Raw genomic sequence first — 536895 nt, 5'->3', positions numbered from 1 at the left:
ATGTTCCTACCAAGCCAGTGCCTCTAAACTGGACCATGAACAGCAGGGTTATGGCATTATCTTAGAAAGAGGCTGTGTACAGCAATCACAACTTCTCAAGAACCACAACAGCTCACGCTGTTGTTGTTGACTCATGGCTTGAAAACACATTTGATGGATTACATACAGAACTGGGGGTATATTCAAGCCCAAGGGAAGCCATCAGTTTTGTGATGTGAGTGGCAGTAGGCAGCTAAACTCATTTTTTTAACTTTTGCCTTCACTACATTCCTCACTTTTCCAGCTGTCATAGTTTTTAGCTCAAGGAAGAAATATGCATTTTCTGTTGTGTGCCTTAGCTAGCAGTTCCCTGTAAACAGGTGCCAGTCATTGAAAATTCCATCTTTTGGCCAAGAGCTTTGAAGTGGCAAGATGAAGAACATCTGTGCCTTTGAAGTAGGGGCGTTTCATGGGCTATATTTTTGCAGATGCAAAGACATAATTTTTTTTTTTTTTAAATCGCACCAGTTTGGTGTGTTCTGGATAAGGACAGAAAGCTGGAAATTGATTAAAAATAAAAAAGATGACGTCTGATTGTCAGAGGGCAGCAGCCAGCACTCCAGGACCACCTGTGACAGTGTTCTGTAAAGAGAGACAAAATCTTAGGGATTCCCCTGGCCCCAGTCAAGCAGAATCCATGACAGCCCCTCTTTGCAGTCCTTCACCACTTGCAGTGCTGGTTTGTATGGGTGAGGAACATCTTTCATCATTGAGACTCCCACAAACAGTTCACCATGGCTGTGGAGTTTCTCCACGACTGTTTAAATGTGCCTAGAGACAAGCAGCAGCTTGGAATAACTTAAATGTAGAAATCAAAATCCAGTTCCTTCTGTGGAGGTTATGTTTTTCTCTTCCTGATAGATTTTATTTAGGAGACAGGATGGGGATGTATTCTGCTGTCCCAGTAGACGTGTTTCAGTGGGGGCAGAGCACGCTCAACCTGTGACATAGGATTGGCAGGTCATATCCAAACATTGCTCTGCATGTTGCCCCTGGCTGTGCCTGCTGACTTCCACTGGAAACCATGTAGTCACACGTATGCTTTGGAAAAATTCATCCTACAGATTCTTTGGTGCAGTTGGCGATGCACTTGGGAAGATGCTCTAGCTTTGCCGTACAAGTCCCAGGGTGAGTTTACTCACACAGTGTACGAAACTTGAGAAGCAACAATCCCATGGAGTTGCACTGCCTTTTAAAAGAGACTTTTCTGGAGTAGAGCTGCAGTCCCATGAATCCCACTGAAGACTGATAAATTAACAAAAGAAATTACATTAGTATTAGGAAAATACAGATTTCTTTGCACTTCATTGTTTGTAGAGATGGAATGCTTTGTCTTGATTTTGTGCTTTTTCTTGGTACCTTTTAGATATTAAATAATTTTTTCCTTATTAATGGCCACTCCTGTTTAGTTTTGAGTAGTTCTTACTCCATAGCTGGAAGACTGTGTTTAGGCTGTTACATCCAAACTGGAATAAAGTATCGTCACATTTAAACAAATGCTCTGAAAAATCTTTTGAAACTAACACTAAATGTCCTTGGATTCCTGATATGGTGGCTTTCAGGTTCACTTGCAGAAATCCTCTTATAACCGTGTGTAGAGCAAGTGAAATGAAATGAGAACTGAACAGTTGAAAGATGAAAATTATTGGTTTACATTTCCAGATATATTCAAATGTACACACTTAAAGAGTTCTGTAGTGTTCCCAGGAAGACTTCTCAAATATTTCCATCCCAAGGCTTCTTGGAAGTTGGTTTCCTCATCCAGGCTCTTGGAATGTTTTATTCATGTGCATGAATTAAAAGCAGTAGCTGCATATTGTTTGTGTTTCAGGAACAACTTTTTTGTATTCATGGAGAATTAATGCTGTGTTATATTTGGCAATGCACAGCACTCTTTTCATCCTATAACACAGATCTGAAAGAAATTTGACTAAAGAAATAAAAATTTTAAAAATATATGATGATAAAAAAGTAGAAAGCTTTTATCCTTTGACTTATGGAAATAGGAGAAAGAGTTGTGGATTTGGTACTGCCAGTAGTAATTCAGCATAGTCACCAAGTATGAAATAGTTCCAATTCAGTGCAGTACAGGTGATCTGAGCATCCACAAACATCGGAACTGATTGCTGGATTTGTGTCCATGCAGTCCTGGATAAAAGGGTTTCAGGTAAGTTGCTTTGTATTTTGCATGGAAAACTCCCAGACAATTTCCATGGATGATTTTGATCCTGATGATTATTTCTGTCTTGGGGCTAGATGATGGCACAGGAGTCTCCTGTTTTGAAGATTTGTAGATGTGCAGCCACCTATTTACATTGCTAATACATTCTCCTGCACTCCACTGCTCTGTGGAAGAAAATTTGCTGGGGTGCTGGGAAAGGTGCTCTTGTTATTGCAGAGTAGAACTGCAGTGAAGTTACAAGAAGTTCTTTGTCACTTCCAGCAGACAGCATCACTGACATAACACTGTCTGCAATAATCTTGCTCTGCCAGGGAGTGCACTTTCCTGCAGCTGAAAGAGCACTCAACACTAGTGCAAATGGGCATTATTTAGTCTTCTCAAAGAGGAGCTGACCTCTCTTAGCTAATTTGTCACGTCTGTATAGGATGTTAGCATTGCTCAGCTAAAGCACAGTACTCTCTTCATGTATTTGAGCCCAGATGATTGAAATATTGAAACTTGCATATTTTTGAACTGATCTGACTTATATGCACAATGTGTTGAAACACCATGAAGGGGGAACAGTCTGGTAGAGGTGGAGCTTCTCCCATTTAGACAAAGCAGACAGAGCCGAGGAAAACCTGAAGAAGTACTTTAATTTTTGCTCCAGAAGGCACACTGTCAAGGTCATAATTTCAAATTGGACAGGAAAAGTCACAAGTCTCTTACAGCTGGTTGGGTTTTTTTTCCAAGCAGTTTCCAGACTTGGGAGACAATTGTGTGTTGTTTATGTCGTAGGATATTTCTGGATCGTTATTGCAAACTAGGAGTTGGAAATCAGCTCATTGAATATGTTTGATTCTGGGATAGAAACCTGCAGGGAGCTTTGAATTCTACCACAGATGCCACAAAATAAGCAGAATGTGGAGTGTAAGGATAAGAGAGGGTGGTTGCTTCCCAAGAATGCCTATATTCCATTCTTTGGCAGTATTTAATGAAAGTAAGTTTTTGAAATCCGGTTTTTTGTAATGACTTTTATCAAAATTCCTACAGAGTCCCAGCACAGAGCACTTTTTCTTATGAATTTAACCTCTGTCTTGTCTGTGTGTGTCATGTGAGTAGGGAGCCCAGATGCTTGCCAGTTTTTCATTCCTCTAGTGATTTGGCAAAGTGTAGTCATTGTAAAGTGCAATTGCTTAATATGTAGCTCATTCACCAAAACCCCAAGGATCAAGGCAGTGAGTAATGTGAGTCATTACCAGAGCAGTGGTATCTGAAAAGAGGAAGAGTCATGCATCAAGTTCCAATCCATTTAGTCTCAAATTCAGAATTGTTTAAAAATCACTAGCTGGATGTGATTGATATTATCTCCAGGCAAATTAAAACAGTTACCTTCAATGCTGTGCTGCTGCTTTTCTCCTTGGTTATTAAAAGTGCTGCTATATGTCCCCTGTTTGTCTGTCTGAAACACTTGCAGACCAGCAGCATTCCCAGGTGCCATCTGCATCTCCCTTCCCTTTCCAGGCACTACATATCTTCATGCCTGAGATTCAGAAACTTGGTGCAGAAAATAGGAAGAACTCTGCTGATATGGTCAGCAGTGCTGTGGTTCAAATTTGTGAATTTTATTCACACTTTTTTTTCCCAGCCATCCAGGTTTCAACAATTTTCTTGGTTTTCTTTGTATTAAATCATAAGAGCTGGGATAGATTTTTTTTTTTTTTTTTTCCTCCATCTTATTCCAGTGAGGAACTTTTTGGTCCTGGACAGACAGTAACCATGAATGACTGAAGCATTAACATTTCCATCATCATCTGGAGCTATCACCTCACTTTTTAGATGTTTGGGGATGTGCAAGTGCTTATACCAGCTCAAGTGCCATGAGGTTGTATGTAGCAGTCTAATGTAGCAGTCTGATGGCACCCAGCTTTAACACAAAAAGGATTTATGAATGCTGATAATCAGTGGTAATGCTTTGCCTCCAGGGTTTGCTGTGGGAACAAAAATGACAGGCTTCCTGAATTACAGTGAAAAAAAAAAACCCAAAGAACAAAACAAGGCACGTGTTGGATGTTTGTGTAGCTCCCTTGAAGTCAGCAGGGGTTGGACAGCCTTGCACTGGTTGGGCTGTACAATGAGAGGTATTAAAATGTGAGTGATATTATGAAGAGCATGAAATGATACACAATGAATGAGAACATCAGTCTGCAGCTCTGCTCATGGACCACTTTTATAAGGCATTGTACTATACAGTCACGCATATTTAACTTGTGCATTTGTATGTTTAATTTGTGCATCAAAACCAGACCACACCCTTTAACTGTGACTCAATTGCTCTTAAATGAAGGGTTGTAACCCACAACCAGTGCTTCTTTGTGTTCCCTGGCTAAAATTATTCCAGGAAATGTAACAAGAGACAGATTATATTTTAGAAATTGAGTATGTATAATCCATTTCTGCCTACTAATTTCTGTCCTTATATCAATTTCTCAAGTCTTTCAGATGCAAATTTTTAATCAGTTTTTTTGTAACTGGCCAAGCCCCTGGAACACTGGCAACAACATTAGGGTTTTTCTCTGTTTGCTGAGTGGGTTGTCTTTCATTGTACTTGTGATTGCCCATAGGATCAGTACAGCACAGAGTTTGTACCTCAGAGTCCCTTTAAAATACTGCTTTGGGGTTTGGCCTTGTATTATGTAGAAACAGATAAGATGTTTACATTGATAGCCTTGGAGCCTGTGGAGCTCTGCCACAGATACCTTGTTTAGGGATCCCAGACACAACAGTGAACAGTGGTGCCTTTATGAGATTCATTACATGACTGAGTTTTTCTGAGTGGCTTCATCAAATGACTTGAAAAGAAGCAGCTGTAGATCAAACCTGACTGTCAGATGTTGGAGTAGGTGATGCAGGAAGAAACATCCCTGTCGTATTAGATCAGAGGTTTACAGGTCACTGATCTAGAAAAAGTATACATTTTACAGCAGAAATTTATCTATGAGGTGTACTCCATTTTTATACCTGATTTTGTGGTGACTTGGGTATCACCTCTGAACACAGGCACACAAAATCCTTGAGGGCACTATGTTATATGACAAAATACATGGGTTTTTCTGTTTCTCCCCCATTTGGTTGAGCTGGGAATCCTGAAAGGAAACTGCAAGAAGCAAAACCTGAGTCTACTACAATCCTTGAGGATAGCTGCACTGTTTTGGGAAGTGTGAAGAATGAACAAACTGTGCTTCCAAAGACAGCCTTTAGGAAGCCCCACAGTTGCCCAGTTGTCGTGCAGCTCTTTGTGGCTGTTGCTCTCATAGGACATCTAGAACTTGCATCACGTGCTGAAAACTCAGAGACATGCAAAAGGTAGGAAACACATCCCCTCAAAGATGAAGAGCAGTGCCATATCCAGCAGGCACCTGTGTTTCCAACTGAAAGAGAAATGCCCATCAGAAGAGATCTGCAGAAGGTAGACATGAAGGCAGTAAGTGGAGACTTTTTTCACAGTATCTTTCCAATTGCTTTCAGACCAATGAACCTTTTCTGTTATTAAAACTAATATAACAGGGGAAAAATTATGTATGTAGGTAGAAGATTTGTAGTACCTGAGTGATTGCAGTGGTTTAACTGTCAACATTTTGGTGTTGACTGAGAGCCTTTTGTTTCTGTAAGTTTGTACATAAATGAGAGGGACTTGGTAGTTCTGCTTGGTTGTTTGGGTTTTTGTTGAAAGAAATTGAGTGTCTCCAACACTGAGATTTGTTTCGTGAATATTACTTTTGTTTTAATTGCTGTATATTGAAATGCTGAGAATTAAGCCCTTCCCTTTCAAAACTTTCCTGACATGGGCATCTCTGTCCAGCATTTCACCCTGAAAGGATTTTTGTCTGAAATGATAATAGTGATAGGGAAGGATGTATTTTCTTTCCTCAGTGTCTTAACTTCTCCCTGTTCCTCTTGATGGGGGCTAGTTGATGAGGGACAACTGCCCATCACTTTCAATTGGCCAAATTGTCCTGATCAAAGTGTTAATTGTGCCAGAATCAGTTGGAAGAGTCTTAAACTGATGTCTGTCATTTCTCACTCATAAAGTTACATACTGATGAGCTGATGGAAGAGTATAATTATTTCTAGCAGATAAAGAACTCCAAGGGTGCTTTTTAAATTTAAAAGTAACTTTTTATGTTTCATATCAGTTGATCTCTAGGAGGTTTGCTAACCTTGTATAGATCTAGGTAGGTTTAATTCTGATTTATTGTTTTAATAACAGATAGAAATAAAACTGGTGCAACTGCACCAAATCAGAGTTTGCAGTGAGGCAAACCCTTCTGCATGAATATGTCTTCTGGGAATCCTATTTCTAACAATTTATAAGCTTTATCCATATAAACTAGTCAGTGAGAGTCTTTCAATCAATAAGAGTGTTTATTATCATCTCAGATAAATAGGAACCGTTTTGTGCATGAGTTGGATATGGTGGTTTAAACCTGCTTGCCACAGTTCAGCTTGGTTTAGTTTCTCAGGCAGGTGGAAGCTGAATAAATACAACCAACATTCAATTCCTGCAACACAGTTCATATCTAAATGGCTGTGGAAAAATGAGTTTTACTTTCAAACCAGCCCAAACAGTCCCTAAAGTTTCCATAAGAAAGTCTTCCCATGAATCAGTTAATAGACTTTTTAATATTGTAGGTTATTGAGTGAGAAAGACTCAGTAAAGTCTTTTAATTCACTTAGTGATGTAACCTGGCCTATAGCTTAGTAATGCCTCTGGTAATGTTGATGCTACAGAAAATAGCTTTATTTGCCCACTTTCTGTGTCAAACCCAAAGGTCATGCGCCAGGTTGTCTCAGCGCAATGTGCTATAGGCTGGTAACTGGTCCTTTAGCCTCTCCTGCTGCTTCTGTGCTCGTGAGAGGGCTCAGGGAGAAGTGGGGGTTTTTGCACCATGGCACATATGTGGTGGCTTGCAGGGACTTGCCTGCTCCACACCTTGCCTGGCAGCTCCAGCCTGCCAAAGAGGGTGAAGCCTCTGCAGCTGCCCCGCTTAGATGTGGCCTTCTTTGGCTGAAGGTGTTTTCCATTTCTTTTTTGTTTCTTAGCAAGTGTTTGAAATGCTTTATCAGTCTGCCTGTGCCTCGCTGCTCCCCAGTGCTTCAGGCCACCAAGTATTTGGGTTCATCAGGCCGGAGTTTCAGGATCTTGTCCATGCAGAGCAGGATGAGGGTCAGAAACCAGAGGCTCCAGCCGACAGCCGCTGCGATCCACCCGTAGTCATCCATGCCCGAAGGACAGCACGCGGCCGCTTGCCTGCAGAAGTTCACATCTGGTGGAGGAGAAATGAAGTGAGCTCACGGGAGGCCAAGTACGTGACAGGTTTCCTTTACTAGAGAAGGCAGATGACTTCTGCCCTATCACTCTGCCTTGGCATCTTTCCCCTAAACCTGGCTCTTTACCTGGTGGATGACTCTGGAGTAGTGGTGGGATCTCGGGTTGTTTGGGGCTGGCTGTTTGGGAAGGACCTGGTAGGGCAGGGGAAAGAGGCGTTCTTGGAAACCCGTATAATGCCCACAGGCAGTCTGGCAGGGAGCTTTAGGACACAAATTAGCTATCAATTAGTCTGTTCAAAGCTATGAGTCTGTCTGAATGTACCTAAGATATCATACCCTGACAGTGGAGAAGTCTTAGAAATGCAGCCTAGAGGTTGACCCACAATGGAAGGCTTGAGAAGAGATAAAACCATTTCCAGGACAGCCCCTCAGTCCCAGTGTAGACTCATCACCAAACTTTTAACAGGTAGTAATGATTTATGAAGACTTACTAAGACATGGTGGTTCATAGTCAGTTGTTGAAACATTGGAGGTGTCTTCAGCTGCTGCGAGAAGGAAAGCAAAGGAGAAAAGGTAAATTGGATTAGAAGAGTGATGTTTGGCATCAAGCAGAGAAATCTGAAAGCCATTGGCCTTGTAGAGGACTGTGGAATGGAAACAACTTGAAGAAAGTAAGTTCCTGCCCCTAAACATTGCTGCATTAGGATATGCATCCTTATCCCACCACTTTTAACACCAGCTTCAGAGACCTGCTCTAGCAGCATCCCTCTGGAGCAGCTGCATTATTGCACCTCTGCCTTGGTGTGAGCCTGGCTGAGCCATTCTCTCAGAGCTCAAATTAACCACTCTCCTTGCCCAGGCTGCAGGGGCACAATGAGCAAGCACAGAAAGGAAAGACATTCAGTGGGATGGAGAGATCCATGGCCAGCAGGCTGTACCTCAGCCTACTTTTGCCCTTAGAAAAATCCCAGGGTGCACAGGAATCTGGCAGAGCTGAGGGTTGAGCCCACCTTTGGGGAGCCTCAGCAGGTCCACCCAGGCCCCAGTGGGGAGCTTTGGCTTTGCTGCAGGTTGGAGCATCTGAAACTGCTCTGGCTGTACTCCAGTTCATACCAGCATGGTAACCAGCTCAGGATGGAAAATAGAACATCCAGAAATAAGTCATGAGGGAGAGAGGCTTGGAGCTTCGATGTGGGTTTTGCCTCCTTATCCTGCTTCCTACCCAGAATCAGCACACACAGACTCTGACACAGCTCTGTAGCTGGTATCCAGCTCTCCAAATGTGCACATGGTGTCACAGGCCAAACCCTCCTTAGTCCTCCTTAATGCTGCCTTGCCCCTGAGCCTCAGCGTGCTCCCTGCAGCACTGCAGGAGCAAACCAGGGCAGCAGCAGGATGCTTGCAGGGGTAAAAACAGGCTGAACTGGCCCCTGTGCATCAGCACCTATCTGTCCCCTGCTGCAGAAGGAAGAGTCAGAGAAACACCTCTTCTTGTGCTGCCATGAGCAGCACAGTTCAAGTTCAGGCAGGTAGAGTATGTCCTGCACAGACAAAAAGTGGCCTGGGGAGACTCCAGTAGTGAGGACTCCTGCTGTATGGGGAAGCCCTAATGTGCTGCTGGTCCCAGACCTGGCAGAAGCTATGAGAGAACTATTTCCAATCAAGCTATCACTCTGAGCTGGTAATTTGGAATGTAGCAGAGAAAATCAGCTCCAGCTTGATTTCACCAAAGACTGCAAAATAAAAGCTCAGGTTTCGTTTCAGCTGAGGAAACCAGAACAGAATGAGACACATTTGACCAAAGATTTGCTTTGAGTTTGTTGTTTTCCAAGTAACAGCAAGTAAACTGAGACTGTCCTGTGAGACATGTTCCCCTTGGGGTCACCTGCTGTTGCTTAGCTCTTAGTTTTGAGCTGACCCATCATCAGCAATACCAGAGCTTTCCCTCTGGCATCTGCCATGCTCAGAGTGGGCCCCTGGGCAACCTGCTTCAGGGAAGGGTCTGAGTATTCCCCATTCTTTCCCCATTCTTCTGTCTGACTCTCATAGGATTTGCAGAATGACCTTGGCTGAGCCTATAATTTGTTTTCTCAGTTAATAAATACCTCACAGAAGCACTGGGAAGAATCATTAAAACCTGTGTATGACCTGTGGAAGGAAATACTGCAGAATGCCGAGTGCTGGTTTCTGTTTTTAGATCTTGCAGCCCAAAGAACAGGCTGTCAAAGCCTCAAAGCCAGACCATCTTTAAACAGCTAACAGGTCTCATTTGCTGCTGATATACAACAGCCTGGTGGGAAAGGAGCAGCTCACAGGTCTCATTTACATTTAATTTTGGTTTCAGGCAACTTCAACAATTAAAGTGGCACCAAAGCCACATTTTCTGCAAAAAGCTTGTAATGAAATTTAAATCAGAGTACAGTGATCCTAATGGGTGATATTGCAGGGGCTCCTATGCCTCAGCAAGCAGAAATAGGCCAAGTAACTGTGGCTCCTGTCTCCTTGCTGTTCAGTGGGGTAACCTGCAACTCAGTCACATTTACAGTGGTTCTGTAAATAGCTGGCAAAAGAGCAGGGTATCAAAACCGGAGCATAAGAGAAGAGAAATACCTGCTGAGCAGGAATCCCAGAGGGCAGCGGCGAGGCAAAGCACAGCGAGGGCTGCCCAGGGCTCACAGCAGAAGTGCTTCATGCCGAGGGTCCCGCTCCCACTGCAGCATCCACACAGAGCAGCTCGCTGTCTCTGGCACGTCTGGTGCAGCAAAGCCTCGATAGCTCAGGGAGCTGCTGTGCTGAGCAGAGGGTGGAGCAAGGGAGCTTCCTGCTGCCAGGACACCTTGAACTTTCCTGCCACAACCAGGTGAAGAAAGAGCAGGACTCTGACCAAAATAGCTTCAGTGGGACGTGGATACCAGGAGGTGGCTCCTGAAGGTTAAGCCTGAAGGTTTCTCCCCAGGATATGCTGCAGCTGGAAGGAGGACAGGCTTCCAGAGCCAGCCCTTCCCAACAGGGTCCCAAGCAGCTTCTGTCTTTTGAGTTTCTTTTTGGTCCTGTGAAGATAGTTTAATATAGGTGGAAAGGAGCAGAGGACTGGAGCAGAGGCTTTATCTCCCAGTTTGGCTATTTTTTTTCTGCATGTTCACTGGCTTGACTTTTGTTTTTTTGGGGTAGCTCTGTGGAATCCCAAAAAACTGCAGCCTTAGGTCTGCTGCTGTTCTTTCCCTGTGAGCACAGCTCTCTCCCTGCCTCCATCACCCTCTGCAAAGTGATTCTGGATAAGCTATTTTTTCTTCTCTGGTGGCTATTGCACCTCCTCCTTGAGATGTGCAAAGCAGAAGCTGAGCCCTCCTGCAAGCATAGCTCTGTCTGCACACCAGGAGGGTTGACAGAAAAAGTTATGCTCGCTGGAGAGCAGGAATTTTTCTGCAATCCTGGCTGGAAAAGCCACCCTGTAAAGTGCATGTGATGTTGTCCTTCTCTGATGAGCAGCACACTTTACTGCTCTTGCCCAGGCTGTTGGCTGTGCTTGCTCCTATCTTTGACGTGATGATGCCCTTGTTAGAGAAAACATCAGACATGAAATCAGGCAGGAAGAGGTGAGCTCTGCAGGGAAATCACCTGGAAGCGGTGAGCTCTGCAGGGAGCAGGTTGCTGATGCTCTTATGCAGTGGTCATTCATAGTTTTGGGAGCTCATGTTGGAAGGGACCTGTCTGGGGCCTCCTGTGTTTTGGCAGACATCTTAGGGGAGGCACAAGGGAAGGCATGGGGGGCAGGAGTCCTTGTACGATGGAGAGCATTTAACAATTTTCTCTCTTTTCCCTTCCACATGGCTGAAACCCACAGGAAAGGACATAACAAGCTTCCCACATGAATACCACATGAATACTGTATACACCAGGGTACAGCTCTGCAAAGCTATGAGGTTGATTTGGTCTCCCTTCATTTAAGAAAAACCTTGAAAGCAAAACCCACACGGGTTTAGCCCTGCCCAGTGTTTCTGTGGGGTGAACCCACTTGTCCTCACTACCAAAAATGTTCTGCTCCCACCTGGCTGTGAATATTTCCAGGATGCATCAGGACAAGGCAGCCAGATTGCTCCCTCAGAGAGGGAACATCTCTCACCACAAAGGTGAGCCACGGGTGAAGGCAGGTCAGCTGAGACAGGCATGTTTACCCACCCTGTTTTCATGTCAACACATCACCAGTGCTGGCAGAGTTGGAGCTGTGCTGGCTGGTCTGTGACAGCCACCTCCTGCTACTGCTGGGATGCACAACCTCATCCTCCTGTCCTTCAGATGACACCTGGGATGTGGCACCAGGCCAGGGGTGACCCCAGCAGCCACCGATCTTGGCCTCGGTAGGCAAGAGTCACGGCAGGAGAGATGCTGTAAAATGCTCAGAGCTGCTTGAAATTCACCTCTGGGGTAGTTTTCATGTCTGGCTCAGTGTCATCTCAGTTTCAGTGTCTCAGTCCTTTTGTGGAGGTTGCCTTTAATTTGTATATTTTTCTGAGCTACCTGTTGCATCAAAACTAAACCTCAGGTCTTGAAGTGGGAAAGGTCCTCTGCTGTCTGCCAGATTCACCTTTCCCTTCTGAATTTCTCACCTTCTGTTCCCACTGAAAATTGACCTGGCAATTAATTTTGAAAAAGTAAATGAATTCAAAATGTTCTGTGCAGAACAGAATGCTTGAGGGGAAACAAAAAGACAAAACTGCTCTGCTATTGCATGCATGATTTGATTTTTAATGAAATCTATTTTGAATTTTAGCTATTAACTAAATACTCTTTGTCAGCTTGTAGGCAAACGTCCCCATTTCTAAGGGATGCTGAAAATGCATTTGCACAATTAACATAATGTGTTTTTTTTTCTTTTCCAAAATGTGTTCCCTCTGTGGCTCAGAAAGGGCTGCTCCAAAGTTTCCTGAAGCAGAGAACAGGCTGCACTTGGCTTCAGTGATTCTTGGATCAGGTTGGAAATGAAGGCTTTGCTTGATAAGTTCCGACACAATGGGAGCCCTGCAAAACCATTTCCTGACACAGATTTGGATTTGTTTCATTTCTTCTTTGTAACACATTTATATTTCAGAGTTGTGACTGCCTGAAGAGCGATAAGACACTCCAGAGCCTTCCCCTAATTTCTACTCCTGTCTCCCTCCATGAGGGTGCCCTGGCACATGAGACACAACTGCAGGCCCTGCAGGGATGCTGCTTCCTTTCCTCAGGCTCCCATTTTCATGCAGTTCTCAAGACAAGACTGTTTATTCTCAAGACAAGACTGTTTACTCTAAAATTAGATACTTCCCCAGGTCTCCTCTTGGAGATTCTTCCAGTCTCTAGGGCTGCTGGGCAGCTTTCCCTGATGGATATGGAGGAGGCAATATCTACTCTTCAGTAGATTTTGTGCCACAGAGAGCTTCATGGCTAAGATTCTCTCGTGCCCGAAGTAGTGCCCTTGACACGTCACCAGGTGTGGCTCTCAGAAAGTTATTACCTTTATCACACACACACACACACACTGTGTGTGTGTGCATACATATTGTGTTTACACAGGCAACTGGTTTATATTTTCCATTCCAAATCGACTCCGATTGCTGCCGCTGCAAAAAAAGCTCAAAATCTTATATCTGCTGCCAATGTGTCCATCAGGGAGGAGGCAAATTTGTTTGCTGTCTTCACTGATGTGAAAAAAAAAGCCATCTAAGATAAAGCTACCTGTGAATGGGGGATGGGATTGATTTTTAAAACTCAGACAAAAAAAAAAAAAAGTCAAAACCACAAAGGTTTTACTCTTTAAAGAAAGAAGGGGAGAGGGGATGTGCTTTCTGTCACACAGAAGAAAGCAAGTCTAGGATTTTGGAAAACTGCACAACCCTGCCCTTTGTGTTCTCCAGTCCAGGCTGGGGTTGGTATTAGACAAATGTATTAGACAAATGTTGAGCCTGTGGCCCTACTGTGACCCCATGCTGTTCATCTGGAGACCCCAGTGAGAGGGCTCAAGACCAGCCAGGCAGTGAAGGGCTCGGAGAAAGGCTCCCTTCAGCTCGCCCGGGCAGAGCTGCCTGCACCAACAAAGAGCCCACTGATGGGGCTTCTCCAAATGGTGCCTCATGGCCAGCCATCATCATCTCATCTGCATTAATAGGATTATTATAAAATAATGTTCTTACTTCCACATGCCAGAGGCATGAAATAGGATATGCTTTCTTCTTCTCTCCTCTCTGCTTCTGACCTGGGAAAGGTGGGGGAAGGGCAGCAGAGACAGCTTCATCTCTGCTCACTCCTTGGCTAGCAGGATGGAGCAGCCAGCTTAGTGCAGCTTGCTTTGGTGATGAAGTGTGCTTTGGGGGCCCTTTTTGCTCCCCCAGCCCCAAAAGCTTTTTGAGGAGTAGCTGAGTGTAGCTGGGGGGCTGAGTGAGAGCAGCAAAGGAGCGAAGAGGAAGCAAAGCCTGATGTCATCAGATGTGCTGTGGTTCGGAGGTGAGGGGAGTAGCCTGAGAAGCTGTTTTATTTTGTTGTGTCAATATGCACCAGTTTGGAACTAAATTATGACTCCTTTTGTTTAGTATCACTGCATGGGCTGGAAGGCAAAGTCCTTCCTTTGCCACACCAACTTCTCCATGGCCCTGCATGCCATTCACATGGTCAGGGCAGTGACTTCACATCTGCCTTATCAAGGAAATTTCCAGTTTCCCAGCAGAAGGTGCTGACTTTCATCAGCCTTTAATCCCTTGCTTTGGTAACACTGATAGAGAAAGCAGAGCTGATTGTGGACAGTGGCTGGTCCAGGAGAAGCACAGTGCAGCCAAAGGGGGTGGGAGCCCAGGGAGCCCCACAGGCAGTTCATCTGGGGGGTTTGCTGAGCAAAATGCAAGTTTTAGGCCCATCTGTCAAAAGTACCTTGTAATTTATAATATCTCTTTTTTGGATCACATAGTTTGAGACAGCTGGACTTGAGAAGTGGCAGGACCCTTCTCATCAAGCTGACTTTGTGAAGTGGGGCAACTCTGTTGCTTTTGAATAGAAAACCCTGGTGCTGGGAAACCCTCTGCTGTTGCTTGTTTTTTTTTGGCAGTGTTCCCATGGACTAACTAAACCCTCTGGCTTGTTGGGCCAGGGTTACTGGGTACCTCCAAAAGAACAAGTCTGAGAAAGCATTTCTTTAAGGGTACTTTACAGTTTGCATATAGTCATGCGTTTTCATTAGTAGTTCTTTTGAGAGGAAATTTTTCTGCTGGGTGCTAGATTTAGTAGTGTCCCAGGCAGCCTTTTTCAAACCCTGCCTCATCAGTGGGAGATAAGCCACTGATTTTAGGAGGGGCCCAATTTCTCTCCGGAGCCTTTGCTTTAGAGGCTGAAGTGGCAGAGAGTCTATAAAGCCCCTTTCCTGCCCCCAGCAATTGTTATGTCAAGGGGTGGGAATCAAGTTCCCTGTCAGCCCTGTCCCCGGTTAACAGAGCCCCTGCCCTCCCAGCCCTCTCCCTGCTCCATCGCTCTGCCCGTCCCGCTGCACCACCAGGAAAATCATTAATCTCCCATTGTTTCCCTGGCCTTTCCCAGGCTGCCTTCAGCGGGGAAAAACCAGCGAGCAGCAGCGCACAGGTTTTTTCCACCTCGCTGGCCGACGCCCCTCCATCCCAGCTGGCAGATGGAGCGTCCGCGCCGCGACACAGCGGCTCCCTGCTGCTGCCCCGGGTGTCCGGGGGTGACAGCCGGGCTGTCCCGTGTCAGTCCCAACAAGCCGCCTGCTGCCACAGCACGCCTGGCACAGCCCTGGCACAGCCCTGGGGACCGAGCCAGCGCTCGGTGCCGTCCGCCCGGGGAGTGGTGTTCTGGGACAGAAAGGGTTTCCCCTCTCTGGTCCAGACCGGTTCTGACCTTAAAAGCAAAGGTTTGCCGTGCCCTGGGTGGGACGGGACATTTGGCCAGGGCTGCCCTCCCCTCCCGGCGCCACTGCAGAGCCCTGCTGTCATTGTCACCTGCGGACGGACAGCGGCCGAGACAGGGACAGCTCGGCCCTGCCCGGGGAGCGGGGCTGACAGGTAAAGTCGGGGGACATCTCCTGCTCCTCCTGCACTTCTGCACCTCCTGCACCTCTGCACCTCCTGCACTTCTGCACCTCCTGCTCCTATGCACCTCCTGCACCTCTGCACCTCCTGCACTTCTGCACCTCCTGCACTTCTGCACCTCCTGCTCCTCTGCACCTCCTGCACTCCTGCACCTCCTGCACCTCTGCACCTCCTGCACTTCTGCAACTTCTGCACTTCTCCACTTCTGGCAGCAGCTCCCAGCGCTGCGAGCTGCCCTGCCCAAACCCGGAGCGGTTTCAGGCATTTTAATGGCAAGAGCGGCGGGGGGAAATGTGAGGGATTTCTCTATTAACTGCTTTTCTGCCAAAGGAAAAACTGGGGGGAAAGGAGAGTAGGGATAGGGGGAGGTGATTTTGACAGAAGCATTGCTGGCCAGCAGGTGCTTTTGGGCAAGTCTCCTGCATCTGTAGGAAAAATTGAAGGCTGAAAGCTCTGCCTTCCTTGGAGTAGGTATTTCTCTCATTCCAAATCAACATGAAAGGGAGCTTTTGGAATTTTCTCTGACAGATTACCAAGGAAGAGTATAACCCTGGCTTTGCATGGTTTGAAGCTGCTTAATTAAGGTCTTTCTAAATATTTTATTTGAGTTTTGTTCTGTTATTTCTAAGGATTTAGCATTTTTTTTAATGGAAGCTAACTGCAGGTTTAGAAATACATACTGCTTTAGATTATAGTTTCTTCACACTTTTCAGTCTAAAGAAATTAGGATTGGACACTTTTATTTACTTACGACAGATTTACTTTGCATGAGTAGTGAGTCTCTTGCAGCTTTTGTCTTTTTCTCCTGTGAAAAATACAGTTTCCTCAAAAATCTCCAACCAAATTAAAAATGTATATACTCAATGCATTGAAGCTGGCACATGATGTTTTCTTTTAACAAGCTATTAGTTATCATATATTGTATTTCCAGCATCCTAAATTTTCAAGTGAATGGATACAGAGAGCAGGAGAAGGAAAATTCACAGGACATTTGAGCAAATACAGACCTGTAATTATCATGCTCCTGTTAAACAAGCCTTTAATATCTTGAAATGCTTGTCTAATATTTAAGTTTAATTTTTTTGTATGTTATAAAGAGAATTCACAGAATTCACAATTTATAAAAAAAAACGCTGAAAGATAAGGTTCATAGAGACAGAAGGGTTTAAAGACAATTAACTTACTACCCTTGTCAACAAGTAGAAGTGAGGTTGTGAAGGGATTTTGTTTTGCTATTTATAAAACATACACTTACTGCAAAATTAAATGGATGCAAGAAGTGTATTTACTTGCATGTTTTTCTCTGGAAAAAGATAATTACTGTGTTTGTGCATGCTGACCAGTTAATTTTGTATGAGAACAACTAAAGACAATTTCTATGTTCAGGTTATTCAAAGCAAATAATAATAAGCATAGAGATGAGAGGAAATTTTATGCAATGCATGTTATTTCATGTATCTCATTTTGAAAACAGTCCTTTATGGGGAGAAAATTATTTTGAAATCCTAAAGGTTGTTTTAATTTAAAGAAAATAGTTTGCTCTTCTCCCCAGGCCCATATAAGATGCTCCAGATGGTTTTGCAATGTTCACACTATCAATGACAGTGGTAAAAAACCAGTCAGGCTTCTTTCACTTGTCTAATTGCAAGGTAAAATTATTGGAGTTTGTTGCTTTTGGAGGGTTTTTTTTTGTATGTGTGTGTTTAAGGCAAAGTGAAATTGAGTTCTTTCCAATCACAGCATCCAAAACCAAATCACAGAGCGTGAGTGCAGTGGTCTGAAGTGCTTAGGTCCAGCAGAGGACAGGGCAGGGTATTTGCTCATCATTTGTCTCAGGAGACTGGTGACTCTCCCGTTTCTCTGTGGCACACACACACCTTAGCATCTATCACTGCTCTGGTAGGATGAAGCCTCATGTGGGTTCAAGGAGGCTCTTAGAAGGGGAAGGAACCCTTTAGGAGGATGTGATGGGCAGCACTTGGTTATCTCCCAGCACTTTGACTCAGTGACCCTGATGTTCCTGCAGAGCTCGGCACCTTCCTGCACCTCCTTGGGCAAGGAAGACCGTGCTGCTACCACAAGGACTCCCAGGGCCTTCCAGGCCAGAGAAGAGCGGGCGGGATGGCCTCCATCTTCCGGAGTGAGGAGATGAGCCTGAGGCAGCTCTTCCTGCAGGTGGAGGCTGCCTACTGCTGTGTGGCTGAGCTCGGGGAGCTGGGGCTGGTCCAGTTCAGAGATGTGAGTAGTGCCCGGCTGGCGTGCTGCGCTGTTGCAGATGTGCCCCAGGGTGTGTTTGTCCTTCCCTCCAAGCACTTGGGAAAGATGCACCTGTAGGGAAGCGAAACAGTCCATGGTGAGAGCGGGATTTCTCCAAGGCTGATCTGAAATCCAAACATCACACCAAGACCCCACCCATCCCTGAGTCCCCACCCAGTGTTCTGCATGCCCTCTGCACAACCTTAGAGCAATCCTTTGCACCACCAGGACACGGGAAGTGTCTCCATGGAGGCCCCTCTGTGACTCCTGCTGTCACAGCAGGGTTGTGGGGAAGCCCACGGTACTGCCCTGCCATAGGAGCCTCTCAGACACCGTGGTGTTTGCCATCCACGCCGAGGCACTCGTTCTCTGCTGGTGTTCAAAAATGAGCACAGCACTGTGCAGCCTTCAGCCCCAGGCTTGTTTTCCCTCCTGTTTTTAGCTGAATGTGAATGTCAACAGCTTCCAGAGAAAGTTTGTGAATGAAGTGAGAAGGTGCGAATCCTTGGAGAGAATCCTGCGTAAGTAAATGCTTGTCAAATGCAATCGGCTTCCTGCCAACTGGTGGTGTGGGATTTATTTCTTTAAGTGCACTCACACTGGGGAGCAGAATTAGTGGCAAAATGGTGATGTTTTCATCTGAGCCCCTGGAAATGTTTTCCATGCGTCAGCTAATTACCACTTCACCCCATATGGGCAATAATTTGTTGCCCTTGTTTTGAAAATGGTTAACTGAACTTAAAACTGTTAATTAGCGTTTATAAAATGACAGGCTGTATCTGGGGCTGGGCAGGAGGCTCTTACACCAGTGCACCAGGTGTTGGCACGTCTGGCCAAGGGCTTCAGCCTTGGGATAAATCCTTAAAACCCAAGCAGCAGAGCTCATGATTCCCACTGTCCTGTGGATGTCCTGTGGATGTTCTGGAAGCTCTGCACTCTCCTCACCACAATGCTGGTGCCCACTGTACCCATGGTGGCAGCACTTGGCATTGTTGAGCAAAGCACTGGAACCTGAGCTTTCTACATGCCTTACTCACTGCCCCAAATAAAGGGGGCCATGGTGACCACTTGTGCCAGGGCTAAGGACTGCGCACATGGGAGCGGGCACCGTGACTTCAGAAGAAACAGCACCTCCACTGAGAAAGGAGGCTGGGGGTGTTCATTCCTTGGTGGCTGTGTATATGCACTGGGATGATGGCCCTCATGTATCATTTAATTTTGTCACAGCTCCATGGGATGCCTTGGTCCTGACCAGGATGATGCACCAGGGATGATTCTGTGTTGAGACTCCTGTGCCCTTTCCTTGCAGGTTTTCTGGAAAATGAGATGGAAGATAATGTTGATGTAGTCAAAGGAGAAAAGTACCCAGAGACACCCCTGCCTCGGGAAATGATTGATATGGAGGTACAGAATTGGGAGTGGACCCAGGAGAGGGTTGTGCACCAGGCTGTCTATGTAATGTGCTCAGTAGAGCCCTCCCTGAAAGGAAGAATCTGGTGCCTGAGGCTGGCGCAACTCTCCCTGCCCAAGGGGGTGCTCTCCAAGTTGTTGCCTCAGCACTTAGATTGAGGCTGGTCCTGCTGCAGGTTCCTAAAGGAGCCCAGTCTTTTTACCATGCCCTGTAAAACATCCCTCTGGTCCCACATATTAATTAAAAAGCATTACTTTCACAGAATGCCCCCATCATCCTGTAGGAGAGAATAAGAAGGGTTTGGTGTTTTACCAAGAGACCTGATGTTAGAACCCACTTCACTGCATAAAAATCTTAGGACTGCCTGTTCCTGATGGGAGTATGGTTGTGACACTGGGGCCTGGCACAAATACTTGGGCCTCCCTTTTTTGGATGTGCAAGGGATGTTTTATTCTAGCCCAGGGGTAGCAAAGCTTACTAACAGGGTAATTTTAAAATACTGCATATGTAGGTGACTAGAAGGGAAAATCAAGTTTTCCAAGGGCTTCAGCTTCACAAGCAATTTGGTTTCCTGGTGTATTCCCGGCCCCATGTCATCCCCTAATTTTTGGCTTATAGCTAATGAACCTAAACTAATGTAGGTCGCTTTTGTAGTCAGTAAAATGACAGCTGGTCATTCTGGGGTGTGAGATGTCTGTGAGGAACCACAGAGATACCCAGCCAGGCTGAGACACCTACATCACACACACACCTACCTGCCTGTGCTTGGGTCAGGGGCATCAGAAGTCCAATGCCAGAAGAGGACAACACACCCATCAGGGAATGTTTGCAATGGAAAAATGATGCATTGACATTGATGAATATCTTCCTACAAAAAGTGTTCATCAAAGTGTTTGTTGATTATTTCTGTGTTCTCCCTTGAAAAAAAACCCGACAAAACAGCAACAACAAAAAAAAAAAACCCAAAAGCAAAACCAAAAACAAAACAAAACAAACAAACAAAAAAAAAAACAACAAAAAACAAAACAAAACAAAAAATCCTGTTGTTTGAGATTTGGTATCAGCTTGGGAAAGAGCAACTGATCTGCTTGAATTTTTCTGGGTGTGCTTGAACCCTAAACAGACAGTGCTGGAGAAACTTGAAGCTGAGCTGCTGGAGGCCAACCAGAACCAGCAAACGCTGAAGCAGAACTTCCTTGAGCTGACAGAGCTCAAACATCTGCTGAAGAAAACCCAGGACTTCTTCGAGGTGAGAGGCCTCTTTGCTCTTCCAACAGAGAGGTGGAAGGTTCTTAAAAATACGTGCACTTTCATTTGGTGTATGTTGATTTTAGTGGTCTTTATCACAAGCCATGATGAGATTTGCAAAAACATGCCAGTCACTTTGGACTGCATTGCTCTGTGAGTTGGTGGGGCTTAAAAACTTAGCTCACATATTTCTTTGAAAATAGCATTTATGCTTTTCCTTTGGGGAAAATCTTTAAGAGAAAAATGTGAAAGTAGTTTTCAAACTGGCAATGCTGAAGAGTGTTTTTTAAAACAAATGTTTTCCAGGCAGAAACCAATCTGCCCGATGATTTCTTCAGTGAAGACACATCTGGGCTGCTGGAGCTGAGAAGCACTCCTGCTGCTGCAGCTGCCAAGCTGGGGTGTGTATTGGGGATGGCCTCCAGCTTGGCCAGACTTCCCACCTGTGCTGCATTGCTGTGACACTGGCACAGCTTCCTTCAGCGTCTTAGCAGAGGGTGCTCACCAGCCTCCTTTGCACAGCTGTTTCATGAAGAAAGAGAGTGACTGTCCTCAGAAACTGTAATCAAAACTATGGTCAGGTTATGGGTCAGTGGGAAAAATGGACTTCTGCTTCCAGGCCACCAATTCCAGTGATCCCTTGACTGAAAATTGCTATTTTAAGGCATCTCACCCATGGCTTCTGGACTCAGGCATCTGGCTACCAGCCTGGTCCTCATGTATGGATGTCTAACCACAGAAAAAGCCATGGTACTACACTGGGCTGCAGTCTGATGCTTTCTCAGAAAAGGAAAACAGGAGAGTAAAGATAAACCAACACTTCAAAATTTCTACCTCCTCCCTCTGCCATTCTAACACTCTTGTGTGACTTTAGGCATCTCTCCATTCTTCCATTTCTAGACAGAATTTTCTCTTCACCATCACCTGTTGATCTAGGAAAGTTTGTTTGTTTTTTTTTGTTTTTGTTTTTGTTTTTTTTTTAAAGAAAGAACCACAGGATAAGGTCAGGAGACAGAGATAAAAGTCAGGCTTGAGCAGGGAAGGTTTTCCTAGAAGTGCCTGCAGCAGCAGCAGAGCCCTGGTTAACATGGACTAGAAAACAAGAGCTTGTGAAATCATGTATGCTACAGGTCCTAGAAGGCATGGAATATGGAATGAGCTTGTCATTAATTTATCTTGTAACTCTGCTCAGATTCACAGCAGGGGTAATAAAGAGGGAAAGGATGATCTCCTTTGAGCGTTTACTGTGGCGAGCCTGCAGGGGAAACATCTACCTGAGGTACACAGAAATGGACACCCCCATGGAGGACCCTGTGACAGTAGGTACCAATGTGGTTGTGCCTTCCTCTGCCCTGTGTGGGTGCTTGTGACCTGCAGACACAAAACTGGTGACCTGGACGGTGCTGCAGCACTGGCTGCCTCTCCAGAGCTCAGTGTCTGAAGGCAGCCCGTAGGGCAAGTGTGGGACAGTTTGAGGATGAGAGAAGTTTCCCTGACATTGATTTCCCCTTTTGCTACTGTTGAGGTGGTTTCCTTTTCCTGCCTGTCAAGACACACATGAGGCCTCACAGGGCAGCTGTATTACAGGGAATACCATGGAATCCAGGGATCCATGGAAGTGGACTGGGGCTGTCCCCACCTGGAAGTAGCCATGGAGGGTCAATTCCCCTTGGTGTCTCTGGGGTGAGCCCCATGCCCCAGTGGAACTCTGTCCCCTCTGCTCTACATTGCTCCTTCCCCCATAACCCAGAGCTGCTGCCCATGCCTGTTTCCTGAAAGAGCATCTGGAGAAAACACTGCTGATGGGAAACTGGGGATAAAACAACCAGTGGAGAGGCTGCCAAAAAAAAATTATACCATCTTTTCTGCACTGGACTCTGGGTGAGTTAAATTGTGCTTGAATTGTGTGTTGCAGAGAGAAGAAGTGAAGAAGAATGTGTTCATTATCTTCTATCAAGGAGAGCAGCTTAAACAAAAAATCAAGAAGATTTGTGATGGGTAAGGCCTGTGGACAAGCCACAATGACTGCCCTAGAGGTGGCTACTGGCAGTCCGGGCTGACTGAATTGGAGCTAGATATCAGATCTCCAGCTGTCAGCCAACCTCCCCTCCTCAGCTCTGCTACTCCTAATCATGAAAGGCATCCATCACCTTGGCACTTGGAACTTGAGATCCTACATTTTCCAAAGTGGCATACAGCTCTTGAGATCTTCAGCTGTTAGGTTTTTTACCTGGGACATCTAAAAGGGGACTGTTTAAAAAATACTCAGCACTCTTCCACTGAAAATCAAGGGCCCTAACTTGAGCACTGGAAACATGGTAATCCTCAGCTAGCTCTCAAGCCATCCCACATTTCTACATAAAAGATGATGCTATAGTTTATTCAGCCCTTTCCCAAGGCCTTTGAGAAATATCTGTGTAATCAGAGACAGAGCCCAGGAGAGAAATGAAAGCTTCATACAACCTGACTTGTTTCCACCCTGTTAAGCATCTTGAAAAGATAATTCAGGTTGAATATTTTGTTACTCTTTCATAACACTGATGACCAATGAGCTTTGTTGCAGTGTAAATCAGATTTGATGAGAGGATCTGTCTGCTGTCACCAAACCATTTCAGGTATAGTCCCTCAGCTAGGCAAGGCCTGCCAAGAGCCTGCAGGGAGAGGCTGAACAATTGCTCTTCCCTGACATCTGCACTCGGGGCAGGTCTTTCTGCCTTCAATCAGAATAAAAGCAGGTAGATCTTTCATCCAGCTGGTATGACCGAGTTCAGTCCCAAGAAGTGACAGAACCCTGGGGTCTGTTTGAAATTCATGCATTGCAAATGGGGCCCTCCAAGGAATTTCCCATCCAGAGGGAAATTCAGCCCTCCTGAGGTGGGCATCTGTCTATGAAGCAGTCATGGACATGAGGGAAGACTCCCAGCTCTCAGTCACTGATTTCTGATCCTGAAGCTCAGACATACAGGGAGTTCTGCCACAGCCATTGTGCAGGATCAGTCTGCTTCTGCCAGTGGTCTTTGAGTTTTCAGCAAGCCTCATTCTCTTTCTGGATTTCAATTTCCTGCATATAATAGAATCATAGAATAAGGTGGGTTGGAAGGAATTTTAAAGATCATCTCATTCCAACTCCCCTGCCATAGGCAGGGACACGTTCCAGTAGACGTGGCTGCTCAAAGCCCCATCCAGCCTGGCCTTGAACACTGCCAAGGATGGGGCATCCCTAGCTTCTCTGTGGCACCCTGTGCCAGTGCCTCACCACCCTCATAGTAAAGAGCTTCTTCCTAATACTCAACCTAAACCTACTCTCAGATTAAAGCCATTCTCCCTATGTCCTGTCATTTCATGCCCTTGTAAAAGGCCCCTCTCCAGCCTTCTTGTAGGCCTCTTTAGGTACTGGAAGGCTGTGGTAAGGTCTCTCTGGAGCCTTTCCTTCCCCAGGCTGAAATGCCCCAATTTTCTCAACCTTTCCTCATAGCAGAGGTGGTTCATCCCTCTGAGCATTTTTGTGGGCCTCCTTTGGACTTGCTTCATCAAGCCCATGTTCCTCTTACGTCCCATTTCTTTACCTGCTTTTTTATGTGCTGTTCAGACTCCTTCTGCATGGGCAGTTCCTGGTGGGGAATGCTTCCCATTGGCTTTTCCCCTGTGCCGATGGCCTTGCAAGAAGTCACCAGGTCATACATTTAGAACTGTCTGGGGTTGCCCACAGAGTGTTGAAAGCTCTTAATTTTGGATGTCTTTTTTCTTTTTTTTTTTTTTTCCTCTGCAGCATTTAAAATTCCCTGCAGTCAAAAGCCAAAGCCTTTTTTTTTTCTGGGATGGGAGTAAAAGAACAAGCAACGCAATGCCTGTCAACATATTCAGTGTTGATTGACAAAAATTACCCAAACCATAGGCACAACCTGGGGGTCAGGCAGTGCTGGAAACGTGAGCAGATCCCTACAGGGAGGTTGTGGTGTGCAAGGTTTCTAGGAGCTAGTATTGCAGATGTATGTGGTGGTAGGTCTGTAGGAAGGAACTTAGACTAGTTTCTCTCAGGTCTTTGTAACTGAAGGAAACTACACATACCAAAGACAAATCCAGAGAACACTCTTTGCAGTGCTAATGAAGTCATCTTTTCTGTTCCTTCTTCCTTTCAAATTTTTTGGTTGCCAATATGCCCATCTATATGGGTGTTTTCTTGTGTGGCAGATTTCTAAATGTATCAATCTTCTGACACTCCTTTTGTGCTCTGTGGGCCATCAGCCGTCCCTGGTACCCAGGCCAAGACATTTTAGTCTGATCCACCTTTAAGGCAGGGTTGACTATACCTAAAGCAGATGGCAGTGTCATTCCAGCCCCAGCAGGATATTTCTGCTTAGCACTAAGTCATCATTCATGACAAGTAAATATCCTGCAAAAATCATGGGACTGGTCTAAGCCAGCCTCCTGCAAGGCTTGCAAGGCAAGATTTGTTTGCAGAGCTGTGTGCCTTGGGTTACGCTTGTAGTCCCTGCTTGACTCTAATTGGTAACATTAGTCTGCCAATTTCATGAACATTAAGTCCATGCACAAATTTATTAGTGAAAGGTGTAGAGGGAGCAGGAAGGAGGAAAACGTAAGAATTTTTCTTTTCCTCCTTTTCTTGCGGCTGCCTCAGTACTAATGTGAATACTAAGCTGAGTTTATCAATGTAAGGATTCCCTGCTGAATTCTCCTGGAGCTTTCAGAGATGTCTGTGCCATTAGGGCAAAGCTGATACTCAGTATGCAAAATGGCTGTTAAAAGATCAAAGCAGCACTGCTGCAATAACGTTATTGGGGATGGGGGAACTGTACAGCATGGAGAAATGAGCTTTCAAGTTTGATTAAAAATCCTTATTAAAGATGAACTAAGAGCTGTGAAGAATAAGAAGATGGAAATAATTAGGTAGGGTGAATAACCTTTGGAAATGAATACCAGGTGTTGAGTGAGGAGAAATTCAATTCTGGTAAGGGAAGTTTAGCTGAAGAGCACATGCTGTCATTACATACAGCTTTGGACTGATCTCTAGGAAACTGCAGCATGTTTTGTTCAATTTGCAACTGTACTCACTTGTATGTGTGCTGGAACTGATTTTGTAGAGCAGGTGGTGAAATATCCTGTGCTCAGACAAAGCCAGAGTATGATGCTTATCTGTACATAGAGCCTGTACATTTTTGTCTCTTAAGCAGGGATAGACCCTTATGACCTTGTTACATCTTTTAATTCATCTCACATGCAGAAAGACAGCCCTTCAGCAGCCCTAGCTCAGCATATCTACGGCAAGATGGTGGAAATGTGTTGCCTTAGGTCAGGGGCAGAAGATCTCTACTCTGCAAAGAGGAAGGATCTCTTCCTGCAGATCTGATGGGCAGTATCAAAGTGGCAGGGGTGGCACTTACAGTAGATATCCCTGAACAAGCCAAGCAGTAAAAAAAAAGAAGGGATGTCTGCTATTTTAGTTCTGGCAGCACCTCAGCTCAGCTCAGCCTTGCGGGCAGAGAGCAGCAGCAGTGCACCCGATGGCGTGTAAGGTCCCAGGGGGAACTCCTTGTGCCTGCTGCATGGATGAAGAGTACTCTGGGACTTGCTTTGCAGGTAGGACAGGTAGCTGCACACTTCTCAGAGAGACAGCTCATTTCTAATTGTCTGTACTGGGATCATAGTGTACAACAGTGCAGTGTGTGGTGCTGGTGGAAGCACCTTTACACCAGAGTGACCTGCATGTTGAGTTCCGTGCTACAGCTGAAGCAGTACCAGCATGGAGCTAAGACCTTCACTCACGTTAGAATTCCAAATTAGTTCTTCTTATACCACATTAAACAAGCCCACTGAATCTTCCAAACAGAACCTTGGAGGTAAGCTTATAAAAGCTTTCATACTGGTTATCTAAGCTGATGTAACAGATACCGCTCTCAGGTGTTTAAAACCCTTTACCCATCCTTTTCTTGTTCCAAGGGTGTCTAGCCAAGCAGGTGGACCAAAAAATACAGCCATTCTCCTATTTTATCCTAAAAATACAGTCCTTTTGTTTGTTTGCTTGCTCGCTCGTTTGTTTTTTACAGGGTTATTTACTTACACAGCCTGCCCGCACAAAGAGCGTTTGCTTGCAGTGCAGCAGTAGCTCAGCTGATGTCTTCTCCCAGTGCCTGCAGGAGGGTAGTGCAGAGAAGTGCAGAGACAGGCATGGTATTTTTCCAACCTCGGTGCAAGAGGGACATCTGTTGGCTACTGCGTTAGCGACGCTGCCTTTGCCAGGGTGGGATTTTCCTGAGTCTCCTCGCAATTCAAGCAGCTTGTGGACAGAAGGGAGGTGCCTGCACGTTAGTGCTGACCTCTGCATGACATCAGGTCCTTGTATCACCTAAGACAAGGAGGGTTTTTCAGCTAGAGCAGGCAAAGAGACCCATATTCTCATCAAAGTATTTGCACCTTTCTGTGAGACCAAGTGCAGCTTTGTGGTATGTGAGTATACTGCTGGGTCAGGAATGAAGTCCAGTTTCCCTGCCTTTGAGCTGAGAAGAGTACAGAGGAAGAAAACTCGGTCAAATAACTGGTGTTTTTCAACTCTCTCTTAATGAGGCTAGATTTCGTGCCACAGTCTATCCTTGTCCAGAGTCTGCCACCGAGCGCCGAGAAATGCTTGATGGAGTCAACACAAGAATCGAGGATTTAAACACAGTAAGTGGCAGTGGCTTTACTGAGGACTGAACCCTACAAGTGGGACCTGCCCAGATATATGTCCTGTCTGAAACCATGTTGCAGACTACACAGATTGTCTTCTTGACACCTCATCTCATTATCTCCATTGTTCATTTGCACAGCAGCACTGTGGTGGCCACATGGTGCATGGAGGTCCAAAGACCATGAACTGTAGTTCTACTCATGGGTGTGGTATGCCCCAGGTTTGTGGCACAGAGCTGCCTGCAGGAGATGACAGCTTGGGAGCACATGGTGAGATGTTGCCAGTCTATAAGCAACTGGGTAGGGAGCTCAGTAACTCCCATGGTCCCCTCTACACTTACAGTGCCTCAGGACCATGCAGGGAGAATTCTTGGTGAGCAGCACTGTGCACCTGGTGTTGAGTGATCCTGTGTCCACACCTGCAGACACTGCTCTCCAGGATACCCCACGCATTCCTACAGACAGCTTCTTTTCATCAGCCCTCTTCCACCTGCCCTCTCCAATTAACTGAGTAGATCATGGTCCTTGTGCTTCCCTGTCTTGAATGTTGCCCTGTGTTGTGCTTACAGGTGATAACACAAACCGAGTCCCACCGCCAACGACTGCTGCATGAGGCAGCAGCCAACTTGTGGTCCTGGGGGATCAAGGTGAAGAAAATCAAGGCCATCTACCACATCCTGAATTGCTGTAACATCGACGTCACCCAGCAGTGTGTCATTGCAGAGATCTGGTTCCCAGTGGCTGATGCTGACCGGATAAAAAGAGCTCTCCATCAAGGAATGGTAAGAGAGCAACATTTTGGGTCCTTGAGGCTCTCACCTGCACTGAATTATTTATATGTTGAGCATATGTTCAGACAGGTCTGTAACTGTAATATGGGGCTCCCTTTTCTGTTTTAAAGTTAGGTTGTCCCATTGTCGTTTGACCTTTCATCTTTTGACAGAGCTTAAGGTCAGCATTAAATGTTAGCAGGTTTGTGACAGACCCTTGAGCCAGAAGTGGTGTTGTGGGGCCAGTTCTTCTATCCACTCAGTGTCTGTCCTTGTCACTGGGTTTGCAGGAACGCAGTGGCTCCACAATTGCCCCCATCCTCACTGCCATACACACCAGGATGGCACCACCCACCTTCAACAGGACCAACAAGTTCACAGCTGGATTTCAGAACATCGTGGATGCATATGGTGTAGGCAACTACAGGGAGATGAACCCAGGTGAGAAACACTCAACTACATGCATCTGATTTGCATGAGCCAAAGTAAAGCCTTTGAGTTCTCTCACTATCCTCAAAAATGTACTCGCTGCTGATTGAGAAATCTGAACCATACTGGAGCTGTTTCGTGTATAGGCATGGATTTTCTCAGGCAAAGAATTTGGCTGTTGGTCTTCAATGAATCATTGTGATGGAAATAAGGAACTATACAAATACAGGATGGAGAACAAATGGTGAGGTACCTGTTCTGAGGAAAAGAACTAAGCTCATAAGGGAAATGTAAGTTGAGCTCACTGTGTTGAGGCAAAGAAGGCCAAAAGGACCTGACAAAAGTTCAAAAAAATGGTAGAGAATTTCAGACCACTGAGAATTAATGGAAACCTAGAAATGGGAACCTATGTGAAAGGGTGAGATTAACTCGTTGAAGCTGAGCAGGTTGAGAAACGTGATAGTAACCTTCAAATACATTTTTGTGTTGCAAAACAGAATGCGGTTATTTAGACATGTTGTTTATTATGGTGAGGCAAGAAACAAAGGATAAAAATGCAAGGAAGGTACAGGCCATACAATTGAACATCCTTTGTGATGGTAAAGCTGCCTGGTGTATCAGGGAGGAATTGAGGAGGCCTTTTAGGGCAGTACCTGTAGGAATGGCCTGATGGAGTAGACTGCTTCTTTGATGTAGCCTTTTTGTTTAGAGGGAGTTAAGCTTCTTGACCTTTCCCTCCTGCAGCTCCCTACACCATCATTACGTTCCCCTTCTTGTTTGCGGTGATGTTTGGGGACTGTGGCCACGGCGCTGTCATGCTGGGCTTCGCCCTCTGGATGGTCATTAATGAGAAGAGCCTTCTGGCCCAGAAAAGCACTAATGAGGTGAGTACCAGGGGTGCACCAGAGGCTCATCAGCCCCACTGGGTAAAGGGGACATCCAGCCTCTCAAAGGCTGTGTGGAGATGGTTCAAAGATACCTGTGAGACAGAGGTTTTGGCAATTCTACCTACTCATACACAGAGGGCCTAAGGGACCCAAAATTTTCTATTAATAATTGTATATACACAGACAAGTACAATCATGTCTGCTGTTGGTTGAGGCCACCGATTGATGGACCTGCAGGTACTCCAGTCACTGGCACTGCCTTCTCCCCCTACAGATCTGGAACACCTTTTTCAGTGGGCGCTACCTGATCCTGCTCATGGGCATATTCTCCATGTACACTGGCTTCATCTACAATGACTGCTTCTCCAAATCATTCAACTTCTTTGGTTCTTCCTGGCATATCATCCCCATGTTTAAAAATAACACTTGGAAGTAAGTGCTAAATGTAGGAAGGAAGTAAAAACGCACCAAATGGAGCATGTAGGCTTGGGAAGAGAGACTGCCTGTGTGGGGAAGGGAAAGACTCCCTGCTGTGGATGCAGCCATGAATGAATCAGAGGTTTTGTCTGACACACACAGATGAACTCACTATTGAAATGGAAATGTAGAGTCCCCAGGAACACGCCTGTTTGCTCAGGCACTGATGTGCATAAAAATCTGCAGCTGTCCAGGACTGATGCACAGAGAATTATCAGTGTGAGGGAGGCTGCCATTGTGTGGGGCCCATTTACATGCACAGAAGTGCAGGATAACAGGTCACAGAAAGGCTGGAGTCAGCTACAGATATCCTGTGGTAGTCTTCAGCACACCTTACATAAATATACTGTGGGCTTTGATGGAGAGATTAAGCTGCAAAGGTCATTTCCCTTTTCTCTTGTAGTAAGGATGTGCTTCTAGACAATATAGTGCTGCAGTTGGATCCAGCAGTCCCAGGAGTCTACTCTGGAAATCCATATCCATTTGGAATAGATCCGGTAATTAAATTAAATTGCTCTAAAATAATTTGTATTTCAATCCTGTTTCTATGTATCAGGTACATCAGTAGGTCCCTGCACTCTCTCCTGAACCTGTGTTTTTCACTTCTTGCTCTTTGTTCCTTACATAGCTGTTGTGGTTTAACCTCAGCCAGCAGCCAAGCCCTGCACAGCCCCTCACTCACTCCCTCACCAGTGGGATCAGGGAGAGAATTGGGTGAAAGCTGGAAAACCCATGGGTAGAGATATAGAAGTTTAACAGGGAAAGCAAAAACTGTGCACGCAAGTAAAGAATTAAGTAATCTCTTCCATGGGCAGGCAGGAGTTGAACCATCTCCAGGAGAGCAGGGTCCCATCACACATGATGGTGACTTGGGAGGATAAATGCCATCACTCCAAACATCCCCCCTTCCTCCCTCTTCCCTCCACTTTATACACTGAGCATGATGTGATATGGTCTGGAATATTCCTTTGGTCAGTTTGGGTCACCTGCTCTGGCTCTGTCTGCTCCCAGCCTCCCGTGCACCCCCCAGTTCCTCACCAGCCTCATGAAAATCAGCAAAGGCCTTGGCTCTGTGTAAACCCTGCTCAGCAATAACAAAAATATCTGCATACTATCTACCCTGTATATACAAATCCAAAATACACCCCCATACCAGCCACTATGAAGAAAAATATCTCTAACCCAGGCAAAATCAGCCCATTCCACTCCTTATTCTGTACTATTTACATTGTGCTGAGGTACCACGCTATTCAATACAACTTCATTAACCACCACTCACCCTCCCATTCATCAGTCCTTCTGATGCTTTCCTTTAGCAATTAGCAATTAATATATTGCTAACAGCTCTGCACAGGCAGCAGCAATCGATTTTCCTGGAGAGTGGTCTTGTGCTACAGTCTCTTTTCTGCCACACATCTGCTGGACTCGTTTCCTTACTTGAGTATTTAACTCATTCCAGCGATACCTCACCAGTTTGAAGGCAAACTTCCAAATTTCATGCAGTCTATTTGTTGCATGGTATGTGAAATAAATGTCAGTATTATTTACCTTAGCCATATTTTCTTCTCTGTGTCCTATTTCCATTTTTCTTGCTATTCTGTCTATCATGTATTGAAACATACTTTTTCACATCAAGCTTTCCTGCTTCAATCTTCATATTAGTCAAATAATCCCCATACTTGCTGGTTGCACTCTCATTTCAAATGGTCACCCAAAGGATCTCTGTCTTCCCCTGGTTTTCAGAGATATTTATCTTGTAGTCATATTTTATAAACTCAGCTCTAAAGCTTTGCCCAGGATGTGGGCAGTCTGGTTCAGAAAATCACGTCAGAAGCAGCTGAGTTTTCTGCATGTTGCCCTGATACATCTCTAATGTAGGTTGACCTAGACTACCTCTTCCAGCCTGGCTTCTCTCTGGTCAAGAGTGTAAAAATCCTGGCTGGGAGGGAAGAATGGCTGAACAAGTGCTGGCAGGGAAGGAGTGGACAGGAAGCACCAGCTTCCAGATAATCTCTGAGGAGATTATCTGTGTCATCTGCCCTGAAGGATAGATGGCTCTTTGCATTTTGCAAATCCTGCTGGGACGACTGAGGTGTATCTTGGGAAAAAGTCACCCTGAGATGAGGAAGCTCATCAGTATCTTTGGTATCCAGAGAAGAGGCAAAGCATGTCAAATAAACATGCAAAAACTAATGGTTTGCCCTCCAAATAATCCTGTCTTCCTCCTTTCTCTTCAGGTACTATACTTAGTGTCTGAAAACTGGTGTCTACTTACTGTCTCTGAGAACACAAGACTTTGGGGTCTAGGAAGTTTGAGAAGGAAGGAGAAGCAACCCTGAAGCTCCATAGCATACAAAAAGCAGGATTGAAAAGGGATTTATGTCCTAAGAAAACTTAAAATTTAATGCAGAGAGGCAGGCAATAAGTTGGTATCCATGGCCAAATAATTGAAAAGAGTTTTTACTGTTCAAACAAAAAGTTTGAAAATGCTCTGTCCTCAGTACTTCTCTGGTGAGGGTGGAACTAATTTTGGTTGCAGCAGGAGGGATTTTCTCATGCCTTTCCACTTTTACTAAAGAAGATGACTCAGCCTACGAACAGGAAATGACACAAAAAAGATATAGATTCTGCTACCAGTCTTTGCAGTGGTTTCTGGGGGACTGAAGAAAAGTTATAGGATCATTTTAAATGCTTGTTATTTCCTTTGTTAAATGAGTCTAACATTTTATACATTTTTAGATTAATACCTTGGCAGAGTGAAAAGTAATAAAAGAAACATCTAGATTTCTGTGCATTGCTACCCTCTTACTAGAACTGGTAGGAGTAAATTGACAGTGCCAAAGCAACTACTTCCACGCACCTTTTATTGATCAAACACCTGAAAATCTTGTTCTTCTCTCTCTCCCTGTTCCTTTACCCAAAGATCTGGAATGTTGCATTGAACAAGCTGACTTTCCTGAACTCCTACAAAATGAAGATGTCGGTTGTCATAGGGATTGTGCACATGATTTTTGGGGTGATACTCAGTCTTTTCAACCACATGTAAGTTCATTTCAGCAAGCCTGTTGCTGCAGCACACAAATGTGAGTAGAAATGTCCCATACACTGGCTGACTCGCATAATGGCTAATATACAGTGCTAAGTCCAAAGGACAGCCAGAACATTGCAGGTATTTTCTTCAATAAACTCTTTTTTTAACTTACTTTAGTATATTCTCAATTCTGCAGAAATATGTAAGCACACCAAATTAAAAAGATGTAGTACCTCCCATTATTGACTACTTTTCTCTTGGAAGAAAAGCTCTGTTGGCCTAAACCAAACACACTGAAATCTTGCAGAGTGTGTGCATTCCACCTAGCTTAGCTTGGCCAGGATTTGTGGGTGTACTTGTCTATAGCTCTGCCTCTATGTTTCCCAACAGCAAATAAAAATGGTGATAGAGTGCAGGGGCTGACACTATTGTGTTGAGAGACTCTCCAAAGCTGCAATCTGTAGTCACCTTCAAGGACAGAAAGTGTTTGAGAGAACAGAGAGGACCCTACAGGATTCATACTACACCTGGTTCTGACTTTTCTCAGCATATAATGCTCAACTTTGTAAATAAGACAGTTTTTTTAATTGTCTTTTAATTGTCTATTATTTCAGTGTAATAATCTTTTGAGGTGCTGAGATACTGGTAGGTCAAGTAAAAATATCTGAAGATAATCAGTATAACAGAGCTTTTGTATTTAAACAATGGCTTTCACTGATAAAGCCTGTAATTATGGACTTATTTCTTGGCTAATGATAGTTGTAAATTTGTTAGGTTATTTTCTAGAAACTTAAGTACTGCCAGACTTGGGTGCAAACTTGTATTACTATCTTGTGCATTAACTCTAGTCTTCTTTCCTGATTCTTTCCAGCTACTTCAGGAAATACATAAACATTGTCCTTCAGTTCATTCCAGAGATGATTTTTATTATCTCTCTTTTTGGCTACCTGGTCTTCATGATTATTTTCAAGTGGTGTCATTTTGATGTCCATTCATCCCAGAGTGCACCAAGCATCCTCATCCACTTTATCAACATGTTTCTGTTCAACTATAGTGACACTTCAAATGCTCCATTGTATCAGCATCAGGTATGGATCAAGCAGCCTGAATCTGCTGTAGTTTTGTATTTGCAGTGGGTGTTGTGGAAAGTGGGCATAAAGATTCAGGCTAAGACGCTCAATCACAAGTGTCAGTCAGAGAAGTTTATTCTTCTGGTATTTGTGTTGGTCTTGTCAACAGGGAGGAGAAAGAAGCTGTCAATCAGTGATGCAAAGGAAATCTTTCCTAGTGTCATTCTGACAAGAATAATGATGCAGTTGAAGATACTATTGGGGGGGGAAAAATCAAAGTGTGACTACACATACAAAGCTGCGTATTGCAGGCATGCAGTCTGGTCACAATGCTAGAGAAATCTCCCTTTCTTCCTATGAGACAAGTTCCTATTTCATCTTTGGAAAGTTTTAATACTTGACATTTCCACTTAAAAAAGTAGAAGTAGCTAGAGGATTTTCTGGCAGATTTTTGTCAGAAATAAACTCCTCTTGGGAGTTCACTTAAAAAAAAATAAAAAACAAGCAAGGAAAAAAATATCCTCTAAGAGAAAACTTGTTTTAACATCATCTCTATTTATATTCTCAGAACGTGGAATTTTTTTCTTTTTGATTGATTTTACATCAGCAGCATCAGCGAAGAATCTGCAAGGAAGTGCTGCATCCAGCCACATGTGTGCACCCACATCTATACAGTTGCACACTGGGCACTCCAACATGAGTTCAATTTTAGGGACAGCTGATGAGTCAGAATTAGGAGAGAGCCCTGATCAGCTCCAAGTAACTGTGTTAAGGATTCAGGGGAGTTTGGAAAAACACAGTCTTCCAGCCTTTAAAAAGTCTTTCGATAAAACTTTGAACATGTCCTGGGCAAAGGACAACCAACCAACACTGTTGGGTTGCTATAACAACCCAAAGCTTTCCCAAGGTGGCAATTTTTTTCTTATATTCCTGTCACCCTGCCCCACCCGGAACAGAATGTGCCATCTGCTTGGGTAGTCTGAATGAAAACACTGTATGAGCCCAATCATCAAGTGATCATACATCTGAACCAACTTTAAAAAATGCAGAGGTTGTGGTTTAAGTTTTTCTTTGTTTTGTTGTTTTCTGAAAGTAAAGACAGTTATGTCAGGACAGCAATAGGGGTGCCATACTGCAATGTAAGAATACCTTATGTCATGGGGACAATCTGTTACCAAGCCTAAGCTATGGGGTTGAATTCCTTCTGAAACTGCAGATGTGTAGTAAATTCAGGGCAAAACTTGAATGACTTGGCTCTTACTGCAGCCTTTCTATACTGATCAAAGCAAGGCAGCCTGACTGATTCACACAGAGTTAGGACATTGACTTGGGACACTGAGTAGCCAGATTCAAGTCAGTAGCATGGGATTTTGGTAAATTAATCCTTTTCAGCATGAAAGCCTTTCTTCTGCAGGTCTCCAACCTAGCTGAATGTGCTTTCTGGAGCCTTAAACACTATACATTTATCTTCATGTTCTCACAAGCAGAGGATACACAGCCAAATACAACAAATACAACAGGGAGTTGAACTGTATTTGATGTATTAAAAAATTACCATTATATAGACTCAGGTTTCTAACATAAACATAGTTGGCTAAATGAAATAAAGCAACTTTTTGCTCTTGTTGCTTTGTCTTTCAGAAAGAAGTGCAGAGTTTCTTGGTCATATTTGCTCTGATTGCTGTTCCCTGGATGCTCCTAATTAAACCTTTCATCCTCCGAGCCAACCACCTGAAAGCACAGCACATGGTAAGGGATTCAGTACAGCAAAGACAAAGCTGGGGAGACGGACCCCAAAAACTCTTTGGAATGATGTAATTCTACATTTCTCTGACCTCAGGCTTTCTCTGACAATTTCAAAGTGTACTTTACATCACATATGCCCAGGACATGTGTATGTCTAAACAATCTAAACTATAATAAGAGAATGGCTAAATTTGGAAGGGATCCCTGGAGGTCATCTGGTCCAAACTCCCTGCTGAAACAGGGTTCTCTTAGGGCTCATGACTCAGGTTTGTGTCCAGACAGCTTTCAAGTATCTCCAGTGAAGGAAACATTTCCCTGGAAGCAGGAGCTTTTCTGGCAAGCACATAACCTATTTGTTAAGCTGACACCAAGTTCTTTCACTTGTTGTATCCAAAACCAAAGAAGATTCAGAAAGATTGAAGTGCTGGTAAAGGGAAGACAGGGAAGATGTCAGTTGTCAGTCCACAATCTCCACCAACCATTAGTTTGCTCTCTGTAGGAATGGGGCATCTGTGAAAGTCCTGGCCTTGGAGAGAGCAACAGTGCTTGAAGGAGCGGCTGGATTTAAAAGCAGTTGCCTGCTTTCTAGTAGTTCCTTCTTCCTTAAGTGATTGCCTTCACATTAACAGAGCCCTCCTTCCCATGGGCTCTGTGGTTTGCCCACAGCTCAACACACAACTGCGGCAGCTGCAGTTTCCCAGTTGATCATTAATTCTCTCCATTACTACACTAACAGGACTTTAATTGTCAGTCAAGATTTACTTCTCTTTATAGTCAGAGTTAGAGGCTGGAGTACCTTTTATAGGGCACAGATGTTTCCGTTTGAAGAAAGAGATGCTGGTTTGCTGCTTGACCTTTTCCAACCCAGTCACTTCTGACCTACAATTGAAAGCCAGGTCCCTGGGAGACCTTTTCAGCCCTGCATTTGCACTGTTATTTCTTATTTTGTCATTCTTCTGGGATTTGGATGAAGGCTTGACATGGCTGACTCCATCTCCTGCTTTAATGCCAGGAACATCTGACAGGTTTTACCCACCTATTGTGCCCCCCATATTTCTATTCCTAATTTTCATGTGTTAGCTGTCTGAGCACATCCTACATTCCCCTAGATTTATATGTTTGAGCAAAGTCTGTTTTCTGTGCTGACATTCAGGTAAAGCAAAGGTAAAGCATGTGTGACAATCATTACTGCTGCAATAGGAAACAATATATTGTCAGGAGACCTTTCCCATGAAACCTGCTAGAGGCTATAAAGGGTGACAAGGCAGAGCCTGACAGAAGCCATGAGGTCTCTATTTGGTTATGCTTATAATAGGACTATTAGATCAGGTTGTTCAGGCCTCTTAGGAAAGTCCTGTAAATAATAATTGCAGAGAGGTTGCCAAGAAGTTTTTGTCAATTTAAAGTGAATCAAGAGCTTTGAATGTTATTTCTGCCTGTGTCCAAGAACTGTGTGACCTTCATCAAGTCATATGATCCTCTCAGGCTTCATTGCTCTTTCACTTGACACTAATTCCTTTGATTTGCACCCATCTAGTTGGGATCATCATCTTTAAAAGTACTTCAGTTTTCTAATTTGCTGAAAGTGATGGGCCTTCTCATGATGGGATAAAAGAGTGCACTGTGACACTAGAAACTAGCTACAAAATAGTTGAAATCACTGGAAAATGCTCTAGGATGGAAAGCATTTAGGTATTATTCAATTTAACTTGGAATATTAAATTTCTGTGGTCCATGGTGACTATTGTTGAAACTGTCCTTGTGTTCATTATATAATCCTTCACTTGTTACCTATCACAAGGTTTTTGAGGGAGTTCTGTGCCACGGACTTCTTCATTCTGGTATCAACCAAACATACTGCATTTTGTTTCTAAAAGATCCATTCTCAAGCCATCTCAGGAAACTCAGGAGGTGAAAATGAGGTAGATGGCCAGGAGACCAATCACTCCAAGAAAGCTTCCCAGGGAGACCACAGTGGTGGTCATGAAGGACATGAGGGTGACAATGAAGAGGTAAGAAAATTTGGACAGAAAATTGTTCAGACAAACTCAATAGCAGAAGACACAAAGTCAGGCAGAAGACTTTTGCAGAGTTGCCAGGCCTTCTTTCTAGCAAGATATCAACACAGGCTGTTGTAAGAGTTTGTGTTTCCAAACAGAATAGGGTTTGAACTTTCATTGAATTAATTCCTCTAAATTTTTCCTTTGGTTTTGCCTGGTGGTGGCAGGCATTCTTGCAAACCTCAAGCTTTTACAAACCTCAAGCTTTTGTTTCCTCATGGGTGGTTGTTCACTTCCACATTGCACCCAGAGAAGGTCAACTCTTTCCCAAGAGTCAGTGACCTTTGCTTCCTCTAAATTGCAAAGGAGCCTTTAAAGTTGGCAGCCAGAATTGTTGACTAGGGAGAGAATCCTTCCCTTGGCAGATATTTTCAAGAGTTTCTACAGTAGGAAGCAACACAGGAAAAAGTGGCAAAAATATTTGTAGAAGTTGGGAGTATCCACAATATTGAGTGCGGACATGGCTGGCTGTTCCCAGTCCCTGGGAATCTCCACAGATTCGCTTATTCGTTATTATGAGATACAATTATTCAGTGATATCTCCCAAAATGTGTATGCCCATAGGCAGATAGTCTGAAAGCCCCTATTTTACATAAGAATTTCTATCTCTATAAGAAGCCACAGAGATTGAAGTGACTGGATTGACATTTAAGGATTTGAAATTGTAAGAGTGGAACATGAGCTGCTCCCCGCACATTTAATTTTCATTAGAATTGTATCTCTCCAGGGAGAATGTATGGGAAGATCATGCAGAACTGACACTTTTCAGAGCAGTCTCTTTTCCTGGGAAATACTTTTGTGTTGCTCAGGACATAGCAAGGAAAGGAGTATGAAGAACCTTTGGTCGAGTGCTGCTCTGTTAACCAGGAAGCCCTGAAGTGAGAACTAATAAAGCTTTTTTGGTTTTATATGTTGTTTCAGTTCAATTTTGGAGACATATTTGTCCACCAAGCTATCCACACCATTGAATACTGCCTTGGCTGCATCTCCAACACAGCCTCCTACCTGCGACTCTGGGCACTGAGCTTGGCCCATGCACGTGAGTGATTTTTCCCCTTTAGTCTCCTCACCATGCTGGTCATGGATTCTGCTGGTGTTTGACTATTCCTGCAAATTTCTTCAGGAAATCCAAGTTTGTCCTTGTGGACATTTATGTATCAGGATGTTTTGCTTCTGGTCAGATCACTCCAAGTGTTTCATGGTGGGCATCTCAGTTTTCAGAGGTGATCCCTGGCAGCTCTGATTGCATTCACTGGCTGGGGCCCCTTTTGTGCACTGCTGTTAACTACCCCTCTGGAATAGTCCTCATGGTGTGTGGCATGTTGGGGGGCGCAGTCCACTTGTCCTTCACCTCCAGTCCATGGAGGTGAAGGCAGCATGGGAGCCATAACTGCTTTTCCCAAGAAGCACTTGCTATAGCCTTAGGGTATGCAGATGAATGCCAAAATTACTTGAAACCATCATTTTTATTCTGTTCAGTAAACAAGAAAGAAAAGGTCTGACTCAAGAGCTTCTGGAATTTGTCATTTTCACTGGGATTTTTCCCAGAAACATTCAGTGGAACATCACATTCCATGAGAAATGTACAGCATTTTAATGTCTTTTGTCTTGATTTGCGATAAAAACAGATGCTCAAATACTAGAAATTGCCTCAGGCTGGAAACTTAGATTTTCAATGTTTCTCATTTTTCTGAAATTATTTTTATTAATATTGTTGTAATGCCTCTGGCTAGGAGTTGCACCTGCCCTAAAGAACTGTGCACACAAAAAAAGCAAAACAAAAAGAGGTGGGGGGAAGGATGGGGTCCATGGTGTGGTGTGCCATGGATTGACAGGGGTAAGCTGTACTTTTTGGCACAGCTTTGTAGGAGTGGAGTGGAAGCTGATACACATTAGCTTTACATGGAGAACAGATACCTAAATAAAATAAAGCAACTAAAAAGCTTATCTAAGAGCATACATATTCTACAAACTGGGAAAAGTGGGTGAGCTGGAAGACTGCATGCTGTGTCTGTCCACAGCTGCTGCTCAGCACTGTTTTCCTTTTATTTCCTTCTGCAGAGCTGTCAGAGGTCCTTTGGACCATGGTGATGCACAACGGGCTCAGCAGCAGCGGCTGGGCAGGTCTCATCGCCATCTTCATCATCTTCGCGGCATTTGCGGTGCTGACGGTAGCCATCCTGCTGGTCATGGAGGGGCTCTCGGCCTTCCTGCACGCCTTGCGTCTGCACTGGTACGTGGAGTGGTCCTCTGGAGCTTTTCCCAGATCAGTCTTTGGGAGGGAACAGGCTGTGGGAACAGGTGGGCACAGTGTTAGACATGCTGTGCCAGTGCATTGGACCATTAGTTGCCTTTGGCAAATGAAGTGAGGGGGACTCTTCCAAAGATCAGAGATCCCTGCTCTGACCTGTCCCCTGGAAGAACCTGCTTGTCCTCCTGCACCTGTGGTGGTTTTCAGCATGTGAGGCAAATGCCAACCTGTAGTTCTGTTCTGGTAAACATGCAGAGCCACTGAGGCTCTGACCTGCACAACAAGGCCCAAAGGCAGCACAGCCACGCCACTGGCTGTGTATCCCACCCAAGGATCTAACATGACTGCTGCCAAGGGCAGCAAGAGTTCAGCTGGGAGTGCAAAACCTGATGAAAACCTGGGTCCATGCTTATGTCATCAGCCCAAGTTGAGCTTCAGGCTTCGTGCCAAACCAGCTCCAAGTTAGCCTGTGTCAGCTTTAAGAGATCATCGGTGCAGGCAAGGACAGCAGTGTGGACATGCCATCAGCATGTGAGCAAGACCAAGGTGACAACACACCCCTCACCACCACCCTAACTCGGTATCCTACCTGAGCCCCAAGCTGTGGTGTTTTTCACTGAGTAATGTCCCAGCACAAGTCATAAACATGGCCAAACCATGGTGCAGGTGCTTATCATTGTGCAGAGAGGAGGAGGTGTCTGTCTCCCTCCAGTGTACAGCCAGCAGGTGGTTATCCCAGCTCTCAGAGCTTCTAGAAGCAGGTTACCAGGCAAGGTTCTGCTGTTTGGCCTCATAGTGAGCATTTCCAGTCTGGCTTGATAGCAAGTCAGAGCTGATGTGTGCCACGTTGCTCCCTGGGCTGCCTATGTCTCATTGCTGGTCCCATAAAGGGCCTACATTCGCAGCTTAGAGTCCAACACCTTGTAGCCTCCCTTTTCCCACAGGTGCCGTATTTCAGCCTCTTGGCTGGCTGTAGGTCCTGCCTACAGGCAACACTGATGCCTCCCTCTGCTCCTCCCTAGGGTGGAATTTCAGAACAAGTTCTACGTGGGAGCTGGGTACAAATTTTCTCCATTCTCCTTCAATCACATCATCAATGGCACTGCAGAAGAGTAAAACCAGTGTATCACTGCTTCCCTCCTCAGACCAGGCTCTGTTTCCTTTGGTGGCTCACCCACAAGTAGGATACATGGGATGAAACAGAATGGGACGTGGCCCTTGAAAGAAGAGCTGTAGATGAGTATATCCTAGCTAAATTCCAGTGTACTACTGTATCAGCTAAGAGCTGACCTGTATCAGCTGGGCTGCCTGGACATTTGGCTGAGACACCATTGATGTCTGCAATTACCTCGTCCTCAGCATTTGATGGGGTCAGCTGCCTACTGCTTGGTTAAAAAGAGGAGATGCAGCTTTGGAATTAAATTAATTATTAACAATCGACTCACATGTGTTCTGCTCCACTTGCTGCCTTGTCGTTGTGGTATATTTCTTTCCAAGGAAAGTATGTTTTGTCTGTGGTTGATCATATGACGTGGTTAAGTTCCTTATAAGATTTCAGCCCTTCATTTAGCACACAATGCAAACCATCTCAAAGACAGATCATATTGCAGACTTGCAATTTTCTACATGCTTTACTAGAATAACCCCCTTTTTATCGGATTTGCTCCAGGGCTTGACAGCACTGGATTATAGAAACGTACACACATCATCACTTAACAAAAGCGTTAGTTTTGAGTTGTGTAAACAAAAGTTTCCACATTGGCAGCCATTTCATTTATCTCAATTGACTTGTTTGTCACTGAAGACTCAAGATGTGCTGTATTTTTCAAGATGGGTTGTTAAAGCAGATTGTGCAGAAATGCTAATATCTAATGAACAGAAAGAAAAGTGGAATCAAAACAGTTGGCATGAATTTCAAGTACTGATGTACTGCGATCTTCTGAAATATTCATGAATTACTAATCCTTCAAACTGAATAGCGTTAATCATAACAGGCTATGTTTTTTTAACCCTGAATTATGTAAAGAAAACAGAGAACACCAAGGGATTTGGAGTGGACAGTGCTCCCTTCCAAGGGGTGTGACCAAACAAGCCCTTATTTTCAGAACTCACTGCCTTGATATCCAGCCCCCTGAAAAAACCCACATGGGAGTGTCCCCAGCAGGACACACAGTGTTATAGTCATCACAGGTTATGTTTCTGCAGTAGTCAGGCTTGGGAGTCACCTCCAGCTACAGTGACAGGGGAAAAAATACAGCCCCAAGCCAAACAGTAGTCCAAATTTTTCCCTTGGGGGCTCAAGAAGCCAAACTAACCTTGGGCAGCAGTTACAACGAGGCTTTTTCAACAGCTTGGGCTCGGAGCAGCAGCTGGAGCTGAGAAGAGGTGGGCACAGGTGTGTGTCCATGAACCATGCATGGTCCCAGGTCACCAATTCTTTGGGCATAATTATGTAACCTATGGTACTGGAAAAAGCCACACAGACATGACTGCAGATGGTGTCACAGTTGCTCAGCATATGCACATCACCTTTGTTTCTTCCTTCCAGCCTGTTTTGTCTATTCCCACTGAGGAGAAAAGCTGTCTTGCTGAAAGAAAGGCCAAAGTAGTTCGATGCATTATCAAATGCAGAGAAAAGAATTTGCTTTATGAAACACTGGGTGAATTTTCTGCACAAACACATATTTTATCTTAATTGCAGCCTTCCATGTGATTGCAATGTAACTGAGAAGATGATTACAAGAAACAGATTATCCGCTCCTTTCAGTGCATCTTGGTGTTTTGCTCTTTGTCCAAGGCTTACATTTTAAGCAAGAAAAACAGGTTATCCTGTGAATACTTCAGCTGAGAAGATGGTCTGTTATTTACTGTACCGAACAGCAACTCAAAAATTTGGCTTGATTCTGTATTCAGTCCTCTCTCTTTATGTGTGCAACCAAAAGAAAAAAGCCAGTACCTCCTGTGTCCTACTTGAGCATTTGTGAAATGGGAATGGTGCTTCCCCACAGCACAAGAGGACCAAGCCCACTAATATTCAGAAAGCATTCGGATTGCTGAGAAGCAGGGTTGCACTGATACACTTTGAAGAGAGCCCTGGGTTTCATATGGGTTCTTTTTAAGAATTCTCTAAAAACCTAGAAATGTTCCAGAGAGTGCTTTGCTTTTAGAAGGTTTTCCTACAGAAGATAAGGAGAATTTTGGAGCAGAGCAGTGACTGCCTGTTCCCTGCACAGCTGCTAAGCTGAGTGGAACATGTGGTTCAGCTGGTTCTGCGAATGTGGCCACCAGGTGTGGTCAGGTCCACCAGAGACCACTGTTACAGACTAATAGACCTTCTTGGCCCAGGGTCTTTAACTGAACTGTACCCAGTGCTGGAAGAGCTGTGACATGTGATTACTTGACCCAAGCCAGGACCTCATCTGCAGCAGACTCAGGATTTGTGCCTAAAGGGGACTGGGTGCTTCTGGACCCAAAGCTCATCCCATTGCTAGGGAATAGTTTGTTTCTGAGAACTGGTGGCATGAGTTTAGTCATTTTGTAGGGAACAAACATTAAACAAAACTCAGTGAATGGCCATGTAGAAAGGAAAGGCAAACAAAGAAAGGAAGTCAAGCAAACTGGTTTTAGTCACTTGCAGCCATTCTTTCCTGAGTTTTTTTATTCCTTCTTGTGAGAGCCATTGCTCCCACCAGGACAGCTTTGTGATGTAGATGATGAAGAAATCCAGAGTTCTTGTCCAGTCTCTTAGGTCCTCTGTTCTGGTGACAAAGAACTAGCTTTTGGACTGAGGTTTCAGAAACTCCAGGAATCAGCAGTTTCTTGGGATTCAGCCTCTGGCTCCTCCAGAAAACAGCACTTTCCTCAGTCTTTACCTATACCATAGCTCTCCATCATGTTCTTGGCCAGCACAGAGACCTTTATTTTCTCTCTCCCATTTCTTGTTTCTCCTGGGCCTTTCATGAATGTAGGAATTTCCATTTGTTCTTCACTCTGACCAGCCTTTACCTTTTCATGACAAATAAGTAGAATACCACAAGGTGGTTGGAAAAATGTAATAGACATAGTATCCCTTTGTGCAATCCTAAACACCTGGGCCTGAAAGATCATCTTTGTAGCTTAGAACTTCACTGGAATTTTGGTCATTTTTTTCCCCTTCTTTGCTGGGGAGCTGGAATGCTGGAACATCTGTTCCCTCCTGTCATTGCACACACGCTGTTGGAATTTTTGCAATGAAAACATAATGGTATGGATCTGGCAGCTTGGATTGTGCAGCTCATTCAGCAGATGCCAATAACAGCTGAATATTAGATATTATTAAGAAGAAGATAAAAAATAAAGCTGTGAGATAGCATATGTTGGCTGATAGCAAATATCTTCCAGATGTTTGGAAGGATGAGATTCAGTGTGGGAGTTACTTTGATAAAACTATTGCACCATTGCTGCCAGTTCAGTGTATGTATTCAAAACAGAAGGATTTTGGAAGCCCTTGTGAGACCTGTACCAACACTGAGTAGTAAAGGTCAGCACATATGGTCCTAGTCAAGAGCCCATACCTATTGTGGCACTGAGATTTGCTGCACAGCAAGGCTGGGATCCCTGTGGCAGTTTAAAGCTACGAATACTCCCTGCATTTTTCTACCTCATCAAGAAATTTAGAAGGATGAAGCAGACCTTATTTTTCTCATAGTGCTGGTGCCCGAGTTGGCTTCATCTGGCCTAAGAAGAGACAGTGGCTGCAATGCCCATGCAGAAGATGGCAAAGGTGCCTTACGTGGGCACTGACTGCTGAACCTACCTCTGAAACCTATGAGCTAAGATCTTGTTGGTGTTTCAATAATGATGTGTCCCAGCACCCTCCTTCTACCTGATTTGAGTCATCCTCACAAGAAGGGATGAGTAACCACCAACACCTGTGGAGGGCAGTGCCTGTGAAGCACCTAAGATGATGCAGTAAGACAAACACAGGCCAGCACTTGGGCACCTTGCCTGCAGCACCTACCCCTGGGTGGTGGAGGTGGGTGGAGAGGGACCAGCCTGTGCCCAGCAAGGAGGAAACCTGACCCCTGGGAGTTGGATCCCAAACAAGCAGTACTGTCAGCACTGTAAAAGTAAAGAGCAGAGGAGAAACAGTCAGAAAAGAGAAAAGGTCTTCTCCTCCGAGCCTGAGACACCACAGAGGTAAGAAAATTTCGCTAAATTAAAAAAATATTTAGTAAAATCTTGCTTAATACTGGGGGCATTTCATCATTTTTATGATCAGATAGCCTGCAGGGAAAATTCTCAGCTAGAGAAGGTCTCTGACCTTACTGACAGAGTTCCCAGGTGGTGTCACAGGCAGCAGTGCATGTTGTATGGCCTTTGTGCCTCACAGCCCTCTGGGGGGAGGAGGGGGGTCACAGCATAATTCCAATGGGTCCCAGCAGCAGTTTCACTGTACTCTTGGTTGTTCCCTTCCGATGGAGGATTTTTATTTTCCCTGCCAGCAACAGCTTTGTCACTGCTGTTCTTTTGGCTTGTGTAATTGGCATTTAATTGGATTTACAAATAGAGGGAAATTTGTGATTCCCTGAAGATAGACACTAGCTGCTCCATCAAGGCAAACAGCTGCAAGGGTTTGGGATGAGCACAACTCAGGTTTGGTAGGAACTCTTAGGTGGTTTATCTGTGCCTGCACAGATTTCTGGTGTTATCTGAGGTGCTGGAGAGTGTATCCCACCTGCTTACCAGCTGTGATATGAGACTAGTGGGGTTCTCCCATTAGGTGCATCCTGCCACCTCTGAAGGTGTCTGGCTACTGTAGGGTGCTGGAGGTAGCACTGCAGCCTTCTGCTTGAGCACCTGACTCTCTCTGTGAGTTCTGCACAGCAGCATAAGGGATTGGGCTTCTCTCCTCTTTTGTGGAAGAGTTGTGGCACTTCCCAGAAGGAAGGCATGTAGCCCACAGCAGGTACCAGTGAAATGCTCCAACACCCCTCAGCAAACAGTAGCAGGGTATCCCAGCATCAGGATGGGTGGGCAAACACCCAGGGCTTGATGCTTGTCCTGCCAGCACTGTGGGCTGTGCCTGCCACAGAGGTTTTGGAGGAGAGTGTTTGTTTAACCAGACAGAGGTGTTGTGTGGCAGCTTAGGGTAGAATGTGTTTGCAGGTCCCTAGTAATAAAGGAACAAAAAAGGAGAAGAACAGGTGCCCAGACTTCGTTATTGCAAAGCCTTTGGCAATTCAGACACAGTAAATCTTTACCTCTTCCCATGGGCTCTCCAAGGCACCTTGTTTGGTTTCTGTTGAGCTGGTTCCACTTGGAAATAGTCCCTAGCTGTTGGCTGTCATAATCAGCTGGTGGCACTGTGTGCTGCTGGCAGCTATTGCTGCCTCCAAGGACATTGCTAGAGACAGATGTAACCAATATCTTTGGCATCTTCTTGTGTGCTGGACCACAGCAAGGTCAGTCTATGTGACTCAACTGACTAATCCTTAATGACCTCCTTCTTACTGTGCCTCAGTATAGGATCAAGGTATACATCCTGGAGTACAGTAATTCCATGCTTTCTTTGTTCATGCTGCCCTCTATCTCAAATGGATTTTTTTATCTTTCATTAGATGATCTCAGCCATTAATTCCCTCCAGTTCTCACCCTTCTGCAGCCTCCCCAGTCTTTGCAGGCTGGCTGTGAATGCAGCCTGGGCCAAGTCCAGCACTCCTGAAGGGAGGTAATCAAAGGAGAGGGGGTCAGCAAAGTACAGATGTGTTGAGCCCCCCTCTGCAGTGCCTGAGCATGCACTCAGCAGGAAAGGTTGTGGGTTTAAACAATCAGTGTGCTTAATCCCTGCCCTGGGATTAAAATGAGTTTTTCTGATGAGAAAAAGCAACAGTGGAGGAATCCAGCTTCCAGTTGCAATCCAGAATGCATGGCTGTGTTTATGGATGCCCTGAGAGGATGGGGATTAGTGTGACAAGGGATGAGGCAGAGGGGTTGGTTTGCAGCAGGAAGCTGTGTGCTGCTTGGGTGAGGAGCTAAGTGCTACCCTGCCACCCTCAGGGTCCTGGGGTTAGGGAGCTGGCTGGGTCACCTGGCTCTGCCTCAGTGGGGGCTCCCACCAGGCTGAGTGCAGCACCTCTACTGCACACTCAAACTCAGCTCCACTGGGAGCCTCCAAAAAGGGTAACCACTAGTGGTTCTATCATGTCTTGGCTCTGGAGATGCAACATCTTTTAGACTGGCACTGTATTTCACCGACCTCTGGGCTGGGGAAGTTGTCACATGCTCTCTTGTCTTAGCAGGTCTCCAGTTTTCCCTAAGGCAATCCCCGGACTTTCCATAAAAACAGACAGTGTGATGTGATGACTGATGTCTCTCAGTTCAACTAACTCACCCTGTGATGTTTCTATGTGTTTTTCACTAAAACCCTAGTGGGAAGGGACATGTTCTAGTAGTTGCATGAAACAAACTAATATTTGACTGTATCTGAAAGTTTCCATTCCAGTGTGAGAAACTGCCTTGCTATTTTCTTGCTTGGGTGACTTTGTGACTGTTGTGAGGTTTCACAGGTAAATCCCAGCCTTGCCTGCAGTGACAGCGGATCCCAGCAGGAGCTGATGGCCACTGCACCAAAAGAGGCAGAAAATGCTATTGGCTTGGAGGAAATCCACGCAGAGAGAAAAGAACCACCGAAAGGTGGGTTTGTATTGACAGGACTAGAAATTTGGCTCCTTGTTTGGCTTGGGTAGAGGGAGAGTCCTCAGTTGTGCCACTCCAGCCACTTAAAACCTCTGTAGATGGAGCTACAACATCAGCATCCCATGCTCCCATCCCACCACACCTATCAGGCTGGAGGCTGCTGCCTATGGCAGTGGGAAGAGCTGGCTGGCTTGGCTTTTCTCAGCCTCTGCTTTGTGTAAACATTTTATTATACTGGTAATTTGAGGATTAATTTCCTTGGAATAATTTTTTAAATGTTACTCTGTTTCAAAAGCATTTCAAATAGTACAAGGCTGTTCTTCCTCCATTTGTACTGGCTGCTGATTCAGCAACCCCCTGTTGAGCCCTGCCACCAGGACATCCAGGGCCTGGTCAGTGGATATAAAGCTGGTAGATGTTTCCAGGCTTTTTCCTGGTGCAGTCCCACAGAAGCATGAGAAGTATTTTTTTTTATGAAGAGGAGGTACAATTTGACTGCTGACAGGTTTTGTGTCTTAATTTTCTTTTTATGTTTAGGACAAAAGACATTTACAGTGGAAGAAGCTGTGGAAACCATTGGGTTTGGGAGGTTCCATATCATGCTTTTCCTCATAATGGGCAGCACTGGGGTAGGTATCTGCAACCATCTGTGGTAGCCTGGAAAAAGCTTCCTTCTCATTTTTCTCATTGCCATGAAATAACAACCATAAGTACATACCACTGCCAGCCCATTTTTTCCATACATACATTCTCAAGCAGGATTTCTGCTATTTTCATAATTGGTGAAAGTAGATTTTGGTCCCATTGATATCAGACCCATTTCAGGGCAAAGCTGAGCAGGTTGGCCCAGAGCATCATGGTTTGTCCCCTGTTCTGGAGCACTGTCAGGGCATATCTTCAGTTAGGGCCTGAAGGTTGGTTCAGCTTCACAGTTGCATTTTTCATGTTATCCCCATGGCACCCAAATCCTCTGCAATCTGGCTCAGAAGGCCTGGCATCTTCTCACCCCTGGCTACCTGACAAATTTCCTAACTTTCATGGTCTTGGGTTGTGTATCTATTTTGGGAACTTGGGCAAAAGCTGGAGGCCAGGCTGGCCTAAAAATATAACAAGGGTCTATCCATGAGGATTGCTGCAGCTGAGGTGAAAAAGTCAGAAGCTGTGTGTAAAGTGTCAGCTCATTCCTAACTGTGTAGGGCACACAGCCAGTGGAGCAAGGGAACTCTTAAAAACAGTTTTAAGAGTTCATGTCAGATGCCTGAATCCACAGCTAGATACCCAACGAAGCAGCTTGGTTTCCAGAGATAGTTGAAGATCTTCTAATAACCCAGATGGGTAAAAATCTTCTCTGCCAAGGATGGCTCTTTCCAAACTTCCCAGATACACAGTATACCTGTACCTTCTTTCTATGTGTGCCTTTCCCTCTTCCTCTCCCTGTCACCAAGGTCTTCCAGGTCAGGCACAGAGCTCAGACCACTGTGGAGGCACCATGCTTCAGAGGACTGTTCTGACATGGTGGAACTGCCATGGCTGCAGGCTTTGTAGGACTGAGAGAATTTTCCCTGTGGGCTTCTGTTGCAGAGGATAGATAGATATGATTGTTATCTTAGCTAGCCGAATGTCACTTCTACCCTTGGTAGATATGATTGTTATCTTAGCTAGCCGAATGTCACTGGCTTCTTTTGGCTTCCCTTCTTCCTAACACACACACTTGTTCCCAAAGGTGGCTGAAGCCATGGAGATCATGCTGATAGCTGTTGTGTCCCCTCTCATCCGATGTGAGTGGCAGCTCCAAGACTGGCAGGTGGCTTTAGTGACAACAGTGAGTGACTCATGTTCCTCCCCAGAAAGGTCATCCACTATGTGGTCATAGTCATAGGTACCACCACGGGTTTTGGAAAGCGCATTTCCCAGCAAACCAAACAAATTCCTAGGGCCTCTTTACAGGGACAAGAACAGTGTCACAACTGTGGACATCAGAAATGAAGCTGATGAGAGCAGATGTCCATGCCCACAGCAAGTGGACAAAGCAAATCCCCACTTCCACGTTCTTATTTTGAAATCCTGCCACCCACCCCCAGCTTTGAGGGTTGCAGCAGTGAGTGCCTACACAAAGGAAGCCATCCCCTGAAAGCCTCTCCCTTGTGGTTCTGGGTGCCACAGTTCATCCTGCTGCCCTGAGAACACACAGCTCACCTGCAGCTCAAAGAGCAGAGCTGCCCGTGTAGCTGGAAATGGGCCCTCCACAGCTGTGTTCCAATTCCCCTCAGATGGTGTTTTTTGGCTACATGGTGTTCAGCATAGTGCTTGGGCTCCTGGCTGACCGGTATGGCCGCTGGAAGGTGAGTGACTGCCGGGGGCTGTGTCCTTTTCCTGTGCTCCACAGGAGCCAGGCACCTGGCTGAGCCTGTGCTTTAATAACCCTAATTCCTGCCCTTTTGCAGATCCTGCTGCTCTCCTTCCTCTGGGCAGCCTATTTCTCCCTGCTGACCTCGTTTGCCCCATCCTACATCTGGTTTGTGTTCCTGCGGGCCATGGTAGGAGGTGGCGTGTCAGGCCACGCGCAAGGGTAAGGCTGTGCAAGCCACCTTCCCAAAGAAGGTAACGGGGTGGCTGGAAGGGGAAAGGGGACCAAATTCCCACATCACCTTGAAACAAAAAGCCATTCTGTAATCACTAAATCTCAGTCAATTGACCTAACTTGCAGTTCCCAAGGACTCCTGAGGCCTGGAATAGAGGGGGCAGCTGGTTTACATTACACTGGTGACAGAGGGATTATTAAGAACAATGTAAAAACAATTAGACAGGTAACAAATGAGTAAAAGCTGCTTCCTCTTTAAAAAAAAAAAAAGTCACAACAATTCTACTTAAGTAGAAAATTATTTTTTAATTATATAAAGCGTTCCCACTGAAATTAAGTTTTTGTCTTGGGGCAGAAAGGAGGATGTGGGGAAGAAAAATTCACAATATTAACGACCACTTCACTGGTCTGGAAAAACAGGGGTTTTTTTGTTGACTCTCTTATTGAAGAAAATGAAACATTTCAGCACCATCCATGGTTCCTCAAAGCCTGGTTGATGCCCACAAAGGAAAGCCCTAAAGTGGTCACATTGACCCAAAAGCCCTTTGCTGAAGGAAAGGACATGGAGGAGAGAGGTGCTATTGTGAGAAGGCACCAGAGTCATGCATCTGGTGAGCTGCTGGCACAGCCTCCCTCCCAGGAAGGCCCCCATTCCCTGACCGTGGAGGCTGCTCATGAGTCTCATGGAAGAAAATTCAACATTTTATAAAACACTTCACTGGCTGAGACAGATGGAGCCACTGAGGGTCTCTTCCCACCTCTCTCTCTCTGTCCATCTAAGGAAACACAATTCACACTGGGGACCTTGAGAGATGCCTGTGCCACAAGCCCCCTGTGCCAAGGGCACTCAACCGTTTAAAAAGTGGAACAGAATTCTCCTATTTCATGGAAAAAAACGTTTACTAAAATGTTCATTTCTATGAACATATCTATGCTTGTGCTGACACCTCAGTCACCCGTAGGTTTCCTGATGTGCAGACTGCAGTGTTTATTTACTTGTATCCCACAGCCACAGCCTGGAAAGGATTCGTGGCTTGTATTTCCCTTGCATATAATTTGGTGCTGGAGTAGGAGAGAGGCATAATGGACAGGGTTTCCTTGTCTCTGGGTGCTCACGGTGGAAGAGGAATGGTATTCATTGTATGAGTTGAGCTGAACTGTTACTTGATTTGTATGTAAATTCTCATTACAACTGTATTTCTGCTTTTTTTTTTTCCCCTTTTGCTAGACTTATCATAAAAACTGAATTTCTGCCCACCAAATATCGGGGATACATGTTGCCCTTATCCCAGGTGAGAACCTGAAAACATCACTGTTTCTTTTAGCTCTGAGTCCCAGTAGATTTGTCCCACCACAGTTTGGAAGGCACATCTCCAGCACATCAGCACTTCTCCCAGACTAAACCCTCTTGTCTGGGTCTGAGCAAGCGTTCACTGCCTCCTGTACCTCAGAGTGTGGCATCTGTGTTATTAAAGATGTACACAGGAGAGACACAGTATCTTCTCTAATTATTTGATGCTCCAAACATTTTATAGGGACTTTGAGTGATGGCTGACACCCAGCCTCTTGGCTGTCCTATTGACAATGTGGCTACCGGATCTAATGGGGCCAGCTGGTGGACTGGCAGGCACTGGAGCTGGTGGCATTCCCAGCCCACTCCAAGAGGTGTATCCCCTCTCCACCCTATTTGGACCCCCAGAGATAACAAGTGGTTTATGTAGTGACTTTCAGGTGAGGTCCTAATCTGCTCATCTCCCTGCTCAGGTTCTGCCAGGGGATTTGCATAGGAGGGTTAGCACAGATAGTCCCAAATTTGGCCTGATACATGCTGGGAGGATTGTACCCACTTGCTAGGTCATTGCTTACTGCAGACTTCTGCAGTGGGCAGTTGCTGTATGTGCAGATGATCAGTGGTGACACCTCTGAGTGCACAAATTCATCCCACTGCTGAACCAAACTCTTCTTGTCAGGGATAACTTACTTTTCACTGCAGCCTCCTTGATCCCAGGGCATCATTACTGAAGTGTCATCAGAAACACAAAGATTTATGGAAGAACAATCTTGTATTTCTCCCCAGAAATTTGTTATTTCTGCCCACAGGCTATTCATGGACTTGCTGCAGCTTTTGTGATTTGTGTTGGCTGAGGTCCCTTGGGTGGTCCCCTGGAAAGGGATGTGTCTCCTAATGGCAACAAGTGAACTTCAGAAAGGAATGTACTTGCAGATCAGAGGCCAGATTTGCTGTTGGTATAGCTGGGCATTGAGTCTACTGGAGAGCCACCAACTTTCAGCAGTGGAAATCTGGCCTGATTTTTCCTTCTGAGCTTGTCAATCTCCTGCTTCCCTGAAGAGACCTAGACAACAGGAAAATTCATGAGCATTAGCAGAGAAGTGACTGAAAAGACAAAAGCAGTGGTTTTAAGTACATCTGTAGCCACAGAAATTTTTTTTACCTGGAGCTAATTAATTCTCTGTCCCTCCCCAAACTCTTGCCTTTCCCTTTTTCCTCCTAACCCAAGCCCAGCTCCTCAGACAGCCACAAGATGGCTCAGTTGAACCTTGGCATTCCCTAGCACAGTTCCCCATCTATCCACAGAACTGGGCCAGAAGGGTAAACAAATCATTGCCATGTGTTCATGTTCTAACCCCTCTCTTTCCCTTGGAAAGGTGTTTTGGTTGGCAGGATCCTTGTTAATCATTGGCCTGGCATCAGTGGTGAACCCAACCATTGGCTGGCGATGGTTGATCAGAATTGCCTCCATCCCTGGCATCCTTCTCATCCTGGTGTTCAAGGTAGGAAGATCTCTGCTCTCCACTCCCTGCTGTACTGCCATCGCCCTGATGTCTCCCCAGGCACCATTGCCCTCCACCCCCTTCATCCCCAGCTCTTCTTGTGTCCTCTTTTCTCCTCTTCTGTCCTCTCACATAGTGGCTTGGTAAGGTCCTGAAGTCCTGACGGGGCTGCAGACCATCTTCAGGGGAGATGCCACCATGCTGATGTTGGCCTGGCTTTATTGGTAGCCCTCCAGCAGCCCAGGTTCCAGTGTCCAGCCTGCCAGCAGTACTCAGGGATTGCAGTGACGGGCCAGGCACCAAGAAGAAGACAGACTACATAGTATATGAAAAAAATGACAAACAATAACTTCAGTCTAATGCTGGGCACAGCACACTCTCTTCAGTCTTAACATTTTCTAGGACTGAGGAAAGTAACCTCAGTAAACTGTTCACAGAGTGTCAGGGAAAACCACAATTTCCCCAGGTATCCTGGGGATATTTTATTCAGAAAACCCATGAGAACCATCATTGTCTTGGACATGAGAACCATCTGATTTGTGGAGGGTGATGTGGAAAATCCCTGCTTACAGTGCTCATGAGCACTGCAGTGCTGAGCTGTGGCTGGTGGAGTCTGTAGAGATGTAAAAGCTCTTCCTGCAGCACAAGTCCATCTGGGGTGCTACCTGGGCAGGCAAATATAAGGTTGCTGTGAGTGTACACTTATACAGCCTGGATGTTTTGTTTCTCTGATTATTTTTGCCAGAAAAATTGGATAGCTGAAGTTTGTAATCTGGGGGGAAAAGTAAAGACAGAGTTAATATACATACCTTTAAAAAAGGGGTCTTTAATTCCTATTTGAGTGAAATAGATATAATTATCATTTAATAGCACCATTTAATAAAAAACATATTTTATTTTGGAAAGAGCACCAAATGCTAGTAACTAGTTACATTTTAATCACTTCTTCCTTTTTATTAAAATGGCCTTGTTGTGCCTTCCAAGACTTTTGCTTCAGCAAGTAATATGTGCCTCATCTCATTTTAGAATGTCAATTAATTTAGGATTGTTTTTGTTAAACCTGTCTCTTTGGCTTTCACCTTTCATAAGCGCTTGACCCAAATGGCTCAGTGGCATGACCAACAAATGGGTTTGTTGGGCAGGGTGAGCCCCTGGGGGGAATGGGGGGCTGGGGCACACGGAGCACCCCAGGGCATGTCTGGGGGAAGGGCAGGCAAAGGGCTGCTCCAGCCTATGGAGTGCCCTGTGCCGACCTGAGCAGGCTCCTAGGTGTGATGAGAAGCTGCGAGTAAGACAAGAGGTGCAGAAAGGCTTCCTGCTCTGCTTCCAGTTCATCCCGGAGTCGGCACGGTACAACGTGTCCACGGGAAACACGGGGGCTGCGCTGGCCACGCTGCAGAGGATAGCCAGGATGAATGGGGCGGCCATGCCAGAGGGGCAGCTGAGGGAGCCTGCCAAGGTAAGTCCAGGCTGTCCAGCCTATCCATCCCAGGCAGGGCCGCCGGCATCTGGGCTTCAGGGAGGGAGCGGGACTGCCAACCACATCTTGCTCTGCCTCTCTCGTCCTCCTTGCCTGATTCTTTTCCGAACAACTGCTGAAAGCAATGATGAAGATGTCAGTTTTCTTGCCTTCAAAATGGAATAGAATTTTCTGGGATTGTTTTCTTTTTCAGTTTGTGTTCGCTCAGAAAAGTACTGGACTAAGAAAATAGTGGCTTCCTTTATGACAAAATAGACTACTGGCATAGCATGCCATTCCTTATTGCCCGCCCATCCCGCAGGGGTGTCCCCTCTGCCATGAGATCTGGGAACTGTCCCTTGGGGCCTCTCTCAGGGCTGTGAGTGGGTAGGCTGCAAGGATGCCTGCCATGAGGTCATCCCAGTGCTCCCAGAGGCTTCTCCCAGCCCCTGGCCTGGCTTGTCCACTGTGTCCCAGGACCCCAGATCCCTGAGTGTGGAGCCACAGCCCAGCAGGAGAGACCATTTCACAGATACCACCACCTGTACCTGAGCAGCTCAGGAGTGGATTGCTGCTGGACTGAAATGCCCAAAAATGTGTGTGGGTGCTGCGGGGGGAGGGGGGGGGGCAGTCTCCCCCCAGACTTCTCCCCCTCTCACCCAGTCTGGGCCTGGCTGACTGGTGGATGGGAGGACTTAGGTGGCTCCTTTGACCCCCAAGACAGGAAGATAAGACAAATCCATTGTTCAGGGCCTCAAAATTATTCAGTTCTTTTAAATCCCTTTCCTGGATCTTTTTCCTGCGTGTTCAATCCTGCAGGCACCAAGTATTGTCCTTAGCAATTCATGCAAGATGGTGCTATTCTATTGGAATTAGTTAGGATTAAAGCTTCCCTGAAATTTAATTGAATTTATGTAATGGACCCACACTGGATGTGGGAAGGGCTTTTATTAGTTTTGCTCTCTCTTAGGCTTAACTAATGATGAGGAAAATAAAAATAAAGTCAACCCACACCATCCCTGTGAACTTGTCTCCCCTTGGTGGTGGGACCCTGGGGGGCAGCAGGCCTGGCAGGATCCCCAGTGCTGGCTAGTCTCTGCTCACTGGCACTTCAAGGCCTCCCAGAAAGATGTATGTGTCCAAAAGTTAGCTTCACAGGCAGAGCAGCACGCAGGGCAGTGGGAGCTGACAGAAGCCCCAGCAATGCTGGCCCCCCAACAGCAATCAGGGCCCCTTCTGGCACTGTCACTGTCACAATGGGACCAGACTGCTCAGATCTGGGGGGTCCTTTGGGGCCAGGAGAGCTCAGGATGTTCTTTTCTCCCTTCCTCCCTTCTTTGCACTGCAGCTTCCTGTGGGTATCTTTTGGGAAGCAGGGCTTTTCTCTCTGGAGGTTTGATGGGTGCTGTGTTGCACCATCTGTGGCTCTGTCTGTGCCACAAGCAGCCTGGGGATAGGGGGAGAACAGGAGGGCCTGGTGTGCCAACTGCTCTCACAGAACACTTGCTCCAGTATAAAAGATGCCTTTATATAAACTTCTATTTCTATTGTATGATTTTCAGGAAAGAAGGGGAAGATTCAAGGACCTCATCCACCCCAAATACCTCAGAACCACTTTGCAGATATGGATCATATGGTAATTTTTTTTGTTTTGCTTATCAGCTCATTCTCTTGGTTGACAGTGTGCAGGGAGCAGAAGGCTCCCAATGAGTCTGCCTTTAACAGGACACCACTCTGCCTCTGATGGTAGCTGCAGATCCTTGGCAGCTGGAAGAATGGATCACCATAGGCTTGTCCTGTTTCAGACCACACCTCAGACACCCTGACTGGTTGCTGTTAACTTAGGGAGAAAAGGGCTGGACTTCCAGGATGGTGCTATGAATCTTTCCTCAGGACAGGGCAGCTCCTGGGAGCCAGGGGAGAGCTACAGGGCAGCGCCCACACCTGACTGCAGCTGGACCAGCTGTGTGCCTGCAGCTCTCCTTCCCTGCCTGGGGAAAACTTGTTCTCCCTAAGGATGGCCAAAGGGCTCTGACAGAAACACATTCACCATTACCAGTGCTACTCACTGGGGGAAATTAAGATTGAGGCGACAGGTTTCATATGCAGTGATCCCAGCAGCTGTGTGCAAGGGTAATACATGTTTCATTTGCTTTGCTGTCTAGAATGGAAATGTATAAATAATATGTCTGTGGGAACTCATTGACCCAAAATGCTGTGAAGTCAGGCCTTGAATTTTTTATATGTTTTTCCCCTTGACTTCTATGAGTGTTATGAAATATCCTTTTGGGTTTTTGTCTTTCTTTGTCTCCTAGTCATCCCAGGAGTTCCTAGTATGTTCTCAGGTCTGCATTCCCATGCCCCCTAGCCTGCCTTCCCAGGTGGCCCAGATTCTGCTGATCATTTCTGAAACTGCCAGGGGGGATAAAAAAGTGAAAATTACTTTTCAGCCTGCTTATGATCAGGTGTATTCTGAATTACTTGATAATGACAAAACAAGGCTGCCCTCACCTCACCCAGAGGGTCACAAGTCCTGCCAGCAAACCTGCTCCAGCATGGGCTCCTCTCTCTATGGACCCACAGGTCCTGTCAGGAGCCTGCTCCAACATGGGCTTCCCATGGGGTCACAGCCTCTTTCAGGCATCCACCTGTTTTGGCATGAGAACCTCCAAAGGCTGCAGGTGGATCTCTGCTCCACTGTGGACTTCCAAGGGCTGCACGGACACAGCTGCCTCACCCTGGTCTGCACCATGGGAACCAGGGGAATCTGTTCTGGCACCTGAAGAACCTCCTGCCTTTCATTCTTTACTGACTTGGGTGTTTGCAGCAATGTTTCTCACACATGTTCTCATCTCTTTCTCTGGCTGCTGTTGCTCTTGCACCTTTTTTTTCTATTTCTAGCAAATGTTATCCCTGAGGCACTACCAGTATTGCTGATGGTCTCAGCCTTGGTCAGCAGGTGGAGTCAGCTGGCATCTGGCATGGAGGATGCTTCCAGAAGCTTCCCACAGAAGCCATCCCTGTAGTCCCAACCAACTAGCAAAACCTGGCCATGAAAACCCAATACAAAGCTGAGCTATGAGCTGGGGTGAGGTTTACTGAGGAAGAGCAGTGCCTAGACATAGGTAGGAGGGGAGTGCCATGGGACAGGTGGACGCCAGAGCCACTTCTCTGCTCAGGCTAAGGGGTTCCATCATGCAGAGCTGGTGCAAGCAGCAGCAGAGATTCCAGGGCATCCAAAACCTGCTGCATTTGAGTTTCCTCACCTTCCCCATCATAGCTGCACCTCACTGCAGCATTTCTCCCCACAGGCTTGGCATAGCTTTCGCTTATTACGGCGTCATCTTGGCCAGTGCCGAGTTGCTGGAGCGGGACCTTGTCTGTGGCTCTGCAGCCCCACCGCTGCAGGACTCCAGTGATGACTCTGAGGAGAGCCACAGCCCCTGCCACTGCCGCCTGTTTGGGCCCGCTGCTTACCAGAGCATGATCATCAGCACAGCCGGGGAGATCACACGTAACCTCTTCCCCCATCCTTGCCCTGCCATTGCCCTCTCACAGTGCTCACCACAAAGGTTCGAGCTGTGGGTGCACTTGGTGGCAGGGGCCAGCACGAACTGGGCACTGCTGGCAGCTCCTGGGATGCAGACCATGAGCCTGTGGCACCTGGCTCAGCAGGGTGGGACACACCTCAGGCCCTGGTGTTTGGCTGGGTTGTGGGCAGAGGGAGCAAAACCACCCAGGCCTGTGCTGCTCACCCAGCCGTGCCTTCCTTGAATGGCTCAGGACAGACACTGGTGTTCTGCCTCAGCACAGCCAATTTCAGAGAAGCACAGGCTTCATCATCTCAGGGGAAGGTGAAACAAAAGGGACACAGGGGCAAATCACAAGCTTTGCATGCAGGAAGAGAATGCTAGTGTTTGTGCATTTTACAGGATGTTAGTAGGCATTGGGCACACAGACATGTATCTTTGAGTCACACTGTAAGGTTGGTAGGCATTGGGCACACAGACATGTATCTTTGAGTCACACTGTGTAAGGTCTGTCAAGGCAGACAATCATTGCAGTTAGATCATCGAATGGCTTTTTATGGTTTTCCTTTTTATTTCCAGTAAATCCTGTGAACATTCTCAGCATCAATTTCCTTGGACGACGTCTAAGCCTGTGTATCACCATGGGATGTACAGCTCTATTCTTTCTTCTCCTTAATATCTGCACCTCAAGGTACTCTGGCTCAGACTGTGGGTCTTGTTTGAGGGTATGAAATTCTGAGGGGTGGATCTCTGGTATTCTCAGTTCACCAGTCTGGCAGGCCAGTAATTTTTGTAAGTTTGAGAAAAGCCTCTGACTGGCTCTCCTTTTCCTGGGAAAGCTGTGGCAGCAGATTCTGTGGTTCAGTGGTGTGCAGAAGGATTCACTTGTACTACTGAGCCCACATGGCTTCCCCTAAGCATCCAACAAGCTGCTTTCTAGCACAGTCCAGAAAATTTTAAAAATGTGTAAACAACATGCATTGGAAAGAAGTTATATTTTTCATTCACTTTTTTCCCCATTTGTTTCACTCTGGTATCTCTGCAGATGCTGGTCAGTGACATTAACTCTGTTCCACATTACTTTCTCTCCAGTGCAGGCATGGTTGGCTTTCTCTTCATGCTGCGTGCCTTGGTTTCAGCCAACTTCAACACCATCTACATTTACACAGCAGAGGTGGGTTCTCATTGAGGTATGTTGAGCTGCTTGGAGGCTTCAAATACCATTTGTGTATACTCAGGAACACTGCCTGCTAGTTTATGGACTAGTTAAGAGTCACCTTCCTAGAGCTGTGTATCTCTGTCATCTTGGCCAGTGTTTTCATATGCAAGATATAAGAAGGAAGTAGAAAATCAGCTTGGAGATGACAGGAGTAGATGGAAGAGGAGTGCCCTATTAAACCAACTGTCGCTCAGCTCTTATAAAACATTTTTTGAGGATGTTTGGTATCACTATCTTCCAACACCCACAATCTTTCCCCTATTTAACCCCCATAGTGAGAGAACAGACTACCACTAAAAGGAACATTTTCCAGCACTTAAGGGGCTGTTTGAGGTAGTATATGGGGTTATATGTAGGATCCTTTTCACTTAATGGAAATTGCTATGTTCTGTCTGAAAAACGTTTTAATCCTTTAAAGAGCTTTTCCTTCATACAACTTTGGAGCCGTGAGTTCTACAAGTATAAATTGTTGGGCGTTTTGTTGTTCTTTTTTTTAAAAACAATTGTATGGTGTTAAATGGATTTGCTTGTTAATTGACTAAAGCTATCCAAAGCAAACAGAAGTAACTCCCTTGCACTTTTAATAGTGCACTGTAATAGTTAAATTAGCACCTGGCTTTAATACCACAATTTTAGCAGTGTTGAATAAGTTGCTGTTGATGTAAAGACCACTGCTTTAACAGCCATACTATAAATCAATTCTACTCACAATTTAATCAACGATCAAAATCTTTTAAGCTAAGTGCCTGGACTCTTATTGAATTAGCTTGCTTGGCCCAGTAATGTATTTAAACAAAGGCTTATATGAGTATACTTGCTAAAATCTGTTGATATTAAGAGGACTAAAAGTTCAGTAAAATTCATATTTAAGTGTTTCATTGGCACAGGTGTTTGGGACATGTGAAAGAAAAATGACACCAAGCACATTCTTCTAAGCCTGAATATTTCTTATTGGGATCTGTTTTTCTTTTTCTTCCTTCTAAACAAATGTGCTGTTGATAAAAATGAATAGGCAGACTTGAATGCTGCAGACAATATCTTTTCTTCCTGCTTCCCAGATACAGGGCTCAGCAGTGTAAACAGAATTTTTCCTTTAGCACCCAACCTAAACTCTGTGATTTTAATCATAGAGGCACGAAATAAAGTGGAGGTAGTGGTGCTAAACATGCTAAACAAAGGAGAATCACATCCAGCTTTGACTTGCCCTGAAACTTCACTTGGGGGAAAAAAATGAGAGATTTGTAATGGCTCAAGTAAGGCCCAAGGGAGCTTTTATTTCTTTTCATATCTTATCCCACTAGCTGCCATTGATAAAACAATAGGTCTCTCTAATAAAAAAAAAAATTAAAAAGAAAAAGAAAAGATATTGCAGATTGCTGTTGCACTAATCCAATTTATTTATGGCCTTTTTTAGGTTTATCCCACCACAATGAGAGCGCTGGGGATGGGGACAAGTGGGGCAGTATGCCGTGTAGGAGCAATGGTGGCTCCATTTATATCACAAGTAAGAGCATGCTTGAAAATGTTGGTAAACATGGTGCTGAACGCTGCCATCAAATACAGAGAGATGTCCCTGAAATTCATCCCAAAAAAGGGAGGATGTAATCAATTCCCTCCCAACCCCATATACAGAGTACTTGGGTGGTCTTTGCCAGATGTAACTTTGGGTAACTCTCATCACAGAGTTCAACTTACTACTATTTGATACTTTCTGAAAGCTCTTAAGGTTCACAAGATACTGTTTTTTTCTATTGTGGAGTCTCTCGGGCACTTGTGACCTTTTGTCCACTCTTAATTGCTAATTAAGTGTCAGCCCCCTACACCAGCAAGCTCCTGTTTGATGTTCTTTGACCTGCAGGTTCTGATGAGCGCTTCCTTCTTGGGGGCCCTGTGTCTCTTCTCCTCCGTGTGCATCATCTGTGCCATCTCTGCAGTCACACTGCCCATCGAGACCAAGGGCAGGGCTCTGCAGGTGGGTACCACCGCTCCAGGAGCTCCTGTGGCTCTAAATGCTCTTAGGGACTTGTAGGTGATGATGCAGCCAGAATCCAAACCCAGCTCTCCTGAGGTTTCTCAGGCCTGATAGGCACTCACAGGGATGTGCTGCTGCAGCAGCTTGAAGCACTGTTATCCCAGTTGCCCAAAGCTTTTTTTGTGAAAGAACAAGCCAGGCTGCCAGCCCCAGCCACCTCATGTAAGCAGGTGAGCTTTAGCTTTTGCATGCCCCTCTTTACATCTCTCTCCAATCCTGACCTGAAGGTGCAGCTTCCCAGGCACATGCTCTGCTCTGCCTATGCTGCAAGGAGAGAGGAACAGCAGAGGGCACCTAAACTACCAAAGTAATTTCTTAATCAAATTCAAGGCCCCTTCATTGGTCCACCAGCTAAACCCTTGTGGTCAGTGTTTTCTGTAAAGCAATTAGCCAAAACACTAAGCCCCAAAGATTAAGGGGGAAAGTTTAAATTCAGCAATCTCCCATGTGCAAGTCACACCAGTTTAATTAGAGGAGGTGGTGAGCAGTCCTGTTATTCCAATAAATTCATCTATCCCAGCACAGAGATTTTCATGGCATGCAGGAGCATGGCCACACCACTCTGTGTCAGTCTGACCTATATAGAATACAAAACCATAGGCTAAGAATAATCCATATTCTTTAGCAGCCCTATTCTTAATAATCCATATTCTTTAGGGCATGGGAGATCTTTGATCAAACTAATTTATGAGGACTTCCAAACCAGACTTTGAAAAACCCATCCCTTTAAACAGAGATTGCCTGTCAGAAGTGAGACTTTTTAGACATATCCAAACACATTATTTTCCATATCCATTCCTGTTGAGGTTTATGTGCATTTTATTAATTTAATGTATTATTTTTTCTTTCCCCCTTTTTAGCAAGTGAAATGAGAGTGAATGTTTGATGTTGGATTGGGTAGAAAAGAAATATAAACCCCTGGAATCTGTCACTTCCTGACTAAGCTGCATTTGATGTTGATTACTTCTCCATACCATTTCCATTATAAAAAAATGCAACCAGTGTAATAGCTATGATTTGTGTAGACAAAAAGTAAATTTCTCAAGGACCTTTCCTTTTTTTATGATTCAATAAACAGATGTTTTCTACCCTTTCTGGGAAGTAAGATGAAGGTTCTTTACTTCTACTGCTATCAATAGTGACACTGCATACATAATATAAAAAAAAAGTAAAATCATTAAGTGAATTGAGGTATAGGGGGAAAAAGACACAAAGTAAATACAGTCTCTGCCATAGCAGCTTGAAAGGATATAGTACTTCCCTCAACTTTTTGTGCAAATACCATCTGCATGGAAGTAGTAAAATTTGGATCTCAAACCGCACTGCAGTGATGATTTCTGATCATTGTTAGGGTGATATTTAAGACCAAAAAATGAAAGGCAAGTCAGATTTTTTCCAAGTGGATTATTTGAAGAGAGAGATTCTCAAGCTGTTTACAGCAGACAGGTAAGTAACTGAATGCAGAGTACATTCACCTCTTCTCTCCTCAGCATTTTCCACTGGGAGAACTTGAGTGTGAAGTTGGATCTTTAGGATTTCAAGTTGTGGTGGCAGCACATCTTTATTTTTTTAACTTTCTGCTACTCTAGTGTACACTCATCACACTTCTGTTGCTAGAATGGTCTCCCTCACCCTTTTGTTCTGCTCCTTAATTTCTCTTTACTGTTTTCTGGTAGTCTGGGATTGTATCACTTACAAGAAACTCTCTTCAGGCAGTTAAAACTTTCTGTAAGAAACCAAACCAAACCAAACCGCAACAGCACCAATATCAAAAAGCAAACAAAAAAGACTCTGGGCAGCCTAAAAATCCACCACATGATCAGAAGTTATGTCAAAGGCCTGCTGCAAACACAACTGAGTATTTTTTGGGAGTATCCACTATATTTTAGTGTGCAGTGCCACCCTATGACAAAGACAGGTAGGCAGGATGTCAGCAGGTGAGGCAAAACCAGGCCTTTTTCTCATTGCACATGTACACAGCAAAGATGTACAGAGTCTCTTCTATGCTCTTCTACCACACCAGTGCCTGATTCTATAATTCTGACTGTTAACTTAGTCTTGCTGGAAAAGAGCTCTAAATTTAAATAAACCACTTGCTGAAAGCTGTTTGATACAACAAAAAATATGCAAAATCAACTCACAGAATTAGGTAATATTTGGTAAAATTTTAATGTTCTTTTTTTTTTAATCAAAATCTCTCATATTTAAAAATGCTTCCAAATCATGGAAAGGTCTTCATTATCTATTTATCCCTTAAAAAAGAAGAGACCTTCCATCCAGAGCAGTTCCTGACCATGACTGAAAGGTCTGTGAGTGGAAGACAGGAATAGATGGACTCACAACTCACCTGGAAAATGTTTTCCACAGGTCCTGGAGGTTGATCTGCCAGGTGTTCCTTTGGAAAGCTCTGGTGTTACACTTCCTCTCCAGTCTCTGCTGCTGTCCCCCACAGCTCTTGTGTCATTGTTCCCCTGCACGAGGTGATTTCCCTCTGTTTTGCCATTGGAAAGGACTGTGAGCTTCCCAGGCAGATGGAGACAGGACTGGCTAGATTCTGTCAGCTTTTTCAGAAGGGAATTTGGTCTAATCCTAATGGCCTCTCCAGCAGCAAGGACTGCTTCCATGCTCCCTGTTGCCAGGGAATACTTGGCAGCAAGTGAAGGAGAGGAAGTGAAATGATGTTTGCAGCAGGCACAGGTGTGTCTGTGCTGGCTGTACACAGAGTGTCCTTGGAATCACAGAATCATTCAGGTCGGAGGAGCCTTCTGAGATCACAGTGCCTGGCAGCGCCAAGGCCACCACTGCCCCATGTCCCCAAGCACTACATCTACACGTCTTTAAATCACTCCTAAAATCATACACTTTACAGGACATTTCCCAGAACAAAGCTGCCAGCAAATAGGACTCTGGCTGCCATTGAAGCCCCAAATGTCACCTCTTACATGACCCCAGGACACTGGGGAACAATCTGTTTTTCCTATGGAAAGTGGTCACTAACCATGTCCAGTCGCACCTTGGCAGTAGTGGGGTGCCGCCTCCTAAAACTGCAGTCATCATAGGATTTATCCAAGACAAAAGCTCCTAGCACCTAGGACTCTGACTGCCCTTGGAGCCTCACATGCCACCACTGACCTGACCCCAGAACACTGGGGAACAAATTCTTTTTCCTATGGAGAATGGCCATTGTTTGCATCCTGGACAACATTGGGGTGCAGCCTCCTAAAATCGCAAATCTCGCACAGGTTCTCCAAGACAAAAGGTGCTTCCAACTGGCAGACTAACTACTCTTGGAGCCCAAAATGCCACCTCTTACTTGACCCCAGGACACTGGGGGAACAAGTTTTTTCCCTATGGAAAATGGCAATTATTCATGTCCAGTTGTGTCTTGGACCAGAGGGGTGCCACCTCCTAACATTGTAGGATTTCTCCAAGGCAAAAGCTGCTAGCAACAAGGACTCTGCCCTTGGAGCCACAAATGCCACCTCTGAGCTGACCCTGAGACACTGGGGGAACAAGGTTTTTTTCCCACGAAAATATTCACCATTCACATCCAGACACTTTGGCCTAATGGGAGGTGCTGCCCCCTAAATTCACAATTGTTTCAGGATTTTTTTCCAGAACAAAGCTGCCAGCAATTAAGATGATGTTTGCCCTTGGAGCCCCAAACACCTTCTTTGAGCTGACCCTGAAACACTGGGGGAATGAGGGGTTTTTTTCCCATGGAAAATACCCACTGTTCTCATTGAGTCTTACTGGCTGACAGTGGGCTGCTGCCTCCTAAATTTGCCTATTTCACAGGATTTTTCTGAAGCCAAAGCTGCCAGCAACTAGAATTCTCACTGCCCTTGGAGCTTCAAAGACACCTCTCACCTGACCCCGAGACACTGGGGGTATGAGGTTTTTTCCCCATGAAAATTGGCCACCATTCTGGTCCAGTTCCATGTGGCCTTATCACAGCTCCGCTCAAAAACATGAATTGGCGGCTGCATGTGGATACTTGCAGGAAGGTACAGGCAACTTTGGAAAGCTTTAATTCCTGCTTTTCTGAGGTCCCATCATGGATAATGAGCTTTTTAGAAATCTCTTCAATCGCATATTAGAACCCGAGTAAGAAATTTGAATGTAACCTTTTTTTTCCTTTGGTCTCACAGCCTGAATTTTAACAGGATAGACACGTCCCTCTCCTTGGAAGGCAACCTCTGCCTTCCCCAGCTTTTGGTGACCACTGTCTCCATCCTCCCACACATGCTCAAATCCCTCCTCAGCATGGTTGGCTTCTTCATCCTGTGGAGCAAACACAGGGACAGTCACCTGTCGCTATCGAGGCAGGACGGGAATGAATAGACTTGACTCAGAAGGCTGGTTTATTCAAAATACACTGCTCTTTTATACAGAGCTTCATAAGAACCAAATCCATTGGTTCTGAGGTGAAAACAACCCATAGCATTGATGCAAAGTGCTTGATGCACAGTGGTAGAACTTAACTATAAACAATGTGAAAAACAAGAGAGATAAAGAATTATTTACATTCTTTCCCAGCTCTTTCCCAGGCTTTTTGCCTGGCTAGAAACTCTCAGTTTCTTTCTTCGACTGAATCTGAGACCCACAGTTACCAACCTGCTCATCCTAAACCTGGCCAGCACAGACAGACTGGTGAGACCCTCTGGATGGTCACCCCTATGCTGGGCACTGAAACAGGGCATTGGAAATTTTACTTGGAGTAGAAACCAATTTTGGATTTAGCTGGAATCTGCTTGTTTGGTCTATTAACTTGTGTGCTCACAAAAAGGCCTGCAGAGAGAACAAAGGAGATTCAAGGTTGCCTAAAAAGGAATGCAAGCATCCAAGATGAAGAGAAATAAGAAAAGGCCCCACCAACCTTGAGGCTGAAGCAGATGGAAAAACTGAATCTGGATTACAAACACTACATTACAACCACGTGACTGAAGAAGAGCACAGGCTCTTAAAAATTAATAAGACATTTTAATACATATGCATATATGTTTTATGTATATGCAACAGGTTAGGGGATAAAGTAGACTCAGAAATTTTCAGGGGTACACGTGTCCCTGGGGAACATGCATCCAGCGCTGAAATAAATCATACTGGCTTTACAACCTTTGCGAGTTGCAGAGATTTTTCTGCAAAAAATTTGTGGAGAGCCAGCCAGGAGAGTCTCTGTCCCTGCAGGAGCAAGGCAGGGGGTGAACCTCCTAGGCACACCCCAGGATCTTCCCTGGAGGAGCTCCATGCTTCAGCTTGCCCCCTCAGACAGCGTGAAAATTTAACAGGATAGAAATCCATTTGGATTTAGGTGAAATGTGCCGCTTTGAGCTTGCTAACATAAGTAAAATACGCTGTTTAGTCTGGTAACTGCAGCACTAGCAAAATTGCCCCAGCTGAGGAGAAAATGCAAGTTTCCAAGCTAAAGAGATAAGGAATACTTCTTGGATCTTGAAACAGATAGCGCAGAGTGACCCAGGAGTTCTTTCTGTACTTTCTGACAAAAAATGAGCACAAGTGTAACTAGCTGTAAGTGAAACATGAAATCAGCAGAATGAATATGCATGAACCTATTGTGAAAATCTATGCATATGTAAATTAGTTAAGGGTAATAAAAAAAGACCAGAATTCTCAGGGGCATGCATGTCCTCTGAAGGGGAAAGATCTCTCACATGTGTCCAGTGCTGTAATAAACATACAATCCATACAAATCATTATAGGAATTGCGGGGTTTTGATTTTCTGTCTGCATTTCACCCCTGTGGAGACAAACAATGACCTGTGGTGTGCAGATAACACAGTATGTGTCCTTAGAAGGGCCTTGTGGGGGAAAGCAATAGGGCTCTTCAGAGACCTGAGTGCACAGCCTCATCCCTGTGTGAGTAAAAGTTTGAGGTTTTGCTGGCAGAGGGGTCCCCTGGTCGATAGAGTGACTGGGGAGGGGTTCACTGCTCAATTGCACAATTGCTAGCAGCTCTGGGGGTGAGCTGAATGAATCTGGACCTTATTGCTACCACTGTGTGCTTGCAGTGTCCGGACATTGTTAGTGTGGTTTGTAATTGTGTGTGTGAGTGGCTTGGTGGACTCGGCTGTATGAACAGGGGAGCAAGTGAGTGAGGGTACCCATGGCGTGGGAGGGGAGGCTCTACCCGTGGCTGAGGAGGAGCAGAGCAAGTGGAGAAGCGTAGGTGAGGACACCTAGCATGTTGTGTGCTTGTGTACATCGTGCATGTTGTAACCGTGGCTAGATGAACTGAGCGGATTCTGCTGCCTCAGTGGTTCAGGCTTGACTGCTGGGAGTTTGTGAGTCCAGTAAATCACTGGATCCAGTTAATAACTTTACTGTGTGCTGTTATTTTTATTGTATCCACAGTGTGTGAAGGCCACAGGGAGCTGATGTGGGTGGATGCTGAACTGTTGTATGCTGTGTTGTGTTGAGAAAAGTGGACACTTTAAGAGACACCCCCTTCCCAGTGAGTTTGTGTGTGAACTTTCTAGTTGCAGGGAACAGTATTCCCTGTGACGCCTGGTGTTTGAGTATAACCAGTCTCTCGTCAATGCTTTGTTTTCAGGTATTAATTGATCTTTTACCTGCAAGACTTAGGAGGCAAGGGATGGGCACTGTAACACAATACCTTGTGATCCTTCTCCTCGTAGAGTTTGTGAAGTTACTCTGTTAGAGCTGTAAAAGAGACAGCTTGTTATAGTTGACTCTTGTAAATTTAAGATTTAGGAGGTTTGTGTAGTTCTTCCCTCACATTGTGGTAATTTGATTCTCGGGACTGTATAGTTATGTTTGTGGAGATTTTAGGCTTTTGTTTACAACAAGCGTAGTATTTTATACAGAAAAACTACAGTATGGTGATTGATATATAACTGCAGTAAACTGAATTGAAGGAATTCCAGGAATTCCCCTCCCACAGCAACTTAAGCCTTGACTCTCATGAATTTGAGATTAGTGGCTGTCAGAGACTACTCTGAGGCAGTAAAATTTTTCCCCTTGTGCCCATAAACCCAGAGAAATCACGGCTGCCCCATCCCTGGAAATGTCCAAAGCCAGACTGGATGGGGCTTGGAGCACCCTGGGCTAGTGGATGGAATGGCAAGGGATGAAATGAAGTGATCCTTAAAGGTCCCTTCCCACTCAAACCATTCCTCAGTTCCAGGAAGATTCCATGATCTCTCCCTGTATTTATTTTGCATTGTTTCCTTTCAAATCTGAATTCCCAAATTTAAATGATTTTTTAAAGGAATACTTAAAAATTATTCCAGGAATATGAAGGGGGGCATCAAACATACAGGACTCATTCCTACACCCATCAAATCATTATTAATTTGAAGCCTATTCCCTCATTTCTGTCCTTTTTTTCCTTTCCTGAAAAACCTTATGATCCCATAGTTTCTACTGGGATTACTGGAAGATCTGCTCTGTCAGAGAGCCAGGAGGGTTTACAAAACTTTTTCCTCTGCATTTTTATCCTTTAACCATCCTTCTCCCAGAATGGTGTTGTGGGAGAAGTTTGTAATTACTAGAAATGTATCAGGGTCACCTTTTTTCCTCACTCTTTTCCAGCTATTTCCAAATTCTTGGAATTACCCTCAAATGAGGCCTAGAAAACTACTATGAAAACATCAATCAGAGGAACATATTGAAAAGCAAAAACAACATCCAACAGCAGGCAAAACAATCAAATTTCTGTTCTTATCTGGTCTCCAGGTGCTCATGCCAGAGCTCCCAAAAGCCATTGCCATTCCATGAAGGTGAGGAGGCAGTTTTTGATATGTTCTCTGCCATAGGAGGGGATAACAGAGTCCAGAGGATCTTTTTGGTCCCTTCCAAGCCAAACTACCCCATGATTCCATATCATCAGCACCTATCCCAATTGCATTCCAGAAATCCCAATTCCATTCCTCCCATTAACCCAAAATTTTCCCCCTCCTCTTTTTGCTCCACATCAGGGTTGTGTTACTCAGTGCCACAGGCATGGGATGCCTCAGGATTCCCTGGGGATGCAGTTCAGGGCTGACCTTGTGGTCTCACTGCTCTAAAATGCTCGCAATTCCCAGGCAGTAATGTCTCAAACAGCAGTGTGGGGGTGTCCCTCCCTCCTCCCACCACTGGGACAGCTCACACAGAATGTGACTGACTTACTGGGTTTGGAACTCCTGGCTTAAAAGCACATGTTGGAATATCTTCTCCTGGATATATCCAGAACACCAGGAGCCTCCCTGGAAGCCATGGGTCAGGGGCAGAGTCAGATGAACAATCCTGAAATGGTCTTCAGGGGATGCATCCACAGCATGTGGCTGCAACAACTTCAAAGCTGCTCCTTCCCTTTGGGACAGCAAAGAAGAACATCCCCATCATGGATTTCTGACAGGAAAAATCTCATAGCTCCAGGCTAGTTTGCTTCTCCCAAATCCAGGCCAGCACTCCAATGGGCTCTGAAGAACAAACAACAGGCAAGACCATCTCAGGGCACACACCACGAGCTGGGTATCACATTCCTCACTGGAACTGGAGTGTTCCCACATCTCCATGATAGTCAGAAGTATCCCGATTTCCTCGCTCTTCCACTCAGGAGAAAGAGACAACAGAGCCCTTAAACACCCAGTGTGTAATTCCAGCAATCCAGGGAAAACCACCTCACTCTGGGGAGGAACATCATGCCCAATTCTAGAAAAAACCAAAGGGTAGTACTGGAAACAGTTCCAAGCATGGAACCTCCCAGCTCTGGAAATGCAGCTTGCAGGCTTCTTCCCATGGAAACCCCAATCTTGCCTGGGACTGGGCTCCAGGAGAAAACCCCACCTGTTTCACCAGCCTGGCGCAGAGCATCTTCCATTGGACATCCCAGGAGGGTGTCCCTGGCCATGGCAGGGGGCTGGAACAGGATTATTTCAGGAGTTTAAGGTGGATTTGAGTCACTCCTCAGCTCGCAATTTCCCAAGCCACCTCCTCTGGGCTGCCTTTCCCATACCTCACTGGAAAGCAGTGGCTCCTCTCCCTAAACAGCATTTGCTGTGCCCTGCCCAAAAACTACCAGATGACACAAATGGTTTATCCACTGTCTGGTCTGTTTTCCATACGCCAGCACTTCAATGACTCCAGAGTCAGATAATCAGGATAAATCCCAGGTTACAGGTCCTAGCATAAAGCAGCTTCTGCACTGGAAGGGGCAATTTTGGTCACTCCTCTCCCCTTAGATGGAAATTCAGTGCTGCCAAGAGCCTTGCAGAGATAATGAATTTAACTTTTCCTATGTATTAATCCCCAGCATTCACTTCCAAGTGCTGCTGGAGCATCTCTCCAGGGAAAAAAACTGTGCCCAGTTTCCCAGGATGGATGGGAAGCTGCTGCTGACAAGCTGGATCTCAGCAGAACTTCAGTAATTTCCTGATAGCTTCTATAACAGGGACTTATTCTAAGTCTAAGGCAGCTCTTTTTAGGAAAAGGAACCATCTGAAAACAAATGAAGGCTTCTAAATTCAAAGGAACAATGCACTAAGTGAGGCTATGGACAATTGTTCCCATATCAAGCTCTCTTCCCCAAACAAAATGCTGGAAAACTAGTAAAAATAGATCAGGAGAAGGCTGAGGTCCTGAGCAGCTTTTTTACCTATCTTCATTGACAGCCTCTCCTCCCACAGTTCTCAAATGGATGGACAGCAGGATGGGAACTGGGAAAGCAAAGAGTTTTTACCCTGGAGAAGCACAAATCAGGTTTGCTTGAGGGCCACACCTCTAGAAACAAAAAGAAAAGAAGGCAGTGATTATTGCTGAGCTTATTGGAATGAATTCCTAAGTCCCACACATTGGAGAGCATTTCCCATGGCTGCAACACCCTGGTACAGTGCTTTCCAGAAACAGCAAGGTTTTCATCCCTCTTCCCAGCAAAATCTGATATTCCAGACTTTGAACCTGGGTATTCCAACAAAATAACAAATCTGTGTTTCCAGTACGATTCATTATACCCTTGGATCTCTTGGGAAGACAGTGCAAGGGAAACACACCAGCCCTATAAGTGGAAAACACAGTATTTCATATTCTCTTGTATAGGTAAGAAACAGTCATGGATTCTGTTTAGTTCTTCAGGGATTCCTTCTCCAGTGTTAAATGTGGTAGTCCATAACTTCTGAGGTCATCATCTGATGGATGATGTGCTTGGAGAAAAATGGACCTGAAAGCTTTGTATAGAACTTTGGCATTTTTCATCTCATGTCACCACAGAGACACTGCTGCATCTTAAAATCCTTTATATTCATTTTTCTGCAAAGATTTCCAAAAGATTCAACTTTCTGAAGCCATAACAGGCACTTCAGAATACCCAGTGTTTCAGGGGCCCTCTGCCTTGCTGTTATATTGCAGTTACAATTCATACTTGACCAGGAAAAACGACCAACAAATTTATTTATCACTGCTTATGAATACTCACATTATATTCTTCTGACTAATTATCTACTGGCAGCACCTCACTGCTAACATTTCAGATCAGAACCAAGAGATTCAATTTTTCTCTAGGCAAGGGGATGATCGAACTGTCCCCCCACAAACCTCTGCAGAAATTTTAAAAAGTACCTCAGAGCAACATTACGATGGTGAAAATTATGCCAGTCCCAAACAGTTGTGTAGCCTGGAGGGGATATTCCTACTCCATACACAGGGTTTCCTGTGGTCTGTGGAGGCGGGTCTCTTGTCCTGTGAAAATTGCAGTTGGGTGAGAAGGAGAGCTAGAGACTGCTAGGTGCTGTATTAGAATAACCATATAAAACATTGTTGTGTTGTGGGTTACAACTGCTTTCAGTAGTGGGGTGAACCTGTAAGACAAAGGATTTCATCTTAGCACAATACTTCTGAGTCTCTCAGAAGAAAAGCTGTGAAACATTTTGTCTGCCACAGATGAAGAACTTCCAAGAAGCTGCAAAGAAAGACAAAATGCCCTCCTGAGGGTGAAAGCGATGGTTAAAGACTGCTTTTCTCAGTGTCAGTATAAAAAGTGTACTAAGTCTAAAGCAGGACTGTTCCAAATTATTCCCCCACAGTCCAGGAGAGAGATAAACCCCATGCATTGAGGTGTCAGTAGCCAAAAAGATAGCAAAATTTACCTCTAGTCCAGGATACTTCCCATTATTTCACCGGCTGTTTTAAGAGATTATCTTTTATTACTCACGCTTTTTATGGGGGTCCTTTTTTTCCTTAAGAAGCCTTGTTGAGAGCATGTTTGCTTTCAAGATGCTAAAGGCTGCTTTTGAAATGGCTGCTCTAAATTGTCTAAGGCAGAACAGAATATATCTTCCTTCTGTCTGAGGGGTGAGCAGCTTTAAGAGGCTCATATTTCTCTTAATGCAGCTGGACAGGCTTTCTTTCAGAAGAAGCAGACTTGAAAAAATGTTTGCTGCTATATCATCTCATTTTATAATCAGAGATTGCTTCTTAGAAAATATAAAGCAGTAGGCAATCTAGAAGGAAAAGGCTAAAACTCCGGGGTGCAAAAGCATTTAACACCAATATTTGTGAAGTATCCCTTTGGCATGCTCAACTGAAGGATGAGAAGCAATGGGCACAAACACAGAAAATTAAAATGAAACATAAGAAGTAGTTTTTCTTTTACCACAATAGAGGCCGTTCACTGGAACAAGATTCCCAGAGTTGTGGAGACTCCATCCTTGGAGATAGTCAAACCTCACTAGAAACATCTCTTTACAGCCTGCTTCAGGTGACCCTGCCCTGAGCCGGGGTTGGACTGGAGATTTCCAGATGGATCTTCACACCCTGGTGGTCCTGCAGTGATGGGGTGACTATGGTCAGTTGGCCCCACAGGCAGTCAGATGTCCCAGGCTCACTCTCAGGGAATTTTTTTAAGGCTTTGATCACAATGAGCTTTCCAGAATATTCCTGTGACAATTGCTAGACAAGGGTTGAAACCAAAGTTAGCCGCAGAACAGCATATTGTGTTCCACCTTGTGTAGGTCTTTAATGCAGCTGTGTTGGCTCATTTAATTCTAATTTCAAGATGAGTCAAAGCTGGATGTTTGCATAAATTCTAGATTAGGATGTCACTGAAGACCAAAAGGAAGCTCTGAATGCTTTATGATCTTATTCTGTTGGCCAGTAGAGGGAGAAAAGAGAGAGGAAATGGAAAGTCATTCTTGATTCTCTGAGGCTGAACAGCAGTTCTCTATCACACAGGCACCAGGACTTCACAGCCCTGGGGCCAGACTTCCTCTGTCAGAGCTGTTGTTACAGATAAAACCACATGATATTTAGTTATTGGTTTAGATATTGTAACCACACTGAACATCCTGCTACGGTCAAGGACTGAATCCAGCTGTAATCTGCCCTGGCAGCTGACCTATGACTCTGGAAAACTAAACTCACAATACACCTGGAGATGTGTTTGTTGCATTAAAGTCTGTGTTTTATTTAAACCTTTTCCCCCCTAACAAGACTGTAAAATGATCAAATGTGTCCCAGCCATTCACAAGGATTTTCTCTGATACAAAGAGAAAGAAAGCACTCTCAGGTGTTTACTTCCAGCAACTATCCCTGGACTGAAAGGGGACAGGTGAGAAGACCAGCACCTCATCTCAAATTCTCACTGCTTGCAACATTTGATGGCAGAGGGAAAGAGTATTATTCTGAAGCCCAACCACTTGGCAAACTGAGGACCTCATGAGTGGTTTTTTCAGGTGCAATACTGATACAAATTAACCTCACAAAAGCTAAATTTGCAGGGCCTGCTCCGACATAATGCATCACTTCTAACAGAGTTGCGGCTGCATGCTGCTTTCTTATATAGCAGCAGGTTATAAATGCTTCATTTATTGATGAAACAATAAATTGAAAGTTATTGATGGACAAATAAAGAAGAATAAGCTTAGTTCAATCTAAAATTAGATAACCCTTGTATGTGTCCAGTTTCAAATACAGTTATCCACTTGGCTCTGGCCTGATTAAGCCCCAAGGTGAGCAGGACCCAGGTCACACTGCTGCTCCAAATCTGTTCTGTCATGAAAACTGCACAAGATGCACCAGACATCTCCAACACTCCCTCTTCCCCTCCAGAACTCCATTTTTGTAGTTTTAATAGAGTTCTGCTCTCAAACCAATATTTCCAGAAGAGCATAAATGGTGTTGAGTTCCAAATGCAACTTTCAAAGCTGAATGTATGGCACATAAAAGCCACTCAATCAGCCCGCAATGACATGGAGTCTTCTACATATACCTGCCTCAGGAACAGCCCTTTGGAAAAGTTTTGCTAAGGCTTGAGCCTGGTTTTTGATTGAAATACCTGTGAAACTTCTGTCTGAGCTTTGTAACTTGCCATGCACACTTAAGTTACTTCTACACAACCTTTTCTAGAGGTGAAAAATGTACACCTTCTGCAAGGGAAAGAAAAACATTTTTATTTTGTCATTTTAACGTGACCCTGCTGAGCTCCTTGGCAAATGAAGAAGCATGTTGTGCACAGCTGAGAACTGCAGCACAATCAAGGATGGGGGGCATTCTTCTGAGACGAACACAAGCCTTAAATGAACACCGAGACGAGTCCGCGCGGTGGCAGCAGAGGAAAGCGAGGAAACAGCTCCGGCCAGCCCGGAGCCAAGCATTGCTAACCTGGGCCGAAGCATTTCTTACTTAAGGGCACGCCTAAAAATTCGGGCGGTGATCCAATGTGCCGAGCACCTGTGACTGCCCAAAGCAGCCGGCAGGCTGAGGTCTAAACACCACTGCAATAAACAAACCCATCCTCAGCTAGCGCTGCTTAGGAGTGAGGAGGGACAGCAGATGTCCAAGTTTGCAGAACACCACGCCACCAGCCATGAAAGCCCATTTATTGAGAGGGAGGTGAGGCCCTGGCACAGGCTGCCCAGGGAAGCTGTGGATGCCCATCCCTGGAGGTGGTCGAGGCCAGGTTGGATGGGGCTTTGAGCAACCTTGTCTAGTGGAAGGTGTCCCTGCCCATGACAGAGAGGTGGAACAAGGTGGAGCTTTAATGTTTCCAAACCACGCTGTGACTGATTTTCCTTCCTGTGCCTCACAGATTCTCCCAGCACCCAGCAGCACCTGGAAGCCAGGCACGGATTTCAGCTGGAAAATGAACAGCAAAAGCAGGCAAAGGGCAGCAAGGTCTGCCAAGGTTTCCCTCTGTACCCAGAGGTACAAACACAGCGAGGTGTGCAGCCTGACACATGTATCAGCAATGTGGCACTTGCCCCTAAGGAGTCTCTGCTATTGCTTGTAACTCTGGAAAATAAAAATCTCAACTTTAGGGAAACCTGCAGCTCACTTGTCTTTAGTCAAGTGGGATGGAAGAGCTGATGGAAAAAAAAAAAAGAAAAATATATGTGCCAGGGCATGCTTGGCTTCACAGCCTTGTGTGGAGACCACAAGGTGGTCCAGATTGAACCTAAACTGTCCAGCATCCTCCACACAACAAGCTGGCACAACAGCTATTCCTCAACCTCTCACCACATGCATGAGCACACTCATCTTCTTGCTCCCAGGAAAACTCCTTCAGCTGTCACACGTCAGGAATAAAGACAAGCTTAGTAAAAACAGAGGTGGACAAGAAAAACCCTCAAGCAAGTAAATAATGGTTTTCTAGTCTGAGAAATATGTGATATAACTGAGTCTGTTGTATCTTTTTAGAAGTTATCACCTCTGCTTTCCCTCTTGCAAGCTGGGGTGAGTGCATTCTTCCTTCTGCCTCACCATTTAGAAAGGCTCCCACAGACAAACCCAGCCTTTAGCAGTCCCCAGATTTCCAACTGGTAGTGAGCCAGGTGGGTATTTCCAGCCAGGTCACCCATGAGCAGATCTCCCAGGGAGCTACAAGGGAGGAGCAGGGTGCAGCATATACTTTTGCTAAGTGTCCTGCTTCTACCTTGGAAGAAAAGAATGTACTGAATTCCACCTGAGCTAGAGAAGAGAGTGATGGACTAAGGAGCTCCTCAGGCTTTTCACAGGAGCTATATTTCCTGAGATGAGCTGCTGGGAGAGGAGAGGGGTTTTTACAAAGGAATTCGGGCCAGGAGCCTGCCACTGTAATTTGCTGTAGTGAGCAGACACCTATCCATAACACACTGATTTCCAGATTCAAATGCAATGCCCTTAAAGCTGGCACAATTCCACCTGGCTGGTCAGAGGCAGCAGCAATGACCCATCACCCTTGTAAACAAAGGGGGCAATACAGGGTGAGAGCATTTCTGTAAGATACCTTAGACAAGGAAGTGAAAAGAGCTGGAGCTTCAATCTGTCTGTGCCTTGGAACCCCTTGAGAGAAGCAAAACAAGGCTGGACATAGCTTAGGACAGGATAAGTCAGTTAACATCGACATCACTAAGTGCTTTGAATTTTAAAAGGCATTTTGAATGGAAGAGAAGCCTGTTTCTCCTAGCTCCGCTGAAGCCCCAACTGATTTCTACCCTATTTAATCACCTTTACCAATAGACTGGATGCAAGTTAGTATTTACTAAGGCAGAAACCACTATTGACTCCGAAACTGCACACTGAAATTATTTATGCTACCCTTGACATGCATGAATTTCAGGACCTGCTAGTCAGCAATAGATTTTTGCTGGGTTTTTTAACAGAAATATGGCATTTAATAGGTCCATTCAGGACTAGCAGCCAAGCAACTGTGAGTTCTCTTGAGCAGGCAGGCCCAGATAATTTCGAAATGGATTGCTCTGTGAAGGAAGCATAGCACTTCCCAGATCACAGAAATGGTTTACTGGCCCAAGTCTCATATAAAATAGTCTCTTGAAAAGCTGAACAGTTTTAAAAGGTGTCGGAGAAACCATTAGGTGATAAAAATTCACAGAGTAATTTTGCAAGAGAAAAAGCATAAATAAAAAGGGTATAGTTTCTCTCCCAGACTTTCTCATGAGTCAGCTGCATTCAAAGAGATGTGCCACAGCTAGAAATGAGCTAAAGGCAATTAAAAAGTTTGGCTGCCTGTGTCAAGCCTTCAGCTTGTACTGATGCACTTTAATCAGAAAAGCAGCAATTACATACAGTGCCACTAAATTAAGGGAGAGCAGAGAGTGCAGCCAGCATAGATCAAACCCTGTACGGGTCTCAAGAAGGAAATAGCAACTGATCCTTGTTGGTGTGTGAGAACATTCATTCTGCATCCAAAAAAAAAAAAAAAAAAAAAAGCATACATACAAAAAATTGGCTCTTACAAGGAAATGTAGATGCTAAAACACAGCTTCCAGCCAGCACAGGCTGTCTTACTTCAAGGATATACTGATCTGCTTTTGAATTTGTAAGGTTTTAGTTGTGCCAGTGTTACAGATTCTTCTTGAAGGCCTCTCAGTCCACCTACAAATGTGACAGGCTACTTGGAACGTAAAAAGAAAGAAATCTGAGCCCCAACATTAAGCACAAGGTATTCTGGGGAAAAACATAATCAAAATTTCACAGGACTCGTCTTAACCCAGCACTAGCTAAAATTTTAAAAACCCCTGGTTATAAAACCAGTAGCTTGTAGTTTCTCACTAAGCTACTTTAAAGGAAAGAGAAAAAAATCCACAAAGAGAAAAACTAATCAGGAGAACATCTCCATTGAAATTAAACAAAATTTCTCTCTTTGGTGCAGTAATTGCAAAGAGAAGGACATTTCTGGCAGCATCAGGATAGCTACTTGAGAAATTGTGATGAGAAGTCTATTTGGGATTTCACAGTCCCATTTCTTGTGCCATAAAAGAGTCATGTGCAGCATTCAGGCAAATGTAACTATTGCCAGGCAGAAGCCCTTTCTCTCTCACAACCTTAGCATACAAGCTCTAGAACCCATGGGCACAGAAAGCCAGGCAAGCCTGGGCTGCAGCTTGGGCTGGTGGAGGATCTGGTGGTCAGGAGAGCCTTCTCCTGTTTTGAATTCCTGTGATGGCACTACAGTCACATGGCATGCAAGAGTTACAGTTGGTGCAATAAACACTTACTGTGCCCTCTTTAAGCCAAAAACCATCAGTGCTGTGGGATTTGTGCATGAGTTATTTCTGAAGGGAGGAATCAGGAGCAACATTTGCAGTGTGGTGAAGCTGCTGTCCTGCAGTGAAGAGCTTATCTGAAAAAAAAAAGAAGCAGCAATGCTGTATAGATTAATTTATGATTTATCCTTGCTTCAAACAAGTCTAGAGCTAGAGAAAAGAGCTCATTAGAGTCCACACTAATGGGAATTACTTGTCACACTTAAATTATGCAACTCTCCTTTCCCCCAGCATCTATGCTTCCTTCCTCAGTATTGCAGTGCCTCATCCTTCAAAAGATGTAAATAATTCTTGTTTCTGCTGTTCCCTTTCCCTCAGGAGTATATTTAGAATATAAGAGCCAGACTCACTTGTAAAAAGGTGGAGAGGAAAAACTCCTCTGCACAAAGTGCTGCACCTCACCCTGGATTTTGTGTGATTCTTCTCTTACCAAATGCTTCTGTATCAAACAGACGGTCCAAAAGGAGACCATGCAACAGATCTTCAGGGACAAAATAAACAGCAGATACCCTACATGCATTTCAACTCTAGCGCTGCACTGGAAATCCAAATTATTTTATGTGATGACACTTTCCTTAGCAGGCCTGTAGTTACACTCTGCACCCGGCTGCCCATTTCTAGGTCAGAAAACAAAAAATGTTCAGAGGAGTATTAATTGCTGTCCTTCAGCTTTGCCAGAAGCTTTCCTAACACTCTTCCTCCAGTGAAATTTAAGGTATAAAGTGCCCTGTGGAAGGCCAGGGGGTTCTGTTACCACCACAAGGATACCCAAGTGTTTCACCCTGCAGCTCTGTCCATCTCCCAAGGCATGGGGAGCACCATGGCTAGGATGAGGCTGTCACTTCACTGGGCAGCACATCCTCTTTCCAGATGTGAAAATGGTGACTGGCAGATAAGGAGCCCTGAGAACAGGTTTCCTTCTGCCTAGTTCCTTGCCACCAGGAACAGGCATGGTGCCATTCTGCCCCCACTTCTTGGAAGGTTTCAGTCAGTATGTTATTCCCCTAATGCCACACGCATTTGCACAACAGGAAGCCACCCTGCTCTGTGATACAGCACTAAATTACAAACACTGAGCTGCTCTATTTGCACAGCTGAAGACACATTGGGGAAATCACATCTTTAAGCCAAAACCCCAACACATTTGTTGTCATGATGGCAGAGCAGTTTTTAAAGTTGCTTAGAACACAACAAGTCAGTCATCAGCAACAGCAGCCTGACAAAATACTGCAATTTACAGCTCTGCTAGTTCAGGGGAACTATTATTTTTGTAAGGATTGACTGATGTTTTCTGAAGTGTGCTAGAATATGAGGTTTTCTTTCCAAAAGCAGCATGAGACGAGGATAGGAGAAAGAAGGGCTTCTTTTAAGCAACAGAGACACTAGTATTTGGTATGTCTAATAAATCAAAAGTTACCCACATGATCTTTTAACTGTTGCACCAGAATGACCTGGTGTAAAGGCAGGCTGAAGTTCTTCAGCCATTTAGCAGCAGATGGCTGCCAGGTTCAGTTGGTTACATGGCATCACAATGCTTCATCACATACACTCCTATGCTTGTAATTCAGCATTTACATGTGTGGGAATCCAGGGCATCACTCTGGCTGCCCTGGAAGGCCTGGGACCCTGGCAGGGGGTCAGGAACCCCCCTGTACAGAGCTCCGAGAGACACTGTCTCTGATCTCTGTTCACAGAAAAGAGTTTTCAATCTTATAAGATGAATTATAAGCTCTGAGTGTTTGATATAAGTAATAATTAAGTGTAGCATGAGTGCAAAAGTAAAATTTCAAGTTTCTAGATTAGGGGCTCAAAAGGGACAAGATGGAGGAAATTGGGTGTGTCTTGTCCTTTCTCTCCTTCTTCATGCCCTCCATGTTTCACTGTAGTGTTGGCATTTTTCTATTTGTTTAAGCTGGAGACACACTGTTCAACGTAGGTGATAGGTACTGGCACATTATTGTAAATATAGCACAGGTAGTTTCTGGTATTTCATGTTTGTAACATCCCACTGAGGGGCAGAGCCCCACATGCTGCCCTGCAGGACAGACCTGTGGCAGGGCAGCAGAACATGTTGTAGATAAGCAAGAATAAATAACCTTGAAAACCAGCACAGACAAATTATAACTTCTTCTTTAGAAATGGAGCAGAAAAACAGAGACCTTTTACAACCTCAGAATCATCAATACCACAAATTCCAACAACATGGACTATGATAAGCAACACAGATGGTAAAGAGTTTGTTCTCTTCTGTTTAAAACATGGATGTGTATATAATGCACGGTAGTGCTGAAACCAGAGGAGACGGAGGCAGGCAGATGTTTCCTGGCTTGTAACTCATTAATACCTGATGATAGGGCTGAGCATTAAAATCCTTCTTCTCAAATACACTTCACTTCCAAGTCTAGTTTTTAGCTACCAGTTTACAGCAAACTTTGCATCTGACATCACCCTTCCCTCCCCTAAGAAGGTAAATCTAAACCCCTTCACTTAAAACAGAGAAAATACAATTGTTTGGCAACTGCAATCGTGTCATTATGGCCTCCCTAATGTCAGAGACAAGACTAAGAGCTTGGCAGAGATAAATCTCTCTAAAACCTCAAGGCATATTTACAATGGATAAGCCAGCACACTAAGTTCCAGATCGCTTCCTTTCCAGCAAGATAACACTGCAGCCAGAGCAGTCCATCTTAGCTCCCTGTGCCCCTGCAGCAGCTACTTCCCTCTGGTAAATCAGGTTATCCCAGAGGAACAGGGCTACCAATTCTATTTTGACAGATGAGCACTATTTGTGTACAGGACTTGATACTAGCCATGCAGCAAGATGCTGAAGGATAACATTTCCTGGGCACCTTTCAGGAACTGAATAGATATGAGCACTACAGCACCACAAGGTTTACTGTAGTAAAAAGATGATTTCTGAAACAGGGTGCTCAAGTCTGGACTTCCAAAGAGGGAGGGTTTGGAGGGAAGTGACCTGATTCACAACATTTACCCAGTACACATGACATCTTTATTGAGGAAAAACACACAAAAGCCCCACACTGCAATACTGGCCAGCTTGCCGTGCCTGTCAAACAAACAGATGTGTGGCCACCAAGAGTCTCCCTGAAAAAGGAGAAGAAGATGGCCAGAGTTTGTCATACAGGACAGAGACTAGCTCAGCACCAGCTGCACTCAAACATCTCCTGACAGTTAGGAGCTGTACAGAAGAAGGGGGTGGTACAGCCCTCTTCAATTTGCAGATGAAGGGACAGGTTTCTCCTCTCCAGACACTGGCGTGCCCCAAGGAGGCACTGGCACCACGAGGTATCTGCTGAGCAGCAGCAGGGGTGACATGGGCCAGAGGTCCTGGGCATTGAGATACCATGAGAGTGATCTCATCTCCCGTGAGCTCATTGCCCTTTGCTTAGCCTCTACCTTGGCTTTGCCTTTACCAAAGCTTCCCAGCTTCCCAAGAGAAGAGACAGCATGGCTCCCAGAAATATTTCACACACTGCCGGCAACCTTTAGGGAGCAGGGGAAATCTCTCTTGGCAGCGCTCCCAGTCTGAGCTGTCACTGCCCTCCATCAGTCACAGGTGCTCCTCCATGTCAGAGTAACCCATAGTTACTGTCAGCTCCTGTCTCTCCCCATCCTGCTAAGCATCTCACAGCACTGTTTGCTTCCTCCCACCACCTGCAAGCAGGTTCTTGTCACAGATCTGCTGATGTTGGAAAGCAAATTCCCATCAACCCCAGGTACAGCTTTCCTGCTCTTATTTCTGTCACCCCACTGCTTTTCTTGCTTCTTAGCTCACTGCCTCATCTCCCCATCCCACCAAATATCCCACATCAACACTGCAGAACAGATGAGACAGAGCTTTGATAATGTATCCATTCCCTTGCTGTACTTGCTGGATGCCTGAGAGCATTGTTTTAATGAATCACAACAGGCTTTCTCCTAATACTGTTGTTTGGGGCCACAGCACAGTCAAACTGAACATATTTTGAAGGCTGTTTCTAAGAAGATGAGAGATGAGACTCTCCAAAGAGACATGGGTCTGGGGACTTGAGGGAAGACACTTTCCTCGGGCAAGTTTTACCCAGGACATCACTCCTTTGGTGCAGAAGCCTCCCATCATCAGTGCACAATAGATAGCTCTTAGAAGAACTGTGGAATTTTCCAAGAGGATATGGTGAAATCTATGTGCTTCACAGCCTCCTTATTCACATGCTCTGTGCTCATGCACTGGCTGTGTTTACATCATATTTCCCCATGCTTAATGTTTGTCTTCAGTTCTTCTCCTTCCCTTCCCCCAGGGCCTGCTCCAAGTTGTGCACAGCAAACTAAAAGGGGTAACTTCCCTCAGCTCTGCCAAACCTTTTCACTTTATATATACATATATATAAAATCTAAATTATATGCCACAGCAAAATATTCCTCTAAGAAGAATATCCTGGGGTTTAGACAATGGGTACAGACAACTTAAAAGATTTCTTTTAAATTTCAGCTCATGCCATCTCAGACCTTAACTTACTACCAGAACAGAGGTGCAAATTATGTTGATGCTGTTCATACCAGTCTTTATGGAGGGAAAAAAAAAAAAGGAATAGCTCTCTAGGGACATGCCTGCTCATTTCTGGCTCATTAACTTTAATGTCATATACATTCCCACAGGTTGGGAAGACAGAATAGGTAATCTTTGCTATTCTCTAGATCATGTCTAGCCTACACTTATACCTTAAAGTCACATCCCTGACCCTCACACTGTGTTTTAACCAGATAAACAGCAAGCCTGCCCAAAGGCTTGCTGCTCATTTCACTCTTAGCATCACACACAAGCACTGGGCCCCCTGTCAGTGTTATTGTAATCACTAACCCTGGCCCAGCTGAATGGGTTGGGACTCCAAATGGTACCTGATGCTATGGGTTTCTGCAGCTCCAGGGCTGCCAGGCCTCTTCCAGGAGGAAACCCACCCACACCAGTGTGTGTGCACACAGCTTTCACAAGCAGGGTGTTGACACCCTTCACATTTGAAAACAAGTTTTTTTTTCCCTCGGAATTGTTTAGTCTGCCATTGGACAAGGAAGAAGGAAAACAAATATTTTTTCTGCCTAAGCTCCCCCCAAAATTCAGACAACAGGAAGAGTCGAAATTTCACTTTTAACATCTGTTGACAAACAACACTCATGCTTTAACACCTACAATCTGACATCATGGGGACACTTCTGGGAATACCAGTGAGGTCCCAATGCTCTTTGTGTTGTGCTGACAGAGAAGTTTAACTTGTACTACAAAGTTTTGCTGCTATTATGATCAACACAAGGAGGAGAATCAGTCACTCACCTTCTCAGCCACCAGACCCCAGCACAGATGGAGCCCATATCAAATCCACAGATCTTGTAAGAAATAGTCCAGACCTATGTCACCATCACTGGGGTATGATATGATCTACCACCACAAAGTGCATACTCCATCTCTGCTGTCACCACTGCCAGCAGCACAGGACAATGCACAGGAAGGTTTAAGCTGCTGGGGAGCAGCTCTGGATGCATGCAGACCTGTAGGGAACAGTAAACCCATCTGCTTGCCAGGATTGGCAAGATGGTTTAGAGATGTCCCTTGACTGGAGGCTAGCAGGATGTGCACAGGCTGGCAATGTCCTGGGTAAACAGCTCTTCACAGATTTTTCAGGGAGCCGTGTTCTGCAGGTAAGAATAATTTCCTCACTCTTTCAGTCAAAATGGTGTTTATAAAGTGTTTCCATTACAGTAAGTCTTCATTTTCCAAAATTAGTTTGCCAAAGTGTTTCCAACCATCTCAAGTAACAACAGCAAATTAAACAGTACATAAATAACTTGTACCGCACACTCACCAGCTTCCACAAGAGGCATGAGAAAGGAAAGGAACAAACCTGGAAGTGAAGAATATTTACTTTCCTCAGAAATTAGTAAAGCAGAGGATGTATCTGGGGGGGGGGGAAATAAAGTTTAACCAAATTAATCCACCAGGATCTTGTTATTGGTAGAGCTGGTTCAGAGATATCTTCTGAGAATATTAAAGTACAACACGTGGCTCTGCTTCCCCTCTTTTGGTGGCACTCTGGGTCATGTCATGGTGACTGACCTTTATACAATGGGTTCCCTCTACCCCTCCTGTGTGCCTCAGGAAGAGGCACAACCATCTCATAAGAACAGCCAAGCTCTCAAGCAAAAGTTAGTCCAGATGGTTTAAGCTGTTTATTTTTCTACTTCCCGTTTAGAGAGTCAGGTTGCAGGCAGTGGTTATTAATTAATCAGAGGTCAGTTCCGTGCTGACCAGTCGTCCCTCCCAATAAGCACCTTTCTTAAATAAACACAATCTAACCCAAAACTGAGTTTAAATAATCAATCATGCCTCAGGGATGTTTCTGTGCTTGATTTGATGGCAGTGCAAACTGCAGAGATATGAGGACTACCACTTATGTGGGAATGCCTGGGGTGAGCACTGAATTAACTTGCTGCAGTTTTGGATACATCAGAGCATGAAGAGTATCTTGGAATGATCTCGGACAGCAGCTTGAGGCAAAACACAGTCAGCAAATAAACATTTTTATAACAGCAGCACTGCTTTGTGGCTGCCATGGTGTAACCCCAGCTGGCAACCAAGCCCTACACAGCCACTTGCTTGCTTCCCCACCAGCAGCATCAGGGGCAGAATTGGAAGAGTACAAGTGAGAAAACTTGTGGGTTGAGATAAAGGAAGTTTAACAAGTAAAACAAATGCCATGCATGCAAAGTAGAACAAGGAATTAATTCGCTATTTCTCATGAGCAAGCAGGTGTTCAGACATCCCAGGACAGCAGGAGTCCAGCTTGGGTAAGAGCTACTTGGGAAGACAAACATCACCACTCCAAACATTTCCTCCACTTCCTCCTTCCTCCCACAGCTTTATATGCTGAGCTTGATGCCACAAGGTGTGGGATATCCCTTGGGTCAGTCAGGATCAGCTGTCCTGGCTGTGTCCCCTCACAACCCCTTGTGCAGCCCCAACCTCCCCATGGGCAGGGAGGTGTGACAAGCAGAAAAGGCCTTGACTCTGGGCAAGCCCTGCTCAGCAGTACCAAAACCATCTCTATTGCTAGCATCCTTTTCAGCATAAATCCAGAACACAGCCTCTTATTAGCTGCTTTCTAGTGAAGAAAATTAACTCTACCGCAACCAAAAGAAACACAGTGGCAAATGTGAATAGGGAAAGCACCTCATAATTTTCAGAGCTAGGGTTTGAAATTCACCTTGGAAATGGGTGTGTGCACATGAAAAAGCAAACAGAGTATGCTGATGGTGCTGGAAGTCTGATGCATTTTAGTATGAGAAATTCAATTGCTGTGCTTTACCTCTGAAGCCCAAGTTGCCCAAGCAGATGTGCTCAGTCACAGAGCAATGAGGAACACAGGTAAGACAGAAGAAAGGGGGGTGGGGAAGATTAGACATGGCTCCAATAGCTAGAAAGCAAAACAGTTTGCTTCCACAAAACAGAAGAGATAGACTGGACACATCTTTCCAAGATCCAGGTTTCTCTGATCTGAAGGTTCAAAGTACTAATTTGCTTAATGGTGCCAAGGCAGCTCTGCTCTTCAGAGAGAAAACTGTCCACCCATGTCACCAGCTGTGCCCTTGCCTGGGAAACAAGAGATTAAGAGATGCTTCCTTTTATCTTTAAACTCAGAGCCCAATTAACTGCGTGGGTTCCTGGGCAGAGTGGAGGCTGGGGGGGATGAGCAGTGGTAACAGCAGCACCTGGCAGTATTAGTACCTAACCAGGGGAAGAAGCAGAAGAGAGATCCTAGAAGCATTGACAGACTGAGCAGGGGGACAGGGGGTTCTGGTTTTGTAGAGCAGAATGCAAAGGGGCAGATAGAGAGCAACAGCTAAGTACCTCATTTTTACGGTTTAGACTGGGAAATGAGTACAGTCGTTAGATCACTACTTATGCATTCAATCATCAACACTCAAGTTCTCAAATAGATCTCTTCTCATTAATGGCCATTTCTCTTCAGAACAGACAGGTTAATTTTTATAAAATAAAACAGACACACTTTAAGCTTACTTTTCCATCTTCACCCCAAAATTGTAACAGATTTACCAGATTATGTTCTCTGACTAGAGCAAGTAGACAGAAAGCCTTTCATGGCTGCCACAGCCCTTAGAAGGAAGGTCACTGTCACTGCTGAACCTCAAGATTTTATGGGACAGACGGGAGTATTATCCCAGAAGCTGCCTGTAAAAAAGACCAGAATGGGATGTGAACCTTTTTCTCTTGAGGGCTGTAAGGCATAGTCTCAAAATGCAGTGTCAGAAAATACTTCCTTTTTAAAAACCCCCTTAACACAAAATTCTCATGTCATTCAGCTTGGAGCTCAGGCTGCAGACATGGCCAGAAGAGAACTGGCTATACTTGTAACCAGAATGGTGGCCTCCCTCAAACAGATAAATAGTTACAGACACCCACTGTAACCACTACAAATCACCAGGGACAAATGCCCACTGCCTGGACCACTCTGGTCAGAAGAAATCCCTGCCCTGACAGGCAGCCCCTCCCTCAGGCTCCTTTGTACAAGGCACCATGCAATGCTCACAAGCCTGCAGGACATCCATATCCTCTGGGGAATGAATCTCTTGGAGTGTCTCACATAGCTGGCACTGAAGAACCTTATATTCATAAGTGTTTTAACAGTTTAAACTTCAGTCTGTGCCTTTTCTCTTATGTGTGGAGGATACTTGTATAGCTTCACTTTCCCTACAATGTCCTGAGTAAAGAATCCAGCAGTTCTTTAGTCAGGTAGGTACCTCCTCACACTCAGCAGAGTTGTAGGAAAAGCCCTGCCTCCCTTGGCCCCTGACCTGCTGCCTTGTGTTTGGCAAACAGCTTCGAACACACACTGCAATTTGTCCTCCTGCAAGTTAAAATCTGGGAAAGAGCATCCTACACAGACTCACACAGTGCCAAGGTACAATCACGCCATGATTAGGACTTCACACCAAACAAGTTGGATTGCAAAAGTATTTCTAGGAAGGCAAAGGTATTAGGCTAGCTGACATAACTCCAAGTGTTAGCAGAAATCCCTCCAGGAGCATGGAAGTACGACATGTAAAAATCCCTTGTCTGTCAGCAAAAAAAAAAAACTTAGTTAAGTTCCCCCATTACTCTCACCCCAGCATTAATGTGAGCTCTCTCTCACCTAGTAACTCTTTGGTTAGTCCAAATCCTTCACACACCATCAGTTGGCCATGACAATTAGACAGATTGCTTTCAGTCCAGAAAGTTCAGGACTTCAGGGGGAGTAACAGATTTTATGGGGCTACAAGTCTCCTGTGGCAGCTGCAGCACAAAGCAAAGAACAAAGTCACAATGCTGCATATTTAACAATTGGCTCTTATTTCCTAGGGACAGCTATCAAAATGTGAGCAAAGGCAAAAGGGATTGTAATGCCCTTTAAAAAGAGAAAAGAAAAAAAAAAAAAAATCAAAGACAGGATACTGGTCCAAATCTATTTTGGTCATATTATTCACTACTTCTGAAGTTAACCTTTCATATGGTTTAGAAGTCTATGGTATTGCCACATGAATGGAAATTTATCTCTTACCCTAACTAGGCACAATAAGGGAGGAAGAAAGGGAGTTGGATGAAAGTGCCAGAAGATTTTTAGTACCATAGTTTAGTATTGCTATTGTTAGTCACTCAGTTCTGCCACATTCAGGCCTCTGATGTACCCTGTGGCCAGAGATTTGCCTAGAGGTTCCAGACTGGTCTGCTGCTTGCTGGAAGCAGGACACTAGCACCCACCAGCTTTCCTAACTCTGAGGAACATGCCCTGTCTCCTAACATTCACTGAAGCCCCCATTAAAAGCCACACCACAGATGTTTGCAGATTTTCATAGGGGAATTACAAAAGCCAGGAGAACTTGGATGCTCACCTGGTGCTCTCACAGGGGTATCCCAGTGACTGCATGGTTCCTTCCCAATCTGGAAGGATGACATCCATGTCAAGCTCATCTCCTCGGGAATTTCTGGGGCATTGATAGGTTTTGATCTAAGAAGAATAAGAATGTAGGGCATTAAATTCATCTTTACTATTAAGTTTTAAAAGGACCTTCACCGGGTACTAGAATAATATGACCCTCATTGAAACACAGGGATCATGGCCAAATAGAATCTGTAGAGCAAAACCTTAAAATACTAATTTTAAAAGTTTATCTGGGAAAAAAAAGTGTTCCATTAGATTGCAAACCAATTAGGAAAACTCCCACATTCCGGGATTGCCAGGCCTTGTTCATCCTACAAATTTCAAATTCACTTTAGCCTTGTTTTAAGCTTCAGCATTTTGCCCTTACTGCACCTCCACTGGTATGTACTTCCCTTGTTATGCATACTAAATTGTGTTCTGGTTACTTTCTGACTCTTTGAATATCCCAGCCTCTTTCTCCCCTGTCATAACATCATCCTAAAGTTCTAGCTCATTCTGACACTAAAGCCTAATTCTATGTTTTAGCTCCTGGGTAAAAGTAATTTAGTTTAGAGACAGACACCCACAAACTTCTGTTATTCACCAGCTCTGGAGAAGGAGGGTGGGGGAAAAAGGAGAAAACAGGCTGTTTCAATATGTTGGCACATAAATAGGCATTGAAATCTACTTTAATATAACCAGTCTTGAAAAACTGCCAGCCATAACAAATGCTATTACATAGCAGCGAGTCTGTGTGCTGGAGGATGCTCCAGGGAGCTGTCTGTGAGACTCCTGTTCAGGCAAAACTTTGACTGATGGCCCTATTCCTGATAGTGTTTTCCTCTCTACTGCATGTAAAAATAGTTACGATAGCTCAACTGCTATTCTCAGCTGTAATAGATACACTTTAAGAATTATTTGTGCTTTTACAAATCAGCTATTGCAAGAAGACAGTTGTGGAGTGCTCCAAGAACTCCTTAGCATCGCCTCTATCCTTTCCTCTCTCCTGTCCTTTTACTCCCAACTTGGAGTTAACTGGCATGCTATATTGTAGATTTGGTGGGTGGTGGGTGTTTTCTTGATGAAAATTACATTCCTGTCATGTTCCATTATCCTAATAGTCTTCAGCAGGAAGCATTGCTGCTGCATTTGGTAACAAAAGAGTGTTCCGGTCCAAGTGTCAGGGAGAAAACAACTTCTCCCATATCTGAGAGCCACGATGGACATGCACATAGCCCTCTACCACACCCATTCAGAAGTGAAATAGGGCCTCTTCTCTAGAGCAGTAGCAATCACCACTGCTGTGATGTTAACAGGACGAGGGTCTACACCAAATAGTTACTATCCAAAAACTCTCTCCGGAGGCATCACTTAATTTTGAAAATATTTGGAGAAACGCGCAAACTAAAATTCACCTGCAGTACCCCAAAAGGCTGGTGGAGGATTTCTCCAGCGGATCAGTGAGGATATCTACAGAGATTAAGTTCTTCTGCATAACATCTGCAAACACAATACACTAAACCCACAAAGAGGCAGAATAAGGGGGGTTGAGGGAAGGGAAGGGAAAAACCCACAGTGAAATGATGTGAGGAGATGCTGGGAGAAGGAACACCTTCAGCATACCAAATAAAATCTCTGCAAGATCAAGTTTGAATTTTTCCCACTCCTTTCCTATTACTTCCTCCTTCCCTCTTTATGTTTTGTGCCAACAAGTTCCAGTTAATTTCTTTTGTTTCTAAGTTGCTGCTTGATACAGCACATTTCCCCCCTTCCTCCTTTTCCCCTACACCATGTACAGACCCTTTTAAAAAGGAAACAAAAAGCGTTTTCTCAATGTATTTTAAAATGAAATTACCTCAATGTGCTCCTACTCCCAGCCTCATTGTATTTCCAAAAGATATTTCACTTAACTACACAGCATCCTGTACACATGCAGATAGACAGGCTTCCAGAAACTTTAACTTGAACGTAAACAGCATTAAAGCTCCTATTTTCTTTTTAATTTAGCTTTCTTTTAATTTGTGAATTGTGTTTATCTAGACTACTGTCTCAGTGATGGAACTGCCCCTCAGCAGGGTCAAGGTAAGGAAAAGAAAGTCTTCTGCATGGAAGCTGATACATTTTTTGGCATGAAGATTCACACCCAGACCCCTCTGTGTCATCCATCCCACCTCCAAGAGGCAAATCACATACCATCACTGTCTCCTTTGAACATGAATTTGACAATACAGCAGGTCACAGGTCACTTACATGGACGAGCATCCCTAAGGGGATGCCAAAACATCACAGCTCACTCCTCTGCAGTCCCTTCCACTGTTCTCTGAGGCCCCAAGAGGGCTGTTCTCCTGCTGGATCAATGCAGCACACTGCCACAGGGATTAAGGTCTTCAGCCAAGCTTACAGCCTGGGCTCTGCAGCTTAACTTCAGGCTGCCAACACGTCAGAGCCCTGCAACTGGAGCTTTCTGAAACTGGCCCAAGTGAAAGTGGGAAATTTCTAGGACTGAATGTCCTCAGCTGGATTGTTTGTTGTTACCTGAACTTTTCTCCCTCTCTGACTCTCTTCATAAATCCCAAGAAACTCCTCTTGGCAGTTCAGCGATGATGTTACTGAGGGATACTTTACAATAATCTTTGCCATGCCCTTCAGAGACAGAGTATCCAAGAGCACTCTGTGCTTCCCCCATAATGTGATGAGGAAGGAGCAGATATAAATCCCTGGGGCTCTTCCAGCTTCACTTCTGATGCCCATTCTGTGGATAAATGTGCGCTTCAGTGATAAAAGCATTAAGACAAGACAGTAAAAGCTTTCCACAAAACCTGGCAGTCCTGCCCATGATTGAAGAGAGCCTAGCAGGTCAATAGAGTTACTGAGAAATGGGTTTCCAATATTTAGTTTTCTTCTATTTTAAACCTATTCTTCCTCTGCCCCAGTATTACTGGACTTGGTGGAAGCCTGAATATCTTGGTATCACTAGCAAGAGCTCGGTTATTTACTGGAAAGGCAAAAATGATGGAAAGCTTAACCTACATATGTAATATCTCTCTCTATATATATATATATAAATATTTAAAACCCCTTCTGAACAGTTGGATCATTTCTTAGGTCCAGAATTCAAGCTGGTGCAAACCTGCAGGAGCTCCTAAAGAGTACATGATCACACATCAGTCCTGCTGCCTTAACCTTGGAGACACAGGCTAGGAGCACAAAGGGGTGAGCTGCTGGGCCTTAGAAGAAGGCAGATTTGATTGTAAATTTGCTCCGAGTTGCTTGGAAAAGAGATAAACAGGTACCAGGCTGATCACATAGAGGGGCAAAAAGACATACCAACCTCAAATACTCACTACTGAAGAAGAAGTGTTTGGGTTTTTTTTTTAATTGACTTTGTGATCAGCTCTTGAGAAGAGTTATAAAACATTATACTTTTGTCTGTGAAGTCCCCGGCTCTCCAGAAACACAGGAGAGCAGGTCTACCCTATAGCTTCATGTACACACACTGCATCCAGATACAGCACTTGTTAAATAAGAGACCAAATCAACAGGGAAATATTTGGAAGCATCTGAATGGTTATAGCTGAGCAGGAGGGGAGAAGACAAGATCACTAATGAGAACTGTGTGTCCCTTTAGTACCAAGCATAATGGGGTTGTTTGCCTCCCAAGGCAGCAATTTTTTAAGTCATACCCTCCACAGAGCAACTGAAATTCTGTGTGTGTGTGTGCTCCCTCCCACACCAAGGTTTTATGAGCTCTCTGCTGTGTCTCTGTGCACCTGCACAGGATACCTGCAGGGAGGGAAGGGCTGAGCCCTCCTGCTGGGGAGAAACCCTTCCAGTGCAGAAGGGAGGTGAGGAACATTTGCCCCCTGAGGAAGGGGCTGTGGTGTGAACAGCTCTGCACAGCAGCGCTTGTGAGAGGGAGCACACAGGGAAGAGCCACGGGTCTAAAGCCTCTGTGGAAGAGAGCTCAGCCCAGCTGAGTCACAGGGAAGGTGCCCTTCCTCATCGAGAGCTGGCTCCAAAAATATCCAAAGCTCTTCCACCACACTCAAGGTAAAAAACAATGAGTCAATCACACAGTTTTGCACAAGGGCTCCTGCACACACCCAGCACTTCTGGAGGACGTGGTCCCTGTGCTGGCATGGGGGGACAGCAGGGAAGAACACCAGTGTAGTGTGTGTGCTGCAGTCTGGAAAATGATAAAGCTTAACAGGCTGAGCCACAGGGCATGTCTCTAGGCTCATTTTAATAGCTGTTTTTGCTTTCAGGTTACTGAGCTTGCTATAGCTTTGAGCTTGTCCAGAGATGAGCAGCTCAGCTGAAATGAGCCTGCTTCAGGGTGAGCATAAGCCTTTTGCATGGTTCCAGCCTCTGCTAACCAGCCCCCAAGCTGCCAATGATGTCCCCACAGTTGGTGGCTATGCTGCACTTCCCTGTGGAGAGAAATTATCCCCACCTCCTGTTGCTTACCATGTTGGGGGGCCTATTTTTATCTCAGTGGTGTGATGTTATGGAGCACCAGCATGGTTGACAGTGGGAAGAGGAAAGCACAGGCTGCCTGCTAACCAGCTGGCTGCTGCCCCAGGCTGCGAGCAGTGCCCGTAGCACGTCCCTCCTGAACAGATTGCTTTGGAAATCCTGAGCAATCGCGGTCGCCAGTTTGTTGGCAAAGCTCATGTCAGCAACCCAGGGCTACTTCAGCCTTTTCATCATCCTTCCTCATATACAGTATAGGATGTGGGGAAACAGATGCTTAACTGGCAGGAGGAGGCACATTAGTAGGATAGGGCTGTTTGCTGGGTTTTAGATGCAGCAGCAAGCTGACAGCATCTCATCCAAAAGCACAGCTCTGTTTAAGCAAAATATATGTATAAGAGATTCAGACCAAACCATGGAAGATAAAAAAGCAATGTTTTATTTCAAGGATGGCAAGGGGGAGAGAGAGAAAGAGAGCAGATTAAGCAATATACCCAAGTGCACAAGAAATCTGCAGCACCAGTGGTAATGGATCCCTGCTCCTCTACTTCCCACAATAGGAAGACAATCCTATAAGGGTCAGATAAAGGCACCAACTACTGTATACTGAAACTTTGAGTCAGAATCTCACTCAAAGAACCCTCGGGGCTTTGAACCTTTTGTATGAAGACCTATGTGAGAGCTGTGTGCACTGCCACAGCCTCCACCTTTGGGAAAGATTTACATTACAGAGCTGAGCAACTCCCTGCACTGAGCACCTGGCCAGAGAGTCATTACTGCCTTCAGAGCCAGTGGCCAGCAGCCACTTCTGTCAGATCCAAGGGGATGGGCAGCCAGCTCCCAGCTTATCTGTGGGGATGACCTGGCTACCACACAAATTACGACTTGTTTTGGTAATAGGTTTTAGCTTAGGAGAACATTCTCCCTTAGTCAGCATCTTCCTAACATTTCTGTTAGGTCAGTGTGGGACTGAGGAAGATGCCACAAGGGAGAAAGGCAACTGCAGCACAAAGCAGGGAATTCAAGTGTTCATCTGATCTGAGAGTGGATCCACAGCATGCTCTTTTCTTTAATATATACTTTAATTTCCTGCTCCTAACTGCACCATATTTTATTCAGCATGCAGGGGAAAAAAGATGGAATTTATTCCTATCAGCAGGAGTCTTCCATTTTCTGCTGGCAGCAATAGGATAAAATGTAGGATGGGCAGAAACGCAAGACTCTGTCCAGGATTAGGTTTTTCCTCTTAAGAAATGACAAGGGACAATAACACCTGTTCATGAATATAACTGGCTGTATGTGTGCACATGCAGGGGAGGAAGAGGGATAAAGCTCTAGAATAAAAGAAGTTTTGCATCAGCAGTTTCTTAGTGCAGCTACTTCAAGCCAAAGAGAAACATTTCTCTAGAATGACTAATTAATTTATTTAACACACAAAAAAGATACTTGGAGCTATGTCTAGAGCATTTCTGAAATATCTCAAATCCCATCAGATTACACAAGATGAAGTGGTAGATTTTTCTGTTTGCCAAAGAAACCATGAAGCCAAATTCCCCTTGACCTGAGTAGGCTCAGAAGAAACTTTTAGGGAAGAAGAGAGAGAGCTGATGCAGGGAAGCAGTATGCCAATGCTGGCTTCACATGGAATATTTTAAACAGGTTTTTTTCTCCCAGTTCTCTGTATGAGAGCCCTCCAATTTAAGAACAGGGGCCTCTTCTTTTTGTCAGATGCCATCACTTTTGTGCAATCAGTGCTTATTCAGTAGCAAATGCTACTCTTTCTCTTGCAAAATTTATCCTGCAGAATTCTGAATGTGGTGCTAATTATATCTAGATACATAAATGCACAAGTTCAGCTTAGAGCATTTTCCCAAACTCTTCTGCCCATCAAAGCATGGGGCTGGTAGGCATTTCCACAAGCAGCTGCCTTTTACTGAGAAAAGTATCTGCCCAAAGATTATACTCAGTTTGAGAGTCAGAAGTGCAAAATACAAGTCTGATGCTTCTGAAACTCCCATTCTAATTTCAATTAAGATTTGTTTAGGGGGAAGTTATGAGGAAAAGAAGGAAGTGGAGACTTCCTGGAGGAAATCACCTGGATTTTCTTTTCCTTCATCTTAAATTGCCTTAAGAAGCCTACCAGACAAAATCCCAATGCACTTGGGATATTTTATACACAGGCATTATATTCAGGACTCATCCCAGACAAATACAACTCACCTTTCTTCAGCAGTCCCATCCAGTCCAGGAAAATCCTCACCTTTGAACAGACCCCTGGTTTCTTTGGGCTGGCACCACCACCACCCCATCTGACAATACTGATGAGGGTAAATGGTCCATCTCCAATGTTGCAAGCTAAAGGGCCACCAGAACCATCCTAGGAACCGAGAGAGGGGTAGTGATCTCACTTGGCCTCTGCACTGCTGCAGGTAAGAAGAGAACTGTTGGAATCCTATCTGCCCAGAAAAGCCCTCCTGCAGGAAGTGGGAATAGAGCTACTGGTGCCAACTCAGCAGCAGCCTGAACTGTTGGATTATGCCATGACATGGACCATTACAATCGAGGACACCTTGATTTACCTTGTCACTTCCAACTATCAATAAAAGAGAACTACTACAAAGATATCACTAGTCCATTTTAACACTAGAGATTAAAAACTCACCTACTATTTATCAATATTTCTTGACAAAAGCTTTGTCTCCAACCCAACAAAAACACCCACACTCAAGAATTTTACACTACATCAATGACTTACTCATTGCAACACCAACTCAAAAAAAAAAAATAGAATAAACTCAAGACAGCATCATTGCTGATGCTCAAAATACTAGACTAAAAAATTCAACATCAAAAATACAAGAAAACTCACCCTAGAAATATTTATATTTCTATTTTGTACTATAAATACTTTAAAATTCATTATCTAAAATTACCCCCATAAGTCTTACTACAATGTAATTCATAATTCTATTTCTTTAAAATATTTCATCTTATTTACAAAACCATCTTTTAAAACTTATTTTTAATTCTACTTCTCTCTTAACAATATCTGTCTTATTTTATAATATTTCTAAAGAAACATTTCTTATCTCAAAATTTACACACAAATACATACTATATAAACTTTCTATTAAGCTTTAAAAATTCTCAACAAATTCATTTCCCATATGGAACAAAGAGACTGATTTAAAGGCTTGGTTATGGTTGAATGAGGACTGAGCATAGGCTGAAACAAGATATGATTGAAGTGTGCTCTTTAGTGTTACATAAAATTTATTAGTGCACCGTAAGATTGCAATATTGAGCAGAACTCGCATTTTAGCTTGGCAATGCCTCAGTCAGAATTACTTGGCCTTTTATTAACTCAGCTGTTCTTACCCTCTTGCCTTGTGATTTTGGGGAAAACAGCCAGTTCTTCAACAGTGCTACAAGAATTTTATAAAACAATACAAGTCATAGTTTACCTTGACAAAAGAGTGCTGTGAAAAAGAGTTCCAAGCAAGTGACAGGGGGAAGTGTTCCATTGGGATCATAGATGGGCCTTGGGAAGTGCAAGTCCTTTCCAGTCCTTTCTCCTAAGTGACCCACAGACATCCATATGCAGACATTTTCAAGAGCACTCGCCTCTAATATTTCTTCCCCTGGCAGGAGTCCTGATCTCCCACAGAAACAAAGCAAGCACAAAGGATCCTGGCAGCGATCCCTCCAGCGTAACTGAAGCAGTGATTTACTCACAGATTTCATCCTCAAGTACAAGCACTCATGTCTGCTGCAACTACCTAGCCCAGTTCCCATCTGGCTGGGAAATAAATTTGAGGTTAGGTCTGGGCAAAAGAATAAAATGCTTCTGAGAGAAAAGTGATTTCAGCAGCATGAAGGGAAATGTTGAAATCAGAGCTCAACATACCTAAGTGGGGATGCACCCCAGTGGTCTTCACCTGTCTCATCTGTGATCAGGGCAGAGAGGAACAAGCTGCCTTTTAAATGCAGCCTGAATGGATACTTGTAAAGGAAGAGGGGGAAAACAACCCCAGAGATTATGACCAACCTCCAAAGATGTAATGAAAAGAAATTTTAACAAGGTGCAAGGACCTGGAAAAACAAATTCCCTACCTCTCCAGCCAGTTGAGAAGACTACTGGGACAGATTACATGGACCTCCTGAGACAAAAGTGAAGGCTTCACTGTGCAAACACAAGCCACTAAGGTTTTGCAGAAGCTTAGTATGAGCCACTTGAGCTTCTTTCCCACATGCATTTCTTCCTCTTCCCCCTTAGGAAGAAAGAGCCAGCAAGGTTTTTATAGACTGGTATATTGCTTGGCACTAAGGGAGTAAGATGTTGAGGGTACACAGTCATCTCTATTAGATTTTAAGACTTTTTACTGCCAGTAGTAAGGACTAGGTATAAAACATACTTCCTTACACTGCAAGTTAGCTGAATGAAACCAGAGTTACTGGATTTCAGTTCTCATTCTTCAACCTGGCTACTTGCCAGTCATTTTGCCTTGCTACCAACACTTATCTGCACATATAGATCTGTTTTGAGAAATATTACAGGGTCAAATACACCTAAGTCAGCACTTTTGATGGTATTGCTTGGGTTTTACCTGTTCTGTTGACTCTTTTAGAGCTCCATGATGGTCTAGGGCTGTCACAGTCCAGTGCAAGGATTTATTGGACCCATATGATGAAATCAAACATATTGATATAATGATATTGATGTATGATGAAATGAAACATATTGGAGTTACATTCAGTCAGCCATAGAGCTTCCTAATTCAGCAGTCACACATCTCTTCTGGCTGTTCTCTAATTAATCACTTATTCCCAGGACTGCTGAGCAGGAGCTTCTCACAGTGACAACTGTGTTGCATCAGTTCTGGCTCTGACAGCAGAGAGTCCAATTAACTTCAATGGATCTCCTACAAGGAAAATCAAACTTTTCCCATCTTGAAAATCAGTGTAGTGTACTTGGAGAAAGAGCAGAAGAAAGTTTTTGCAGGTGAAAAAAGGTGTGAATACAATTTATAGCTGCACCCCCAGCCTGGAGGAGCAGGGGAGAGCACAGCGTGTGGGGGGAGAGCACACCCACAGCCACACACAGTGGGCAGGCTGATGACAGCCCTGTCACACTGGCAATCTCCAAGCAGCTTCAGGGCAGCAGTGAGGACAGCCTCCTCAGTCTCACTAATGTGCTTCGACATTCAACAGGTAAAAAACATGGGTGTCTGCAAAAGAGCCAGAAATCTCTCCATACCTTCACAGGCAATTTTCTTGTTTTCCTGGATAACCTCACACCATGGATGCAGCAAGGCCAAACATGTAGGAGAGAGGAAAATTTGTCTGCTCTATCTGGAAATAGTGGGGGTAGGAAAAAAATCAGTGAATGAAAACTTGAATCCTAATGAGGACCTCCTTCAGGGAGCTAGTAAGGCTCAGGTACTGAAAGAGGATCTCTCCCACATTCTACCATGTGTCCCTGCTCCCAGTAGGAAGCACAAGCAACCAGAATTGAGGAATCACTTCTTATCCACACAGGTGCACAAGAGGGGACTTGAGTTCAGAAAACAAATGCCTCAGTGCACGATCCTCTTATAAGTTAGAGGAAAGAGCCTCAGACTGAATCAACTGAGCCAAATTTAATTTCTTTACCTAAGGGGACATCCTGTAGATGCAATATTGGTGCAGTTAATCCTGAACCTTCTCTTCCTCTGTAAGAGGAAGGAAATAAGAGTTAACTCTGAGTTGGGTCTATAGCTCTGGCTTCTCCCCTCAAAGTCCCCACTCTGGAAGGCAAAAGTTACTCATCTCCTCAAGCTGCAGCTGACACACACTCATGAAAGTAGGAAGCAACAATAGCAAACTGGTCCCCAGGATCAAGGCTCTCCTCTGTAGTGGCGTTTTCAAAAGAAATAGCAGACTGACAGAATTAACAAGACTACTTGTTTCAGGTAGCAGATGTTAGTCATCTCATTTCTCAGCAAGAATAAGGAAAAAAGCACTTGATTCGCCTTCCTTAATCAGCAAAGGGAGCTCTGCTACAAGTAACCATTCTGTTTTAAATTTACCTTGACATAATGCAGCAAGATTAGCCAGAAAAAGAAGCTCAGGTTTCGAAGAATAGCTGCAGATGATGTGGAAATCGTCAGACACAGCAAGCATCTCTCTACTACCAAATGAACAAAAGTGAGCTAGACTCTAAATTCTCTAAAGCTGTTCTCCCTATCACTTTGAAAATGTTACCAGCATGCTAGTCTCTGAATTCAGCACTGGCTTGGGAGCTGAGAATCCACAAAGATTACCTGCAGGAATGCACAAGAAACTGTATTTTTAAGGTGAGAAATGCCATCCTGTGGCTTTAGCTAATTTAGGTTTCGAAAACATCCCAAACCATAAAGACTTGGAAACTTTCTGATTAGAAGTCAGGACTAATCTACCATAATTATGCCCCATGTATATAAAATCAATCCTCATTTTTTAATAGAGTCATTACAAGTATTCTTCAACACACAGTATGAATGCCCCTCATTGCACAAAACAGAACTCCAACCCAACAAACCACACTTGAGAATTTAATTTGCCACCATCACAAGCAGAGTCTCTCTAGAATAGACAATGTGTCCAGGTTAAGGACCCAGAAATCAGCTGCCAGACTTTGCTCCCTATTGAGAGCATTCAGTTTGCCTAACATCTGAAAGTCCTGAAACTGCAGATGGATAGGAAGATTGCACATTATTCCAGAGGAGATTTCCTGTAGGAATCTGAATTTCTGATAGAAAACTGTGCTGGATGCTGAAAGCTCTCTCATGAAAGATTCCAGATCCAAAATTGTCAGCCTTGTTCCCCCCACTTAAATAGTCCTTTCCAATGGAAACCAGATTTCTTTTTGCAACTGTAGTGCTAATACTTATGCAGCACTTGGTAAACACATGCAACTAAATTACCACCACAAAATAGATTCACATGGACCAAATGAAAAATAGAAAAAGGGAAAAAATAGAACCCTTTGCCAAAGATCACTTGTCAACGGCAGACCCAAGACAGTTCAAGCCTCTTACCCAGCTTATTTGGTAAAAAGGAAAGAGCACCAGCCCCCTAATCCCTCTACTCTGGTTTCTGGTTAACATATAGGTCTGTAAAGAGGTAACCAGAATTCAATCCAAATATCTTCACTTCTGAGCATAAGATTGCTTTTCACCTCAAGAATAAATACCAAGTTCTGTAAAAGTGAGTGTAGTGCCTGGAACTTGTTTTTTGAAAAAAGACAGGCTATTACCATGTGCTTTCTTTTCATCCATCTAGGAAGGAAATCTGAAAATATAGAAAAGAAAAAAGGAAGGAAAGTGAGGTGCATGTCCTTCCCTGAAGGTTTTCATAATGATAGAACTATAGAACTGAAGCAGATTTAAAGTGAGAAATTAAAAAACATTTCCTTCTGAAAGTGTGGGAAAGAGATGCCTCAGATCAGCAATTTTTTCATTAATGTATTTTCAACAGAACTACTTCAATTTATTAAGAATCCATTTCGGTAGGATTAAACATCCACCATCAACTGTCCTTTCACTCTGCCTTTCTTCCAAAATTTGTCTGTTTCAGTGGCACTTAGAGCAAGGTTCTCTGGCAGTGTCCTGGGAGAGAGCAAAGCCAAAAGCCAGATCCAGCAGCACACACCTGTGCACTCCACGGGCTCTGCAGCAGAATGTGAGCCTTGGTCCCATACCCAGCCCTGCAATGGCAGCAGGGTCTCTGGGAAAGCAAGACCTTGGATCAGGATGTGGGATCTCCTGTGTCCACTGCACACCCGGCCATCGTGAAGGGCAAGACAAAAGGACAAAGCCTCAAGGCTGCTGCAGAAGTCCTTCCAAGGGTACAGAGTACCATGGTACCACACAGCATATTTTGGTGATAAAACATGCTTGTTTCCACAGGATTTCTAATGAAAGTCTGAAACAATTAGTGCTCACACAGCTGGTTTGCTTCTTCCTCACAATAAATAGTAACTGCATCATAAATGCAGCCCAGGCCTAAGTTCCACAGCAAAGTCTTCAAACTGCAGCTGCAAAGTGAACAAGAAAGAGGGGATTCTCAAGACTGAAACACTTAAATTTCTTAAACATGGGCTGGGGAAAAGCTAGATTTTGTAAGAATTTGGCAGGGCTTCCCTTGGCACGTGTGTCACATTTTTCATCGAACAGTCTGTTGGCAGTCTTGGTCTGACTGCTCCTTCCTGTGCAGGGCTACAGGCAGGTCTGCAGGGGATGATGCTGCCCTAAGGTTTGTCCTAAGGCATTTTAGCTGTCATCTTCACTGCAGCACTAAATGCCTTGTACTTCTGAAAGGTCAGTGCCCCATACGGGCTGCCCTTCCAAGAGCTTTTCCTCCAGGCATGTGAAGTGTGTGATTTTTCATTCCTCGATTTTGGTTTTAGTCCCATCTGTGGTTCTCACAGCAACAGAGAAGCAGCAAACCAAAGAAAAGGTCTCCATATCCTCAAGCATCCCTAGGTTTAACATGGTGTCCTGGCTTAACCAAAGTAGACAATTAAGCAGCACACAGCCACTCACACACCACCACCTCTCCCCAGATGAGGGATGGAACTGGGGAAAAATAAAGGAAAAATCTGTGGGTCTGGGATAAGCACAGTTGAAATAAAAAATTATAACAGTAATTGCAATTGAAGTGGAAAGGGCAAAAAGAGAGAGAGGGAGGAATAAACCCCAAAACAGACATGGGATGCACAATGCAATTGCTCAACACCACTGACCAATGCTCATTCCATCCTTCAGCAGCGATCAGCAGCTCCCAGCCAGCTCTCCCCAGTTTACATACTGGGCTCAATATTCCATGGTATGGAATACCCCTTTGGCCAGTTCAGGTCAGCTGCCCTGGCCACGCTCCCTCCCAGCTTCTGGTGCCTCTCCTCACTTGGGAGAGCACTGAAAAGTTATTGACTCAGGGTAAACACTACTTAGCAAAAACTAAAGCATCATTGTGTTATCAATGCTATTCTCATCCTAAATCCAAACACAGCACTGTATTAGGAAGCAAATTAACTCTAGATGAAACCAAGACACACTGTTTTCCACCCCTGTTTTCTCCCAGCAGGGCCGGAAGCATGTTCCTGCTTGGAACAATGTAAATAGCAACAGGACTCGCCCTGAGCTTTGGGGGTTCTTGCTGTACACAGGCTGTATTGTTTGATTTAACAGGCAATAAGAATAAAGAGATGCTGCTACTAGGAGTGGGGAGTGGTATTAGACAGCCCATGCACAGTGAGAAGCAGGCACTTTGGTATGGAATGAGCAGCAGTGGGTGGGAGGGTTGACACTGCCGTGAGAAAAAGGCTGATACTATTGTTTGCAACATGCTCTCCACCTTCCCTTTGCCCTCAGACCTGTGCTGAACTTTCAGGAAAAGCTGTCCTGAGATGAGCCTGGTGGCTACAGGGTTCAAGCACTTATAACAGTCACAGCTTCTACAAACAGGAGTTCAAAGGTGATGTCTAATTGACAAAATATGCCCTGCAAAGAATCAGTGACCCAGAAACTTTACAATTTACAGTTTTGTGCATCACAGATATTTCTGTCAGGATTTTATTGAATTGCTCCCCTGAATAACTCTTAGTGCAGAGGCTTAAGTGCAGCTTCTCCTTTTATTACCTTTATGACATACTCTGCTGGACCTTCAATCAGGCAGTGGCACTTCATGTCCCTCAGATGCAAGCCAGGCTAATTAGCAGTTTCAATCTTCCCTCTTCCACTAACACTCTGACACTGCCACAGCCCAGGCCTGAAACACTCAGCACAGAATATACCACATGGTACTTGCAATAAACACAAATCAACAACTTGATTTTTAAGGAAGCCAGGCACACTAAGGAGAGTTGTTATATTAAGGGAGTCAGGAAGGAGAGGAAGAGAGTTTCTACAGCATCAACAGGGTGTAAGAGACAGCTTGAAGTCTCCCTTATCTGTCTCATGACTATTGCAAGGACAGAGACTAAGACTTTTGAACACACTGACTGAAGTTCTGGCCTGGCTGAGGTGGACACTTGCCAAGTGATTGTTTGCAGCTGTGTTTGCTGTGCCACCGTGCCACAGCACACTGCTCCTGGCAGGGGCTGGCAATCGGCGGCTTGCTCTGCACGCTTACACCTGCTGCACGACCCCACCTCACCACAACAGCCCGTGAATTTCCCCACCTCTTGGCCAGGTACCACTCGCTTTAGAGAACTTTGATGATCCCCCACAGAAGATCCCTCGTCTGCCTCACAACCACCATCAAGGGCAGAGATTGAAGCCCCCCAAGGACTGAAAAAACCGAGACCCTTAAAATTCTAGCCCAGGGCTGCTGGCCTGACTGAAGCGGGATGTCTGCCAAGTGTTACCTGCAGATGTGTTCGCTGGTTTCCCACGGTTACCAGTCCCGAAACAATGGGTCCTGCTCACTGCTGGGACTGGTTTGTCCTCTTTGGAACTGCACTGTCTGTACTTGTTCTCAACAGACTTATTCTCCACTGTCCTGTGCCTGCTCCCTTGACATACTATAAAAGATCATCGAGTTAACCAGAGACTTTGAGATTCTCCCCAACGTGTCAAGACGGATCTATTGGCTGGACCACGAGGATTTCATCTCTCTGTTGGTAGCTATATCCCCCTTTCCCTCTTTCTCTATCCTTTATCTCCTTTCTAATTCTTTTATCGCGTTTGCAGTGGGTACTTAATAAAAGGTGTATTTGTTTTGATTGATATTGAAAATCCCCTCTGTGTTGCTTTTTGCACTCTGAGATCAGTAAAACAAACTATCACAACTCCTGTTTAAACTAGCAGATTGTGACACAGGGTCACTTGCTTCAGTGTCCTTATGGATGGCCACGAAGGTGAGCTACAGCCACAGCCAGCATTTCTTCCATCAGAAACAAACTGTGTTCTGGTCCAACTCTGCTGGCAGAGGGGCTGGGAAGACATCCCAGGGAAGACTTACCCAAGGGGGTCAAGGAGTTAATTTAAGTTTGGGCTAAACATACATTTATCCAGACTGATCTCCCAGTGGTTCCCAAGGTTAGATCCCATAGGGAAGCTCTTGTCTCAGATCAAGAGACTATGTGACTTTCATTACCTGTAAAATATTTAGAGGCAGTACAAAGAAACTGAGGAGATGGGACTTCATCCAAAAGTCCAACCACACGAACAATGCAATATTCCCAAAGGATGAATTGCATGACTAAGAATCAACATTATTACCAACACATCAGCATAACTGAGTTAAAGTGCAGGGGTAGTTACCACTTCAGGGGGACAATAGGCCACATTTTCCTTGTCTCATCTGCAGTTACCCAGGGACCTGTGTGCTCCTTGTGCCATATGACCAGTTTTGAACCCAGAGCCAGCCTTTGAGCTGTGTCTCCAGCACATTTCTGGCTATGCTAACACATGAGAAGTTGCTCTGGACATAGCCAGCTAAGCAAGGCTAAGCACTCAATTTCTGCTGCTACCCAGGGTCTGTAGGAGTACAACATACATTGGAGACAAGGGCAAATAATTATGCACAGTTGAAAGTCATTTTTGAGACACCCATCACACTGGACTAAATGCCAGCACAAATATGAACATGACACTCATTTCCAGCTGCCCTGCTCCATTTGGGTGTTTTCTCTAGTTCTTTAGATTCATACTAGAAAACACAAAATGCTTTCAAGGGCCAGACAGATTTGCTGTTTTTCATTATAAGGAATTACATAAAATCATACCCAGAAACCCTCACCCCTCCAAGGCACCCAGACTTACTGATTAGCCCTCTTCTATTCAAATAGAGGGGCATATTCAGGGTCACATCCCAGCTGGTAATACATACATAATTCAGAGAAGAATCTTGAGGTGATTTTGTCCCCTAGCACAGTACAGGTGCACAGGCTAGAAGCAAGCAGTGGTAAAGGCAGGTTTCTGCATGGCTGATCTTGGCCCTGTCAGTCCCACCACAGGTTGGGAATGTCACACAACAGAATCTGATAATTGATGGCACCTGCTCCACCTGGTAAATTTTATCATCTTTCCCCTCAGCATCAGCCAGCTGGGGAGAGAACAGCCAGCAGCAGAGAGCTGTCATGAATTTGGTCAGCACTAGTGGGCACTTTATGCTTCCTTCCAGCAGCAATAGCTCTGTGCTCTGTGACTGACACCTCCAGCCTTGTCCATCTCATTCCTGTGTGTCCTGTAGGAGCTGAAGCTCGCACAGCTTTGTGTGAGCTCACACTGATACACCCAGACCAAAGGATAAGGGTACAACAGACCTCCAGCTGCAGCATGCCTTGTACAGAATCTGTATTACAAACAGACTTTGTGTCTTGCTGCCTTCCCACACAGCATCATCCTGCCCAGCCAGCAGACCTGAAGATCTGCACTGCAGGAACACACAGCCACTGTCACCCAGGCACTGCTGAGAGTGGTGCCAGGTCTGGTGCTGACTGGGGCAGCATCTGAGTCCTGGGAAACACTCTGGGGGTGCCAGGAGGAAAGTTCAGTGCTTGGCTATTACAGCCAACCTGCAGCCACCTCTGCTGTGAGGGACATTATGCTCCACAGCCAGGAGGTACAGAATGAGCCCACCTTCTCCAAAGAGCAGGATGCCCTGGGAGCCTCATTCTGCTGTTGCAGGGAGAGGGCTTGGAACAGCAGCCAGGTAGGCAAAAAGGTCATGTGAGATATTGCAGTACAGGCACAACTGGCCAAGGCACAGGCTAAGATACTGCAGCTATTTCAAACACAAAGGGCTTAACACACAGCTCAGAGACACCTCAGAGGAGAATATGCAATTTCCTTCCCAAAGCCTTACTTAAAAATACCAAAACATTCAGGAGTTGTCCCACAATGGGCTCATATTCATTCAGCCTCCTAATATATGGCATGGCTACCCCAAGGTCATTTTAATGAAGTACCACTTGTATGTCAGCCTTCCTTCCCTCTCCTATGGGCATTTGGTGTATGCAGATCCTGATAGCTCTGCTTTGCAAAAGATAACACCCACTTCATAGCTACATGGCCTCTGCTCCTTGCAGTCACTGCTCCCAATTAAGAGGCACTTTCCTGGCTGCAAATAGTGCCCCTTTGAAAGCATAATCATTAAGGATCCCTAGGAAAGCCATAATAGGTTGGGTATTAGTTAACACCAACACCTCAGCTTTGACGGCTATGACAGAAATAACACCATCCCTTTAATAACATGTACAGAAAAATAAAAGTGGCCAGTGGGGAGTCACCAAACCTGTGCCCAGATATAAAAGGCTCTTCCAATAAGCCATGAGAGCTGCAGCACTTAATATCATGCCCCTCTTCCCTTTCATGTTCAAAGTTGTATTTGATGAGGAGATAACCCCTGATCAGTCCTGCACACTGCTTCAGGAGCACAATAGCAGTTCAGGTTTCTAGCTGGCAAGCTTTCAAAGCATACTTTTAAGAAAGCAGGGCTGATATACAGCACCCAAGGGGCACCTCACCAAACTGGAAGGGCTGCATTCAGACAGAAAAAGGGCAGCTTGAGGCACCTTCTGCTTCTCCTTCAAGGGATGCAAGGGTCAGACTTGCTGTTATAACATGGTTTCTGAAGAGGGACTTACATGTTTAAACCCTTGGGCTTGTCATCTCAGATTAAAATGTAATATACCTTCCTGCTGATTCAGTGTCTGAAAATTGAACAGAACTGCTGTGGGTGGAAAGGAAGGAGGCAGCAATAGCAGGGCAATTTGGATCCCTGTAGTGCTAAACAGAGGAAAAAACCTCCCAGTACTCATACCTGCCCTGCCATGTGCTGGGCAAGTAAGTCACAAATGCAGCCACCTGTGAGAAGATGCCTGGTGAGCTCTGGGCCATGGTGCCTCTCACAAGAGTATCCCATCCTCTGGCACAACTGATGCTGACAACACCGCACCGGTGCTCAGGTGCCATCTGTCCTCAGACACACAAAGGAGCCTCCAGAGTTATCCTGTCCAAATGCCACTAGGTGGGAAAAGTGACATTTAGTTCTGCTCCAGCAGCCCCAACCTTTGATGTGGTTCCATGACATGCCAGCTTTTCTACAGAAGCCAACACATCCTTGCTTGCTTCTCCCTGTCATGGGAACCTGGTACCATCCCTGCTCATTCAGAGGTTACCATTTTACCTAAACCCCATATATCTGACTTGTAGTTTGGCAGCCTGCCCTTCCCCATACAAAACCCCCTTATTTTCATTAAAAATGTAAAATTGAAAGTCATTTTGCCAACATGAGCTGTAGCTCTGATTTGAGAATATTCATTCAAGGTATGAATATACCAGAGAGCAGGGAGATTCTCAAGATACTGCTTTGTTGAAAGAAAACATTCATGCAAGTACATCCAAGAAGACAAGTGACATCCTGACCAGCAGCCTACCCTAGGGCAGGGCAAGTCTGGACCTGTTCATGTTTTTAGGACTAGCAGAGAAGAATTTGGCACTGAGCAAACTCCTCTACTGAAGCCCATTGCCCAGTGGGACTGTCTGAGAAAAGGCACCAAAAGGCTTGAGTGTGTGCAAGTGACATCAAGGAGGAGGTGAGAACTGCCTTCTTTCCAGCCTCCCGGTAGCATTGCCCATGCCAGGTTCCCTTGCTCACTGCCTGGAGTCCAACCAGTGAAGGTCCTCCCTGGTTTCAGCAAAGGTGGTGGCACCTGCAGAGATGGAGGTGCTGCTGTTAGAAATGCCCAGGGCAGGTCTGGGAAGAGCCAACCATGCACCAATGTCCTGCTCATATCCACATTCCCACCTGTAAAAGGCTGCTCCTGCCTTCATTATCCTGAAGCTCCTTGTAAAGCCCTTGCTCAGCAAAGTGCTGACAGCATCACTCCCCTCTCTCCCCAGGAGAGGAGGAGGTTTACAGGTGGACAGGACAAACCTGCTGCCCAGAGGAGCCACAGCAGGAGAGCTTCCACTGCACACCACAGAGCCCTGCACCGAGAGCAGGTCCCTGCCACTCAGATCTGGCTGGGGATGTAGGGCAGCTCCACCTCCTGCAGGACAGGAGCAGTGCCCCCACCCTGTCAGGATGTCTGCTCCTGACAGGCTCCCATATGCACACATGAATATTCACAGCAGCAAAGCCCAAGTGTCCCTGATGCGCTCCAAGGTCCCCAGCTGCAGCAAAATGCTGATCTGCCCATCCCTGCAGGGGCTGGTTCTCTGACAAGCAAAGGAGACCTGATGAGCCAAGGGGTGCTTGAATATTGTGTTTGGTGGGAGTCACCTTCTCTTGCATCTCTGTTTGTGAAAGTCTCCTTTGCTGCATCCATTACTCTGTTCCTGTGGCCGTGACCAGGTGACCCTGCCATCTGACTCACCCTCAGGCACCTCACCCAGCCACTGGCCACACACAGTGTCCCAGCTAAGTTTTCATCCCTCTGGGGAAGGCAGACAGGCTGAACCCCATCCCCTGCAGAGGAAAGGGTGCACAAATGAATGCATGAATAACATGCTTCCAGGGACACATCTGATTTACAGACACAATCTTCCTTCAAGTCATACTATTCCAAAAATTTATTTCCCAAAACATCACAGTTACATGTGGGCATTTATATAATGCAAATATAAACTGAAGTTAGTCACATGTAGTTGAATATATATATGCCAAATTGAGAATATAAATATGCCAAATTGAGAATATAAATATGCCAAATTGAGAATATAAATATGCCAAATTGAGAATATAAATATGCCAAATTGAGAGGCAGAGATTAGGAAAATTGAATGTTAATGTAAGTAGAAGGATACTTGGGAAGAGGACAAAAGAGGTGGAAGAGTCAAGCAGAGACAAGGAGACTGGGCTGCCTCCATCTCTCCTTGGAATGACTCAGTGCTTGTGAGAAACTCTTTATATGTTTCTCCCCAAAACCCAGCACTGATCAGATCAAAGGACTTGTGCAGGTCATGCAAAACTCAAGATTCAGCTCAATTCAATCCAGAGTCATATTGGTTTGCTTTTCCTTGATATCAAGAGAAGAATGGATCACAATTCCGCCTGGAAGCTTTGACAGTGCCCAGCCTCCAGGGGAGCAAAACAGGGATCCCTGTAGCTTCCACAGAAGCTGCCCAGCCTAGTCCCTGCCTAGAGACACAACCTTGTTTAACCACAGAGCACAGCCCTCAGGCAGCCCTCCTCACACTGCCCACTAGGATGTCTGAGCCCTGAAGTGAACACTTCTCTGGTCCTCCTTCGCTTGCCATTATGACCGAACCACAAGGCTGTCACCATCTCAGACAGTGTTTTGGGACATGACAGTGACTGACTGTTGTTCTGTGTCGGCTGATCTGCCATCTGATGGTCACAGGCAGTCGTGGCCAGTTGGCTGTCATCCTTCCTATCTCTTGGAGGCACAACAATGCCTTTGAAAAGATTAGGCAGTTAGAGACTTGTGTCACCTCCTTAACTCTGACACCCTGACGTTGGCTCTGCAGGCTCTGCCTTTGCCTGCAGAAGTACTGGAAGCAGGAGATAATTCAGTTTTATTCTTGGTGGGCAACACTCTTGTAGCCCATGGCTAGCTAATAGCCCAGGGCTATGGCCACAGGGAAACCTGTGGCTTTCCAGCAGCTACCTGAGAAGGAAACAGCGCTCTTGTAAGAGGGGAGCACAAGGACACACAGGAATGTCACTAAGCGACACAGGCAGAGACAGAGCACAGACCCTGAGGGATAAACTTCTGGGACAATTAATCAAAACCTAGGACCAGAATTAAACCAACTTGTGCTACCTCAATAAGAATCAAAGTCACGACTGAGGAGACACTGAGTTTGCAACCCTGTGGTGTGGTCCTGCCCTGGGATCTGGGGCTGGCTTTCAGGAACAGGGCTTTCAGCCAGGCTGGTTCCACATCAGCAGCAACACAGAGGATTCCCTGACCTCCAGCTGCAAAAGCTGGATGTTCTTTCAAACAGATAAATATATTTCTTGTTTCATCTGCTATCCAGCAAGCCACTGTTTGTGGCCTGGGAAGCACAGAGCTGCCAGGAGAGGTGCCAGCAGACTGCATTGCTGCCAGCTCAGTTGAGAGAAAAGGATAGTTTATGTTTCACCTTGGCACTCCCAGAGCCTCCATGATATTTTTTGACCTTGAAACATCAAGCTCAGCTTTGGTTATCTGCAGTCCGAGATCCTAAAAGACATGTGAGAAGCCTTAAAAGCAATGGGAACTGATTGCCAGTGTTTTTAGCCCCATAAATCTTCCTAATTTTGTTACTGGTGCATTTAAGGAGATAAGCCTACATCCAAGAGCTTTATGGTGATTTTAGGCAGCTACATGTAGTTCAAATTAACAAGGATAGACAAGCATATGGCCATTACAGTTTTTCTGCATATTTTATCAGCAATATAATGTCACAGTTAAACTCAGTGCGATCAGCTCCAGCAGGGTTTCCATTCATCATTTCTTTCAGCAATTTAGTAGACAAACCCACTATTAGGGCAGTTACCCAATGAACAGTGGATCCCATCTTTAGCAAAGACATTTACCCTCCTCTAGGGATGCAGCAAGTGCTCTAGTGCAGGGTGAGACAAAAAAGTCCAGCTGCTGAATTATTGTTGAATTATTGAATTACCACCATGCTATTTCACCATGCAGCCTCTGGAGATGGCAAGTCCAGGCAGCCTGGCAGGCACACACTTTACTGTGGCTGTCTGCCCATGAAGTGTGGCCTCAAGTGTTTTGAATCAAGGTATCAAGGGTTCAGCACGAGCCTTTGCTTCAATGCTTTTGAGTAAATTAAGATTTATTTTTTTTTTTCCCACTCAGGGAAAACTTTACTTTTATTTTTTAATCACTTCCAGCCACAAGCAGCAGACCCAGTAACGGCACAGCTCAGCCTTAATCCCAAGAGGCTGTTTACTGGAAATGGAAAGTTGCCATGCTTCCCAGCAAAGTCTGACACCAGGCCTGCCTGGCAGTGCAAATGCTGCAATAATGGGAACACAGCAACAGCACTGACAGCAGAACAGTGGAGAGTAAAAGCACTGACTAGTTTTGCATGGAACAGAGAAACAAGGAGGTGCCTTATTGTGAAGGTTAATCTTGCACATTGGAATGTTTATACCATAGCTACTTTCTCATTATTTAACATTAGTCCTCAAAAAGGATGCTCAAGTTGAGCAAGAAACAGATGTGAAGATGACTGATCTGCAATTACAATATAATGGGTTATAAAAGGGCTGGCAAAGAGGCCCCTTATATCGTTGTCCCTGCCCATTAAGAAGTTTTCAGCAAGGCTTGTGAAGCTGCTCTTGCATTTAAAGTCCAGAAGCAAACATGACTCCTAAAAGTGATGGGACAGTTGCCAGGAAGCATCACGGTGTCTCCTCCTGCCTCAGAAATGCTTCTCTGTATGCCTGCTTAGTGAGCAGAGTCAAATCCATTTATAATGAGTGCCTGAGACACCTAGAAGAACCATGGTAGCATGGAGATTTCTACAGCCTAAACCAGACTTGGAAAGCTGTGCAAAAAGGACTTTCTTCTCCTAAGTAACCAGCATTCAATTACTCTAGGATGAAAAAGAGATGGGGTCTGCCTCTCCTCCCCTTTACTAGAGAGTAGGGCAGCACACAGCAGCACAGACCTTCCAGGGCTGCCCTCCAGGCTCCAACCCTGCCAAAAACAAATCTCAGCTGCAGAGCATCCTCTGGGCTCTCCTAGTCAGTGGGACAAACTCTACACACACACACACGACTCTTCAGGCTACACAGAAGACATGAAAAATAATGGTTTTCAGCGAGACGAGACCCCACATGCTCAAATGTATGACACCTCAGGCTCTTCTGGCAGGTAGGGAATTAATGAGACAAAGCTCAGGTGCCACAGCTTTCCTGACTCCATGTCCTGGGTGATTTTATGATGCCTGTATCCCCAACAGATTGTAATGACATCACCAGACTACTCCAAATTTTCCCTAAACCACGACAAGTAAAATATTTGGCACCCAAAGCGTGGCCCAAGAAAGTGGAAAAAAACCCCTATTATAACTGACCCAAAACCCCATACATTTTAAACATGAATTCCCTCCAAAAGAAGTATTTGAAAAACCCAGAAAAACTCAAGTAAACATTTAAAATAACAACTCTAAAACAAACAAACAAAAATTAAACACCTTACCTAAACTATATAAAACCAACTACAACTCCTAAAAATAAAAACACAACAAATACCAATTATCACCTCAACAATATACCACCACCAATACAACTCAAAATACCATAATTGTATCTACAATAAACTTTAATTAACAACACAAAAACCACTGTTCCTAACTCAATAAGGCCATAATACCATAATCCCCACCCACAAAATAATCCACGAACTGAAAAACCAAAAAGTAATCAACAAAACCCACTCACCTTTAACAACTCCAGTTAACCTATGCACAAATTTTTAAAAAATTAACTATAAACTATCATACCTTAAATAAAATAACACCACCATTGAATACTACTATACCAAACACATTAAAATCCCAGTGCAAACTAAAGTCCAAAACAACAAAATAATACACCACTATTAACATTACCAATACATATTTCCATTCCTTTAACAACAAAATGCAAACCTCAATTTACCTTCACATAAAAAAAGCGTACAATACACCTAAAACCAACTACTCCACAAATAAAACCACAATCCTACCATCTACCATAAACTAATCTAAACTACACTAAAAAAATAAAGTTCCAAAACATCTACAATACATTAATAACATCATTATATAAAAAAATACAAACAAAATCAGCCAAAATCTCCTAAAAGCCAATTTTATAATTAAAAAATTTAAAAACATACTAAAAAAAACCAGTTCCTAAGAGTAAATGACAAAATAAACAGCATTAAATTCCCATCAATATCATCAACAAAATCACAATATCTCCAAAGAAAAACACCAACTTTCCAAAATGCCATAAACTTTAAAAAAGACACGTTCCTAAATACAGCCACATTATAAACCCACTCTACTTAATCACCCACAAAAAAACGACTATCCAATAAATCCCTAAACAACAAGATACCTTCACCCAAATCAAACAAAAAAATCCCTCCTACAATACTCCTGAACCCAATCAAACCCAAACAAAATAGAAAAAACTCACTCTATGACCAAAAACCATCACCTAGCCTAAAACCTTCAACAAAAACACCTAAAAACCCTCAAAATCAGCCACTAGAATTTTAAAATCAAAATTAAAAAATATCTAAAATCAACTACACTCCAACAAAAAGAACTTAAGAACCTATAAGAAAGTCCAAACCACCTCAAAAATAAACAGCACTAAAACACAACTCCTGACAGCCCAACTGCCAGTAGTAGAGGGAATATTCAAAACCAAAATTCCCTCTGCACACCACACCACTAACACCACATAAAAAAAATCAATAACCCTCACACCCATATTAAAAACTAAATCACCCAAAAATTTTTAAATCATTATAAATTAGCCTATAAATAAACACTTCACTCATATAAACAAAAAAAACCCAAAAGCAAATAACATATGCTTCAAAAAACTCCACCAAACAAGTACCAACAAAAAAAAACAACACATTACACCCTTTCTACTAATACTTCTTGTCACATTATAAAAACAAAAGTAAAAAAATTATAAAACCCAACACAAGCTAGAAAAACTGCTAAAAGATAAATTAAGCCAACTCACTAAATTAAAAAACCATTCAACTAACCCTAAACATAACTAAAAAAAGCCAAAACTCTACCTTTACAATAATTCATAAATAATAACCAATATGCTATAATAGCTTAAAAAAGCTAATTAGCAACATAAAAAATGTAAATTACTAAAAAGCAAAGAAATATTACTACCATAAAAAACTGCCTACAAAAATCCACCATATAAAAACCCATAGCCCCAAAAATAAAACCAATAAAAAGCACCTAAATAACAATCAAATCAAACCACAAAAAAGCATCAAAAATAAACTTGTATAAGAATACAAAAACTATTCCTAGCACAATAGGCCCATGATACCTCAAATCACCAAAATAAAAATGTTCCACATAACTAAGCACAAAACCAAAAGATAAATCTAACCCTAAACAAGATTTCCCAAATTACTCATAACTATCAAACATATACTGTCATCAAACAAACCCAACAATTCAAACCCCTATAATATAATAATAATCTAAACAGAGATATTAAAAAGCCTGACTATTTAATTCCATTGAATCACCCCAATCACACCAAAACAAACATTCCATGCTTACAAGAATAAAAACCACCACAAAATAATTCCAAACTTTCCCTGGACCTCACACTACATCCCATAACACCATTCTGAACCTGCAAAAACAAATCCTTTAAAAACATAATGGCCTTTAAAAATTCAAACAAACAATAAAACTCATTTCAAAAACAACCTTACTGACATCTAAATTAAAAACATAATTTTTAGTAAGTGTGCCATATCCCCTACCATACACCGACTGCAAACAAAATAAAAAATACAATCAACAATTCAAAACCACCGTAAAATATTCAATAAAAAAATCTTTCAAAAATTAAAACCAGCATCCAACAAAAGCCACCTACTTAACACCTGAAGTTCCACCAACCAAACCCCAGCCAATCTGAACCCCTACATACAATAAACAAAAACTAAATCCCAATAATACATATAAAAATGTATTAAAAACAAATTTAAATCAGTTCTACCTCACACACAAACCCATTCATAAAGTCATCTTTACTCAAAAACCAAGTTACACATAATAAATTATACAAAAAAAGCCCAACACAATATATACCTCCAAAAATCTAATTAAGTAAACATATATGAATATCACTATTTACTAAATATTATTAGCATTATCTATATATAACTATATACTCTATATATATGTACATGCAATAAATGTGTTAATGAAGTTCAAATATCTGTTAGTTTTAGCAGGAATTAACAATATAGAGATAAAAAGCAGAACGTCAACAACGGAGACTTTCTGAGTTTGCCATCTCTTTTAGAGCACCAAGAGGTTTTATTGTTTAATATTGTTAATTTTTCTCTGCTGGTGAATGCTTTCTCTATTAAATAACCAGATTTTCCCACTTTTCTCCAAGGAAATCTTTTCCCAAAGCAAACAAGAGAGAGGCCCCTTGACTCTGCTTTCTAGAGGAACCCATCAGAAGCTTTCTCCCAAATTTGCCTCAACCAAGACACTCCAGCTTGAGCTCCAAGCTGAAGGCAATTCCATGGAGATCAGTGAAAATGCAGAGAAATTGCAATTCTGTAGAAGAAACTGATATGTGCAAAGCTGAGCTCTCCTGTCAGATATTTTCATCATGTGTGTGCACAGCCAGAAAAAAAAAAAAATTAGATTTTATCCAGTTGCCTAATTATTCTTAATGAATTGCACCTGGGACTAACAAAATTAAGTAAGAAGGCTGCAGGTTGTAATGACATCACCAGACTACTCCAAGTTTATTTTTCAAAGCTTCCATGCCTGCAGTGCCCTGGAGTACTTAACTTGTGCCAGTGAAGTCAACAGGAAAGATGTCCCTGAATGGAGCCAGCCCAGGCCTCAGGCTCGGCTTGGCTCTGGACCACACCCCAAGGAGACACAGCTTTCTTCCATGGCTTTTGGCACCAGCTGTGCCTTAGCAATGTGGGCACGGAGCATGGGGACAGTTTGACTTGGGGACAGCTGGCTCCAATGAAGGCTTTGGTGCTTCACTGAACTGTGCAGTTGGAGATAAACCCGTGGCAATCCCATCTATGTTTTCTAGGGAAAATGCCTCCAGTCCTCACCCAGCAGAGAGTGACACACACAGTGATAACCCTGGCAGAGCAAGGGATGCTGCTCCCCTGCGCCAGCCCACAACACAACCATCACCACCAGGATCACACAGCAGAAGTGATCTCCAACACTTGGGACGCAAAACTAAAAAAGAACTGCAATTTCTCCCACCAGCTGGAGGTCTGCTTCTCCAGGCTGGGGGACAGGGGTTGTATCAGGCCTCTGGTTCCCCTGCTGAGAGATCAGCAGCTCTTCCTCAGTTCCTTTCAGCTGGCCTGTGTCTGCACCAGCTGAAAATCACTCTTTAATCACTCCTGTCTGGTGTGTTTCTCATGCCCAGAGGAGGGTTCCACTGCCTCTCCCAAGCCAAGGCTGGGATAAGAGGGCTGCTCCCAATTACACAAACATAGATAATGCAATGCTCATGATTTAGAAGGTACTCACACACTGTTTGCTTGGGTGAGAGCCTGGAATAATTATCTTGAATCCAAAGTGACACCACTCCAGCCCTCCCTAACTTCGGAACTGATGCCCTCTGTGGAGGCTTGGAGGTGATGCTGTTTGATGAAGGTTGGCAGGCATTAGAAACCTCACCAGTTTCTCACACCACCTTATGGGAGCACCAGAGCCCTGAGAGCCCACATCTCCCTCTGCTACCCAGTCCCTCAAACACTCTGACCTGAGCAGTAACCAGTGGGACTCACCCCACAAGGTTGTGGGGATCCTTGCACAGCATTAGAGGATGTAGAGGGGCTCAGCTACCTGCTGCCCTGTTCAGACCAACCTCTCCCTCTGGTCTCAAAGCAATTGACCACTGCAAAGCCCGGGCACAATTTTCTAAGCCACTGACCTGGACTAAACTCTCCCTAGTCCTTGGTGCTGACTGGCTTTTCCAACAAGAGACTCTGGTGATTACTACTAGCAGCAAGTCCATTAGTGAAGCAGAAAATAAACTTTATCAAGGTGGTCAATGATGGAGAAAACCTCACTCCCTTAGGTGGTGAGAGAAATAACATTAGCAGCAGCAGGAGGACCAGCACCATACTGGAGCAGGGTGGGAGGAGCTGCAGTTAGCTGGGTAGCCCATCTCTTGCCTCAGCAGGACAGCTGTTTTTAGCACTGGCTTCATTACCAAAAGCAAGTTACTCTGGCTGGCTTGAGCCACCTCACAACCTATCTAGTGCTTATTTCCCTCTCATACCTAAAAGACATACATTTTCCCATGGGTGTAGAACAGACCAGACAGGGAGTTATGAATACACTAGCCACTGCAGGGGGATGTGCAAGAAGGGTTTGACCTGGTGCAGTTCTCAGACCCAGCAGGACCAAGCTATTTGTCCCTCTTGCACAGCCAAGGGACCACATGGCAACTGGACAGCCTGCAGAGGCAATGGGTCACTCACCTCAGCAGCCAAGGAGGGCTGTGGTGAGCAGCACCTACACAGAGAGGGTATGAGAGGGTCCCAGTCCCCACACAGCAAAGACAGCCTAGAAATCACTCATCAAGGCAAATACACCAAGCCCTGGCACCTCTTGTGATACTGACTGGCTACTTTCACCTTTTCGGTACCTCAAAAGAGCAGGTGACACCAATGCTTACTGCCATAGCCCCCACACTGAGGCACACCTGCCCACTGACCATGCACAGGATTCACCACATAGAAGAAGGCACATGAGCAGAGAGGAGTCCTGCTACCATCACAGCTCAGGAAAAGTAACCAGTGCTGGAGCCCACGCTATGCTCCACCTCTCACAGGAGGAACAACTCAGCTAATGAGCCCTTTTAGTGGCTATGGTGTCAATCAGGGTGAGCAGCTGAGGCTGCAGGGCTGCAGCACAGGTGGGTTTGCAGGCTCTCACACCGTGTCTCACCTGTTTGTAGTTTAGTGCTCATTTCCATGGACAGCAGCAGGATGTGATGTTCCATCCCTCCCCCCATCACTGCCACCAGACCTGAGGTGCCTCAGGCCTTGCAGAGGTCCTAGGCAGGCACCGGGTGGAAGCTTCCTTGTTGGGATCTGGGAAAACTTCAGGGTGTGCAGCCTGACTTCAGAACGTGCAAGTCCCCTTCATGCTACAGAGCATTTTGGGCTCACCAGGATGGCAGGAAACACCATGGCATGTGTTCAGGGCTTTGGATTCTCTTTCAGTCCATTTTCAGTAGGTGCTTATTATCATTACTATCCCAAGTGAACTCAAACTCTGGAAGCATGCAGGAGCATCTAGGAATGTGTGCCAGGAAGAAGATTTACAACAAAATTCGTTTATTGTTAATCTCAGTTTTTTTCTCTTTGCACTCTGTGGATTTGTTTGACACATTCCTGACAGAGGCATAAAGCCTGATATGAAGAGCTTATGTCAGTATAACATGTCCAATCATCAAGACTGTGTGAGCACCAGCCCATATCTTTTCTCATGCTCAGGTTCCAAAAAATGCCTACTCCAATATTTTTATATGCCCAGACTCAAACACATATGCTGCATAGTTGCTCCTATAGGACCAATAACCTAGAAATCAGGGGATGTAAAATAAAACATAAGTCAAGTGGAGTAAGAAACTTCAGCCCTTCCACGTCCAGAAGAACTTGTTCATGGCTGGTCCTAAAGAAAAAGAACAAAACCAGGCAAAGCACCTACTTTTCTTACTTTTTATATAAAATAGACATTTACATACATTTTCTTCTGCAAAGACTTTGAGCATAATTCCTTGATGTGAAATTTAGCCATAAATCCCACCGTGAAAAAAGACTTTGCAAATTCCTGCATCACTGACATACATCCAGCTGCTGCTAAGAGTGAATTTATTTTTGAAATATTTCTAATCCATGGGCTGTTTTCTTGTGGTTTTGTTTTTGTTTGGTTGGTTTTTTCTTTCTTAAAAAGATATGCACATTTAATTTTAAAAAATTAGATACAGAAATAAGAACCATATGAACAACAGGCAATGCAAACAACTTCTGCATGAGAGGAACACGCAGCATGACATCCACTTCAGGCAGAGATTTCTACAGTAATACAGTTGTGTTACAGTAGTAACTTTTACAGAGGATACCACTGGGGGTATTTTCCAGAAGAAAAAATTCATAGCAATTCAGTACAAACATGGCAATGAACTTTTGCACAAAGTTATCAAGGTTACCTGAAGCAACTTTGCCACATTAAAACACCAGTGAATGCCAAGCGCTGTTTTTTTTTCTTTTTTTTTTTCCTTTTTTTTTTTCCTCTTTTGCTGCTGGGCTTAAATGTACATGAAAGCAAAATGGTGCATTTTGAAATTGCTGCAGTAGACTGAAGGTTGGGGAAAAAGCCCTCTAAGGGCTAATTTTTTCCCAAGATTGTGCATAATTGAATATATGAAAGATAGAAATTGAGCACTTGGTCAACTTAATCACATAAAGATTGAAGAGACTTAAGCATACACCAGCTGTTTCAATGAGCTGGAGGACAAGTGGGGCAAAAGACTAGACATTTAGAATATAATAATATTCTAAATCGCTTAATTAATAAATTGGACTGACAATTATCTTATTTCACCAAATATTGTACATCATATCTGGCCTAGTTTCTGTAACTGTGGAGAAGCTTTCATAGTTTTAGATCATTTTAGGGGTGTCCAGCCTCCCCTGCAAGTTAGGCTCTTTATTTTGAATTTTTTTGACTTATATTTCTTTCTACCTCCATGCATGCATGCCCAGCCCCCTGTCCTCCTCATGATCTCTGGAATGAAGGCAATTTGCACTGCTGCATTCACTTACTGTTTGGCCAAAACAAATTGCCTGCACATTTCTAGGAAAATCTAGTCTAAGGAGTCCATGAGAGAAAGAAAATACCCCCTACTGCATCATTTATCCTGGGGGACAAAAAAGGGATGGAAGCAAAGAATGCTGGAATTTAAATAAGCAATAAAATAAAATCCATCAGCTGCAAATATTATCCATGGGGAAAGGAAAAAGCAACACAAATATTATGTTTCTCATTTTGGATTAAAATGCACAGTGAGTACATGAGAGTCCTGTCTAATCAGCTTTCCATTAATTCTCTGCTTTGAAATTAGTGAGCACTGAGGTTTAGCCAATGCAACTTGCAGAGAGCATGAACTCTCCCCCACCAGGCAGATCTTCAGCCATTTATTAATCTGCAATCTCTGCTAACCATGCTAAGCACTGGAACTGGTAGAAAACAATGTATTTATAAGTCTTTATTTTAGAACATTTCCTATGATTAATTAAGATAATATAAAGTTACCACAAGGTAAGTTGCTCAATTTATCATGCACAATGGCGTTCCATTTTGGTGGAGGTAACCTGTCTCACATCATACTCCACTCTTTGCCTGCAATAAATCTGTGACATGATTGATGCCCTGAACAAACACAGGGCTTCAGCATGGGTGCCAACAGGACAGAGTTAGCTCAGAACTTCACAGGGGGTTTAATTGCTTTGGTAGCCCATGGTCTGAGCCATTCTCCAAATCTGCTGCCAGTTTGCAGACTGTCATCCTGCATAGATGGGGTTATAAAGTGCTGGTTTAGGAATGTGGGGTTCATTATTGAGCTCTCCTCTCTCCAAAACTAAAACAAACCCAGCTCCAAAATGTGAAGAGCCAGCCTTTCAGCACAGAAATGTAAACTGCTTCAACTGGCATTAAAATCCTTGCATATGTTATCAGCCTAATTCAGGCAAATGGATATGCCTTGCCTTCCAACCAAACCACCTCCCTTACTGGGGCATGGTCTCATCTTTCTCCATTTTCTGCAAGCAAGACAGTGTTGCACAACTGGTAATCAATCCTTCTCCAGGATCTGGGAGGGGGGCATCCAAAGCTGTATTACACTTCCACACATACACGAATTTTAGAAGGTCAGGATAGCTTTGATCAGCTTTTAGGACAAGCAGGAGACAGTAATTTCTACCAGGTCTCTCAGGAAAGACAAACTAAGATTTATGCTGAAGTTAAAAACATAAAACTAAGTCTTCCTCCTCACAAAGCATTGCTATAAAAAATACAACTTCTGTATTTGAAAAAATATGTTTCATTGGCCACTATTTAAAACCACAAACTGCAGTGAGGCCAGTATAATATATAGTATTTATTTAATATATATTCTGAGGCAAAGCTTATAGCTGATACATATTTTTAAAGGAGGCACATGTTCCCCCTGACCTTCAGCTGGCTGCTGGAACACTCTGCAGATGCCTCCTCCTTGGGGGTCCTGCATGGTACCACTGTCAGAGCTGCACCACTGTTCTGTCAGCCCCCAAATTCACTGCACCACAGCCATTCTGGGCACACAGGCCTTTGGGAAGCTGTCCCAAAGACAGGCTCACCTTGGGGACAGGCAGAGAGCTTTCTGGTGCAGGTACCTCTGAATATCCCAGCAAGGAACCATCTACGACTTTGCACTGCGTGCTGCGGAGCTGATTGCTGTCAGAGGCCATGTAAGCTTTGGTGTCCCCATCCCATGGGATTGTGCTGCCATGATGTCACCTCCTCCAGGCCATCCTGGCAGCCCAGGGGTGTGCAGATCTGCTGTGTGCACAGCAGCCAGCAGAGCACCTGCACTGGGGACCTGCAGAAATGTCAGTTCAGCCAGTCCACAGCCACAGCAGTCGTGTGGAGAAATGAGAGAGGGATGCTGATCCAGCCCCAGGAGCTCAAACCTGCCCCAGGCCCCATGAAGTAAAGTAGCCTGCTTGGGCTGGGAGCAGAAAACTCAACAGTGAAGCAATTTGCTTATTCTGATCCCAGTGCTCCCCTGGAAGCTGGTTTGGAGGGAGAGAGCCCAAACATTCATGGTGCCACCTCTTCCCCCCGCAGTGTTTCACTTCTGCCCAGCTGTAGCTGGGTCTCCTTGGCCAGTGGGGACCAGTCCAGCCTGGTCTCAGGGGGTGCACAGCCATGGCTCTGGCAGGTCCATAAACCCTGGCAGGGTAGACAACTGTACCTGGACTCCCTGTGAGCTCCAAACACAGCTGGAGTCACACCAATAATCCATCAGTAACCTGACCACCACCACCACCAGGCTTTTCAAATGGAACCAGCAAAACCTCCAGCACATGGCTGAATCATCCACTGAGGGAATTTGGAGTGTGTTGAGGTGCCATGGCCAGCTAAATTGACACCACAGGGATGCCTGACACACAGGCTTTTCCTGACAGATGTGTTTTAGGGCATTGTACACCTAACTGAACTGTACTAATAATGCCAAACCCTGGGCTGCTGGACACAGTCAAGCTCAAACAAAACAACTTTTTTAGCAGTTTAGTGCTGCAAGAGGAGCAAAATGATGACCGACCCTGATGTCCAAACCCAAAGGCAGGAAGCAGATCCCACTAACACTCCCTGGGAACTGGTGCAAACCCTGGTGGAAGCAGCACAAGTGCTGCTATTGCCGGGCCAGTGTGATCCAAAGTGCTCTGCAGCCACTTGCCTTAGAATCATGAGAGGGAATTATTCCAGCACGCCTCATTGGTACTCCCTTTTTCTAACTTCAGACAATAAGAGTCACAATGCCCAACCATATGGCCAGCTGTGAAGGATATTGCCCAATTCATATACAACAGAGAAAATATATTAATTATTTGATTATTATAAGTTAAATAAATAAAGCTCAAAAATAAAAGCCCCAGTTCTGAAGAGAATTTGTTTTTCCTACATCAGTATTTAAAAATATAGATTTATGACTGATCAGCTATAGGTAATTTTCTGTATCTCTTAGGGGAATGGTGAGAACACTTTGACCAATAATTTTGCAAGTGTTGTCACCATGATAAATGGGCTTTGTCCCTGCACACCCATAAAAGAACCTCCTTCGTACCTTTCCAGGCTAGGAAACGTTCCCTAATCTCCCTGTGGCTTTACTTTACCTCCTATATTGATTAGATAGGTTGTTTGTTTTCCAAACTGGGGACTGAGCAGGAGGACAAGTAATCCTAGAGCTTCCCATTGTCTTTGGATGCTTCAATTTTTTTCAGAGTAATAATTATTTGGCCTGGAGGGAGAGGGCAGGGCAAAGGGTAAAGCCATATCATATTTGACAAAAGTGACATAATGAACCTGAATTATTACAAAATTATTTTCTAATGAGTAACACATTCAGGCTAGGTTTTCCCTCAAAGGATCATCTGTCCTACTTGTAGAATTATCCTTCCAAGGTGATATTTAAATAGTTTCCCCTTTCTTTAGAATAATTTTCAAGTCCCATTTAGAGCTGTGAAAATGACCATCATTTCCTCAGCATTAACCCCTTAGAACCTTTTTTATGTGACCATTATGACCATCTTTCCTGTCTACAGCACTTGCAATGAAGCCCATCAGTGGTGCTCTACATGAATGAGGTGAGCCTGTGTGGAGGAACAGGAAGTGCTACTTCAGCCCTGCTGCAATGGATGAGTGCTTTGTCTCCATAGTTTCCCTGGTGACAACCAAGATATTGAAGGTACCTGTCCCACCCACACTCCTGGTGTGACTAAAATGGGTTCAGCCTAGACATAAATCTTGATTAAAGGAAGGTTTTCATTCATGCTACAGCATGTCCCACAGGACCTGAGTGTCTCCTATAACTTTGATCGGACCTAAGCGTGCATTCCAAGTTTGCCTTCCATAATTCTGAGTCCTATCAAAGTTCTTTCAGCATCACTTTGAGCAACGGGCTTCCACCACACTCTTCTCCAAGGGGCATGAGTGTCCTTCTGCTGGTGACTGATTGCTATGTTTGGTCTTTCTCCTGGACTTCTTGAAACCGTTTCTCCAAGCGATCCAGTTTGGCCAGATTCTCCTTTAGCAGCTTGCTGTTTGGAACCAGCTGTAAGGCTTTCTCATAGTAGTCACGGGCAGTGATGTAGCTCCCCTGCAAAGAAAATGCGTGGTAGGTCTCATTCACGTTCCACACAGAAAGTTTGTTCCAAGGGTAAAGTGAACAACGAGATACAGGGGAAACAGGAGTTTAAAAACCCTGACATTGCTGGGTTACAAAAAGACTTCTTATTTATGAAAAAGATCAAAAAGTGTTGTTAACCTAAATTTGAGGAAACTCACACAGCAAGAAATAGTTTTACAGTTTTTTGTTATGTTGCACCAGAAGAGTTAATTTTACTCAGCAACAGGATAGCTTAAGGACATTGCACAATGTGACTCCTTAAAACCCAAATGATAATGATATGCTAAAGTATTCAAAAGAATAAGCAACCACAGGGTAGGCTATTTCCATAATTTCATGCCAGTATTCTGCATTAGACATCTTTATTAAATTAATCAGGTAGAGAAGAACCTTAAAAGTCAACTCATGGTGACATTTTTCTAAGGTAGGTCAGCAACTGAAGCAGGAAAGCTTTTGAGAGGAGCAGGTTGCTCCTTGCAGCCTGCACTCTAAAATGGGAACTCTATCTGGGGTGAAGAGACCTTCCTCTTTTTTGGCTAAAATATGTCAAGGGGGGCTTGGTGTTCACAAACGTGCAACTCTTGGCAGTCTGAAATCCATTTAGCTTTTTTATCCTGTGTAGTAGTGTCTGCACCTGGCAGCTTAAGGAAAACCAGAAGTGTCATACCTTGATGTGCTCAATGCCTCCCATATTCATCCAGGCCTGTGCTTGGTCTGGGTTGAGCTCCACAGCCCGTTTATAGCTCTGCAGAAACATGAAACATTTCTAGGTTTAGAGTCTGACTCTTCAAACAAAATCAGTACTGGAGGGGAAAGAGAAAAACAGTTTCTTCTGCTGAAGCCGTTCAGAATGTAATTCAAATTCCTCTCATACACACAAAGTGAATTTCAGTTTCTTTGCAGAAGAGGCATAGACTGTACTGCTCCATGGCTCAATTAATCTCAAAGTTTTTCCCTGCCAACGTGCATTTTTCCTGCTTTCTGAGAGGAGCCACACTTGCAACCCTGTCCCTGCTCCCTGCACCACTGGGGGCTCCTGCACATCAAGGTCATTTCCTTAGGCAGTGCCAAGTACAGTGCCTGTCAGCTACAAGCCATTGCTCTTCATCTGCACGGCTTTCATTTGGAGCTGGCAGCAGACTCTGGTACAGCCACTTGCGTGGTTTCACAAGGACCTGAGGGCAGTGCTTTCCTTCCCCACTGATGTTGAGTGTGGGAGAAAAAGCAATTAGGACCTTCTGGAGTCTGTCAAACAGCACTGGTTTTACATTGTCACAACAGGAAAGGATTTTCAAATAAGGATTAAGCATCCCGATAGGGATATTGAGAATATTCAGAACAATCCAAATAATATTTTCTGAATCAGAGAATAATGGAATGGTTTGGGTTGGGAGTGACTCTAAATATTATCTACTTCCAGATCCCCTCCTACAGGAGTGACACCTTCCACTAGACTAGGTTGCTTCTGTACTATTTAATGCTAACATAATTTCTGAGCTAGCAAGCATCCTTCTTCACAGGATAACCAACCTCTCAGTTATTGGCTTCTGAGGTGAGATATAACAACATGGTGACCTCTCATAGGAACCCAAGCTTCCAGCTGAGCCACCTGGAGCTGGTCCCTGACAGCAAGAGGGACTGGATGGAGCAAAGGTGAATCCAACCACAATTCTGTACTTAACCCCTCAGAGCAGGGAGCGCTATTTCCATTCAGGAATGAGGAAAAAAGCTGCAATTAAGTCTGGTAAAGTTAGCTGCCTCCTAGCTTTCTCTGTACTAGTGATGGACTCTGAGCTCCTAAGGCAAACATCCAGAGTGTGTGTACCAGGGAGTTTTATGCACAATGAGCAAACTCTATCTTTTAGCCTATAAAACCACAGGTAGGTCTTAGAGCAGTCATACCTCAAAAGCTTTGTCAAGGAGATTCTGTTCTCTTAGCTGGTTTCCTTTAGTGAAAAAAAGCTCTGAAATGACTTTTGGATCCTTTGGTTTTAGCTGAAGCGCTTTTTCTATAACTTCAAGTGCCTGTGAAAAAGCAAGAGGACATTGTGTACCTTCCACTCAATACCTTCCCACTTCTCATTCTTTCCTCACCACTATGGATTACCAGCATAAGAACCAGCTTTCTCCATCCTTTGTTTGCCCCACATCATTAACACACAGGCAAAAGAGATTTTTAAATGCCTGGGGCTGATGGGCACAGGGGCTGACAGCAGCAGGAGGTGTAAGTGATAAGAAAACCATCCCGCTTAGCTTCAGTCTTAGTATGTAGATAAACTGAAGGTTTTAGTGAAGAAATAACCTACTGAATGTGTGCTGAGGCACATGACATGTCCCCGGAGAGAAAAATTCAACCTGAGCTCTGTGTGTGAGCCCTTGGGACAAAGGTATCCCATGCCACGGTACCTTGGCATAGAGCTCCTGCTTGCTGTAGATGGCTGACAGGAGGCGGTAGCACTCCAGGCACTGCACGTCCTCATTAAGGATGTGGTTTGTCATCTTCTCAGCTTCCTTTGTGCGCCCCATCATCGCCAAAACCTGCGCCTGTAACAGAGCCCCGTTACCAAGTGTTACGCTCTCGATTAGCTCAGCCCTCTGCCACACGCTGGGCTGCACCCAGAGGCTGCTGCCCTGCCCCTGCCCTCGCTCACCAGCGCCAGTCGGATGTCCTTGCTCGAAGGCTGCAGCGCTGCCGCTTCCCTGTACACCTGCAGGGCCTCCTCGTATCGCCCCGTGTTGTAATACAGAGCCCCCAGTGGGGACAGGATCTCAGCCTTCCGCGACACCTTCAGTGCCCTGGAGGTTGGGGAAAAGGCAAGCTTCGAGCTCATGGGAGGAGCAAAGGGAAATAGCGGGGTGGGCTTGTGTGGGGATGGAGAACCAAAGCTCTGCATCATCCCAGCCTAGGAAGCACAGATTTCAAGTCCTGGGGAGGGATAAATGTGCCCACAGCAGTAATCCCACCAGCCCCCTGAGAAGGAGACTGCAGCAGGGGTGGAGATGATTGACGTGATGAAACCTGGGAAATGCAAGCACAAATCTATATGCCAAAAAGAAGGCAAAAGTATTCCCACCCAATCCATCCTGCTGTATACCAGGAGTCAGAGCCTGACTGTTGGAACACTGCTGGGAAGGGCCAGAGTTCCCAACAGTGCCAAGGGTTTGGTGCTGAGCTGTGCAGCACTTATGGCTGTTCCTGGTGCAGCAACCACAAACACCTTCAGGCAGGATGGGAGTTGTGGTAATACAGCCTGCTCCTGCCATCTAGAAACCTCCAAATTTATCATCAGAGCATCCCCCAGCTAAAAGCAGCGGTGTCCATCCTGGGGGCTTGGGAATAGTCCAGGGAAATCAACACTGCCTGAGCCCATGCTGCCTTTCCAAGCACTCCCCAAAAATAGCCAAATCTAGTTGCAAAGAGGTGGAGTGTGAAGGGAGCAAACCCCACGCATGCACTGATAGATCCACATAACAGAAACTCTTGAGCAGAAACAAGCCATTCAGGGGCAGGAGGAAACCCTCTGTCTCCCACCCCAAATCCTCACCTCTTGTACCACACTTCAGCCTCTTTGTTCTGCCCCAGGGAGCGGTGAAGCCTGCCCAGGTTCACCATGGCCACATGGTGAGTGGGGCTCAGGAGGATGGCCTGCCTGTAGTGGGACACGGCTCTCTCAGGAGACCCTGGAGAGGCAAACAGCCATTAAACAAAAAAAAAAACTGTGCATCAGAAAAAGCCTGTCTCAAACTCAGCACACGGTACTGTTCTAGCTTTCTTTCTTCTATTGCTCTATGCATGTGTCCTGGTGTGACTTTATGATGCTTCTATTATCCCCATTCATCTGTTTAGCCTAGAAATAAGTTTTGCACCTGTAAGACCTTCCAAAAGCAAAGAGGGGAGTGAAGAAGTGCAGCATTTGTTATCAGAAACTGCATTTGCTCACCTGCATCGCTCCCACAGACTGTGTTGTCTGCAGATGGCAGGACAGAGCTGTCCTTTGCTTTTTAGTTAGTTTTATCTAGCTGAGGCAGAGAACTTCCCTGGACTGTGTTTTTTTCTTTTTCTTGGACCTGTTCAAACCTGTTCTGGACTGAACACCCAGAAGAGCACCAGCAGCTCACACCTGTGGCCACCAGGCCAGGCCTGGGCCGTAGCATTTCCAGCACTGGAGAGACTGATAACAGACTGGGTGAGCCAAGCTACATCCCACAAAGGGGCCTTTCTGAGTTTGTCATCTCTTCTGGAGCAGCAAGAGGTTTTATTATTTAGTATTGTTCATTTTTTGTGCTGGTGAGTGCTTTTCTGGTTAAATAATCAAATTTTTTGCACTTTTCTCCAAGGAAATCTTTACTTGAACCAATTGGGAGAGGGGCTGCTTAAATCTGCTTTCTAGAGCAACCCCTTTGGAGGTTTTCTCCCAAATTTGCCCTAAACCAGGACAGCATGGAAACATTTTGAGAAAGAAATCCTGCCTCAGCATTTTGAATCTAAGCATAAAAGAAATTGCTGTCCAAACAAAGATTTAGTCCCCAAAATTCAGAGACAATCCTGAGAAATAGATTTTCTAGGGGTGGGTTTTTTGCAAGTTGAGGATACGGTCACAACAAGATGACTCCTGAGTGAAAGCACCCTCTTGGTCATGCAGCAGTGGGGACACCACCCCTGTGCTAAGGACAGAGCCCACCTCAGGGAAGGGGCTGGGGCGCATGTGCCATCTCCTGGTGGAGCATCCTTTCACCCTGGCCCACTGGAGAAACAGGCAATGAGGAATGAAGAACAAGCCCCCAGTATTCCTCACAACACCACCAGAACTGCAAATAGTTTCAGCCCTCTCCAAACAGAGATTATTCCCTCCTCCTCTGCTGTGTTGCTCTAAACTCCAGCTCAGTCTCTGTGTATTGCTCAACAGGACTGGGAGTAGCTGCCAGGGACCAGCTAATTCCCACTCTGGGCAATAAATCCCAGAGCAGAGGTGGCCAGGTGGTTATTTTGGTGCATGTAGGCAGCATCTCTGTGCTCCACAGGAGCCATTGGGTGGCACTGCTTCGCTGTGTGAAAATGTGTAAGGTCCTGCAGCCCATGACATCACCGAGCACCACAACAAAATACAAGGAAAAAGTGCAAGATCACTACTCCAATGCATAAAGTTCTACTTCTAATAATGTATTTTTATTTAGCTAAATAATGGTAAAAGTATAAAGTTCCAGCATTTTAGCAATGCAAATATTGCATTTTTAATCCCAGGGCTCATTTAATTGGTTTGCAAATTCCAGACCAGATAATCTCCTGATGAAAACCAATACTCAAAGAGCTTTGTCCACCAACAAAGCTTTTCACTGTTGGCATTTTTTTAAACTGATTCACTTCACAATGTACTTAATTCCATTTCGAGTTGGAAAACAGATCTCGAAAACAGCCAGTGCATATTAGGGCACTGAACATGCTGCTGTGGGAATTTTGTTTTCATAGCTTCACAGATCAATTTTTGTTTTTCTGAGACCATCTATACAACCTAAAATATACACAGACACATCTCAGCAGCTCCTTTATAGGAGTGAACAGGAACAACTGTGGAGAGGTTTAGAAGTGTTGAAGATTCACCTAAGGCTGAGGACATGTTGTTCAAGGTATGACTTTTTCAAAACATCCAGCAGCAGCCTTGATTTTTCCCCACCACTGAGCAGGCAGATGTTTTTGAAAATTATATCTACAAAACATTCTGGGAAGCAGCTGGGCACGCACTCCAGTCCCTCAACCAGGCAGCTCCTCCCCTGCTCTGCACACAGGGGTAACATGCATCGTTAAGGGAGCCACACTCAATGTCTGTGACCACTGCAGAGCTGTCTGGAGTTGTGGCTCCCCAGAGCCAACTCTTGCTGGAGGCTTGCTGCACACAGCTCTGCAGGTTAATTGGCATGGTGCTTCACAGCATCTCCCTGTGCGGCCGGCGCAGAGCGCAGCCGGTGACACGCTCACCAGCAGCCACTGCCTTCACGCCTTGTCATGTCTCTAGGAGGGTTATTGGCACATCATGCCCCTAGAATCAAGAGTCAGTGGGATTTTTTCCAGTTCTTTGTCTGTAGGGAAGCGTAGGAGTAAACCAGGAAATGATAGTTTTGACTTTGGCAGAGTACGAAAGTGCAAAAACCAGAATGTGCTCTGCACTACATTTGAACCACAAATTTTGGCAGGAATAGGACAGTTTATCTGGGCCGGCAAGCAAAGATGAATACAACATCACAGGGAAATTACTCAGGAATTTTTATTATTCGCAAGCTTGAATTTTGCCAGGGCCCAAATACAGATCCTGAACCTCTTTTGCTAATGCTATAATGCCTCTTTTGACTGATTCTGGTTTTGCATTTGTTTCACACTGGTACTACAGAGGGGTGATGGCCAAGTGTCAGTTCAAAGACAGAAGAGCCAGGAGACTGACAGACCATCATCCCTTCTTCTCAAGCACCACTGGAGTTGGGCACATGTAATAGGGAAAAAAGGGACAGCAACCACACACTTCAAGCCTACACTATTTCATCATTGAGTCTTGACCGTGTTCTGGAGGAACCACAGATAACAGTCCTTTTCCACTAGTCATTCATCAAACTTAGCCTTGCTTATAAAGCTGTCAACAAAAGGTGGCAATTAAAGTGATTGTTGTTATGTGAATGCCAGAAAGTGCCAAGGAAGTTGGATGGGAACCAGGAACCCAGAAAATAAAGGATGCCATTACAGGGCTCCTCAAAAATCAATTCACCCCACAGTGTATGAGGTTTTGTTTTCACAGATGATTGTGGTTTAAAGGCCATGTTCCTTTGTAAAGTCATGGCACTCAAGCCTTAGAGTCAAAGAGCTACTTTGTCACAAAGTGGGGCTGCACGTGCTCCAGAGACCATAATGATCCATTTGTATGCCTGTGATTTGATTTGATGTGGCCATGCCCTGCTGGAAAAAAGGCAGTACTGTCAGGGTGCTGCCCAGCACACACTGTAGAGGGCAACTGCCTGTGTGAAGATGGTGAGAAACACTGAAGGGAGCAGTGGGGCGGAATGCTCCTGCTGCACAGTGCCTGCACTGATTACGAATTCCAGTGCACTGTGCCCTCTCAGCAGCACAGGGATATTTATTTCCAAGCTACCATGGAGGCACATCTATTGCCTTGGAAGCTTTTGACACCCTTTTAGATGTGTACTGCTGAATAAAATAAATCAGAGCATAGAAGGCAGAGAGGGAAAAGTCCCGTGCTCCCTCTCACTTACCAGTATCAACCAGGAAAACACCGTAGTTGTTGTGCAGATCGGAGCTCTCTGGACAATTCTCTATGCCAGCCTTATAGACCTCCTCAGCTTCCTTAAGCCGTTCCTTGAAAGAGAAGGAGATTTCTTAGCCATGGCAGAAAAGTTGTCAGCACCATTTGCTGCACACCTGCATTCTGTGACAGCTCCCTTGCTGCACAGGAAGCTTGGGGAGTCCACACCCACCCCACCTTCCAAGAGGCCAAAATTTTACCCCATGGCATGGATGTGCTATAGCTGCCATCTGGTATCCCAGAGCAGTTCAGACAGCTTTCCCCCATGCCTTTGCCACCTGTGGAACGCCTGGAAAAGGTGGTGCCTGTGCAGTGCCAGTGAGCCCCCAGCTGGGCACATGCCCAGCCAGGAAAAACACAGCAACAGGGATTGGGTTGGTTCTGTTGAGAAATATCTGTTCTCTGGGAGCAGATATGTTCCAATGTATTTGTTTAATGAGCATCTCACTGGCTAACTTTTCCCCTCTGGAGCTCTGTTGTTCTTTCCTTAAGTAGTGAGGAAAATATAAGGAATGAAAGCCTGCTGTGTTGATGGCTAGGGAGAAAGTGCAGGGGGATAAAGGAAGCTGGAGAAAGATGGAGGGTGGTGAAAGAGCAGGGAAATTGGACAGATTCAGATAAAAACCGGGAGCTGTCAGTGTGTGAGGTGGAGTTCAGTGGGACTGATGAGACACACCACCGTGCTGATTCCCCACATGCACTTAGCTCTTATTTTGCATAGATTTCAGGGAGGTTTGCTGATGCTGAACATTTCTAGAAAATATAGATCTTTTTCTTGGGAACACCCTGCCTACAGACAGCATCCTACTGGCTGGGTTCTGTCTAGCCTGAGCTATGGGCAGCCTGGTCCTGAAACAACAATCAGGTTTTTCCTTTGGATCAAAGAGCAACTTAAAAAGGTTTCCACTTCCCTCCAGTCAGACCATGTGTGCTCACTGCCTGCATGCTCACCCTACTCCCAGAGCCTGGCTGTGGGCTGTGTTTGTGGAAGGAGGCTGAGAACAGAAGAGACAAGCACAGTGCAGAAGGGTGTGAGGTGAGCCTCCAGCACCAAGGATGCTTCTCTCAATTCTTCTCCTTCCACTGAGCAGCACAGCCCTACAGCAACGAACTCCACAGCCTCCCAGGAAAGGAAACTCAGCCAAGTGGCTCTTCACTGAGGAAGGCCTGGAGCTTCCATGCTCAGGACTGAATCCACACTGAAGTAAGAGGCTGGTCCACTCCCAGCTATGGACTCTCCTCAAAGCCTGCAAATGGCTGAGCCCCCTGGGCTTTCCCTGGATTTAAAATCTGTACCTGACAGCAGCTTTTGCTCCACAGCTGCTTAATGTGAGGACTCTTTTCTCACCTCCTATTTCAGAACCAGAGAGCTGGAATAAATTGCACTGGAAGAGGATGACTTGATCGCAGAATCACACAGCTTGCCACAGTAAAGTCTCTTCACATTTACATGATAAAGGTCAGCCAGCAAAAAAGATAAGTGTGCAATAAAGCACAGAAACACGTTTTTAAAAAGTGCTTAACTTTTGAAGTTTTGGATAAATTTATGTGAATTTGACAACATTATTCTGCAGAGTCAGGAAAAGTGTAGTGATCATCAGAATTTAATAAATTGAAGAGCAATTTTTATGCATATTTCCCAAGATTTATGTCTTACTTTCTTTTCCTCTGCCTTTAATTTTCAGCCAATGAATGCAGCTTTGTATGCACATATGTCAGCTTATTTTATTTACTGATCATAAACCAAATTTTTAAGGCAAGGAAGGGCTGTGTTAAACTGGATTAGAGTGTTCCATGTCAAAACATTCACAAATATTGAGCACTTCTAGCACTTTTATGGTGGTTGCATTGCTTTTTTGGCACCTAACATCCTGACCCTGCAGGCCTCAGGCTCATTGCCCAGTCTAACAAAGTATTTGCATTAAAAGCACAGTCAGAAAGTGGCAAGGGTGGAACCTGTTATTCCTGCCAGAGCTTTTCCTCCTCACAGCCTCTCCTCTTCTTAGCAGAAATAGAGCTCCAAGTTCATCAAGGCTTGATTCTCATTAACACTTAATAATGCCACTCCCAGACCTTCATGAAACATTCATCAACCTCACAAAACTCAGAAGACTGGCATAAAAAATGTATGAGATTTTTATGATATTAAAAAAATTGTGCATATGAGAATCTTTCAGTTGAACTCCAGGGTTTTAGGTCTGTTTTTCATAAGGCTCAGTTTTTCAGTTTGGTTATGCCTGAGTAGGCTCTCCTCTGCAGCTAAGTGGGTTAAAAAATTTCTTTTTCTAAGAAAAACACATACACAGAATCAGTTGAAGCTAGGGCCTGAAAAGAGCAACCAAGTAGCACAAAAAGATGGATGAAACTGAAGCTGGGAAGATGGGAAACTGTGGGGAAGCAGTGTTAGAATGTTGTGAAAACAGGCAGCAAAAATGTTTGATTTTTGTTACCAACATGACTGCAGTGATCACAGAAATCAAGGAAAACTGCAATACATTGCAACTGAGTTACAATTCCAAGCAGAAAAAGCAGACAGAAGGGCAAGCATTTATAAAAGGCACAAACAAGCCAAACTGTGCTATACAATACAGCAGTGGATTTTTGTCAGCTCCGGCTTCAGAATCAGCTATCAAGGAGAGGAAAGGGCAATTACATCAAGTTACAGGTTAATTCCCTGGCATCTGAAACATTCCTCTTAGCACCACTTTTTATAGGCATAGAAGGGAAGTAACCTATTTCAGATTCATCCTCTTTAATATGGGGGGACACGCTGAGCAGGACTGACCAAGGCAATCCTGGCACTATTTCACTGTGTCCATACATTTCCCTTTTAGCCTTGGAGCAAAGCTGGGGAAGCAGAAGTTCTCATGGGCACGGTCATCTCACGCAAGTTATTTTAACATGGCACTTTTACCACATCCCTTTCTATCACATCCCAGCAAGAGGGACCCAATGGTGCCTTCCCCAAAGCTCCCCTGGGATGCCATCCTGTAACTGCCTGGCCTCACAGATACCCCTGCAGCTATCACACAGGCTCTGGGCCACAAGGAGACACAAAAATACTTCTATTGCTCAGAGGAAAACCCAAAACTGAAAAAATGAGCTCCTGTCATCATCCTTTGGGCTGAAGATGGTAAAACATCTGCCTCTACCCCTGGAGGGTGTGATTCTGCAGCTCCCAGCCATGAGCAGCAGCAGGTATTGTAGGACAGACCCTGCTGTGGTCACTAGGATGAATGTGTGATGCAGGAGGTGCAGAATCAAGTAGGTATCTGCTATGGCTGAACATGAGAAAGTGTTAAAAGTCTGCAAAAAAATCACTGTTTTCTGAGAAAATTGTATTATCTTTTTTGCCTACCACTTACTCAAGTCACAAGAGGATGAACAATCCATATATAAGAGAGGCGAATTATTGCTGGACTTCCTAAATGGTATTTGCTTTGGGCAGAAGGTCTCAGGACTCTACAGTGGTTTTATTGCTCTGCTGACCTTGCAATTGATTGTTCTAATTAATAATTTCAATTAATATTAAAACCAGATAATACTGCAGAGGACTCATTTCCTGTACTTGCAGAAGACTCTTCATTGATGGGCTTATTCAAAGCACAGCTACCGTTCAACAAGGCTCATCTTTAAATTCATACACTATATTTTGAGATCTGTGCAGATAATATTGATAATATTTGAAATTTTCTTAAAAGGGAAAATTAAAAAAGAACATCTTTCAGAAATTCCTATACACCATAGGTGAGTTTCGCAGAGTGGCTACATCCTTAAAGAAGATTAAACAAGACCTCTGCCTATGGTTTTGCTGAAATTCATCCCCTTCCCTTACATAGAGAAGATTTCACTAACCAGAATAATGGAGAACAGCAAAAGATACCATTTTGCTTTGTCTGTATTTATAATCAGTAACTGTTTAAAAAAGCTTCAGCACCCCATGCTATGGAACAATTAGATCTGAAAACTGAAGGAGAAAAAAAAAAAAATCAGTTTTCAAAAGATTTGCAGAGGTGTGCTGGAGCTGTGCAGTTACAGGGACCTTGTCATCCACCCCCGCAGCCCCAGAGTGGGACCACAGCACACAGCACAGCATCCCTCGTCTGCTGCTGCAGGTGTGGAGGGAAGGAGAGCTCGGTGTCCCAGCGTGGGCACTCACGCCTCATGGCTCCTTCTGAACCCAAGGATTTCGTGCCTCAAGTTCTCTTTTCCTCTGTAGGGAGAATATTTCACCTCACAGGGACGTTGTAGAAATAAATTATCTAACTACAGCCAGTAGGGAGAGCCTGAGTAATGAGCGTGGGGAACAGGCCTGAGGGGAAATGAGTAATCCTGCCTCCAGAGCACAGCCTGGGCCACACAGAGCAAATAAGGCCTGGAGGCACCTGAGCAACCTGAGGTTAAATAAAATATTGAACAGCCTCTCATTAAAAGCAACATAGAGCCAGGGAGCCTACCCATTTCCCTGCTCGTGATCTTCTACCACGGTGATCAGGGGCTGTACCCTGTGTGTGTGTGTGTGTGTGTGTGTGTGTGTGTGCAAGGGGCAGAATCTGGGCTGCAGAAGCCACCTGGAGTCTGACAGTCCCCAGCTCCAGATGATTTATTGTGCAATCTCAAGGTTATCTGTGTGGGTGTGTGTATGAGGGGAAGCGCTCGCCTCTCCTGCTGTCACAACATCCAAGGTGCGATGGATTAAGACTTCTCCACAGAGGCAGGGAGGGGATTTACTCACAACTTCAGCAGTGATTTAATTCAGAGCCACACCATGTGGGTGTAATTACTCACTGTGCATGAGTTGCCTCCCATCCTGGAAAAGCCATCTGTAGAACAGCCCGAGAGCTCTGTGCAGACAGCGTGGACCCACGCCTGCCACCAGGTGTGAGTGAGGCATGGGTGGGAGGTGCAGGAGGCACTGGGGCTGTGGCAGCAGTGCAGGGGTGGGAGGTGCAGGAGGTGCAGGAGGTGCTGGTGGCAGCAGTGCAGGGGTGGGAGGTGCAGGAGGTGCAGGAGGTGCTGGTGGCAGCAGTGCAGGGGTGGGAGGTGCAGGAGGTGCTGGTGGCATCAGTGCAGGGGTGGGAGGTGCAGGAGGTGCTGGGGCTGTGGCAGCAGTGCAGGGGTGGGAGATGCAGGAGGTGCTGGTGGCAGCAGTGCAGGGGTGGGAGGTGCAGGAGGTGCAGGAGGTGCTGGTGGCAGCAGTGCAGGGGTGGGAGGTGCAGGAGGTGCTGGGGCTGTGGCAGCAGTGCAGGGGTGGGAGATGCAGGAGGTGCAGGAGGTGCTGGTGGCAGCAGTGCAGGGGTGGGAGGTGCAGGAGGTGCTGGTGGCAGCAGTGCAGGGGTGGGAGGTGCAGGAGGTGCTGGTGGCAGCAGTGCATGCACACCAAGGCACAGGACCCAAGCTGTCCCTGTTACCTGTTCAGCCAACAGTGAGGCAAGGCTTGAGTAAGCATCTGCAAACTCTGGGCCGTACTTAATGGAGTCCCGCAGCAAGAGTACAGCTTCCTCCTTCTTTCCTTGGGACCTGCAGGAAGGAGGGGAAAAAAGCCAGAAAGGAATATTCCTGTAAGCACATGTTTAGGTTATCCCACTGATTAACTACTTTAAAGAGACGTGGAAGTGCCCGGCTTGCCCTTTTCAACAAAGGCTAAATGATTCATTCACGCCTCCTCTCCACAATGTGAGCACCCAGCATTTCCACAGTCTCCAGCAGCTGGGAGGACAGAGGCTTTAATGAATTAATACAATTAAGTATCTGAAGGGAGGGCACGGAAAGGATGGAGGCACTCTGATCTGGGAACAGGATGTTCCCTCTCACTTCAGTAGTCTGGAGATACTGTAACCCTTCATTTCCTTTACTAAAACCTTGAAGAGTCTCTGCATGTTCCTGGACAAGTGCTCTTACAGATCCACTTGCAACATCATTATTTTGAAATTAAAATATCTCCAAGTTAAATCTGCCTGGGATCTCTAAATAATTCCTTAGCAAGTCGAACATTAGGCTGGTGGAGTTCTGTCCTTCAGATCCTAAGGATTATGAACAGAGATAGCTGAGAGGTGGCTGTGCTGATGAGCTAGATTTTTCCCAGCGTTGCTCTGCATTTATTGCTATGGAAAATGGAAAAGGTTTCCCTAACAAAAATCTTGGGATGTTTATTTATTTGAACTACAATTTCTCCCCTTTTGAAAAATGAGAAGGTTTCTTGAACAAATATCTAAGGATGTTTAGCTGGGCTGAAACAACATTTTCCTTGTGCTGGGCGTACAAAGAATATGAATAGGAGGGCTTAGAAAAAGAAACAAAGGGCTCTGGGGAAACAGAAAATATGTGAACACCTTGCTGCTTTGGCCTTAGATTTCATCTGAGTGGCACGGTCAAGTAACCAGATCTTGTTTATAAGGTGCAAATTTCAGCTGATAATATATGTGGCTTTGCAGATTTTTTCCCTTTCTAGTTGTGTAACTGGAAGAATATTTTGCCTGTGCATTAAGCTAAGTAAAACCAGTTGTGCTAGTCTTTTTCTTCTTCCACTGGTGTTCCATATAAATTACATGAATGAAGCAAAAACAAATAAAGAACCACTTTTCTCCTACACTAATTAAAGTCTAGCTAGCTTGTCAATTTATAAAACTTTAGGATCCCTTGGCTGAAGTTTCATGACACATTTGTATAAATCAAAACCAGATGACTGCTTAATAAAGGTATTGATGTTTGGCAGAAAATGTAGGAAATGCCCGCTACAGAAATAAAAGGATTAAGTGATCCACTCAACAGCAGTAAAAGTTCCCATTAACCACAAGCATTCACTCTGAACATGGGGCAGCCCTCTTAATTACTCTTTTATTCCAAAATGGCCTCTTTTTTTCTCCATTTGATCCAACAGCAATGTTTATCTCCTGAAAGTCAGGGTAAAGAGGGAAAGATTATGGCATCTTTTTATGTGACAGACTGGATTACATTAAAAAAAAGCAGATCCAGTAGTTTCTCAGAGGGCTTAGGCCTGCAAGATACCAAGTGCTCTGGCCAAGCACTTGAACGTGTACTTAACGTTTATGCTTGCAAGTTGAAAATTAATTACTGGTTGAAGTGCTTTCCTGGCTCAAGGCCAACACTTTGCAAGATCAAGGCCATCTCATAAAAAAATCTCCTGCAATTTGGGAGAGCACAAAGAATTGAAAGAACAGTCCAATACACTAACTTACCATAAACTGGGGATCTGGAGCAGGAATAGTTAGGTAATGTACATCTTCACTGTGATAGCGAGAATAACAAATTCAACTGACAGGAACAATCTGTGACCACTTATTCCAACTTTTTACCCAAATTACCCTCTTTTATAATGCTCTCTCTTGACTCCCTCTCCCACCTGAGCTCACAGCCTTGCCTCTATAATCAGCATGCTCAAGCTGAGACCAAAGAACAACTCTTTCCACTGAGAGCATCTCTCTCATATTTTTGCAAGTTGGAGAAGCAGCAGGTTAAACCACCCTGCCAAAAAGTCTGGTAATGCACAGGGCTGTTAGCACAGGAGCAAATTTCACATGCAACAAAGAGCAACCTGGGAATTAGTGCTCTAAGCTACTTGGTATCTTTCATCTTTTATTTTGTGAAGTTATTTAGACTGTATTAAAGCCAGAAACACAGAAATCAACAAAGGCTCCACAACTGTTATGAACAAATATTTACAAGGATACAGAAAAGCCAGAGCCAAACTCTTGTAGAGGTGCACAATGACAGGACAAGAGGCAACAGATGCCAGAGTAGGAACATGGGACATCCTGATTAGATATCAGGAAAAGCATTTTTCACCACAAGGGTGTTCAAACACTGGAACAGGTCACAGAGAGAGACTGTGGCATCTCTGTCCTTGGAGGGATCCAAGATTCAGCTGGACACAGCCCTGAACAATCTGATCCAATCAGACTTCTCTCAGCAGCTAGCTTGATCTCTAAATTATCTCTAGAGATGCTAGGTTATAATAATAACCTAAGTTTTTCTGGTTTTTTTTTCCCATCTACTGCAAAAATTAGACTGCCCTAATTTGTGGGGGTTTTTAACCAGAATCTCCAATGTGTACTGTGATACTGAGGGACAATTGCACCACTTCATGAGACACAGAGTATCCTGGATGCACTATCACTGAACCTCACCACTCAGTTTGCTTCTGAAGGAAAGGAAGGAACGTTTCACTAGTTAAAAGGTCTTAAATCTCAATACATGTAATTTCTGTCTGATGTTTTTCAGCATCTCCAGACAGTTCCACAAGCCTGGGTCAGCACACTCACATCCAGAAGCCTGTATCACAGAGGGCAGACAGTCCTTCCTCTTCTGAATAAATGGGTTTGCTCAACTGGGACTAAATCACAACAACAAACACTCAGGACATATTGTACGTTTCTTCACATCCAGAAGAAAATCAGTCCTTTAAGTAAACTCAAAATTCATTGGAGATTGTTTCTAGGCATTTCATTTTCCCCTCTCAAAGCATGTGAGGCCTTTCTTCATAAGGAACAGTGTACTGGATATTGCAGTGCTTTAGGTATGGATTGATACAGTACCACATATAAGAAGGTCTTGTCCATTCTTCCTGCAACAGAAAGCTGAGACTGATATTTATTTCAGATGTTTATAATATATTATTTCTTGTCTCTTTACAGAAATACCCATAGCCTATAAATCCATGAGGCACTCTGAACAATATTTATCTATATCTCAACGAACCTGAATTTATACAGAGGGGTCAAATACTCAAAACACAAGAAAGCAGCATCAGGCTGCTCTGTGACACTGATCACACAGACCATGAAAGCAGAGAGATTTCTTACTTTTAGGTAGACCATCTTTTACATCTATTTTAAGTAAGATATCTGTCGGCATTGTTTACTTATCTGCTCTCCAGTATTTGTATTAGGCACGAAAATGATGACATACAACTTTATTTTAGCATATGTAAACAAAACCAGAGGCTTATTCAGCCACTACCCTGTAATACTTCCTGAGAACATTCATCTTCTGGCACATAGCTGTCTTCTTTATGTGCAAACAGAAAATGGAAACATCATTTTTCATCTACAACTTCCACAGAAAATAACTTATAAATTTCCACCCTGTGTCCTCAAAACAGTTTTTACTCAAGTTTAAATCACAAGCAATGGATGTTAAATAGTTTATTTGCATGGAATAATGAAAGGCAGATTCCCACATGGGAATGACAAATCCATCCTTCCAAAATCCCAGACTTCCCTTCTCTCAGTACTGCAGAGGAGATGAAATCTAGTATCTGCTTTCAGATTAGCATACTATGAGCAGGGATGGGTACAAGGAACTCAGCAGAATTCAACTGGGAGTTCCCCATGCCAGACAATTTCATTCTATATCCCAGTACAAGCAGTACTGTTACTGGACATGCTTAAGTGTTGCACATCTGTCTCCTCCTGATCTGCCTCATGCTCTGAAGCCTTTGTAAAGAGGACAGAAAATGCTTTTATTGCTTGACCATTTATCTTCTCTCTGACATAGGTTTAAAAATCAAAAGACACTTCATAATGTCTCATAACACAGCCAGAAAGTAATATCTGTCTGTCATATTCTGCAGATTTCCATTTTATTTCATTTATTACCCATATTATACTAGCATTTAGTGTCTGCAAAATACTGGCTGCCATATATATGCACATTTATATATGTCTATGAAAGTATAATTGTAGACACAGGTAGACAATACAAATAAAGATATCATTGTAGGAAGGGGAAATATGAAATCTCTGCCTTGTACCTGTCTGGTCATCTCACATGTTACCTCAAGCTCCAGCATGGCTGATGTTCTTTGCTAAGCTGTTGGATCATCTAGGAAAGGTGCTGGCCAAAGGGTTTGGGATCCTATTTTAGGGGAGACACTCATATAGGATCTGCCCACACAGCACCTGCTTTAGTTCCTGCACTGTGAACTCAAACTATTTTTGGCAAGTTTTTTAAAGCTTCCAATACAATTAATAGTACTGCTGTATCCAGATGTACTACATTGTTTTGAAAGCCTAAAGGAAGTTTAGAAAATGGGAGCAAATGGATGTGGGAAAAGGGCAGGAGGATCCTTAGTGCTTGCTTTTGACAAGTTTAGCACAAGCATCGCACACATTTAACATACTGCAAAATGTGGCACCACAGAAGGATGCAGAGCACATACGATTCAGCAGGACACACAATATCTTAAGTATCACAATGTGAAAAACATGACAAATTGCACAGAAAACAAGCAGCATTTCTAAGACATTTTCCCTACATGTTTCCTTTGTGCTTTTCCAGTGCAACAAGTCCAGTTTTCATTCATCTGCTGGGTCATAAGATCCCTTTGACAGGCCAGATTTAAGCATAATTGACATGGAATGTCCTGGTGCTTCTTCTAGCTTAGATCCTTTTGTACTAATATTTTATATTTTAAAAAAACCTAAAATGTAACAGAGAATAATAACTAAGGTACATATGATGAATTTAAAAGACAATATGTATTTTTAAACACCATTGCCACCTAAAATTAATTTCAATCAAACGAATTTGATGAATAATGCAAAGACCTTTTTCTTCTCTTGTAACAAGACTGTACCACTTTCCTTCCTTATATTCCCAGTAAAGTACTTACCTATTTTCTATTTAAGATTACTCATTTCTCATATTCTAACCTCAAACCAATAGGTTTACTTGTAATATTCTGATAATTTCTCTGGTGCTCAACAGACCAGGTAGAAATTCAGCAGCCCACTTAATATCCTTTATATAAATCCACACTTGAAGTTAGATTTCAGGATCAGAAAGACCAAGTTTTAATGACAGAGTACCACTTTAAAACCAGTCCCACATTAAGCCTGTCATGGTTTAACCAGCACTGTCTGCTTTAAAAGATTTACCCAGACCTATTATCTGCAAAATAAGGACAGTTCATATCAGAAAAAATGTACTTTTGCTGCTGTAGTTTATGCAGTTCTGTCAGCAAATACACCACAATATCCTCACAAAACCAAGGACCTTTGTGCTGGTGCTAAACAGAGATCTTTTCCTTTTCTTAATTGAACCTTTTGCAGATCTTATCATACTGGCTTCTTGTACAGATCTAAGTTTAGTCTTTAGATGTGGTTAGTAAAATTAATTTGCATGATTATGATTGTCTGGTATTCTCCTTGCTAAAGGCTGACACTCTAAACAACAATGAGTGAAATAATGAGCTCATCAGCTTGTTTTTAACCATCATCCCCTCAAATCCAGACCTACCTGCTCTGCAAGAGAATGAACTCTCTGCAGCTCTGAGCATCTCAGCACAAGCTGCTTATGCCTAAACTATAACTTCCCATACAGCTAATGAGAAGTGGGAACTTGAAGAGAGGGATTTTTTTGATATGTGTTATTTATTAGCTCGGCATCTGATGCCTACCTTTGAACAATACAGCTTCCTCTCCTGGAAATGTTCATAAATCTCCACCAGGATGGGGGATCTCAGGTGTGTGGCTGGGTGTAGGCAACTCATTTCTGATGCCTGTTTCGGAACAAATGAATTTCCTACAACTGGAACACACTCGTGAACAGCACCTGGAGTGATGTGGCACAAAGCACAGGGATATCCAAAGTAAGCCTCACCTTCGTGCCAGCACTTTTGGATGGCACTAAGAAATTACACCATTGCTTCACCAGCTGGCAGAAAACAACTACTTTGGTGATGTGTGTAGGGGCAATGTGAATTTTCTTGGTGCCACACCTGCACTCAACTTACTTGAGCAGGTTGCCGAGGTTGAAGAGAGCTCGATTGTGCTGAGGGTTCAGCTGAAGGGCCCGTCTGTAGTAGTCCTTGGCCTCCACCACATCTTTGGTCAACGTCCCCAGGTTGTTGAGGGCACTTGCGTGACGAGGGTACAGCCTGGCAAAAATGAAATATCAAGCTCATTAATTGACAAATAAAGCTGATGCCACCGACTCTGCCAATAATGCTATTTGGTACTCATGTCAGCCAAAAAACCCTGTTTTCCCTTAATTTGCTGCAGGTCAGACGGGATCCTGAAGGCCCTTTTCAACTCACAAAGAGATTGCAAATCAGATCTTCTCCTATGGTTCCTATATATCTCCAGGGCAAAATGGAACATTTGGAAACAAATGTTTGAAATTGAACAAACTGAAAACCTATTGTACCCTTCAAGCAAAAGGCATAGTGACTAAAGCAGCCCAAATGTTTTTATTCAAAATGCTTTTACAACAAGCAAGAAATGCCTTGTCAAAAAATGTCTCCAATGGAAATACATTTTGATATCACAGAATACATTTAAAATTATTTGTTGGGTTTTTGATTTTTTTTTTCCACAATAAAACTGATAAAAAAGTGAAAAAGGAAACCTGAAATCAGCTGTTGAATAATGCTTTCAGGACCAAGCAAAATGATAAAATAATCAGGAACCAATCTGTTTAACAGTATGAATTCTCTAAGCTTCTTGTAACATTTGGTTCAGTGCAGCTCTCCTTTTATCTGACCTGTTGATCTTCACATCTGCTTGCTTCAGTTACAAGATTACATTATTGAGCTCAATGCATCTCTGTTAAAATTCTCCACAAATTAGGCAGCAGGTCATGGTCCATTCAGTAGTTTAAATTCTCAAAGTTGTGCTCCTACATTAATATTTCAGTTTGTAGGTCTTTCACCAGAAAACTCCAGAGGTGGAAGTGATCCAGGGCTCTTTGTGTGATAGGCAGGTGAAAACTGAGGGTCATTATAATAAGGAAATACATTTTTGACAGACACCCACAGAAGTCCTTGGAGACCAGCTGTGAGAAGCTCTCAGGCTCTGAGGCCAAGTCATCTGACAGTTCTTTGCCTCAGGTCCCTGATCATAGGAAAGGGATGTGGAAAATGACATTAAAAGAAGTTGCCTATGAAACCAAAGGGTACAGCATGAGAAGGGCCATTTAAAGGTAGAAGGGATTAAGAATCTATATAGCCTGACTAAAGTTTGCAATTGTTTTTAATCCAAGACTTTCCACTGTGGTTTTTTTTTGTTTTGTTTTTTTTTTTTTTTTGCCTGGAGTTTTTCACTATGTCAGTTCAGCCCTAGGATTTTCTGTGCTTAAGTACCATGAATAATTTAGCATTTTATACACTGCTGCAACATTTGTATCAGTCACATTTTTACTCCACAGCTCATAAATTATTTTGGCAAGGTCTTATTTGGTGGTGAAACTGGAAGCATTTAAGGGAACTCTGGGATAAATGGGCATGAACCACTAACAAAATCAGGATGTTTCCTACCATTAAGTAAGAGAAAAGCCCAAAGTCCTTTTCTCACCTAGCAAACAAGGACTGCAAAGTCCCACATTTGTGGAGAAATTGCTCAGGGATGTAGCCATGTGTTTTCTAAAAACTGGCCTGTTATAAAAATAAAAGACAAATGTAGTGACCATCACTCATAGCAAATAATGACTAAAGAGTGCCAAAATTCTTCCCACATGGGTGAGCAGCCCGTCTCTCAGAGGTCACCACTTCTGCTGCAAGTCCTCAGGTGGCACTGCCCAGTGTCCACACTCACCCCCACCTCCTGCATTCACTGCTCAAGTGACTTGTGAAGAGACCCCTAGCTGAACTTGTCACAGAGGAGCAAAGAGTAGGGAATTTGTGGTGAGAGCCGCAGTTAACACAGGAACAGCATCTCTTTCCATCACTGAAGCTCCCCAGTGAGCCTGATGCATTTTGGGGCGTGAGAGGCTTCCTGTGCTTGGAGAAGCATCAGTAAAAGAAAAGATGATGATGGGGGTATAGTATGGAGTCTTGACCTTGGCTCTCAAATCCATTTGTCATTTAGTCTAAGTGTCCCCAGGTAAAGCAGGTTGGGAGAAATGCTTTCCAGAGCAACAGGAGGGGAGGGCCAAGCTGGCTTGCTCTTCAGCACTTGGGGTGAAGCTCTGTGATACCTTGACCAGAATCTTAAACAAAGAACATCTTAGGGCAAATGACCATGGGCTCAGTCTTGTTTCATATTTCCTCCAAATGATTTTGACATTGTTTTGGACCAAGAAAAAGGTCTGGGAGTTAATTTTTTTCAGCCTCTTTTACCAGATGGCTATGATAAAAGTGTGCTCTACTTCTGTCAGTACTCACACATAAAACAGTTCCAATATTTGACATGAAGTCACTTGAGTTACGAGTGGGCAAAAGGATTTCAGACAATTCTTGGGAAAGTCAGGAACGTATTAACATTTTACAGCCCTAAACCTGATGGTTTTTCTGTCAAACTTTCAGAAATTAATTCTGTTCTTGGCCTTTAGTGCTCCTATGGCATTTTAGGCCCAGAAGATTTGCTTGCACCAATGTGGAGTGGAATGAAAACTCAAGATTAAAACAGGGAATGGATTTCACCTTTAAATTGCATAGTTCTGACCAGCAGCTCCATAAATACACTTCTGAGCTCAGTGCTAAAACCTCTCAACAGCAAATCACAGGATGCAAACACATCTCCCATGTATCCTGGGCTCTATTTCTTGTATTTTACATTTATTCATTACATCTCATTGCCCTTTCCAAGAAATCTAAGTGAAAACCCAGAACCTCAACAAACATAAATTACCTGCTTAGCATCTGGCCTGAAGAACTTATGAGATCTGCAATTTTACATGTCTGAACAAACGTTATGAGATATGCTGACCACAGTGAGATATGGTGGTGGTGTTGCACTTTGCTGCTAGGGTTCAGCTCTTATATTTCTCTCCAGATATTTTATTTGGAATATTACTTTGTTATGGTGGCAGAGCAAGCTGCCACTGAACAGAGTTCAGCAGAACAACCAAGCCTAAGAGAGAATTAACTCTGGTAAGGTAACCAGAGCCAGAGTCTCAGCTCATGACCATCCATGCTGTTACAGAATCATTGAATCACTGAATGTTTTGGGATGTGAAGGACCTCAAAAACCATCTCTTCTAATGCCCATCCACTATGGGCAATGCCCATCCTCCTACTAGACCAGGTTATTCAAAGCCCCATCCAACAAGGCCTTGGACACTTTCAGGAATGGGGCATCCACAGTTTCTAAGAACAATGTGTTCCAGTGCCTGAACATTCTCACAGTAAAGAATTTCTTCCTAAAATCCCATCTAAACCTGTCCTCTTTCTGTTTATGGTGCTTTCACACCACTGTCAAATAGTTCCCAGGAGTGGTCCAGGCCTGACTCCACATCAGGGTTCGGTCCCAAAGGCTAACTTGGACTTGGCCACTGTCTCTCAGAGGATACAAACATTTACTAAATACTTCCAGGTCAATTTATGCCAGCTGACCTCAGGGCTAGAGAACGTGGACCAGATAATTTTTTTATTTATTCATATGGATGTTGAATAAAGCACTAGAAGCCCTATTGAAACTACCCTTTGTTCAGGCACACCCACTGCTGCTAACAGTTCCCTGGGAACAAAAACACAGCAGAACAGTCTTGTGGCAGGATTTACACAGGAGCATAAAACTTGATCACAAGTTACCAAACAAAGCAACATTTACTCAAGGACTTTCCAAATGGTTCTGCAAGATTTTCAGATACACCAAACTTGTTTGATTTTGCTGCAGGTGAATTGTTGTTGTAGTGGAGGGAGACACATGTACTTCTCCTGTTTTGAAGTCATCAAGAGATTTGTGCTGTTTATCAAGACTTCTGGAATTGATCTCAATGAATCCTGATATTCAGCTTTAACTTATTTTGATTGTAAGTTCTCTAACACAAACATTATCTCTTCCCCATTTTTCATTCATATGAAGAATGTATTTACTTCTTAGAAGGGTTAGAAGCACATACCAAGGCAGGAAGGTGTCCAATTAACCCAGAGTCTCTTCGTGCCACAATTATGACAATACTCAGAATCCAGACTTTATTTTATAAACCATTACTCTGAAGACACTGAGATGCAAGAGATCAACTGTTGGAACATATCAAGCTTCTTTTGCAACTTCTCTTAAGAAACAAAACTTTCTATCTGGACATATATAGGGCTGTATTTTCCTTGCCACCACCACTGATAATGGTAAGAGTCTGCAGGCAATATCCTTCTTGCTATGCATCTGATTAGGTAGAAATTCCTCTAGGCTTCACCTAATCAAATGCAAGTGCTGCATTATTTATGAAAGAAAACTGAATTTCATTAAACGTATTCTACAAGTAGCAGCTAATGTAAGGAATCAGTTTATCCTTTCCTTTATAAATCAGGATAATTTTCTTTAAAAATCTACATTCAAGGATAATTATACTAGAGGTCTTGAAATAGCAAAATTATGGGAAAGCAACCCATAAAAGTATATTTTAAAGTAGATGGAGATTTCATTTCTAAAGAGAAGACAAGTGGGTTGTTTCCTTGTTGTAGAATGAATAATTCAAATGGTTTCTCCAATGCTGTATCTGCAATTGTCAGAATAAATTTCAGCAGCCTTCCCTTTAACTATTACAGGTATAGACTGCACAAGAACTCCTGTTAGTAATTATCCCCACTTCTTTTAGGTTAGCAAAATTCCCTCTAACACCACTGAACAAAAGCCCTACTGACTTGCACAGTCAAGAGATTTCCAGTTTCCCAAGACAAAACCAGGTATAAAACATATACAGTTGTCAAAACGCTGATGACCATTTATTCTGCTTTTTCATTTAATGCCGCAATTACCTGAAACGTTAGGGTTTTAAAAAAAAATAATTTGAAGGGCTTTGTTTGGCTCCATATGAAGCCAAACATGAATTACAAGATAATAACAGAAAGAAGAGAAAGGGATGAAATTTGTTGTCATGACTGCAACCTGTGATCCACCAGGAATTTTAATTCTTTTAATTCAGATCGAGAGAGACCACTTAAACAACTGGCAAGCTCTGCTCACAGTCCTGCCTAGTCTGGTGCCAGGGGTACTCAGGGGGAGGAAGACATTAGTGTGACAACTATCCACTTGCTCTTAAGAGCATTATGTGGTTTTTGTACAGCCACTGCTGTGTGGATAGCAAGCAGCAGGGGATGCAGCCAGACTAGCATGAGATTAGCCTGGAAAACTACCATGGACAGCATGGAAAAAGTTGTAATGTCATCTTTCAGGGGTCTGGGCAGCCCCCCACAACCACTGCAAGATAAAAGAGGTTATTGAAAGCAGCCCAGAGACGCTTCTCAGAGCTGGGACAGCCCTGAGATGTCACATGAGGGTGACTCTTCCTGATGCCCCCAGCCCTTCATCACTCTCCAAAGGCTGACAATAAGCCTGCTGAAAGAACATTCCCAGAGACTTACAGCATGGGTTCTTATAACCATTACAAAACTTGTAAGCAACTCTGGTCATCATTAACCTAGCAGCCGTGCCATGGCAGCAGCAGCAGAAAGAAAAAAATCTGCATCACCTTGCATAATATTCAAAGGGAGTCCAAGCATATTAATTTCTTATATAAATTAAAATAATAAGTGAAAAATAATAAAAACTTAAATTATTCAGTTGGAGAGATCTAGCGTGCCTGGGTTTTGTTAATGCATCTTTTGATGAAATAATTTATTTAAACTTAGCACTCACAGGGACCATGCCACCACTGAGGCAGCTGTGATAAGTCACCCCACTGTGCTGCCCTGACAAAAACAGGCTGTGTTACCTCTCTGTGGCAAGAGGAGAGGAGAGCCTGAAGAGCCCTGGGCCAGAGCTCTCACCACTCCCCCTCCATACAAGAGAACACTTCCCTGACAGCCACTCTTGGCTCTCCTGGTGCCTGTCCAGCCCTACCACAATGCTCAGCATCCATGGGGCTCCCTGCAGCCACATTAAGCACAAGGACTCAGGCCTTAATTACCCAGGCCCAATTACTTGCTGGCAGCATGGCAACTTGCTTTTAAGGCACATTTTGCCCATTCCAATATATACTGCAATTATTGGCATTGTTTTGCCAACTAAAGTAAGAATGTTATATGAATAACATTTCTATCTGTGCCAAGTTTTAATACTGCCCATTTTATATTTACTCCAGCACACTATTTCAAGCCAATTTTCCAATTTTAATATTACATCACACTCATTTTCATGTATTTATATAAGTTTTCAATAAAGCTCTATGTCAGGTTGAATTAAAACACAATTTGATGTAATTCTGAGACCAGTGATCCTTCTGTGAACAATTCTGCACTGGCTATAACTCAGGTCATGGACTCATGATGGTGTGGCATCTTGTTTCAAGAGCTGGTTTACTTGATATGGAGATGTGGATGGCAGATCTTGTGCCTTCCTCAAAAAGGTTTTCAATTTGCAACATTTTAATTTCTTTCAAGGAAGGAGAGATGATCCTGCAATATCAAGCAGCAGTCATTTTTTCTTGAAGAGTTCTAGTAGTTGCATCAATATTTCCTCAAAGGTAACATCCTTCAGCTTGGCAGAAAGTTTGTGGCAGGCTGGTATTTTTTGTATTTAAAAAAGCACCTGGAAATCCTGTTGAAAGTCAGGCAAGTGAGAGATCTAATGCTTTTAGGTTCCTTTGAAAGTCTCAGGCATAATCTTCTTCGGTGCAAGCGTGACAGAGCAGTGAGACTCCCGGCTGCACACAGCACAGCCCGGAGCTGGGTATTACATCACGCCCATTTCCACACACTCAGCTGCCAGGGGGTCCTGACACAATGCCAGGGATAAAACAGGGAGTGATCCCATCCCAGCCTGGTGCTGGGGGCTCAAAGGGCATCCCTGAGCAGAGCTGTGGGTTAGGTTGTATGGGCCAGCTCAGCTCCTGAGGGATGTTCTGCTCAAGAAGTCAGTGTGGGGCCATGCCCTGTCAGCAGTGCCTACAGCAGGATCTTGATCTAACCTGGGATCTCCAGAGGCTGACTTGGTATAAATAGCAAGTGCTGAATCACAGCCAGGGATCTGTGGGAGGAAGTAAAGTCCTGGCTTCATTGCTTTGATGCCTTGTGAAGGCTGACCTAGAACAGAGGCTAGATGGGTTAAAGAATAAAGTCGTTGTTTATTAGAAGGCCTCAATGGATACACCTTGGGCAGCACAAGAGCCCAGTCAGGGCTACACCCAAGATGGACCCAAAATGGACAACTGGTCATGAGGTCTCTCACTTTTTTAAGTTCTGGTCCATTAGCATATTGGAGTTAATTGTCTGATTACAGATTTAGCCCATATATAGTTCCATCCTTGTTTTTCTGTCTTTGTCCACCACTGTTTATGCTCTTGGGCCTGAAATTTGGATCATCTGTCCTTGATCCCCAGCTGAGAAGGAATTGTTTTGTCTCCCTGCTCGGTGAAGAGAACTTACTATTCCCTAATATGAAGCTCAGAAGTACACACTAAAGCAGTGCAGAATCTGAAAAATATAAAAGCTAAAACCTGAGGCATCAGCTTTTCCCTCTGCCCATCAGCAAGGAAGAGCAGCCCACAGGTGCCCTGCCACCACCAAACCCTCTTAGGAGGATGAGCCTCCCAGGCTGAATTGCAGAGCACCCTGATATTGAGAGAAACCTCTCCAGAACAGAAATGGGAAAAAAAAAAAAATAGAGAAGCTGAATAGATTTAATCTGTACATTGGCAAAAGCCTCATGAATTCTTCAAGCTTGATATCCATTAGGGAAAAATACCCCCAACCCACAGCAATATCCAAAAGCATGTCATTCACGTAACCAACCAGTAGCACACTAAACAATATTACAGTTTATGAATTTTCATTACTTGGGCAGGGGTAGAAGCCTAAAAGTTAGAGTTGAGGAGAAAAACCAGGATTTTAAGTCAAACAATATCACCACTAAATAGAAATAAATAAAATCTTTCCTGCTAAACTTGCATGTTCCCTGAAGTGATGAGGCGACACGAGGTTATCACACAGGGCTGTCTGCTTATTCTCTCACATAAAGAATTTATGCAGGATCCACACAAGTCCTGAAAATCCCAGAAATTTCAACACTCCCAAAGGCCAGGAAAAGGCCAATAATTCACAACTTGCCTGACTTATAGACAGTGTGAACAATGCAGGCACCTCCATAGAGCTCACAGAATCTTGAGGGACCCCACAGCAAACAAGAGACCATCAAGTAAGCCCTTCAATCAAAGGTGGTGTGGGGGGATACAATAACAACATACTCTCAGAGAAGCAGATGGGGGTGAAATCACGCCCGTCATCTCCTGAGGCTCCCAGGTGCCAGGGGAAGCTGTACAGCCTCATACTGCACAGTTTTCATCAAAACAAGGACAGCAGGCTAAGAAAAAAACAGTGCCTCTGGGAATGAGTAACCAGCCCTTGGATTTGAGGTTATCATTAGCCAAAAGTGAAAGGCAGACTTGAAAAAGTGCAAAATACAGAAAAGTTTCTCTCTGTGTACTCCATAGGAGAAGCAAAATAGATGCCTTGTCCCAATAAGAAAACAGTTTTCATTAGGGGAGCATTTTTCACTATCCAGATTTTTTTTATCGGTCCCAAACACATAAGAAGGCAGAGCTTTGATGCAGTTCTGAGGAAGGGTTGCACTTACACCAGTTCTGTTTTGAAGTACATGAAAGCCTGTGCATTGATTGCTATTTTGTCACTAAAATGCAGAAAAAACTGAGCAGAGCTGGACCAGCCCTCAAAAGAGGCAGGGATTAGTGCTTTATAAAGAACAGGTTCAAAAATAAATTACACTGGCTGAAGTAATTTGGCTATTGTCCCATGCAACGTGTTTTAAAGGCCATTAAGTCTCTGATTCAAATTATAAGGCAGCCCTTTCACCCATCAGTTGCTATTAAAATACTCAACAATTCTGTCCAGCTTCAGGACAGCCACCACACACCTACACAATACTCCTTTAGGCCACTGTCAAAGCTGGAATCAGAGCACCACACAAAGATATTCCCAAGTTCCTGGACATGCTCCACCTCCAGCCCACAACACTCACTAACACAGAGTATTACATGAAATCTCTATGAAGATGTCTCAGGCTTGCTCCAAGGGCCTGACCTAAGTAATATCAGAATGTCAGAAGGGCACTCACAGTTTTGGGTGCAAAAGCAGCCACAGCAAAGCAGCACTGCACATTTTTTTGCTCACTGTAAAAACAGGCTAACAAATGGTGCTGGTATTCTAATTCTTCCCAGAAATAAATCACAGATGGTATCCAAGGCCACCTGCAGTCCATGCTAAGAGGCATTTTCAAGGCAAATACATTGACACACACACATAAAGGGCTGTAAGAACACTATTTTTTTTTACTGCATGGAGAGTGCAATTTAACTGAATTTAAACAACCCCAGATACCATTGATTTAAGATATATAAAATCCCAGCAGGAAGGTATGTGGGAAATCTTAGGAAGAAACCTGAGTCTCCCTTACAGCATTAGGGCTTTATTTCTAAGATGTAGTGAGGTGAAAGAACAGCCTTACTTTTTTCCTTTTCTACCCATTCCAGGAACCAATTTTGTTCCTTCAAATGAGGGATACAGATAAGCTGCTTGCACTGTTTTCCCTTCTCCATCTAGCCTCCATCTAACCATGATCTCATGATCCTTACTGATGCCACAAACCAGCATTCCCCATTTCCAGGTTGTAAGCAATGCCCTAAGATGCATTACTTGCAAACTCTGCAAGAGCCAGACCACACAAGTTGCAGCACCAAGTGTTTCCATACTGGTTTCCCTGCCTCCTGGCCCACTCTCTGCTCTCTCTCACAGCTGAGCAGGACAACAGCTCCCTGAACTGCAAAGAAAACCAGCCCAAGAGCTCCTACTTGCTGTCCAGAGGCTCCCTCCTCCAAGAAGAGGTCACAAGGGGGAATGAAGGTTTCTGCATGACAGACTGGTCCCCTTCCCACCCTGGTCAGCAGCCTTTGGCAGGGGAAGGAAAAGGAGAGCTTGTGGCTAGAACCTGTTGATGGATGTGCACACACACAGAGGTAACGCTGCAGAAGTGTGTGCGCTCTCAGGTACACACAGCAGGGCATTTAGGTAAATACATCCACAGTATCACATTACACAAGATGGATACCTCCTGCAGGACCCTGTTCTATCAGGTATGTTTTAACATCCAGAAGGCAAACATGAATTTTTAGATGATGACCTTTTCCCAGACACAGAAATGCAGCTTGGGTAGCACAGAACTACTACTAGAATGTGTATCCACCCAACTCCAGCAAGGAACTCAGCAACCTCCTTCAGCCCCACCCGCAGATGCTCACATTGATCTGCCCTCCATGGGAAGCACTGCCCTGGCAACAAACACAGAGAGAGATGGTAAGAACCGCTTTGGGAATTAAAATGTTGAATGAGTGCAATTGTAGGAGGTAAGGTGAATTATTTTTCTCCCCTCTATTGTTAAAAGAAGATTGATTTAATTGATAATGAACATTCATCGACTGGGTTTTAAGGCTCTGCTGTTTTTCTCTCTCTACATGTCAGCCCACGTGTATTGCTGAAGGGCAATATAATAGTCTCAACAGTAACATCAAGCACACAAGGCTGGGGAGAAGCGGGACAAAAGCTTGGTAACTACAGACAACAGCAAAAACATCTTCATCAGCACATCAGAGTTGTTCTTCATATTTGAGTGAGGTTGTACAACCTCATATTCTTACTCACAAATGGGAGACAAGTGGTGCGATAAATTTCAGATAAGATCAGCACTGTTTGATCTCCAAGAGCAGAGGTTCTCCAGAATTCCTATCAATAGCCACAAATCTGCAGCAGAAGCAGCAGCAAGAAAGTAAGGCCAGCTTTCAGAGTAGCCGTGGTCAACTCACATCTCAGATGGAGTATTTCCAACCTTTACTTTCTGAAGGAAAAAGCCCCAAGGATCTCCTGGGGTCACTACCATATGTCAGGCAAACCAGTGAAGCAGTCTAATCCAGCAGTGTGCTTTTCTTGTTTTATTATAGGTAAGCTGAAAGGTTTATAACCCACTACACAATTGCTGAATGCCAGCTGTTTGTTGGGGCTGTTTTACAAGTAAGTGATCTCTGAAGAGGTCCATTTTCATTCCCTTTTTAGAAAGTATATATAGGAAGAGCTTTTCCTTCATATAAAGAATTTTTGTTCTTTTCATTCTCCCCATCTCTAATTCAAATGTTGTCTGAATTTGAAAATTTTTTGTATTCATTTCAAGAGTTCATTTCCCCCACTCTTGAAGAACATAGTAAGATGGCACTAATTACCCAAGTCCAGCTAGGTGAGGCTGCTGTGTCACTGGTCTCTGGGCTGGGCTGAGGAATGAGTTTTCTGACAGGCCACTTGCAATGGTGGTTGTTGGGACTGATTGCCAAGTTTGCCTTGGAAACCTGCCCTGTGGTTCCACTGTCAGAGAAAACACATTATTCTCCTCCACCACTTTTCTGCCCTGAAGCTAACAGAGGTACACCAACATTTGCCAGCAGAGAATCCCACTTGCCTCTGAAAGCAGGAAAGGGAGCAGTTAAAACATTGGAGATCAACTTTCCCAGGATTTAGTATCAATTACTAGTATTTCACTAGGTGACTTGTGTGCACTTCAGCATCCTTTCCCACAGTTAAAATTTCCCAGGAGCAACATGTTGCTCTGCTGGGCAGACACATGGCAGCCAGCACTTCTGGCAGAGCAGGAGTGCATGGAAGCTCCTCCTTACCTTGGTGGAGTTGGTGGAATGGCAAATTGCTCGCAGTTCAAGCAGCAGCGTGCACACTGACAAGATCCCTTTTTGTTTACTGAACAATTAAACTCATTCACCAGAGATCAAGCAGAGCTGCACTGTCATTTGGCACAAAGCTGGAATAGTGGATGAGCCATCACCCACTGAGGCAGTGCAGCTCTTCCTTTCCTATCTCCCAGGAGCTCTCAGGCAGCAAGCCGTGTCCTTATCGACTCCATTTCCTTATTAATTCCCTATTGATCTTTTCACTGAGCACTAGGCAGAAATAATATTTTTATCTTCTGTACTCTTGGCTGTGCTGCCATTGGATTGTGAAACCTCCTGAGTAGCTTGGGTTTCCTGTAACCTGGGGAGGATGGAGCCACCCACACTCACTGGGAAAGCAGGCACTCAGTGAGGGGTACCTGTGGGAAATCATGAAAGCTTGCTGTGCAAATACCTCAGCTGCTGGTCTGCCTACTCCCTGACATGGAAACTTACAGAGTGACAATTCATCCTTCCAGGTCAAGTCGGTGGCCAAAAATACCCAGAACCATCAAATTCTGCTCAGGATATTACAGCTACTACTTCTTTCTCTCTAATTATGGAGATTGGTCTACAATCAGAGCAGTCTGTGAGCAGTTGGTGTCCGTGAGGATGGGTAAACAGCTCAGACATAGCAGCTGTTTTCTGTGACACCTGGGTATCCACCTGAGCCCGCCTGTCCCACACCCAGCAGCTTCTCCCCTGCTTCCACAGCCATCACTGCACACCCTGCTAACAGAGGCTGCAGGGCCCACACACAACCCCGGGCACTGCAGGAAGGGTCTGACTGTCTGAGGGGATAACAAAGGCACTACAGAATTAAATTCTCAACACAAGAACATGGTGCACTTTTTACTTACACTGTTCTGTTGCTTATTACACAGACCCTAGATAATTTCCCTGTGCCAGAGGCAGGAAGAAGGAGTAAATAAGGAAAATGTGTGTGCAGAGATATAATGTGACAAGAACAAGTAGTGCAGCTTCCCAAGGATGGAGACTGCCAACTCCTGGCCTGAACTTTTGGGTCAAAAAGAAAATGTACAAAGTGAGTTTCACTTTTCCAAACTGCCAGGTAATGCTGGAATTACTGAAGCAAGTTGAATGCTAGCACTAGTGCCATGAGATACCAAGCACCTAGAGAAGAGCATGGCTGGCTCTGTGGGGCTCCAAACCCCAACAAGGCTTCAGATGCTCTATAAACACCATCAGCATAAACAATGTTCTGTAATACAGTTGAGAAAATGTTTACAATCAGTTCTCCAAACAGACTCTTTCATAATTGAAATACCACAGAGCAGAAAACAGCATTATAATTACAATAAATGGGTGCTGCTGAGTTAGAGAAGATCTTTCGTCTGCAAATCCCATTTCCACAAGCTGAGGCAATGTTGGTAGGAGCAGTTACATTACTCTGTGCACTCCATCACAGGGCTTGGATAATTTTTGTCAGTCCCTCTTCTTTTTAACTTGCAATGGGCTTTACTCATAATATGGAAGAAGTTCACAGACTAGATACAGGAACAACTGGAGGACTGCAAAACCTTGTGATGCTGAAAAAATCAGCACCTATCAAGCAGCAGGTTAAGGGAGTTGATCACTCTGTGGAAAACAGACTTTTGGTAATGGGATCTTCAACATGGCATTGAAAGGTGTAAACAAATTCAATGACTGGAAGTGGTGTTAAACAAACCAGTCTAAAAATAAGGGAGGACATTTTCAACAGTCAATGTAATTAACCTTCAGTTCAGTTTAATGGTAGTTGTGCTGGATTTTCCATTGCTGGAAACTTGAAAAAAATAGAAGGTTTTTCTAAATTACTTCCTAAATGCCCAGCATGGCAAAACAGAACAGGATGTTGCTCAAAAAAGCTAAAAATCACCTTCACCCAGGTTCAGTCCCTCTTCAGAGACAATGAACTCCTGTCCTCACAGGTCAGCCTGGGTGGGTTAGGAGCCTTGGAGAGCTTTTATCATACCCCTGTCAGCTGGCCAAAAGACAAAACATACATGCAATTTCTGGAGTCTTCTGTCACATCACATGTTGGGAAAGAACATTTTTCCACCTCTTGGCATGCCCTATTGAGCTGAGCTCTGCCCTTGCTGTCCATCAGAGCCACTCTTCACCTTGACTGTCCTTCCTAAACATGCTTCTATTCCTGCAGACACTATCTGTGCACTCCATGCTTGCCTTCCCTTGCCACCACACCATCCCCCCAGCCCTCTTCTTTGCATTCATTCCCCAGAGGGGTTTGTCCTTTCTCCCAGGTCACAAGAACCAGAGGGGAGAGGTTTAGGGGTCTAGGGTGAGATGTTTGGTGCACTGAGCACTGCCTGGGGAGCAGATGAGTGCATGAACAGCAGTGGCAGGAGCAGCAAGTGGAGGGAAGCTGCTCACAGGGAGTGATCCCATCTGTGTGGGAAGAGAGGGTCCTCCACAGATACCACAGGACATGTCCCATATTACAGACCAGCCCTGTGCCCTGATTTACCATTCATTCAAGCAAGGCAATTCATCCTGCTGCTTCAGCTTCCCCCTGCAGAGAACCTCAGCCATGATATTTGCCCTGTTACTGCACAGGAGCATTTTCAGGATCAATTAGTTTAGCATTCATGCAAAGCTCTGTGGACAGAAGCCTCAACACAAGTAGTAAGTACCATTATTGTTACTGCACTTCAGATGGCTACAGCACTGACATTTTCCAGGCATGCACCATTAACAATTTACAAAGATAAATGGTCCAGGAACCTGAAAATGCATTTAGGACAACTACCTCCTGCTTACCAGCATACATTCAGCTGCATAAATGACACCTCATCGCTCAATGTGTAGCTATGGTAACATTTCCATCTCATATACTGAAGTGCACACACACACACACACACACACACGTGTGGAGCTGGAGGGAAGCCAGCCTACCTCATTTCATGACACACAAACAACGAGCCAGGGAACTTTCCCAGGCTCCCAAAGCCAAGCTGCTCCCAAGGAGCCAGGGATGAGGAGCAGCCAACTCACCCCACGTCTGTCAGGAAAGAGACAGGTTAACAGCAGGAGCCCCACCAGGCCCTCGAGGGACTTACTTGAGAGCAGTTTTGTAGTGGTAGATTGCTTCAACGTTACGGCCCTGGTCTTTCAGAAAATTGGCATAGTTGTAGTGCACCTTGGCATTGTGGGGCAGGGTCTTCACTCCTGAGCTGTGAAGAGGAACAGAAGCAGGACACTGTTAGCAGCCAGGTTACCCCACCTTCCCCTGGGTCCACCTTCTTCTCGCAGTCCCTTCCTTCTCCTGAAAAGCTTGCTCGTAATCCCAGCACCTCGTCACCCTGTGCATTTGTGCCAACACAATTCATGTTTTAACTGCCAGCTCGTCCCACGCGCCAAGCACCCGGGCAGACATCGCTGTGTGCCAGCAATTCAGCTCATCCTGGTTGTGTCACTGCAGGCACTGCCAGCAGCAGCACTGCAACGCTCCCTGTGGCCAGATGCTGCTGTAGTCTAAAATCTGAATTACTACATTGAAAGACCAAAACCTAAATAGTTACTATTTGGAGGGAAAGCATGTAGTACTTTCTAAAAACAGGGTCCCTGCTTAAACCTAAGTGTCATGAAGCATCTTATGAAAATCTTAATTTAAACCTGGCACTGCAGATACCAGAAAGAGATTATCTTTTCCATGTGTATCAGCCACTAGATGGAATGCATGGCATATTCCAAGTACCAGCACATGTGCACTGCTTAAGGCTGAGCAGAGTGTGCCCAGGAGGTGAGGGCTAATGGGCACTCTCACCCTTAGGTGGCAAAATAACACTTTGGCATTAAAATATGTGACTGAGGATATCTGGCTGCACAGCCACCCCATCCCTCTCCCCTGCCACGTGTAGACTGAACTCAGCATTTGGAATTAATAATGAGGGCACAAAGACAAAAGCAAGCATATGCTTATTCACTTAATTGAGAGCACAGAAAGCAAGGTACACCTTGCACAGCCAGAGGAAATGCCGTTTCAAGGTTAAAGAGAGAAAGAAATCACAGGAGCATGTACACCACGGAAACATTTCCCCTGCAAGAATCCAGAGAAGTCAGTGCCTGTTTAATGGGGAAATCCTTTCCAGCACATAAATAGGGGCTCTCTGAGGTAACAGGAAATAAGAATGGATGAATCTGTTCATGTAGAAGCAGACAAAGTGCAGTTTCTTGCTCACAAGCAGATTCCTGCCAGCTGCTCTCTTTTCTTCTCCAACCCTGCTACTTCAGGTAGGAAAAGCAAGGACTAGAAAATTCCCAAGTCTTGTTGCTTTGCTTTGTCTGCCTCTCTCATTTAGTTTTGGTTAACATGGAAGTTAATCATAATGAGACAGGGTCACAGGCAGCCCCTGCTGTGGGGTGCACACCCTCTTGCATGGAAAAATGCACCCAGAGCTGCAGAAACCCTTTGAGGGGGATTTCACTGCAGAGCAGCACTGAAGAATTGCAGTGGCAAATATGGTATCCTTTTGGTTATCTGCAGCCAGTGGCATCCAGCATCACTAACACCTACTTGTGAGAGCTTCCAAAGCTTCGCCCACAACTGCCTTGCAGAGTTCAGCTCAACACAGCCACGGTTTGCCTTCTAAAATTAAAACTACAGCCTGCATTCGGCTTCCTAATCATCAGGTATTTCCAAATTACTTACTGGGAGCACTACAGGAATAAGACATTTTGTGACTAATCGCTGAATTAAATCAACTAATTGATGCTATTCTTAAGAGAATGATTTTCTATATTAGTTTTCACTAAGATATACTGCACCAGCAGCAAGTAATGTGTGACTGCTATGGCTGTGTTAATTTCCATTGGCCTTGGGAGCTATTAACTACACACTTACAACCTCTGGGCATTACTGGAATATTAATTCTTATACAGAGAGGGTTTCATTACATCAGCATCAGTGTTACAGGCAGAGACATGGCACTCAGAAGTGCTGCTCCCTCAGAGCTACGTGCAAGGAGCTGCTCTGCTACAGCCTCTGCTGAAACAGAGCAGACATAGCTAACAGTGAGGAGTACATTACACATGCACCAGCACTTCAGTTCTAATGAGATACAATTTTAAATATTTTAATTCTGGACTGTTTTCCTTTAAGTAGAATTTATCACTAATTCCGCTGGTCCCATTTATTAGAACATCACTAATAAAGCTTCTTGCATCTGTATGCTTCAGCTGGTGGCAGGGGTGACACAAAAAAGGCAGAAGTGGGTTTGGGTTCTTGAGATGCTCTCTTCTGCATCACACTGACCTATTTATTCTCCTCACAGGGGCGGGGAGGGGGAATGTTTCATTCTGCAAAGGCACGTAGCAATGACTCTGTGCTGGGGGAGGCAGCAAACACGGCACTGGATACAGAGGGGGATTTCCAGAAGAAATTAGGAGTTAACACTCCTGCCAACTGACTCCTGAGCAGTCGAGAATGCTGTTTGCTCGTTGACAGAGGAAACAATGATGTCCACAGTGAAAGCCAAGAAGGAAAGGGTGGAGTAAAAATAACAAAGCAGAACACAATGTTTTTCCATTTCTGCTTCCCACAAGCTCCCGGTCTCTCACAATTTCAATATAATTTTCCAATGTGCGTTTCCAAACTCTCCTATTTCCCTGTTCCCCAGCCTGTCACACACATGCCCTTCTGAAAACCTACAGCACCGATCTGGCTCCAGCCAGAAACGAGCTCACTGACATTGGACGTCACTTCTCCAGAGGATTTCCTTCCCTTCTGATTTCTACGACAGCAGTAAGCAACATAAATGGAAAATAAACAATAGGCAAACCTTTTTACGTAACACTTCCTCCCCGGGGAAAAACAAAAAGCCTATTAGCCATAAATCAGAGAAATTAATTATCACTGGTATTTTCCAACCTCAAATACCAGCATCATCCAAATTCCACTTCAGCTGGGAAAAAAGCCCTGTGGTCCTCCCTCTTGTGTTCCTAAGTGCGTGTTCTGCTCTACAAGGTGACTGGGTGCAGGGCTGAGGCTTCATTGATTTTCTGTGATATCCATATGAAAAGTGCTCAGTTTAGAAGAACATGAGACCACTCCTGCCTCAGCAGGAGCCCCGAGAAACCGATGGTGTCTCCTCTGCTTTGGGAATCATTATCATCAATAAAGATTCTCTATAGCAAATTATTCTCTGGATGACACAAACAACCATCTTCCTTGGCCTCCTACCCTTGTACCAATTTCACAGGTATCTGTGTTGGGCCATATTAAACTGTCCTAGAGAAGATGCCCAAAATGCAATGGGACTTAGTCTCTTCATCTGAGCCAGCTTTCAGAATTAACTAAATAACACAGCAGTAAATGCCACTTTTGGGACTGGAGCAGTTTTTGCAAATTCCTGAAGTCAGCAGACCTGTCTTGGGAAGGAGAGCTGCTGACTAAGAAAGCATCATTTTTGTACAGTTCCTTTGCTGGTTACAACTGGGTTTCCAGGCACTGTCACAAATGTGGGCAGCGCGTGCGGACGCTTTCCAGGAGCAACAGGAAACATGGCAGCTTGCCAAGTCTTGGAAAGGTCAGCACAGAGGAGGCAGAGATCAGCCCACAGCTCCCCCCTCCCTCTCCCTGGCTTCGGACATTAGCGCTGACCACAGTTGGAGTCTGACCTTCTGGCCTGTGCATTCACTCCAGAGGGTAGTTCCTTAAATAATTAACAGGTAAGTCCTCCCTGATCACTTGCCAGCACAGTAAGGCAATTTGCTTGGGGCTTCCAGAGATGTCTTGGAATAATATGCCTCAAATACCTCTCTATATATTTGGCCACATCTTATACTTGTGGTTTATTTGCTTCTCATTTAGTCCTTGCACACATGCTTGTGCAGCTATGTGGAGATGCATCATTTCCTCAGATGGCAGCATCCTCCCCCACACTGCTGCCTTCAGCCAGCACGCAGCAGGATTTCTGCACCCAGAAAACTTGGTCCCTGGGCTGAAGACTGAGTGGCCACAATGGCTCAGAGATGGCAACAGTGTCACACAATGTCAAAATAATGTAAGTTTTAAGAAAGGGATGGAATGGGGTATAAGCACAAAGCTAGGAACACACTGAGTATGCAAACATCTCCTGAACCAGCATAGAAAAAGCATATTTAACAGAACAGGCCTGTTAAAGCAGAGGGAATCAAGACAGTTCAATCCTGCAGAAACAAGCAAACAGAGTAAAACAGGAAAAAAAGAAGAAGTGAAAGGAAAAAAAATAGTAAGAGGAGGGAAGAAGTAGTCATTAATTAAAGCAGCAACTGGAGAAAGACGAATGAAGAACCAGGATCGTGAGTAAAGATTCTCCTAGCGCACACTTCCTAAAAAAAATTCAACACACAGAGAATACCAAGTAGGTTGATTATGTCTCCTTTCCCACATCTATAGATTTGCTCTGTATCCTCCTCCTGTTCTGGCCATTAAAATTTATTGTTGTTTCACATACTTCCATCCACTTCTCCCTCCTCTCCTCATCAGCCTCCTCCTTCTTCCCCACAGGGGAGATCTCTCACTCCTGGAATCTTCTTGCTATGCTATTCTTTTTTTGCATTTCCTTCCCATCAACAAGGAGGGTCCTACCACATTACAGAACTTGTGAGAGATGTATAACACCTATCAAAGAAGATCTTAAAAGGACAACAAAAAGGCCAATAAGGGTAAACAGCACAGTGAAGACAGCTGTGAAAAGGAAAACCATTATTCAAAAAGGAACAGCTACAGAAGGAAAAAGGAAAATAGCATAAACGTCAGCCAGTTAAACACAAACCATAATTAGGCAGACCAAAAGAGATTTAAAGAAAAACTTGCTAAAGCTATCAAAGCTAATAATGGAATACATCAGATAGAGGAAACCTGCCAAAGATCCCCTAAGGCAAATAGATGATGGAGGTCTAAAAGTAGTGCTTAAAGAAGAGAAGACCACAGCAGAAAAGCTAAATGTGTTCTCTTCACTAGTGCTTGCTATGGGGAAACCAAAGGAGTTGCCACACAGGAGCCTTTCCTCACGGGGCAAGACCCAAGCACTGTCTCTGACTGAAGTGGCAGTAAAAGAGGCTTTAAAACAAATCAACACCCAGAACAGTTATGAATCCTTTGGGCCTAGGAGAATGCATCCAAAGGAAATCAAATAGGCAGCTATTAGCTGCGGTAGGTAGCCTATAATTTAAATGAGACTGGCACTAGAGGAATGGAAGTTGATGAACATGACTTCATTTGGCTCCAGGGAAGGGATCCTGAGGGGGAAACAGACCAGAAAGTGTAATTTTCACTTCAGGTAATTTGGGGGAAACCATAATAAATCATAATTCTAGCACATTTCTGGATAACTACAGTCCAACAAATAATTAGCCTTGCATCCTGCAGAAAGAAGTTAGTTGGGAAGCTCTGTTGGCGTTTTATAGACTGAACAGGTACATACATGAAACTATGGAAAGCTTTTATAAATACCCAAATATAGCCCAGTCAATCAAAATCACATACACCAATGTTGAGCACTGAAATGCTCAAAAGGGTTTTTTTAATATAAAATCCCTCACTAAAGACTTCCAATTTCTTCAAGACACCATGGAGTAAGAGGAGAAGATCCTCTCATGAATCAATACTTAGCTGAAAGACAGCAAGTAAAGACCATGAATATGTGAACAGTACAAGCAGGGTTCCCAGGAGACATGTAATGGCACCTGAGCTACTTCAGGTGCCAAAGGATCTTGAAAGAGGAGCAAACAGGGAGAGGACAAGTTTGCTGATGACACCATTGTGAATCACACTGGAAGAATTAACTACATTTTGTTGCAGAAGGATCTCGCAGTATTGAAGACTGGGAAAAGAGATGGCACAAGAAACTGTTGGTACAGATACAAGCATCAGAGTGTGTGTACACACGCTCTCTAAATCTGCATAAATCTGCACACAGATTCATGTCTAAAAACCTGGTACTTTCAGTCACAGTAGGTGTCATGGAATTTGCATTAAGAGTGCTATGAAATTATCGATCACTGCTTAGGAGAGGTCATAAAAGGCAAGCAGAAAATTAGGAATTAGTAGGAGAAGAGAACAAAAACCAGAAAGCAGTCCTATGTTACTGTGCTGCACATACCTCTTGAAAGGTGATTCTGGCCTCTTTCTCAAAAGGATGGATTGGAGCATCAAAGTATCCAGAGAAGACAGACAAGAGAAATCAGAAATGCACAACAGCTTCCATGTGAGAGGAGTACAAGACTAGCTGACTTCAGCATGAAAAGGAGACAGGTGAAGGCTATACAGTGCAAACACAACTCTACAGGGGTTCAAGGCATGGAAGTACCTTTATCCTAAGTGACAAGCTGTAGCTACTCACAACTCACTCACCACACCCGAACTAGGGGACACCAAACCAGATAATCAGGAGAAGGCTCCCAGCAGACAGAGGGAAATCTGAGTGTGCACACTCTGTAATTTAACAACGGAGCCCAGTGCACAGGGTGCTGTAGAAGCCAAAACTATAAATAGATTTGAAAAAGCAGTCAAAGACATTATGGAAAAAAAGTCCATCAGTGGCTATTAAAAGCAAAAATAGCAAGTAACTCCTGACTCAGGAAGTCTTTAAACTGCAGATTACTGCAAGCTGGGAAAGAACTGGAGAGAAGCATTATTGTTGCTGGCCCTGTTCTTACAGTGAGTTTTTTCAGCAGCTGCTGCTGATTGCTCTCAGGGGCAGGCCACAATATGAAGTGTCCCATCATGAATTTAAGAGCTCTGCCATCCCTTCAAAAGCCTGGGGCAGACCTCTCTCCTGGTACTGTCCCCAAAACTCCTGAGCTGAAGAGGGAAACAGCTCAAGCTAAGGCAATGAGCCCTGAGTACTGCCCTGGGCTACCCCAAGTCTCTCCCTGGAGGTAAAGGTGTGTTAACTCCAGCTCAGAGCTGCACTGCAGCAGTGGCAGGGACTGGAACTAGAAGTGGCAGTAAATAGTCACCCTGCTTTGAATGGAGGCTGGAAGGACAGAACTCCACGTGTATCGAACTAAGCAGACATAACTTTATCCCCCTCTTCTGCCACAGACCCCGTAGCATTCCATATTGTCCCTAGAATGCTCCTTAGTAGAAGGAAACATCCTCCTGTCACCTCCTACAGTCTGACTTCATCGTTCTTAAACATGGGTGACCACAGCTGTGCACACCAGCATATGATGCCTAAAAATCTGCATATGGAATTGTCATATTCCCACCTCCCCTTCGGTAAGAGAGTGGTCCAACTTGGAAACCCTCCTACTTTCCTCCAAGTGGCCAGGTTTGGACTGGAGGTGTGTCCCACAGGAATTGCTGTGTGAGTCCAGGCCAGTCACCATTGCTTGAACAGCAGTGTTGGAGGGAGCCAGCAGGGAGCTGAGATTGCCTCAGTGGGTCAGAGTGTGCTGTTAATAGTGCCAAGGTTGTGAGTGTGATCCCATCCCTCTATGGGCCATTCACTTAAGAGCTGGACTCGATGGTCCTTGTGTGTCCCTTCCACCTCAGAATATTCTGTGAATCATGCAGAGGGAAGAAATCCCAGTTCCAGATTTTTTAAAAAACAGCCCTACTAAGAGAGCTCCAACCACGTCAGTAGTGTTTGCTGAAGACCAAAAGGTACACATAAAAAACAATTTCATACTTCTAGTGCTGCATAAATTAAACTTTGCTCTGGCCAATAAGTTAGGAAATAAAGCTCAACCCATGTGCGGATCACCTGCGTTTCTGCAATTACTTCACAATTAGACAACTGCTGAAAGCAGCTGGAGGCAAATGCAATACATTTTCTAGCAAAACACAAAATGAAACAGTCTGTTTCAATGCAAGAAAATACATAAATGAGGTTGTTAACAGAGCTGTTTGGCAAAGAGTAATCAAATAAAATGAAATATGGTACATTAAGTTTGGCACTTCGTGGCATTTTATTTTTGTCATTAGAACATTGCTAAAGAAATTTCAATATTTTCAGTAGCGTTACTATGGCATTCTGGAGTGCTGCAAAAAACTTTTGCTATGTCTTTAGAAACAAAAGTATACTGGTATCATTAAATTTACAGAATCAAAGTTAATTAAAAAGAGCAGATCTTAAAAATGTGATTGTCAGAACCAATGTTTGTCCATCAGCACATAAACTGCTGACACCAGTTTTTGCACAGTTATCAGACAACAAAGTTATTTTATGATAATAAAAATGTTGATTAGATCAACGCATCAAGAGCACAACTTTTTCTAAGGAAAAGTTTGTTCCATGTAACAAACCTACTTTAAACAATATAAAAATGCAAGTACTCTCTTGTGCTCACTCCTACCTGAAAAGGGATTCTCGTGAGAGCCAGATTTCATTCTGCTTCACAGTCTTCCAAGAGAAGAGCAGCAGCAGCAAAGCAAAGAGGGATGGAACAGTAATTCTCCATTTATTTAGCCACGTAGACAGCCTTTTTAGACCATGGACAAAAAGGATGCAGTACCCCATACTGTGTGGAAAAAAAAAAAAAAAAAGGAAAGGTAAAATGTACCTAAAAGTTATATTTCAAGTGTTTGGCTTATATGCCAAACTATTGCATTTATTATAGACCATCCACTATTGCATTTATTATATAATTACAGGGGATTTTTGGACTAATGATATTTTCTGGGCTAACTCAACAGCAGTTTTCCTCAAGTCACCACACAATTTCCAAATTAACCTAAATGATAGACCCGGATGCCAAAAGTACAGTCACATACATAATATAACGCAGCATAATGGTAGCTTACACCAGCCCCAGAAGGCAGCTGCTTTTCTGAGCAGCAAGCTAAGAAAACACCACGTAATAACAGTAATACTGAGCACTACTGGAGCAGTGTGGAAATGACAGGCATTTTAACAGGGGGAAGTCTCCAAACAATCCCAGTGTTGGCTGCTATTAATTCCAGTTTAGAAATCATGAAGCTGAGGCAGGAGAGTGAGTGCTGTAGTCAATGCTGCCTCAGGAGTAGGTGACAGAGACCACCAAAAGGCAGAAGTGCCTGTCTGGGTCTTGCACTTCTACATCAAGGCCAGTCCAGAAGAGCTGAGATGTGCTGGCAGATCTTCCTTGCTGCCCTCCCATGAACTGGCACACAGTCATCTCCAGCCCCCAGCACTTCTATGGCTCTCCATGAATAACTTAGCTGTGGCATTTTCACAAGCCAAATTTGAACTGAAGTCTTACTCCTGAATAAATTTACATCAATTCAGTAATTATTTACCTTAATTCGAGGGTTATGTTAAATCCTCCAACGATGTCCATCTGAGTTGGAAATTCAGTGCTTTTGGTTGCTATACTTTGTAATCACTAATTCTACTTGTAATTTTTTACAAGGAATTTAAATTTCTATTGCTCAACAAATTCCATTAGCTTATCTAAAACCCTTCAGGCTACTTAGCACCTGATTTAGTGTTAGACTTAAAACCTGTTTTAGTCCACGCATCTCTCCCTGATGAAATAAGGGAGCAGAAGGCTCTCGAATTAGGGATGATCAATAAACAGGACAAAAGCATAGCCCTTTCCAAACACTGGCACACCTTGAATCCCAGCCGAATCCACATTCAAAAGCAGGCAGGCTGGGGGCAGAGAGATCATTGCACCTGCCCACACCCTGGCCAGAGACTTACAGACTTTCCTGGTCTGTACAGAGACAGTTGAGCGACTTCCCAGTGAGAATGCAACAAGGTAAGAAAATCTAAGAACAAAATTCCCCTGTCAGAGGTGACCTTGCAGGCAGGCACGCAATATGGTGAACGTCAATGTGGAAATCAGAAAAAGGAAAATGTTCCATACTTGAGGAGCTCTGTGTGTGCTTCTTGGCATGGTTTCTCTACCCTGCTGGAGAGCTGGAAACATTGCTATTGCTTAGGCTTCCCAAGGATGGAGAAGGACAAGAATTCTTCCTGTCACTGAGGAATAACCCTGCCTTTGTTGCACGTACTGATTAGCACCACTGCATTGTCTCTGGCACAGTACAGGTGCCCTATAGAACACTGAGAGAAGCATAGACATATAGGGCAAATCCAGAGACAGCATCAAATCTGCTGATCATTCAGAACTCCTTCACTGCTGTTTTTGAGTTCTCCCATTCTTCAGAAGTGGTTACGTATATATTTATGGTTACCTATATATTTATGTCTCTCAGTTATGCTTGCACTTTGCTGTAACACATTTCTTGTTGGGCTGTTTTTTCATTAACTCTTTTGCAGATATATATTTATTGCACCTACATTAACTGCATGCAAACATTTAGAACTATAGAGATACTGATACCAAACAATGCAGCCTTTATAGTTATTGAACTCTACTTTAAAATCTCTGAAAAGCTAACCTCAGTAATAATTCCTCTCTTTCCAACAAGAAATGCCTCCAAAGTCTGCAGTTTTCACTCTGTTATTTTGCCTTTCCTCAATTTTATCCTTCCTTTGGAATATCTGAAATAGATATTATTTAATTGCTTTAGCACAAGACCATTTTCAAAGTAATTTCCCTATACCTTCACGTATTCAAGAACAGACCCTTCCTACAGAATTGTGAATGCATCCAGAAAACAAAAAATGCATAGGTCAATGTCTTGGTATTTATGTCAAATCCTGTCCCAGCTGTTGGGAATTTCTGCCTTAGCAGCAGTACTGAGTCTGAGGCACAGTCAGCATCACACTACATCTCCTCCAGATCCCATGATCTGATCTAAACAAAACAGAGCGTCCACACCAATGTATTAAAGCAAAAAACATAATTATATTACTATTGTTTCCCAGCTCCAAAACCACATAATCTGTCATACCTTACTTCACTTGTTTCACACTAGACTCAACAGTCCCAGTACAGAAATTAACTTTATCACAGTGACCATGACGTTTTGAACCAGTGAAGCACCAAACTTGCAAAGATGGAGCTGCTGCAGCAGCAACATGCCCTGACAGTCACAGGACCTGGAGAGCCCCCTTCACCCCACCACAGGTTCATCCCCAGATGCAAGTTCATCCCTCTTCCCTTGATCCCAACCTCACCAGGCTTCAGAGGAGCCCTTTGAAGCTGCTCTTTTATCAAGTCAGCAGCAACCCAAGCAGCTGTACCCTGGTGGAAAGAGCCAGTGCAGGTGAGGCTACACTCAGATGATGAAGGTAACTTGCTAGGTAATGCCTCCTATGTGGTTAATTCTGTTGTGACCCTGCCACTGCCTACAAACACAGAGAACATTTCAAATAGATTTGCTTTTCCACTCAGAGTGATGGAGGACTTGACTCCATATCAAATCTTACCACTGGCTTGCTAGGAAATCAGGTTTTACTCACACACGCAGGGGAAAAAAAAATAAAAAAAAGAACATGTCTCAAAAGGACATTTCATCAAAGACTTGTTTGCTACTTGAAAAACTTACCCTTAAGTACTACATTCCAGACACCTCAGTAGTAACTGCATAAGGATTGAGGCTGCAGGGTTTCAGTTTGGGGGTTATTTGGTTTTCTAGTTAACTCTAGCATTTCCTAGACAGGGAACCATTTCTCCTGAAGGGCTTTTCTCTCAGCATTGCCACACAAGCACTTTTCTGAAATACCTTGTAGCAAAACCAAAACAATGGGAAACAAGCAAAATCCCCAAACCACTTTTCTAAGTCCATTTTCCACTGGATTGTTGTAAAACTGCTAGGATTTTTCTTTTTTTTTTTTTTTTTTTTTTCTTTTGGCTTTTGTAGGATAAGCAACAGCCTACTACAGCAGTGAGAAGTCCATGCCACCTTGGCTCCTGGGGTCCTGAGAAACAGCCCACCAAGTCCACATGGTAAGTAGTTTTCATGTGGGCTCACAATAAGAATGCATTGCAGGGGAACCTGTAACTTCAGGAATTCCATGATGCAGCAGAAAAGCTGGGCAAATAGACCAACAAGCCAATGGTTTCATGCTTCTTCATGGTTTCAGACTTCTGCAGTATAAAAGTGACACTTCAGGCATGCCCTGAATCACAGCAAGCGCCGAGGGCCAGGCAGCCCGGCAGGGAAGCCCTCTGTGCTACTGCATGTGATTCTGGCAGACTGCACACAGGGATCTGGGTAATGACACATTTTTGTCTATCATTTCTGTGGTTTGTTAATATTGTACCACCTGTAAGGAAGCAAAGTGATAGGAGGCACAAGCAGATGGGAATGTGGTAGCATATAGATCTTATTTCCCACGGTGCTCTATATGCATTGCCCTATTAAAGCTAGAGCCAAAACAGCATATATTTAATATTTGCAAACACATATTGGGTAATTAGATTGCAAATTCAACCTTTACTTTGGCCATTACAGTGGGGCTGTTACTGATGATGCTTGCACACAGCTCTGCTCTCTGTGGATCAGGTTTCTCCCTTTTTAGCAAAAGTCAAGAATGGTTTCACTGCATTTGTCTCTTGTGGTGATGGCATTTAATCAAAGCCACATGCCCTGGATTATCAGGATGCTCTGCTGTAGGAATCTGCCCGCATAGAAACCATTTTACCTCCTTCAGAAATTGCTTGGAGACCTACTGCTGTGGAAAACTCCTGAAGAGCAAGGCACGTTCTAGTCATGCTTTCTACTGCATTTTCCAAGTTGTGGCTTTGCATAGTGCATGGTCAGAGCAGGCTGAAAACCAAAGTTCTGAGAGAACCAGCCTGGACATCAGCAGCTGCAGTTCCAGCCTCTTCTAACTCACCCAGGTAGGGCTGTAAAAGGAGTTTTAAAAAGGTGGGGAAAACTATGCAGAAAAGATGCTTTCCTCACACTTTTTAATGGTAATTTTGTGGATGTCAAATATTGTGAACTAGTTGTTTGGGTTTTTTTTAAAAACTGATTTAATCTCAACTACACTAATGTAAACTTGGAGTAAATCCACTGATTTCATCAAAGCAGTTACTCCAGATTTCATAGCTCAGCCTAGATAAGAATCCAGATGCATCCATGCATACATATCAGTTTGGGAAAGAGTTGCCTACAAGAGCCTGTGGAAGCATGGAAGAACCACTCAGGGGCTGCTATTGCAACAAAAGGGATTATATCAAAACTATACTGAGACCAGAAAATGCACTTGGCTTTCACATTTCACCCAGGAGGCTCTTTCTGGGCTGCCAAACTCCTTCTTGATTTCCAGCACTTATTTAAGATGACTCCCTTACCCTCCATAAAAATCAACCCTCTCTTCCAAGCTGCTCTGAGGCAAGTTTAACCCTTGTGTTCATGACTAAATGTATGATGCTCTGCTGCTGCCCTTCAGAGAGCAGCAAGCACAGCCCTTCAGAAAGACTGCTGCCAGGTCCAAATGCTGAACACAAACATTTGGATTCTCCCACTTTTATAGCTCCCCACAAGCTTCTCAGGCTCAGCACCACACGTGTATTACCTGGCACAACAAACTTTACATGCTCCTGGCCCTAGCTACTCCAGCTCTGCACCCTGAGCAGGGGAAAGGCACTGAGAGGAAGAGGCCAAGGCAGCTGAAATGCAGCTTGCAGGCAGGGCTGTTGCTGCAGGGGAAAAGACAGTTCATCCCTGCTAAACTCATGGGCTCTGCTCACACTTCCCTAATGGAGAGTAATTGATTGCAAAAAAGCACGCTTGGCACGCCCTGGGGGCTGCTCCTGCCTCCCTACAGCTGCCACGTGTGGAAAGCAGCACTGGCAAAAAGAAGCAGAGCCACGGTGGTTCCTTCTGCCCCAAAAAGCACTCTCAGGCACACAGCTCCAGCAATGAGCTATGCTGGCAGAGTAGCAAAGATGCTGGTTTATGAAAAATATCAAGTTTTTCAAGGTTGGAGCCGTTTGGACTAGAATGCAATCTGGCCTTTGAAAAAGAATGTTTCCATCTGGAAATAGAGTGCACTTGTATGTGCATGCTAGGTTGTGCTTGGCTCATAAAATCATAGAAACATTAAGGTTGGAAAAGACCTTCAAGTCCAACCTTATATATTAAAAAAAAAAAAAAAAAAAAAAAAAGGCAAGAAATTTTCTGGGTCACCCAAAAGATCCAGAAAGTAAAGGGGCAGTTCTGAGCTGCTCTATCCAACCTTTTTGTTGTCCATCTCCTCTGACTGTAAACTTCATCTTGGGTTGGAGAAGTCCATTGTTTTTAGTATTTTTGTCTAAAGTTTCACTACAGTCAGCACACCTTGGCAAAAAGTTTTGGGTGTATTACAACAAGGTATTTTTCACAGGGTGATGTGAGTATCAAAGTACCAAAACTTGCTCAACCAGATGGTACTGGAAAGGAAAAATCTGTTTAACAGTCATGTTTTGAACTAAGTGTCCAAAGACAAGGAGGATGCGGGGTGTGTCTCTATGCCACAGAATAAGCCAGCAGCATTCACGGGTACTGAGTTTTGGGAACAATGGGAAAAGCATTCTTTAAACTGCCTGTCTCTCAGTAAGGCTGACATGGAATTGATATACATTTTCTTGGTCACTAGAGGTTTTGAAAGACTTCAGGAAAACCAAGATATAACATTAAACAAACAAAAAAAAAATCCCACTGGAAAAAAAAAAAATCTCTATAGCTCAGAAGTATCAGTGTGGCAAGCAAGAACCAGCAACATACTTAACTTATACTGAGTCTGCTGAATAAAACACCAAATTTTCACTGGAATTAAGCAGGGTTTTCCTGGAATAAAGTCTGCAGAACATAATACAAAGACACAGCAAACTATAAACACTGGAAGAATATATCTAACTTGGGAAGGTACCTTATGAGTTAGTGCTAAGACTTTGTCACTGGCTCTAAATTAAAAATTATGTAAGCCTGTGTTAAAGATACTTAGACATGATCAGCTATGTAATCAAAATTATTTACCTCCACATGTGATCCTCTAGGCAGAATGTGATGTAGTTAGAGAAAATGCAGGAACTTTTCCTTATTAGAAAGAAAATATGGACTAGAAATTAATGATTTCACTAACCCTTGAATAGCTATTCAACATTTGGACACAGTTCCCCTTCCTTCCAAAAAGTCACATGATAAACAAACCCCCTTCATTAGAGTGTTTGAGTCCAAGATTTCACATCCAACAGATTTCTACCTGAAATATTTACAGGTAATACAGAAACCTTCTAGGTTTCTAATTACTATATGAATTTTGGAAAGGAAACATTTTATAAATGAAAAATCTGATATAATTCCATGAGGATTCCACAGAAATTTCCCTAAATCTTATATACTTCAGTGGAGATTGGTCTGTATGCTACAGTTTTAATTTAAATACTGTCATAACTTCTGGAATACCATAATAGGAAATAATTTCCATCATAACTCTCCAAAACCTCCATGTAAGAATATTATCTATTAAATTTCATAAGGCATCATCTCAAAGCCAATGGATTACCCTGTAAATAAGAATTCTACTTTTAATCAACATGGCCAAGTAGATTATTTTCACAAGATGACACTAACTTATTATTTTTAAAACCAATGTCTTTACCTATCTCTATTATTTTCAAGAGCAGAATAAATGCATTTGAAGGTTTTCTTTTACATTAATCTATCACTACAAAACCAGAAATCTTTCCACTATAGCCATTAATGCCCATAACTCCACAAACACATAGCTTTTTCCTGTACATGCCCAAAACACAACACGTTTCTCAAAAACATGTTTTAAATTTAGTTAAAATAACGCAATACAGCAGCCTAGACCAAACATGCCATGAGCTCATCTTTTTCAGCTTTGCAGAATCATTTCAGTTTTTATTCCTACATCTTTACTACCTTTTGCCAAAATATATAGCACTGGCATCTCAGCATTTCTTGCCTGCATTAACAGAGGTTGGCTGCTTCTATTTCTCCTTGAAGTATTTGATAGGAACAAGACAAGCCTCCAAAGGTAGGAGCTGAAGTTCAGACGTGCATCTACAAGGTGGCTGCTCCCAGCATTTAGCCTTCCTCCAAGGAGTTATTTCTCATTTATTAATGAGAACTCTCTCTGCCCCCTTTTGAAGGGCAGAGTGGAGTTATTATCCCTGTTTTACAGATGGGGAAGCTGCACTGGGGTCACTTGCCTCAGCTGAAGTCCCAAGCACCTTGCCCCCAGCCACGAGCCGTTTTTACAGCATGCTGCTCAGACTGAGACCCTGCAGCGGGGACAGGCATCCCCCACAGAAAAGAGGGACTCAGCTGGGGCTGCACTCTGGCCTATTGCCATCACAAAATGGTCTCCCATTTGACTCCCAGTGCCCTCAGGTCTGCACCTGAATTACAGGGAATATAATCCAGTTCACTCCTTTTGAACTTTGGCTGCCCCACAGCTCTGGCAAGAACAGCAACAACAGAGCAGGCAATGAAATCATGTCTGCTTCAAGTAAATGGAACAGGTGTAATTTGGATTCCATATAGAAATCTCAAGTGACTTGTGGACTTAACTTGAAAACTGGCAAAATGCTTAATTGTGTCACTGAATTGAGATCAGGGAGAAGATAAACTGGCTCCATGGACCAAATGAGACTTTCACTGCTGGCTTCACTAGGTCAGTGTTTGACTCCCAATAAAAAGAGAAGCTTCTTCTATAAATCAGAAGATCCTTTACAGGATCTGATCTAATACTGAAAGAATTTGGAAAGGCAAACAAAAATTCAGCGCCTGGTGAACTTGTAGATTCAAATGACAATAAGGAAAGGAGTGGCACAGGAAACTGCAACCCCATTGCAGAACTGGTCTTTAGGAAAATGAGGATAATGTGGAGTAGGTAACATGCTCCCAGGAGAGAAGTAGCAGTAAGTCCCATCCCCAGGTGGCTGCCTTGTAAGCACTGGGCACTTCTGCTCAGAAATTATCAGGTTCATAAAAGTTACAGATGATTCCACCACGTACCATGTTCCTTTTTTCCCCCCCTCTAATTGCATAAGTTAATAATGTTTGGGATTACACCGGCTGGAAAGAATGCATTAGCACAAAGGATTAAAAACATGCTCTGTGCAAAGGCAAAAATTCATATAGTCCTTGCTTTGCTATGGCATGAGGAAAACTTTTCCATGATGGCTTAATTTTTTGAAAAATACAAGTGTGCTTTTTCCTGGATGCCAGCTTTCTTGCAGATTTTAAGATAGATGGTGAAGCATATGCCATCCTGTATACAGCAGTGATCTCCTCTCCTAGTATTGTCAATTAGGGCTACAACACCAACTCCTGATATAGTGAGGAGCTGGCAAAAAAACCCAATAGCAACCTGTAATTGCCTGTGCTGGGGAAGAGTAACTGTGCACCCTGCAACATCCAGCACGAACGAGTGGCCATAAAAATGGGGCAGGAGCCATTGGATTGCCTATTGCTTTCAGCAAATTGGAAATAACCCACGGAGCAATGTTTTGGTTGATTTGTTGGTTCATATGAGGCTGTGAAAACAGCTGAAGTTGTCCAGCTACGACACAACAGCTCAGCCAGGAGCCACGGCTATCAGGGTAGCAGTGAAAAATGAGGAAAGCACAGAAATTGCTCTGGTAGGAGAGATCTGATCCCATGAGGTGAGGGCAAGCCCAGCTCTGTGGAAATGTCAGTAGAGCAGGTAGCTCCTGGATATCCCAAGAGTTTGCCTTCCTGCTCCTGTTTCTGCACACGAAAGGGCTACACAGAGAAGAGCTGCTGCTCCTACATGACTACAAATTGCTCAGGACTCAGAACAACTGCCTGCACTCAGTTCTTCTGCATTTCCAAACAATTATACTGTCTGTGGGGTTCTGAGAAGTGTTTGCATTGACATTTTGAAGAGGGAAAAAAAGGTCATCTAAGTCTTTCACTGATTCAGCTTTCTAAGTGATGCCACTTTGGAAAACTGCCCTGGAGTGTTATATCCTGTTCATCACTCCCTAGCTATTTCACATCCTCTGCCCTTCTGGAAACAAGTTTTCTCATCTTACACACAAGAAAAAACAAACAAACAAGATAAATTAAAAGCTAAAAGATAATAAATTGTTTTCCAATGAAATTTTTCAAGCTAAAGTAATGCTATTAGAAAATCCTAATTTAAACAAGTGCTTATAACTTTCAACTGAAAAATATGTACAAGAAATATTTTCTCCAAATATTTATGTTTTGCTGAACACAATTAAAGAAAACATTCAACCATTTTGACAAAGTTTGTATGCTTCTCCCCTGAGGCATGGCTGCAGACAGAAGAGGAATTGTTCCAAAAACCCATCAACCCCCAAAAAGCAAGGCCCAACCATATAATTAGATATTGAGCAAAAGGTTTATTTCTTTCTTCTTTCTATTTATAGTATCTTTTACATAAATCCTTGGGTCCTTACTTAACTTTTATTGAAAAGAAAATGCTTGACATTTTCCCCAGGTACCTACTGAGCACCACTGAATTAGGACTTCAGGCTGTTACACACATTCACCACTGTCTCATCTGTAAATATGCAAGCACCACATCCATAAATATCAATAAAAGGCTATTGCTTGAAACAGAGAGATAAAAGTGCCTTCCAGCATAAGCCCAAAAACATAGATCACCAAATTCTCTGAATCTCTTTGAGAACTTTTGTCTAAATAAAACTGCACGGCAACCTCTGACTTGCTGAGTTTTAGAGACCAAAGGGCAAAGGGTAGGAAAACCCCTTTTCAAGCTGTAACTTGAGGAACTGCTACAGGCTGTTCTAAATAAAGAACACAAGCATTTCCTAAGCCATCCTTACTAAACTGTCATACGCCCGAGGGAAAAAACAAAACAAAACAAAATCACATTGTTTTTGTGTTGCCATAGTCATGAATGTTAGCAGCAGTCCCCCTCACCACCCCTGCAGTTTTGGACCTGGAGGATGCGAGATGCTCAGCTCTCTCCAAATATCTGTCAGGGAAGTCTCCAACTTTGCCATGCACTGCCAGGATTTGCCTTCCCTTTTCATGCCAGCTACCTGCCAGCCTGGGCTAAGAGCAAAAACCAAATGTTGCAAAGCAGGACAGGAGTGATGTGAGCCAAATATGAGATGCAGGGACTCTGACACAGACTTACTCTAGAGTAACCATTTAGTCCTTCTACTTCAGTCTCTCTAATTGAAATACAAAAAAAAAAAAAAAAAAAAAAAAAAAAAAAAAAGCAACTATCAATCACCTACTTTGTAGGTCATATATTTGTAAAGCCCTCAGGGAGACGAAAAGCATTATACAAACTATATGCACACATGTTAACGCTGATTAATTTTCCCTGTGCAAACATACCCTTTTTTCTTCTTCACTGCCCCTCCTCTCATTATATCAGCAGTCTCATCTGGAGGAGGAGGAGGAACTGCTGACAGCTGAAGTATTTCTGCAGTTGTTCTTTTGAGATTCAGAAATGCAGCCACTCAACACAGCCCTGTGTTCAGCTGACTGTTTCCTTAATAGCCTTGCTCTTTCATGTGTTTCCTCATTTTCTGTTACATGAATTTAAAGCAATCTGATTTCCAAGTTAATTTGAAATGATGCAGGATCCATTAGTTGAGGGTATCATTTGCAAAATAACTGAGAGACAGCTTTCACTCACTCCACTTTCAGGTGTATCCTCAGCTAACAAAGGCAGGGCTAGTGATGTGAACAAAGTCAGCAGAATTTGACCTAAAAAGCATGTCTGTGTAGAGAGGCACAGGGATACAGCCCAACAGCATAAGGGCCTTATAACACATGCAATAGCTCCTCCACAGCCCGAGGTTTACACTGATGAGCAGCCTTTTTGTGACAATGCCTACACCAATAACAATCAGAATATATACAGCTTTTCAAGACTATCTGTAAGGATTTTTCTTAGGATGTTTGGATGCACAATTCCGGAGGAATAGAATTTAAATGTTTTGTGGAATAAAGCTTCTGTTTCAGTTGTCACAAAGTAACCCAGGGTGAAACTGAGGACTTCTGTTTTGTCATCAGCTCTGCAACGGAAGTTCCCAAGAGATGACTCCCCCTTACCAAGGGAAGAATTGGGATTTCTAACTTTCAGCATCCAAGACCCAGCATGCACTTATGCTCATGCATGGAACAAACTGTACTGGCGCAAGTTTCCCAGAGATGTTGTGGAATCTCCCTCTATGGACATATTCAAAAGCTGTTTGTACCTGGTCTCAGGCAACTGGCTCTGTTTGCCCAGGGGATTAGGACCAGACAACCCCCCAAGGACCTTTCCAGCCTCAACCAGCCTGTGTTTCTGTCAAATGGGAATGGTCTGGTGCATCCTGGATGAATAGACTCTTGACTGCCACTGGTGTGGACACTGTGGAGATGTCACACACAGGTAACACCTCAAAGCTGTCCCTGCATAAATGCAATTGGAAGCACCCAGACAGCTGAAGTGACAATTGTTAGAGGCTGGAAGCTGAGGGGAATTTCACAGCACTGGCTGGGGGATGGAGAAGTGGCTGGATTTTTCTCCTCCTGTTCAACAAGTGCAAATCTCCACTCTTAGATGTGTATGCAATCAATAGCTCACAGGCAGAAGCCCATGTGCATATCCCACAGCTGAATCCAGGGGCCTTTTGAGACAGCAAAAGTCTCCTTTTTATTTACTGACCACCTAATGGAGTGGGAAAGCTGAACAAGAACCCAATAAAACCATGACAGGCTAACTCTCCAGCTGCTGTCTTTATGATAAAATCATTGAGGAATTTGATAATGCTACCAAGAAAAAGATCTTAGAGGACAATCCTCAAGAAACAACACCTCATCTCTGTATTAAGCTGTGTCAAGCATATAAAAAAACCTGTGTTAAAAAGAAAAGTGAGGATTTTGAGTAGCTTTGCTCCTGCCAAGCAATCTGCTCTCAGCTGACTATAAAATCTCTCATGCTGTAATGCCAAAACTCCCAGGCAGAGAACACACTGACTCGCAGTATAATGTTTGAAGTACTTAAAAGGGAAGAAGCAATCATGCCTGCTTTCAGAAAATGAGATGGTGGTCTCATTAGCAAAAAAAAAAAAATTCAATTGCAATAGTTACCTCGGCATGTAAAGGACTCGCTCTGCAACCACAAATCCCACCCTGAAGAAGATGTTGCTGGCTGGGATGAATGGGAAAACCAGGAACAACAAGCCAACCAAAACTTCTTTGTGTTCCAGTTTCTGCAATAATACAAAATTAAACAATATCAACTAAAAAAATCCAACTTGATTCACCTCTAACTTTTTTGAGGGTCATAAAAAAAGCAACTTAGATTAACATTTGGCATGTTTTTGCATTTGAAGGAAATTTTTCCAATACACTAATCTTTGATATTTATGCACTCCTGGTGCATCTAATATGCCCAGAAAGTGTACAAACACTACCCACTGTGTGTACTATTACCCTTGGTATCTTTTCCAAGGTCAGCTCTACCATATGCATGGCACAGCTATCACCTAAAATATAACCCATATTGGTAATATGTAAGTATAGAGTAGTGTGAATGTATACATTAGCATGTCTATGACAGTGTGACTGTATGTAAATACACAAATGCATATCACATACACACAGACTGCTGCATTCAATCCTAAATGTTTATAACAGAGAAAAAGCTGCTCAATCAGTCACATTTTGTGTAAAGAAAACTAGCCCCAAGCGACACATTAATGCAGTCATTTTATCTCTTTCAAGAAAAATATCTGCACTTGAAATGATACTTTAGCTCACAAGGTCTCCACACTCATACAGAGTCAGAAATCTGAGACATGCTGTATGCTAAAATTAATATTTTTCACTTGAGCTCAGTTAATGCCCTCCACTTTAATGTTAGCTGACTCTTTGAGGAGGAATGGAATTACCACATGCAATTCAAACCAACTGTGATTCGTGGGGCCAACACAGACGGTGGGGATGCCATGGCCACTCATCCTGCCATGGAGAGACCCAAGCCTCCTGAGCAAACTGAGTTTCAGGTTTAGTCCACCCCAAGAGGGTAAATAAGTTCTTGCTTCTCAAAGAATGACACCAGGACAGAAGTGTAGCTTTAGGCCAATTCAATCACCCAGGTAGACACCTGTGCTCTCCTGGCTCGGATACTGCTTCTCACTGTCTGCCGACATCCCGAGAAGCTTTGTCATGCTCAGAAACAGATGCAACCAGAATCACTTAATGGTTGCAGGCCTTTCTAATTGTTGTGGGCAATTTCTCAGTTTTGGAGAGCAAATTGACTTCTCTTTGCCAGAGGGAGCTACATTTAGAAACATTGAACAAGATTTTTGAGTAGAGAAATGGAGCCAAATCAATGATGAGAGGCCAAGCAGTACAAACTACCTCGCTTTTGCACAGACTGCAACAGCAGTTACCACTGGTCCAGACAGTGGCTGAAATTCTGGAGTCCTACTACTGAAATATATTCATCCTATTCTATGGGAAAGACAACAGGTCTTTTCTGTGGGTACCAAAAGCAAGGGTACAAGTCAGGAGGCTCTTATGTCACTTTAGAGGAACTGAACCACAGGATCACAAGAAAGTGCAAGGATTTCTCCTGGCTCAAAGAGGAATCATGAGGCAGAGAGAGGAATAGAATTCATGTCTCCAAACTTCTTTATCAATATGTGTTTTAAATAGCACCACAGTTATCTATAGTACTCCTATTATCCACTTTTTCAGTATCTTGGATTCACAGTTACTAGTGCTTACATGGAGTCACAACAGCATCTAAAGTACATTATTCTCAGAGCTGAAGAAGACATCAGTCCATAAAGATGATGAGCAGAGGTGCCTGGTAATTACAACAGAAAACTGAATAGGAAAAGAAAAAAAAAGGATTAAAAATTTCTTCTCAAATCTGAATCAAAATTACCAGTTCTAGCTCAACTTCAACTTCCCTCCCAACCTAGATCAGGAAATATTCTCCATTTTTCTCCTGTCATTTGGCTCTCCCTTCCCACTTTGTCTGACCTGATTATGGTGCCCATCTTCTGTTACAACTCTACCCCAGGGGTTTGACCCTATGGTCCAGGAGGCACAACAAGGTATGTTGGGCCTAAGGGAGTGCACTGCTAGCAAATACAATGTTCTCCATCCCCAAAATACACACTTGCTTTCAAACAAACCAGCTATCCAATATTTCTCCAGCTGTTGATCATTAAATCAACAATTGGGAAAACAACCTCTAGTTAAACATCTCTAGGAAGGACATGGTGTAATTCAAGGCTGCAGCATTGCAGATAAGCAAAGGAAACTGAATGCTAGAGAAAGACAAAACTGGTATATCAAATGGCAAAGAGGAAAATGTGGGAATTTGCTCAGCTGAAGGATCAAATGGTTCTGCATGCCCTTTTTCTCCCCAGAACAAGTCACAACTCCATGCTCATGCCACTGAGGGCTGCCAGCTCAGTCCCTTGGGCAGGGCTCAGAGACTGGAACCCAGCACACGCAAACCAGCCTCACAGAGCAGCAGAACCCTCCATGGTGCTCCTTATTTCTGAAACAAAAAATAACCTGGCAGTGCCCTTTTTTAAGCATTCCATTGAGGCACAGGCTTTTGGGAAGAGCTGGTTCTCAAAGGCCAGGCTTCAGCTGGTTTTGTGCTATGTGTGGTCATGCCTGTGAGCCACTCGTGGGGCTGCAGGAACAGAGGGCAGCAGCATCTCCCATGCAACACAAGACATAGGAAATTCCCTCCATGTGTTTTTCTAAATAAAACAAATCCAACCTCTACATAAGATGTTACATTTTCCTGGCAAAGAAATAAAAGAAATATTAGGACCATTTATTTGGTTTAGCTACTTGGGCCATATGATCCCACTTGAGATAGCTGAGGTAAAAGTATCAGAATCAGCATCTGCCAGGTGTCCAGAGCAGTAGTAAAAGCTTTTAAAGAGTAATAGGCAATTTTGTTTGTCTTCTTTTCTCCTTAAAATAAAATAGCTAGGACTAGAAATTATAGATCACTGCATTCAGAGAGACAATTCCTTTCCTCTTAAAGACAGTGCTTTGGTTTGAAAATACAAAGCTTGTCTTTCTGTCACAGTAGTCTCTGGTGTGGGGAGGGAGTCAACAAACACGTTTAAATTAACTTTAGAATGATTTCTCTTGTCAAAGGCAAACCAATTTCAAATCAAAATAGCATTTTTATAGTAAATAGCTTGGTGGGAGGGAGGAGTTTTGATATTCACATCTAACTCATTAAAATTAGGCCTTCATTATACTATAACAAAAAACCCCACCAATAAAATAACAAACCAAACCAAAAACTGATTTAGAAAAAGAGCTTTCTAACTTGCTTTTCACAGACTTATCAAAGAACTAAAGAAAACTATTTCTCCCAAGGGCAATGCAAAAAAAGTGTCCCACTGCCTCAAACAATATCAAAGAATCACTCCAAGGTCAAACATGATCAATACAGGAATAAATCTCAAAAATTGCTTCCTTAGCAATTTGGGGCAAAAGGAAGAAACTATAGAATTTGCAACTGAAGAGGTCATTCCATTTTACATGTAAGACATATTCCTAAGCAGTAAGGAATGAGCAGTAAGCAATATCTGCTGCCTACTAAAACACAAGTTTTCTACAAAGCAGAGCCCTCTAAATGTGAGTGCAGGAGGTGCACAGGTCACTTCAACATAACTGCCATAACTACGGGCTTGCATAAGCCCACCTCAAATTCCTTACTTTTCCCCTGGAGGAAGCATGGTCTGAGGTGCCAGGTCCATGAAGTCTGCACTGTGCTGACAGGACTGATGTTCACATCGCCTGGCACCTCCAAGGGCTGAGGCACTGGAAAGCAGAGCTGTGAGGACAGAATTTCTCCTGGCTGGACTAAGCTGCACCTCAGGGAAGACAGCAGCTGGGCAAACAAATCCAAGCAAATTCCATTCTGTTCTACCTCAGAATGTTTCTGAAGGTGTTTATACGTGCTTGCCTGTTTGATGGAAAGGCAATCAAATGGGTTTAATTCCTTCCTCTAACAGTATTTTTTGAGAAGAATGAGACAAGTGTCACCTCTCCACCCTTTAGATCCAACAGCTCCATGGAGTGAAGACCTCCTTCCTACCAAAGGCATCAATCCCTGCGACAGGGAGCTCTGGATGGCCCATTGCAGGCAGTGAGGTGTTCTGCTTGGAACACCTGACTGCATGTGCAGAAAAGCTGCATCCAGGAAAGTTGGTAGTGCATGGCTGTACAAAAGCAATGATTGCTATTACACATCTTCAAATGCTTCCAGGCCTAGAAGGTAAGTGCATTATCCATCAAAATAGACAGAGAGACTCAGAGAAGCTGCATGACTCTCTGCAGACCACAGAGGATGAAATTTCTTCAGTTTATTCCTAACATCCATTTGTACAAATCCTTGATTACACCCTTCAGTTTATTCCTAACATCCATTTGCACGCAACCCTGTTTCATCTATTCCTGCTATACCACTCTCCCATGAAGCCACAAGTGGCTCAGCAATGTGACTCCTCACCAGCCTCCATCAAACCACGGGCAGCAACTCACCTGGCAAGAGGTCAATCTGCAAACATCCATTCTTGCACTTTCCATATACACAGCATTAGAGATAAAAGGGGTGGTGTAGAAGCATGTCAATTCCACTCTCATTTATGCATAAGGTGATAAAAAGAAAGCATTAAACTAATCAGGAATTAACCCTAGGGATTGATTCCTTCAAAGGGGAAAAAAAAATCTCTCTGGTTCTAAAGCTTACAGGAGCTCTGGGTGTTTCCAAGTCCCACCTGGTGCACACACAGATGGGCCATGGCAGAGCTGTACCATGCTCCATGCACCATCAGCATGCTCTCCTTCAGGTCACCAGCAGAAATCTGGAAGGGCCACACACATCTTTAGCTACTGTGATCAAACAGGAGGGCACTGTGGAGCTGTGGTTATTTCACTCTGCTGCTTGTGCCACTGCTTCCAAGTGAATGATGCCAACAGTAGTGTGTCAACAGATGGTCTGAAAAACGCAAGCATTTGGTAAGCAAAAGGTAACTTACAAGCTTCAAAACTGGCTCAGACACCTGTCTTAATCAGCTTGCTCCTAGAAAAAGAGCCACAAATTCTGTAATCACTACACTTTATTAGGAGTTTTCTTTTCTCATCTCATTAAAAAAATAAATTAAAAATCAGCATCTTCAGTAGCACCAGCTACTTGAATGCCAGGCTTAGTAACTTGCTCATTTCCTAAAATAACTAATTTTTTCTTGGTGATCATCTAGTTTTGATAGAAATAGCCATGGATTTCTAATGCTATTTTGACAATCACTGCTGACTGCTTATTAACTACCTGATATACTGATGCTATTTCAAGTATATGGCAAAAACAGAAACTACTTTCCAGTTCATCAGCAGCAGCACCTCTTCAGGAACTGGTGCACATGCAAACATATACCAGAAACTGAAACATACAGTCAGAATCTGAAACCAAAACCCTAGAAAGGAGCACTGGCTTCCTCACATAGGGTTATCTGAAGAGAAATCTTCAGCACACATCTCAGACCACCCTAACAAGATCATTCCCTCTCTGTTTCCAGAAGGAAGGAAGTCCTGGTCTGTACCAGGCAAAACAGCATGGTTTTCAAAAATGCTGAAAATACCTATAAACTTTATCTGAATGAGAATTGTGGGTGCTCAACATCTCTGGAAATCTGATTTTCATTTATGGAATTAAAGCAGAAAGCAGTCCTTTCCATTCCCATAACATTCCATATTTTATATTAGCATCTTACAGTAAAATTTTGATATCTGCTATTTTCTTTTTCCCTGTAAAAGTTAGCTACCCATCCATTCAGCTGTGTGTTTATGGTCTTTCTCACCCAGGTTTCTGAAATTCCCTTAAGATACAAACTCATTTTCCCAATCCTTAATCTCTGCAACCTCTAATTCCACTTGACAAGCCAATTTGAGCAGGATGAAGAAGCACACAAATCTTTGAAAGAGAAGTGGAATGTTCCAAAAGGAAATAGGAAAATCAACAAATTGCTCCAGGAATTAGAATAACCCTTTTCACCTTGTGGTTGCTTTTCCCTCTTCCCTTTCATTCTGTGACTGCGGGCTGCCTGACTAGGTGGGGAAAACAAAAAAACCAAAACAGGTAAAATTCAATGCACAGATTTGCAGTACATAAAAGCACAATCTTTGGAAAAGCAACTCGGTTCATGGTGAATTTGCTCTTGAGAATGTAACATGGAACAAGAAGAGCCTAACAAAAAAAAAAAAATCCCACACAATAGCTTAGCACCCCAGTGTTTAGCTAAGGCCAAGTAGCCACAATAAACGATCATTACCTCTCCCAGCTGTAAATTTCTTGCTCCTCATTTCACCTGCACTCTCCTGCTCACCTCTACTACTGTGCCATTTCAAAATCTTTCAGCTCTGAGTAGGCCTTGAGATACTAACTCAAATCAGAAGAAGAAAATGGCAAAATAAAAGGAGTAATTCAGCCTTAATATGCTGAAAATGGCAGACCTACCTGCCCCCGTGATAATTACCTACACCACGCTGCAGGCAGTGAGAGCCCATTTGGTAAGATGCTGAATATATTCACAGTGAGCCAAATCAGAACTACTTCAAGCTGTGGTTATATTTACTCAGAGTATCACGCTCCAAACCTGTTATTTTCAAACATCTACCGAGCAAAAGAAAATCCGATGCACAAGGTATTTTGACAGTTCTTGCGGTTGCTTTTTTAATCCAAAGCAGCAGTCACACACAGACTAAGGCAGCTTTTCCCTTTAGCTTGAGTCTGTCAGATGGCACAGCAGCTCCCTGGGAAGGCTTCCCTGCTCCTCCCAGCCCCACCAGGGACCCGCACACAGCTGATGCGGCTGCAGCACTCGACAGAGCAGAAACGCGGCCAGCGAGCTCGGGGTGCCTGCAAGGGGCTCCCCCCTTCCTCCAGATTTCTCTGAACAGAGACTTTCTGGCTTATTGCTCCCTCCCTGCAGCAAACATTAACAACAGAAGCAGCGCAGAAAAAACTCACTGCAAAGGATTAAGAACATCAGTCCTGACCTTCCCTCTATGTGGAAGGAATTCAAGTGGCCCTCAGGAAAATGAAAGCAGGATTTATTTTAAATGGACCTTTTATGGAAATGACTGTGGTTTCCAGCTCGTCAGATAGACTCCATCAATAAATAGCCTAATTCACCTTGCTGTGCCTTTGAAGCAGGTATTGTTCTGGAAGTGTTGTGGCATATAAATTTTCCTAGGCATACTTTCTAACTATGCTGGTACTGCTGTAGAATATTATAAAAGGCAATTGTTCCCCAGAAAGGTCCATAAGCTGTGATTTAGTAATGAAATGCCAAACCTGGGAAACAAGGCAAAGGTCTCATGAGTGCAGGGTAAAGTAAATAGCATGACAAAATACACATAATGAGTGCTAGCAAAAACAACATAAACATGCACACAAAGAGAAGATGTAAATGCATTTCTCTCCTTGATGGTACTGAATGTTATCAGCCAAGAAATTTAGTCTGAAAGTCACTGAAGAATATGCTCAGATGCTATCCATACATATAATCTACCAAATAAATGGCAATATGATGCCAATTACAGCACAAAATAAAGTCATCACAATATGGTATAAAATGCCCTGTCTTGGCTGAGAAGCACCATGCACGGGAATTCTAAGAGGCAGCAACTTTTAAAATTAGATATGAAATTTAAAAAAGCCAACTGTAGCACATGAAAGATCAGGATTATACATATGTCAGTCACATGCCATGAATATAACCTGAAAACCATCACAATTTCCTGTACCATATGTAGCCACCTCACACAGAACAGCCAAGCACATTCTTTAAAAAACTTACACAGCACACTAGATGTATTCTTTTTTTAATTGATGTGAAATGTTAGTAGCATTCCCTCCTCGGACATGAGCAAACTGCTGCACATCATTATGTGCTCCAGCTGAATGAGCAGAAGGTGCTCTGAAGCACCAGAAGGTACCTTTACAATGCTGGTCAGGAGTACAAATGTGTGAGGACCGTCAGTATGAGGTGCAATACACTCCCCCAAGTTGCCTAAGTGCAAAAGCCACTACTTCAAGTTAGTTTTCCAGATCACCCCGCTGAATTAGCCCATTACACACATGAGTTTTCCCACTATCAGCCCTCAGGTACCACAGAGAAAATGGAATCCTATCCATCATGCTCTGTACACATACATTCACAGCTAAAACTACGGGGCAATCTGCTAATTAGGCAGCGACCTAAAAATGCCACGCAGAGTGGCGCTTCCAACATCTGAAGGGTCTTCCTTTCATGCTCACTGAATTATTATGACATGTCAAAGAAATAATTGTTGTCTGAGTGATAATGCCAAGAAGTCTCCTCCCTCCAGTTCACCAGGTGCTCCCTGTATGTTCCAGCAAAGAAAGGCAGTGCCATGGGCCCTTGGGCACCCCAGTGGCCTTCTGAAGCACCAGATTATTTTTCTGACCTTGTGACTGGCATGCTTGACATCCACTGAGAGAATGCCTCATCCATTTCCTGGTACCTTTGTAATCCATCCAGAAGTCACACCACATCCATTCCTCATAGCCAAGGCTATCCTTGACAATGAACAATAAAAAAATGTCATCCTGTTTTCTCAACTATTAAAATTTCTCCACGATGCAGGCATTTTCAATAGAACCCCCAGCCTTTGTCACATCCCCAGCACACTGCTTGAAGTCTGTGTGAAGATGTGCACTGCAAAGAGTTGAGCAGAACAAGTCCTACTTGGGGAGCTGCTCACAGGGAACTCTCCAGCTGGTAAGTGAGAGGGATTCACACTACAGAGGAGAAACAACCCAGAGAATGGAAGTTATACACAGTTAACAAAGCCATTTTTTTTAAGTGACCTCCTCATTAAGTAAAGAGGCAGACAACAGTGAAGATGTACAAGAAGGATGAGAAAGGAGGTTTCTCTCTCCAAAAAAACTGGAGAGCTGCCTTCTCTTGTTTCTGCAGCTTTCATCACTAAATCCCCATCTAGTAACAGACAATTCCAAGGAAAGCACCCATGGGTAAAACAACGTTCACAAAATGAAACAAGAATGCTTCGTGCCTTAGATGTCCTTTATCAGCACCACATATACATGCCCAACAGAGTTATTACCCTAATCACAAACATCGACAAATTATCCCTGTTTAAAATTCAACAACAAAAGCAGAAATCCAATCCATGCACTCTCCAATTACAGTCCACACAAAACATTCTGTGAGTCTCTTGTGAATTTGTGTTGTGGATACACACACATCACCTCCTGCCACTGAAAATCAGTTCAATGTTCACTGGACCAATGTCTTCACTGCTGCCAAAACAATTTCTAGCATTTCCATTCTCTATGCTGCAGAAAGGAAAGTCATGGTGCCACTGTGAATGAATATGAGGTTTTGTTCTCTCTTACTCCTGCACACCTACACTCTAAAGAGAGAGGCACATAGACAGCATGCCTGTTCACTCTACAATCAGTCCTTAGGAAATTGCAAGCTACCTCTTCCAGGTTAGACCTTGCAATGAAAAAGGAGAGGAAAAATGGCTGCTAAGACTGTTCTGTTCACTTTAAAAAGAAAGCAGAACATCTTACACTTTACAAAATGTCAGTGAGAAATGAGAAATCAACTGATATACCTTGTGCTGCCTCTAAGCTGTAAAACACTGAGTAATAGCTTGTCCAGGCCTTGACTGAAGGATGGTCCTTCCTGGGGGAAGCAATGCCCAAAAAAAGGCCACTGCTACTGCATTTAGGAAGATGCTTTCCTAAGACCCTAATACAATGAATTGTGCCTTCAGTTCTTGTGCCCTGAACTTCCCTCTTCCTGTTATAAAAGGGATTGTTTGAAGTCAAATGGCATCATTTATTTCCAGGAAAAGTGCTGCTTCCTGTTTGCTTTCCTCGATAATTCATACTACTCAGCCCAATACAAACATCTTCATACCACTGAATGGCAGTACCACAATTCAGAGACTGTGGAAGTTCTTAAAATAAAACAGCAAACAGCTTCAGAAATGTAGAATTTCTTGAAAAGCAAAATATTTCCAATTATACTTCTAATTATATACATACATATGCGCCATCTCTCAAAGTATTCAAGGCCAGGTTGGATGGGGTTCTGAGCCACCTGGTCTAGTGCAAGGTGTCCCTGGCCATGGCAGGGAGATTGGAACTGGATGGTCTTTAAGGTCCCTTCCATGCAAACCCCTCTGTGATTCAATACCAAGGGCTGAGGGAAACACGTCCAGGTTGATCCACAGGAACCATCACCAGGTCCCATGCTCACCGTAGGTTTGTTGGAGACTGCAAGTGCTAATGAGAGCACTTGTTCAAGATGTTTCTAGTTGTACTGGATTAGATGCAAAAGCAGATCACTACAGATCCAATTCATTCAGTGTTTGAGGTTTTCAAGGATAATCACAAAGGAATCTTTATGATGAACTTCAAAGCATCTAGTAAGTGCCCAAAGAGCAAAATTCATGTTGTTTTAACATTAACAGTGGTCAAGAGCAAAACTGAACTTCTCACAAAAAAAATACAACTTGAAGTTTCAAATCAAATGGTGGTATTCATAAATCCAGATTGAATTGGGGTTTTTTTAAAAGTAATAAAAATATGATGAAATATTTTTAAAGAAAACCAACAATATTAATCCTACATATAGTTCTGACAGCAGGAGAAGTAATAAAAAGCAAACACAATTTCAATGAATGTGGAATAAGATTTTTCAGAAGTCTTCAGTACTGGGCTAATGAGAATTTTATCATTAACTTTCCTGAGAACAGGATTATGCCTAATACAAACAGTTCTGAATATCTCTAGCAGTGAGTAATGAAGGCAGAATGAATACAAGATGATGTACAACCTGCAGGTAGAAGTGGTGAATACCTAATAGGGTGTTTTCCCATACTTCCCATACAACATCTGTGAATGTATTCTCAAAATTAGTAACCCTGCAGTCTCAAACTGTTTTGGTTCATTTTCTGTCTCTTATCAGGAGCACAAGGAAGACTGTCAGGGTAGACTGAAAATGTACATGACCTGCACGCTTTAGCATGACACAGGTATTAAAAACCTGACACCCTTCAACTATGCTTTTCAGCCATACATACATTTAAGGAAGAGAAACTTTTGTACTATTTCCAAAGTGACTACTGACACCTCTCCTTCCACAACTCACCTGAAAGAGAAACAGCTGGTAACTCCCTATGATCCACAAAAAAGACCCTTCCATGGAAGTGTGTGTATCTGACTTCTGACAAGGCTTATACAACCTCACTTTCATTTATTCAATATGATTAATGGTACTTCTGAAATGCTGAATTGGGAAGTATGGCTTACCAACTGTATCATTTACACTAAAGAACAATTTCTGGGTCATTTCCAATTTCCCACATTCCATTACTCTGCTGAAAAAGAATCTCCTCATTGAGATATGTCCAGTGTTTAGGTTTTAGAAGCATAGCAAAAGTGCAAATAGAAGAATCGATTTTATTTTCAAAAGGCTCAGCAGATGACAGTTCCCAGTCCTGTTTGAAGTAAGTGACAAAAAGCTTAATGACTATGGGAGAGGCAGAGATGCTTAACAACTTCAGTGGGGTTTGGATCATTAACAATAATTGAATGCAGGAGTCCGGGCCAAGTTCTGCCCTCAAATCAGACCAATTAAAGACTGAGACATTCAGCTAGAGAGACATTTTCATCAGTTGAGCTTGCCTGCATTAGTTATTACTGGAATGATTTTTCACCTCACTCCAATGCATTCCAGAGGAAAATATGTGCTTACCAACCATTTCATCTGAAGACCCGGAAACAAAATATTTTTAAATTTATTTTCTTTTTATGTTGTGTTGCATGGCTCTTGGTGTTACCTTGAATGCAGCAATGCAGTGTAGGCTGAGTAATGTCATCACCAGCACCAGGAACACCGTGGCTAAGTTCCTCACATCCCAGATGGACTCGACCAAAGGAATGCTGCCCACCTGCCAGTCGTAGCACAGCGTGATCGGTGCCAGCAGCAGCCACGCATTGAAGGCCAGAAGGTAGGAATAGGTTAAAAACCTGCAAATGAAAACAAGTAACGCAATACATGGAATGACTGCCAGCACAGGAAACATCTTCCGTTGGCATTTACCACATACCACACGGGAGGAGGAAGCAACAAAAAGCAACTAATCAACAACACTGCACCAACAGGCAGCACCACACCTCTCTGTCAACAGAGATGCTACATAGGTGAGGGCACCTGAAGAAATAACATAAAATCAGTAGTATTTACCTGGTTTCTAGGCACCAGTCTTTGGAAAACTAACAGAACTTCAAGTCCCATTTGAATGTTAGATTTTTTAAGTGACTTTCTGCCAGTTTAAACAATAAATTAATAACTAAAAAAACAGGTACATACATATATATTGAATTTTACACACTTCACTGCATCACTGCTGCAATACAAAATATCCCTATAGCTGGGTTTAACTTACAATTTAGGATTTCTTCTATCTGCACAACATGGAGAACTTAAAGTCAGACCCTTCTCTCTTTTCTCTTTGCAAATCAAGGAACAGAGAGAAAATACAGAAGAAAGGAAGGGCAGAGTGATTCTTAGCTGAACCCATTGCAGTTTCTTAGGGCTAGGGCCAGATTGCATGAAATGTGCCACAGAAGTGATGGGGAAGTAAGGATTTCAAATTGTTGTAATCCTCAATAACTGTTATTCTCACCAGAGAGGAAATTAATGTGGAATGGAAATGGGGAGCATGCTGCCCTCTTGGAAGTATGCAGGGTTTTCAAAGGACTGAGAAAGAACAGCATGTGTGCCACTGGGTTGAGGAAAACAAGAAAAAAAACCAAATCAAAGTAACATCCCTCTCTGCCCCAGGCTTTTGCTTCTTGGCATCTACTTGCCAAAAAGTGCATCAAAGTTGAAATAGTTTTAAGTACAAGAGACTGCAGATTGTTTATTCCAGTAATCGTGAAGTCAACCAAGTAAAATTGTGACAGCCTTCTAAGAGACACCAAATGGAACAGTCCATATCGTACACAGCACTGAAAATGGCAAATACTCAAAAAAAGGAAAAAATTGCATCCTATCCTGCATAGGATTTCTTCCATCTGAGCCTGCTTCAGCAGCTGTTGCCACCCAGTTGCCATGGTACCTTGCAGGTTTATTAAAATGGTAACAAAGGACAGCAGAAATGTCAAGGCATGTAGACAGAGGATTGTCTCACTTGCCACTTACAAACATGGCCCTTTGTGGTCAAAATGCAGCTCCCTACAACAGCACTGACAACATTAGATTTGTGGCAGAATGATAAGACACTGAAGCTAAGTATGACTCCAGGCAGGAAGCTCCCAGATGGGTGTTGGGCCCTAAATTCCTGTGAAAACATATTTAAATAACTACAAAGTGAGGATATCAGTTTCTCTTCTCATTCAAAAAACAAATGTCTCCAGCAGCACAGTGACCCAAAAGCAAGGAGGCTTACTGAGCTGGAATGTTTCATTGTAAACAGTCACAGAGGCACATCCTCATTTTCCCACACATCTTTCCAAACTCCCAATTCTGATAAGTGGAATATTCCCACATTTTTAAGGTTTTCAGCCATTTGATACACTTCTCTTCCATCCCCTGCACTTTCCTCACCTTCCCCACCCTGAGGTACTAAACAAAAGGGAAAGAAAGAAGATCCATCTTCTCTTAACAGAGGCAGTGATTAAAAAGCCAATTCCTATTTAAGAGAACATCCCTCAAAAATATAACCTAATTTTGCTCAAACGATTCTTAAAATTTTGATTGTTGGTTCTTTCTAAAGAAACAAATGTGTTTTCTAGTCACGAACCCTTCTGGCACACATTACAGAGAAACACAGCAATACAAAATCTTGTGAGACTTAATCACACCAAGTCACTCACTTGTGACATTATGTGTGGCCTGACCCACCTCTGCTCAGCCACAATAAAATAGACTTCTCCATCACCCTCAACACATCAGCTCAGAAAAGGCTGCCAGTATTTATTTACAGCTACTTACTTCACAGCCAAACTGAGATTAATTTCTGGTTTTGTTATTAAAACAAAAGAATGTCTATTTAGACAAATCTGAATAATGTCATGGTATATGATGTCGTTACTACAAGTATGTATATTTGACAGGATTTCCAGAAGCACTGAGTTGGTTTTGCACTTGATGCTTTAGGAGAATCCAGTTTTTGGAGGGAGTGTCCTTTTATCCCCTGGCATATTAACATTTTCAAAAAACATCACAATATTCATAGAAGTTTGTATGCAAACCACAACACACATCAGAAAACCCTCCCCTGCTTACTCAGACTGGGCTGCTGGGTGGGAAGGAACAAGATGACATTTGGGATCTTTGCAAACTGCAGCATTGCAGTTAAGGACAGACTAGTTGCATTTCTGCATCTTTACTGATAAGGCAGGAGCTGATAGATCCTTACACAGCACAGAGTAAATAAACAGTTTGCTGCCATAACAAATTGAGTCCACCTAATTTCAGAGTTACTCAGAGTAGCCAGATCAGTGTGAGTTAATGCATTTCTGCTGAAAAGGTAGGACAATCTGCTGTTGAAGATGGGAAAAGAATTGCAGGCCACTGACTGATCAGGACAGGTTTTAAACAAGTGCCTATTTTCAAGTGCTTGTGAGGGTTCAGTCTTCCTTGGGAGCCACGTGCACAGCTTGTTGCCAGAGGCAGCTCCCAAAGGAAAACAATTGCTCCCGTTCTGCTATGGCAATAATTAGTCTTTAAATACTCTCCTCCAACAGCAGTGAAACATTTTAAAGCCTGTGACAACCATCACCACCTGTGTACAGTCAGTTCACTGGCCTCTGCAGACACCCTCCTGGAGAACCCTTGGCCACATCTCTTGGCTGAGCCCGAGCTCCCTCTCTGAACGTGACTTCAGCTGTCACAGCAACCGAGATCCATGCAGGCACTGCCTGACTTTTGGAGGCATTTGTAAGCAGCAACAAAGCCTTCAGCAGGCTCTGAGTCAAGTAAAAGTTTGGATATGCCTTCAGCATTGGTAACCTGTCCCCGAACATGATGGATGGCTGTATAAAATAAAGTACTTATAAACGATCGCTATTCCGTGTACTAGGAACAGAAAAATAACAAGATGCTAATAATAGTTACTGACAATCCAGTGCTGCTTTTTATTATGGCTCTCAAAAGCATATGATAGTCCTTCACAGAAATGTGGCTCTCATATCACAAGCCTAAGGAGAAAGCTGAACACGGGAGAAAGTTTGGAAGAAACCTCTTACCAAAGCTGGCACCTCAAGGAACTAATTTGCAAATTTTGAAAAGACTTGAAGATTCTGAAATCACTCCAGGAGCTAATTACATTTCAGCAGCCTACCTGAAAATGGCAACAAGAGTATTTTCTTATAATTAGTTGACTGAGTGAATTACATTTTAAATTAATGATCTTCTTGATATTGTTTCTGGTGTCTGCTGGAATTCCAAGGGAGAAAAATCCTGCCTGTAGCATCTCCCACTCTCTCATTTAATCCTGTGAAAATCAGAGTATTACTGGTGAGGTGACTGGAAGATTCTGCCTCTTAACTGGCAAACAGTTTTCCCCCAAGCCAGGTAACAGCATTTGCATTGCAGCAATTTTTTTATTTGCAAATTCAACATGGAAATCCACGTTTCAGTGGGTATCAAGTGTTCTTTTCAATTCTGATCATCTCTGGCATGCTCAGAAAAACACAGTTCCTCCTGTAGGTAGCCAGCGTTGTCATGACAATCCAGTTTGTTTAGTTTTAATTTTTTTAGTTTCAATGTTCTATTGCATGCTTTGAGATAAATACAGGATGACTCATATCTAGAACTTGTTGCAGAAAACAACTATCTGAACTGATTGTTTCTGCTGCAAAAATGAATGCAAAGGCTACCACTCAAAGCCATAACAATATGACAGGAAAATACTTGAGTAATTGTCTGTTACTCATTGCTATACTAGAGACCAATGAGCTTGGAAAAGCCTTCATCTCAGCTTTGCCAAACCCAGGCAGTCAGAGCACAAGGAATGACAGACTAGGTAAAAAAACAAGATTTATAGAAATTTATGAGGTGTTTCCTGTCATTTCTGATTTCGGAGCAGTTTAAGCTTTCTCCCCACAGTACCCAGGGACTGAGATTATAGATTTCTTTCTAAAACTGTGCTACAAGAGTGATCACAAAGTTCTGACCACAAAGCTCTATCCCACCAAAGCTGCATGGAAAAGTGGGAGCCAGTAATCCTTACTTTTCTATTTTTTGAGCATACTGTGCTGCAACCTACCAGCCACCCAGCTCTGAGCCAACCCATCCCATTCCTGGCAGACAACCCTACCCACAAAGGCCCAGCAGGGTACCCACCTGCAAGTGAAACATCTCCCAGCACTGGGGATTTTAGCAAAGCAAAGGCAAAACATTCTCCTGGTTGGGAAAAAATGGACCTATCTAGAAGGCAGGTAAATAAGTGCACTTAATTAGTACTTGGGGAAAAAAGAAGGGGAGGATCTTTCTTTTTTTGGGGAAAAAAGGTGGGGATCTTAAACAGAAGTAGGAATACCATTTTTGCCCTTTCAGAAGTCACAGAACCTGTGGTTTTGCTCTTCTCACACTACCTGCACACGGCCAGGCACTCGGGGAGGTTTCAGTTCACTACAAAGGTAAGAAGAGCTTTTTTATTAGGGAAAAGAGCTTCTCATTTGTATTAACAGCTGAACTGATTTCAGCTCAAGGCTCTCTTCATCCTCTTACAAAGCCCTAAACCCAAGTGTGTTTGACAAGTCAGTTCACAATAATGCCCTCCCCTAGGACACATGTGGCTGCAATTATAACCAGGTGGTGGTATTTTGGATATTGCCTTGAAACTGTAATATTTACACTCCCCCTAGGGAACTCCCAGTCCAGTCATACCTTCCCACATGAGTTTATTTTTCTGCTCTGTATATTTTTCTGCTCAGCCTAAACATATTCTTTTCAGCCTTAGAAGAAAAAAATTCCCACTCTGTCTATCCAGCTCGTTCAGAGATAGTGGAGTAAACTACACAAACAAACAGCAGACAGACAAATTCCATTTAACCTCCAAATGCAAGTATTAGACGGAAAATACTAGAAAAGTATCTGTATCTTCCCTTTATTCAAACATCTTGCATTTAGAGAAAAGAGCTGCCAAGCAGTAGAGGGACAAGAATAGGAAAGACACCTAGGGATAAACAGAGAGCTGCAGCTTGCTGAATAGCAAGGTAACTCCTCTGGAAGGTGGGCTTGTGTGCACCCCGGACATGGGGAAAAGCAGAGATGTTGTCTTCTATAGCTACACAGCCTGAAGAGCTTTACTCTGGTTAATGTCTCTCTCTCAGTTGTTTCAACTCTGTGGCTAAGAATCTGAAAAATACTGAATTCTCTAGAATACTTTGAAAGAGGCTATGAGTTTCCAGTGAAATCCAAGCCTCCTGTCAGAATCCCAGTGCTGGAAAACCTGGGATTGAGTTTGCAGTGTTTTCCCTCTGCAAACCCCTGTGTGCTGTGGGTGAGGACATCCCTTATGAGCACACCTGACCCTCAGCTCCTCAATGACAGCAGCATGTTCCAGAGTCGTGCAGCCCAAACTCATCAGCAGTGCCCAGCAGTGGGCAACTGCTTCAGAAGAGGATCACTGAGGCAGCAGTAGATGGAGGGTTCTGTGGACAGCCACTGAGATCCTCAAGAAATTAAAAAACAGACCTCATAAACCCACTGGAATACTGTTTCTGAAAATGGCTCATTGTATCCCAGAACATTACCCACCCAATGCTAGTGGGAGCCAAAGGGACCTTCTGGGCACGCTGCTTTGTCTCAGAGACTGGCCACTCTCTACCCCTTCTGTGTGGAAGTATTTTGGAAAGCAAAATACATGGCCTGTAGGAGTCAATATGCTCTGCTTTGGCTGCAGCCTCTCTGCTCCAGACTCTGCAGACTCTGGCAGGGAAGCCTTGCTGTGTCACCAGCACTTGCAGCGAGCACCACGGCCATGAAATGCCTGCCAAATCCCAGAGCAGCACTACCAGGGTCTGCTCATCACACCAAGAACACCTGGATGAGAGAGATGCTGAAATCCTTCCTGTGGCTCTGGGAGTGCCACCCTCTCTGCAGGGTGGCCTTTCCTTTGGAGCACCATTTTCCAGCCAGGCCTTCCCCCAACTCCCAACACCTACAGGAATAAAGACTAGAGCTTACACTTAATGTGTGGCCCCTGGGTAGGCATGAGAGGAATTTTTACCAACACTGCTGTTCTCCCTTTTGTTAGAAGTGATCCCTGACTGCTGGATGCCTGCAGATATTACACGTAGGGCTGAACTTAAACACCTTTGAGAACACAACAGAAAGCACTGACAAACCAGGCAGAACCTCACCACCCAGGCAGCGTGTGCAAGCCTGGCCGATTAAGAGCTGATATGTCACAGGGGTCTGTTTTAATGCTATTTTCTAGCCTAAGGTCCATGAAAACACCATATCAAAGTAGTTGCTACACTTGACTTCTATTTCCTTGGCAGAATGGGCTGGCACAGGGACCCATTTTCCCAGCACAGGTCCATGGTTTGCCTCTCGGTAGTTCATTCCCTTTGAAGTTACAACTGGGATGATTAAATAAATGCATTGCTCAGAAAACAGTCATAAATCTCTGTGAAAAGGATTATGTGCCAGTTTTTATGTATAAGCACTTCTCCAGCTTTCTGCAGCACTGAATTCTCATTTACCTGATTGAAACAGCAAAGCAATACAGAAAGCCAGCTTACAGAGAGAGCAGTTCAACCACAGGACAATGTTATCTCAAGGCAGCCCAAGTAGAAGTGCATTAACTATTTAAGGAAGCACCACAAATAACCTGATTCATGCCCAGGGTGATCAGCCACCAGAGATCACAAGGCAAATGCCAACAGAAATTAATATAACTTGACTCCCAAAGACATAGTTTTTTTTAAAAAACAGGCTTTTAAATAGAAATTACATGTAAGATTTAATCTGTTTGACACAGCTTGAGATGTGCTACACAATGATTTTTTTCCCTTGTCTTGCCACAGTACTGGTAATAAAATCTGCTTATCCAGAGGCCTCCTACTTCTTTCCCCTCAAGAAGGGTAGAAGAAAAAAACACTCTGCAAAATGTCTGAAGCATGCCAGTCCTCCACTCAACACCCTCCTAACTCTAGAGCTGCACTTTTGGTACATTGTTTATATAAAACTGGGTAGCCCTCAAAACCTTTCTAGCTGTATTCTCCCTCAAATTCTGTCTGATACAAGCAAGAATGTTCAAACAGAGGTTTGGGATTGGTTTTTTTATCTCAAATATTGCCTACCCATAGCAGATTTTGAGATCAAAGTCTGTGTTCTTTAAGGTAAGGCCACTGGAGACAGTAATCCTGCAGTGCACAACAGCCTGGATAGACAGGCTTTCATGGCAGGGCTTAGGAATAGCAGGATTCCCAACACTTTAATTTCTGCCTCCACTGAGAAAGGCAATGACAGACACATCTCATCTTCTCAGACCACCTTTGCCAAGGAACACTTTGAAGGCCATGGAAATGTGACTCTCATTTATGCCACTAAGCTTTGAGGTATTTGGGAATATCTCATGTAATTTTAACAACAGTAATTTAGTGATCTTGCTGAACAGATTACTGTTTTTAAAGACTGAAAAACTGTCATTATTTCAGCATATTATCCCCTTCAATTGTTAAATAAATCATTATCTGTCTACTTTAATTTATACATTTGTGTTGTCCAAGATTGGAGACAAGTTACATAGAACACGTAGGCATTTTCTAGGGCCAAAGTGAGCCACATCAAAGGTCCATCCAGCAGTGACCAGAAGTCCATGCCAAGTAAAGCATATAAGATGATAATTTTCCCCCAGTTCCTAGCTGGGGAGTTGGATGTGGTCTCTGCATATTTAGTAGCCTGGATTTCTTATTTCAACTTGACAAATCTCTCTTTGAGCCTGCATAAATGTTCAGCACACTCCTGGTGTCTTGCAGGAAGAAGCTCCCAGCTCAGCTACCTGTTGCATGTCACTTCCTTGGCTTGCTTGGAACCTGCCTCCTCTTAGATCCCTTTGATCCACCCAAAGTTCTACATTCTACATGCTCCCCTCCTCCCCACAGTCATGGATGCACAGACCTCTCACACCCCCAGTCCTGTGCTGTATCAGCTCTAAGGGGTCACAGATTCTGACCTCACAAGTCACTGCTACTTCATCCCCCTAAGTGACACCTACCCCTAATGGTGGCACCAATAAACACTGCCAAAGCTTCAGTGCTCCCTTGGGTTCATCTTGAGTTAGCCCAGACCCAGCTCCAGATCTAACTTCATGGATTTCACAAAGGTTTGCCACTGTTTTTCTTTTTTATTCCACTGTTATCAGCCTTCCTTCTAGTCCTACAGAGCTGGCCAAGTCTCAGAATAATTTTCAACTCTCTTGAAAAGCATAACATTTACCCTGGCGAGACATGCACAAAAACCACATTTCCAGCTCAAATAAAGACAACTCTTTGAAAACAGAAAACACTCATTTGTGACCCTAAATAATCTTCAGAGTTACAAAACAACTTGCCCACAGCCTGAGACTAACCCTTGCTTCAACTACAATAACAATGTTACTAATCACTTCAAGAGCACTACCCAAAACTGATCTTTCTTTTAGTTTCTGGTCTCAACGCCAAACTCAGCTCTTCCACTGCCTTCTTCCCAACTCAACCCAACTTGCAGTTAACATTTTGCTGTATCCTAATTACTGCCTTCAAAACCTCATTAAAAGCTTCCCACACCAGCTCTTCACATGCTGCTGCTACTGTAGCTGTCCACAGCTAAGGAACACACCCTGCTTAGGAGCTTCTCTGAAGCTGGACCATCAACACAAACTGCAGCCCTCCTCTGGACTCATTCCAACAGGTCCATGTATTTACTGTGCTAAGTACCCCAGAGCTGGATGCAGTGTGCCAGGAGGGGCCTCACAAGAGCAGAGAGAAGGGCAGAACCATTTTCCTAGACTTTCCTGGAAACCACACCTTATGCCACTTGAACCTTGCCAGCTCCACCTGAGATGCAAGTCCTGCACTTGGGATGACTGGCACAATGCCAGTTGGGCAGCAATAGCTTCAGCTTTGGTCACAGCAAGATAAAGTCACAAATGAGAGTTACAGCTTGAGTCTGACAGAGGAGGAAGGAAAAGGTTTGTTGCCAATACAAGGGTCAGAGGGTGCATTGTGGGCTGTCAGTTCAAAGATGGTCACTGGGTCTCGGTGTACCTGCAGGACTGGCACTGACACCTGCTGAAGGCATGGGTTTCCCGAATAGAGGATAAAGACTTCTGGGTAAATTGGCTAAAATGAGGATTAAGATCAAGCTCAGTAGAAATGGAAGAACAGGGATAATTAAAGGGTTTTAGAATCCCTTCAGAACAGTAATACTGCTTTTTACTGGAATAGATTTCCTTAATTAGCTTTGGAGTAGGTAGGTGTTACTGTACTGCAGGTGAAGCCAGGTCTGCTGCTGGGGCCAAGGAAGGACCTCAGCCAACAGCACTCTGACTTGTTTTTCCTAAGGCTGTTAATAAAATCCACAGTGCCAGTGGTAAAAATAGTCACTGTTTCATACCCTGAGAATGACTTGGCTTTTGGGTTTAGAAAACCCTCCTCTGTCATTACAAGAGGCAAAGAGACAAACACGCAAAAGAACACATGCAGCACAGAAGAGGTAACTGAAATTAGGCCAGGATCATTTGTGACCTGGTGACCCTATCTCAACATAAACATATCAAAAAGGGACAGCAGCAAATCCTTCATGCTGTGCTGCACTGAGTCTGATATTAGTAACTCCACTAGAAACAAACACGTCAGAGCTTTACTAAGACAATGTGCTTCCTGGAAGCACTTTTAGCATTGATGGTAATAGGAGCTGTTGCCACGTTATCATAAAGGTTCCCCAAATGAGATCCTGTCCAATTCTGAGCAGATGTTGAATAAGAATTGTTCGATCTTAACCTGTGTCTCAGCTGCAATTTCACTAGTGGAATCAGGAGCCAGCAAGGCCAGAACTGACACATAGGAAGACTGCTCCCATTTTCATTTGAGACATCAAGAAATTCCTCCAGAAGTCTCCAAAGTGTCTTTCAGTAGTTAAACAGAGCAAACACTCGTGGTGCATCCACATTCACTGCTCAGTCACTGATATTACACCAAGAAGCATGGTCACCCCCTTTTTATACAAACTTCAGTTGAAACCAAAACTCTGCATGCTTCCATCCTATATCTCAGGAGCAGCCAGTTTTAAGATTTAGGATTATGCCTTAGTTACTGGGCTTTCCAGTCCTGTGCTCAGGCAACTAAAGTATATTCTTTGGGCTTTGCATAAAAATAAGCACACATTTCTCAGTAAGAAAGCGCCTGTAATACAACCCTGCAGGACCTGCAATGTGCTTTGGGGCTCAAACAGTTCTGTTGCTTTCTATTCCAGACAGAGCAATACCAAGAATTAAGTTACAGCAACACAACAAGTCTTTTTCATTGTCATCTGCAAACAATTTTAGTGTAGGAAAATGTAACAACAAGACCACACTTTTGAAAACTTTTGCTTGACTGCTGTCATCATACCTTGTCAGTAAATACGGTGAGAATGAGGCTGGATTGTCCTGCTCTGAAAACATTGGCATGGAACCTCCCATTATCCAGAGGCGGAAATACAACACGAGGATCACCTTCAAAGAAGAACACCTCAGTTAGCAATGCGCTACTAAGAAGAGCTCAGGCCTCCAGCAAATGTTTGGCTGGCATAGCTCTCCATGCTGTGCAAAGCGAGTCAGCTTGGTAGTTTAGCCAAAATTCAAGTTTGCCACCCTACACAGGGGACAAACCTGCCAACCCTCAGCACAGAGCATGCTGTGACTTTGTGTGTCCCTCTTCTGTGTCTGCATTACTGACACACTCAGTACCCACCACAAGGGCAGCATTCTCAAGGACAAATCTGTCACTCTGTTGCAGTGTAGACTGTAGCATTTTGCTATTGACCTCTGCCAAAAAGCAGAGGGGAAAATCATGGGCGATGTTTTAGAAGTCCTTATCACTTATCCAAGCTGGTGTAGGTGCAAGGACAAGCTCCACTGGTGCTTCTCATGCTGCACAATCCTAATTGCTGGAAGGATTTCTGCAAGCTGCCACTTCTTCACCTTTCTGGTAACCACTTGTCAAAGGACAAGCAAGGGGATCTGGCTCCTGGAGCAGCACAGGGAGCTGCACACCCAGAGCATTCCCATGGAAGTGCTTGTTTTCTCCTCTGCAACATGTTGAGTCCTGTGTGGAGCACATTGAGCAGTTTTTCTTACGACTCTTACCTGCACTGGCATTAACAGCATGTCACTGACAAGGCAGACCAGTGCCACAGAGTCCCATGTATTTAGGGCAGGAAATACCTGCAGATGATTACATGGTTGCAAGGGCAACCACTGTCAATCAAAAGGTTTGAAGTGGAAACACAGTAATATTCTTGTTTCTGCACAGCTGAAGTTTTCTAGACTAATTCCCAAGTCTAACTTTGTATTAAGATCTACTACCTGAGATTTCTGAGTCTTTTGGGATACTACTATGCATTGTTATTCTCATCAAATACACAAAAATACATGGTCAAGTCTATTCATACTTACGTAGCTTATCACCAAAGCAGCTCTCTTCAAAAAAGGCCTTGCAGTATACAAGAAATTCTGGTTGTTATTTGCAGTCAGGTAGCTGAAATACAAGGAAACAAATGTTTGTTGAAGTACTTTGGAACACTAACTCATTTTTCAAATGGAGACAAATGTGTACATTGATTTAACCACCCTAAATGCAATAATAATGACATCACTCCTGCTCTTCAAAGGTCTTTCCACATAAGTAAAATATTGTCCAAGTAATGCACACTATAATACATTGAATTTTTGCCACCAAAATCTGGTTTTGGTGTTTGTTGGTTTGGTTTTTGTTTGTTTGTTTTTAAATCTTCAATTAACCCCTTAATCCTCAGAAAAATCCCAGGTGTGTCTCAGTGAGATTGCTGTCTCCAGACTCCCAGAAGACTACATGGAGACATATTTTTTAAAGGTCACCCAAACAGGAATTCAATTTTGGACCATTATTAAAATGCAAAAACTCATTGTTCTCAACTCTCTGCTCAGTCTCTAGAGAAGAAAATATCTAGCAGAACTGATTCTAAGCATTTTTGGGAGCATATTCCGCACACTTAAGTTTCATCACAAGTCTGCTGACAAAGTGCTATGATAATTAACTGCACAGAGACACACACATGGCATACTGTTGTAGCAATGTTCACAACATTCCTGTTTCTCAATGAGTAAAATGAAATTGTATTTGGAGGCAAAACTATACTATATTTTAATATAAAGTAAAAGCACTTGCCAAAGTCTAAGGAACTTTCTTAATATAACAAATAGTGCCATATCCATGGCATTAATTTCATGATAAATCTGTTTCTATTGAACCTTACAGATGCTCCATCATGGTAATAAAGCAATGACAAAAAGAAATACAGAAGAGACAACAGGAATATTTTAAGCATATAGTAGGTAAAAAACTATTGAAAAAAATGACAACTTATTTTAAGAAGTTATAAATCAAGTCAACAAAATAAATTCAGAAGGAAAACCTTTGCAGGTTCTTCTGTATAACACACAGTCAGTATCAGGATACTCTGTTTAAATGATTTACAAAAACTGCAGTTTGTATTGCAACACCTTCAAGCAAGCTACCTTTCCAAGCATGAAATCTTCATATGTTTTTCCTGTAAACATGGAGCACATAAAACACATCTTATTTCCTCTCCGAATTCCTTAAGACAGTCTATCACCTGATTGCTTCCACCCTTCAAATCTTTGAAAAAACAAGACTGAAGCACTCCCTAATGCAGCCAAGAGTCTTTAATACCTGGGGTTTTGTTCAAATTTTCTATAGTAAGAATTTTGCAAGCCTGGTCACCATGGCGAGATGAAGAAAAGATTACACTGAAGAAAAAAAGCACCAGGGCAAAGCCAGCAAAAACAGAGGCAGCATTTACCAAGATGAAAGAAGTACATCTGGATGTTCTGTACAAAGGAACTGCACTTCAGAAAACTTTCCCTAAGTGCCAAGCCTAAAACTAAGGAACTAAACTACACAGAATAAAGCAAGCCATACAATTTTCAGTCTTTGGAGTCTACTTACTGTGAAATGTTGACATTTAAGCACCAAACCTGACTTAAATGTCAGACTAGTCTACAAGGGCTGAACGCCTCAAAGTGCAAAGTTTCTGGAGTTCCCACTGATTTTAATCAGGCTGCAGCAAGTACAAGGGAGGTAAAACTCAGCCTTCAGCTTTGTCTCCCCATGAAAGGTCAGGTTGGCCTTCGAGTGCTCACCATGGCCCAGCTCCAAAGCCCACCAGAACCAAAGGGAAAGCCTCTCACTGACTTTAACAGCATTTGGACCAAGCCCCAGGCTTTTGTCCCCTGCTGGAACCCTTTATGAAACTCAACCCCCTTGTGATTTGCAGCAGGAAGTGCTTGGTTGCACTTTGCTAATGTGTAGAGGAGAGCCCTCTATTCATCAAACTGTCTCTTTTCAAGAACCTGTTTTCACTCACTTTTACTTTTCACTCTCTGCAACACGTTAGGCAGGAATTTTCCATTACAAACATTTGCTTTAGGTAGAATTATTCTGGGGAAAGATCAACTAGAACAGTTCAGCTCTTTCTCCAAGGCTTCAACTACAGACAGAGGAGCACTTTTATCAGTGTCAAAAAAGTCAGCCAACTTCATCCTTGAGAAGCAGCATCACCTTGCACCAGTGACCCAAAACTTGTGACGTGGCCATCATCTCCAGGCTGTGTGATGCTCTCCTCCAGAAAAGCCACCTGCAGCCAGGTAAACAGTTCAATTAAAAAGTGAAACTTTTCCATTTTGAGAAAGCTGCTGTCCTGATGTCTGGAAACCATTGAACCATGGTTCAATGCTCAGCAAGCCTGCTCTCCACCCACCAGACTGACCTGCAGGAGTGGCATAAATGGACAGGTCACACTCAATGCCTCAAAGTTTTAGAAGAACCATGTGGCTTTCCAGAGCACCTTACTGGACTAGCACTTGTGTCAGGGAAGGTCGCTAGTAAAACATCTCACATCTGGTGCAGGTGGAAGAACACCACACAGTTTGTGCATTAAAACCAAATGAACTGCAAACGTCACCTGGATGAGGAAGTTTGCTAAATGTCAGTGACACACAGCATGGAAAATGCAGTAGCCTTCTACATGTAAAATTGCAACAGCTCTATCCACGGAAAATCTCAGCTTGCAAACATATCTAATGTTACACTGAACTTCACCCTCAGGTAACCTTAAGACCAGCCGAAGCTCTTAATTTTGTCTTTAGCTAGGACAAGCAAAGAAATTACTATTTTAACAGTTAAACTATTTTATACCCCTTTTTAACAGCTGTCTTGTAAAAAGTCATTTACAGGTCACATTTCCACACATTTGCCAACCTCTTCAGGCTGCCAAACAGGCTGCCCTCTATTCATGGGAAGCATTCCCTATCACCTGCTCCACCCCAACCAGCACAACCGTGTGCCAAAACACACATGTGCATTCACTCCCACATGAGAGCGGGTGTGGGACAGAGGGAAAGTGTGCTGATGGAAGCACCACACAGCAGTATGCTACCTCCCAAGTATGTGAACATTTTAAGGTGTGGGTCTTCCAGATCTTCCAAAAAAAATTACAAAATTAAAGGAGAAAACCCAGATCATCAGGTTCCCTAAACAAGTGCAAAAAAAGCCCATTTGGACAGAGGTTCCACTTCCACTCGTGCCAGCTTTCCCACAAAACAACCCAGCATGTAATTGCCTGCTTGCTCTCTTTTAAAAGCTTTTCAGGAATACTTCCCAAAGCAACCAGAATCACAACAAACATTAAATCTAAGAAAAGCTTAATAAATCAGGGACTTCTCTCGTGCATTTTGAGCAGAGGCCAAGACAGATATTTGGCAGCCCCAGCTTCCTGAATAGCACAGCTCATCCTGGAATCAGTTACATCATCAGGGCACTCCAAGGTTTTATAATTGAAGACAGCAGGGTAGGTGGCCCAGTAAAATTCAATATGGTGCAGTTTATAGGAACATACACTTTGCTGGTACCAGATGGACTCTGGGTTAATCAAAACAAACTTCTCTAAGAAGCAGGCAGCTTTTCTAATTTGCCTGTGCCATTGGAGGCACCTCGAGCTTACACAAGTGTGAGGCAGCTCCTCAGCTGCTGTTCATTGCCATGGCTCTGTGAGCTATTGCAGACCACTATTGGAAACAGGTTTATCCCACACTGCAGCTGACTCAGCTTTGGCACAAAATGTGAGCTTGCTCTGTGCTCTCTTTGAAGGCCTTCTCAAGGGATGCAAATAAACAATTAAGATCTGTGATGGACTCTCCATCAAGAATGTCTAAAAGACCAATGTAAGTATGCAGCAGAACAAGGGTTGATATATCAAGAGATTGTTTTGGCCAGGTCACTTCACTCTGAGAGGATCATTGCTCTTATTTATATTAGGAAACAGATCCAGTTCCCAGCAGCTGACAGAGTTTTGAACTAGCACTTTCAAACCCCTAATACTACAGGGAGATATTGGAAGGATGAATAAAAAAGCAAGGCTGTTCTCTTATTCCTAATTATTGATAACAATAAGACACCTCTAATCAAGAACATTTTAAAATAGCCCTTAGAGTGGGCTATTTTAAGTGCACATCAAAGCTTTAGGTCATTGATAGATGAACACCTAATCCTACATCAGTTTGACAGACTCCTCTGCTGAGAATAAGCAAGTTTTACAGGAGCCATATTCTGTCTATAGAGGCCACCTTACCTTCCCTGCTTAAACAGGACTTCCTTATCATCTGTCCAGACAGCTACATCTTTTATTGGAGAAAGTATCTTTTCCACCTAGCTCAGCCTATATTCCTCCTTGAGGACAACCCATGAAGAGAAAGTGTGTGTATGCAATATCCAAGGGAAAAAACAAGAATGAAAAATCCATTATGAAGTTAAAAGAACTGAATGAAAAAAAAAAAATCAATATATTCTACCACGTCTGGATATTTAACTTGCTTAAAGTACTTGTCAATTCAGGGAAATAAAATATCAGTCATAGCTGCAGGTTTTGCAAGGGAGAAGAAAAACCCTCCTGCTTCATTCTTTATGAGTAATCCTGACCTTGCCCACAGCATGTGTGTGGCATCCTTGCTCCTTATCTCCCTGGAGAGCCTTAAACCCCAGCTACCACTACCCATGCAGACCTAGATGCATAAACACACAGAAGCAGGAGCAGTTTTACAGGCACTTTTGGGAGCCATGGAGGGGTTTTATGAAAGTCACTAGTGTTTTAACTCATTTTCCCTGATAAAGTCATGTATTCTTTGTGTACATTTTCAATTGTGACTCTATTTGGAATTCTCGCTGTTTATTGGCTTTTTGGGGAAAGCAAGGCCAGGGTATAAACAGCAGAGAAGTTGATCCCACTCATGGCTTTTCCTTATTCTCTTAGGCAGTACATCATTCTGTGTGGGATGAAAGTAGAGGAAGAAAACTGGGAGGAACAAGGAGAAGAGGAGAGAGAGGCACAGTCAGGGATCAGGAATAGAAAGAGAAAAAAGGAAAGTAGCAAAATGCACTTAACAGATCAAAGATGTGACCAAGAACATGAAAAAGGGTTTCTCCTCATACCAGACATTCCACCCATTCGAGGAGGAGACACGTGGAGGAGGGCTAGCAGGAAAAATAAAACCTAATCAAAGTATGGTCACCAGATCCACCAGATCTCGGGAAACCAAAGCACCAAGCCTGCAATTTCAAGCTTCCATTGATTTCTGCCATTTTATTTCCTCTGCATCACACACACCTGAGGCATAGGCTCCTTTTTCCGTGTCCTAGCCCTGTGACGGGTTCCTATAGACATATTTCAAGTAACAGCACTATAAGCAGCACTGATCACAGCTTTGGCTGCTCTCCACATTCAGCTACAAATCCCTATTTACAGCTGCTTGTGCTTCTGAAAAACTTTATTCATTCAGGCTGAAAATTTTCTCTTCCAGGGGTTTATGTTAAGCTGAAACTGTTTTCTTCCTTGGAAGTATCAGGTAGAACAGTTTGGCTTTTCCTGAAATAAACAACTTAAGAGATTTACACATGATGACAAAGTTCTGAAACCACTTTACTGGGAAAACTCAGTCGTTCCAGTTTGGAGCAGGGGTTTGTGGTTTAGTAGAGGGACTGCAGAGTTTTGATTTCCATCACAACTGACTGTTTCTGGGCATGTGACAAGCCATGGGAAAAGATCTCTATTTGCAATGCTCTCTAGAGAACTGTAGCAATTCCCCAGGCTCTCCAGCCCTACCAAACACCTTCTAGAAGGATCAGCATCAGACTCTCCTTGCATTGCTCCTGCAGAGCCATTGAGGTAGGAGACTCTTCTCCTGTAATGCCTGTATCCAGCCTGGAAACCATTTGCTTGGACTGCAGAGGGCTGAAAACACATTTGAAGAAGAGGGTATGTGAGTATGTGTTATAAGGAAGAGAGGGGATAAAAGGACAAGAAAGGAAGGCAGGCACAAAGAGGAAATTAAGGGGGAAAGAGATGAGTCAGGAAAATATATATGGCAATATTCAGATCTTTGCTGCTGTCAAGAGATCCAGTGGCAGTATCCAAAAAATCTGCTACCACTGGAGTTCCAATCACTGGTGTCCCCAGTGAGCACTCAGGAGCTGCCCTGAAGCACAGGAAGCAGGAAAACCCCTGCCTTCCCCAGAGCAGCTCCACTTGCAAAAGCAGCTGTGCTTTCCCTGAAAGCCTAGCAGGAGCAGATGAACCCAAACCACAGAGGACTCCAAGAGACTGACTGCTGCTTTTGTGGCTGCACAGGGAAGGTCTGGCAGCATGGGAATACAGCCACCCCCAAACTACAGCACCACATCCATGGACCACACTCACTCTGCATGCTCAGGCTTGGGAAAGGGGCTGCTGGCACAGGCAGGGAGCACAAGGTCTGCACGGTATCTAAAACACTCCCTAATCACAAAAAACTATCTCACCTGACAGCATTTATTGGAAGAAAGGAAGAGGTTATCCTCCTCTCATGCACAAGGCTCAGTTATCCCAAGTGTAAATTATTGAGGTGCCCCTGGGAATCAAGTGTCCCAGTAAAAATTTATAAATGAGCCATAAAAGATGAGGAAGCCTGCTGCCTTGCTTTGATGCTCTCTGTAAAGGGTTTCATGTCACTAAACACACACTGGTCCAGCTAGTTGTTATTTTACAGCAGGAACCATGGTAGCTTTAACATTAAATATGTCCAGTTAGGGAATTAAGGAGCTAACTTCTTGCTGTTGTCTTTGACAAGGATGCCAATAAGCAAACTTTAAAAAGAAAAACAAACCAACAAACAAAAAAAAAAAAAAAAAATTGAGAGAAAGGACACAGAAATCAATGTCTGTGAGATTGTCACTGGTTTTAGTAATGTCCTTTCTACTCCATGCATCAGCCCTAAAAATGAGATAGGCACTGATGAGAAGCATAGGGGTAGGTAAGAGTCAGCTGGTCCAAATCCCAAATCTGAAATAACTTTTTAAGGAATTTAAAACATTTTACTGGTACAGAGTTTGACTTGAGGAAGGAGGGGAAGAAAGAAAACTTTTACAGGCAAAGCTGCTCTCAATCAAGGCAAATGGTCAGTTGTGGATTGTTGGGATTTTTTCTTAAATATCTTTGCTCAACTGAATTATATTTTATAAGTCATCATTTAGGGTCAGGTCATCCCCCAGAGAAACCTTTTAGAAATGCTTGGAGAGGCACATCGTGGTTTACTGTGAGCATTTCTGGTAAATCAAGTAGAAGGGGTAAGTGAAAGTCTGGTTTCAGAAGAGAATATGGGCACAATTTGAAAAGAAATGCAGGGAGAAGATCACCTGAAATGCACTGGGAAATGCAGCCTGAAGAGTACTGCTTTATTTCAAAATCTACTTGTTTGGAATTTTTTTTAATTCCTACATAATTTACTTGTAATCTGAAACTATATAAAAATGACATTTAAATCCATATTTTGCACTTAATTGAGGAGGGGGGAAAAAAATTCAAGCATTCACAATTTGAATCCCTGACTTTGAGATATCAGGATGAAAAGAGGAGCAGTCATCAGACTGCTTTGATGGGGGAGGAGGACTGTGGATCTTCAGGACAGTAAAACAAATGTGTATGGGGAGATTGGTCCCTTTTCCAAAAGCTACTTTAAACACAGCTTACTTCATGTCAGTACTAAATACTTGAGAAGGAAGGTATTTCCTTTCCAGAAAACTCCTAATCTGACATTTTCTCTATCCTGTCCCTTTGCTTCTGTCAGATTAAATAAAGCAATCCGTAAATATTCCAAAGCCATCTCTCAATACAAAACTCCAACCTTCCTCACTCTTTTCTCTTAGGGAAAAGTCTGCTATTTTTAACATCCTCAGAAATAGCTTGTTCTTTTTAAACACAAATGACACAAGTCTGTTAGCAATATAGTGAAGAATCAAAATAACATTCTTCAGAGTTGATATCCCTTCAGAGAAACTTTTTGATGTTTGCAAATACAACCCAATGCCAAAGTTATTCTGCAGAGAGAATCTGAAAGAAAACAATTCAAACATTGGCAGCCAATTACTTCTTTTGTCAGCAGCCCTGTAAGTAAATTGTGCCTGTGCTATTACTGTTGGCATGAACTACCAAACACTGTACTTCCAACAACTTTTATCTCTGTTGCTTTTCCATACAAACATCTACAAATCCTTAAATTCTTCAAATTAAAAATGGACTGGTTTTTCATCATATACATTTGTGGTTCAGTTATGATAGGGTTCATCTGTGAAAAATAAAAATTAAAATCTGCAATAGCCGGTAAAGATTAGTGGCTTACTTTAAACGGATTTCCTCTGCAAAGCTATTCTTTATATCTCATCTAAACAGATAATAAATGGTAAAAGCCAAAAAGCACATCTATAAAAAAATAATTCTGAAACTTGGCAGAATTATAAAAAATAATTACATTTTATCCTATTTTGACCACGATTCAGTCTCATCTATTGCCAGAAAAATAAAACCACAAACGTTCCAGTCTTCTTTAAGTCACTAAGATATATTCACTTTGAATTGCATTGGCAAGTTCCAAAAAATAAGCAGTAGCAAGAAAACAACAAGATTTTGTAGTCTCCATTTCCACAGAAGTGGGCTTAAACTCTGAGATTTAAAAGCCTGGCAAGCCTGAAAGATCCTGCACAGTTTCTCATTAAAGTTTATGGAATATTGTATTCAGCCAAAAATCCAAGAAGCTTCTGCCTTGGGGATTTGGTCACAGCCTGTAACACACCCCCAGCCTTTTGCAGGATGGGCTGGAGCTGACAGTAAGAACACCTTCCCACCTGGCTGAGAGCCTCTGCTCCAGGCACCCCCTTGCCAGAAGCACATCACCCACCTGGCTAAATGGAAAACATACTGGGAACTCTGTTCAAGGCTTGTTACCTTCCAATGCTGCATCAAAAACAGTCCAGAGACTCTTGTTTGATTTACTCACAGGAAATAGAAATTTGCATGAAACTAAGAGATTCTTTTTCTCTTCTTGTTCTCCTTTAGTATTTGCACTTCATGTGTTTGATCCTATCATTAAACACAAAAAAATAGCCCTTTTTGAATAACTAACTGAAAAGTATCAGCCAGCATGGATAAAATTGCCAACCAAGAAAGACAGAGCTGCTGTTTTTGAGGTATTGATTAAATGTAACATCCATAAAGCAGCCATCAGACTTGCTATTCCACAAACATTCCTAGAGAAATAAAGACCTATTACAAGTGCCAATCACATACACTCCTGTGGTTAAAATGCAATTAAACAAGTAAAGGATCTAATATACCTACAAGCCAGACAAAAACAAATCATGGGAAGTTGAACTGGGGAGTAAAAACAAAGGTAAGGTTTTTAAAACATAATTAAAATTTGGGAAGTGTCAATACAGACTGTTGTTTGTAAGTGAGTGAAAAAACTTTCAGGTTACACATATATGTATTATTCATGCTCAGGCAAAAGGGCACTTTTACAAAACACGTCTCAGGGCAGGAGGTTGCTGCAGTGTTTTCTGAGGAACAGAGAAGCAGTGGAGAGGAGTTTACCTAAGTGGCTGCTGCCTGTCAAAGCTCACTCCAGAAAGCACCAGCTCACCCAAGCACACTGCTTAAGCTTCATTTTCATTTCCTCCGACTGATAGCTCAGGGCTACGATGGAGAAGACACAAAAGGGCACTTTTCACAAGGGCCAGAAAGAAACAGGTTTTACAAGATGGATGGAGTGAAACAAGGCAAAACCTTGATGAACATATTGTGCTTCAGGCAATTTAATAAAACTCACATTACAAAAATCACTATAAATCGTCTGCATGAGTTTAAACTCTTGCCCAAACCATACGTGCTGCATTAGCCCATGGGCTGCTCACCTCGGGGACAAGGAACAGTTCTGCCCAACTCAGCAGTACCTCTTGCAGAGCAATAAAGCCCTGCTCCCTTTTTTTTGGTTGTTGAGGGTTTTTTAACTCTGATGATCTTGCTTTAGAGCCCTGAGCAGATCCAGGAGCCCCTCCCTTTGCAAACAGCCACCTGACAGCACAGCAGAGCAGCTGTCTCCAGAATTAGGACAGAGACACCGAAACACACAGAGGCAAATTGATCCCATCGATCTCTCAGAGAGTTGAGAAGCACACAGTCCTCAGAGACCTTTATTATTTCACTCTGCAATGAAAGGGCTTGGCAGTAAACTACAGAGAGCCAGTTTTATAAGCTGGGAGGGAAATGATTATAGAACATTATAGAACTGTAGCAGTTCAGGGATCTTCCAGCTGGTTTAAATTATTTGGATTCCTTACAAACATATTGAAAGAGGAAAAAAAAGGAAAACTTCTGAAGGTCAGACATGAGTGCTGTAGGTACCCCATGAAGCAGAGTTACCAATTTATTCTCAAGCATTTAATGTAGAGATGGGAAGGGGGAGGAAGGAAGAATACAGGGGGAGAAAGGAGGTTACTGCATCCATTTACAAATATGGATTAAGAAATACCTTACACAAATGAGCAAAATAAAGAGAGAGACCAGAGAGCAATACAGTTCCCTGACCACTCTGAGCTCCACTGACCACAGCAGGCAAATGCTCAGGTATAAACTTGTATTTCCCCAGGAAAGTGCTGAACTGACCCCACTCTGCCCCAGCTCAAAAGGTAACTTTTGCTGCTGAGGGAAATACCAGCAATTCCCAGAAATTCCCAAAGAGAACAGGAGCTGATTTTTTGCTTCCTTCACTTGGTTTTCCTGTTTTATTACACAAGCTTAGCTATTATATGTGCAATACTGATAGTTTTGCAGGGTAGCAGTAACATATCTAAAATGTCTGGAGATGACAGAAATGTTTGCTTCAGTTGAAATTTTTGGTTTATTTCAAGCCAGATTTGCAAATACTTTTGCCATCTCCACACTGCACTTCTGTAAGCTCCACAAGAAAAATACATGGAATTGCATTGACCAGACTTCAGCAACCCAGGCTGGTGGGAACAAGAAGGAACATCTTAACAGCTTCCTTTTTCTATTCCACCCCTGGGAGAAGTGTGACTGTTAATGCAACTAGATCTTTTTCCACATTGCTTATTTAGACAATGTCCAAAATAGAAACAAAACATGTTGTTCACTAAGAAATTATTTATTTTTCCTTTTCCATTTCCATTTTGGGGTGGAGGTGATGGTGGCATGTTGCAGATGGTTAGGGCGAAAAAAACAGTGTCATTTAAGCAAAGACTTCTAGGATGTCTAAGTTGATTTTTTTTTCATTGGGATGAATCTGATAAAATTACTTTTCACCCTGCTGGGAGGCAACCAGAGCTTGCTCATGTTCCCTCCCTCCTCCAGGGTCAGCAGGCTACCCTCTGCTTTAGTTCCTTGCCCTCTGTACCCTGTGCCTGTCCCTGGGCAGAGACTGAGGATGATGGCCAGCTGTGGGGTTGGACCTGCTGCAAACATGATCTGTGTCTGCTCCTCAGTAACATCTGCAGGACAGGGACTGTGCTGTGCCATATCATACCCCTCACCTCCACCAGCCATCTCCCAGATGCACACAAGCTCACTTTAAAAATCAACCCTGCCTGACATCTCATTTATTTCAATTTCTCTTTCTCTCTTGCTGATCTGTCTTCCTGACTCTGCAAGGCCAGATCTGATAAAAATAATATCAGCATCCAGCAAGTTATGGTAAAGGAAGTCAAAACCCTACAGACCCTGTTCCACTCTCACTTCTGTCAACAGCTAGCTCTTGCTGACTTCGCAGCAGGAACCATAACTTCTTTCCCCTTCCTTATGATTATTTTTCAGAACAACTCTTGGTAGAGAGCCAGCACTTGATGAAGAATGAGACAATCCCACCGGGTGCTATCCATCCGTGTCCTGCCAGCATTCCTGGTGCTGACCAACACAGCATTCAGGATTTACAGTGCTCATCACTGCTCAGGATCATCAACCCCACCCAGGAGGGGATGCTCCCTCTCCTGCCCTCTCTGCTCTGCCTCAGACAGCACTCAGTGGGAATCTGACAGGCCAATTTACTCTCACAAAACAAAGCACCCCAAACCACACACTAAAATCCTGATGAAAGCTGCTCAAAACGCCTGCAATAACAGTGGCGGCAGAGGGGGTATTCAGAAAGGCTGACTTTAGTCAAGGGAAATGGGCACCCCATGCACCCTTTTCAATCAGCAGTGCATGGGGGATGGCTCTGCATCCTCCCCTCTGAGTCATCTTCTGGGGACCCTCTTTCTCCCCATCAGCAATAGAGAGCTCATCTCCTGTGGACTCAGGTCCCCCAGATCCACACTGTCCAGATGCAGCTCAGGCTTCACAAAAATAATTAGAGCCACTACTGGAGAAAAACACCTTTTGGATATGGTATTTCTTGTGCACAAGAGTCCAAGATACTTTCACCTTTTTGACACACCTGCTTTTGAGTTCACAGCAACTGATGCCAGCTTTGATGGAAAAATATCTTGCTGAGCCTCAAGAAGCAAAGGGCTGGCTTTCCCTTTGCTGCTCTGTGGGTCAGTCAAAGAGACAGATTCATAAAAGGAAAAAGCTTCTATCATCTCGCAATACCAGCACATAGACAGACTGCCTTTTGACAGGGAAAAAAAAAATAAGATGACTACAAATAACGTTGATATGGCAACACATGTTTAAAATCAATAATAAGAAGGCCAGAGGAGAGCTTATCCAGAATCCTAAGTGCCAGCCTGTCTTACAGCACTTTGGCAGAGGCAGCTCTGGAAAAACAAGGTGGAGATACTTGCTTTATGGCCTGCAGCTTGTCTGTGTCAATCCCACCTCAGCCATCTGCTTCGGCCAAACCCCAGGGACCAAAGAGTTCCTGAAATGCAGAACTCGGGCAGGCTCTTTGGGACCACACACCTCAGGTCTGAGGGGCAGCACCTGGCTGCCCCACAGCTGCTGAATCCCTTCAGAGCATTTCCCCTCAATCACTGCCAAGTTCAGCATGAGCTGCACTGCTGGGCTTTTCCTCACACACAAATTTTGGTAACTGTCACCTCTGCCTCTATGCATATAGTCAAACTGTCCAGCCGACAGTCTACCACACTACCTATCCAAGGGCTCTCCAGGAACATATAGACCATGGTCCTACTTCCCATCAGAAATTTCAAGGATTTCACCTCCAGAATGGCAGAGTGGATTAAATCAAACATTAAATCAAACAATCCAAAGCAGTGCCTAGCACGAAAAAAAAAAAAAAAAAAAGGCAACATCACCATCACTGGAAATTAAATGGGTAGACACAGGACAAAAAATTCCTTGCACTCTCTAAAGGTGGAGCTAGTGTGTTTGTGCTTGCTACAACACACCTTCACCAGCAAGGAAACGTTTTGTATCAAGCAGGTTTTCATTTCAAATGGCGTCCCTGCAATTTCCAGAAGCACCAGTTTATCCAGCCTCCCAGATGTCCTCAAGCTGCTTCATGGACACTTTTAAAAGCAAGCATGTGGAAAATGCAGAACTGTTCCCATGATGAAGCTAACCATTTTAGAGGAACCACAGATGTGACTCCTAACATTCCTAACACTGGAATCCCTAAGAGTATTTTGTAAGCAAGTCAACCATGCAAAAAAATCCCCAAACACTGCAAACACCTTTCTTACATTTGGGTCAACACTGAGAAGTGGGTGACCTCTTCACCACTTCTGTCCTGCTGCCAGTTTACATCTCAGCACTGTGGTAACAACCTGAAACAGAGACCTGCTTCAAAGCATTTCTAAAGGGCTTTCCCAGTCAGCCTGATCTGGCATAGTTTATACAGGACACACTCAGCATCTTTACCCTACACTGGACTGAAAGCAATCCAGAAGGTTTTGTGGTTTCCATTCCTTCAACTGCTTAAAAAAGGGATGTGTTATATCGTTTAAGAAAACAGCTGACACATTTCAAAGTTTCATTTTAATTTCTATCACGAGAATAAAGAATGGGAAGGCTGTGTAAGAAAACAGTGTTCTGGAAATAAACTAGTGCAATATGAACATTGTTCCTAAGATATCAATAGAGATGACTCCCAACTTCAGGAAGAAAGACACCCAACTCCACTTATTAAAAAAAAAGAAAATATGCTTTTATCAGACTAAAGTTTAAGATTATGTGAGTTAAAGAAAAACAGGGGTTTTTTTATCCCACCAAGTTTGGGCTTTTTACCTGTCTTTTTCTAAACCTAAAAAACTGTTAAATTATTTTGTTTCCTAGACTCCAAGGCATACACTTTTCTCTAGGAGACTGAAGCACTGCCAAAACCACACTGCTATTCAAGGATCTTAACACGCTTTGCAAAAACATTAATTAAAACTCACACAGCAAGAAGAAGGGAGTAAGGCAGGATTTTTTATTTCACAGCAAGGCAAACTTCACCACCAAAAAAAAAAAAAAAGGGACAAAAAGATTTGACAACATACCAACCACCTCAGAGAGAAAATTGTGCTGCAGAGAACAACAGAGGGGATGCTGGGAGGCCAGAGAAGTGCAGAAAGAAGAGTAAAACCCAGCATTTTATCTCTTGGCAGTGCTTTTGCTAGACTGTGCCTCTATTATGCAACATTAAGTTGGCTGAGATTGAAAATAGTGATTCAAGAGTCGGTTTCCTTTCTCCTGGCCCTCCTCTGCTTTCTCACCACACCTACACAATTGCTGCATCCAGATACAGCATCCACACCATGCCAAACAAAGCAGTTGCTAATTATCATCTCTCATTACAAGGACATCTCATCTGCACTTCTTTTGAGATTTATCATGCAGCCATTATTCCTCTCTGCAGCATGATTTCCCACTCAAGTGTGGCAAAATAAGGCAATAGCTATTTAAATGCAATTTGCAACATGGTCTGTGTGTATTAATTTCTTAGTGTCTTCTGGGAAGATGGTGCCTAATCCATAAATACACATCCACTTGCTTAACAAATTTGTGGACAAAAGAAAAGTAGAACTAAAGGGACAATTTCATTTCTACCAAATTTTACATACTCATTACTTCATAATTCACGAGCACCATTCCATCAAAGTGAACTAAGGTTAAGAAGGCCCTTAATACATCCTTACCACCATGGCAGGGATAGAAAGGAAAATAAAGGGGCTCCTTCCCACAATTTGCTGCTTTTGTAATTCATATTTCCCTTAAAGAAAACCCCAAAAAGCAGGTTTTGCTGACTGCTCAATACTCCTGCAGGCAGAAAAGACAGCTTGCAAAGCTGTGAGTTCAGCAGGACACAGATGTTTTCCTGAAGGCAGCAGGTCAGGGAACACTGTGATTATCCAGGAGGCTGGCACACATCCTAAGCAAAGGTTCTATCCACTTCAGCCACCCAGAGCAAGCACAGCATGTGGGCAGGAAGGAGCAACAAAGCAGGTGAAACTGGGGAGCAGAGCTGCTTGGGTTCTGTTTAACATAAATAGCTCCATATAATACATATAATACATTTTACTGAACCAGAACACCAGAACTGTAAAGAAGAAATCTATAACCCCTCATACTTGTGCATTTTCAGCTCTTTGGACCTCAGTACATATCTGACACCATGGCTCTTACTCAGAGCAGACAGTGTGGCATCCATGCATGAAGTCAGCTACTGCCTGACACCAAAGGCTCCTCCTTGCAACAGAAGTGCTCAGTCTTCACATCAGGTCGAGAGACTGTACCACAAAGTCTATTTTTGTTACAGAAAAGAATGTTTTCAGATCAAATTTGTTTCCAAAACAAAGGAATTCACGTCCCAAAGCCTGCCAGGGAGAGGGAAGGGCAACATTCCTTCCTCTGCTCTCAGGAAATTACTTACCCAACTTCGGGGAGGTGTTAAGAGTCTCTTCCTGATGCCAATACTGGAAGGTGTCAAATGCCTTCATATCACTCTGCTGTCAGAGCACAGTGAGGGAGCTAAGCACCACACATCCAAGCTCATGCAGAAAGTTTATTTTGTCTCCTCTGATCCAGAAACACTTCAGACCACTAATATATGCAGCTGCAAGTTACTTCCTGTCTTTTTTTCCTTTAGCTTGAAAGGAACTGGTACCATTGCTGAGTGATGGGTGCATCTTATTCAGAGCTGGAGAGCCTGAAGCTGACGCTCAGCAGCTGAGGGACAGAACAACCCAGCCCACAGAGGTCTTCCCTCACCCTGCAGCAACCTGAACTCCAGCCCCTCCACCAGCAGCTGCTGCATTGTCTCACATGTCCATGGAGGCCAGCTGCAGGCAAGGCTTCACCTCATGGCTGAAGAAAAGTCAGTCAGCCCTAGGGCTGGGCTGAGCCTGGGGATGACTGTGTCTACACTTCCAAGGTGGACAGAGATGAACGAAGTGCACACCCTGCTTCCCCTGTCCAGCCAAAAGGGAGCAAATCACTCCTGTCCAGTAACAGGCAATCTTTCTATAGGACTTTGTGGATAGAAATCCATGGCAAAGACAGGAGAACAGGCAGATGTCTCTCTCTGGGAAGACAACCCTCTGGGATCCAGAAGTACACTACCAGGCAGAGAAAGACAATGATCCTTTTCCTAAACCATGATTATGATATTGGCTTACAGGCTAAATCACTTTAACAATTTTTCAGACATAACAGGCAAGCAGCACCCCATTGGCATGGCAAAGGAAACCTATCCAACACACTCATGGAAAGGGAACTGTGGTCTCCAAAATGCCTGACACAATGAGAACTAAAGCCTCTGGAAGTCCAGAAGAAAACAAGAAGCAGCAAGTTCCTTCACTAACATGTAGGGAAGATGTTGATATATACATTTTGGTCCAGTTTTAAGTTTCAGTTCTCATCTCATTAGTGATGCACACTAGTGTACAACAAGGCATAAGCACGAGCCACTATACAAAATAGTTCAACTTCACTTTTCCTGCATGCCAGTTACCAAGATGAAGCAGGAGGCTCTCTCTAGTGCTTCACTCACCTATAAAATTACCTTAAACAAATCTGGTGGGGATCCAATGGCATTTTTTTTCATCCCTCATATTTGCAGTTGATGTTTTTTGTTCTGTGCTTTCTCAAAATGGTTGCAAGTCTGAATGAAAAGCTTAAGTTTCTGAAACTGCTGAGATTCTCATGGCACTTGACCAAAGAACATAAATAAAAATGAAAATATTCACTCCAAACATACACTTCTCTCTGGCAAAAGCAAAGGCAAGTTCTCTGGAGAGTATCAGCCATCATCACTGCACAAAACCTGCCTAGACAAAGCCAGTGAGAAGGTTAGTATGTTATTTATTAACAAGAAATGGCAATCTTGTATCCCCTCCCCAGAAACACTTACAAAATAAAGAGTTGTTGCTGGATTCTCAGATTTTAACCCCAGTTCTGTATGTCTACAGTCTCTCTAGTTCTGTGCCCACATTAACATGCAGGCAGGAAAAGGAAGGAGGATAAAAGAGACGCACAAACATAAGGATTAAGTGGGCAAAAATTGGCTATTGAGACTTTTAGGCAAGGAATGGAGAGCTTTCCAGGCAAGCTTGTCAGACAAATAGCCTTCCAAGGGGAGCCTTGGAGACAATCCAACTGGACACACACAGCACTGAGCTAGTCTGTTAAAGGAATTACATAACTGGCTGTGCATGATAAGAGGTTCTATGTCTGATAAGCCAAATAGTCCCTTACCACCTGATGTTCATTTGACAAAAGCAACCATTTGCAGATTATCTTCTGGACTGCATTAGTTTCCATAGTTTTGGGGCTTTTTTTCTTTTACTGAATCAAAGAGTATATCTCCCTTCTTGCTAAAGCCACAGCAAGTCCCATCAGAGAAGCAGTCCATGAAAATTAGCATTAACTGATTGGGAAAGGCCATAAAAACCAAGGATCTAAAATTCACCAAGCCTAGTTTAAGAAGGTGAGAAGAATCTCCACGGGGAGGTTCAACAAGCTGGTGAGATCTGCACTGCCAACCATCCCATTACCTAAGCTTGCAAGCCTTGTCATGAGGAAACTGGAGATGTCGAAACCTGATCTGTGCTGAATACAAACAGAACTCCAGCAATCTACACCAGCTGTTCTGCTGCACTGACCCAGTAATCATCGTGATTATGTGTCCCACTTACTGGGGGACTCTGCTAGAGGGATTAGCAGATTGTGATCATCACACTAAGCTCTACTCAAAAAGCATTAAATCTAAGGACCTAAACGTTCAAAATAATTTCCTGCTTAAGTACCTCAGTGTTTGGGGTGCCCAAGAGAAGAAAATTGGTAACTGGCATAGAGCATTACCCTGCAAGTGATTGCACAGGGAATCCCACATCTCAAAAGCTAGCCCTGAGGGCACCATCTGGACTCTCTCTAGAGCCCTGCAACATTATCCAGTTGAAAAGGCTTTGCTAAATCCTTTGACACTGCCGCCCCAGAGTATTTCTCTGGAGATACTGGCAGCCTATGGTCTGGACAGGTGCAGCATTTGTGGGGTAAAAATCTGGCTGGTGGCCAGGCCCAGAGAGTGGTGGTGAATGGAGCTGGGGGCTGGTCACTGGTGGTGTTCCCAGGGCTCAGCACTGAGGCCAGCTCTGTTTAATACCCTTATTAATGATCTGGACAAAGGGATTGAGTGCTCCCTCCATCAATTTACAGACAACACCAAGCTAGGACGGAGTGTTGAACCACAATGGAGGAAGGATCAGAACAGGCTGGAACAATGGGCTGAGGCCAACTGTGTGAGATGCAGCAAGTCCAAGTGCTGGGTCCTGCTCCTGGGTCACAAAAAGCCCTGCAGTGCTGCAAGCAGATTGCATAGAGCTGGGGGTAAGTCTCTTCTCCCAGGCAACAAGTAATAAGAAAACAGGAAATGCCCTCAAGTAGTGCCAGAGAAGGTTTAGACTGAGAATTAGGAAAAATTTCTTCGCTGAAATTGTGGTAAGGCATTGGAACAGGCTGCCCAGAAAGTCCTCAGAAACACTTTGGGGCTATAGTTTAGTGGTGAACACGGTGGTCCTGGATTAATGGTTGGACTCCATGACCTTGAGGGTACTTTTCAGATGTCTTCAAATGTAACCTGGGGATGACCACACCATACTCTGTTCCCAGGACTCCTGCCTTCCCTGAAGCTTCCTTCATGTCCTGACAGGATTACCAGGGGGACAAGAACACAATGAATCACCACACTAAGTCAATATCAGAATCACAAACTCTCATGTCCTCCCATGCAGGGACCATCTTTTGTCAAAACATTTGCCTTGAGTTTGATAAGAAAACAATTCCTTTTTTCAAGTTCTCTATGTTTTTTCTTCCTTAATACTTTTTTAAGTAAGATATTAGATATAAGATCTGCCACCTACTAAAATATAAGGTTTGAAGGCAGAAAACACTTTCAGAAATTATCTTAAGAATCTTACTGAATTTTATCAAATCTTGAGTCATCTTTCTTTTCATACAAGTGTGCACTTTATTACTTGGTAATGGAACAGTAATTGCTCTTCAGTTATGCAAGGTGCACCTCTAATTTGTAAGGGGTTTCTGGAGAGGTAATGACAGATGCTTAAAAAAAAATCAAATATGAGAATATGAAAAGTCATTATTTAAAAGATAATTGTAACCACAGAGTAGTCTGACAGCTGGGTCACAGTCTCAGCGGGTAGAAAGGCACAATGCAAATATTCTGGTCTTATGCATTCTTAAACACTGAACCTAAAGCCAAATTATTCATCTTACTTTGCACTTTAACTGAATCTCACAAATGAAGCATCATCTGTGTAGGTCAGCACCAGACAGCCCTGCTTTCTTGACAGGTTCCTACATACTCTAGGTAAAGCTGCCAGCAACTCAGCAGAAGGCATTTTCCCCCTCTAAAATTATGTTTCCTGATTATAAAACATGTTGGATATGAAATATATAAATAAAATCTATTTTCTGGTTTCTAAAAGTAAATTCAACATAAAACCTGCTCAGAAATACATTGTGAGGGACAATTTTGTGTTAAAAGGGACAACCATTCCAAATTTTCTCCATTCCCTTTTCTCCAACTTTACCACTGTGAGCAGGGGCTCAGTGCAGCATTTCAAAGACCATGTGTTGGCTCACAGCCCTTCCAGACAAAATGTCAGCTCCAAACTTGGAGCACTTGCGTTTGCTGATGCGTGGCAGCGCTAAGATCAGGAGCAGCACACCATCCAAATGTCATCTGTGTGTGCAGATGCAAGATAAGTGCACCTCCTCATATGACTAATTTTCCAATTAAGATTGAAACACTTTTCTGCTAAAAACACAACAAGCACACGGGAAGAGCTTGTTCTTGCTCCACAGGGATTTATTATCAAAGATACGCTCATTTTACTCTAGTCTAGTTGGTTTTACTCAGCAAAGCTTTTACAATATGTCAGTTTTGCACTGCAAAACGTAACTGTATTTTACTGCTTTCAAACAGCTTAGCATGACATCCAAAAGAAAAAAATCTAAAAAAAAAAATTTGGCAAATGCTTAGAAAGCTTGCTTCACCCACTCTGATCTCCATGCCAGTGCAGACATATTATTAGCAGGATCCAACTATCTAATGTGAGACTTGTTCCAACCCAAATACATAAACTGCATCACAACAGCAACTGCTGAGTAGATGTACCCAGAGGAAGCCCAGCCTTCTATCTGGAAGAACAATAAAACAACAATCACAGACTGCAAAACTTTCAGCAAGGAGAGCCCTGTTTAATCTACTGGAAAAAGACAAAATGAGATGCAGTGCTTGGCAGCTGAAATTAGATTGATCAAGCCAGAAATAAGGACTTTTTTTAACAGTGAGAATAGCATACTGCTGCAATCATTCACCTAAGGATTATTTCAAATACTCCTTCACATTGAGTCTTTAAAGTCAGGGCTGTTGACAGATGTGTGATGCAGCTCACATAGAAATGCAGGCTTCCTGCAGTAATTCTTACATGGAGCTCTGCCTCTTGTACCATGCTCTAATTCAGATTAGATGGTCATAAATGGTCCCTCTTGACCTTAAAAATCTAAAATTATGCTCAAATAATGGTAAAAATAACTTCAAGGACTCACAGCTCTTCATAATCCAGAGAGATCACAAACTGTGTGACATTTCTGCACCAACAGACTGTGTCCATTTCCATCCAATACAAACAGGCTGAGGGCTACAGACAGAGATGGACTGGACAGCTGGCAGTCAGGAATCAAATTCAGCCCCTTGCTCTTGGGTTAGCAAAAGCTAAAAGAACTGCAAAAAACCCACCATGTACCTTGAAGAAGTACTTCCTCCCTGAAACATCAGCTGCCTGAAGTGTCAAGGACTTTGAAAAGAAATACAGACGGAAAAACTGGTCTAATTCACATATTTCTCAGCAGAGGGTTGCTACAGTGTGGTCTTTATAAAAACAGCACAGGAAGAACGACAAAAAAATTCTCTCTTCCCTAAGTAACTGAGCAAATCTAAAATAGTTAATCCTGGAAACATTCTCAAAAGATTAGCCATGGCTCAACTAACTTTAATGATGATAATTTTTAATTTAATTTCAAGTTGAATATCCTTGTGCAATAATGGCAGAGATGAAGGACTGTTAGGGAATAATCTTGTTTACGGATCAGTGAACTCCGAAAATTGCCAAGGCACTGTGAAACATATTCCTTGTTCACACCTCATAATTAACTGAGTGTTCTGCTGCAATATTAAAGTCATCTTCCTTATGAAAAAGCTGCTCATTTTGGGCTAGTAGGCCACTGAGGGAGTCTCATTTGGTTCTGGCATTTCCAAACTCCCAAGAAAAAGCACCTTCAATCTATAAAAACACCACACTCCCAAAGTGTAAGGGAAGGCAGAGAAAGCCTTCGGTTCATGACGAAAGAACAGCTTGTGAAGACAAAAAACCCACTTCTCCCCTACCTTAATGCCACCTGGGAGCATTTCTCTTTTAAAGGCAATTGAAAGAAGAAAATGCAGTTCTCTTAATTAATTCACATTGAAAGGTGCTTTTGATGGAGTCGAGAGGCTAAATCCAATCAAAGTAAATAATGCAATAGTGACATGAAAGCCATGGGACAGCAGCTCTCATGGCTTGCACTGTCTAGATCTTAGTACTCAAAAGCAAAAAATGCTGAAGCTTTCAGCTTCCAGGAAAGCAGAAGATGATAGGGGGGCTCTGTACTTTCAGCAAATTTTAAGAAAGAAATTGTCAATTTACTGGGAGGAAGACTTTTGTTGAGGTAGATCTGCTTCAGATTTGGGAAATCCTGGATTAAGTCTCTGCTTTGTGTCAGATTTTATGGTTGTGAATTTGGGCAAATGCTCAAACTTTCTGCCCTTTGGTTTAGAGAGGCAATGATTCTCCCTAAGTGATAGAGCACAGACACGAGGGGATTCTGCCCTTCTACTCAGCCCACAAGCCTTGCCCAAGGTTTGTTTGAGATATTACTGATCCCCAGAGAGCAGTTAAGAAGAGAAGGATATATTGTAAACCCACATATAGGTAACTGAGACCCAGATACAGAAATTGCAACCTTCGATGGTGTAATCTCGGCCCCAAAATCAGCCTGGCTCATCTCAGCTTAGTTCAGCATCTTACTCCAGCCTTTCCCTTGTAATGGGGAACAGGCCAGGCAGATGCAGCCAAAGCCAGTACACACAATAGAAAACATAGTAATAAAATATACTCAGATTTTTCCATTTTGATTTTTACTGTAAATATTACCTAAACAGACTCCAGTCAAAACAAAATAATAAACAATAAAGAAAGAAGTAATGCCATAAATCAGCACCAAAAAAAAACCCAAAAAAAACCACCAAAAACCACCAAAAAAACAGCTTGTGAAAAACAAAAGTAATAATACAATGAATGAAAATCCAAGTCCCAGCATCTGGTGTACTGCATGATATTCTGAGACTTTCCCTTCCTCTGCCCATTTCCCAAAGGATCTAATAGAGATCAAAGAAGTGCAAGAAAGGGTAATAAGGCTCATCAGACACATGGAATGGTGTCTGCGTGAGGAGAGAGCCAAGAGAACAGGGCTCTCCACCCTGGGAAGGGAGTACACACAGACATACTACAAAATTATGAAGGGCTTGAGGAAGGGAACCAGCAAAATTACTTTCTACTTCTTACTGCACAAAGTCAAAGGGCTCCCAATGAAATTAGGAGGTTTCAAGCAAACAAAAAAGATTCCTTTATATGGCATGTAATTAAAATCACAGAACTCACAGCGACAAGAGGCCCTCAAACTCAGAGGAGAAAAGGGTTCTAAAAAGGAAATTAGGCAACTCCACAGAGGACAGGTCCATGGAGAGTCTTAAACACAGTACTCTAGATACAGCATCCAGATCCATGGACTCTAAATCAATTCAGCAGCCACAGTGAGGAAAGATAACCCTGTCCTGGTCCCATTCCCATTCTTCTCTTCTCTGTAAGCATCCAGCAATGACCACAGTCAGAATACAGAGCTAGATGGATCCCTCATTTGATATGGTGTGTTCTTCAGTTATGTTAAACATATTAATAGGAGTTCAACAGACAAATCCTAACTTAAAGTAAAAGGAATTCTTTGTTGAGTTGTTTTGTTCCCTTGAAGCAATATCATGCAAAAACTCCTCTATTTGTATTAATGCATAGCACTAGACCAAATGCATGAATAAATGCCTTCTGGCTGGAAAGCTATCCATCATCTCCAATGAGTGAAGGAATTTCATTTTCCGTAGAGAGGAATTCCATTCAGGAGATACCATTCAGGACCACAGGCAGGATCATGACAGTGAATCCACAATGTGTCAGCCAAGATCAGCAAAGGAATGCTGATCATAACAGACTGATTGGAAAGACCAGCATTAGCAGCCATTTAGACCACAGACCAGGTGACAGCTTTCTAAAACGAAAATTCCTGATGCTTTTACCAAAAACATTTGTATTGTAAGCACCTCATCTACTGAAATGAATGTTTGACATAATTAACAGTGGAAAAAAGAGACGAGGAAGAACAATAATAAATTGAGTTTTCTACCAAAAATCAACAACAACAAAAAAAAAATCTCTGCTTCCAACTTTTATAGATAATTCACAGCTGCAGTGATAGAAGCTGTTGTCATGAGATTACGCAGAGATTATGGTAAATGCAATTAAATCACCTAATACCAAAATATTCCCAGGAGAACCCAAGGCCATCATTTTACACCAGTTTGGTCTCTGCAGAAATTCCTAGCATGGTCTTGAAGGAACTGTATGTGTAACAGTGGTGTATGAGGGAATAAAGTTGTGTTTTATGGGAAAGATATAAAGGTAATGTTCCATCTCCCTTCCACCTCTGATAATTACTCTTTCCCTGAATTTTACTGTGAATAATCAGTGGGAAAGCTTCTTGTCAAGCTTTTCCTGCTAATTTTCCTCTTTGGAAGAACACCCAGAGGGTTTACTGGCTTCTTTCACAAATTAAATGGAACAGTACTTTATTCCATACTTTTTATACAAGCACAACCAAAGTGCAACCATAGTTAGTTTCAAAGTAATAATTTTATGTTTAGTATCTCCTTACACCAGAGCTGATTTGAAAAACCAAGGGATTTCACAGGTCACAAAAGGAGAGATCTGAGCAGATTTCCGCCCCAGCAGAGGTTCTACAGCAAACATGCTGCCAACTAAGCTTTAAACAGAACCAACAACTGCATTACCCACATGGCAAAAGAATGATACTTTCTTAAGACAACACGACCTAACTTTTAGAAAGGAGGTGAAAAAAAAAGAAATCAAAACAACCACCACAGCATATTCCAGTAGAAGATTATCATTTAAACCACTCCATGATCAGCTGTGGCAGGCAATGAGAACTCATAAGGCAGAGCAGGGTGTCTCCAGATGCTGTGAGACCCGTCAGACCTGCAAAGCAAACACTCAACAGCAGCATTCCAACAGCCCAAGCACAAACCTCACCTTTCACGGCTTTCTTTGGCCAATATCTGAATTTTAACATGGATGTTTGGGAACGTGGAATGCATTTTACAAGAGTCCCTTCTGCACTGCAGTTTCCTGGATATTCACATTCTGGAAATAGCTTAAAAGAATAGAAACAGAAAATCTGCATTTCAAAGATCAAGAGAGAAAAGTGTGTTCCAGCATTTCCAAGCCAAGTAGAAGCTTAAGGTTTCTAATGCACTCAATGGAAAAGAATATTGGGATAACTGCATTAGAAACGTGAAAGAGGATTTAATACTCTAGATTAAGTTGAAGATTAAGTTTCTAGTCAGGGAAGAATCTTTTCATCTTGGAAAGCATACAGGGAGGATGGGAGAAGCTTTACACATGCTAGCAGATTTTTTTTTAGACTTTTTAAGCCAAATATTAAATTTCAACAGCTACTTCATATTAAAAAAAACCCAAAGTAACTCTTATCACACAACCAAAACCATCCACCTGAAGTCACACTTGATGAGATTGGTGTCCTTGTGGTTTTGAGCAAATGATTCTTGTATCAGCCCATGAACACTTGAAGCCAAGTAACTTAGTTCTGAGATTCTGCTGTCCCTCCCTTAATACATGCTGTGATTACCAGGTTCACAGAGGAAACACGGACCAGCTTGGAAAGCATCAGTCATTAATGAGGTAAGTAGTTACAGCTGAGTCCTTTACGCCTGAGAACAGCCTAAGTTTCCAAAAAGACAATAAAAAACGTGCCTGGAAGTCAACGTGTAAGAGAGAAATTGCTCAATTAGATTTGCTATCCAGGGAAATACCTGCAATAATCTCAGTATCATCCATCTTCAGGTGTTGTGGTTGAGTTTTTTCCTTTATTTCCTGGGTGACTGAAATACTGTTCTGTGCCAAACTAACCCAGATTTACTGCAAGGAAAATGACCTTGCAAGCCATTAGGGTTTGTTCCCGTTTCTCAGCCGCTGTTAATTCTTTGACAGTGGTTTACAGGGCTTTCAGAGAAAGCCAATGGGCACGGGCACGCTGCTGCTTCAAACACTGGTTTAATGAGACTGCCGTGAACTGTGAATAGAAAGGCAGTCCTGTGAAGCAAAGGGAATGAACAGAGACTCCTGTGAGTCAGCTCTGGGACACACAGGCTGCACCTACAAATTGGGGATTTCCAATTAGCAACACAGGGAACAGAAGAGGCTGACATACAATGAAGTGACTGCAACTGCAGGGCTTAAACGCAATTCCCATTAATGAGAGAGGAAAACCTCTCCCTCTGCACACGAATGAATAAGTGATCAGCATCTTTCAGAAGATGGAGAAAAAAGAAACCCAAAACCAGCCATTAACTTTTACTCCTGATTCTGTTTTGCACAGCACCATTCTTTGTTCCAGGCACAGTTTCCACAAAAATGGATTTTCATTAACTAAATCAAAGTCTAAAGAATCTTTAGAAGACTAAATAATCTTCTCTAGAAAAGAAAAAAAAAAAAAAAAACCAAGCTAGAACATGTTAAGTCATCAGCTAAGAAAAGTAACAACAGACTCAGTCTCATCCCTTTTTTCTGACATTCAATGTACATGAAGGCAAACTACTTCCATTTATTTGCTGCTTACTGAAATAAACAGGGCCTCTTGGTACTGTCACATATAAATAGTCCAGGAGAAATAATTTACTTTCCTCTTCCTTTTAGGAAGTACTTAAAAAGAGGGAAAGAGGTGTTTTTTCTGTACTGCAAGAAAAGTGCTATCCAGAACAGTGGCTGAAACAGGATCCAACAAAGGCTGTCAAATTTAAAACCAACCCTCTCCTATTCAAATAACTGCATGCACAAGTGCCTACTTTTCCAGCCACAGGGAAGCCAAGAGTGAGATCAACTGTGGCTCCATGCCACCCCAAGCACCAGAGCAGAGTAGGCTCCTGGCTTCTGCCTGGCTCTCCATGCTCCCTCCTCCTTGAAGGCAGCACAGGGAAAACTCACAAGTTAGCTATAGGGCAGAGGAGAGCTGGACCCCCAAAGCTGGAGAGATGAGGTCAAAAAGAAACTAGGGTTTGCAGTCCATAGAGCAGAAACCCATGCAGAGAGAAGAAGAGAGAAGCAAAGACAGTGAGTGCTGAAAGAATCCAGAGGGACCTTGCCCCCATGCTGGGCAGAGCTCCCATGGCAGAAGATTGAACCGGAGAGATGGGAGGAGTGGGGAGCACGTGGAGGATGCAACAGGCAGTACAAGGACACAGACCAGGGCCCTTGAATTGGCTTGGCAAGGACTTAGGGGACAGGAGTACAGGAGGGACGTTGGGAGTGAGACTAACACAGTAGCTCTTGAGGAAAGCAGCAAGGTCCACAAGGCAAAGCCTGAGGAGCAAACACTGGAAGCAATTAAATGACTAAAGAAAAGCAAATGAGAAGAGATGAGCAGGCTGCAGCAGGTGAGGCAGGGCAACTAACCAGGGAGAGAGGAAGAAAAGGGTTGCCAGAAGAAGCTGCACATGCTGGGCTGAGTTAATTCCTCTCCAGGTCTGGAAGGGAACATCATACCATTATGCCTCCTCTGTCTGCAAATAGCTCAAGGAAAAGGTCCCCCCACCTCTCAAGACTGATTCCCATAGAGCAGAGTCTACTGCTGCCACCAGACAGCCTGCTTACTCCAGCAGCAGATGTCCATGAAGTAAATACAAAGGTGAATCCAACTCTTAACATGTATGTGGTTCCCCACTACAAAATTTCTGGCTATTCATTTTACTTGTTCTGAATAGTAAGGAAGTTACACATCCAGAAACTATGCCAAAAGTACTTTGGAAGATTACAGACCTAAGTAACAAACTGCAAGGAAATACCAGCACTTGGGAGTCTGTACACAGAGGAATTACTGAGAAGTGTAAATCTGTCTCAGAGAAGGACTTGAATAACATGAAGTAAATAGGGCATGGGGCAATGCTCTGGACCAGGAAGAAACAAAATATCGAATAGTTATTCATTATGTGAGCACCATCCACTCTGACCAATGAATTGAGCATGGATTGTGCAAAAAAGAAAAAACTATGTGATACTGTAATTGAAGACTGTCACAATAAAAACCACAAAAGGAGGCCAAAATTAAAGAAGACCCATCTTATCTGGCTAGTGCATATTTTTGCAGCACAATGAGGTCTAAACAAGTCTTTTTCTGCATGCATGCAACCTTAGTCATCACCATATCAAAGCAGTGCTGTTTTTAACTAAACTTCACTCTGCAAGCAATGAGTTCAGTTACTTGCACTGAAACAGCATTTGAAGATTTCAAAAATTAAGACACATAATGGCACAAGCATGCCCGAGAGAATCCTTAGCTTTGTTTCTGTTTTGGGAGGGGGATGGAAGGCAACCAGCACATAACACAAATGAAGTAGAAAAGGAGCATGCATCACTGTGCCTCATCTTCCAGCACATGCCATGGGAACAGAGAGATGTAATTATTTTCCCAAGATTACACAAGGGTTCTCTGGAATCCAGTTGCAGGCCAGAGCATGTAAATCCTTGTCTGAATCCAAGGCTGTAAGCACAGGGGCACCCACATCCCACATGTTTCTAGACTCTAGCAGAGCTTTCTGGTGGCCTCAGGTATCATCTGTGCATGACAATAAATATTGTCACTGACTGCAGGGGAACTCATGGCCCTCAGAAAGATTCACTCAACATTTCCTACACAGACTGTACAGACACAGCAATAGAGAGAGCTATTGCTCAGACTCACAATAGAAAAACCATCTTAACAACTAAGTTCAGAGAAGAATAAACCACAGGCCAAATCCACCTCTGCAATCCACCTCCCCAGAGGCAGCCAAACTTCATTCATAACTTCAGCCTACTAAATAGCAAGAATTCTAGCAAACCTGCTAGAATTAAAAAAAACTTGCAACACCAAAAAAGCAGCATCCCACAGATCCCAGGATAGCAATGACACTTACCTAATCTACCATCTTTCAGCACACACTGTGCTTCCCCAAGCCTTGGGGCTCAGGACCCTATTTGCCTTTTGGAGCAAACTTTTGTTGTCCTATTCTCAATTCAATTTTAAATATCAATTAAGGAAGAAAAAAAAAAAAAAGAAATCAGCCTATAGCCAGTGACAGTGCAGCACTTCCTTTTCTCTGCTTTCACACAGAGGCAATTTATACCAACCTTTGCTCAGAGCATCACAGACTTGGAGCTTTATCCTTTATTTGTAAAATCCTGCAACCCTGAGGACATCACCAGTAAGAGGGGAAGGAAAAAGCCTAGGCTGGCTCTATTGCTTAATGTTCCAGATTACTCATTTTGCTTTCCTAAAGAAGAAAAGCATTTTGACTGCTAGGCTTCCAGATGTTGCAGTAAGGTAGAAAAATCATAAAGAAAGGCTTCATAAAAGCAAGCCTACTCTCCTAAAATCAATGGCTGGCCTTGTCAGACTAGCATTTTTTTAAGTTCCCCTGTGAAAGCAGTCCTGGTGTGATGAGTTCGTTAGCATAACAATCTATTCCTGGGTGAAAAACAACTTGCACCTGTATAAACTGGTTTTATACCATTAGATAGAAAAATGAATGAAAACTATCTCTCACAAACAACTTTTCCTGCAGGTACACACGTGTGGAGGGTTTGAGCGACCTATTAATACAGGGTGACAACTTGTTATTAACCAATTAGCAATTGACAAGAAAACTACTAAGCAATTGGAGTCACACACAAGGTCTGTAAAACTGTATAAAAAAGAAGTTAAATGAATAAACAGGGGGCTTTTTTCCACCATGAAGGAAATGGAGTCCTTCTGATTTATTCCCATACCCAGACCTTTTTCACCACAGACAATCCCAAACTGCCCTGGCATTTCTTCACCAGCTTTTGCACTGGTGTTTGCAAAGCCCTTTAACACTTCCTTGCTATTTTGCTGTTGCACAGTAAGGAACTTTCAGACCAGAGACAAGTATCCAGGTTTCTCGCCTTATTTTAGTCAAACATACAACAGAAATAATGGTTACCCTCCCTGCTGCTTTTCTCAGAGATACACATTGCTTTTTGCTGCTGTGCTTTGCATATGAAAGCAACAATCACTGACCTCCAGGGTATGTAAGTGCAACTAAAAGTTGTACCCCATCTAACAGAAAATGTTTTCCTCACACTTTTATAACCCAGACAGTTTCATACCCACACTCTTCTATCAAATACCCTTTAACAAATTCAAGAAAAGGTGAAGTTTGCATACATGAAAGCCCACATCTGGGAAAACGGTCACACTGTTCTGTCTATATCAGTTACAAATCTAGGATGTAGCATTGCACTGTGTGGCACAGGGAAGGAACAGAAATTCAGCTGGCACTTCCGCTTTTTGAACAGTAATTCCATGTTTAAGAAGAAATGTGCTACACTATATTAGTCAAAAAAGAAAAAATTAAAAATCATTGCTACACAAGCATTGGAAATAGAAGCAGGTAGTGAGGAAAACCCCAGCAATTGCTACATAGTCCCACACTGTGTGTGCCAGCATCTTCCCTCCACCTCTCCCTGTGCTCCTCCTCCATGCTGAAGGACAGCATCTGTTTCAGCTCAACCCCTGACCACGCACACTGCACAGGGACTCAGGAAAGAAATGTTATCACCTCAACATATTTTTCCTCACAGTCTATCAAACTTAGGGCCAGTGCAGACATCCCTGGAATGCACCACATTCTGCAGAGCATTTCCACCTTTTTTCCCTTGCCACTGTAAGAGGAAACAACAGCACTGCCACAGTTTAGTCATCAGATCCCATTTATCCCTGCTACAGCCTTTAGGATTTCATTGGATTTTGGATCAATGAGGTTTTGGGCCTGGTTCCCACAATGCTAATGAGTAGTGAGCTCCCACACTCTCTTTTACATACATAACACAGAGTTAAAGTGATGCTGTTGGGCACAGCTCCAGGTACACTGGCTTCTTCTGCAACCTGACAAAAAAAAATTAAAATAAAATACATAAACAAAAATAATCCACAAAAAAACTTCATGCAACCATTCATATACATGGAAAGTATCAGCATTAATTCCAGTCCGTGGTCCACTCCAAGGAAGGAGTCTCACCACCAGTAGAGACATAAAAAAGACCTTCTAGGACACCAAAGAGAAACAGAAATTTCAGTTTCAAAAGTATGCAAGCTATTGTGGAGTCTTGTTTTTCAAGAAGCTTAGACTGCAGTCCCCAGCTATTTATACAGCTCAAAACCTTCAGAGTGATCAGGTGGCTTGGAGGTGCTCATGGGCTGGACCACATTTAGCAACACAGAGCGTGAGGCACAACCAAACATAGGACATGGCATAACCAAAACCATTAAAAAAAAGAAAAAAAGGTAAATAATTAGATTCCAGTTTTCAGTGGCTTCAACAAACCACAAAAAAGAGAATGAGTGACGATTGCCATTGACAGTGATTTTCAACAGGACACATACCACACCAGAGTGAAAGCACTGAGATCTTACCCCAAACACAAGTACAAGCCTGAAATGAAAATCCCTGTCTGTCCTTCCCCATTTATATCATATGGAAAGGCACATACACTCACAAGCCTCTTTCAGGTTTTAAAACTCAGGGAGATGGATCAAATCCACAAGAGATTCTAGTTACCTCATCTTTGTAGCATATGCCAGCATTCCCCAAAATTGCAATAAATTGTGGTGATAAAACCTACAACTTCCTCCAGACTAACTCATTCCTTACTCCTAAAGGCAACTGGGACTGCAACCCACATATTCACTGGATAGCTGAAGATAAGAGCAAGTGACAATAAAGAACAAAAATATCTCTGCACCAAAAATTTACATAACTAGCTCCAGTTACTGCTAATTAGACCAATTCCCTTAATTCCTCCATTACATCTTCCTGCATTTTTCAGTTAGCTCTAGTAAGAAGAGGTATAATAAATTATTAAATAGAAACCTACTTGATCACATTGTAAGTACTTAAAAGTACAGATCAGTGCACTACTATATTCTAAGTAAAACCTTACAATTAGTAATCTGGTAAACTAAATAAGATACCTGAAGCTATCTCACTGTGCCAAATCTTTTCACCAATTTTGAAGCTTCTGAAATATTTAAAGCTTTTCCCCCCCATCCTGTTGCCATGCCAGAAGACCTACACAAGTCAGACAAATGTGAATTACAAGGAAAAATTGCATCATTAATTCAACAGCAACTTCATATTTTCTTTCTTTTTTCTTTTATAGTAAGGATTTACTTTTTTTTTTTTTTAATACAGAATACATTTTAAATAGAGAAATTGTTTGGAGTTCTTCCTGCTTCATATCACATAATATGTCAACAGCACAACTCTCAGAGGCACGCCTTCCTCTCAGCCACTGGGACCAAGCCAGCTCCACTTTGGGCATCCCACAGCTAACTCTCACACAGCAAGTTGTTGCAAGTGTGTTGTACACAGTCAGTCACTTGAGAAGAGAGCAGCTGAGCAGCTTACACCAGCATGAGAGCCCCTTTTCAAACAGAAAGCAGCTATGTACATGTAGAGCTTGATTTGCCTTGTGCAGAAATCCTTCACAACACTTGAAGAGGCAGCTGCCAAAAAGCAAATGCCAATTGGCAGCATGGAGGAGCTCACTCTGAAGCCATCCCACGTGCACGGGCTCTCCAACACAGCTCTGCAGTCTTTCCTGAAGAGGCTGGGAAAGGAGAGGCTTTCCCTTTGTGTAAGAAAGGGATGTTCCCAAGTGCAGGGGCAGAGGGAAGGTGTCTGGAAAAAGTACAAAGCAAAGGAGGGGAGAAAGGAGCAGTAGGAAGAAAGAAGAAACAGGAGTAAAAGAAACAAGGAACAAGATGATGGAACGAGACAGAAGATGGTTTTTATATTGATAACCTCCAGGCCCCTGTTGTGGGCATCAGTCTCTCCCTAGCAGCAAGCAACAGGACAAGAGAAAATGGCCTCAAGATGTGCCAGGGAAGCTTTAAATTGGATATTAGGAACATTTTCTTCACTGAAACGGTCACCAACAACAGACTGTCCAGGGAAGCAGTGGAATCACCATCACTGAAGGTATTTAAAATACGTGTAGATGTGGCATTAGGGACATGGTTTAGTAGCGGGCTTGGCAGCGTTGAGGTAATGGTTGGACTTGATAATCTTAGAGGTCTTTTCCAGCCTGAACAATTCTATGATATTATCCATCAGGGAAAACAGAGACAAATACAAGGATCAAAGAGAACAAAACCACTAACGTGTCTTCAGATACTCTCCTCCTTTCTCCCTTAACCCTTCTATCACCTTCTCCCATCTTCCCTCTCCTGCAGCACAAGGATTTCAGGACGGAAAGGAAGGGAGCAGGAGCGGGCAGCAGTACCTGCGAGTGGCCCCGGTGGCCCTGCTGGGCACGGGCAGGGCCCCGCTGGGCTCCCGGGGCGGGTGGCAGGAGCCGCAGGCGCCGCGCTGGCCCAAGCGCTGCTTCCCGTTCTCCCGGCCGGACAGCGGCACCGGCGGCGCCCCGCACGGAGAGCACGCGGCCGGCCTCTGCTGAATGCCCCCGTTCCTCCTGAGGAAAAGGAGGGAAAGGAAGGAAAGGGGAAAGAAAAGGATGTCAGGACTGGTATTCTTTGCACTCTTACGTCTCAAAAGGTTGAACGCTACGACACGGTATCAAACTACAATGGACAGCGTTGCTTTAATCCACAAAAAAAGCCTTTGTGTGCTGAGAGGACAGTATTTACTAGTTCCTAACTAGACCTAGATAGAGACTTGACAGCAACAGCAGATGAGCACTCCTGTACCAAGCTGTTCTCTGGACCTCTGTTAAGATGGGAAGCGCTGTGGTGTCACTCCTGATTTTTTTCTCCAGAAAACAAGTGACATTTCAGCACTTTGAAACAGAAAACCAATCTGGACAGGTTGAAAGAAGGAGCAGGTAAGTTTTCAGCAGCACATAGAAGGCTGTTTTCTGCTGCCCCTTAAAGTCAAATACAGTCGTAAAATCTTGAGCATCACAAAGAGATAAATGCACAATAAATGCACAATAAATGCAACCAAAGGAGATACAAAAATACAGCACATCTGAACTAAAGAGCTTCATTCCTTCAAGCTAAATAGTGCCACATCTGGGCAACTGGCCGCCACTGAAACAAAAAATATATCTTGAAGAGGCCCCCTGGAATGTGGGCCTATGGGAGGGGGGTGACTGAGGAAAGGAGGGAGGAGGAAGACACAGATTTTCCCCCAGTTAATTAACAGTTGTGTTCCCTTTAGCCAGGCAGCTCCTGAAACATGCCTGTCAGGGTGTAAATGCAAGTGTTAACAAGCAAGTTGGCTGTCAACCCCCAGAAATCTCCCTGGCTACTTGCCCACCAGTCACACCATTAAGAACTACTTATCCAGTGAAAAGAGGAGGAATCCCCTGTCGATCCATTGTACCTGCCTGCTGATTGCTAGTACTGCCAGAGGGCAGGTCTGAAAAGGGGTCTGTCCCCACTAGGGCAAGGGCTACAAAGGGAGGGAAGCCAGGATGCTCCTGAGAGCCCCCCTTCTCCTCCCTGCGGTTGCTGCTCCTGCCTTGTGCCAGCTCTGTTTATTTAATTCACTGCAGAAACACAAATTCGGTGTTCTTTTTATAACCCAGATACACACAAATTCATGTAGGGTGTGACAGGTTACAGAGCTGGTGGGGCAGCACCAGTGGAAACACAAGAAATTATATGAGGAGTGAGACCTCCCATTCTCAGGAGCAGTGAGCTCTTACACTCTCTCACAGATCTGCACTAGGGATGTTTTGGGAAAGAAACAGAAAAAAAACATATATAATGGTTAATATAAAAGTATTTTATAAAGCAAGACTTCTGACTTTGAATGGAGATGGAAAAGAGCACAGTTATTTGTGACGCTAAGTGGGTGAGTGGTACAAACTACAAAGTATTTAATTTTTCTCCAGTGACTAATTATTCCAACCAGAATTGGATTGGTATTTTCCCTCTTTTTCCATTCTGAAAGGACAGAAAAAACATCAAACCTAGTTTTACTACTAAACATCATACAGTATTTCTAAACCCATGGCATTGTGACAGAATAATCAAGCAGATATTGTGTATGGAAGGAGTTAAGGCAGAGAAACTTTAAGACATTGATGCTTCAGTCAGAACTCCAAAACTAAAAATAAATGTTAGTCTTGCCATGGTGAATGCAGCATTTTAGGGATCAGTTCTTCAAATCTAGTCAATTTACCCAACAAAAATAATCAGGCAGCAGGAGAGTAACAGAAAATTAAAAAAGAAAAAACCCAAAACAAAACAAACCACCACCACAAAACAAAGAACGCAACTGTGGGTCACTCCAAATTTGTCAAATGTGTACCATCCATCTAATTCAGCAGGGCAAGTCCATTTACCCCCAGTGATGTATACCATAATAATACATATTTTAGACTAACAAGTGAGAAGATCTGAAAATCGTGAGCATAACAAGTTACTTACAATTTGAGTCCACCGTAGGAGAGGGAAAAGAAGTCATAAACCAAGCACACACCAAACACAGTGACTCCAGTTTCTTTCACCAGCATTGCACACGTCCCAAGGAATAAACTAAGCAGCAAAAAGAATGGGGAGGCGGTGGGAGGGAAATGTTCCCCAACATAAAGCTGATCCACACTCCTGAAAAACAGAATTGACATAAAGTATCTTAACTTCTCTGTTATTTTCATGTTTACTACAGACACACAGAGACACTTTTCCTTAATGCCTTAGGATGACTGACATGAACATGTCAAGACATGAACAATCTAAAATGAGAAAAGGCTTAGCCACAGGACAGGAAGGGAACACGCAAATTTGGGGAGATGCTCGAAGTCTTGGTGCACAAGAGGTGAAACAAAGACAAGCAGAAAAATAAAGTAGACTTGAAACAGTCAGAGGAAGGCAGAGTAAGTACAGAGAAGGCAGGAAAACACCTGCTTTCTGTCATGTGGAACACACATGCTTAATTCTCCTTCTGGGACCAAAAGCACTAGGCAAGCAAAAATTCCTCCATCCCACCCACACTCCCCTAAGTCAGAGATGTGTCCTAATCATTAACAGACTGGGCAGCAAGGCCCTGTCACAGGGGAAAGGCAGGAAAGAACTGAAATCAAACAGGCAGATTCCTGTGGGGTCACTACGTTTCACACCTTTGAAACCTTCTGAAGAAAACAGCATTGTGGGTTTGTAGCAGACAGCCCCAGAGGAGTATCAGCAGTTTTTCCCTGTGGCTGTGATGACATGGTGCTATTTCTGAATGCAAACAATGTTATTTCAAACGATAAATAATGCAAAAGGTGCAGAAACCCCATCCAAGTAAGCTATTTCTGTATCTGTACTTGTTCAGTTACAGTTTTAGAACACAGAGCAGCAAGCAGTGCCAAGTTTTCACCTGAAAAGGATGACTAATGGTCTAGACACACTCCTTAACTCCCTCAGACCAGGTGTTCCAGAGTCCCACAGTCACAGCATGCATTTGAAGGCAAGCATGTGTCTGCCTGCTCTTCACGCTACAGATAATTTGCCTTCCATTGAAAACATTTCTTTACAATTTTTACAAGCCCTCCTCTGCTGTGTGGCCAGCTGTAATGCCAGAGGAAGAGGGATTGTCAATGTTGTCTCCTGGTTTAATGGTTTTTTGTTCTCATAAGCATCACCATGGCTGCAAGCAGGGGCCAGGACACTTCCATAGAGCAGAGCTGTGGGAAGCACCTCTGCCAACAACCATGGAACACTGACAGCTGCCTCTGGGCCCCTCCTCAGACTAAAGAATCTCACGATGTTACCACGTACCTATTATAGGAGAGAAAAGCCAACAGAAAGAGTAGACAGGCGAGGACATCTGCTCTGCCTACTATACCTGTTACCTGAAAGGAAAGGAGACACACAGGTGTAGAAACACATCTAAAAATGTAAAAACATTCAGTGACTGCCTCAACAATCCATGCTCACTGCTACTATTTTAAGCTTTTGATCTTTCAGTGTTATCCTCCTCAGCATACCAAAATGTTATTTGGACAGTGTAGGATATGCTCAGTTTTGTCTGCTCTATTTCTAGCTTGGCAAAATAAAGGAGGAAGCCAACAGTAAAGTCATTCCTTACTAAATAAATTATTAATTAAGTTATATAGAAAATGCCAAATTTAAGAATTTGTTTTAATTTTGCATAATAAGGCTTAGATGAGAAATGCATCCAACTGTCAGTACTGAAATTTGTTAAAGAAAATTACTTACTATATAAGTAACATTTGAGTGAACTTTATCACCAAAAAGGGATAGAATTTATAGAATTTATTCCTCCTGAACAACCTGAGTTTGCGGGAGTTTTTTTTCTACAGATTAATGAACAAAATCTTTATGTAAAAAAGAGAATACTGAAGAAGAACAGATAAACACTCATTTTTACAGTTATTTCAATATCCTATTTCATAAGGACGTAAAAATCACCCATAAAGCAAATAAAAGGCCCTTTGAAATTTTGCCCCTTTTGAGATTACATAATTAAGTTATATTCAGAGCTATGGCATTTACTTTAACCTTTTAAAGTTCTAACCCAGACAAAAAATAAATTCCAAGAGTGCCTCATCTAAAACCTCCCTTAAAATATAAAGCTGTATTATCAAAAGGAGCCTAGCTGATTAGTTCACACAACACAGCACAGGGAGTAACTCCAAAGCTTGTGGCTTTTTGTTATTAGGGTAATCTCTCCTCAGAAGTTCTCAGCCACAGGAGCTGTTTCCCTCCCCCATTTACAAAGGCTTGGAATGAGAGCAGTGTGATGTCAGTGGTATCTCAGCTAATGAGAGCATTTCTTTTTTACAGTGTGGAGAGCAGGACATTACCATTCCTTCTCCGAGACCTAGTGCTAACAGACTGCAGTTTTGGAATGATTATGTCTCTAAATGTTTCCTTATAATGAACAGAAAGATTTCCAATATGAGCTGCTGTTCTGTAAACTTATGCTGGTGTTCATGAACAACTTTTTTTTTTTAAGATGATTCTCCTAGCTTTTAATTGAAATAAATATAAATTAATCCATGGGTCACATCACCTCTGGGAGGGCTCCTCCTGAATACACAGTAATGCTACCTTCACTTTTCCTCCCTAAAACTGATGCCCATAGGAAATGACTGAAGGCATGCAACAATATCCCAGCAGGAGAGCATGGCCTCACTGAGGTCTTTGGTTTCAGAAAACTCCTGACTGTCTATTCCCAGCATGGCTGATTAAGACCATCATTTAGAATTCAGTTCCAGAGCACAAAGACTGCAAGTATGAATACACTTTTTTCTTAATGACTCTGACAAATTATTTTAAATAAAGCACGTTCTCACCTTTGCTCCCACACAGCAAAAAAAAAAAAAAAAAAAAAAAAAAAAAAAAAAAAAAGAAAAAAATCACAAGTACAACATTCTGTATGACTCAGAGGTTTCCTTAAAAAATACTAAAATTTTGAATAATTGATTTACTTCAAGTTTTGGTGGCACATACTTACAGCCTCGGTGTGAATGGGATGCACAGCAAAGAAGAGCGCCGTGACAAAAGCAAGTCGACAGTCCTTGAACACAGCTTTGTCACAAGTGTACATCAGCACAAGAGTCACTAGACAGTGTAAAATTACATTCACTGCGTGGAAATAGAAGGGGTTCATGCCAGCCAGCAATATGTTTAACCTGTAAGGAAACAAAACAAAACCACTGCTAGATTTGAGAGATCTTCTAATAGCAAGACATCTTTCAAATACTCTAAATTATGCCTTTTGTCCCATTTGCAGTCATCTAATGTTAGTGCTATTAAACTAATTACTGCAAATCGCTCTAAACATCTGGTTTGTTTGATTAAAGAGAAACCATTCCCCCAACTTTTATATTATGTGGTTGTGTTTGGCAACCTTTTTGACAGAGATAGGAGAGTCCTGTGCTCTCTCAGCAGGCCTGAGCAGCAAATCACCCTGGTCAACATCATGGCACTTGTCCTATATCCCTGTTGGCACCTTCTGTGGTTCTGCTGGCCACATGGCAGCTTTACAATATGGGTAGTTATTTTCTGCTCTAGAATAGATTCTTTTCCCCAGGAACAACCAAGACAAGGACTTGGTAAGGTGCTGGAGCATCTGCTTAGCATAACAGAGGTCTTTATTCCCATTTAACTTTCAAAACAGTGTCACACACTGAAGGTTAAGCCTTTATTTAAATGATTTATTGGCATAAAGAAGCTTGTCTAATAGTTTGCATCATTTTTACAAGGACATTGATGGCAAAGCTAAGTCAGCTAACATCACCCTAGACTCAGTGAGAAATTAGGGTTCACTATTTGTGTCAATCATAAAAAAAAATAAAATGTAACAAGCTGTTATGACATTTGTTTGACAGCATGTATTAACACATTCTTCTGGTCACTGTTTTTGACAGCCAGCTTTCTTAACAGCTGCTGACAAGCCTTGCCTCACCTACAGTTGAAGATAATTATCTTAAGTATTAACAGCATCTGTACATTTGGATAAATACATATATGTATCTGTACAAATATACACACATACACACGGTGCCTATCCAGGCAAGACTCAATATACAAACAAGGAACCTGGAAAAACATCTAAATAATGTTGAAGGATATTTTTTTTCAACAAATGACAAGATAACCAGTGAAAAGAAGACTCAATCTAAACATTTTACATGCAGTTGTAAATATGCTATAGGGTCAATAATCTTTCCTGTTGTTACTAAGAGACTCCAGGTCTCCCATGACGAGCATGATGCGACAGCAAGGCCACTCAGCTGCTGCTACTATAAAAAACACCTTAGGTGTTTTTGTGAGACAGAGGAGGTGTGAAGAGGTCTGTGAGAGCCAGACAACTTTTTTTTTTTTTTTTTTATAAATAACTCTCTACATTTCTTATTCATAAGCAATGGAGTGCTAGCTGTCCTGGGATGAATTTTCCAGGCCAATCCAATTTTACCAGACCAAGACTCTTACTTGTGCATTCCTGCTGTGCTCCTACTGGAGTGTTTGTGGAAGCAACAGATGAAACCCAGAGAGTTTGTGAAAAAGTGAGATTTTGGCATGACTTGACCTTTCCCTTTGAAGTATGGGTTGATGCAGTTACATTTTGACAAGACATCAGTCTGTGTAATTCAAGAATACACAAAGAGTTTGGAGATTTTTCTTTTTTTATCCCATTCCTCCTGCAAGCCACTTCAGGGCAGCAACATCCATCACTTTCCCTTATTTCTACCAGCACTGAATGACAAACCACAACAAATGGCAGTAACAGACACCCAGCCAGAGCTTCAGCTGCAAATACACTGCAGCAGAGGGAGCCCCCAGGCCAGAATTTTGTTTTCAGCACAGGGCTGAGGGGAGCAAGGGGCAGCACGGGGCCACCCTGCCCCTAAAGGAGCCACAGTTCACTCCAAGACACCTGCAGATGTGCACAGTGACAGGGACCCTCTGCAGGAGACATTCATTATACAAACGAATCGTTTCTGGCTGTAAATCAGCTGGAGCACAGTTCACTGCTCCCGCTTAAATGCCAAAGTATGATCTGGAACCTGATTTCTGGAGAAAGCAGATGCAGGCAGGTGAGGACAAGTGCTCAGGATATCAGGTGATATGAACTCAAGCACCAAAAGGGGTCACATTCTCATTTAGTTGGCCAAATTGTGAGAACCAATCACTAAACCCTTGACATCTGACAATACTATTGAAAAATCTATCATCAGTCTCCATGGATCATGTCTGATCACTTCCCATCCTGCAAAACAGGTCTACTGGCAGAAGAGGCAGAACTTTATAGGCAATGGATCCTCCTACCCCCATCAGGTCCCCTATCCCAAAGGTGGGGCGAGTCCTTCACACCCCTTCTTAGGGTGAACATTAAGTCAATGAGGCTTGTAAGCTGTGAGTTACCTGATGTAAATTATTGAGAACAGCTCTGTAAAAGCATCAGCCACACAGCTTGGCTATTCCCCCGTGTGTTCTTTATACAAATAAAAAACAGCAGAACAAAATACAAACATAATGCCACACTACTGAGGTAACTCTTCCACTAAACAGCAAAATCAGACTGCAAGTATGTTTTAAATACCATCTTTGGTGGTCCATGAACACTAAATGTGAGCGTGTGCAGGTACTATATTCACACTAGTGCTTTTTGCTGCTCAAGCTCTCTGTTATAAGAAATTAGGCCACATGGCAATGAAGGAAACATTCCTTCATCCTGAAACAATCCCAGCAGAACGATGTTGAAATGTTAGCTGTGGTTAAATTTATTGTATGTCAAATGGGTGAGCAAATCTGGGTCTTCAAACAGCTCTAATCCAAGTCACAAAAACTCTGCAAAGCTGCCCAGCTCACACAGCCATGGGGGAAAAAAGGCAGCCTACTATGGAATGCCAAATTTGCTCCACTGCAGGGGAGCTGTGCAGGAACTTCTGGCCAAGGGAGCCAAGAAGGGGATGAGTAAATAAAAAATTACTTCTCTCATCTTAATCTTTAATACCCTAACAGAGAGAGTCAGTCTTGTTTACTGGCAGCAGCATGCAGCAATTATACACAGCAGACTGTTCAGCAAACAGAGGAAGTACAACAGAGATATGAATCTCAAAATTAAGGAACAAGTGGTCTTTCTCCAACATAATGTTCATAAACAGAAGTTCTGGCAAGCAAAAACTGTACTACACTGAAGGGAGGTGAGGGTGGTGCTGTCCTTGTGTTTCCATACTTACCCTGCCCCATGAATGGGGAAAATTGTATCATGTAGCCATTTCTGCATGAAGATCATCACCTCTGCCTGAGCTAAAGCACAGCTTGTAGGATACATCTTGTGGCCTTGGCAGAGCACACAGCGAAGAGAGGAGATGTTTTGGGCTGTATGAACAGGCTGCTCCTCAAAACAGAGACGTGTTTGCAAACAGCATCCTAAAGATTTGGGGCTGAACACAGAAAGTGGTAACACTGCTAGGAATAGAGACCCTTGGTCATGGAGGTAGATCCTCGGAGGAGCTACCCACAAAACACTTGGAGAAGAGTTTTTACAGCTTTAACATCTCTGCTGGAAGAGTCCCTGGAAGCAAAGATTCTGCTAAAGCTCCTTCATGATGGCAAATGGCAGTTCAAATGGAAAGGCCCCCAGAGGACCCAGGGAAAGGAGAAGAAGAGCACATACACCAAAGTGCAGTCTCTCAATACTAGGTGACATCGACAGGTCTAATAGAGCTGACCAGCGGCATCCCAGCCACCACCAAAACAAAAAACTGATTACAGAAATCTCAGCACTGATCACATGTCCCACCAGGGCAGACAGGCTGCACTGAAACAGGTATTCAAGCCAAGATTCAACACTGTTTTATTGCCCAGGTGAGGCTCAGCATGTCACACCCAAGGCAGAGCATTGCCCAAAATACACACCCATGCAGAAGGTACACCAAAATAAGATTTTGTTATGGCTGATGGATGTTTTCCAGGCACAGTGGAATAGTATAGCTTGCTTTGCCATGTGCAGAAGTTTTTCTACCATTCTTCCACCATCCACTCTTGGAAAAGAAATTACACATATTCACTCCCAGAAAGAGAGACTTCCACAGGCAGCGACCTTCTGTTGAAGGTTCACTGAGTAGAGGCTGTACAACAGCCCTCCAGAAGAAAGCAAATCATTCTATCTCTTAAAAGGAAACTCCATCAGTACCCTCAGACATCCTCCAGAGAAGTTATCAAGGACACATCAATTCTGGGTAAGCAATTCCCCACAGAGTGGACCTGGAAATGGAGTGGGACTCTGTGGCTTCATCCTCACAGACTCAGAATCAGAGGGGTCTATGCTACAAGAGCACAGGCTCACAGACAAATTCCATATATACCTAGTTATGGTATATAATCACCAGCACCCCCATCCCAGCTCTAATAGAGTGCTTTTCATCCACTTTCACACATGAAGACTCATTCAACCTTTTTAAAGGCCTGTTATGATTTAAGAACATTGTAAACCATAATTGGAAAGTTTATCTTTTTATAGACTTTGTTATTATCCCTGGGCAGCTCTTGTTTAGTTTAACCTGTTTTATTATTTTCAAAAGACTAACAATGAAACACAACATGTTATGAAATAGAAATACACAGGATAATAATGGTAATTTGTTACAGCAAGTAACACTTAATGGAAAATCTCAAAGCACCCCATACCTCATAAAACACCCACAGTTTTTATAAGGAAGGCTCACATGCAGATTTATATAAATTAGTTTAATAAATAAGGATAGATTAAGTTTCCTGTGATGACCTTTTCCTGTTCAAATTGTGTGTTAAATATGGCAAACTTTATGCAAAGTAATAGCCACTTTCAGTGCATGGTGGAATCTCCTTATAAACTCCACAGATGCACGTACTTTGTGCCAGGAAAAAGAGCATTTGCACTCCAAAAGAGGTGCAACTGCATCAGTGGTACTAATGGCAATTAAGGCTGCATGTGGAAACAGCTCAAAGATTAATGAAAAATCTGTAGCAGTAAACAGAAAACAAGCCCCTTTGCAGTGGTGCTCCTGCAATGGTCAGTTTCCACCACAAAGTGCAAGAGCACTTTGTGCTGATTTGTGCTACTAGTCTTTCCCCAGTACAGTACAACGCCTAAGAATTAAATGGACAATAAGGCTTAAATGGTTTGATCCTTGATTTGCTGTATCTGCGAAGGGTGACAAGACAGAGGCTGTATCAATCCCCAAGCTGCAGCAATTGCCTCAGAGCACAGAAGTCATCACTTACAAGAGCACTGGTTAAGTGCAGGCATTCAGAGCAGGTTATTGCTTTCCAGCAGGGATGGGGAAAAAGAACCAAATCACAATTAAATTAGGAAAAAGCAGCACCTTGAAGATGGCAGATGGGCCAGGGCAGAATTTTCTGGTAAAACCACAGCAAGTGTGGTTTGATGATCATTCCTGTGTTAACGAATAACAAGAGCACCATTCACACAGCTTTAGGTGTGCCTCCACTAGTGGCCTTGGAAAACTAGAGAAGAAAAAAATCCAAATGATGGCAAGCAACAAAATTAGAAACCAGGTGTCATTTTATCTAGATAGTGAAGAAAATGCAGTTTGTCTTAAAAAATATTCTTATGTAGCACCTCAGCAAGAACTGAGGAAATGAATATCTCATTAAACTCTTCAGCAGCCATCTGTCAGTGTGGAGAGAGAAAGGGATGAGACATGATCAAAAACCAAGCTAGGACAGTCACTCATCAAGAAGAGAAAGCAATAGTAACCAAATCTCGTATAAAGTTATTAGTCCTAAAGAAAATACTTCAAACTGGATGTAACAGTTCTTCACCAAATATGAAGTAAGTTTGAAATAAGCTGAAGACCATGAAGGAAATGCTATTCTAACTTACAAAGAAGCAAAGAAAAAAGGGAAAAAAAGGTATAGTGAGCGAAAAGAGAACAGCTTTTTCTCTTTTCCCTTTCTTTCTTTAAGTTTGTGAGACAATAAAGAGAAAGCCCAGGAAAGCAGTCAGAAACACAGTGAGAAAATGCAGAGAAATGCCTTTAGCTAACCAGCAGCAGGCAGAGTACTTTATTTTCATGGACTCTAAAGAGTATTGACAAGGATGTTCCTGTGAGTAAGGCTGTTCGAAAGCTGAGACTTTTAGGTAAAAGATGGCCAAAGAAAATGAACGGTGACACTGGTGCAAGAGGAACAGAATGCCTGATAAGAGAAAATCTCCAGGAATTGGTAGGTGTTAAATAGAGACAAGACACCACTGAAGCAAGCAGCAAAGATTAAGTGCAACTGCATTCACCTCAGCCAAATCGTTCAGGATAATTAGAGAACTCTTTCGCTCACAAAGGGCTTTAAATTCAAGAGACAGGCAAATTTTATTCAGGGCTTAGAAAATGCAATGGTAGACTCCTACATGCTTTGTACCCACCTCTCCTGCTGTACAAAACCTCACCTCTGGGCTTGGCTACAAGCAGCATGATAGCATGGACTCCAGCCAGGTCTGTACCCCCACCCCTGGGCAGCAAGCTTCCCCTCATCCTCCACAGGAGTCCTGTCCTTCCAGGGAGTGCAACCAACCCCAGAGAAACACAGCCCAAACTTACCACCATAAACATCAGACACCTGTTACAGAAATTACATTTGTGAGGGAGACCTTGTGCACCTGAAACTGGGGGAAAAAACCTCAACTCTGAGGTACCAAGCTTCAGAAGACACCTAAAACCACAGCAAGGCACTCTGCTCTGGGTCAAAAGAAAAGATTATGTGCTTAGAGACATATCTGTATATTCCAGCTATAACAAAATCAGTCTTACAAAAGCATCTGCTTTTCTTCACCAAGTCCACCTCATCCAGTGTGGCTACACCAGACGTACATCAATTTCATGGCAGGTATCACAGTAGCAGTGTGGAGAGTGACTGCCACAGCATGAGTAGAAATAGTAGACTAAGCTGTACAAGAGAAATTCTGACACAATCTTAAACATTGTGATGTTCAGAGTGAAGAAAATACTTGTGCACTGTGTATTTAACCTGACACATTATAGCTCCACTATATTACCCTGTGCTGTCAAGCTGTAATATAACATTAAATCAATAACAAAGAAAATCTAAGGTCTTTTTTCCTTCCCTAGGTTGTTTTGGTTCTCTTAAGCTCCCTGTCCTTGAAACTTATGCCACTGATACAGCTGAAAAAACAGAAGAATCAGCTGTAAACAACCTGATAGATCAGAAGGCTGACAGTGAGTTATAGAAACAGTTCTCTCTTTGGCTATGTATTTACATCAAACCCAAGCTCATATTCACTTAAGACTTTGATCCAAAGCCACTGGAGCCTCACATGAGGCTCTCAATGCCAACCAGAATACTGAGATGCTGCTGAAGGGCCCTATTTACTTCCCAGGCAGGTACACACCCATGCCATCACTGGCTAGCAGCCTTGGTGGGCAGATCAGGAAGGTTAACCATTCTGCAGTCAGCACCTGAGCATAGCCCAGACATTTTAATTTCTCTTTTGTCCCATTTTTTTGTCCAGCTAGAGTACCAGTAGGATGGCTCTCTGCACAAATTGTGTCTTTTCTTATCTTTTCAAATTCCCTTTTGCAGCTTTCTCCCCCTCCAGCTCCTCTTCTCCTGGGCCACCAGCAGCAGATGGAGTGGACACTCTGAGACCCTTCCCACAGAACTAAGCACATTCCCAGAGAACAGTCACTCCCACCACCTTTGAGGAAGACCAGGCATCTGCTGTGCTGCCCTGCCATGCCATTCTCCCAAGTCTTTGTCACAGCCATGTGCCCTAGACTTGTCACCACTTTTTTCTTCTGTCCCTGGTGAGCTGTTCCTTGAGAGATTGCTCACCAGCACCTGCCTTGGCACCACCAATGAGGCTGAGCACACGGGGCCTTCACTTCTCAGCCACCTGCAAACCAGGAGGCTCATATCTGATTAAATGTCTTTAAATCTTTAAATCTTGGCATGCAGGGGATTTGAAAGGCTTCATTCTCACCATTTTCTATCACTGTGTACCTTCACTGTACTGCTGACTACACCTAATCTTCATCACCTGTTTGTTCATGGGTTGGAGAATCTATCTAAATGGGGATTTGGCAGCCAGAAAGAGAAAGAGGAAGGGAGACAGCATTGAGGATTGCACCTTCTGCTTCACCAGCTCAGAAACATTTCTGCAAAACCACTGGAAACAAGGAGTAACTGAAGTTCTACTGAGGGAATAAATGATTCACTGAACTTCTGTTAGTGGAGGCAAGGTGTAAGACAGAAAGCACTCAGTTTAAATATAAAATCCTGACTGAATTATAGAACTGTCAGTTCTCTTTTTCTCTACCTTTCATCTCAACATTTTATAGGGAAGACACCAAAAAATAGTATCTTCTGAGTCCAAAATGTTGCCTTCTTTAGAAAGAAGTATATTGAAATACTTCCTAGAAAACACCTGCAGGTAAATAGGTAAATACATCTAAGTGACAGCAGCTGGAGGAGAGAGCATGAAGTAAATTTTTCTGAGGGCCTAAGAATAACCACTGCCTACCATCTCAACTCCTGTGCAGTTGTGCATACCTGTCACCTGACAATTGCCCATGTGTAATAGCAATCTTTCTGAACCAACTCATTCAACATTCCTTTACTTTACAGAAGTCAAGAGAAAAGGTAAGAGAAGGTCAAAGGCACAAAGAAACATTATTTAATTCAACAGTCCATTTGAAGGCTTTTTTCCCCTTCTGATGTTAACCCACAGAAAACAGTGCAGCAATTCTGAGAATATTTTAAGTTTTGCTTAATGGTTCCAGTGGGCCACTGTTTTTTTCCTCTGATCATTCATACTGTCAGATCCAGTGTGAATAATGTCAAATACTTGAGCTCTTTCCACTGTTTGGCTCCAGAGCATTAGTGTATGGGAATGAGGACTGTCACTTATGATTTCCAATTCATCAGGGACACTGAACTACTGTTACACAATTTCAGCAATGTCTGCTTCAGATTTTTCTGACAGATGAGTGATAAATTTTTTTAATTGAGATCATTTCAGGAATATGTATCTTATATGTAGGATATGCTCAGCCTAATGAGAAGTCCACAGGGCATTTTGAGTCCTGCCTCTTCCTTTCACAGCCACAAAAGGCAGAAAAGAGACTGAGACAAAGTTTCAGTAGATTGATGAATCTGTAGATGTAAATTTCAGCCCACCCTTCACATCTGTTCTGTACAGGCAGTTTGAAGCTCTTCCAGATTCTTTAATCTTTATACAGCAAGATGTGAAACAAGCCTATTCAGATGAAAGTTTCGTGCAAGAGAAGTAGAGCCACTAGGCTGATACAAAGATGCATGCTGCTATTGAAATGCCTCGGATTTGACCAAATTAGCACAACAAGATAAATAAAACAAGCACATTTACAAACAATAAAGATACCAGAATACTTTGGTCCTCTCTTCCCTCCTTCCTGCACACATCGCACAATTTTCTGGAGTATCTTAAGTGAGTGGAGTAAATTCTAACAAAAGTATTAGCAACGTTCATTTCCATTCTGTTACCTATCAGTTTCTGCTGAACTTTTTACAAGAATCAGGGTAAATCTTTTTACAAGAATCAGCTTTTTTTTCTTCTGCAGGAAGACAGAGCGCAAGCAGCAACCTCCTGCTGGGCAAGGCAGGGGCGGATGCCTCAGGCAGTCGGAGCACAGCTCAGCCACAGGTTCAGAGGTTCAGCGCCGCTTGGCAAAAGCTGCCCAAGGCTTCCTTGGAAGCACTGGGTTTCACTAAGGATTCACTCCACCCAGTTCTCAACATCTTCCTCTGACATCCTACTGGTAGAAATGAAATGGGAAGAATGTGGAAACTGGAAGGCTGGAAGGATAATTGGGACACAGTGGATATAATCTCCCTCTGCAGCCAGGGAAGATAAATGATTCCTTCCCTATTCCAAATGCAATGCCAAGTGGTGAACAAATGACTCTGCCTTTGACCCAATGTCTTGGCTTTATGGTTATTATAAGCATAGAGGATTAAATCTTGTTCACAAAATTAGTGTCACTTCCCTTCCAGAAAAGACTAGGCAGAGACAGCACTTCATCCTTTTTTGACACATGCCCCCTTTAAGTAGCAAAGGCAAAACCAGTTCAAATACATACAAATGGGAACTAGAACATTTTGTTTTCATTTTGGTATTAAAGTTTAAGTTCCTTTTTGCTCATTAGCATCACAATCTCAATCCTGCAACCTGATCTCGGGGGCCAAGTCCAGCACTCCAGCGCTAATATTGCATGCAATGAAGTCAGTCAGTGGTGATACACACACGTTCACTCTTCCCTCCAATTACCCCCAGGTGTATTGCTGGAGGAGTGGATTAATTACATGGATCCCCACACTACAAGAATTTAGTTGGACACACGATGGAGAAGGCACTCTGTGTGCACAAAGCCAGCTCTGCCTGCAACTACCTACTCCCACCTCGCTCTTTACAGAAATGTGCTGAGACGCCCTTCAAGGAGAAGGTACCAAACCTGCTCTAAAAAATCCAGTTTACAAACGTCTGTGCTACTCAGCTTTCCTCTATGAGGAGCACACCAGCCTGTGCCCAGACAGCCAATACTGATAGCTCTTGGCTCCAAGTCCACCTTTACAATCAAACAGCAGCTAGTGCTCTGCGGGAATGCCGAAGGGATATTCCATTTCCCAAAACTGCTCCTACTTCACAGAAACACTCAATTTCCACATATTCATGAAATTCTATTTATATATCCGGTGTGCTAATGAGTTACTCAATCAGCAGAGTGAACCAGGAACCGGTAACACAACCCCCTGGCAGACTCGTCAATGTCCATACCCCTTATTCCCAATGCCTGCCGTAGTTTGTAATGAGCATCTACCGATCACCGAGCATTAAGACAGCTTTCAGCCACACCACCAGCTCTTCAGCACAGCTCTCTGCAAACACATGTATCATTTCTAAATGCTAAAATGAGCTAAGTATTCATCATCGTTAATGTTCCATCAGAATAAATTAAACAGAGAACAAGCTAATGGAGAGAATGGCAAACTGTATGCATTGTAACTGAGCTGATTTGTCATACATTCTTCTTCTGGGGGAGAGAGGCCAGAGGTTTTCTTTCTAGGATTAGCAAAGGTAGCTGTCACTTTACTGCTACTCAACTTCCCTTTATTCCTGTAAAACGGAAACTCCTCCTCAACAACTTTGCCCGGTACACGGGGAAGGAACATCTGAAGCAGCGAGGCTGCAACTCCGTGACTGAGAAGGGAGGGATGCACGAACGGCGCGATACCCGCGGGGCTGACCCCTCCACTTAGTGCTGCGAACAAAGGGAGCGGTAACTACGGGTCTGTTTCAAAACACAACGCGGGAAGTTTCTGGCACGATCACTCAACTGCGGAGAAAAGGTACTCGAGATAAAGCACAGGAAGAACTCACGAGGAATTCATGTGAGCACCTTCCCCAGCCAAAAGCGCTTTCTGAAACGCTCCGTTTTCCCTTTCATCCCTCCCGCAGCCCGGGGAAGAGGCGCCACCTGCTCCCAGACGGCCGGGAACGCGAGGCACTTTGCCGGGAGAGCGGCGGACTCCTCCGGAGCTTCGCATCATCGCTTCCCTCCCCCAGCAAACTTGCCCCAGGCCGGGCGGCGGGACGGCGCCGGCGGCTGAGCCCCCGTCCCGCAGGGCAGGAATGCTGAATCACGAAGCCGAGGGACCGGGACCGGGAGGCTCCCCCTGACCCCCGCCCGGACACGGAGCCGGGAGAGGGTCCGTGCGGAGGGGGAGCCCCCGCCGTGCCGACACTCACTTGAAGGTGAGGACGCAGAGGGGCCGGTAGGACTTGTGGCTGGTGTTCTCGGCCATGCGCTTGCCCCAGAAGTCGTTGGCGAAGGCGGCGGACACGGGGGCGGCCGCCCGCACGTCGGGGTTGTTCACGATGGCCCAGACGTCGTCGTGCACGAACTCGCCCCGCAGGGAGTTGTGGTAGCAGAGGGCGCACAGCCCCGCCAGCACCGCCGCCGCCGCCGCGCCGCCGCGCCGCCCGCCCGCCGACGGGCAGGGGGCCGGCGCGGCTCGGTCCCGGCTGCGGGAGCCCCGCGCCGAGCCCGTCACCATGGCGCGGGGCGCTGCCCCGGCTCCGCCGCCGCCGCGGCGCGGGGAGGCAGCGGCGCCCGCATGGTGCGGGGCGGGCAGCGGGACCGCCGCCGGCCACTCGCGCTCTGCAGAGGCGCAGCCCGCCCGGCTGCAAATAAACAGCGGCCGCCTCCCCGCGCCATCCCTTCTCCTCCTCTTCCTCCTCCTCCTCCTCCCCCCCCGCGCCCCCTCCCGCACGCATGCTCCTTGCCGCGCTGTCACACCGCCGCCACCTCCTCGGCCCGTCGGCGCGGTGCGCTCTGCCCGCGGGGCGCTCTGCCCTGCCCGCACAGCGCGGAGCGGACGCGCCCCGGCACGGCGGCAGCCGCGCCAAGCCGCGGGCGGGGAGCGCTGCGGGGCGGGGAGCGCTGCGGGGCGGGGAGCGCGGTCCCGCTGCGGCGGTCCGGCCGCCGCTGTCCCCGCTCTCTCGGGAGACGGGAGCAGGGCTGTCCTGCCGCCCGGGGCTGGCGCTTCCCCCGACCCCTGCGGGCAGCCCCCTCCGCAGCTCCCCTCTGGACCGCGCTCACCTGGCCAGCGGCAGCATCCCGGCTTCGCGGCACCCGCGCTGCTCCACAGCATCCACAGCGTGCATGCTGATCCGGTATCGATGCTGCTGCACCGCATCCACGCTGCTCCGCGGCATCAGTGCTGGGCCACGTCCTCCACGCTGCAGCGTCGGCTGTGCCAAACAGTCCCCCGCTGTGTCCTGCTGGGGCAAAGGGCATTTTGGTGCCACAGAACTCGTTTTCTCTACTCTGGTCTATTTCCTGTCTTTATTCCAAAGTCATTTGAGAGCTGTCCGTACCCTCCCACAGACGACCTTTCTTGTGTTAGTGATAAGGTTCGGTAACTTAAGGAAAGGCCATGGTCAGATCATCTATTCACCCATTTATGAAAACTACATAGTCATAGATTTTTCAAAAACCAGAAAAACAAGGACTCTATTAATGGCGTTTTACCCTTTAAAGAAAACTTGCTTATAACCGAACAAAGCAGTAACACTGCTTGGCAAAGAAGCTTCAATTCAGTTAGGTGAATGAACAAACTGCACACACTTTGAATTTGTTCTTGAGAAGAAATACACTGAGCAGGGCTCAGCAGCAGCCTGTGCAGTTCCACACTGCTCCCTGTGTGTGCGTGTGAGCGTGCCTGTGAGCGTGTGGGAAAAAGGGGAGCGGAAGCCTTGGAAAGTTCATGCAGCCTGTCCAGGACAAGCCTGCTCCAGGAATGCTTTTTCCCCCAGCATATTTGGCACTTGGAGTCATCTGGTATTTTCCAAGTGCAACAGAACAGGCTTTTCAGATGCACTTTTGTTATAGCTAAAAATAACTAGTTAACTCTGCCTAGGACAGTGTGTTTATATCTGGGACAGAAGGAAACCCCACCACATTCAGAGCCATTAATTCAAACTTTCTCTTTAAGCAGCTGATGAGATTTAGGCAGTTGGCTGCATGGAGTTTTCACCAGCAGTGGGAGACCACTCGTGACAGTGTGTTGGTCTTCATTTTTACCAAAGTTTCAAAGCCTTTTCAAAGCCTAGGCACGCAAAGTTAGACTTCAAAGTCAATGCATGGGCACAGGAAGAGAAACAGCCTGGTATCCAGAGGCACTCAAGTACCAAAGCCAACAAGGACCCAGCAGCTCTGGAAACAACCTCACTATTGCACACATGCCTAAGAGCTGGGATCAGGAATTTTTGTTGACATAAAGTGGTTGGGGGGGGTAGAAAGGAATGGACTGTAATATTTATGAAAGCAAAAACAATGTGTAAGATTTAAAGGTTGAAATTGCATTACAGTAGACTGCAGGTCATATTTGAAATTCTAAGTTATTCAGCTGAACAAAATCTGCAATCCTCTAGCCCAGCTGGGCCTTAGCAGGTTTTCCCTCCCAACAAGATCCCCATACCTCTGGTCCTTCGCCTCCAGGGATCAGAGTCCTCACAGCCTTTCTCATCAATGTCTTGCAGCCTTCTGTCCTCCATCACAGGCTGGGAGCAGCCCACTGTCAGCCTGCTCCTGCCACAAAACAGGGCCCAGGGCTGACATCAGGGAGCTTGGCACAGCGGCAGGGATAGGTCTCTCCATTTGTTATCCAGGGCTGTGGGACATGTCCCTGCTGTGCCACAAGTCCTGCTGTCCACTCCTGCAGCTTAATTAGTTCTTTACAAGAAGCTCACAAAAACTCCAGAGCTCTAAACCACTAAATGATGAAGAGGTGATAGAAAATAATTTTCCTATCAAGGAATTTCCTGACAGTATCTTCTGACAGTATCATACACAGCCATCTAACATCACATAGTGCAACAGGCATGCTATGGAATAAAAAACATTGCTTCTCATAGAGAGCTACAATATCCTGCTCTCTTCCACAATTTACCATGCTTCATTAGCACTGAAAAGACAGAGATGGGAGTCCTGACCCACTCAGGACTCCTTCCCCTCACACTCTTTAGGAGGGCACCTACACAGACCATTGGATTTTATCTGGCACAGAGACCTAGACTTTGCAATGGAGAAAACCCCAATTTATTTTTAAACTGTTTCTTATGTGCTTATTGAAATGTTATGCATAACATGTAGCTAACACTGATTTGCCAAGACCTTATATGACAAGAAAATCTATTCTTACTTTTCCAAGACAGAGCAGTTCTTTCCTTTCTTCTCTCAAGCAAACATCTGAAAGAGACAAAGCAATGCTCCAGCCAGCCAGTGAGGAAAACCTCCTGTTCTTCACACCAAGATCCACTGAAATACTAACACATCATATTCTACTTTCTCCACAAAGGGAAACATTACCTCTTCGGGCAGCAGTCACCAGCACAGATTACATTCAAGATGTTTTCTGTTCCTAGAAGTCCTGTCCACCTATAAAGAAAGTAACAGCAAAAATAATTCAGACAGCAGAAGAAGAAATACTGAACACTGCTGTGTTCTGGATGTCAGATCTGTACAGATACATGCAGTCATAGACACAGAGGGAGACAAGAGAGAGAGAGAGAGAGAGAGAAAAGAGAATACAGAGATGGGATTATTTGCTCCAAAGTTCTTTGTCACTTCCAAAAATATGTTATCTAATAAGAAGTATTTCCTTCTTCTTCAAGTCCTCGTTCTTTCTCTACCTAAAGTAGCCATGTCATTGCTTCTGAAATCTGAAGCCAAATTGCTTCTCGGAAAAGCTGAGCTGGGTTCTGGAATTGAGTGTAGTTGAAGTACTCCAGCTATTTTCCTGCTTCCTTGTATTTGATTCACAAGTTGTATGCCAGCTGTATAAAAAAGATTAACAAATGGCTGTTAAAACTAACTATGTGTGATGTTCAAAAAAATCCTTCCTCTGCTAATTGAGCAGAGCTGGTTACTTCCAAAGCAAGAAGTTTTGCCTCCACTTGGTGTAAAACATACGGCAGCCAATGCAAGGCAGGAGACACATTTGAGCAGATACACTTCAAAGGGTTGAGCACTGATTGATCTGCTATTATCTGACAATTGCAACTGCTCAAAGGCAGAGAGAAAACTGCAAATGCTTTGGGTTTCAAGCTTAAACACGGAGTTCTGAAGAGTTAAGCTTTGCATTGACTGATTAAAGTATAAGAATGCAGTAAATACTATTTAAAAGTTAAATTACCATATGGTCATAGCTAGAGGTAAATTTCAAAAGTAGCACATGTAAATAGTTTCTTGCTGTCTGAGCAAATAATTTCACATTTAAATGAAGTAATTTGGTAACTGGTCCAATTGATTTCTGCTTGTAGTCAGTTACTGCAATTCATTTCAGTTGCCCCAGGATGAAACTCTGGATCTGCCACGCTTAGAATCTTCATTGGATACAGATTATGTTCATATGGCTAAAAACAAAAAGTTTGGCATCTTAAATCCAGTGTGCTGCCTGTGCTCAAAGAGCTTTGGAGAGACAGAGGGCAATCCAATGTGGCACTGAACCCCTTCAAGGAGTTCAATGCAGGCATAATTCTGTTTAGTCAAGCAGTGAAACGTTGCTCTGGGATTTGCTGGGAAAATCCTAATTACGATCCCTTTTTCCTTGTTACCAAATCGCTTTGGAGTCTATTCAGGCAACAGAAAGTTTCTCTTTGGTGAATTCTTCCCAAAGCCCAGTGAAAGTTCCAATGTTTTTGCTTTCACTTTCAGCTGTGGCCAAGAGCCAGAGCAAGCAAGAGAGGAAAGCTTAGTACCTTGGTCCTGTTATCCTTAAGAGACAAAGAAATACAATATCCTCAGGATAACCTATTCTTTTCAAAGGGGATATAGTATTTCAAGTTCAGCCCACAAGCCCCTGATAAGCCTTTTCACCATGTCAGTCACAGACTATGCTAAATATTAGCCCTGAAAATTCCACCCCTCAGTATTTACCAAGGGATATCAACAAGAAGGTATTACATGGTAAGCGCTGCTTGGTGGATCCTCATAAACGCTCATTTCCCAGCCCTGACACAGATGGCAAGTAACAGAGAATCCTCTGTGACCCATTTTCACATCCATTTGTCACCTGTTTCATATGCTTGCGCAAAATGAGAGATTTCAAGCTCAAAAAAAGCTTGCCATATTTGTTACTGGATTAGAGGGAATCTCTTTTTCATCTCATACAACAAATGCATTTTCTGCCTTTGAAGAGACCTGAGTTAAGCCTTAGTCTATGGGCAGGATTGTTCAGAATCTTTGAATGCCCACAGTAGAGGGAGCATCCATGATTTGACACTCTACCAGCAAATGGTAGAGTGAATTGGGTTATGTAATATCAGTTTAAAGGTCAGGGATAATACAAAGGTGGGACAAGGCCCAATAATGAGAATAATTGGGTTCTTCATCTACTGAGAGGAGGCAGACTATGGCATAGGCAGATGAGATTCCAGCAGCTTCCCCCATCAGCTGAGGAGATCAGTACTTTCCATTTCTGTGTGCATGATTTGGGTGTTCAGAATCCCATGAAACAGGGAGTGGAGGAGCAAAAGCATTTTTCTTTCCTTACTGAGTGTTCTGCAATTTTCCTCTGCAGGAAGAATTGAAGAAGTTTCCTAAAGCCAAAGAAAGTCCTCAGCCTTGCCTTTGCCTAACAGATCTTTTTTATTGCAGCAGAGTAAGGGAAAAGTACAGGCAACAGGGTTTGAGTAATGAGAGTTATCACTTGTAACAGTCATCTATTTATTGCTGATTAACTACAAGACAGTATTACAAGAATTTTTATGCACTTCATGGAAATCAGTTAATGACTCAGAACCACAAAAAATAAAAAGGGAAAACCCAAGATAGGCCACCCTCTGGATAAGCAAATGAGGGATTCTTATATGACCCAACATTTTTTTCACTTACATTGAATAGCGCTGGATGATGTTTTCACTCCTCCTGGAACATTGTTTTCAAGTACAAGCAGAATGTGTGTGAAGCTGTTTAAAGAAAATCCTGCTAGAAAGCAGTTGTTTTTAAAGGATAGCTTTCCCAAGAAATGGACATTAGTAACACAGACACCATATGCTTCCCACGAGGCTGTGCAAGGACACGTGTGGATTGTCATGTGGCTGTACTGCTGGATGCTGAGCTGCTGAGGTCAAGTGCAGGGTGAGAAACTCTGACCAATATTTAGTGCTTGGGATTCATATTGCTCCTGTAGGGATGTGGGTCTCAGATTCAGTCAAAGAAAGAAACTGAGAGTTTCTAGCCAGGCAAAAAGCCTGGGAAAGAGCTGGAGAAGAATGTAAATAATTCTTTATCTCTCTTGTTGTTCACATTGTTTATAGTTAAGTTCTACCACTGTGCATCAAGGACTCTGCACCAATGGGGTGGGTTGTTTTCACTTCAGAACCAATGGAGTTGGTCCTCACGAAGCTCTGTATAAAAGAGCAGTGTATTTTGAATAAAGGGGAGTCTTACTTTCACAGCCTTCTGAGTGAAGTCTATTCATTCTCGTCCTGCCTCGACAGCGACATAGGGAGACATTGGATTTGGAAGATAAAACTGATTTTAAAGGAGCCATTTTGGACTGTACTGAAACAGTTAATTTGACCCTATATTCAGTCTTCAGAGTGGGCTGTAGGTTCCCCAGTGCAATTGTCTCTTGAAAGTTCATATGTCAAAATAAAAACAGAGGTTAAAGCCCCTGAGTCTGTTCCCCATTCAGATTCAGTTGTTTTTGTTTTCTGTAAATCTCTGAGCTGGAATGCAGCAGCAGCTCTCTCCTAAAAGTAACTGATTTATACAAAAGATTTTCTGGCATCCCTACATTCAATTGAATTGCATTCACTGCAAAAGGTCTGATAAAATCAGACTGTTGGATAAAATCAGGAAATCTCCACATTTATTCTCTGATTACCAGACAAGCCCAATTTCATCATGGTGAAGTAGAAGCCAGTGGTTGCAATTACCTTTATTTCTTTTCATACATTTTTTAGTATTGGGTTTATGATGGAAAAAATACAAATTAATAAATCTGCACCAAGTCCAGTCAAGACTCTGTAATATTTATATCTCCATTATAAGCAGCAGCTGGAATAAATTTTAGCACAAATATTAAAATCTATATTGTAGAATAAGCCACATGGAGTCACTGTAATTTGAGGAGGGTGAAAGTTTCCATAAAAGCTACTGCGAAAGGAATATGACATTATCTTTTTTCAGGATACTTCTTTGGATTTCATTTTTTGCAAGCAGCTACAATTTTATTTTGCAATAAATTAACTTCAAATAAGCTTAACTTTCTAGTGTTTATGTTGAACGAACACTCCAGGATAAAACAATGCATCCAAGCATTGACTCTGGGCTCTCTTACACGGAGGTGTAGGGAACAGCTCTGGCTGAGTAAAAGCAAAGGTAGGTCCTCAAGCACAGTCACAGCAACCTAAGCCAGCTCTGCTGGCTGGGGACCTATCCCACCAGTTAGCTTCTGACTGCTTCTGTCCCTGCTGTTTTCCCAAGGCATTTGAGAAATTATCAGCCAACCAATAAATCAGTAAAAATTCAAAGCAGTAAACCCCTGTACAGCTTGTCAGAGGAAACAATTTGAAAGCAGGATTGAGGGGGACAGCATCAGGAGGAAGCAGGATGGAGAAGGAGGCAGCTGGGAATGATTGGAGTAGCTTTTCTGTGTTCCCTTTTCCTTCTCCATTGTTTACACAGACCATGCATCTAAGTGACCCTCAAGTTGGTAGTAGGATAAAATAATCACTCCCCAGTGATCCCTGCTGTTCAGCACTCATCTGCACTCTTGTAAGTCTGCTGCAGACAGGTAAAATATATTGTAATACTCAAGGAATTTTTAATAAAAATATTAAGCCCATTCTGAATGAAGGTGATTATTTAGCTGTGGAAGCAACAGCAGGATCAGTAGAAATGCTGTGAGAATGGAAGGTGCAGATGACACCTGAGGTGCAGCTTGTCAGGACCTCCCTAAACTGCAAACAGAGTGAAACAGAGGACAGACTATAGACCAAAGCCCGAAAGAAGTAATGAGAGGCAGAAAAAAGCAGGCTTAGAGCCATCAAACACCCAGAGAAAGAGAGAGAAAAAAAAATCATAATCCATGGATGGAACAGGACGAAGAGCAGGATGGAGCAGGATAAGAGTGTGAGAGCACATGCAAATCCTGTTTTGTTTTGGCTAAAATCACCTTTCCCTCTTCCATTGGCTCACACTGAGATTTGGTACATAGCTACTGCACAGTTCTGGGGCTAGAAATATGCAATGAAAAGAATTATAAGCCATATGCGCTAATAATACTTACACACCTTTTATCCAAGTGAATGCAAACTCTTGGCTCTCCTGAAATGCTCCAGCGAGACGTGTGTGACTGTCCCCAGTTTTCCCTAAGACAAGCACACAGTTATGAGCTCAGGGTTTCTAGCTCATCCTGCTGATGGGGACTGAAGAACTCCCTCCTTTCAGTCTCTCCAAGGAGTTGAGTCTCACTTGCTTTCCTCTGCCCACTCACTCACACTCCCTTCAATGTTTCAGGTCATTCTGCCTGATTCCACTCCAGTTTTCTTCTCAGTCAGTAGAACTTCTAACCTTTGCGTTCCTATTGCTAAATATTTTAAAAAACAAGGTACCAAGCTTTGCCTAGTTTAGAGCTTACAAAATTTCCCATGGCTTCAGCCCAAAGCCACCTGCAGTTCAGCTGAAACACTCCTAGGATCCCTCAATAGGAGTCTGGAAGCTTTCTGGAAGCATTTGGAGCCTAGAAGGCACAGAAACCAAAACAAGTCACAGGTTGGGAGCACACCTAGCAAACTCAGTGTTACTGAACCTGCTTGGCAACACCTCTCTGCAGGATTTTCTGTCACCTCTAGCAGACCACTCCTAGCACATTACATCTGCCCCTGCCTTCCATCCTTAGGACATCACATCAAATTCAGGGGCCCATCTCAGGCTCGTCTGACCTCCCTAACACATCCTAGGTCCTTCTTAGTTTTTCCTGTGCTTCCAGAAATGCTCTCTGGCCCAGCATGTCTTAACTACTGCCAGTTCATGCCACAGCTCTGTTCCTCGGGCACAAGGCAACCTTTGCTTTTGTAGATTAGAGGTCATGTAAACCAAGACAGAGCTTTTCTGGAAGCTGCTTCAGGAATAATGAGTGATTCTCTGCAAGACCTAAGGATTTTCGTGACTCTTGTCACTATCACCTTCTCAGGGCAGAAAGGCCAACAGTCTCCAGCATAAACAAAAAATAATGGCAAACAAACCATTCTGCCAAGCCACACTACACTTCTGTACTCTCTTCTTCCTCAGGGAAAGACAGAGAGAAAGAAATTAATTACCTGAGAGCTGCTTAAACAGATCTATTGGTAAAAAGGGCAAAACCACAAGAAAATTAAAACTTTTATAAGGGAAAGGACTGAAGAGGAGCCTAAAGAAAAACTCAGGCACAGCCCAACTTCAAAGAAGTGCTGCAGAGATCCATGCTTTGTAATTTGGGCCTATTTCCTGTTATCTCTGTACTTACATAGATTGACAATTGTGAAGAAGAGAAAAATCATAAAGATGGGGGTTAGTCTTTTTTTGGCATGAGGCTGGCATCTGCCATGGGAAATTAATCCATGCTAAGCTGCGGAAAACTGAGCTGCTGAGTTTGAATTTGTGTCACTGAGACCACTTATACTCACAGCTGGTCTACAAACTCTTATTAGTCAGACATGACAGTGGGTGACATCTTGATGAAAGGAACAGCCTATGGATCATCACCATCCATTCACTAATAGTTTATAAGAATAATTTTAAATGAGCCATATTCCCAAAGACCACATATTAAAATATTTTGGGGAGATAAATAAAGCTATGCTGGGGCAGGGGGGCAGGGGTTTTTTGGTGGCGTTTTTTTGTTTGTTTGGGTTTTTTTGGGGTTTTTTGTTTTGGGGTTTTTATTTTTTTTGAGAGGGATTAGACAGTCCCAGAGTTTTTTGTCACTGAGATAACCACTGTGTCAGCTAAATTGGCAGAGCTATTATATTTATATTTTAGAAAGAGTTCCTTAGATGTTGAGGTCTTGGATACCTCCCAAAAGATTTGCTCTCTGGACAGTTGAAGCAAAATAAAATTAGAGCAGAAAAGTAGCTCACAGCCACAGCTAGTGTTTTCACTTTTTCTGAATATCACATGGTATGAGATGTTGATGAGAAAAGGGGCAAATTGACAGGAATCACATTTTCATTTCCTTCATAAAATTTTGCAAGATTTTCTCTTTCTCCAGTGGCCACCTTGATGTTGTTGCCTTTTGGAGGCCAACATGATCCTCCCTATGAGAAAAAGATATGCCAAGGCATTTCCTTTTTGCTTTTTCAAGATGCAGACAGAGAATTCCATTAAATTTTTTAATTTGTTTAACTAGCTTCTAATTTACCAGACTCCTGTCATGCCATAAAACTGCCTGATGAATGACAGGGCCCTGCTAGGTTTAGCTGGGGTGTAATGTGAGCTCCCAGGGATGGAAACAATAAAACAAAATTTTCTGAACCAGGGTTTTGCAAGAGTCTGCTGGCTCTGACTTCACCACACCCTTTCATTTTGTTAGCTCCAGTTCAGCGAGTTGCTGCTGGATTTTGTTACATTTTCTATCATTATGAGCCCTCTGGTTCACAAAAGTAGGAGAGAATCCCCCAGGTAGCTCAAGGTCATTCAGGAAGATTGCTGGGAAGTGCAGTGCTAGGGACTTGCTCCGCAGGTATGGGAGCCAGGGTATGGGTGTGGAATGGCATGGCCAAGGCTCACACAGCCCAGTTCCTAAAACAGCATTTCAGAGGAATCAAAAGGTAGCCTCTTGCCTCCCACGCTGACCCTCTTTGGAGCTGCCCTACTCTGAAAATGATACTTTTTTTTTTTTTTTTTTTTTTTCCCATTTTCAGAGGACTGTGGGTTAAAAAGAAGAAAGAAACAAACAGTGTATTTCATCCTTCAGCAGTCATTGTCACATGCTGGTTTTGGAAACCAAATGACAAGATGATCACGACACAATTCAGTTTACTGCCACTAACATGGTCAAGTTGTCCTGGAAGAGAAGCTTCCTCAGAGCTCAAAAGTGATTCCTTGGCTTTCTACAGAAACCCAGTCAGATCTGACTCATTTCTGCAGAATGTCCTCTTCAACACCCAGGCAAAGGCAGCAATAACTATTTTTGCCCTGTCAGGCTGCCTGCAAGTAACCTAATGGGATCTGGAACATTATCACTCATAATGAATTGGTCCATCCAGCTGAAGGTGTCACTAAGCAACTGCAACAACAAGCCTTCAACTTCGGGCACCACCCTGCCAGCTGTGCCAGCAGCAGCACAGACACCAAGCTCTCAGCAGGACTTGTCACAGGTCCCAGCTGTGCCAGCTATTTCTCTGCCCTGGCCAAGCACAACTGCAGTGCACAGCAGGGGCTGGAACAAGGCTCTCCCCAGCCTTTCTGTAGTTTTCATACAGACTTTTCCAGTCTTTGTGTCCCAGGATTTTGAGATGGAAGCGAGACAGGACTTGCTTGGGAGGGAAAATCCTGAGCCTTTCCCACTAAAATTCTGTGCCCTCCTGCTGCTGACCTCAGGACAAGATTAACTGCGAATAAACCCCTCTGCAAAATCCCTATGGGAGTAGAACAGGACTGTTACTTCTCTCCAGCCTCTTCCAGCAGCCTGTGCTTGTGTCAGAGTCTGCAAAGCAGAAATGCACATGCCCTCACAGTGACAGCATAGGGGATTTTGCTTTGGTTTTTAATAAGAGATTGATAGGGTAAAGGCAACTGTGGGGGACAGGTCAAACACAGCTAATGAAAAAAAAAAGTAGACCCAGTCTTCATCCTATTTTATTGCTTGCTAATAGAGTAGTGTTTGGCAATAGCTTGTGTGTTGTAAGGCTTAAGGTTATCAGCAGACTGACTGCAGATAGCTAGTTAGAATTCATCCTGCATCTGGGACTGTAATCTGGCAATTTAAATGAAAACATGTACTCTGCATAGGTGCATGACATAGACTATTACTATCATTAATACAGCAATAGTCATAATAAATCACATATTGAGTGTGTTTGTTATTGCAAGGAAAACTTAATTATAATTTCCAAGCTGGCAGCATTTGATTTACTTTTTGCTATCTGTGTAATTAGTTTCCAAGTTACAACTGCAAAATCTGTCATGGAGGGGGTAGGAGGTGTGGAGTTACAGATGCAGCCATCGCTCTGGCAAAAGGCAGGTTTCCCTTGAGAATATTAATTTTTAACACAACGGTACAACCCAAGAAAAATACCTCCAGAAAGGGAGGGACTGCTTGGAAGGCACCTCTCAGGGAGCCTCCCCTCTCACTGCTGAGCTGTTTTTGATACAAGGAGCTCTCTAGTGTCCAGCTGTAATAGTGCAGCTCGGGAAGAGGATGCTGTGAGCACACAACCTGATCCAACATAAGTGCCAGCAGAAGGCCTGGGTCTCTTTTAGGTCCCCGGTGCCAGTGTGCAAGGCAAAAAGTTCTACTTAACATCACTGATGTCCAAACCAATACAGTACCCAGAAGTTCTAAGGCACAGCAAAGAGGTCTCCTTCATTCCCACCTATCTTTCCCCACCTGTTCCTTAAAGGAACTTCTGCTGCACTGCTGAAGTGGGTCCTGCTCAGTCTGTGGGGAGAGGATGTGTGTAGAGGTCTGGCTGCATCCAGGCCATGAGCCATGGGAAAAAAGGTTTAAACTTCTACTTTGCTCCTCTCCAGGGACAGCACAATGCCTGCCATTTGTGGGTCTGAAGCCATGTGCTCATAACTGATTTGAGGCAGCCTGTTTGGTATGAGTGAATTCCTAATTGCAACCCTTGACTTCTCATTTATGCACCTGATTATGTGAAATTGTTTCATGCCAGACAAAATACGCTCACGATCACTAACCATAGAAAGAAAATACCAAAATATGTGTGGACATTAGTGTCCAAAGGCAGATCACTTCACTTTGCTTCTAAAGTGAACACCTGAACATTTTAATTTGCAGTTGAGCAGGTTTGCGCCCATGCTAGAATAACAATACATCATCTTCACACTGATTTTAATGCTTGCATTTTGTTTTTTCAACATATTTATGGTGAAGTCACTGATGTTGATAAAAATGGATTAAAATCTCTTTGGTTATCACTGGGTAGCACAGATGGAGAATAATGACTTGACAAATTGGCAAACTGAGATTATCTGCAAATATTATGAGAGGTGCTTGAAGCCCTTATAAAATACATCATCACTTTTAACAGCATTTTGCTATTATGGCACCTCCCTTGTGGATTCTGTGGTTTAATATTGCAAAAAAAATGATGTCAGAGTTGAAGCCTTGCCACAGAAAGGCACCATCTTGTGCTTCCTATGCTCTGCTGTCCACAGCAAGGTTTATTCCACAGTAGAAAATAAATTAGGATGTAATAATTAATGAAATGCATTTCAAAGGCAAGAATCCCACATAGGGTTAAGATGCTCACCTTAAACCACTACAAATAAAACAATGGTGGCTTTTCTGTAAGTTGCTGTGAGCCAGAGGTCCCAACCTTTTGCCTTCAGATGGGTTTGCAGCAGGTTTTCCTTTCCTGCTATCGACCTTCCATGTCTGAGCTCAGCTTGCAGAGAATCCATAGTTGTAAAAGCTGGAAAACAGTTTCAATTATATAAACCACAAACAACAAAGAATCCTGCCAGATATTCACCAGTCAGGACAACAAGAGTTTTTTCTCCACTTAGCATTTTAGCTTAGTATTAAGTTGATCAGTCTTAGTAAATGCAAAGCCTATCACTACATTATTATGTCCAAACACCCTGTGGAATATCTGGGCTATGGCAGCCCATTTTCCCTTAATTTTTGCACACCTGCAGGCATGTTGGCAATGGCTTTACCATTTTCAAGGCACGTTTTCTTGATTTATTTTTTAAAGGAAAAAAAACAAGACCAAAAACCCTGCTGATGTTTTCAGACCAGATAATTAAAGGAGGGGTCTGCCTCCTCCAAAAACTTTTTACAAAAACATCCTCCAATAGTTAATCTCAAAAATGTAGGTTCCTTTTCCCTCAAGAATTGCGTTAAAAGCAACTTTTAAGAGCTTATTACTGGAACTCCTGCATGATGCAAGGTGCAGGGTTTCTGCAAAGTCCATGACTAATTTCAGTTTTATTTGCAGTGTTGCAGCACACAGAGCCCTCACTCCCTGCTGATTGAATTCAGCCCCCCTCAGCTGAATTCAATTGTCATTGAATTCAAGAGAATTGGACCAGAGCCTCCAAAAAAAAGAACAGTTCCTGGAGTCCCAACACCATTTGTCAGGTAGGACTTGGTGTTTTACACTCTGTCACGTTTGAAAATTATAAACTAGAAGATGTGTCAGATGTGTTTTAACAAGAAGAATTAAATCCATAATTCAGGACAGCACAGAAAGTACCTGGTTTTATGCTTAGTTTCCATTTTAAAAAACCAGAAGAGGCTCAGAGAAGCATCTGCTGAGCTTCTGAATGGGTTTGGATCAGCTGCAAGCGCCCATCTGCCAAAAGCACGTCCAACTCAGACATGAAACCCAGCAAATCTCAGTGATGCTGGGTCAGTTTCACATTTACATCCTAAACCCATAGCAAATCTGGACTGGCGGCAAATGGATCTGACAAAAAAAAAAAAAAAATCCAAAAAACAACACCAGAAGCTTTGCATGTCCTTCACAAAATGAGATTCCTGAATATCAGACAGTTGCAGAAAAGACTTAACCATCTGAGGCTTTGTTCCTGTCTTTCTCTGTATTTATGGATACAGAATTATGGAAATCACCATCTGATAAAGATTTTCAAGTGGAGAGGAATATTGTTCTTCCATGAATAGTTCCAGTCCTTTAAGATGTTGCTAATGTACAATGTTGTTAACGTAAAACTTCAGACTCTGGAGTACCCATAACAGCTACCTGAGCTCACCACTGCCTGAGGACACAGCAATTTAACTGGAAACTCCAAGAGCAAATGAGTTTTTGGACCGCCAGTGACTGTATAGAAGAAATGTTTTAATTTGGTTGGTATAGAGGGCCTCCTGAAAACAAAAACAACAATAACAACAAAGAAAATTACTTGTAGTAAAGAAATAATAAAGTCACCTTGCTGTCAAGCTCAACTGTGAGATTTTACTCTCCTACTCTCCTCAGTAGGGAATAGTGGCAAACCCATGAAGGAACAGATGTGGCACATCTGGAATCACTTCTGGTCTGCCACAACTAGCACGAATCAGCCGGACCTGGCAGGAGCCAAGTTATTTGTCATTGCCCAGGGAATAATAAGAAGACATCTACCTGTAGCACCCAGACTCCAGCAGAGTCTAGGCAGGGTGCCAAGCCCCAAATCTGAAGGGAACCACTGCAGGTAAAGCCATCATGAGGAGCAGGATCTTGTGGGCTTGGGTTGACATTGCTAAACACATCTCCTGCTACCCCTGAACTCACCATGGCTGCTTAGTGAAGGCACTGAATGGTGCAGCCCCAGCCTCAGAGCTGGCTTGGGCTCTGCTGCTGTGACAGAGCTGTCTTGCAAGGCATCTCTGCCCAACACTTCCCACGACTTCTCTTCCCAGGGTGACGAATCTCTGCAGATCTGTAACAACTGCCTTTGCCCTGAGTGACAGTGATGCTTTTCAAACAGGCTCTGAGCTCCTTTTACACTCTTATCCCAATACAGAGCTGTGCACATAACATGCAAACAACATCAGCAAATCCTGAAATAAGTGCAGATTCTTTGTCATCTTTGATGGCTAGGAAGCCATTTCATAGAGCAAGATAAATGTGAATTTGCCTCTTCAGACCAGAACTTTGGAGAAGAAGTTCACAGGTTTAAAAACTTAATTCCTACTTAAAAACAAAATAACCATAATAATTGATTAAAAAAAAATCTATCTTGTTGACAAGTTCTCTAGAGAATTGTGAAGGCTTTCTTTAGCCAACAGGCTAGACACAACAGCACATCCTTTAAAGCTTCTGTCCATCACCTAGCAAGCTTGCTTAGATTTTCCTGTGCTCTCACTGGGAGCTGGTAGGATTAGTGTGGGCATCACATCTGAACTCTTGGCAGACCTCCTCCAGCCAGCAGCACTGTGGTGGCACAATAAGTGTCCAGGGTGAGAGATCCCAAAAGGCAATGGATCTGGCCTTGTTGCCAGCGTGTCATTCCGCTGCTTCTGCTGGAAATTAGTCTCTATCTCTCTCTCTCTCTCTCCCCAGCTCCAATGAATATTGATGAACTTCACAGCATCAAAAGAAGCAAAGTCAGGACAGCTGTTTGAAGGGACAAACAGTTCTGGATTGGAAAAAAAAAGAGACAGAAACAGCAGAGTGCTTATGATGAGCCAGTCCTTCTCCCTCGCTTGTCAAAATGTGATTTACAGACACACTTCCATTCACCCTGTGGCTGCCAGTTCCCACATCCTATGTCCACAAATCTCTCTTGTTAATTTCATAGGCAATATGTGGGCTGCCTCCTCTATAAAAAGCTTCTTTAAACTGGGATGCTTCCCAGCTCATTTTAATAAATCGTGACTATAATTACATTCTTTTGCTGCACATTTCTGCAATAAAATCTGTATCATTCACTTACTGGCCTTCTTTACTGTCCAGCTATCATTTTGTCTTGCTTCTGAAGCTGCTTTTCTTTTTCTGGTCATTCAAAGACTGCCATTTGCTCTGAAGCCCTAATCTAATTCAGCTGCTTTTCCCTTATTTTCAGAGCTTCTCCTCATTCTGTCCATCCCAACAATCCTACTTTTGCCTCCAGCCACTTTTTGCCATCAGTGGCCACTGAGACTCACTCCTGATGGTTGTGCTCACTAAGGCTGTCCCACTGCCTCAAGAGCCATTCCAGCAGCAAGCCAAGTGCATCTGAAGCTGCCTCCTCCCAGTGGCCAGCTGGCAAAAAGCTCTTCCTTACATAACAAACCCCTTTGTGATGGAATTTGCTTCCCTTCTTTTGGGGAAGTGGCTATTCTCCCTTCAAGACTCTAACACACGATCCACTCAGCGTTACAGCAAAGGTGAAGAGGTTTGGTTTGCTGAAGCTCCTCGTAGCTGTGATTCCCCTTTTACACAGCCAGAGCACGGGGAGGATGCCCTGAGCCAAATAATCATGCTCCTTTTGGCTTTGGGGTGAAGTCTGGAGAAGCAGCCAGAAGCCCGCTCCCTCAGCTTTAAATCTCAATCAATCATCACAAAGCTTCTTTTGGTTTGCATTTTCCTAAAGGTTCTGTCAGTTCTGATGTTTGGAGGTGACAGGACTCAGCCATGCTTTGGAAAAAAAATGCAAAAATAATTACAAAGAAGAAAAAGAAGAACAGACAAGTTGGATGGGATGTGGGTCAGATGAAGCAATGTAAACACTCAGTCTTTGCTTTGAAACAACCAGAGCCTGAGACATGAATGTGTGAGAACCATCTTGTCCTGTGGTTCTTAAAAGAACTTATCAATTTCTTTTTATAAGACAGAATAATTTTTAAAAGCGAAAACTTTGTCATTTGCCACCTCAAAAGCACAATGTAAAGAGTTTTAATGTGTAAAGTTATAATGTGGGGTTGGTTTTATACTGACACTCAATTTCTGATTCAAAACAGATCGAGATATGCCTCTTTTTTGCATAACTCCAAGCTCAGCTTCAAACATCTAAGTGGGAAAATTAACATTAAAATGAATCCTTAAACTGCAATTACTTGGAAGATGCAGAGCATGAAGCATTCAAATGGCTCTCACTCAGTGACCTAGTTAAAAAATACAGATCAGTACTGCAATTTGGTTGCAAACATTTCAGAGACGTGAGGATGTGGAGGCTCTATCCTGCTCCCAGCTTTACTCTACCCTTGGTGCTCTAATGCAGCCAAAAGAAACAAATACATGTCTAAAACACTTTTGCCTTGAATGCATTTCCATTAGATTAAGATCTTCCTTGGGCTTTACTATGGAACATCAAAGTACTCAAAAGAGCAGGTGAGCTTTAGAGATGTGTCAGTGTCACATAACCTGGTAATATGAGGCAGGAACTATTTACACTGGAAATGAAAGTTCAGCTGCTGTGCTGCATTATTGTGAAGTAAAAATATATTATACCAGACTATAGAGAAATAAAAATCTCAGTATTTGCTATTACATAAGAACAGCTTTGCTGGAGAAGGCACTGGTCAAAGTATCATCTAGATTCTGAGAGAAAATTAATTTCCTTTTTTCCCCCTGTATTAGAAGAGGCATACTCAAGACACACCTAGAAGTGGAGTGAGCTAGTATGGAGTTTTTAGTCTGAAAACAGAATATCCTTCCCCTGCAAAAGGGTAGCAGAACATACCATCAGTCTGAAGGACCTCATGAAGCTTTGCCCTCAAAAACCCCAAGTTGCTGGACTTCCTCCTAAAATATTCTCCCACCATTACCAAGGAAGCAGAAGTGACAAAGCTGAAATCTTTATCCCCTCTCTCCATCTCCTTGTCACTAGCCTTGCTGATTTTAAGGGTAAATGCAAATGAAGGAAGCTTACAACCACTGTAACACTCTTGGCAACACAAGGTAATGCAAGCAAGAAGGGACTCCAGGAGCTCCAGCCCCAGAGGGAACTAAAGGAACAACCTCATCAGCTGACAGCAGCAGCAAAGGCTTGTTTTCCCTGTGCTTTATCTGCTAGTGGAAAAGGAACTCGATGTATTTGGCAAACGTTGCATCCTTGGTGCAGTAACACACTGTGCCTGCATTCCCCTTCTTTCCAAGGCTGGCTTTGGATTTAATTTCTTTTTTTTCTTTCCATACCCACTGGCAGCCGTTGGGCAGGGTCTGAAGGAAGCGAATGCAGCAGTGAGGGGTGTGACCTTTCTCAGAGCCCAGCGAGGACGGGATGCAGATGAGATGAGCAGCCTGGTGTTCCGCAGGCACCTCCTGCAGCGCTCCCACCGACACCACCCGGGGACCTGTGACAGCTCCTGGTCCCAACCATCTCCAGAGCCTCCTCTGAGAGGAGGAGAGGAGTGAGCACAACCATCAGGAGTGAGTTTCAGTGGCCACTGATGGCAGGAAGCTGAGCGGGCTCTCATGATGCTTTTTAATTGCCTTTGCTAATGACAGATGTCTGATACAGAGGAGAGCTGGGAAGTAGTGACCTGCCTGCTGATGCCCAGCTGGGAAAGAACCCATGGGCTTCTCCTCTCCTGGTAGTTTGAAGGTGTTCCCACCTCTCCTCCAGCCATCTACACCAACCCCCACCACAGGGCTTTGCCCTTTGGCTTGTACCAGGGCCAGACAAGTGGATAACCTGATGTTTGGGGTGGGTGAGGTGATGAGAGGGTTCTTCAGGGGGGCAGGGGCACATGGTGGGGCACAGGGGCTCACAGGGAACTGGCCAGGGAAGTTCCACAGCCCCACTCCTTTCCAGCTGCTTCTGACCTTCTCCGTAGGCATGTACCACAGTCCTGCCTGCTATTCCAGGGTCTGGAAGACAAGTAAAGGGGTGGGAACCTCTAGTGAGGGAACTGGAACTGTACAAGGGTATTTTTTCCCCAAAATCCATTCTAGGAATCAAATGGTAATTATGATTACAAGGCAAAATTAGCACAGCTCCTATGAAATGTGTATTAAAGAAGCAGCCATTCAATATAAAGCAAGAGGTCATGTCTGAAATCACTCATTTCTGTAAAGAATTAACTTTTTAATTTATAAGAAAGCCCTAATGACATTAATTAAATATAAATATTAATAGTGATAGAGCCAACCTCTCTGAACACAGCACTTGCATTCAGTGAAGGCAGGGTGAGACACAGTGCACAGCACCAAGACATATCCAGGAGTTCACAGGCTTAAGTCTATATCTGTGTTGCAAAAGTTATAGGGCACACATATTTCTTTTGTAAGAGAGACCATGAACAGCTGTAACTTGAATAACTAAACAGTCTGATAGAAAAATCTCATACACTAGGAGAAAAATACAGGGGCACTAAAAAAAAAAGGGCAACAGAGAATAATAGGGAAAAGAGTCCAACCATTCCATTAAAAGCAGGACTACCTTCAACATTTTCTCAAGGTCTTACAGAGTCGAGTTTTGGTAATATTCAGGGCCTCCAGCCTCTCTGGGCATCTCTAAATCTCTCTCCAGGTGAAAAACTTTTTCCTCAGGCACAATAGGAATTTTCCCTGGTACAAGTTTTGCCTGGTGCTTTTTGTCATTCCTCTTCAGGCACTTCTCAGCAGCTCTGGTGTCTCTGCAACCCCCATTATGTAGCTCAAGGTAACCATAAGGTCCCACCTCATTCTTCTCTTCTTAAAGATGAACAAACCCATCTCTTTCAGCCTTCCTTGAACATCGGAACTCCTGTCTACTGACCACATTACTGGCCACTCACTAACATCACCCCAGTTTATCAATGCTTTTATCAGTACTTTTTTGGAACCAGAACCAGATGCATTACACCAGGTGTGGTCTTACAAGTTCTTAACAGGGAACAATTCCTGCCCTGTCAGCTGTGCTGGCATTGTTGCACCTCATGTCTGGTGTGGTTGGCTCTCCTTGTTGAAATGGCACATTTTTGACTCATGTTCAGCTTCATGTCCATCAAGACCTCCAAGTGCTTTTAGTTTAAGCTGATTGCCAGCCAACCATTCCCCAGCTTGCACTGTTGCATGAGGTTGTTATTTCAGAGCTGCAGAACTTTGCCTTCTTAAATTTCATGCCTCTGTCATCCAATTTCTCCAGTTTGTTCATGTCCCCCTGAATGACAGCAGCCTTGCCCCCCAGCGTAGAGTACTCCCAATATACAAAATAACTGGAACCAATGTCATGGGAGAGATGATAGCCAGCTTAATTGTACTGTGTAAACTCAGAAAGAGCAGGACTGACAGCTCTGTTATATTCATCCTTCTGCTGGAAAACAGCCTGTGCTGCTGTCCTTCACGGGGTAGTTGATGCCCTTACTTTTCAAGACGAAACCAAAGGATGATACAGTTTACAGAGGAAGCTTAGAGAATTCCTCTGAGAAGCTTTAGCAAGGACTAACAGAATTAAGGTGCATTTTTATCTCTACCTTCTGTCCCAGAAGTCAAAATTATTAGCATAGCCCAAAGCATGAAGCACATCATGCAACCTGGGGAAAAAAAGATGCACTTTCCTGTGACCTTAACTAAGTGACATAGATCAGGCAGCAAAAATGAGTTGCTTAAAATAACACCTGAACAGAGCTTTCCTGCATTTGTCCACAGGTTAAAAAAAAAAATAGGAAAACACTAAACAGTTATATTTCCTCTTCAGAGCTGCTTATCCATGCAAATAAAAAGACAACAGCTAAGTAGCAACAAGCAAGAATTAAGGAGAAGATAATGCTGCATTCTTAGTTATGCAAAACCTGAATACCTATTGCTTAGGGCAAAGGAGAAAGTGGCTCCTCTCCACAAGCTGCGCTGACAGCTCTATCTGCACCTTCCCCTTGCACACACAGCAGTGCCTTTGACTCAGCCCATTTGGATTATCTCTTGCATTATGTTGAAACACCATGCAGGAAATCAATACAAATCAATTATTAAATCCATTAGAAAGAGTTGAGCACATGCTTAAAAAAATCCAAAGAAAATTAGAAGAAACTTAGCAGCTCAAAGAGAAACCATGAAGCTTCCAGTGTTGAGACCTGGAAGGCAGGAAAAGCAACTGTGAAGATTCACCCAGCTGAAGGTTGACAGCTTTATTAAGCAGCCAGAAATCACCTCGAGGGGCAGCAGCTGAGGATCACCCTCCTCTGTCCACCTGCCCAGCCCTCATGCTCTCACAGCTGCTGAGCTGAATAGATCAGGAAAATCCCACCACTTTCAAAGCAAGATCACCATTTCTCCTGAGCTCAAAATAGAGTAGGCTCCTTGGATCCAGGGTTTTGCTGCTATGAGAGCTGGCAGCACTGCACCAGCTCCACTGTGTACCTGGTCTCTGCAAATGGCAGGGACAATCAGCTGTGCTGTTCTGGGATACCCTGCAAACTGAGTGTCAGAAACCCTTTGCACCCACCCAAGGTAGATCTCACCTCTGCAAGAAACAGGTTCCTGACATCTGTTTCCCACCAATTTCAGGATTCAGCAGGTTCCTGTCTCCCATGGCAGCTCTCTGCTGGCTGTAAGGAGAAGCTGCTTTTGGCTGTCTGCTCCTGAGAGTGCTCCCTGCTGAGTCTGCAGCCCTCTCCAAAGCTCCTCATGCCAGAAGCACTGTTCAATGCAGGGTAGGATGCAATTTTGCTGATAAAAAAGCAATTTCAGTTTCTTTGAAATCCCAGGTTGTCTGCAAGCGGTTTTCTCCAAGGAAAACCATGACCAGAAGTTTCATCTTCATCAAAAGGAACCTCCTCCTTTAGAGGACCTCCACTTGCAACCACCCTTGCCAGCCTAAAGAAAAGAGATGCTGCCACAGACCTTTTCAGTGACAAAGTTTTTGGCAGTCAGGTGGGATATCAGAAATCCCCTTCCCTAAATTAGGGCTGACTGACTGACTCCAATGCCCTGTCGGGTAAATGGGGAGGCTTTGGAATCTTTACATTGTGGGACAGGGGAAAGGCCACTGTTACAAAGACCCACGAGCTTCTGTCCTGAGATTTAATAAGTAGGACTGGAAGGTTTCTGCTGAGTTTTGAGAGTCTTTAATATTCATTTTCAGGGGGTTGTTCCTACAGGAGAAAACAGGTCTTCTGTTGGAGTCAGGATTGAGTAGTTTTGCTCCACTATATTTACCCTATGGTGTTTCATCAGAATAATCCTTTAGCACCCAATTTCCTTGGGGTTCCTGCTTCCTTGGCTCTTCCTTGTTTGCATATAATCAGAACATCTACCTTGCTTTCCAAAGAGCATTTTTTTCTCTCCAGAGGGCAAGCTAACCTTTTCATTTCTCCATTTGCACTCAGTGGGCCATCAAACCCAGGGAACTGAGTCTGTGTAGTGGAAACTCACTGAAGTGCTGGCAGCTAGACCTGCCTGAAGGATTTTTTTGGTCACAGTTTAGCTGCTTTACTCTTTAGATGAAAAGTACACCATACAAGTGCTGCTGGCTTGTTGTTCCCGAGACAGAAAATTAATCAGCCTGACCACAGAGAAATTACATACATTGGCTTGTCAGGCATTTCCTCTCCTCAGCTCCACATCTCCTTTTGATTAAAAAAAAAAAAAAAAAAAAAAAAAGGAATGCCAAAATGGGAAAGCAAACCCTTGTTCATCTTTTGTGCACAGTGAACCTGAGCTCACTTACCTGCCAAACCCATAAGGACACCCATGTGTTGTCCCCTCCAGAGTGCAAAGCCACTGACTTTGCTTGGCCTCTGTCCCAGAGCCACCCAGAAGGACCCAGAGCAAGTGGCAGAGGCTCAATAAAATAGATGTGCCTCACTCTGAACTAGACATGGCAAGATGAGCTGGCGAGGAAGAAAGAGCCAATTTGTCTCTGGCCCCTGTAAAATCCCAGACTGTGTTCTCAGTAATATGATCAGATTTGGGGCTAGATGATCAGATTTGGCAGTTCTAATAGAGTCCATCTGCCAGCACTGTAATTGTAAACATAACCAACATCTGAATATAATAATAATAATAATGATAAAAAGTAATGTTACCATGGCCCACACCCACTGGGACATCTCATTTTTGCTTTGGCTTTAGGATAAAGGATGATGAGGATGTTTGGACCAACAGCTTCATTTCAGCCAGTGTTTCTGATAAGTCTGTCACCACATTTGTCTCTGGAAAATACTAAGCATAACATAGGGCTAGATTATATACAAGCAGCTTGTTTTTCTCATTTCACCACAAATCTTATTTATATATACATTGCAAATAGATTCATACCACACACAGAGCACATCCATAGAGCCTGATTTTCCAAAGTTATACTAGGTTTATGATCTTGTAATTCCATAGACTTAGATGAGTTTTACCAGAATAAATCTGGTTCCTAAAATGAAAGGATATATTATGGACTTGCACATATTACATATGCATCCAACCAGAAATGTAAGTATAGGCAGACACCTGGCACAGATGAAATAGTTAAATCTGCCTCCTACTCCCTTTCACAAGACCTTGATTTCAGTTACTTGTAACTGTCAAACATTCAGTGTTCAGGCAGAAATGTTCCCTGTAATATGCTTGCCTAAGGCTAAATATTTTTCAGAGAGCTCTAGCAAAATTAGCCCAGCCATTTGGAGGATGAATTTACGGAAAACCAAAGTGTTTCACTAATATTAAGAAAGGTTCTGCCTGCCTTATTTAGAAGGTCTGAAACTCCAAAGCCAGGCTTTCAAACACTGAAAGGAAGCACTGAGCTGTATCCCAGGAGTGGATGTGCTGCTGCCTTGGAAATCTGTCCACAATTCTAAAGAGGTGTGCCCAAACCCAGCAGTTCACACTCAGCTGTTTCTGTGCATGAGACCCTCAGGTACCCACGTGTGGAGATTTCACACAAGGCATCATCACAGAACAAACCCCCAGTGGATGTTTATAGCAGTATTTACAAGGAGTGATCAGTCTGGAAGCGTTCTGAGACACAAGCACTCGTGTTTGGTCTGCAGGCTGCAGTGAGCAGAGGCTGCTCAGCTCAGGAGGCCAGAGCTGGCAGCTGGGCAATATGGGCAATATGGACAACAAGCAGACTTTGGAGAAGGATAGAAGAGGGGAGTGAGAAAACTGCCCTAAGTTAAGGTTGTGAGGCTTTTTATTTGCCTGTGGTTTTTTGATTGTTTGGTTTGGTTTTTGTTGTTCTGGTTTTTTTTCCGATAAATAACTACCAGCAATGCCCTGGTTAGCACTGCCCAAAAATCCCTTCTATTGTCCTTGCTCAGGCAGAGCTACGTTCATTTCAGCTGCTCGTCTCTAAGGAAATACAGAAAATCCTGCAGAACGATGTACTTGGTACATGAGCAATCTTTAGACAACAAAGAAATAGTAAAATTTAGGCTGAATTAGGCCTCTGGAGTTACAAGCTCTAACAGCCCACCACTAATTTAAAGCAGAACCAAGGACCAAGCAAGGATTTTCTGTAATTCTTTGCTTCTGGGGGTCACAGTAAGATAAACCAGCAGCACGCACAGGTGGCACCTCTTGTTTGGTAACAGCACCTAGACAGTGCAGGTAGAGGGAGGTGACTACCTTCACCAGAAAGAGGGTGATGGACAGGAGCTGAGACAGGAGGGATGTCTGTGGATCCACTTTTCCACAGCAACTGGAATCAAATCAAAGTTCTTGTTCTGTAGAAGAAATCCCTAACAAAGAAAGTGACCCACCTTTTCCTATCAGTTGGCCACAAAGATAAGCAGTTCCCAAACTTTGCAACCCAATGGTTCGCAGCAAACCCACAGCACACCCTCTCTTCTTCAAAGAGGATATTCCATCTTTAACATACATTTAATTTGATGTTTAACATCTCTCTTGCAGATGAGCTGCTGACCACTCACTATAGCCACTGACGGGCATGGCTGCAGACCACCCTGCCAGAGGAAACAACTTTTCAGTGTTCTGGCTGCACACTCTTAACTCAAGTGGAGGTCTCTGCTAGATAGTCTAAATAGTTGAGCCATTTTGCTGGCCCCTGTGAGGATACATATGGTTCCATATGTTGGGAAAGCTGGTTTTTTTCAATTTGCTCCTAAAACAAAGTGTATGAATTTATAGACAAACCAATGTTAAAAAAATATTAAGGTTGCAGAATCAAGCAGTTAAAAGCCAGGAACTGTCTGACAATGTCTTGGTCACACAAAAGAGAGATCTAAATAAATTTGATTTGATAGCCAAAAAGTGCTCTCTGGAAGACAGGATAGATAAATAGAAATAAAAGAATGATACCGTTTTTTTTGGGAACATCATCTTACATCATGATCATCTTTACAGACTATTTCATTCTCTCCTCCCTAAACTTCTGCCAAACTGCAGGTAGGTTTAACATGAAGATTTCACAAAAGGTTAATCTTAGCATTTAAGAAGTAAGCATAGTTTGAGCTTCAGCGGTATTTTTCTTTTATAATTTTGAAGAGTTATAATAGTGTAAATTGAGTACCTTAAATTTACCACACTGGAAAGCTGCAGCACTACATCAGTCTTCCTGCAATTTTTCTTCCTCTCCAAAGATGACATAAATCCCTGTGGTGCGTCTGCTACAGTGTTGGACTTATTAAGCTAAAATCTGATTTCAGCAAAAGGAGGAAAAAATATTTCAGAAGGAATGTGTTTAAGGTTCTGCAAACAAACCCATGTCCCACTCATGCCCCTCTCCTCTGCCATCAGACACACCCCAAATAAGTAAAAGATACCTCTAAAGGCACTGCTGAGAACCCATCAGAGCCCAGCTTACAGGAGAAACCAGTCAAAAGGCTTTGAATAGTGGGCAATACATGGGAGGTTAAAAAAATTAAACCCCCCCAAAAAACAGAGCCCCAAGTCCACACCCCTACCCCCCAAAAATTTTAAAATGTGGTAAAAATCACAAAGAATTAATATGAAATCAAAACAAATTCAAACTTTTTTCCCTGAGAAGAACTCCTACAAGCAGCCTGTCTCTAGCAGGTTCACAGAAGCTTATTTGCAGGTCAGAATGGGCACTAAGCAAAAAACCCTGAAATCTGGTGACACTGTTCACACAGATCCTCTTGTGGGGCTGAGCAGGATTCCCAAATCCCAACCTGGCTGGAAACTTGCAGAGGAAAGGAGTACAGGAGCAGCACAGGCTGCCAAAGGCTGAACATAAAAGGACCAGAGTGCAGGGCAGCCCTGGCTTGAGGCAGGGGTGGGAGTAGAAAGGAGAGGATGATGAGTAAAGGAAGGCCCATTTAAAATGGGAACAAGTCTCAGTCCTACCTGTCAAGTTCTGTTATTCACCAGTAAAGGCTGTGGTTTTTTTCCTCAGGAGCTTTTCAGCAGACCCCCAAAACTGCAGACGTCAGTGCAAGCAAGATGATAGCTCTGGAGAAGGGCCAGCAGAGTTCAAAGCCCCTAGCTGGAAAACTAAGCAACACTGACAAGCATTGAAGGAAAATTTATGAGGTCCTGATTGCTAAAAGCATATGTTTGGGATCTAAAAACGTAACAATTATGCCACCCACACTGCTTATTCTTTTCTTGTCTGAGGAGCTTTGGGCTAACATGCTGAAATGTAAAACAACCTGAGCACATTTTAGATAGGATTTATGGCATTCCCAGACTGACATTTAGAATCATGGCTTGCAGTTGAGCATACTATTCAACAAGCCACCTGCCTCTATAAATGTCACTATTTGGGCTCAAAATTGGTTTTTGTATAACTCAAAGCAACTCTGGTTCTTTCAGCTCCTGCTTGTTTATAGGGATGTTTCATGGCACACAGCACTGAAAAAGACAATTTGTAGAAAATAAAGGTTCAAGCCTTGTGTGATTTATCTTGTTTGAAAGCAGTTGAAAAGGGCATGTGAAATCTGTATCCCAGTAAAGATGCAGGACTGACCCTTGAATTAATTTGTGCTGGCTTGTGCAACCAGCAACACTGTGAGGAACCCAGGGAAAACCCACTCATGGAGAAGAGCAGTGGAACACGGGGTGGGGACACAGGTGGGATTAGCTTTTCATACCTGGGGATACCTGAGCCTGTCACAAAACACCAGGGGTGCCCAATGGGGCTCGGTTGGGCTGCATGGATTCTTCTTCAGAGCAAGAATGGCTGTGGAAAAGCAGCCTTCCAGCCACATCCATGGGAGCAAGCAGTGAACCAAGCATGGGATGCAGGGAGGCAGAGGCATGTCAGGACTGCAGTGTGCTGGAGTGCTCAGACTGCACAATCCCTGCTCACCACACCACAATCCCCTAAAACTCTCTCTTGAGTTCCTCCATGCTCCTCAGAAGAAAGGAAGGCAGCAATTGTATTGGTGCTGGGATCTCTGGCGTGGGAAGAAAGATGCACAGAACTCCAATGATTTCAGAAGACTAATCAATTACTTTATTATACTATATTATACTATAACTATGTTACACTAACAAGAACTATCACTAACTAGGAAAACTAGAAAAACTCGTGACTCTCTCCCCAAGAGTCCCAACACAGCTGTGACCTAATTGGTCAATCCATCCAAAACATCATCACCTGTGCCCAATTAAGAACTCACCTTGGGTAAACTATCTCCATAACACATTCCACAAGAACACAAACACAGGAGCACCAAATGAGATAAGACTTGTTTTAATTCTCTTTTCTCTGCTTCTCTCACAGCTTCTCTCAGGAGAAATCCTGAGAAAGCAAAGTCTCTCTCTGTTCAGAGGGAAAGTGAATACCACAGCACTTGGAGACGAACTTCTGCCCAAGGGCAGCTGCAGCAGCAATGGCTCCAGCACTGCTTCTACAAAGCTACATGCTCAGGGAGCTTTATTGGAATCCTGGAATAATTTAAGGCTAAAAGGGAGGTCTGCAGGTAATCTGGGCCAATGTTCTGTTCCAACTACATTAGGAAGTTTTGCCCTTGTGTGTTAGGATGAACACACTGCCACAGCTAATCTGTTGGTTCTGAAGATCACAGAGACATCACCTAGACATGTTCTCTAAAAATAGAACATTTTGTACACTGCCTTAGGGTGTGGATTCTGTTGGGCAGCAGAAGCCATTGGCAAATTTACTGCAAAACTGTACCACAGTGAAGCACGGAGAGAGCTCCCCATTAAATTCTCATTCCTTTGATAATGCACAACTGGCAATTTCCTGCTTTGCAGGGAAGAAAAAGCACATAAGATGTTTCCCCACAGTCTAGGCACATCAGAGACCAGTGAAATTAGGTAGTGGATAGCTCTGGAAAAGGAGTGATATGTTGAGACCATTGTGTCTCTCTAAAACCTCCATGTGAATAATCAGGTCAGAAAACTGGTATTTCATAACAGAGACATAACAGATATTGCTCTGCTTTAACAAAGCTCTCTTCCACTCAACAGAATATGCTTGCCAGACAATCATATCTTACTTCATTTAAACATTGTGGTGTCTGAAGGTATCAGGTACCTTCCTGCAACCACCATCCACAAGGCTTTGAATACTGCAAAGAAAAGAGAAAATAAACCTGTGCCTGTCATCTCATGCAATCAAACCTAATAAGAAATTTAGTCATTTGGAACTGAAAAATTGACAAATTGGTGACATACATAATGAAAATCATCTTGCTAGCTAGCTGAGATCTGCCTAAACTGATCTTCCTAACAGGATCACTATTAAAAAACTCCAAAAATCACGTGTACATCATTCTTGAAGATCACAGGATGAAAAATTATACATTAGGCATCCTCAGGCTCAGCTTTTAATGGGAAACATGTTTTTCATTTTGTCACAGGTTTATAAATGGTTGTACTTCTCTCTTGGAGTTTTCCTTTACGGTTGACCCTCCCTATGTAGAACAGAGTCCTGCAGGCAAAGACTGGGTGATGGCACATCAATTGCTGAAATGAGTTCTTGCTTGACACAGGCAAGATGAGTAGCCTCCCTTGTACAGCCATTACTTGAACACGTAGGAAAAATGAAGCAGAGATTTCTAGAATAGCATGAAATCTAATATATAACACAAAAACATCCTATGCTAACAATACTCCTGAGGACTAGTCCTTATGTTGAAAGTAAGATTGTTGTAGATGAAACATCACCTCCTTCCTGCAAGTGCAAGGAACAACACACAGAGAAATAAAGCTATTATATATCAAAGGCTGCAAATCAACATTGTGACTCTTAGAGCCAAAGCTTTTCTGTTCTGAATAAAGGCATTCTATCATTCCCTGAATTAAACAGAAACAAGACCCAATGCAAGATAAACCTAGGAACAGAAGGGAAAAGTGTCCCAGACTACTAACAATGGCTTTTCAGAAAGGTGCTAAAAGGGATGGCTGACAGAAGTTCCAGCATCAGAAAGCATGTGTTTAGAGATGTAGGATCTTTTCCTTTCACATACTCCTTCCCTGGATGCTCAGTTGGCTTAGGAAACCAAGGTGATGCTGGGTGTTGAGATTGTGAGCCTAACAGCCATACATACTCAGTCAGAAAAAATCCAAGGACACATTCAAGTGAAAAATAAATCTATCATATTCTAAAAAGTTTAAATCTCTAAATGCTACTCACCTATCGAATGGTACAGCTGAGCTCAACGTGGAGCACCATGACAGAAGTATGTAATAAAACCTATAAAACTGCCTTTTGCCATCAGCTTTCCTCAGAACTGCTGGACTCAAAGCAGCACTTCATCACCATCAGAGAGATTGCACCCATTTAAACAATCACACCTCACAAAGAGCTTTTAGTACTACAAAACTTTGAACTCTAAACAAATACAACATGTTAAATAATGAGGGAGACTCTTCCTTTCAATGTCACTCCTGACTGTCTCTCTCCTGCTTTTTGGCTCCTGTAGCAAGTCAGGCACATGGTGAAAAAAATATTTCAAGCCAGTGGGTGGCACTCAGTACTATATGCTGGATGTGTTGCTGATAGTTTGAATATATCAGATATTTTTAGGTACTGTGAGCAGTTCTAGGCAATCAAGTATTGTAATCAAGAGCATACAAAAGCTCAGCTACATCAGTTCAGTCAGGATTTTAAGGATTCAGGTTTTGCAACTCTGTCAGGTGATGTGCTGGGATGGTATGAGAGGAGTTGCTCCTTGCTTTGGTGTAGCCATTTTCAGGAGCATTTCCCAGGCATGTTCAGAAGAATCATCTTCCTGAGAACTCCCCACTGTGCTGAGCTTAGCAGACAGTCATTTCCATAATAGCAGCTTTCTGTGAGGAAATAGGAAATGTGGCTCTAGGTGGAGATATTCAGAGTTACCTGCCACGGTGAAAATCCCTGGTTTCCAGCGGGCCACACCATTTGCAAAATGACACAGAGATGTTATAGGCGGGAAGATTATAGAGCAGCCCATCTTTTTTAGACGATGCAAGAAGACAGCAGAGGCAGCCCCGGCGGGGAGCGCTCAGCACCGCGGACAGCGGCACAGCCGCTCCCGCGCTGCCCACGTGTGCCCGCACCCACCTTCCCTCCCCCTCTGTCCCACCCCAAACTTGCCTATACCCGTGTATCCCCTCTTCCTCAATGCCACATTGTTAGCTAGACCCTCCCACTGCCCGGTGTCTCCTATCTGCCTTTTCAGTACATCCATAGAGAGGCAATACATTGTACAAATAAACTTTATACCAATTATATAAGTATGTACCTGCACCTCTCACAGAGGGATCATCGCAAAGAAGTGAAGTCTGATAGCAAAACTGGAGACTGGGAAGACACAGTTGTGCTGCCTGTGCATCTCTATGCTATGTTTTGAGCAGTTTCAGGGTCAGGAATGTGCCTATGCTTTCCCTGACAGCAGCACAAAGTAAATGCCAGCAGGTGCCTTTCACAACCCTCAAAAGCCAGTATTTCCCTGTCTAGCCTTTTCTCCTCCACCAATATGCTCTGTGTTCTTGGAGAAGAATATGGGGGTCGCAACCCATCTCCTTGAAACCTCAGAGGTCCCTCCATCCATCTGGTTCTCCCATGCTTAGATCTTTTGTCAGAGAGATACTTTTCTCCTGTGAACAATAAGCCTCCTGCTTTCCTCAGCAGGCAGAACGTACCAGACACCTGCTGACACTTGGCAGTCCAAACAGCCATCGGTTTCTCATGTGGGTTCTCCCTTTACATCTTCCCTTCCCCCACAGCTCTATAGTTTGTGATGCCACAGAACTCTGCAGTTCATGCTTCAGCTTTTGGCCTGCTCTGAGGAAGTGACATACCCTTGTGATTGAAGCCAACACTCCTTGAAGCGAGCTGTGGTTTCCAGAGTTAGAAACTGCATGGTAGTGGGACTCCTGCCTAATGCTTATTGCTTTTCCTGGTCATTTCCTTTCAAATGCAAAGGCTAATTATGCTCTGCTGGAAGCAGAGCCACTTCATTCAAGATTATTGCCATTATCACATTTGAACAAGTCAAGCATCTGCCCTCCTAATGATCTCTGCCCACACAGGCCAACCAAGCTATTCTGCTACCCTCAAATTTCCCCCACCCATCCTACAGAAAGAGCAGAAAGGCTGGATAAAATTCTGAGCCATCTTCTCTGATGTCTGAGCTGGCTGTGCTTTGGGCAGCAGGTTGAGTAGGAACCTCCTAAGCTCCCTTCTAACCTGAACTAAGGTCTGGTTCTAAGTCTTCAAGGAAGGAGAGTAATAGAAATCAATAGAAAATTCAGCTCTGTAACATACTCCAAGGGCTGTTTCCTTTCTTTAGGGCTTTCCCCTAATTCTAAAAGACAGATCTGGACACCACTGGCCCTGGGGAACAACACCTTCAGTAACTCAGAATCAGAACCTTACATATCTTTAGGTGCTTCTGTCCTGCAGAGTTCCAAGCTCTTCAATCCAATGGCCTTTATTCAAGGTCCTACAACTTTGGTGTTCATAGAATATCTTTCAGAGAGCTGATGAAGTGCTGCCTTGAATGCCCTCCAAGTTTCCTGAATGCTGTAGCATCATTTACTTAGGTTAGAGAATCCACAGTAAAAAGCAAAATTAAAAAGCACCAGAAAGTCATGATAAATGGCACAATTAAGGCAGCATAACATACTTTAAATCAAGAAGAGCTACAGCTCAGCTCCTGGGTATGGAAAGGTTCTAATTTATCATGGCAAGACAAAGCATATGCATCAAATTAGTCATGTTTCAGAATCTCTCTTATGCACAAATATCAACAAAACTGATTATTCACTTGCACACAACCATCAAACAAGATGTGGAGACTTTTCTTCTCTAATTACTATAGGTTATAAACCTCCTGAGTGTTTCTCTTTCCCCTCAAAATAAACCCACTGGGAGTGCGCTCACATTAGCAGAATTCCCCACCCAACATGGATGGCACATTTCCCTGAGCTTGCCTTACGAGAAGGAAGCAGGCTTTGCCAGATGATGACTTTGAGCACCTGATGCCTTAGGAGCAGAACTCTGGCTATCTCTCACCCTCCTAACAAAAACCTAACAAGATAAGCCTCCTAATCTAAATTAGGTGCCTAAAATTAGGTAGTGTGCTTATTTTTTTTCCTTATCTACCTATTAGCATTCCATATCCTGCTCATCTGTATATCTTCAAAGGTCCACAGTTGCTGATTTTTGCCCTCTATTTTTTTCCTCAACCAAAAGGGGGATATTTCTAAAAAAGTAAGAAAATGTTATTGCACAAAGTTTTGTTGTGAAACAGGAACCATTCAGAGAAGGATAAAATGTTTCCCTGTGCTTTAATATAGCTTCAAAAATTCTTTAGATTATGAACTGTTAGTGTACTGCTAGGCAATCTCCTGCAGCAGAATAAATCTTGGACTCAGGTGTCCCATGACACAAGTGACCTTGGATGAAAGCCACAAAAAAGGCAACAAAATAAACTAGCACACATCCTTTGACATTAGGTAGCTGGTGCTATATTTTCCTGCAGCAATATTGTCATAAAGTAAAATCCAGAGTTAAAAGTCAACTACAGCTCCATACCCAAATAAAAAGCAGAAACAAATTAAATCTTCCCCTGCCCAAAACTGGAACAAAGCAAAAATATGGAGATATTTTAAATATAAATACTAAGATAAATACTAAGTATGTACACTTTATAAGCAAAGCAATACTCTCTTTTTCTTGTCATAGTTAATCTTGGATGTGTTTGCCTCATGTTTTCTGTATCTTCCCCAACCTGCAACACAATTACAGAATTTCATAATTTAAGGATTTGGATCTTGATTCAGTACTTTGGTCCTGAAACACTGAAAAAAAAATTGCACAAAATCTATTTGAAAACATTTTACATGAAACTGTATCTAAATAAAGAGAACAGTAAGAGAATCTCATTATCCATGCTTTATGGGAGTATCTATTGACAGAAAAATCTAGCACCACACCACAGTTCTTCCTAATTCAGCAGATCACAGTCACAAACCCCAAAGAGGTGCACATGTGAGAAGAGGACAGAGGAATCCAGAATCACAATGAAGTGAGCAAATTTATGTGTTTACAAAAAGCAGAAACTGAAGATCTAAGACAACATCCTGATGCCCTGGAAGATCACTGCATTGTGAAGCTACAGAACAGAGAGCAAAGTGAGAGGGTAACAAAGCTTTATCAGAGCAGACAGAGACTAACACAAGCACTCCTTCTGAGACAGGCAACCAGGAATGATTTGCAACCAAAACCAGCTTCTACTTCAGCCACACAGTGACAGTGGTTTGTGTATTTTATTAGAAGAATATCAATCACCAATGGAAAATCCCATTAAACAAAAGATCAAATAAGCCTTCACCAGACTTAGGAAGAAGGAACCACAATAATTGAGACTGTGCAGAATTGTCTCTTCTTGACAGAACAACCCTTGGCAGCAAGGAAAGTTCCTTTAGAGCCTCCAGCCTGGTGGCTCAGACAGCCCCAGGTTCCAAAGTACATACAGATCAGAGAAGCACAATAGGAAAGTATCTGCAACTTCTTTACCTTAGATCTACCTTCATGTAAACCAGTAAACCTTTTGATTAACAATGCAATGGGGTAAATATTCTGTAACTGAACAGTCTGGACAGTCACTCTTCTTTGCAGTGTTCCAGTGCATTCAACGTTTAGGGTATTTCTTGTCTCTCTTGGCCAGGCTGGCTTTTTCTTTTCCTTCCATCACAATGGTGCAGACAGATCCTTGTCAGTTTTTCTTCAAAACACTAACAGAAATTGAGCTAATCATGCTGTTCACCCTGAGTTGATTCTTTTTTGGCAGAATTATGATCCTTGCCACACTAGACTCCATGTCTCTGTTTAATCTCACCTCATGCTGACACATTTGAGTGGTCTATACATAGCAAAAGGATGGTGATAACCAGTTCAGTTCAGCGCACAGTCAGATGCACTGTGGTGTTGTCTGAATTATTCTCCTTGCAGTTTTGTTTAACCCCTTGCATCCTCCAGGAAGATCCTCATGACAGGAGAAACATGAGACACAGGGTGTGCTCTCCCTGTGAGGACAAAACCCTTGCAGAACTCAGCCACAACTGCTGCTGAGAGCCCAGTGCCAGCCCCATGGCTGTGCTCAAATCCCTACACAAAGGTGCAGACATTTGGCCCCATTGCCACACTTTGCACAACAACCTCTCAGGGCAGGCAAGGTATGTTGTGTAACAAGGATAGTATGGAGTATTTCTATTAAATACAAACTGCTTAAGGCACCCTTAGTTGTTGTAGTTGCACATGCTGATCTACATGGTACTGAGAGATAGAAGGCAAATGCATTTAATAAAAAAGGAAAAAATCCATTATTCATATACTGATATATCCTTTCCATACTCTGTACTTTGCTCGGAATCTCATTTATGTGACTATGGAGAGTTTTCCTGATGTACACACAATACCATGTAGCTTGAGCTCTGCCAGAAAAAAAAACAGCAGGAAACTGCATGACATTGGGTAATGTCCCAGTAATTTAATCAAATGAGTAATTAAATTATTTAAAGTGTTCATTTAACATACCTTACAACAAGAGAAAGCAAACACTGATCCTATTTCACCCTTGCTGGGGACCAGATGAAACAAGTTACTATTTTATGAGACTGGGAGTTAGAATTCAGGTTAAGAATGTGATTCTAGTCCAAAAAAGATTAACAGTGCCAGAGGGCAGGAGGCAGCACAGGAGCCAAATATTTACTTGGGTAACAAATACACTCTTTAGAACCTGTTAGAAGTGGCAATCACAACCTGCAACCTCACAACCAATCCAGAATGTTTGTTAACACCTGCAGAGGGGCTTCCCAACCTGCACCCTCACACATGGTGCAGATGATACCACCAGTCATCTGGAATTCTGCTTCCTATCCATCACGTTCACTTCAAAGCCTCAAGAGGAATTGCAGTTCAATAGTGGAACTTGCTGTTGCTGAGCAATTTCATAAATTAAGTACGTTCTGGCAGAGCTTCTCTGGAAGGTATCAGCAGTAATCCAAACACCAGGACCTAGCAAATTGCATGGGTAAAATCCTAGCTCTGTTAGAGCCAATAGCAAAACTCCCAGGCACTTCTACAAAGCCAGATTTTAATTTCTCATGCCAGCTGCAACACGTTGCTATGGCTTTGGGCAAACTACACTAATTCAGCCTCCCTAGTTCAAAAACATAGACCACTAAGTACTGCTTTCAGAAAGACAGTCTGTGGAGGACACATAGAAGTGGCTCATACAGTAAAGGGCAAGCATTATCAACCAATGCAATTTAACAAACAGGCTACTTCAGCAACTCACCATCAGAGAAATACTCCACTGATACAAATACTAGGCTTGCAGTTGCAGCCTGGAAAATTCATTTCTTGTCCTGTGGAAGGCTGGACAGTGCCTTCTTTATGAATTCCATGCACAGCAGACTGGCCGAAGCTCTGGTGCAGATGACTGTCTTCACTAGTTTGATATTTTGAGAACTGTGTTCAGGTGTTCTGTGTCAACCATCAGTTATGTTCTTTCACAGCCAATGAGTGTAAGTGAACAGCTGCCTGCACAAGTCAAGAGATTAACAAACACACTGCTACACAAATGCACATATTAACTCTGGATAACACACACATTTGTTTAACATTAATTCTCAGGTGTTTTGGCAAAGAAGTTTCATGGTTGTATGAAAAGCAGCTATAAAATGAGATTTGGCTCCTTGGTAGGTGGCATGTTACAGTTTTTTAAGAAATATTATTCTTCCCATATAAATGCACAACAGATGTAACATTCGACCTAAGCAATAAGATTTATTACTGTTTTTAAAGCAAATTCAGCACAGCTTAAGAGAACACTGTACAGAACTCTTTAAGCTAGGAAGAGGTTCTTCTTGTCACCAATGCATGCTTTGCATTTGTCAGTTCTTGCCCTTAAAGCCAAAACACAGTTTAATATTTCAGGTTTTTTACAAAGGTGATGATCCTGCAATTCAATCTGCTAATGTAGCACATAGCAGGCTCCCTCCAGTCACAGCAGTTCTGGGCTCATGTCCTTGCTTTTAGTATCAAAAGAAATGTGCATGGCCTCTTTGGTCTCTTTTTGAGCCCCCAAAACATTTCATGTGATTTATGTTAGGCGTTATTCCAACAGCGCATGCAATCAAAAGTAAGTGTCACACATTGTTTGGCAATGAAAAATAAATGTTACAGCTGTGATCAAAGAACATATTTTGTTTATATTGTCTTACATTAATTTCTTTACCTCATGCATGCTTGTATAAATATTTACGGTTTCATATTTTCTTCAGAAGCCATAGTTCTTGTTTTCTAAAAATAACCTGCTATGCATAATATTCTCTTTTCAAAGCACTGTTCTTCCTTTTGTTAAGTTCATTTCCAAGATCTCTGTGCATGAAAAGTGGTGGAAGATGGATATGTGCAACTTCACTAACAAACCTGTTGAAAATGAGGAACAATTCTTGGATAAACAACTTCAATGGTGAACAGTTCTGTGAGAAATGAATAGGCCTCTATGTTATGCAGTAATTTTACATTTTGTATAAGGGCACAAAATGAGAAAATTATAACATACCTGAGAAAAATACTAAAATCTCATTTAAAGAAAATTTTTGTTGCTCAACAGCTTTAACTATCAAGTGATTTTTACATGAAGTATTTCACTTCATGTAACATAATCCAGATGTCCAGCAGGCAGCCCCTGACACTCTCTCAGGTGAATCCTGAAGCTGACACTGTTGTATTCATGTTGGAGAAATCCATGTATCTGGAATTTCAACTCCTACACTACCACGAACAGAGCCAAACTCTTAAACTGTGAACCTCTATACAGCCTACAAAGAGAATTCTAGCACCAATATACCACTTCCACATCATTTTTCTGTTACGAACAACTTGTAATCAAAATTGTTTTCTGATCTCAAGTCTAAAGTACTGCATCAAATTTAGGGCTGCCCAAGCACATTCTCTTCCCAAAGGCAGGCATGGAACAAAGTTCTTGGATGCTGCTCTAGAAGACCTTTGGGCAACATTGGGAATGCTGCAGATCTCTGATCATATCAAAAGCATCCCCTCAATTTAGATGGATCCCTTCCCAATTCATCACAACCACATATGCCTGCAGATTCTCTCTGAATTAGTGTTCCCCAAAACTCTTCTAATCCAAGAGTAGTTCATCTGCCAGCTCCCTAGACAAAGAGCACTTTCAATAGCTCTTTAGGAGGTATGCTGATAATCTTTAAGAAATATTGTAATCCCACTAAGTGTCTCATGTTGGTGCTTGCATATCAGTCAGGACAAGCAGTTTCCAGACATTTTAAAGGGATGCATCTGATTCCTGCCAGAGAAAAATCACATTAAGTCTTCACCTCTCATTAATTGCTGTCAGTCAGGGTACTGACATCCATACAGATGATGCATATTGTATTTGAAGAGTATCTGCATGTATTTGCAGAGATCCACATGCCAGGAAACTTTCTGCCTGTGCAGTGCCCAAGCACTGCTTTAATTTTCTTTCATTTTACACTGGTTTTCTCTGATTAGTGTAACAAAGGTAGTAGCAGTGGAAGAGGTGTCCAAAGCAAGCAGCTTGCCCTGTTCACACATCCTCTTCACTATATGGTTTTATGCCAAGACTTCCTGGTATCTAGAATCTGGCTTCCTTAACACAATGGGAACATGCATCTCTACTGTGTCTCACCCACCTGGGTTAAACCTGGTATCCCAGAGAAAAGAATGCTATTTTCACTCCTAAGATCAGGAATTTCATAGAAATGCCTGCTGTATGCTCTTCTGCAGTGAGAAAAATCGATTCTCTGCCTACCTGCAGAAACAGCCCCTTGGACTTGAAGAACGTCCTCAATCAGAGACAGAGGCTCTTGAGGAACTGACCACCAGACTGGCAAATATTAACAAAAGATTTACTGGGGCATATCTCAGAATGAGGACTGGGTACTCCATTACATAGTGCATTTTTGCTTATCCTCTGAGCAAATTTCAGTACAAGGTATAGGGATTTCAAAGTGCCCATATTAAGGAGTAAATCACAGAGAGGCTTATCAAACCACAAGTACAAGTGAGGGACTTCTGAAGTTCTGTATCATCTGTGTATGTCAAATGAGAGACTGTTCTACAGAGAGAAATGCAACTGATGAATTGCATTCCTTCAAGAAAAAATTTTTATAAAAATTGTTTAAGGTTTACCTTTTCATGGCTTTTCAAAACTCCCTGAAATATCCAATAACATTGTGGGTGACAAAAGAAGAAAAGGAGGGAAGAAAAAGACAGAAAAGTATTCTGGAAACAAGACAGTTAAATCATTCATGTTGTCTACAATTCCTTTGGCTCAAGACAGTCTCAAGACAGACTCTGGCTTTGTAGTAAGGAAAAAAAAATCCTCTACTGTCCTACCGTCTTTCATCTACAATGTATGATGGAATCCAGAGTCACAAACTGCCAGGACTTCACAGGCAGAGTGCACATCCTAAAGCAGAGCATTTAATGCCTCCCTGACACCCCACAGGCAGCCTTTTTCCCTAAAGCAAAGAATCTCAAAAAATTTGCTTTCCCTAAAGCAAACAATATAATTTTGTGTGACATTCTTCAAATATTTTGACTTAATACTCCCAAAATACATTCATTTCAGTCAGATTGTCCACATGTGGGTTTTTAGGGGATTGTTGAGGTTTGGGGTTTTTCAACCTTTTCCTCAGCTTGATATTCTGCACTCTTCCTGGAGGTGGCCATTGTAATTAAAGATTCTGCTTCGTAATGAAAGCAAGCAATGTATTTCAATGCTGAAAGAGAGAGAGCAAAAAGAGGCAGCCAAAACATGTGGTGATTCTTATTTTCCTTTCACAAGTGACAAAACAGCATATGCAGTTCAACACCCAGGATAAGTTAATTTTATCTGGAAAAGCAGCTTATATAAGTTCACATTTGCTATGATTATAACCCCCATAACACTAATTTCCTATGTAAAGCCACTGTGGTGCCCACAAGGGCACTTTGGGATTATGGGCATGGGGGCAACATAAATCACCAGTTATCAGACATTGTTTTATTTTGCAATACATTCATGATTCTCTATCCTTCCATTGGCAAATACATCATGCTTGGTTGGCAGTGCTGGTATCTGATATTCCATGATCACCTCAAAGTGAGACAGTAAATGCACATTTGTGTTTCTCTCCCTTTAATGACAATAGCTCAGAAAACACCTAAAATCCATTACCTATTTATGATCATGTACAAATGGGTATTTATCATGTTAAAACAGAACCATATGTTAAAGTGGAGGCCAGAGCCCAGTAATTCTTTTTGGAAGAAAACCCTTTTCAGAAAAAAAGAATAAAATAATTAACATTTGCTTTTGCCAGTAGAAACATTTGCTCGTGAATCTTCTGGGAAGGGAAAGGCATTTAAGCTTTTTACATGCCATTCCCTCAGACATCTCTGACCCCAGTGCAAAATAGACAACAAAGATTCCCAACTCCACAATGCTGATTAAACTCTTGTATGAAACATCTGGATGAAATTTGCTTGGCAGCTGATTTGAAAAGTATACAAGAAGCAGAACTAGGGAGCAGCCATAGTTCAGTTTAGTGACACCAAGATGATGCTATGCAAAAGCAGATTTTACCTTGAACACATCAACTCCTAAATATTAGCTTGTGGCTGTGCAAGCAACCTCATTAGCAGAAGAAAAATAAATCCATCTTCTACTCTGCACACCAGTGTAGAGAAGGCAAATGGGCTTTAAAAGAAACCCAACTTGACAATCTTGTTTCTTTTAATAAAATAATAAAGGGCTTAAACAGTTTACCTGCCTAATACTTAACTTCAATTGACAGGTAAGAGAAAAGTCGTCAGTGCCCTTAGCTTCCAAAAACCATTTCTTAACTTCACGAATGATTTCAAAACTTCTGTGGTTTCTGTTAAAACTCACCAACAAACTGCATGTATTGCTTTCCTATTTACTATCTCAGTCAGTACACCCCCAGGCCTAAGTTAGCAAGTGATCTGTAATTTTCATAACCTGACATTCAAAATAAAGGATATCCTGGCCCTCTGCTGCTTGACCTTAGAGAACCTGTCCAATGCAGCTCAAATAGACTGTTCCCTTTTGGAAACACAGACCCTGGAATTCTCACAACTTTCCACATGTACAATAGGCCTAAAAACGAGCCATTTTCACTGCTGCTATTAACTAAGTAGCATCAGTGAAAAACCTACATGAACCAGGCCAACTTTACTCTGTAGCTGCTGGGGAGAGGAAGGCAAAAAAAAGAAAGAGGAAGCAGCAGCACAGAAACAGCCTTAGAGTCTGAACATTCTGCCTTACAGCTGCCAGGCTAGGAAAATTCCAGAAGGAATGGGCAGAGATCCTCTGGCCTTTTCCAGAAGCCAAGGCACAGAGTGCTTCAGATTTATCAGACTCACCCAGAATGACAAAATGAAAGCTTCAGCACTGCACAGAGCCAGTAGTAATTTACTGTAGTTGTGGAAAATTTGATGGGGTATGGGAAAGGATTTGACTTTTTATTTGGGATGCTGCTGTAAAGAAATAGATTATTAGTATGTGTTTAATATTGATTGGTGAATATTTTTAAATCATAAAGAAATTAACACAGAGACAAAATCTGGTCTAAACATTTTATCTCCAATCCAAAGTTGACATTCTAAAGCACCCCTACTGCTTTTTGCTACACAACTGCGATCCCAGTAGACCTAAAGGAGGGGCACCTATTCAAATTAGTACTGCTAACACTTCCTCTCTACATTAAATTCTCCACAAACACTTTGTCCTATAGAACCCTTTAGGTTGGAAAAGACCTCTAAGGTCATCAAGTACAACTGTTAACCCCATGTTCACTGCAAAACCCTGTCCCTAAGTGCCACATCTACGTGTTGCTTAAACACTTCCAGGGATGTTGATTCTTCCCACTTCCCTGGGCAACCTGTTCCAATGTGTGACCACTGTTCCCATAAGGAAATTTTTCCTAATATCTAGTCTGAACCTCCAGTGGTGAAACCAGTCTTCAAAATTCAGGAAAAAAATCTGTCAGAAGAAATTTCAGCATGGAACAAGAATAACCAATTGCAATGAAGACCAGAAATACAATCACAGAGTGTAACAGTAAGAAGTAAGTTTGAAGCTGTTCTTCTATCAAAATAAATAAAATATTGCAAATATTTTGTACCACATTATTCAGTACTACCACTGGAATGGAAATGAATGAAAAAAAACAGAAGAGATTATCCCACATATAATCCAATATTAATCAATAATAGTAAAAATAAGCTGTCATGTAGAACACCTACATGAGAGGGCCACACAACTTGTCCAGGCAGGAGCTAATATTGATGTAAATTTAGAGTAGCCACCTGCCAGGCAAACCACTGTAACTCAAGCGAGTTGAATTCATGGCTAAGAAAATAATTTAAGACTACTGCATCAAGGAAAAATCTGCCATTTTGTTAAGACCCTTTGACATAACCAGTGTATGCTCTGCAACTCCAACAGACACCTCCCTCTACTCATTTGGTCTACACCAAATTGGGAAGGTGTGCTAATATTCTGAATCCAGAAATTTGTATGCAACCAACAAACAAGTAAACCGAGCAGTAAAAAGCAGGTGATTGGAAAACATGGAACCAAGGCTTACAGTGTATCAAGAAATGTCCTTACACTTAAAAAATTATAATGCACTCCAAAATCCATTTGTTCAGGCAATCCATGTACAACAGAAGGCACTGTTATCCATTTGAATCTATCAATTCTGCACAGCAAAAACCTGAGAAGTGCAACTCAATTAGATGCAGCCTGGCCCCTCCCGGTCATCCAGGTTCCTTGAGGAAGAACATTTCCTTTCAGTCCATCAAATTATAAAAACACCACAAGAATTTGTACATTTCAGTAGCTGGTTAGAAAGAGCATTCTGGTGGGGGAAGCACACCACTATTTCCCAGAAAACCTTCAGCTGCATTAAATTACCCTCCTGTATCACTCAGAAGTCACGATAATTTCAAGAAAATGTAGTGATGAGACCCTTCCCATTGATCTTTGTAGCTGATCCTTCAGTTGCCACCGCGAGTATTTCCAGCAAAATTAAATGCTGTGATCAGTCCTTTGTTGTCAAATGTGTAGCCACTTTGTTGTTCTATTGTCTTAGTCTCTAAAATTCAAAGAAAAAGGATATGAAAAATCGTCTACAGAGAACACCTCTGTCAGAGACAATACAGCTCAACTACTATGGAAAAAACTCTCAGCTGAGTCAAAATTTCATTCCCTAAATGCAATGACAGGAATAAATTACACTCAGGTTTTCCCTGAAGGCATAAATGTGCACACCTCTGCAACACAGTCAAGAAATTAATCCTTTACCGAATCAGTTTATGCTACACTCTTCTGCATTCTTTTTAATTAAATCTGAATTTATTTTCCATGATGCAAGCTTTCTACACATCTAAAACCTCACACTAACTGCAAGGCAACATAAGTGGTTAAAAAGTTAGAAAACTGTTAAACACATAATAACTGATAGTAATCTTCATCAAATGCCTGTCTGCAGATAGATATTGCCTTAATTTGTTCTTCATTTCAAATGTCAGATTGTGTAAAACTAATTCATACCCTGTTGAAACAGCAGCACAAGTCAATGAGAAGACAATTAATTAGAAACAACAATAAACTTACTCTGAATAACACACACTTCCAGGCAAGGAATAATGTAATCATGATATCCTGTTCACGCTTCCTAGAAAACGTTAATTAGCACAGAGGTGGTTGTTACAGATTAGAAGCAATTGCAACATTTCTGCAAGAGCTGAAAGGGTCCCAGGGAACTGACTCACCTGCAGCAGTTCTCCGGTGCTCTGCTAATGTGTAGATCTCCTGCAGCTGTTTCTTCTGATCCTCACTCAACGGTGCGGTCAGGGAATGGTACCAGGCTGCATCCCGGCTCTGCACCGCTGTCAGGGCAGCAGTGGAAGAAAAGGCATTGTCAGCTTACATACAAGTTCATCTCAGAATAACAAAATGAAACACATGGAAATTCTGGCTGGTTTTAAAACAGAATCTGCACTGCAAAACGAGATCAGTATTCCTGTTGGTTTTCTTGCACAGAATTCCCACTCTAATAGAGGCAATCCATTTTGAGGAACTTAATTACATCCTCTGCTTTCTGAAACAGAACATTAACCATGTGGCCATTATTCATCGACAATCTGAATTGAATTTTCTCATTTAAAACTCATATGAAAACTAAAAGCAACAAGATTAGTGAAACAGGAAAGGGAGAAAATAATTTCTCCATTAACATCAAGAAGGTGACAAATATTTCTCTACATAGGAGTCCCTCTAGTGACCAAGCTCCACTTATTTAGGCTGTGATTGAAAAATTCTGAGGGAGAACGTGAAGAGAATTAATCTCTGGCTCTATTTGCTACTGTTTGTTTTTTGCAGCACTAGTAAGCCAAAAAATCATAGGACTAACATTAGAAAGTAAGATCACATTTTACAATTTCAGTAATCTAAACTATTACTTGTAACAAAGAAAAGGGTTTTCCCCACTGATGGCCATAAACATCTCCAAATGATTTCATCATGTTATATCATTCTGCCAAACAGCAAACACATACTCAGAAGTGCTTGTGTAAAAAACTGGTATTCATCAACACCATTTTCAAGGTCAAGAGGTGTGCTGAACCCTTCCAGAGCAGTCTCCTCCAATGCATCTTCATCCCAGTCATCATCATCATCATCTTCATCCTCTTCCTCTCCAGCTCCAGCACTGCCACCTCCTCCTCCACTGTGGTTCTCTTGCATTGCCTGGCTCACTTCATTTGTCTCGTCCTCATCGCTCGGTATCTCTTCTGCAAAAGCATTGACATGTTTTGTAAAACAAAGTTTAAAATCATAAGGAAACAATGACCGATGAATTAAAAACAATTAGTAAATCTAGGTTTTGGCTGGAAAGGTGACCATCTGTTAATACCTCTTCCCCAAAATCTTAAAAGTCTTATGTTAAATGTTAAAACATTTCCTACATTCAAGATCAGTTAAACTTTTGTTTCTATGCAGACCTGAGGAATGTGAAATTGCCATCTTTTTTCTTCTTTCATTTATGTAGTCACTGTGCAATTACAGGGTCCAAAATTTTTGAGGAAATGTCTTAGATTAAATGGTCCATCACTCTACTTTTAAATTACAGAGACTTGCATAGAATTCACAAATGTACATAAAACCATGAGAAATTAATCTGTTGACCAACTGTCTGCCTTCTCTTCTTTAGTGTTGCCTTATTTGAACAACTTAAACCAACACGTTAAGGTGGTGTTACCTTCCATTACCACTTATGAAACTATGACCCCCAAATTAAATGCAACTACAACCTGCAATTCTAAATACTGCTTTTTCTTACTTAAGGAAAGTTATTTCTGGCTTATAATCAAGATTTTAAAACACCAAAACCTTAATTTCCAAACCTGCAGCTCTTCCTCTGATAAAAATTTAGAAAATAAAGATAACTATAGAGGCAGCAAGCAGGGACTGAATCACAGGACAGAGATCTGAACATTCCTGTGCTTGTTTCCATACTGTATTCCTATGTATTGAGAAGAATACTGTGATTCCATTACAGAACCATCATGGGTGAAATGTGAGCAGATTACATAATCTCCTTACATCCAATCTAATTTTCAAACCTCAAAACATCTACTCCTTGTCAAACACATTTGCCTGCAATGCTGTGGAGAATTCCCTCCCCACAATTCCCTTTGTAAGGCATTCTTTGATGTTTTTTCTCTTCTGGCAGACACAGAGGTCAGAGGCCTGTGTGCTCAAGGAACCTCAGCTGTCTCAAACCCCACTTTGCAAACAACTTTTCATTTGGACAAAGAAGAGCTGCCAGGATCTTCTTCAAAATTCAATCAAAAAGATCTTTCGAACAGCTGGGTAGTGAAACAGTTTCTTTCCAGGAAGCAAGAATATACCTGGTGGAGTCCTGGCAAACTCCTGCTGCCTATGTGAGAAGACAGGGCATATTCACAACTCAGAAGAGTAGACCTGCAAGTTATTCTTGAACCAATACTACCCTTTCACAAAATGTTAGCTGTTACACCTTGAAACATTTTGTTTACACTTTGGGAGGAAAAATCAACTCTTAAGATGGTATTTCAAGCACCCAGCAAGCCGAACTATTTTCAGCAGACTAATGAGTCTTAAAAACAAACTGCAATTTCTTACCCCCTTTAAATTAAATCCAGACAAAATCCACAATGTGAAAAGGGGAGATTTTACCATTATCTTCTGCAAAGTGTTTTTCATCTTTAGCATGATCCTCGTGTTCTGTGAGCTCTCGTGAGGCGCAAACTTGTTTTAAGCCCAAGAAGAGGAGGAGGATTGAAGGAACAATCTGGGCAGCCACAGCATCCACTGCAGGTGGTCGGTTCTGCAATTCCATTAGAATGCTCAATCCTATTATACACATCTTTCTGTCATGAAGTCTGAAACAAGACACAATTGTTAGCTAAAACCAGATTTTCACTGCAAGACTATAGAGAGAACATTAAAATCCTGGTGTTTGACATGGCAGAAGACAATGTCTCAGAGGCTATGTTTAAAGATCCTACACAAACTGTTTTCTTCATTCTGAATGCACGTTTCCCATTGGAAAGTACTTGTCCAAGAACAATTAAACATCTTTCTAGCACTGGTCAAACTTCTGGAGCAACTTTTTCTGATTACCAAATACAAAATTTGTAATGCTAAATAAATACTGTTTAATAATTATGTAGACTATCTTGTCTTTAATAAAGCATTTGATACAGATTATCATTATTAAATAGGATGGAAAATTAATTTGCCTTGGCTTTGATAGCTGTACTGTTTCAGGGATGGAAATTGGAAAAAACTATTAGTGATAAGCAGGAATGCATTGAATCGCAGGGTGCATTTATGGAATGCCCCAGGGATAGCTGAAGTTAAATTACGAGAAGTCCATCAGAATGGCTGCCTTATACATATTTCAAAATACAATTTCTAATGCTAACTTGAGACGCATTGCTAACTCTGGTGAAAGCAGGGAAATAATTCCATTTTATCAAGAGTAACTGGCAGTATACTCAAACTGGGAACTGACAAATGAGTAGACCTCCAGTAAAACAGAAGATAATCAACGAGAAAGAAATTCGTTGAATTAGTAGCAGAAAAATTTTTATGGGACCACAGTCAGGAAACTAGGTAAGAACCTATGCTCTTAAACATAAGAACTGATTTTCACTTCCAGAAACCAGAACTTCTGCAAATAAGATGGGAAAAAAATCTCTAAATGCCTCTGCAAATACTCTTTGGTTCTCCCTTACTGAAGAAGAATTCAACTTAGACCTAACAATACATTATTCTGTTACTATGGGCTTGAGAGGAGCTTTTTTGTTTGAACAATTCAATTTGATGCTGACAGCTTCTGTGCAAGCCTTCTGCAAGAGAAGTAGTGCCACCAAAACTTAGAGAAACCAAGCAAACCTCCAGAGCTGGCAGAAAATATCCATCCTCCAAACTCCTGATTATGAATCGGTTTTACTTTGGAATGAAGGACTACAAGCTGAGAAAGAAGAAGTATGATGGGCACCACAGGCTTCAATAAAGCTAACAGGGGGGCAACCACCCAAATCCACCACTTCAAAAATCACTACATAAATACAACTTTGCAGTGCTTAGCATTTCACTACCTAAGTTCCTATATAACATGCTACTGAACTATTATATCCTTTAAGTAACACAAGTGATCCGATATTGCAACTTTCTAAACGTTACTTGTGCTTAAACAAGGTTAGACATCTGGAGGGATTTAATGACAATTCCCATGTTGTTAGTCCTGTTAGGATTTACTCATTCTCAAGAGTAGCTGACAATAAGAATAAATTATATATGACCATGCAGAACATTATGATCCCAGCAGACCTTCCGAGAACAACAAAGCCAACCAGCATATCAAATGACACACTTTGTTACACTGGGTTTGGCTGCTTGGTTACACATGTTGAAAAATGCACCGAAGCGCAAGAGGAAGGCAGAGTTCCCGTAACCATAATGCTCTTTTCAGGTGGAATGGGTCACAAAAGAGGGCATACAAAATAGGGAGACGGAGATAGAGGAACAAGGTCTGCTTTCATGAAAAAAAACTATAAATCCCTTACTCCTCTCAGCTGAAATTACTAACTCCTGCATGTTAAAAACAAGCTGTTCACTCTCATGCCAACACTTTGCAGACCAAAAGCCAAGCTAAAGATAATGCTACCTATAAATTAAGGATAGCTGTTATTTGGAGAGCTATCCTTATTGCAAGCACAAATGGAAAAAACTTGATCTACATAGTCTTTTTGTCAGCAGTCATCCAAGTATGACCAAAACTCTGTAATCTACGCACAAGATTTCTATCTTGCATCTTGACACAGGGAAGCAATGAAATTTCTTCAAGACCCAAATGTACAAACTAGCAATTTCAGCCACATGCACCAGAGTAAACTAACAACTCTTAGGACTATTTTTTATTATACATTTGAAAAAGCTACCATCGCACGGCACAACTTGCAATATGCAACAGTAAAATGTAAAAAAAAAATATCAGTAATTAATAGCTTAGCTTCATATTAAATTATCATTTTGGACAGCAAATCAAAGTGCAAGAACCTGCTGTCTGAAAGGGAGTCATCTCTGGGAAGCAGCCCAAATGACCAAAACCCACAGCATATTTGTCATGCTCCACTTTAAAGCTGCTAAAGAGAGAAGTTGCAAGAATGAACCCATGTCTTCAGAATATGCATGTTATTAGAAGGCCCTGCAGGACAGCAGAAACTCAGGCACTGAGCCATCTTTAGTGAACCTGAGCCAGAAGGAGACTTTTCTTTCAACTGCCAACAGAGACAAAGAGCAGGAAAAGCATCCGCCTTGCCTGAAGTTCAGTATTCTACTATACCCCAGCTGTATTAAGGACCCATAGGACTGAACAAGGAACATGGAGCTTTATATATTTTCATAATAGCAAAGAATGGCTTCAGGACCATTACACTGCTATCAAAAGGGTCATTATTTCAGCACCCTTCCATCTGCTCAAGGGAGCCTGGATATGATTCTCCTTAGTAATCTGTTCTTTGAGATCTGTACTTATTTGCTCAGAAGCACACAATAGCCCTCCCTAACAATCAGGGACTCTGCTTATTCCTCAGTGGTTTATCAAGCCTGGAGTGTTAAACACACAACACACAGCACTGCAATGCACAACTCCAAGCCAAGTCTATTTTTAGCAAGCTGTGTGTGGTCCTCATAATCTGCAGGACCTCTTCTTGCTAACACATATTCCTCTAATACAGCACAAAGGATTTTAAAATATTTTGTATTTTAAACCAAGCTGACAGTATTTCAGAGAAAAATCGCTAAGCCTTTCCTCTTACTGTGAGAATCAAGTTTCTTTCTATTACACCAATCCAGTTCCTGGACAAATAGCAAATAATTTCCTTCTAGTTAATTGCTATTTCCTTCTAGTTGCAAAGTTGGAACCAACATAAGACTGTCATTTTTATATGCAACTCTGAGAAACCTAGGATTTTTAACTACTCAAACTCTTATCAAATATATAACCCTATTCAGCTTCAAAAAACTCAAAATCACTTACTGAGGGTTTTTTTGAAGCGAGATTTTCCTTTCACCCTGGTCACCATAGAAGAATTTTTAGTATGAGAATAAGCATAAGTCATGCAGAAGTTTCACCCAAACCTCAGCTGTCAGTAAAAAGGTAGAAAGTGGTAAGGAGAAAATGTTTCTGCAAAAGGGTTTCCAGTGTGAAGTTATTGCAGAAAACATGATGAAATACATACAATATCCTGTGGCACATAGGCACTATCAGCACACAACCACAGATATGTGACTTCCACTATGTCATACTGAATTTATGCACAGTCTTACAAGGAATTCTGAGTTCTCCCTGCCTGGCTCATTTTTAATATGCCAACTTTGTAACACTTTTTCAATACTTTCCATGGTTTTAATAACATAGAAGTACAGCTACTTATCTGTACATACATAACTGCTTTTCCCCTGCATTTTTCTCATGGATTCTATCTCATGTGTTCATACATGTTGCTCCAAAAATACTGCATTCTTTTGGCAAACACCAATGGCTCCAGCCTGAGCATGTGCAGCCATGCACAACCCTACTGTTGCCAGAGCACAATCTATGGGGACTAAGACTTCACAAGAAAAAAGACATAGAATGGTTTGGGTTGGAAGAGATGCTAAAGGTCATCTAGTTCCAACTCCCATGCCATGGGCAGGAACACCTTCCACTAGAGCAGGTGGGTCAAAACCCCATCCAGCCTGACCTTGAACACTTCCAGGGATGGAGTGTCCACACATAAGAGTGTGATATTTATGTGGACAAGGCATCCTGGACAGACACTGTCACCACCATGTTTTAGATTTCCTGCATGGCTGACAAAGAAATAACAGATTCACCTGGTTCTTCACATCTGGAGGTGGACCTACTTTGATCTTGTTTGGTTTCCCTAGGATCTGTGAGTTTACCAAATGATTTTAATCTGGGCCTAAAACTGCCTCTTAATGGAAAGCAAACTAAGTGTAAACCAAATTCACAAATGGCAGCTGATGAGAAAAAGCACTGTACAAATAAGAGTGCCCACTGCCCTCTTATGATGACAAAGTTGTTGGGGGGGACCCAAGAAAGGGTTTAAAGAACACCAAATTTTTTTTTTCACTTCTGTCTTTTCATGTTCCGTTAGACTTCTGAATCTGGGGCTTCTTTAATACTCCTAAGAAAACAAATTGTCTGCTAGAAGCATCGCTCTCCTGAGGGAAAGGGAGGAAGTCCCTTACAGTACATCACAGTGCTTCACCAGCAGTACTACAGCAAAAGCCCTACCCTACACCTGGAAGCCACAAAGTGAGGAGACAGCACAGAAGGAAGAGTGACTTTTAGATTTAAGCAATATTACGGATAATTATTTCTCCGCTGATAGCAGCAGATCAAAGAGAGATTTTTAATCCTCTGCTGCCATTCAAGTGCAGTCTGGGCAGAATGATGGAGATGACAATTGCATGTTTAAATTTTCATTTTCACAGGCTTTGTTAACCTCTGTCTCAGCTCCAAATACAAGTTTATTTGAACAGTAGTTTCAGTAGCTGATGCTTTTTGAAGAGCAACGCAGGAGAACTGAAAATTAAGCTGTAGCTCACAGTACTATTTGAGATTGAAGCCTAGTCAGACCCTCAATATTTTTCCTCTCTGAATCTGACTAGTTTCTCACTGAATGCTCCAGGATAAACTATTTCAGGCTATAGATCTCTTTCAGTTTACCATCTGTAAGGAATAGCTTCTTTCCTACAGTCTCTGTATTTGCTCAGCATGTGATATTTAGTAGGAAAAAATGAAAGTACAAAGAGATGAAGCTCAAGAACTTTGCTTCAGCCATTAAAGAAAATTGGTATGCAGAAATCCCAAAATGTCTTACCCTTTTCTAAAGTTGGTAGATATAAAAATAATTTAGCAATCAACAATAATATTACCACACGATGTGGAAGAAGCAACTTAAAGAAGACATCCATCTAAGCCTATCCATACACCTGCAGGCAGATGTCAGCCTCCAGTAACAAAACAAAACTTGAGCAGGAAGGTGAGAGGTAGCTGTTAACTACATCTGTCAGCTTTGCCCTTAAGTGGATTTGAATCTCACAGTTAAGACACCACTGGCCTTCACCTCTGCTCAGCATCAAATGCATGCTTTGCTAGGTGATGTCAGGCTTTGCTCCCCTTCATTAACTTTACAAATGCTCAGCTCCTGCCTGAGTGCAGACCAGTGCAGCACACACATTAATGGGAGGCCACAGTGACGCTTACGTTCAGCAGTATGCCAAGAAGTCAATGGCACAATGATAAATATGCAAGTTGATGGTGGAAATTCATTTAAAATCAGAAGTGGAGTTCACTACAAAAAGTAATGTTTTTTTTTTTTTTAATCAAATGGAGCAGTTAAAAATAACTTACAAAAAATACAGAACAGAAAGTATGTACACAGTGTTTTAGATAATAAGTTTACATGTTGTTTGTTATAAACAATAAATATAGTTACTGGCTTTCACATTTATGTATTAGCTTTTGCAAGCTATTATTGATCACAAAGATTCTTATATAATACAATTTGCAATTCCTTTTAACTGCTTTTTGGTATAAAATAACCTGTCAGCTTATGTATGTACCATATAGCTTATATAAATAATAGTGTGATAAATATATATTAGATCTTAGGGCTTAGCATAATATTAAAATAAAAACTGAGTAATGTATTAAAATACTTTTATTTGTGTAACTAGCCCAGATAATGGTGTGAAATAGCTAGGTTGTTTCTCACATTTGTGGACCATCTTATCTGAATGATAACAGTGACAAGAACCAGGACACCAAGAGAAAAAAATTTACTACTGACTTTCCAATTATGAAGAAGTGTCAAAACAAGAGAATGAAGGCTCAAGAAGAAATAAAATATATTGATTTAATCTGCAAGATGCCATGCAGACAAGTCAAAGGTTAAAACTAAGCAAAAGAGTTCCTAGAAAATGTAAACTCACAGAAATGTTTGAATATGTATAAACTCTTATGAATATGCATGTACCCCCTGTAACTTAACAGTCTATAGAGAATATTGTTTTAAGCTAAGTGTGCTTTTGCCAAATTGCCATGCACCCCAGTGCTGGATATTGTCCCTTTTATCCCTTACTAAACTTTTAAAGTTTTCAAGAGTGATCATAGTTTCTCACATTGTTGAAAACCAGCTGGTCAATACTGAATACCGTAAAAAAAAACAACCTCTCAATACTTACCCAAAGAAACAGTCTGTGTCATTCATCCACTGGTTTATGAACTGTGCAGTGATGGGCTCAGGATTATGTGGAAATCTGATGTTCTCCAAGGTGTGCAAAAGTAGGTCAGGATTGTAGTAGAGTGCAGCTATGGCAACTTGAAGACACATGGTACGGAGCTCACTTGTTTTAACTCCTCGAGTCAAGCGCTCCAGAACAGCCTCCACAAAGAGGGGAATACACTGGGCATAAAAGAAGACAAGAAGGAAAGGAAAGGGGAAAAAAAAAAACAGTCATTAGACATGTTGCCAGATCATACAACATTTTGTAATACTTTTACCAGAATTATGTCCTGAGTTATCAGAAGTTGAGGTAGAGAACCAAGGAACACATTCTATTCACTTTCTAGCCTCCGATCACAGACTTATAAATCTTCCCCAAAACAGCTCTTCTCTGAGCTAAAAATTGCAGAGTTATTCTGAGCACAGAGGAGAATATTTGGGGCCATTTGGTGGAGTTTGTTGTAGCATTCAGAAAAGATTTAGGAAAAAACTCAGACACTCTCATCTTTGAAGAAATATACTAAATAATTTCAAAACTAACAGGCATTAGAAATTAAACTACCAAAATTTGTAACACAGAAGTTTTTCCTAATAAATGTAAAGTGATGTTAAATTTTTAATGAAAGTTTAAAATGAGTTTATTCAGATAAAAGCAAATACGAACAAAATTCTTAACAATGAAATACCTTCTAAACACACATATATTTTAGTAGGCAAATTTATACTTAACAAAAATTTGGGAAGCATTACAAAAGCTTTAAGTTATGAGTTTCAGCTCAGTGTGTAACCATTTTAATTCACAGAGTTGTACAGCTCAATTAAGCCTTCTACCACATATTTATTTCAATGTCAATACATTGAAGTCACTTTAAACTCTTCCAGATTTCCTTTAAAAAATCAAATGTTTCAGAGAACAAGGTAATTTAGGCTCATTACATGAGTCCAGAATTTGGCCCTGAACAGGAAAAAGACTACTTTCTAAAAAAGTGTTCTAAGAAACTCTGGAAATTTGTGATTATGTTTCTCCCTGCAATCACAATCAAGCCATGCTAAAAAATCTGCATTTCCAAATGCACTTAGTAATTTAAAACATCAAAAAGTTCCTGTAGCTTTGAGAAACAACAGCAGTTGGATATGTACAGTTAACCTCTCAGCCACAGTGGTCTTAACTATGTGTTTTGCATCAAAAGGGAAATTCTATAAAGAGAAAGCAAAAAACTACAATCTTGCGTACTATATATCCTTATAATTCAGTCCATATCCATTTTGTGGTCATGCCCACTAACATCTTGTTTCAAAATCAAAAAACCCCAACCTTATGAACTTTCCTCAGTTAATTTACTTCTTTCTGTTTTCCTCCCACTGTACATTTCCCTCAGATTCTCTAATTGCAGGTGTTTCTCTCAGGAGTCATGGATCATTAGAAAGCAATAAAAGAGAAAACCTGTTCAATATGTTTCACCTGGTCAATACCCCGTCCTTTGCACTGAAGAACAATCACTTCTAGGAGTTTGGCTGCATGGCACTCTGCATCTTCTCCTGCATCTCCTGTCAGTACCTAACAATCAGAGTAACAATTTAATTTATCAGTAGTCACTGACAACACTGAAAGTAAGTGCTCGTGGTACCTGCATACACCCAAAAATCTCTACACAGCATATAAATATGTATTCATGTTAAATTTTGTGAGGAATTAAGACACATAATTAATTTCTACAGGACATAAACAAGGATAAGTGGCTAACGGTGTATTTTAAAAACTAGAAGAAACTGCTGTAGTTCTTAAAGAGTTATATTCTTTATATGTTCACACTTTCCCTTTTTTTGAAAGAAATGTCATTTAGAAGAATCACTGATGTTTTCCACATTGCATTTCTATTTTTTCACTTCAATTCTAATAGTCACTGGCAGAATAACAGCACAGCAAAGTGAAGTGCTATGTCTAGGCTAGTTTCTGATTAAGAACAAGATGTATGCAATCATTCTGTGTGTAGGCACATACATATGAAACTGAGTGCTTCATCTTGGTACATTCCAACCCCATGGTCACTGTCAATCAAACCTGACAAAAGAAGCAAAATTTTCACATTCAAATACTCTAAGTTTCTTAAAAGTAAGCAGGTAGCTAGATGCCTAACACTCTCTAGTGCCCCAAATCAGAGGAAGACTGCAGCATCATCTCCTATTTTATTATACATGAGACACTCAGCCTGAAAGAGAAACAAGATAAATGTAGGAAGAACTTCAAATGAGTTCGCACCTTAGCTGACAACCAGAGTCCAACTGCAAGATACACAACCCAAGGAAATCAGACTTCATTAATTCCCTACCTACCAAAATAGCTCTCCATGGAAGAGAATCAAGACGAACAGCAACTTTCTCCCACACAGCTTTTTGCTATTTTCTTAAAGCATGTCACTTAAAAAGTGTGAAGGTGCTGCATGCACTCAGAACTGAGCCAAGACCAGAATTCACTTAGTTCTGAAATGCTTGGCCATCATGTGGCACATTCAGGTCACTCAGCTCCTCCAATTGTTATGTACTAGTGATAAGTACAACAGTAATAATCACCAGCCTTACCTTTTTACACATAGAGTAAATGATTTCTAAATGCTTTGGGTTAGACAGTAAGGTATCAGTGTCAATGGTCACATAATTATGCAAGAGAGGCATCATGTCTGCAGAACAGGGAGAGCAAAAGAGAAAAAAGTTACAAAAAGTGCTAACCAGAGAGGTAGTCCTAAAGGGGAATTCATTAGCTTATATTCTTGAATCTGACTGGAAATTAAAACTCAACTAAAGTCTTTTCTGGAAGAATTCTTCATAAGATACACTATGCAGGGTGCATTCTTAGAACTAGAGTAGGATTACATTTTAATCAATAAATTTGTAGTTTAAATTAACTTTGAATATTCAACTTTCTTTGAGTTCAGGACCCCTACAACAACTGATCACACTGACAGATTTGAACACATTTCTCCTACTTAAATATCTCCTGTTAAACTCCCACACTAAACAGACGGGCAGGGCATGACTCAAATACATGATCATTTTAAACCAAGACACTACATGGAAGCAACCCTTATCAGGGTGGGTTTTAGAGATGAATTCTCAAACAGTAAAAACATCACTAGAACAGAAGTGACTTTACCTGCAAAGTATTCAAAGCAATCCTGCTGGAAAACCTCATACAGAACACCTAAAAGCTGCCACATCTGAGGTGAAATCATCTGGCACGTTAAGCTGAAGGCCAAGGACAGAATTTCTTCATAAAACTCTGCAAAAGACAATTTGAAGCAGGGTGCTTTACAAAATAAGTTTAACTTGCAAATATCTTGAAATCTGAAACTGAGTCATGAGTCATTCTAATTCCTGTCTTCTAGTAACAGCTAGAAGACAGCAATTAGAAACTAAATCATACTAAGAAAAATAAAACAAATTGTAAAAGACTCTTTCACACAGGCTTTGTATTGGCTGAAGCTGCAATGATATGCATAGTTTTCCACTATAAATACATACCAAAACATACATCAGCAGCACATTAAAGACAATGCTTCTAATTGATTTACTGAAAAATAAATTTTTTCCTCAATCTTTGTTTTTTCTGTGAGGCCTTATCACAAAACCGTAACTTTTAGTGCAGCATACTGAAAAAACATTAATTTCATTTCAGACCATGTCTGTAAGAGACTAATGTAATTGTAGACATTGTCCTTTAACACAATTAGCCAGAATTAGAATCAGAACAGCATCTTCAGCTTTTGACCTCCAAAACACAATAGCCAATCAGTCTAATATACAAGAGCAGATCAGAAGAAACAAATTACAATGGTAAAGTAATGACTTTTTCTTCAAAGAAACACACACAAAAAGATGAAATTCTGTTCTGGAAGATAACAATCAATTTACATATCTCTAAAACATACCTATAACGTGTTTCTGCAAAACAAGGCCAATGATCTGTAAACAAATGCTCTCGAGCTGTTGAGTGATCTGCAATAAAACCATAAAAATTAGAAATACAGCAATTAAATAAATGTATTTGACTAATTCAATTTGAGAAGATCTTCAAATCAAAAACACTTTTATCATTTTTTAAATGCTGCATTAACAATTATAACATTATGAAATAAGGTCTCCCTGATTCAGAAAGAACCTCTTTACCCTGATTTGTGGGCATACACCTTACAACTGGGAGACCAATTCCTAGGAATTCTATTCAAGATATTGCTGGGTAAACTAAAGATATGGGTCATCACTATAAAAAACTAGGTTTATGCAAAATATTTCTTTCTGAATTCTACTTTAACACTCTGTAATACAACTAACCACTGTGAAGAAAATTAACTCTACTCCAACCAAAACTAGCACATTCCAATGAAGTGTTTACCAGCTATTCACCCTTGCTACATAAATTCCCTTCAAGTTAAAAGCTAAACAATTAATAAATCACAAAAGTAAACTGGGCTTTAGATTCAAATCTGTCAGAGATGGCTTGGTACCATCCTGCTGCAGTAAATGCACGTTTATGCCAAGTGATGCAACATACACAGAAGTGCTTCTTGTCATGAATGAAAGGAGGAAAACACGAAGGAAAACCTCACCTCCTTGTGATCTTCCACAACTGTCAGGATTGTGTCAATTGTGTGCAAGATGCCCATGGCCATAACCGTTTTGTCCTCTACTTCCTCATATTCCTCACTCTGAAGTACCTTACCAAATATTTCAGCCTGTGAACAAAACCAACCAACTTGATATTCAAGAGCAAACCCGCATTTCTAATTTGTCATTCAAAACCAAGGCAGTTAATGCAGCAGCAGCAATACCTTATCTGTAAGAGCTGTCAGCACTGAAAAATATGCTTGCTGCTTTTGAAAGGGGAACATAGCAAATTAAAATCTCCTCTTTTTTTCTCAGAAGTCTACGTTAAGTCATTTGAAATGCTAAGTAGTTAGACCTTGGCTCATTAAAACCAGTGACACAAATCAGTGTCTTTGAAAAACCTATAGGTTTTAAAGATGCTTCATACAGAAAAAAAACCCAAAAATACTGCAAATATTACAGGTAGACTCTTACAAGGATTACTTTAAACAGTATGTACTTCAAGCAGAGTTCATTAAATGTTCTCCAAACTAGGCATGTGCTTCTGACTGGAGTGGTAATTTATTATTCCTCTCACCAGGTGTTGAGTCATGTCCACAGCGATAGTAGTGACTTCCTGGCTGTATTCATAGATCATCTTCTGGATTACATTTGTGAGATCATCATTTTCTGTCTCCCTGACAATGTGCAGGAGCTCCTGCATCACTGGCCTTACATAAGGCTTCACATATTCCTTGGCTAAAAGGTAATAGAAACAAGGTGAAATCAATTATCCATAAACACAAATATACAGCATCTCCAAACCACCAGGCAGCTGACAACTCTTGAACAAAGTAAGTTTTTAAAATTTGAATTCACTAAAGACATAAAAAAGCCAAAAAACATACCCAAGGCAATTTTACAGTCCATAACTAGTAGACAGAGTAAATAAATTGTGTAATATTGAAATGCTACCTACAGCTAAAATCCAGTTTTGAAGGAACACTTGCTCTCATATATAAAACAGTGTTCATTTTTAAACATATACACTGCTTAACTTCACTAAAAAAAACCAAACATGGGTGATATTTACTTTATTAAAATAAACATGCTGATTCTAACTTCTTTTGTGCCATAAAAACTTGGAAAGTCAGAATTCTGGAATGTAATGAGCAAGTGAATTTGTCTAAACATGATAAAATATCCTGAAATCTATTCCTTCAAATGACAGAATTGTTTAGATAAATCTGCACCAACCTCCTTGTCTTGACAAAAAATCAATAGATCAGTGTATATAGCTGATGAATCACTGTCACATACCTTGCTCTTGGTTGCTTATTAAGGTCTGAAGGGCTATGGCTGCTTCTACTTTGACAGGCATCTCCTTATCATCAATCAGGCTCTTCTTTGCCAGCTCTACTGCATTCCTCAAGTTTAGCTCATTGTGAAATTTCAAAGCACTGAATGAATGAAGTACCCAACAGGACTGCAAGGCAAAAAGAGAAGCAAGTTAGGGACTATGGCAATTTTAAGCATTTTTAAAATGCTGAGTCAAAACCAATGCTAACTATCTCCCTGTTTGCATGCATGGTTGTTCTTTCCCCTACTTAATTATGGTGTATTCTTTCATTAAATGTAACACAGGTATTACACTCAAGCAGTTCTTTGTTAGATGTTCCCAAATTCCAATAAATTCAGAGTGCACATAATTTGGATTCATAGCTTTGGTCCTTCTGGGGGAAGTAAAATCAAAAAAAAACAATGAAAACTGTTTGTCCATGACTGATATTGGCACTTGGGGATTTTCTGCAAGCAACGCTCAAATTGATGTTACCTACTTGTGAAAATCCTGCCTATTCTTCACAGCCATCTCTGCTAATGAAAAATGGCCACAATTGCTGCTCAAATTTTTAAGTTTGATTGAAGAGGTGAGCATTAATACAACACAGACCCTCAATCAATTCCTTTAACTGAAAAAATTATTTTTTAAATCAAAATTGTGAAAAAATACAGCACAAGAATGTTATTTTAAATTTTGCTGTCCATTTATATAATTTCTTTCAGTGACATTCATAATGAAATTAAACTGCAAAGGAAGCAGCCATGCCAAATACTGGAATTGATGTGACAGGTGAACTTACTCGAGCTCTGAGGTATCCCAGGTTAGACATGAACAAGGGAAACACGTGATTCTGTAACATCAGCTCCATTTGATCCTTGAAGACACTCTTCTGTTGGAGTAAAGAAAAATTAATTTTGGAGACCATTCATTTTACATACTTCTTTCTAGCCCATAATGCATTTCAAATATCAACCATGGGAAACACAATAATTTGTTTATGTAATAAAGGTATCCTCCCACAAAGAGAACTGGATCCCTTACCCTGAACAGAACCAACTCAAAAGCACAGCAAGTTCAAAACCAGAAAGAACTGTACATATAATATTCTACTTGGCATTATTCATTACAACACGCAAACTGGAATTTTCATGTTATTTAAGGCAATTAGTACCAACTGATTTTTCTTAAAAACAAGCAAGGATCAATAACCTAGTAATTCCATTCTTCCTACAAAGGAGTACATATATACCTGAAATAAATATGAGTGTAGTATAGAACAATCTGCGTTTCAAATGAACTACTGTTACTCTAAATATCAAAACTTACTATTTTGGACACTACAGCAACAAATCCCATCTTTTCTCACATTTATTAATGGATGAAGATAATTCCTTTGTGACACAAGTTTCCTTAGCTGGAGAAGGATACCGGATGAAAGTTATTTTTCATTATTCCAACCTTAGCAAATCCCAAGATACTTACAGGAAGCTAGAACCAATATGGAGATTTGAGACTTTCCTTATAGTCCCAGAATACTAGAAAAGATACATGCTAGGGATGCTGTTACCATCCAGAGGAATGATTCAATGGCTAAGACAGAAGAGGGTGAAAAGGAACACTCAATACAACATGTATCTTACACGATCCCACTTTATTTCACCAATGCACACAGCTTTTTTTCCACACTCATTCCCCAGCCTTCACAGAGCTGGATGAAGGACTGACCAGGGAGAAAACAGAGAGAAAGCAAAATACTGCTCTTTTGTACACACTGGCCAGAAGTTTGTAGGCACTGAACTGGAGGTGCTGTGGGGAGCCACGTGGCTCAGGCAGGGCCATTGTGTCTATGAGCTCCTCAAACACAATATCTCAGTCAGCTCAAGAGCCAGAAAGCATTTACAAATGCAGCAATATGGATATTGATATGGAAACAGCTGATGGAATGTCTCAAGGCGTCAAACTGCAAACACAAGAAATCCAGATTTTTAAGGGGTCTGTAGTGTTTGGGTCTATTACTCTTTCATAAAGTACAATACAACTTCATGTTTCAGGATTGAAAATTTCTAATAGGAACAGAATACTGGAATAAATCCCCCTTTTCCCCACAGGACAGAGATAAATATGTTAATCTGAAACAATGTCATTCTCATTCACTATTATACACCTGCATGAGGAAGGGCATTTACAATCCAAAATAATCTACAAAAATTCTGCAAAAGTTACTGATGTTCCAGGATTTAAGATCAGAAAATAGATTAGTAAAAAAAAGTATGGCAAATAAGATAAGATGGCAAATAAGGTAAGATGTTGCTCGTGATATGAAGACACATTCTGCACAGTAAGACAATTCAAATAAAATATAGTAAATCACTTTTTAAAAGAAGCCTCCAGCACAAGATCACCATTTTCATGCTACAACTAATAATGTTTTGGCAATTACTTTTGAGATGGACCAAAGGCATATTCTGGACTCCACCATCTACAAAAGCACCAGGCAAACTGTTATCAATATCAATCAGAGAGAAACAGTGTGCATTAAATTTGCATTCAGTTCCAGAAATGTACCCAAAATTCTGAAGATGCTGTCTATAAAAAAATGGAGGAAGGCTCTTTGCTCTTTCCAGCTTTTTTCAAAACTCCCAACTGGCAGATGAAATAAGACTTAAAGCCACTTATTGAAGAGTGAAAAAGTTGGAAAGCTAGATAGAACATTCCTGTAATACGTTAAGTAAACCTTTTCCTGGAACCAGAAGAAGCCCATAATAGTGCAGGCTGCTGGGGAATTTAATAAAGAATCATAGGCAATGTTGCTGATGGAATGCATGTTTGCTTTCTTAACACTTCCATTTTACTAGTAAAGCAGGAGGGGACCAAGGGACTGTTGTGTAACAAACAGCTTTGGAAAAACGTGAGAAGGAAAGTTTGTGTATAAAATTTGTGATATAAAAACCAGGAAAGAATGTTAATATTTTTAAATAAACAGACTCTCATATTCTGATTGCAATCAGAGTGCAATCTCTCTACAGACTTTATAAATATGGCTAAGGGCTAATCATACTTTATAAAGTAAGACTATTTTTTAAAATCACAGCTGACAGCAAGAATTGCAAAATTTTTTACATTTCTTTACCCACTTACCTTCAGTAAAATATCTGCTAGGGATCCTATAACATGCAAAGCTCCATCTTTTTTCCTTGGATCAATGTTTGGCTCTGTCAGAATCTGGTAGCAATATGCCATCATTTTTGGTAATACCTGTGCAGGACAGAAAACACACAGTCCCCTTTAGCCAAGTTATTTTAATAGCATTGTTTAAAAAATTCATATGACATTTTCAAGAAGAAACTTTGTCTTGGGCAAAGCAATGTGAGGTACTAAATGCAGCATCTTTCAATAGTTAAAGTGTAAAACTTTGGAATTTTCAACTTTTCATCCAAACTGGTCAAAATTATAATAATCTCCATGAAATTTTTCATTACTTACAGCAAGTATTTTTGTCACTATCTTGAAGCAAATCAAAAAAAGTGATGAAAAGGCAAAAGGCTCAAGCATCACCTCGCCCACTTTTTCTCTACTTTTCTGGCTTGTCTCACACATAAATATAAATACATGTGTGTGTGCATATATCTATGAAAATATATATATATTTATAAGGAGAGCTTGGATAAAATCTCAAACTTGATCTATTGATTTTGGCAGTATTTTCTAAAGTTGACTAGACTTAGAAAAGTTCCTTGGCAAAACCAACAGCTGAATGTGATATCCACACCCATTATGTCCTTTTCCAACATGCCATTGGGATGGTCTAAATACAAATTATGAAAATGAGAAGGAAGATCAGTGGACAAGTACTGTTTGGACAATAAAGAAGTAAAAAGTTAATATTCCACCTATTCCACCTAATGTAAAGACAGTGTTTTCTTCTGAAAATCCACATGGAAATGGAGCTCCATGATTACTAGATGTTAAAATGGAACCTAGAAAAACATTTGCCATTTTAGCCAATTGTGCTTTCCAGGGCTTGCCTGGGTATTTTTGTACAAGTAAATACAGAAAGATCCACAGAAAAGATATGTCCTCATTTAAAGGGTAACTATATGGAATGGGCTTTGTCCTTGCTAATTTCATTGCTGTTAAGAAGGATTTTAAACAACATCAGTGAAAATTAATAAGGATCATATCCACTTTCCCTCCTGCTAAGTTTGTGATGCTGAGAACAGCTGTGACAGAGGCTGTTTGTAAACCTAGGAAAATCTATTCCAATATATCTATTCCAACCCATTTTGTATCTGGCAGATGCATTTTACATCTGCAAGAAGAATCCACTTAGTATTTATACACACCATAATTTAACTCTCCCCATTCGCCAGGAAACATTTGACTATATAGCAGCAAGTGTATTTTTCAAGAAAATATAGCTTCCTGCAATATCTTCAAATATAAGGGGAAAATAACATTATTAAGGAAAATTCAAATAATTAAAAGCCATTGGTTTCATACCTCTTTTCTCTTCTTCGCAGCAGTGTAAAGGAGATTCTGTGCTGCTGTTGTTGTGGATGCATAATCCTCAAATACATCTAAAAAATGGGGAGAAAAAAAGCATAATAAAAATTAATTTCCTGACTAATATAATTTTTATAAACCATATTGGTTTTGGGATATCACAAAATCTGGATGAATATATAATCTCAAAATTATTGACATGACTGTTTTCACTTCCTGGTTAGAGAGTCAGACCCAAATTTATGTCACACACCTTACTTCTTGCCTTCCAAATCCACTGCCACTCTTCATTCCCTTAATTAAGAATATATTATTTATTCATTAGCTCTTTTGAGACTGTATACAAGGGATGAAAAATCCTGTCTCATTTTAAAATAAAACCCCTATAAGAAGAACACCAATACACTCCAGTACCATCTGTATACCACGTGTACATATTTTTGACTTGATTTTATTAAAACCTCATGGGAAACTTTTTGTACATAAAATCTACTTAGATCTGGAGTAGTTTTATATCTGCTGAAAGGTCAAGTTTTTTGGATTCATTTATTGCAACTAAATCTCCAATGTTAATACTGAAAGTATAATTTCTATCTTGAAAAAAAAAGACCTGTGCTGTAAACGTGTTCTAATCCAAACATCCCTACACAAATTGAATCAAACTAAAAGATCTTAAAATGCTATCTTAAAATGTGGCTCAAATTACACACCAACTTGTCCAGAAAACTTTAAGATAAAACATCATTAGGAAGTACTACCAGACCACTGGAATTCTTGTTCCAAATGAAAAAGCATCTCAAAAAAAATTCCATTTAATGCACATTGATACATAATTATTATGTACTTGGAGTGGTTTTTTACCTTACAATCTGAATCTGTATTTAACTGCCTCAGCTACACATAAAAATAAGATTCACTACTTACAAAGAAAGAACTGAATTCACATGCCAAAATTCAAGGATGTAGTTATACCCTAGTGATCTATACTATATTGTAATTAATTTGTTGCATAACAACTCTCCAAGCTTTTAAGTTATTCTATGAAGATTTAAATTCTGTTTTCACATACACTAATCCCAAATCAACTAATTAAAATTTCCCAAATGCCACATATATATCTCTGTGGTGCCCAGCTTGCAGGAGTTTTCCAGATAAAATTGCTGTACTTTTAAAGTACCTTTCTCCTTTTCAATGACATGACTCTTTTCATAAGTGTAATTATTCATAATATGGCCCTATGTGTTATTCCCAAGATTTTGCAGTGTGTCTTTTGAAAGAATATATATATATCTCATTATCTTCCAATTGAGTAGTAATAAGTGGCAGAAGAACTCTGAAGCTATTGACAGTTTTCAACAGGGAAAGAGTAAGTCAGGCCTCTTCTGGTCAAAGTGAGAGCTGCAGGAACCTGCAAACAGCTGCCACATCTGCAAGTCAGGATTCTGAAACAGGCACTAACAAGGGAGCAAGTCAGTCTGTCTGGGCTGCTCTGAGCACATGTGAAGTAGAAAAAAAGCTCTGAGAGAATAATTTAGATCAAAGCTACCAGCCAAATGTCCCAAATTCACTTGATCTGCCACCTGGTTTTAGCTACAGATTGGTGAGATTTAAGAAAAAAGTTTTCTTCTTCCCATTGTTCAGGTGAAGAGAGATATTACAGTGGCCATGCTGATCACTGGAACTACAGGGTACAATTATGATGAAAGCAAAAAATAAAGCTAAATTACCAAATTTCATGCGGATATATTCATATGGATCCTCTTGCCAGAGCTCCTCATCCTCATCTTTGTAGCACATCAGAGAGAATATCACCTCTTCTGTTATAGTCTAATTTTAGAAAAGCCAAATACACATAAGTACATATAAAATTAAATTCCAGTACAGCTGCCCTCCACCATGCACTAATTTATTAGACTTATTTTTCTGGAGAGTTACATTCCTTTAAGCAGCACACGCTTATTTTTGTCTACCAGAAAAAACTTCACAGAATTACAGGTACTTTCCTTTTGAAAAAGTCACAGACAGTAGCAGTAATTATACAATCTATCTTTATAATATTACATAACCATGCACAAAAGTACACTTCAGGACACAGCCTGTACACAGCAGAATAATACATTCTGCAGAAGGATCTCACCAATGCAATACTTAACACGAGAATGTATTTCAGAGTCCTTCCCCTTAAAAGTTATGGAATTAACTAACTACAAAGGGGGTCTTATAATATTAAAAATATAAAAGAGCAGGAAGACCACTCTTCATTTGCTCTTTAATTCACTTATAAGACATGTCTTTACAAGAGGGTTTAGCTCCTCTTAGATGAATGTTCTCTTTTTGCACTATCTTTGCACTAGAATCAAAAATCTATGACAATTCTGAACACCAGATCTAATAAAAGTCAGAACACTATGACTTGCTAACAGACTGTAAAAATTCAAATAAAGAACTTATGGAACAGAATCTTTGAGTTAACATTATATGCAATAAAAGGCAGTCATATATTACAAAACACAACTATGTTTGTGTAGAAATGCTATTTTATTTTCCAGATCAACTGCTGAATGATTCACAAAACCTTTCTTAAAAACACAAAACTTGGGGGACTGGGGGTGTTTTTTAATCCCTCTGATGACATGTAATGTTTATGATTGGGTTTTAAGCACTGACCTGTATGTGTGGCTTCATTTGCTTCCATGTTATAGAGTGAATCACTCCTTGGTTCAGATAATTCAATGTTTGCTGAAGAACACGTGGTGCAACATAGTCTTTTTGCCTGTACTGGTCTAAGATTCTTAAGAGAACCTAAAGAAGTGACAAATTGGTATTTTTAAATGAAGACTGAAAATTCTGCCTCATGAATAAACATACAGTGCACTTCCTCAGTGAATATGCATGAATAGATAAAGTAGTTTTACAGCAGATGTTCTAGCATTAGAAATCATTATAATGCCTTTGATCCAAAAATCATAAATAATTTAAATATCAAGGTTCTAATCCTGCAGACATTTATGCAGACATCCACCTTTACTACTAGCCCTACCATGTGATCACTTGTGATTATAAACCAAAGAGATACTTCAATAGTGAAAAGTTCATAGTTTAGAGAGGCCTCAGCAAAATCTGGAATAGGTAAGGAAAATGCACAGTGAGATTTTCAAACTGGTGGCTTCTATACCTGCTAGAATGGTGTCTGCATTCATATTTAATTACAGGTCCCTAAAGAAGACAAATTAATTTGGAAGTACAGTGAAGAGAATAGAAATACTAAACTAGGAAAGAAAAATAGGTTCACCTAAGCCTCTGAATCAGAAGAGCTGCAAAAACCTTAATTTCAATTACCTATTGTAGCCATCAGATAGTATCACCTGGCATGCTATTACAGACTCTACCACACAAAGCTTCCTAGGTATAAAACTGTTTTCTAGTAAGAAAAAAACACAGTACAAAGCTACTAATCTGCACCAATGGCAGGTGAATTATTAGGAAATGCAAAGAAGTGGAATATATATGAATAGCAACAAAAGTCAAGGGCAATGCATAACAAAATTTTGAGTCAAATGCTTTCAGCAGAACAATTCTACTTTGTAATTCTTCAGAACATTATAATAAATTTCATTTTGAATATAGCTCTTTCATTAGGAATACTAACTTTGATGTTAAGTCAATATGAAATGCTGCAAAGACAAGAACTGTCTATATCTTATAGAGACTGTAGCACAATGTCAGCACTTATCAACTGATGAATAAGTAACAAAGGCATAGTAATGTAATATTCACAACAGAATTCTTACTAACTCTGCAAGGAATAATGATAAATCACTATTTAAGAGCCAGAAATTGAAGAAATGTGCAGATCCTCCAGTACATTTAACTTGAAAGTTAAACTGTCTCCTCTGCAACATTGTTTAGTACCTTAACAGACAAACTTTAAGTATTTCAAATTATAACTGCCCATAGGAGTCTGTTTTTCTGCTCAGGAGTTACAAATTGCAAGGAATTTAGAAAAGATATTAGGCTATTTCCCTTTTCATTTAATTTACAGCCTTATCACAACTATTCCCCTCCTTAGTTCTTCCTGATGGATAAAATATTCTGTTGCAGACTGGATGAAGAAGAGTAATAGTTGTTTAGCAACTTTACCAGAACTGGACTGTCTCCACACACCATGTTAAACACAAATAATTAGCATTCTCTAACAAAAATAATTTCTTTGCAAACAGTGAATTTAGGCTATGTTTTCACATAATATGCTTTCCAGGAATAAAATAATGTTCATTGCTGTTCTCCAGACATCTAATCTGCTTGTATCTTCCTGAAATAAAACAGTATCATTGGATTAGTGTGCCTAAGTTGTTTGCAGCAAAAGCACTTGACAAAGACAGGCCTGAAAATACACCCTTCTGTGAAATGAGGCCTCTGCACCAAGTGTTCCTCTCAGTTGTATCTAGAGTGCTTATACATGACAATAATACCATTTTATCAGAACTCACCTTTCCTGAGAGTTTTCCTGCAGGGTTTTTTGAGTTGCTGAAAAAATGTGTTATTATACCTCAGCTGTAAGGCATTGAGTTCTAAAGAACTTCTCAGTCCCCACAAGGAAAACCTTCCACACTCTCATTATTTTTGTTCAATAAATGAACCTCAATATAAGCACACTGCTAAAAAGTAATACATTTCTTCAGTCAAAATAATGCAATTCATAAAAAATGAACTGTGCTTACCTGTTGTATGCCCACAGCATAGGTTTTTAAAAAGAAGTCTGAGAATTCAAAGTACTCTTTAGTTACATTTCCAGGACTTCCATAACTTTAAAAGGAAGAGAACACAGATATTTACACAGTGAGAAGTCTGTGGCGTCAAGAAAATACCGTACTTCCTAAAACATACAGGATCTTGAGTGGTTTTGCATTAGCAAAGGAAAAATTTACCACAGGTTCCTTCTAAGCCAGACTTTCCATGTAACACCTCACTTCCCTTTTCTTAAATTATCCCAAGGTAAGTATTATACTCAAGTAAACATGGTTTTTTGTCACAAGCTCTGTAACTTCCATGTTTATGGATTTCTTTTCAAATCTTCCCCTGCCTTTATGTTTGAATTCTCAAACATAAACACTTGCAGCTGAGTGTAGTAAAATAAATATGTAGTTAGATTTACTTTTCCTGTGGGGCAAGTTTCTTGCCATCTTAAGGGAGTCCAATCATTTCACTAAGAGCTGAGACCAGCAGTTGTGCCAGTACAAGGCAGAGGACAGCAGCAGGAAAACCTCTTCAGTGACCAGGAATGTTAAATTGATCCAACTGTCTTCTCTACTTGCATGTCAAGTCATGGTACAGACTTGTAACCCAAATTTAGGTTTTAATCAGTTTGTTACCGTTCAAAGAGACGAGCTACAATATGCAATGCCCACTTCTTGCATTTCCACCACACCAGCTCTGGTCTATCATCTTCATCAATCTGCAAAGTCTCCTACAAACAAATACGTTTATTTTAAACTAGTTATGTCATTTGTTGAGAAGCAATTATGCTTTAAATATTCCTTCCTGAGTAAATTAATATAAACACACAGCATAGACTAAAGCCTTGATTCTGTTAACAGTTACAGACACTCAGGAATTTTCAGTTATCTTAATTACGCAGTATAATGTGTATGTGCAATACCTGCACAATGCCTGTACTTTAATTTCAAAATTATGCATATTTTAAAAATGCAAATTCTCAAATACACTTGAATACATCACTCTGGCTCAAAAATCCAAGGATAAGAATCTTCAGAAAAGAACACTTAGAAAATCTTTACACTGACTGTTCCTCAAATGCTAACAAACAAATTTCATAGATCTTTACAAAGGTAAAACTCACCAGTGGTACATTTCTATCAATGATGGTCCGGAAGATCTCCATCCATTGAGTCATAGTCTGGTTATTCACCAACTGGAGGGGCAATGCATACTGCAATAAGGGAAAAACACAAGTATGAAATATTATTTTTCTCTGTAAAGGGCAGATCTTTCTGCAGCAGTTACATTCTAAGGAAGATGAGGTTTTAAGTAAAATTAAAACCAATTAGGTTACACATCAACACTAGCTGCATCTCTCTTGGTACAATTTGAAGAGGGATTTCTGAGCAGACATAATTTGAGGAAAGTTCCTTGGTCTAAGAACTTGCCAACTGTCTTTGTTTTTCTTCTTCACAACAACCCAGGTACTTTTTAGGATTAAAGCAATATCAGTATTACAGGGCTTTGGCAAACTATTTGGCAAACAACAGCATTTTAGAAGGCAAAATGTACTCACTACCAACAGAGAAAGAAGACACAGGCTTAAGCTGTGCCAAGGGAAATATAGTTTGGATGTTAGGAAGAAGTTTTTTACAGAAAAAGTAATAAAGTACTGGAATTGTCTGCCCTGGGAGGTGGTGGAGTCACCATCCCTAGATGTGTTTAAAAAATGACTGGACGTGGCATTCAGTGCCATGGTTTAGTTGAGGTGTTAGGGCTGGGTTGGACTCAATAATCTTGAGGGTCAACCTAGTGATTCTGTGATTCACTACTACTACCTAGCTACTATCCAGTAAACCTCATTTCTCTACAAAATCCAAAGAAAAGTAACAGTATTCAGCAAGTTATTGAAAAGAAAAATAGGATCTTGGTATTTTTTAAATTCTCCATCCATTTAGTAACAAACTATTTTACCTTTTTAACACACAGTAAGAATTTTCAGGCTGTTCCTTATGAAGGATCTGGTTTGGTTTCTGATTGTCTGTAAGTACTCCTTCACAAAACTCATCTCAGTAAAAGCCAAACTCATCTCTCTAAAGTGCATGTGTCTCAATACATAGCATCTGCCAGATTTTCAGCAGGTAATGAGAAATGCCTCCTAGTGAAGTGCAACATTTGACAATTACACTACAATATTCATTACTGACACTTTCAGAGGCCAACTACACTGTCTAGATACCCATGCAGTTTACATCATGCGACATGCAACTTTATAAAAATAGGAACACATTTCTAGGGAGCTTGCAGATACAATGTGCATAAGCACCATACATTCATTAAAAATTTCATCTGGGTGATGATGCAACCAGCTTTAAAGTAAAAAAATCTATAAATATCCTATTTCTATAATAGCCGTTTATTGTACATGACTTTTCCCATCCAAAAGGGAATTCTTATTCAATCACAGCTCTGAATGTACTGAAAGGGGTCATATTGCCCAGCAAAGTAAAAGATGCCAACCTGAACAAGAGCATAGAAGATTTTTAAGATTTGTTTCTGAAGCAGGACAGAGTAATGGGAGTTATCAGGCAGAAGCTGGATCATCTGCTGCTGAATCCGAGGCAAAAATATTTGCATGGCTGCTATGAGGGGATCTCGCTCCTCTGCCTTTTTGTACCTGCAATGAAAACAAAAATGTTGATCCAGGATCTACACACTAGTGACTCTAATGCCTATTCCCCACCAACAATTTCACTTCTGTGCCCTAAAAAAAAAAAAAAAAAAAAGAATATCCAGCACTCAATCACTCTCCCCTCCTCTAACCCCCATCTAAACCCTTTGTGCAAATTCACTAAAAATACCTATAAATAAAAAAATGGAAAACAACAAATGTTGCCTTACACAAAGGCAGTTCCTGAGAGCAAGAACTACTATTCTTTACTACTGAATTGTCACCTCACAGGAGCAGATTGAATTTCTCTGCTGTTCATACCAATGCTAAACCCAAGTTGGGTGCTGAACAAATGGGAGTGAACAGCCATTGAAAGGGAAAGACAATTCCTTGCTTTGGAAAATATTTTCTTTCTCCATTTACATTCCTTTCGTGTGGTTTATACATATGTTTCTAATAATAGGTAATTAAAAAAAAAAAAAAAAGAGTGATAAGCCCCACTATACTGCTCCTAATTTATGCTTTGTGGATTTTGACAACCAGGAAGATGCTACAGATAATAATATGCAATAGAAGTACATGACAATGACAGCACTGTATTCATGACATAAAAGCAGAAAATAATTTGTATTCATACAACTAGAATTTGGGGCACCTCAAACAAAGAAAGTTATAATCCTAAGGAATTTTTTTACAGCCAGATCAAAAGTACAAAACCTCAAGAAAAAAGTCTCAGTAAATTCACACAGATTACTGCTGGCAGTTCTGCTTTCAATTCACTAATGATACAAAGATGATGAATATTTTTCATTTATTTGCAGGAAAGGAGGCATATGATAATTATTAATTCCCATTTTCTATCTGAATTCCCTTGTAGAACTGCCAGTGCTCTTAAGAATGTCAATTTCTATAATCAATTTAGACAAAGTACCAATTCTTCATCTACTGATGGACATCAACTTACTCATAAGTCTTCACCAGCTGATAGAGGCACAGGAGGCTACCAAGCCAGCTCCCACTGTTTGGAGACTGCAAGTAGTATCCTATCTTGTCTACCACAGCTGTCCAATGGCCAGGGAAGTCGTGTTTAATGATAGCACGGAGGCACATTGTCAGCTGGGCTCTAGTGCAGAGGAGAAAAAAATGTAAGTGAATAAGGTCATGGCATAGTGTTTAAATTAAAGGATAAATCCCAAATCTTGGTTTATTGGCTACAATACCTATATTATGTCATAAGCATCTAACATATTTTGACAGCACTGAAAGAGTTCTGGGAAGTAGCAGAGGAAAATAAAAAAATCCAACAGGATTTAACTTAAAGGAATAAACTAATTTCAGAACATTTTAACTACTTTTCTCCTTCCCTCCTCCCTCTTCACATGAATCAAGCGGTATTTTAGAAGAATTAATAGCTCATGGAACCAACTAGTTTTGTGCTTTGACAACTAATGTTTATACTTGCTTATCAAGCTGAAAGCAGCCACAAAAGCACACATTTGTACATTTCCGTTAAAGAATAATGGCCTGTGTTATGATCCAAGCCACAGGTTCCTCAAAAAATTGCAGTTTTCCTGGGATCTTCTAGAAAAAGCACTTTCTTAACCTCCAAAGCATATAGCAGAGCCAAGAATTTAAAGAACACCATACTGTTTCTCTCCTGGCCATTTTAGATGCCACTCATAATGGTTAGGCAGGGCAGAACTGTTGATTGACTAAAGTGAGGTGTGACTAAAAAAACTGAGCAGCACTGAATAGAGCCTGTGGAGAAACAATTTTAGTTCTGCTAAGCAATGAAAAAACAAAGCCTGCAGAAAATATCAGCTCCCATCCTATCAGCCTCACTTTAATTAAAGGGGTGAAAAATCATAACTGTAGTATGTCTGTGATTCTTAACTATTTTCCAGCAAAAGCACAACTGAAATTATTCATTCTTTTAACAGCTTAAACCAAGAACCCTAATATATAGTTAAATACTGGGGTTACAGGTAAAAATTGATAAAGTAATTAAGAAAAGGGCTACTAGTAAAAAGGAATCTTGGACAGTATTTCCCTGAATGGTTAATCCCATATTGCAGACAACCCTATACATACTATCTGCCTTAAATCAGCCAAACAGACAGGCTTTTACTACAGCAAGTGTTACAAAACACTTTGAACAACACCCTGAGAGGATAAACCACATCACAGGGCTCGCTGCCAGGTTACCACTTTTCTGAAAAACACACATGAATAAGTGTAAACAGATTATTATTACTTTGGCAAAGACAGTACTTGTCTCATCTCCCAAAACATTGAGATTCTCACGTTAACAACATCAGACCAGCAGGTCTGAAACATGAGCAACAGAAACATTTCTGTGCAATGTAAGGTACCTCACTAGGTCAGGAGAACGAATGATTCCTTCTACAATGTTATCCCGAATCTGCTGCCGATCGTTTTCATGAATATTAAATGGAAAAACTGCTTCTCCAGGAGGTGGCTCACGGTCCGGCCAGTACTGTGTCACCATGTTCTTCAGGTAAATGGCAGCTAAGGACAGACAGTGGGGAAAGAATAATTTAATGCTACACAGTGCCCAGTGCTCAACATGTAGAATGGCTAAAAGAAGAACAAAGAGTTGAAAAGGCAAGTGGAAACCACTACCTGAATTCTTAACAATTATGGGCACTGAGCACAGCTGAATCAGAAAAACATTTTTCTTATGATTTCACACAAGATCAGGCTCAAGCACCTGATCAGAACAGACCAGGATGGTATTTCCATCAACATCTATCAAGGTACATTTTTACTACAGCAGTACTTCCATATGAAAATACTATCCCATCATTCTAAACAAGCCAACAAAAATCTTCTTATGTGTGTTTTCACTCATTCCTAAAACAACAACTCAAGCTCAGTAAATGAAGTTTGGGGAAGGCTCGTGTACACAAATCACTGCAAACACAGATGGGACACTCTGCTTGGGGATATGCCCAGTATGAAACTGGCATGTGGCCTACCTTCTATTCAGGCAGAAATCTTTCTTGTGAACTCCCTAAGCTTTATTTCACTATTAGGATTTCCCATAATACCTTTGAATTGTTCCCTTCTATCTCATGTGAAAAAAAAATAAGAAAAATAAAGCTAATCTTCAACAGAAAATAAAATAGCATTTATGCATCAGTACTAAACTGCCTGAAGGCATTCTTCAGGAAACATAAGAAATATCGTAGGAGGCATTAAAGGAATGTTCTTAATAAACTCTTATGCCTGGACACTGTTTTGCTTGATTACTAGCTAGGGTTTTAAAGTAGAAATAAGATATCCTTGGGTACAATAATTTCTTTTGGTGATAAGAAATTGCAAAGCATGGAAGCATGTAGTCTGTAAAATATTTTATAGGAGCAAGAGGAAAAACAGCTCTTTGTCTATGACATGCCAGACTAGTCAGACAAGAAACAGGTCCTGAAAGACCAGCCCAAGACTTTAATCTATTTTGCCCATAGATCTTGTTATTATACAAATTTTTGGCTTTTAAAAAAATTCCCAGGGAAATCTGTTGGCTTGCAAATATGACTTAAATGTGCTTTTCCATTTTACACTCCTATTCTGTAAAAAAAAAAAAAAAATTACATTCTACACAGTTGTTTTTTTCCCTGAATGGTACTGAAATGAGATATTAATTTATAAAAATGACCTTATGAAGTTTAGATTAAGCCTCAAACTTTACTACAGAATGGACTAACAATACCATTCAAAGTTGGATTATCTTTGGAAAAATAAAGGCCAGCATGACAAACAGAATATGTCAGCACGCTCCAAAGCACTCAGGGGATTAATGGGATCTGTACAAAAAAAAAAAAAACCCAACAGTGCTTCTATGGGAAATGCTGTTCCACAGGATAAGAACAAAGCTGTGAATGAAACAGTATTAATTCATTTACTAAAAGATCTGAACAGTCTCTGTATCTGACAAACATACTACACAGGAGTAGTTAAAATGGATTATGAGAATTTAGAATCTGATCTTCCACAAATGCATGCACCAATGTTAACTGCACCACTATACCTGAACTCACACACACAGCTGAGCAATCCCTCCAGACATGCTCAGACTGTAACTGTGCAACTTATCAGTGATGTGGCCTTCTTTCATATCTACTTATTTAAGTCCCAAGATACTGACTAAATGTATGTGACTACCCTTGATCTATGAATTAAAGAGTGATTTCCATTTTTTATAAATTTTCACTTTTCCAGGGAAAAGAGATTCAAATAGAGAATTGTGTACTCAAATGTGACACCCTTTTCTATTTTTAGATTCACACTTGTCTTAGAAGGTCTTGGACCACCAGGAGAAATAATACCTAAGGGTTCTCAGTTTTGAGAACTTGTGCTTTTTTCCTGTCAGTATCACAGCACTCCAGTAGGGATCACTACACACACAGGGAAAGCCAAAGTAGGACTCTACCCTATACCCATGGTTTTAGCTGATCCTTATGATGGGAAGAAACAGCAGAGATAGATTCTTTTAATTTCCTCATTCAGAACAAACCTGAACTGACTTACATCGTAACACTTCAAGAGTCTGTTCAAGTAACACTTACTGAAAGAAAACAGAACAAGGGGTTTTAACCCACCTGCTTGACGCACTGGAAATTCAACTTGATCGGATACTATGATTTGTAGCAGACTTGGAGCAAAGTTGATGATCTTATAGGACTGAAATACATAGACAACACAGTTAGCAAGTCATTATGTTTAAAGTAGATTGTACTAGCAAATGCTGAATAAGGAATACAAAGTAAGTATTTTGCACTGCTTTTGCATCCTCCTCATGATGTATGAAAGTTTTCAGGACTTGAATTTACCCAGATCTGCAGAAATCCAAATAATTACTTGTAAAAGCAAAGCCTGTAACTGCAGAATAAGTAATGTGAAAAGAGTCTCAGTTAGAGATTAGTGATAATGAATATTTAAATAATTCTAAGAATACATAGTGAAAAGCACTAGATAACCTGTCTTTGAATTGTTCAACTTAGCTGCATAAGTCAAATGGACATTGACAAGCTTCACCAATACATGCTATTTATTAGCAAAATAGTTTGTGGTAGAACAGCAATAGCAAAGAGATTTTAAAAAATCATTTAGATTTGTTTTCAAGTGTAAACTTCATCTGCTTTAGCTATATACAATTATCTTTTAGCAAACTAGATATACAGTGCATCTCAATAAAAACTGGGGAAATAGTGGGACAAGCATTTTCAATTAAAATCAAGTGTAGGCAGACAACACTTCAAAACCCAAAGCCTTCATGAGAACTTTTCAAACGCTACATCAGTCATGCAGCTGAAGAATTTCAAAGAGAAAACAATGCTCAGTGAACTTCTGAGCAAAGCACACCAGATTTAAAAGATGTGACAATCTGATAGCATTATCCTGCTGCTATCCACCAGGGCTCCTCCAGTGAGGAATCACTGACTCAGCATGGTACGGTTACTACTAAGCCTTGGCAGATCAGTAGTGGTAGGTCAGATCTTTCATCCCTTGCATCCATGTGTTTTATGTTCAAAGAGAGAGGTTTCTTGGGGCTAGATTGCAGCAGTTTTCTGTATTTCACCTTTTATAGTATTTCTTCCCACTAGATTATGCCTGGCAGTTCAATGGTTGTTCCCAGAGTTGTGCTTAAAGCACAAGTATAGAACATCCTCCCATAAACTCTGCCTCATTCAAAAGCTGTGAAATAAAAGATACTTGCTGCCCTTCATGTCCCCAGTTCTTTGATCTACCATATCCATAACAAGGTAAAATTACACTGCTTTCATGATGTCTAAGTGTCCCAGCTGCATCATGACACTATCATTCTTTAATTTCACCAAATCACTTAACTTTCTGTCCTGCATTTTGTTCACTATAATGATACTGTAATTCTAACTCAGAGAGTCATTTGATGTTTACAGAGTAATCACAGATGTGAGATAAAAGCAGTAGTGGCAAATCAAAAGCATACTCTCCTGCAATTTCCTTCTCTATAAACTTTAATTATCCCTAAGAAATGTTCCAAATAAAGTAAAAGCTGTAACATCCAGCACAGGAACTCCATTTATATACAGACATGCTGAACTTGTTGAAGCATACTGGATTCCAAAGATCACCTTTTAATCCAGTATCCTGGAGTACAAAGCTTGCCCTTCAGTCACTACTAGACAACCTTGGTGGGTTCTGACAGGGCCACAGCCAACTGCAGCATCCTCTAGTACTCAACACCCAAGTTGCACGGAGATAAGGAAAGCACGAGCAATCACAGCAGCACAGAAAACTAAAACCATGTATAAACTCTAACCATCCTTTTTGTTCTCAACAGTGCCTGTACACTGTTCTCAGACCCAATCTACAAGCTTTTACTACTATAAACACACCACTTAAAAATGCAGCTTTGAGGGGTTGCTTGATTTGTGGTGGTTTCCTGCTGCAATCATACCAGTAGCACATTTAGGCTGCACACAGTGCTAACAGTATTAATTCCCTTTCCCTGTCCTAACAGCTTTTACTGAATCTACATTAAAAACACTGCTACTTCAGGAAGCTTTATGAATACTACTTGTGCTGGTGAACAACTGCTCTCCCTGAAGTTTTGCCAGGATCTACACAAATATGGTTATTTGGCTCCGTGCCAGATCCGCTCAGCAAGCAGTGGAGTGACAAAAGACCTGTTCAGAAGACGGAAGGCACAGTGTCCCCGAGGGTCCCATCCCCACCGGCACAGCGCTATGTGCGTGCCTTTACACTTCACACACCACCACCCCTACAGAGATCGCCAGGCCCATTAAATCCTTCTGTTCCCTTATACTGTCGTGCCCGTAATTTACATTTTTACATAGCTCTGTTTACTACTCGTTATCAGAAACAAGAAGACTGCAGAGATCAACAGAGACTGTGAGCCCACGTTAGAAACAAGACACACGATTCTGTTGTATTTGTGAAGCTCAAATTACATCCTGCTCATTTGTGCAGCAACAAACCCGGGTCCGGAAAATTACATGCTGTTTGCAATTTTTAGAACAGAGGACTTTTTAAAAAGCTGCATGCAGCAACATTTTTCCTATACCAGCACATTCTCGTCTGTTTAGTTGTCATGCAAATTGTGATCCTGGGATGTGTCCCTTCCCTGCCTTGCTCAGGACATCAGCAAACAAAGCTGGACCTATCACAGGAGCAGGTGCAGAGCAATTGTCAGGTATATACTGTGACATGGAAATGGACATGGAAGAGACCCTGGAGCTGGATGAGTTCAACAAGATAGTTCTTTATATCACTACAGCTCAACCTTAACAAAAGGAGAGCAGGAATATTGTCAGTGCCACAGAAGGAACACAAAACTATCTGCAGATTTTGAAGAGCCGTGCCCAGGAGCCACAGGGAGGCACCAGATGGCCAAAATAGACCCTCAGCACAACTCCCACAACACAGCACGGTGCTTTGTGCACTTGGTGAATAATTACACTGCCTTGAACCCACACTGCTAGGATCTGGTAAAACTTTTTGTTAAAGTGCTGATCCACTAGGGCACATGTTAATTTTGAAAGAGAAAGTGAAAGTTTTTGAAAAACAAATGTTCACTGAGTACTTATAAAAAGTAATTACTTTAAAGCTGTGTAAAACACACACAGGCTGTTCTTGTATGAATTCCAGATCAGAGCATTTATCTTAAAAGAGAATCTCACTTAATTTCCACTGGGATTGAGAGGATGGGATACAGCAGTGTGCAAGGCTAGCAGCTACACTGAGAGAGGCATACATTAGGAAGGCATAATTTGGTATATTTACAGCAGTGGAGAAGAGATGCATATGACCCACGCATGTTGTTCCATCTGTGTCCACTGTCTCAGGACCTGTACACTGCAGCTGCACAGCTTTTTGTACTCTGTTCCTTCACGTTAGGCCTGATGTATCCTTCCCTGCGTCACCATCACAGCTCCAAGTTTCAAAAGATCAGAGAACACATATTTTTCTGCCTATCTCCTCTTCCATTTGATTAGGTACAGAACATATGACACACAAGTGAACCTCAGATGGGCCACTGAACAACATCAGAATAAAGACCATCACTTGTACAGGGGCAAAATACAAGGAGAGCTAAGTAGGAAAAAATACATTAAATTCTCCTTAGATGGATCCAACTGAAGCAAATACTTTTCACATCTAATGTTCATATTTGGCTCTCAGGTTTTCACACACCATACACTGCTAAACTCATTTCATGAAGCATTAACCCTGTGTCTTGCTTGTTGTCACATTTAAAGACCACAACTGCTCCAGAACAAGAGTCAGCAACCTTCCCACTGTACTGATGGCAACTCCAGCGCCTGAGTGCAGAATGGCACTGAAAAGTGCTTCTTCCCCTGCAAAACATCAGGACACTCTCAGACAATGGATATAGGAAATCTGGAAGCCTTCCTTCACGATCTGCAAGCCCGGATCATCCTTCTCTACCAGTAGTAGACATCGTTTTTATACCTCTGAATACAAGTGCGGCACATAAAAATCACTGAAAAAACAAGGCACTGCATCTTTGTTTGCAAAAACAAGCACACAGAAGAAATTTGTACCTTGAACCTATGAGTAGCTTTTCACAAAGATAATTTCAAGGCTTAAATACATCTGATCCAAATGCTCAGCTACCTGGTTTACCAAGTCTTATTTGCTGTTTCTGTGTACTGAAATGTATACTTAGAAATTCCACTAGCAAACTTAGCAGTATTTCTGCAGCAGTTAATAGCATTTTCATTCGTGTTTTTTTACACTGGCAGTCAGAGACAGTTGTTAAAACAAACCAGAACTTCAAAAGATACTTTTTTCTTTCCCTGCCTATATGCAAAGATACTATGTAGGGAGGAGAAAACACACTGTTTTCATACAGAGTGAAAATAAGCTTGTGTAAGAACCCACCTGAATTTCTTTCCTGTATGGGTTCTGCTGCCAAATTCAACCAGTAGCAAAGAAACTTCACTTTCCACATAAATTTTAATTATCCAAGTCAACTTCCTCATCAAATTGGTCTCAGATTTCTCCCTCTTGTTATCATGAAGTCCTCACTGGCACTTACAGAGTGGCCTTAAGATCCTTGCCTACTATAACAGCCAACTCAACAAAGACATGGAAAGATACAGAAGGAAGCCAAACTTTATTCTGGATTCTTCTGCTTTTGGGTAATCTTTTCACACTTCTTCCAGCATTGCTACTCAGTTGCTGTCAAAGCCAAATTATGTAACTCCTACTCAATATTTAAAAAGCCCAACTGTATTTCTGCAATTGAGTTCTTGTTTTCTCCTTTGCTACAGGCCAAAGGAATGTGTTACAGCATGCTGGGCCACTGAAGATTAATGTATAAAAACTGTATGGAAATCCTATCTGAACTGAAATTAGAATAACTCTGTACATTCAGTAAAGTATATTTCACAGTACTCCAAGAATTGGCACATGAGAGCAGCATATAACCATAATATGAATAAATAAATGAACCCAGCAAAAGTCTTGAAGTCCAGGAGACAGATGTAACAGGAGTAATAGCCTGGAACAGATACTGACTAATGATGCACAGAAACTGAATATATTTTTTGGTATGGTAACTAACTGTTCTACTAAGTACAGTGTGAGTGATAAATATCATCATCAAGTGCACGCTAATTACATTACAAAGCTGAACTAAAAAAAGGCAGGGCAAGGGGGCAAAAGAAAAAGAGGAGGATGGAAAGATGGGTACACTTAGAAACCCAAGAGGCTAAAAGGGAAATGACAGCAATTACATGACATAGACACTGATCTGGCAGGAAACTGCTCTAAATTAGCAAGAATCAGATTTCAAATAAATCCCATGCTTATAGTTGTGTTCAGATCACAGAAAGAGGTGAAGTTTGTTAATGATTTTGAAGTAGCACCAACCAAGGAGAAAGAACAGAAAAATCCTACTAAGAACTGAATGATCTATAAAACTGCACCAACAAAAATGGAGTGGGGTAAAAGGCCAAAGTATACGGTCAGGTACCCAAAGATGACAGAACTTCTCCTAAAAAGTTGAGCTTTCTGAGTGAAGAACAACAACAGAATAAAAGGATCAAGGGACTTTGGTATACTGAGTGATAAGAAACATGTAGATGTTGGACACAAAGAAGATAATTGTAGATTTAGTATTTTATGAGGCATTAGCAGCTTTGAGCACAAGACTTTCTGGAACACTGCAAACACAAATGACCAGAATCCACAAGAAGGATTATTTCAAAGGGAAACTGGTGCAGAGAAGAGCTGTGCTCCTATTACTAGATTTCATAAATTCATTTTTATGATATGGCAAAGGAAACAGCCTGCTGAGGCTAGAAAAACAGGCCTCTAGGGCATCAGCCTTTGACAAATCTGTCAGAGAGGGTACCAAGAAATCTGAAGTAAGATTGGCACAAATGGATATAAATGCACCATAAACTAATTCTGGCTGAAAACCATCACTTGTTTCTAGCTGCAAGCAGAAGAAAATTCACAGGCAGCATTCTAATAGATATAAAAAGGACAGAAAAAAATGATTCCATTTCTGAATGCAGCTAGGTGATAATCCAGAATGCAGACAGCAAATTCACTGATTTGGGTGTATCTTTACAAAGGTGCAGGAACATACAGAGGAGAAAGAAGCATTTTCAGACATGTTGGGACGTCTTACAGGTAGAAAAGCTTTCATTAATGAAAACTCTATTTCCCATGCTCTACACTGGAAGCAAACTGTGGAGTCAGGACTGTTAGGATATTGTTCTAAAGGACTCTGTACTCGTACAGTACTGAAGTGCCCACAGACAGACACTATCTTGGTGCACTGGTAGGATTTGCAGTGTCTGGGAAGCTCATGGCAGTACCTGGATTCACAGCTGAATGCCAATGTACACTGCAGATGAGCTAACACAGGCAAGTTTAACCTCAACACCCTGGACGTGTCTCAAGAGCAGCATCCCTGAAACTATGAAACAGAACAAAGATGACTCCTGTTCTGTTCGGCCAAGGGCTCCATCATCACTTTGGGTACTTATTGACAGGGAATTTTCTGTTTGGTTGGTGGACTGGTTCCTTTGCTAGAACAGGATAAATGCTAGAACAGCACCTGGATTCCAGCACTCGCAGGAACACAGGGACATGTCAACACTACCATCAGATAAACGGGAAGGGAATCTGACACGTCACTTTGAAACCTTGCTTCAGAAGCACTAAAAAGCTTCAAGATGTCAAAGTCCCACATGGAGCAACACTGCTCAGGAGCACTTTTGTTCCTCTTCTCCAAAGAGTCATGTCAAACCCAGCACTGCCTCAGCACATTATGTCAGATACATCATGCTTCACCTGGTAACAGGAAGCCTACAGAAAAATAAGCATGCCTCGATCCCAGGATTCATTCTTCATAGTAGTTAGAAAAAAAGAAAATGCATCAAGTATTTTAAAAGAAAAATTTGCATCTTAACCTGTTCTCCGTAAGTCTGCTTGCACTCTTGAATCTAAAACCTGTCTTTCATGAGAATTCCACTATCCATCATTTAAACTTAGAACATTTTACAGCTCTCAGTCTTAAAATGCTTTCAAGGCTCTTCCTAAGCTTCCCCATACTCACTGGTGATGTCAGTGTTAGGAGCAGGACCCAGGAACCCAGAAGCTGCCTCTTTGCTCTGAACAGAACACTGTAGTAGCAGTAGTTTGTATTGTTGTTTTGACTGCTGTGCAACAGGCTGCTGACAAGTATTTGTCATTTCCCTCTCAGCCCTTAACAGTAGAGATAAAAAAAGATACTGATGGATTTTTAAAGCAACTGTGACAAAAAGAAGAAAAAAGCCTTGTATCCTTATCTAAATATTCACAGGAGCATTCTCAATGTCCAGCACTTAATCTACTGATTTACTAAAGGAATTTACCAACCGCTAAAGCAAGGATTAGCTATATCTAATTCAGAAGGAGTTTTAAGTTGCCTAAATATAAAACTAAGCTGGAAGAGCAATCCTGAATAACATAATTCCTGACAACCAATTCTCATTGACTATTTTGTTAACACACCAACACAACCAAAAAATCCCAAGTCCTCAAAGTGAATGGGTCAAATATTCCATCAAAGCATAAAAATTAGTTTAATTACACTGTGCAAGGGAACTTTCTCTTTTCTCAAACGTTCAAAGGTTGGGGTTTCATTCAGTGCATACTGCCGCTACTCTAGGAGAAGGTTTTTTCCCCAGAGGGTGGTTGGGCACTGGAACAGGCTCCCCGGGGAAGTGGTCACAGCACCAAGCCTGACAGAGCTCAAGAAGTTTTGGACAACACTCTCGGGCATTTGGTGGGATTCCTGGGGATGGTGCTGGGCAGCAGGGCCAGCACTTGGGACTCGATGATCCTGATGAGCTCCTTCCAACTCTGCATATTCTGCAATTCTATGATTAACTGCAGGATGCCACGACATACACTGTCCATGAAACCTACGGCGCCTTCCTCCAACTTTCACTTGCCGTGCTGCCGAACGGGACAGAACGCGCCCCCGAGCGTCACAGCGCCGGGGCGCGACCCGCGCCGGGCCACACCAATGTCATCCCCGCCGACACCGGGCGGCAGCGCCCCGCCACGCCGAGCGCCGGGCGGCCGCACTCGGCAGCGCCTGCCCGGGAGCCACAGCGCGGCGGAGTCACTGGGGAGCGCCGCCCGGGAGCCACAGCGCGGCGGAGTCACTGGGGAGCGCCGCCCGGGAGCCACAGCGCGGCGGAGTCACTGGGGAGCGCCGCCCGGGAGCCACAGCGCGGCGGAGTCACTGGGGAGCGCCGCCCGGGAGCCACAGCGCGGCGGGCAGCGCCGGGCGCGGGCAGCGACCCGCCGGTCCCGGCCCCGCTGCGGGCGGGCGCCCCCGGCCCTGCCGGCGGGGCCGGACGCCCCCGTGCCGCGCGCGGGGCGGGCCGCCCGAGGGTCCCCCCTCACCTGGTTGAGCTCGTTCTCGGCGGCGACGCGCAGCTTGGGGTCTATGGTGCCCTTCAGCGCCTGGATGATCCTGTTGGGATCCATCGCGGCCTTCGCCCGCCGGCAGGCAGCGCTTTCCCGGGGCAGCAGGACGCGGAGGAGCCGCCGTTAGCACCGCCGCCCCCCCGTGCCACCAGCGCGGGCCCGCGTCCCCCAGCCCCCCCCCGGCCCCTCTCCACAGCCATTCACCGGTTTGCGACAGCTGGATATCGGGAAACGGGCGCTGCTTTACGGCCGCGGCGCCGCCTTCTGGCTTCGGGAAGGGGTCGGCGAAAGATGGCCGCCATCTTGTTGTACGGACAGGAGTCGGCCCGGAGGGCTGGCAGGAGTGAGGTTTGCAGGCCCTGACTCCATGGGGGCGGCCATGTCTCTGTACGGAATAGCGGGGGCGGCTCCCGCCGCGCCCTGCACGGATTATTTTTAATTTAGGATTCTAAAATCCAATTTTTCTATCTTAATAGTTTACTCTTTTTCTAGGTAGCTTTTCAGCTTTCATGCCAGGCTTGGGTGTTCTGTATTTGCTATCCCGCGAGTAGTTCGCACAAGAATTAAGTGAGAACACTGGGACTGGACGAGGTGATGAGGTCAGGTCCACGGAGGAGAACTGACATTGGTCACACTTATCCAGGTGCCTCAGGGATGTGCCCTGCACAAGAACGACTGACAACATACAGGAAGGCAGAAATTTGCTGCAAGGGGTTCACTAAAACACACAGTTGGGTCACGCATCATTATTCCTACTCTGCTTCTGAGCAGGTTTCTGTGTGATACTTGTCCTCATCATTATGTAGATTAGTAGAACCTGAAAAGGGTCTGCTCATCTTAATGCTGTTTGTGCGTGAGACGGGGTGGGAGATGCTTATCCCTCAGGTTGTCAGGAATGTACAAAAACCACCTCTAACACTTCAAAAGTCACAAACACCTGCCCCACCCTGATTCTCCACCCTCTTGCTTATTATTTCCCCCCTTAAATCCTAGAATATGCTAGTGAACCAAAGGAAGATTTAAGCATATATGCAGATGTAACAAAGATGTCTGTCAAAGGTGTAACTCTCAGGTAAATAGACCAGAAAAACCTCTGAGTAATGTGGTTTTGGTGAGCCAAATCCTTTGGTTATTTCTGCAGGTGATGTTTCACATAATATATACAAACCAGACACATGTGATTAACTGGTTGGAAGAACAGAAAGACTATTTGCTGTGCTTAGGAGGCGTGAAACACAACAGCAATTACAAGATCATCCCATTATATGGTTGGACAATATGTCATTTGTTCACTGTAATTACAGTATAAACCAAAATGTTAAAGCAGCTGGCACTAAAGTGATTTAAGAATAATTTTTAAAATGTCCCTTCATAACTTTGCCTCTAATTAAAAGGAATCCAGCTGTCACCATTACTTGCACCTATCTGGCACAGGGAGTTTGTGCGCTCTCTTGTGGTTTTCATCACCTTTTGAAGTGTTGCAGAACACCTGATTATTATCTTTCCTTTCTCCTGTGATGCAGCTCTACAGCAACTAGCAAGAAATCATAGACACTTCCATTGACCTTCCCCTTTCTTTTTAAAAGCAGATGAGAATATGCTCAGTAATCATAAAATTCAAACAAAAAAGGTCTTAGTGTAAAAAGTTAGTGTATATATTATTAACTATGGTAATTCTGTGTTGCTGTCCCATTTTGATTAAAGTAATAAATTGTCCAGGGAAAACTGCCCACTTAAAAAAATCTTGGATTCCATATCATAGCAAATCCAGATTGCTTTAAAGGATTTGTAGTGGTGTATCTCTATTCCCTTTTCCCAAATTAGCATATTATGGACTGTTTAGGAGCAATTCTGTTTCATTCCATTTCTATGTATTCATCCGTGGTAGGCAAACTTAAAAGTTATTAAATTTATTTATTGAAGGACTTCTGTAGAGCTAGTGATGTAAAACATACCAATAAAGAACAGAATATCTTTAAAGGGTATTATCTTCCTAAAATGAATTTTATTGCACTTACCACTTGCATTTAAAATGGTACTTTCAGTGTTGCAAGCATTGTAGTTTACCTGTTCCCTGAGTTTTCAGGATGCCCAGTACTTCTTTCAGTACAACATGAACCTTCATAGATACCAATGACTATGTTAGTCTAAAAATAAGTTTAGTAATTAATTGAAATAGTTTTATGTGACTTCAAAAACTTCAGGATGAAAGTAACTGCTTGTAAACAAGTATTCATATGCCTTTTTGTTACAGCAAAGATTCTGTTAATATTTGGGGTTTCATCTACTTACAATTAACGGTTTGGTTTTTTAAATCTGTTCTGCTACTCTGCAAATAAAAAATCTGAGGTAAAACTCAGAGATTTTTCTTGTCATCCCTCTAGCTGCTGGTGACAGAAGATCAAATGTGAAGGGACAAATGAGATATTTAAAAACTAAAACAAATTCAATCAAAGCTGCACCAGTATGCAAGTAAGGAAAAAAACAAAGGAGATAGGGAGATAATGCAAAGCAAAGATGTGGGGTTTTTAAAGTTCCAAATCTTTTCAGGTGTGCTATGACAACAGTTTTGTAAAGTATTTAGAACAAACAATCTTATTTTAGAATTCAGTTGTGAAAGCAAGGATTTTCAAAGTAACCAGCTTGCCCTGAACAAAAATTAGACTTGGTTCTTTACAGAGTTGCCATCAAGATAACAGTACTAAATTCAAGAACTTTGGGGAACACTTGAAAAGCCTTACATGTTGCAGGTTATTTGCAATAAGTCCTTTGACTTTTGGTGGCTTTGAAATGCCTTCTGGTGAGGTCTCAGCTGCACGTAACGCACTTTCTGTGGCATGGAACAACCACTTTCTTTTCATGCCAACCAAGTCTCTTTAGGACAGCACTTGGGTGTAGTTGTCATTAGTAACAGACACGCCTGAAAAATAATGAGAAAGAAAAGTGCACTCCTCTGGGTGATGTGCTACAGGCTAAAAGTAAACCACTGTTCTCAATGCAGGGTTTATTTCATTGTAGTAAATTAATGACTAAATGATAACTAATAAGCACTAAAGTGATTGGATCTGTACTTAGCATAAAGCCTTCATTCCGTACCAACCACATCTTAAACCTTACTCTAGGGCCCAAAAGCTGTATGAACTAATACTTTCCAGCCAGATTAGTAATTCACAATATTACTTTTTCAAGTAAAACATTGCCAGGAAACATTTAATCCACAAATACAAATGCATAAGTTTTTTTTTTTTCATTCTTAACATAATTGTTTATAGTTGGGAGAAAATTAAGTTGATCAGAGACTTGTGAACAAGCGTGTAACTAGAGTTAATTCATTTTTACCCAGTTATGGTATGGCATCTCTCCAATTATAATACACAACAGACTTTTCATACCCTTCACAAGACACATGTAAGTTTAATAGAGAGCTAGCAAGGATGATCTGCAGCAGATAAATGTATTCCAATCCTCCAGTCTTAGCCCTTGATCAGAAATTCCGAAGCCATCTCTGTTGCTGACTGTTTTGTTGGAGTAGCTGTAGATAACAAAACAGTCAGGGAGGAAGAGGTATCTAAACTTAACCAGCAGGACGGGGTAGGGACGTTCTCTGCACCACCACTGCAGCCTGCAGGATGGAGGTTTCCTTAGCTGCAGGAAGTCAGCCATGGCAGTGGTGGGTGATTATTCATCATCTCCCCTCACTTCCATGACCTGGAAAAAACCCCACAAAAATCACAAGTCTGTTAAGAAAGCCTTTGTCACAGTTGAACCCACCCTGAGCTGGCAGCTCAGCCCTACACAGGGCTACATAGTAGGACAGGGAAAAGAACTGGAAAGGCAAAAGTGAGAAAGCCTGTGGGTTCAGATAAAGATAGTTTAACTGGTAAAGCAGAAACTCAAGCAAAGCCAAGCAAGGAATTAATTCACCACTTCCTATGGGCAGGCAGGTGTTCAGCCATTTCCAGGAAAGCAGCGCTCCACCACATGTATTGGATGGCTTCATAACTCAAATGCCCCCCTCTCCTCCTTCTTCCCCCAACTTGGATTGCTAAACACATCATCATCACCTGGGCTGAGGTATCCCTTGGATCAGTTGGGTCAGCTGTCTTGGCTTTAACAGGACTCCTCCTAAATCCTTATGCTCCCCCAGACCACTCACTGGTGGGGCAGTGTGAGAGGCAGTAAAGGCCTTAACTCTGTGCAAGGCCTGCTTGGCAATAACCAAAATATCCCCAAGTTATCAACACCATTTTCCTCACAAATACAAAATACAGCTCCATACCAGTTACCCTGATTAAAATTAACTCTATCCCAGCCAAACCATTACACCCTCCCAATTAGGTTAATTCTAATATTTCACTGATGTCAAGAGAAGGAAACACAGAAATTTACCCCCTAGGAAAACGTAGTGTTTCTTACCTTTAAAGTATATATTCAGCAGGCTGAGAGAAATTAATCAGAGAGAATTTAGGTGGCATCCAATTAGCACAGCAGACAGCATTAGAAAATTTAGCAGAATGATGATGCTCCTTTGTATGTTTTAATTAGCGCCAATTATAAGGTTTATATAGTTAAGGCATTTTTCCTAATGCAATGATTCTATCAACTTCATTTAACAATTACCGAGGAAAAGGAAGTGTAAATATAACCTACACTGTCAGATAGTATTTACATGAAAACAACACAGTAAAGTATTTCCAGGTTGTGAAACTCACCTGTTAAATGCTTTGCCCAGAAGCAGAATAAAGAACTAGGTCATTGGTCTGGACATACTTGCTAGACTAAAACTGTGTCAGTAGAAAATGCACTGAAATATTCTGAAATCCTTTGAGAAGCTTTCAAAAACAATTATTAGTCTAGAAGCATGAGATATCCCTACTCTAGTGTTTATGATAATGGAAAAATCATATGACATAACATTTTTAGGTATTTTGGAGATCAGAAAAGCAATTTTCTACCAGTGGATTTTGGCCAGCTATGGGTATGGAAAAAAGGTGCTTGGCTTGGTCTTCTGTAGTGTTTTTTTAAACAGTCTTAGCATTTAAGGTTCAGTTACAGCCTTTTGAGTTGCTTCCAGTCTGAAACCTTCTTTAGGGCAGTACCTGTTCAGTTGTACTTACCCTCCTTTTTGTAACAGAAGTTCGTAAAACCTGCATTCACAGCTGACTATTAAACACAGTGAAAACCAACACTTCTTGTTAAAAAAGTTATATGTGTGAAACCTACAAATCAGTCATATCTTTCAGTTATTCTAAGGGATGAGACTTCTCAAAGTTGTGTATTCTTTTCAAATAAAAATAGCAGGACAAAACAAAACATTTTATTTTAAAGTAGCTACTACTGTAGAGATTATTGTGATTCAGGTTGAAGCCTAAAAATGTTCACTTTAAAAAAAATCCATTACATAACTTATGGTCAAGGAATTGTATACTTAAGTATTCTATTTCATCTTACCTGCACAATTCTGGCTGTAACTGTGTACTCTTTTAGCTAGGCATGTAAAAATCCATATTACACAAGATACACCTCTGAAACTGGAATGTTTACCTCTTATCTAGTTAAACTGCCACTTATTCTGTAGTGGGTGTTCTAGAAATAAGCCTCTTTCTTGGTTGAAGTCGGAACTAGCATGTTTAAAAATACAAAACACAGGCTTAATGTACAATAGTTAAGGCTTGACATTTTTGTAGTGGCAAAAACTAGGTTTCGCAAAGCTTATCCTACCTCAATTTCCCTCATACCCCTCAAAATGTGTAGGAAAAAAAAGCTAAGCTTGGAACAAAATCAAGATCTTTATGCCAGTACCTTTATAAAGTCATGCCAGCCTTGTTTTAGCATCTGCATGATAGCAAGGGCAAACTGAAGTTGGAAGCTCTGAAAGCACTCCGCTAGAAACAGCAGGTTGATACCAGCTCTGAAGTTTGTTCAGTTTAGGTTCCTATTTTTATTTAAATAAGCAGATAGCTCAGTTGCTTACACTCGGCCTAGTTCAGCTTCAACCTTAGATATACCAGTCAGGCTTGTGTACTGGCTAATTTAGTTCACTCAGCTCAAGTGCTTTCTGCTATTAAAACAATTTACTGAAGCTTTTGAAAGGAGACAGTGCCAGTGACCTACCTTCTTACTAGTTCATATTACCATTTTAAACATTGAAACTATTTATAGTATTTGACACAGCAGCTTAGACAAGGACATACATCATAGCTGTTCAGTTCTCAGGCCACAAGTGTGCTGAAGGCTGGTCAAAAAAGCCCAAGAGCTTTAAGAAAGGGATTTCAGAAATGCTTCCTAGCACTTGTGATCAGGTTTGATGTAAAATACAAGCACCAGGCTTCAACTACAAATACCATGTTCCTCAGCAGTTCTCTGAAATTAGGAGGTAACCTGTATTAAAATCCATTCATCACCAGACTTGTCTCATGCAGAGGGGAAGCCATACACATTTATGCTTCCTAAAGTTGAATTTCAACATTAAAATCTATTGCAGCTGAATAACAGTGTAAGGCAGCCCCGTGAGTGACTGTTTGCAGGTGTAAGAATTTAAACTACTTCACTTCTGAAGGACAGATGCTATGACCATGCTAGATTTTGACAGTGTATGTATTTAAAAGAAGTAGTTCTAATCAAGTACGTAGCATCGCACTTGTGATTTCTTGATCTTTAGAAAGAAAAAAGGTAGCTAAATCTTGAATTCCTTTTGATCAAGGCAACACTCTTGAGAATGACGTTAAGAGGAACTAAAACAATCCCAGTTTAATACAAATTACCCTAAATTATTGAAATTTGGAGACCCATTTTATATAATATTCATATATACCAATCAGGAAAAATGTCATTGATAAATCTTAAAATTAAAACTACGGGTAAGATTAATACTAAAATGCATATTAACTTGTTTTATTGAGGCACAACAAGGCATTGTGAATAGCCCATACTTGAGGCAATCAATAGTGTAGTAAGCTGGACATTAATACAGTTTAGGGTAAGTGCAAACAATATACATTCACAGCTTTATTAGCAAGGCTACATCACAACTGATAAAGTGCCAAATTAGTGCTGATTCAGTACCCCAACTCCATGATTTCACCTTGCAAAACAGGACCACCATTTCCCACCAATACTGGAACCACATATCCTCTATAAAGTCAGTAATAGAGTGCAAAGCTAGTCCCACCCCCCTCACCAAGGTGTTTGGAGCAGCTCTTTTGTAAACATTGCACTGAATTTTAGTCCTGATAAAGGAGGTATCCCGAAAAGGTGGAGTATTTCCAGCTGCTTCCATAGATGGCTCCCCGATGCAGCCGTAGCCAGATCTGATCTCCCTGGAACAGCTGCAGGACCGCATGGTTACTAGCTGTTTCATGGTCAGGAGCCCCATCATTCGCATACGCTGACACAAGGACTTCTTCATTCTTCATGAGATTCACATACAGAGGGACATTCACAGCCAGTTTCAGCATGTGGAAGATGAAGACATAGGTACCATTCACTGGACAGTTGAACCTGCCAAGCTGGATATCAAAAGTTTCTCCAAGGTTGTTCAGCAACAGGTCAAACACAATGGGCTGGTCTAGAGTTCCAGGGGCCAGGTTGGATGTACGAGCGGCAGAGAAGGCGACCCTCATCTGCTGTGGCAGTGGGTAGACGTGCACCGGGAGTATGGTGGCAGCCTGGCTGGTCACTGGCATATCCACTGGGGTGATGCTGCGGGAGTCTCCCTGCCCAGAGTCCCCACTGTTAAAGGTCTCATTGTCTCGTTCTGGGCTGCTCACCTGAGACGAGTCACTCCACCCTGCTGTTAAAAACCATTAGCAGCAGTGAGTGTTATAACAGAAGGATACGATTCAGCATGTGGGCATAATCTTAAGCAGCAAGTGTACAGGCTTTGCAGCAGATTGATCTTTGAGCCACAGCAGATTGTCAAAGGACCCCAGTGAAAACACAACTTTGAAGCTGGCTTACATTCATCACACTTGCATTGAGCAGGATGAGACCTAACTGAACTATGAACAATTACTTCTTATACTTCCAAGTACAAGAGAGCAGCAGGTTGTAATAGTTTTAGCTTTAGTATGTCATATGTCAACTTAAAAAGTATATGCTAACTTCTGAGAAGTAAAATGTAATTGCTGAAAACACTGACAAAGTCATAGCCAAGTTATCTTCAAGACCTCAATTTTCACTTCATGTTACTCAACACTGTTCTTCTACAGCTGCATTTCTCATAGAGCTTGTCAACTTATGATGCTAGAATATTTTAAGTCTGACAAACTAGTGTTGCTTTTAAGTCTTCTTCACCTCACTCCCAAAATAAAGCTGTTAATCTTCCCAAATATCCAAGTTAAAATGGTCTAGAATGAAAACCTTATTAGATCTGAGAAATTTAGAGCAGTCACAGTCAAGCTGTAAACCATTGTTATTTCCACTGGAAAACAACACCTTAAGACTGACATTAAAATAAGTGAAATTGCTGTGAGATCCTAATGCTAATGAGTACTTCCATCAGCTGTTCATTCATCATCTCCTATTTAGTTCTCTTCTGAAGTATATTCTATTCCTCAAGTTAGGATATGACCTGTTTTATCTTAAAACAGCTGCTACAATATGCCATAATTTCCCTTTAGCCAATCTACAGCTACTCTTCATTTCACTTCTCGCCTGTAGCACTGGAAGTCCATCTTTTTCCAGCACATATAGTAGAAACAATTCATCTTGTTTCCAACTCTTCAAAACATGTGCTATTCATGCTTGCACACAACTAGCCTTATTTATTTCTTTAGGTTTTATACTCCACTATGGAAATACAGAATAAACCTGTATTACCAAATACATTTTCATAGAAAAAATAATTTTACATAGTCTCTGTGATCTGATAGCCTACCCAGACTAAGGGGCGACTACACAATTAAGGGGAAAAACCCAGTGCTTCTTCCTTGAACACAGGGAACTTCTCTGTGTATTTTCCTAGTTATGTTATTTGTGAAGTTCAGTAAGGCACCATTGTGTCAAAATTTTGACATGAAGTCTCCAGACAGAATAGTGAAATTAAATCCTCTGCTGTGCAATGCTGTGGAATAACAGCACTCAAGCCTCTAGCTAAGCTTAGTTAATTTACTCCAAGATCATTTAGGTGAGGGATCATATTCTGCTTCTCACACTGTTCCCAGTAACACCCCAGCTGCAATGCCTAGGCACATGCTGGACCTCTGGAGGCCTGCTGTTGGCCTTACCTCTTGAATTTGCTCGAGGACCACTACTTATCCCACCTCGTTTATAGCACTGCTGGTAATTAACATCCTGAAAGAGAAGTGTTAGGAAGATGGCTATAAGCAAATCTAAACTAAACTGAGGAAAATACACTTTTTTCCACAATGAATTCCATCTCCAAAATACAGTTACAGAGTTCAGAAACAAGATGCAGAGAAACAACTTTACTTATGGAAAATTTACTTTGATAATAGCGTATATGAAATTCAAGATCTACTTTGATGCCTGTTGTAGCAAATTAGCTTCTGAACTATGGATGCAGTTGAGGTTACTGAACAATACCCTTAAATCTCAGGTCTCTTCTAAGTCCATGAGCCTGCACAGAAGACATTGACAGACCCAGCTCACAACAGGAACCTTTGCCTTCTTAAATTTGCTTTCTATTATTTTTGGGGTTTTGGCCTAGTCACATTCTCAGACAGTCCATTTAGGAGTTCATTATTTTTCATTACATGGCATTTTAGTGAGCCAACTTTTTTAATATAATAGACCAGACTCATACAATATGTTATTTATCATCTGTTTGCATTTCAAAGATTGCTTCCAGACTAAAATCAACCTGTCATAGAGATGTTACCTGTCTGAACTGACTTATTTCAGCCGTTGTCTACCATTCCACAAAAGGATTTGTCTGTGAAAGAAAACTAACCTCCAGCTTGTAAGTAATAGTTCAGCTCTTAAAATAATGAAAAACAACCATGTTAGAAGATTTGGCTCCTGCACAGTGGAAGGCTACTTGAAATAAAGTCAATACTTACCCTCTGAGAATATGGCATTCCAGCATAATCTCTACCAGGGAACTGTAGCTGGCCATAGTTGCCATTAGTTAATGAAGGTGAACCTCTGTAAGCATCAAAACCTGTTCAAGCAAAGTTGATTATTCAGGATCATTCATTGTTTGATTTACAGTACAAGCGCAGAATTTAACTACAGCTCTTTTTTTGGCAATTATGTTCTTTAAGTTATGCAGTAACAGACCTATTCTTAAATTTGGCATTGAATAGGAACCTTGCCACTCCTATAAGAAATGCATTTCATTAGCTACTCATAACTTACACTGTGGCTATAGCAAAATTGTGTATTTTAAAATATTAAATCAGCCCCTATCCATTCCCTGTGATACTAATGGAATGTCACAGAACAGCTGAATAGCTTGCTAAATCCAGAAATGGGATTAAGAAACACTTTTTCTGTTACATACACTGAGCTGTTACTGGTATACATTTAGGGGCTACTATAATATTTTGCCTCTTTACCTATTAACTTAAGCTATTATTTGACTAGTAAAGCAGAACTGCAAGTGATTTCATACCAGACACCATCAAACCCTGCTGTTAAGTCAGAACTATAAAACTCACCATCTGGTACATGTTCCTACAAGGTACTGAGCAGGCTGAAGCACAGACTAAGTGCCCTTCACTTCAAAGGGGAATAGGCCACAACCTACAGCTGGTAGCTACCAACAACCTTAATTGTGCTTAAAGTTGCTGAAACTCCCTATTGTACTTCAGCTAGCAGCCAAAGAATAACTGCTCTGCAGAGACCAAATAAGCCTCCTGTTAAAACTCTTCACTTTGTTATTTATCTAGAAGTGCTCTTCACTACTGGGAGCCTCTCCCCATCCTGGTTTCTGCTGGTAATATTAAAGTGAGCAGTGCTAAGCAAAAAATACCTTCTTTTGCACACAAACAGTAAGTGGTATGTGAAGAGGAAGATGCCTGCCCAGTTTGTCAGCAAGATGCCAAGAATTAAGCGTAAAAAGTTCAGAACAGCAAATGAAATTGCCAACAGAAAAGTCCATGTGAGTAATCTAAAAACCTATTAGTGTAAGCTTCTATCTTCATATTTAGGCAAGCTATGAAATTGCTCTGCCATTTGGCCTGACACCTCAAGTACAGGGGCCACAAATGAAAGTTAGAATGAATTTCCCTAAATTCTACAGAGGGCCCCATTCTCTGCACATTCCACTTAAAAGTCTTGTTTTGAGACATTTCACATACAGAACATGAATTTAATACTGTGCTGTGTTAAATCACATTCTACTGGCAGCACATTAGATCTTCTTTAGGATGGCAGTAAATAGAGACATACCTTTGTAGCCACCAGGGGAGCGATATGAATTAGCCAGTGACCTTCCACCTCTAGCAGACCCTCTGACAGACCCACGACTGTTGAGGTAAGGCTGAGGGGGTCTGGGAATAACATTAGCCTGTGCTGGATAAAAGGCAAGGCTACCATTGCTAACAGGAACAGCTCCATCAGGTTGATAGTTCACTGCTTAAAACAGAAGGCACAGGTAAGTCAAAGCTTTTTATAACTGCAGTAAGTTACCACACACAGAAGCAAGGGCAGTATTAGGACATTCAGAGATCAATTAAGCTGCTCTGAATAGTCTGTTCTTCTGTCCCTTCATTAAGTGATTGGATCCTTCCCTTTGTTTTGTAAAGTGTAGTGCTTGTTAAAATCTACTGTAGACAGCATAGGCTCTCAGTGCAAGCCCCAAATGCATTCAACAAGAGTCAGTTGCACAGGTGTCGTGGTTTGACAACAGGCAAGAACAAGCTCAACAGCAGCATGAAAATACCCGATCTAGGTTAAAATCAAGTAATATTTGATTAAGAGTTTTCACTGATAAACTAGGTCACCTCAGTATAGACATCCCTTGAAACAGCAAGACAAACTCCATCACACCTAGATAGCAATAAGATAACTATGGAAACCAGATATTTGGGTTCAGTCTCTTCAACAGACATTCCTACAACATACTAGGCCATTCAACTCCAAGCAAAATGTATTCAAGAATGCTTTTCACTCACAAGGGTGAGTGGTTAGCTTTAACCACAAACCTTGCAACCACAAATGTACTTCCACAAGGCCATGCTTTATTTCAATCCAAAAAGCTTAAAATTGATCCAGAACAACAGCATAAACCCCTATGTGAAGTGTGTGGAGAGCCATTGTACAAGGCTATTAAAAAAAATATGATTTTCTACAAAAAAAATCCAGCAAGCTTATCACCTGGAATGTCAGGTGATGAGAAGGAACATTGAACATGCTTTCCTGACTGCTGCACTTACACTGTTCTTTTGAGTTCTTAACATCTCATTGACTTCACACACTGTCAGTCTTTTTCTAGTCTAAGACCTGTGGAAATCACTCTGGCAGGAGAACAGCAGCTGTAATCGCCCTTGAGCCAATGAATACAGGCTCAATGAATACCTTGAGCCTTATGAATACAGGTCCCTAGTTGTCACTTTTTTTCATCCTAAAACCTCAAAACATTTAGGGACCAGTTTCATGTCAAATTCAGTGCCAGCTATACACATCCACCTCTTGTACTACCTGAACATCAAGTAGGTCATGTTTGTGTTGAATGCAACAGCTCAAGACCACTTACTAGGCTCAGTATTTCTCAGGTCAGAGTGAAAAGTTATCCCAGCTTTCCTACTTAGCATTCAGCAACTCCCAGCACTGACAGCACTGTTACCTACCAGAGGCCAAATTAATGGTTCCAAATAAGAGTATTTCATCATTGCTACTATCCCAAGCAAATAATTGTTTGACTGGCAAGTATCACCACATACTTTAATGTCTCACCTACTGGGAAATTCAGACATGTAAGTGACAGTTTGTTCATCTAAGAGAAACAAGTTTGAACCAGCCTTTCATCCTCCTAGCAGTTTTGAAATTAAGTTTGCATACCATCAACTACATTAGAGTTGATGTATGCCTAATATCAGACATTTCTGTAGCACCTGTTAAGAATTCCACTGGGTTAGAAGTATTCACAGCACATGATAGTGAATTTAAATACTATTATAGACTGAACACATTGAAAGACTACTTGAAATACAGATACAAGTGCAGTTCTCACCTGAAGACAGAGATTCTTGTGAAAGAGAGGTTTGTTCTGCAACATGAGAAGATTGCAACTGGCATTGAGGAGGAGTCTGTGTACTTGCTGTGGAGAAACTCTGGTTATATCCCACAGAATATGAAGAATCCTCTTTAATATCCTGGTCTTTACGTGGAGGCAGTGGTGCATTCACTTTAAATACCTACAACATATTTGCAAACAAGTGCTTAACACTATCAGCTAACATCTCTGCCTAATGCCACCACCCTATGCTTTTTAGTGTATTTCTAGAACACCAGCTGTTTCTTAGAAATAACCAAAAAAATACATCAACGTATCCTTTTCCCTCTCAGTAAACTTAGAAAACACACTCCTGTTTATGGAGCTACTACCCAAGGAACAGCTTGATTGGCCATAGCTACTGTACTCTATCAGCAGAACAATTGCCATACAACAAGCTCTTTTCCTCCTATGGGAAATCCACTGACTACCTGTCTTACAGTTCAAGTTGAAGCAGGGACAGCCTATCCTGAGATGAGATATTCACATTTGGGAAGAATGTGGGTCTTTCTGCATGTCTTGGGATCTGATGTAACACTGCTATCCACTCAAACACCATATTAGACACCATTTGCCCCTTCATTAAATGGAGCTTCATTTTTCCTACTCATTTAACATTTCCCAAAAGTAAACACTTAACCTAAGTCTTGTCATTCAAGTATTATAGTCTGGGCAGTACAATGATGAGCAGGTATTGCTGCTAGTTAAACCTAATAACCCAGACTTCAGTCACTCCAGAGACTATATTACTTTATAGCAAATAACACAATTACCAGAAATAATACTGTCAAAAGTGACAACTAGCATCAACATCAAATAGGCAAAGTCTGTTTTGATTAAAAGGATCTAAATTTCACATAAAGAGCTGTCAGCAGTACTGGTACCAAATCTACAGGTATATCTAACAAGACTATAAACTCTCTGAAGACAGACTTGGGCAAAAGCCACAGCTAGATGATACAAGAAACAGCTTCACAGCTTGGCAGTTCTTGCCATTTTCAGATGCTCTTATAATTAAAAAAAAACACCAAAAAATACTTCTTCTGGGGTCAAAAAACCCAGCATTGCCTCAAACAGGCAGTAGAAATGCCTTGAGCCACTCAAGTGTTGAGCATAAGTTGTAAAAGTAAAACTAACTGGTTTGTTAATTTTTCATTTTTGATCACTTCATCTGGTAAATAAAATGATCCAAAGCTATCCTTTTCCTAAAAGGAATTTGAGAAGGAAGGGCAGTCAGGCTGTCAACACCCACACCAAAAAGAATCTGTAGCAAGTGGTCTGCTTTTTCCTGCAGTGAGGATTACAGGTGGAATTCAAATCAAGGACTAGGGCTACAGGTCAAGCCTGCCTTTAAGCTTCCATAAGCAAAATAGCAGCAATAGGATGTTTGAGGACATGTAATTGGATACACCCGTTACTGTCACTCTGATACCAGTATTTGGCAGGGAATCATCCCACCTATCTGCTCAAGTCCAATGGCTGTGCTTTCCTGGCAGCAATGAGAATCTAAGTAATGTAGGGAAGAAGAAAACCCTGCACTGCAAAGTTCAAGGTTTCTACTACTACAAGAAGAATGAACATCCTTGTGACTTAGTGACACTTAGTTTGCCAGGTTTCCCCAAAAACCCCAAGAGCAATCTGAGACATTTAACATCTCTGAAAACATGGTAACAGTTCAAGTGAACTTTCTGTAGTATTGTTATGATCACAGCACTCTGAACACGGACAAACAAGTTCAGTCATCACCAGAATGACTGAGACCAGAGCTCCATATTTATGCCATGACAGGTGCTTATCTTATAGACTGGGTCCCCAAAAGACTCTGGATTCCCTAATCACAGCATGCTGCCACTTCTGCACTTCAAGGAAAAATCACCCCCTAACCACTCAGCATAATTTAAAGACATCTAGCTTAGGAAAAAACCACCTCCCTACCACAAATTGCCTTATTTGTCATGTGTATCACAATTCTGTGCCTCTGAGGTAAGTTTGACTTGAACCTCTTCTACAAATACAGAAAACCAAGCAGAAAAAGTCAATGCAGTGATTTTACTACCATAAAACCATTAGACCATACCAGGATTGTCACAGAAGTTTTCTGTGATTTGAAAAGCTATTAGATATCTTCTTCCACCAGTTCCTACCACATATGTATCAATACTGCAAGACATTGTCCAATGAATTGTGAACTACACTGGTACTTCTGTTAAAATGGAGAATGCCTTTGGAGACTCTAAAGCTTGTTTTTGAGGAAAACATTAAACCAACGTTTCTATCATCTTCTGAAGAATGTACCAGAGGAGAAAATAATGTTGGCTTGCCTGTACATACTGAAATGGAGACCCCTCCTCTGAACTTCTCTAAGCCTGCACTGCAGAAGTAGCAATGTTTGATACTATTTTTTCAGGCCATACACCATTACTGATGGTCTATATTTGCAGTGAACATCTCAGACTGTGTGCTATATTTCCTAGATATGTACACTGAGTACTTGTTAACAACATAGGATAATGAGCAATGCCAGTTTCCCAAAAACACATTTTCTGTGATTCCAGTGGACTGAATTTTACCCCACTGAAGCAAACAGTATAACAAGACAAGCTCAGGCTTCTGAAACCATTTTGTCCCAATATCTATATTGAGGATTCCCTTTCTCCAATGAAACCTGTTGTATTTGAAATCTTCCCAAGAGCAGTGTAAATATGGTCCACTATACTTTAGGGAACTGCTAGCAATCTGTTGATTTCAGGCCTGACTTTTCCCCTCTTAGTTCCTTGAGGCTACTAATATATCTTAGTATTAGTTTTTTTGGCACTATACAAAGCAAAACCAGGATCTTTGTTCTTAGATGATCTGTTTTAAGTTCTGAAGGAATCTAAGAACCAGAGGACTAATCTAGTTTTACTGTTAAAACGAAATGACCTATCAAGTTCTGTACTATTCCAAGAGGAGCCAGTTCTTCAGTGTTAGTCCCAAGTTACTCACATTTTTTCAGTTCTGTGTGTTGCATACTTACAGTCTGCATAGCCTGAAAGGGAGCTGCAGATATTGTGACAGAGCTGCTGCTTGCTGGAGGAGACTGAAAGCTTTGTGCTGGTGGCACTGATGGCATGGGAGAGCTTGAAGTGGGCAATGGCGACTGTGGCTCACTTGGGAGGGGAATAGTTGCCTGAGGGAAGAACAAATGTAATGAAAGGTCACTTGATAATTATCAGGCAGTAACATAAGCAGTTAATTTGTTCTAAAGCCTAGACTGACAGAAGTCAGCAGTTTCTACAGGATGACATTTGGACATAGTAGAGCTACAAAATAGCTTTTGCTTACAATTTCAAATCTTGCTGTGCATCCTCAGCAAACAGTACTTCTATTGCAGTCTCTGCTGATTAAGTGAAATGTGCCTATGAGCTACTATACATACAATTCTTTGGAATATCATCACAATAAAGAGACATTAGGTATTTTCCCTACCACTAAGGACACAGAGAATGCTTTCTGTTTCATTTAGTAAAAGATTCTTTGGCTGATATTAAAAATTACTTCTCTTTTCTGGAGGAACTTAGGAAATTTAGGGGTCTGATTTTTTTCCCCCCTTTCCAACTTAATTATGTTTCAGATTAGAAACAATACTGAGTTGTCCAGACAAAGTATTAACTAGCATTAGGCCTCAGCTGAGCAGATGGCAAAATGAAGTGTTGATTTAGAACACCAATATTTACACAAAACAGGAGTCAAAAGGGATGTCTAGAGCCTTACCATTTCAGCAACTTAAGTATTTACCTTACTTGTGAGAGCTCACCTGGGCAATTTCAATCTTTTTAGGTATCAGTGGCTCAGAAATACGTGAACTTGTCTGATACAGAGGTTGGGAAGTATATTTCTCATTCTCTTGAGAAAGTGATGTTGATGCCTAGAAGAAGCCATAATGCACCTGCTGTTATGAGTAGTACTACAAAGTTCTGGTAAAGCTATGAAACACCAGTGCTAAAGTTGAAACAAATGGATTTTGAGAAGTCAGATCATTTTAAGAACAGTAGATTGCTTCAAGCACTTACAGTGATGTCTGCACCATACACCTGTCCCACTGAATTAAATAGAAAGGTACTGGTAAGCTCTGTTGAACAAGGCTTTGCAAAGCCTGTGTGCTCTATAGTTAGCTCACACTTGTAATGCTACATTTAGGAGTTGCTTAATACTTAAATACAGAGCCTAGGGCTAAAGACTACCAGTACTGTGCTCACCATGTACACATCCCAGTGCCCTGGGACCAAAACCTAACTACTGCTTTCCCTGGAAAAGAAAAGCAGACACTAGACTTCAAACTGAAGGGACTAGAGATAGGCAGGGCACAAGCAACCCTAATTACAAACAAGTTTGCATTCTACTTTATAGCACAGCACAGGCCTTCTGGAATCAAATTGAACAGCAGAATTGTTGAATTCATATCAGCACAAGGAGTCTCATGGCACTGTAGAAGTGACAGAAGGTGTCAAGAACTGGGATAAAACTGCTGATTCAAGAGGTTATAAGACTAATAGCCCTATCAGTATCTAGTATATTAAGAAATAGAGAAAGTACTACATACACAGTATGCTGATAACATGTACATCAGCAAAACAAACATAAAAAGCAAGAATATTTCCCATTATAATCCACACACTGAATTATAGAGTCCAACAGGAAAGAACCAGCTGTGTTCTTGAACACAGCAACAGAATTCACAAGAGATCCTTAAGACACTGATCTACAAAAAGTGAAACTTTTCAGCTCTAAGGACTACTTGAATGTTATTTGAATGCTTAACTGCACATAAATACAGTTAAGCAAAGTTTTAGGTCTTAGCTGAACATCAGGAAGTGATATTCCCAGTATTTCTTCAGTTAGTGTTTGAGAGAATCTCAGTGTTTCAGGTCACACACAGATTCTGCTATTTCAGGACAATACTCATCTCAATTTATGCAACTTCTTGATAATCATTAGAGGGAATATTCCATTTGCAACCAAAGCAAATATTTAGGTTTCTCCCATGTTCATACAAGAATGTGCACTACATTTTTTTAGTGAGCACTTTTCATCTCACACCCTTCCTGTGTCAAGAAGCAGACTGTTCACCTTTCATTTGTGCATTATTAGCAAGAATTTCCCACCCATCTTGAAGTATTCCAGACTGTAGGCTGCACTACTGCTGTTACTTGTATGTTGTTCCAGTACAGTTATTCAGGAGGGCCCCAGCTGAGCTTTCTGTTAGGGCTGGCTGTCACACAGTGACAGTGAATGCCAGTGATCTTGTACCTGTGGTGTCACCAAGTCTTCAGTTTCAGAGCCAGAAAGAGCATGATCAGCAGATGCTAGGGAAGTGTTTGAACCATGCAGCACCATTGATGAAGCAGCAGTCTTGCAAGGAGACAAAACAGAGATAAGGTTTTGAAAATATCAAAACGTAAATGTTTGGTTTCAGTAAAACTCACACCCTCATCATGTCCAAGTAAACCTCACAATAATTCAGGAACTGAAGAGTTTTGACCAGTCAGACTTTTAGGAATTCTTGTTTGTGATAAGGAAATATATTTGAAAGCAAAAGTCACAAGACATGCAAGCACAGTGACTGGATTTAAGGTTCATTTAACCACAACTACCAAAGCTCGAGATACAATCTTTGGTGTAAGGATCTCGAAGATGAAAACACACATTGTCTGGGAAAGAAACTAGCTGTTCCTTCTGCACACAACTAATGGCTATGACCTGAATCTAAAGGCAAAATATGCAACTATTTCAGCATGTCTTCAACATACTTCAAGAAACTTCAAGAAATTATTGCCGCTTTTCAACCAAAAGAGCAGTCAGCTTTGTCAGCATTTGAGTGATATTAGGCTTGCAAGCTACTACGCTGCATGAAACAGAACTACAGGCAAGAAAAACAACTCAAGTACAAGTCCATGCGGGTAAATAACCTCTACCTGCCTCTTCAGGGCATTCCTAACTTCAACTTACTTGAAGGGGCTGTTGAAGAAAATCACTCTGACTTGGCAGTTTCTGCTCTTTTGAAGCTGTAAAAATAGAACGCATTAAGCAACATGTACTTTTAAATTCAAACACTACATATAGTTTTGGTGTGCAGTTCTATTTTTTAAAACATTTGGTATGTGAAAATGCAAACTGTTTTTACCATGTGGACTGCAAATATTTAAACCTAGCATCAGCAAACTACAGCCAATTGAAAACTTCAAGCTTTTGATAAAAGAGAACAGGCATTCAATGACAAAAATATTTTTACCACAGAAAAGATATTCACTGACCAAATTAAGAAAAAAATCATGAACTGCGTAATTGAGTTCTAAAGCCCAAGATCTACCGGTTTTTTAGAATGGTCTGTTCTTTATATTTAAGCAAGCTGTCTTCACCAGGCCTACTGATCTACACCCCAAGCAAACCCTGTTAGTGCTTGCAAAATTGTACATACCATTTACACTTACGGTGTCACCTACCTACAGGACTACTTGCTGGAGTGACTGAAGGAGGTTGGGATGAACCAATGGCACTTGGTGAAGCTTTATCAAAATCCAGAATGGACTCCTTTCAAAAAAAAGATCACCATTGGGTAGAAAAAAATTAAACTTTAGATACAAATGAAACATTTTCACTTGACAGGCTGCTTTTTGCTAATTAGGCCTAAATTCATTCATTCAGTGCCAACACACATTGTCAGGACTGTTTTCCTTAACTCAGTAAGAACAGGAGCTTTGTGCTAGAACAGCAGAGAAAAACATACCTGCATGAAGTTGTAAGTCCCTTGTATCTGAGACATCAGATCCTGAAGTTTTTCCCTTCTCAATACTGGATCTTTTGGAAGAGTTGAAGTAGAGCAAAATTCTGCAGCTGGCTGATGTACAGGTTTAGGCACCTAACAAGGAGAAGTTACATTAAATCTAATAGTGGAAGCAAGATAAGCTGCCTTATCCAATATACTTCCAGAGTAACCTAGAGGTGTCAGGCACTGTGGGCCAAGGAATTCTGTGCTCTTACTGATATTTCCTGAATCATGTTTTCCACCTGATTAGAAGAAAAGAACCAAAACAGCTTCTTGTTGCTACAACTAGTTAAGCCACAGATTCCATAGAATGGTTTGGAAGACAGCTTGAAGATTATCTAGTTCCAACCCCCATGCCATGGGCAGGAACACCTTTCACTAGATAAATTCACTTCAGTTTATTGTAGTCAAATGTAAAGTAGTAAGTGGCCTGCATCTAGAGCAAAATCAGGGATTTTCATCTAAGGAAACTCACATTTCAGTGGAAGGCTAGAATAAACTTAAAAATCAAAGCTACATCATTCGAGGTTTACTTCTCTCAATAGAGCCTACACAAATAAGCACATATCTTTTATTAGGAGGGCATTCCCAGACACTCTGAAAAAGTTGCACCTAAGAGATATATTGCAAGTCTGTTCTCATCCTGAGTTACTAAGTGTTTCTACTAAAAAGCTAGATAATTTCAATGCACCACCTTCTGCAGAAGGTATTACATCTGAGTTTGGCATAAATACACCCATGCTTTCACACAAGAGCCTAACATGGACTTTTGCAGGGATTTATTACTCCTTGATTATTTCAGCTGGTTCCTTGAGAGTTCATCCCAACTGGTTCTCACTTCACTTTAAGAGAGGGAAATATGTTGTCAGGGAACAAGTCTAAGGTAACAGAAAAAAAAATCACAATAGTGAGCTCTTTAAATAACAGGGCTTCTGGCTGCTTAAAGACTGAGAATAACATTAGACTGTCTAGATGGTTTAACACATCTTTTGAAAGCAGCATGAAGAGGTAGGCTCATTAGAAGTATTTTAAATTTTTTGTGGTTCTCTAAAGTCTTACTCTTATGTTTGTTTATGCAGCTAGAGGGAGGCAAATCTGGAGACATTTAGTTATTTCAATTCATATGAGATGTGCAGGAACATGAAAGCCTTTATTTCCCTACAGAACAAACAGCTGTGTTTCTAACAGCAGGTTACAACTGCAATATATTGTACAGCAGTGTTGTTGAGCATTTGTGTAAAGTCATTGGAAAAATATACGGCAGAAGGGTATTTCTGCTATGATGACAATTGTCACATTAAATCCACCACAAACTGATGAAGTTCTCTTTGTTCACTTTCAGGACAAGCCTAAAAACTCTTGCATTTCCTTTCAACAGTTTTCTGAAACTAACCTCTGGCCTCTGCAGGAATTCCAATACCATGCACAGACAAGCTTTAGCACATGATTAACTCTGGAGGACTCAGTTTCTAGTATCTATGTGGTCCACATGATAGCTGCTCGATGAGCTGTGAGTAGTTTTGCTTTATTCTATAGTTAAAAGACTGCATCTTTGTACAGCTCTATCTTAATTAGACATGCTGCAGCAGAAGCACTATCTTGACCTACCAGTTAAATACAAGTTTATATTGCTACAGTTTTCAATAATGAACAGTAACTACAGCTTTAAAGGATATAAGCGTAGGATAAAGGATACAGTTGAATTAAATTCATCTCAGTGAGTTATAGATTAAGTTACTCACAACCTGGATCTTTTGTCCATCACTTTTAGTCCTCACTTACAAAAAGTCTTAATTTTACAGCACTCACTGTCAGTTATCCTCTTCCTCCTCCACTGCCATTTCTACTAAGACACAAGGACACAACCAGACTGGTTCTGTGTGTTTGAAAATGAGTAACAGAAGCTTTTCACCTTTAGGTGATCTAACTAGGTCAAGTCTGGCAGGGTCTAAAGCTCTTAAGGTAGTCCACTAGCTACATATGTAAGACTTGTACATTAAACACAAAAAACAAGTTTAAAAAGCCCCAAGAGCATGGAAGCAGAAAAGACTTGTCACTTTTACTTCCAAAAATTTTTAAACTCCTGCATGTTTGTACAATTTGTCAGAGCCCTTCTCTCCTTCCCCACCTTATACTCTATGCATTCTGTTGGTAGCATTCTTTACTTCAAGAAGTACAAGAATGCAGGGTTACATATGTGATATCAGGGCTTTAGTTGGGACTGAAACACTGAGACTTTCCATTCCATAGAAGTAATTTTCTAGTTCATATAGATATTAAAATACACCAGCCAGAAGAAGCTGCAGTGAAGTTACCTCATATTGATTTGCTGCTTTGCTGGAACCTAGGGGTTCAAAACTAAAATATTTAAGTGCAATATAAGATCATATACAGAAAGGTATCAAGAAATTAAAGTATTTCACTTTTTATGCTTTTTATAAAAAGAGATACTTTGAAGAGCAAGTACTTAATATTCTTAAGATGTTTTCTTTCTAGCCTACACATAGATGCTGTTTCTGGTAGTCATTAAAAACTAGCAGCAGATTCTGACCTATTAGTCTGGCTTAGATCAAAGCTGTACATGCTAAGATCACTTAACATTAATCTGAATGTTGCTTGAACCACTACAGTTGAACAGCACTGGTAAATTCAGTAAATTTTAGGTAAATTTGTCATAAGAAATGTTTCTGAAACCTAACTTCAAACTACTCATACATTCAGCAAAATCTATCTTGACTTGCCTCCAGAGAACTGACTGACCAAAAGTAGAGGTGAAACATCTAGAATTTTTTCTAGGACCAGTTAAGACAAATATACCAATGACCACTTTGGAATCTGGCTACTCAGAATCCCAATATAGCCTGTTAAAGCTGGATTTTTTTAGAGACTGAAGGTTTACTTACATACTAACATACCACTTAAACCATCTAATTTACTAGTGAAACTTCATTCTATGAGACAGGACTTGAATTCCTCTTTAGATTTGTTAGTTAAGGAGTACTAAATGAGGTGGGATGGTCATATCTAAGCTATAAACAGTGATGGCCATATAGATACACAATTAAAATCCACTTTCTACTCAGAGTAGCCTTCACAGTGGTATGAATTAAATGACATGCTGGATGACAGCACAAGCCAAACTGTTTTGCTTTCCCATACTAGGCCACAAATTCAGCTCTAACCAAGCTTGCTTGCTTGTCCACAGGCTGCACAAACATTTAAACAGAACAGCAGTCAAACAAGTTGCACATCAGCTCACTCTGCTGTCTTAGGCTCAGCATCTCAGGTATTCCACCTTACAGTACATTAAGTTAAACAAGTATATTTTAGTATCTCAAAACAGTTTGGTTTTTTTTAAGACCTCAGAGCTCTAATAGTTAGATTCAGCTCAGAGGGCAACAGCAGTGGCACAGGTCTTATCTGCCATGCCTACAGCCCTGCACAAAAGCATTTAAAATTTTTCTCAAACAGATCCAGCTACAGCACTGTCTTTCCTCTTTTTTACATAAGCAAGGGCAAGAGAAATTGTTATCTGAAAAGCTTAACATGACTATAATTGTTCTTTTTAGGCACCTCAAGTCAAAGATGTCTCTTAAAAAACTGGCTATGGAGACTATTTTGTTGACAGTACACTGTCTTCTACTCATTCAATATACTTGTGGTATTAGGATTTCTCAATAGCTAAGCGAAAATAAAGGCAGCTGACATTTTACTATGATCTTTGTAAATCCAAGTTTGAATACTTTAAAATATGCTCTGTTTACTTAGTTCAGCAATCCCCTTCAGTGACCTCACATTCCAGCATTTAGTTTAATTCTGTCAGTATATTGCACACCTGCACACTACTACAGAGATTCTGAAGCAGTTTGCAAGTTTCTCCAGATGACTGGAGACCCTCCTCTTTACTCACTGCAGCAGTTTTCTCAACCACTTAAGCCATCCATCTACCCATCCCATATGAAAATAAGAGGAAGCATTTTCTCATTAGGAACCATCTTGCACTGAGGTAATCTGACACCAGAAATTCCAAGGCACCTAACAAGTGCTTGAGACTATTCCAGTACTTCGTTTCAGTTACAGGAATACTGTGCATAGCTGGGTGCACAACACCTATTTGTGCTCAGAGTCACTTAGTGAGGCAACCAGGTATTCCACATGTACCACCACCACCAGTGGACACAAGATTCTACTCAGCTTGAGAATAAAGGTGGCTCAAGCTGAAACACCTTAATCCCATGCTGTTACCCAGTGCTGCATTGTTACATACTTTTTTAATCTCATATTCAACCTTCGGTTTGCGGTCCCGCCTCTAGGCACAAGAACATCATTTTTCAGTTTGCCAAGTTTACTGACAAGATACAAGCTTAAACATTTGCCATGAGTAAACATGGGATGTACTGGTTCCTGCCTTTTGCAGGAAGACAGTCATGGTGACAACACTGCGAACAGAGAACTGCTCAATTCCCCATATTTTCTTCCTAAAGTCTACCTTTAGATTAACATTTCTCTTAGTGGCCTAAGGCAGACACAGCAGAGCTGAGTTATCTCTTTTGACAGTGACCACTGTTGCTGCTACCCAAGCACAGGTGAGAAGGAATGTAATGTGATCAAAGGGCAACAGCCTGTTCAGCTGTAAACCATGCAATGGCTTCTCTTTTACATTTCTAACACTATGCTATTGTTAGACTCCCAGGACAGCAATATGGTTTATGCATTCATCTGGAAATACATATTTAAGCCCCTGTACAGTTTGTATTGCTTGATCTAGACATTAGATCTCTCTTGAATCAGCAGCTATTTTAATCAAAAGCCTAAAAAATACTGAAGTGTTATTTGCATGCAGCCACAAAGTATTTGATCCCTGGATGAGTCATACCTGCTTTGTACTGCTAACAGAGCCAATAGCTAGTTATGAACCAAGTTAATTCTTCTATCTTATGCACAAAGCAGTTATTCGAGGTTCAAACACAGCAATACTGTGCTGATGTAAAAAGCAAAGCAGACCATCTTGCTATTCAAATATAAACTTTAACCACCAGAACTTTTACCCCCAAGAAACACTGGAACAGGAGTCTATATATTGGCCTACAAAACACACCTTGGATACCTCTGCTGATAGGTGGCTTTATATACTAATGTCAAAAGCTTATGACAGATAATACTACATATGCCAACTCACTTCTTTGGGTTCCAAATCAAACTTCTTTGGGCCCATCTGTTCCTTTGGCCCCATACTGGCAGCTGCCCAGGACTTCGGAGGGTTCTGTAACTGCAGTGATGACACTTGCTGCTGCCTGTCAGCTTTTTCCCAAGCCTCTCGAGTCTCCTGCTTCTTTTGTTCTGGCTCCTCCCTAACATGTGCAGCCCAAGCCTTCACAGGCTCCTGCTTCTTTTGCTCTGGCTCTTCCCTAACAGGCACTTCCCATGTTTTCATAGTGTCTGGCTTCTTTTGTTCTGGTTGCTCCCTAGTTTGGGTTACCCAAGGTTTTGGAGACTCCTGCTTTTCTTCTGGTTCTTCCTTAACTTTGGTTACCCAAGGTTTTGAGGACTCCTGCTTTTTCTGTTCCTGCTCTTCCCTAACTTTTGCTACCCATGGCTTAGGTGATTCCTGTTTCTTCTGGTCCTGCTCTTCCCTGACCTTTGCTACCCAGGGTTTGGGAGACTCCTGCTCCTCTTGGACACGAGCCACCCATGCCTTTGGAGCTTCTGCCTTCTTCTGCTGTTCCTCCTCCACACAGCTCTCCCAGGGCTTTGCAGACTCACGCTTCTGTTCCTCCTCCTTAACACGAGCTTCCCAAGGCTTTGGAGTATCTGGTCTTTTTAGTTCTTGCTGTCTAACACGAGTTTCCCAAGGCTTTAAGGTCTCTTGTTTCTGCTTCTGTTCCTGCTCTTTAATATCAACAAGCATCTCCCAGGACTTTGGAGGTTCTTGTTTTCTAGTACACTCAGCTTCCCAAGATCTGGGATCTTCTGGCTTCTTCTTGACAGAGTATTCTGCTTCAGGCAAATAACGCCTGTTGAGAAACTATATAGACCAAAGAAACTTAATGGCTCCCAAGAACACATTTTGCTACTACAGTTCAGGTCAGTTAAATTAGGTCACCCAGCTACTGAAAATTGCTGACTAAAAGCAGAGCCTAGACAGTCTAAGCACTAGTCATAGAAACTATGTGGCCATGGCTTTATCCTACTACACTGCAGCCTAGCTTTGCTTGGCATGCCACAGAAACAGAGAACAGTGCTGAACAGCACAAGTAAAACCCAGCTGAGCGAATCTACTGCCCTTATCCTCAATGCTACCTCATGTTCCTAGGCAGTGACAATATCAAATTCAATTGTGATTTGTATAAAGGTAGCTCTCCTTCTAAGCACCTAAAAAGCTCTATTACTATATTAGCAGACATTCCGCTAAGCATCCCAAAATATTAGACCCAGTAACCAAGTATAATCTTCATTCTTAGTGGAGTTTTGATACTAAAATGTCACCAGGTCTGAGAGTTCAATGATGATGTCCTAAGTTTTTCTAAGTTACCACTTTGTCATGAACAGGAAGTAAATACATGAAGTGAAGAATGTACAAGGCTCACTGGCTGAGACACTTTCTGGCTGAACACCAGATGAGAATTAGGTAACAGTGTTACCAGTAAGTTAGAAAAACTTGTTCTAGAGTACACCCTCTAGTGGGATACCTGGGAAACAGGGATTCAGCATTTTAAGAACCAGTATTTCCACTTGGAAAAAGACACCCTTCCCCACTTTTTGAACCAGGTCTAATGACTTCTGTGCTACTGACAGTCAAAACTTAAGTTCAGGAGCCTGAAGAGCTGCTGAAACAGGCCTACACACCCCTGTGCACACAAGTCTGTCTTGGGTTTCCTTCTTTCCTGACAAATCAAAGACCAACATCATTCTCAATCCCACCAATATCAAGTCTACTGCAACAAGCTTAGCTTTTACAGACAGCTGTAGCAGATGTCTATTTTCTCTATCCCACAGTACACAAAAGATCAGTGTTCCCACTCTAAAGGCAGATGCTTTGTTTTATTTAGGAAAGTGTCAGAGCATTAAAGCACTATAACTGCTTCATGCAATCCTGCTCCATTTATCCCAAAACACAACACCAGATCCCATAAATTTGGCATTAAAAACAAAAATGCAACCAAGTCTTTAATGCTTCCTACATCAAGCAACCCTTAAATTGCTGTTCAGACTCCCTTTTAAGCTTAAAAAAGGGCTGCAGAGGAGCATTTATAAATGCATATCTGATAAATCACAATACTAAAGGCAAGCAATTAACAGTAGACTATCTTACCTCCTGTGGCTGTATTTCAGATTTCATAAGCTCCATAATGGATTCTAGAGAAAGGATGTTAATTTGTTTCAACTGATGAAATGCAGAAGGGCTGATCAAACAGTAGCAACTCTTTAAATCTATTTAAATAGTAGTAACAATTTGCTAAACCAGATATTCTGAAAGCTCAGCTTGCCATTCAACTTGTAGGCAAGCTTTTATTTTCTAAGTTTACAGCTGCAGAACTTTAGAGTTAAACAAAAAGCATTTTATAGTATTCATCATTTTGTTATCCTAATATGTAACTTTCCCTACACACCAGACAGTCCCCACATCCACTTGCTCAGAAGGCAAAAGCATTCTATTACTATGATTCAAATGTTTTTTCTACATTATTACCTAAAATAGGGCTGCAAGCCCTGCAGGTTCCACTTCAGTTACTACATTATAAGTAAGCTACAGCACAGCATTAGATTTAGCACTAAGATATGCAAAGTCAGTGCTCAGTTCAAGCCTTTCCCAACACCGATATAAAAATTGAACCCTGTAATATTCCACCTGGTTCTTTGGCAGACTCTCCTTTTGACAGATGTCTTGTTTTCTCGGGTTTTCTATTTACTTCTTCTTCCAGTTCTTTTACTGGCACAGTGGTGCAAGGAGTCGGGATACTTTCAAAGTAGCGAGATTCTAGAAGTTTGGACAACAGGTCCTTCATGTGTTTATCTAAAAAGTAGAAGTCCATAAAGTTAAATACCAAAATCTGAAATTAAGGGGCATTCAGATTACAGATTAAGACTTGTTCCTTCCTCCCTTTATATGAACTGAAGTTTCTCCAAGTTCACACAATTTACCAAGCTATAGCAATAAAATGTTTTAGTAAAGGAAATTATTTACTAGACTGCTTAATTTAATGGAGTTGAAAATATCTTTGCAATCCCAGGGCAAGACTGCAGCTTGTGTTTAAATGCCCACAAGGTAAACACAGAACCACTGGTCTCCCATATGCTTAGAAAGGGCTTTGTTAACCATGTATAAGCTAATCAGTTTTGATATTAAAATCACATGAGACTGCAACAGAGGTAAAGTCACAATGGAACTCCTCTACAAGACCCTCTTGCTGGTGACAGGATAGTGTCTCAGAAAAGTTAAGAACTGTAAAAACAAGCAGGGGAAATGCAAGGGACTGATCCCAGAATTAACTTATTCCTCCAAAGCTGGAAAAAATTCAGAGCTGACATGGTTGAACAAAAGCTTAACTGTACTCTGAGAAGCACTGTCCAGTTTGCTCCTCTGTGCAAACAAGAGAGCAGCTTAGAGAGTAAGACCTCAGAAATAACAGTGATTCTAGAAATTGTTTCAGAGGAGCTGGAAACATGGCAGTCTTGAGAACAGGAAGAGCTTTCAGTGAAAGATTGCTCCTACCAGTGACAGCCACACAAACAAGAATTGTAGCTAGAATTTAATATGGCTATAAAAAACTGCCTTCCAAGGCAATGAATGCTAATAAAACAATCTAACAGCTTTATCCGAATCTAGCTTGCACACAAATGGATGCAAGTCTGACATTAAAGGGATAAAGATACTGATAAACAATCTATTCATGTCAACAAATACAAGGCTGAGGTTACCAGCCTGTAGCAATCCCAGCTTGCAGTTTGTCCAGAATTGCATGGGAAGATTTAACACCAAGTTGTCAGTTCAGTTACCCATATGTAGAAGTTAAACAGGGCACACTAATGCTGTTCTAACAGTTTCAGCATTGTTGTCACTAGCAAATGAAAGATTCCCCCCACACAGCTGCTACAAGACTGATGTGAACACAACAAGCAAGGGCTGTTCACAACAGAAAGACACTACAACTCAATTAAGGGAGTTCCCTCATAAGCAAGTTGTAAATATGAACACAGTGTGTATGTTGGCTTACAACCAGGGATTTTGGAACTGTGCCACAAGTGAAAGAAGATCTGTAGAGTCCCCACAGATTTTGGTATGCTTGAAAAGTAAGGACACTTCCATTACATCAAAGAAAGACTGCACTGTGCATGAGAGATCTCAGCAAGTTCCACTAATGACTACCCATCCCTACTGTGATGTCCTGCACTGTAGGGATACAATAGGTACGAGTCTTGAATTCCTACAAAGAAAGACTCTTCAATTCTGTGGCACCTTCAACCTAGAGCCACTGAAGCTTTGTAATACATCAGGGTACTCAACTAAGCATTTCATGGCTGGGAACTGTTCCAAGCTTAACCCATTTGCACATAACTATACAAAAAGCTTCCCACTGTTCTCTAAGGTATTCATGCATCAGGTTTTCAATTGTTACCATCAGTATTCCTCAATAATACACTAGTACTCTGAAGAGCAAGTCTTGACTGGAAAATGAAAGCATGTGGAATTGATTGACCTGTACTTAACTGAACTAGGAACAGCCATTCATCCTTGGATAATCGAGATACACACATCACTTAAAAGTGTTTAATTTGTAGCCTTCCATGTGTATTCACTGTTTTTAAGATGTTAAAGATCAAAAATTAGTGTGCTTCTTAAAGTTATATCTCTAGATGAGACACTCACATGTTGTTCCAACCACAGGTTTCTCACTTCCTTCTAGAAGGTCCCAGAAGTAGAGAGATGATTGCTCCATCTGGTCTCCAACACTAAAACAAATTACAGTTTTACCAGGTAGAATCATAGCCAAGATCAAGTGCTGCACTATCCCAATACCTCTCATTTTACAACATTCACTGATGTCCAGCCTTCCAAACGAAGGCTGCATACATGGAGTGAATAGTAAGCCCTGAAATCACTGGAAGCAATTCAGCTGTCTGTCTGTACAAGACTTAACCTAGCAAACCTAACTTCTTTTGTCAGTCACTATAGAGATCCTAAGCACTGCCCCACATGGCTGAATTTCATTACAAGCCAGGGCAAACAGGCCAACAACTGCTGGTTAATCAGCTGGTCACATTTACTGGATGAACTTGTACAGGTGCAACCAACAATAGCTGCCATTCTCACTAACTAGCAGCTCCTGGGAAACTTCACTGTAGGTCCAAGATTCACCTCCTTCAGAGGACATTCAGAATTTTCAATCCACTTCAGTGAAACAGTATCCCAAAGGAAAGGATTATTACTTCTTGCAGAAGTAATACCAGAAGAGTAAACTAGAAACAAAGTTACATCATTGGGATGAGACACTCCTGTTGCGCAGGTTTTTATAAGCAGCTGTTCTCGGGAAGCAGTTAACTCAAGAACAAAGACTAGGCAAGTCTGATGTATGACAAGTGACTAGAATTTTGAGGTACTTAAAGAATTAGTCCATAGTCAAACATGACTCAAAGTGTCTCAACTTACCAGTTAATAACTACTTATTCCATATTCAATTCTTGCTGCACTACCCTACCAGACAGGCTGTCACACTAAGCATGAGCCAGCACAGCACCAGAGCAGTGGCAAATGGGCACTGATACTGACATTACCTCTGTAGACAACCTGGTAACATGCACATTTAGTGGTATCAAAAATGCAGAGGTATCAAAAACTTCAGGCAATTTTTTAAAACCACTTTGAAGCTAACAGCAAGAGCACCTCAGGAGCACCATCTTACATTCCTCTGGAATAAAGAGGTACATCTGAATCATCAATGTAGGTGGAATACAGAAAGGGTTCTGATTTTACTGCACTTTTTAAATTTCACAAACAGTGAGGCCTCAGACAAGCAGTGCATCCCCAGCCTCCCTGCTAAGGAGTGCATGGAACTATGTCTCCTCAATCCCACAGAGAGACAGTGGCAAAGTCTGTCTGTAGCCTGCGCCTGAGACTGTAATTACTGCAACTTCCCTCTAATGCTCTGAGTGAGGTAAATCTTTACATTCCTAATCTCAGACAAAAGCAAGTGCACTGAAGAGAATTTTAATTAATGTTCCGAAACATGGTATTTAAAGACACAGCAGGGTCAAACAGAGGACATTTGCCACAACAAATGAAGCATACCAATTAGACAAAACCCCCTGAACTTACCTCAAGTTCTCATTTCTTTCTGGACATATCAGTTTTGCAAATCTTATGAGGTAGTCTAGTTCTATAGAAGGCAAGTATATTGCACCATTCACACCACCTTTGAAATCTTTCTGAACATGCTCTTGAGTGAAGTTCTGCAGCACATACTGGACTTGAAGTATTGTACGCAGCTTCTTCTTCTCTGCTTCAAGCTTCAATAGACTCTCTCTCCGCTGAGCCTTCTTCTGTGCTTTCAGCAGCTATTTTAATGCAAAATTCAATGATTAAACATGATTTAGTGTGTTTAATCCTGTTTAGTAACAAGATTCTAAGACAAAACATTGAGATCTAGTATTGATTATTCTACTGTGAGGAAACCAATTATTAATTTTGGTTAGGTAACAGAAACTCTTAATTCTTCAGATATCCAGAATCTTTTAAGCTTTTGAATAGCCCAGCTTAAAGGATACAGCAGAATCCCAGAATTATTTCTGTTGGCAGAAGACTAAAACACTGCTAAAAAACAACATGAGTTACAGAACACATACAGAATATGTATTCAAGTTTCTCATCAGGCACTAATAGAACTACCCAGCAGAAGCTATCCAAGTAACTACAGAACTTAAAATGCCTCAATAGGTGTCATAATCTATGAAAATTTTGTTCCCTACAACACAGTGCAAAGGATGCAAAGATGGGCCCTAGTGTTCCAGTAATGGCTACTGGCTGTAGAATCCATACCAGCAGAAGCAGGGCCAAGTTAAAAACAAGGTGGTTAGCTTTTAAATACAGCATAAGTTCAAGAACAAACATGAACTGGTAGAATGTTGGATTACTAAAAACACCTGCACAAAGATACACTGGGTCACAAGTCCTTCAGCATTGTGTAAAAATAATGCCAGAGCAGTGACTAATCATGCTTAGTTTCCCTACCACTAGCTTGGATCAAATCTATAAGTGTAAAATTTGCTTGAACCAAGAGACCAGTTTGTCCAAAGATAAAACGTTTGCATAAAAATAACAGAGTGCCTTAAATCCTGAAAAAGACTAAATAAAGCATTAAATCAGTGACTTGCCACAATTAAAGACAACTACAGCTGATTAAGTAGCAAACTCCACAAGCTTCAGTTAAATTTTACTGAGGGATGTACTTCTCATTGAAGTCAAAGTGACTTAATACCAGCACCTTCCCTCACCAGAAGCATTAAAAAAATCAATTTGGAAGGGATCTTGGGACAGTGACTAGCCCAGCCTCCAGAAAGGCTACAGTGAATCAAGACCAGATTGCTTGGAGCTTTGTGCAGTCAAGTGTTGAAGAAATCCAAGGACAGATTTTACAACTTCCCCATGCAGCCTGCTTCTAATGTTTAATCACCCAGTGAGTGACCATTTCCTCCTACCTGGCTGGCAACTACTTCAAGTAATGATCACTGCTTCTCCTACCACATCTCTTGGCAAAAATTCCAGCTCCACCCTTTCAGTATTTGCTGTCTGAAGGATACTAGTGCAAGCCTTCACTTCACCAGGCCCAACAAGCCCCATTGTTCCAGGCTCTCCTCACACATCTCATTTTCCAAGCCCCAGCCATTCAGGGGCCCATCACTGGAGCCACTGAAGCTTCTTTAGCCTTTGCCTACCACATATGAGAAACAGACAACTGGTTAACAAGTATCAAATAATCAGTTGTCCTGAATCAGCTGCCTTCCAGCCTATGCCTGGGCTTCACTACTGCAAAGATACAAGACAGGAGCTTCTAGCAAGGGGTGTACTGGAATAGAAGGGTAGCCATTAAAATAGTAGCACAAAGTTTTGCAGTTACCTCCTGTCCATATAGAGAAAAATAGTTATACTTACATCTTGGCTAAGTCCTGAAAAAGTCTTCTGAAGCTCCTTGGCAAATTCCAGATTGTGCACTACTTCATCATATTTCTCTACTGCCTCCTACAAAGGAATAGATAAAAAAATGTATTTTTCATACCCAAGACTACTGATTGCAACTCTATTGCCTTGTACTTAAGCTCTCATTATGAAGTTTTCATTTAGCGTGCTCTTTTCTGAAACTGTAGCTTTTTTAAGATACTGTGTCTGTGGCTGGTACTTTAATTGCAAATATCATTCACTCATAACTGTCTGAGATGCAGTTCAAAACCAGCTCATACGACCAGACAGATACCCTACAGGTTTGCCTATATAGATCTTGGCAATCAGAGGAAAACAGCTATTTAAAATCAGGCTGATCTGAAAGCCTGGAAGGAATACAGGAGAATTTCAGCACAGATCTTCTATCCTCATGCTTAACTGAATGCCTTCAAAGAAAACTTGTACAAACTTTAGACATATGCAAGGCAAGTCATACTTCCAGAAAAAAAGTCTCTCCAATTTAGTTTCCACAAAAGAAACCATGTTCCTGTCTTCACTAATGGCTTTAACCAGTATTTTACTAGTAGTCTTCAAAAATACTATGCAGTAGATCATTAATTGCATTTTGATATCCCCATTTTTAATGGGTCAGTTAATTTCTCTAAGTTCCCTTGACAGCAAAAATGCTGTAGTCCAGACATGCTGTCCATATTTTCACACCAAAAGGTATGAAGTAACAAGTTTAATTCCAGTTGCTTACATGTGCTTTACACCCCATTTGGTTTATGCTCCTGACATGGTATCACAGGTTGTTCTAGAACAGACTCATCAATCTAATATAAAGCTCTTTCACAGCAGTGTTAGTGTTTCATCAGTGCAGTGTCAAAAGCTTAATCTACTGTCCCAATAAGATTTGGGACATCTGCAAATTCCATATGTGTTCCTAAGCAACTGGGAAAAAGTTATATGTTCATTTGCTCAGTTACTTTTATTCCCTTATTTATGATATACTAGACACTACCTGGACTAAATGCAACTCAACACAAAGTGCAAGCTCACACCTGGTTTACCAAGCAGCTTTGAAGTACTATTTAGCAATTCACTTAGCACTCATGAGAATGACTTTTAAGAATACAATACCCACACATTTGAGGAAGACCCACAATTAACACCAACAATTTACTAATCAGGTTACAGTAATTGTGCTTCTAACAACACAAATTGCAGAGTAAAACTCTCCACCTGAAAACATCAAGAACAGCTACCACTGCTCCCATGACAAGCTGTGCCTCAGCCCACAGGAAAGCAACAGCTTTCTTCGATCACACCTGTTATTAACATTCATTAAAAGCATGTTGGAAGAACAGTACCAAGGAAAATCTGCTCAGCTTGCAAAACAGCACAATAAGCTGCTGGAAGCTCCTCATTTTTGAAACAAGTATTTCCTAATGTAAGGCTAGCACACACATTAGGTCTGGCAGGCATGCACCATAAATAATTACAGCTTAATCCAAATTGCTTGCAAAATAAGTCCATCATCAGACATGCACTTCTGTGTGTCAGAAAATTAAAGCTATAGATGTCATCAAGTTGTATTAGAGCACCACTATATAGTTTCTTTAGGTGTTAAGATCTGTTAAGCTCTACTCCAGCTTCAATTTGTATATGCACCACAAATTTGCATCTGAAAGTTACAAATGTAGTACTTCTGTATCTTAACCGCTGAAGCAGGGAACTTCACAAGATTATTAATTAAACATTGACAGGATATGTGCTTCTACAATAGTCACCTGAACCGTCTGACTACCACTTGTCAGTTCACCATGAAGACTGAATCTAATGCTTCATTTTAATAGTCTAAGAGAACTCCAGAGACTGGGATAAAGATACTAAAACTTTAAAAGTGAAACCCAGCTAGGAATACTAAAATCCAGTAACCAGGTTAATGTCATTTTCCAAACACTGTCACCTAACAGCTTTTCACAGTCCAGGGCATATACCAAAGCAATCAATACAGTCAAGGCTATTCCAACTTACAGAACATTGTTCAATAGTCTCACTATTCATGGCAGCAAACAGATTGTGAAGAACACCAATGATCTAAATACAAGTTTCTCACCTGATTGAAGACTGAGTTGAGAGGAACTGAAAGGTCTTCAACCTACTCCAAACCATCACATTTAATTAATTTACTTTTGCACTTGATATGGCAAGAGACCACATCAGATTTTGCAGTTAAGTACTAAGTGACAATTTACTCCAACACATTTACTCTACTTCTAAGAAGGTACCATTTTCCCCTCTTATCCCATTAATGTCTAATTCTTTTACAAATGATTCACAGCAAGAAAATAGAATTTGTGTTCTCAGATTGCTGCATTGTGATAAAGCTAGCAATTAGTGACATTTTTCCAGCTGGTTCATTAGCAGGATCAGCACTACCACTGAAATGTCAGTACCCCTCATCACTCTTTAAAATGTGCCCACTACATTTTAAAAATGTAACTCCTAGATTAGTAGAGTAACAAACTCTTTGGATTATGTGACACTCCTACTCAGCTCTGCTAAAATTTTCATGTTATAGAGATTTGGTTTCAGATCTAAAATCCATTAGAGACCAAGACAAAAAAGAGCCAGCACTGTCAGTCATATTAACAGCTACTTGTAACCAACAGCATTGTGTAGACAACAGGCAACTTCAAGTAAGAGTTGCTAATGAAGAAATCATGAGGATTAATTAGCCTCCTCAAATTTTGAGGCTTGGGTTCTAACACTGCACTGCCTTATAGATCAGCTGTACACAGATTTCTCATTAAGAAACACAGGTGCAGAAGCAATGAAGCTGAAAGTCTACAGAGCAAAGATAAACAGGGCTCTTCTATTCCTTCAGGGAACACTGAAAGTTAAAACAGGCAATAGAGCTTATGGGCTAAACATTCAGCCTGATTACCAATAATCTGTTTATTTGGTTTTGTGACAAATACCTTTACAAGCCTGTAGTCACTGCTTCTATAAAAACACCTTCTTCTCCTTCAGCAACCCCTCCTTCCTGCCAGGTCAGAAGGTTTTGAGGCCTTCCTGCATAAAAAACAAGCTTACCAATTGATCTTGATTGAGGGCTTCCCCCTTCTTCAGACGATCTTTGTAGTCTTCTAGTTTAAGCTGCAGAAAATTCGAAGTAAACATTATACAGAAATCAATACAAAAATTAAGCAAGGGGTATGAGTGAAATACTGTAACATAGAATAGAAAACCTCCTACTTCCTCTTGTTTCTGGAGAAAGGGAAGTTTTGCTATGCCTTTGATTTGGGAATTTCAGTCTGCAGGACTGTCTACTTCCTCTCCCTACCACTGATCTTTCAGTCCTTACTTACTACTTTTGTTTCATTTAAGAACTATTAATGCATTGATACAAGATCTTTAAGTAGCTTCAAATACATCCAGTGTTCTTATTTAAGGTAGACTTGTTTAGCTTTTCCAAGTCAACATTGGAATTTAGTTATATTACCCTTGAACAATCCTGGTTATGTATTTGAAAAATTTGGCTTTAATTACATCAAAAATTTATAGCCCTGTTCACTAAGAAAGGGGACAAGTGTATTCAGGGAGAAAATAAGACTTTCAATATACCAAAGCAGTCTAAATGCTGATGTAAACAACACAAAACTAAACTATTTGGTATTGCAAACTTCTTTAGGGAAACAGAAGGTGATTTCACTGCCATGAAGTACAATACTATTCAATTTGTGTATCTAGAGCTTCACTGACACAGTACCTATAGGAGCATAAGATTAGGAATACTGTCTACTCATTTTACTAAGTCACAGTTTTATTTGCTGATGAGGCCATATTGTCATTCATGTGAAAATCAAAGGTATCATAGAAATTCACAACAAGAAGCTTCCTTGGACAGAATCAGAACACAACACGAAGTTGCTTAATCACACAGACATGCTTGTCTGATGTTATTCAAAATTACAGCATGATGCATGACGTGAGACAGCAGTAATACTGCATCTCCTGCAGGAGGATCAAGTCCCCTAAGCACATGGCCAGATATCTGATCTACTCTCTCTCCTTGCACTAAGACATAACTAAAAGCTTTTCAGACATTTAGAGTAGCACAACATACTCATGCAATTGCTTTACTTGTAATCCTGATCCAACACTGAAAGGAACAGCACCTTTACATCTTTTATCCTACAGAAAATAACATTCTCTCAACTCAAAACCAAGCACACAGCCTTCAGTCAACTGTCAATCAGCTGAAAAGCCTCTGAATGCAGAAGTCTGACTGCATTGTAGCCACAGCTACAATGTTTTAGGTATATAATTACCTCAGTTATTATTCTTACTAACACTGTTCTGTTCCCTCAGCCTCAGAAAAGCAGAGATCCAAACAAGAGATCAAGTTTTAGAAGATTGCTGTATAAAAGTTTCCTACTCACTAACATTTGCCTGCATTTAAAATATGTAATTCAAGTATTTATGCAAAATAAAGGGCAATACATATTTAATATAATCTGACATTTCCACTGTCAGAGGAAGCACTTGTTCTAACTTCTGATTTTACAAACAATTTACATCTAAATTAATATCAGATGCATATAATTGATGAAAGATTTCTGCAAGACTATAATCACATTTCAATCAGATGCAACTATGTTCTGAATTGATTTGGTCAAGAGAAGCATCTTTGGTTTTGATCAACATATATTTGCTCTCTATATACACAAATAACCTTATTCCAGCTGCTAAAAATAATGGAAATAACATGAAATATCATTTAAAAGGCAATGAGCTTTACTATCGCCACCTTAAATAGATGCCACGGGCAAGAAAACCAAGTTACCTTCTTTTTCTCGATGTTCCTGATCTTGTGTTTGAGGCAGATGAGCCCGTTGTCGATGTAGATCTCATACGCCTGGGAAGGAGAGGCCGCCGTGCTCAGCGCGGACTGCAGGGGGCTGGCGGGAGCCGGGCTCTCCCCAGCCGCGGTCACCTGCTGCTTGGCCGCCTTCATCCTCTTCCCCTCCCCTTCCTCCGACCGGCCTGAAGGTGACGATGGACGATGGAAAGGGGCTTGGGAAAGCTGCACCATTGAAATGGATGGAGCTGCAAAGAAACTCTTATTTAGCTCTCTCACACCCCGTTCCCCCTTTTCAAGTTAGGTCTTTTCTTGTCACATCACACATTCAGAATATTTAGCCACAAAACTGAGCCTCGGGAAGGACCGACCACAATCTTCCACGCTTCTCCCCCCAGCTTTCAAAATATCTGTAGCAAGAATTTCAAAGCAAGGCAAACTTTATATTGTTCGCAGCCTCCCCACACATCCAGACACCAAAAATCCTTTACATAGGCAGAATTAGACAGCACAGCAGATGATTCCAGAAACTCAATATAGTGACCATATAAAACCAGGCAGGTTTCCTGCACACATCACCCACAGGGGAAAAAACTGCAAGCAAGCAATTGCAAATCACACCACCAGCCTGGCATCCAGGCTGCAGCCTGAATGAAAATTTAGAAGGGCCATGCCTGAAGGTATAGCCGCTCTTCTCAGTCCCCTTAAATCGGTTTTACCCTTTCATGACCTCCGCAGCAATCCAACCGAGAACTAAAAACAACTCAATTAAAAAAAAAAAAAAAAAAACCACACACACAGAAGGAAAAATAAGGAAAAAAAACCCAACAAAAACAAAACAAAAAAAAACACCTTTGCTAAAGCAAACAGCATCATTCTTCGTGAGGAACTGGTCCCTGCCTACACCCATCTGAAAAACGTGCCTGTGCCACGACAAGAAACCGGCTTCCATTGGAGAGGCCGTAACCTTGAGCAGGGAGTTTCTGCAAGAGATGCTCGGCCACCCTCATCTTCAACTACTTACGGACACCTGCTCCTGGAAAGCAATGACACCACAATTCTGCCTGCCCGCCGCCGGGGAGGCCGCACCGCATCATCCCAGCGAGCAACCAGGGCAAACCCTGCCTTTCCCCGGGACAGCCTCGGCCGCCGGGGGAGCCGGGGCGAGCCCTCCATCGCGTCCTTGCCAGGGATGGGCAGGGAGCTCCTCCCGGGGGGAGAAGGGCACGGCCGCCGCGGCGCGCCGGGCGGCGGAGGAGCGGGGAAGGGAGGTGCGGCGGAGGAGCGGGGAAGGGAGGTGCGGCGGAGGAGCGGGGAAGGGAGGTGCGGCGGAGGAGCGGGGAAGGGAGGTGCGGCGGAGGAGCGGGGAAGGGAGGTGCGGCGGAGGAGCGGGGAAGGGAGGTGCGGCGGAGGAGCGGGGAAGGGAGGTGCGGCGGCTCCTTCCTGCCGGGATTCGCCTCCTCCGCCGGCCGCGGGGCCCGCGCTCCGCCGCTCCCGCTCGCTCCCGCCTCCCCGCTCACCTCGCTGCCCGCACACGCTCAGGCCCGCCCCGCCGCCCGCCCCTCGCCTCATATAGCGGCGGGGGCGGGGCGGCCCGGCGCCGGTCACCGCCCGCCTCCCAATGGCCGGCGCCGCCTCACCGGGCGCCGGGCCTGCGGGGCGGGGCCGCGGGGCGGCTCCCGTGAAGGTCGGGGCGTCCGCCCGGCCGCTCTGCGGGATGCGCTGGGCTCCCCGGGGAGCGGCGCGGCAAGCCCTGGGGTGGGAGCTGCAGGGGCCTGAGCGACGGGGCACGGAGCGTGCGGGGACAGCGGCCCTGTGCGCGGCCCGGCGGGGAGGGAGGTCAGGTGTGACGCTCCGCCGTGTGCCGTCCATGAGGGCGAGGTCTGGCGCAGAGCCGCGACCCGCTGTCGCATGGCGTGTGTCACAGCAGCCTCTCACCGCGGGCAGCGCTCCCCGAGCAGCCCCACGGCAGCTCTCCATCCTCCCAGCGCAAGGGCTCCCCTCGGCCTCTCGCTGGTCGCAGCCGCTGTTCAGTCACACCCTGTGGCTGGTGCGACCCTCAGACGGGAAAAGTGTTGGAGTGTGCCTGTAAACCAGCTGAAGGGCTCCTCTGGGCCCGCACGAAGTCCTGGAGGAGACCTGCAGGACTGTGGGTCACCTTATGAAGCAAAGGAAGTGGATGTCGTGTAACAGTCACAGAATCAATTAGACTGGAGTCCGGCCTATGACTGAAGTCTACACTAGAGCAAGGCGCTGGTCCCTCCTTAAACGCCTTCAGGGACATTGACTCCACCACCTCCCTGGGCAGCCCATTCCAATATCTGATCAACCCTTCTGTGAAGAAATTCTTCCTAATGTCCAACCTAAACCTTCTCTGGTGCAGTTTAGGACTATCCTCTCATCCTATCCCTTCTTACTGTGAAAAAGAGCCCAACTCCCCATGTGGCTACAGCCTCCTTTCAGGTGGTTGTAGAAAATGATGCGGTCTCCCCTGTTTCTCCGTTTCTTCAGGCTGAACACCCCCAGGTCCCTCAGCCGCTCTCCACAGGACAATCCAATGCCGCCCAACCCCATGTAAACTCTTGGTAACTGGTAAAAGCACTTGAAGTTAATTGAATACACACAACATAAAGTATTCACAAACAAACTTCTGTTAACCGCTAGCAATCAATGCTATGGAAGGTATGGAAGGCTGGAAGACTGGGGAAAACAGACCTTTCAAAAGTCAGAGGATTAAGCTGTATATATGTTTTCTGAGTTTCTGGTTTTGTGGCCACTACCACAAAGAATAAATAAGCTATATAGCAAAGTTCATAGCATAACTGAAAGTAATGAAAATAGAGACATTTTGAATGAGAGAAAAGTGAGTTAGTGAGGAAGGATTGCAAATACAGCTTTTACAGAACACAAGAAATATTTATGTAGTACAATGGATGAATGAGAGAACAGAGGTTATACATAAGGTCATACATAAGAAAGATTGTTTTTTAAAATAAAACAAGCAAATGATACATAATTCAAACAATAAGGAGAATTCACTGAGTATCACAGAATCAGACTGTTGTATGCAACCACCTGTAGCATCCACAATTTTGCCACTTCTCAATGTGTCAAATTCTTTAATTGCATGTCCTAAAAGTCTACATTTTTTAAAGCCCTGGCTCCTAGAATGAGGTTGTTTTTTGAGACAGTTTTGATTACTGAAAATAAATGCAAATTAATAAGATGCAGCTTATTAATTTGTGTCTAGGATCAGCAGTGTGCTCTGAGAGTCCTTGCAGTAGGTTTCTGTGGGGTTTTTTCTAAAGCTAATACAGATGGGCTAGATCCTTGAAAAGTAATTATAAAATGAAAGATCAGTTAATACGTTTGTTAATAATAAGTCATAATTAGTGTTCATACACATGGGACTGTTGTGTAAGTCATAGTTACTACTGACAAACTGCTTTATAGTGCACTTTTACAATTATTAGTATTCAAGAGGAAAAATCAAAAGGAAAATTCATACAAGCCAAATCCATATTTAAAATCAAAGACTATTTTAATTTCATTTTTAAAAAATATAGAGTAGCTAATTGAGACTAATGATATATACATTTATAATATATCTGTGTTCTCTAGAGTCCTAAAGAATGTACTGATGTGGTGAGGTCAAGCCCAGTGAAGTTAGGAAATGCCAGGATTAAGTACAGCCTAAATTAAATAGTTTAACGCCATTTTGCAGATCCATTGTGAGATCATCTCTAAGTAGGTGATCATAGGTTATGATAGTCTAGCCATGCAACAGTCATAGCCATGGGGATCTGTGCCTTTTACTCTAGGATCAGAAGGGGAATACACTCTACTGACTGAAGACAATTGTTCTGTTCTTTTTTGTCATGTTTGACTGATTCTGCTAATCCCCTCCCACTGGGACTGCCCTGATTTTTCCCAGTCCCAGATGCTTATCCTGCTCTCATTTTTCTCAGATTCCACTTTCCACTCCTGAACCCCAGGCTCAATCTTTCTGAGTGCAAGTTGTCCAAGTCACAGTCTCTTTGAGAAGGAGGCTCTCCTTTGCACACAATTCCAACCCTTTACCCAACCATTTCCAGTTTTCCCCACCTGACTCTTTATCCAAGCCCTAAACCCCTTCCTAATCCCAGTGGCATTCAACATCAGCTGTGTCCCTCCAGCCCACAGCCAGCTGTGGTGAGCACTGAGACCAGGTTCCCATTTTCATTCCCTGACATCCTTTCTGTTACTGCTTTGTGAAACTCCAGGAAGTCGATGTGTAGCATAAGATCAGCTGCTTGTTAACTTAAGGAGAGAAACACAGACTGAAGATGTTGCAAAGATTATCCACCAATAGACTAGAGAAACCTGCTTCAGTCACAGAACATATTTCAGACAGGAAGGCTGAGGAATTCTGGACCTGACATGAGATGAATACATTAGGTCTCACAAAGAGAAATGGTAGTCAGAATTACACCCAATTTAATGGAAGAACCTGGAGGAAACATGTTGCTACAAGGCTGTTTTATGCTGCAAGGAGTTTTTTCCACATATAAACCCCGTGGCTGCCTGTCTGCTGTTCAGAACTCAGAGCCAAGAGGTCTGGAGAAAGTTTGTTCCACTCACTGTCCACCATTGCCTTACACAAGCTTCTGCACCTCACAGTGATTTCTAACTTTGGAAATGCTTCTTAAACATACACTTCTCCCTTTACACTCCAGCTCCTTGTCGCCTGTGTTTTTGTCACAGGATCCTGATTTCAGTTTCCTTGTATAGAAACTTTTCCTCTTTTCTTGCCTCCATGCTCAATCCTGCCGAGCACACTGGTTCATGTTCCTGCTCTTTGCATGCAACCGGTGCCAGGCATTTCCATTCCATTTCCTTTCCAATTCCCAGCCAGTTTCAGTTGCCTGGCTCACTTCTCACCTCACCAGAATTCTAGATTCTATTGATTCCTTTCCATTCCTCTTACTTTGCTTTTCTTTTTTTTTTTCACTCACTTTATGTGTTTTCACCAGAAAAATTCTCCCAAAATTTTCAAGGGAAAGAAGAAAAGAAGCAACACAATTAAACAGAAATAGTTACTGAGCCTGGAAGCAGCCATTACAAGCTTAGCCAAATTTCACCTATGTAGCTCCAGGCCAAACAGCTTGTGTTTAATTAAGGTCTATGTTAACACCTATAAGATCTGCAAGGGAATGGAGTTATGCTCCCTGGCAGAAGCTGAAATTCCTGTTTCCAGGCTGTGGGTTTCTGGAATTTCAGTGAAAGCGTAGAAAGGATCCTGTGAATTGCTTGTTTTTTCAGTCCCTCTGGGAATCACCAAATGATTAGGGTTGGATGGGACATCTAAAGATCACTTAATCCAAACCCTAGTTTGTCTCAACTCAATTTTAAGCACTCACCCTGAATGGAAGAGTTCATTTGGAACTGAAAAAGTCTTAAAGCAAAACCAATTTTTAAAGGTGCTGGGCAAACTTAGTAAAAAGAGGACCCAGCTAAGCAGAAAGATTATGTGACCTGAGCAGTGGAAGCAGCAGCACCTGCCTCTCTTAATGTCTCTGTCCTTTCTTAGGAGTTAATCAAACCTCGGTTGCAAAAGAGGACCTGTTGCAGAGCAGGTGTTCATATGGAATTTCTTTATTGTGTGTGCGTGAGGAAAAAGTTTTTTAAAAAATCACTAATTTGCAGCTGTGAGATTAGAGTCACATGCCTGTAAATGCCTCAAAACAGGGACCAGTCCATGAAAGTGAATTTGTTATTTGTGTCAGAAACGTATCTTTTTGATACATTGATATATGAACACATGTAGAGTGTTATTTTCTCCACAACCACAACACGTATCCCCTTTTTCTGGTATGGATGTGGCTTTAGAACAAAGCTGGGCTGGGCATTAAAACAGTTGAGTTTAGAATACATTCTTCTTAGGTTTCGAAGGATTTAGAAATTTTACAGTGAATGAGCAAAATAACTGCAGGAAAAGGTATTTTAATGGATAATTCAAGTGAACATTGACCTAAGTTAATTAAGCTATCTCTGCTACAAACTTCTGAGGAATTTTATGTGGGTGTGTTCTTCATTTTCTAGATAAATTAGGATCTGCTTGTAGGTACAGAGCAGTCACATCTGCAACTAGCATAAACAAAGGGGTGCTTTGAGCATAATATGGTCCTTTGATTAGAAATATCCTGGAGATTGAGGAATTATGTACTCAAAGTTAGTAGCATCTGTGACTTTTGCCTGTAGAAAAGGGGGGTAATCCCACGTCCATCATTCATAGGAATGCTGGATAAAAACTGCCCAGGGTGTTTGTCCATTTGAAACCAACACTGTCTCCAAAACAGGTCTTTATTATTTAGTATTATTTAGTCTGTGCAAAAATGTTTTCTTTTTCCTAAAAGGAAAGGAGAGTTCTGTGGTGGAAGGAGTTTGTTGAAAAGAGGAACTATAGAACTGCACATGCTCACAGTGCTGCACAGGGATAACCACACAATACTGAGATACTGGGTGTGCTACCTTCATCTGCTCCTCTGGCAGAACCTCGTTAGTCCAGGGATCCTTTGCTTCCCAAGAAGTGCCTATGAATTGCTTGGTGTCCTTGTCCTTCCATCACAGCCCTAAGAGCCCTTGGATGCTGCAGCCTGTTATGTTGTATTTTCCTGCTGTCGCACTATGGTTTTTTGCTACGGTTTTCACTTCCATGAAAGTAGCTTCCCAACTGTTTTTAAAAATCTTTCTCAGGCCCTTACTTTTCAGATTTCTGAGTTCTTATGTGATCCCATTTTCTTCTCCCAGAATTTGGTTTGCTTTTCCACTGACTCAGCTGCAGGATCCTTAATGGCTCATGGCTCTGGTCTCTGTGTTACAGGGGATCTCCTGACACCTCACAAACATGAATCTCAGACTTCCTGTACCCTTACAACCAGGGTGCATGGGTCAGAAATATTTAAGTTAAAAAGGTTTTAAAAATATATCAGCCTGACTTTCTTGGGGTTTTGATCCAGTTAATTGTCCTAAGTATGGTTGGACAGTTTTCATGTCTTTTACTCCACAACCAACAATCTGGCTCCTCCAGAGAAGCTAATGGATTTTTATTATTCCCAGGGAAATGCTAATGACAGATTTATTACCTTCTTATTGCCACCTAAACACCTTTGATCTCAGGCTTTTCAGGTGGACCTGTGAAAAATGTTTTCACTTGTGTTTCCCTTTGAATCCTACTGTGTCACTGATGCATTCTGGGACTCAATTAAACTTAATTTAAAAGTCTGATTTCAGACCATTGCAGATTATCTCTGCAATTTGGTAGCTTCTCTGCATCATTACCCAGTAAGTTTAGAGGAAAGGAAAAAATAGGCCCCACATTCTGATTTTTTTTTCTCATTAGGAAGAAAGGATGAGAGGTAGACAATTGACATTCCTGAAATCTCTCTGTGACCTGAATTCAGGACTCAATTTCTGAGGCTCCATTTTTTCCTGCTTCAAGTTCCGAGCAATTTAATATGCAAAATATTACACACCTGTATGTAATTGAATAAAAAGAGGGGCAAAATTTGGCAACTTCACAAAGTGATATTGTGAGATTCAGTCAGGAGGAAAAAAAACATCCAATATTATTAGTGAACAAAGCTTGAAGACTGTAAAAATTTTTATTATCTGTTCACTTATTTCATTCATCTGTGTTCCTGTAAATACTTAAATTTTACATGAAATAACATGGTATTTATATGGGGTAAATGTTGACAAAAGTTTAACAAGAATGGTAAATAAAAATTATAGGGAAAAATTACAAAGCAGTGACCCAACACATCTCTCTGATACTTTTATAAAGCAGAGAAGGGTTTTCTAATATGTGCATGCATATATATAATTTTATTTCGACCATTTTGCCACAATATAAAACAATACTGAACACATTAATGCAAATAAACCCATTCAAGATTTATAGAATAGGCCCTGTCTTTCTTGAAGGCTTCCAATGTTTCCTTGTAGAATTCCAAGTACAAAAACCAATTTTAATAATAGTCCTTCATTTTTCTACTTTTTAATAAAATCCAGGCTCCTCATTCATTTGTATTCTAAAAAGATCTTATCCTACAACCATTATTTTCTTAGACTCATCAGCAGATTGCTCCTAAATCTATCAGTATATTTATAAAAAAACCATTGATTTTTATGAGACATAAGAATATTGTTGTCATTTTTTAACAAGGCTGAAACCATCTCAACAAATCCATAAAGCTCTCAGAGAGCAGCATGCCTTTGTCCAGGGATTCTGACAAGTTGGGTCTTAATATTTTTTATACTATTAAAATTAATTCAATATTGGCCATTGATTTATACCCCTGCCTCATCTATCTCCCATTTTCATTTACCCTCAATCTCTGTTACAAAGAAAGCTCCCTCTTAAAATGCCTGCATAGAAACTAATTTGGTTTCCTCTTACATTATTAAGTTTTGCCACAAGAAGGAAGCTTTCACTTGAAACAACTTCATTAAGTATAATCTAAGTATGCTTCATATTTTTTGATTAAATACTTGGCATTTTTTATGTTTGCTGTGTTGATGTAAGTGTCATTCACACAAGTACCAGAACATGGAACCATGAGGAGTATAAAGCTGAACCTGCAAATTATTTTTTTATTCAGGACCCTTATTGGCCATCTGCAGGATCCCATGTTTAACTCTGAGCAATTAACTAATCCCACTGACTTCATTAAAACAGTATGCAAGTTTCATTTTTATTAAAAATTAATATTGATATGCATGGGGTTTTTGCCTTTTCTGTTTTTCCTGCTCACAAGAGCTGTGATCTTAATGGGATGGTTTGTCTTCTTAAAGAGAAGTAGCAAGTGCTTCCTTGAGATAAAAAAATCTAGACAGCTTTCCAGGACTCTATTAGGATGCCAATGAAAAAGTTAACATGAAAGAACTTTACTTAGAGTGTTTAAGAATGATTATTTATTCCTGGTATTATTCCTTCATCTAATTCAGATACATATGTATTATTATGTTTTAAAGGTTATGAATACTGGTCAATTCAGACATCCTATTAAAAAAAAAAATACAACAAAACCTTAGTGTTTTTGCAGCACTTAGAGCATGCAGACATGTAGTTTAAAAAAAAAAAATAAAAGCAATGAATAATGTTGTCAAAAGCATACTGCTCTTATACCTCCTAGAGCTAATGGAATACCAGGAACATTTTCTGGTAAAAAAACATCAGAACCAACTCTGCAGCCTGACAGGATATAGGGGAATAATTAAATTTTCCTGGTTTTCAACAGGCTGCACACTAGATAAAAACCCTGTGAAATAATGAGAGCCTTCAGCCTCCAGACAAGGTTAATGGCAGCAGAGTATCTTCAGATCCTCAGAAGAGAAGCCTTGCACCATCACTGCTGATAACGTAACAAAGATGCAGGAGTGAGCTTGGGAAAATGATAAAAACCACATCAAAGCACAAACCTTTTGTTACAGTAAGGCTGAAAGGCAACACGGACAGATCTTCATGTTTCAAAAATAAATAAATGCGTATTCATTTCACAGAATAAAACACCCTGGATTGATTCAAGAATCAACAGCATGATGATACACAGGATTGTTGACATAAACTGAAAAAAAGTTCCCCTGTGTGACTGGTGAGTGGATCAGAGCTTGGGTGCAGAACCAGGAGCCAATCCATCTTAACATCCTCTTAGACCCCTGGGGTAGGTAGGACCCCAGGTAGCCCTAGACCCAGCAGACAAATCCATAGCTAAAATCTCCACTTCTAGAAATGCTGAACTGCCTATAGCTCCCTCTGACATCAGAAGGAACCAGAGAAGTCCAGGGCACTCTGAAAACTAAGCCAGAAGCCCCACGGTCTGTAAGTATTTGTTCATAGGTTTATGATGAAGTACATAAGTAATCCTGCAAGACATCACCCAGCCTTCATTGAAGGCATTGGGAATTTTGCTGTGGACTTTTCACCGGTCAGTATTTTGTCCCTCACTCCCTCTGTACTTATGTATTCAGTGAAGACTTAAATTTGACTTCTGTGCACACAAAAAAGCAAACAAACAAACAGAAAATTCCCAACAAACAAAAACCCCTCACTCTGAATATTTGGATGTATTTTATGAGAAAGATTTTAAATCAAAAACATCCACACTCCCCCTTACTTTGCCATGATGCCTACACATGATGCTGTTTACCAAAGGTTTACCAGTTTCAGGTTTGCATGTTAGTTTGCTCCTGTTGAAAGTTTCTTTTGCTGTGCAATTCAAGTTTCTTGTACCCTTACAAAAAAGTCCCTCAAGCAGTAGCTGACCACACTTAGGTGAATGTTTCTGCTCTCTGTAGGGAAATATACAGTAAAAACTTAGAGGATCTTGAAAATTCACTAGAAACTGCATTACTCAACCTGATTTTATAAAGATACTCAGATGTGATGGCCATATGAAGTGCCAATATAATTTAGAACTCTTAGTCTGGTGGTTATTATTTGTCTTCTTTCAGTGGATCATGGGCTGAATCTCAGGCTGCCTTACTTAAGAGCTTTGGGTTTTTTTTAAATGACACAGAGATCCACAGACCTGGAACATCCCTGGAATAAAATGGCTCTACACAAGGCAGTGCAATACTGCTCAGCTCCTCTTCTGATCTTTGCTTTACATGGTGGGGAAGTAGCAGAGAAAACCCAATATACCAAACCCCAACAATTATGAATGACCTTAGGGTAGAACCTAAATTAGTTGTCTAAATTTCCAATGCAAGTTAAAGAAAATATTTTAGTGAAACTTCTGCCCCTCCAGCCTCACAGCAAATGACCCTTCTCACAGCCAAACAAAAATGTGATTATTTACACTGAAATTATGTATACAGACTTCAAATAGAAAAATTATAGCAATTTAGTGGGCTACAAAACATTTCTAAAGGTTTTTTCATTCAGCTGATGTTACTTTTGCTATTAGGAGCTCATTCAAGGCAGCAGGTGCAGTTGAATTGAACTTTACATGGGAATTTCCCTTAAAAACTGGCATCAAGGATAAAAAAATGTGTCAAGTAGCAGATTGAATTTTAGCAAATTGACTAGATGCTTTCTCTGCCTTCCAAAGAGCCTGCCCCTCCAAATATACAGAGTAAGAAGACGTTGCTGTACTTTTACACCACAATCATCAGAAGAGGAACATGTGCGTCACTCTATGTGTGTGCAGGAATGAGGAGTGTTTACATTTTTTAGATTGAGAAGAAATGGGAGTATTTCTAAGTAGATGCATTTTATGTGATTAGTACGCTGCCAGTTCAGCAAAGCACAGGCTTAAGTGCACAAGAAATTAATTTACTCCAATTTAATTTAGCGCCATTATGTGATTTTTTTTTTTTAGTTTCCTTAGGCTTTTAAAAATATACTGATTAGTTAATAAGTGGTTTGTTAGTCTCTTGTTAATTGTTCCAGAAAAAACTGTAAGTGCAGCATTCAGACAGAGCTCAGTTAATTGTAGCCCGTACCTTTTATGGGAATCTCATGGTTGTCTGGAAGTTCTCCATCCTAGGAGAGAACATCTGTGATGATGGATAGCACTCTGATGAGGGAGGGAAGTTAAACTATGATTTTTAATCATCTGTTGATTAGTTTAATCCTGTTTCCTTTTTTTATCCATCCTCCAAATACTCCATGGTCCTTAGGGGGTATAAGGCCTGTGTCCAATACTTCTTCATTGATGCTGCTTCTTTCCCATACCCCCAGGCTACCTGCTTCCCTTCTCCATCAGACAATTACACATTATAAAATGTGCAGCATGAGGTGGTGGGAAGGAAAGGATGTCTTGAACTCATTATTTGGAGAGATGCGTAACAATGAACTGTTTGTGATGCTGTTGGAAGAGCGTACGAAATAAATCAAGTGGAATTGACTTTGCCATTTTGCATATGATAATGGAGAGTCTTAAAGCAATGCTTTAAAAAATTATGAATGTGATTGAAATTATTATACATTTGGGTTCTACCTCATACATTAATAAGAGAGCTGTGGCAGTGATTCCTAAATAGATAATAGAGAACAGTGAGCTCATACACATGCTATAAAACTGTGATTTGAAAATTTCCCACTTTGTTGCGTAGTCATGAGGCTTGTTACTTGCACATTTGAATCCTTTTAGTCCAGTGAATGTTTATAATTATTAAATGAACATACTGAAGACTGAAGGATTTGTTATTTTTATTGCTATCTAGACTCTAAGGCAGGTAGAAGTAATGATGAATGTGTGGGGTTTTTAAAGCCAAAGATACTTATTCTGTTGGACATAAGCTTTCAACTAACTTGAAAATTTAAATGAATTTACAGTTTATAAGAGATGAGAGAAAGACAGTACTGAAAACAGAGATCTCATTTTCCTTTGTGTTTCTCAGTGGTTGCTCACAACAACTGCTGTACTTATAAGGGCTATGGCTAAAAACAAGCAGTCATGGTCAGCTAATATCCACTATTAATTTGGTTGTTGGTTTTGTTGTCTGGCTTTGGTGGGGTTTCTTGGTTTGGTTTGGTTTTTTTGTTTGTTTGTTTGTGGTTTTTATTTTTTTTAAAAAAGAACAAGCTTTTAGAAAACCTAAAGTTAAAAAAAATTGAGATTAGGTAGAAATTCTGAGGGGAAGGGACAGCTTTATAAAGTTAGCAAGGATCCTGGTTAAACCCACATCTAATGCACATACACATATAATTTACACTATTCCTACACTATAAATGAGATAAAAGACTGAAACAAAAAGATGCAATTTTCATTTTTTTTGTTGAGACAAAAGCAGACCTGACAGCATAACTTTTGTACTCTCTTCTCACTAGGTTTAGCGAATCATTTGGCAGTAACTCCTCTAAACAAGGAGAGAGGCAATAATTTACACAGTTTAAAATACCATTTCCAAACTCATTACAGAACACAAAGATGTGATAGCACCCATCTAATAATGGAGTGGGTTTGTTCCCCTGCAGCCACAGGCAGGCAGAAAGCATAATCCCTTATACAAACACTGCCCTTTTACTTTGGCCAGCTCATAGGTACATAATCTCCACATTAGAAAATCAGGAGAAATCTGCCTCATGGTTCAGAGCTCACAGACATTGCTGCTTTTAACCTAATTCAAGGGATGTAGGAGATTGTAAAGCACTAATGTGAAAGGAGGAGGCGTGACTTTCCTGACATTTTTGTGTTAAAAAAATCAAAATCAAATCTCCCTATGTATCCCAGTGCCAGAATCACCTTCCAAACCACGCAGCAAAAATTTCACCTCCATAACTTCTCCCTAGCTCCTCAAAACCTACAAATCTCTGCATTACACTTTCCTGCATGGATATTAAATCAGTCCCATTCCGTTTTAGCTTCCTTTCTGTGCGCTCCACACTCACTGGCACGGGGGATAAAGCGCCTGCCCCGCGAACAGCCCGTCTGCCACGGAAAGCTGTGGGCACAGGGCAGGGCAAGCTCCTGCCTCCCAGCCGCCCACAGGAGCCTTCCAGAAGCACGGGAGACAACATTGCTGTGTGCAAGCACTACTGAAAAGCTGTTCAGGTCCTGATGCTTCTCTGCTCTCCTCCTAGTCAATATTCACACATATCTCCATATTCTCTCGGACCCTTCCTAAAGGGCACATTCCTCACCTGCATTATGCTCCTGTTTACATTGAGAAAAATAACGTCCATTTTTTCCTTCATTTACAAAGCGTACTCTTTTCTGTTTCTTTTTAAGAGGCGTGTTTGCTTAGTCTTCCTATGAAATCCATCTGGATTCTCTGTTCCCATTTTCCACGTGATCTTTGCCTCAAACATTCAGCTAGTGCCAGGACTGCCATCTATCCCCAAAGGTGCAGAGTCAGCAGCAAGCCCAGGATGATTAGTTATCACTCAGACTTCAAAAGTGTGTTCAACAGGCTGGACAAAAATGACCAAAACATTAAAAGAGACGAAGATGAGAGAAAGGGAGAAAATGGGGCAGGATCAGACTAAGCAGGTGATGTTACTTAGGAGAGTAACTACACAACATAGTTAGATTTTACTCAGTTTTTTCTTTCTAGGGTGCCTCGACCCCTGTTCACAACTATTCTGAAATTTCTAGAAGCTCTGTAACTTTAGAAGAGGAAAAATAGCAGAAAGGGGAAAAAAAAAAGGGGTAAACAGGTTCCTATTTTCCTGTTTTATTTCAGTAAGACAAAAAGGGGGATAATAAATCTGATGTCCCTTCAGGACATAAAATAATTGCAGTAGTGTCTATACCACAGCAGCTTCGAGAACAATGCCTATCTTGTTTCCTCCCTCGGCATTTCTGTCCCTCTGGCTGGCTCAGCAGGAGCCCATGGACTGGCTGTGTGGCACCTGGGCACACATGCCACTGCTGTGCCCCAGGCACATTGATTTGTGCACACATGGAGCATCCCTCTGCAGGTGCACTCTGTCATACTGACATACATGGCACTGCAACCCCTGCCAAGGCCCCCAGCAGCGTTTCTTGGCACAGAGTCCCCAGGGAATTATCTGCCTGGGAAGGTGCTGGAGTTTCAAAAAAAGACTGGATATGGCACTTCGTGCCATGGTTTAGTTGAGGTGTTAGGGCTGGGTTGGACTCAATGATCTTAAAGGTTTTTCCCAACCTAGTGATTTTGTGATTCTGTGAAAGGGTTGTTAGATCATGGGTATTTTGGTAAATCAGACATAAAGAGGTTGCATTCACTATTAATAATTGACATAGCTCTAATTAGGTCCTCAGGAACTGTCCCTGTGCCACCATTACCCAGTGGCAGCCTTTCTGTAAAGGGTTCTGTAAAGTCAGTGGTTTGCTCTTCAATTCCTCACAAAGTGGCCTTGCCATGAAAGCAATCCTTGTGATGAGCCATTAGTGACTAACCTGTGATGCTTCACCTGGATTCAATCCATTCCATTTTCCCAATTACTTAGAGCAATTTCTCACTAAGTAGGTGGAGCACCTCCCACTAGATCAGAACTCTGCTGCAGTACCAATCTGCTGTGGAATGCCATGGCTTAATTAAGGCAATGTTAATGAGCAGCAGGAGCACATGGATGTGAAATCTCATTGGAGTGGAACAGAACTTTTTGATTCTGGTTATGTAGTGTCTGGGAATCAGCTGTAAATTTCACAGCTATTTAATTTACACCTGTTCTCAGATGAAAGAACAGGGCCTTTTGACTCAATTGCAGTGGCCTGCATCTTTGAGGAGGATTTGGCTCTGTGCTCTGCAAGTTATAGATGCCATGTGTGCCTCCTGCATGTCCTGCACTTCCATTTCTTAAAGAAAAAAATCACAGAAGGCATACCAGCAGTTACAGGGCTGTGTGGAATGCCAGAACCTCTCAATGTAGCAGCAAAGCCCGCCCACTGATTTGTGACCTGATATGTGCTCTCCCTAAAGCAGAGTTGAAAAAAGACTGTAGGTGGAGATAAGATCTATTTCTCTCATGGTCACAGGTGGTGGGAAAGAGGTCACAGTCCTTGGCCATCTCATTTCAGGCAGAAGGGGAGCTCAGAGATCATCACTTGGAGGCCAACGCCCAGGATCCAGCTCCTTGATCAGGCAGAGTCATCAGGAAGCAGTTACTGCCTAGATGGCAGAAGGTGAAACACTTCCTAGGTGCAGCACTGGCAATCACCAGGACATCCTGCTGTTCCATAGTTAAAATTCCTGGGAACAGACCTGGCAGCAGGGAAGCATCTCTAGACCAGCTTCTAAGAAAATTGCCTGCCATGTGTCCCAGCCTGCAGCAGTGCTGGGCCTGTGCCCTACTTTGCTGTGGAGGACAGCCAAGTGGAAAGCTGCTCTCAGAAACTCGCAGGGCAGAGACATCCTCAGAGCAGCAGCAGCACCCGGGCCAGGGTCACCGTGAGTGCAGCTGTGGCTCTCACATCACCACACCGGCTCCAGCAGCAATGAGAGCACACAGACATGGCTTTCACCGAGCTGCTTTCCCTGCTAAGGGATCCTGCTGGCAGCAGCTCCTTTGCACCTCTCTCATAGTCTCCAACTGCTTTTACTGGGCCAAATCTGGTGCCACCTGGCTTAGGTGACACAACGACATTAATTTACTCAGGCTGACAACCATGAACCTCTGGTATTACTTCTGTTCTCCCAGGTAAAAACTTGGATTTTGTTTTGGTTTTTTTGGGTTTTTTTGTGTCCAATAACTCTTTGCCGAGATGAAATTAAGGCAATTAAAGCCTCAGTCTCGTGTGCCTGTGAGCAAGGAAAAGCGGCGATGTGGTCTGTGCTCGCTTTTTGCGGCGGGAGAGCGGGGCCGGCCGTGCCGGTGCAGCGAGGAGAGCCGAGCGCTGCCGGCGGTGCCTGAGCCGCGGCACCGCGGGGCTCCGCCGGGGCTGCAGCGGGGAAAGGAACACTGGAATGCCCAGGATGCAACCGGGCCGGCAGGGATGCCGTCCCCGCCGCCGGGATGCCCAGGACGCCGGGATGCAGCCGGGCCGGCAGGGATGCCGTCCCCGCCGCTGGGATGCCCAGGACGCCGGGATGCAGCCGGGCCGGCAGGGATGCCGTCCCCGCCGCCGGGATGCAGCCGGGCCGGCAGGGATGCCGTCCCCGCCGCCGGGATGCCCAGACGCCGGCAGGGATGCCGTCCCCGCCGCCGGGATGCCCAGACGCGGTGGCCGCTGTCACCGGGCCGGCAGGGATGCCGTCCCCGCCGCCGGGATGCCCAGACGCGGTGGCCGCTGTCCCCGGGCCGGGCCGGCGCCGCCTGGCGGCTCCCGGGAGCGGCCCCGATGGCTCCCGCGGGGCAGTCGGGGACTGAGGGTTTCCAGCCTCCTCATAAACGCCCGTGGTCTCCCTGGTATTGTCAGGCCGTGCTGCAGAGGTCGTCAGGAAGAGCCACCTGTGCCACCCTTCTCTGCAGCCCTCAAAGAGCGCCATTCCCCCATTCCTTTCCAAGAAGTCTCAGCTGTGGCGTTTCCCAGTCCATTCCTAGTGCTCTCCCATGCTCTGGCTTCTGCAGGGATGCAGGGCCAAGGTCGCAGTTGAGGCATGAACCCGTGTCTGTGGTGATGAGACATTGGCAGCGAGGGCAAGGGCTGAGCAGGATCATGAACAGTCCCCTTGCCCAGAATTGAGGGTTAGGATGCCTGGGAAGCCTGTCCCTTTTCAGCCACTCTTCTGCTGGGCCAGAAATGACAAGGCGCTGTCCCACACTTCTGTAGCAATAACCTCTCTCTCAGATACACTAGAAAGTATTTGCCAGATAAGTCTCATTAATAAATCTAAAAGAGATACAAAACCTAAATTCACAACGATAGAAGGCGCAAAATGTTAGTGTCACATTAATTTCAAGCATATTCAGGATTTGGAGTACACGAGAGTTCTGTGTACCTTTCTTTTCTCTCAGAATGTGTAACTTCTCTATAGACACATAACTATTAACTTACCTGTTTTTCATTAATGGAGTTCAAAGCTGCTGCTGGTCAACACAAACGTGGAAGAGCAAAATGGGGTTTCCTGAAAAGGCTGGGTTGGCTACATGATGCCCCATATATGACCAAGTAGCTCCGCAACAGCTTTACAAACCCTACATACAGTTACCCTGAAAAGGAGCACAGGTTTTGTGTTGCTTTACTGTAGACTGTTTTTATGGAACAAGCCATCAGCATTTCCCTGGTGTCACTTCCAGTGTCTGAGAAAGAGGAGCTGGACAGAAGCTGGACACATGCTCCCTTTCCTCTTCATGGACAAATGTTCAGGGGAAGGAGACAGAAAATTAAAGCCAAAAAGGAGTTAGTTGTGTCTCTGATGTTAACACTTGCAGCACCAGATCTGCAGAATACATGTCAGACTCTCTTACCGCTGATCTGGACAACCTAAAAAATTATATTAGGTGGTACAAGAACCATTTAGTTTCCCTTTTTCTTACATTATATTAAAATTAAGTTTTTTATATGACTTCATAAGAGCTGTAACTTTTTGGTCACTGGGACTGGATGGGACCCAATCATCTCCTCAGAAAGCATGTCTCAGGTTCAGTGCTGTAGAAGTCACAGAGACTTCAAAACTGTACAGATAGAATAAAATGACTCTTCATGCAGCACCACAAAAAAGCAAACAGAATTTGCCATTGCATGCTTCAGCAGCAGCACTAGATGCCCAGCTCAGGTTTTGGAAATCATGGATCTGCTCCTTGTCCACTGATAGCCCCCAACAAAATAGCTTCTTGTCCCATGCTGTTTTTCTCATCTTTCAATACAATCCTCTGTAAAGCACCTTTATAGTGTGTGCACTGTGAAGCATTTTAGCAGATGTCATTGCAACAGCTAACCCAGGTGCTCTGAAGATGCTTCCCCAGTGTTCCCAGAGGATCTTCCTCCTCCACAGCTGTAACCCTGTTTTCTGCCCCACAAAGCCCTCTCTCCGTCAGCACAGATGTCCTCAGCACCCAGAGGTGACCCTGACAGTAGCTGTAGCCACTGGTGTGCAGCAGCAGTCTAAGGGAGAGTAAAGGAACTAATTATTTCAAATAGAGTGGAAAGTTGCAAATAATGGGTTACACAGAAGGTTACCTGCTTTAAACCACCTTTTGGTGCATCTGCTTCTCTTCAGTGACTTTACACAAACTTTACATTTCAGGTGAACTGAATTATGCCCAAGATATGTTTAGGCATCTACAGTAGATAATGAAAATGTCAAAACCAGATGCTATTGTACTACAATCTGGCAGTCTATGCACAGCTTTCTGACATCTCTGAATATCATCATGCTCAATTTGTAAGAAAACAGCCAGCACATCAGCAGGAATAAATCAGCATCCCCACCGAAGTTCAAAACAGCCTCTTGCAACAAGCCATTGTGCTTAAGGTTGCAGTTTTCCCCATTATCTTCTAAACTCAGTTCCTCACTGACAGCTCCTACCAGAGACCTTGCTCCCAACCAGTTTGCTGGAGCTCATCCAGATGCCTGTGCCTGCTGTGGGAAGGGACACACCAGGCTCCAACAGAGGAGCACGAGTCTGTTCCACCAACTCCTGTGGATTTGAAAAGGGACGTTTCCAAATGCTGTCAGCACCAACCCTTCCATGCTGTTATTTCAGCTGACCTTTGATGAATGCTGGTGAACTAGAAAGAGAACAAGCCCCCTGGGAACATGGACTGCCAGCACCACCCACACCACTAAAGGAATGCCTGACACATGCACAGTGCCAAGGGAAAGCTGTGATTCTGTCCTGAGACAGCTGTCTGTCACAACAAACACCACCTCCCTCCCTTGCTCTGGTCTTATTTCCAAATTAAATAGGAAGGGAATCACCTCACACCCCCTCAGAAAAAGGCTTGGTCTTGTTCAAATAGAAACATGGGTTGCCTGGGCTGGCTCCAACACTAAATCTAATAAACAGAAGAACAGAGCTGAAATAAACACAGGAGAAGTTGCTTATTTTCTAAATAAGACTAAATTTATTCATTACCCTAGTAAAAACAAAGTTTGGATTACAAGTGTCTGAACAGTATAAAAGTACAAAACAGGTTCCATAGATTTCTAATACATTAATACAAAGTGCATGACTACTCATTTTGCATTACTACTGGGAATGGAAGAGGTGGGAGGGAGTAGGGGAAGCAGTTGGTAGTTGAAATCTAGCAATAAATAAATAAATACAGAAGAGATGATCCGTATCAGAGCACATCCACACTGCAGCCTTCTTAGGTGTACAGAATTACTGATGCTGAAAACACAAATTAATGAAATAGGTGTCTGCAAACACAGCAAGGACTCTTGCTCAAGCCCTTATTAGATGTGATCAACCTAGTTATGCCTTTATACAATCAAGTATCCATTATATCTGTGGCTGGACTCAATGGGCTTAGATCTTTTCCAACCTGAATGATTCTATTTGGATGAGAATAAAAGCAAGGTAAAGCAGCTTTGTCCTCCCTTAAGAACTTCAGTGTTTAGGAAAAGCAAAATGAGTCCAAGGAAAGCTCTAAGCTGTAAGGCTGTGATAAGTCAAAGCCCTGTTTCCCCTGATTTTCTTTCTCTCCAGAGATTGGCTGACCCAACAGGAGGAAAAAAGAAAGAAAAAAAAAAAAGCTTTGAGGGTAGAGGCTCCTCTTAAAACCTGCATATCTTTCCCTATCTATATTTTCATCTGCTAAGTATTCCTGTTTCAGGAACCAAGACTACATGGAAATCCAGTCCTAAACCCTACCCACCACAGTATTATGCCAATGACTCTCACAAAAAAGGAAAGCTTAGAATCATAGAATCGCTGAGTAGAAGGGACCCATCAGGATCAACTCCAACTCCTGGCCCTACACCGGACACCTACAAGAATCACACCATGTAGTAATCCATTGTAGGATATCCCAAAAGAGTAATAGTAAAAAAAAAAATCCTCCCTCCCCCTAAAACCAGGAAAAAAAACAACCAAACAAAAAGCAGAATTCCCAACTCACACAAGTAAAACCTTCATAAAGGAAGGTGAAGCAACTGGGAGCTAAAACTGCAGCACAGTCTTCCCGGAAGCTGCTTCCACCCTAGAGGCAAAGCAGAGTTTGAAGGAGTGTCACAACGATTTGCACATGAGCTTGTCTGGGAATCTGTGCAGAAAGTATTATCTTTTGATCACATATGCAAACAGAGCTGCTGCCTTGATTCAGAACAGCACCATTCTTAGCAGAACTTTTCAGATTCAATATTCACAGAAGTGTTGATGTGGCAGTTGCTTAAACAAACAAACAAAACCCCCAGCAAAACCCAAACACAGAAAAGCACTGCAGAGGGAAGGGTTTCAAAACAGTTATTGTGAATTCAAACCCCAGACTGCAACCAGATTATAACCCTGGACCAGAGCCTAATTTGCTTAGCAAGGGGTTTGGTTCTTTGTCAGGTCCAAAAGCAGGAGGAGTCTTGTTTGTGGTCACATTTCAGCTGCACTGGGCCAACAGAGAGCAGTTACTCAGTTCTGGCTGCCATCTACACCTGACTTGGGCATCAGGATGTTTCTTGGTCCATCTCTCTAACCACCAGGGGTTACTACACCAAGCCCAGGCTGCCCACTGCTGGCTTAAAAAACAATAGTAACCTCCCATTTTGCTATGTTCAGTTCTTAGGTAAATCTTAATCCTTAGCCAGGTGGAGAGCTCTCCCACCCCCTTCTCAAGAGCACTTTTATGCTGGAGGGCTTCTCAGATAGCTACCACTTGAAGTAGAGATGTCTGCAGATTACCAGTCTGTGTCACATGGGAGGGATGAAATATTTCTCTTTGTTATGTCAGTAGTATAGGGTGAAATCGCCACACCTTTAAAAATATATATTTATATAACTAGAGAGGTGACTTATAACATTTCTATGTATTAGTTAATCTTACTGACTCATACATGTCTAAGAATGAAATATTTTCTTGGGAATTTAGGAAGTTTGCCAACCAACTTTTAAAGAAAAAAAAAAAAAAGCCTTACAACCACTGCTTCTTTCAGTACAGAAACATGAACTACATATACTTTAATATACAAACCCCATCCTCATATTCACTTGGGAAGTGAGTGTGGGGGAAAATTAGACAACCTTGCAGCAGCATTCAGCTTTGCCAAGTGTTCCATAGCATCTTAAATATTATGTACAGTCTTTCTGAAAGGATACAAACTGGCTTCAGAGTTTGTGGAAATCGTAGCAGTAAAACCCAAAACAGTTCTAGGGAATAGTCTTTTGGCAGCATAGCAGGTGTCCAAAGTGAATAGTCACTTTTCTAGTATTTTTCCAGAGTAAGAGGATCTGTATAACCTTCTGCAGCTATCCAAGGAAGTCACCACTCCTCTTGGGTGGAGATTGCTGGAGATTGGGGCCCTTCTTGTTCTGGCTTTTCAGTGGTAGACTTTTTATTGCTACAACAAGGTTTGAAAAGATGAGTGTCTATGAGGACTTCTCCAAAACGCCCTTTGTAAATAATTCCACAGCAGACCTTTTGCCTGGAAGAAATGGCAGGGAGACAGATACTTTGTTTAGAATACACAGAATTCACATGCAAAAAGTATGTCTGACCCTAGACACTACTTTATTGAGCCTCCAGCCCAGAGGACAGGGGCAGAAAGATTGATCACAAACAGAAAACAAATCCGTGTCTAAATCAGCAACAGGTCTTAGGGAAAAAAAAAAACAAAACAAAAAACAAAACAACAAATAAAAAGCAAAAAACCCCAAACATGTCTATACAAAAACCAAGTCTCCAACTTTGCTTCCCAGAGAAGTTTCAGACACAGCCATCTGGTCTGAACTAACCTTGGCTACAATGCACTTGCAAATATTATTTGAGAGGAGGCAGCAAAGTCACAACAATTTCAATTGAGCAATTAGCTAAACAAGGGATTACTGTGTCACAACATGCAATAAAAGATAATAAGCTCAGGTCACAGAAAACCTTGTGGTTTTCCTCCCACTCCAGGATCTTGTTTTTTAGGGTTTTTCTTTTTTTTTCCCAAATGACTACCATCACAGGTCAACCAAATCAAATGCTATGTTTTGCTGGCAAGCTGGGAGCACTCTTCTATGTAGCAACATACCATATCTACAGGGCATAGTTTTAAGAAGAGATAATGACAGACTGCTACTGCCAAAACCAGCAAAAGTATTTTCCAGCAACTGTTTTAGTGTTTAGGGAACTGAAGGTAGACAGGGGAAAATGTCTCTTTCCATGCATGAACAGACAGATGTTGTATGCCCTGTTACTTAAATGGTAACAAATCAGGATGAGGAGGCAGAATCAAACAGTATATATGCAAGGTGAGCTTGCTGCCTGCACAGAGGGCATGTTCTGCTGCTTTTTACCTTTTCCAGTATGTGAGATCTAGGAAGGAGAACACTGGTGTTCTGCTGGCCCCAGCGCTCAGCTCTGTGTCAGAGCCATCGTCCGACTGGTTACTGTAGCAGGGCGACTGAGCTGGGGAGGCACTTGAAGTTGTGCTGTGGGCATCAGAATCTGCAGGGCAAAGAAGAAATGCAAAGATCAGGACATGCATCCAACGACTTACCCTCCTGGGCATCAGAATCTGCAGGGCAAAGAAGAAATGCAAAGATCAGGACATGCATCCAACGACTTACCCTCCTCCTGACTTGTGGATTGGGAGCAGAGGCGAGATGCGTTTTAATTAACAAGAAAAACCTATCAATGATAACCCATTTATTTTGCCTGCTCTTGCCCATTTCAATATAGAGTGTCAGGATTTGTGAAACAGCCCTCAGAAGTGGAGACAGTCCTTTTACACGAGGGATTGGAAAGAGGTTCAGGATCAGGATTCAGCTTCTGGCTCTCAAACATAGCCTACACAGGCCACACTCTGAAATCACTAGGAGATCCCTCAAGACAGTGAAGATCTGTGTTCCAGTCTTTCTCATTCTTTCAGGTAAAGTGCTGCAAAGCTCTTCCCAATAGTGCATTATATATATATATATTCTCATTATGTGATAGGTAGTACTGAGCTTTTGCTGGATCAAGACCAGGAGCTACAGGCCCAGTGCAGACACACCTTAACAGTGTCTTGCTCTCCTACCTTTCAGCTGCCATCTCTGGCAGCTAATGACACAATAAATTAACTGCAGTGCCTTAAATGAGGACATAAAAGCTCATTGGGTCAGGGCCTTTACTGATTATTTGGAGACTTCTCCTTCTGACTAGGTAGGATAATTGAAAGAGAGAGAGAGATACCCAAGTCAGCAATAGTAAAGAAGCTGGAATGTTTGCTTTAGAAGAAAAGCCTTAAGTATTGACACACATTTAGAACATAACTGGCAGATGGTTTTGTTGGAAAGCTATGAATCCAAATCTGCTTGGAGAGTCCATGTGCTACTGGAAAGAAATCACTGAGACTGGCAGAGGAAGGTATAAGGAAACATGGTAGGAATTTAAGCAGGGGAGGGGGGGGTTTGTGTGAATCTATGTTAAAAAGTATGTACTTTTTTGGGAAAAGAGAACTTAAAATGGCTATAGCACATTACTGAACGCAGGGAGAAGCCTCTTCCATCTTCAGTTTCAATGAGATCTTTGCCCAAGATGTTCTTTCTAGGGTTATGTCATTTAAGTGTGGAACATAAGCTACAACTGCCTGCACTTTCCAGCCAGACTCCTTGTGCCCCCTTGCCACTTCTCCACCTCTGTCTTGCAGCCCACCTTGCACACAAGCTCCTCCTTCTCATTCCACACCCTCCCAAAACTCTCAGAGGACAAGAGGCTGTAAAAACAGGGAGAGTCCAAACGTGGGAGTGTGCACAACCAAATCTAGAGGGTGATTCAGCTTGGCCAGTTAACAGTGGGCTGTGTTAGGGGAGGCTGAAGTTTATGGCTGAAATCTCTTTGGATCCACTTACTGTGCCGCTTGAATTCCTTTTGCAGTTTGCTGATTTGATTGCTCTTTATTCTGCTTCCAGAGAGAGTTTTCATTTTCTTTGGTTTCAATGTTGTTTTAAGGCTGGGTCCAGCCCTGGCATCTACCACCTAGTACAGAGAAAATTCAGGTTTAAATACTTGTGCATCATGCCCAGGGATTGCCCCAGTCAAGACACAGTAAGTGATTTGGCAGAAGGTGTTCAAAATCTCCTTAAGTTAATCCAAGGCAGTTCTGTGTACAGACACTCTTATGTTTCATTTAAATCTGGCTAAATCTCAGCCTCTGCAAGAGGCTGAGTCTGCAGGAAAACGCAGCAAACTACTTTAAAAAGCACATTTGGTTCAACTTTTGCCAACTTCCCATTTTTAAATCATTCAGTTTAGAACCAAATATTTTTTAAGCTAATAGAGGTTCAGTTAAGATTGTCTGCCAAGCATTTGCCCTGTATTTTTTTTAGTCATAAATTTAACTTTTGAGGAAAGCTAGTGGTAGTAATAACTATAGTTATGGCACCCATTACTATCAAGGCATCCTGGATAAAGATTATTATATACACAAGAAATCATGATCATCCTTCCAGCCTTAGGCCTGAATTGAATTAGACATATCAAAACAGAATATATGAGTGAAAATAGCTGCAAGATTATTAGTCATTGTAATTATCTGATTAAATGAGATTGATTAATGTGTTGCGTGAGCAAGTCACTTTGCCTGGTAAAGAAAAAAAAAAAAACAAAAAGAACCGTTTTTGAATAAAGGCCAAACTTGAAATGTTTTTTGGTTTTGTGTTTTTTTGCATACTATAAGAAACTTTTGGATAAAGTTAGGAGCTTCTGAAAACAAGGAATTACAAGGTAAGTCAGTCTGTGACTGCATCTCAGGCTTGCATAATCACCATTTGCACATAAGCAGGTAGGAGCCACACAGCAGTAAACACTCCAGGAAGGATTTAGAGATGCTGAGGGTGGGAAGGGAGAGTGTGGGTGAAAGAGCAAACCCCAAACCCCTGCCAGCACCTCCCCTCTCCAGAAAGAGAAGTTTTGGGGCGGAAGAGAAATAAATTACTAACATGATTCCAGTTTTTTTTTGACCCTGCTGGTAATTTTTTCCATCTTTTCACCAAAAGCACACAGGCATTGCAAATATCTCCTGAGCGAGCTTCATGGAGCCTGGTAAAAACAAAAGCAAAGATCACTAAACAACAGTTAATAAAAGCACACCCCCACTTGGTAACAGCAAGAAGTAAATAAAAACTGATGAATAAGAAGGGTTTTGAAACACTCTTTTTCTGACATTACAGGTCACCTGGGATGCTCAAACAGTGCCATTTAAAGACCAGGTCTCACTTTCAGAAAGCATCTTCCACACAGAAATAAAAAGGTGTCACAATTCTGCCTCCCAGAGGGGCACTGAAAACAACAGTCCCATCACCTGCAGGTTTTGGAATCTTTTCCCCCAAAACCAAGACACAATTGCAGTGGATTGCTTACTTTGGAGCAGGAGGAATAATCATGTTATTCAAACATACACTTGGGAACAAACATCAAAAGCTTACTCATGTCTTAACTTTCCCACAGAGCTTCAAGGATTAGTAACAAACATCACCTAACACACTCCCACACAAGCACAGGATAAGGTTTCAGGAACAGCAGTCACTGGAATGACAGCAATACTTGCTCCCTCTAACAAGCTTTCCTCAGGAATCATCTCTACTGCTAATCCATGCTAAAAGAAATATAGCAGGGAAGCACGGTAGAATTTTTCAGCTAATTAAATAGGAAAACTTTGGATCATTTATAGCTGAATGAGGCAGGCTCAGAAAACCATTATTTGCCCAGTGTTTAGTCTGCATTTTTACCTTGGCAAACATATTTGAGATAGCACAACAACAGTGGTCCTGGTAAACTGCAAATTGCTTTACTGCAGTCAAAAAAAACAACCACCAAAAAAAAGAAAAACAATGGATCTGCACACAGTACACAGTCTTTGACTGCCAAGGACAGTAGTGAAGAAATATGATAAGGAAAACTGCCAGCACCAGACTTGTGTACCAAAATCCAAGGTAAATACAAAGCACTCTGAAGTTCAATGCATGAAAAGAGTGCTTCTAGAAAAAGTGGGGAAAATTTGTGAATTTTCTACAAAATTGCAAACTCTTCAAAAGTATTAAAAAAAATTCAAAGATCACAGTAAGTGGTACAAGAATAGATTTACTAATGCTTTCAAGAAACATTTCCTAACTGGAAAGCTAATCATCTTCCAAGATAATGGTTTTCCAATGAGAAGTTTTAATAACACATTGCTGTGTCCTATTAGACAAAAGACACCAATATTTGTAACAAGGTACTCTACAGAAACCCTGCTGAAACTACTGAATATTTGCTCATCAAGTCTTATCTAACATTCTTGAATCTTCAGAGCCACAGAAAGCTCCCATGGATCTGCAGAGTTCTTTGTTATGTAGCTGTTTACACCTCTATGGAACCAGCAGAAAATGCACTGAGAGAAGTCTAAAATCCTTGCACATGCTGGGAGGTGGGAGAGGCACGAGCCTGATCCTTTGGTGTTATGAATTACCAGCTCTCCCTTGGCAGTGACAATCAAATTGAAAATCAAATGGTATCATACACAGCAGCAGAGGATCCAGCCCCTCCTGGTCTGCCCAAGAAAGCTGTGAGGAAGCCAAAGGCAGCCTTCCTCCACCACTCCCCTCTGCTAACTTAATCTTTCAGGCTTTCAGAGCAAGGAGGACAGTACAGCAGGTTTTCAGCTTGGAGATCAATGCCAAAAATGCTGACTAAGGTGGGAATCTTACCCAAAACAATTCTGGAAATCCTTTTCATAACGTTTGCTGTCAGTGAAACGAGAACTGGAAGACTTAGCTCTGCAAATACAGCAGCCCTCTATACTCCGGTACATCTTCGGTTTGTGAAAGCCAAACATCTTTTCCTCCCAGCTGTACCCTGTGCAAACAAACAGAAACTGGTGTTAATTATCACTGTTAGATAATGAAAGGAAAAAAACTGCTAGATTAGGGCATAGTTTTTTTATCCCACGTTGCCTCAGAAGAACAGATGCACCTAGAATACAGTAGTTAAAGAAATTCTATAATTAACAGCTGAAATATTAAGCAATACCCAGCAGGACCCATAACAAGCTCATTTACTGCACAAATCTACTCCAAGGGCACATCTACAGGCAGCACAACCCAGATGTGCGAATGAAGCCAACCTGGCCACTGAAAGCATTGTGCATGTGGCAGAACAGGCTGCAGAATAGGCTGTGTGAACCTGCCCAAGCCCATGGACAAGGAGCTGGCAGCTGAACTCTGGGTCACTGAACTACTTCATCACCAACCAGGGGTGCTGGTTGGAAACACCCCTGGCAAACTCTGCTGAGAGTGAGTAGGAGTCATTTGAAATGAACTGCAGTCATACCCCCGGGGCTGTAGGGCAGACATACCTGAAAAGCTGCTCTAAAAACAGCAGGGTGGAGTCCCACCCAGCCTTCAATGGCCCTGTCTGCACTGCAGGACCCGGGAGCACTTCTCTGTTCTCAGGGCCTGGGTGAGCATCCCAGCTCCATGTCAGCACATGCTCTGTTCTCAGCCTCCTGCCGTCCCCACCCTGCTTTCCATGGGAAGGAAACCCAGCTAGGAAAGAAAGGGCCAGGGAGCAGGACCCTGGGGCACATCTCAGCATGTGCCTACCACACATGCCCTGCCAACAAGGATGGAACTCCAGTTACAGGGAAGTTGTTGCTTTGTAATCACCAGCTCTGCAAACCTGGCTCAAGCCCAGGAAGCCAAGAATGCCCTCCTGCTCTCAGGGATCCTATTCTTTTCAGTACACCAAGGCTGGGATTTGCCATCAGAGCAGGTATCATACAGTGGAGCCATCTTCCAGGCAGAAACTTCTCAAGTTAGTCACTGCAGTCACCATGACAGAGACCCTTCAACACATGCTGACCCCCCACCAAGCCAGTTCTCTCCTAAGTTGGTTATTCCCCAGTGCAGACCCCTGTCAGGCACAGCATAAGACGCTGTCAGAGCAAACAGGGTTCCCACAGCGCTTCAAAACCCAAACCAACACCTGAGCAAAGCTGCTGCTCTCCTGGCACTGGGCCTGGACACACAGCAAGTCCTCACAGGCCACACAGGCTCTGTCTCATAACGCAGGCAGGGACTGTTCCAAGATGTTCTCTTTTGAATAGACCCTGGTGCAAGGTTTGCCTCCACCACCTGCTGCAAGGAGCGAGCAGCCACCTCTGCTGCTCACCACGCACCAAGGGCTCAGAGAGGGGACAGGCTGCAGGAAGCCCCAGGAGAATAGGTTCCCACTGCTTTAAAAAAATTTAACCCTCCAGTGGTACAGAGAAAAATAATCTGAAGTCTTCTGTCTACACTGCCAGGACTTGCCACATCATTATGGCAATAAAATATTTTGAAAAGCAGGTTCAGGTGAGGTCAGAAACACGCTTCCACAAAATGACCATACCCAGCATCACACTCACCCATCTGACGGGGAATGGTGTGCAACAGGAAAAGATCCCGTGCACTTCTGCAGGACCACAGCAAAAGCTAGGGGACCACCCAGCCCATGTACAGTCCTACACAGAGGTGAAAATACATCCCTCCACCCCAGAAGGAATATCAAGAGTACAGGAGCACAGCAAAATAAACATGCAATTTCCCACACTCCAGAGAACAAAAGTAAAAATCTTATCCAATATTGTTGGCTAATACTCAGACACAAAATCAATCAAGGAACCCATTTCCAGCTGAAAGTGTACATGCTTGCTTGCATTTCAGTCTAGCATATATGAGACCACCTGGGGCTCATTGAGGTTGTGGCTCTTTGCAATTACTACTGCACCAACATTTAGGAAGACTCAACTCTCCATAAAACTTGCCTTGACTTGTAGAGCCTGTTGATGGTAAGGGACTTGCTCAAGCTGAACGCCAAGGAGATCCTCCAGGCCTAGGAGAGAGATGGAGAGGATAAGTCCTTCCTTCCCTCCTGTCCCAGGTCACGCTGTCTTCCACAGGCTTAAGTGCTGAATTACTTTCTTCAGCACAATTACTTACTGCAGCACAAGGAGCTCACCTAGGGCAACATTCTCCCAAGGTTAACTTGTGCAAATATCCAGCAAAGTCACCCCAAATAGTGTCAGGCTTTTTAGGAGATTCACTGCTCCCTGTATTAGTACAGCATTGGCCTGAAGGCAGGGGTAGATGCAGTAAGTAAAAGAAGGTATCTAAGTAGTGACCTGCTGAATGGACTCATGGAGGGATGGTTAAGTCTCAGAACTACTCCAGCCTCTGCTGGACGTGTAGCAAATTAATGCACAGCCAAATCAGGTAAATATTCCTGGCTTGTCAAGAAAATAACAGAGTATCTAGGCAAATGCTTTGAGTATTTTGTTTCTTAGCACCTTCTTCAGGAGATACTCTTGAGGACATTGCTCAGCAAGCCTCTGGAGATCCAACAACGTGCTCACCTGGGAATTTTCAACTTCCAAACAGCAATTTTAGAAGTTGTTTGACTACTCCAATGTTAAATCTGTGGTCTGGTACTTTTCTTTAGAAAGTCAAAGACTAATCGCAGACACAAAGTCCACTTGTGCTGCCAAACTCAAGCAGCAAGAAAATCTTGACTGCTATGTGGCAAGAAACAACTACCAACAATGCAGTTTTCTTTCTAACCAAGTTTCTTCCATGAATCCAGACAGTGATAAAGTGATCTCTGTGATAAGGTGTCTCTGTATAAATACCACCGCAGAATAAGATGCACGTTTTATAATCAATGTTCTGGCAAAGACTGGAAAACACATATATTCTGAAAATATTTTGGCTTGCATCATTGCTGCCATTTTCACAGGAGCAGCCTTTCAACACCATCCTTCAATAGAAGGGAAACTAGTGCCATCTGTTTCCCACTTGATGAATGGTCAGCAATGGTATTGCCACACATAATGCCTGAATGGGGAAGAGCTAGTAGCAAAACCACAAGTTAAACAGATTTCTCTGACAACTGCATCCAAGTGCAGTTATAAATGGAAGGCGTCAGTCCAGTTACACATTTAATCCTAAACAGTTGCCATTTAATCATTATACACTAAATATTCTGTCAGCTGGAGAGCTTAATAGCAAATATGGACATAGAAGTAAATATGACTGTGTCCTTTAAAAGGTTTAATTTGAAAGCTTTGCAATTTAGATCTTGAATTAGAACCAGGGATTTAAGATGCCAGCTGCCCTAACACCTGAATCTTAGCTGTGGAACTTTAACCACGTGAAATTTGGGATAGATAAAAAAGATGGCAAATCAAAGTAACTTGCCTAGAAGTAAAAAGCATTACACAACATAATTCTGCCAAATCTAAGCATGTTATTAATGCTATTTAACGTTGTTATTATTTGCCAATTTAAGCATGTTATTAAAATATATCAGCAGCTGCACAGAAGTGAGAAAGACAGATCTCCAAAAAAGAATCAGAAATCTTAACAGTGTGTTATCTGTCATTCTGCAGAATTTAAGATTTATCTGCAGTAGTGGGAAAGCAGTATTCCCCCAGGCCAGGGAAAGAGTGATCCTCTTCCCTCCCTGGTCTCCCTCTCCACAGCTCCTCCCTGCAGAAGTTGCTATTCATTCAAGTTCTGCTTTATACAACTGCTTTAGCAACCTGAATGGACTCAGAAAAGTCTCCAGGAAAGTGCTCTCTCCATTCTTCTGCCCTCTCACTTTTGAAAAAGCAGCATCAAAAATAGAAACTTGTCTTGCAAAAGAGAACAGTAAAGTCAGAAAGAGAAAAGTAGTGGGAAATCTAAAAAATCCCCACACCCTGCTTATTACCTTAGTGAAAGGCTGGTACAAAGACGCATGTGTGTGAAAATAGTTTCATGTTTTTGTTACCTGTCAGGACTAGAATTTAGTGTTTAGTTTTCTTTGCAAAATTTAATTTGATGATACAAATTAAAAGGAGGCATTGCTTCAGATGCTCATTAAGTTTTCAAGTCAGGGGAGAACTTCTGAACTCCTTTAGATCTTAAAGTAAGCTGAGCCACTTTCATTTGCTTTTCCAGATTCCTTCTGCATTCTTTCTGATCACCCAAGAAGAATGAAAACCTTTTATAATAGCAAGGACAGAATTCCTAGAAGACAGGCATGTCTCCCTTTGTAACACAATTACCAGGCCAGTGGGAATGAACACGCTCACCTGCTTCTTGCAAAGCTGAAACAGAAACATTCCCTGGAGTTATGGGAGAGCAGAGGCATACCAGTCCAAATACTTAGTATCCTCCTCTCTCCCCATCTCCCCTCTCTGGCCTGCAATCATTCCCCCTTTGCACAATCCAGAACTGCCAGTACCTTTGTCAGAGAGGAGAACAACGATTTGATTTCCCTTTCTGTGTACACAACAGCCTTGGCACAGCCTCCCTGAAGCTGGGCTAAAGAAAAGTACCATCATCTACCCTACATATGTTGATGCAGCCGGTTCCTGTCAGTAAAAATCTCACAATTGTCATCCCTACATTATTTCACTGGAATAAGAAACATAGCCAAAATTACACTTTTTTTTTTTTCTTCTTTTAGAGGGAACTAAACAGATGCCTTAATATAGAATGTACATAGGTACTCTGGCTTTTGCATCTGCAAGAGCATACACCCGGGCACATGCACATACATGAAAAATGCTTCCAGAGCTGTGTACGGCGCCAGAAGCAGAGTTGCTCATCTCACAATAAATTCTTGAGCCTGTCCCTCTGCTGAAATAAACTGCAGTACCTCTATTGCAAATCAGCTGTAAGACAGAGAATAGTACATCAACAGAGGAACTGATCTGTATCAGAGAAGCAACATAAACATACCTCCCCGGAGTTCACAGGCTGCTGCAAAAAAACGCTTGGAAGAAAAGTTAAGATTGAATCCCTCAAAAAAAAAAAAAAAAATTTCTTACTGTCATCTCTCCCTATAGTTTAAAACAGAGATACTAATAACCAGCAATCAATAACCTTGGAATTGTACATTCTGTACAGTGTATTCTATATCCTCAGATTTTCCTTCCACTTTCCTTCCTCTCTCCACCCAAAACAACATTACTTGTAGGAAAGCTGTATTTACCAGGAACATCTGAATGCCACAGCACACAGTGGAGTTGTCACTTGATGAGTTCAGCAAAACCAGAGAAGGTCAAAACCACATCTTCAGGAATCTTTCCTCTTTTGCTGGTAGATATCCATAGCTACTGTTGTGTGCTCAGTGCTGGAGTGAAATCTCAGCACAGCCAATGCACCTTAGCAGCAACTACTAAGCTTGTATCAAAAATCAAATCAGACATTTCTTCCCCATGTTTGAGTCTCCATGGCATCCTGAGTCATAAACTGTTCCTGGTTCCATTTTAAGAAGCAGTCAAGTCATAAAGAAGCCTACTCACCTGTTGGATCTTCCCTGGGAAGGAAGTTCGTAACTCATTCAAGCTAGAGAACTGAAAGGCTAAGCCACGTGGGTGTTCCTCTGAACTGCCATGTGGTTAGTGCTCCAGAAGGGATAGGCCAAAGCATGAAAACAATAACCAGCAAGATTTGCATAAGGAGAAAAAATAAATCCAAACCTGTCCCACCTGCAGACATTCCATCTTGAAAGATGACTTCCCCCTAGCTGAAACTCTTATTGCATAACTAACAGCATGTTCAGCCTGAGTAGGAGCCCAGCAAGGAAAACTGGGATGTTCTCAAACATATGCTGGAGTTGAGTCTGTGATGCTTATCTGAGTGCAGTCACCACAGCTGTTATGATGCTGTCTGCGAGCACCTGATACTGAAAAAACATCACAGCCACTTCAGATCATGAGACACCGAACAGTTTTGGTTTGTGTTTTTTGACTAGGTTATTTTATGCTGTTTTTAAAGAGGACAACATACCTGGATGGGGACTTGAAACAGAAGGAGAAGTAATTATTCGGCAGAACAGCTGAAGTAACTTCATTAAAAAGGATACTTTTCCATGTCCTTAAGCAGTATTACTGGTCGTTTCACTTGGACTTTGGACTGAGCACATTCTACAGAAACGCAAAGGGCTTGAGTTGTGAAATGGAGCCCTGCCTGGGCAATTTTCAAGTCCCAGCTCACTGGCTTCTTGAGTTAAAAAGCAAGCACTACAGAGGGTGCAAGAATGAAGCTGATTGTCATGTAGGACCCTGTGGATGTCGTTCATGTCATTATGAGAGGTACAAGAAATGAGGTGTTAAGAATCAATGCAAAGCAGAGTTAGCTAACACAGAAAGAGCTGTTTGGCATGAGTGAGACAACAAACTGTCACAGTTTTAACTTTATTTTTAGCCTCTGTGAATTTATCAGCTTTCTTAACATCTTCTACAAAGAAGCCACTGATACTTTCTTCTGAAAGGAAGACTGAATACAACGGCAATTAGCTTCTTTTAGAGAATGAAGTGAGAAGGAATTTTTCCCAGAGGCTCTGGCACTCAATCCCACTTACTTTCAGTGGAAGCTGGATGTTGCATGCCTATGGGTGTGTTTGAAAATCCCGACTTGTTACTTGCTGCTTTTCTACCAGGTAGCACAGATCTCAAGAAACCTAGAGCTCACCTGTGTACCAAAGCATTGACTGTCCACTGGTATCAGGAGAAAGGTTTCCAGTTCACTGTCTGTCCCTATGGTGCCAAGTTTGTGCAATCTTTAATTTTAAAAAGCTGTCAACTACACAGCGGATCTGTCTGCCTGCGGGCTGGTGAGAAGGGGGTGCACACACCCTGCACACGGCTGCCAGGAGCAGCCTCAGCTTTGGAAGCAAGCACACAGCAGTAAAGGAGCTGGTGGAGGAGCCATCACCCTTACCGACTGCCTTATCCAAAGAGCGAAACACTTGTGTGCACGGCTGTCAGCCTGCTACCTTCCTAAGCGCCAAATTAAAACTCCAAGTAAAAAACAGCATCGCACTGCTGTTGCACTTGTGGGCTCAGTGCAGGACGCTGGCCCTGCTGCCGCTCCCCAGCCACGAGGGGACGGTGGCACGGCCCGGCCTCCAGCCCAGACACGTGTTCAGGGCACGGCAGCGGGCAGCATCCTGCATCAGCAGCCTGCAGCGGCTGCCGGCACAGCCACGGCGCCGGGAGGCAGCTCCCAAGATTTTTGCAATTGTAATGTTAATTGAATAATGTAGGTCCGAAGGACGGGCCATCAGTCAGGGGAAAAGGCTCTTTGTAGGATGAACCGAGGCCGTTCCCGCCAGGAAAGCATCGCTGGGGGTGGGGGGGCTCCGGGGCAGGAGGGATTCAGCCCTGTTCGCTGCGTACGGGGACAGCCCGAGTAAACAACAGGTTTGGCAGGTCCCTTTAAATCCCTTCAGCTACACACACCAGGACACAGGGGTAGGAGAGGAGACGGCAACTTTTACCTCACCAAAGTGAGAGCGCAACGGGGAGCGCTTTCATGGCTCAAGACTGCGACATTAAAACAAAACAAAAACCCGCCAAACCCTAAATAACAACGGTAAAAAACGCTTAAAAAGACAGAGCTCGGTCGCGCCGCTCCCGCAGGGCACCTCGTGGCTCCGGGCACGGCCCCGCTCCCCCGTTAGCGCCGGCGGCTGGAGCGGCGGCCGGGGCCGGGAACAAAGACCCCCCGGGGCACACGACCTACTTTCACGGGCGGCCCCGCCGGTCAGGTGGAGCCGCGGGAGCGCACACGCGGGTGGCCGCAGCACCCCCCCCGCGTGGGGCTGCCAAGCGCTCAAGTCGCCGAAAGACGAGTGAAATCAAAAATAAATTAGAAGAGCTCAGGAAGGGGAAGGCGGCGATCCAGGGAGGAAAGCCCCGAGCGCGGAGGTGGGCGCTGCGAGGCGGCCCCCGCGCTGCAAACGCCGCCCCACCACGCGGTCGCGGAGCAGCCGCCCCATCCGGCGCGGGGGGAGCGGCGAGAAGCGGGGATGGAGCCGCGGCCGCACCGCCGAGCACCCGGACCCCCGTTCCGGCGCAGCGACGACCGTGCCCCGCCGCCCCCCGCCCTTCCCCGCCCGCCCCGCGCCGGTTCCTCATGGCTCGGCCCTGACGTAATTCAAACATGGCAACAGTTTCACTTCAAAGGGCCGTCGCAGACCTCCCGGCAACGCGGGCACGCCGCGACGGGGGCGACGCGGACCCCCAGACCCGGGGGCAGCCCCGGGGCGGCCGCCCGGGCCTGCCCGCCCGCCGGCCGCAGAGCCGTGCGCGCAGCGCGGTTCCGTGCGGAGCGCGCCTGCATCCAAAGTTTCCCCGCCCCTCCAAACTCCTCCAAAATCGGCAGGCAGCCCCTAAAAAACACCGTCCCGCGCACGACAAGTGTTACCCCAGCGACACCCGCCAGCCCGGAGCCGAGCCCCCGCCGGGCGCGGAGGAGCGCTTTCCCCCGGCGCGCCGGGGAGCCGCGCCGCCCGCAGCACATGCGAGCCCTTTGTTTTCCCTGCAGCCGGGCGCTGCCTACGTGCCGCGCCGGGGGCACGCCGCCCGCCCCGCCGCCCGGCGCTGCGCAGCCCCCGGAGCCCCGAGTTAGAACTTGTTGGCGCCAGGCGCGGGCACACGCCGGCAGGAACGGGAGCCGCTTGCGCTGGCACCGAGCTACGGAGCGGCAGGACGCCATCGTCGCCGCTCCGTCCCCACGCCAGCAACGCCGCGCACCGGGCCGGGGGCAGGACGGGGAAGGCCCCACACCGCGACCGGTGCGACCGACAACACGTGTCCCGCCAGCCCACGGCCGCGCGTTTTGCTCCTCTGCAGCGTGCACGGACTCGGACTCCCGCGCAATTACTAATGATAACTGGAAACAATAAGAACTGCCCCACTCTCCCCACGTGAAACACGGGGAGAGAGGGATGGCGGGCACCAGCGTGTCCTCCTCTCCTCCGCCACGCCGCTGGCACCAACTCATGAGCGAGCGCTACAGGTGTGCGCTGCGGGGCGCGCCGGGGCCGCACCTGCGGCACCCGCTCCGCACCGGCGGGGCCACGCCACCCGCGTGGCGGGCCGGGGTAGCCACGGCCCGGGAAAGTTGCCCTGCAGCCCCCGTCATCGCCAAGCAGCCCGGTTTTCCAAACCCGCTCCGCACCTTGGGACTGCTTTCGGAGTTAAATTATGGGGATCTGGCTACTCTTTCCTCCTAAAGACTTGGAGATCTAATTGTACTTTGGGATTGGGGGGGATTGGGGGGGGGGGGGGGGGGGCGAAATCAGAGTTCTAGGGATGGGTCCGCAACAATGCGGGAGGCGCTCCTCTCCGCTCGCGCATCCTTTAAAACTCTACTAATCGAAGAAAAAAAACGGGCGAAACACCGCTCACAGAAGCCACACGCATGTCAAAGTGTTTCAAGGCGGCAAAGTCTTTTTGCCGCTGCAAAACTGGGAACAAGCTCCGAGGAGTGACTCGGAATGAACAGAAACCACCAGCTCGCGGAAAAAAAATAAATCCCAGCACCAAAAGAAGAATAATTAAATAAAAGGAAACCCACCACAAGCAAACAAAACAAGGGAAAAATAATAAAGACGCCCCGAAGAACGCGAAACAAGCAGCCACGAAACTCAGTTTGAGCCCGCCGCTCCCTCCCGCCCGGGAGAAAGGGAAGCATCACTCACCGCCGCGCTGCGCCCACCGACACCCGTGCGGTGCGCGGCGCTCCCGCCGCTGCGCGCGCTCCCCGTCTCCCCGCGCTCTGCCGCCGCGCGAGCCCGCGGGCCCGCGCCCCGCCCCACTCCCGCCCCTCGGCCGCTCTGCGCAGGCGCCGTTCCCACGGCTCCGTTCTCATCAATCGAGCCCCGCCGGCCGCGCGCGCCCCGTTGTCCTTTTAAGGCAGAAAGGGCCGCGCGGGAAGCGCGCGCGGGGGCGGCGCCCGCCCTGGCGGCGGAGGTGACTTCACGCGCGCGGCGCGCGCCCCCGCCCCGCACCTGCCTCGTGCCGCCCCGCCCGGCGCCGGAACGGCCCCCGCGGGACCGCCCCGCAAACACAGCCCCAACATCACCGCAACACGGCCCCAACATCACCGCAACACAGCCCAGCCCCGCAAACACAGCCCCAACATCACCGCAACACAGCCCAGCCCCGCAAACACAGCCCCAACATCACCGCAACACAGCCCAGCCCCGCAAACACAGCCCAGCCCCGCAAACACAGCCCCAACATCACCGCAACACAGCCCAGCCCCGCAAACACAGCCCCAACATCACCGCAACACAGCCCCAACATCACCGCAACACAGCCCAGCCCCGCAAACACAGCCCCAACATCACTGCAACACAGCCCAACCCTGCAAACACAGCCCCAACATCACCGCAACACAGCCCAAACATCACTGCAAACACAGCCCCAACATCACCGCAAACACAGCCCAAACATCACCGCAACACAGCCCAGCCCCGCAAACACAGCCCAAACATCACTGCAACACAGCCCAACCCTGCAAACACAGCCCCAACATCACCGCAACACAGCCCAGCCCCGCAAACACAGCCCCAACATCACAGCAACACAGCCCAGACCCGCAAACACAGCCCCAACATCACAGCAACACAGCCCAAACATCACCGCAACACAGCCCAGCCCCGCAAACACAGCCCCAAACATCACTGCAAACTCAGAGCACCGCCCCGTAAACACTGTCCCAAAACATCACCACAAACACAGCCCCAAACATCACCGCAAGCACAGCCACGAAAATCACCACAAACATAGCCCAGCCCCGCAAACACAGCCCCGAACATCGCCGCAAACACAGCCCCGCAACACGACCCTGCCACCCCCGGTGACACGCCGGTGACACGCCGGTGACACGCCGCCCCTCCCAGCGCGGCGCGTCCCATCCCCACCGCACCTAGCGGTGTTTGTGGCCATCGCTGCCTCTCCGCACCGAACCTCGCGGGGGGCGCGTCGCAGGGAACACGGAAAGAGTTTTTTTCCCGCTCCGGGTTAATTTTAACGTTCGTTTTCTAAAGTGCTTTAAAAGTCATCAGTGGCTTATGTAATTTTTCCTGCAGCGTCACAATGAGTGAATTAAAAAGTTGCGTCATCTCAGCCTTTGGGTTCAGGGTCTTTTGTGCAATTTTGGAAGAGCTGCTTCACGAGGCGGCTGGCAGGTTATGTTGAAATAGATTTTCTTTGAGAACTGTGTCAGACGAATTAGCATGTGATATACAAGGTAACACCTAAGGAGTTATGACTTAGCACCATTACAGCCCGTGACTGCAATAAAGCTGCGAGCTACTCCCTCCCAGGCTGCCACTCAAACCGAGCCCAAATAAGGATTCCCTTCTTTTGAACTACTTAAAAGTTTAAAAGTTCCCACAGAATCAACTGCAGTTCAGGCACCACATGCAGGTGTTGTTGAATACTCTAAAACACTGAAATAATGCCAATGAATATTTCTATAACAATTTTTTTTTCATTACAGTGACCGTTTCAGACTAATCCTGATTTAACAACTCACCAAGAACTTTTGCTGAAATTATCCTTTTGCTTCCAACAACTAGACTAGCTAAGCTCTGGGAATTTTCAGAGTTGGACAAGATACTTTTCCTTACCTTTGTCTGAGGATCTTACATCTTCTCTACTTGCTTGTAAATCCATGGTAATACTACCCCATCTCCTTCCTCAGTGCTGCCAATCCAATCACTTTGGGCACAAAGCACAGGAGAACACCACCCAAGGAACCCTCCAGGTTGTCATTTGAGTTTTGGGGGGCTCCTGTTGAATGATCAAAGAGTGCTGCATCTGCTACCAGGGCTTTCTTCCAGACACAGCTAAACCAAATAATATTCAACTTGTGAGCCACAGATGTATGTAATGTTGAATAATTTCTCCAAATATTTCTATAATTTTACTGCTTTTAACTGGTCTAGGAAACTCTACCAGCACTTAGCAAATTTTGTTTACATACAATGTGTTTGATTTCATCTGCCTCTTTCTTTTTGATTGGAAGAAGTGTTTCTCCCAGATTTTCTCATTTCTTTGTTCTAGCACACTTCTCAAGGCCGCTTGGTGACATTCCTTTTAGTCCAACACCATCTAGTATAGCATTTAAATCCCAAGTGACAATGAAATTACTTTTCCAAGGAGAATTCCCTAAGATATCAAGCAGAACCCAATGGAACAAAATGGATCTCTTGGCGCCAATCAATTGCTGCCCTCATTACCATCCTGCTGAGCATTCACAGAACATCTCAGGGTGGGCTTTGATTGCAAACAAACCAGGGTCAGGACAACTTCTCTGGTATTTATTTCACAACTTTGTGCCCTTCCACTCCAAATCTCGTGAGGACAGGTGTTGCTGTAACCTGGGGAGAATTTGAATTTCCAAATTTGGTGCTGATCAGCCTGTGAACAGGTCTGTCATTCCTGTCCTCTCAGAGGAAAAAAACACCCCTTCTATCCACAGAATTCCAAATGGCAACACAGAAATGAAAAACATGATCCAACATTCATTTCTGAAACATCTCTGGTTCCCCTGAAGTGTTTGCTGATGATATTTCAGGGCTATGCTGGTAACTCAACAGTGGTTTGAGTTTTCATTTTTGGCTGATAGCCAGCTTGCAAATAAATAAAAGGCACTCAAATACCTGATGATCATCACCAAGGTTTCCCTAGCCCCTTCCCTTCGAGCAAGCCATGTGTGCTCTCCACAGCATCAGAGGGACACCTTGTCTGACCTCACTGTTTGGAAAGAGGGTGATGAAAAATAACCTCCAACTTGGGACAAATCTGGGAAGTTTAATTTGGAAAATGTAGATATCTGAAACAATGCATGCATCCTTACACTACAGGTAAAGCCTTATTTCACAAGGTTCTGTTTTAAAAAATCAAGCATCTTCCTTTCCACTCAGAGCTTGCTATAAAGGAGGAATGTGGGATTTCACAGAGATCCCAGGTGACCTTGAATATGAGCTTTATGAGGATTTATCTTCATCCAGATCAGTTCTAAAAAACATTTACTTTAAGAGTGCATCTGGAAACTAATTGGACTGTTGCTGTGTTCCAGTTAAACTGGTACCTTCCCTGCCTGGACTCTTAATTATTTTATCTGGGAAGCTAAATTATATCAATAGTAATAATAATAAAGTGAACCATGAGGGCTTTTAAAACATAAATGTATCGATGATGAGGGAGAAGTGCTAACATAGAGAAAAAGTAGGGCATTTGCCAGACAAGACATCTGATCCCACTGTGCTATTTTTCAATATTAATGAATAAGTAAACACAAATAGGCTACTTGTTTTTAGGTGAAGAGCAGCTGTCAAGAAAAAACCCAGGCCACTGTTCCTGTTTCAAATTGTAAAATTCTTTTTTGTAACTTGAGTAATTTGAAAATTTACTTTCTTGGCTTAGTGATTGGCCAAAAGATTTTCAAAAAAATTACCAGGAGTTTTTTTAAGGGGGGGGGGGGGAAGTGCTGAAAGAGTTGTAAATAAGGTTTTGCCAAGGAGTACAATTTCAGAGCAAGATACCATCAACAAATGAGTTCTTTAGCTTCTGCTTTCACCAGTTACCCATGTAAGTAGCATCATGCTAATTTTTTGAAGGCACAAGTGCTCTAAAAACTGGTAGTTCTGAGCAAGCAGGTTAAAAAAGAAAAGGGATTTTCACCATTTTATGTTCTAGGCCAAATAACAGATGGCTACAAAAAATTACAGCAAAGTTTGATGATAATCAAAATTGATATTATGATATTCATGCTTCCAGAATGAAGTATTCAAGCTATGAGGCTCAGAGAGACAGGACCCTGAACTGGCTTACTCCAAGGAACAAGGCAGATCATTTATAGCCCAGCCTAAGAAATCCATTAGGGCTTAACAGAGAATAATAACCTTTCTGAAATGTTTTAAATTGACATTTCAAATTCCTTAAGAGGAAGATAATTCTCTTAAATTCTTACGGATTCCTCAAATTCTAGAGCAAAATGACCATTTTTTATTGCTGGTTAAACACCTTAAATGCAGCCTCTCAAGCACTGTTGGTTTCTTTGCAGCACTATTGCTTTCATACCTATTAAAGCCAGTAAGACTATTCTATGGGGATTTATATTAAGGCGATTTGAAGACACCATTAAGAAGATCAGCCCTCTCTGCCTGCCAGGCTGCTTCCTGTCAATAAAGTTACCCTCCCCTCATCCTGTCATTTGGGGCAGTTCTGAAAGCAGAGACCGTGTATGGAAACCCAAAAGATATTCCTCCTCTGAACAGAGCCCCCCATCTTTCCCATCTGCTCCAGTGGGGAGCAGTTCTGGATTTTATCCTGATGATTTCAGAGTAATCTTTAGGGAAGAGGAAGTTGATAGCTCCTTTGGAGAGTGCTGTGTAGGCTTGATCTCAGGTGGGATCACTTAGGGGGCACAATTTGCTCTTTGAAATTTCTTCCTGAACCTAAGATTCCTGACCAGGTACATCCATCTCCTTAATCCTATTTTCTACTGCATGGCCCTGAACACAGACACAGCTGGCTGAGAGGAAATGAAAAGCAAGGCTAGGTCCAGGTAGTTGGGTGAGCATCCATGCTGTCTAGGAAGCAATGCTTTGGTGTGACAAGCTTTTTATCTTGACCTCTTTCTCAGCAGGAATCAAGAAGGTGAATAGGAATGCTTGGGAATGGAAACAGCTAGGGAAGCAAATTGGTTTTTGTCTGAAATGGCTGATCCCCAAAATCCTCTGCTGGGAGCATCCAGAGGACCTGTCAGGAAAGGTTTTCTTACAGGTGTAAGGTACTCTGCTAAATAAAAACAAGAAACCTGAGGCAGTTTTTTCCAGGTTAAAACATCCCCCATTCTTTCTTCAGAAAGGTTTATCCTCGGTGATACTACTTACATTACAGTACCAGCAGGCAGAATGGAAGGAAAAAAGGTACTTCGAGGAGGTGTCAGAATTTCAGATTTCAGGCTTAGACTGCAGAAAGCCAAAGAAACGATGGCAAGAATATGTCTCTGTGGGCAGTTCTCACTCAGCCAAAGCAAGGCAGAGGATGGTGATAGCTCTCCAGGCTCAGGTACAAGTGACAAGTCTCATGAGGAGATGAAGCATTGCTGACCTTCTTGCCAAGCTGTCAAAGGCCGACACAGTAATTGCAAGTCTTCTGGTGAGGAAAAAGAGCTGTGGGCAGACTTGGCTAACCAAGGAAAGGAGGCAGCTGGAGGAGCTGGTCCTTGCCGGAAATGTGCAGAATCTGCAGTCCGGATCACAAGCTTTGATCAAACAGCCAAGAACCAAAGGGAAATCTACTGCCAAAATCTGGAGGGAGGAGCTGGAGACAAACATTTTTGCAAGGGTTGGAGGGAATGGAGTTGACTAACAAAGCCACCACATTACAGAGATAACTTCAGATAGCTTAATTGGATTGAATCAGTTAATTGGACTGCAACAAATCAACCAAATTTGAAGCTCAATATCCTCTGAAAAACAAGCCAAGGGCAGGTGGAGGAAAAGAGCAGGCAGGGAGAATGCAGCACAAAGGGAGGAGGCAGCAGGATACATCCCCCTTCCTCAGGGCAGAGGCATCCCACTCTGAAAGTGAAAAGAAGATAAGAAAAGGTGAGAAGCTTTCCAGGAGGAAGTATTCACTCACAAAGCTATGTAGATAAGGAGAGGGCAGAAGCAGGATGGGCAAGCTTCAGGCAAAATTCGAAAAAATTTGATCACGGGGATCCCCAAAAGCAAGTCAGGCCCCATAATGGGTGTTCATAGTCAGGAATGAACTCTGCAGGGTGATAAAAAACAAACAAACCCAAACCAGGATACACATGTGACCTTGGTGAGGTCCCTCAGGTCTGACAGCCGGTTCGTATTGCAAATCACAGCGTACAGAGAAGTCAAGGGACCCAGATGTTGCCTCCAGGGCAGAGCCTGAGCCACAGAGCCTGTGTGCAGCATGACCCTGTGCTCCACGGGCCCAGAGTGATCTGACAGACATCTCAGGGCCAGAGGGAAAGTTCCTCTGCCTTCACTGTCCCCGTTCCTCTGCCTTCACTGTCCCCGTGATGCAGAGATCACCAAAGACTCGAGGACCTATTCTATTTGCATGTAGAAGAGAAGGGATGCTAGAGGGTACTGCCCTGCAGGCTCAGAGTATTTTTCAACTCATTTCCACCTCCAGGAAAAATGTAAGAAGCCTCTCAGAAAGTAGAGGGTGAGTTTTGGATCAGGAGAATCTAGGACTTCTACACCACATACCTTTTACCTCCCAAAGAAGTTTCTTTGGCTAAAGCCACAGCTGGAGCTTTCTGTCTCTTTCTCAGTCAGTAGTGATGCCTTGTGAAGGCTGACCTAGAACAGAGGCTAGATGGGTTAAAGAATAAAGTCAGTGTTTATTAGAAGGACTCAATGGATACACCTTGGGCAGCACAAGACCCCAGCCAGGGCTACACCCAAGATGAACCCAAAATGGACACAAAATAGACAACCGGTCATGAGGTCTCTCATTTTTATAAGTTCTGGTCCATTAGCATATTGGAGTTAATTGTCCAATTACAGCTTTAGCCCATGAAGTCCCATCCTTCTTATTTTTCTTTGTCTACCCACTGCTTATGCTCTTGGGCCTGAAATTTGGATCATTTGTCCTTGATCCCCAGCTAGAGAAAGAACTGTTTTGTCTCCTTACTCTGTGAAGAAAGCTTACTATTCCCTAATATGAAGCTCAAGAAGTACACACCAAAGCAGTGCAGAATCTGAAAAATATAAAAGCAAAAACCTGAGGCATCAGTAGGATGTGACTGGGTCTGTCTGCGAGGGTTATGGCTGATGAGGAGCTGTGGGAGGGGAAACACTGCAGCTTGGACTGACTGAGCTCACCTGGGCATGCAGGGGGCTCAGGAAGCAGCACCCTGGGGCATGTGAGAGTGGCTCCTTGAGCAAAGGCATCCCCAGGATTGGCTGGAGAAGAGCAGCCTGCAGGGATGACCAGGCTGTGAGGAGGTGCCCTGGGACGGCATTGTCCTCCAGGCATGGGCACTTTCTGAAAAACAGCTAAACAAAGTGATTGCTATTTACAGAGTAACAAGCTGGCTGGTCAGAAACATTCCAAAAACTGCCCTTTCTAAAACCACCAGTGTGGTTTCTGAGGTGCTATTTTCAACATGCTGTCAAAACAAATCTCTATCCATAGCTGAACTGACTGACTCTTCTTGTCAGGATGACTACCCTTAGCAGTGGCTGAACCAGTCCTAATTCAAGGTTTCAAAAGCAAGAGCAATTTTACTGGTTGATTTGCATTATCTGTACGAGGAAAGTGGGAAAACTGGATAGCTTTGGAAGTGACCTCTTGTGCTTATCCTTCTTTACCCTGCATATGTCAGGGCTCAGTACTCCACTCAGAGTGGATTGGGGAATCACAAACATCCCATTCACACCATGTAGAAAAAAAAAAAAAAAAAAAAAAAAGTTTGAACAGGGGCTAAATCCCTCCTGCTTGGACCAACTGCTTCATAGTGAGCAAAACAGTCTGAGGTCCCAGGTAATTTCATCTGTGCCATCTTGTACGAGCCACAGTCCCAGACAGACCCCAGACAGCAGGTCTGGCCAGAGGGGTGTTCCCTCTACTTCTAGATCCTCAAGCTGACAATTCAGCCACACGAAAAAAAAGGCAAGGAGGGACACAGCTGCCACCCTCAAGAGCAAGGCTGCCCATCCAGCAGATGTGTGTGAGGTGGGAATGTCCAGGTCTTTCCCACTCGTGTGTCTAAGTGTTCAAATGCTTCTCACTTTCGCACTCAGGCCAAACTTACCCTCTTATAAAAACTATCCTGTGGGAAATTAGAATAAGTAGCCATTCATAGAAGGTCTGCAGAACAGGAGGAGTTTTGTTTGTGCCATTCTTTAAGGCAGCAACAGCCCTTTAAAGCCTCTTTTATAAGCTGTGGTAAATGGGCTCCCAGCATGCTCCTTACACTGAGTCAGCATGTAGATACTGACTGGGGCACTGGAAACAACATTTTTAGGGTGTCGTGGGAGACAGATACCAATGGCTAAACTCAGAAGTCAACTTCAAGTCAGTGGCACCTATTTATCTGTCCCTATACAGAGCAAAATATCAGGATTTGAACCTGGTGCAGGCAGAGTGTGCCAGAATCAGCTTCTTGGGGACTGAGTGAAACAGGTCAGTGCCACAGCACCCTTGCCTTGAAACCCCCTGCACAGGTGCCCCTGCCCATAGCAAGAGCCCTGAGCTCTGATTGACACTGTGTGGGTTTGCAACCTCTGTGCTGTTACAGTCCCCTCCATGGCCACGGTCCCAGATTCCCAATGCTCCTTGCCTTAAGGCTGGGATGTTCCTGTGCTGGTTTCTACATCCATCCCACCTTCTGGGACTCATAGTGCTTGCACAACTATTTCCTTCCAAGCATTTTGGTGTGTTTTCATGCTGGCCAGCTTCTGCTCTGCAACAGCACCCCTCCCTGCTAGGTTTGTGTAATTTACCATCATCACTGCTTCCTGCTCCACTGTTTTTAATGCTTTACATGCACAGAGGAAGACTCAGATTCCCCCTTCCAACAGGTAGCTGCAGTCAGGCAAGTCATTCTCTAAAATACCCAGGACCACTTAGAGGCAGGAGTTACTCATTTTCCATTCACCAAGTCTGTAATGGTTGGTAAAGCATCTGCCTGTGTGAAATTCACATACAGCCCTTGCAAAAACACAGAGTAGCTGGCTGTAGCGTCTTAACTACATTCCTCTGAGAAACTTAGGCTGAGTTGGGGGAGTGCAGTCAATTGGGGAAACTCTGCTAAGGAGTTAGTCTGATGTGGTGGGCAGTGACAGCTTTAGACTTGAAAACATCCAAAAACCTAATGAAGAAGCATCATATGTTCCCTTCAGTGCTAGTTCTCTGCTTATAAAACCCACCTGTTCTGGTTGTGGTCCGGGCGCTTCCCTCTCCTTAAACAGGAAATGAGAGTAACTAATTTCTTTGAGGGAGTCAATAACTTGTTGCTGGAAAACTCATGTTTCTCTCAAGTAGGATCAATAATGCCCATAACACCAGTCACAGGTAATTAGAAATATTACTCAGCATTAGCCAGTTGCAAAGTACATGTACCATAAAATGATCTTACAACAAAGAACCGTCCAAAGTGTTCATCAAGCAACAGCATCCGTTCCACACAGGTGTCTCAAAATTTTGAGACACAGGGCCACACATGGCGTGAGAAACAGAGTGGAGTCTTCTGTCCTGGGAAAATAACTACATCATTGTGTCCAGCTAAGAAACTATCTAGTCTCTTACCAGAAAGCTGGGGCTGGCACAGAGACCATCCCTTGTTCTCAGGTTGTGAGGTGACTCTGACCAGCATGACCACATCTAAGGGGCTAAAGGCAACAGGGTTTAGCTTTTGGAAGGCAGAAGGAAGCAGTACCTGGATGTGCAGACTGGTTCTAGTGCAGAGCCAGCCAAGCATACTCCAGTTATTCTCCGTTCAGGAATTGGAGACTGTTCTGACTGGATAAAAACCACCTGATCTAGATTGTATCGGGTGAACCTTAGTAGGAAGATCATAAAAAACTTGTCAGCTTTAACATCTCCTACTGCTCACTAACACAGGATTCTCAGGGTGAGACAGAAAGTGAGAGTGATAGAATAAATCCAACTGGTAACTACTACCTGATAATTTCTTCCAGACGGTGCAGCTTGTAAGTGCAAGAGAAGCTTCTTCTGTATGGACCCATGTTAGCTGTGCAAATTCTGGGTACTAAACAAGACTGGATTCTGACATAATGCAACATCTTAGAACAAAATTTTCCACTAGACACAGAGACAGAACCTTTTCCCAAAACTAAAACAGGAGAGGAACTGTGATTTTTGATTTGACCAAGGGTACAGTTATATTTTGATCTTAGTCTGCTTTGCAAGATGGCAAACATTGGCTCAGTGGGATATTTGTGTCTGTGGATCTGATTCTTTGGGACAAGTAACCTAAACTGAGATTATAGAATGAGATTAACTCCTACACAATGCAAAGAAAATACATTTTCCAACATTTGTTCTCATCTGGAACTTTGGCAAGCCCTTTATTGAATTGTTTCCAAAGCCCTGCCAACTGTATTATAACAGTGGTGGCAGGACCTTTTAGTGAATGGGAAAGGCTTTGTTTCTCTATTAAAGCAAAAGCACCTCTCCAAACATCTCCAGATTTCAAGAAACAGGTATTTAGGATGGTTCATGCTTTGCAAGGCTACAATATGCACTCGGCTTTATGTACTCTTGCAATCCCAGAGCTCTTCATTTAGTTACCTTTAGAGGTTTTGTATATTCAGATCAGAGTGCTCAAAAGTTAGATCAAATTCTTTCAAGCGAGTCTGGCATTGCCACAGCTAAAGAATTAAATCAGGACTGTTCCATAGCACCTTTATCAAGTGCAAAGAACAAGAAAGGAGTTTCACTCACTCGCTTTTGCACCAAGGGTTCATTCTGTGAATGAAACACGCTTGGATTTTGATGTAAATGTGAATACACAAGAGCTGAGTCCTAATATTGGACCTGACTTTATTCCTGGCTTCACCTTCATGGGTTTTCCCCCTTTATTTTACTTACAGCAGATCTGCTATTGAACAGGCATTGTGCATTTAGACAGAGATTTAAGAACACTGTCCTGTCTCATCAAAACTTTTTTCTTCTGCTTTCATGTGTTTTGTCTTCCTATTACCTTGCTACTTGTGCTAAGAACACAATGCCCTTGGAGAAATCTTGTTTCACTGCATATCCCACACCCTGTATATCTGTGCTAACTCCAGAGATGGGCAAAGCACAATGCAAAGGTGTTCAGGGTGCTTTGGTCCCTGCCAGCTGTTTGCCTTCTGAATTTCATGCATTTTTAATTGTACACACTTCTGTCTGTCTCCAGCTTAATCCTTTCATGAAGAAAGCCTGGTACTCACTTGATTTGCAGCCATCCACTTCTTCACAAGCAAAGTCCTGTTTCATAACAGTCTTTTTGTAACTTGGGTGCTGGTTATACCACAGAACAATGTTTTAATGTTATTTACATTTTTCAGGGTGGCTGGAGGGGTTTTGGTTTTAATTAGCTGAGTAAGAGAGTCATAAGTTATTATACAGACACAAAAAGAGCTTCTACCATCATCTCCTTACTCATGGCTCCTGTGCCAACAAAGGAAAAAATAGTACAGGCCCTTGCAGGCAAGTATTTTTTTGAAAGAGGGGGAAGGGGAAATTGATTAAGATGTTACAGTGTGTATTGTGCCTGGAGTCCTCTGTGGTTTTTCCTTACCTGGCCTAAGCCAGTGGTAGAAAGTCACTTCAACATTTGGGAGGAGCAAAAGGAGTGCAAGCCCTCCTGCCATCCTCCCCCAAAAGCTGTGTATTCCTGGGGGAAGTCAGAGAGGTGCTTTCATGGAAACACTGCCTGCTGAGAACCACTTCAAATGAATTATGGACCCCCTCCTCCCCCCTCTTGCTGCTGCTTCCTTCTCCTTCCCTTCCTAACCCTTATCTATAGCACAAAAGTCTCTCAGATTCCCCCTGCTTATGAAACTTGGAAGGAGCAAGGTCCAAGGGACAGAGGGGCATCCCAGGGAGCTCTGTGAGGAGGACCTTGCTCAACAGCTCAGCTTATGATACCTCCAGGAACATGGCCAGCTTGAGTGATGAAACAGATAAGGCATGAGGCTTGCAGCGCTTGGCAAAATGCACTGGCAGCCCTGCAGCAATTTTTGCATGAAAACTTCCCAAACACTTTGGATGCTAGCAGGAGCTGGTCCCATTGCAAACAGGTTTAACTTCCAATGTCAAAGGAAAACTTAATTTGGTTACAGGCCAAGCACAAGTGAAAGATGGATGTGTGCATCCTGCTGAAAAATGCTTCTGATAACCAGAGCCTGGAGTGGCTGTGGAGGGGACAAAAGGGACATGCCTGTCCTCTACTGCCAGTTCCTGCTCTGCCATGGGGAATGAGGGCTCAGATTTGCCCCCACTTGCTGAGGGGGATCTATCCAGAACACCCTGCACTTTGTGATAAGACAAACCATGCTGCTCACAGCTCTACCCAGAGTCAACACTAGCAGCCTTCACAGTCAGTGTCCTGCTTGTCACACCCTGTGTCCTGCCACTGTTCTCTCCCAGCTATCTTAACTGAAGAGATTAACACGAGTCTGTACAATATCTTCCCTAGCACAAGCCTGGCCCTTCACAGAGATAACTATTTGTACTTAAAATGCTGAGATCATCCAGAAGCCAACTCTTATGTGGAAGACTGGGACTGTCCTAATAAACAGTCCCAAAATTGCATGTTGAAAGCAGCAGCAACAACAGTAATTTTATTATTTTCCCAAAACAGGGTCGCTTCTCTTCTGTGCACAAACGAATAGGTTTTGCAGACTACATCATTCATGAATGCCTGTCTAAACTCATCAGTTTTAGGAACTTTCACTGACTTCAGCAAGCCATGGTGGATCAACTTGTATTTGCACTTCCCAGGACACACATTTGAATTGAAGATCAGCTAAATTCATTCCTCACTTTTTAGCATTGTGCCAGTTAAACACAAATGACTAAGCCCAGAGCAGCTATCCTATTTCTCACTGAACACAGCTACCCACACTACCCCTGGTCTAGCACAAATCCCTGCTGACATCTGAAATTCTCTTCTAACAAAGTCCATCCCAAGGACGAATGAAATAGCTTCTCTGGTCTGCAAGTTTTTCCTAGCTCTCCTGTATTCCTGTTACTACGAATGGAAGCTTTTTCCACAGCTTTAGGAACATGAAAGCTGGGCAGACTCATAGGGTGACGTTTCCACTTACACTCCCTGAATGTAGTTTTTCTTTAAGCCATTTCATGGGTTGGGGGAGAATATCCTGTGCACCACACCCACTTCTAGCCAGCTTCACATTATTTACACAGTCAGGAACCACAAACTATCTGCAAGAAGTTCAGATCTCAGGCAAGCCAGTAGCCATCCTGATTCTGAGCTGCAGGGCTCATATTCCACAGTCCAACCTAGAGCACATTCAGTTTATCTCATGGGGTAATGACAGCTCAAAAGCTGCACGTGTGCAAGTGGATGAACTTAGGTGAGAGCACTAAGCCCAAGAAACAGGCTGAGGAGACTTCATGGAACATCTCACACTACCTCAAGTACAGAAGCCCAGAGTCTTTGGGATGACTTCTCAGTTCATTTGAAATTGAATCCACGCCTTTAAAAAAACCTCCACAACCAAACAACAGCACCAAAGATGGTTCTCAGTTGTACTGACCACTTCTGATTACTGCTGGAAATCTCTCTCTAGCACTTCACAGGTCCTCCACCATATATTTTCTGTGGGTGTGGTGGATCTGGTATGATCTATTTGGGCTTGCAATGAGCAGGGACAGGCAGAGGACAAGATTATTTCCATGTTAAGGAATGTCTGTACTTCCTAGAAGAGCTATGGAATCAAGATGAAAAGCCATGGAAAGGTGCTTTTGCAAAATATCTGTTTCCTCTCTTTCCCTTTTGATAGGGAATCACTGCCATCCTCACACAACAGCCAAACAAGGATTTTTATGTATTTCTGCAGCACTTAATCACACTGTGATAGCAACCATAACTCCTGTATTGAAGCTAAGTAGGAAGAAAGCCTGTTCTTCTGTCTGCACAATTACAAAACTCTCCAACCACACACAGCCTGACAGACTTGCAAGCCCAGAACACCACAAATCAACAGGTTTCACCAATACTTTTACACTGGATTTAACCACAGATGAGACCTCAGGGTACTTCTGTCACAGCAGCATTGAAAAGCAGCTCTCAGTCACACACCAGTAGATGCTGGAGGGGCAGTTGCTGAGACCAAGGAGGAACAATCTTCCTTGGCGAGGCAGAACTGGCTGGAGCAAAGTCCCCCCACTCTGTACATCAGCTTCCTACCTGCAAGATGGAATATGACACAAGCAAATTGCTAAGAGCTCTTGGGGCAAGTCAGGGAGACTTAGAAATAGAAGCCACATTTTCTGGTCTCTATTGCGTGCCTCTGTAAGAAAAATATGGACGTTGTCTTCTAAAACTGATATCTAAATTATCAATATATTCTAAAAAAAAAAAAAAAAACCTGAGTCCATGACATTTAGATTTTACTGTTGTGAGTGGTTTAGTTTTTTGATGTGTAAATGTATCACAATGTATCACTTGGGTGCCTTTGAAGGAAGAAACTCTGTATGGGAGGACAGTGCTGGTGGGAATATTCATAAAGATTAATGCTTGCACAACCTCCAAGGGCAAGCTGCCTCTGTTGGACTTCATTAGGCGTAATTAAAAGCAGCTAAGTGAGGTTTCTCCTTGCATGGCCTACTGAAGGAGTCAATCTCTTCCCACTGGCTGCAGGGGCAGGGTAAGGGAAATGGCTTTCCTAGGCTAGCACCAGCCTTTGTGGAAACCTCTCCTTGAAAGCAGGAGAATGCAAGGCTTGCAGGGCACCAAACTCAGTATCTGGCTGCTATTGAGTTTAATTTTAGTTTAGACTTGTATAAGCTGGCCGTGGGAGCAGGGGAAAATCTGCCACAAAGTCCTGTGTGAACATGGGGACATCTCTTTCAGATTATTCTACTACACAGTGACTGGTGTGAACACCTGAGTATCTCTTATGCAAACTACAACTATTTTACATTTATGGACCCCACTGAATCCATTACTGAATGGTAACATGGTAGTCATTAGATCACTTAGCAGTGAGCTCCTTTTCAGCATGAAAAATACACTGCAGGTAAGGATCAGGAGGGTTGGCTGTGCTTCCTCCAAAGGTTTTTCCCTCCCTCCCCTCAGGACAAAAGTGGGCTTGGTTCAAGGTGAAAATAATTTGCCTGGTGACATTCTGACAGAGGAAGTCCATTCAGAGGATCTGAGATGCCCTGTGAGGTCTGCAGGGAATGCAGATGGGCCCTGTGAAGTGTCAAGCCTTCCTGCAGAACCACAGCTCCCCACTGACAAATCAGCTCTGCAGTGGCTTCAGCAGAGAGCTTACCATAACTAGCCACCAGATAGCAGACCCGTACAGGAATTTTCCCATTCTCTTCACACCCTGTGCTGGGCTCAAAACAGCTTATGATACATGGCTGATGGAATAGCAGGAGAGAAATCAGGAATGTCAGCAATGAAATGCTCCCTGACTGCAGCAACAGGATCCTCAGCCTCTGAGCTGATTGGATGACAGCCAGGGAAGCAGTTTCACTCACCATTTCACTGAACACATTTTTTTTTTTTTTTTTTTAATTAAACAAGTTTACCTGAAATTCTGGGAAGGAACAAAGTAGATTGATGAGCTATTTCAACTCCTACCCATACCAGTTTTCTTCTATTCCTCCTTTCCGAAAACACTGCCATGCTCCCAGACTGCATTAACAACAGCACAGTGGAGAGGAAGTTACTTGCACTTGCTCACCTGGACAAGCTTAGTTCTGTCCTACTTCAAGCACTGACTGCCTTTAAGATGTCAGACCTCACTATCTCTAATTTACACACATTTAGTAAGGAAGCATAAAGGTGTGGCCACCCCACCTACTGACATTTGACAATAAGCAGCTCTATAGATTTTATTCACATCTATAATGTTGATAAGCACCAGTATCATCACACAATATATTTCAGGATTCCCACATATATGGTCCCAAGCTCTGAGACTTTCAGTCCTCTCCTGGGATTCTCTGCCTCTTCAAAACAGAGAGTGAAAATAAATGAACAGACATGCCACACCTCACACATGCTATGCACACACACACATGCAGGGCTCTGCATTTCAAACTGTCCAAGTTTCCAAAAATTATCCTCTTTCTGCCAATTCCAGCATATCTGAAGCTGGCAGGGACATGGGGGAAATTTCTGAAAATCCAGTCCAGCTTAGAACTGGGGACATTTCACTATCTTTTTTTTTTTTTCTTGCACCTTTTTTGTTGTAGGCATCCACTGCTCTCTTACCCATTAACCCTCCTTCTTCCACAACATGCTACCTGAAAAGAAAGGAGTGCATGAGCTTCATCCCAGCATTCTAACCCCGAGTTCAAATATCAGAGCAACTCATATCAATATAGGAAAGAGACCCTTTGCTACAAGTTAATCCCACTCTCCTCCTCCCCACTCCTCCAGACAACCAAGGGCAAAGAAATCCTGGTTGCCACCCTGGAAAGAGCTCAGCTTCACTATGATCCCATTTCTTCCCTGTAATCAGCCACATTTTCCACCCAAGCCTTGGAATAAAGAGCTGCTGGGGCTCAGCATGGTCTCTCTGCCTCCCCTTTGTGTCAGGGGAGGCAGAAGGGCTGGTTTTGGGAACAGTCCCTTACACCCCCTTCTCCCCAGCTTTGCTCCAGCAAGTTCCCAGTACCAGAGTCACCACCAGCTGAATCATTCTGTTCAGTTTATTCCCTCCAGGCTCAGATCAGCTCCTCAGCTTGAGACCCAAATCTCTTGGTTCCTCTGCAAGGAGAAAGTGACACCAACCATTATTCTCACAGTTTTATTTGTAAAGGACATAGCATGAAAAGCTGTATTTCAATGTACTTCAAAACCTGAAAAACCCATGTTGGTTTGTGGTGTGTATGTTAAAGTGCTTGATATAACAATACTTTTACTAATGTTGTCTTGAAAATAATCCAGTTCCTATTCCATTAGTAATGATGCAAAGACAAAATATACTTAATGGAGACATTTAGGGATCATTTTAAGCTATACAGGGCACATTTGTACATTTCAAGTGTAACACACAAGATTTCCCCTCACAATGTGCACCTTCATTTGATTGAAAGAAGGAATTTTCTCCAACAGGCTGCCGCGCAACTACCCTAAAAACACGTTTTTGAACAACGAGAGCTAATTACACAAACCAACTTGGAATAAACATGAGTAGATTTTTCACTAAACAGTACAACTGCATTTATTTCAGAGAATTATAAATACACATTTTGTACATAGTGAGGCATTAGATTCTCTGACTCCCTCAAGTTACCATGCTGGCTGTTAGTACAACTGGACTATGCAAACTCAGACATCTGCAGATGGGCATTGGATAAGAATTTGTTTTGTGTTTTTACAAAGCAGATACCAGAGAGCTTTGGTCTTTTCCAAGATTCCCTTTCTCAACCAAAGAAGGTGCTTTATCGCTGAAGTAAAAACTGTGTTAGCTTAGAAGAATCCTGATGGGTTTCTCACCATTCTAGTGGGTAGAATGATTTCTGTAAACCTTACAGAAAAAAAACCTCACAGTTTCCAATCAACAAAAGTAGTCCACTAAAAAAAAAAAATATACATGGTAGAATAAAAATTCACTATGAAGAACCATTCTCCCAGGGTTGTCAAATAACTACTCCAGGAATCTGAGGCACTCAGCTGTGCCCCTTTCAACATATCTTGGGGTGATTTATTGCCTACAAGGAAACATGAGACATACATAATTTTTTCTGTATTATTATTAATATGATGTGAAACCTGACAAAACCAAACAAGTCAACACTTGCTGAAAAAGCTGAGGTGAAGTTGTGTTAAGTGCTAAAGGTTTCTTAATGTAGCCTGGAATGGGGAAAGGCCCTGATCTGAATTTTAAAAATTCTCAGGTTTTGATTTCTTTTAACTTAAGAAAGACTTAATGTAGTTATTGCCTTTTTTCTCTGTGTGTGGTTTATTCATTTAAATGAATGACCTTTAGAGGTACCTACATTTCTCCTTTATCCTGCTTGCACTTAACCCTTGTCATGTCAGATGAATGTTATGAGTGCTCCAGTCAGACATAGCCTTTGGAGAAGTCTGCAGCAGTGTACTTTGGGAAGCATCCAGCCTGCAAATGCAGATGATGCTGTGAAGAAATACAAAAGCTAAAGAGGTGGTTATTTCAGCAAAATGAAAATCACTTAGACTGGGCTGGGCGTGAAAAAAATCCTGTACAGCAGTCATTAGACATGAAAGGCCTAAGTTGTAATAAAAAACAAAACATCCTAAGCAGTCATTACCAAATAATGCTGCCACATGGTTTCTGGAGCTAAATGTATAATTCATTGATAGTTAAGTACAGGGACACATTTTCAATTGCTGCTGAAGAGTTGTCATGCATCATCTGCTGACTCTAAGCAGACATGCCTGGCCACACAGAAAATCCTAACACCCCAAATTTCACATTTCTGGAAACGTAAGAGATGTCACACGGCTGTGGGCTCTGGCTACTAACTCAAGACACCATTCACAGCCTTTACATTAGTTACTCACACCTACAGCAGTGACATGGCAGTACTGCCTGCAGTGTTTGGGATGAGTTCAGTCAGTTTAAGGAAGCACAAGCTCAGGAGGAAAGAATGGTTATTGAAAGCTGGAACCCTCATTAAAGTGGAAGGCTCCTTGACAGTGTTATTTTACTTCTTTCTTAGAAACAAAAAGACTTCTATAACATAAAACTCTCCAATGAGTTACATGAAGAGTTTTCTTCTGGTTGGGAGTCTGACATGACACTTTGACACTGAAGTGAGTGCTGTTCTAAGAATCGAGCAGCAGAAGGACCACAGGAAAGTAAAGAAGCTTGACAAAAGGCAGGTGAGAAAGCAAACCCTAATTTTCATTCTCCTTCCTTTTCCTTATGTCCCATCCCTCTTTCCACCATGTGCATACTATGCCAAGACCTGCCACTGTCCACCACTGCCAAGCCCCTCCTAATGCCACTAGAGAGCACAGTGCAAGGCAACACACTCACAGAACCAGTCAGGGGCCTTTCCCAAGCCCCAGCTGACAGTGAGACCTCCAAAGAATCCACTGACCAAATACCCAAGATTGTAGGGAATAAACAAGTGAAAACAAAAACCTGTATTTAAACTAATGTCCAAAAATTAAAACCAGGTGAGGCTAACTGTGTCTTCAGACCCTTCCAACTCCCATCCACAAGAATGGAAAATACACTCTGTATTTACTGCATGATGTTAATATAATCTCTTATTCAATTTGCATCATACAGTTGCTCCCAGCTCCTCCTCAAGAGCTATATATCTCCATATATGCACTGTATCAGTAACATATTAACTGGAAAGAGTGTAGGAGAGAAGCCTCAAAACACCAATGTGAGATTACTTTTTTCCCTCCTTTTGCTCGATTCCTTTTCTTTTTGTAGCTGGATAATTAAAAAAAGTGATCCAAGATCCTGTACTCCCCTAGGAATATTCATTCTTCAGGGTAAAGGAAGACCTGTCAGCATTTCAAAGACAGCTGATACAGTTTGGTAGCACAGTAACAGCAGCATTTGTGGCTCTACAGCAATTATTCTTCTCAAGTACAGCAAGAATTTGGCATAAACCAAACACCTCATCATGAGGAAAAAAAAGGTCATCCACAACACAAACTGGCTGAGGGTGAATCATGAGAACATCCAGACAGGGAAGGGACACACTGAGTCAAGCAAGCCACCATTCCCCATCTCAGGCTGCAACAGCAAGGCTTCAACAGGTGTTACATCCTCTCAGGCTCTAAGGCTGACAGCAGTCCTTCTCTCCAGTGTTTAAGCATTCCAGCACTTGTTTCCCCTTTTGGAGATCAACAGGAGTGACACAAAACACCTTATAGAAAAAAAAAATAGCGACTCACTACTTCCATGCATGGGAAGGCGAGTCTTTGAACAAACAACAAACTAAGAGAGACCATGTACAGCAGGGTAAACCAGCATATGCTTACAGCTTTTCCAAGAGTGACACAATCACAATGGCTACATAGGGATATTTGCTGTATTAATTTGCAATACCTGAAAAAAGCCCTGCTGAGTTTGCGCTGTATTTACACATTGATTGGCTTCTTCCCCACAAGCAAGTAGCGGCATCCCTTCCCACCTTGGTCCTTCCCTCCCTCCCCACGTCCTTCCCCTGGGTTTAAGCTACTCATAGTCAGAACAAGAACATTCACTCTAAGAAAAATTTCTTAGAGTAATATAATTTCTTAAAGAAAGATAGGATATTTACACACATCTAACACATGAAAATACTCTATTTTTTTTGTACTAAATTTTTGTTTCAAATAAACTACAATACTGCATCTTAGCTTTCTGCAGCTTTAGAGGCCAGTCCCCATCAGGCACAAACTGTTCTTCCCAATCCTGCTTCCACCAGCAGCTTTGCTTTACAGTGGTGCACTACCATGGCATTCAAGTCCTGACAGGTCTCCAATTGTGGTTTGCTTGTTTGGGAAAGGAGTAATGAAGTTCTCAGCAAAGCCATGCTAAACATCCACTCCTTTAATGAGCGATCCTTCTAGGATGATGTTGAAGTCTTGCAATGTCTGTAGGACTCGGATAAGGGAGTTGACAGTCATGCGGTCCCGGAGGAGAGCATTCTCCTCGTACATCCTCGTGATGGGCGGGCACTCCGCCAGCAGCGGGATCCACTGAGACAGCAAGTGGTCCCTGAAAAGGGCAGGACAGGAATTGTTTTAGCAATTACCACAGATATCACACTGGAATTCTTCTCCAAGAGCACAACCCAAAACATGCAGCCCCTTTTGGTGAGTGGTGGGTGTTGTTTGCATGTACAAGTTTGCTGCGTAATTGCAACCTTTGATTTGGTTAGTGAAATACTACCTACTGTAGAAATGAAAATTGAAAGCTATTAGCAGAACTGGACATTGGTAAAATTCAGGAACATTTTCAGATCAGGAACAGTGAAAGTAAAACCTGAGGAAAATCTGACAGACTGTTTGCCAACTGGTTTTCCAAGTATCCAGACAGGTATGACAAAAATGGCACTTATTTCTAGATACACCAACTTCTACCCTCCAAAATACAACTAAGTCCCACCCTCCTGCCCCTCTCCAAGTGCAAGGCAGAAAGTGCCCTATTAGGAAAGAAAGGTTCCTCTAGAACAGTTCTGCCAAAATTATAACAGGCGTCCAATTTTCACAAGCTAACTGTCAAGCTAACAGCTATAAAAAAAGCTCAAAACATTTTTAGCAGTTTAGACACTAGCCATGTATTATTAGTGCTTCTTTGCTGAAATTTTTGATGCAGTACTAAAGCTGCCTAAAATAGGCACTGGATTATAGATAGATGTGAGATGGCTTAAAATGGAAAACTAAAGGTAATAAGGTGGGAAAATATTCTTCTAGTTTAATGCCAGAGGACACACATAATGGAGAGCAGTTTGGTACCTTGTCCCCAGGCAAACCAGGATCTGGAATTTGCCATCCTTTCCAATGTTCCTTGGAGCTGTATTGATGGCATTGACATAATGACAGAAGGTTTTGCATGAAGATCTTTGAAGCAAAAGGGCCTCCTCATTGTCTCCAATGTGATCACTGGTTTCAAAGTAAGCAACAGCTTTCTCTGTGGTAGGGAGAACATCAGAACCCAGTGAGAAGAAGCACTTCATTGTGACACAGACTCACACAAGGGAATCTTTAAAAAACCAACCTTCTGAGAGCTATTCCACAGTTTATCTGTGAATTCCTGACTCTGAAGACCACAGGTAGGTGGTCACCTCCACCTTTGCCATGGCATAGCACTGGTCAGTCTGGTTGATGTCTAACACAGGTAGCATCAAAGAGCAGCACCAAAGCACCCCTCAATGGTTTCACTGTGATACCATCAGCATTGATTTTTCACTTTTTCTGAGTAAGCACTTACCCTCAGGCTGAGCATCTCTGCCTGCAAGCCTGTTCTAAGGGAGGAAGTACATCTTAAATTAGCCCTACATAGGCCTACAGGTAAGGGTTGCCAGTGCAATGATGAGGAGAGTTCTCATAAACCAGGAATCCAAACCTTTCACTTCCTGCTCTTTCCTAGCTCTCCCGCTAACACTGATAGCTCCTCTACCCCAACCTCCAGCCTATCTTGTTTCTCCCAGGAAAGCAGCTGTTTGAACTAGGCACTCAAACTTCTGCACAGACTCACACTCTTCTCTTGCACAGAGTTTAGTACTTTTCCCCTGCCATTGGGTTTCTCATTGACTCAAGCAACCTGGAACAGGTGCTTAGCAGGATAAATAGCACCCTAGCTGATAAGAATCCAAGGTTTGTGTGTGAGGAGTCATTTTCCCCCAAACCTTCTCCTCCAAATCATATACCAGCTTACCTATAAAATCCCAGATGAAGACATTCTTATGGAAAATGCGAGCTGATTTGAATCCATGGTGGAAGACCTGCTCCAGTGCTGCAACCAGACCATTTTCTCCACACAACAGAATGGTAAGGCTCCCTCTCTGTGGAAAAGGGAGAGCAGGTAAGTACAACTCGCCTTGTTTGCATGACAGAAACTTCAGACTTAAAGGTAGCATATCTACTGGTACTTCAGTGCCATTTCTGTTTATCAAAATTTGCAGGCAAGTAATGAAAAGTAGGAATTACCTCTTTCTCTGGCTTGTGGAAGTGTTTTACAATGTTGTTCACGGCTTCCCCGATTCCCTCTTGGATCTGCCCCGTATTAGGCTCTGTGAAATGATGGAGAGCAGACTAGCTGAAGGTTAAGCTTTGCTTGCTTGATAGTTCAGCACTCATGTCCTCTAATTTTACAGGACCTGGACAGATGTATGAACAGGATCTACACTGTCCAATCTCTGTGTCTTAGCAGAGAATGCCTCTTGTGACCCTCACAGTCCCGTGTCCTGTTGCAGCCAAGTGCAGTTACTCATAAAAGTTAATTTAGGGATGCGAGGTTGAAGTGCCCTAGGGTCCCTGCAGAGATAAGCTTTGCCAGAAGGCAGCTCCCAGCAGCCACATCAAGCTCTGAGCTGCCCTCAGAGAGGCCTATCTTCCCACAGACTGCAACGTGAGCTGGGAGGCTGAGCAGCATCAGCTACTGCAAATTCTGCTGCCCCCTCCTCCCTCATCTCGTATCTCTATGCCCCAAAGAAAGAGATGATTATCTCTCAACAGTCAAAAGGGGACATTGAAATAGGCAACATGTACATCACAGAGCCAACACCAACCACGGAGGGCAGGAAAAGCTCATCAGCTTGCAGCTGCTGCTTTGCACCAAACCTTGCTTCAGGATGAACCTCCTGTTCACAGAAGCTTTTTTTCCCAGCAGCTGGCAGCAGACCCCTTCCCTATGACCCTGGAGAGGAAGGCAAGGACTTACTGGTGTTCCTCCCTGTGAGGGAAGTGATGCTCAGCCGCCGAGTCATGGTAGGAGACTTCTGCTGGGGCGGGGTGCGGCACTGCTTGCCCAGCTCTTCGTCAGCCGCGGAGGACACCAGCTCTCCAATGAGGATTCGCTCCAGGCTGCCATCATCCACGCCTTTTCCCAGCCACCGCCCACAGGGGAACCTGCAGCGTGCCCAGGACAAGCACAGGTCAGCCACACACACCCTGCAGCCTGGTCTCAAAGCTGGGGGACAGCTGGCACCCAACAAACACAGCTAACAGGCAGGGAACACTGCTCCCAGGAAATGCTCACCAAGCAGAGCTCTGCAGGAGCAGTCCCTGCACCACAACTGGTCATCCTTAGAAACAGGGAAATATGCAAAGCTTGGGTCACACACGTATTTTATGATCCACATCTTTTCTGCCAAGTTATTTTGCACTTGCAGCTGCAACTGATATGCAGCCTTTAAGAGTGTTGTGATGATCAACAACCAAATCCCCATAGAATTTCCACCCAGTTGAGGCTGTGACATCTCATACTCAGACCTCACCTCACATTTTACTGCTGTAGCTTTGGATCCCACACACAGCCCTAATGAAATCCATGTACATATCCATACCCATTTTATCCCATGTTCTACTTTCCCCTATACACTGTGGCCAACTCTGCATTGCAGTTTTCCAAGTTCACATTTTTAAAAAAAATTTTGCCTGCTTAGCCACCTTTTGTAAAACCAATGGTGAATTAGGAGACCATTTTGACACAGGGGTATGTGCTCAACATAAGATTAAGAAATCATCAAAACTTTTTATTTACTTGCTATTTCCCCCAGAGCATCATTTTGGCTCTTGGAGTTTAAAGAATTAATTTGTGTACAATTTTACCACACTACTTCAAATCAAGAGATCCAATTATTAGACACAAACATACAAATCACTTCAAAAGTATCCATACTGTCTGTCCTGTCTCAGAAAGATGCAAAGAAAATCCTACACTCAAGTCTCATTTAATAGTTATCAGATTATCCGATTTCAACTTGGGCTACTGAAATGAGAGAACCAGGGGTGGGGGAGACCAACCCAACCCTATCAGGCACCCAAATCAGCCCCAAACAGAGTTAAGGAGAAGGTGAATGCCTTCTTGCTTTCTCTAAATTCAACAAGAATTTCAGACAAGGAAAATTATGACATTGCTTACTTGTACGTGTGTCCTGTTATTTCATTCCTGACCATGACACAATCAACTAGCCACTTGGCCAGTAGCCCTGAGTTGTCATGACCAATCTGAACAGTTGTCAGCTTCCCCAAGTTCTGGCACTGAAATGAGTAACAGTTTTTGCTTCATTTAAAAAAGAACAGACAACACACATCCCCAACCCCATGCATGCATATGGTCAAATATAGGTTTTTATTCAGTTTTCTAGGTTTTTTTTTTTTTTAGCACAAGTATTTTCGACCAAACACTCAGAGCATTTTCAAAAGCAGCATAATTCTTTAAAGACAGGAGAAAAGAAATAAAACTGTTAAAAGCTTGTGGAGAGATTATGTTCTTAGTTGGGAGCACTCTGAATATTTCTGAGAAGTATTAATTACACATTTCTGAGTAAGGTGATAAAAAGGTGTGCTTTTGCAGAAGAAATAAATCTTCAATACAAACAGCTTTTCAAAAATCCATTTGGAGCATACCGACCTTCAGCTGACTCACTACACACTATGCAGCAGTCCCTAGATCCTTTATTATTTTCTCAGATTGATTTGCTTATTGTTGGCCCAAACAAAAATCACTAACATGAGACTCAGCATCACAAAGACACAGAAGAAGGAAAACAAAGCACTGTGAATTCCAGTGCAAGATGTAATTGTAGGTGGGGCTGACAACATCTGTTAATGTCACTTAAACACTTCCCTTGAAAGACCTTGGTTTTCACTGCTTCTGATGCTGTCAAACAAGCAGCTTGGGCTGACATTTTCTACAAGTGGGTGGCTACCCAAGTTGATATTTTAGGAAAGCTTCAGCCAGAGGAATAATCCAGAACAGAATCAATATGGTCCTTACAAATATCTAAATATGTCATTTTGCCTGTTAGAAGCCTGGAGATCTTTTCTACAAAATGGTAATATGTGAACAAGACGTAGGCATTTATCTCAAAAATATCCTCTCTTTGTCAAAATCAACCTACATTTGGCAAGAGGCTTTTTTTTGCTATTGTTGTTGAAGATCAGTCTACATATGCTCAGTGGATACAACCTCAATTTCAGTAGCAGATTTTCCTACAAAATCACTCCTTAATGGATGTGGTACAGCCCAGAGCTAGAGGAGCTTGATGGGGCTTTCCCTGCAATTCCCACTACCAGCTGCTTTGGCATGGCACCGAGCCAACCTGTAATTGCTGGGTGGGAAAGCAGAGGGGAAAGCAAAGAGAAAACCCCAGCAAGCCTAGGGGAGAGAGCCCAGGGGGGATGGCAGCTCCTGGTGTGCCACAGACAGCACCTGAGGCTGGGATGTTGAAGAGCAGTGCCAGACAATGGGCTCAGAAGATATTTGGGACTGGCCAGAGGTCAAAAGGGACCTGGGTGGTGCTTAGTGGAAAGACAGCGAAAGAAGGGAAAAGAAACTTGGAAGGGAGATGAGGAACTGGAAATAAGCACTGAAAGGGAAAATTAGGCAAGGCAGTGTTGAAGGGAATGAGACATGGAAATAGACAGGCAAGGTGAGGAATTCTGGGCTGGACAGGGACAGCAGCAAGGCCTGTGCTTAAAAGTGGTGTGTGCTGACAGGAAACCCTCCTCTCACACAAGAGGGGCAGGCTATTTTCCTGTACATAATTGAACCTACAGTGAGACCCTGAAAAATCAGAATCTGAAATGCCGTGCTCTTAAAAAACTCCTAACAAATGAACATTTATTCGGCAGCATGTTTCAAATTGTAAGGAAGACACGAAGAGCACTGTACTCACCTCAAACGTCATTTCTAGGTGGTTTTTAGGTATCTGCATGACACCACTATCTCCCAGCTCTCCTGACACACATATCCACGGGTTTGATGTGGTTATCGCATTGCTTAGTTTCTTGATGGGAATTATCACTGACCTGTAAGGGATCACTGAGAACAGGCAGAGACGGGGAGGGGAAGTACGTCAGTCTTGATCTATTTTCTTTTTCCCTTAGAGCAAACGCAGTTTTGGGGCGGAGGGCGGCGGTGCCGCACGGTGGAGCTGCGGCCCCGCGGCAGATGGGGCACAGGCAGGAGCGGCACCGTCATCCACAGCCTGGTTTGGAAGCCTTTGCAAGACATCCAGTCCAATCCCCCTGCAGTCAGCAGGGCCATCTTCAACCCGACCAGACTGCTCCCAGCCCCGTCCAAGCTGACCTTCAATGCTACCAGGGATGGGGCATCCCATCCCATCCCACTGCGCCACAGTCTCACTACCCAAAATGTAAAAACCTTCCCTATATCTAACCTAAACTGACCCCCTTTTAGTTTAAAAGCATCACTCCTTGTCCTATTGTAACAGGTAAATGATAAAATATTTGCTCCCATCTTTTGTACTTTTCTACCCCTTCAAGTACTGAAAGTACCTACTGAAACAGGTAAATGATAAAATATTTGTTCCCATCTTTTGTACTTTTGTACCCCTGAAAGTACCTACTGAAACAGGTAAATGATAAAATATTTGTTCCCATCTTTTGTACTTTTGTACCCCTGAAAGTACCTACAACAGGTAAATGATAAAATATTTGTTCCCATCTTTTGTACCCCTTCAAGTACTGAAAGTACCTACTGCAACAGGTAATGATAAAATATTTGTTCCCATCTTTTGTACCTTTGTACCCCTGAAAGTACCTACTACAACAGGTAAATGATAAAATATTTGTTCCCATCTTTTGTACAGGCCCCCTTTAAGTACTGAAAGGCTGTGATAGGAAATGCTGGCATGACTGCCAACACCACAGCCAGATTCTCAGTTCTTGTGTGTGTTCTGTGGACATGCCCCTTTTTATTCTTATTTCTTGTTCGTATTCTCTTACTCTTCTGCTTTTAAATCTGTACCTCCCATACATGCTGAAGACAAGGACTGCCACCCACCCCAATTTGGATTTGACTCTGACACTGCACCTCCTGCACTGTAAGACCCACTCTCCCCATATGTTTCACAAGCTGCCTTTTTGACTGGGGAAGCTAAGCCAGCTTCTTTTACATTTGTGTGCCAGCCAATCATACTGCACTCAAAAAAAAAATACCCTCAAATTCCAAGCACTTGTCCTACAGGAGAAAGCTGTTAAGCTGGATGCCCCACAGAAATAAAGTAATCAAGGGTGAATAAATCTTTGTGCTGCACTAGTTCTGAGGGATTTATTGCTTTAAAAGGAGAAAAAGTAGAATGAGTGCCTGTTTTCACACCATGTAAAACCTGTCTCACTTCACTCTGAACAGGCAGGAAAATTAAAAATAATGGCTGCCCAGGTGAATTCAAATAATTAGGTCGTCTAATGGGATCTTGCTTTTTCTGCATTGTCCAGTACTGGAGAGACAAAGATTAATTTCCAGTTATCAATCCGATCTCTGCTCTTCTTTCAAGAGAGAGTGAGAAAGGCAATCTTTCTGGCATTTAAGAAGAGACAAAAAGAGATTTAAGATACAAAGAGGAGCACAAAGTATTTCATCCTCCAATCTTCCATCTCCTCCTCGGTCTGAGGAGAGCATACTGCTAGGATGCAACTTAATGAAGGCCAGAAAGAAGCATTAGGAGGTGGAGGACTTGTCTGGGAGAGAATCTGAAAGAAAATCTACAGAGAGCAGCACTCCCTGCTGATTACTTTCCTTTGTCCAATGCTCTTATCCAGAGCACTCCCACACAACCTTGGCTCTCAGCTGGTTTCCCAGAGCAACACCAAGCACCCAGGAGCCCTGCAGCAACAACCAAGGTCTCAGCTACTCAGGCACCGGCAACATCATCTCTTACAAACCATGACAGCAACTAATTTTTAGTCAGGGGGGAAAAAAATTGATTCTCCAACTCACTGATTGTAGTGAAGACGCTTGTGAAGCAGAAGTAATCCACAGCATTGAGTGAGAGCAGGTGATACAGAAACTGTTCTCGTTCTTCTTCACAGCGCAGGAAAGCGTAACGCTTGTAAAGTTTCCTGGGAGAAACAAGCACATGGCATTTTTGTTGTTGCTGTTGAAAAAGCACAACGTATCTTAAAAGGTGTTTGAATCTCAAAGCACCAAATGAAGAGTAGTTCTTAATGGGAGGTATGACTCTCCAGCAACAGAAGCTGTTTGAGACCCATAGAGGGCATGTACATGTGGCACAGATGTTTTACAGAGCACTCTTGGCTCCACGCTCCCACAGCAAGGCTACTGAGCTCATTTCAGTTTGGGGTTTGCTGCAAAGCACAGGTAAAAACAGCAGCAGATCTGAAGCAACACACAGCAACCTCATTTCTTCCCCATACCTTCCCACTGTGGAATGGTCCCAACATCATCTTCCTTTGCTTCCCCACTGCGACAGAAAACCCAGCAGAACTCGCCAAGCAGCAGCTGGGGTCCTCCCACCACTCTGTCAGTTCAAGGATCTCTAGGGCTGCAGTGGCACTTGGATCAGTGCAGGGATCTGATCAAGAGCTAATGCCTCATTCCTGAAACCTGTGATGTGCTTTCCCTGTAGATGAGCAGACTTTTGCCCTGCTGGGTGGGCACAGACAACCTGCCAGCTTCCCCCTGCCCTTAATCGCTTCTAGCTGGAAACCACAGTACCCAAACAGGGTGCTTGGCTGTACCCCACGCAGCAGCACCTTGAGACACCACCTTCACAGAGTGAAAGTGAAGGTCTGAAGAAAAGAGCTGGCTTACTTTGCAAGTGCCTGGTTGGAAAGCAGCTGCTTCAGGTGCTGAGACAGAAGTTTCTTCTCCAGAGAAAGTCTTATCCAGGCTCGGGCTCGCCCCACATCAGTCTTTATCTCGCTCATGTTCTGAACATGTCTGAAATGTGTGGGGAAGAAAATAAATAGATGAATCATAAAAATTCTGCATGCTTCAAATGGCAACATCCAGTGTGATGATGCAGCAGGTGAACTGGAAAATGTCTTCTGACATAATTTCTGGATAGATCCCCAGCAGGGCCCCCAGAACCCTGCACTGTGGCAATGAGATCCCTGGCAGCCCCAGGCAGCTTTTCCTGGGCATGGCTGCCCATAGGAGCTGCTCTGTGGCTGCCTGGCCGAGGTGAGGAGGGGTAAACCTGCTTACCCCTGCACTGCCTGAGGTAGGTGCTCTCAGGGGCACTGCTAACACTTAAAAAAGCAGGCACCTTTTGAGACCCACTTACATCTCAGCTGCCCCTCAAGCTGCTGACTATAATGGGTGTGTCTGGGAGGGCAGAGGACAAACACGTGTCCTGAGAGTTTCTCCAAGCCACAGTGGCTCTGAAGGTTCTAACAACCCCCCCTTGAGGGCAGCAGCAATGAGAAAAGCAGGACTGCTGAGGCAAAAACAGCAGCAAGAAGCTGCAAGCAAAATCACATTTTTAGGGATATAAGAGGCCTTCCTGTAAGTGATGATTTGAACAGCCCTCCATATGTTTCATCTGTAGGAAAGCAGAACTGTTCCATAGGGGCTTTCTTCTACAGTTATGCTTTTTTTTTTTATTTTTAAGATTCCCACATTTCAATTTGGAGATTGCCAAGAACTCTAGCTTTACAGCACAGGGAGTTTTAGAAGAGGAAGAGAACTGCCACAGCAGGACAAAGTTGCTTCCAAAAACTCCATACTTGGTTAAATAAAAAACAAGAAAAACGAGTAACAGTTTTCAGCAGGGGAAAGAAAAGGCTCAAATTTCTTAATTTTCATGCAGTCTGCATGTTAAATGCAATTCAAGCACAGGCAATTCAGCCCTGCAAATCTCCATGGCAGACTCCAAGTACCATCAGCTGAAGTCTGAACTAATCCCAGTTGCAATTTACTGTCCAACTCCTGCAAGTTCCTTGACAGCCCTCCACGCATTGCTGAGTGTTGGGGAATGTGGCAATATTTACTCCAAAGGAAATCCAACAAAGTCGTGCTGTGACTGATGCTTTTTACATTGACTACTACAGTCTCGTGCTTTCCCCCATCTGTTACACCCAAGTGGGTGCTTTGTGTTATATTTAGTCCCTGCATCATTTGAGAAAACTACTCTTGTTTATAGAGCCTCTAACGGACCAGGCCCAGAACCTTTAGGGCAAATTTGCAAAGAAGAACTTGGAGCTGTGGAGAAATACGAGTTTTCTCTGCACAAATGAAAAGCACACACAGCCCAGCAGCCCTGCTGTGTGCCAGGCTGAAGCCTTGCTCCTGGCACGGGAAAGCCCTTCCTGGCTCAGAGCATGGCAGCCAGCATTAGACCTTCCAGCAGAAAGCTGGACACATGACCGGTAGTCCTTGAGAAACAGGATGCATGCTACAGTCAACTACATCATGTTGAGACACTCTCCTCAGACATTTCAAGCCTTTTGAGATGGGAAGATCAAAGCACAGACTATCATCTCCCTCCCCTTCCCCTGAGTGCTCAGCTTGAATTACATCTAATATGAAACACTGAGCAGAATATGTTATGTCACTGTGAGAAGATTCAAGTACAGATGGACTCAACCTTATTCCATGCATGCTCTGTGCCTCTTCATTACCTGTGTCTGGTTCAGACTAGATAAGCATTAATTGTGCATTTGGGAAAAAAAATATCTGCAAGCATGCAGCTTGCCAGAGGTATTAAAAAAATTCAGTAATCAGTCTTGGTGTCAGCAAAAGCAGAGTGCAACAGAACAGAGCATGCAGGAATCCAAATTTATTTCACTGTCAGTTGTGAGAGTCAGAACAGCTCTATTTTTATCAGTGACCTAAGTGTAAGCACCGTATGCTCACCACAGCACAGCAAATTCTTCTTGTCATAGCACTGAACAGCCATTTTGATGCAACTCCTCTGGCTTGGACTTGCTTTTAATCCCATTAGTAATAAAGAAAAATCTATTTGCCCTGTCAAATGTAAGCCTGGGGTATGGTGAGACAAACCCTCTTCAAACAGCTGTGCTGACAGCAGAGGTTACAGCTGCCCAGCACTGCTGTGCCCTGGGGATGCTGTGCACGCTCCCACAGCAGCACAGTCAGGAAGGAGCCTATAGCTCATCTCAGGCAGGCAGCAGGTCTTTGGGTCTTTGCTCAGCCTTCTTTTTGAACACAGCAGGTTCAGGATCACTGCTGAGGGCCCAGGGGCCAGCTCACATGGTCCAATGCTCCCTGAGGAGGGAGGCACAACACGGGCATGAGAACAAGTGCTGATGGCAAGGAAGAGCCTGACCAAAGGGGAGGCTGAATCCAGCTGGACAAATTTGGGAAGCCTTGATGTAGAAGGTAAGACTAGTTGGTTTGGATGCTCAGCAGTATCTGAAGGTTGAGGCCATGCTGGAAGGAGGCTGTAGCTGGAAGAGGGGATGGAGAAATAAGACAGATCTATGCCAGTGGAAAGAAAGGCTGGAGGGAGAACCCCCAGGCTGGCTTGTGCCATTGAGATTCCATGCACAAAACCAAAATAAACACCTTGAGCATCTTCCTGACCACATCTGTGATGCCTGGCTTTTAGGGGGGGCAGAGGACACACCACAGTACCTGTAGCACATGGCACACTCAGAGCATGACTGTGACTCAGCCCTGCTTTTAAGTTGTTTACATAACCTTGCATGAGCCATCAGAAACAAGCCCTGCTTAAGGCAATGCTTAATCCTCCAGCCATTAGTTCAGTCAGCACCACAAGCCCTGCAATTTAACAATTACCCATCCTTCAACTTCAGCCTGGTGTGCAAATGAATATTAGGCAGCATTCCTTCCAAGCAGGAGAAAGTATGCCTCGAGATTACAAATGACAAATTCAACTCACCATCTGGCCAGCATTTTTCTGCGACGAGACATGTTTGAGGACAATCACAAATACCCAAGATATTACAAAAGCTAATGTTCTACCTCTGTACTTTTTCTCTGAAGAGCAGTAAGACAGACTTTTGTGATTTAAACAAGAGAGCTCAGATCCATGTTGGGCTCTCATTACTCCAGTGGAAGCCCGTGGAAGAAGAACCCATGCACGCAGCAGTGAGCACACACAGCCTTCTCTGTCAGCAAACCCCCCCAGCACAGCAGTTTCCGCTCCAGATCCTCCTTCATCCTTCCCTCAGACTGACCCTCTACATGCCTGTCTTAATTCCCAGGACTGAATTAAGGAGAGAGCTGCAACATCCCATGAGAGGGATGCTAAAATGGCAGACACATGTTCAGAATGACCTCTTGGCACAACACCCCTAGTTACACTGTATGTATTCTCTCTCCCTTTTTTACATGTTGTTTTAGCCCTAAATGCCATGTCATGCTCTTTGAAATCAGAACAAAAGACTCAAACTAAAAGGTTGCACACTGCAGGTGGGGAGTACAGTGATTTTTTTTCCCCAGAAAAATCTGACTAATCTATCAACCCACATAGCAAAAATCACATCAATGTAATCAGGGCTTTGTGGACTATGATAAATCTTATTTTTACCCTAAGGTTCTTTTGCCATATTTTTAGGCGTAAGAAGAAGGTAAGAAACAGTACTCATGTTGTCTTACACATTTAATTGCTCTCAGTTCTTTATAGATGAGCATTATTGCATTACTTCTCCTCTCTTTTCATGGCTTGTTTATCCCACTGCAGTCCTCAGCCCTGGCAAGACAAGTGTCAAAAAATGGCCTGACCAGGCAGTGGCTTAATCAAGGAGATGCCCTGAAGAACTTCTGCTTGCTGGTGTCACACCAGCCTCCACCTCTTCTGACTCTCTAATCCTTCTGGCTCCAAATAAACACTGCTTGAAAAGCTCTCCAGAGCCAGGCTGTGGTCCACTGGAGAGAACCTACTCAGCTTCACATCCCAGCTTTAATCTCACCCAAATTCTAGATCTGATTAAATGTCTAAACTTGTACATTTATTACCTTCTGGCATGAAACGCTAGTTGAAAAGAAAGTATTGCTTAGGCATTATGAGCAGGTTTTTATGTCCCTTTGCTTTGCCTATCAACTGTACTTGCTGGGTCAGTAACTAAAAAATTAACTAAGAGAAACAAACTGAAAATATTAAGGAATTTAACTTATTTGCTTTAATTTGTAGAAGCTGGCTTTAGTACTGGAAGAACTTCCCCAGGAAAAGAGAAATTGCAGTAACATATGTGTTGTTTTCATTCTCTGTTCACTAAAAAAGATCAAGTGAACACACAAAAAAGTTTTTCAAAACAGAAAGGCAACATGTTGGAGATTTGAATGTGGGCTGAAGAGAAGGTTTGATTCTCCTTAGCCTTTGTAGACTCAAAGCCATTGAGGATCTTTACCTTATGCTATACAATTAAACCCACAATTCATGCTTTAGGAACCAAATTGCATACCTCATATCTTGTATCAGGGAAACCCTCAATGTAGGCAGAGTAATTCCTGTATCAGACTTCCGTCTTTCTGTTCCACCACCAACTACAGTGGAAAAAATACACATAGTTAACACAACACTACAGTAACAGTTTGCAATGCATTTGTTCTACATACAGCTGAAAACAATCATAAGTGGCTGGTAACTGCACTGTTTCTGTACATCGTCATTAACTCTATCCTGGAAATGTAGAAAGTAGACAAAATTAAAATTCTGAATATATTACCTCTTCTTTCCTTAACCCAGCACTGAACTTGGGAGATATAGCTTCCTTTTTTTTATATGTGAAATACTTTAAATCTGTACAGCAGTGAGTTCTATCAGGAAGAAGTTTCCATGGAAAGCTGACAACTGAGAACAACTCAAATAAAATTAAGCTACAGTAACATATTCAATGCAAAGAATGCTATGCATTTCTGTGCTCTGCTCTGATCAAACCACTTTGTGGTGACACATTTTGCTCTCAGGAATTTGTGCCTGCCAGCCAGATTGTTTAGTGCATTACTCATTGAAGCTTATTAAAAAGTCCTTTCATGGGAGAGACTAGTTTGTCCATAAATGCCTCTTTGAGGACTGATCATACAAGTTTCCATCTGCAGGATCCAAACTGGAGAGTCCTTGCAAGATGACCCACTGAAGTTCAGAGAGTTTTACTACAATACCCCAGCCCCTGGGCAGGGACATCTCAAGGTTATCAGAAAATGCAGAATTTAGTGATTGTAAGGGGCCAAGCCAAAGAATAAATTGAGCACCTAGACTGATGGACAGAGATGAATTACACAATTTCTGAACTGTACCACCCAGCAGTATAAAGATTTACTGAACATGCAGTTATTCATATTGGGATTTGAGAGACAGATTATGCTCACTGAAAGAAAAATTTCTTATTCCCAGCTCCACATTTTCAGCTTCTTCAGAAATTCTCTCATGGAGAAGCTGCTTCTCATACCTCACTCAATGCTCATTGAAAGGGTAGTGCACATACATCAAGTGATTTTCCAGAAAAAGATGGAAACTATGTTCCTTTGCCTCCAGTGATTTCAATCCATTTTGTCCAGACATCAAGACATCCCCACAATGATTGTGAGAAGTCTCAAAACGTAAATACAGTATTAGCAAGCAAATACACTGAAAATCCTGCACAGGTTTCATATGGTTGCACTGTTCCTCATAGCCGAGTTCACTTGATGTGATGGCTTTCTCATGGAGTCACCTGCCAAATGCTCACCTGGGGACTCTGCACTGTGCTCTTGCTTCTCTTCTCTCTCCTGGTACTGAAGCAAATGGGACCACAACGCAGATTTCCCCTGAAAATTGAATAAATAAATAAACTAGGCGAAGAAATAACCAACAATGGCCAACAAACATGGCAGAATAACGTAACGGCATTTGAATGGGTAAAATGTTCAGTAATGAAAACCAATCCTCTCTCTTGGGCCACAAAACCTCAGGAAGAGAGGACCACCCCACTGATTCAGCAGTCACACCACCCACCTTGTTTCTTTGTCCTCCCTCTGGGTTTCCTTTGTGAAGGTTGAAAGGGAATAAACCAGACATGTACTTTACAACATCGCTGCAATTTCCAGAGGGGAAAATCCCCAAATAATCCTCCCTCAAAAAAACCAAGCACCCAAAACTCCTCAAACCTTTGCAAAATATGAACCAGGGACACTGATCCCAAAGACACCTCCTGCTTTATCTTGGAATTATACCATTGAGTACCAGCTTAGAAAGCAGAGATGACATTCAGTATTTACCAACCTGCTTGACCTGCAGACCATGGCTCCAGATTCTTTCTAGAAGATCACACAGACTGGCAATCAGTGTATTTTCTTCCAGACCTGTTATGTTGGCTTCTCCATGTCCCAGCTCAACTGCTTCATGGCCCATTTTCTCTACCAACATGCGTTTAGTCTATATTAAAAAAAAAAAAAAATCCCAATAGTTTTTAAGAATGTTATCCAACAAGAATTTACAGATGAGTTTATTTACACATGCTTAATCTAGAGACTATGGCTAAGAGAGAGAAACTTCAGATATATTTGCAGAGACTGTAAATTAATAAAAATAATTATATTTTAAAAAATTGCTTAATTGCTTTGAATCACAGAATACCCTGAGTTGGAAGGGACCCAGAAAGACCATGTCCAGCTCCTGTGCATGCACAGGACAGCCCCAAGAGTCACACCATGTGTCTGAGAGCATTGCTCAAACACTTCTTGAACTCTGGAAGACTTGGTGCTGTGACCACTTCCCTGGGGAACCTGTTCCAGCTGTCCTACTTCTATACCCTTTATCTGTTGTCCTATTTCTATACAGAACACATGTTCACTCTTACTTAGGTTCTGTTTTAATTCTTGTTACAGCTAACAAAGTTTAACACTCAGGTAAAGCACTATACTAACAACTGCAACAGTCACAAAGAAGTTGTATGTCCATGGCTATGAAAGCTTCTTTAATACCAGGAACTGTTATACTTCATTTGCTCTGCAGAAACAACATGCACAAGCCACACGTGCTGCATTCTTCCCTTTTTGGCCTCCAGGTCATTCTGTTTAGGCTACATGTAAATATGAACAATTAAAGGAAATCCTCCAGAAGATGTCTGATCATGCTGATTCTCCTTCCTGTCCTTTCTACTTTCATCAACTTCTACTGCATAAACAGAAGAGCAAAAACATGTTCCTTTCAAAACGCATTCTTTTCTCTTCTAGCTGTTGAAAAACACTACAGGGCTATCCACCCTGCAATAACCAGGTATTCCAACAGAACCATGCCATTCTAGCTGTGACCAGAAAAACACCTGCTGGTTCTACTTGAGCTCATTGCAGTCCAGGGGAGAGCACACGGGGGCTGACCTACCTTCATGCGGCATTCCTTCAGCAAGCCTTCCACGAATTTCCAGTTGGTCTGTGCAATCACAGCTGGAGAGAGGTCTGACAGTTTGGGCTGCCTTAAATTTTTACCTAAACTCCTTGCCTCCTGCATGTATTTCTAAAAATAAAGAGAATAATTTTAGATATTACAGGTCAGAGTGACTCTCCTCATCCTAGGCAAGCAAGGTGACGAAAAGAAATGAACTAGTGTTAATTTAGAAACACAATCTTGATTTGTCTGATGTTTAGGTGTCAGGCTGGAGAAGTGGAATGATCCCTTCTAACAACAAAAAAAGCGAGGTATTTCCCTGCATTGATACAGAATCAGTCAATATTAGCCAGTGAACTGTGCTGTTAGGTACAAGTGCATAAAGTGTAATACATTCATTCAGAAATAAAGTCAAGTTTCTTTCCACTGTTATTTCTCACTTTAAAAAAATTAAATTGTCTAATTTGTGACTAGACTATACACCAATATAAAAAAATCAATTGAAAATAAATTATAAGAAAGAGAAATACACTTAGTGAAAGATTTCATCCATTACTTTTCATCTAGCTAGTTAATGCAGGAAAAATGAGACTTGATCTTATTCTCAATTAACTTCTTGATTACAAGTGAAGCTCATTTTAAACAGAATTGACACTTGGGATCATTCATGTTCTTACTATGGTAATTGTTAAGTATGGACAAAAATCATCATACTCTTTAAAAAGACCCAAGTTGCAATTGCAGAATTTCAAACTTTCCTGCTCCACTGCCTTGTCTTCAGGGGTAGGGAATTTACCAGTCAACACGTGACCTCTGACCCCAGCATCAGTGAGAGAGCTACATGCTGAGCAAGGCTGAGAAGTTGGCCACAACTATCAAAATGTTTTGAGCATTACCTATATTTTGTCTTAAGAAGAACAAGATGATAGAATACTGACAAATAAAAGTCTTGGAAAACAGCGCTCATAGCCTGGTGTGGGAATGCTCTGCTTCCAGAGTGGGTTTTTGTCCTGTTAATGATGCCTCTCTGGGGGATGGTATGTGACAATGACCACTCTTTCCTGGAAGGAGGGGATCACATCCCTCCAGGGAATTCTTGCTGCTGCTAGCTGGGTTTTCTGGGGAACTGAGGGGTCGCTATGGCTGCTGCATCCTTGGAGCTTTCTGAATGTGCAGAAAATTTATTTCATAGAATGGCTTGGGTTGGAAGGGACCTTAAAGATCACAAAGTTCCAAACTTTCTGCTGTGGGCATGGACACCTTCCAGTATATCAGGAAAAGCAAAAGCAAAATCTTAACACATTGAAGTTAATTGAAATAGCTTCCCCCAAATCCTTTTTTTTTTTTTAATGGAGTACAGTTTTTCTGGTGCAATCAGATTTTCTCAGCACAGAAATTTTGACAAGAACCACTTAGCATCACCCTAACATGCCAGACAAGAAATGTAGGGCTCTGCCATGAAAAAGCTGTGTTCCACTGAAGCTCTCAGGTAACTACAGTTTCAAAAATACTGAAAGGATTTTAAAATAGTTCAAAAACTACAGGTAGGAATAAAAGAAAAAACGTTACAGACAATGAAAGTATGTTGTTCATCAACCTCACAAGTGACTTCCATCTCAGTGCCAAAATTAACAGCAAAATCAGTGAAAAGTAATACAGGGAATAACTAGGAAAACTAATATTTCTTTTTAAATGTGAAGGGATAAAAAGTGTGGTTATAGTCTGAAGAGTACAAAACACAGATAAACCTTATTCATTGTATAGCTTCTTATTATATTAAAATTTAAAAAAAAAAAAAAACTAAACAAAAAACTCAAAGGTTCCAGAGAAAAATAAGTGTGGGCTGAGAGAATCACTTGATTGTCCTTTATCTGTTCCAGCATCCCTGCACCACCACTCTCTTGCACACTGGGATGCAATGATCCAGCAACCAGAGAGCAATGCTCTTGGCATGTGGCACCCTAAACTGAATTGCCAGGTGAGCCACTTGTGGGGGGAAAAAAACCCCAAAGCTAAACAAAATTCTTGTCTTTTAGCCTTGGAGCCGCTGTGTTTTCCATGGAACTGGTTGGAAGCTCCTTTCCAGCTACTTTTCTGATTATAACCACACTTCCAAGAGCTACAGGGACGTGCTCATACTCTACAAGAAAGGGGCAGGTTTGAGACGCAGCAAAGACAGAGGTTCCTCATGCTAACAACATCTCAAAAGCACCTTTCAACAAGAAAAACTAAAACATACCAGGCAGCATTCAGAGAAGGATTTTTTAGGAGGCCGTGCAGGAGGGGGTGGTCCCTGATCCCACTCCCAGAAGGCCATTGAGTTCTGACGAAGCAAAAGCTCCTCCGATGGCTAAGAGGAGGCAGATGCCCCAATGGCAGAACAGCCAGAAAGAAAGAGGAGACAAAGCAAAAGAAGCATGCATATGATCCACAGCCAAAAAAAGGAAGAAAGTAAATACATGACAAAGTACTGAGAAGGCTCTGCTGCAATATACACGCACGAGGCACTGCTTAAAATATACTTGCAAAGCCACGTTAGCAAAACTAGCAACAAATATGTACAAGTGCTGTTTTGCTGTGTTTCCATGAAGCATTCATGAAACATTGTTCAAAGCTATGGTTGAAGAGTCCTCTCATCCACTCAGGTTCTTTTGGAGAGCAAACTCCAACACTGACTACCATTATTCAGTGAGTTTTACCACAAAACAGCATGAGTATTATATTTTTGCTAGTGACACACAATAGGAGCATATGGACATGAATGGGAAAATGTGGCAGAAAATATTTGATGAAGGATAAGGAACTGAAAAGATGGGGAAGAAACATGTATGCAACTGACATTTACAAGATGCATGGGAGTTTCCAAGCTTCAGGCATAAAAAGGCCCCAAAGTCTTAACCTTTCAAATAGGCATACTCATGTCAGAAATCTGTGTAAGAGAATGGAAAAAAGGTCCTTTAAACAAAAAAAAAAAAAAAACAAAAAAAAAAAAACCAAAAAAAAAAAAAAAAAGAAGAAAAGAATCCTGCCTCATTCACTTCTACATGGCTGACATTTACTCAAAGACTTTACTTTCCCAGAGACTTCCACCCTGGCCAGAGTTTGGCAGCTGCGCTGCTAGGCTCCGCTGTCTGTGTGCAGTAACACAGCCAGGGTTTAATCAGCAAATCATGTCCCTGATGACAATGGGGCTGTCTTGTTCCAAAATAATAAAAGAACTTTATTTATGTTGCGTTCTTTGAAGTTGTACAGCATCTGTGACAAGTGGAGCAGCATCCAAACAGCTACTAAGACCCAACTAAACCATAGAGCAGCCACCAAAACTGCCCCAAGTAATAGGCACATGGCTGTCCAAACCTCCACCTCGTGGATCACAGCTCGTGCTGCCCTCAGATGAGGCCACCCACCTCCCTCATGTCATTGTCCAGCCCGATGTGCTCCGAGTGCTGCCGCAGGCGGTCCTTCCTCCGCTGTGTGGTGGCGCTGCGGCTGGCCCAGCGGCTGGGAAAACAGAGAGGGACACACGTGTGAGCAGAAGAAAAGCACGAGGGAAAGCCTGGCTCAGGAGCTGAAAGACATCCAGTGGCTCTGCAGCAAAAGAAGGGAAAGCCCAAGGGAGGTGACAGACCAGCATTCGCCCAAGGGACAAAAATCCCCATGGAAATGTGCCCAGCTGCCTGCCAGGGTCTCCAGTGAGAGCTCCTGGGACCTGAAATGCAGGTCATGCCACAGCACTGATGCCATCACTAGGTACGTCACTGTACTTAGCTACCCAACACCACTGCTGCATTTGATGAGGTTTGACAGACAGCATCTTAGAGCAAAAAACAAAATACAATTATTTCTTTTGAGTAGCAATTTCTACAATTTTGCTCTTTTGTGAAAAGTGCTACTTCTCCTTTCTCCACTTTCTGTGGTACTTCCAGGAATTATTTGAGACAAACTTCTCTTTGCAATTTTTTCTTTGCAATTTTAACAACTGTTACTGGCTGTACCTACGTCTAAAGGTTATAAACAATACTCATGTTCCAGGGATTAGTCATGTTGCTATTTTCACCTTATCTTTTTTTTTTTTTTTTGCATTTAGTTTCTAAGTACCACAGAAAGCCTGGGGTTTTTTCCACCTGTTCATCTACGCCCAGTTGAATTTTTCCTCTCTCCACACAGGTTGTATTGGTGGGAACAGCAGTCTCCAGGTCCCAAACCCACATATTTCTGTGTGCACCCCAAACAGAAACAAATACAAATAAAATCTGGGATCTAACTTTCTGGGCAAGGAGTTTCAGCAGGTGACACAGGCAGATGAATGCCTGGGGAGGAAACTCCTGCACATAGCTGGACTTGGGTTCTGACACGTTGGACAAAACACTGAGGATGTGTAGGGAAGGGAATCTGAGCCAAGAGTAGTGCAGGGATGTGGCACCTGGTGACCAAAAAAAGGCCTCTGTTTCCAGAGAGAAGGACTTTGCAAATGTGTACATAACTATCTTCATCAATTCCTTCAGAGTCAACCAAAGACTGAATTTTGGCTCACCACACAGATACAAAGTGAAAAAAAGCCACAGGAGCTGTTGTTTACAGAGTCAAATTGAAATCCCATCGTACCTCACAAACAACATCAAGAAAACAAGTACAAAGGCAGAAGTCTGGGTTTGCATGTAATTATGGTTCATCACCTCACTATCCCATATGTCAACACATCTATTTTTAAAGCAAATTTTTTTTTGTGGCCTCAAGTCTCTGCTAACTAAATGAAACAGCCTAATAGGTGTCTGCACAGCTAATGCTGTTATCTTCTCAGAGGAACACATCACTGACATAAGTGTCTTTGCACCTCCACAGAAGTCTTAAAAATGTACAGTCCTTGAGTTTAATAAATCACCATTTAATTTTTTTTTCCAGAAGCAACAGCCAAAGCCTTGTTCCATAACTAAGAGGGTGAAAATAAACCCCTACATTTAAATAATCTCAGCAAACAGAAGTGCCACAGAAAAACACCCTGTTGAACAGAGGATAGCAGATACTACTGTGACTTTAGCCATGTGGCTCTGGAGACCTTCCATTTATTGCAAGCCAGGACCATGTTTGTGTCACACAACAGAATGCCAATAACACATTGGAAATTTAAGTTTTAGATCAAATATTACCCCATATCATAGTTTTTCTGCTCCAATTTTATGGTTATTTTCTGAATTCTAGACAGAGCTTAGATCCATCTCCACCTGCATTTCTGCATTTACTGGAAGATAAAAGAATTGCTTTAAGTGTCCTCTGAGGGAAAACATCTCACCAAAGGTGAAAGCAGAATGAAAGCCACAAAACAGTTACAAAATAATACACCACCATTAAAGCATTTTCAGTTAATTCCTGAGCTGTACTTCATCTGGGAGATGGCACAGACCATCTTCCAGATTATTAACCAGAACTATTTGAACATTTTAATCATACAAACATGGAGATTGTTGTAGGTTAATGAAAAAGAAAAAAAGACTGCTGCTCATTAGCTGGAGCAATTACACAAGCTCTAAGTTGAGGAAGAGGAGCTGTTGAGTCACTGGGTGAGGTCTGTGCATTCAGATGCTGCTCTGAATCTCTCTTGGAGGTTTTGTGAAGATCTAACAGCTGATAAACAGGATTAAGCAGTTAAAGCTTTTAAAGCCTTTTCTTTACTGGGTCACATAGAATTTTCCCAAAACAATGCTTCAGTATTACAATGACCATTCCCTCTCCTCAGCAGTGACTGAATTTGCTCTTCTCCCTGCAACCACTCAAAGTGATTTTAAGGGGAATAAAAACCTCAGTGGTTGCACCACCTCCCCAAGGCTGCTGAAATCCCATGTGGGTACCTCTCCTGGCCCTGTCATCAGCTGCTGCTCTATTCACCCCTCAGCCCAGGTGCTGCCAAAGCAGCAAGTAAAGCTGTTCTCCCTCCAGCAGCCCTTTGCTTGTCATCAGCCCTTAGACTTGGGCTTTTCAGATAACCACTGCTGCCTGTGTCCCTCCTCTCCTTGTCCTGAGGAGATGAAGCCCTCCTGCTAGTCAGCCTGGATGCTCCCCAAGACCCTAAAAATGCCTTCTCCCCTTTAGTTTTTTGCTGGCAGGGCCATGAGCATGGACTACTGGCATGTTTCATTTATTCCTCACAGTGGAGGCATTGCTAAAGCACCAGGTGTCTGGGGATGGAGCAGACACAGCTCAGGCACAGTGCTGCAGGGAGCCCAGGGACAAGCTACCTCCATGGAGAGGTGAGGAGAGGCTCATTTCCGTGTGTCTGGCTGTATCTAACTCCCACATCCACAGAGGAATGCTCCTCACCTCCAGGGACTGTGGAAAAGCAGTGACATTTCAGAGCAGGGACCAGGGAAGACTGTGCTCAGTTCAACATATGGAAATGAAGTAAGGCACCTCTAACTAAGACCTTTGTAATATAAAAGCAGTCAAGTCAGCATCATTTAGTATCAAATTAGACCCAACAGCCATGGGAATAGGTTTGTAGAGGTTAGAGGGAATGTAATGGTAACATTTGAAGCATCCCATGTTAAGTATCATCTTTTCTATAATAAAAGGGGTAAGGCAGTCAGCTGCAAAGCTGCACTGTCAGAAGCCATCTAGCAAGACAGCACCTCATGCCAGGGACTGGCCATGCTGTACTGCAATCATGTGTACATACCTTTCTTCCCCTAACTTCTTCCCTGAACCTCCTTGTTATGGTTTGACACTGGCACAATGCCAGTGCCTCCATGAAAATGCAATTTCTCAATTGAATGCTGTGAAATGCAATCGAGAACAGAGCAAAGCAGGCCCAAGCTTAATAACAGGAAAAAAACTTTATTAAGCTACTACTATAAAAGAAAAAAAAAAGGAAAAAAACTACACAAAGATCAAAATGAAAACCTTGCAAAGCATTCTTTTTCTTACCACCCAACTCCAACAAACCACAGTGAGACACAATCTGGACCCCAATCAGGTTTCCACCCTCCAGACAATCGATACTCAGTCCATCGAGGGAACAGAGTCTCTCCTGTGCCACAGACCCCCCAAGAAACACAGCTGGAACATCCTGTGTTTCCATGTCACACATGGCACCGCCCGGAGAAAAACTTTGCCATAGTGACCCTCTCCTTTCCATGCACAGTGCTCTCACCACCAATGCATGGATGGACAGACTGCTTTTAGGATTTTTCCTTTCAAGGATGCCCTGCCAAGAGGGGGGAAAAAACCAAGAGTTTAGTTTTTCATTTTTTTTGGGACCACAGCCCCCCCCATTTCCCCCTGGGGCCAGGGGTTCAAGAACAGAGATCTTCTTCTCCTTCTTTGAGAACAGGGGGCACCACCACAAACCCCCTAACTTTTTCTGTTCGCTCCACTTCTGTCTTTTCCCTGCTGAAGCAGGTCTCTTGGCTCACTGGCATCCTCCTAAAATACAGTCTCTCTTAGAAGAGAAAACTTGATTCAGTCTATGGCTACTAAGGAAAAAGTCCAGCCAAAAAGCCACTTCGTCATCCCTTCCTATCTAGAATTCCTCCTTCTAACATCCCAGGGTCTGAACTGTCTCTCTTCCTCTCTTTCAAACCGAAGAGGAGAAAAAATTCACAAAGCTTTCATTTCTCAAGGAAGGGTTAAAAATCCTGACTCCCAGGATGGCTCCATGCCCAGGCTCCAGCTCCCACAGGCAGCTGGGCACCTTGTGGCCCCCCTCGCTCTTCTCCTTCCCCACAGTGAACTGCTGACAAAACTGCTGCTGTCTCTTTTCTCTCTCTCTCGAGACTCTTGGGGGGAATGGAGGCATCCCAGATTTTTTTCTTTACCCTTCCATCTGCAGGGGGTTCCAGTCCCTCCACCCTTTGCCCACCTCAGTCAGGCCATGGGGCTTCCCCTCCCCACCCAGCCACGCCGGGCAGGGGAGAGGCTGCACTGCGGCTGACCGGAACCAGAGAGAACGAGTTCTCCTGGGAATTCTGCTTTCAACCCCTCTGTGTTCTCAGAGGCGTGTCCACCTTCAATTGGTCAATATCCAAATTGGCCTCTTCCTTCCGGAAAAAATTCTTTTTCCGTGTCAAACCACGACACCCCTTTTTAAAGCTCCCTGGAGAAATGAAGACATTATGTCTTCATATGGGTGTAGCAGGCAAGATTTATACTGCAAAGCGTGAACATGGTGTTAGAGAACTTCTTTCTCAGATGGATTTAACCAATATTACCATCACCATGAAAATCACTAATTTACAATCCATTTCCAGTGATAACAGAGAGAAGGAAAGAGACAAATGCACTTTTCTATAGGACAGAATCTAAATCTCCTCTGTCCTGACTGAAAGGCAAGATGTATTTCATTTGCCACCTGTAAGTTGTCTTCTATTAACTGGGCAGTTTTCCTTATCTCTTCCACAGCCTCTCTCAGGGAAGACACCTGCTGATAATGGGCTAATGAACATCACTGTGTGACTGATAAGAGTGATAACATCCCATTGTGAATGCTCCGCCCAGAGGGAGGAGCCAAGCATTCCTACCTGGATATAATCTGAGATCTGGATCACCAGCACGGCTTTTCCTGCACTGGATTTCCAGAGGAACACCTGCCTCTTCCACTGCAGGAAGACTACACCCTTTTTTACAGGATCACTGCTCCAACAGAACCACACCTGACACTCCTGGAGGACTGCAGACATAATTCCCAATTGGTCTGCTGCCAACACCCTGACCAGCAGGGTGTCAGGTTGTATTCTGACTGTCAGTGTTGTTTTGTTTCACGGCATTGTTTATTTTCTTTTTTTTTTTCTTCCCTTATAAATAACTGTTATTCCTGCTCCCATATCTTTGCCTGAGACCTGCCCTTAATTTAATATTTACAACAATTTGGGAGGAAGGGGGGGGGTCCTACATTTTTTCCATTTCAGGAGAGGCTCCTGCCTTCCTTAGCAGACACCTGTCTGTCCAAACCAAGACATCCTCATATACACCATCTCATGAGGCAGGCTGGTATTTCGGTCTGCAAATCATGACAATACCCATTCTACCTATACAGGTCCATCAAAGGAGTTATCTGAGTTTCTGCATCCACAAATTAGCACACAGCTGTGCTACAGCCCCCAGCAACCCCCCTAAAGCATGCACACATTACACACATGCAGCCTGAACATGCAAACTCCTTGGATTCACATGTAGTTTGTGTGGGACTGTGCACAGAGATTCCAAGTCAAACACAGGTCAAACCAAACAAGAAAAGGAATGTTGAAACTGAGCTCCACCTGATCAGGGATGGGCTGACAGGGGAGGGGATCCACAGTGTGAATCTGCTCCATAGTAAGGAGAGTGAAGGCTTAGATGGAGACTTAGGCACCTTTTCCATCTCTGCCAAAGGGTGGAATGGAAAAGCTCTGAAACTGCTCATTGGAAGGACAAAAGTTAGTAGAATGCCTTAAAGAGAGTGGCCTTGCACTGACATGCTGTTTCATCAGTTCATATGAAAATAAGGGATTTTAAAGGGTGGCGCACAAAACCGTCAGCCTCTGTAAGGAAGTGCTGTAGTGAATTGGCAGCATCACCTCTTAAGCCCTGAGGAACCACTGTCCTATGAGGTATTTAATTTACAAGTCCCTTGAGACAGGAATACTATTCAAGGGAGAGCAAACAGAACAGTAAATGCAAGGATTTCAAAACCCATTTTTCCCTGTCAGCTTTAATTCTGCACAGCTATGTTAAAATGATACATTAACTCAAAGAAGTTAACTGCACTTTTTCTGCCTTGCACCAGTTGAGCAGAGGATCAGTAGCTCAGGAGACTCACCCATCAAGTTCCAAGTCACCACAACACTATTTCCTATCTCAGAAACCATCTTTAAGCACAGATTGTCAGTCACACTTTATTCCTGAAAATGAATGTATTTGACTACAAGTGGTTCATATTTTCACTGCACCCATCAGTGGTTTGCTACATTAGGTTACCTGAAGTATAGTAACTGCATGTTTTGGATTTTCTTATGTAAAAGGTGAGCTTTTACTACTCACAAAATTTAAATAACCTCAGTGCTGTGTGTGGATGGCTCATTGCTGACTCATTTTGTGCTCACCTACATGTGCTGCAGAGATGCCACTCTATATTACTTGCAATTGTTTGGCTTGATAAAAAAAAGAAGATATCTTCATTTAACACCACCTTAAAACTGTACCCAACAGACAGGGGGGTAGTAAAAGGCCATATAATATGAAGCACTCATTAAAAGAAAAATAACATTTGTCACACAAAAATAATTCCGTTAAAATCAGAACCAATTCTATCATTACACAGAGACACATCAACCCCTTTGTGTTATATACACATGGTATTTCCTTTAAAATTATTATCTGCTGTTAAATGCCAGCAACAAGCAAGAATGAGTCCTGTTTAAAAATGAAGAGGACCATAGTCCCAGGCAGATAAACTCTGCACAGTTTCCACCTTGAAGGAGGGGGCTGAAGATTAAGGCCACAGGACAGTGCCCACCAAGTCATGCCATAAAATGGAACACAAAAATGAACCAATTCCATAGACTCCTACTGCATGGGTTTTGTAAATAAATACTGACACAGTGGTCAGATCAGCAAAACACAGCTCAGGAACAAACGCCTGCAGAAAGCAAACAACTTCTGAAATCTTCATGAGTAAGAGCAACACATCACTCAGCAAAAGCCTGAGGTTAGAGGCCAAGAACTGTGGGATCTGTGCTTGAAGGTTTGCACTGTGCCCTCCTTGGGGGACTGCTGGAGGAAAGGCAGGGCACAGAGGACAGACCAAAGCACAAGGCTCACAGGAAGCTGCGATGCAAATGAGAGGGCTCAGGTGACAGAAGTGGCCAGGGCAGGAAAGAGGAAACAGGCTGGTCAGGAAAGTAAGCAGGGAGGAAAGCAGGGCTCCAATAAAGAAGTGGGAGGGAAAGCAGGACTAAACAGAGAGGAGGGCAAAAAAAGGATAATTAAAGCCATTTTGTAAATGTGTAACAAAGCAAACCTTTCATCTGCAAACCAAAAGAAACAAGAAAAAAATCCCTTCCGTTATTCTTTGAAAGCATTCAATACAATTTACCAGAATGCAAATATATTCCCATGCTTGGGAATCACTGTTTTCCTCTGCAATACTTAATCTCATTTATCAAGCTTCTTAGTACAAATTAAGTTACAAGGTAATCAATTACATTGAAAACACAGCTTGTTTCATTGTTTTAATTTTGCACTGTAAGCATATTCCCCCTAATTTAACAATTAGCTAATCAAAAACCATGAAGTGTTTATGTAGCTTGGCTTTTTGTCATTCAAATTCCACTCCTGCAAATGCATCAGCCAGAGGAGCTCCAGCTACAGTTTTAAAGCCTGGCAGAAAATGTACACAGGGAAGAAGGGAACACAGAGAAACCACAGTGTGGTGCTGGGGCTTGAGAAAGGAAATGAGGGCTCTGGAAACCACAGCTCTTTTCCAGAATAACAGACAAATAGCCTGAGGGACTGCAGCCAGTTTGCTCCTGGGATGCTTTCTAGGAGGATTTCTGCAGAAGCCACTGCTTTACATGGTTAGAGCAGCGTGGAGTGGATGCCAGAGGAAGCTGCAGCTGCTCCCTGTAGATTCAGAAGGTTTTCCCATGATGTGGGGGATGTATCAAGGGCAAAGAGCACCAAGGGAGTCCCTCAAGTAGGACACTGCTGCCTGATGGGAGGAGGACAGAACAGAGGGGGCTGTTTTGGTTTGGGTTTAGTTTAAATTGTTTAAATCACATACAGGATCTAGAACTGAAACTAGAAGTGTTTTTTGTCTGCATTATATTTGTGATTTAGACCACAAATATAATGTACAAATATAATTTACACGTGTAACAGGGCAGTAAGTGACAGAGGTATCTTCAGTGCTCCTCCTGCTTACAGGAAGGGAACAGCTAGATAACATTATGAGCTCTGGTTATATATTTTTTAGTTTATCAGCCCAGAAGGGAAGCAATAAATCCCTGACTGCTGACCATTGAGGACATGTTTTCATTAAAACAGCTTTGAATTGGTTTGTTTGCTACTGTCCAGCAACAATTGACTGCAACATGGGAATTATTCCCCATTTCCCACAAATACACTTCCATACAAAATTCAGGACAAAATTTGCAATGTAAAACTGAAGCCTGTAAAAATAATTCTCATCTACACAGTGACATCCTTTGCATTAATTTTATAATATAAACACACAATAGTTACACCTGAAGACTCTGGAAATGTAGCTGCAATGTTCTCTTACCTCATGCCCATAAGCAAAGCTCCAGTCCTGTAAGTAAAACACATCTCCAAGAATCACACACTGGGAAATTCAAATTAATGGAAAGCTATAATTCAATTGATTGTGTGGTCAGAAGAATCATGCTAAATTTGCAGAAAGTATGGAAAAGCTGTTCTATACATAGGTGTAAAATCAGTTGAATTACATGTCCTTAATAGGAGAGAAAGTCTTTTCAGCTGCTCTCATGAAAACCAGGAAGAATAAAGATATAAACAGATGGTCTTGAGATTTTCCAATTACAAGCCTTTTTGGCAACATACAACTGGAGGAACTCCAAACATTTGTCACATTGCTTTGTGGTAAGTAATGGGATTTTGGTACTTACAAATTCTGAAACATGCTGCAATCTAAATCAAAATCTTCACTCAAGCAGTTAAAGTCATTTTAGAACAGGTAATACTCTAACAGAAGCAAATCTCAAAGAGCATAAGGAAAACTATTTTTAAGTGATGCTTATTCATAGATTCACTATGATTTTGCAATAGAGACAAAAGATATAAGCAACTTTAAGCAGGCTGGGCACACTCACACTGTTGCTGACACTGTGAAACTGAAACCCACCCATAAGAATAAGATGCAGACTGCTAAATACAGCATCTCACAAGATGAAGAAATCCTCCATTCCTCAAAGGACCATTACCCATACAATTCTGTCTCCATTTGCAGAAGCTTGACAGCAAAGGAACTTTGAATATGCATTCCTCCTTTTTGGTTGGTTCTGGGGTTTTTGAATTTTCTTTTAAAGAACTCAATTTCTTTAAACATTCAGTGCTTAAGGGTATCTTATTTTATCATTTGCAATTCATATTCCTAATAGCAGGCTATTAAAAAGTGCTTAGCTAGCATCAGTATGCACAAAAAGTGTTCAAATAAAACTGAGTGGGCACCTCATGCCAAAGCTCAGAGCTGCATGTGTGCATGCACATGTCTAAACCAAGAGGTAGCTTTAACATTTGACAATTGTAGCCTTTGAAGCTCTTGGATTTACCTGTGTTCTCACATTTTGACTAGCAGAAACTGAAACTGAGGGTTTCCGCTGATAATTTAATGAGTTTGTAACCAATGGTGCACAAGTATTTCATTTTTGAATAGGGAGAAATCCCTCATTCATGGGTTTTGCATGAAGAAAGATTGAAAATAAAGGAACTCAGAGCACTTTGTATTATAACTCTACAGATGTAAAGTGCATCAGTGCTCCAGGTTCCTATTTTCCATTAGGTAAATGAACCATGTAATAACATGCTCAATTCCACAGCTATAGGTACTACTACCCTCTTATCAAAGTGCACCACAGAACCTTATCAGACTCAAAAAAGAAACCCAGGTACAGAACCACATACTTTCCACCCTCACCAAGTTATTTTTCCAGGGTATTCCAATGTGGCAACTAAAAGAGAGCTATAAAAATCTATGGGTTGTATAATAACAGCTAAGGAAAAGAAAGGAACAGAGTGGACACTAATTTCATTCCAAATAATGGTGTGAAGGTTTCAACACCAAAATTCCTTTCAGAATCTGAATTTTGAGTTCCCAGATTACTGTATTTAGTGCAAAACAGCCAAACAATTAATTTGAAACTTGTAAGACCAATTACAAAACAAAAACTATGTATGAGACGACGGAGTAGATACCACTCAACAGAAAACAACAGTGAGGAGTCTTCCCCAAAACAGAGCTAACGCTTCCTGACATAACCCAAACTATGGCTATGTTTTCAAATATTGCAGCCCACACAAACCTGAAATGAAAACAGCTCTTGGGTTTCCATTCATTAGAGTGGCTATATGCCATCCAAACTTAGGACTTCTGTCCAATCATGTGAATCATTTGTATGAGAAACCTGTTTTTAAATATAGAAAATAAAACCTGCGCTTACTTATTATTGGTGGGTCCCGTTGCCAAGACATCCGATTGCAGCTTTGGGAAAAACCCTTGTTCATACTTCCCTTGGCCAATCTTCATGTCGAGCAGGTGAGGGTGGATGGCCGTGTGGTCAATCTTCATCAGCCGCTGCTCGATGGACTGGGCTGCAGGTGACAGTCACAGGTGAACAACTGAGGCACAACCCACCCGATGGCACACGCTGTGCCAACAGCAGTGGTCATGCTCAGACCCCTGAAAACCCACCACAGAGTTAAACAGTGACCTTAGACACAAATCTGCCACTCGCAGAGGTGAGGAGACACTTGTGCTGTAGGGTTTTTAATTTTGCTTTTAGTTTCTTTACCCAACACAATGAGCACTGGGGCAAGCAAGTTAGCTGTTCAGCAAGCAGGTATTTACAGGAGCCTACGAGATGCATTAGGAACTGGCAAGAGCAATGCAGTGTTTCCCTGAAATTCCTTGCTTGATTTTAAGGCTTCTTCAGCAGAACAGACATCTCCAAGGCCAGCTGCAGCCTCTGTGGGACCAGGCACCTTGCTTGGCCCCAGATACGATCCCTGGGCAGATGCTTTGGGGGGACACCTGAGTTTTGCAAACATCTAGGACTACACTTATCCTCCTCCTGAATTTAGATATGTCTTTAATGGATGACAGGCCTTCAAAAAGCATAGCTAACTGTAGTAAGAACTGAGCAGCATCAGGAGGATAAGCAGAATCTTGGAAACAGGGAAGGCTGTGGTAAGATGGGAGAGGGCTCCCCAGGAATCTCAGCTCCACTGAAACTAAAGCTATTCAATCCTTTGCTTCAAGGACATGAAGGTTTCAATCTCAAACCTTGAGCAGGATGAAAATAAAACCTGTCACCTTCTTAACTTGTGAAGAACTTGGGAAAGGAGGTGTATGGGCGAATTCAACATTTAATTAGCAACTTTAATATTCAACTCTTTCTAGCCCATCTATTAACAGGCAGGCCTGTTCTTTCAGCATATCACAGCTAGTGAATACATATGCAAAATGTGGAAGCTAAATCTCTTTTCTATTTGCTAACAACATAGAACTCATTTCCTGTTTTATAAAACTCTGATGGGAAAGAAGCTGTCACAAGATTTACATAATCATTAGAAACTCAGCAAGTATTTTTTCTCCCCTCTAAAAAAAATAAAAATCACTTTGTATGGTTCTGTTTTGTAGAAAAGGAGTGGGTAGTGTGGGGTCAGAGGATTTGAAGGGTTCTGAAAACAGTTAAACAAACAGGAGCTGGGTCAGTGCTAGGGTTACATATACTGTGAATGGCAAATATGAAGGAAAATAGGTATTACTATCAGTTTGCTGCTTTTCACAAGACAGAAAATGAGGTTCTGGTGCCACAATATCTGCCAAAACTAGACGCTGAATAGACAGCTGACCTGCGAATTAGAATTTGGTTTAGACAGAAAAATTTAAACAGACACAGATTTCTATTTCTGACAAATTTATAGCAAGTAAAACACTGAAGGAGTTAAACCAAAAGAAAATCCCATGGGAAATGCCCTATCTTACTAATACGTTTCCCAACAAATTCAGAATGATAAGTTCCCTGTATTACTTCAAAATTAAATAAATACTTGCAAAAACATTAAATAAAAAATTCAAATATAATTTGAAAAGGCATGCTGTGACAGTAATGGAAAAAAATCCAAGCTTTCAGTACAGTGTATTGTTCATTAATAGTGAACATCTACTGCTGGAGGTACTAAATATGCCACACAGGATTACATCCCTGCCCGGCATCCCCTGCTGCTCTAACCAAATGGCGTAAGGCAAAACAATGTATTTTTTTGGGAAGGGGGAGACAAGGCCAGTGGAGCAGACACCGGGGCACGACTCCTCAGTGTGGCTGGCACTGGTCCCACCACCAGGGTGAAGGAAAGCTCTCCTGGCAAAGGAACAGGAGCTCCCTGAAATGAGAAACTGTGAGCCAGTTCCATTTGGGTTTGGCTTGATTTTATTACAGGCACCAGCCCAGGAGAGCTCCAAGGGAAGGCAAAGGCTCCTGTCGTTTCTGGTGTTTAACAGCGCGCTAAAGTTTCTGCTGAGATGAGATAAGGACACTGCTGAGTCCTCCTCAGGTAGCTCTAGGACTTCCTCATCAACTGCAACGCTCAGGTGACTGAGGATCTATATTTTTTGGTGGCTGACATTGTACTTTTGAATATTTTACCAGCCCATCTGAACGTACCTGCTTCTTTCAAAGTGCTGCATTTCTGGTAGTTGGATGTCCGCAGTGCAGGGGCCCTGACATTATACAGCCTTATTTTCTCAATTCGCGAGTCAAAAACTCTTAGGAAAGGGTCCTTCTCTTCCCACTGGGACATTATCTTATTGTCTATGAAGGTTGCAAACATCTGTGTTTCAATGAAGTGTGAAAGGAATGGGAGGTAAGGCTCGGGTTGGTCCGAAAGGAAGGAAGCCTGAAATACAGAACAGCTCATTAGTGCCGTGTTCCCACCCAGCACTGATGTGCCCAGCCATCCTTTGGCAGAGAACTGATCCAGCAGCCAGCAGGAAGGCTTGGACAAGGCTTCCCCCACCACAGAAACACCTCTCAGAGAGCTATGAACCCATGTACAAGGGGGTTTGGTTCACAACTGTAAGAAATAAGCAGCCAGGGAGGCTTTGTGACAGCTGGAACAAAGGGAGATTGAGTTACTAAAGTAGTGCTCATGCTGCCTGCTTTTTCAAAGCAACCTAGCAGCTCCCACTCTCAGGAATAAACCTGTGAAATGCTTGGCAGACCATCACATGTGCCCCCAATGGACCTCTGGTCTGGGCATCGTTGCCTGGGACCATATCACTTATTAAGGTATCACACATATCAAGGGGTGCACAGTGCTCTTCAGCGGATGCTTTTCTGCAATGTTACACAGGGCAATTAATCACGAGTTTCCAATCAGAATTGACTGTGTGCCTAAGTCTCTAACTGAGTTTTGAAAACCCTAAACTTAACAGCCCATTTTATTGCAGAAGCACTAGCAGAGATTGCCCAAACAACCCCATCCTTTTGAATGCTGCACTGTTTAATGCCCAAAAACAAACAAACCAATAAAAGGCACGGCAGCAATTTTTTAAAATAAAAAACTGATTTAGATCAGTATTTAGTCTGTCCCTCACTGTTCATCCTCTTAACCTTTTCCTTAGAGAATTACTTGTACCTATAAAAGATGATGGCTAAGAACAGTATCTGCTTCATAGGATCACTCAGCAGCTGTGCAAGCTTCCCAGCATTTCCCATTCCTTTTGCTATCCTCCCATCTCTTTTTATCCCCATTTCTAATCTCGAGGGATTCCTTTTCCCTCTTGTGCTACACTACAATTGAATTATAACTACACTCTTTAAGTGATAACCTTCTTTGGAACAACATTATCCATTACCAAAACCTCTACCATGAGGTTAGGAAAAATAAAAGACTAGATTTGTGTTTTTGTCTCAAGTGTACACCTCTCCTCCCAACAATCAAAAAAAAAAGAAAGACAGACAGAAAAAGAAGTCACTTTGCGTTGCTACCCTTCCACCAAGCCCACAGGAGCAGCCCCATGAGCTGGGCAGAAGCCTGCCAGCTTGGTTTGTACAAGCCAGGATGGCTCTGAACAGCTCAGAGGATGTGCTCCGATTCACTCTGGCAGGAGATATGGACCTGTGTAATGGAAAGGGACAAATCTTGCAGTGAGGCAGATGAGGAACGGCAGATTAAAGGGTACTTTAGGCTACATATACACAAACACAGCCATCCTCCCTGCCCCTTTCAGATGGAGACAGGAATACATGGCTATCTTTACTTTGTCGAAGTTTTGCATTTGCTCCCTGTTTGTCAGCCACGACTCCATGTCGGGGGCAGCCTGGATGACGAACGCCTCATAGTCTGCAAACATCTGCGTGAAGCGGTTGGCGAACACCTCGCGGAGCTGCACGTTCAGCTTGTAGTCCCTCAGCTCCAGCTCCTCACACGACAGCTTCCCATCCTTCTCCTCTGTGAGGGGGGTGCTGATGGTCATTTTCTCCATGCTCACGCCCGTTCTCTTGGCCAGGGCTTGCAGGCGGGTGATGGTCTCGTTGCCTTTCAGCAGCTCGTACATGTTGAGGGCGTTGCTGGGGATGTTCCCATTCTTCTTGTCATTCACCAGGTCGCTAAGAACCAAGTTCTTGAGTTTGGTGGCACTGTCGCTGCAGTGCAGGTTGCCTTCTGGAGGGATCCCAAACTGCAGGAGAACCTCAGAGATCTCCTGGATAAACTCCAGCTTGTTGGGGAACTGAGGGAATTCCTCTGGCAGTTCGATAAAATGGTTATCTATGTCTACAAAGCACAAGTTCGCCTGAGAACAAAAAAGAGTTTCAAAATGAACACTCAGCACTGAACTGGTTCCCCTGCCACGTAGCCCTTTCTCCCAGGGTGCTTCCAGACAGAAGGGTAAGTGCACACATAGGCAGGACACTTTAGCTGTGTTGTCCAGCCTGTGACATTTCAGACTTCAGTAAAACTGAGGGCCAACTGGATGACAAAGTTTCCTGCATTCTCCTCTTTTCCCAGGACATGCAGACCCCAGACTTTCCACTAGAAAGATTTCATATGCCCTCCCAGAGCAGCCAAGGACACATCACCAAGCAGGAAGTGCAGCACCACTACTCAGCCCATGCAAATACCCTTTGTGTGAATTAATGCATCTCACAGGCACATTTATTTTACCGGGATCCAACTGCAAGAAGCCTCTGTAGCTGTGCTACCAAGAAATGAGATGTTCAGTGAGAAAAATGATGCTGCTTCAAGCAAAACTACAAAAGAGGGTCCCACAGAAATCCTTTGGGATTATGTCTGAGTACAGCTCCTCCACAAGTGACTAAATCTTATCCCCCCACTCCCCTGTCCCCCTGTTTCCATGGAGGCTTTTAATAGTGGCAATTCCTCTGCCTGAGATTTAAAGAGAATGCTCTTAGCTTTGCTATGAATGGAGATGGATCTCAGCCTGTAAGATTAAAGTTAAGAGAAGACATTAATCTAGTAGAGCAGATACTTTTACTAGGTAAGTGGCGATGGAGGGATAGAAGAACCCCACATAAAAATTAATTACATAGCAAATGCACCCTCAGGAATAATAGCAGAATGAAAAACAGTAATTGATCTTCTGAATGGCGGCTTACATCTGAAATTCACTGTCTGAGTGCACTGTGCTGAGTAAAATCTTAAACCAGGTCAGATTCCCAAGGTGCTGAGCTCTGATGTTTTTTATCCTGGCATAAAACTGCAGAACAGGAGAGGCAGAAAAGCCACAGGGCAGCAGCAGGTCTTTGTTAGACTGATTTGGCCATTAGCACAGATCTTCTGCCTTCTCCCAGGCACTTTTAGTGTTCTCTGCTTCTTACCAAACACTCTAGACTAATCTTCAGGTTATGCGAAGACAAATTATTTATTTTCCTTCAGTTTTGAGAGGTTAATACATTCCACAGCAAATATGTTTAAAATATATGGTTTCAGGGACATATATAATATGTTTTCAGGGACATATTTATTAACATTAATCACCTTCCACACAGATACTTTAAAGCATATTAGTATTCACCTGGTAAAGATGATGTGTCCTTTCAGCTTTTTCATATTAAATTCAGTATGTACAAAGAAATGCATTTCTTCATACAAAACAATTTGATTTATTTAACTATGTAGCTATTACACAGTTTTGGTATGCATCAGTACAGTTCTTTAGCTCAGGGACTGCCTTCTTATCTATCAATATTTCATTTCAAAGGCATTTTAATTTCAGCTCTGCATATCATTTACAAAATTTGAAAAATGAGATTTAGATTCAGAAAGCCCTTGGGGAATTGGTCTCACTCCCCTCTTCAAAAACATCTGATGATTAAAGTTAATACAGGGAGATTAGTAACCCTTAGACTGCGGTGGTGTGTTTTTCTTTCATTTGATATTTGTTTAATATCTGTTTCCCCCCCCCAACCCCCCTTTCCCTGCCCCTTTCCCTAGAACCTTCCCTGTCATTCATTCTAGCCCCCTCCTCAGCTTCCAGATGTTAGTTCTGCCCTAAACTCCTCCCCTGCTATTCCCTCATTGGTTACTGTTCCTACACCCGTCCTCCTGAGTTCTGTATAAAACCTTTGCCCCCCCGCCCGCCGGGGTCTTGGGGCTCATGGAATAAAACCATCTCGTTCCCCCCCCAAGTCCCGTGTCGCCTTCGTCTGTCCCTGCGCGCCACGAACTGAAACTGCAGAGCTTGCGGGGGAAAGCGGCCGCCCGTTCTCTTCCCTCACCGCCCAGCACGGCTCGGAGTGCCGCGGCGAGGAGCGCATGCCGCGCCTCAACATATGGTAGCAGAGGATGGTTCCCTCCTTCGTCTTGTAAAAAAAACGGGCAAATTTGTGGGGGCGCCCGCCTCACAGAAGAAGAAGGAGGGAAGAGGAACATCTACGGCCGTAAAAGCTCTGCCGGATGCTAAGAGGAGCTGAGCGCCGAGCGAAAAAGATTGAGGCTCCGGGACCTCTTTGTTCTCGCCATCTTCCCGCCCGGGAGCAGCCGCGCTGCACGGGCAGCCGGGCTGCAGAGCTTTTTGGCGGGCAGACTTACCCGAGAACACAGAGGGCGGTTTTGGCAGCGGCTCGGGGGAGCCTGAAGAGGGGCTGACCGAGAAGAGGTTCATTCCTCGGTCAGCATCTGCAGCGAGACCACCGGAGGCTGATAGTGGCCAAAACCAAGGCTTCGGGGACGAGTCTTGGTTTAACGGGAACACCCAGGCTTCCGGAAGGGCCAAACCGAAAGAGAAGGAACATCCCCAGTTTTTAGCGCGACTTTTCCATCGAGTCGAGGAGAAGATTCAAGCCATCTCCGTCCGAGCCTGCAAGGTAAGGTAGGCTACACGGGGTGGGGGTCGCCCCGACGGGCGGCTGGGTCTGTCACTTTTTTTTTCTCGCGTTTTAACCCCCGTCTGCGCCCAGACTGGGGCTGTAGCCGTGCATGTCCCTGGCAAGCGGGTGGGTTTTCTTTTTCTGGGAGAAGCTAGCACTGAGTGCTATCCTTCGCCTAGTCTTCTGTGGGGACCTAGATTAGATCGCTTTTTCTTCTCCTCGAAAAAGTTGTCTTCTCTATCCTCCCCTCCCCATTCTGGGCTGGACGGAGGGGGTAGAAAAGACACCAGTAGGGATCAGCTAAGAAGACGACACGTTAGCTATAGGAGAGTTGTTAAAAGGGGCCCTTTACACCCACGCATTGCGCCGACATCCAGCTGCGTCGGGCGGCCCCCCCCCCCTCCTATAAATTTCCCCTTTTTGCTTCTGTGAAGCTCCCTATGCCCCCATCCCCTCGGACTTTCCTAAAACCCTTTCCTATCCTCCCTTGGGGATTGCTGTGGCCGAGCCGCCCCAAGTGCCCTGCCGGACACTGCTCAGGCCAAGTGCAGTGTGCCCGGCACCCCTCTCAAGATGGCGCTGGCCACGCCGCTCGGGACCCATTTCCCGCCTTGACCCTTCTTTTCCGCCCCTGGTTTCCCGCCAGTCCCATTTCTCTCCCAATAGCCCTGCACCGTCCCTGCACGAGGCTAGTCCCTGTTGGGGGAGGCGGGGTTGGATATTCCCCATCCTTCTTCGGGCTCGTCCTCCGGGGGGAGGGTCGGGAGGGATCTTCTCCCGAGGAAATGGAGCCGAAACCCGGGACTGAGGATCCGTCATTTTGTCTTCCCCCTGAAATGGCGGCGCCCCGGTCCACCCCTTACCGATACCCCCTGTTAATCATGGCAATCACTAATTAAGTGATTGTCTGATTCCCCTATCCTATTCCTTAATGTACCCTACCCAATACTCCTTTTTATTTAACTACGAATTCCTCTTTTTGCTTTTGATTATTTTTGAATAATCTGTTTGTTGAGTTATATTTTATAGAAAAAAAAAAAATCATCCCAGTTAATTATTACTCAAGATATTATGCCCACCTCTCAAACGGACATTCAAATTGAACAAACCACATCGCTATCCGCTGACTCTGCTTTAAAACAAGCGCCGTTATCCGCTGACTCTGCTTTAAGAATTTAAGAAGCTGAACATCGCAAACGCCGCGACGCAGCAAATTCTAAATCAGATGAAGTCACAAATCCTGCTGTGCTTTGTACCCTTAATTTGGACTCTCATTTAAGACAATTTTATATATTCCAGATGAAGTTTTTATATGTTTCATATGTTATAATCACAATTAGTTTATCATTTTTTAATGTCTTTCAATTTATGTTTTTTTAATAATATGTAATGTTACAATTTGATTTTATATTAAGTTGTTTTGTTATAATTATAATTAATTCAGTCTTTTCTGATATTTTTTAACTTAAAGGCTGTGTTTAACCATTATTGCTACAGGAATCACTCAGCTACTATATCGCTTCAGGCTTGCTGCATTGCTGCGAAATTTAAAAATTTATTAGTTATATTTAGTTGATCTTTTATTATATTTAATTCCAATAATTCCATTTAATTATTTTATTCAAATTAGATAGTTATAATTTTAATCATTCTAATTAAATTTTTTAGTTTAATTTCTGTCAATTATTTCATTCTATTTCAATTATTTACATTATTTACATTATTTTAAATTGTTACTCAGAACAGCAAAACAGCAAGTTTTGTGCAGTCTTGTGTCTAATTTAAGCTGTTACTACTCTTCCTGCCCTATAAATGCAATAATGTGTCTTTCATGTCCTTTAAGTAATTTACAATGTTATCATATGATTTTATATTATTTGCATGTTTTATTAATTTGCTTAAACCACAAAATTCTCCTTCTTTTTGTAAAGTAAAAGAGGGAGATGCGGTGGTGTGTTTTTCTTTCATTTGATATTTGTTTAATATCTGTTTCCCCCCCCCAACCCCCCTTTCCCTGCCCCTTTCCCTAGAACCTTCCCTGTCATTCATTCTAGCCCCCTCCTCAGCTTCCAGATGTTAGTTCTGCCCTAAACTCCTCCCCTGCTATTCCCTCATTGGTTACTGTTCCTACACCCGTCCTCCTGAGTTCTGTATAAAACCTTTGCCCCCCCGCCCGCCGGGGTCTTGGGGCTCATGGAATAAAACCATCTCGTTCCCCCCCAAGTCCCGTGTCGCCTTCGTCTGTCCCTGCGCGCCACGAACTGAAACTGCAGAGCTTGCGGGGGAAAGCGGCCGCCCGTTCTCTTCCCTCACCGCCCAGCCTGGCACCGCTCGGGGTGCCGCGGCGAGGAGCGCATGCCGCGCCTCAACATTAGACAGCATGATGGCCAGTTGTTAGAATTTTTATCTCTAACAAACAAATGGTTTATATTTAGAGCAAGTGCTTGAAAAGCTAGCCCCTGGCCTGAACAATAAAGGAATGCTGATGTGAACAGTGCTTCATCACTGTTCGCATGCTGAGGGATTTTTTTATTTTTTATTGTCTAGAGGAATTTGAGATTCAACATCTTCCCTGTTCAATGTGTCTTCTTTCTTTCCCTCTCACATTACTGTGGTATTCATAAATGCTGGTACTTTTCACTCATCTGTTAAACATCATGGAGGGGGCAGATTCCACCCCACTCTTACTCTTCTCTCCCTGGTGATATTTGTTATTCGAACGATACTGCAATACTAAATACTGTCACATTAAAATTTTAATTGAAGGAAAATGACAGCTTAATCTGCTAAGCAAATGCATGTGACTAATAATTTTTAAAATTGCAGCAATTATGTAATATTAGCAGGGTTTTACTGAGGAGCATAGCTAGATAGCAGCTTTGCTTCCACACCAGTGCAGATTTCATGTGCTTCAGTCACTGTATCCGTGAGGTAAAAACTTGATTTGCAGTTCCATGCCACCAAGGCTGACTCAATCACCTTCATGCAATATGTAAAACAGACCTTTATTAAAAATTGTATTACCCTTGCCCTGTGTTTATCCCTCTACTTGCACACAAAATCTCCCACTCCTGCATATTCTCCTCTGCTGCTGGTCCCATCTGCCTTCTCAGTCAGAGCAGATATTTGGAAGCCTTAGGGACTCTGTCCCCAGCAAAGTCCCCTCAGCACAGGAGCAGGAGACATTGCTGCTGTATGAACAGATACTCTTGGGGTTCCCACTGATTTTTACAAGAAACCGAAGTTTAAAAGCACATGGCATGCTCTGGTTCCAGTCACCCTTTGGAACGCAGACACAGGTGAACCATATCCCAAAGACTTTGCTATATGGCCAGGTTAAAACCTGAAGCAATTTTACATCACCTTCATCAAATTTTGAGGAGAAAAATCTCCATTTCACTCCACCACTACCAAGGATTTAACCCTGAGATTAAAAAGATGTCTTCTCCTTCCTTTTTTTTCCTCTCTAAGTGGTTCATAGGCACAGTGTTAATGCAAGCCTGACTTGTCTGAGGTCAGGACACTGGTCTAGCAATAGACCAGGAACACACAGGCTCAGCCACGGATGGGATGGGGCTGGCAGGACATGGCACACTCCTCAGCAGCACGGGGACAAGGACAGGATCACACCTGAGACCCAGACCCACCAAGATCCTTCCCGAATGACATGCCCTTTAGCCCTCTGTCAGTAGGACTGGGACACTGATGGAGTAACAAAACCTGGTGGAGTCTGTGATGTAGGGAAAGCCAACAACACTTCAGCTTTGTCACAACAAACAGAAGGAGATGCAATTAGAAATCAAAACAGTAAGCAGTACTCACTAAATTCAGAAATGGATCAAGAAGGGCTGTGGAGGCTTCCCTATTATCTCACTCCTGCTGGCTCCACAGTGCCAGAGAAGCCTCCTAACAGCAGGCATTGTTTCCCAGCAGTAATTCACACAAATATTAGTAAGACATTTCAGGATAGCCACCCTGAAGGGGGACACTGACCTCCTGAGGCAGCTCCAGCTTGGAGCGGTCGGTTCCCTCCTTAGACTGCAGCCCCATCAGGTAGGGAACAGGAGCATCCAGAAAATGCAGGAGAGAGGCAGGAAGGATGGGGACATACACATGCTGCCACTGAAATGGGAACAGCAGTGTTGTGATTCCCTCTGCCACCGTCATCAGCCGCTGATAATCTGGGTGTGGGAGAGAGAAAGATATTGAATTATCTCCCTGTGTTCTTCTCTTGAGATCTGTTTGGCAAGGATATCCATGATAAAACAAGACAAACCATGTTTATGTGATAAGATGTTGTTTGGAAAATAAGACAGTACTTAAAACCCGTAAACATTAATTAATCTGTTAAAACTCATTCCTCCCATAAAGAAAGAGCTGAGCATAGATATGCACACCTTATCTAGATCTATTCTGTCATTAAATTAATTTATTAAAAACATACAAAAACATCTGTCTCTAGTACAGGATAATAATACTCTAATTCCATAATAAGCATGTATTTTTACAAGGGAAAAAGAGGATAAAAGTGAATTTCAAGGAAATACTGTGGTTTCTTGCTTGCTCCTGCCTACTTCTGCTCCACTTGCTACTATTTCCAAAGTTGAGTGTACTTTCCAGAAGACTTGTCTTGGCCATATACCAGCATTAGTTTACAGTCTCTAGGAATATAAAAGCAGAGCTTTTAAGTTTAATCCAAACAGAAGCCTAATATAAATTTAGTTCTCAAATATATTCTGTGCAGCTAGTGTATTTATATTATGTTACTTTCCCAAATTTGTATTTAACTCACTAGTCCATTCCTTTGAAAAATTTTGATTTTAGTAAGCACATTGTGCATTGTTTTTTAAATTAAAATTTCTTTTGGTCCACCTGAGCTGGATGTTTCAGAATTTGGGTAGCAGCAAATTATTTATCAAATATCTGGCTGGCATGATGCAATACCACAAGATACTTATTAATATAAATGAGAGGATAAATTGAGCACAAATTTTTCATATAAATAAATTAATCACATACTTGTCTTAAAGAGACAGCCATCCTTACAGCAAATCTCAAACTGCAGACCATCTATCTGGAAACAGGTGAAGACCCCTGGGTTTGTAAGCTCCATGGCAGTGCCCAAACCCAAGCCTCATCTGTGCCAGGCGAGTCTCACAAGCTCTGGCTTGAACAACCAAAAGATTTTCCCTCTCATGGAAGCCAGACCCAGACCCTGGGCAACACTTAGGTTGTTGCCCATCTCTCCTAATCCTCTCTGCCCCACTCCAGGAGATGAAGACAGAAATATGAACACCCTGGTTCTGAGTCAGGTGAGAAGGCTTTTTCCTACAGCACCATTGACAGCTTTTGCCTGGAGAGGAGCCCAGCTCGACTCTTCCCATTTCCTGAACATCCCAGTCTGAGACCTTGGCAGACACCAACAACAGCAAAAGCGCTGTCATCTGACACTGCTCAGCTATTAGGAGGTCACTGGGAAGATGTTCTTGAATAAATATGCAAATTACAACTGCAAATTGCATCACCCATTCTCCTTGCTAGCACCTCTCTATGGAAAACCAGCCACAATCTCCAGAAGGTCACTTGGCAGGGCAAAAACATTTTTCATCTTGTCTTACTAATAGCTATTCAGTCAGTCTGCAAAATTGTCATGCATACAAGTCAGTCTCAAGGTTACACCTCCAAAACACTCCCAGCTATGGATCAGTCGCTTTTGAATCCCTACCCATGCAATGGTCTACAACTATACATGTGCATTCCCTGTCTTGTTGAAGAACCCTTACACAAACTCAAGTTCTAATACCTACTTGGAGAAGCTTAGGAGTCTCATAAGATTCCATAACTCTGAAAGCTTTAAAGATCAAAAAAATCAAATAGAAAAAGCAGCACATCCTAGTATGTAAAACACCTTCAAAGTCTGTCCTGATCTACACAGCCACATGAAGAAACAGCTCTTGGCAGAAAAGTCGCAAGGATCTTTTTGGATAAGGGCATTCAGCTCTGGAAGTGCATGCTGACTTTTCTCAGTGCTACTGATAATATTTAACATGGTCACTAGCACAAATTTTGTAACCAATTTACTATGAGAAAAACTGATTTAAAAAAAATACCTAGTGATGACTAAATGATTAGGCTGTTATAATCTAGCAATCCTTGTCACCAATTAGCAGATAAAAAACGTTTATGTACCCAGTAGTTTTGACTGAAGAGAGGGAAGTTCCAGTTTCCTCCAGAAAAATAATATACAAAAACTTGTAAATATTTTTTTGTTATCTGTTTAAAGAAGTCAGAAGTTCTAATTACTTTTTACATACTTTCAAGTCTGTACAAGATTAGACACCTATAATATAAAGCCTAAAATAATTTTTGATAGAGAGATTCTTGTACCTATCATAATTTGCAGGAAGCTTACGTGATTACTGAGAAAAACCTGGAAACAGTGGACTGAGGAAATGGCCTCAAGTTGTGCTTGGGAGGTTTAGATTGGGTATCAGGAAAAAAATTTATTCACTGATAAGGTCGTTGAGCATTGCAACAGGCTGTCCAGGGAAGGGGTTGAATCACCATCCCTGGAGGCCTCTAAAAGACATGTAAATATGGCAATTAGTGACATGACTGAATGGTGGGTTTGGCAGTGTTAGGCTTACAGCTGGAGTTGATCTTCAAGGTCTTCTCCAACCAAAATTATTCCAAGATTCTTCATGCTCAAAGCTCCATCTCTAATTTGTTTTCCAAGAGAAACTGCTCAAGGAGGATAACCCCAGGGCAAAGTGCTCCCGGGGCTTCTACTGCAACCACTACTTCCTAACAGCTTAGGTGGATTTGGTACAGTGCTGTCCCTCACACAACCTTTTCATTAAGTGAAGGAGAGGGCAGCAGAGTCAGGCTCAAAGCCTCTGGATCCACCTCCTTTTTCCAGCTCCATCTGCCAGGGAACCCCGGCCGTGCCCCTCAATTCCCTGTGCAGGACATGCAACAGCTGCAGGGACCTGCTCCACTGCAAGCTGGCAGTTCTGCTGCTCAAGCACCATCTTCAGCCTGCTTTACCCAGCTCTGGTAACATTCACATGGCTCACAGTGCTTAAAATGCACACCCTGAGATATTCCTGTATAATTACCAATCACTATTCTCTGTTGGAGATGGAAATGGTTTCAAGCACATGAATTCCCTGCATATGTTTTTCTGAGAGGGGACAAAACTTGACAATTTGACAAAATTTTACAATTTTTCTCTTGATGTTGATTCTCCATACCACAATAATAGTACAATAATCAATATCTACCCCAAATACCTTAAAGTTCAAATACAGGCAGTGACTGAAAAAACAAAACAAAATAATCTTCTTTTTATTATACATACTGGGGAAAGAAGCTCTGAGATGTTAAGCAATTCAAAAAGCTCAACATAAAAATTACTTTTCCTGCCACAAAGGAGTCTGATATCTCAAAATCCTTCTTATGCTGCAGCATAGCAAAACCAAGATCCTTTGTGAAGGCAACAAGACATTGGTGTTATCCCTGCTCCAAAGAGCTAAAACCACATTCAGGTCCCACCCCCAAAGACTCAAATCTTTGGTCATAATCAAACAGAATAGAATTTCACCTGGGACCTTCTCAGCAAATTCCCAGTCACAGGAACTTTGTGTATAAAGCACATGTAAGAGCACACACGCTCATTCTCCCCAGAACAGGCGTTCCTGCTGGGAACACTGTGCTGGTACTCCAGTTTCAACACCTCCAGCCTTCCCAATGAAAGCACAACTTGGCCATTCTCCAACTCTCTGTTCCAGTAACCTACCAAAGGTAGGGCAGGAAGCTTACCATAGAGCTGGAGTCACAGCCTGGATCCTCTAAATCCAGTCCAAGGCTTTAAAGATAGACTGCTTCTTTATTCTCCTTTTGAAGTCTCATTTTACATACAATTTGAAAGCACTTGGAAGTATTTGAAGAGATGAATTACCTGGACACCACTTCCTTTACTGCTTTCAGGACACACATAAAGGATAAGTGCAGCTTTGCAATGCCTTTTATTTAAAAATGTATCCTGGAAGATGATAATCAGATGCTATTCTCAAAGAGTACTTTATCAATATGCACAAAACAATTGTCTTTAAACAAAATAGACCAAACCAACAGAGAGCAAAAACCAAAACATCAATGAACCCGAATGAATAAAAGCTAGTTCTTCAGAGGAAAACACCTGAATAGGCTTTAAAACATCCTTGTGACCAACAATTTTTTTACATGCTACCTCTCCAGTCCAAGTATTATAAGCAATTGTTATTCAGCTGCCATTTTTTTTTTCCTTTTTTTGGTAACAAGATATGAATTAGATGAGCCAGGTATATCGGAAAAACTGGAAAATAAACTTATTTCACTTTGAGCTCTGAGTATGTGTCAAGAACATCTCCTAACCAGACCTGTCTTGGGTCTGGGTACCTTCAGATCTGTAATGTTTATATATAGCACACTACAGATGAAAAACAAAATCTGAAATTCACATCAGAGACAAAAATTGTTTATGAAAGCGAAGGTTTTCAAATCAGATCTCTACAAATTCAGTAGCTCTACAGAAGCACCACATACAAGTGTTGCAGACATCAAAGTGCCCTGGAAGCTTCCACCTTTCATCTGGTTTGCCTGCTGGCAGCTGGGACAACTGACAAGCCAGTCCTGATGACTTTCAAGAGCTGTTCAGATAAAGCAGACAAAAATGGTGCAGAAAATGTTTATTCACTGCAGAAACCACCTTGCAGCAGTGCTGCATTCAGGGAACCTGGACAGGTGCCACGACATGGGGCTGTAACCAGCAGCCCATCCTGAGGAAATGACCCCTGGCACCTCAATGCCCTGCCATCCCCAAAGGAAAGGTGCATCTACCAGGGAGTGATGCAGCACATCAGCTATATGATAAAAGCAGAGGGGCAATTTATGCAAATATGAAAGTAGATATTTTCTTAAGCAGAAGGGTCAAGACGAGCCTACATTATCTGCCTGAAGAATTAACCTCTCAAACTGGGGGTCAGCTCTGCCCCAAGGGAAACATCCCACAGCCAATATTCACTGAGGCCAGCTCTTATCCTTTTTCCTTGTTGGCCAACACTTCATTTAAAAAGCTTCTGCTTCAATACATTTCCATTTATATAATTTAACTATCTCCCAGCCTGCCATTAGTGGTTCAGCATGAATTAATTTATGATTAAGAGCCACCTCAAGAATTAGCTCCCATTACCAGCATGGCTAAGTCTCTGAGAAGAGGGCAAAAGTCTGTGACAAGGCTGACAAGGTGGCAGCAGGACTCCTGAAGGTGCTCCTGAATACACAGGGAGCCCCTTGCTCTCTTCCATGGCTGCTGAGGCACAACAGGCTCCCAGCCAGCAGCAAGATGATGGGGAGGACACAAGAGTCCAACAGGGAAAAACTTTGGTCACTATCACTTTAGACTGCCATGTTATTTATCTGGCATTTGCCATAACTGCAATAAAGAGGCCTAATTTAACTTTCTTCCCCTCATTCTGAAAGGTAAAGATGTTTCATCATGAAAAAAAATGAGAATGAAGTAAAAAAAAAGTGGAGAGGTTGTGGTGTGTGTGAGCAGTGTTAAAAGCAGTGGTCCTGTCTCCCTTTACATCTCACTGTGAACACCAACAGGAGTGGGGTTGTGGCACAGACCTGAGCCAGTTCCTTTTTTCCAGATGCTTTAAAAGCTTCACTTTTCAGGTCATACTGACAGCTAACAAAATTGAGCAACTTCTAATGAAAAACCAATTTTGTCATTTCACCTAACTTAAAAAGGAAGACTGTGTCATTCTCTGATTTTTCTACCCAATTACTTGTCTTTTTTTCCAGGGAAGCATACAGTGTAGCCTCTGAGTGGAGTTCTAATAAGGCCATAAACCCAGGTCTCTTCCACAGCACACAGATTTTGACCCCATATAATTTGTTCTATGCAATAACTTCCCACTGCTTTGGATTAATATTAGTGTGGAGGGTAATTCTTTAAATAATGAGTAGAAGAGCAAAGGTTTTCTATGTAACTATTTGATGTGAAAATGCATTAAAAGGCAAACACATTATGCATGTATTATTTTTAAAAAATCTACCCCAAAACAGACCTCATAAGAAAGATCTTTCAGACATAAAACTTTCTAGGCAATGACTTTATGTATGTGTAGTAATTTGTATTACAATTTATAAGATCAAAAAAAAAAAAAGGTAAAGAATATTTCAATCTTGGAGGAGCAATTACTCAAGCCTGTGGAAAAACAACTTGGAAAACACTCAAAATTATAATGAGCAGAAACAGCCTAAGCTCTAAGAAGTTTATCTCTGTCTCATCCACACATTCCCTCTCATGCTTAAATCCCTTGAAAGGCAGACATACAAAATGGATTGCTGAGGTTTCCACAGAACTGACAATTTAATTCATCCCTCTCCAGCAGCAATCTCACACCAGTGCTGTTTTGCTACTTATCCTTTGGAAACTGTCGTAGCTATTGAAGAGTGGACAAGACCTTACATTTGCACAGTTGCATGAGAGAGCTGTGCTCTAAATAAAGGGCACTTACAAGACCACTGCAAAGATTGCACCCTAAAGAATTGCAGTGAAAGCATATCTAATCCCTCCCCTTGGTTTTCAAAGCCCAAATGTTGACAACTTGCTCTATTTAATCTTAAAAATATTCTCTATATGCAGAAGGATGGAACCTGAAGCTGCAGGAATTAATGTAGAGTGAAGGTGATTTCAGGTATGGGTTTCCACACCACCTTTGCAGACCAGAGTTGGCACTTCTCACCAGCAGTGGTTGTGATTAACTCCAGGCACAGCAAGGGCTGATCTTTTCACTGAGGTGCAAGCACAGGGCTCTGCCAGTTACCCAGCTGTGCAGTCCAACATGCATCAGAACAGAGCAGCTTAAAAAATGAGCTCACCATTCTTGGCTGCCAGTCTCTGCCTACCACAGCTGTAAAGTGAAGATACAGCCCACTACAATCTCTGCATTTTCCCAAGTGATGGGGAACCAGTCACCCCTAAGACACCATCAGCAGTGCAACTGGATACCTAAAGATGACTGTAGCAGCCACTCATTGCTCCTGTCCTCAAGACAGAGCTGCACCAGACACTCCTGTATCACACTGGGAACGCTTCCAGGGCAAGCTGGATAAAGTCACCCAACACCCTCACCTCTTCATTGATTTAGATGCCTTTGTTCAGGCTGCTGGAAACATTATGCCCTAGCTACAGGGTTAAAAATAAACTTTCTCATCCTCAACTCCTAGTTCCCTTGAGAAAAACCACTTCAGAAAAGCCAGTACAATCTCTGTGCAACCTTTTGCCAGCCTTTCACTGCTGTTTCTACCAGCTAGGCTTCTTTGTATGGTCAGGGTTGTGCAACAATTTATATTTTCATTCCAATTTCCAAAAGAAGCCTTTATTGTATAGAAGAAGAACTAAATTTTTGATAAGCTTAAATGAAAAGCTTCCTTGCAACGGGTCTAGAAGAATCACAAAAAAGTCAGCTTACATTTCCCACACATGTTAACAGCAGCTCTTACTGAAATAGTTTAGTGAACTGAAGTAGGTGCTGCTCCTGGCTCTGATTTCTTGAGTAGTACAGGATTATGTCAGTGAATTGTGATTTTGTATAAATAATGCTGTCTTGCTTGAAACTGCAACCAGAGGATCTACTAATCTCTTGTTGAGTTTGGGAAGGTTGCAGCAAGGCCAGGCCTCTGGAAACACAGTCCAATGAAACCACCCTCTTTAATGCAGGAAGGCAAAGAAGGGTGAACTTGCAAAATGCCTCTCCCATTTGTTATTTTGCAGCAAGATATACATCAGCCAAAGCCTTTTCATCCTTTGCCTTGAAAGGACTTGGGAGTTTAAAAAGTGCTTCTCCCTGACGGATCTCAAAGCTGAAGAGAGCAGATTTCGGTACCTTCGAGGATGGTTATATGTCAAATTGGAAAATAGCTGCAGTTTTCTTTTTCAGGAATTAAAAGACCGACATTTAAAAGAAGCCTCAGTACACAATTAGCCAAGCACTCAGCTATCAGGGTATGCCAAAACTGAGGCTTTGCATTTGCCCTCCACTCCACATTCCTCACCTCTGGGAACCAGCATTATGCTGCTATTTCCATAATCACAGAATTTCCCTAACACAGCTATATACCTTTCCCCATGCCCCACCAAATTGTGTCTATGTTAGATAGGCAAGTAAAAGTCATGTGAAGGATATACCTAGATTCAAAGATAGAGAAGAGAGGGGGAAGAAAAAATTCTGAAATTTGAAGGGTGGATAGGATTACTTCTCACTATCTCACTTTTCTTTAAAAAAAACCCCACACAATGAAACTAAACAAACCAAGTAAACACTTAAATTATAACCAGTAATTGGAAGAACAACGTTTATCTATCTTCTTGCGGACACAAAGACTGAGTCAAAATTATTTAGTAGATATTTTGTATCTGCCTCAATGACTATTACAAAAGTAGTGCACATACAGGTTGCTCTCTACATGCATAAAATATAACTAAAATGTGCTTGTCAGGTTACATTTTTCCTAATGCTACTATCTTTCAATGAGAAAGAAAAAAGAAAAGAAACAATTCTCAGTTCTCAGTGAGTCCATAAGCAGGGACCAGGGTGGGACTGATGAGCAGGGATAGATGAGAGGCATTTCAGTGGTGCTGCTGTTTAATATCAAACCCCAGTGCAAAGTGGCAAAGGCAGCATGATTCAAACCAAGGAAGAAAGGGGATAACCGTGCACACACACACACAGAAGCAGGAGGGAGGGGAAAAGCAGCCTAATCAAAACTAACAGCAGGATTTCTGCTCACACTTCAAACTGAGAGAAGATAAAACCTTTCATTTTCAGTTCTTGAAAGCAAACCCCTGGAGCCCATGTGGAGAAGAGCTCTGCAAAGAACTATCAAATCCTTTGAATTCAGTCATTTGCAGAAGAACTACCCTTTTTCCACCTCCCTGAACATTCTTCTCAGTCATTTAGTTATTAGCATTACCATTACACACTTCCTGACCTTTTCTTTTATATGGCAAACTCAAGCGATCCCTTCTGGAGCCTGAAGGTTCATTATCCATACTCATTTCCAGCCATTTCCCATCCGCTCTCCCTGCTCCATTTCAAGCTGTCTGCTGCTCAAACCACTCCTCTTGACAAGCCTATGTAGTCAGCATCTTCTCCTCTTTCCACTACCTCCTGTCTACCTCCTGGATCCAGGTATTTTCTTCTCTGATGAAACCACTCCTCTCACCCCCAAAAATTTTCCCCTGACACACATCTTCCTAATTTAGGGTCAGAATCACAGATGACATTTGGGAACCCAAATTACATAGACAGGCTTCCAGTGAGACTTCGAGAACACCCAAAAAGTCTGAACATCCCCTTAAAAGTCAGCAGGAAAACTTGACCTTGACACGTTGGACATCTCAATACTACCAGGGCCAGACTCACAGAAACCAACATCCTAGAAGAAACAGTAATAGAAGTGTAAAATCCCAAAGCATGCCCAGAAGTAAGTCAGGCTTCCCCAAACCTGCAGCAGAGTGTTGCACTATTACAGAAAGACAACCATTAGAGAAAAAGTTTTCAAAACCAGATTTTCCAAAGCTTGGTGGCACAGTTCAATATGGAGCATGGACAGGCTCTGTGCAAGCAACTTCTGCCAATGTTTGGCCAACTGCAATCTTAGTGTCTCAAAAAGAAGAACCAGCATCCTTGTCAGCAACATTCCCAAATACCTCAAGTAGGACTAAAAAGGAATGACCAGTAGCTCCATTCAGTTGCAAAACCCACCATTAAATCTTCAGCCTCAAAGGGCTAAAACACTCTCAGTGTTTTAACAAGAACACATCCATCATACAGGAGGCAAGAATCGATATGCTGCTGAAATTTGAAAAACAAAGTAGCAGCGAGAGTGTCTTCTGCAAGATTTACTACTTTCTGCTGGTATTTTTTAAGAAGATAGGATTAATTTCATGCTGTCTTTCATGATCAAGGGCAGCGTGAGGATAATAATCAAATGTATTCTATTGCTAGCTGCCACTAATGATAAATACAATGCATAATTAAGCAGCACCTAGACTGCCTGGAGGAAACAGTTATTTGCTGCTTTCATTAGGACACCCTCATTTCTCTCATTTTTTCAGTGCTTTCTCACATTTCAAAAATCAACCTCGGCTCTGTATAACATGACATTTCTATGAGCTCCTGTGGCTGCAGATGCCCAGGACCTGCCCGCTGGAAACAGACATTGCTGGATAAGTACCCACCTTGTGAGTACAGAAGGATCTGCATCTCCAGAAGAACACAGGTGAAGACCTGGACCAGGTTCTCCAGGCCCAGCAGCTCAAAGACCTCCCTGAGAGGGTAGTCAGAGAGTGGCAGCTCGTTGGGCCCAGGTCTCTGGCAAATGATGGGCTCATAAACCCCATAGAACTTGAGCGACCTCCCCGGGGGCGGCAGGGGCACCTCGTAGAGGATGTTGTGGATGTAGCTCTCGAGGGGCAGAGGGGGTGGCTGCTGGGAGGTCACTGCCTTGTAGAGCTGGATCAGGAACTTCTTGCAGGCTTGCATGAAGGGCAGAGGGGTGATGAGGCAGATGCACTTGGAGACGTAGAGCGTGTCCCTGCTGATGTCGTAGGAGTTGTAGCGCTGGAGCTTGGCGAGGGACGTGGCGTCGCCCTCGTCGATGCTGCTGGCCAGGGAGTCCATGCTGCAGGAGGAGGAGGCGCAGACGCTGCTGTACTGCTCCGCATTGTGCATCTGGTACAGCGTCTGCATGGCCGTGCAGATCTGCTTGCTCGTCACCTCCTCGTAGAAGGTGAGCACAAAGCCGTAGGTGCGGGAGCCATCCTCCCTGGTGATGATGAACGAGTGCAGCTGCGGGTCTCTGTTATCCGCCTGCGTCCTGAAAGACAGCCCCTTGGGCATACACAGCTAGGAAAGGAAAAAAGAAATAGACAGAGTCACCCAAGACAGTTTTATTTTGCATTTCTGCTGTGCAGGCACATTCTTTTTATCCTCTGCATCACAACAAGCCATTTACCTTCAAAAAAAAAAAAAACATCCAAGAACAAAACAACTGATGCTACTTAAGAGGGAGACATGACTGAAGAAAGGAAAGCACCCTCAAAAAATATTCCATCCATTAAGTCATTATGACTGATTTTCATTACTTGCTCAAACTGTTTTCACTGCCGAATAGCCTTTGTGTCATTTATTTAAGTATCATATAAAAACATCCAGCTTTGCTCTCATTTGGATATATCATGCCCACAGTACTTGAAAATCAGAGAGTGAAGGAAGCATCTTATACCACTGGATTTAAATTACATAGACTCCTTGGAATTCTTTGATCTTCCCTAATTTTCTGGGGGGAAAAAAAACAACAAACAAACCAAACCCCAGCTGACTGGCAGCTATTACATTTACTTTCTTCTCTAAGTGCTACCAAATAGCTTAGGCTGGATAAAAGGAGGGCCAGGGAGGGAAACACCCAAAAATCTATGAAGGCCTCATTTTTGATTTACCACTCAGCAAAACCCCTTACAGTGATTCTGCTACGCTGGGTGTTTCTCTGAACCATGGCTCTAGTGATAAATCAAGGCATTTTTCCAGACATTCTTTGGGAATGCTATCAACTATCTAATACAAAATAACAAACATCCAGTAAAACTTGTTTGAATTGTAGGAAACTCCTCATATTCTAGCTTAATAAGTATATTTATAAACAAAGGACTATAGCTTTCTTTGTACTGTCTGAAGAAATAAAAGGAAAGTAGAGAAGGAGAATCTTCAAAGTGTTCCTTGTAAAAAAAGGCAACAGTAGAAGCCAACTTTTACCACAGTATGTGAACCTAGGCACAACTGAGTACATCTCCTAATGTCTCACATCTTGACCAAGAGTAAATTCCTGTGATGCTAGAAGAGGTCAGGAAAAATAACTATATATTTTCAGGCACATCCTACCCTGAATTTCAACAGTGCATCTTGCAGAGACCATTCAACACCTGGTAAAGCTGGGAATTTGGCAAGTGGTCCAGACTCCACAACAGGCTATCAGGTTCCTAAATTATCTAGGACAGCTCTCATATATAGCTCAAAAAGGTAATACATAGGGAAATAAGAAGCCTGAAGTTGGCAGAAGAATTTAATTCAATTGATGGGCTCTGCTGACACAAAGTATGAAATGGCAGCTTGAACTATTTCTGAAGAGCAGCCACATTTTTATTCAAGAGCTTTATAGTTTTTATTGAGGCATTAAGAGCAGTGCCATGGTTAAGGCTTCTCCAATAAAGAAGTAGTAAAAATCCTTGTTTCATACTTTATTTAAATTTATTCTCCACAATAAATATCTTTCTTAGCATCACTTTTTGGCAGGCTTGCTTAATAAAAATTTATTTCTAAAATGTGGGATCTCAATGGTGGCTGTAAGCCTTATCAAAGCCAACCAGGCTGAAATCAAAGGCTTAAATCTCAATGCTATCAGAGATTAAATTTTCTTCACTTCACAGAAAAATACCTGGACAAGCAAATTAGCTATACTATTACAATCAGACACAGATATGCATCAGGGAAAGTCATATCAGCTGAGACTATTTCAGAAGGCTGTTAAAATACATTTCCTCCAAGACTTAATTATTATTCCCTTGTCCTTTATATATTGGGTAAGCATACATAAAGGGATGCCCATCTATTAAGTTTCAGCCACAACTTGACACATGCAGAATATTGACCTTTTAAGACACTGGCTGCAAACCTTGGCCCAGAGACTCCTGCTGTTGTTAGACCTATAAGAGGACACAGGGGAAAAAAAAAAAAAAAAAAAAAAAAGATGGGAGGAATGACCAGGAGTCACTTAAGAAGCTAAGATCAAACGGAAGAGCCTGTAATCATTTTCCAGCAATGCTTTGAATTTGTGGTTAATGCATGAAAACTTTCATCTTAAGGCCTTGGACATCAATCACTTCCCATCTCATCTGTGTCACACATGCCACAGGAGAGTGCTGGAGAGCAGCTTGAGATGTACTAAGGGGGGTGAAATTTTAGCCTGCTGGTGTGAATCTGGCTCACTAATTCTGAGAACACAGTCAGTCACCTGCACTTCATCTTTGTATGAACACCAAAAACTACCCAAAGTTACTGATCAAAGGACAGGATTTTGGTTTCCCAAGCACTGTAATATTTAACTATTTACTATTAATAATTTATTTACTATTTAAAGATATCCATCAGCAGAAAACTGTGGAATCACACCAGATTTGCAATAAGGTTTATAACCAGGATGGTTTGTTAAAACAAAAGGAAGCTGTACCAGGATAGATAAAGAGGTATCAGCTAATCCATAACCTGTCTCTGGAAGTCCTGAATAGGAGATACCCTTTCCCCAAGAACAGAGGCAGGACACACACACACCCCATAATCCCTGCTTCCTCCCAGCCATCATCATTTGCAGCTATTTCTGAACCAGAAGTCCCCTTCTGGACCACTGCCCACCAACACTGCTTCACCTCTTTTCCACTATATCTTTATTTCATTTTTTAAGCCCCTACATATTTTTCATGCTCACAACATGCTGTGGCAGCAAGCTCCATACCCAAATTGCACTGTGGGTGAGGGGGTGGAGAGAAAGTGCTTTTGTTTGTGTTAAAGCCTGCTCCTTCAAATGCCACCAGGCAAGCTTTAATTCTTGTATTTCAGTACATGAGACATTAAACAGATAATGCTTCCTTGAGTTTCAGAAATACAGGCAAAGGTTTATATACCTTGATGAATCAGAGGGCTAAAATAGGAAGCTCGTATTCTAAAAATTTCTTTATCTCTTTACTGAGAACTTTAGTTTGGTACAACACTTGCAGAATGGTCACAGAAGATGGTGTGTGAGGTTAGGCAGGGATAATCACATAAAGCAGCAGGGAGAAAGACACAATTCCCTGTTAAAGAGAACTCTGTACTTTGACATGTGCTTTGAAACAGAGGGAAAACATAACTCCTTTGCAGCTTGATTGCTTGGAACTTCAGGGGGCTATTTTTAAAACAATCGGATGGTTCCAGAAGGCAATTGAAATTCCTTAGGCATCCAGCAAAGCCAGAGTTCTCACAAGTTACCCTTCAAGGATTTATGCATTTTCTTCTCTGAGGAAAATTGCTTCTGGAAGCTCACATAAAGCAAACACATAGGCAGAACTAATACAGCAAGGCAAGATCAGAAAGGCCAATAATTGCCTCAGGAGATTCCATGGAGGTGGGTATTACTTTAAATGATGTTTCAGATCAAAACAATAAAGAAATTTTCCAAAAGATAATTTAAAATATCATTAAATACTGCTGCTGTTAGTAAATGCCTTTTTTTTCTCCAAGATGCATTGCAAATGAAAGATGTGCTCAGTGCAGTTCAGTTCAATTATTTTAATAGGTCTCTTGCTGGTTTTAGCATTCCATTTTTGTCCAATACTGTGATCACACTTCATGAATATTAGACATTCTCCACTGTAACGTGAGAGACAAATAACACAATAATTCCAGCTGTTGTATTCCTGCTGCACACCCTGTATCACTTCCTACTGGAACACCCCCAACACAAAGGCAGAACTAAAAGGCATAAATAGCCTTGGCAGCTGAGCTATTACCATCTTAACTCCTGATGAAGTATTGCTCTGAGTCCTTCATGCCTTCTGTACCAGCACAGTGATGTGGAGACCAGCCCAAATACCAGCCCAACTCCAGCAGTGCACATTTGGAAGCAGAAGACAGAAATCCCCAGCTGTCAGCAGGCAGAGGGAGTGGCTGGCTCATATCTCTCTGCCTTTCTGTGCAAGTGCAGTGCCACAGTATCAGTCACTGCTGCTCCCAGCTCCTTTGCTTTCCTGCTAAATATTTGTCAGAATGCTAAAAATAAAATTGGTGGAAATTGAGATGAACTCCAGATTTCTACATCTTCATGACTGCAGGGAAGTTCCAAATGCATTTTTTGCTTAATGTAGGTTTTATATATTAATTATATATTATATATTATATATTATATATTATATATTATAATTATATATTATATATTATATATTTATATTTATAACTTAATGTAGGTTTTATATATTCCCCATCTCTCCATCTGCTGAGTGAGGGCCAGGAGATTCTCCTGACTTCTGACTTGCCCCATACAATGAGGTCAGTTCTGCTTTGAAGCAGGTGGTGTGCTGTTCTGCCTCCCTCAAAAGCAAAGTTTATCTAACCTAGACTGGGGGAAGGGCCTCCCTAATTTTCTAATATTGACTTAGACCCAAAACACATTTTTGAAAACAGCTACAACAACTGGTTACTTTAAAATTAAGAAATATATACCATTTTCTATACTGGGAAGCTCAAATCTGTTTTTTATCTGAAACAGAATCTGTTGTGTTTGTCAGGTTATGCTCTTAACAAGTGTTTTGGTGATTTTGGAATCATCCTTTAATTACCAGCTTTTCAGAAAAATTCCCAGTGGATCATCAGTCTTTCAGTTGTCATTGCCCCCACTCCAGGAACTCCCTTTTTCCCCTCCTTTCCCAGTCCATGAGATTCAGGCACACAGATGCTCACATCACATATAACTGAGAGGAAAGAGATGTACAGGAGATACATTGGTGCAGAGGTGCCATTAGAAGTGATGATCCAGCAAAAGCTGTGGCTTTTAGCTAAGTTCCAGCTTCTGCATAAAGATTCCTCTTTCCCTTGTCTGCAGAATCAAGGTGTTTCGTACTCCAAAATCTCACATGGATATCAGTATCTTAAAAATTCCTTGGTTTGCCTCCTTCCTACCTGGGGATAGGTATTCTAGGTGACCACACCCCTCCTCACCCAGTCCCTGGGATGGTGCTTGGACTTGTTTCATCACTCAGCACACTTAAAACTAACAAGGAAACGCAGCATTTTGTTGTGCCTCAATGTATTCTGTGTTTTCCCAACTCCTCTTCCTCTACAGCTTTTCATGCAGCATGCCCAGGGAGCGCTCTTAGTCCCAGCAGAAGCACCACAGCCACAGCATCACAGGAGCATCACAAGGGCTGGCTGCAAATAGTCCAGGAACCTCTCAAGGGCTGATGCTGGCAGTAACAATTTGAGAAGAGCTTTTCTCTACCTACCATGTTGACAGCATCCTGGTCAAAGGGGTTCCACTCAATGTTCTGAGGATAATGGGCCAAAACTTTGGACTTGAAGGTTCTTCTTAGGGGACTCTGGTCAAAATTCTCTCCTGCAACAAATGAAGAAATAATGACTCAAAACAGCAGTGAGGTTTCAGAGAGAACTGACCTGGGTTTCCTTTTTTTTTTGGTCAAATCTGATTGGTATTTTGACTCTCAGAGGTACAACTTTTAAAAGAGAAACAGAAAAGATTCCCATTCTGTCTGACCTTACCCTCCTTCCCACAAAATCTTACTGCAGTTGCAACACAGCCTCCAGTTTAGTATTTACAGAATGGAAATATATTGTCAAGAGAAAAATCACTGCTGAAATCTTACAGAGAAAGACCTTGCAATCAGCTGGATTCTTGACCTTTTCCTACAGCTTGAGTATCTAGAGATGGCTTTACGTAGTCAGCGAAAAAGCACTTTCCCTCAGGTTTGTTAGAAGCTGTCTTTAAGGTCAATAAAAATATGAGCACCTCTTGGCTATTATAAATTATTCAAGTGTTCATTATAGATGATAATTTTTATATTACAAGTCCTATCTGACAATTAAACATTTATTTTTTCCACAGCAAATTTCAAGGACATACATTCTCCACACAAAGAATCCAGCAAGTGCAAAGAGGAAGACTGAAATTAGACTTCAAGAAGAAATGCATCCAGTTATCAGCATACAAATACTGTATTTCACAGTGATGTTGTTAATGGAGTTACCCCCACTGGATTGTCTACAGCATGAAAAACAGTAATCAAAACAAAGAGTTCTTCAAATCTGTTCATTAAATGACCAACTATTACACTATCACACAAAACCAGCTCTTCCAACAGCACTCATATGCAAGTGCATTCTGAGAAGGAGTTTTCTTCCCAAGTCATCTCTAAGACTTCAAAGATATTGTTACTTTTATACAATACTTACTTTGAACACAGGATTTAGACATATTGCAGCATCATAGTGGTGGAATCATCACCCTTGAAGCGTTCAAAAAACATGTGGATGTGGCATTTGGGGATATGTTTTAGTAGCAAAAAGGCAGTGCCAGGTTTAATGGTAGGATTTGATAATCTATGAAGATCCTCAAAATCAGTTGCAAGCTCAGACCAAGTACACCAAAAGCAGAGTCCATAAATCTATTTCATGACATGACAGTAGAATAATCTCTTATTTTGGTCCAAAAGTTCTTTGCAGAGCCATTAAAGACACTGCCATCCACCAATTCCGAAAATGTCACAAAATGAAGATCCCATCAAGCAAAGGCAGCAAAAATTTTCTCTCCAGGTATGTACTTAGACATACTCAGCAACATTTCTAGCTCTTAGAATCAAACAGTAATTAGCATGCTTGAATAATCAAACAAATATGCACTAAGGTATCTCCCAATTAGATCTTCCATCATTCTCACATCTGACAGAGTTTACCTTACAACTGTGGCTTGGCAGAAAGGCAGGTAGTTGATACTAAATTTATTTGGTTGCTTCTACTAAAAGTAAGAAGAGAATATGTGGATGACTTAATGAAGTTCTCTATGCTGGCAGTAAGTGACTGCTGAAGTTTAAATTTCTTTGAAGGTTTCCTTTCTCATGACAAAAAAAAAAAAAAGAAAATGTTTTGGTTATCAAGCATAAGCACTGTTATAAGAAATTCAGCTGCCCAAAACCAGCAGTTACAATGTCCCTGTAGGCTGACAACATGGCTTCATTTTATCCAGGAAAATAATTGTCACAAACAACTTACCTTTGTAGAGTCTCTGTAGTGTTTGCATTTTATCATCCCAGTGGTTTGAGAAAAATATAAACTTAGGCAAAACACACATAGAGAAAATGCAATTCTCTCTATCAGTGACCATGAGGGAAAAGCAAAGAGCCAAGACACCACACTAGAGTAAATCAGCTTGTCATTAGCTTGAAAGGACACGACATTGCACCCTCCATACAAAGCTGCCTCACAGAAAGACAAGCAGGGCAAGCTTTTAGAAGAGATACGAAATTAGGAAAAAACCAATACAAGGATGTGACAGGAGCAGCCTGTGTGTGAGGGTGAAATGCCATCATCTGCCCAAGCTAGCAGGAAACACTCCAACTCTCACCAAAACCAAATTAAAAGCATGAACCACAACAGCCAGCTCCACACTGACAAGCAGCTGGAAGAGAACCACAGGGAGCAGAATCTCCTTGGCAAACATGAGGGAAGGGATGTGGACTGAAGGGTACCTGATACTATCAGCTCTCAGCCTTGGGAGTGCTGAACTGCTGAGTCACATGTGGCAGAGAGAATCTACTTATCTGTTATTCTAGATGAACAGTGAGTTTTCATTAAACCTCCCCACATGCTTTTAAGTGCTTCTTTGCTAATTTTCCAAACAGGATTAGCAAGGCACATTTAAAGTGAACCAAGTATTAAATGCAAATTTAATCCATTTGCTAAAATACTAATGGCCAGATAACAGTACTATGAATATGGACAGGAACATTGTATTTGATGCGTGCTGACCATGAAAACAGCACAACTCTGTGGCAAATTTAAAAATTGGGTTTGAATTGAACCCTTTTGCTTTTCAGGATATTAAAAAAAATTCAAGTACTTTTAAAAATTGTGTAAAACATGTCAGATTCAACTTCCATTTCATTTGGATAGTACATCCTGTTAATGGTACTCTTAAACTTGTGCCTTCCTTTAAGGAGCTGGCTTTTAAAGGGACATTTAGTTTCAAATTAAAAGCAAATGGTGAAGCAATGGATGCTAGATCAAGAAAAAACTATGCTAATTTCATTTCAAAACAAAAAAAATGCTCAAAACCAGAAAACAAGCCTGATCCATATTTTGGATAAAGGATACAACTACTAGGCAAATGCAGCTACATCCATTAAGTTGTTAATAATGATGACTTTCATAAGAGTGATCCTATGTCAAAATTTAGCATTCTTCAGGTTTAAACAGCTCTGTTTCAATTAATTGTCATAGTGACAGAGGCACACAAAGCTTTGTACCAAATAGGCAGAGGTATCTTCCAACCTCTGCTCCAGGGAATGCCAGCTATCTGTCACTCCTCCCAAGCTCTGGAACACAGACAGGAATGCCTGTGACTACAGAAACAAAAATACCTTTTATTCCTTTAGAGGAATGCACTGGGAGCACAGCTATGCACAGTGCTCCTGGTGACCACCTCTGTGACAGCTACCTCGAATTAAAAGAGCTCAGCACACCCAGCTACAGCCTCTCCCTGCAGATGGAATTTTGCTAAGCTTATTTAATAATAGGATGACCCTGCACGAGAAGCAGATAATACACAATGTGTGAGTGAGAGAACAATGTGGGCACAGCAATAACAGTGCGTGGCTGGGGAGCAAGCAAGCTGTTAATTGTCAGGCCTAGGGACTGGTTAGTTTAAGTAGTGCAGAACTAGTCTGCTGCTTTTCTTCCATGCCTCCCCAGGATGCCAAGGTGGCAGTGAGAGGCTGATCAGAGTTCAAGGACATTAACTCAAAGTTTTTATTTCTGACCTCACATTCTCATAATCTCAGAGCAGAGGATGGAGATGATATGAAAGGGAGGACTGGGACAAGGCAGACAAACCAGTTTTAATTCCAAAGTTTTAAAATCTGAGTTGTCTGTAAGATGGTAGTGGATTTCAGAGAGGCTGAGGAGGAGGGCAGTGTCTAACCTGCCTTCTGTATGCCAATATGTAGAGGAATTAATGGATCATATTTAAGCAGGAAACCATAGGGGGATATGCGCCCTATCAAGATACCTAAATTATTTGGAATTTTTTTGGGGGTGTGTGTCTATGTGAACCTCACCAGTACTGCTATTTAAATCTAGACTGCAAAATAATCTTCCCTGAGGTGTCAGGAAGCTTTATTTCTCTGTACCAGAAATTGGTGGAGCTGAACCTTCCAGTCCACTCAATTCACAAATCCACATAACTAAGCCTCGTTAGATTTCTGGGCAAGTATCCTGTAAAATGGTAAGATATTGTTCAGTCTATTATGGACAGATATCTAGCATGGTCTCCTCTCCACCAATATAGAGACATCACTAGTGGGATTTTGCTGGAGAACCACATCTGCCAAGAGAGCTTCAAGAAAAGAGAACAAAATTTTCAAAATATTGACTTAAATTAGGTAAAATAATTAAGAAGTCCAAGAGGTTTGGTTTTGATTTGGATCTGTGATTTTCAATTTGATTCAAGAGGAGTTAGAAGACTGAAAATAAAGAAATAGAGAGGTCCTGATCATTGTTTTATCCTTAACCCCTCTTTACCTGAGGTTTTGTCTGCAGTGTCTGAGCTCTTGCCATGGAGATCTGCTTGCAGATATTGGTACAAGACTACACAACATAACAAACAGAAATAAAAAAAGCAAGTATGAGCAAAATGAAAAGATATGCAATGTACTAGGGAGGGAAAAAACATGAAGCAGACATTAAATATTCCCCCTCACAATCTCACTTCCCCCCACTACTGGCAAAGGGTAAATCCACACCATAAATAAAACCTTCCAGGACTGGATTACTGTAGAGGTGCTGAATGCAATGACAGACATGGCAGAAATACTTGTCAAAATTAGTAACAAGATTAAATTCTCAGTACTTCAAACAACACACTGCTTTACAGCTTCCCTATTATGAAATACATCTTTGTTCACATATTGAGCCCTTCTAGAGCCTGAGAAACTCAGGGGAAAAAACACACCAGTCCTTCAGCTGAAAACCACTAAGTTTTATTTCGTATAATACTGTTAGCCATGTTGTTACGCCTTCAATCCTGTACTGCATGCCATTTTCAGGATTTACTGAAGTTATCCAATCACTCTATTCATCATTGCTGTCTCATAACTGGGTGGTTTTAGACTAAAAGTTGAATAAATAAGCTATGTTTAGAACTTGGATGAACAACTTTAACATGTTCCAGCAACAGCTACCACTTCTAAAGGAAGAGCTTCCTGCTAGCATGTCTGAGGCTTCTTCTAACTGGTTTGCTCATCCCCTACAGACAAACAAAAATGTTTCCACAGATGCCTTGGCATTTCAGTGTCAAAAAAAAAATCACATTCACCTACTACACAAAGCCACCACACAATCCTCCTCTAGCTAAATCTTTTTATGGAGCTGGCACCTATGTTAAAGCTACAGTACCAGTGACCTCTCTGGTGATTCACTCTCTAGGTGTAAATTCAGAGTAGTCCTGCTACAACCTCCCACTTGAGTGTTAATCCAGACACCAGTGTAGAGAGCATAGTTCTGCCAATGCCAGATGTTTTTGGGAAGGTAACCCTCAGCAAAGGGCACAGGAGTTCTTTCAATAGAGAATTTTAGACATTAATTTGTATTTTAGGATTATTTTGTCTTTTCTTTAGGAGGCACCTGAAGATAGCCCATATTTGAATCTGTAGGATGATGTTTCTCCACCCCATATGTTTCAAGTAATTTCATTCTAATTTTGGGCTGTTTGAACTAAAAAATTGCATAAGTATTAAATTAAAGGAAACAAAAAAAATTGTCAAAACTAGAGAGATACCTCTTGCTAAATGGCCCATATCCACACTACCTTTAAAAGTCTCTCTGCCTGGCTGTCCTTTCAGCTCTCCCCTAAAGATTTTAATTCAAAGGGAATTTGGCACTCAGCTTCCACAGAGGTAGCCAGCACCTCTGCAACAGGAAGAATGAAAAGGAGCAACCTGTGAAACAACGTATAACCAGATGCTCTAGGACAGGCTCTGGTTTGATGCCCATTTCAGTTCTTTGACTATTTATTATCATCAATCACATGGCTAAGCAGCCACAGAAGTGATGTAAAAACTCCTGCACAGGAAGTCAACTTGCCAACAATGATACAAACACAGAGCCATATACACTCCCCTGTGGTGTACCACCTAATTCTTTACACAAACACAATGTAATGAAACCCTATTAGTGCCACAAATTAATTACACTTGGGAAACATGCAGTATTTTAAAAATTATATTAAAAAGGAGATTTGTTCACATAAACAAGTCATTGTACATCTAAAAAAAAGAAGGAAAGGCTCTTAAAATGAGAAATTTTGTTTGCCATAATATCTTCTTTTGGTCCTTGATTAAAATACTAAACTATCTGCCTCATGATTAACACTATCCAGCATCAACACCATCAGTCTTAAAAGCCTAAAGTCCCAGCTGCCAAGAGATCACAGACATGTCACTACATTAGTGAGTAAGTATGAATTGCAACATCCCTTTTACACCAAAATTGCATTATAATCTTGTCAAATCCAAAAAATCAAATCAGGTCAGTTAGGGTGATTTTTTGCAGTGGAGCAGGTGGAGTTTAATAAACAGGTGACCAAGGCATAGTGCTCCTATACAATTACCTTGGAGTCTGTCTCCAAAGGCTAAAGGCATTAGCAGGCAACAGTGGAGAAGGTATAAAACCTGACCTGTACTTATAAGTACAGGGAATTTGTTATACTTTGGGCCTTTATTTTCTCTAGAAATCAAGGTGTGGAATTCACTCATACTTCTCCTACTGCCTTTACAAGTATGGGCTCCCAAACTAGGGAAACATGCCCCAGAGATCCTTGGCCTATCCTGGTCTACTGCTGTTGAGGTTTGTGTGCAACAAAGCAGGAAAGAAAGAGGAGTTTTTCAGTAAATTTTGTTTTGGGGCTTTTTTAAGACAGGGACAAAGAGCTTTATTTTTATAATTCCAGTTACCTTTTAAACTGAGCTGTTAAGTTAGGGTTTTTTTAAACCACTCTGCAGTGCACATACATCATGCACCCATATTAATCTCCACTCATCAGGATGGCAAGTTTGAGCTGTCTTGTTACTTGAAGCCAGAAGCAGTTTCACCAAAGCCACATTTATATAACATCTTCCAGCCAAATTAAACTCAGCTTGCAAATCAGTATAAGAAAAGAAGGAAGTCTAATTTGACCCAGACCATTTTCAGCACTAAACAACTTTGACATCAAGAGAACATGAAGATGTCCACACTGCAACTAGAACACCCAGTTAAACCCAGGGGTTAAGCCTTCTTTTTACCTACTTCACACAAGCTTGAGGCCTCAGTTCCCTGAACTTGGCAACCTTAAAGTGGGATTTCCCCAGATTAAAGGAAGCCCTTCCTTGCTGATGCTGCCAAGAGCTATCCCTTGATGTCCTGAGCCACACAGAAGATGTAAGGGACTCATGGTTGGTTTTCACTCAGCACTGCCCACATGCTGTTGGTACCAGAGGGAAGCCAACCCCAGTTTGAGGAAGATTCTTCTTCTTCCAACAGCACAGTCCAACCCAACACTGGCACACAGGATGGATACTTAAAACACCCTCAGAAGGGACAGTTTCCTTGCAGTCCTTTGAAGAGCTGGCCCACACCTGTGAGGTTTACACAGCTGGTTCCCTCAGTGGGGCAAAAGGAGGATTTAGAAAGGATAGGCCCAGAACTGGCTCCCCATTGCAGTGAGTTTACTCCCTTTGTACAGGGTTTTACCCTTTACAAACACAGGGTTACAGGAAGGCAACTGTCATCTGTCAAAGGCTGCAGCTGCTAGCTTTATTAAAACTTAGTTAATATGTGGTCTTGGTGAGAAAAGGGTTGGGCAAAGAAAGAGCTTTGCTACTTGCAGCCAACAAAGCTCTTTCATTGGCATAAAGTAGAAGCACTCCCTTGTGTAGCACAAACGTTAATTCAGGGAGTTTTGAGCAACTGCTGTGTAAGTTGTTGCCAATAAGGAATTGGCCTTACAAGAGTCTCCAAGAGCCAGTCTTCCTCCAGTTTTCAGCAACTGAATCCTTTTAAAAGAGAAAAAAACCTCCTGCACACTGAAAAGTCACAAGAACCCTCAAGGCAAGGCTTGAAATGACCAGAGCTTCCAGATGGAGAAGGGCAGCAAGCAGGAATGGAGCTGCAGAGAGACAGGGATGTGCTGCCCACACGGCCACATTCATCTTTCAAAGCTGATACTTCCACTTAAGAGCTACCTGAAAACCATTTCAGTTTGCAGACTGCTCTCAGCTGCTTCAACCCAGCTGTACCATGGTGACTGGAGATCACCATACTGCTGCAAATGCTTTGAAAGTGAGCAAAGCTGTCACCAAAGGACCGAGGCATTTATACACCATGCTGGATGATGCAGTTATTATTAGCTTTGGGGAGGGGAAGGACTTTTGTCAACTAGAAATGTTAGAACATTGTTAAAAGGAAAAAACAATCTTGAAATAAAGATCAGTTGTAACTACTCCATGAACATCGCTATAGGTGTTAGACAACATAAGCTTCATCTACAATCTGAAGAATGCCAGTGAGTTTACAGAAGGGATCATTAAGTGCATCAGTGCACAGTAATCGTGCGTGTAAGCCACGTGAAGAATATTCTTTATGCTTGTATAAACCTTAAGTAAATCATTACTAGTTAGATTAGTCAGATACAGCTTTAGGTTTTATTGATTGCAGCAGAGCTCTATTCAGACAAAAGCACAAATGCCCAGATTTAATTTTTTATCACTCCTGCCAATTTTGTGGCTAGTTTCCAAGTTTACTGAAAACACAGCAAGCTGACAGCAGGACCCAATCACCAGGTCACTGTAAAGTTTTAGGATTCAAATCCAAAGTCTTGGACAAGCATTAATTTCTAGATCCCAACTAGATTCTAAATGGAAAACTCAAAGCACAGGTTTCTACCATGCCTCTAAGATTTAGCTCAGATCCCTACAAAGGCTGCCAGAACCAAAATCCTTTGGCTTCCCTTAATGCCTTGGGGAGTATTAGGTGCCAAAGCATCTGTGGAAAGAAGGCTCTCACTTGAAAAAGCCAGAAAAGTAAATGTCTCTGGGTACAGCTCATAAATGCCCATGTGTCTCTGATCCTTTCTTCCCTTGTCCCACTCATCCCCACAGACAGCTGGAAATGAAGGCAATTCTGCACGTGCAGCCCTGACCTCGTGCCTCAAAAACACTGTTTCTACCAGGATTCTCCCAGATTTTCTCTCAGAGGTATTTTGGGGATGCTTGCTCTCCCAACAACCCAGCTTTAAACCCCATTCTATACCTTCCACTGCCATCAAGGAGATCTCTTGAAGAACAAAAAAGAAAAGTGCAAAAGGCTCTTTATCTCACAGGTACCCCTGCTGCCAAAGCACAGCAATGAAAACCAGTGTCTCTTTCTCCCCTCACATTTCTACAGCCACTCCAGTGAAAATCCCTCTACCAGTAGATATCCATTTAAGAATGGCATATCCTTAAGGAATGTTTTTAGATCCTAAAGGTAAAGAGACTTGAGAGCCACAAAAGGGAACAGGGAGCAATTCCTGGTCTGAAACTGGGTTGAAGGGAGCCAGTAGGACTCTGAACGAGGAAAGATGCACAGAAAGAAGAGTAAGAAATTGAAGCCCACTTTCAACCAAAGTGCATACCCTACCTATTATTCAGTGCCCTCTTAGTAGAGATGAAAGCAGCAGAGAAGAGAGATCTAAATAAACCTAAAATTACTTGGCATTTAAGTAAATGTTTCCTCTTCACCACTAATCCACTAATCTTTTGGTGCCTTGATCCTAGGTTGATTGGCATGCTATAAATACATAGGTAGAAGGCACAAAATTGCTGCTCTAATTTTTACATAAGCATGAGCTGTCACGAGCTACAGATCTATTTGAAAACCAAGGCTTTTAGAACCCTCCTGGCCATTGCAAACCACTCCTGTTATTTCTACATGACATATGTTACAGTATTTTACACCTTCCTTTGGCATAAAGGGGAATTTTATGGAGTTAAATAAAAGGCTGCACCTAATGAGGCAAACCATGCCATGCTGTTTTGGAGCCTCGGTAGCTGTTACAACATTGCACATTAGAAACGGAGCATTTCACACTGAGCAGATCAAGGCTGGATTGGCCACAGACTGGAGCTGAACGCACTTTAGTACCTGTGGTTTCTGTGACTGTACAAAGGACTGCAAAGGCTAATAAACGCAAGGAAGTACATGCAAAAGGAGAGAGAATAAACACAATGTATGGGTGTAGAAACAACTGAAAATAGTGGTGTCATGGTGTAACAATGTAGAACTAAATGTGAACATCCTATTGCAAAAAACAAGAGTATTATAATTTTGTTTTGAAAATGTTGTTATTCCTTCAAATCAAGGCAGAAGATAGTAATTTTGGGTGCTTAAGGATGTGTTTTCATAGTCCCCACTCAACATTCCCTATTAAACATAAGCCCAACTCAAGATCTGTGTAAGAAGCAGCACAGATGCAGTGTATTCACAACCACATACATGTGCACACTCCCTCTCCCACAAAGAGAGTGGGATGGCAGGAACACTCTACTCCAGGATAAAAGCTGCCCCTGCACCTGGGGATCTTCCACACAACAGCCTGAGCAACAACAGAGACAGTCCCCAAACCTGGACACCAGCTGGCTCCTCATTCCACACAGGGATGCAGCAGCATCAGAAGCTCCTGCGTTGATCCTGTGGGATTACAATTCCCATCTCAAATCAGGCAGCATATACACATGTCAGATTAAAGAGACGCAGGCATTTGCATACCTCTTCAGGGTTTGACAGGTTTGTGGTGATTTACTCTGCGACCTGCAGAATACATAACCAGGAATATCCCTGATGGATGCCTCCTCAATGCAAAGGTTAACAGGTCTGTGTGCATTACATTAAATATTTACATTAAGAAAGCAATTTTAAAAAAAAATATATAAATGGGAAGCACACGCAAGAAGAAAGACCCAAGCTAAAAAATATTTGACAAAAAATTATACAGATCTTGGCAGTTACACAGATGTTGGCAATGAGCTAAGCAGGGGATACCTGAGCACATTACTGAATATTTGCTAAAATAAACTCTGTAGTGTTACTATCAGAATGAAAAAAATCCTTTACTGTTAAGGACTATGAGATGATTCACTAGTATTAGATTATCACAGACTACAATGAATATTTCAAGGGCTTCACGTGTATACAGACAATCAGTCCAATGGGTCCAGTCTCCAAGTTGTCACAAGAACAGGCAGTGCATGTGGGGAACAGAATTCCCCTTTGAAATCTAAACCACTATGTATGTATGGGATTAAAGGAATCTGAGCACTCGCATACATCCTATAGCTGCAAATTCATGGGTCATGAAAGAATTTCAAACCACTGAAACTTCTAGCTAAACTTATTTATTAAGCAAAACAACAAAACATGCTTCTTTGCCTCTGAAAAAGGCTGCTTGCTAAAGTAGGACTTCACCCCAGGCTTTGAATTCAGCAAGGTTTATTCTCTGTTTGTACCGATATGACAGCCTGAATGCAACTTATTTTAATGCAGAAATATGAAACTCCAACCTGAATCTGTATTTTGTAGCACCAGAGTATCCATTTATAAACAGCCTGAGGAACTGAGTGTTCTGGTGGTGCTTCTGGTTAACCCCTTCCCAAATTATTGCCTCCATAAAGAAACATCCTTCTGCCTCCCATCCTGGAGATCTCAACTATTTGGTGTGTTTATCCAGAGATCTTCCTCACCTTTCCTGCTTCCTTTCTCACACTGGTGCTTCCTAACAAAGCTGCTTTAGGTTAAGCAGTGAGCCCTGTTTCATTCAGGTCAGGAACACTTTGATTTTACAGTGAAGGGGGAAAGATGTAATAATCCTGCACTAAAGGCACTAATCCATATCACCTTCCCACCTCTCCACTGCTTTCTCCCTGCCTAAGGAGCTGATGGATTTTGATGCAGCCCACAGGAAGAGATCTTGAGCAGCTGAGTTAATGGGAGCAAAACCTGAGCCCCACACAGGTTCAGCTCCTCTCCAGGTTAGATCAAAGTGCAATTGCCTTACCTGGATGATAACACACACTCACATGACCCTGCAATAGTCATGCAGGTGCACTCTGTGACAGAGGTTTGCACTTTCTTAGACAAACAACACTGCTGCATGTCCCTGAATCGTCAGGGCATGTCAAAGCAGCCATGAAATCAATATTGTCTAAAATAACTGATGTTTCCCAAGTCTTTGTTTTCTGCTGTGAAAAGGCATTTAATTGCAACCATGTGCTAACCTGTAGATGCAAAAGCACTGACTTCTGTCCTGATCCAACATCAGTTTTTCCCTTTCCCTAACCTCTTTTATTTAATATTTTTCAAATTATGCTCTCTTAAGAAGATCATTGTTCATTCAATAAGGAAACTACAGTACTGTGTATCCCAAACAAAAAGTAACACAAAGCTTTGCAAAGATCCTCAACAGAAAACAAAACTCCAAAGTCAGATCATGAACTCAGAAATTGCTGCATCTCCAGACATTTCAAGTCTGAGCTGTCCCTTTCTTCAAATCCCTGGGCTATGCAAGCTGGGCACATAGCAAACTTGAAACCACAGGTGGTCTTTAAGATGGAGAAAGGAGCTGCACCAGCTCAAATTTACTGTGAGGGTGGTGAGGCACTGGCTTCCAGGTTGCCCAGAGAAGCTGTGGCTGCCCCATCCCTGGAAGTGTTCAAGGCCAGGCTGGAAGGAGCTCTGAGCAACCTGGGATAGTGAAAGGTGTCCGTGGGGGTTGGAATCAGATGATCTTTAAGATCCCTTCCAAACCATTGTATAAGTTTTCCTGAAGGGCCCTTCTACTTGAAGATGAAGAATTCATTCCCTGACAAGAACAGCTCTGTACCTCTCATAGGATGCCCTGATGCAGAAGAGGCAGAAAGGCCAACACTGAAATCTGGACAGGAGGGGAGCTCTGGACATTATGATCAATGAGGAGAGTGTACATAAGCAAGCAGGACCTCTGACCTCGGCACTGGCCATCACAGGAGCGTGAAATCCTTTCCATATTTTTCAGAGACACAGGATATGTTCAAAAGATTTGCAGAGTATTGCCACTCTCTCCTGAAAACCAGTTTGTCATCACCAAGGTAGGAGTGAAATCGTTCCAGCATCCCTTTAGCTGCCATCTGTCCTCTCACAAGGAGGGGGCCCAAACTTGTCAAATGTCCTGAATTAAAAAAAAAAAAAAAACCAAACAAAACACCTCCTGCATTAGAAATGGCAAGAGTTGGCAATTTCAGGATAACAGCCTGAAGCCACTGGCCATCAACAGAGCACACTGCATATAACTGAGCATGAAAAATAGGTCCCTGCAGAATCCAAGTGTAACAACTGCATATCCAGACACTAACAGAAAGACTCTGAAACTCAAAGTCATAAATTGCTTAGGAAAAAATACCAGTCTAAAGAACAGAAGATAAAAAGGGATTAGGGTTACAGCAAATCTAATTTCAGTTACTGGCCCTACCTCATTTACACAGCCCAGCCCTCAGGCAGGCCAGGATGTTCTCAGTCAGGACTAGGAAAAAAAAATCCAACCAACCAAAAAAAAAACCCAAAAAAAAAAAAAAAACCAACACCAAAACAAAAACCCAAACAAAACCAAAAATCAACAACAAAAAACCCCAAAACAAACTACTACCAGAATTGGAGAGGTTCATGCATATTTTCCAACCATTGAGGATGGGCATTGGAGGCTCCTTCCAAAACCCATCCAGCTCAGTTAGTACCCAGCTGGATAGCAGGTTTTCAGAAAATTGGTGGTCTTTTTCTTTAGCTGTGTATTTTTACTCCCACTTAAGAGTATGCCCCAAACATTTCATCTCCCTCAAGGAAACTGGTGTTCCAGAAGGCACTGCTGGTAGCTAATACTCTTCTGCCTAATGAATAATCTCACACCCACTAAATGTTCCAGGCCATCAGACACCGCTGGAGGACACCATATCATATATCAGTAAGTACAAGGCAAGGCTGGGCCTTCAGTCCTTTTTTCTTCACTAAGACCTGAAGGAGTTTTCTAGTGATGAAAGCATTCACAAAGCTGCTCTGTTCCTGTGTCTCAGTTCACTCAGACAGGTTTGTCTCTGAAGATTTTTCTCTAAGAAGCAGGATTTCTTATGTTGTGTGGCTTATAATTAATTGGGGCACCCCAGACCAGAAGGTCTGTTTGCTCCCCCTAAATGAGATTTTGAAACAACAAAAACAAGCTTAGCATGTGGCGAGGATATGGTTCAAAAGTTCATTTGGGCTTAGCTCTGTAGAAGAAAACAGTTCTGACATGTAAATTTAGGCAGAATCATATTTAGCAGAGGTTGAGGAGGCCTAGAAGGCAGTCATGGCTGTGCCTGCTGTGGATAACACATGGGCCCACTTCAGGTTGTTCCCAAAGAACTCTCACAGCTGCAGTCAGAGAAGGGATGACCAATACTGAGCACATACACAAACCCTGACAGTGAGTTTGTGTATGTGCTTACATGACTGACCCTGACAGAGTCATAGAGGAAGATGAAGAATTTCAGCTGTAGAATCATCCAAAATATGTGCCTGTATAAGCAGGGGGATCAGAATAACCAGATCAGAAAGGTTATAACCAGATCTAGAAGTTACCTCATCCATGCCCCTGTTTAAAGCAGGGCTGACTTTCAAAGCCAAATCACAGTGCTCAGGAGCAAGACAAAAATAATTTTTGAGATGAAAAATTGCAAGGACAATTCAATAGCTGTAAGGAGGGGGGAGCAAAGTAAGACATCAATATTTCAGCATCTTTGGAGCAAACAGTGTAAGGCAGGTTCTCTGACTTAATGCTTGCAGTGCAAACCACGAGGCACTTATGAACCTGCAAGGTAAATGCCAGGCAGCAAATCAGAGTCTGAGGCACTTGAGCTATGAAACAGCCCTTGACAAACCTCTGGTCTTCTCTTCAAAATATTTCACCTTCTAGTCTTCATGCTCCTCAATATTAACACATCTATTATGGTAATATAACATAACAATAGTATCAGCATCACTAACGTCATCTCTTGGCTGGAGACCACACACTGAACTAATTTCATTGTCTACCACCTTGCCTCTCCAGGAGAGGAAATCCCAGCACGCTCAAAGGCATCAACTGTATCTCCTGGGGAGATTGCAGCTCTGTGGACACTGCAACTTCTCCTGGTTTTTTTATCAATGGTCACATACAGTAAATCATGCTGATTTCTCACTGGGAAGCCACTTCTTTTGGCAGTCTGCAGCTTGTTGTGAAAGCCCAAGAAAAATACACTGCACAGTTCCAGTGCCTTTTCTATCACAGCTGCATCCCAAGCAGGACTTGGACTAATCCCTCCCCAAAAGCCCTGTTACTCCTGCCTTGCCACAAAGCAGCCTGATGCAGCCCCTCTGCCATTGGTTTAATGCTGATTAGTCCCGACACAATTCTGGTTCAGGCTTCCTGCCAGGCGAGGGAATGAACAAAATTGGTTTGCACACAGACCAGACGACAGCTGCAGTCACTCCAGCTCAAATCTGTTGAATAAGGACCCTTTTCTTGTTTACCAAGATGAGGCTAAATTAGCTCAGCATGAGCCAGAAGGACAGAGCAAATCCTAAAAGCCAGCGATGCCAACCTGGCTCTGAAGCTGAGAGATGAAACTTGGTCAGGCCCCATCACTTGGGCTCAAGGAAGCCACAGGGGAAGTGCACACTCTGTCTTAAGCAAACACCCAATCCAGGGAAGACCTGCAGTTTTAAAACCTATTTTGTGGGCAAGATTACAAGCAGAATGCCCCAGATTTTTTTCAGAGCCAGAGAGTGCATGCTTTCCTGGAGCATATTTTCCCCCATCTATTTTTCCTCCAGCCCTAAGAGAAGAGCCTCCAGCCTTCACAAACCCCACTATCCTCACACTGCCCTTGTTTGTAAAATGCAGAAGGGTATCCTGTTAGGAAGGTTTCCTGCTCAGGAGTGATCTATTGATTTGATCTGGGATATCACCTGTTTGCAGAACTACACACTGATCTCTTGACACAAATTACAGAATCCAGCATCTTCCTTGAGGCAGCACATCCACAGAGGCAAAAGCTGCATGTGACCTGCTTGCACAAACTTGTCAGCAAGGCTGGTATTACTTAGACTTTTACTGAATAGAAAAGTAACACTGCTGAGCTTTCTGGTCTTTGAAAAGTCTTTAAACCCATATCTAACACTGGATACAGCACCATAGGATTTTCCTTCTATATTTAAGAAAACCCTGTCTTTTGGCATTTGCAGGGTTGGCTGCTCACTGATTGGGGGTTTATGGATTTGTTAACTAACTCCTCCTTTGGCCTGGGCACCTCAGCTCTGCAGGATACTCCTTCCCATCACATTTCCTCCCTCAGCCACCAGAAACAAGGCTCCTGTCCATATCAGCTACAGCTGAGGCACCACTTTCCCTGGTTTCCAGTCCCTGCATAGCCTGATCCAGCAAGTAAAATAGCTTCAAGTGTTTTACAAGCATCCTTACAAAACACAGCTATAGCTTTGTGATGGTTTTGGCTGGGGTAGAGTTAATTTTCCCCACAGTAGTGAGCTATGGCTTGGATTTGTCTTCCCAAGTCACCGTCACACATGCTGGAGCCCTGCTGTCCTGGGGATGGCTGAACACCTGCCTGCCCATGGGAGGCAGTGAATGAATTCCCTTCTTCTCGGCTTTGCTTGCACAGGCTGTTTTTAGTTTACCCACTAAACTGTCTATCTCAACCCCCATTTTCATTTTTACTCTTCCAATTTTCTCCCCCATCCCACCAGGGGAAAGTGACAAGCAGCTGCATAGGGCTGAGTTGTTGGCTGGGGCTAAAGCATGACAAACTTCTTTCTGAGGGGCTGCTCTAACACCAAATAAGAGGTAGAACACATGCCTTCAGGCATGAAAAATGTGTTCAATTTTCTGCTTGCTGGAGTGAGGAGAGACTGCATCTAAATTTCCCAATCCAGCTTCCCAAAAGAGGTGATATCAACAAAAAAACGGCTTGCTGCACAACAGAAGAAATGCATCTTTAGTACATTGAAAGAAGACATGCAAGAAGAATCCCGGCTGTATTTTCAGTCACTCCATGAATACATTTGGGGTCTGCTCCCTGCCCAGCTTCACATACACTGGGATCCTCCTAACCAGTCCTCATTTAACAGAAGGCTTCTTGTGGTATCTCTCAAGTGGTGTGTCTGTCCATCAGAGATCCCAGCAACTAAAGGCATCTAAAGAAAGATATTCCTCATTTTAGGTTTGCTTCATATGTCACCTACAACACTCCAAAAAAGCAGTACACTATCTTTTGTTAAAAAAAAAAAAAAAAAAAGCCAACACAAAATAACAAGTGGTGGAGACCAAATGAACTTTGTATTTAAAGCCATTTGGAGAGCTGTGCAGAAGGACCTGGTCATGCAGAAAGCAGCCTCAGGTCACCATCTAAACAACTTTCTTTCCTTACCAGCTGATCAATGGCTTTTACACAGAGGCAAAAGCAAAAGCCAGTCTTACTGATGACTTGAAAAGACAAAAAGAAAACTTTCTTAAAAGACAAAAAGAAAACTTTCTTAAAAGACAAAAATGGACACAGAAGGGGAGGGGAGGTAGAAAGCGAACTTTTATATGTCTATATATTGACAAGACAGAAGCGTTACTAATTTTAAGTTCAGAATTTATTCATGCAGTGAAGTCTTTCTGAAGTTCCCCGTTTTACCACCAAGACTTGCCGTGTCTGCATAAATATAACTGTATCAAAGACTGAAGATTTTAAGCATCTGAAGATGAGCACCAATAAACCACCAGTTTCTGGAACAGTAGTTTCACTTCCCTGAAAGCAGCAGACAGGGCAGAAAGGTCTCTCAGCAGTCAGCAACCATCAATAAACAGCTCAGCAAATTTACCATGGCAGAGTTATTTACTGCACCGGTGCTGGGAAGTTACTTCTTCTAAAAACATTATTACAGATGAAGCTTAGCAGAAGTCTCAGATCCAGCACAGGCCAAGCAGTGCATTCACTGACCCATCATCCCCTCAGAGCACAGGCACCTGAGCGAGTCTGTGGTAATAATCCCTTTGCTACACTATTCCCTGTGACCAAGCTGCACAAGTTACCTCTAAATGCACCATCACCTGGAGTGACTGATTAGAGCCTGTGCTGGTCTTGAGTGGAACCTCAAAGCGTGGACGGTGCATTGATCTTTTAAACCTCAGGTTTAAAAGATTTGACATGGAAAACTCTATAGTGATTTACCATCAGCCCTTTAGGACATAAGGCTAGCCAGGTAGCAGAGCAGCACACAGCTGGCTGGCTCTTGGGGAGGTGGGTTGGAGGGATACAAGGATATCCAAAGCAGGGAAGTATAGTCAGCTGTTTGGCTAAGCAGAATGTGTCCAACAGAGCTCAGCTTTAGTTTTCCTTTCATCCCTGTTCACCTATTTTTTTCAACTTTGCAACTGTATTGTCCACATTTCAACCTCGTGATTTATTTAATAGAATAAATTTAAAACAAAATATCTTCTGTGTTGACCTCAAGCTGCTTCCCATTGGAAAAGGTTTCAGGTCAAATGCTGGACATAAGATAATTGTCTTTCTTTGGAGTGGCTGTCCCAGAAATGACAGCACCAGAGCACCATCATTATATGAAACCCTCTCTCCTCTGGATATTATGGAGAAGCCAGCACACCCTGAGGTGGCTGTTCCAGGCTGTGCAAGGCAGGACACAGGGGGCACACACAGGGCAGGGGTGAGAGAACCCCAACCCTGGTGCCAGGTAATAACACAGGCCAGAGCCAAGCAGCTGACTCGGGGGGCAGAGTCCACAACAAAAGCAATTAATGCATGGCAAAGCCTGACTGCCAGACAGGTGTGTATTGCTACAGCCTGTGGCTCTGCTGCATTCCCTCCCAATATCCCAACAGCTTGCTGCTGTTCCTAACCCCACAGCCCCAGGTGTTCCTGACACCTTACCAGTGATACAAAAGCATGGATTGCCTCAGTAGGCACCACACCGTGGGATACAGCTTGAAATTATTCAGAACAGGAAGCAGAACCCCAATTCCCAATTTGTAGTCCTGCTGCTTTCCTTTCAGTCCCTCCTAAACAATCTCCATATTTCTTTACTCACAAGTGGCCTGAGTCACAAACAGCATTAAAGAGAGCAGGAAACTATGCATTATGTGATTATAATCAGATTTTTTTTCTCCTTGTTTCCAATGATATACTCTTTATAATAATGTAAAAAGCAAGGCAAACTCAGGCATCCAGAAAAGCTGGAATAAACATTGTTCTGTTTAAATGTGTCTTCAACAGCTATTTATATGAATATACATGAATGTCTAATTACCCTGGGTTTTTTGCAATACAAAAGCTGAGTTGGCCTGCACTCATGCCATGGGCCTGGGGATATTTTCACAAGGGCAAAGCTTTTGAACAGAAAATGAAATTGGGGTGACCACTCTGCTGCCAGTCCAAAGGTGGGTGTAGGGGTAGGGATGAGAGAGGCAGGAGATACCACAGCTCCCACCAGCAGTGCCATGTGTACTTTCCCCCAGGAGATGTGACACAAGGCAAACCCCACAAAATGCCCCAGCTGCAAGGAAATGCTTGTGCTCATTCTCAGATGGCAAAAATCAATCATGCACAATGCAAATCCACAGGAGACCTGGGCTCCATTTGTTCCAGCACTCAAGGAGCTGATGGTTGTTTGCTTTAAATATGTATTATTTCCACACAATAGCAGTTAACATACCACTTATTACTCCCAGCATCTGATAGGAAGGCGTACATTGATGTTGGCTCATAGCTCCCATGCAAGTCACCTACCAATAACACAGGATCTGTCTCAAACTGTACACAAAGAGTGCTCTGCAATTTAAGTTAACTGGTGAAGGGGGAGAATATAAACCCCCTTGCAAGCAGAACAAAAACCTGTTTCCAGGGGGTGTGTCTCCACCTTCTAGCTGGTGTTTTCCAACACTACCAGTCAGCAATCCTCAGAAAGATACACTTCCACTTAAAAACAAAATACTGCACAGAAAATGAAATAAGTTGGAAATTATAAGCTTGCAATAATGACAGCAACTGCTACTAGATTTTTGTCCGCTCTTCTGGCTCCTACTTAGCAGGTGTCTGTTCCAGTGTAACCATAGGAACAGCAGTGAAGAGTCTCATTTGAAAGCCTTCACTTCAGCTGCTGGGTTAAGTTATGAGACTGCAGCGAGCTTGGATATTAAAAACATTCAAATGGCTCTAAAAAAAGCTCAATTTCAATTGCAGGAGACAGACATCTGTGTTGTAAACAGTGCCTCACCAATAAATAGAACACACCAACCCTACTGATGGAGGTTACTAAAAATCAGGCCAAATAAACAGGTTAAGAATACAAATCATAAATTAACACACTGAAACTGACACCATGTGTTTCCTTTAGCTGGTTTTTGTGTAACAGACCATAGCAAAACAACTGGATAAACAATGACAGTCCTCAGTAACAGGACAACTTCATTGCAACATTCACCCAAACATGTGAATTAAATGTTCTAAATTTTACTTAATCTTTCAAAGTAAAAAATGACACAGTTCTGGTACATCATCTTTCCTTTGGGAAATATGAAAAAACACAAGTCAGCTATCTTAGAAGAAAGCCACAGGAACCAAGCCAACCAAATCAACCAAGGGCAGAGCCCAAGGACATAGGGATGTTAAAGGAACAAATAAGGGAACATAAGTAAATTATGAAGCAAAAAGGTCTACACCTTGGTGCCTGGTATCCAGGAATTTACATCTTTTTCCTAAAAAACTTTAGATAGCCACTACCCTGAAGCATCTGTTACTTTTCACACACTAGCAGTAAGATTCATCTGAAAACTAAGTCGGAAACACATTCAATTATTCAGCAACAGCTGTTTAAAACACTATCACAATAAACAAAAATCCAGATGGGAACATGTTCATGTTGTATTCACTACAAGGGGCAGTCCTGTACATTATGGGAAAGCATAATATTAATTTTTCATAGATTAGTGAATACAGTAACTTTAAAATTATCATCATGTCCATAATTTAAGGAAAAAGTAGCTAATCTTTTGGTATTTATCTGTTTCATTTACTGCCCCAACTCAGAAAGAGTATCAACATTTTTCAAGCAGTTACAAAATGTATGTAAGACGGTACTGAAGCTTCTTTGAGGCAACAGGATGTGCTGTCCTTGAAGTGGCTGCAATCTTCTGCTTAATTTCTTATCCTTGCTCCTGCTCCACAGGCTCTGACTGGGGAAGAGGCAGGAAGAGATTAATATTCTCTTCTCAGGGCTGTCTTAGCATCTCTTGTCAAGTATGTAGCGAGGATCGGACCCATCCAGATACTTTTGCTTATAACTTTACTCATTACCATTTCACTGGCTTCTTTACAATTTTCTCTCTATTGCTGCTGCTCAAACACACTCTTGAGTCTGTCTTGCACACACTCACTTTTAACTATTCCTGAGACTTTGTTCCCACAGGCCACACTCTGCTTTGCCTGTAGCAATCAGATTTTCAGGAGGGTTTGGGATCACATGGATCCCTGCAAAAGTACGGCTGATGTGGTAAATAACGTGGAAAACTTCCAGTATTTTTATGTTCTCTTGCATAATATTGGCCATCTCTAATCAGAGCTTCAGAACTATGACCTCTGTAGCACTAGAAAAACTGGATAAGACATACACGTGTCACTGGGAGCTTTTCACAACTAACCCAGAGCTAGCAGCCTTGACTGGCTGGACTGCAGTCAGGAGACTACAGGTGTTCTACCAAGGAGGTTTGTATTAGCTATAAAAAGGTACCACAAGCCATGCTTGTTAATTTTGGCTTTATTTTAAGAGAGAAATCAACGTTTTCTATTTCCTGTGTCCTTGTTCTAGACACCTGTGCAGATGAGTCAATTCACTTTTTTATGAGTGCCACAAAAACAAGGACATCTCTGTTCCAGGTTTTCACTTCTATTTTTTATTAACAAGTCTCATTATTATTGCAAAGCCCTGCGCCTGCTTTATTTACACATGGTAAATTATGCTATGTTCAGACCCACAGATAAAATTTTCATGTTAAACATCTGCATGTTAATTATGATATAAAAATTTCCACACACTCCAATGGGTTCCCTGGGAGGCTGTGATGCCTCCGAGGTGTTTTCAACATCTTCTGTTAAAAAGACACCTGGAGGATGGGGAGGATATGAAGAAAATAAAGCAAGCAACACTAGCTGTAAACAGTTCAGGGAAACTGTCTCTGCTTTTGCAGGCAAAAAAAAGTTTTACATTTCTCAAGCATGGAAATTTTCTTTAAAGGAAAAAGGATTTCAATGAGCACTGGTTCAAAAAATGGAAACAAAAGACACCCAATACTCTATAGAACTTGAGGCCCCAAACTTGTGAAAGAAAACTGCTAGGACACAGAAGAAAGGAAGGTAAGAATGAAATAAGAGAAAATCAACCTGAAATGTGGAATGATGAAAAATATTTAATTAACTCTTTTTGAAAAAAGGTTTCCATAGCTACCTTACCAAAAGCTGGTTTATGAAGGAGGAATTGTGTAGCCAGCAACTCCCTCTTAGGAGGATACTGCTCATTTCTCCCCTCCTTCCCACACACTGCAAAGGCAGTCCAGTCATATGCTGTTATTGTTATAACTGCTTTTATAATTTATACCAAGACAACCACTACAGTGAGAGAAACCTGCACCTGAAGAGCCTGAGGCTCTTCACTGCTTTAGAACAGCCATCCCTGTGACAAGCTAGTGACATTTTCTTTAAAAAAAAAAAAAATATTCATTGTTGAATAATTGCTACAACCAAGAGCAAAAGGCCCTCTTGGAGCTGTATGACCAGTGCTTGAGTTCTCTGTATGGATCACCCAGCTGCAAAGAGGGTGCTCCAAAGCACTGCCAAGACAGTCACTACTCACAGTCCTTCATTAAGAATTAAGGAGTGCTTCAAATGACGCCATGCCTTTGACAACACTTTAGAAAAGTGATTTCTGGCTGAGCCAGAAAGCTTGGAAAATGGCCACAGGCAAGACCTGTAAGGTGACTGTACCTCCGCAGTCCCTGGTGATACCACTCATCTCGCTGGGATGAGCTCAGCATTACCAGGTGAAATACCTGGCCAAATCCTCAGCTGGGTAAAATATGGGCACAAATCCTGGAAGTGTGGACAGGGGCTTCAATCTCATGTTGAGCCTGTACCTGCATTACAGAATTAAAGTTCCTCCCTAACTCTGCAGCTTTCCTTGGGTCACACAGATTCATGAGCCCCATTAAAAAGGTGATGAACAATTGCTTTTTACTTCCTGGGGGCAAGCTCTTTTCTGGATATGAACCTATTTACATAAATGCATGCATGTTGCTGTAACTGGCACTGCTGATGTCACACTTTACTTTCTGATGCTTCCTCCCTACTATTCTAAAGAGGAAGGGCAGGGGAAATCCGGAAATCCTGTTCACATGTATATTTCAGGATGATCTTTGCCTGCCTGAACTCACACACTGAACATCAAATTCTAACATTTTAATGTGGTGTTTGTTGTAATTAAAGTTTAACAAGTTTTTAAAGCAAGATTTTAAGTTCTACATTAATATTTCACAGTGTGCTCCATTACCTTGTGCCATGCCCTACCAAATGTTTTATACAACTTGCAAGAGCCTTCTGTTCAGCCAGATACTGCAGCTCTCCAAGACACAGCAAAGCAGTGATGTGTCTCCTGCCCTAGGAGAATGCACTGCTTCACACAGCCCCTTAGAGCCACTATGGGCCTTACATTACCAATAAAGGTTTGTCCTTGTAAAACTGAAGCCTTGGAAAACAAACTACAGGATGACATTGAAAAGACACATCAACTTATGTTTTACACCTTAAGGATATTTAATCTTTTAATCAGTGACAATTGGGCCAGGAACTGCTACTCAAAAGTCATTCACAGCATCCAGACCCAGGCACGCCACGTGCTCACACAACTTCCACAGAGATTTCCCACCCACCTCTTTCCTTCCACAAGAGACTTGCTGTAGGCCACCATCACACAGAGTGGGACCTTAAACTTTCCATGAATAGCCTCATTACTTCATATCTCCTTGGTGAGGAGAATTTTGGCAAGAGGACTTTCTGCCTCCTCAGTCCCACAGATAATGCACACCAATTCTGATGAGGAGGCAGTGTTCTAGTAGCACTACTCCTCTTGAGGGGCGCTGCCTAGAAAGCAGAAGGGAAGGGCAGGGAAGAGCACACAGCCTGGGAACAGAATTCTGGAGGGGAGCCCTGCCAGGTCTTTGTCAGCTTGTGCCACTCTTCCCAGGTGCTCAGAGGTGAAGATCTGCTGAACCATCAGCCAACCACAACTCAAACCCACAAATTAAAATGGGACCTAGAGGCTCTTTTAGCTCTTCCTAGAAGGATTCTGGGGATCTGATGAGGAAAGCCCAAATTAGAGATCTATAAACAACCACATGTCTACTTCATTGGCAGACATGCAAAAAACACTGATAAAAATTAAGTTTTGCCATACCAAGCCGCTTCCTGTAAGACTGAGGCTGTCTGGTGAGAAAAGCTGCATAACAAATGAACTGGATAAAATGAATACATCAAAGATCAACATATTGATGGACTCATTTGGAAATGAATTAAATCCATACTGATAAGTCTACCACTTTGTTTCAGCTGGTTTTGTGGAGGAGGGCAGCTTTGATTAAAGCAACAATTGCACTGAACTTCAGTTTGCTTGATATTTTATTTCTTCATATTCTTGCCTCTGTTTTGAAGGGCCATGGCTTGTTAAGCATGAGTAACCATGCACTGAGAAACTGCTGTACCACTTGAGATGGGTTTCCAAGAGGGCAGGGTACACCAACTCCCTTTTGGGGCAACCCACACACTGCTGCAGCAGTTTGTTAGATTACTGGTGAGGTCTGTCACCTTCCTGAGCTGGAACAGTTTCCTAATATTGTGTAAAACAGCAGCAAGCATATTCTTCAAAAATGCCAAATCTGCCTGCTTTGGGAATCTTCAGAAAGTTAATCTGGCAGTTTTAAGGAAACAATCTAAATAACTACATGCTCCTCTCTCACATTCCAAAAATATAATCACAAGCTCAGTTTCCCTCCCCCTCCAAACTGACTAAACCACTTTCTAAAACAAGGTTACAAGTTGCAATAGAGCGGTCATACAGCGATGGGAATAAATCTCCTCCATCAAACAAACTGAGCAAAGTTATACAGCCATCAGCTGAATTATTTCACATGCTGGGGATGATCATAAAGAGAAGAACTCTGAATGCACAGAGGGCAGCAGAACAAAACCTAACTGATACCAGTAGAGAACGAAAAGCCATTGCCCATGTCCACCGTCATGGACTCAGCTCAGCAGGAGGATGCACGTGCACACACACACAAGCTCCCAACTATTTCAGTATGGAAATCAACCTTTCCAAAGGGTTACCATGAAGATGTGTTCCCTGCAGGGAAGTTATTTCATAACACTATCCATAATCACACTCCACAGCAACAGCATATAGCAGCTGGTAGACAAGATGGACAACACACCTGACCGGGACAGGAATTCCCACGTAAGGGTTAACCACCATTAGGGGATGACAGAAAGCACTCTGAACCAGCTCTGGCATTAGGCTGACCCTTTAGCAATCTACACAGACATTGATATGCAGCACAGAACAGCATCTGTAGCTCAAGCTACTTAATAAACACGTGGGATTGCTTGAGTAAGACATCTTGGTTTTTAATTCAGTCTTCCAACAGAATTTAACCCAGTGATACAACATACGGCCACAACTACAATTAGTTGTCTTACATGAAATTGGTATGCTTCAAAAAGAAAACTACTTTTCTTCAGAGATGCAGCAAGGTAAAAGAGAAGGCAAAGAGACTGGTAAGACCATTCTCAGTTAAGTATTGTGAAGATGAATTTCACACCGAAGTTCTCTTCTGAAAGGTATCTACTGTCAGAGCAAGTCCTTGGAAGCCTATTCCACATCTCTTCCTGCAAAGCAGGCTTAGAGACCCTGAGATAAACACCCATTTTTTGTTACCACTCCAATACAAGAGCCAAAGATTGGAGGATGGGAAAACTACTTTTGAAAATTGTTCTTGAAGGAAAGAATTTCAGACAGCAATGAATGGGCAAAGATTTTGAAAACTGTCAAAATCTGCTCCATGCTCCCTGTGAGATTTTCAGCATGATAGTTTGGCTAAGTCTTTTTGTGCAGTTAAATGTCCCCAGATAGGACAGTCACAATTAAGTCATACATTTCCCTAGAATTTGTCATGAACAGTTGCAGCCCTTCTGTTCCTGCAGCCAGTGCTTGTCAGTGCTGCAGTAACCATCACACCACTGCCAACTCACTTCTCACTCACTGCTTCACCAGCAGGAAAGCTTGTGCAGCCTGCTTCAGAAGCCATCCATCACCCTGCAGAACTGGGAGGTATCTGCAATGCAAGGACAAAGATGATGCAGCCCTGAAAACCACCACCTTGGCTGACAAGACTAACTGCTTGGAAGCTTCAAAGAGAAAGGAAAAAGCACTGCTGTCAGCCACAATTTCACTAAATGCTTCTAATTTCACTGAATGTTTTACAGAACTTGGATGTAACCGAGCTCATGCTTCCACAGCTTTCTGAAGAAGCTTGGGGAAATGGCTCTAAATCAGAGCCATATCTCAAGAAAAATGTAAATGCTGTGCCCATTTAAGAAATACTGTGATTTTGTCTGTCAGAGGTTTAACATTAGTTCATCTTGTAGTACAGATATACATACATATATATATATGAGGTAATCCCGTATGTCATCTATCTCAACAAATCCTCTTAGAAACATTCATCACTTCACATTTATGCCTTTTTCTTCTTACCTCACAGATTTTGAAATATGGATTTTGTACTCATAGCCTTAAGAAAGTTAAGAACATTATCTTGACTTATCATGAACATACATAGAAACAGATACACACAAAAAGACCGATTTCTTGTTTCACATTTCCACAACTTTCTGTTAGTGGACCAAGGGACAGAGTGAGGGAAAAATATGTCAAAATTTCTCCTGTTAGCATAAGTGAAAAGTTTGGAGAGATTGATAAGATCACTCCTGGTGGAACATTAGGACTTGTGGAATAATGAGGCTTTTCAACAAGCATTAGAATTGGTTGTTATGAAAAAACAAGAAAGTGCCACTGCATATACTTCATGTGCAAGAGCCCTGGCACCAAATGAAGTATCCTTCACTCAGATCACTAACTGGACACCTTATGCAAAAGATTACTACAGTTCTCTGAGCTAGTGCAGAAAAAATGCACACAAGAAGCCATCAGGTTTCCAGGATTCTTCTTGAAGCTGTCCCTATTGGCCATCGAGGTCATTGTCTCTCATTTAGGAGAGTGAGAAATATCCAGTGAATTGCCATTAGTGAGTGGAAAAGGGTCTCAGAGACATGAGCCAGCAGAAACTCCCTCTTCTAACAAACCAGGTTACCTGGGGCTCCTCTGTGATGGAAAAGAGTAACTCGGTCTGCAGATGCATCTGTACACACACAGAGCTCCCCACTGACCTGGAGAAAGCCCAGCCACCACCACCCTCAGCTTCCCAGGCACTGTGCACCTTTGCTTTGACTTTCAGCACTTCTGTTTGACAATCCTTCTTGCCTTATAACCTAGAAAAAGCTATCAGGCCTTTTACAGGTTTTGCTTATGTACTAAGCTACAGACTTCTTGTTCTCTACTAATTTCTGCAATTTAGCAACTCCAAACAGTAGCCTGTATTCCAGCTTTGGTGTGCATTTTAACCTCAAGCTTTGTATCTGGGCTATTTTAGCGCAGTGCACCAAATAAAAGTGAAACTTACCTTAAATTAGAAAAAGATTTCTGCTCATTGCTTTCTATTCTTCACACACACACACCCAACACTATTCAATTCACTTGAAAGTCATTTCCTCTGGGTCCAATAGAAGCACACACCGTCGCCCTTAATCCAGGGCACAAATCTCACACACCCACAGGGGCAAACCCACGACCACAGATAAACTACATCACTCTTCCACTTGCTGCATTAAATGCCTCCTTTTTGTCAGGACATTTTACTAATCAGCATTTTGGATAGCACAAACAGAAAGCTCTCATTCCAGGACTGGGAAAACAAACCCAGCAGAGATTCAGTCTCTTTTCTCAAGGAAGTGACATGGTCTCCTGTCTTGCTCAGTTGGTGGAAACTGGGCTTGCTTTTCAGAGGCATCTCAAATGTATTCAAATATTATATTCAAATATACCTGAAAAACTGAGGTCTCTGCCTTTTTTACCTTAAGGACTTTAAGAATTGGCATTTACCCTGAACCAGAGCAGCATGCATTTGACAAGGTTATTAAAACAACCTTCCTGCTCAGGCTTGAGCCTGTGCCCTCCAATTTCCTTCTCCACCTCAATTTATCTTCCTCCAATTGAAATCACTGTTACAGCAGATGAGGTTTATCAAGTTTATCAAACAAAAACAGCAGCTCCTACATCCAAATGAACTCAAATGGAAGGCATTCATTTGGACACCACTCAAGTAATGTTCCTGACTCAAGTAACAACTAATTTGGTAGGATGTTAGCTCCCCACTATCTCACTAGGCAGGCTGGGACTGCTCATCACTGAACTGGTTCAGAACCATCCAGTTGTGTGTGCAAATGACTGCAGCTTCCATAGCCAAAGCTTTCATTGCCTGTACAAATACTTTTTTCCAGTAGACTGCAGTAATGACAGAACATAAAGCTCCTCAAGACCTACAGTCAATGCCACATCAGGACTGAAATTTAGGATTTAGCCTTCTCCACTATAACTCTTGTGCTTCCAGACAAAATTAATGTTCCTTTGCAATGGGATGTAAGAACTCCTTCTTTCCTCTTGCAGCTCCCAACTAATCTGAGTTTTCCTCCTCCACAGAGGCTTGATCAGATGCATTCTCCAGAGCACAGACGCCTGCCTGGACCTCTGCAGAGAAGAGAATCCCTGCAGAACACAATTCATTTTTGTGTGTTGGACACATGCCAAATGTCCCAAATTGACTCAGGAGGAGGAAATAACCATCAACACCAGGTCAAGAAGGCATTGCAGTGCTGACTTTCCAGTTCACACAGCATTTGCTCAGCATTTTTCATCACTTCTCTGCAGCTCTGCATGCTGCTGACTAGCAAAGGCAGAGGTTGTAACTGCTATGCCAGGGCTTGTTCCAGCTTGGCAAATTCAATTAAGTACAGCAGAAAAAGTTATTCTCTGATAGAGCCAAAGATTCTTTGGCTAAACTGACTAAATCAGCTGCTGCTTCTACAAATAACAATCCCACCATTTTTGTCCTCACTTTCCAGAAGTTTAGTCTCTGCAACTCCCCCTCTTTTTTTTTTTTTTTTTAAGGTCTAGAAAATACAAAGACTACACAAAAAAGATACAGAGGATCATACACCTACCACTTCAATAAATTTGATAGCTCCAAAGCTGTAGTATATACACATTGCCAAAAACCTGGAGTCCACAAATGGACTACAAAAAACTTGTTAGCTTCTCAAACTCAATACTCAAACAGCTAACTAGAAGTACTTGATGGAATTTTTTATTAAACAAAACCCTTTCAATTTTTATCTGACCCTCTTAAGCTAATGGTTGCACTTCTGTGAAGCTTCTGTGTCACCCAGTATTTTAGTGAGAGTCAAGAAAGTTTCAGCTTTGGAAGTTTAAAATTAACTGCATGAAAATGATGGGCTTCCTCAAGCATATTTCCAAGGGTCCCATATAGGCATTGGGACTTAACACCATGGCACTGCTGCACCTAAAAGAAGACATGAGTTTTCCTGCTGCTTGAAAGCTGTTTATAGTAGCTGGATGGGCTCACTCTTGGGACATGTATTTGATGATTGAACCCTTGTCACATCTCCAAAGATCATCAGCATCAGCTATCCAAAGCTGTCAAGATTACATATCCAGACATGACAAGCCCTTCCTTGGCAAACTATTTAAATTCCACAAAACAGCCAGGTAGAGGACCTAGGAGCCTGAATCAGTAGAAGCAGCCTGTGTTTAGACTGCCTACTATGGATCAGCTCTCATCTTCATATAAGAGCTGGGTACCCCCTCATTAAATTAATCCTATGGACCAGGAATGCCATTTTTCTGGGCTCCAGGTCTTTGTCAGTAGCCTTTTCCACCCTTCAGAGGAAAATTTGGCAGAGGGACAGGCTATCAGCTCCTGCAGCAGAAAGCTCAGTACAGAACCAGAACACCACATCAAAGACAGTCATTTTATTCCTTTAATTCCCTCAAACAAACAAACACAAAAATCCTCTTTTCACAGCTGCCTGCACAGCGCTGGCTCAGGCACAGTGCTGTGAGGAAAGCCAGGGCAAGGAAGCAGAGCTGGTCGTGTGCTCTCCAGATGATGACTGGCTTTCCTACTGCCCAGCAGGGCAGGGAAGCCAGCAAGCCCCTTCTCCCACACCAGCCCCAAGCCACTTGCCAGGGCTGGCAGCGAGTCTGGAGAACAGGTTAATTCCAGGAACAGGCAGAAACACAGCAGTGAGAGCACGAGTCCCAGTGCAGCCTGCCAGCTCTGCCAGTGGCTGGCAAATGCTGGTTTGCAGGAGAGTGACGAGATGCCCGTGATGTCTGTGAAGGCATGCCTTGGGCTGCTCTGTCTGGGGGCAAAGGGAAGGTGCCAGTTTCCTCTGGCTGCCACCACAGTCTTAATATGACATTCAGCAGCAGCATATTAGCTCACTTATCCCACTTTCACCCCATTTTTAATAATGCTTCTGTGTACCTGCACAGCTTCAGCAGTCACACCAGTCACTCCCCTTAGTAAAAAAAGAAAAATGAACAGTAAGAGTTTTAAGAAGGACTGCACCATGAGAGCAACGGGCTAAACAAATGGGCAGGACCAGAATCCAGGATCTCTTTATAGTGCTGGAGGTCCTGTTCATCTGCAGCTGTAAACAAGAAAACTGCAGAGGCTTTAATATTACATTTGCTAAGTCCTGCAGCAGGATGTCTTCCTGCCCTCCAGACCTGGATTGTGCAGCTCTGTGCTTCCTCCAGTAGTTATACATAGAAACAATCCATTAACAGGTTAACACACAGCACATAAATAGTCCGTATTTGTCAGCATGTCTAAGCCCTACAGGTCAGCCAGCCACTTTATTTAAGAGACTCTGCAGCAGACTCACTGCAGGAAAGCATGAATTTCCACTCTGGATTATAGGGGCAGAATATGATGAACTGTTTTTCTGTTGTTTTTAAGGGAGGACAAAACTTCAGCACAAGAGAAAAACCAAATGAAAGCTGAATATTATTTCTTCTCCAGTCTCTACATATGCTTATGTAGCAGAATAAAGGCAAATAACCTGAATACAACCAGATGTTGTGTTTCAGAGTTAGGGTGGGGGCTGAAGAAAAGAATAGAACCCACTCCAGGGATCAGTGTATGCATTCTAAACACAAATATTTTAGAAGACGTCAACACACCACTAATGTTATTTGGATGTTCAGCTTGCCTGATGGAGGGCAAAAGAGAGTCTTACTATTAATAAGCTGTGTTTAGTTTTGAAATATAAAGCTCAAACATAAGGGCATAGCAGTTTTCAAGAAAAAGATCCCAACTTTTTCAGCATGCAAGCTGCATCACTTCTCCACAAAAACTTGCTTTTAGAAACAGATGGCAGCCTGCAAGACCTACAAATCCTTTGTCTGTAGTGGCAAACTAGGCCCTATTGCCCATCAAAGTCAACCACCACAATGTGAAGCACTGACCCTAACAAATCCATTATGTTTCTTTCTACCACAACGCTAAACCAAACAAGATGAGTCAGACTTACTAAGAAAGGGTGAGGGATTTTAAATCCCTTTCCCCACCACCCCTGCAAAAAATAAGACAAAGGGGAGAGTCTGCATTGACCCTCCACTGATGAGCCCTGCTATGAGAGCTGCCCCTTGGGCCAGGCTGCCCCAAGGAGGATGGATTTGGGGCTGGAGCATTTAATATGGCACAGTGAAATGGCTTTGGGATCAGCAAGCTCTGTCAGTCAAACTACCCACACAGCCAAAATTGAGTAGCCCAAGCAGGAGAGAAAGGCTCTTGTGCTGGCTGAATAATTAGGTCTGATGTGCTTTGTAGTTTCTCAGCCCTCCCTTTCCAGCTCTGCTGAAGTGCTGAGCAGATACACAGCATAGAGATGGGGAAAGCTCTTCACAGGTACTGCAGGGAAGAAAATATAATGCGTTTTCTTGTCTGCCAGCTGAATCCAGGCAACGTGAAGACACAGGAGCTCATATCAAAGAACTGCTGCCTTCAGTCAAGAGAGAAAACAGCAGAGAAGCCTGCTGAGGTGGTGATGGATGAGGTGATGGTGTGGAAAGGATCGAAAATCCTTTTCCCTGCTATGGCTATTTGGTGCATCTTGACACACAAAAGGAAACACCCATCACTGGTACTCTCAGCAGACACCTCCCAGCAAGGAATACTTTTATCAAAGAAAAGATTTCTCTCAATAGCAGTGGGTCCAGTTTATAAACAATTCAAATCACTTTCATCTCGCATATCAAAAAACAAGAGACAACAAGAAAGTCAGCATCCTCAGAGCAACAGTTTGGTTGGATTCTTCATACCCTCATAAAAATTGCTGCCCATCCCCCTTCTTTACTGGTTTTCTTCAGCATAAAACAATCTCTCAAGGATATGGCAACAACGACACTGAAATTCAAAGCATTGAGATCAAACACACAAAGCTGACGCTCATTACAGCTAAATTATGTCACCTATCCAAAGGCTCAAGCTTATTATTTAAGACAATACAACAGTCATTAATCACAGCCATTGTGTACTGCTCAAAAGGCCTCTAGAAAGCTAAAGAATACAACGGAGATTTATTATACAACAGTGCCAGATTTAATTACATGGCTTTCTCCTCAGCATCTCGCCACTTGTAGTTCACCACCTGTTTGCACCAGAGGACCTGAAATAAGGAGGTGCTGCCCTTGAGGCCAGGCACACAAGAGAAGCTTGGGCTATGCTCTTCTGGGGCTGCTGTAGCTGAACAGACCATTTTGGGGAATGCTGGCAGCCAAATCACTTGTGCAGAGCTGTTGTTTTCTTTCGATGTTTTAAATTTCAGTTCCTTTTCATATATGTGCATATGCAGAAAAAGCACAGCCTTGAGGCCATAAGCAAGGAGAAACAGGTCGCTGTCTTCTTCCTAAAGCTGCAGAGCAAAGATCCATGCCCTCGCCACCACAACAATGTATTTAGGCAGTATGTCTGTCTGCTGGCAGCCCTCTGAGTTTGCATTTTCTTCTATAAATATTTAATGTAGAGGAACCGTTCATGTTACTCACTTTGACCAAAGTGTTTTGACAGCCATGCTCACCACATGACAATGATGCTCTATTTAACACTGCAGCTGCAGACAGGAGGATTTGGTTTCAGTTCTATACAATATTGTGAAACTGATGACCTCCTACAAATAAACCACTTAATACATTTTTAAGGAGCGGAATTTAAATGCATTAGCAAGACAATTGTAAGTAAGCCACTACAAGAAAGAAAAACAGAAATTTAATTCCTGAATGCAGAAGCCTGCTTAAATTTAACTGCAATTCCTTTCTTAATAAGCCTATTCAGATGGTGAAAATTAAAGATAATCAAGTCTGCAAAAGCCAAGTAGCATCCTAAAACTGTTTCTCTCATAGCTACAATAATTTCCAAACTTTCCAGACTGCATAATGTCATCAGCCCTCAGAGGCCTCTACACACTTTTACCAGCCAGTTAATTGAATACACGCAGAAGATGATGACGGCTCAGTGGATCACTTAGCTGGCCCCAAGGGAGGTTTGATCCCAGCCTCTCTCTAACATACAAAGACTCAGCATGGTCTAGCAGCAGCTAACCAAGAGTCAGTGTTTCACATCTGAAGATTATAACATTTTTTCAAGTCAAGAAAAGTCAGGGAAATAAAAAGACCTAAGTAACCCAGCCAGTCAAACCCACACAAATAGCTCTGCTACTGTTAGTGATGCAGAAAGACACTTGAATATTCTCACTTTAATGTGGAATCGTTTAAGCACAGTTTGGAAAAAAAAAAAAAAAACATGTAATATAAAGTGAGAAACTGAGTCAGCAGTGCTTATCCTTCCCCATATCCCCTGGCCCCCAGGGGTTGTCTCAGTTACCCAGGGGTTCATTAATGCATTCATCTGTTACAAGCTTGCTGGTAGCATGGAGCGATGCCACTTCAGTGTGAGCAGATTTATCAAGCACAGATTGTCAACCTTCCACTTCAAGGCAATGCCATCTCCTTCTAGGCTACTTCAGCAGGCAGATTCAGCTGGATATTGTCATTTACTTCCAAGACAACTCATAAACGTAAAGTGATTAGCCATCCCTTGCAGCGTCTTTTACTGGAGTTACTCAAAATTTAATGCACTTATTACAGTTTTATGACTCCTAATGCATCATTAGCACTTTAATACATCAGACTACAGATTTTTGTTCTTACCAATATCATCAGAAAGGTCAGAAGAGTATGTTAGAACAATAAAGCATGAGGATGAGCTGGTTTGTTCTTGAATGTAGGAAGGGGTAAGACAAGAAAATAAAAAGATAGTAAAGAACTCTCTTCCCCAGCATATTCTGATTCTGTATCTCCCATTCAGTACATTTTGAAAAAATACATTAGTGTTTTTCCATACACACATCTCTGGATGCAATAGTACCAACACAGTCAAGCTCCTACATCCTTTCATTAAGCTTGAGGAAGGACTTGGACTCTGATAACAACCATCTGAGAACTGCTATTTATTGTCAAACATAGCTTTGTTCCCACTGTAGGGCCTGAGACTGAGCAAGAAAGACCAAGAATGACAGCTTTAGCACATCTGTAGGTTTTCACAGATATGGGTGAACAGCACTAGGAATTATGCAACAGGATGGAAGGTCAGAAATCACGGACCTGTCATGTGCAGCTCCTTTTTCTCATGCAGGCCTGCTAGCTCCAATAGTCCTTCCTTCCTTCCTCCTCAGTACCAGGAGTTGCCTTTGCTCCCCACCAGATGGGCAGGAGGCAGCGCGTGCTCTGCTTGGCTCCCAGCTCTGAGGCTGCCAATTAGCCTGCCAGGATACCCTCGTGCAGGGGCCTCCCTTGTTTTAGAAAGTGCTGTTGCTTTTCCTGCAGCCTTTGTGCTATTGTGTTGCAGCATATGTTGCAGTTGAGACAGCTACCATACAATTTCAGGAGGCTTTAAGCATTTGCCCATACCTCATCAGAAGGCTTCAGGCATCAGCCCATACAGAATAACACCATATCACTTCAGAAGGCTGCAAGCATCAGCCCTTCTTATCCTTTAACCCAACCTTTTATAGTCTTCACCTTACATGCTTTACACCTGTGTGCCCTCTGCTCCCTTTAGTGGTTGGTCAGTGCACCTGGGCACTCCATGTTTCATTACCTTCCCTACTGCTCACCTGCTTCTCACAGCTGCAGCCCCATCCCAGTTACCACAAACTGTGTGCCTACACTATTGGAAGGTTAATTAGGATCTCTGCTCTAGCTGCAGGGACTTCACAAAAAAAAAAAAAAAATCATCTTTCTTTTCCATTCCATCTCTAACAAAATTAGTTGAAGTTGGTAGATAAGACTGGGAGGAGGATAAGATTGGTTTGCAGGGGTTGGTATTTTGACTGGTTTTTTTTTGATAAAAAGGAAACAAGCCTAGTGTGATCATATTATCAATCACTCAAGCTAAGTATTGAGTGTGATAACACTGAACTATTAACAACACAGATGGTCTCCTGCTTAGTTAGCATTAGCATCCCTTTTGAGTTATTCAGTGCATCACAAGCAATACTGGGACACGGTCAGAAGTCATTGTCACAAAGTGCTGACAAAATATTAACCAGTAACTGAAAACCAATACCGATTTTGAATTGCAGATAGTTTTCAGATAATTAGCACCATCATATATGATCTGTATCTTGGACACGCACTGCAACGGCTGCTCTGAGCGATGCACTCCCAGCTCTGGGACAGACCTAAATCTGTGCCTTTTCTCCCCAGCTGCTGGACAAACAGCTCTTCCAGTGCTAGCATGGACCTGAAGGCGAGGAGCATGAATACATCCAGGCCCCCAGACAAGATGTTTCATCATTCTTATTCCTCCCGAAAGCACAAGAGCTGAACTAATCAGGGCACCGAGCTCCTGGGTCACAGCCAGGGCACCCACGCCAGGGACCTCGGCTCTTTGTCACCTGCTGACAGGGACAAAGCAGGGCTGAGGGGCTTGAGCTCATTAAGGCACAGTTTTCATGGGAAGTTCAGCCCACATGAGGCTGGAGGGATTTTTTTTCTTTTGGATTTGGTTGTTGGTTTTTAAGTGCTTTACGCTGAGCAAATTTCTACAGGGCTCTTTCTTTCCCCGCTCAACTCCACCCTGTGGGCAGCTCCAAGTAGAGAGAAACAAAGACATGGGCATGGAAATGACAATAAGTTGTTACCCAGAACTGCTGTTGTGAAAGCTAACATCTCCCATCAACATTCCCCTTTTGCTAAGTGCAACAGCAGACCACGGTTACAGCTGCCTCACCCCATGCAGATGTTCATATTTATACAGGAAAAAGATGATTACTTAATAGCATTCCCTACACCAGGATTCTTTAATTCTTAGTCATTCCCCAATTTCAGACACAAACACTAGACAACACATCCCTGTTTGAATTAAGAGAGTCAAACAACATCTGCTATCACACTCACTAAAGCCAGGAAGAGTCAATATATTTGCAAATATGTTGTAAGAGAAACCTATCTTGAACAGCATCATCTTGGGAAACAGCTAAACGTCTAATCCATCCATGCTGAATAGCTGCTATCCTGATTTCCAGAGATACAGGTTCTCCCTTAATAGATTCATAGCAATAGTAGTTACAGACAAAGACTGACATCCCCAAAAGGGGTGCATTAAAGACAGTGTCATACCATTCTTCCTGGCCTTGATATTTCTGCAGTGCTTACAAGGCATCATGTACAGCAAAATACATCCTTTATAGCTTTACACACATCTACCAATCAGTCATTTTATAAAGCACCTGGCAGTTTTCAAGCAATGTGAGTCATGACAAACATTTAATCCTCATAACCTCACAAAATTTTAGGGGGATGGGTGTTTTCAGTGTTTCTGTTAGTTCTGTTTGGATTCTTTTGTTTTGAGGTTTTTTTAAACAAAAAGTGGGAACTCTTCTTCAAATACTTGGTGCTGTGTATTTTCATATACTGGAAGAATAAAAGTGAGAAAGCCCAAAATCTACATTACAAAAAAGTCCCATTCTAGAAATTGTGCAGCAGCCCTTTATCTTTTCCACACCAGCCAGTATCACAGCTGAAAGTCTGTGTTAAGAGAGCTAGTGTTTTGTTTTTAAGCATAAAATTGGTTTTCATTTTAAATTCACAACAAGAATATTGCACAGCATAAAACAAACAAGAATACCAAGTGGGAATGCTGATAGAAAAATAGTATTGTGTGAATAACTAACTCATCAGCAAATCCTCCCCTCCCTCAACAATGAAAAGCCAAATATTTATTCAATTGCATAGTGCATTCTTTGCTCAAATATTTCATCATTTGAATTTAAAACAACAAATCTCAATTCTCTTTCCTGAGCATCTCAGGGGAGACCAGAGAGCCCAGCAGAAGGTATTTACACCATTTGACTGGATTAATCTCAGCAGCAATCTGGAGAAAAAGTAGGAAAGGGGGGCTCTTAAACAAGTGATTTGGACCCTCCAGGCAGGCTCCAGGTCAGTGAGAACATGGATTGCAGAACCTGTCAGACACCTGAAGCCAGTGTAAGCAATACCTATTTGGACCATGACAGCAGCATCCTCTTCCAGAAGGCTCCATCTGATTCCAGATGCTGGTCAGTCCAAAGCAGGCTGCTTTGAACTGAACAATATTTCATTGAGGATTTGCCAGATAAGTGAGTTCTGGGTTTCATCGATTCATTACTAAGAGCTCAGCCCTCTTGTGTTTCAGTCACAAGGGACTCAAAGCACCTCTGACACCAGGGCAGAATGGTGTAAGGAGTAAACATGGTGATGCTGGATTTTCCCTTGTAGCTCTAGCTGCTGCTCCCACAGGTGACATGGCATCGCATCGCGTGCCACCGCATGCCAATCCGCTTGTACGTGAAAATAGCTCTGCATGGAAATGAGCAGAGCTTTATAGAGATGCTGAGGGGAAAATGCAAATTTATACAAATAATTTCAGTCATCCGTGAAAAGCAGCAGCCACTACACACCCATGACGGTTGTGCTTGGCTTTTTTTTTTTTTTTTTTCGTTTAATCCTGTCATTGTTTACACAGACTGGTGTTTCAGATTAAGCCCCCCTGTACCCTTCCACATGTAAGTCTTTAACATGACAAGAGAATACCAAGAAGGGGGTGGACAGAGGATACTTCTGGCTTTCATACTGTGCAACTTACCACTCACACAGATTCAAAGCATGATTTGACTCTATATCAAGCTTGGTAGGTTAAGTGCTACTAGATCCCAGAATTATTATTGCAATTTGATTCTTAAAATGACTGTAAAGCAAACTCAAATTCATGCTCCAGGGTGAGAGGGTGCTCACTCTACAAGACTGACATATTTAAACATTGCCTCTGAGCACAAACCAAGAACAGCTGACATGTTTGTATGAAATTGTGAAGGCTGCTCTCCAGTGAGAGAACCAGATTTCTTTACAGATCCACCAAAAACATACCCCTCACTCCATTATCATATTCTACTAAGAGTTAATTTTTGTACTATCACTTGAAGCAGGTCACGGAAATCTGGCAAAGTACTTCAAACCACAGAAGGACTCTTCCCATTCCTCTTTCCCATGGAACACTCTTCCCATTTCACTCTTTGAGAATTTGCTTGGATGTTTTGATGTTAATTTTCATGGGCTGAGTAGTCATGGGGTAGAAGCAAAACTTCAGACCCCAAAGGAGAGTGGCCAGCCAGTTTTCAGCCAGGCACTTCCACCAAGCCTAGGACACCCTAATGAGAGAACCTTCAGCTGAGATACAATGCTGATTAAAAATGGTCTTTGACTCCAAGCAAGAAGCACAAATGGAGTTGTTTATATTTTCATACAGGCAATATAACAGAAATTTCTTCCAGCCATGCTTACATCTGACACCTCAGCAGTCTATCACACATTAGTCATCTCCCCAGAATGTTTCTTTTACTATGATGACCTATCACCATTTCTTCCCTAATTGCTTTTGGGATTACCAATATGGCTAATGTGATCAAAAAAACACAGTGAAATCTTACTGTTTCCTGGCCAAATTTGGTTTTCCTCAATGCAATTTTTCCTACTGTATACATTTTTGCTATTCACTGGTTAAGAGATAGACAATGAAAAAAAAAAAAGGAAGAGAAGGGGAAAAAATGGGAGGCTATTTACAGTCATGAGCTGTAGAGATTCACATATTCCACACAGTTCCTCTCCATGCACACCAGGGGTGGCTCAAGAAGAAACTCTTTCCACATGTGTAAGTGGTCCTACATGATCTCATACAGCACCAGCCAAAGATCATAGCATTAACTGCATAGAAGTGCACACACTCTTTGTTTTTCTTCCCCTTCATTCACATTTCTCCTTGACTCCAGCCCTCACTGCAACAGACCAGAACTGCAGCAGGAGCAGTGTGCCAGCCAGTATCCAGTGCCAGCCCATGCAGAGGCTTTGTGGGCTGTACACTTGTCAGCATGTTTTAGGGACGAGCTGGCATTAAGGACAACTTGATTAGACCATGACAAGCAGGTGAAAGAAGGCAGGCAACAGAGCCCTGCCACCCTCGCCCTCCTGGCTTATGTGCAGCCTCTCCTGAAGCAGCTCATTTTGGAGTTATTCCTACATGGAGCTCTGCATTGGCACAGGCGAGCTGTGGGAAGGGTGTCAGGACACTGGCACAGCTCCTGCAGCACTGGCTCTGGCAAGGACAAGGAAAACAGCTGAGCAGAAAAATCAATGTTACAGTCACGCACCGCCCTGAGCAATTGTGCCATATTTATGGTTACTGCTCTTCCGTGCGCTGAGCATCGCCGTCCCCCAGTGCCACTGGCCTCCAGCACCTGAGGACGGGGCGGAGGTGGACACCAGCACGGGAGCCTTTGCCCTGGCAGCAGGACCTTGCACTCAGGCTCACAGCACCACATCCATGCCGTCCCCACCGCCACCGGGCCGTGCCACGGTGTGTCCGGGGGCTCCGTGCCCCAGGCAGGCTGCGGGCCTGGCACCCTGTCCCTCCCAGCCACTGCACCACTCGGCCACCGCGACAGCGCCAGCAGCGACTTCAGGCTGATGCGCAGGAACGAGATTAGGGCTGGATGTAGGTCGCTCTTCTAAAGGACAGCAGCTCAGCCGCCCTGCCTGGCACTGCTTTGATTACTGCTGCAATTACAGTGTGTGAAGGAAAAGGGCTGCCTCCTGCAATATGAACGGGGCAGTTCCTGGGATCCTCCCTGGATCCCCCTCACCTGCACTGTCACACCTCCTCCTTCCCCGCTACTGCAGCGGCCACTGGCAGCCAAGCAGCCTCTGGGAGTGCAAAAGGTTTTAGTCTTTCTAAGTGGAAATCAAAACAGCAGCTTATCTAGCAAGCGAAGTACAAGAAATTCTCTTTGGTTTAGCATTAGTGAGTCAGTGCTATTGACACGAATAATAATGTTTTTCCAACCCAATCAGTACCTTATTTTCAAAGGAATACAGTATAAAAAACTTAGATGAAGGCAAATGTATAACAGAATAATCACACCAGGGCTGGGTGAGCATTTAAATCCAGCATTTCTCCGGCATATATATAGATAGAGAATAAAGTGCTACTGCTGAAACACAGCAATACATCACAGCCATCAGCAGTTCCACAAATGGTGTGTTATCCAAGACAGCAAGAGAGTTACTCCTTTTTAAAGGTTATTTTAACTGGAGATCATACTTGTCAATAATATTGACAGTTCTTTATAAAAAGCATTGTTTCCTTTGGCTGCAGAAATCTTCCTATAGTAACTAAGTCGTTAATGCATAATTCAGATATTTTTTAAAATACATTTTAAATCTTTGTGGTATTACAATGAAATTCTGGTTTCCTCCAATAGCCAAAAAAAAAAAAAAAAAAAAAAAGAAGAATGAACCATTACAGCAATTATCTGTGCCACTACCTTGGAAAATGTAGAAGAGAGCAGAAACATTATTTCTTTATTTATGTTTCAGCATCCAAAAGCAGGGATTATCTCCATACTCCTTTAACTAGAAAAGCAACACTTTATATATGCAGAATAAGATTTGGTTTCACATGAACAAAATATTAATCAAGCTCAGATTTTTAGCAAACAGATTTCCCAAATGAATACACAGTGTTTCCCTATTATTATGACAGTTCACAAAAAATGACAGTTACTTCAATAAGCTGACTAGTCCATCCAATCCCTAATCCATGAGACTTGGTTTTTTCCAGCTATAATGTCAGAAGATTTAGTGCTGCATTTGAGCATCACTTCTTAAGGGGGCTGGAAACATGCTTGAATTCCATTCCTCCCACAAGCCCTGGCAAAGATGAGAAATCCTAAGCAAGCGACCCCAACTGCTTGAACAGCTAACAAAATGAGCTATCTCTGCCTCTACTTGCACCATTCTCATCCACATCTAGGTTACTTAATCTGGACAATCCCTCCAAAAATGCTTTGTGCAAATCTGGACTGTACTTAAAAGTGAAAAGCAAAACTTCTGTAGCCTGCTTATCATTTGTGTCAGTTGCGTAAGTCATGAAAAGGAATCGCAACGGATCAGCTATTCCTCGGTAAAGGGAAACTTAGTCTATTTCCAGCAAACTAGGAAAAAATCCAATTGCCTATTTTCAGAAGAGCCATGCACACAAGAAGTTGTATGACTGTAGTAATGCCACCAAGTTTTCTGGCAGCACACTTCGCGCACAGACTTGGAACGGAGGAAGCGCGAAGGAGAGCGGCGCGGGTGGTGGGGAGGCTCTGCGAGGCATGAGCACGCAGGTGCCAAGCACACACAAGGACAAAAAAGTCTTTTAGCTTTCTAAAAATAAGAGCCTACTAGATAAGAAGCACAGCTAGCCAGACTGCAGCATGCCCTGTTTAGATTTTAACATTTCATTGAAGGGAAATTAATTTCCAATATGTGGATATTTGTAGGTAAACAGCATGAGGTAGAAGAAATGTGCGTTTTTCCCAAGACATTCAGCATTTTCAGTGAGCATGACCAGCATCCACTCTCTGCTCTGCTGGCTATTAAAATAAAGAATTTGATCTTAAAAGTAATGAAGTAATACAGTAATGAAGCCCTCTACAGTTTTCAAGCATACACTGAATAGGACAGTAAGACACTGAATCTTTACACAATGGCCAAAACTAGACAGTGCAAGGTAACATTTACAGTTCATGCGTGGCAAAAAAACCCTATAAAAACCTTATGAATCTTTTCACACAGCAAGCAGGCTACCATAACTCCACCAATATTCATGTCTAAGACAGGGAAGGCACCATCCAATATGGTCCTTCAAGTTCCAGTTCCCACACTGGTTTACTGCACCTTCTCTTCCTCTAAACTGCACCCTCAATGGAGGCCAGTCCTTCCACTTCAGAACAAAACACCCTAATTCTCTCCCTGCTTTCCTCCAGAGCACTAAATTACTTCCCCAATTAAGTATATTTCATATTCTTTTTATTTGAGTCATGTGTACTCTGAATTTTTCTAAACTGTAGTTTGTGACACTCGGACCAGATCCTACAAAATTTAACCTGTTCCCCAAGCAAATGGTAAAAGCTGCTACAGACAGAAAACCTTGTGCCCTGAACATATAACTCACTATATATGCTCATGAAGTTCATATAATATGACAAAACATATGAGAGAAACAATTTAATGAACAATTTGGTCTTTTGTTAAATGCAATGTGAAATATTTACTACAACAAATTCATTTGAGCACATGCAATTCCAAGGCTGATAGTCTCAAAATGGCTCTACCTGAAAGAAGCAGGCATGAAGAGGAAAGTGAATGGAAATTTATTTTCCATAATCCCTAAACATGACAGAAAAGCTCCCTTCACCCTACTTCAGCGGAGTTCAAAAGGGCACTGAAACCAATACTGAAATTTTCATGCTTTTCAAGATATTTCATATAAAATACCCTGCTTTTCTTTTATGACCTCCCCAAATATTAAATGCCAAGAAATCCTTAGATAGTTTCCTTTCCTCCTTCCAGTCCCTGGAAAGAGCCTGGAAGCAAAAAAGTTTTTTTCCTCCATCCTTGAGTAAGAGCTCTGTGATAAGGGCCACAAGTGTTTTGACAACATCATAATCTACACACAATTTTGTTGTGTGCCTGGATACACTACCAAGTTGAGCAATAGGTAAACAGCTTTTAGCTGTTCAAAATTAGTTCACTCAAAAACCCCAAATCAGCCATCTGTAGAACCAGCTGTGGAGCAACTCACTCATTCAAAAAAAGAAAAAAAAAAAAATCTGTAACAGAAAACATCATACATGAGAAAGAAAAAAATAATCTAAGCAAAATGAACTATTTGCTTGGTGGAAAATTCTGATCTACCAAGCTTATTTTAAGCCCTGAGCATCCATTCAGTGGAACAAGAACTATAAAATAAAATACTTATCCCTAAAAGCATGTCAAAATGCTATACAACCATAAATGTTGATTTTATTTCATGTTCTGAACAGACCTATCAACACTACAAGAATCAGAAAAGCAGTTCTTTGCCCTACTTTCACGAGTAACATTAAAACATTTCGCTTCAGGCCTGATGCGGTAGATGAGGATTTTTTTTGTGTGTGTGCTTTTTTTTGTTTGTTTTTGTGGAAAGAGATGTTGGGCTTAAGGCAAGGAAAGCCTCCACACAGGGGAGAGTCCCGGGTTGTCCCCAGCCCAGGCAGGGCACAGGTCAGGGAGCTCCAGATGAGGCCAGAGCTGACTCACAGGCAGCTCCTCAGCACGCCCTGCACCGCAGTGAGCTGCCTGCAGATCTGCACATCACCACCGAGCACATCTCACATCCTCAAAGATTTTCTAACTCCTGCTTCTCTCTTCACAGGAGTAGCAGCAGAGCTCCTCTTGTCCCTTCTCCTGCTCTTTGCTCAGTCCTAAGGCAGCTCCATCAGTCAGACCCGGGAGCTCTGTGAACACTGGCTGCCAAGGGATTCACGGGTTTGGAGATAAGCAGGTTCTTGATTACTTTTTTTTTTTTTTTGCTAAACTGGGGATGATCTGTGTAGCAGCTTAAGTCACAGTAACTTTTCATTGATGCCTTGTGACAGCTCAACAAGCTCTTTAAGCACTAGGACAGCAAGATGTAGCTACCACAGCTACATAACACTGAAAGAACAGGGTCATTTACTCCCACAAAGAATTTTAAGAACATTTTTAGAAAGAATAGCCATTTGTGGGTTTGCTGTGATAGAACAGACTTTCTGTTCCCTCAAGCATCTTTCTCTCCACCCATTACATCAGGGAATTCAATTGTAGTACCTTGGTTTTTGAAACCTGTAAGACAGATTTCTAGATGGGCTCTCACTACTGCCTGCCTACAGCAGCATTAGTACTCCCCAAGCTTTAACAGAAATGTTTTCTCAGCTACATCTCAAACCAAAGTTAATTTTTCCACAGCTGTATTATATTTGTGGCTTACAGCACTCCCTGTTCTTCCCCAGAATTTCCCACTGCTGAGCTCCCAGCTGATAGAAAGCTGGGAAATATAACATCAGAAAATATAACATTGCTCAGTGGCAACGTTAAGTCCCATCATATTTCTTTTACTCCACTTCTTCCTCTATCACATCCCAACCCTCCTAAGGCATTAAGAACGTCTCCCAAACTGGCATTACCAAAAGTGTTTGTATGCCCAAACCATATTGCTGGACCTTGCCTAGTTTAAACCAATTGCAAAGACATGGCTTCAAAAATTACTAATTTTGTTAATTTCTCTTTTAAATTATTCACAACTACGCTGTATTTTATAAATGGTATATCCTATATGTGCCAAAATTACTTTCTTTCACTGAAAAATGAAGAGGGAGATTACTTTGGCTTTGAAATCTGCTTAGTGTTGCTGGAGCAATTCAGCAAAACCCACTGAATGACCATGGAAGAGGAGCCTTGTAGTCGAGGCACCACATTGCACAAACCCACCACACTCAGGCTGCCCTTGAGCAGTGCTCCCCAGGAGCACAGCTGTGCACCTCAGCAAAAGACAACGTGCAAAGTCTGGGTACATCAGGGAATGCACAGCCTACCAGCCAACACAGCTTTAAAAATAGTTTCTTTTCAGATAGATGACTCAAAATTTAGGTAGCTGAAACCCCCCCAATAGGTCATACCATGCAAATCAAACCCTGTATACCATCAGCTGGGAGGTGGCTCCTGGGAGTCGGGAGTTTTCTACTAAAAGCAGCAAAACTGAAAACACAGGTTTTTGCGGTCACAAGTACATGTGAAAAAACAAAGAGATGAAAGTACATTTAGCTAATGCTTCAACTTGGAGACCCCAGGGCTGCCTCCATATAGTAGTGTGTGCTCACTGCCAAGGGTAGAGACTAAGTTACCCTGCCTTAAGATAAGGTTCCTTGGAAACATATGTGCATCCACCCCTTTTACTGGTGACAAAAACATGAACTTCAACCAGCGCACATTGACCAGTTGTACAGATCATCGTGTCGTTCGCTTACACAACCAGAAGGCAAGGTACTTCCTGATGCAATAGCTGCAGAGACCTCATCAGGATCCCATCCTCAGGATCCCACTGCCAGACAGAGGGGCTCACAGCTGACTTCAACTTCAGCCACGCACAGCTCCTTTGCCTGCAGTGTGAACGCACGGGAATGGGCAAACATCGGCACTTAGACACTTCCAAACTCCTAACTCCATGAGGAAACGCCAAGCTCCCATGCAATTAAGCCCTGTTATTAAGCCTGAAACTGATCAAATTTTATACACAAAACCCTGACTTAAATAGTTTCTTTTGCATAAACAAAAGTGACATTGAGGAAGAACTGCTGCCTTAAGCCAACATAATCAGCTCATATCCAGTCATGAGCCCACCAAAAATAAACATTTTAGAAAATGTGTTAGAGCCTAAGCAATATTTTTGTTCGATTTTTTCTGTAACATTTTTGGGGTGGAGGGGAAAGAAGGATTCAGGAAGACTATTTCTGAATAGACATAAGGTGCGAATAAACATAATAAAGATGCGATTCCGTTAATATATTCAGTTCTTCTCAGATCCCTCCCCCTCCTTTCCAGTGCAGAGACTGAAGAAAATGCATCTGCCCCGGCAGAAAGCTCGGTCATTCGGCTCCCTCCAATTCCGTAACCCTCGGTTCCCTGGCTCCCTTCTCCTGCCCGTGGCAGCCCGCTGGCCGCGGCGGGGCCGCTCTGCCCACCCGCCGGGGCTGCCTGTCCCCGCCACCGTCAGGGACCGGGCCGGGCGGCCAGCGGAGCCCGGCCTGCGGGTGATGCGCATCCCGGCGGCCAAACGCCCCCCACGCCCGGCGGGAGCCGCTCTCGGCGGGATGCTCCACCGGCCCCTGCGGAGGATGCTTTATCCTCCAAAGTCGCTCCCTCCCTGCGGCTCCCCCCGGCGCAGCGCCCCCTCCTCCTCCCCTGCTCGGGGGGGAGCAGACATTTTGAGGCAGCGCATCCCGAGCGCCCGCCGAGCCGCGGCGGTGCGGGCGAGGCCTCCGGCGGCGCCGCTCACCTGCCAGCTCGTCGGGCTCCAGCCCGCTCTCCGCGTCGATGCCGCACAGCACGAAGTAGTGGGCGAAGCGGCAGGGCGCCGCGCCGGGCCCGGGGTTGCCGCTGCCGCTCATGCCGGCGGCAGCTCCCGGCGGCTCCCGGCGGCTCGGTGCGGCAGCGGTGCGGCTCGGGCGCGCCCGCGGGCCGGGCACGGCGCACCGCGCACCGCCCCCCGTCCCCCGCGGCGCCGAGCGGCGGCCCCGCTGTCAGCTGAGCGGGGCGGGGACGGGCGGGACGCGCCGCGCTGCCGGACCGCCCCCGCGGGGCATTTAAACCCTGCGCCCCCGCCCCAGCGTGCCCGGCGAGCCGCGGACGGCTTTGTCACCCGTCCTGCCCGCGATCCTTGGATACGCGATGAAAGCATAAAGCTCCCCCGCGTGTGAGCAGGAGGGGTTGGCTTTCTTTAAATAAAGCAGGAGACCGTGCCGCTTCCTATCGGGAATGTCCCTTCCGCCCCGCCCCAGGAGGGAGCTCCCGGAGCCTCGCTGCTGGAGCGGCCGAGCCCCGCCCGGCGCCCGGGCTGCGCTCAGCGCTTCCCGCGGGAATCCTGCCCGGGGAAACGGCTTCTTCTCCTCCCCACCCCAACGTGGAAGCAACAGCCACCACCCGCGGCGGATGGCTTTTGTGCGGTCTCCATCCCCGAGCCGTGATGGATGGCTCACGTATGAGAGAGCTATTTCTTGGCTACGCGCATTCCGTTTCCAAGCAAAAATCTAAAATGTTGCTTTGTTCCTAGTTTATTTAATATTTACTAGTCATTCTTCCGTGTCCGGAAATAAATCAGCATTATTTTACCCGTGTTGCTAGAATCATTCTCGTTAGGATCACCCGATGCCAAAACACTGGCAGCTCCCATCCAGGAGCGGCACCTACTTTTAAAGCGGCAGAGATGATTCTTTTGAAGTTTCAACTTTTTCTTCTCAAAGTAATAAGATCCCCCCCATATGTCGATAATTCTGACATCTGGATATCATAAGGATATCATATCATTCAGTATTTTCCAGAACTCTAGTATTATCCAGTGTTCTGGATATCATATCATTCAGTATTTTCACCTTTATCCTTTTGTGTTTTGTCTGTTTATTAGTCCTGGTCCATGCTGCCTGTAGTAATTACCGTCTTGTCATTTTCTTACTGTGGACTCCTATGACCCCTTTATTTTACCCCTTAGCAGTGTGAATCACATCTTTGCTTTTTATGGTTTACATGTCCTTGTTCAACAAGTGCCTATGATAAGAAAATACCTACAAGGAAACTGATAATTCATCCACCTTGTGTCATTTTATGGAGGTACATGGAGTAACTGTCTGACCTGGAGGTCAGCATCTCTCTCTCTTCATCCTGTCAAATTAACAAATTTTATGCCCTTTTATTTCTTAGCTTCCTCTAGTGTTCTAATGAAAGCAGACAATATCTAAACTAATATTTTCCCCTTCTCAATAACCCAAATCTCCAATAAAAATAAAACGAAAAAAATTAGAGGAAGATTAATCCTTTCACAATCCCCAATTCTTATAGTTGCAGCACTCAGTAACAACCTGAACCTTTCTGGAGCTGCAGAGAAATTTTCCGTGAGACCAGTAATTTTCTCGACTTTGCACCAGAGCTAGGTTGTTTTGTTTAGTTTGGTTTGTTTATTAACTTGTATGTATTTGCTTATTCAGCTTTAGGTCAGATGGCAAAAGCTTGACAAGTCAGTCTGTGACTCTCATTCAAAACCAAGTGCTCACGTTGTAGGTACCTTTGTTTTTTGTGGCCCAATGGCATGGATGTCTCCAGGAAGTCCAAGACAGAGGCTCCACCAGCCTCTCTAAAGGATGTATGAGTTAAGACTGCTTCTAAAAATAACCCAAAAATGAACACAATGGTTCTGACCTTTTTACCTTAAGTAAAACCCAGCTGCTAACTGGTTCTAGATTGCTTT

General features: G+C 42.7%; 8 protein-coding genes and 1 long non-coding RNA gene across 12 annotated transcripts; 2 read left to right on the top strand and 7 right to left on the bottom strand.

Annotated features, from left to right (window-relative positions):
- Positions 1–6609: 6609 nt before the first annotated feature.
- Positions 6610–10303, bottom strand: TMEM213 (transmembrane protein 213). The gene is made up of 3 exons (XM_021536781.3): positions 10142–10303; positions 8023–8076; positions 6610–7527 (listed from the first exon to the last, which is right to left on the bottom strand). The coding sequence occupies exons 1-3, from the start codon at positions 10221–10223 to the stop codon at positions 7358–7360; spliced, it is 306 nt and encodes a 101-aa protein (XP_021392456.2). The 5' UTR covers positions 10224–10303; the 3' UTR covers positions 6610–7357.
- A 5139-nt stretch (positions 10304–15442) lies between these two features.
- On the top strand, positions 15443–41354 carry ATP6V0A4 (ATPase H+ transporting V0 subunit a4). The gene is made up of 21 exons (XM_021536791.3): positions 15443–15573; positions 17627–17838; positions 18299–18377; positions 19166–19260; positions 20391–20516; positions 20822–20916; positions 21708–21834; positions 22431–22513; positions 27103–27196; positions 27769–27981; positions 28260–28410; positions 29143–29282; positions 29560–29717; positions 30166–30259; positions 32686–32804; positions 33665–33881; positions 35505–35612; positions 37487–37621; positions 38591–38708; positions 39731–39902; positions 40943–41354. Exons 2-21 carry the CDS (start codon positions 17722–17724, stop codon positions 41034–41036), a joined length of 2535 nt encoding a protein of 844 aa, XP_021392466.2. The 5' UTR covers positions 15443–15573; positions 17627–17721; the 3' UTR covers positions 41037–41354.
- A 6161-nt stretch (positions 41355–47515) lies between these two features.
- Positions 47516–62083, top strand: SVOPL (SVOP like). Its single transcript, XM_021536665.3, has 15 exons — positions 47516–47594; positions 48135–48226; positions 49321–49419; positions 49868–49939; positions 50042–50166; positions 51407–51470; positions 52846–52971; positions 54302–54430; positions 55993–56066; positions 57742–57944; positions 58540–58651; positions 59053–59134; positions 60594–60683; positions 61038–61151; positions 62072–62083. The coding sequence occupies exons 1-15, from the start codon at positions 47516–47518 to the stop codon at positions 62081–62083; spliced, it is 1473 nt and encodes a 490-aa protein (XP_021392340.3).
- Positions 62084–65275: 3192 nt separating this feature from the next.
- Positions 65276–69507, bottom strand: LOC116183163 (uncharacterized). Its single transcript, XR_004147709.2, has 3 exons — positions 69366–69507; positions 67849–67895; positions 65276–65495 (listed from the first exon to the last, which is right to left on the bottom strand). It is a non-coding gene; the product is annotated as an uncharacterized LOC116183163 (long non-coding RNA).
- A 48572-nt stretch (positions 69508–118079) lies between these two features.
- Positions 118080–252224, bottom strand: TMTC1 (transmembrane O-mannosyltransferase targeting cadherins 1). Its single transcript, XM_031507960.2, has 20 exons — positions 251917–252224; positions 240118–240295; positions 238416–238489; positions 237084–237260; positions 234971–235159; positions 201787–201868; positions 200741–200844; positions 189967–190156; positions 178159–178280; positions 165552–165716; positions 157325–157438; positions 142384–142527; positions 136040–136148; positions 130579–130681; positions 126870–127005; positions 125976–126120; positions 125731–125868; positions 125227–125349; positions 123992–124069; positions 118080–123294 (listed from the first exon to the last, which is right to left on the bottom strand). Exons 1-20 carry the CDS (start codon positions 252222–252224, stop codon positions 123154–123156), a joined length of 2820 nt encoding a protein of 939 aa, XP_031363820.2. The 3' UTR covers positions 118080–123153.
- Positions 252225–285880: 33656 nt separating this feature from the next.
- On the bottom strand, positions 285881–335526 carry IPO8 (importin 8). Of its 3 annotated transcripts, XM_021539988.3 has the most exons (26): positions 335335–335526; positions 326994–327075; positions 324747–324903; positions 323339–323497; positions 322224–322380; positions 320845–320934; positions 320357–320451; positions 319706–319790; positions 317652–317786; positions 316712–316811; positions 314982–315058; positions 313620–313736; positions 311281–311370; positions 310460–310625; positions 309738–309898; positions 309163–309288; positions 308485–308551; positions 307710–307835; positions 307139–307236; positions 306021–306116; positions 304518–304738; positions 297927–298132; positions 296267–296500; positions 295481–295597; positions 295323–295383; positions 285881–294801 (listed from the first exon to the last, which is right to left on the bottom strand). In XM_021539988.3, the coding sequence occupies exons 1-25, from the start codon at positions 335416–335418 to the stop codon at positions 295361–295363; spliced, it is 3069 nt and encodes a 1022-aa protein (XP_021395663.1). In that variant the 5' UTR covers positions 335419–335526; the 3' UTR covers positions 285881–294801; positions 295323–295360. The 3 variants fall into 3 exon arrangements, with proteins under 3 accessions (XP_021395663.1, XP_021395662.1, XP_021395664.1); XM_021539987.3 differs by lacking the exon at positions 295323–295383; XM_021539989.3 differs by lacking the exons at positions 285881–294801; positions 295323–295383; positions 295481–295597 and having other exon boundaries at positions 296426–296500; positions 297873–298132.
- A 6710-nt stretch (positions 335527–342236) lies between these two features.
- CAPRIN2 (caprin family member 2) lies at positions 342237–374934 on the bottom strand. The gene is made up of 20 exons (XM_021539990.3): positions 374884–374934; positions 373349–373611; positions 371596–371658; positions 368491–368577; positions 366658–366896; positions 365212–365294; positions 363193–363357; positions 362656–362699; positions 360523–361368; positions 355305–355436; positions 355021–355108; positions 354527–354582; positions 353828–353929; positions 352335–352445; positions 351555–351707; positions 348497–348680; positions 346714–346899; positions 345381–345481; positions 344586–344652; positions 342237–343150 (listed from the first exon to the last, which is right to left on the bottom strand). The coding sequence occupies exons 2-20, from the start codon at positions 373595–373597 to the stop codon at positions 342582–342584; spliced, it is 3525 nt and encodes a 1174-aa protein (XP_021395665.1). The 5' UTR covers positions 373598–373611; positions 374884–374934; the 3' UTR covers positions 342237–342581.
- A 17827-nt stretch (positions 374935–392761) lies between these two features.
- On the bottom strand, positions 392762–410401 carry SINHCAF (SIN3-HDAC complex associated factor). Its single transcript, XM_021539985.3, has 6 exons — positions 410332–410401; positions 400524–400671; positions 398778–398877; positions 397689–397815; positions 396153–396303; positions 392762–395296 (listed from the first exon to the last, which is right to left on the bottom strand). The coding sequence occupies exons 2-6, from the start codon at positions 400649–400651 to the stop codon at positions 395134–395136; spliced, it is 669 nt and encodes a 222-aa protein (XP_021395660.1). The 5' UTR covers positions 400652–400671; positions 410332–410401; the 3' UTR covers positions 392762–395133.
- Positions 410402–427147: 16746 nt separating this feature from the next.
- On the bottom strand, positions 427148–535088 carry DENND5B (DENN domain containing 5B). Of its 2 annotated transcripts, XM_021539994.3 has the most exons (22): positions 534934–535088; positions 492588–492653; positions 488282–488391; positions 482435–483101; positions 472132–472319; positions 465069–465602; positions 463471–463702; positions 461245–461395; positions 450487–450580; positions 447077–447208; positions 445976–446128; positions 445443–445521; positions 444177–444258; positions 439597–439725; positions 438763–438884; positions 436697–436842; positions 434938–435056; positions 433735–433922; positions 433002–433084; positions 432730–432856; positions 431808–431982; positions 427148–431067 (listed from the first exon to the last, which is right to left on the bottom strand). In XM_021539994.3, the coding sequence occupies exons 1-22, from the start codon at positions 535043–535045 to the stop codon at positions 430884–430886; spliced, it is 3873 nt and encodes a 1290-aa protein (XP_021395669.2). In that variant the 5' UTR covers positions 535046–535088; the 3' UTR covers positions 427148–430883. The 2 variants fall into 2 exon arrangements, with proteins under 2 accessions (XP_021395669.2, XP_021395670.2); XM_021539995.3 differs by lacking the exon at positions 492588–492653.
- Between the last annotated feature and the right edge of the window lie 1807 nt (positions 535089–536895).

Source organism: Lonchura striata, chromosome 5 (genome assembly GCF_046129695.1).
Source record: "Lonchura striata isolate bLonStr1 chromosome 5, bLonStr1.mat, whole genome shotgun sequence".
Classification (NCBI taxonomy): Eukaryota; Metazoa; Chordata; class Aves; order Passeriformes; family Estrildidae; genus Lonchura; species Lonchura striata.
This window is presented reverse-complemented; position numbering and strand designations above follow the sequence as displayed.

Coding starts and splice junctions, on each gene's coding strand:
- SINHCAF (XM_021539985.3), bottom strand. CDS start 400,651: ATGTTTGGCTTTCACAAACCGAAGATGTACCGGAGTATAGAGGGCTGC. Junction 396,304..397,688: donor AAAGGAATTCAAGCGGCACA/GTAAGTGGATCC, acceptor TTTGCCCTGCAG/ATTCTGATGCCCACAGCACA. Junction 395,297..396,152: donor GATCTCACATACTGGAAAAG/GTAAAAAGCAGC, acceptor CATTTCTTCCAG/GCAAAAGGTCTGCTGTGGAA.
- DENND5B (XM_021539994.3), bottom strand. CDS start 535,045: ATGAGCGGCAGCGGCAACCCCGGGCCCGGCGCGGCGCCCTGCCGCTTC. Junction 447,209..450,486: donor TGGACAATGACATGAGGGAG/GTGGGTGGCCTC, acceptor CTTTATTTTTAG/AAATACATGCAGGAGGCAAG. Junction 431,068..431,807: donor CTGGTTTGCCTGGGGACAAG/GTACCAAACTGC, acceptor TGCCCTTTTCAG/GGACCACTTGCTGTCTCAGT.
- ATP6V0A4 (XM_021536791.3), top strand. CDS start 17,722: ATGGCCTCCATCTTCCGGAGTGAGGAGATGAGCCTGAGGCAGCTCTTC. Junction 27,197..27,768: donor GAATCGAGGATTTAAACACA/GTAAGTGGCAGT, acceptor TTGTGCTTACAG/GTGATAACACAAACCGAGTC. Junction 32,805..33,664: donor CTCAGTCTTTTCAACCACAT/GTAAGTTCATTT, acceptor GATTCTTTCCAG/CTACTTCAGGAAATACATAA.
- TMTC1 (XM_031507960.2), bottom strand. CDS start 252,224: ATGGTGACGGGCTCGGCGCGGGGCTCCCGCAGCCGGGACCGAGCCGCG. Junction 124,070..125,226: donor TCCTTGACAAAGCTTTTGAG/GTATGACTGCTC, acceptor ATGTTTCTGCAG/AGCTATAAACGGGCTGTGGA. Junction 123,295..123,991: donor GAGGCATTGAGCACATCAAG/GTATGACACTTC, acceptor TTTTCTTTGCAG/GGGAGCTACATCACTGCCCG.
- TMEM213 (XM_021536781.3), bottom strand. CDS start 10,223: ATGAAGCACTTCTGCTGTGAGCCCTGGGCAGCCCTCGCTGTGCTTTGC. Junction 8,077..10,141: donor CTGGGATTCCTGCTCAGCAG/GTATTTCTCTTC, acceptor TCCTTCTCGCAG/CAGCTGAAGACACCTCCAAT. Junction 7,528..8,022: donor CTATGAACCACCATGTCTTA/GTAAGTCTTCAT, acceptor CTCCTCCACCAG/ATGTGAACTTCTGCAGGCAA.
- IPO8 (XM_021539987.3), bottom strand. CDS start 335,418: ATGGATCCCAACAGGATCATCCAGGCGCTGAAGGGCACCATAGACCCC. Junction 308,552..309,162: donor TTGTGGAAGATCACAAGGAG/GTGAGGTTTTCC, acceptor GTTTTATTGCAG/ATCACTCAACAGCTCGAGAG. Junction 296,501..297,926: donor ACACTTTGCAGAAGATAATG/GTAAAATCTCCC, acceptor ATGCTTTTGCAG/AAGAGATACCGAGCGATGAG.
- SVOPL (XM_021536665.3), top strand. CDS start 47,516: ATGGCCACTGCACCAAAAGAGGCAGAAAATGCTATTGGCTTGGAGGAA. Junction 52,972..54,301: donor TTCTCATCCTGGTGTTCAAG/GTAGGAAGATCT, acceptor CTCTGCTTCCAG/TTCATCCCGGAGTCGGCACG. Junction 60,684..61,037: donor TGGCTCCATTTATATCACAA/GTAAGAGCATGC, acceptor TTTGACCTGCAG/GTTCTGATGAGCGCTTCCTT.
- CAPRIN2 (XM_021539990.3), bottom strand. CDS start 373,597: ATGGTGCAGCTTTCCCAAGCCCCTTTCCATCGTCCATCGTCACCTTCA. Junction 355,109..355,304: donor GGACTTACAACTTCATGCAG/GTATGTTTTTCT, acceptor TTTTTTTGAAAG/GAGTCCATTCTGGATTTTGA. Junction 354,583..355,020: donor TCCAGCAAGTAGTCCTGTAG/GTAGGTGACACC, acceptor CTATTTTTACAG/CTTCAAAAGAGCAGAAACTG.